We start from the raw sequence: 576,716 nt of genomic DNA, 5'->3' as shown, positions 1-576,716 counted from the left end.
GGAGAATGATCTATTTAGGTCTTTTGCCAATTTTTTCCTTTAGGTTGTTGGTTTTTTTGCTGTTGAGTTGTATAAGTCATTTGTATATTTTAGAGATTAAGCCCTTGTCTGTTGCATCATTTGAACTATTTTCTCCCATTCTGTAAGTTGTCTTTTTGTTTTCTTTTTGGTTTCCTGTGCTGTGCAAAAAACTTGTCAATTTGATTAGGTCCCATTGGTTTATTTTTGCTCTTATTTCTGTTGCTTTGGGAGACTGACCTGAGAAAATATTCATGAGGTTGATGTCAGAGAATGTTTTGCCTATGTTCTCTTCCAGGAATTTGATGGTGTCTTGTCTTCTATTTAAGTCTTTCAGCCATTTTGAGTTTATTTTTGTGCATGGTGTCAGTGTGTGTTCTAGTTTCATTGCTTTGCATGCAGCTGTCCAGGTTTCCCAGCAATACTTGCAGAAAAGACATTTTCTCATTCTGTATTCTTGCCTCCTTTGTCAAAGATTAACTGACCATAGGTGTCTGGTTTTATTTATGCAATCTCTATTTTTTTCCATTGTTCTCTGTGACTGTTTTGGTACCAGTACCACACTGTTTTGATGACTATGGCTATGTAATATTGCCTGAAGTCTGGGAGAGTTATGCCTCCTGCTTGGTTTTTGTTCCTCAGAATTGCTTTGACCATTCTGGGTCTTTTGTGGTTCCATATAAATTTTTGGATTGTTTGTTCTAGTTCTGTGAAAAATATCATGGGTCATTTTATAGGAATTGCATTGAATCTGTAAATTGCTTAGGACAGTGTGGCCATTTTTACAATATTAATTTTTCCAACCCAGGAGCATGTAATATCTTTCCATTTATTTACATTTTCTCTTCTTTGAAAAAGTAAACAAAATAGAGAAACCTCTGGCTATATTGACTAAGAAGAGGAGAGGAAAAAAAACCCAAATTAACAAAGTAAGAAATAAAAAGGTCAGAATGGATACTACAGAAATATAAAAACCATGCGGGAATACTATCAACAATTATATGCCAGCAAATTTGACAACCTAGAAGAAGTGGACATCTTTCTAGAGACTTACAGCCTGCCAAAACTGAATCAAGAAGAAATAGATCTACTGAATAGACTAATCCCTAGAAATGAAATTGAATGTGTCATAAAAACACTCCCTACAAATAAAAGTCCAGGACCAGATGGTTTCACAGGTGAATTCTACCATACAAAGAAGAAGTTATACCTATCCTCCTTAAACTTTTTCAGAAGGATGAATAATAATAAGAACACTCCCAAAGAAATTCTATGATGCCATCACTCTAATTCCAAAACCAGACAGAGATACCACCAAAAAGAAAACTACCGGCCAATATCTTTGATGAATATAGATGCAGAAATTCTCAATAAAATTTTAGCCAACCTAATCTAACAACATATCAAAAAGATCATACTTCATGACCAGGTGGGATTCATCCCAGGTGCACAAGGATATTTCAACATATGTAAATCAATCAACATCATACACCACATTAATAAAAGAAAAGTGAAAAACCACATGATCATCTCAATAGATGCAGTAAAAGCATTTGACTAAGTCCAACATTCTTTCATGATAAAAACTCTTACCAAAGTGGGTATAGAGGGAACATTCCTCAACATTCCTTAAAATCAAAGCCATTTATGACAAACCCACAGCAAATATAATACTCAATGGAGAAAAGCTGAAACCTTTCCACTAAAATCTGGAACAAGACAAGGGTGCCCACTCTCACCACTGCTCTTCAACATAGTTTTGGAAGTCCTAGCCACAGCAATAAGACAAACAAAAGAAATAAAAGGCATACAAATAGGAAGAGAAGAGGTAAAACTGTCACTCCATGCAGATGACATGATACTATATATAGAAAACCCTAAGGACTCAACCCAAAAACTATTTGAACTGATCAACAAATTCAGCAAAGTAGCAGGATATAAGATTAACATTCAGAAATCAGTCACATTTTTGTGTATTAATAATGAAATATTAGAAAAGGAATACAGAAATACAATATCTTTTAAAATTGCACCCCAAAAAATCAAATACCTGGGAATACATCTGACCAAGGAGGTAAAGGACTTATATGCCAAGAACTATAAAACATTAATCAAGGAAATTAGAGCAAATGTAAAGAAATGAAAAGGTATTCAATATTCCTTTTAGAATGGGCTTACTCTTTCTGTACTCTTTTAGCTTCTGTTTGTTGTCGAAATTCTTTTCTTATCCTTCCATTTTAAATGATATTCTTTCTGGGTAGAATATTTTAGGCTGCAAAAATTTTCCCTTTTAGAACTTTCAATATATCCTGCAACTCTCTTCTGGCCTGTAGTTTCTCTCTAGATAAATCAGCTGACAGTGTTATGGGGGTTCCCTTATAATTAACTCTTTGTGTTTCTCTTGTTGCCTTTAGAAGCTTCTCTTTAACTTTTGTAATTTTTATTATAATATGTCATGGTGTGGGCTTATTTGGCTTCAACTTATTTGAGGCTCTCTGTGCTTCCTGTATATTAATATCTATTTTCTTTAGATTTGGAAAGTTTTCAGATATAATTTCTTCAAATATATTCTCAAGCTCCTTTTCTTTTTGTTCTGCCAATGTTGTGTCAGTATTTCTAAGCCCTCTAGGTCAGAAAACAAAGGTAGCAAAGAAATATATTTGCATACTTATGTATAATATATTAATTGTATATTTATATATGATGTATTAATTATACATCAATAAGTATTTCTATATTCCTATATTTTGAATATATGTCAAAACATGGTTTCACTAAAAATGATCAATGTACATCATCAAAATTAATTTTTTTGTCCTTTGAAAGGCACTATAAAGGCATCAATACAGATGGAAATTCCATATAATTGGGTTGTGATGACTGTGGTACAACTATAAATGTAATAAAATTCCTTGAGTAATTTAAAAAAGAAAAAAAGACATCAATACAAATGCAAATGACAAAAATACAAAGTGAGCAAATGATTTGAACAGATACTTCACAAAAGACAACATACAAAGATTTAATAAACACATTAAAAAATTCAACATCATTAGTCATCAGATAAATACATATTAAAACAACATGATACCATCTTGATTAAAATAATGATTAAAATTAAAACTCACCTTCAATGGAAATGTTGACAAACTGGAATTTTCACATATTTATGGTGGAAACATATACTTGAATACTATTTTTCAGTACAAAATAAACTGAAATATCTTTTACAAACTGAAGTATGTAAATATTTCTAGATGATTCCCAAAGACAGTGAAGCCACACAAGGACAAAAAAATGTTTAGTGCTGCCTGAAAAAGTAGCAAAAAAACTAAAAAAAATCCATCTATTAATCAACAGTAAGTGGATTTTTAAAAATTATGATATATCCATATAATAAAATACCATTCGATAAAAATAAATGAACTGCTAATACATATGTTAATATGGATAAATCAAAAACATGATCAGTGAAATATGATAAAGAGTATATTCTATGATTGCATTCATATGAAATTGTATAATAGGCAAAATTAATCTACAGTTATGGAGATCTACAGTGGCATGCCAGAGGACAGAGAAGAGGATAAGAGGGCATAAGTCCACTGAAAAGGGACACCAGGAGAGTTCGCCAAGTGATGGAAATAATGTAAATTTTGATTATATTAATTTATCATAACTCATTGGACTTCACTCTTTGTGGATATATACTCAAATGTGTGTAAATTATTCCTCAATGAAGTTGACTAAAAAACATAATGATTGCTCCAATTTCAAGGGTATTTTTGAGTGCTTTCTAGCCTGTTGCCACTTTATAGTTGTATTTTTTCCAGTTGTAAGTCCTGAAAGTATTTGCTTACTTGCTCAGTCAGTCACTTATTTGCTTGAAGCATCCAATCTCCCATCCAGGATGTATCCCATGCATTCCTCCAACACCACTCCAACCACACACAGGCCACCACTCCACCCTACCCAAGTCAATGGCAATTTCTGATTTCTTATAAGAAAAGAAGGTGGGAAAGATAGAAATATTGGTGTATTTAATAATTTTATCATTTTTATACATTATCTATATTTCCATTGATTTCTTCTTTTGTTTTTGCACTTGCCACTGATTGGGAAACTCCACACATGGACTTTTATGTAGGGCAAAGGAATTGTCAAGCTGGCTATATAAATTTCTCCTGATTGTTTGGTTTAGTCAATGAATTCTATAACCTCTTTTCTAATTGTGAGCTTGAAGGTTAGAACACACCCAAGGGTGAGAGACTGAGGCAAGGAGAGTTATTGGACTCATGTTCTTATCCTTCAGTGCTCAGACTTTCACTTAAATCCTTTATTTTCAGACTCAAGACCTATTGGCTCCTGCCTTGCCTAGGACCCTTAAAATTTAAGGCTTATTACTGAGGAGGGATGATGCAGAAATCAGAAGATACAAATACTATAATAATAGACTTTCATTTTATTCTCATTTCATCCTTTGGGTACCCCCACCCTCCACTAATGCTTAGGTCCTCAAATTTCCAGGCTCTCAGGGGCTCTTAGAGGTAATTTATCTTACTTCTAAATGGTTTCCCCTCCTGCATGCTTGTTGCATGATTACTTCTCCTCTGATAAGTTAGCTATCACTCCTCTACATGTTTTCAGATGATGTGATACTATAACTAGAAAATCATAAATACACTACCAGAAAACAGAACTCATCAATGAATTTGGTAAAGTAGCAGGATACAAAATTTACACACAGAAATCTACTGCATTTCTATATACTAAAAATGAAAGATCAGAAATAAGTTAGGGAAACTGCCATTTACCATCTCATCAAAAATAATAAAATATCTAGGAATAAACCTACCTAAAGAGAAAAATGACCTATATTCTGAAAACTATAAGACACAGATGAAAGAAATCAAAGATGACACAACCAGATGGAAAGATATACCATGCTCTTGGAGTGGAAGAATAAATGTTATCAAGATGACTGTGCTACCAAAGGCAATTACAGATTCAGTGCATCCTTATCAAATTACCAATGGCATTTTTCATAGAACAAATACTTTTCATATATTTTTCAATGCTGTGATTTATCTTGTTTGCTTATGTCTCCTCTGCCATTCTATTTGTTCTTCTGGGTTATAGCTTTTGTTCTATTGCTATTTCAGTGGTATCTGGGAAGGTGGAAAACATAAACATGTATGATAAGTCTTCCTTGCTGTAAGAGAGCACTATTCCTTAAAATTTTTTATTTCTATCAATCAATTTTTACCCTAAGAATTTTCCCTCTCAAAAGTAAAATTTAATTCATCTAGGAGGAAAATTGTCCTAGAGTATTCAGGAAAATCTTGTGACTACTAGTAGTTTGCTAGTTTATTTTTTTTTTCAGAATATATTTGAGAAATGGGGAAATTATTTACATTTACATTATGGTTTAAATCCCCTTTATTAAATTCTATCAGGGGATCATGTTAATATCTCTCCTGCCTGGACTATCTATAAATAACTGAATTCATCCCAGGTTCTTCTTCCATTTATGTTAATCTCAATGCTGAGTCTTTGGTATGATTGATTTGATGGTTAAATATGAAAAACAATGTAAGCTCAAGGTCAAAGAACTCAGAATACATGATCACATAAACCATAAATATCAGTCCTTTTCACTCCTTGCTTCATGGACTCAAATTTCTACAAATGAGTTTAAATTAAATGGTTTTCACCATGTATTGATTGATTGGTTAAATTAACTCTCCAATCTTCTTTGCACATGTATATATAAGCATAGGCATTCATTTTTTGTATGCTTGTTTCCTGGGGATGAGGGGATCACCTGACACATCCATCAGGTGAATTAAAGCCCTTAGGTATCCTGAGTTTGGGGGTGGGGTTGGTGACAATTTTCTTATACTTCTAATGACTGATCTTGTCAGTGTTGTAGCTCCTCCAATTTCCAGCCAACAGGACAGAGGTGAGAGGGCTAAATTTTCACCTATCAGTGACCTATTAAAGACTTCTAAAATACTTTTCTCCCTTCTTGCCTCCCACAGTGACTGCAAATGAACATAGTGAGACTCTAAGTTAGCAGATGTATGCACCCCTAAGCCTGCCCAGGGAAATCACATTTAAATTTTCTCAGTTTTCATGCCCTTACTTCCCAAGAGCTCCTCTCACTTCAGTTAGTTTGCTACAGAATCTCAAGGCTCAGGAGCCTTTTAACAAACTCATTAAAAAGACACAGCTGAAAAGTTTCCTCAGGTATCTTGGCAAAGATGAAAATAAAAAAAAAAACTTTTTAATTGATCTCGGTGGAAAAGAAACTATTTCAGGATCTAAAAAGAAAGCATCAGAGAAAATCTCCTTGTGGAGTTCATTAAAACTTTGCCATAAAAAATTACAGCAATAGCACTCTAAGCATGGAAGTGCTCAAGAGACCATGGAGTTCTTGGCCTTTTGAGAAAAGCCCTGGTTTCTCAGCTGTGGGGCCCCAGAGGTAATGAATATTTAATTGGAGTGTGGGGACACTCTCCTTGGAGACTGGATCTCCAAGGGTATTATCACTGGACTGAGCTGTTTTATCATCCACGCATTTAGATAAAAAAGTAATAAACCAAAGAATTGCAATTTGTTCTAGGAACACTATTAAGACCTTTATATGAGTTACTGTGAATCATAAAAATAATATTTTAAAATATAGATATTTATTATACATTTGTGTTTATAAAAGCGAGTTCCATCAAGTGAAGTAACTCATCAAGATCATAGAAGTGACACACCTCTAATTTGAAATTGACTCTGATAATTTTTCCATTTTTTACTAATATAATTCAGTATGAATTCAAGCACAGTCTCTCTAGACTATCTCATAGTCTCTAGTTTACTTACTCAAAGAGCTGTCCTGTATGTTTTTATTAGAAAAAGCAAGGGAGACAAAAGAAAGCAACATTAATTGAAGAAATGATAATAAAGGATGAAAACTAGACCTTCTTCCAACCTGATTTCAATTGCAAGATTTCCTGCTGATAGAATATGTCTGACCCCATTCCTATTAATCCCAGGCCTAATTCTTCCATCTCCTTGGCATGCATTTCACTTAGACAACTTTGCTGATATGCTAATAAAATAAAATCATTCTCAATAAATAGATAACAAATTGAAGACAAATTATTAAACCCTCTTCGTTCTTCTGGAAGGCTTAACTAAGGCCCAAAGCATGGGAGAATGCTTGAGATGTTTGCCTAGATCTTCCAAGAATTAGATGAAAAGACAAGTTTAGATGTGCACAGGATTTATTGGGAAAATACCATAAGGAAAAATGAGGAGTAATCTAAATGAAGGCTTGGAAAGCCATTGCTGCTGGTTTGGTTCCTGTCATGGAGAGATAGAAGGGTGGGGTCAAGGCATATGTATCACCTAGTGTCACAGTAGGAAACAGTATACTCAAAGTGATAATTTGAGGAATTTTAACAAAGGGACTTTTTACAAAGGTATGTGCCATGTATGAGAATACTACAAGGGAAAGTGCAAGATCTGGGCTACTAATGAAACTTTTTACAATCTCTAGGCCTAAAGGAGAAGATATTGTGTTACTAGAACCTGGAAACAAAGATGGCTGTACAGAAAAATGGCCTGATAGAAACTGGAATATTAAGGCAATTGGAGAAGTCCACACTGATGCTGCAGGAAATGAACAAATGATTAGCCCCACTCTCTTCCCTCTGTTTGATCTTTTGCTTTTATTTCCAGTGAGCCAAATCCAACAGACATAAGAGGGCAGTTAAGACTCCTGAAATAGTACACATATATTAATCCTACCAAGCACATAGCAGGGCAGAGAAAGGTGAAGTGTGGATATAGAGGGCAAGGGGAAGATGCCTTCACAGCATTTTATTGTATGTTCATCAGAACTGGCCAGGATTTTAGACTCTATCACATCAGGAAAATTATGCACATTTTATAAATATTCACTTATAGGAATACCTATTTTTAATAGTAACAAAAAGTACATGGGTTAATATTGATAAGAAGAAAATTTCTTGGGCAAAGAATGTTAACTAATAATTGTTAAGGGATAGAATTAGAAAATCCCTGTTTTTTGGCCAACTTAATTGATTCAGGCAGTCAACAGATTTTAAAATTACTGGCTGAAAATAGTGTTAGGAAAAAGTATCCTCACACAATCTCCAAGATTTAGGATGCAGTACACTAATTCATTTAAAAGAAGGGAAACATTCCTTTACAATGAAGAGGTCTATTAGAAACCACTCTATTAAATTACCAAATTTAACATTATCAACATTGGAACAAACTGACATCATGGGCTCCCTGATATGATGCACTGGAAAGATTGCAACATCATCTAGGTAGAATTCCTTACAAAATTTATAATCTGTATCTAAATATGACAAATCCTAATTTTAGGACATTCTGCAAAGCAATTAGCTTCAGCTCTTAGAAATGTCAGTGATGTGAAAGACAAGGTCTGAGATAAAATTAAACTAAAAAGATAAGAAACTAAATGCAATGCATGATCTTGATTGGATCCTGAATTGAAAAAAATTCCAGACTCAACGATAGATATTTTCAGTGTAATAATGATAGTATATTTAATATTCATTTTTAGAAGAAACATATATTCTATTCAAATTTACTTATAATATCTAATGTTCATATAAATGATTCAAAAAACATATATGTGTGTAAACTATATGTATGTTGAATATATTTTATATTATATGATATATATTATATTAACATATAATACAAAATATATATCTTTATGTATATGTTATTCCCCTTTTAAACCTCAGCATTACTGACATTTTGGAATAGGTAGTTCTCTTTTGTGGAGGTTATTTAACACATTATAGAACACTTAGAAGCACCCATCGTCTCCACCCAATAGATGCTTTAGCACTGCCCTCCAATTTTAACAACCAAAAACATCTCCATGGCAGGGCCAAGATGGTGGAGGAGTAGGACATGGTGCTCATCTTCTCCCACAAACACATTAGAAAGCTGCAGGTAGAATGATTCACACAGAACATCTACTGAACACATACATGTCAGACTTCCAAAAAGGGCTCCTTGAGACTTCCTCAAATTATGTTCTATAACCGAACTGTGTAGAACAAAGGAAAAAAAATAACTCCAGACTTTGTAATATGTCCCTTGGGGAAGGGGTACAAAATGGCCACAGATATGTGTATATGACTATCTATACATCGATATATTTCTGGCTAGCTATCAAGAAAAAGTAAGATAGATAACACATCATCAAAATACTAATAATTAGCAATTAGTTAATATAGAAGGAGATATGTACATTCACTATATTACTTTTTCCAAAATACCATGAGTTTAAAAATATTACAAGAAAATACTGGTTACAAAGAAAAACAATCAAATAAAACATAAACTTGAAGGGCCAAAAGATGTGATAAAAAATAAGACAAAATAAGATTTGGAAACACTTCTGTCTGTCTGACTAAGACCCACTTTCCTTTTATCCTCATTTACTTTTTTGACAGCCAAAGTCACAAAAAATCTACTCATATATATTTTCTATTTCTTTTCTTTTCCTTTCTTTTTTGTTTTATACTGCTGCACCCATGGCATATAGAATTTCCCAGGCTAGGGGTCTAATGGGATCTACAACTGCCAGCCTATGCCTCAGCCATAGCAACTGGGGACCCAAGCTGATTCTGCGACCTAATCTACAGCTCATGGCAATGCCATATCCCTGACACACTGAATGAAGCCAGGGATCAAACACACATCCTCATGGATACTAGCCACATTCATTTCCACTGTGCCACAATGGGAATTCCTCTATTTCTTACACTTCTAAATTATTCAACACAGAACTGTTACCCGGCACAGAGGTAGATGCCAAATCTGAGCTACCTTTGCTCAGTTAAATATTTGCTACAGTAAAATATTTAAGGTTAGCATCATCCCTACCTATGTTTTGCTTTGGGTTTATTTATGAAAAAACAAACTAATATATAAATAAAATAACCTTACCCTGAATAACCAATTCAATTAATGTGTATACCTTTCCCAGTCAGTCTGCTTGGGTCCCCTCACTCTGACCTTCTCCCCTTTTCTCCCCTCATTTTATAGTCTCTCGTCTCATACTGAAGTCCTTAGTATAGTTAAAATATTATTTAATATGTTCTGTCCACATTTAAGGCTCTGGTCAATTTATTTAGGTTCAGCCAGATTTAATTAAGTAAAGATGAATGATTTTGCCAAGCTGCTCTTAAAAGAATCAGATAAATGTGATTAAAAGGCAGAAAAACATTATAATATGTACCATGAATAGCTTTTATTTCCCCCCTCTGCTCACCCTCTGCCAGTTACTGAACCCTGTGACCATCAATAAGTTCTGAAACACTAAATCTATTTACCAGCTTTCCCATTAAAATCAACTTATCCTGGTTCTCTGACTCCCTGAGAACCTCCAGTCTTTTCATTGTCCCACCCTTTCTTCTCTAGTCTTGTCTGTTTTCACCCCCTTTCTCATCCTGCTTACACTCCATGTTCCTCTCTTTGACAATAATTTTGAAAATCTCAATCTCTTATTTTTTCTGAAATTGCCTGGGAAAGACACTATTCTTGGATCAATCCCACTCTTTTACTGGCATTCCTTTCAGACTCAGACTGAGTATTTATTGCTGAAAACTATGACTATTGGTGAAGCAGATTAATATAAATTTATAATATACAACTTTATATGGGCCATCAAAGCATGCACAGCAACCTTTTCTCTAATTATAAACACTGATATTTTAGCCTTAAAAAAACCCCTTTATCTAAATTTCAGGCCACCACACAGCTCACCAATATTCTACATCACACAGAACAGATGGTTTATATTCTTTTCACAAATCAAAAACAGAAGCCCCCATATGGAAATCCTTCACCTTCCCCACACAAAACATACAAATGTCCCTCATTCTCATCTACGCTTTCCTCTTTCTTTTCTAACCAATGGAGAAAGTCTTCCCTTTAAATTAAAGCCCAGTTTTTACACAAGTGCTCTTGATATCATCCTTTCCTTTTTCTGAGTTTTCCCATTTCCCTTTATATTGGCTCTTCATGCCATCATTCTCTAGAACATGAACAAGAAAATCCCTATCACCACCTACTGCTCTGTTCTCCCCTTCTCTGTCAGAATTGCCAGAGGACATTTCCACACTTGATCTCTTCTTTTAATTTGCTCCCAAACCCAACTTTTTCACTAAAATTCCACAAAAAAATCATTTTAATAAGTTACTAGTAAATTTTACATAATTTAAAATCCCATGTCACATTAGATCTTAGATATTTTCATCTAAAAAAACCTCAGAGGTAAAAAATGGGAGTTTCCAAGTCTAGTAATAGGGTTGCATCTATCTCAGTATTTTAGAGGTTTCTGTTACAGAAATACAATAGACTAAGTGGCTTACCAAAAGCAACGTATTTCTCACAGTTCTAGAAGTTGGAAAACCCAAGATTATGGTGCCAGCAGTTGTGGTGTCTGATAGGGCTCTGATTTATTTTTCATACATAAGTGCCTTTTCATGTATGTCCTCACATGGTAGAAAGGACTATTTGGTCTTAGATGGCCACTAATCCCAATTAGGTGGTCTCAGCCCTTGTGACCTAATTACCTTCCAAGCTCCCTTCTACCAACACCATCACTTTGGAGATTAGGATTTCAGCATCTGAATTTGGAGGGGACATAAATACTCAAACCATAGCAACTTTGAGGTTTTATTTTCTTTGCGGTTTAAACTAAAGACACACTTTTTTTTTTACTTACAGATTTATTGAAGTATTATTGTAGAACAATAAACTGTACATATTTAAAAAGTTCAATTTAATGAGTTTTGACATAATACATACCCATAAATGCCACCAAAGTCAAGATAATAAACATGCACCTGACCCTCAAAATTCTCCTTTGAAATCCTTCCTTCATCCCATCTCATTCTCAATCTCAACTCTGTTTTCTGTTACCATAGATTAATTTACATTCTCTATAGCTTTATATGAATAGAATCATGTGGTATATATTCATCTTGATAAAACATCCTTCATACAGCAAAAGTAATTTGAAATTTTTATATGTGGTTGCTTGAATCAATAGTTTGTTTCTTTGTATTTCCATATAGTATTTCAATGTATGGATATAACATAATTTATCTTCATTTATTTATTTATTTTTATTTATCTTCATTTATTGATTGAAACTTCTGTTATTTCTTTTTTATATATATTTTATTTTTGTTTTTCCATTATATTTGATTTATAGCATTCTGTCAATTTCTACTGCACAAAAAATTGACCTATTCATATGTATATAAATATATATTCTTTTTCTCACATTATTCTCCATCTTTTGACTACAAATAGAGATGCTGTAAACAATGGTACCAGTATTTGTGAGGATAAGTGCTTTCACTCTCTTGAGCAATAACTGGGTAGTATGATAGGTGTATGTTTATATTTTAAAGAAATTATCAAACTATTTTCCAAAGTGCTTGTGCTGTTTCACATTTCTAATATCATGTGTTAAGAGAGAGGTTCAGCTTCTCTACAGCCTCATCAACATTTTGCATCGGAGTTCCCGTCGTGGCGCAGTGGTTAACGAATCCGACTAGGAACCATGAGGTTGCGGGTTCGGTCCCTGCCCTTGCTCAGTGGGTTAATGATCCGGCGTTGCCGTGAGCTGTGGTGTAGGTTGCAGACACGGCTCGGATCCCACGTTGCTGTGGCTCTGGCGTAGGCCAGTAGCTACAGCTCCGATTAGACCCCTAGCCTGGGAACCTCCATATGCCGCGGGAGCGGCCCAAGAAATAGCAAAAAAGACAAAAAAAAAAAAAAACAAAAAAAAAAACAAAACATTTTGCATGGTCAATTTTTAAATTTTTTCCATCCTAACAGTTGTACATTAATACCATATTGTGGTTTTATAAGTTACTAGTAAATCCAATGTCACTTTAGATCTTAGATATTTTCATCTAAAGAAACCTCAGAAGTAAATTGTGTTTTTAACATTTTCCTTATAATTAAGATATTGAGTACTTTCCTTGGTGCTTATTTTCTATGTGTATTTATATATTATGAAGTGTATATTCAAATAGTTTGCCTATTTTACTGGTTTGTTTCATTATTGAACTGTAAAAATTTTTTTCTTTACAAAAAATTTTTATTGGAATAGAATTGACATACACAGTTGTGTTTTTTTTCAGGTGTACAGCAAAGTACATCAATTATGTATATACATATATCCATTCCTTTGCAGATTCTTTTCCCATATAGTTAATTATACTTTATTGAGTGAATTTCCCCATGCTATGCAGTAAGTCCACATTGCCCATCTAAATGTATATATTTAGTAGTGTGTATATATCAATTCCAATCCCTAATTTATCCAACCACCTGACATTTCCCCATTTGGTAAGCATAAGTTTAATTTCAAAATCTTTGAGTCTGTTTCTGTTTGGTAAGTTCTATTTTATTGTTTTCATTAAATTTCACATATTAGTGACCTAATATATTTGTCTTTCTCTGTTTGACTTACTTAATATGACAATTTCTAGGTCTATCCCTATTGCTACAAATGATATTATTTCATGCTTTCTTATGGCTGATTAATATTTCATTGTATATGTCTAGCATGTCTTATTTATCTAATACTCTGTTGATGGACATTTATGTTGCTGCCATGTCTTGGCTATTGAAAATAGTGATGCAATGAACATTGGGCTGTATGTGCCATTTTGAATTATGTTTTCTCTGGATGTATGCCCAGAATTGGGATTGGGACTGCTGGATCATATGGTAGTTCTAGATTTATTTTACCTAACACAGATATATATATAATATATATCTATATATTTTGCAAATATTTTCTGCCTCTTTATAGGTTGCTTTTTCATTTTCTTTTTAAATTACTGTATAGTTGATTTACAATGTTTCTTCAATTTCTATTGTACAGCAAAGTGACCCAATCACACACAGTTCCCTGTGATATATATTGCCCATCCATTTCAAATGTTACAGTTTGCATCCACCAATTCCAAACTCCCCATCCATCCCACTCCCTTCCCCTCCCCCCTGGAAATCACAAATCTCTCTCCATGTCTATGATTTTTTCTGTTTTGTATATAGGATCATCTGTGTCATATTTTAGAATTCACATATATATGATATCATATGGTGGTATTTGTCTTTCTCTTTCTAACTTATATCACTATGAGAATCTCTATTTCCATCATGTTGTTGAAAATGACATTATTTTGTCCCTTTTTAGGGTCATTTTCTTCATATTGTATTTTAAAGACCAAAATGTTTCAATTTTTGATAAATTCCAGTTATCAATATTTCCCTTAATAATTTGTCTTTTTGGATATCAGTTTAGATATATCTACTAACCCAATGTCACTAATTTTTCCTATGTTTTATTCTAATCTTTTAATAATTGTATGTATTACATTTAGATCTGTAATACATTTTGTATTTCTTTATGAGTAGTTGGGGGCATTGCTATTTTTTGTTTGCATATTGTTCTAACATAATTTATTGAAAATTCTTTAGCATCATTATCAAAATTAGTTGACATTTAAACAATATTGAATCTTCTTTTTCTTTGTCTTTTGCCTTTTTGGGGCTGCACCCACAGCATATGGATGTTCCCAGACTAGGGCTCTAATTAGAACTGTTGCTGCTGGCCTATGCCAGAGCCGCAGCAACACCACATCCAAGCCACCTATGCAATCTGCACCACAGCTCATGGCAATGCTGGATCTTAATCCACTGAGCAAGGCCAGGAATCAAACCCACAAACTCATAGTTCCTAGTTTGATTCATTTTCACTGCACCATGATGGGAACTCCCAAATCTTCATTTCATGTGCATGATCTATCTCCATTTTATAGGTTCCCCTTTAAATTGCCTCAAAATATTTTGTGGTTTTCAGGGTATAAGTCTTGCCTATTTTTTTTAGCATTTCATAATGTGTTGCTATTATAAATGGTTTTTATTTTTCAAGGTCATTTTTTATTTGTTTTTAGTATTCATTGGATATAATTGTTTTTATATATTTGCCTGATATCTTTCCATCTTGCTGAAATGTGTTAGTTCCAGTAGCTTTTTGCAGTCCCCACTCTGTGTTCACATATCCGCATCCCACACCCCCTCATGTGTTATCTGAGGATAAGGATATTTTCCTTCTTCATTTCCAAATTGTGTACTTTTAATTTCTTTATACTGCCTAACTGCACTTGGGACCTTCAGTACAACACTAGACAAAAATTGTAAGAGATAAGCCATAGAATGGCAGGAATACTTGCAAAAGACATAGCTGATAAAGAGGTAATATCCAAAATAAAGAACTCTTAAAACTCAATAATTAGAAAACAACTGGATTTTAAAAATATCCAAAGTCTTCAACAAATACCTCACCAAAGAAGACATAAAGACATAAAGATGGCAACTAAGACATATGAAAAGATGCTCCATAGCATATGTCATCAGGGAAATGCAAATTAAAAAAGATACTATTACACATTTAATAGAATGACAAAAATCCAAGAACACTGAGAATATTCAAATGTGAATGAGAAATAGGAATTCTCATTCATTTCTGATAAGAATACAAAATGGTATGTCCACTTTGAAAGATAGTTTGGTGATTTCTTACAAAGCACACTCTTGCCATATGGTCAATCAACTGTACTTCTTGGTATTTACCAAAAATAGTTGAAAATACATGTCACACGAAAACTTGTACATGGATGTTTATATCTTTTTTAATCATAATTGCCAAAATCTGGAAGCAACCAATACGTCCTTCTGTAGATGAATGAATAAATAAATATCTACACAGTGAAATATTATTTAGCATTAAAAGAAACAAACTATCAAGCCATGAAAAGATAGGAAAGAAACATATGCATATTTCTATTTGAAAGAAACCAGTCTTAAAATGCTACATATGGTATGGTTCCAACTATATTACATTTTGGAAAAAGTAAAACTGTGGAGATAATAAAATTATTAGAGGTTACCAGAGCTTGATGGGGGAAGGGATGAATAGGTGAAGCAAAGAGGATTTTTAGGGTGGTGAAAATTTCTGTATCATAAGTTGTAACAAATATTTCATTTTTGTGGATGATGTTGATAATGGGGGAGACTATGGGCATATTGGGACTGGAAGTGTATGGGAAATCTCTGTACCTTCTGTTCAGTTTTGCTGTAATCATAAAACCGCTCTAAATATATAAAGCATTAAATTAAAAATAAGGTTCCCCCAAAAATCAAAGCCTGTATTTCCCCTAGTGATATTTCCATATTTTTTCATTCAGTATTCACAACAACTTTACAAGACATAAATATTGTAAATAATTAAAAATCTGCTGAATTATTCTGGTTCATATGGAACCATCCTGTTAGTTTTGACTGTTTCTTTATTTGTCCAGGAAAAAAACTCATCTGCTTCAAAGAGAGTCAAAGGGAAACAGACTAATTCAGCCAATTCTCATTATTTGCAATAACTATGTTCTATTAAAGTCAATCTGAACAATGATATACCAAATACTGATCAAGATCTCCCAGGGAAATATAGCATTTGGTTTCTGGAAACTTCTGCTCATTAATTTTTATAAACCAAAATGCTATCCCCATTATATAGCTTCCTTTACCAACATACTTGTAAAACAAGCCAATTGCATCAGTGCTAAAACCTTGTTCTTCCACATAGCCACCTTCTTTTATAACACTTAGAAAGAATTTTAAAAATTCATGCAAAGCCCACATACCTGCAGAAAATACATTTATTATGCTGCCTAGCCTTTTGAAAACTGTGAGCCAGCCAGCACTAGCTGAGAATGGTTAACATTTTTCTGAATCTTTGTAACATTAATACAGGTTATTTTTGGGCTTCAGCCTCAGAACAATGTTGTCCATTACCATTTTTAAAATCAGCTTTCACGGAGTTCCTGTTGTGGCTCAGCCAGAACAAATCTGACTAGTATACATGAGGTTCAATCCTTAGCCTTTCTCAGTGGGTTGGGGATCTGTCATTGCCATAAGATTTGGTGTAGTTTTCAGACATGGCTTGGATCCTGCATTGCTGGGGTGTGGTGTAGGGTGGGAGCTGTAGTTCCACTTCGACCCTTGGCCTGGGAACTTACATTTGCTGTGGGTGCAGCTCTAAAAAAAATCAGTTTTCATTTCATGAATCTACAATTTAGCCATGTTTCCATCTTCTCAGTAGCTTCATCATGGACTGCAGTTGTTACTGTCACTTTAGGAGTATTCTTATGTACAGATTGGCAAAATTCTTCACATTTTTTCTGGATATCCTGTAGGATTGATTCAGTAATATTGAACTCATGGATGACAGCACTATAAAGCATGCCTAAAGAAGGTTATCTAAAGTTCATCAACTAAATTCATGGTTATTTCTTTCATAAAGTGCATCACAATCTTCGTGTGCTTAGGAACACTAGATAGTGTTTCAGTGTTACATTTGGAGACATTTTAAACAATGAAATTACCCACAAAAGTCACTAAAATGTGAAAAACATGTAACTAATTAGACCACAAAAGGACATGAATTTATAACACAAAAGCTGAAATGAGAAGGCAGAATATCAGTTTTTCAAACTCGGAAACATGTCTATAGAGCACCTAAAATTTTGTGCCACTCTTCTCATGTCTGTGAATGACCATGAAAGCACTCCATTTGCTGATTTGGGTTTATAAATACATTTCAGAAAGTAGGCAAATTCATAGATATAGAATCTTCAAATACTAGGGACTGATGGTATTTATGAAAATACTCTGCAAGAAAAAAGGAAAGAAACTAGAAAATTTAATAGTTGATAAAGAACACTCAGAAGAAATTTTCTCATATACTAGATGAAAATGGCAACCAAATATTTCTCTGTAAATTTTTTTACAAAGCTCTTTTCTCCATAAAAAATATTTTGCCGAGACATGAGACTTTGTACAGAATCAATAATTTAGGAAAAATATATTGATGTAGCGAATGAAGATGAAGTACAAAAATTCAGAACTTAAAATAGAAATGAAAAACTGTGGGAAAAAAATCCAGAAATTAAATTGAAATTGGAATGGGGAAAAGATAATAGAGACACTATTGGAAACACACTAAGGAATATTGAGCATATAAATAATAAAATAAGTATAACCAAATTGAAACAGAGAAGTAAATTAAATTAGCAGGAAAATAAAAGATATGGAAGTTAGGCATAGGAGATACAATGCATTCATTTTCTAAATAATCTAAATGTTAAAATATAAACATTTAAAAATACAATTCAAGAAAATTTTCAGGAAGTAAAAACAAAAATAAATGAATCTAGAGAATGAAAAGACAAACTCTGTCCCTAGTAAATTGACACAGAATTGTTATTATAAGATTATGTCCTAGGAGTTCCTTGGTGGCCTAGTTGGTCAAAGATCTGGCATTGTCATGGTGTGGCTAGGTCACTGCCATGATGCAGGTTCAATCTCAAGCTCAAGAATCTCTGTAAGCCAAGCATGTACCCCCCTGAGAGACAGAGAGAGAGAGAGACAGAGAGAGACAGAGAGAGAGAATATGTCCTAGTAATGTTACTAGGTGAAAAAAAATCATGTGGTTAGCAAGAGAAAAAAAAAACCTATAAAGACAAAAAAATCAGTCTAGACTCACGCATTTCCATAGCAATATTCAGTGCTATGATTTATGAAGCAAGACCTATACAAGTCTCCAGGAAAGAAACAGACAAGTTATACACCCAGCCAAATGGTTGTACAAATGGAAAAGCACAAATAGTACAAAACATGAAAGGAATCCAAGAAGACTAGCTTTAGAAAATCTATAGAAAAAGAATCGACACTGAGTATTGAAATTTTCTGATTGTAGAACTATGACAAGGAAAGAAAGGATTAAGTGATAAGAGAAGGATTCAAATGTAAAAACATGCTTTGACAATATATAAACAAGCACCATAATTTGAGAGGAAAGAAGACAGGAGATTCTGTAATGCTGACTTACTCATCTTTAAAATATTGTAACAAAAAATTTTGTGTAAATTAGAAAATCAGGAAAAAGATTAATAAGTCAATTTAAATGTTGATAGTAATTTCCAATAATAAGATCAACTAAAAACAGATGGAATATAAGAGAGAAAGAAGGCAAAATAAAGAGTATGTACAAACATAAATTTTGTTATTGACAGAGTAGGCAGTTATATAACTGTGGTAGGTAATTAGATTCAATATAAAACCTAAATTCAATAAAAACAGAAAATTAAGGATGTTATACAAAATTATAGATATGATAAAACATAACCTCTAGGATGAAGTCACCGTTCTCCTAATTAACATTAGAGGTGTTCATGGCAAAAATAAAATGCACAATATAGTTTTTCAAGCTATAAATCTACCAAGTTTAACATAAAATTGAATGGTAGAGTCAAGACTAAACATTTTAATTACAACAATAAGTATAAATATACTTAAATTCACTTATATAAAAAACCCTTAGAAACTGGATAAGAAAAACAAAGTTCAAGACTATGCTGGACTATAGGTAGTCTACAGGTAAGGCAGAGGTACAGAATATTTAGAAATTAAAGTGTAGATAATGGAAAACAGGGCAAATATAGACAAAGGAGAAAGCATGAGTTTTAATCTCAGTATCAGTATCTTGTTTTAGACCAAAAATAACAACAAAAAAAAGCATAAATCATATAAGGGCACTTTTAACAGCAAATAATGAAGTTAACACAAAAGATGTAATAGCTATAACCGTGTAACTTCAAATGAAGTTAGGTCAACCTCATAAAGCAAAAACTGTAAGTGATCCAAGGAGAAATAGAAAATCAGAAGCAGTAGGATACCTATGTTCACCTTTCTTAGTCCCTATCAGATCATAGAAGAAACTTAAGACATAGAAGATTAAAATAGTAGATTTATGAGTTTCCTCTTAGGTTCTGGGGCTAAGGACATAATATTTTATTTGTGATGATGCAGGTTCAATTCCTGGCCTCGCTCAGTGGGTTAAGGATCATGGTGTTGCCATGGCTGTGGCATAGGCCCACAGCTGCATCTTCAATTTGACTCCTGGCCCAGGAACTTCCATATGCCACAGGTGTGGCTATATAAAGACAAATAAATAAATTTAAAAAATAAAATAACATAATTAGCAAAGTGTTTTATTCATGCACAGATTTGTAATCCTGAAAACAAGTCTTTTTTTCCAAATGCCAGTAGAACATTCACCTGCACACACACAAAAATGTCATATATGAGGGTTTAAAGAAAACTGGCTTCAAAAATTAGAGCTTATGTAAGCCTTATTTTTGAAACACAATTATTTTCTACATAAGATAAGAGACATTCCCATTGTGGCTCAGTAGGTTAAGAACCTGGCATAACATCTCTGAGAATGCAGTTTTTATCTCTGGATTCGCTGTGGGTTAATTATACAGTATTGCCACAAGTTGCAGCATAGGTGCACAAGATGCAGCTTGGATCCTGTGTTGCCTTGGCTGTGTCATAGACCACAGCTGCAACTGATTACAACCCTGGCATGGAAACTTCTATATTCCATAGGTTCTTCTATAAAAAACAAACAAACATAAAATAAATAATACTAAAAAATTAAAAGTCCATGGTATCTTAACACAATATACAAACTCCATGCAAAAGAAACTAAAGAACTGTTTAGTGATGTAACAAACTTGATTGAACAGAAAAATTTTCATGCTGTTAAATTGGAAGACTAAGCATTATAAATGTCAATTCCTTTAAGCAATTCAATAATTCCATGCAATTCCAAATTCATAACAGGATTTGTTTTGAATAGAAGGAATATGCTAAAATCATATGGAAAACTAAAAAGCATGCACGACCAGGAAAATTCTATAAATGAAGAATCATGAGGAAGACTAAGCTTTTTGTATTTTCAAACTTCTTAAGATTATAGTAATTAAACAGTATGTTAGTGGTGCATGACTAGAGAGATAAGTCAATGGATCAGAATTTAAAAAGATGGCAGAAGAGTAGGGGGATATGCTCGCCCTCTCCCACAAACACACACACACACAAAAACACATCTACGGGATAAACGACACACAGAACAGCAACCAATTGCTGGCAGAAGAACCTAAACTCCAATAATGGCTAGAATCTTGTGACATTACTAGGCAAAACAAGAGAAAAGAGGAGAGTGAGAGAAGGTGAATCCGAGCTGGACAGGCACTCCCGAAAGGGAACTGTGGAGGAGAAAGGGATCCCACACCCTGGAAGGTCACCTATTCAATGGAAAGATCAACTGAACTGTAGGAATCTCCAGATACAGAGAAGAGTGTAGCAGTAAGTCGGTGTTCTGAAAAGCAGAGTGAGAACTGAACAGATCATATGAACTACTGGCACAGTCACCAAAAATTGAGATGCTTGAGTCGGGGCTAGGCACCGAGACCTTGGCTCCAGAGGTTAGTCCCTGGGAAAGGGCTGGGGGGGGGGTGGAGCAGAGACTGCTTGGGAGGTCTAGGAACTGGTCTGTCAAGTTTGATGGGGCAGAGACTGCCTGGGAGACTAGAAAGCAGAGCATTGTGGGGGGAGGGAGCAATACGCTAAGGATGGTGAAGTGGAAAACCACATCAGAGGGAACCTGGGAGAAGAGCTGGGTCTGTGCCAGTGTTAGGGAGGAGAAAGAAGAAGGGGTGGGCCCCCATAGAATACTTCCCATGCCACAGAGAGCTTACTGGCCCACCAGCTATCAGAAAGCTGTGCTTCCCAGTGCATCCTCCCTGCCACTCCTTATGCACACTCCAGACCTGTGGCTGCCTGCAATCTGGGAGGGCTGGCCTCAACAATTGCCAGAAGCCTACCACAAAAGGGGCTGTCCCTGCCCTGGCCTGCTTGCCCTTTTGAGGAGCTACTCCCCCACAGAGCAGCACCAAACACCACCAGCCCCTGGGAAAAAGCCTGCAGCCCAGGAAAGCTAGAACAAGCTTGGCCAGACCATGAAAAGATCTGCCTACATTCTCGGACATTCCTTCTGAGCTGGGCTGCCCTGGGGAAGAGCCTCTTGGTTTCTCAGTGGCCCAGCTAGAGGCTCCAGGCCTTGGGGGGTGCTGCACTCCTATGGAACAGATGCCCAGCACCACCAGCCTCCACCACCCAGAAAAGCTAGAACAAGATTGGCTGGGCAGTGAAAAGATCTGCCTACATTCTCAGACAGTCCTTCTGAGTTGGGCTGCCCTGGGAAGAGCCTCTTGAGTTATCAGTGGCCTAGATAGCTGCTCCAGCACTTGGGGGGGGGTGCTGCACTCCTGTGGAACAGATGCCCAGCACCGCCAGCCCCTGCAAGAGCCCTCAGCCCAAAACGACCAGAGCAAGCTTTGCCCAGCTGAGTGAAATCTGCTCCCATCATGGTGTGGACCTCCCAGTCCTATCTGCCCACAGGAATTCCTCCTTTGCTTCATAGAGACACTCTCAGCCCAGCCCACCCTCCAGAAAAGCCACACTGCCTCAAAGAAGACTGACCAAAAATGCCAGCCCTCAGGAAACATTCCACGGCAGTGACAAGGCAAACACTGCCCGATCATGGAGAGTACAACTCCCTCACGAGAAAGAAAACAACAAGCAAGATGACGAAGCTCAGAAACCATTCCCAGTTAAAACAACAGGATAACTCAGCTGAAGTAGTCAGCAAGGAAACAGATCTCTGCAGTCTGACAGACCTGGAGTTCAAAAGAGAAATAGTGAAACTACTGAAGGAATTAAGAGAAGATATGAACAGTAATGCAGATACCCTCAGAAAGGAACTAGAACATATAAGGAGGAGCCAAGAAAAACTAGAACATTCAGTTGCAGAGATACAAACTGAACTAAGGGCAGTAAAAACCAGAATGAATAATGCAGAAGAACGAATCAGTGATATGGAAGATAGAATAATGGAAATCACCCAATCAGGTCAGCAGACAGAAAACCGAATCAAAAAACTGGAAAGCAATATACGAGACCTATGGGATAATATCTATGCATAATGGAATTCCAGAAGGAGTAGAAAAAGCTAAGGGGATGGAAAATATATTTGAAGAAATTATCACTGGAAACTTTCCAAATCTAAAGGATACTGAGTTCAAGATACAGGAAGCACAGAGGCCCCCAAACAAGTTGAACCCAAATACACCCACACCAAGACACATTATAATAAAAATGGCAAAAGTTAGTGATAAAGAGAGGATCCTAAAGGCAGCAATAGAAAAGCAGAATGTTACCTACAAGGGAACCCCCATAAGGTTATCAGCTGATTTCTCTACAGAAACACTACAGGCCAGGAGGGAATGGCAAGAGATATTTAAAGTGCAAAAAGGAAAAAATATGCAACCTAGAATACTCTATCCAGCAAGAATATCATTTAAAATAGAAGGAGAAGTAAAAATTTTTTCCAACAAACAACAGCAAAAAGAATACAGCAATACAAAACCCAGGCTAAAAGAAATACTGAAAGGGCTTCTCTAAACCAAAAAGAAAGGAAGGAAAGAAAGGGAAGAAAAAGAAAAAAAAAGAGAGGAAGAACTAGGACTGAGGAAACCACAATCCGAGAGCAGTCACTCAAATAAGCCAGCATACAGATTTAATCATGAACATGCTTTGAACAAAATAAAATTAAAAAGAAAAAAAAAAAGAGTCATCAAAATCATAAAATGTTGGCAAGGGATGTTAGGAAATAAATAGACCCTTTTTGTTTGTTTGTTTGTTTCTCTTCTTAATTTTAATATAGTAATGAAGTGTTTGAACTTACAGGACCATCAGGCTAAAATACACAATTATGGGAAGGGGTTAGCATACTTAAAAAACAGGGCAACTACAAGCCAAAACCAAATATCGCATTTGCAAAAAATGAAAAAAAAAGAACACTCAAGCAGATAATAACCGGAGACCATCCAACCAAAAAAAGAAAGGAAGAATGGAGAACCATAGAATCAACTGGAACACGAAGTTCAAAATGGCAATAAATAATCATCTATCAATTATTAACCTTAAATGTCAATGGACTGAATGCCCCAATCAAAAGACGCAGACTGGCTGAGTGGATAAAAAGGCAAAACCCTTCAATATGCTGCCTGCAAAAAACTCACCTTAGGACAAAGTATACATATAGATTGAAAGTGAAGGGGTGGGAAAAATATTTCATTCAATAGACATGATAAGAAAGCAGGAGTTGCAATACTCATATCAGATGAAATAGACTTTAAAACAAAAGACATAAAGAAAGAGAAAGAAGGACGCTATTTAGTGATTAAGGGATCCATCCAAGGAGAGGGTGTTACTATCATCAATATATATGCCCCAAATACAGGAACACCCAGATACACACAACAAATATATATATTTTTTATAATTTTTTTATTTTCCCACTGTACAGCAAGGGGGTCAGGTTATCCTTACATGTATACATTACAATTACATTTTTCCCCCACCCTTTCTTCTGTTGCAACATGAGTATCTAGACATAGTTCTCAATGTTATTCAGCAGAATCTCCTTGTAAATCTATTCTAAGTTGTATCTGATGACCCCAAGCTCCCGATCCCTCCCACTCCCTCCCCCTCCCATCAGGCAGCCACAAGTCTCTTCTCCAAGTCCATGATTTTCTTTTCTGAGGAGATGTTCATTTGTGCTGGATATTAGATTCCAGTTATAAGTGATATCATATGGTATTTTTCTTTCTCTTTCTGGCTCATCTCACTCAGGATGAGAGTCTCTAGTTCCATCCATGTTGCTGCAAATGGCATTATGTCATTCTTTCTTATGGCTGAGTAGTATCCCATTGTGTATATATACCACATCTTCCAAATCCAATCATCTGTCGATGGACATTTGGGTTGTTTCCATGTCCTGGCTATTGTGAATAGCGCTTCAATGAACATGCGGGTGCATGTGTCTCTTTTAAGTAGAGTTTTGTCCAGATAGATGCCCAAGAGTGGGATTGCGGGGTCATATGGAAGTTCTATGTATAGATTTCTAAGGTATCTCCAAACTGTTCTCCATAGTGGCTGTACCAGTTTCCATTCCCACCAGCAGTGCAGGAGGGTTCCCTTTTCTCCACACCCCCTCCAGCACTTGTTATTTGTGGATTTATTAATGATGGCCATTCTGACTGGTGGGAGGTGGGATCTCACGGGAGTTTTGATTTGCGTTTCTCTTATAATCAGCGATGTTGAGCATTTTTTCGTGTGTTTGCTGGCCATCTGTATATCTTCCTTGGAGAACATTCTATTCAGGTCTTTCGCCCATTTTTCCATTGATTGATTGGCATCACACAACAAATATTAATAGACATAAAGGGAGATATTGATGGGAATACAATCATAGTAGGAGACATTAATACCCCCCTCACATCAATGGACAGATCCTCTAGACAGAAAACCAGTAAAGCAACAGAGATCCTAAAGGAAACAATAGAAAAGTTAGACTTCATTGATCTCTTCAGGACACTACAGCCAAAATAATCAGAATACACATTCTTCACAAATGCACATGGAACATTCTCAAGAATCGACCACATATTGGGACACAAAGCTAACCTCAACAAATTTAGGAGCATAGACATTATCTCAAGTAACTACTCTGACCACAATGCCATGAAATTAGAAACCAACCATGGGAAAAGGAAAGAGAAAAAACCTACTACATGGAGACTAAACAACATGCTTCTAAAAAACCAATGGGTCAATGAGGAAATCAAGAAGGAAATTAAAAACTACCTTGAAACAAATGATAAGGAAGACCCAACCTCTCAAAATCGATGGGATGCTGCGAAAGCAGTGCTCAGAGGGAAATTTGTAGCGATACAGGCCTTTCTCAAAAAAGAAGAAAGATCCCAAATTGACAACTTAACATTCCAACTAAATGAATTAGAAAAAGAAGAACAAAAAAGTCCTAAAGTCAGCAGAAGGAAGGAAATTATAAAGATCAAAGAAGAAATCAATAAAATAGAGACTCAAAAAACCATAGAGAAAATTAATAAAACCAAGAGCTGGTTCTTTGAAAAGGTGAACAAAATGGACAAACCCCTGGCCAGACTCACTAAAAAGAGGAGAGAAAGAACCCAAATAACCAAAATTATACATGAAAAAGGAGAAATCACAACAGATACAGCAGCAATACAACAAACCATAAGAGAATACTATGAACAACTACATGCCAACAAGTTTGACAATCTGGAAGAAATGGACAATTTTCTAGAATCTTACAGCCTGCCAAAACTGAATCAAGTAGAAACAGACCAACTGAACAGACCCATCACTAGAAATGAAATTGAAGAGGTCATAAAATCACTCCCTACAAATAAAAGTCCAGGACCAGATGGCTTCACAGGTGAATTTTATCAAACATATAAAGAGGAATTGGTGCCCATCCTCCTTAAACTCTTTCAAAAGGTTGAAGAAGAAGGAATACTCCCAAAGACATTCTATGATGCCACCATCACCCTCATTCCAAAACCAGACAGAGATACCACCAAAAAAGAAAACTACCGGCCAATATCATTGATGAATATAGATGCAAAAATTCTCAACAAAATCTTAGCCAACCGAATCCAACAACATATCAAAAAAAATTATATACCATGACCAGGTGGGGTTCATCCCAGGTTCACAAGGATGGTTCAACATACACAAATCAATCAGCATCATACACCACATTAACAAAAAAAAAAAATTCAAAAATCATATGATCATCTCAACAGATGCAGAAAAGGCATTTGACAAAGTCCAACATCCATTCATGATCAAGACCCTCGCCAAAGTGGGTATAGAGGGAACATACTTCAACATAATCAAAGGCATTTCTGATAAACCCATACCAGCAAATATAATCCTCAATGGGGAAAAACTGAAAGCCTTCTCACTCAAATCTGGAACAAGACAGCGATGCCCACTCCCACCACTGCTCTTCAACATAGTTTTCGAAGTCCTAGCCACAGCAACTAGACAAACAAAAGAAATAAAAGACATCCATATAGGAAGAGAAGAGATCAAACTGTCACTGTATGCAGATGACATGATACTGTACATAGAAAACCCTAAGGACTCAACCCCAAAACTACTTGAACTGATTAATAAATTCAGCAAAGTAGCAGGATATAAGATTAACATTCAGAAGTCAGTCGCATTTCTGTATACCAGCAATGAAATATTAGAAAAGGAATACAAAAATACGATACCTTTTAAAATTGCACCTCACAAAATCAAACACTTAGGAATACACCTGACCAAAGAGGTAAAGGACCTATATGCTGAGAACTATAAAACTTGAATCAAAGAAATCAAAGAAGAGGTAAAGAAATGGAAAGATAGTCCATGTTCCTGGATTGGAAAAATCAATATTGTAAAAATGGCCATACTACCCAAAGCAATCTACAGATTCAATGCAATCCCTATCAAATGACCCAGGACATTTTTCACAGAACTAGAACAAGCAATCCAAAAATATATATGGAACCACAAAAGACCCAGAATCGCCAAAGCAATCCTGAGAAACAAAAACCAAGCAGGAGGCATAACTCTCCCAGACTTCAAGAAATACTGCAAAGCCACAGTCATCAAAACAGTGTGGTACTGGGATCAAAACAGACAGACAGACCAATGGAGCAGAAGAGAGAACCCGGAAATAAACCCTGACACCTATGGTCAATTAATCTTTGACAAGGGAGGCAAGAACATAAAATGGGAAAAAGACAGTCTAGTCAGCAAGCATTGCTGGGAAGCCTGGACAGCTACATGCAAAGCAATGAAACTAGAACACACTCTCACACCATGCACAAAAATAAACTCAAAATGGCTGAAAGACTTAAATAGAAGACAGGACACCATCAAACTCCTAGAAGAAAACATAGGCAAAACACTCTCTGACATCAACCTCATGAATATTTTCTCAGGTCAGTCTCCCAAAGCAATAGAAATTAGAGCAAAAATAAACCCATGGGACCTCATCAAACTGAAAAGCTTTTGCACAGCAAAGGCAACCCAAAAGAAAACAAAAAGACAACTTTCAGAATGGGAGAAAACAGTTTCAAATGATGCAACTGACAAGGGCTTAATCTCTAGAATACATAAGCAACTTATACAACCCAACAGCAAAAAAACCAATCAATCAATGGAAAAATGGGCAAAAGACCTGAATAGAATGTTCTCCAAGGAAGATATACAGATGGCCAGCAAACACACGAAAAAATGCTCAACATCGCTGATTATAAGAGAAATGCAAATCAAAACTCCCGTGAGATCCCACCTCCCACCAGTCAGAATGGCCATCATTAATAAATCCACAAATAACAAGTGCTGGAGGGGGTGTGGAGAAAAGGGAACCCTCCTGCACTGCTGGTGGGAATGGAAACTGGTACAGCCACTATGGAGAACAGTTTGGAGATACCTTAGAAATCTATACATAGAACTTCCATATGACCCCGCAATCCCACTCTTGGGCATCTATCCGGACAAAACTCTACTTAAAAGAGACACATTCATTTACTCTTAATTTTGTTGAGGTTAGTTTTTTGCCACAGTATTTGTTCAATCCTTGAAAATGTTCAATGTGCACATGAAAAGAATGTATATTGAGGGTTTTTTTTTGGATATACTGTCCTGAAAATGTCAATTAAGTCTAACTTTTATACTGTGTCACTTAGGATATCTGTTGCCTTATTGATTTTCTGTCCAGAGGATCTTTGCATTGATATGTGTGTGGTGTTACCGTATCCTACTATTATTCCATTCCCATCAATTTATCCATTTATATCTCTTAGTATTTGTTTTATGTATCTGGATGCTCTTATATTGGGGCCTATATATTGATGATTGTAATATCCTCTTTTTGAATGGATCCTTTTATCATTAAATAGTATCTCTCTCTCTTTTTTTCTTTTTTTTTGCTTTATAGGGCCATATCCATGTCATATGGATATTCCAAGGCCAGGTGTCAAATTGGACTTGTAGCATTTTGCCTACACCAAGGCAATGAAGTATACAAGCTGCTTCTGCAACCTACACCACAGCTCATAGAAACACAGGATCCTCAACACACTGAACATGGCCAGGGATTGAACCAGCATCCTTATGGATCCTAGTTGGGTTTGCTAACTGCTGAGCCATGAAGCGAACTCCTAAACAGTGTCCTTTTTTTCCAATGGCCTTCATTTTAAAGTTGATTTTGTCTGATATGCCTATTGTAAATCCTGTTCTACCGTCTCATGCACTGGCATGAAATATCTTTTCCCATCCCCTCACTTTCAATCTATATGTGTCATTTGCCCTAAGGTTCTAGGATTTTGCCTTCCTTTTTAAAAAATATCTTATTTGTCCTTTTGCTGTTCCTGTGTTTATTGTAACTTTTACAATAGTTTTTTTCTTTTAGATCGATATACTAGCTTATTTAAGTGATTGCTTTCCAAATAAATGTGTTTTCCACCATCCTATTCTTCCTTTTTTTTATTTAGAGGAACACTTTCAATATTTCATTTAGAATGTGTTTACTCTTTCTGTACTCTTTTAGCTTCCGTTTGTTGTAAAAATTCTTTATTTCTCCTTCTATTTTCCCTTTATCCCTTTTAGAACTTTGAATATATCTTGCCACCCTCTTCTGGCCTGTAGTTTCTCTCTAGAGAAATCAGCTGATAATCTAATGGGCATTCCCTTATAATTGATGCTTTGTGTTTCTCTTGCTGCTTTTAGAATTCTGTCTTAACTTTTGCCATTTTTATTATAATATGTCTTGGTATGGGCCTGTTTGGGTTCGACTTGTTTGGGACTCTCTGTGCTTCCTGTATATTAACATCTATTTCTTTAGATTTGGATAGTTTTCAAATGTAATTTCTTCAAATATATTCTCAGGCCCCTTTTCTTTTTCCTCTCCTCCTGGAATTTCTATTATGCATAGATTGTCCTACTTTATAATATCCCATAGACCTCATACTGGTTTCATGTTTTTTTTTTTTAAATTTGGTTTTCTGTCTGCAGCTCTGATTGGCTGATTTCCATTATTCTCTCTTCCAAGTTACTAATTCATTCTTCTGTGTTATTCATTATGCTCTCTAGTTCCTTTAGCTCAGTTTGTATCTCTGCAAATGAATTTTCTAATTTTTCTTGGTTCCTCCTTATAGTTTATATTTCCTTTCTAAAGTAACTTTATTACTTTTTATATCTGTTCTTAATTCCTTCATATTCACCCTTAATTCCTTCAGTATTTTCATGATTTCCCTTTTGAACTCAGTGTCTATTTGACTGCAGAGGTCTGTTTCATTGTTTTCTGCTCCTAGTGAATTCTCTTGTTCTTTTAACTTGGTTAGTGGTTACTGAGCTTATTCATTTTGCTTATATTTTTATTATTCTTTGAGTTTAGGGAAACCAGACAGTAGTCTTGGAGGGCTAATTCTATGGAAGAGTGTCCCTTTGTATTTCTCTGAGTAACTTTGAAGTCCCTCCATCTCAGCTGATCTCCCAGTCAGTTGGATGGCTTCCAAGGATGTGGGCTCCTTTTCCCTTTCACAGCTCCCTCTCAAAATGTTGGTCCCATCTTGATTCCTTTTCTCTTTCTCTCTGTCCTTTCTTTTGTTCTACCCAGTGGGAAAATAAAAAGAAAAAAAAAAGAATGTATTTTCAGGTCAAATAGAACTTACCTTCTGAGAAGAACATGATTGGAGTAGGTTTCAAGCTACAGAAACCAGTTGCACACAACCAGTGCACAGGGAGCATTGGGCAGTGACTTTGCTCATTTGAACTAGGTGTGGGAACCCCTAGGTAGGAAAAAGGCAAGGGTGGCTTGCCCAAACAATCTGACATTGGATCTGGTATGCTTTCTTTCTTTTTATTTATTTATTTATTTATTTATTTATTTATTTATTTATTATTACTCAAAGGAATTTATCACATCTGTAGTTGTATAATGATCATAACAATCCAATTTCACAGGATTTCCATCCCACAGCCCAGGCACATCACCCACCCCACAACTGTCTTCTCCAGAGACCATAAGTTTTTCTATGTCTGTGAGTCAGCATCTGTTCTGCAAAGAAGTTCCGTCTGTCCTTTTTTCAGATTCCACATGTCAGTGAAAGCTTTTGATGTTGGTGTCTCATTGTATGGCTGACTTCTCTTAGCATGATAGTTTCTAGGTCCATCCATGTTGCTAAAAATGCTGGTATTTTGTTCCTTTTAATGGCTGAGAAATAGTCCATTGTCTATATGGACCACATCTTCTGGATCCACTCCTCTGTTGATGGACATTTAGGTTGTTTCCATGTCTTGGCTATTGTAAATAGTGCTGCAATGAACATCAGAGTACATGTGTCTTTGCGAGCCGTGGTTTTCTCTGGGTAGATGCCCAGGAGTGGGAATGCTGGATCCAGTGGGAGTTCTATGTTTAGTTTTCTGAGGAATCTCCATACTGTTTTCCACAGTGGTTGCACCAATGTACAGTCCCCCCAGCAGTGTACTAGGGTTCCTTTTTCTCCACACCCTCTCCAGCACTTATTGTTTGTAGACTTTTGGATGGTGGCCATTCTGGCTGGTGTAAGGTGGTACCTCATCATGGTTTTGATTTGCATCTCTCTAATAACGAGTGATGTTGAACATCTTTTCATGTGTTTCTCGGCCATCTGTATGTCTTCCTTGGAGAACTGTCTGTTTAGATCTTCTGCCCATTTTTGGATGGGGTTGTTTGCTTTTCTGGTATGGAGTTGCAGAAGTTGTTTATAACTTTTGGAGATGAATCCCTTGTCAGTTGATTCACTTGCAAAGATTTTTCTCCCATTCTGTGGGTTGTCTATTAATTTTGCTTAGGGTTTCCTTGGCTGTGCAGAGACTATTCAGTTTGATTATGTCCCATTTGTTTATTTTTTGTTTTATTGTTAATACTCTAAGAGGTGGATCTGAGATGATGTTGCTGTCATTTATGTCAGAGAGTGTTTGGCCTATGTTTTCCTCTAGGAGAGGAATACATAGGGTCTGGTCTTATATCTAGGTCTTTAACCCGTTTGGAGTTTATTTGCATGTATGGTGTTAGGGAGTGTTCTCATTTCCTTCTTTTCCATGTGGCTGTCCAGTTTCCCAGCACCACTTATTGAACAAGCTGTCCTTTCTCCATTGTATAGTCTTGCTTCCTTTGTCATAGATTAGTTGGCTGTAAGTGCATGGGTTGAATTCTGGGCTTTCTACCTGTTCCGGTGATCTATATGTCTGTCTTTGTGCCAGCAGACAGAAGAGTAATCTATGTTGCAAATATTTCAATTTTAGAAAATTGAACATATCTTGCCATTCTCTTTTTGACTGTACTTTTTTTCTGTAGAGAAATCAGCTGATAGCTTTATGGGTTTTAACTCTTTGTTTTTCTCTTTCTGCTTTTAGAATCTTCTCTTTATCATTAATTTTTGTCATTTTTATTATATAGCTCTTGGTGTGGGTCAGTTTGGATTCAGCTTGTTTGGAGCCCTCAGTGTTTCTTATACTTTGATATCTGTTTTCTTTAGATTTGGCATGTTTTCAGCCATAATTTCATCAAATACACACACACACACACACACACACACACACACACACACGCACACACATAAACTTTTAGGGCTGCACCCTTGGCATATGGAGGTTCCTAGGTAAGAGGTTAAATTGGAGCTACAGTTTCTGGCCTACACCACAGCCGCAGCAAAGCCAGAACTTAGCTGTGTCTGCGACCTACACCACAACTCACAGCAATGTTGTATCCTTAACCCACTGAGTGATGCCAGGGATCAAACCTACAACCCTGTGGTTCCTAGTCAGATTCATTTCTGCTGAGCCACGATGGGATATTTTCAATCCCCTTTTCTTTTTCTTCTTTTAGGATACCTACTATGTGTAGATTAGCCTGACATACATTATTTCACAGATCTTTTATATTGCTTCCATGTTATTTCATTTGGTTTTCTGTCTGCTGTCCTGATTGGATGGTTTCCATTATTCTATCTTCTGAGTCACTTATTTGTTCCTCTGCATTATTCATTCTGCTTTTCAATGCCTTTAACTCAACTTGTGACTCTGCAAATGAATTTTCTAATTTTTCTTGGCTTATCAATATATTTTCTTTTTCCTTTCTAAAGTAATCTGCTTTACAGTTCATATCTGCTTTAATTCCTTCATATTCGCTCCTAATTCCTTCAGTATTTTTACTATCTCCTTTTTGAACTGAGTGTCTGTTACACTGCAGAGGTATATTTCATTATTTGCTCCTTCAAGGGAATTATCCTTTTCTCTTACCTGGGAATTGTTATTGAACTTCTTCATTTTGCTTATGTATTTTTTTTTTTTTTATTCTGTGAGTTTAGGGAAAACAACTAATGTAGTCTTGGAGGGCTACTTATATGTGAGAACACCCCTAGGTAATTGGTGAGGGATTACTATTTTATTTTGTGTTGGGGGTGCTACTTTTGGTTTGGATGCTTACTCTCTCTTTCCTCACTGTGTCCAAGTTCTTACCCCTTGATAGAGGGTGTGTCATTGTAACAAAGATGGTGGCAATGGGCAGGGCTAGTAGCCAGTGTTTTCCTAGACCCTTGTCAGTGGTGAGGACATGTGGGGAAGTGGCACAGGGTACTGCTATTTGCAGGGACCTAGGAAGGGGCAGTTACTTTTAGGGAGGTGTATCTGGTGCCCAGAGTCTTTGACAGTGGCAGCAGCAGGGCCTGTATTCCAAGGGGATTCAGAGCAATAATAAGTGGCACTTGGTTGCATTGCCCTCCTCTGTGATGACCCCTGAGGTGACTGGGACCACAAGTGGTGCCTGTTTAGAGCCCCTTGTGGTGGTGGGCCTCACTCACCTCTGAAGTCTGAGATGGCTGTGGCAGTTGGCCCTGCTTCCTGTAGTCTGTGTAAGAGGCACCCTGCTGCCCAAGACTCTGTGTATGTACAGATATATTCCTTTGGTGGTCCTGCCCCTCATTCTTTTGCCCTACCTAGCCATGGTGCCTTGCCTTTCATTTGGGCCAAGCCTTCTCACATGATCCCTCAGCTGTGTGCCTCCACTCCTGAGCCCATGGTGCACTGCTCCCTATCCTTTCAGACTATCCCTATGTAGTTCTCTCCTTAGGTCTCTCTCTGGAACTGACCTCCAAAGCCTGAGTCTCAGGGCCCAGCCTCAGTCAGAGTGTCTTAGGTGGTGGTGTCTGAAGGCAGTGGTACTGATGGTCTGTGTGGCTCACTTTATGCTTTTCCCTCCTCAGTCTGGCTGCTACAATTTTGTCTGAGGCTTTGAGGTTCCCCTTCTAGGACAGAGGTGTCCAAGTTTTTCAGTTTTCCTTTCTTCTTTCACAGCTCCCTCTCAGGTGTGCTGGCCCCAATCTGTTTCCTTTCTTTTTTTTCCGTTCCCTCTTTATCTTCTTTCCTTTTGTTTTACCCGGTTATCTGGAGCATTTCTTGCCCTTTTTTGGAGGTTTAAAGTCTTCTTCCTGCATTCAGAAGATGTTCTGTGCCAGTTGTTCTACATGTAGTTTTTTTTGATATTCCTATGAGATATCAAAAAAAAAAAAAACTTCTTTGTGGGAGAAGATAATTCTCATAACTTCCTCCTTCACCATCAGATACCACCTCACACAAGTTTATTTTCTATATAAGTGAGTCTATTTCTATCATATATATATATATATTTATTTGTATTATTTTTATAATCCACATATAACTAGTATCATAAAATATTTTTCATTCTCTGACATTTCACTAAGAATAATGTTGTCTAAGTCCACCCAAGTTTCTGTAAATGGCAGTATTTTCTGTGGCTCTATAATATATATATCCTTAATCTAACTGATGAGCACTTCAATTGCTACTGTGTCTTGGCTATTGTAAGCAGTGCTGCTCTGAATATTGGGATGAATGTATCTTTTTGAATTAGAATTTTTTACAGCTATGTAGAGGGAGGAAATTCTGAATCATATAGTAGTTATATTTGTGCTCCAAAGTAGCTGCACCAATTTACATTCTCACCAGCAGTGTAAGACAGCTCACTTTTCTCCACACCTTCTTCAACATTTGTTGTATGCAGATTTTTCTAGGCCTTCTAACAGGTGACATCTCCTTGTAGTTTTGATTTGCATGTCTCTAGTAATTGGTCATGTTGAGCATCTTTTCAGGTGCCTGTTGGCCATCTGTATATCTTCTTTGGAAAAATGTCTATTTGAGTCTTCTGCTCATTATTTAATTGGATTGTTTGGGTTTTCTGATATTGTTTTATAAGTTGTTTATATATTTTGGATATTAATCCCTTGTTGGTCACATAATTTGCAAATATTTTCTCTCATTTAGTAGGTGTTCTTTTCATTTTTGTCAATGGTTTCCTTTGTTGTGCAAAAGCTTTTAACTTTAGGCCTCATTTACTAATTTTTAATTTTATTTCTTTTGCCTTAGGAGATCTACCCAATAAAATATTGCTACAATTTAATATTAAGAATGTTCTAATGGAATACTACTCAGCCATAAAAAAGGATGACATAATGCCATTTGCAGCAACATGGATGGAACTAGAGAATCTCATACTGAGTGAAATGAGCCAGAAAGACAAAGACAAATACCATATGATATCACTTATAACTGGAATCTAATATCCAGCACAAATGAACATCTCCTCAGAAAAGAAAATCATGGACTTGGAGATGAGACTTGTGGCTGCCTGATGGGAGGGGGAGGGAGGGGGAGGGATTGGGAGCTTGGGCTTATCAGACACAACGTAGAATAGATTTACAAGGAGATCCTGCTGAATAGCATTGAGAACTATGTCTAGATACTCATGTCGCAACAGAAGAAAGGGTGGGGGAAAAAACTGTAACTGCAATGTATACATCTAAGGATAACCTGACCCCCTTGCTGTACAGTGGGAAAATAAAAAAATAAAAAAAAATAATAATATTAAGAATGTTCTGCCTATGTTCTCTTCTAGGAGTTTTATTGTTTCATGTCTTACATTTAAGGCTTTAATCCATTTTGAGTTTATTTTTGTACATGGTGTGAGAGTGTTCTAATCTAATTTTTTTACATGTGGCTGGCAAGTTTTCTCAGTACAATTTGTTGAAGAGACTGTCTTTTCTCCAAGGTATAATCCTGCTTCTTTTTCTGTGATTAATTGATCATAAGCGTGCAGGTTTATTTCTGGGCTCTCTGTTCTGTTGCATTGATTTATGTGTCTGTTTTTGTTCTAATACCATGTGTTTTGACAGGTATTTTATTAAGTCTGTAGATTGCTTTGTATTTTATGGCCATTTTAATAATATCAATTCTTCCAATCTCAGAGCAAATGAACTGCTATAGTCATTCTCAAATTTTATTGTCTCAGAAACAACTTAAAAATATTTTATTCTGGGAGTTCCCGTCGTGGGCACACTGGTTAATGAATCTGACTAGGAACCATGAAGTTGAGGGTTCAATCCCTGCCCTTGCTCAGTGGATTAACGATCTGGCATTGCTGAGAGCTGTGGTGTAGGCTGCAGACACGGCTCGGATCCTGCGTTGCTGTGGCTCTGGCATAGGCCAGTGGCTATGGCTCCAATTAGACCCCTAGCCTGGGAACCTCCATATGCCGCGGGAGCGGCCCAAGAAATAGCAAAAAGACAAAAAGACAAAAAAATATTTTATTCTATCAGAAACACCCAAGAGGCTTCTTCAACCACAGTTGGCTGGACCCTACTTGCAAAGTTTCTGATTCAGCAACTGATTCTGGGTAGAATGAAGCCTATCATGCTCTGAAAGGCACTGAAATATGCTGTGTTTAGGAACAAAACACTGAAATATTTTACACATGCTGTATTGATAATGAGAATGAAAGAACCATGTGATAGACATTTTGAAGTAAGAGTTGCTGTAATTTGCTGAATGATAGAGATTGGATGAGAAGGAAGGTTTCCCCAAGTTTTGTTAGAAGCTTGGCATTTGGAGATCGTTCTCTGTTGTCTGCAGATGAGAACATAAAAAGAGTAGTTATACAGGCTTCTGGAACCCTGACAATAAGGGAATTTTTCCAACTACTTTCCTCAGAGAAAATATCCAACCAGTCTGTCAATTCTGTGGGAGTTTGGAAGTTCAGATATGAAATGAGAGTCCTGTCTACTTTTCCTTTCTACTGCCTGGGATATCACAGAATTTTGTCAGTGTCACTGGGTGCTGTAATATCTGAAGCTGTGGGAATATGATGGAACATGTTAGTAGATTAGCAGAAGGATTGGTGAGGAGTATGAAAGTTCTGGTAAATAATGGATATTAGGGATATAGATGGGTTATATAATGTGGAGGCCTGGAGGAATGCATAAATGGCAGATGAGTAGATGAACAAAGGAATGAGTATTGAGATAGTTATTGACAGTTGGGTAAATGATATGCATTTTTTTTTTTTTGCATTTTAGGGTTGCAACTGCTGGCTAAGGAAGTTCTCAAGCTAGCAGTAGAATTGGAGCTACAGCTGTCATCCAGAGACACAGCCATAGTCACAGACATGTGGGATCTGAGCCTCTTCGTTGACTTACACTACAGCTCATGGTGACTTTGGATCCTTAATCCACTGAGTGAGGCCAGGGATTGAACTCAGTTCCTCATGGATACTAGTCAGATTCTTTTTGGCTGAGCCATGACAAGAACTCCCTGGATATGCATACTTATTTTGATTTTACTTTACTTTATTTTATTTTATTTTGGTTTTTAGGCCCACACCTGTGGTATATGGAAGTTCCCAGGCTGGGGATCAAATTAGAGCTACAGCTGCCAGTGTATGCCACAGCCAGAGCAACATGGGATCTGAGGCACATCTGCAAACTACACCACAGCTCACTGCAATGCTGGATCTTTAACCCACAAAACAAAGCCTGGGATTGAACCCACAGCCTCATGGATACAATTTGGGCTATTAATCCACTGAGCCCCAATGGGAAATCCAATGAGTGGATATGTAAATGGCAGTGCCGTGAGTTATTAGTATTTGGGAGATAAATGGATAAATGATTCACTTACAGAGTGCATATTAGTATATTAGAGAATGTTAATGTGATTGCATTCTCTTAAAATTACAACAAATCTCTAAATAAAAAGTTGAAGATTCAAGGAGGTATAGAAAGTTAACACTTCTGAGTGAAGGATTTGAGATGACATTTTTCTTCCCCCCTTTTCTCTATGTAAGTTATAAGATTTTCTTCTCTGGGATATTATCTGGAGTCTCAAAGCTTTTTATATGATGTTACTGTTTTAAAAGTTGAATACCAATGTGTAGAATATATGCTTCGATGTCCCTTCATACCTGCATTGCTCACAGCAGTTCATTAGTCTTTGCACACATCTTGGGGGAGTCAAGTACAACCCTCTTATTTTCAGAAGGAGAGATGAAAACATCATGGAGCCAAAATGGATAACTCTTTTTTTGTTGTCTTTTGCCAAGTTTGAACACAAGTCATTTCTCACTAGAAGAGGGGTATCAAGGGCTACTCATCACTTTGGGGTTGTACAGGAATATCCTATCATCAGAAAGGTTGCATCCATTATAACTTTTTTAGGGCTCACTGGTGTCATATTGAAGTTCCCAGGGTAGGGGTAAAATCTGAGCTGCAGCTGCTGGCCTAGGCTGCAGCCACATCAACTCAGGATCCAAGCCATGTCTGTGACCTACACCACAGCTCACAGCAATGCTGACTCCTTAACCCACTGAGCAAGGCCGGGGATTGAATCTGCAGTCTCATAAATACTATTTGGGTTTGTTACAGTGGGAACTCCCCCCAACTTTTTAAAAATGACCTAAGCCCTTCAGTGGATTGTTGTAATTTTAGGCATACCATCTTCCATAGAGAGAAGGGTGGCAAGAAGACACCACCCTTGAGGGTTGGGAGTGTAGGCTGCAATTAACACTAATGCATAAAACTCCTTGGGAGAAAGTATTAGTCCATGTTGCCAATTCAGCCATTGCTACCCCTCATTAGATTTGTGTCTGAACAAATTTGCAGAGCACCTGTGAACTCCATCCCAGAATTTTCTCTCATAATATAAAATAGCCCCAGGTGATGCCTAAGCCCAGGGAGCAAGGAGTCTATGATACTTAATGTCTATGGTCCACAACCTTTTTGTAGGGAAGCACTCTTTAGAAAGAAACATAAGTCTGAACATAAGAAGACATGCCCATTTTGTCTGTCACTAATGAGTGTTTGAAAGCTCATAATAGAGGTCCTGCAAGAGGGTAGGTGTAAGCGGAAGTTTTTCAAAAGGCAGAAACAGAACTGATCTGATTTGTCACCAACTTTGGAACAGAGATAGGAAAACTGAACGTGGAAATCCTCTTATCCTGAATAGTATAGCAAAGGTAGTGTTGCTTTCCAGAAGCTCAAGACTTCTTATATTTTTGTTGCATTGGTTTCTCAGTTCTACACTTTGGTAGTAGCAGAGAGAAAGAGACAGAGTTAAAGAGAAGGGAACGTGGCAAGCAAATGATGTGTAATTAAAGACTGGATTTTCTATGGGTATATTGTGCATCTTTTTTCAGGAAGACACTTAGCAAACATAAATAATGACCCAATATTGATATTCTTAAACAAGTAGAAGGAGTGTATTATACTTCTTGATATGACAAATTGTCCATAGTTTTAATTTGTCTTTTCTCAAAGCATTTGGAATTTCCTTTCAATGATAGGAATTTGAAATGTTAAATGTGTAAATGGATTTCTTGAATTCATAAACACCAAGAATATGAAGTGGTGCTAGAAATGAGGTCTCTTGACACTCATTTCATGGTTTGTACCTATAGAATGAACTGGAGGGGCTGAATTGTGGAGACTTGACAAATGTTGGGAATTATACCACAAAATAATGCCCTAGTCTTACATACAGGGGATAAGAGATATAAAGATAGTGAGCATTTACAAATGAAATCATAATATCATATATCATCAAAGGTGGATTTCAGGTGTGTACATATTGGATAAATTGTCTCAATAATTGGACATAGTCTATATGAAATGGCACGCAAAAAATATCCAGATACGAAATAGATAATAGACATCAAAGAAGAAAAACTAATCACTCTCTCAGGATATAAAACCATATTTGAAACTTCACCCACATCAGTGGCCTTTTGTTTTCAAATAGTAGAATGATGCCAGTATTTCTTCTAATGAAAGGCTCAGTAAGTGTATACAACAAACTAGTATTCTGTTACAGGTATGTGACTCTTTAAATGAAAGTGCCATTTCTATTGACAATTCAACTGTGAAAATGTATTTAGTTTGATCAGCATGAAAGAAAACATATTTTTTAGGTACTTCATTCCTTGCAAAGGGAAATCAAGTATTTTGGACTGTTGATCTATAGAGTAGCAATGGAAACTAAATGTAATTAAAACTTAATTAATAAATGTGGACAGCTGCATCTGAAGACATTTCCAGAGAACCATAAAAATAATCTCATTTTGTGTACCAATGTATGGAAATTTCTGCTGTACCTGTTTATTTGTCTATGGTATGAGTCAAGTTACACATATTTGTTCTTGATGAGCAGTTGCTCATGTTATTCAAGGCCTTATCAATACTATTATAGCAGAAATATGGGAAGGATGTGGTTAAAGGCCATGGTTCAAGGTTATGTCAGGCAAACTGCCAAACTGTAGGGAACTTGCATGGAAGAAGTTCCCATGTAGGCGATCAACCAGTCAGTTTAAATAAATTATAGTTGACTAGTTGGGAAAATCCTGATTTCCAATTTTCTAAAATACCAGATGTTCATAACAAATGTGTTAACACCAAAAATCAGTGTCTGAGAATTTACTGTTAGAAGTATATTTAAATTGATCTAAGTTCTTGACTTTCCTGATTTTTTTAAGATGCCAAGAGAAAAAGGAAACTTTAGAATATGGGTCATTTTTCGGAGTTCCCATTATAGAGCAGTGGTTAATGAATCCAACTAGGAACCATGAATTTGTGGTTTCATCCTTGGCTTTGCTCAGTGGATTGGGGATCTGGCATTACCACCAGCTGTGGTGTGAGTCACAGACATGGCTCAGATCTGGTATTGCTGTGGCTCTGGCATAGGCCGGTGGCTGCAGCTCCAATTGGACCCCTAGCCTGGGGACCTCCATATGCAGCAGGAAGCAGCCCTAGAAAAAGGCAAAAAGACAAAAAAAATGGGTCATTTTTACTGGAATTCAGGCCTTTGTATAGAGTTAAGAGATCTGTCAGGAAAGTTCTGGCTTATAGGTGAAGAATTAGAAGACAGATTCAGTAAAAGGGAGGTGGGAATGTGCTAAAGCCAAAATTTACCTACATCAGCCCAACTCTCCAGATAAAGACTAGGCCTAGTTTTAATAATAGCTAGCATTGTTGTCTGAATTTTCCACTCTTCATCTTATTCAAGTCACATGTATTTTCAGCTGATGAGGTTATCAGGTAGTGAAAGATTCAAACAGTAGGAAAAATAATTAAGGTTGAATTTAAGTAGATACAGAAGGTAGAAAAAGAACACTTGTTATAAAATAGATTAGCTTTTATAACAGAAAATAAAATAGTTTTCATAGAATTAATGTTTATTTATTTATTTGTCTTTTTGCCATTTCTTGGGCTGCTCCCACGGCATATGGAGGTTCCCAGGCTAGGGGTCGAATCGGAGCTATAGCCACCAGCCTACACCAGAGCCACAGCAACGCGGGATCCGAGTCGCGTCTGTGACCTACACCACAGCTCACAGCAACGCTGGATCGTCAACCCACTGAGCAAGGGCAGGGATTGAACCCGCAACCCCATGGTTCCTAGTCGGATTCGTTAACCACTGTGCCACGACAGAAACTCCTAATGATTATTTTTAAAAAGATTATGATGATTGTCTCAAATTTAACTTTTAAATTAGATGTTTTGTGTCACGTAAAATTTTTTTTTGTAAAACCTGAACACCTACTTTTTTATTTCTGTTTATTTTTTCACAGAGATATCATTTCAGTCCTGATATTTGCAGTAAATATTAATTATTAGATATTAGGAGAAGGCATATGGAGGTACTTTTAACTAGAGTCCAATCAAGGTAAAATTTTAAATTAAGAAAGTTGTTTTATGCAGTCTGTAGCTAGTTTTCCCTATAATTTAATTCGAGTCATTCACCTTGAAATTCCCAAATTTCTACTCTTATGTGACCAATTTTTTAAGGATTAATGTAGGATGATCTGCTAGTTCACATCAGGACTATGTACTTCATATGTTAAAGCTTCTATTTAGTATTATTTTATCTTCAACCACTTCACAAAAAAGGACAATGCTAAACATAAAAGTAATAGATTTCAGGCATTAGAGGCAATGCTTTAAGGAGATTTTTTTATGGACTATTTCAATGACACCTGTCAGATAATGTTGCATAGTGTGTTGTATTAGTTATGGCCACAGTAAAACACAAGCATGAGCAAGTCCTTCCTTCATGGTGCTCATGTTTAAAGAGAAGAACTCCAGAGATATGACATTGTTAAATATGGTGTTATAAGCAGGCAGCAGAGATTGTTTACTTTTGAGTAGACAAACAAATGTTATAACAGAGAGAGGTGTGCCTTGAGGCTTGTTGAGTATGAACGTATTATACAAAGTAAGATTTATTGTTTAGCTAAGAAATTAATTTTATTTTTAAAATAAAATTTGCATCATTTAAAGTATATGGCATCATGGGTTTTATGTACCTATATATAGAGAAATGATTACCACAGTCAAAGTAATTGATATATTTTGTTCTTTTTTGTGTGAAGAGCACCTAAAATCAATTTTTTTAGCAAATTCCAGGTATTAAACATAGTATTAATAACTGTAGCCATCATGCTATATATTATTTCTCTAAAATTACTCATCTTAAATGACTACAAGTTTCTATACTTGGCCAAAATTACCTCATTTCCTCCACGTCCCTGATGCTGGTACCCACCTTTCTACTTTATGTTTCTGTGTATCTGACACTGAGATTCCATGTATAAGTGAAATCATTGTTTTTCCCTTTCTGTGTTTGGCTTATTTCACCCAGCATAATGTTTTCCAGGTTCACTATGTTGTTGCAAATGGCAGTATCTTTTTTAATTTTAAGGCTGAAATACATTCCATTGAATGGATATGTACACCATATATTTTTATTCTATTCAAACTTCTACAAACAATAAATTTGTTTCCATTTCTTGGCTACTATGAATAATGCTACAGTGATCTTGGGAGTGCAGATAGCTTTTTGAGATACTAATAGCATTTCCTTTGGGTATATACAGAGGTAGAATTGCTGGATCATATGGTAGTTCTATTTATAATTTTTTGGAAAATATCCATACTGTTTTCCATATTGGCCACATCAATTTATATTATCTCACTAAGAAGGTAAATGCATTCGCCTTTCTCTATATTGTTGCCAGCATTTATTTATCTATCTATCTATCATCTATCTATCTATCTATCTATCTATCTATCTATCTATCTATCTATCATCATCTATCTATCATCTATCTATCTAGGTAATAGTTTGGTAACAGTTGTGAAGTTATATCTGATTGTGGTTTTGATTTTCATTTCCCTCATATTTGGTGATGTTGAAATATATTTTCATATAGCTATTAGTTATTTGTGTATTAGATCTCTAGACTTATTCATCCTCATAAATAATTCTTCTTTGGAAAAATGTCTACTTAGAACTTTTACCATTTTTAATCAATCACTTTGTTGTTTTTACTTTGAGTTGTGTGAGTTCTCTATATATTTTGATTATCAACTCTTTATTAGATATACAGTTTGCAAATTTGATAGGGTTTGTATCTGACCTTCATATCGCATTGGGTAGTATTGACATTTTAACCCTATTAACTCTTCTAAAACATGAACATAAAATATCTTTCAATTTATTTGTGTCTTCTTAAAATTCTTTCTTCAATATTTTATAATTTTCAGTGATTGGATATTGTTATCTTCTTGGTTAAATTTATTACTATGTATTTCATTCTTTTTTGATACTAACATAAGTGGGATTTTTATTATTTGCTTTTTGGATAGAGTAACATTAGTGTAAAACATGCCAATGATTTTTTGTATGTGCATTTTTGTGCTGCAACTTAGTAAATTCATTTGTTTCTAACCATGTTTGGTGGAGTCTAGGGTTTTCAACCTAGGATCATGTCATTTGTAAATAGAGATAAATTTATTCCTTTCTGGTTTGGCTGTCCTTTATCTCTTTTTTGTTTTTCCTTTTATTTATTTATTTATTACTTTTTATTTATTCTTTTACTTTTAATTTGTCTCATCTTACTTTTTTAAAAAAATTTATTTATTTATTTATTTATTTTTCCACTGTAGAGCATGGGTACCAAGTTACAAATACATGTACACATATTTTTCCTCCCATTGTTGTCTTGTGATATAACTATCTAAACATAGTTCTCAATGCTACACAGTGAGATCTCATTGTAAATCCATTCCAAGAGAAATAGATTGCATCCATTAGCTCCAAGCTCCTGAAACCTCCCACTCCCTCCCTGGGCAGCCACAAGTCTACTCTCCAAGTCCATAATTTTCTTTTCTGTGGAACCATTCATTTGTGTTCTATGTTAGATTCCAGTTAGAAGGGATATCATATGGTATCAGAAAGATACAGATTTCTCTTTCTGACTTATTTCACTCAGTAAGAGAGTCTCTAGTTCCATCCACATTGCTGTAAATGGCATTATGTCATTCTTATTTATGACTGAATAGTATTCCATTGTGTATATCTACTACATCTTTCTAATCCAATTATCTGTCAATGGACATTTGGGTTGTTTCCATGTCTTGGCTATTGTGAATAGAGTTGCAATGAACATATGGGTGCATGTGTCCTTTTTAAGGAATTTTGTCCAGGCATATGCCCAAGAGTGGTATTTCTGGGTCATGTGGTAGTTCTAGGTATAGATTTCTAAGGTACCTCCATACCACTCTGCATAGTGGTTGTACCAGCTTACATTCCCACCAACAGTGCAGGAGGGTTCCCTTTTCTCCACAGCCCCTCCAGCACTTGTTATTTGTGGACTTCTTAATGATGGCCATTCTGACTGTGTGAGGTGGTATCTCATGGGAGTTTTGATTTGCATTTCTCTAACCATCAGGGATGTTGAGCATTGTTTCAAGTTTTTGTTGGCCATCTGTATATCTTCCTTGGAGAAATGTTTATTCAGGTCTTTCTCCCATTTTTCCATTGGGTGGTTGGCTTTTTTGCTGTTGAGTTGTATAAGTTGCTCGTATACTTTAGAGATTAGGCCCTTGCCGGTTGCATCATTTGAACCAGTTTTATCCCATTCTGTAAGTTGTCTTTTTGTTTTCTTTGTGGTTTCCTTTGTTGTGCAAAACAACTTGTCAGTTTGATTAGGTCCCATGGGGGTAATTTTGCTCTAATTTCCATTGCTTTGGGAGACTGACCTGAGAAAATATTCATGAGGTTGATGTCAGAGAGTGTTTTGCCCGTGTTTTCTTCTAGGAGTTTGATGGTGTCCTGTCTTCTATTTAAGTCTTTCAGCCATTTTGAGTTTATTTTTGTGCATGGTGTGGTGGTGTGTTCTAGTTTCCTTGCTTTGCATGCAGCTGTCCAGGCTTCCCAGCAATGCTTGCTGAATAGACTTTCTTTTTTCCATTTTATGTTCTTGCCTCCCTAGTCAAAGATGAATTGACCATAGGTGTCAGGGTTTATTTCCGGGTTCTCTCTTCTGTTCCATTGGTCTGTCTGTCTGTTTTGATCCCAGTACCACACTGTTTTGATGACTGTGGCTTTGTAATATTGCTTGAAGTCTGGAAGTGTTATGCCTCCTGCTTGGTTTTTCTTTCTTAGGATTGCATTGGAAATTCTGGGTCTTTTGTTGTTCCATATAAATATTTGGATTGTTTGTTCTAGTTCTGTGAAAAAAGTCATGGGTAAATTGATAGGGATTGCATTGGATCTGTTGTCTTTATGATATTTTCAATTTTGGTTGTAGTAATCAGTCTCTTCATTTGATATATTTGTTCTTGAATCAGTTTTGGCAGGTTGTAAGATTCTAGAAAGTTGTCCATTTCTCCCAGATTGTCAAATTTGTTGACATAGAGTTGCTCATAATATTCTGGGTTGTTTTGTTTTGTTTTTTATTTCTGCAGTATCCCTTGTGATTTCTCCTTTTTCATATTTAATTTTGTTTATTTGGGTTCTTTCCTCTTCTTGGTGAGTATAGACAAAGGTTTGTCATTTTTGTTTACCTTTTCAAAGAACCAGCTCTTGGTTTTATTAATTTTCTCTATTGTTTTTTTGAATCTCTATTTTATTGATTTCTTCTTTGATCATTATGATTTCCTTCCTTCTGTTGGCTTTAGGTTTTTGTTCTTTTTTAAATTCATTTAGGTGGTGGGTTAAGTTGTCAATTTGAGATCTTTCTTCCTTTTTGCGGAAGGCCTATATTGCCATGACCTTCCCTCTGAGCACCGCTTTTGTTGCATCCCATAGATTTTGAGTGGTTATGTCTTCATTATCATTCATCTTGAGGTATTTTTTAATTTTCTTCTTGATTTCCTCATTGAGCCATTGGATTTTTAGAAGCATGTTGTTTAGTCTCCATGTAGTAAGGTTTTTTTCTCATTTCTTTTCCTGTGGTTGATTTCTAGTTTCATACCATTGTGGTCAGAGAAGATACTTGAATTAATTTCTATACTCTCAAATTTGTTGAGTTTAGCATTGTGCCCCAATATGTGATAAATTCTTGAGAATGTTCCATGTGCACTTGAGAAGAATATGTATTCTGATATTTTTGGATGTGATGTCCTTAAGATGTCAATTAAGTCTAACTTTTCTATTGTTTCCTTTAGGATCTCTGTTGCTTTATTGATTTTCTGTCTAGAGGATCTCTCCATTGATGTGAGTGGGGTGTTAAAGTATCCTACTATGATTGTATTCCCATCAATTTCTCCCTTTATGTCCATTAATATTATTTGTGTGTTTCTGGGTGCTCCTATATTTGGGGCATATATGTTGATGATAGTAATATCCTCTTCTTGAATGAATCCTTTAATCATTAAATAGTGTCCTTCATTGTCTTTCTTTATGGTCTTCATTTTACAGTCTATTTCATCTGATATGAATATTGCAACTCCTGCTTTCATGTCATGTCCATTGGCATGAAATATTTTTTCCCACACCTGCCCTTTCAATCTATATGTATCCTTTGTCCTAAGGTGAGTTTCTTTTAGGCAGCAGATTGAAGGTTTTTGCTTTTTTATACAATCACCCACTCTGTATTTTGATAGGAGCATTCAATCCATTGACATTAAAGGTGATAACTGATAGATGATTATTTATTGCCATTTTAAACCTCATTTTCCATTTGATTCTATGATTCTCCATACTTTATTTATTTATTTTTTTGGTTGGATGGTCTCCATTTATTTTATGCTCAAGTACTTTTCTTTTCAATTTTTGTGAATGTAATGTTTGCTTTGATTTCTGGTTGCCCTGTTTTTTAAGTATGTTAACCCCTTCCTATAACTGTGTGCTTTAGCCTGATAGTCTTGTAGGTTCAAACTTTTCATTACCATACTAAAATTTGAAAAAAAGAAAATAATAAAAGAATATATTTATTTCCTTACTTCCCTTGCCCACATTTTATGATTTCAATGTCTCTTTTTTTCTTTTTTAATTTTATTTTGTTTTAAACATGTTCATTATTAGATCTGAATGCTGGCTTATTTGAGTGACTGCTCTCTGATTGTGGTTTCCTCCATCCTAGTTCTTCCTCTCTTTTTTTTTGATTTAGAGAAGGCCTTTCAGTATTTCTTTTAGAATGGGTTTTGTATTGCTGTACTCCTTTAGCTTTTATTTGTTGGAAAAAAATTTATTTCCCCTCTATTTTAAATTATATTCTTGCTGTATAGAGTATTCTATGTTGCATATTTTTTCCTTTCAGTGATTTAAATATCTCTTGCCATTCTCTCCTGGCCTGTAGAATTTCTGCAGAGAAATAAGCTGATACACTTATTGGAGTTCCCATATAAGTGACACTTTGCTTTTCTCTTGCTGCATTTAAGATCCTCTCTTCATCATTAAGTTTTGCCATTTTCATTACAATGTGTCTTGGTGTGGGTCTATTTGGATTCAACTTGTTTGGGCTCTCTTTGCTTCCTGAATCTTGAAATCAGTATCCTTTAGATTTGGGAACTTTCCAGTGATAAGTTCTTCAAATATATTTTCCATCCTCTTATCTTTTTCTACTCCTTCTGGAATTCCTATTATGCATAGTTTGGCCCACATTATATTATCCCATAAGGCTCATATTGCTTTCATGTTTTTTTTTATTTGGTTTTCTGTCTGCTGTCCTGTTTGGGTGATTTCCATTATTCTATCTTCCATATCACTAATTTGTTCTTCTATATTAATCAGTCTGGTTTTTACAGCCCTTAGCTCAGTTTGTATATCTGCAAATGAATTTTCTAGTTTTCCTGGCTCCTCCTATATTTTCTAGTTCCTTTCTGAGGGTGTCTGCATTACCGTTCATATCTTCTCTTAATTCCTTCAGTATTTTCACTATTTCCATTTTGAACTCCACATTTGTCAGACTGCCGAGGTCTGTTTCATTGTTGACTGATTTAGGTGAGTTCTCCTGTTGGTTTAACTGGGAATGATTTCTGAGCTTTGTCCTCTTGCTTGTTATTTTCTTTTTCTTGGTGGATGTGAACTCCCTGTGGCTGGGCAAGGTTTTCCCTGGCACTGCTGTGGAGTGTTTCCTGAGGGCTGGTGGTGTTGGCCAGTCTTCTTTGATGCAGTGAGGCATTCCCTGAGGGTGAGCAGGGATGGCAGGGTCACTCTGAAGAAAAGGAGGACTTCCTCAGGGCAGGTGTGACTGGCAGGTCTGCACCACAATGGAGGCAGACTTCCCATGGCCAGGCAGAGCATGCTTTTGTGTTTCTGGGCCACAGAACTCTTCCAGGGGGCTGATGTGCTGGGTGCTGCTCCATGGGAGTTCAGCAGCTACCCAGGCTGCTGTGAGACAAAGGGCTTTTCCCCAGGGAAGCCAGAACTGGCCAGACTGCCCTGCAATGGAGGCAGACTTCCCATGGCTGGGCAGAGCTTGGTTTGGTGTTTCTGGGCCATGGAGCACTTCCAGGAGGCAGGAAGTGCTGGGCAGATGCTCCAAAGGAGGGTAGCTCCTCCATAGTGTGGGAAGGCCAGGGTGGGGAAAGACTGTGGTGGTCAGCTTCCCATGAGTGATGAGGCCAGCCTTCTTGGATGGCAGGTGGCCTCAGGTCAGGCACATGTGGGGTAGGGGAGGGGGAATGCTCTGGCAAACACTGCCCTGTGCTAGCTGGGTGGCAATCACACTTGCTGGGGAGCAAGGAGTATTCTATGGCAGCCCACCCCTCCTCCTCTTCCCTCCTCAACACTGGCACCTTGTCACTCCTGCAGGTCCAGATCTTCTCCCAGGTTCCTTCTGGTGTGGCTTTCCACTCCCCAGCCCTTAGCATATTGCTCCCTCCACCCACAATGCACCACTTCCTAATCCCTAAGGCTGTCTCCACATTGCCAAATGAACTGACCACTTCCTAGTCCCCTAGGCTCTCTCCACACTGCCAACCCCAACCCACTCCTGGGGACTAACCTCTGGAGATGTGGTCTCAGTGCCCATCCCCACCCGAGCATCTCAGTTTTTGGTGACTGTGCCAGTAGTTCAGATTATCTATTTGGCTCTCACTCTGCTTTTCAGATCTCAGACCTACTGTTGTGCTCTTCTCAGCATCTGGAGATCCCTCTGACTTGGTTGATCTTTTTGTCAATTAGGTGACTTTCTGGAGTACTGGCTCCCTTTCTCCTTCACAGCTCCCTTTCTGGAGTGCCAGTCCAGTCCTGATTCCCCTTCTCTCACTCTCCTGTTTTCTCCTTTTTTATCCAGTTATGTCACAAGATTCTTGCCATTACTGGAGGTTTAAGTTCTACCAGTGTGTAGTTGCTGTTCTTTGTGAATCATTTAACATGTAGATGTTTTGTTGTTGTTGCTGCTGTTGTTGTGTTTGTGGGAGAGGGTGAGCATGTCCCCCTACTCTTCCACCATCTTGCCTCCCCCTATTTTTTTAATTTTTATAGCTACACCCACAGCATATGGAATTTCCCAGGCTAGAGGTCAAATCGTAGCTACAGCTGCCAGCCTATGCCAAAACCACAGCAATGCCAGATCCAAGCTGTGTCTGTGACTTACACCACAGCTCATGGAAATGCCAAATCCCCTAACCCAATGAGCAAGGCCGGGGATCAAACCTGCATCCTCATGGATATTAGTTGGATTCATTTCCACTGTGCCACAATGGGAACTCTCTATTTCTTTTCTTGTCTGGTTTACCTTGTTAATACTTCCAGTATTATATTGAATGGAAGTGGTTAGAATGGACATCATTGTCTTTTTCTGGATCTTAGAGAAAAAACTCTCAGTCTTCCCCCATTGTTTATGACATTAATTGTGGGCTTTTTATAAATGGCCTATATTGTGTTCAGTGAATTTCCTTTTATTCCTATTTTGTTGAGAGTTTTAACTATGCATGGACATTAAAATTTGTCAAGTTCTTTTTCTGCATTTTAAAAATTCTGACAGTGTGGTGTAACACATTGATTTGGATGTGTTGAACCATCCTTGAATCATTTAGATAAATTCCACTGAGTTGTGGTATATAATCCCTTTGATATATTATTGAATTTGGTTTGTTTGTATTTTATTGAGAATTTTGGGATCTATATTCATGAAAGATATGGGTCAGTAGTTTTCTTATTTTGTGGCATTTTGGTTTGGCTTTGATATCAGGGTAATATTAGACTCATAAAATATGTTTGGAAGTGTTATGGGCAGAGAAGGCATAGAAAGTACTCACTCACTTTTTCAATCTCCTGGAGGACTACTAATTACCTGCTGTGTAGGCTTCCAGATGCTGGCTAGTTAGATTTACACTAAGGCAGCAACTAGGGACATATGCAGTTAGTTTCTTACAGGGAGCAACTGACTATTTTTTCTGCTCTCTCTGAACTGAGCTCAGAGCAATAGCCATGGTAAGTGCTTTCATGTACCTTTAAAGTTGCCTCTTTGTTCTTTGTGTAACTGGGATACTCTTGAATATTGATCTCCTGGAGCTCAGAGCTAGGTGATTTTGGAGCAAGCCCCTCTGGTTGCAGTATCTAAAAAAGTTAGTGTACTTGATGTGTGATCCAATCCCTTCAATCTCCAGGGCAGGGGTGCTGTGGATAGTTGCAGGATTCTCCTCATTTCTAAGGTATTGTACTGTAATGGAGTTTATGACATAAATACATGCAAGCTTCTTCTAATTGTTCTGATGTGGGTATTTTATCTTTTGTTCAATGTGTAGGAATTTCTCAACTAGTTTCTAGACTTCTCTCATAGGGAATCAATATCTATGTTTGTATTTATTTGATGCATCTATGGGAGGAAAGAAAGTCAGAAGCCTCTTATTCTGTCATCTTGCTGGCCTATTTTGTCTGATTTTACTGTCTATCAAAGGAGCATTATGAATCCAGAAAAAATGTAAAGTAGCCAGAGTTATAAAAAATACTGAGAAAAGAAAGAGCTAAATGGTGCAGGTTCTTAACTGTAATTATTGTTCAACACTGATTTTCAGGCATGTAGATGTTTTCTCATATTGGTCATGATTGAGAAAACAAAGTGAGGGGTAATAGAGTAACTATCATGCAGGAATGGGACCATTGAAAGAGTAGATCAAGTGTTTAGAAGGATATTAGGAAAGAGGTATATAAAATGTGTGTGAATCATGAATAAGAAGGGCATTTATAAAACTGTTCATTTTCTTTGGTCCTCTAAGAGTTGAAACTCTTAGAGGAAAACATAGGCCAAACACTCTCTGACATAAATGACAGCAACATCATCTCAGATCCACCTCTTAGAGTATTGACAATAAAACAAAAAATAAACAAATGGGACATAATCAAACTGAATAGTCTCTGCACAGCCAAGGAAACCCTAAGCAAAATTAATAGACAACCCACAGAATGGGAGAAAAATCTTTGCAAGTGAATCAACTGACAAGGGATTCATCTCCAAAAGTTATAAACAACTTCTGCAACTCCATACCAGAAAAGCAAACAATCCCATCCAAAAATGGGCAGAAGATCTAAACAGACAGTTCTCCAAGGAAGACATACAGATGGCCGAGAAACACATGAAAAGATGTTCAACATCACTCGTTATTAGAGAGATGCAAATCAAAACCATGATGAGGTACCACCTTACACCAGCCAGAATGGCCACCATCCAAAAGTCTACAAACAATAAGTGCTGGAGAGGGTGTGGAGAAAAAGGAACCCTAGTACACTGTTGGGGGGACTGTACATTGGTGCAACCACTGTGGAAAACAGTATGGAGATTCCTCAGAAAACTAAACATAGAACTCCCACTGGATCCAGCAATCCCACTCCTGGGCATCTACCCAGAGAAAACCACGGCTCGCAAAGACACATGTACTCTGATGTTCATTGCAGCACTATTTACAATAGCCAAGACATGGAAACAACCTAAATGTCCATCAACAGAGGAGTGGATCCAGAAGATGTGGTCCATATAGACAATGGACTATTTCTCAGCCATTAAAAGGAACAAAATACCAGCATTTTTAGCAACATGGATGGACCTAGAAACTATCATGCTAAGTGAAGTCAGCCATACAATGAGACACCAACATCAAAAGCTTTCACTGACATGTGGAATCTGAAAAAAGGACAGACGGAACTTCTTTGCAGAACAGATGCTGACTCACAGACATAGAAAACTTATGGTCTCTGGAGAAGACAGTTTGTGGGGTGGGTGATGTGCCTGGGCTGTGGGATGGAAATCCTGCGAAATTGGATTGTTATGATCATTATACAACTACAGATGTGATAAATTTGAGTAATAAAAAACATCTCATTAGACTAAAAAAAAAAGTTGAATCATAAACAGTATTCACCTCTCTGATGAGAGCCCCTAGCATGACCTCTGTATGTGTTTTAGGATGAGGTATGCTGTTCTCTTTCCACTCTTAATCTCTCTTGCTGCCTTTGTCTCCTATTTTGTCTTGTTTTGTTCAATGAAAAATAAAGGAAGTTATCAAATATGTAGGTCTTTAGGAATAGTATCATTCTCTATTACAAGTGATTTGGTATTTTTCCCTGTGCTTATCCATTCTAAATGTAATAATTTGCATCTACTAAAGCAAATGATATAAGATAACATGAGAAAAAGAACTTGTATGTGTGTGTGTATTTCTGTGTGCATGTGTATGACTGGGTTACTTTGCTGTACAGCTGAAATTTACAGAACATTTAAATCAACAATACTTTTTTTCTCTTTGATTAGGTCTTTATATGTACACCCTGCTTTGATTTCTTACTGGGTCACCATGCTATACAGTAGAAATTTGACAGAATACTTTAAACCAGCTATAACGGAAAAAAATAAAAATCATAAAAAAAGACTAATGGTTAGGTGATTTGTACTTTTTAAAAAGTCTATCCACTCCCTCCTCCTCCCCCAATGGGTAGATTATTAATTGCAGGAAGTTGAAGAAAAAAATAAAAACAGATAAAATTACAATTCTTTTATCCATCTCATCCCTTTAAGGGCTGTAGAGACGAGAGTCTATTAAAAATATCACCCAAAATAAAAGTCCTCAGAGTCTACTAATTAATATATAGGCCCTTAAACTCATTAAATGTTGCTTACAATTTTATTTAATATATTTTATTTGTGTCTGAATTTATAGAGATGCTCTGAGGAAAATCACATTTGCTGGTAACCCCAGAGCAGAGGTCATGTTACTGTTGCCAGTCATACTACTAATAGCATTATGACCAGCAACAAGTCACAAGTACTTCCCCATAAGTTTCTTATATTTGAGCTTCAATGTACTCCTGATTCATATAATATTACATGTTTCATATATAAAAGTTTGCCACTAAACAAAATCACAAATATTCTAAATAAAATTGGTTTTGAAAATTACATTCTCTGATTCCAGATCTTTCTATAAATTCCTCCTTCTTCCCAATATTTCCTTTTATCCATTTCATCATGATGGGTCTAGTTGACATATACAAGGTAGGTTTCATCTTTTTGTTTTACTTTTCCAACCAGGTCTTTCCTCATTATTTACCTGTTAAATCTGAGGTAAATTGGTAAAGATGTAGAGCTCCAAAAATTTCACTATGTTATCTTCAGGCTTTAACTGGATCTCCCAGAGACCATATCAGGTTCTTATAAAGGCATCAGACAGTCTCTGATACAGAGTAGATATAATGTGTATTGGTACAAACCCTGTCATCTCGGCCTATATATTATCTGAAATATCTGACTAAGGCAGGCCAAATGTATATAGTATACATTGGTTAAAGTTATTTTTATGTTTCTGTGATTCAATAGCTTCTATTACTTCTGACTCTATCTACAGATTAATAATCATCTGTTTTTAAAATGGGAACAGATAACCAGATATGGGAGAAAGAGTTTATTCTCCTTGGCCTTTCCAGTGACTGGGACTCTCAGGTCTCTCTTCTTGTCCTGTTCTTGGAACACTGGTTTTATTTATCCTCATTGGTCTTCTGATCAGACTGGACAGCCAACTACACACTCCCATGTATTTCTTTCTCACCAATATCTCCTTTGTTGATGTTTCATGCCACAAGCACTGTTCCTCCATTACTGGTGAATTTTCTTGCAGAACATAAAGGGATCCCAGATGTAAGCTGTGCAGCCCAGTTGTTTTTCTCCTTGTGCCTTGGTGGGATTGAGTTTTCCCTACTGGCAGTGATGGCATATGACCACTAAGTGGCTGTGTGTGACCCCCTAAGTTACTCAGTCATTGTGAAAAGAGGGCTCTTTACCAGGTTGGTCATCACATCCTGGGTCAGTGGCTCTGTCAACTCTCTCATGCAGACTGTCATCACCTTTCAGTTGCCCATGTGAATAAACAAATATATTTATCATATAGCCTGCAAAACCCTAGCAGTAGTCAGGCTGCCTAGTATGGACTCCTTCTCCAACAAGGTTGCAATCATGGTTTCTAGCATTGTCCTGCTGATGACACCTTTCTCCTTGGTTCTCTTGTCCTACATCCAGATCATCTCCACCATCCTGATGATCCAGTCCACAGAGGAGAGGAAGAAAGCCTTCCACACCTGTGCCTCACACCTCACAGGGATTGTCCTGTTCTATGGCATGGCCATTCTCACTTACATCCAAACACATGCCACCATCTGTCCTTCAGAAGTTGATCCCTCTCTTATATGTCATTTTTACTTCTATGCTGAATCCCATGATTTATAGTTTAAAGAATAAGTAGGTTAAGGGGGCCTGGAAGAAACTACTGGGGAAATTACCTGGATTAACATCAAAACTGGCAACTTGATGAATCAAGAGCATCACTTAGAGAAAATAATTTTTACTGTGTGTTTTTGCTTCCAACTCAAATATGACAGGCATCAAATGCATTGCCCTGGCAATGAGGAGGAGATGACACAATGTGTGCATATGATGTTAAGTAGGAGGCTGAGAGGTTGGGTTTGAGGTATAGGCTGTGAGGAATTTTTATGTCACAGCAGCTTGTGCAGTGGATTTCAGAACTGCTGTAATAGAACCTCCCAGCATCACTCTATATCCATTCATATGCTGGAGAGAAATTGAGGAAAATGTCCTTTATTTCTCATTTTCATATTATTTGTAATCATGTACCTATTTATGGATAGTGCCTTGGAACACTGGTTTAATTTATCCACATTTTAAGAGGCTATTGTATTTCCATTGGAAACAGAATGTATTTTCATATTTGAATATTTGCTTAAAATAATATGTGGCATATATGTTGTCACATCCATTAACTCTATGAGTCACTATTCTAAGGAGAGCATTGCTATCAATCTGATTATGTGTGTGTGTGTGTGTGTGTGTGTGTGCAGGATCTACTTCGTGTGGATATACAGACTCTGATTAATGCAAATATTTGAGTGGAGCAACATCCACTAAAATTCTCATTTTATCCTGATAAGGATATAACCAAGGGTTGTTTGTACACAATGACATTATTGTTTAAAGAAAATATGAAATTAAGTTATTGCTAAATAACATATGAATAATTTTAGAAGAAAAGTATTGAATTTATATTGGGTACTGTTTCAAAAGTTAAAATTGTCTAATTTCTGAAAATTCTGCAAATTTTTCTATTCTCCAAATCTTTGGGAACAAAATAAGCCAAAAGGAGATAATCAGATATAATATTAAGACATAGATAACCCAAGCAGAGCTGTTTCCTTAGGTAAGCCAATGAAAGATAATACAGATTTAATATGGATTTGGGTTATCAGGATAGGTCTGTCTATAATGCAGATATTCCTCTCAAGTCTCTACATTAAGAGCCTTCTTGTTCTTTCTTTTTACACACACACACACACACACACACACACACACACATACACACACACACACACAGCCCTACTTAACCTTTGTAAATCTAGAGAACCAGCATATTGCATTAGTGCACCCTGATTCTGAGGGTAAAATTAAACAAGGTAAAAGAAGGGCAATAAATGATGAAACAAGAGATTGATAAAGGAAGGAAATGAGGAACATGACAATAGTTGGTATTCTCCCTCTCTTCAAAGAGTCTAAAATAGGGACACTAATTTTTTGTCTTTTTATAAAGTCAACTGATTAGCTTTTTGTTGATTTGCCTTTGGGAGCTGATGATGGAAGATTGAAGGGTTTCCACTGGCCTCTATTTTCCATGTGAAAGAAGATGGAGTTACCAAGGCTAACAATTCAGAGGAAGAGGTGCAAGAGTGAGCTAAAAGGATGGTGAAGGCTGACAGTCCACATGGGATATAGACAAATGTGCCCCTTTACCTGTGGACACCACTGTCTGCCTGAAGTATCTCTGAATTTCATCTTAGTATCTCAATTACAAGATCACAGTGGTAAAATTTTCCTATAATATGACCAACTTTATCTTTATGCTTAACTTACTCTAAAATAAAATTTCAGATGACTATTTTTGGGCATTGACATCATTAAAGACACTGATGTACTCATGGTTGGATAAGAAAATTGTGTTTCAATAGGGCAACTACCTCATGAAATTTATGGCATTCTAGAGCAGGGGTTAGGATTTTTTTCTGTAAATAGACCAGATAGAAAATATTTTAGGCTTCATGGGCCATACAGGCTACATCGCAGCTACTTAACTCTGTCATCGCAGCACTAAACTAGCCCCAGATAATATATAAAAGAGTGACTATTACTAGTGTCAATAAATCTTAATTTATAGACAATGAAATTTGAATTTTATGTAATTTTCACATCATATCTATTGTGATAGAACATATTGGAAGATAATATGAAAAAGTGTATATATATGTATATATATATATATGCACACGACTGGATCAATTTGCTGTAGAGTAGAAACTGACACAACATTGTAAATCAACTATATTTTATTAAAAATAAAACATTATTTTTCTTTTGCTTTTTCCAATCTTTGCAAAATATTAAAAATCATTCTTTGGACTATTCAAAAACAGGTGGTTGGCCAAATTTGGCCTGTGGACTGTAGGTTGCTACATCATTATTGGGGAAGTATGACAAAAATGCAAAATTATAACACAAGGTATGCCCAGAGAAGCTCTGGAATTCAAAAGTAGAAGGAAATTTTTCCTTCAGGTAGGCTGATGTTATAATAGTGAAAGCTTTTAAGAGAAGATGAAGTGATTCTCCCTTCAGTTTGCATTTCAGAAAGTATCTCATTTCTGAATGTCATCTAGGTTCAGTGGCCTAAGATTTAATGGGTCAGTGGAGGAGGTAAGTCACACATTGAGCATCATCTTAGATATCTGAAGAGTACTAATTGAATAATTCGTTTTACTTATTAGTCCCAGCAGTGTTTAACTATAGTGACAATTAGGTATTTGAGGAACATAGTCCCTTATATACAAGGTGAATTTTCATTTGGTACTGTCCTTTATCCTGACATCTGGGACCATCAGGTGCTCACACATTCATTCCACTAAAATCCAGAATTTTGAGATCTAAGCCTATCTTATAAAATATAGGTGTGCAATACTAAGTGGTTGTGTATTTTGTCAAGTGTTGTAGTTTTTTGGTCCTTTCAGTCCAACTTTGGGTTATGTTCTCTCAGTACAATCTGATCCTCAATATCATGAGGAGTTTTTTTCCCTACCTCATAGAAAATGTCTCATCACTGCCTGCAGACTATTTCCTGACTTCTTGTAGCTTTCTCCATTTTCCTCATTTAAGTATAGCAGGATAAGAAACCTAAGAATCAGCTTTCTTTTTCATATCTTATGAAGAATAATAAGCTCCTTAGTAAAATGGATGATAAGTAAAAATCATTAGATCATTGTTAGCTATTATCTTCTAATAGAGTTACCCTCCCTGGCATATGTTTTACACCAACTAGCTAGTCCACCTAAAACAATCACCCATTCTATGTATTTTTTAAATTAATGACTGTTTTGTGGGGTTCTATAGCACAGTAGTATTGTTTCACACGTTTTTTTTTACTTTTTGGGAGACAACATTTTGTAGAGGGCATTAGAATTCAAATCAGTTGTATACATATAGGATTTAAGTCAGATTCATAAAAATCTGAAAGAGCAGAGCAGTATTAGTTAGATCTTCAGTACAGTTACAAATTTTCAACTAAAAGGCCTCCTAAATCCTATAAGCTTATATTAATGCCTCTCCTCAAAATATAGATATTATTATCCACATTGGAAAGAAGAAAAATTTGAGCTCAGAATCTAAGTATTCCTAAATCTCAAGGACATGCCCTTGGGGGTACTATAGGGTGTTTTGACACTTAGAGTCTGCTGTGTGTGGATCTGTTTTCAGTGGAGAATGTGAAAAACCCGTAGAGCCATAGTGTTTCTTTTGTAGTTAGGACCATTAGAATTCCAATTGATAAAACTGAAAACAAAGTTATGTAAGCAAAATAAACACCTAAATAAATTAAGTATATTAACAGTGGAATATAGTGACGAAGTGTTATCATGAATAACTGAATCTAGAGTCCATAATTTTATTTTGAAGTTTTTTTCTCTTTTTCTTTCTCTTTCTTCCTACCTCTTGCCTTTGCTTCTCTCTTTGGGCCTTGTTCTATTCTATCGTTTGTGGATTTCCTCCAGGAGGTGGAAAAATTGACCCTTGGAGGCCCTGGATAAACACTATGTGAGAAACAAAGTTCTGACTTGTCTGCCAGGTTGAACAGAAGTCTCAGAGATGTCAAACCCTCTGTTAGAGTTATGATGCATTAACATATTTTTGACAAGTTGTTTAGATTCATGAATTTTTTTCTTTTTAAAAATTTTTATTGGTGTAGAGTTGATATATAATGTTGTATTAGTGTCATGTTTAGATGTAGATCAGTTATACATATACATATATCCATTATTCACCCCTCATAGATTATTCAGAACTTTGAGTAAAGCTCCCTGCATTATATAAGAAGTCCTTGTTAGTTACCTATTATATGTGTGTGTGTGTGTGTTAATCCTATCCTCCCAATATATCCCTTCCCACTCAATGGTTTGGTAATTCTAAATTTAATTTCAAAAACTTGGAGTTTGTATCTGTTTTGTAAATAAAGTATTTTGTATCATTTTTATAAGGATCCATTTATCTTTTGTTTACTTATAATCTCTAGGTTCATCCACATTGCTGAATGAAAAAAATGGCATTATTTCTTTCTTTTTTATGGCCAAGTTTTATATATGGAAACTTATTTTATCACCCATAATATATGTTCTGTCTTTGTAAATGTTCACTACATACTTGCAAAAAGAATTGTTTTCTGTTATTATTGATTGAAGTATTCTGTAAACATCAATTAGGTCAAGGTGGATAGAGCTGTCCAAGTTTTCTATTTCCTTACAATTTCCTTAGTATTCCCTGCTTTCTACTTGTTCTATCAATGATTGAGAAGTATCAACATATCTATTTGCTTATTTCTACTTGCATTTCCAGCAGTTTTGCTTCATATGTTTTTAAACACTGATATAAAGCACTTCAATATTTATGATAATAATCTTAATGAATTGAATCATTTACTAATATGAAATGCCTTTTTTTATCCCTGGTAGGGTTCTTTGCTCTGAAATATACTTTGACTGATTTTAATATAGAATCTCAACCTTAATTTTGATTGGTGTTAAGATGGAATTTCTTTCCTATATCTCATGGATCATTGTCCTTTGTTGCCAATATTCAATGACGTGAAAATGGTATTTTAATATATATTATCCTGATCTACATATGTGGGAGGTGGGAGGGTAAATTTAATGCCATTTCTCCATCTTGGATAGAAACAAGACTTTTCATGAGTTTTTAATGTTTAAAAAAATAAATTTTTGTTTGGATTCTGGAGAGATTTTTCTTACTGGTAACAAATATGAGAAAACATGTCCGAGTACTCAAACTAGTTATGACAATCCCTTCAGAAGTGGATCAAGATGGCAGAAGAGTAAGACATCACTCTCACCTTCTCTCACAAACACATAAAAAAAACACACATCTGCATGTAAAATGACTTACACGGAACATCTATTGAACACTTGCAGTGGAACTTAAATCTCCAAAAATGGCAAGAAACTCTGGACATAACTTTGTAGAATAAAAGAAAAGGAGAGAGAGAGAAAAGGAATCAGGATAGGACTAGCATTCCTTAGAGGGAGCTGTGAAGAAGAAAAGGAACCTACACCCTGGGAAGCCACCTAAACAACCAGGAGATCAGCCAAGATGGAGTGACCTCAAAGTCACTGAGAAAAGTGCAGCAGCTGGACTGAGGAGGGAAAAGAAGTGTGAGAGCCACACAGATCATCTGAACCACTGGCCCAGACTCCACAGCCTGAGATGCTTGGGCAGGGGCTGGGCCCTGATTTTTAGGACCCAGAGGTCATTACTGGAGAGAAAACTAAGTTTGGCTGTTTGGGGACAGCCTAAGGGGTTTATGGAGTGGTTTGTGATGGGCAGGGGAGCAGTGTGCTTCAGGCTGGGGAGTGGAATGCAGTGGCAGAGGGAACCTGGGGAAAGTCTGGGCCTGCAGGAGAAGCAAGGAGCCATTGTTCGAGATGGTGAGAGGAGGAGGGGTATACTGCCATAGGAATCACCCTGTGCACCCACTCAGAGGCTCTCAAAGGTTTGGGTGCCTCTGGTGCAGGCTGTGGGTGGCAATAAGTCACTTGCTCAGGCTATGGGAGACCAGGCACTTCTTGTGCAGGCTACAGGTGGACAGGAATCTCTTGTGTGGGCTAAGGGAAGTGGGGGGCTAAGGGCAGTGGGGACCTAATGAGGTGCCTCTTGAGTGATCTACAGGTGGCAGGGACAGAATGTGGTGGTCTTCTTGGAGACCAGAGGGAGACATGGCCTGCCACCACTGGGGGCCTGTTAGTGGGCTCCACCTGTGGCCACAGTCACCTCAGGGATTGGAAAAAAAATAAAAGGGAGGTCACTGCAACAAAACAACACATGTTATTGCTCTCAACCCCCTGTGAACATACTTGTCCTGCAGCTGCCACTGCCAAACACTCTAGGTGGCATGCAGATGCTTGATTACTGTCCCTTCTCAAGACCCTACAACTAGGAGCAGCTGGTGCAGCACCTCCTGCATGGGCTAAGCAGGATGGGGTGCTTCTTGTGTGGTCTGTATGTGGTGGGGACAAACCACTGCAGTTATCTCTGACCTAGAGGTGGATGTGGCCCACAGCCACTGGGGATACCAGAGCAAGAACCACTTTCAGCCCCAACCACCTCAGAAGGCACCACACCACCATTGTGATAGAACATCAGCTGATGTTGCTCTTGCTCCCCTGGGTGCATACCCATCCTGATGCTGCCACTGCCAACTCTCTGGGAAGTTCCCAGACACTTGGTCACTGTCCCTTCCCAGGGACCTACAAATAGGAACAGCTGGTGCAACACCTCGCATGGTCTATACATGGCAGGGGCAAACCATCAGTTATCTCTGACTCCAGAGGGGGTGTGGCCTGCCACCACTAGGGGTCTTGAACAGGCACTGCTGTGGCACCAGTCACCTCAAGGGTACCAGAGAGGAGGGCATTGTAACTGAACACCATCTGTTGTGGCTCATTCACCCCTGGGAGCACACTGGCCTTGTTTTTGCCACAGCTGAATGCTCTGGGCAGTGCCAACTCACTTGATCTCTCTCACTTCTGAGGATCCCTCAACTAGAAGCAGTCTGTGCAGCACCTCCTGTGTGGGCTAAGTGAGATGGGGTGTTTCTTGCATGGTCTGCAAGTGCTTGGGGAAAACCACCAGAGTTATCACTGACTCCAGAGGTGGGTGTGGTCTTCTACCATTACAGGTCCCTAAATAGGAACAAATTGGGCTCCAATCACCTTAGAGGAGGGCAGTGCAATTAAACACTACCTATTGCTGCTCTCACTGCCCTAGGAAATCACACAACCTGATGCTGCCACTGTCAAATGCTCTAAGCACCTTGTAAATCTTCCTAGGCTCATTACCACTTCCCAGGGCCCTACAATTAGGAGTATCCTGTGCCACCTTCCTGCAGGTCCTTGCTGTTGTTAAGATAACAGCAACCAGGAACTGATGATTACCCCTACCCATTGTCACTTCTCCCTGGAAACACACTCAGCACCCTGGGACAACAGTCTGTTCACACCCAAGAAAGAGACAGAAAATATTCAAACTCCCATGCCAAAAATACGTAGTCACCCCCACAAAACACAAAGGGATGCTCCTGCATAGAAGTAGCCCTCCAAGACTATAGTTTGGCTTCCCTAAACACACAGAAAAAGAAAAACATAAGCAAGATGAGGAAGCTTAAGAACCATTCCCGGTTAAAAGAACAGGAGAATTCACCTGAAACAGCAAAAATAAAAAAGAACACTGCAATCTGAAATACACTGAGTTCAAAACAGAGGTAGTGAAAATACTGAAGGGATTAAGGCAGATTATCAAGGAATTAAGAGCAGATATGAACAAAAATGCAGATTCCTTTAGAAAGGAACTAGAAAATATTAGGAAGAATATAAAAAAATTAGAAAATGCATTTGCAAAGATGCAAACTTAGCTAAAGGCACTGAAGAGCAGAATGAATAATGCAGAGGAATGAATTAGTGACATAAGGGAGAATAATGGAAATCATCTAATCAAGACATCAGACTGAAAAACAAATGAAAAAACTCAAAGCAATATAAGACATCTGTGGGATAATATAAAGTGGACTAATCTATGCATAATAGGAATTCCAGACAGAGAAGAAAAAGAAAAGGGGATTGAAACTATCTTTGAAGAAATTATGTCTGAAAACTTCCCAAATATAAAGGAAACTGTTATCAAGCACTGAGGGCCCCAAATAAGTTGAACGCAAATAGGCCCACACTAAGACATATTATAATAAAAATGTCTCAAAAGTTAAAGAGAGGTTTCCAAAGGCATCAGGAGAAACACAAAGCATTAATTATAAGGGAATCCCCATAGGCTATTGGCTGATTTCTCTACAGAAACACTACAGGCTAGAATAGAGTGACAGCATATATTCAAAGCTCTTAAAGGAAATAATTTGCAGCCTAGAATACTCTATCTGGCAAGAATATATTCAACATAGAAGGGGAAATAAAGAATTTCTCAAATGAACAAAAGCTAAAAGAGTACAGCAATACTAAACCCATTCTAAAAGAAAGACTGAAAGGGCTTCTCTAAATAGAAAAAGAAGTAAGAAGAAATAGGATGGAGGAAACTGCAGTTGGAAAGCAATCACTTAAATAAGCCAGCATACACATCTAAAAGTGAAAAAAATGTAAAAATGATGATAAGCACAAGGAACAGTGAAAGGAAAAACATGAATATATTTTTAAAAGGCTTCAAATCATATAATGTGGGGAAGGAAACAAAGAAAATCTAGACTTTTTTAATAATATGTTTGAAACTATGTGATTATCAGACTAAAGCAAGCAGATACAGAAGAGGTTAACATACCTAAAAAACAGGGCAATCAAAAATCAAAAACAAACATTACATTCACAAACAGGAGCATAAAATTAATGGAAATCATCCAACCAAAAAAAAAAAAAATAAAGGAAGAATGGAGAAACATAGAACCAATTGGAAAACAAGGTTTAATATGGCAATAAATACATATTTATCAACAATTACCTTAAGTTTCAATGGAATAAAACTCCAATGAAATGACACAGAGTGGTAGAGTAGATAAAAAAGCAAAAACCTAAAATCTGCTATCTACACGAGACTCACTTTAGGGCAAATGACACATATATATTGAAAGTGAGTAGATGGGTAAAGATATTTCATGCCAATGGACAAGAGAGGAAATCAGAAGTTGCAGTACTCATATCAGACAAAATAGAATTTAAAATGAAGGCCATAAAGAAGGACAAAGAAGGACACTATTTAATGGTTAAAGAACCCATTCAAGAAGAGGTTATTTCAGTCATCAATATAAATGCCCCTAATAGGAACATTCAGATACCTACAACAAATACTAACAGACATAAATGGAGAAACTGATGGGGATCCAAAAATAGTAGGAGATTTTAATACCACACTCACATCAATGGATAGGTCCTCTAGACAGAAAATCAATAAGGCAACAGAGATCCTAAAGGACACAATAGAATACTTAGACTTATTCAACATTTTCCAGACATTACATAAAAAAAAAATCAGAATATACATTGTTCTCAAGTGCACATGGAACATTCTCAAGGATTGATCACATACTGGGGCACAAAGCTAACCTCAACAAATTTAGGAGTATAGAAATTATTTCAAGTATCATCTCTGACTACAGGGGCATGAAACCAAAAATGAACCACAGAAAAAGAAATGAGAAAAAGCTAACTACAAGGAGACTAAAAAACATGCAACTAAAAACCAATGTATCAATGTGGAAATCAAGCAGAAATTAAATAACACCTTGAGACAAATGATAATGAAGACACAACCATTCAAAACCTATTGGATACCCACAAGGTTGAGGGTTCAATCCCTGGCCTCGTTCACTGGGTTAAGGATCTGGCACTGCCATGAGCTTTGGTGTAGGTTGCAGATATGGTGCACATTTGGCATTGCTGTGGCTCTGGCATAGGCTGGTGGCAACAGCTCCAGTTAGATCCCTAGCCTGGGAAGGTCCATATGCCATGAGTGTGGCCCTAAAAGGACAAAAAAGACACACACACACAAAATTACAAACAAAATCTATTAGTTTCCACAAAATCAGTGCTTAGAGGGAAATTCATAGTGATCTAGTCCTGCCTCAAAAAAGAATAAAAATCTCAAATCAACAACTTAACCCACCACTTAAATGATTTAGAAAAAGAAAAACAAATAAAACCTGAAGTCAGCAGAAGGAGGGAAATCATAAAGATCAAAGAGGAAATCAATAAAATAGATATTCAAAAAACAATATAAAAATCAATAAAACCAAGAGCTGGTTCTTTGAAAAGGTAAACAAAATTGACAAACCTCTGGCCAGACTCACCAAGAAGAGGAGACAAATAACTCAAATAAATAAAATAAAAAATGAAAACGGAGAAATCACACAGAAACTGCAGAAATAAAAAATAAGAGAAGACTATGAACAATTGTATGCCAACAAATTTGACAATGTAGAAGAAGTGGACAATTTGCTAGAGACTTACAGCCTGCCAAAACTGAACCAAGAAGAAATAGATCAATAGAACAGACAGATCACTAGAAATGAAATTGAATATGTAATAAAAACACTCCCTATAAATGACAGTGCAGGACCAGATGGCTTCACAGGTGAATTCTACCAAACATACAAAGAGGAACATATTTCCATCATCCTTAAACTTTTCCAAAAAGTTGAAGAAGGAACACTCTCAATGACATTCTATGATGCCAACATCACCCTAATATCAAAACTAGACAAAGTAATTACCAAAAAAAGGAAAATTATAGGCCAATATCTTTAATGAAAATTGACCCCAATAATCTAAACACAATTTTAGCCAATTGAATCTATCAATATATAAAAGATCACACAGCACAACCAAGTGGTATTCATCCCAGGGTCACAAAGATGGTTCAGCATACACAAATCAATCTACAGCATACACCAGATTAACTAAAGAAAACATGATCATCTCTATAGATTCAGAAAAGGCATTTTACAAAGTCCAACATCCATTCATTATAAAAACTTTAACCAAAATGGATATAGAGGAAACATAACATAATAAAAGCCATTTATGACAAACCCACCACAAACATAATATTCAATGGAGAAAAGGTGAAAATATTCCCACTAAAATCTGGAGCAAGACAATGATGCCTAATCTCATCACTTTTATTGAACAAAATATTGGAAGTCCTAGCCAGAGCAATAAGAAAAAAACATATAAATATTACCCAAATTGGAAGAGAAGAGGTAAAATTGTCACTCTATGCACATGACATGTTAGTATATATATAGAAAACCCTAAGGACTTAACCCAAAAACTATTAAAAACTGATCAACAACTTCAGCAAAGTAGCAGGATAAAAGATTAACATTCAGAAATCAGTCACATTACTGAATACTAATAATGAAATATTAGAAAAGGAATAAAAAAATGCTACATCTTTACAATTGTACCAAAAAAATTAAATCCCTGTGAATAAACTTGACCAAGGAAGTGAAAGATTTATATGTTGAGAACTATAAAACATTAATCAAGGAAATTAAAGAAGATATAAAGAAATGGAAAGATCTTTCATGCTCTTGGGTTGGAAAAACTAAATTGCAAAAATGGCCATACTACCCAAAGCAATCTAAGATTCGATGCAATTCCTATCAAATTACCCATAACAGTTTTCGCAGAACTAGAACGAACAATCCAAAAATTTATATGGAGCCATGAAACACCCAGAATTGCCAAAGCAATCCTGATAAACAAAAAGAAGCAGGAGGGATAATTCTCCCAGGCTTCAAGCAATATTACATTGCCACAGTAATCAAGACACTGTGGTACTTGTACCAAAACAGACATAGAGACCAATGGAACAGAACAGAGAATCCAGAAATAAACCCAGAAACCTATGGTCAATTAATCTTTGACAAAATATACAAGAATATAAAATGGGGAAAAGACAGTCTTTTCAACAAGCAGTGCTGGGAAAACTGGACTGCCACATGTAAATCAATGAAACTGGAACACACCCTCACACCATGCAAAAAAAAATCAAAATGGCATAAAGACCTAAACATAACATAAGACATGATCAAACTCCTAGAAGAGAACATAGGCAAACATTCTCTGACATCAACTATACAAATGTTTTCTCAGGTCAGTCTCCAAAGCCAACAGAAACAAAAGCAAAAATAAACCAATGGGACCTAATCAAACTGACAAGCTTTTGCACAGCAAAGGGAACCATAAAAAAATACAACTTACAGAATGGGAGAAAATAGTTTCAAAGAATACAACTTACAAAAGCTTAATCTCTAAAATACGCAAACAACTCATTCAACTCAACAGCAAAAAAAGACAAGCCAATGGAAAAAGCACAAAATACCTGAACAGATATTTCTCCAAAGAAGATATACAGATGGCCAAAAAGCACATGAAACAATACTCAACATCCCTGATTATTAGAGAAATGAAAATCAAAACTACTCTGAGGTACCACCTCATACCAGTCAGAATGGCCATCATTAAGAAGTCCACAGACATAAAATGTTGGAGAGGGTGTGGAGAAAGGGAACTCTCCTGTTGTTTGGGAATGTAAGTTGGTGCAACCACTATGGAAAACAGTATGGTGGTACTTTAGAAAAATATATGTAGAACTACACTATGATCCTGCAATCCCACTCTTGGGAATATATCCGGACATACTTTCCTTTAAAAAGACACATGCATCCACATGTTCATTTCAGCACTATTCACAATAGCCAAGACGTGGAAACAACCTAAATGCACATCAATAGATGAATGGATTAAGATGTGGTATACATACACAATGGAATATACTACTCAACATAAAAAAGAGGGAGTGTAATGGACTGGGTATTTGGGGTTAATAGATGCAAACTGTTGCCTTTGGAATGGATAAACAATGAGATCTCACTGTATAGCATTGGGAACTATATCTAGTCACTTATGATGGAGCAAGATAATGTGAGAAAAAGAATGTATATATGTATGTGTGACTCGGTCACCTTGCTGTACAGTATAAAATTGACAGAACACTGTAACCAGCTTTGATGGAAAAAAATGAAAATCATTTAAAAAAATGGTTATGGGAAAACAGGGAAGTTATATGTAAAAGAATGAAACTAGAGGATTTTCCATCATGGCACAGAGGAAATAAATATGACCAGGAATGATGAGGTTGCTGATTTGATATTTGGCCTCTTTCAGTGGGTTAAGGATCCATTGTTGCCATGAACTGTGGTGAGGTTGCAGACATGGCTCAGATATGGCATTGCTTGGCTGTGGCGTAGGCCGGCAGCTCTAGCTCCAATTAGACCCCTAGCCTTGGCACCTCCACAGATGTGGGCCTAAAAAAAGAAAGAGAATGAATGCAACTAGAACATTCTCTAACACCATACACAAAAATAAACACAAAATCAATTGAAGACCTAAGTATAAGGCCACCTACTTTAAAACTGCTAGAGGAAAACCTAGGCAGAATGCTCAGTGACATAAATCATAGCAAAATCTTGATTGCTCCTAGAATAATGATAATAAAGACAAATGTAAACCAATGAGATCTAATTAAACTCAAAACTTTTGCAGAGCAATGGTAAACAATTAAAAAAAGAAAAGACCATGAACAGAATGGGAGAACATTTTTGCAAACCCATGCAAAAGACAAGGGCCTAATCTCCAATACATACATACTAGTAATACCAATTAATGAAAAAAAATCCACAGAGTTCCCATAATGACTCAGCAGAAAAGAATCTGACTAACATCCATGAGGATGCAGGTTTGATCAGTGAGTCAAGGATCCAGCTTCATCATGAACTGTGGTGTAGATTGCCGACATAGCTCAGATCTCACATTGCTGTGGCTGTGGCATAAGCTATAGCTACAATTCCAACTAAACACCTAGTCTGGAAATCTCCATATGCCATGGGTCTAGCCCTAAAAAGACAAAAATTTTTTTAATTAAGAAAATAATTTGAAAAATAAGCAGAAGACATAAATAGACGTTTTTCCAAAGAAGACTACAGATGGCCAGCAGGCACATGAAAAAGTGCTCAACATCACAAAATACTAGAAAAATGCAAATCAAACTATGTTGAAGTACCATCTCACTCTGATCAGAATGGCCATAATTAACAAGTCAACATACTCTTTTGTTTACTATAGCTTTGAAGTATTGTTTGAAATCAGGGAGCCTGATACCTACAACATTGTTCTTATTTATTATGATTACTTTGGCTGTTTAGATTCTTTTGTGGTTCTATAGAAAATTTAGGATTATTTGCTTTAGTTGTATGAAAAATGCCATGTGTATTTTGATAAGGATTGTATAGAATCTGTATATTTTTTTATTGTGTACACGTTTTAACATTATTCTTCTAATTCAGAGCACAGCATATATTTCATCTTCAGTTTCTTTCATCAATGTCATATAATTTTATGAGTATAAGGTTTTCTCCTTTTTTGGTAAATTTATTCCTAGGTGTTTTATTATTTTGATGCAATTGTAAAGTGATTGTTTTAAGATTTCTCTTTATGGAGTTCCCATTTTTACTCAGTAGTTAATGAATCTGACTAGAAACCATGACGTTGTGGGTTCGATCCCTGGCCTTGCTCAGTGGGTTAAGGATATGGCATTGCTGTGAGCTGTGGTGTAGGTTACAGATGCAGCTTGGATCCCACATTGCTGTGGCTCTGGTATAAGCCAGCAGCTACAGCTCTGATTAGACCCCTATCCTGAGAACTTCCATATGCCACAGGAGTGGCCCTAGAAATGGCAAAAAGACAAAAAAAATCTCTTTATGATAGTTATTTATTAGTATATAGAAATGCAATGGATTTCTGTATATTTTACTTTGCATCCTTCAACTTTACTGAATTTCATTTATTAGTATTAATAGTTGAATGGTGTAATCTTAAGTCTTTGCTATATGTAATATCACGTCATCTGTAAATAGTAACGATTTTACCTCTTTATTCCATTTTGTATGGCTTTTGTCTCTCCTTTTTGTCTCAACTGCTGTGACAAGGACTTCCAATACCGCCTTAAATAAAATAAGCTGTGGCTCAGTGGTAATGAATCTGACTAGTATCCATGAGGATGTGGGTTCAGTTGCCATGAATCATGGTGTAGGTCACAGACATGGCTTGGTTCCCACATTGCTTTAGCTGTGGTTTAGGCTGATTAGAACCCCTCACCTGGGAACATCCATATGCTATAAGTGTGGCCCTGAAAATACAAAAACAAAACAAACAAAAACTGTGGTATTGATATAGAAATAGACACACAACAATAAATCAAAACACAGCTATTAAAAAAAAACTTTTGCTTTATGAATTAAGTGTAACATAATTGTATAATTTTAAATCAGTTTTAGGGAAGCATGTACTACTGATAAGTTATATTGGGACAAATAAAGTACATTAACAGGAAAAAGAAATGTCATGAAACATTAATTCCTAATGTCTAAAGGTAAAGAAGTACATTTTACAAGTGAGTTTATGTTCATTCAATCTTAGATCCAAACTAAATAATGGTCAAAGAATAAGAAATATGACAATAAATCCACAACATAAAATGGACAATAAATAAGCACAACATTTTATTTGAAAATCCAGTAACATTTGGGAAGTCATATAACAGTTCCCTCCCCCCCTCTTTTCCTATATTTTCCAAGTCCAGAGTTAACCTGGACTCTATTACCCTTCTCCTTTTGACTCCAAAGCTCACCTAGGCAGAGCTCCATCAGCAGATTGTCTATTCTGCTAAGAAAGTGCATTCAGACTACTGGCTGGGAGAAGATGCTATTGTCACAAGCTCCCAGAATAGGCCTTTTTCCAGGGCAATACCAAGTAGCTGAGAAGAGGATGAGAGTAACTGGTTACTCTCACATAGACAAGGCACACAGTAGAAATCTCCCCTCCCATGAAAGGGAAATGGAGACTAGAGATACTCCTGTGCAATGTTTAACATCCTCAATAGAGTTTTTCACAGAAGATGGCTGTACTTTTATTAAATGTTCTGAACACTAAAAATCCCTAAGTACAAACTAGGGTGTGGAAGGTCTTCTTCCTTAAAATGAAGAGAAAAGAGAAATTTATAAGGTTACCAGATGTGCTGGTAGAGTTCTAAACCTGGAGAACAACCCAATAATAAGCAACACCTGTCTAGGAATTGTAATTAAAGTCTACCTGCCCATGCTCATATTAGACAGTGTATCACAGAGCATACCTTGGTCCCCTGAGTTGCCTGGCCCAGGAGCTATTTCTCAAAAGATGAATTGAAATCTAGGAAGTTATTAATTAATCTTTATTGTCATAAAGTTGGATAAAAATCCCCACCATACCAAGGTGATATGACTGAAAACTCAGCCATACTTACCTAAAGAAAGCAAAGGTTGCTGTGCTCCTTCTCAAACTGTGAGGATAAGGAAAAAAACTTTCACTTGCACAATTGAAATATAGGCTAGGGCATTATATGTAAAACTGACCAGACAGAGGGGGAGGGAAAATAAAAGAAATCTAATAATCCAAAGATAATTTGCCCCCCTGAGATGTTATCACTAAAGTTATAGAGAGTTACTTGTTCAAACTGCATTTGCTACAAATTCCACAACTTTCCCAGCCCTGCAATCTTTCCAAGGCATAGGATGGCTTCCTCCATTTTCTAGATGTAAGTCAGGCATTTTCAGTCTTTCTTCAAAACTTACTTAGCAATATCAATTATGAAACCAGTTTCCTTCAATCCATGGCCTCTCCTGTATTCTTCAAGACTAAGAGTATGGTGGCTTAATATAGTTGTCTTCTTGCAGAAATTTATCCTAAAAAATCTTGACATTCAAATTGTTTGTTAGTGTACAGCCAAGCAAATTTGAAAAAAAGTTTTTGAACATCTTGTGTAGGAATGTGTTTATACATGAGATTCCAAAGGGGACACTATGGAAAGTGTTTCCATGACAGTGGAGAGAATTATTGGCTCTCTTCTCCGTTTGTGTAATGATTTTGTCTTAACTAGATGGCCACTTAACATATTACATCTGCCTTTGGTGTGATTTGCCAAGTGACCTGGAAACCCATTTTTATGTAAGTGTGAAGGTAACCGTTTACACAAACAGTGGGGGATGTTTTGGCACTATTTATAAGCACTCACCACTACAGAGAATAGACTCCAAGTTCTCCATGAGGGAGAACTCAGAAGGATAAATCTTCCCAACAAGGTAAGACATAGCCTCCATCCAGGGCCCTCCATCAGCCTCACCTCATACTTGTTAGGGTTATTCTTTTTGGCTAGACAAAATTATCCTTAGGTTCAAATCTTCTTTTGAAGGCTTATTTTTAAACATAAGCACTGGATATTTCCATTTCTTCTGTTAGATCAATTTTGTTTTATTTTCTATAATCAGAGCCCTTAATTTTGTCTTGAAAGGGGAATAAAGGACTTCTTGCCATGGATCCACTGTGAGATGTGTTCATTACCATATCAGACACAGAGTAGAAGCATGATCACCTTCTCAAGTTTATAACAGAGGCCAGTTACTCACATACTGCAAGGACAGAACCTTAATGGGAAGGAGGTGTGCTGTTTTTCTCCTCATGTTGCTGATGGGGCTTGAAGGCCAGACTTAAAATTCACAGATGAGTGGGAGGGACTTATTCTGGTCCAACACGACTTTGAAGTAGATGGAATCAAAAGTCAGAAATCAATTAGTATTCTTGATGTGTTTCCTAATTCCCTGTAAGGTGAATCCAAAGCCTTTAAAAAATGATGATTGCTGTGGTACACACAAGGCCATGAGCAGCGTAATGGATGTATCCCAGGTTATCAGATAATCCTGTTTCCCTGCTGACTCCTCCACTGTAGTCACTTCACCTCTTTTCCCACCTGTAAAATGGAGAAAATAAGTGAAAGTTCAGAGTGTTTTTGTGAAGATTTATATTATATTATATTATATTATATTATATTATATTATACTATACTACACTATATTATATTATATTATATTATATTATATTATATTATATTATATTATATTATATTATATTATATATTATTTATTTAAAGTATTTAATATAAGCCCAGTACAGAGTAACTGTTCAGCAAAAAAAGTGTTTATATCAACTCAATGTAAAAACAATTGTAATTATGGTTATTTCCTCTCTTACCATTTTTCCCATCCCAGTGTATTTTTGCATTCTGGCCAGGGAGAAGTGTTTCAGGAGCTTGTTTGTTTTCCTCCTGTCATCTTCCTCCAAAATAATAGATGAGACCAAAAAGATTTTCTAAAACTGAACTGGACTATTCAATTATTCACAGGGCAATTGACTTGGTAAGTTATTTGAACCAATTTTACCAAAAAGCAGGTTCAAGTTTGACTTTGCACATCACTTTTCTAAAATATCAACTATATTTTACTGAAAGCACCAAAATTGCCTGCAAGCAATGTGTCACTTGGAAATAAACCTGACTTAGTTACTGAGCAAAAACAATGTGGCTTTAAGCACAAATACTCTCTATTTTTTTGTATATATATTTTGGAGATAGATAGAAAAACACTTTTTCATTGTTTATTTGATTTTTTAAATGGTCATTTCTTTAAGTCTTGGTTAATGATGTAAATGAATCTATCATTAACCATCACCTTCACATCCACACCACCTATGTACACATACTGTCTGAAAAACCTGAAAAAGTTGCAGCATCACAGTTCCATTTGAGCCCTGGAAGACAGGACTTAGCATACAATGTAGGACAAGTCAATGGTATTCCTTTCAAGAACAGGTCACAATAGAAATACTTCTTGAAAAAAAGTATCCCACTTTTGTATTTTTTGGTATTGTTTGTAATTTATATAGTTGTATTGTTTATTAATTAAATCCTATCAGAAAACATTAAACACAAAAAACTTCATTTCTTTAATATCTGTGTTAGCAATTTTTGAAAAAATAATGTATGCACTCACATATATAGTTGACACTTTAACAATGTGGGTTTGAACTACAAGGATCCACTAATACATGGAACCACAGATATGGAGGACAACCAATTAATTATGAGAATATTTCACCACCCCTAACTACCCTGAACACACATGTAGCCATCAATAGCTATCATGATATTAGAAGGGAAGGAGAAAATAAAAAGTGCAAACACTTATATGTGGAGAAAACAGAGTTCAAATATTTAGATTTGAAAGTAATACTTAGATATATACAGTAGTTATAACAAACTTTCCAGAAAACTCCCTTGCCTATCACAATAGATGTAATGACTGCCTTGATCCAACTGTTCTGAAAACTGAAAGCTTAGGGAGCTGTAGGCTGGGAATGAAGTGCTTGTATGGGGAAGGATGGATGGGTCTTTCATTAGCTGTCTTTTTTAGTGTGGAAAATATATACAAAGCATCAGAACACCAGAAGTCTATTTACATAGGGATAGGAAAGCACTGTACACTACCAGTCCACAATTTTATAAGGGCTTTCATGGCTAGGAAAATTTCCAACCAGTATAATGATAATATTTTTTATTCCAATGTAAAATGTAGCCAAACAAAAATAAATTGATGTATGAATATGTATAATGCAGAATAGCATTGCAAAGAAGTGAATACATGATAAATAAGATCAAGTTGTTTGTGTGTAGTCATGAGGCTGAACAAGCTATTAATTTTGAACATTCTAGAAAAATATCATTCTTTTGTAAACTATTTGTCATCAAGATTTTCAATTCTTTATCTTATCTTGGGGAATAATCTTACTTATTATCTTTAAACATTGTGCCTTTCTTTGCAAATGCTGCAGCTGAGTATCCTGCTCCAATCAATTTTGGTGTAAGTGACCGAACACTTTCAGGGAATTCTGAATGTGGTATCTGTCATTGTTTGAACACTTCCACTAATTTCTGTGTAATAGTCAGTTCCTGAAAGCATTTTTATTAAATTCCTTGAAATTTTGGACATTATACAAAACAATACAAAACCCTGAATATTTTATGGCTAAACATATGATAATAAACTATAATATTAAGTCCTCCAGCCCTCTGTGTTAAAAGTGGTATGATCTGTAGCAATCGCTCTAAATATTTTTAGGTCCAAACTGAGAACTTTCAATAAATGTAATTGTAACTTTCTGTCACTCTATAGTTATATAGTATGAATAGTATAGAAGACATTGGTATAATGATCTTTTGTGTGGATCTTTCTCGTGTTGTTACAGGGTTGTCTCAGAGACCTCAAACACCCATCTGTGTACTTTTAAAGTTATGGACTACTTGTGTCTTTCTTTAAGTGATAAAACATAAAAGAAAATTTTGGTTTTGAATCAAAAAAACTACATCTGCCTCTGTCATCATGTTCCCTAAGACCTGATTTTCTATCCTTTTACTTTCACTGGTGAGGAATGATCACTGTTATACTGAGAAATTGATGAATTGTACCTTCCTTGATAAAACACTTAATAAGTAATAACATGACATCATTAAACACATTAAATTCCCATTGGGGGACATAAAACATAAGTTTTAGTGTCTATGTATACCTTTTCTTCATTCAATACCTGATCCTTGAAGTTGGCCATCTTGGGTTGTTCTTGGCCAAATGGGGCACTAGTGTGAGGAAGGTGGAGAGGAGACCTTCCACCTGACACTCCCAAATTAAAAGGACAAATTACAGAAAATAAATTCAAAATCACTTAGTAATAAGAAGTGTGATAATATTACTTAAGACATTCCAGATTTCATGGGTATGTTCCACTGAGGAGTGGTGTGTAGTGTTGTGTCTGAGATATCCAAAGAGGAAACACAGTACACAAAAATAAATTAAATGATACTGACCATCATTCAGAATTCAGAAAAAGATGTTTTGTGTGGACTAAAAACTTTCTTATCAGAAAGTCAAGAATTACCCCTATAATAACTACTAAGTTGAGGATTTTAATTCTAAATACTTCATTAATTTCCATCCTTCTTTTAAGAGCAGAAGTGTGGGAGAAAAAAATATGTTCTAATACATTGAATTTCAAGAATGTAACTTCTCTTCTCCTTGATTTCTAGCTTCCCAACTTGGTCCAATTCTGTTCTTCATCTATGGATATGTTCAAGCAGAGTTTGGATGAGGATTTGGCTGTTCTAGGAGTTCTAGGAGAAATTTAAGTTCAGGAAGGTGGGTTCTAAGTGTGTTCTAAAATACACTTTCCAATCCTAAGTTTCCACGATTTGCTATTTTTACATCTTTAGTTTGGTCCTCAGAAATTCATGCAGCAGTGAAATAAAACAGTAATGGATGTGTGAGTTCATCCTGCTGGGGTTGTCCAGTGACTGGGGCAATCAGATCTCCCTCTTTGTCTTGATCTTGCCCATGTACTTGGCGACTATGGTGGGAAATTTCCTCATTATTCTTCTGATTGGACTGGACAGCAGGCTTCATTCACCCATGTAGTTCTTTCTTAGTGTTTTATCTCTTGTGGATCTTTGCAATACAGAAGTATTGCTCCACAAATGCTGACCCACCTGCTCTCAGTGTAGAAGTCGTTCCCATTTCACAGCTGTGTGCTCTAGCCCTATGCATTTCTGGCATTGGGTGGGTCTGAGTTCTTCCTGCTTGGAGCCATGTCTTATTACTGCTATGTGGCAGTGGGCCACCCCCTGCACTACAGGGTTATCTTGCATGGATGACTGTGCCTGGAGTTGGCTTCCAGATGCCTAGTAGATGGTTTCATAAATTCACTGATGGAAATAATTATCACCTTTCAGCTCCCTATTAATCACTTTGCCTGTGAGCCCCTAGCAGTGTTATGACTAGCCTGCATGGACACATACTTCAACAAGGTCATGGTGGCCATCTCAGGACTTTTGGTGATTATGCTTCTCTATTCCCTAGTTATGTTCTCCTATGGTCATATAATTGCCACATTCTGTCCATTCATTCTACTCATGAACAAAATAAAGACTTTGGGACATGTGCCTCCCACCTCACTCTGTTTCCATGTGCTTTGAAACTATAATCTTCACCTATCTGGGGCCATGGTCAGCCTCCTTAGTGGAAGAGGAGAAGATGGATACTCTGTTCTATGCTGTGGTGGCACCTGAGTTGAACCCTTTGATTTACAACTTGAGGAATAAAACAGTTTTGGCTGCTCTTTATAAAGGTTTAAAGAAATTCAGAGAAAGTGTAAAGACTGTAAGAACTTCTTATCTATCATCAAAATCATAAAGGAAAACAGATAATTGAATGTAGAACTGCCACATTTTAATTTTATTATTTTTAATTTTATTTTTTAATTTTAATTTCAATACAATTAAAGAAGATTATTTTGGTCAAACCTTTGCTTTCAAATAAAGCATTCTCCAACTTGATTAATGGATTTCCTTACATCAGCCATTATCAGATAATTTATGAGTCAGTGATTCATGAGAGGGCTTCTTCTTAGATCATCTTCTCTTAGGTGTTCAGTGGTATTTAGACTTAACCTGCCCATTTAAAAAATTTTCTGGGTATTAGTTTTTAAAGCAATGACCCATGGCTTTACCAAGCAGATCTATTTTGTGGAATGAATAGATAGATCAATGAATATATAAATGAATTAGATCTACTTATACTTTGTAGAACAGAACAGAGAATGTCTGTTCCTCTTTCTACATGACAGTACTCGAATTATTTGTAGAATAGCTTTGTTTCCTCTAGGATAACCACAAATTTTTTTTGAACTATTTCTTAAATAATACCCAGTTTGGAACTTTCAATACCATCTGTGCTTTAATCTAGATTGTGATATGATGTCCTGAAATAAATAATATATTATAGAATATTTGTTCAGACCAGTCTAATAAATCTCATTTACTTTTAAGATGTGGAATCCATGGCTCTACTAGAGTCTTTTTTTTATTTTGTGGCAAAGCTTACAATATATAACATAAAACTTGCCATTTTAGCCATTTTAAGTGTACAATTCAGTGGCATTTATTACATTCACCACTACATATATCCAAAATTATTCATCACCATCATCTTTAATTAATTTCCTAAGAACTGGTTACTAATTCTCCACACCAACTTTACTCTTTTTTTTAAATTAAATGTATGTGTACTTTAATTTGGTAATTGTTATTGATTTCATATATTATATGAACCTGCCAAGATTATGAGAATTTTGATTCTCCAGCTCATTCTATTTGTCTACTTTGACTTTCAGTTTCAATAGATACAATAAGAAAAATAAAGTTATAAAAAATAAATACCAAATAGTACATGTCAATTAAATATCATTATAAACCTGGATACTGCTTCAAAGTATCAGTAATTATGGATAAAAGTGTTTACAAACATTTGTGTGCAAGTTATGTGGACATATTTTGACTCCTTTGGGTAAATACCCAGTAGCATTATTGCTAGATTTTAAGGTAATAGTAATTTTTTTTTTTTTTTTTTTTTTGTAGGAAACCACCAAATTGCCTTTCAAACTGGATTTGCACACTGGCAATGAATGACCATTTCTATTGCTCCATATTTGGTGTTGTCAGTGTTTGGGATTTTTGCCATTCTAATAGATGGGTAGTGGTATTATATTGTTGGTTTAATTTACGTTTCCCTAATGATACATAATGTGGAATATATTTTCATATGTTTATTTGACATCTGCATGTCTTCTTTGGTGAAATGTCTGGGCCATTTTAAAATCAGGTTGTTTGTTTTTTATTGTTGTTTTTTAATGAGCTACTTAAATATTTTAGATAATATTTCTATATTAGTTTTATCTTTTCCAAAATTTTTCTCCCAGTCGATGGTTATCTTTTCATTCTTTTGACATCATTCATTTTAAAATGGTGATATAAATTCGTATTTACATATGCAAAAGTTCAAAATTTTACCCATTCACCCTTATTTAAGAGTGTAGCCAACACAACAAAAAATGTGAAAACTTCAAACAAAAGAAGGTGCAAATAAAAGATGTAGGGTCATGAAAACTGAAGTGACAGGAAAGGCAATAAGCTAGAAACTTCTCAGTGTAAAACAGTTTTAAACTCTTTAAATTTCTATGCATTGAAAGTAAATAAATACAGGTCAGAGTATTGAGTACAAAATAAAACTTCTGCCCCCACAGGGGATAAGGACTTGGATAAAACCCATTGTCTAAGTACAGATTTTAATTACCTCTGATTAATAATTTTCCCTTAAGAGACTATCCCAGGTAATTCTTTCATGGCTTACAATACTATTTATCCAAGTCTTCACGGAAAGTCCACACTTTACACCTTGTCCTTTATCATCTGGGATTTTTCTCAATTTACTCTAAACATCTGACCAAAATACTAATCTCTGATACCACAGTCATTCCCAGTTGTGCCCTGAAACTGGTGCTTTGTTATTAGCAAAATACTCTCTATTCTGTGTGCCTTTCAAAATATTTTCTTTTCTTTTTTGACTAAAAAATATACACAACCTGAAAGTTTAGAGTTAAGGTATATTTGGGGTGAAATTGGGACTTAAGCCAGGGCGACAGCATCTCGCGTAGCCCTGAGAAACCCCTCAGAGGCAGTGAGGGAGGAGCTATGATATATAGAAGTTTTTGCAACAAAGAGCAGGGAGCAGGAACAAAAGAGGCATGGTCATTCTTAAATCATTCCTTTGATATGCACCTCTGCTATCAGGGCCAGTATCTGAGATTTCACATCCTATAGACCCAATGAATTTAACCCATGGAGACATTCTTTACCCTTAACTACAGACAGGGCTGAAATACCACCCAACAAGTAAAAGGAGGAATATCAGGATATGATAAATGTTGGGGGGGGTACATGCAGAATACACACATTTTACAAAAGTTTGTTGCTAATATCCTGAGGGTTACTACCAGTCAGAAGGAACCGACATCACCAGGAAGGATCTTAGTGTTTTTCTATGTATGGAAACACGATATTGGGCACATAAAATCTTCTCCTAAAAATATCTGTCTGTCTGAAAGCCAGTTCTTCCACTTTTCCCAGAGCACAGAGTGCCTCACTCCTTGTCTCCACCCTGAGCTATTCTCAGGGGGTGCTGCAGGTTTGTAGCAGCAATGGCTCATGTTTTACTCCATGTAGAGGCTGATGGCAAATGTCAAAGTTCAGTTCAAAATTTTATGCCCTAACTTTGACCCAGCCATTCACTGAGAGATCTAAAATACAGCCCTCTCAAATACAGACTTGTTTGCTCTCATATTTTCTCTAATACTGGGTAGGAAAGTGAAGATGATATCTTTCCTGATCCTCTGTCATACCCCAGAACATTGTTCTTTTTATTTTTCCTTAAATGGCCCCAATTCCTTTGAAGCATATGCTACCATAATGTTGGGACATTATCCCCTCCTTTTTCTTCACTTACTCCCTATCTCCTTTGTTTAACACTGGTTTACTATTAATTATATCTTGCATGTGAACATTTCTACATCCATCCAAAAGATCCATTCATTATCCATGCCTCTCATTTACTTGTGAGTCTATATATTTTCATTGCTATTGTGCTTTGACCCACTTCAGTAACCAAATTCTGTGCTCATACCCTAGGCCTCTGCTCACACTCCATTACCAGTATGTATGCTTTCTTGAACATATCCATATCCAGTACCCTACACTCTGATCACTTTTTCCTATTTCCATTTGTACATTTCACACCATATAGTATAACTCCCCAAATATTTGGCTGCACCATGATCCCTATTATGTTAACTCAAATACATTTTCTTCATCTATTACAACCTCCCCCTACACATTTTCTTCTTCTTCTTTCTGAGTGTAGGTTCCATGAACACTTGTATGACCATCCCTTACATACACACTGTGGTCATCTCAAGGACCTTGCATTTGCAGTTAACTCTCCACTATAAAGGAGAAAAAGATTCCTCCTAAAGGTAAAGATTTAAACCTCAGGGTACTTACTTGCATGAGGTTCTCCAAGGTACAAGTTCAAGTGCTTTTTTTAAATAAAATATGCTTTATGAAATTTTCAAAATTAAGAATTTTAGCTGCAATTGGTTGAACTAATGTGAATTTTCATTCCTTTTTTTTTTTTATTTTCTGCACTCCAATCCCACCCCTTCCCCTTAGGCAACCAAAAGTCTATTCTCCAAGTCCATGGTTTTCTTTTCTGTGGAAATATTCATTTGTGCTATATATTAGATTCCAGATATAATTGATATCATATGGTATTAGTCTTTCTCTTTCTGACTTACTTCACTCAGTATAAGAGTCTCTAGTTCCATCCACATTGCTGTAAATGGCATTATTTTTTCTTTTTATGGCCAAGTAGTATTCCATTGTGTATATTATATATACCACATCTTCCTAATCCAATTATCTGTCAATGGACATTTGGGTTGTTTCCATGTCTTGGCTATTGTGAATAGAGTTGCAATGAACATATGGGTGCATGTGTCCTTTTTAAGGAATTTTGTCCAGGCATATGCCCAAGAGTGGGATTTCTGGGTCATGTGGTAGTTCTAGGTATAGATTTCTAAGGTACCTCCATACCACTCTGCATGGTGGTTGTACCAGCTTACATTCCCACCAACAGCGCAGGAGGGTTCCCTTTTCTCCACAGCCCCTCCAGCACTTGTTATTTGTGGACTTATTAACGATGGCCATTCTGACTGTGTGAGGTGGTATCTCATGGGAGTTTTGATTTGCATTTCTCTAACCATCAGGGATGTTGAGCATTGTTTCAAGTTTTTGTTGGCCATCTGTATATCTTCCTTGGAGAAATGTTTATTCAGGTCTTTCTCCCATTTTTCCATTGGGTGGTTGGCTTTTTTGCTGTTGAGTTGTATAAGTTGCTCGTATACTTTAGAGATTAGGCCCTTGTCTGTTGCATCATTTGAACCAATTTTATCCCATTCTGTAAGTTGTCTTTTTGTTTTCTTTGTGGTTTCCTTTGTTGTGCAAAAAAACTTGTAAGTTTGATTAGGTCCCATTGGTTTATGTTTGCTCTTATTTCCATTGCTTTGGGAGACAGACCTGAGAAAATATTTGTAAGGTTGACATCAGAGAATGTTTTGCCTGTGTTCTCTTCCAGGAGTTTGATGGTGTCTTGTCTTCTATTTAAGTCTTTCAGCCATTTTGAGATTATTTTGGTGCATGGTGTGAGAGTGTGTTCTAGTTTCACTGATTTGCAAATCCTAGCCAAATTATAAGGCTAGAAAAAGAAAATAAATGAAAATTGGAAAGAAACACATTGGATCATTTTTATTCTCAAGCAAAATTATTTACATAAAATTCATAAAGAATCTACAATAAAGATCTTATAATTTCTAAGGGAGTTTGCCAAGGTTAAAATATGCAAAGGTAAGATATAAAGTGTGTGTATGTATGTATATATGTGTATATTCAAATATATTAATAAAATTTATTAACTATTAATATAATTTAATTTATATATAAAATAAATATTTAAAGTCATGATATTTCTATAAACATTACTGAAAATTGTTGAATATGGGATTCCAAAACTTTATCCTTCCACCGAAACTGCTAATAAGCTGGCAAAAAATTCTGGAATTGACTTTTGCAGAACTCAGAAATTGACCTGAGGGACAACATAGAAGACAGTGTGTTCCCTTGATCTCCTTATTGCTCCCCATGTGTCTTGGACAGGGATCTGCAGAATTCTCCAACTTGGAACTGCCAACAAGTGTAAACAAACAGCTCCAAGAAAAGCCTGGAGAGCTGGATTCTAGGATAGATAGTGTCAGCATGTTTTAGAATATAGCCAATCTGTATCTTCTGAACATCTCCCACCTATTTGGGATTATTTGTATGAAATTTGTACCCTAAGCACAATAAATGGGTGTTCCCTATCTTTGGAAGGGAAGTATACTCTCCCTTTCAGTCTCCCAGGAACTCTGCCACCAAAGCAGGTGAAAAGAGCCTGATTAGTGCAAATATTATTTGTTGGATGACCTATCATTTCTATTTTCATTAGCAAGCACTGCATCATGACAGGTTTAAAATTCATTCTGGAAAATTGTGGATAATATCAAATGCCATGTATAGAGGATGTCAGATTTCTTTCAGGATTTTGAGATAAATAGAAGTCAAATATTTGAAATAACTGCTTTATTTATTTCTTATAATTTGGTTTTCATACTTCAGCACTGTAAGAGAAACCATATTAAAGCCTGCTTAATTACCATAAATACATGTGAAGACTACCTAAGAGACCAGCATCTTACATCAGTGATTGTTTAATAAACTAGAGTTGTTATAGAACACGAGATACTGGTCAAGTGGTCCCCAAAGCCAGCTGAAAGTAATTATGGGCCCATGATGATAAATTTATTTAGCACACAATTATGGCATTAACATTTAAAACAAAGCCTGTTATGTAAAATTTTACTGAAGCATAGCAATATGCTTTTTAAATTTTATTTAATATTTTGTCCAACATTTTATTTTTAATTTTTTGTGCAGAATAAAATACATATATTTAAACACAATTACATTCATACAGATTATATTATCATGGATCTTAAGAAACAGATTACGTGACTCCCTCTGGAGAAGTGGAATGGAAAATATGCTGAGACAAGTAGGAAATTTATTCTATACTTTATCCCATTTTGTATAGCTTTCATCTTTACTATTTAGGATTATCTATTACATTTCAATTTTTCTTTAAAAATTAGCATTATATTAAAATTGTGTATATTATGCAACTAAAGTTTTTAAAGAAGAAATCCTTATATACCATTAAATATTTTATATAGCATAATAAAAAGAATAACTTAACTGGTAAGAATAACAAAAATAATATACCCTCTGAAAATAAGTAAAATATAAAATGCATAAATTGGTCAAAAAAACAGTGTAATTATATAAATATGTCCTCACAATTTGTTATATCTTATTGATTCTTCAATATAGGCATTACACCATTCTAGGTGATGTGATAAAGAAGACGTTATAGACCTTACGTTGTACCATGGAGTGAAATGGTTATTAAAAATACAATTGTAGAACTGTATTATTTAATTGTACAGTGCATTATTTAATTATAACTATCATAATTTCTTTGACGGAGAGGAAATCAGAATCAGATCTAAGAAGACTTCAGCATTCCAAGAATGATGTCAAATGACTCCCTTCAAGGTGGATTATGTACTTATTTACTATGAGATATATTTCTTCTCCAGAGATTCCTTGATTGTGTATCAATTGTAGATTTTTGGTTTGCAGTTATTCTGAAGTTTTGATATAAGAGTCTATATGTATATGAGATTGCTTTAAGTTGTTGTTCTCTTACTTGCAAGTACATCTCCAGTGTCCTGCATTTGTACCCACCTCTTCTCATGATTTCGGATTTTGGTGGTATAATTGTGCATGGATGAATTTGTATCTTTACTGCATATATACCTTTACTGGTGAGACATGTCATTTTGGAATTTTTGTTTCCTGTTGCTGTCTATTCTTTTCTGCCTATAGAAGTTCCTTTAGTATTTGTTGTAAGGCTGGTTTACTGTTGCTGAATTCTCTCAACTTTGGCTTATTTGTGAAGGTTTTGATTTCTCCTTCAAATCTGAATGAGAGCCTTGTGGGTGGAGTAATCTTGGTTGGAGGTTTTTTCCTTTCATAATGTTAAGTATATCATGCCACTCCCTTCTGGCCTGCAGAGTATCTGTTGAAAAAGCAGCCGATAACCTTATTGGGGTTCCCTTGTATGTTGCTTGTTTCTTTTCCCTAGCTGCTTTCAAGATTTTCTCTTTGTCTTTAATTTTGGTCAGTTTGATTAATATGCATCTCAGTGTATTCCTCCTTGGGTTTCTTTTATATTTTACTCATTGTGCTTCCTGGATTTGAGTGAGTGGTTCCTTTCCCATGTTAGGGACGTTTTTGGCTATTATCTCTTGGAATATTTTTTCTGTCCACCTCTCTCTCTCTTCTCCTTCTGGCACCCTATAGTATGGACGTTGGTGCGTTTAATGTTGTCCCAGAGTTCTCTGAGACCCTCTTCATTTGTTTTCAATCTTTTTTCTCTTTTCTGTTCTGCATCCGTTATTTCCACTAATCTGTCCTCCACCTCACTTATTTGATCTTCTGCCTCCTTATTCTTCCCTTAGCTGCTTCTGGTGAATTTTTTATTTCAGTTATTGTATTTTGCATCTCTTCTGGTTTAAGTTTTATATCTTGTATCTCTTTGCACAGTGTGTCCTGTAAGTTATCCATCTTTGCCTCCAGACTATTTCCAATGACTTGCATCACCTTCAGCATCAGCAATCTAAAGTCTTTTTCCTGAAGGCTGAGAATCTCCTCATTGCTTAGCTGATTTTCTGGGGTTTTTCCTTTCTCCCTCATCTGAGTTATAGTTCTCTGTCTTTTCATTTTTATAGGTTTTGGGTGTGGTGACGTTTTTACAGATAATAGAGTTGTGGCCTCTCTTACTTCTGATGTCTGCCCCCCTGTGGCTGAAGTCAGTATTGGGGCTTTCTGTAGGCTTCCTGATGGGAGGGTCTGATGCCTGCCCCCCTGGTAGGTGGAGCAGATTCTAATCCCTCTGATGGGTGGGACTTAGTCTCTGGATGGGATTAGAGGCAGCTGTGTGCCTGAGGGGTCTTTAGGTAGCCTGTTTACTGAGGGGTGGGGCTGTGATTCCACCTGGATTGTTGTTTTCCCTGGGGCTTCTCAGAGGCTGACTGATGGGTGGGTCCAGATTTTCCCAAAATGGCCACCTCCAGAGAAAGGCACAGCTGCTGAATATTCCTGAGAGCTTTGCTTTCAATGTCCATCCCTCACAACAAGCCAGATTCACCCTGTTTTCCCAGGATGTCCTCCAAGAACTTCAGTCAGGTTTGACCCAGATTCCCATGGAGAATTTGCTTTGCCCTGGGACCCAGTGCATGTGAAAGTCTGTGTGCGCCCTTTAAGAATGCAGTCTCAATTTCCCCCAGTCCCATAGAGCTACTGCACACAAGCCCCACTGGCCTTCAATGCCAGATGCTCCAGGGGCTCTTTCTCCCATTGCCAGATCACCGTATGTGAGGGTTTGATGTGTGGCTCAGAACTCTCACTCCTGTAGGTGAGTCTCTGTGAGCAAGTTAGTTTTCAGTCTGTAAAGCTTCCCACCCAGGAGATATGGGGTTGTTTATATCATGAAATCACCCCTCCTACCTCTTGATGTGGCCTCCTCTTTTTCTTCTGGAGTAAGGTATCTTTTTTAAGGTTTCTGGTCCATTTGGGTGGAGATTGCTCAGCCTTTGGTTGTGAATTTTGTTGTTTTTAGGAGAGAAGTTGAGCTCCAGTCCTTCTATTCCACCATCTTAATCCTCTCCCTTGCAATATGCTTTTTCTTTAAATTTTTTTCTATTTTTTATTTTATTTTATTTTATTTATTTATTTATTTTATAATTTTTTTTTATTTTCCCACTGTACAGCAAGGGGGTCAGGTTATCCTTACATGTATACATTACAATTACATTTTTCCCCCACCCTTTGTTCTGTTGCAACATGAGTATCTAGACAAAGTTCTCAATGCTATTCAGTAGGATCTCCTTGTATATCTCTTCTACGTTGTGTCTGATAAGCAAAAGCTCCCTATCCCTCCCATTCCCTCCCCCTCACATCAGGCAGCCAAAAGTCTTTTCTCCAAGTCCATGATTTTCTTTTCTGAGGAGATGTTCATTTGTGCTGGATATTAGATTCCAGTTATAAGTGATATCATATGGTATTTGTCTTTGTCTTTCTGGCTCATTTCACTCAGTATGAGATTCCCTAGTTCAATCCATGTTGCTGCAAATGGCATTATGTCATTCTTTTTTATGGCTGAGTAGTATTCCATTGTGTATATATAACATATCTTCCTAATCCAATCATCTGTTGATGGACATTTGGGTTGTTTCCATGTCTTGGCTATTGTGAAGTGTGCTGCAAGGAACATGCGGGTACATGTTTTTTTCTTTTTTTTCTTTTTTTCTTTTTTTTTCTTTTCCCACTGTACAGCAAGGGGGTCGGGTTATCCTTACATGTATACATTACAATTACATTTTTCCCTCACCCTTTTTTTCTGTTGCAACATGAGTATCTAGACAAAGTTCTCAATGCTATTCAGCAGGATCTCCTTGTATATCTATTCTAAGTTGTGTCTGATAAGACCAAGCCCCCGATCCCTCCCACTCCCTCCCTCTCCCATCAGGCAGCCACAAGTCTTTTCTCCAAGTCGATGATTTAATTTTCTGAGGAGATGTTCATTTGTGCTGGATATTAGATTCCAGTTATAAGTGATATCATATGGTATTTGTCTTTGTCTTTCTGGCTCATTTCACTCAGGATGAGAGTCTCTAGTTCCATCCATGTTGCTGCAAATGGCATTATGTCATTCTTTTTTATGGCTGAGTAGTATTCCATTGTGTATATATACCGCTTCTTCCGAATCCAATTATCTGTTGATGGACATTTGGGTTGTTTCCATGTCCTGGCTATTGTGAATAGGGCTTCAATGAACATGCGGGTGCATGTGTCTCTTTGAAGTAGAGCTTTGTCCGGATAGATGCCCAAGAGTGGGATTGCGGGGTCATATGGAAGTTCTATGTATAGATTTCTAAGGTATCTCCAAACTGTTCTCCAGAGTGGCTGTACCAGTTTCCATTCCCACCAGCAGTGCAGGAGGGTTCCCTTTTCTCCACAGCCCCTCCAGCACTTGTTATTTGTGGATTTATTAATGATGGCCATTCTGACTGGTGGGAGGTGGGATCTCATGGGAGTTTTGATTTGCATTTCTCTTATAATCAGCGATGTTGAGCATTTTTTCGTGTGTTTGCTGGCCATCTGTATATCTTCCTTGGAGAACATTCTATTCAGGTCTTTTGCCCATTTTTCCATTGATTGATTGGTTTTCTTGCTGTTGGGTTGTATAAGTTGCTTATATATTCTAGAGGTTAGGCCCTTGTCGGTTGCATCATTTGAAACTGTTTTCTCCCATTCTGAAAGTTGTCTTTTTGTTTTCTTTTGGGTTGCCTTTGCTGTGCAAAAGCTTTTCCGTTTGATGAGGTCCCATGGGTTTATTTTTGCTCTAATTTCTATTGCTCTGGGAGACTGACCTGAGAAAATATTCATGAGGTTGATGTCAGAGAGTGTTTTGCCTATGTTTTCTTCTAGGAGTTTGATGGTGTCCTGTCTTCTATTTAAGTCTTTCAGCCATTTTGAGTTTGTTTTTGTGCATGGTGTGAGGGTGTGTTCTAGTTTCCTTGCTTTGCATGCAGCTGTCCAGGCTTCCCAGCAATGCTTGCTGAATAGACTTTCTTTTTCCCATTTTATGTTCTTGCCTCCCTTGTCAAAGATTAATTGACCATAGGTGTCAGGGTTTATTTCCGGGTTGGTCTGTCTGTCTGATCTGTACTGTTTGATCCCAGTACCACACTGTTTTGATGACTGTGGCTTTGTAGTATTTCTGGAAGTCTGGGCGAGTTATGCCTCCTGCTTGATTTTTGTTTCTCAGGATTGCTTTGGCGATTCTGGGTCTTTTGTTGTTCCATATAAATGTTTGGATTGTTTGTTCTAGTTCTGTGAAAAATGTCCTGGGTCATTTGATAGGGATTGCATTGAATCTGTAGATTGCTTGGGGAAGTATGGCCATTTTTACAATATTGATTTTTCCAATCCAGGAACATGGACTATCTTTCCATTCTTTACCTTTTCTTTGATTTCTTTGATTCAAGTTTTATAGTTCTCAGCATATAGGTCCTTTACCTCCTTGGTCAGATGTATTCCAAGGTATTTGATTTTGTGAGGTGCAATTTAAAAAGGTATTGTATTTTTGTATTCCTTTTCTAATATTTCATTGCTGGTATACAGAAATGCGACTGATTTCTGAATGTTAATCTTATATCCTGCTACTTTGCTGACTTTGTTAATCAGTTCAAGGAGTTTTGGGGTTGAGTCCTTAGGGTTTTCTATGCATAGTATCATGTCATCTGCATACAGTGACAGTTTGATGTCTTCTCTTCCTATATGGATGTCTTTTATTTCTTTTGTTTGTCTAATTGCTGTGGCTAGGACTTCCAAAACTATGTTGAAGAGCAGTGGTGAGAGTGGGCATCGCTGTCTTGTTCCAGATTTGAGTGAGAAGGCTTTCAGTTGTTCCCCATTGAGTATTATATTTGCTGTGAGTTTATCATAAATGGCTTTGATTATATTCAGGAATGTTCCCTCTATACCCACTTTGGCGAGGGTCTTGATCATGAATGGATGTTGGACTTTGTCAAATGCCCTTTCTGCATCTGTTGAGATGATCATATGATTTTTGACTTTTTTTTTTTGTTAATGTGGTGTATGATGCTGATTGATTTGCATATGTTGAACCATCCTTGTGAACCTGGGATGAACCCCACCTGGTCATGGTGTATAATTTTTTTGGTATGTTGTTGGATTCGGTTGGCTAAGATTTTGTTGAGAATTTTTGCATCTATATTCATCAATGATATTGGGCGATAGTTTTCTTTTTTGGTGGTATCTCTGTCTGCTTTTGGAATGAGGGTGATGGTGGCATCATAGAATGTCTTTGGGAGTATTCCTTCTTCTTCAACCTTTTGAAAGAGTTTAAGGAGGATGGGCACCAGTTCCTCTTTATATGTTTGGTAAAATTCACCTGCGAAGCCATCTGGTCCCGGGCTTTTATTTGTAGGGAGTGATTTTATGACCTCTTCAATTTCATTTCTAGTGATGGGTCTGTTCAGTTGGTCTGTTTCTTTTTGATTCAGTTTTGGCAGGCTGTAAGATTCTAGAAAATTGTCCATTTCTTCCAGATTGTCAAACTTGTTGCCGTATAGTTCTTCATAGTATTCTCTTATGGTTTTTTTTTTTTTTGTATTTCTGCTGTATCTGTTGTGATTTCTCCTTTTTCATGTATAATTTTGGTTATTTGGGTTCTTTCTCTCCTCTTTTTAGTGAGTCTGGCCAGGGGTTTGTCCATTTTGTTCACCTTTTCAAAGAACCAGCTCTTGGTTTTATTAATTTTCTCTATGGTTTTTTGAGTCTCTATTTTATTGATTTCTTCTTTGATCTTTATAATTTCCTTCCTTCTGCTGACTTTAGGACTTTTTTGTTCTTTTTCTAATTCGTTTAGGTGGAGGGTTAAGTTGTCAATTTGGGATCTTTCTTCTTTTTTGAGAAAGGCCTGTATCGCTACAAATTTCCCTCTGAGCACTGCTTTCGCAGCATCCCATCGATTTTGAGAGGTTGGGTCTTCCTTATCATTTGTTTCAAGGTAGTTTTTAATTTCCTTCTTGATTTCCTCATTGACCCATTGGGTTTTTAGTAGCATGTTGTTTAGTCTCCATGTAGTAGGTTTTTTTCTCTTTCCTTTTCCCGTGGTTGATTTCTAGTTTCATGGCAGTGTGCTCAGAGAAGATACTTGAGATAATGTCTATGCTCCTAAATTTATTGAGGTTAGCTTTGTGTCCCAATATGTGGTCGATTCTTGAGAATGTTCCATGAGCATTTGAGAAGAATGTGTATTCTGCTTTTTTTGACTGTAGTGTCCTGAAGAGATCAATGAAGTCTAACTTTTCTATTGTTTCCTTTAGGATCTCTGTTGCTTTACTGGTTTTCTGTCTAGAGGATCTGTCCATTGATGGGGGTATTTAGGTCTCCTACTATGATTGTATTCTCATCAATATCTCCCTTTATGTCTGTTAATATTTGTTGTATGTATCTGGGTGCTCCTATGTTTGGGGCATATATGTTGATGATAGTAACATCCTCTCCTTGGATGGATCCCTTAATCACTAATTAGCGTCCTTCTTTCTCTTTCTTTATGTCTTTTGTTTTAAAGTCTATTTCATCTGATATGAGTATTGCAACTCCTGCTTTCTTATCATGTCTATTGAATGAAATATTTTTTCCCACCCCTTCACTTTCAATGTATATGTATACTTTGTCCTAAGGTGAGTTTCTTGCAGGCAGCATATTGAAGGTTTTTGCTTTTTATCCACTCAGCCACTCTGTGTCTTTTGATTGGGGCATTCAGTCCATTGACATTTAAGGTGATAATTGATAGATGATTATTTATTGCCATTTGAACCTCGTGTTCCAGTTGATTCTATGGTTCTCCATTCTTCCTTTTTTTTTTTTTTTTTTTTGGTTGGATGGTCTCCTGTTATTATCTGCTTGATTGTTTTTTTTTTTCATTTTTTGCAAATGCAATATTTGGTTTTGGCTTGTGGTTGCCCTGTTTTTTAAGTATGCTAACCCCTTCCCATAATTGTGTATTTTAGCCTGATGGTCCTGTAAGTTCAAACACTTCATTACTATATTAAAATTAAGAAGAGATACAAACAAACAAACAAAAAGGGTTATTTATTTCCTAACATTCCTTGCCCACATTTTATGGTTTTGATGACTCTTTTTTATTTTTTCTTTTTAATTTTATTTTGTTTGAGGCCTGTTCATGATTAAATCTGTATGCTGGCTTATTTGAGTGACTGCTCTCTGATTGCGGTTTCCTCAGTCCTAGTTCTTCCTCTTCTTCTTTTTTTTTTTTTCTTTTCTTTTTTCTTCCCTTTCCTTCCTTTCTTTTTGGTTTAGAGAAGCCCTTTCAGTATTTCTTTTAACCTGGGCTTTGTGTTGCTGTATTCTTTTAGTTTTTGTTTGTTGGAAAAAATTTTTATTTCCCCTTCTATTTTAAATGATATTCTTGCTGGATAGAGTATTCTAGGTTGCATATTTTTCCTTTTAGCACTTTAAATATCTCTTGCCATTCCCTCCTGGCCTGTAGTGTTTCTGTAGAGAAATCAGATGATAATCTTATGGGCTTTCCCTTGTAGGGAACATTCTGTTTTTCTCTTGCTGCCTTTAGGATCCTCTCTTTATCACTAACTTTTGCCGTTTTTATTATGATGTGTCTTGGTGTGGGTCTGTTTGGGTTCAGTTTGTTTGGGGCCCTCTGTGCTTCTTGTATCTTGAACCCAGTATCCTTTAGATTTGGGAAGTTTCCAGCGATAATTTGTTCAAATATATTTTCCATCCCATATCTTTTTCTACTCCTTCTGGAATTCCTATTATGCATAGATTGGCCCGCTTTATATTATCCCATAGGTCTCTTATATTGCTTTCCTGTTTTTTGATTTGGTTTTCTGTCTGCTGACTTGATTGGGTGATTGCCATTATTCTCTCTTCCATATCACTGATTTGTTCTTCTGCATTATTCTTTCTGGTTTTTACTGCCCTTAGTTCAGTTTGCATCTCTGCAAATGAATGTTCTAGTTTTTCTTGGCTCCTCCTTATATGTTCTAGTTCCTTTCTGAGGGTGTCTGCATTACTGTTCACATCGTCTCTTAATTCCTTCAGTATTTTCACTATTTCTCTTTTGAACTCCAGGTCTGTGAGACTGCAGAGATCTGTTTCATTGTTGACTGTTTTAGGTGAGTTCTCCTGTTGGTTTGACTGGGGGTGGTTTCTCAGCTTCTTCATCTTGCTTGTTGTTTTCTTTCTCCTGAGGGAGTTGTACTCTCCATGATCGGGCAGTGTTTGCCTTGTCACTGCCGTGGAATATTTCCTGAGGGCTGGCGTTGTTGGTCAATCTTTTTTGAGGCAGTGTGGTTTTTCTGGAGTGTTGATGGGGCTAACAGTGTTTCTTTGAAGCAAAGGAGGACTTCCTGAGGGCATACAGGACTGGGAGGTCCACACCACGATGGTAGCAGATTTCACTTGGTCAGGCAGTTCTTGCTCTGGTGTTTTTAGGCTGTGGGGTTCTTGCAGGGGGTTGGCGGTGTTGGGCAGCTGTTCCTCAGGAGTGCAGCACCCCCTGGGGGCTGGAGCAGCTATTTGGGTCACTGAGAACCTAAGAGGCTCTTCCCTATGTCAGCCCCACTCAGAAGGACAGCCTGAGAATGTAGGCGGATCTTTTCACAGTCTGTCCAAGCTTGTTCTAGCATTTCTGGGCTGCAGGGGCTCTTCCAGGGGGATGGTGGTGCTGAGCAGCTATTCCGTGGGAGTGGGTCATCCCCTGGGGGCTTGTGCTGGTAGCAAGGCCTCTGGAAACCCTAGAGGCTCCTCCCCAGGGCAGCCCGACTCAGAAAGACCGTCTGCGATCTTTTCCCTGCTCGGCCAAGGTTTTCTGGGCTGCAGGGGGTCCTGCCTGGAGCTGGTAGTCCTATGCAGCTGATCCACTAGGTCTAAGCATCCCCTGGGGGCTTTGGCAGGTAGCAGGGCCTCTGGAAACCCAAGAGGCTCCTCCCCAGGGTAGCCCGACTCAGAAAGATCATCTGAGATCTTTTCCCGACTCGGCCAGGCTTGTTGCAGCTTTTCTGGGCTACAGGGGTCCTGCCTGGAGCTCTCAGTCCTATGCAGCTGATCCTCTAGGGCTTGGCACCCCCTGGGGGCTTGGGCGAGTAGCAGGGCTGTTGGAAATCCAAGAGGCTCCTCCCCGCGGCAGCCCAACTCAGAAAAACCGTCCGAGAATTAGGCAGATCTTTTCACAGCCTGGCTAGGCTTGTTCTAGCTCTTCTGGGCTGCAGGCCTTTTCTTGGGGTCTGGTGGTGTTTGTTGCTGCTTTGCGGAAGTGTAGCCCCTCCAAAGGGCAAGCAGGCCTGTGCAGGGACAGCCCCTGCAGTGGTAGGCTTCAGGCAATTGTTGAGGCCAGCCCTCCTGGATGGCAGGCAGCCCCAGGTTTGGCGAGAGCGTAGGGGGTGGTGGGGGTGGGGGGAGGGGATGCACTGGGAAGCACAGCTTTCAGCTAGCTAGCCGGCCTGTAAGCTTGCTGTCGCGTGGGGGGTATTCTATGTGGACCCACCCCTTCTTCTCTCCCCTCCCCAGCAGGGGCGCAGACCAGGCTCTTCTCCCAGGTTCCCTCTGAGGCGGCTTTCCACTTCCCCGCCCCTAGAGTATTGCTCCCTTCCTCTGCTACAGCTTTGTTTTCTAGTTTCCCAGGCATTTTCTGCCCCGTCAAATGGTTTCTAGACCTCCCAAGCAGTTTCCGCTCCGCCCTGCCCCCCAGCCCGGGGACTATCCTCTGGAGCCGAGGATTCAGTGCCCAGCCCCCACCCAGGCATCTCAATTTTTGGTGACTGTGCCCATAGTTCAGATGGTCTGTTCAGTTCTTGATCGGCTATTTCGTACTCCACCTTACTGCTACACTCTTCTCTGCATCTGGAGATTCCTCCGGTTCATTTGATCTTTCCCCCGTGTAGGTGACTTTCCAGGGTGCGGGATCCCTTTCTCCTCCACAGTTCCCTTTCGAGAGTGCCCGTCCCGCTCTGATTCACCTTCTCTCACTCTCCTCTTTTCTCCCGTTCTGCCCAGTAATGTCACGAACTTCTTGCCGTTATTGGAGTTTAGGTTCCTCTGCCAGTGATTGGTTGCTGTTCTGTGCGAGTCATTTATTCTGTAGATGTGCTTTTTTTGTTGTGTTTGTGGGAGAGGGTGAGCGTGTCCCCCTACTCCTCGGCCATCTTGTCTTCTCTCGCAATATGCTTTTGATATTAATGTTTCCTAGGACAATACTATTGTCCTGTTTCAAGAAACTGAAGATTGAATAATAATGAAAATTCTGTAGATTTAAAAGTCATATTTTTTTCCTCTTCATGTAGAATAAATTCAAATGTTCTTTTCAAATCATGTATCCATAAGTGGATTTTCCCCCCTTGCAACTAATATTGCATAAAATAGTTAAGATGGCCCAGTAGGGAAATGGAAAATTCTCATAGCTACCACAAGAGACCTGAACAGCCATCATCCAAGTGCTTTTCTCCTGGGTGTTTGCAAAAATATAGGGCAAGTCTTGAGCCCATATAAAGCTCTCATAATCCAAAGATCTTCACAGCTTGGAGGGCCTAAGGCCACTGCAGCTTCTTCCAGGAAGGCAATGAATGATCTGGCCCCATGGTGCTGGGAGAGTACTCCTGGCACCACAACAGGCACCAATATGTTTCTAATGCCTATGGCTCACCTGCCATCTAGTCTTAGGTATCAGTTTGGAAGCAGTTGGGTAATGTGTGCCTATTCACTCCTTGTAGATTTAGAGTATTGTTTCCTCACATCTATTCAATAACTGACTCTTTTTTTTCTACTTCATGTTTAGAATCAGTGATGAATTTCTTTTCATACTCCACTCCATCAGAGGCTGCTGAGCCAAGGTAAGTATTCCATCTCAGAGCATCACTTTCTAACTATGCAGGCAGCTCTGTTTTGTGTTTATATGGCACAGCATGTTTAAATCCTGAATGTTTAATTCTGTTGTCATGCTTCTCCCTCCCAGCAAAGTTCAATCTCAAGCAGTTGGTCAGGGTAGTAATCGCCTCTTTTTAATTCTCAGAATGGCCAGATATAGAGTGAGAAGGGGGAACACATCCCCTCTACTATTTTGAGAGGCATCTCTTAGTGTATGGTCAAGAATAAGAACCTCAGTTTCTGATCAGAACCTGCAGATCCCTACCATGCTCTCTGACACCCCTGTGCTGCAGGCTGCTGCATCTTCCACTTGTGATGGTAGTTATAAAAACTGCTGTTGTCATGATAGGGAAGGAGATTATGTTTTGATCAAATATGAACTACTTGGAATCTGTACTTGTGCAGAATCCAGACAGAATTAAGCTTCTTATATAGTAGGTGCAAGAATGGAAAATTTTGACTTTAGATTAATGGTAAAAATCTGCTATGAGGGATAATGAGTTTGAGTATGCTGTATTCACATCAAAACTACAATGAGTAAAAGGTTCTTCAAATTTTATGGTAAAGCAGTACATATTCATATATCATATAGCTGTTAATATGTATATATGACCAATTCCTTCTATTCATATACATTTATTAGTGCCCATACACTCTTCATTTAGTTGATGAGAAATAGGAAAATTTTGTTGTTGTTGAGTTTCCTCTAGGAGTGCAAAGTTACTGGTATAACTTGTGAACAGGTATGTCTAAATATGTTTATCTTTGTTCCGTTAACATGCATTGTGATTTTTCTCTTATTTGTGTTTAAGTGACTGCTGTAAGAGTGTATTCCAACTAGTGTCTTAATCTTGGCTTTGGCAACCCTGACCCATCCAAATACAAACCAGGGTGAAATGTGAGGATGTTATCAGCTATTTGAAAGCAGCCAATGATTACTTATTGTCTATATACAGGGTAATTCTTAAATGCCTTAGTATTTCTTACAAATTTATCCATGATTGTGTCTTTAACACAATTTTATCTCTCCCTCTTTTTTTACATTTCCTCCAAAAAGGGTTTTTAAAAAGAGAGAAAAAAACTCTCTCTCTTGTCCCCTTCCTCCCTCCCTTGCTCTCTTCTATTTATTCATTAACTTGTAATTTGCCCATTCAGAGAACAAATTTTTAAATGAGTTGCTTCCCTGAAAGTGCCAGGCTATTTCATGTCTCTCTGCATTTGTTCACTCAGATTCTGATTCTGCCTAAAATACCTCATCCTGTAACTTATTTATATTGTAAGACTCAGTTGAATGATTATTTCTTTGATGCATTTACCAAGCATTTCTCTATATTAATTTCTGTTTTACATGTGTCATTGAGTGTGTATCTGTGTCATATTGTTATTTCTAAAAGCATGGGCTTATGTCTAGTAGCCTGTGCCTATACTGGAATTTCAGTATGATTATAGAACATTTCCTAAAATCATCAGACATTTTAAATATTAAAATGTTGGGTTGAGTACAAAATCTGATATTCCTCATCTGTACGTGAGACAGCCTAGTGGTTAAGGTCATGTCATTGTAATCATACAGGACTTGGCTTTACTATGGTTCTGATTTCATCAATCTCTAATTTGGAAATGTTAGTTAATTTGTCTAAAGTACAATGTCCTCTGTAAAATTAGTGACAATACCTAAACAATCTTAGTATTGTCTTATATGTTAAATGGGATATTTGAAAATACACTTAGCAAATTTCCCAGCACCAGGTAATATTCAATAAATTGTTACTAGGGAATATTCCAGACTGATTGTTCAGGCTTCAGGTTAAAACTAATCAGAACAAAACCCCACTAAATTCTTGGCCATTTCCATCTCTTCAACTATGAGCAAAATGTTTGTGAACATCTCATGTTTTCTGGAGAGTAGATGTCAGTGTTTCCCTATAATAAGCCATATATCTGATATTCCACCTCAATTTCTCCCTTCCCTTCCCTCCTATATTTAATCTATCAATTACCATTAAAACTCTTCTAAGATGTAATCCACCCACATCTCCAAAACAACTTTTACTTTTTATTTTATTTTTATTTTTTTTGCTTTTTAGGGCCACACCCAACAGCCCTGGGAATATGGAAGTTCCCAGACTAGGGGTTGAATCAGATCTACTGCTGCTGGCCTACACCAGAGCTCACAGCAATACTAGATCCTTAACCCACTGAGTGAGGACATGCATTTAACCCACATCCTCATAGATATCAGTCAGATTTGCTATCTGCTGAGCAACAACAGTAACTCTCTGAAACCACATTTTCAAGGTTACTGTCACCTTCTCTGAATAGCTTGCAACAATCTCACAGCTTTCACTCTTGCTGCCATAGAGTCCTTTGCAATTACAGAGTTACCTTTCCAAGCCTAAATCACATCATTCCCCTATTCAGCTTAATCCTATCACTCACTTCTCATTGTATTTAGTCCATTATTCAGATTCCCTATTATGACCTATGTGGTCTTGCACATTCTGGCACATTTCCACCACATTTCCCACTTATTCCTCTGCTCCCCCCTAAACCATCACAGCACAGGTGTCCTAATCTCAGTGTAGTTCTTTCAGCTCTTCAAAGGGCCAGAGCTCTGACATCCTTCTCTGCCTAAATGTCCCCCATCAGAGGTGAAAGAGACCTTCCCCAATCACATGAGTATCATGTTCTGTTTTTTAACATTCAAAGAAAATGTCTCAATTTTTATTATGTATTTCCTATTGTTTACTTTTTTAAAACATCTCCTCCCAGAGACTCTCATCCCATCCCCAAGGACTTAAATCTGTCCATGTCTGTCTGCTCACCACTCTTCTTTTAATCCCTTCACTCGTGTTAGCCTGTCCCCACATTTCCATGCCCTAATATGGGGTCAGAGCCCTGCCACAGTTACTGTCATTTAGAGTTAATAGAAAGTTTTATTTATATTATTTCATTTAATCCATATTGTCAAAACTAAGTAAATATTCATATTCACATTTGCAAAAGAGGAAATTGGGTTTCAGAAAGGATAAGATTTCAATGTCATTTAGTAATTTATGGGCAAACTTGGTACTTGACTGAGGACCAGTTTTTTTTTAATATGGAAAAGCCTAGCTCTCCTCATCTCACCTTCTCACATTCCTCACAGTTACAGCTTCCCTGTATCTCCACGGTTGGTGGAGGGAAAAATTTAATGGTAGGTGAGAGATAAATGTGTTGTGAATGTAGAATTTCCAGAGACCTTGGTGGATGATAGGTCAGAAAAGTTGGGTGTTAATTTTGGAATTGGCAATGAAAACAGGGAACATTGAGATCTGACACTGTTGAGTTTGGATGTGGTTATGAAGAATAAGTGCAAAGTATTAGATAAAGCATGATGTTTAGACTTAGACTTGAATGTGAATTCTGACCTGCTACCAGTGGAAATGTGATAAGTTACTTAATACCTCTCCAAAACTCAGTTTATTCATAACTAAGATGGGTATTAAAGGCATATGTAAAGAGGTTATATAAGAACTTAATGTACCCCATGTATGGTCTAGCTTATAATATTGTATTAAAAATTGTATCTGTTACTATTATTGCTAGTCAGAGAAGGTAAAAGAAGGAAGGTTCTAAATAGACCATGGAATCTGACCAAGTGCTTTTTTTCTCCAAGAAGAGTTCAGCCTTGTGTTTTCAACATGGAAGTAGAAAACCAAACTCGAGTCACCATGTTCATTCTGGTGGGTTTCCCGGGGCCCTGGGGTATGCGTGTAGCAGTGTTCCTTTTGTTCTTTGGAGCCTATATTCTGACAGTGGCTGAAAACATGATCATCATTCTGTCAGTTCAGTGGAGTCGGCCCTTACACAAGCCTATGTACTTCTTCCTGGCCAACCTGTCCTTTCTGGAGACCTGGTACATCTCTGTGACTGTACCCAAATTGCTGTTCAGTTTCTGGTCCATGAGAAACAGCATCTCCTTCACTCACTGTATGATACAACTTTACTTCTTCATTGCACTCATGTGCACAGAATGTGTGCTTCTTGCTGCCATGGCCTATGACCGTTATGTGGCCATCTGCCTCCCACTCCACTATACCACATCTATGAGCCATGGGATCTGCTTCCGCCTGGTTCTTGGTTCCTGGATCATTGGCTTTGGAATCTCCTTGGCTAAGATCTACTTCATTTCTCAGCTCAGCTTCTGTGGCCCCAATGTGATCAATCATTTCTTCTGTGACATCTCTCCAGTACTTAACCTCTCCTGCAAGGACATGTCCATAGCTGAGTTGGTGGACTTTGTTCTGGCATTGATCATCTTCCTCTTCCCCCTTTCAATCACTGTCCTATCCTATGGATGCATTCTGGCCACCATTCTACGCATGCCCACAGGGAAGAAGAAGGCATTTTCTACTTGTGCCTCCCACCTTGTGGTTGTCACCATCTTTTATTCAGCTACCATATTTATGTATGCCCGGCCCCGAGCCATACATACCTTCAACATGAACAAAGTAATTTCTATCTTCTATGCCATTGTCACACCAGCTCTCAACCCTTTCATTTATTGCCTAAGGAACCGAGAGGTCAAAGAGGCTCTGAAGAAACTGGCCTGTTGCCAGTCCATCCACTCTGACTAGTCTGTTACAATTGATTAGAAAGAAGTGATTTGATTTTGTGCCTGCTATTCTGTCCTCCATCCTTTCTCCTTCAAGGCCTCAGCTGGATATTACTTGTGTTAATGTGACATCACCACGTCCACATCAACCACAGCTCTTTCTTGTGTCCTGAGGTCTGCATCTATGCATGTGTTTGAGTTCTAAGGTCATATCCCTTGAATTGAGAGTTCTCATTGTTTATGATCCAAATGGGGTTTCCAAGACTGTGAGTAAATTCCTGAGTTAAGTGGGAAAAAGGGATGGCAGAATTTTATTAGCTATTTTAGGATCTATCAAGCATTAAAACCCCTGGAGAAACAGATTTGGTGATGGCTTTCTGACCTCTCAGATTTCTGACTGAGGCAGAGTTATCAGCTTTTTTAACAGTCCCATTCTGGATATTTTGTCTGTAGTTAATCTTGCTGGCAAAGGCTAGAGACTATTCCTCTAGGGATTTCAGCAATTTTTTTGTAAGTGCCTATTTCTGTATACTGAATAAATTTCTGCTGGACTGCTTTCTGTTATCTGTGAATGAACTGTGAATTTTACAATTTTATTTTGTCTTCTGCTAGAACTCATATTGTTGTTTTGTACTGAATTTCATATTTCACTTCTAGATGTCACAACATATTTGTGTCCTCCAGTGGGTGAGCATGAAATCAATGATAAATAAATAAATATCATCAAATATGTTATTTGCTAAAGGAAATGTGCCCTAATCAGCCCTCTTTTCTTCTGATATCAGTATCTCTCACTTTTCTTCAGTTTTCTTTTACTTCCCCTGGCCTTCACTCTCTCACCTCATATACAAATAACTAGCCCAATGTCAGGAACTGACAGATTTTCATCCTATGCCCACAGTGACTCAATTCTCCTACTTGTCATTCTGACACCTGCCCATATACACCTTACCTTTTCAATCAAGTGAGCCCACATAGTTGTAGAAGGGTACATAGTTATGCCTACACTTGGTTCATAGTTTTAACAATGGAAAAGGAGCTATACTTTAAACTGTATTCAATATAACATGCCAATATCAGTAGGAATTTAAATCTTCCATTAGATCACTTTAAAATAGAATGACTCTTATAATTTGCATCATCATTCACAAACAATACTTTTAAAAATGATTTCTCTTTCTTTTGAAGAGACATTAGGTGGAATTCTTTACCATGTTTTACAAACTTACAGAACAGAAGGAAGTAAATAATCACAGTTAGTGCAGAGAAGTGGTCAAAAGCTGATTCTGAGCCCAAGTCTTTTCTTCATTCATGGGATCTCCTCGGAGAGAAAATATGTTTCCTCTGCAAGCTGAGTGAGGAAGCCTGTTGTGCAGACCTATGGTTGGAACCATCAATGACTATATCTAGAGAACTACTAATAAGATAAAAAATGGACCCATGAAGTATAGCCCTCAGTAAATAAAAGAAACAAGGTAAAATGCAAACATACCTCACTTTAGACAATAAAGAGACAGATGGAAATTATTCTCATAATGGAAATGATTTAATGTTTGCTCCTAGAATGCATTTTGATCTCTTGATACATAGAGAAATGGTTTTAAGTGTATTTCCATTTAAAACACAAACATATGGAATTCCCATCATGGTTCAACCATAACAAACCTGACTAGTAATTATGACAATGCCTGTTCAATCCCTGGCCTTGTTCACTGGGCTAAGGATTTGTTGTTGCCATGAGCTGTGTTGTAGGTCAGACTCAGCTTGAATCTGGTGTTGCTGTGGCTGTCAGTTGTAGCTCTGATTCAACTCCTAGCCTGAGAACCTCCACATGCCACAGGTATGGCCATAAAAAGACAAATAATAATAATAATAATAATAATAATAATAAAACCCAATTATATAAAGACAAATAATTATTTTCTGAGATAATGTAGGTGAGTAAAAACATAATGGCACAGTCATACAGGGCTAAGAATTGTGTGCACTGAAAAACAGGCAAAGATATCTTTATCAGGAAACAATAAATGAGGGATGAAAACAACAAACTCGTTCTGAAAATCTGAGTTTAATCCCAGATATATTTTTATTTTTTGAGTTTAAAACCATTTAAGCTCTCTGAAACTGATTCTTCATACATAAAATATGAATAATAAAGTTTTATCTGCCTTCACTTGTGTGAAAATCAACTGACATGATACAGAAGATCTTGACTATTAAAGATATGGACCAGAGTGAGATATAAGCAAGCTGAAACTTGTTAGAGTTTACTTAGTTTACTTGAGGAAACTAACTGGGAAAACTATCTGACCTGTCCAGAGTACCTGAAACCATTCCACACTACCTGAGTTTCATGTGCATCAGCTGGGGGATTCCATGATATAAGGGTATTTTTTTCCTTTATAATTTCTCATAGTGTCTGGATAAGGATGAGTGTGGAAGCAGAATTTCTTTACAAATTCTACTGTGTTTTAAAGAGCTGATGGGACTCAAATATCCAAATGTATGGTCTCAGTAAAGTAGAATGTACACATTAGACCAGTGTAGGAATCAACCTCATTAGAGAGAAAACATTTTGTAGTAGTGTAATGAATAAATGTACACAGAAGAGAGCTATTTGTAAGGTGAAATGCATAAAACAAGTTACAAGCTTTGAGCCAGCCTGATTGGGTTTATGTAACAATAATATAAATTCCGGTATTCAGTTTTAGCAGTTTACTCTGAGACTGCTCAGAATTTAGTTATCACCAATCAAACTCATAAGGAAATTCATCAAATCAAATAAAAATATATTAATTACACATGAAGTATATTTTGTTATCATATTACTTTATTTAGCTAATATTTATTGAGGGCCTGCTATCTATTAGGCACTATGTTAAGGGGTAAGGATACAATAAAAATAAAACTCAAAAACTTGTCACCCTTGTAGGTAGGAACAGATAGTAGAAAATGTATTTGTACATATAGAATACATACTAAGTGTGGTGGATTGAATGGTGGTTCCCCAAAAGATATGTCCATATATTCACCTTGGAACTTGTGATTGTAAACTTATTTGGGAAAAGGAGTCTATCAAATGTAATAAAGTTAAGGATCTTGAAATAAGATCATCCTGGATTATCTGAATGGCCGCTATATCCAATGACATGTTCCTTTAAAAGAGAGAAGGGGAGAAGAAAGGCCCTGTGAAGTTAGATGGAAGTAGAGACTGGATTTATGATGCCATAATATAAGGACAGTTTGAAGACACCACAAACTGGAAAAGGCAAGGAAAGATTCTGCTCTAGAGCTTTCAAAGGAGACACAGTCCTTCTGACACCTGCTTTTGGACTTCTGACATTCACAATTTTAAGAAAATAAATCTGTAGTGTTATACATCAAATTTGTTGTAATTTGCTCTGGTAGCCCTGGAAATAAGTATGACTACCAATTCATGTGGAATAGTCCTATGGGGAAAGAAATCATGGAAGACTCCTAGAAAGTGCTGATGGAGATATGAAAGTTTAAATAGGAGATTACAGAAACCCTCACTGAGAAAGTGACATTGGAGTGCATATGTGAAGAAACTGAGGGAGCAAGATATGATTGCTTGGGCAAAAACCATTGCAGACAGAAGAAACTGGGATTTTTCTTACCAAGAGAAGGGAGTAGTATGATCTTGGTTTCTCAAAATCACAAAGACCCAACACACAACTGTGGGTTGAGTTGCTTAGAACCCCCACATACTTTATTCTCTAAGGTAAATTTTCTAAAATGATAATGCTTACCAAAAAAAAAAATCCTCCCCCACCTTCCACTACTGCTAAATGGAAACAATCCAATTCTCCAAGGTATTACCTTGACTCCGGGTACAAGATGACAAGACAATAAGCAATCACCTCTGTATATGAACATATAGTTCTTTTTTCTGTAAATCAATATATATTTTTAAATAAATTAAATCATCACAAGCTATACTTTCAACTTAATGCCATATGTAAATAATTATCAATAAACCAGGAAAAATATTTTTATTTTTTATCTTTTATTTATGTGTATATATTTTTTTGACTATACAGCATGGTGACCCAGTTACACTTACATGTATACATTCTTTTTTCTCACATTACATGTTCCATCATAAGTGACTAGACAGAGTTCCCCATGCTACACAGAAGGATCCCATTTATAATCCATCCCCAAGGCAATATTCTGCATCTATTTACCCCAAACTTCCAGGCCCTCCCACTCCCTCCCCTTCCCTCTTGGTAACCACATGTCTATTCTCCAAGTCCATGATTTTCTTTTCTGTGGAAAGGTTCCTTCATGCCATATATTAGATTCCAGATTTAAGTGATATCATATGGTATTTTTCTATCTCTTTCAGACTTACCTCACTCAGGATGGGGATCTCTAGTTCCATCCATGTTGCTGCAAATGGCATTATTTTGTTCTTTTTTATGGATGAATAGTATTCTTTTTATTTTTAATGTCTCAAACTTGGAAAAAGGCAAAACATCAATTTCTTAACTTTTTAATATTATGCCAAATTTTTTCTCTTGAGTCTATTTGATTCCAATGTGGCATTCTTTGGTCATGTTGCTATATATTTGGCTACAATTTACAACAGATGATGAAATTGCAGAATTTAGAGCCCTATATAATTATCAGTTATCCTGCAGGCATTTAAAATGTGTCACAATTTTACAGCCTAGGTAGAAAATTTGAACTACAGCTAATTTGGTTTATTGAACTGTGAAACATGTATTAGGTTTATATCTAATACTGTAATCTTACTTTGGTATTCTTTTCCTGGCTCAGTACCTAAAGTTCTGTTTCTCAGTGCAGTTGGAACAATTTCTTTTGTCTTTCTTTCTGCTTCTAACTCAGAGGCTAACTTAATTTTAGCAGGTATTTATTAAATATTTATCAGAAACTAGATGTAGGACTTCCCATTGGCATTCAATGGGATCCCTGGTATCCAGGAGAATGTGGGTTCAATCCCTGGCCTCCATTAGTGGGTTAAGAATCTGGCACTTCTGTGAGCTGTGGTATGGGTCAGAGATGTGGCTCATATCCTGCATTGCTGTGGCCATGGTATAGGGCAACCACAGCTCCAATTCAACCCATATCCTGGGAATACCCATATGCCATGGGTGAAGCTCGAAAGAAAGAAAGAAAGAAAGAAAGAAAGAAAGAAAGAAAGAAAGAAAGAAAGAAAGAAAGAAAGAAAATAGATTCAACTAGATTCAGGGCACTGCAGCATGACAAGGAAAGTGGTGAATCTGCAGCATGTGGCAGGGAATACTTTAGGAATGTGGTCTAGGAAGGCCTAAGAAGAGATAACATTTTACACAAACCTGAATTATAAGAAGTAGCCAGTCATGACAAATATAGTATAGTGACTGAAAAGCACAGGCTCTGGGGCCACACTACATACTTTGAAGCTAGACCTAACTGTGTAATTTTGGGCCGGTTTAACTTTTCTGTGCCTCAGCTTCCTCAGTTGTAAAATTAAGCTAAGGACTGTACCTACCCCATTACATTGTTTTGAAAATAATTAAAGGTAAAATTATTTAGTTCCCAGTGCAGAGTAAATATTCTATAAAGGATTATTTTTACTGGGGGCAAATTTTTGTAGCAAAACACATACTGAGTAGAGGAGCTTGTAGTACTGCACTCCTGTACTCAATATGTATACAGTAACTCCATGTTCCATGAAGAAGGCTAATAAAACTGGGAGTAAAGTAAAACTTGTAGTGTAATAATTCCAAATTAGACATTTATATTAAGAAAATTCATATATGTGGAAATAATTAATGGAATGCTCATTGCCGTGTTTTTATAACAGAAAAAAACTGAAAAAAGAACACTCCAACATGTTAAAAATAGAATTGGAATTCCCAATTTGGAGCAGTGGAAACAAATCTGACTAGTATCCATGAAGATGAGGGTTCAATTCCTGGCCTTGCTCAGTGAGTTAAGGATCTGATGTTTCCATGAGCTGTGGTGTAGGTGGCACATTCAGCTTGGATTCAGAATTGTGGCTGTGGCTATAGCCAGAGCTGTGGCAACACCTAGCCTAGGAATTTCCATATGCCACAAGTGCTGCCCTAAAAAGAAAAAAGAAAAAAGAATTGGATAGAGTAAAAAATCCTTATGATGAAAAATGTTGTAGCTAAAAAAATTACCTGGAAAGTGGCTCATTGTATATTATAGGGTACAAAATAGTTTACCAATATGTAATAACAAAAATGAGGTAAAATATGATCCCATAAAACACATGAATACATGGCCTATGTGTACTTCTATGGGAATAGATAAAGAAAGGAAGCATATAGTAATTTTCAGAAGGCAGAGAAGAGAGTTTATGGGTCAAATATTAATCAAATGGAGGTTTAATAGGCCAGTAGACATCAAGAGAACTGAAACAGCTCTTTCTTTAACCTCTTTCACACATCCTGTACTAGTGATCTGAGATCAAGACAGAATAAAAATGAATGATAAAATATGGTTTTCCTTTTTCCCTTTTGTTCACAGTCAGATTCTTCTGAGGTCAAGAAGCCTCTATGGATTGGGATGGTTATGACCCCATAAGTGTATACCTAGTGTAAACATGTTATACTGAAGTATAACATTTAGGTAAATTAATATTTATAATGTATTACATGAAGGCTGGCTTTGGTTTATTTGATATTAAAAAATCTGAAGCAGGAAACAGTGAGGCAAGTCTTCTAGATCAGGAAAACTTCATCAACTTTGCCTTTTGCTGTGAAGGTTGTCATGGTAACAGTAGGACTCCAAATTGAGAGCAAAGAAGATATTATTATTCTACATAAAACATTCTTGACATTTGGAGTGCTTCCCATTTGATTCATCATTAGACCAAGACACTGAAATGTCCCCATGTTGGGCTGAGCTGATGTGGCCAAAAATAATCTAAAAAGAAAAACATCTGGAGTATAAATACAAAATAGAGATTTTTGTCTAGGAATGGATGCAGTGAAAGCTTTTTGTGTCTCTTCCTCCTTCCTCTGATCCTCTTTCTTTTTTACTTACCTCATTATCTTCTACTTTTTTTCCTCTTTAATGAATGTTGTATGCTTGTTTTCAAGATAAAATAATTCCTCCCTAAATTAAAATGTTACTGTTCTCCTGCCACACCCCTCTTTAACATGCTTCAGTGTTTTTCTTCACCATCTGCAAAGATAAGGTTTCTTAGCTTGGTCACAAAACTCTCTGATGTGTTCCTTCCCATGTTTACTGGCTCAGCACCTGCTTTTCCAGCATCAGTGACTGATATTCCTGCAGAGAACTTTATGTTCTCAAACTCCTGTAGTTTATAAAATACAGCATGCCTGTCTTATTCAGACTAATTCTTGAGCTTAATAAATTCTTCCATCTCCAGTTGTGATTGTACCATTTTTTCCTTCTAATTCTATTTAGGCAGCACCTTGTCAGGAAACTTATCAAGTAGTTCCTTTCCTTCCTGTAGGAGGCACAACTAGCTGTAATCTCTTTTCTGATCTCAAAGGATCAGGAACTTGTCTCCATCTTTGCATCCCTAGAGTATAACAGCCCCTGAAAGATTGTTGATGCTTGATTAACATTATTAACCTAAACTGAACTGAATTAAGGGAGGGTTTGTGCTTCTGAGAAAATGGAAAAGAACTCAGAAGTTTCCTGGCATTATGCAGGGTATTTTCCCTGTATTACTCTAAATATCTTGAAAACTTTCTTTAAGAGAAGAATATAAAAAATGTACATAATTTTGTAGCTATTACTAAGAGACTTAAAAAACCCTGGCTATTTTCTTTATATGGTCACAACCATAATGCTTACTCAACATATTTGGGGCTTTTTAACCCCTCAGCAAACATAAAAATGCAAAAACAAAAATGGGGATTGCTGCAGGTGATGAGCAGAAAAAAAAACAACCTGGATTTATGGTGGCAGAAGCTGTTATGTCAGCAGCTTCTAAAACTCAGTATGTTCAAATTAATAATTTTTAATTCCTTCATAACTCTCAAAAACTTTCATCCCACCACCTTTATTTTTGTTATTATTATTAATTATTTTTATTTTGCAATAAGAGCACTTAGCATAGATATATCCTCTTAAAAATTGTTTAGCACACTATTTTTAGCTCATGCACTATGCTGTGTAGTAGATCTTTGGAACCTATTTTTCTTGCATAATTGAAACTTTGCACCATTTGACAATCCCCATTTTCCCCTCCATCAGTCCTGTCAATAACCATTCTACTCTCTGCTTCTAATGCATTTGATGACTTTAGATTTCATATGTAAATGAGATCTTGAAGACTTTTTGTGAACAAATATAACATTTTAACTGAAGGATAGTTGATTTACAATACTCTATTAGTTTAAGATGTACAATATAGTGGTTTAATATTTTTATAGATTATACTCCATTTAAAGTTATTATAAAATAATAGGTATATTCCCTTGTACTGTACAATCTATACTTGTCATTTATTTATTTTATACATAGAAGCTTTATCTCAGTCCCATTTCCCTATTTTGCCTTTTCCCCATTCCTCTCCCTACAAGTAGCCACTAGTTTATTCTCTATATCTGTTTGTCTCTATTTTTTATGTAATTTATTCATTTTATTTTTTAGATTCTACATATAAGTCATAATACAGTATATTTGTCTTTGGTTTATTTCACTAATCATAATACTCTCTGGGTTCATCCACATAGTTGCTAATGGCAGAATCTCACTCTTTTTTAAATTTTATTTTTATTAGAGTATAGTTGATTTTCACTTTTGTGCCAATTTCTTCTGTACAGCATAGTGACTCAGTTCTATGAGTTGTTTGTATATTTTGGAGATTAGGCCCTTATGTGCTACATCATTTGCAGAGATTATCTCCCATTCTGTGGGTCGTCTTTTCATTTTTTGATGGTATTCTTTGCTATGAAAAAGCTTGTGAGTTTAATTTGTTCCCATTGGTTTATTTTTGTTTTTATTGTCATTATTCTAAGAGTTTGATCAAACAAGATGTTGCTGTGATTTCTGTTAAAGAGGGTTATGCCTATGTTTTCACCTAGGAATTTTATACTATCTTGCCTTACATTTAGGTATTTGATCCATTTTGACTTTATTTCTGTGTATGTGGTTATAGAATGTTCTAATTTCATTCTTTTACATATAGTTGTCCAGTTTTCCCAGCATCACTTATTGAAGAGACTGTCTTTCCTCCATTGTATATTATTGCCCTCCTTTGTCAGATTATTTGACCATAGTTTCTTGGGTTTATTTCTGAGTTTTCTATCCTGATATACATTTCTGTTTTTGTGTCAGTATCATACTTTTTTGATGACTGTGACTTTGTAGTATAGTCTGAAGTCAGGGAGCTTTATTCTTCCAACTCCAGTTTTTTTTTTTTTTTAAGGTTGGCTTGGCTTTGGCCATTCTGGGGCTTTTTTGCTTCCAAATTTAAAAAAAAATTTAGTTTTGTGAAGAATGTCCTTGGTAATTTGATTGCTATTGCATTGAATCTGTAGATTCACTTGGGTAGTATAGTCATCTTGACAATATTGATTCTTCCAATCCAGGAGCATGGTATATCTTTCCATTTGTTTGTGTCATCCTTGAATTCTTTCATCAGCATCTGATTATTTTCAGAGTATAGGTCTTTTGCCTCTTTAGGGAGTTTTATTCCTAAATAATTTTTTTGATGCGATAATAAATGGCATGTTTTCCCTAATTTCTCTTTCTTTTCTTTCATTGTTAGTATACAGAAAATAGAGTCAATTTCTATGTATTAATTTTGTATCTTGCAACTTTACCAAATTCATTGGTGAGCTCTAACATTTTCTGGTAAGCCTCTATAAGATTTTCTAGGTATAGTATCATATCATCTGCAGTGATAATTTTATTTTTCTTTCCAATTTGGATTCATTTTATTTCTCTTTCTTCTATGAAATCCATAGCAAGAACTTCCAAAACTATATTGAATAACAGTAGTAAAAGAGGACATCCTTGTTCCCGATCTTCGCAGAAGTGCTTTTAGTTTTTCACCATTGAGAATGATGTAAGCTGTGGGTTTGCCATATATGGCCTTTATTAAATTTTGAGGAAGTTTCCCTCTATGCCTACTTTCTGGAGAGCTTTTATCTGAAATGGATGTTGAATTTTGTCAAAATCTTTTTCTGCATATTTTGAGATGATCACACTTTTTTTGTAACATTGTTTTTAATAGCTCAACAGATGCTTGGATATTCTACAATATAAAGATTAATTTAAGAAAAAGTGTATCAAGTGCTACACAGAAGGATCACATTGCTAATCCATGCCAAAGGCAATAGTTTGCATGTATTAACACCAAGCTCCCAATCCATCCCATTCCTCTCTCCCCCAGCAACCACAAGTCTATTCTCCAAGTCGATGATTTAATTTTCTGTGGAAAGATTCACTTGTGCCTTATATTAGATTACAAACATAAGTGATAGCATATGGTATTTGTCTTGCTCTTTCTGACTCATTTCACGCAGGATGAGAGTCTCTAGTTCCATCCATGTTGCTGCAAATGGCATTATGTCATTCTTTTTTATGGCTGAGTAGTATTCCATTGTGTATATATAACATATCTTCCTAATCCAATCATCTGTTGATGGACATTTGGGTTGTTTCCATGTCTTGACTATTGTGAAGTGTGCTGCAAGGAACATGCGGGTACATGTTTTTTTCTTTTTTTTCTTTTTTTCTTTTTTTTTCTTTTCCCACTGTACAGCAAGGGGATAAACTTATCCTTACATGTATACATTTTTTCCCCACCCTTTTTTTCTGTTGCAACATGAGTATCTAGACAAAGTTCTCAATGCTATTCAGCAGGATCTCCTTGTATATCTATTCTAAGTTGTGTCTGATAAGACCAAGCCCCCGATCCCTCCCACTCCCTCCCTCTCCCATCAGGCAGCCACAAGTCTGTTCTCCAAGTCGATGATTTAATTTTCTGTGGAGATGTTCATTTGTGCTGGGTATTAGATTCCAGTTATAAGTGATATCATATGGTATTTGTCTTTGTCTTTCTGGCTCATTTCACTCAGGATGAGAGTCTCTAGTTCCATCCATGTTGCTGCAAATGGCATTATGTCATTCTTTCTTATGGCTGAGTAGTATCCCATTGTGTATATATACTACATCTTCCAAATCCAATCATCTGTCGATGGACATTTGGGTTGTTTCCATGTCCTGGCTATTGTGAATAGCGCTTCAATGAACATGCGGGTGCACGTGTCTCTTTGAAGTAGAGTTTTGTCCGGATAGATGCCCAAGAGTGGGATTGCGGAGTCATATGGAAGTTCTATGTATAGATTTCTAAGGTATCTCCAAACTGTTCTCCAGAGTGGCTGTACCAGTTTCCATTCCCACCAGCAGTGCAGGAGGGTTCCCTTTTCTCCACAGCCCCTCCAGCACTTGTTATTTGTGGATTTATTAATGATGGCCATTCTGACTGGTGGGAGGTGGGATCTCATGGGAGTTTTGATTTGCATTTCTCTTATAATCAGCGATGTTGAGCATTTTTTCGTGTGTTTGCTGGCCATCTGTATATCTTCCTTGCAGAACATTCTATTCAGGTCTTTTGCCCATTTTTCCATTGATTGATTGGTTTTTTTGCTGTTGGGTTGTATAAGTTGCTTATATATTCTAGAGGTTAGGCCCTTGTCGGTTGCATCATTTGAAACTGTTTTCTCCCATTCTGAAAGTTGTCTTTTTGTTTTCTTTTGGGTTGCCTTTGCTGTGCAAAAGCTTTTCAGTTTGATGAGGTCCCATGGGTTTATTTTTGCTCTAATTTCTATTGCTCTGGGAGACTGACCTGAGAAAATATTCATGAAGTTGATGTCAGAGAGTGTTTTGCCTATGTTTTCTTCTAGGAGTTTGATGGTGTCCTGTCTTCTATTTAAGTCTTTCAGCCATTTTGAGTTTGTTTTTGTGCATGGTGTGAGGGTGTGTTCTAGTTTCCTTGCTTTGCATGCAGCTGTCCAGGTTTGCCAGCAATGCTTGCTGAATAGACTTTCTTTTTCCCATTTTATGTTCTTGCCTCCCTTGTCAAAGATTAATTGACCATAGGTGTCAGGGTTTATTTCCGGGTTCTCTCCTCTGTTCCATTGGTCTGTCTGTCTGTTTTGATCCCAGTACCACACTGTTTTGATGACTGTGGCTTTGTATTATTTCTGGAAGTCTGGGAGAGTTATGCCTCCTGCTTCGTTTTTGTTTCTCAGGATTGCTTTGGCGAATCTGGGTCTTTTGTTGTTCCATATAAATGTTTGGATTGTTTGTTCTAGTTCTGTGAAAAATGTCCTGGGTCATTTGATAGGGATTGCATTGAATCTGTAGATTGCTTTGGGTAGTATGGCCATTTTTACAATATTGATTTTTCCAATCCAGGAACATGGACTATCTTTCCATTTCTTTACCTCTTCTTTGATTTCTTTGATTCAAGTTTTATAGTTCTCAGCATAGAGGTCCTTTACCTCCTTGGCCAGGTGTATTCCAAGGTATTTGATTTTGTGAGGTGCAATTTAAAAAGGTATTGTATTTTTGTATTCCTTTCCTAATATTTCATTGCTGGTATACAGAAATGCGACTGACTTCTGAATGTTAATCTTATATCCTGCTACTTTGCTGACTTTATGAATCAGTTCAAGTAGTTTTGGGGTTGAGTCCTTAGGATTTTCTAGGTATAGTATCATGTCGTCTGCATACAGTGACAGTTTGATGTCTTCTCTTCCTATATGGATGTCTTTTATTTCTTTTGTTTGTCTAATTGCTGTGGCTAGGACTTCCAAAACTATGTTGAAGAGCAGTGGTGAGAGTGGGCATCGCTGTCTTGTTCCAGATTTGAGTGAGAAGGCTTTCAGTTTTTCCCCATTGAGTATTATATTTGCTGTGAGTTTATCATAAATGGCTTTGATTACATTCAGGAATGTTCCCTCTATACCCACTTTGGCGAGGGTCTTGATCATGAATGGATGTTGGACTTTGTCAAATGCCTTTTCTGCATCTGTTGAGATGATCATATGATTTTTGACTTTTTTTTTTGTTAATGTGGTGTATGATGCTGATTGATTTGCGTATGTTGAACCATCCTTGTGAACCTGGGATGAACCCCACCTGGTCATGGTGTATAATTTTTTTGATATGTTGTTGGATTCGGTTGGCTAAGATTTTGCTGAGAATTTTGCATCTATATTCATCAATGATATTGGGCGATAGTTTTCTTTTTTGGTGGTATCTCTGTCTGGTTTTGGAATGAGGGTGATGGTGGCATCATAGAATGTCTTTGGGAGTATTCCTTCTTCTTCAACCTTTTGAAAGAGTTTAAGGAGGATGGGCACCAGTTCCTCTTTATATGTTTGGTAAAATTCACCTGTGAAGCCATCCGGTCCTGGACTTTTATTTGTAGGGAGTGATTTTATGACCTCTTCAATTTCATTTCTAGTGATGGGTCTGTTCAGTTGGTCTGTTTCTACTTGATTCAGTTTTGGCAGGCTGTAAGATTCTAGAAAATTGTCCATTTCTTCCAGATTGTCAAACTTGTTGCCGTATAGTTCTTCATAGTATTCTCTTATGTTTTTTTTTTTTTGTATTGCTGCTGTATCTGTTGGGATTTCTCCTTTTTCATGTATAATTTTGGTTATTTGGGTTCTTTCTCTCCTCTTTTTAGTGAGTCTGGCCAGGGGTTTGTCAATTTTGTTCACCTTTTCAAAGAACCAGCTCTTGGTTTTATTAATTTTCTCTATGGTTTTTTGAGTCTCTATTTTATTGATTTCTTCTTTGATCTTTATAATTTCCTTCCTTCTGCTGACTTTAGGACTTTTTTGTTCTTCTTTTTCTAATTCATTTAGGTGGAGGGTTAAGTTGTCAATTTGGGATCTTTCTTCTTTTTTGAGAAAGGCCTGTATCGCTAAAAATTTCCCTCTGAGCACTGCTTTCGCAGCATCCCATCGATTTTGAGAGGTTGGGTCTTCCTTATCATTTGTTTCAAGGTAGTTTTTAATTTCCTTCTTGATTTCCTCATTGACCCATTGGGTTTTTAGTAGCATGTTGTTTAGTCTCCATGTAGTAGGTTTTTTCTCTTTCCTTTTCCCATGGTTGGTTTCTAGTTTCATGGCAGTGTGCTCAGAGAAGATACTTGAGATAATGTCTATGCTCCTAAATTTATTGAGGTTAGCTTTGTGTCCCAATATGTGGTCGATTCTTGAGAATGTTCCATGAGCATTTGAGAAGAATGTGTATTCTGCTTTTTTTGACTGTAGTGTCCTGAAGAGATCAATGAAGTCTAACTTTTCTATTGTTTCCTTTAGGATCTCTGTTGCTTTACTGGTTTTCTGTCTAGAGGATCTGTCCATTGTTGTGAGGGGGGTATTAAGGTCTCCTACTATGATTGTATTCTCATCAATATCTCCCTTTATGTCTGTTAATGTTTGTTGTATATATCTGGGTGCTCCTATATTTGAGGCATATATGTTGATGATAGTAACATCCTCTCCTTGGATGGATCCCTTAATCACTAAATAGCGTCCTTCTTTGTCTTTCTTTATGTCTTTTGTTTTAAAGACTATTTTGTCTGATATGAGCGTTGTGACTCCTGCTTTTCTGTCATGTCTATTGGCGTGAAATATTTTTCCCCACCCGTTCACTTTCAATGTATATGTATACTTTGTCCTAAGGTGAGTTTCTTGCAGGCAGCATATTGAAGGTTTTTGCCTTTTTATCCACTCAGCCACTCTGTGTCTTTTGATTGGGGCATTCAGCCCATTGACATTTAAGGTGATAATTGATAGATGATTATTTATTGCCATTTGAACCTCATGTTCCAGTTGATTCTATGGTTCTCCATTCTTCCTTTTTTTTTTTGGTTGGATGGTCTCCTGTTATTATCTGCTTGATTGTTTTTTTTTTTTTTCATTTTTTGCAAATGCAATATTTGGTTTTGGCTTGTGGTTGCCCTGTTTTTTAAGTATGCTAACCCCTTCCCATAATTGTGTGTTTTAGCCTGATGGTCCTGTAAGTTCAGACACTTCATTACTATATTAAAATTAAGAAGAGATACAAACAAACAAACAAACAAAAAGGGTTATTTATTTCCTAACATCCCTTGCCCACATTTTATGGTTTTGATGACTCTTTTTTATTTTTTCTTTTTAATTTTATTTTGTTTGAGGCCTGTTCATGATTAAATCTGTATGCTGGCTTATTTGAGTGACTGCTCTCTGATTGCGGTTTCCTCAGTCCGAGTTCTTCCTCTTCCCCTTTTTTTTCTTTTCTTTTTTCTTCCCTTTCCTTCCTTTATTTTTGGTTTAGAGAAGCCCTTTCAATATTTCCTTTAACCTGAGTTTTGTGTTGCTGTATTCTTTTAGTTTTTGTTTTTTGGGAAAAATTTTTATTTCCCCTTCTATTTTAAATGATATTCTTGCTGGATAGAGTATTCTAGGTTGCATATTTTTCCTTTTAGCACTTTAAATATCTCTTGCCATTCCCTCCTGGCCTGTAGTGTTTCTGTAGAGAAATCAGATGATAATCTTATGGGGGTTCCCTTGTAGGGAACATTCTGTTTTTCTCTTGCTGCCTTTAGGATCCTCTCTTTATCACTATCCTTTGCCATTTTTATTATGATGTGTCTTGGCGTGGGTCTATTTGGTTTTAATTTGTTTGGGGGCCTCTGTGCTTCCTGTATCTTGAACTCAGTATCCTTTAGATTTGGAACGTTTCCAGCAATAATTTCTTCAAATATGTTTTCCATCTCCTTATCTTTTTCTACTCCTTCTGGAATTCCTATTATGCGTAGATTGGCCCGCTTTATATTATCCCATAGGTCTCTTATATTGCTTTCCTGTTTTTTGATTTGGTTTTCTGTCTGCTGACCTGATTGGGTGATTTCCATTATTCTGTCTTCCATATCACTGATTTGTTCTTCTGCATTATTCTTTCTGGTTTTTACTTCCCTTAGTTCAGTTTGTATCTCTGCAATTGAATGTTCTAGTTTTTCTTGGCTCCTCCTTATATGTTCTAGTTCCTTTCTGAGGGTGTCTGCATTACTGTTCACATCGTCTCTTAATTCCTTCAGTATTTTCACTATTTCTCTTTTGAACTCCAGGTCTGTGAGACTGCAGAGATCTGTTTCATTGCTGACTGTTTTAGGTGAGTTCTCCTGTTGGTTTGACTGGGGGTGGTTTCTCAGCTTCTTCATCTTGCTTGTTGTTTTCTTTCTCCTGAGGGAGTTGTACTCTCCGTGATCGGGCAGTGTTTGCCTTGTCACTGCCATGGAATGTTTCCTGAGAGCTGGCGTTGTTGGTCAGTCTTTTTTGAGGCAGTGTGGCTTTTCTGGAGTGTTGATGGGGCTAACAGGGTTTCTTTGAAGCAAAGGAGGACTTCCTGAGGGCAGACAGGACTGGGAGGTCCACACCACGATGGTAGCAGATTTCATTCAGTCAGGCAGTTCTTGCTCTGGTGTTTTAGGCTGTGGGGTTCTTGCAGGGGGTTGGCAGTGTTGGGCAGCTGTTCCTCAGGAGTGCAGCACCCCCTGGGGGCTGGGGCAGCTATTTGGGTCACTGAGAACCTAAGAGGCTCTTCCCTATGGCAGCCCAACTCAGATGGGCGACCTGAGAATGTAGGCAGATCTTTTCACAGTCTGTCCAAGCTTGTTCTAGCTTTTCTGGGCTGCAGGGGTCCTGCCTGGAGCTGGCAGTCCTATGCAGGTGATCCTCTGTAGCTCAACACCCCCTGGGGGCTTGGGCGGCTAGCAGGGCCTCTGGAAACCCAAGAGGCTCCTCCCCAGGGCAGCCCAACTCAGAAAGACCATCTGAGAATTAGGCTGATCTCTTCATGGCCTGGCTAGGCGTGTTCTAGCTTTTCTGGGCTGCAGTCCTTTTCTTGGGGGCTGGTGGTGTTTGGTGCTGCTCTGCAGAGGTGCAGCTCCTCCAAAGGGCAAGCAGGCCTATGCAGGGTCAGCCCCTGCAGTGGTAGGCTTCAGGCAATTGTTGAGGCCAGCCTCCCAGATGGCAGGCAGCCCCAGGCCCAGGGAGAGCGTAGGGGGTGGTAGGGGTGGGGGGAGGGGATGCACTGGGAAGCACAGTTTTCTGCTAGCTAGCAGGCTGTGAGCTTGCTGTGGCATGGGGGGTATTCTATGGGGACCCACCCCTTCTTCTCTCCCCTCCCCAGCATGGGCACAGACCAGGCTCTTCTCCCAGGTTCCCTCTGATGCAGCTTTCCCCTTCCCCGCCCCCAGAGTATTTCTCCTTTCCTTTGTGACTGCTTTGTTTTCTAGTCTCCAAGGCAGTCTCTTCCCCGTCAATCTTGACAGACCGTTTTCTAGACCTCCCAAGCAGTCTCTGCTCCAACCCACCCACCAGCCCTTCCCAGAAACTAACCTCCAGAGCCTAGGACTCGGTGTCCAGCCCCCACCCAGGCATCTTAATTTTTGTGCCCGTAGTTCAGATGGTCCATTCAGTTCTTGATCGGCTTTTCAGCACTCCAACTTACTGCTACACTCTTCTCTGCATCTGGAGATTCCTCCGGTTCATTTGATCTTTCCCCCAAGTAGGTGACTTTCCAGGGTGTGGGATCCCTGTCTCCTCCTCAGTTCTCTTTCGGGAGCGCCTGTCCAGCTCTGATTCACCTTCTCTCTCCTCTTTTCTCTTGTTTTGCCTGGTAATGTCACGAACTTCTTGCCGTTATTGGAGTTTAGGTTCTTCTGCCTGCGATTGGTTGCTGTTCTGTGTGTTATTTGTTCTGTAGATGTGCTTTTTTTGTTGTGTTTGTGGGAGAGGGTGAGTGTGTCCCCCTACTCTTCTGCCATCTTGTCCACCCCAAATGGTTTTGAGGGTTTTTTTTTATTTAGGAAAATACTTGAGGCAGCAAACTTAACAGTAGTTTATTAAATGAAGTCTTTGACTCTCCATATCTCACTGAATTTTTATCAGAATAAAATACCTTGGCAACAAAGTTGTATAATAAATTCAGAGACTAGATTCATAAAGGTGTAGGGAGATTATTGTGATGGCAATGAATAGAAAGAAGATAATATTTTTTCATCAAAATTAACTACCTGTTTGATGGAACAGGCTTAAGAAGATTAGTATCAACCTACCTCCAGAATCACAATTCATCTATCACACTAACAATCGCTCAAGGTGGGAAGGTGAGAGTTTCTCACCTGTCACCAATCATGATCCTTTCAGCTCACAGAGTGGAAGTTGCAATGAAAGGCTAGGGGTGTGCATCCAAACATTAACATGACAAACAGTCATTATGGAAATTTGAGAGTAAATGCAACTCTGGCAACTCTGGATCCACCTCTTGGATATAGATGATTGTGCAAATTTAAGGATAGTCATGGCAGTCCAGAGTCAACATCTTACTTCAGAGTTGAATACCAGGAACACATATTACTACTTGTTGGTTAAGAAAATTAGTTATGTGGAGAAAAATTCCTACAGTCCAAATATACTCCATATTAAAAAAAATTGAGGAAAGACAAAGCATGAGAAGACCTTTATATGGGAAGGGGACTTTCCAGCTTATGGGGAATATAAATTATCATTTTCTCTGCTCCCAACATCATCCCAGTTAAGACAAGGAGGGTGCAAAACAGGGGCTCTAACCAATATCTTACAGTGGACAGCATTGAAATATAGAGCAACTTCTCAATAGTCATGGCAATGATGAATCATCGATCTGGGACAGGAATATTGTTGGTTCTTTGAGGTCAGAGTTTCCTTAAACTCTGAGAACTGCTCAGGGCTGAGACCCTGAATGGAAATCATGCTTGAATCAAGATATCACTGCAATCACTCCCTCTCAAATCATGCTGCCCTAATGTTTCCTGAAGAGAACTGGAAGAAATACTTGAGCCAGGAGAGCAGTCCATATCATTTTCAAACATTTTGCTTTTATGTTACAATCACTAATCTACAATAAACCTTTTGTCCAAAAATAGTCCCTCTATAGAACTAGAGAAGGTCAAATTTGGGCCATTCTCCCCAAAGGTCTCCCATGGTCAGTTGGTTTAATTTAACTATCACAATGACCAGTTGACCACATTAAGTGACCAGTGTTTCCATTTGGTTGCCAATTTTGGCTCAGAGATCAAAATATTTTCAAAATAATTCACATGAGGTCTCTAGAAAATATCAGTTTTTAATGCAGCTAGCTACACCTGGATGAGCAGTTAATATGGATTAACTGGGGGGGGGGGGTGGCCATCTTGGCTCGTGTATGAGTGGTTTAGAAAATGAAGTGACTATTCATGTCTCCTGATCCCAGCACATTTTGGAGCAAACTTGAAGAAGTCCTGTCAAAGCAAGACATGTTTCCTTGAAAACTCCATCTTGTCCTTCTTTACTTTATCCCATCTTCTTGTCTTACTTTATCCCATCTTCCTTCTTGGAAAAACAGTCACAGTGCTGGTAAATGACTTAAGCTTAAGAACAAAGACCTGAAGGCATAAGTGACTTAAGTTTAAGAACTGTTATGTGCCTAGAGGTCAGAGTAAGAGCTTAACCCTTTACCACCTAAGTGGCTTTTTAAATAGTAAAAGAACTTATATAATAGTAAACAAACCCTGTATCATCCACCCATAGCCACTCCTCACTTGATCTCATCTATAGAGCACAATATAAGCAGTGTGGTTTCTTGAGGCAGGGTGCTCTTGGTCCCTGAGACCTTGAGTCGGCTCTTGGTCCCTGAGACCTTTACTTAAGATAAATGTCTCTGTGTCTTGTTTTATGTTAACTATTTTTCCTTAAGTTACACAGCACCCATTCTTCAGCCCCATCCTGCTGAGCTGGCCCCAGCAAAGGCCTTCATGATAATGGGCAGGATTTCATAACATATGTAACCAGAACACAATCTGTACTCTGGAAAATACTCATCTTCCTTAGAATTTCCATGGGAACTGTCCACTATCAAATTAGAAGGGCACAATCCCAAACCTCAGCTTGAAAACCCCAAACCATGAATATCTGAGAATCTCCAGATACAACTTTGCCAAAGTTCACCACACTAACCCATTGGCATTTCTCTTTTTGCAACACTTTCAGACAGAACTAAATATCCAGAAATACTGTCCTAATCAACCAATGGAAATCCCACCTGAAAAATCCCAGTTTCATTATTTGTTAAAACATCTCTGCATAGGGACTTCTATTATTTGGTTTCAGATGTTGATATGTACATTCATAAGTGTGGAGCTGTGATTTCCATTTTTTAAAGTCTAGTGCAGGGGTGACATCAATGTCCTGCTTGGAGATAGGTAGAATAGTATATTTTCTGTTCTGAGTTCTGGGAGAATGTTTCTACAACTGGAATTAGAAATGAACCTTTTTTAAAAATTAGGAAAATACTTGAGGCATTCAGCTTAAAATTATTTCTAAGGCTGTAGAAAAATCTGTACCTCTGTAGACATATTGGTGAGTTATCAAATAATAGAAACAAGAAGATAATAATTTTAGACAAAAACCACACATTTGATGGAACAGCCTTTACTTTTTAAATTTTTTAAAAATATTACTATGTCTTATTTAAAATGTTCTGTCAATTTCTGCTGTACAGCAGTGTGACTCAGGCATACATGTATATATATTCTCTTTTTCACATTATCCTCCATCATGTCCCATCACAAGTGATTATTGATTAGATATATAGTTCCTTGTGCTACAAGCAGGATCTCATGGCCCATCCAATCCAAATGCAGCAGTTTCTTCTAATAACCCCAATTCCCAATCCCTTCCACTCCCCACTGGCAATCACATGGCTGTTGTCCAGGTCCATTATATTTCCTATTTTGTAGATATATCATCTGTGCCATATTTTATAGTCCAGATATAAGTGATACAATATGGCATGTGCCTCTCTCTTTCTGAGTTATTTGACAGCTTATAGTGAGAGTTTCTAGTTCCATCCATGTTGCTGCAAATGGCATTATCTTGTCCTTTTTATGGTTGAGCAGTATTCAATTGTATATATATACCACATATTCCTAATCCATTCATCTGTTGATAGACATATTTGTTGTTTCTGTGTCTTGGACATTCTGAATAGTGATACAATGAATATAAGGGTACATATATCTTTTTCAATGAAAATTTTTACCATATATATATCCAGGAATGGGATTGCTAGGTCCTCTTGTAGTTCTACATTTAGTTTTCTAAGGTATTTCCATACCATTTTCCATGTATTTTACAAATTTACATTGCCACCAGCAGTGAAGTGAGGCTCCCTTTTTCTCCACATCCTCTCTAGCATTTCTTGTTTGTTGAATTCTTAATCATGCCAAACTAATTGATGTGCAGTGGTAAGTCATTGCTGCTTTGATTTGCATTTCTCTAATTATTATTTATGTTGAGCATTTTTTCCATGTTGCTGCTGGCTCTCTCTATGTCTACCTTGTAGAAATGTCTATTTAGGTCTTCTGTCCATTTTTCAGTTGGGTTATTTGTTGTTGAGTTGGATGTGTGGTTTGTATATTTTGAAGATTAAACCTTTGTGGGTTGAGTCATTTGCAAAACTTTTCTCCAATTCTTTGTTTTTTTTCATTTTTTAATGATTTCCTTTGCTGAGAAGGAGTTTTTCAGTTTAATTAGGTCCCATTTTTTTATTTGTGTCTTTATTGTTCTAATTTATAGGAGATGGATTAAAAACATGCAGACTATTTCTTTTGGAATGGATTAGCAATGAGATCCTGCTTTGTAGCACTGGGAACTATGTCTAGTCATGTATGATGGAACATGATAATGTGAGAAAAAAAGAATGTATAAATGTATGTGTAACTGGGTCACCATGCTGTACAGTAGAAAATTGAGAGAACACTGTAAACCAGCTATAATGGAAAAAATAAAATTTGTTATTTAAAAAACATATTGCAGTGATTTATGTCCAGTGTGTTATGCCTAGGTTTTCCTCTAGGAGTTGTATAGTACCTGGCCTTACATTTAAGTCTTAAATCCATTATGAATTTACTTTTATGTATGGTGTTAGAAAGTATTCTAATTTCATTTTCTTACATGGGGTTGTCCAGTTTTCCCAGAACAATTTATTGAAGATAGTCATCCACTGTATAGTCTTGCCTCCTTTGTCAGAGATTAATTGACCACAGTGTTTGGGTTTATTTATGGGTTTCTATCTATTCTATTGAACAGTATTTCTGGTTTTATGCCAGTACTATATTAATTTAATAACTGTAGCTTTGTAGTAAAGTCTGAAGTCAGGCAGCTTTATTCCTCCAATTATTTTTTATTTTCAATATTTTTTTTGGATATTTGAGTTCTTTTGTGTTTCCATACAAATTTTAAATGATTTTTTTCTAGATGTGTAAAGAATGTTATTGGTAATTTAACAGGTACTGTATTGAGTCTGTAGATTACCTTAGGTACTATTGTCATTTTGCATATATTGATTCTTCCAGTCCAAGAGAATGGTATATTTTTCTGTCTATTCATGTCTTCTTTGATATTTTTTATGAGTCTTATAATTTTCAGAGTACAATATTTTATTTCTTTAGGTAAGTTTATTCCTAGGTACTATTTTCTTTTTGATGCAATAGTAAAGGGGATAGTTCCCTAATTTCGTTTTTTGGATTTTCATTGTAGTTATATAGAAATGCAACTGATTTCTGTGTACTAATTTTGAATCCTGCACCCCAAAAAATTCATTTATGAGCTCTAATAGTTTTCTTGTAGTGTCTTTAGGTTTTAAAAATTATAGAATCATGTAATTTGCGAACTGTGAGAATTTTACTTCTTTTCCAATTTGGATTATTTTATTTCTTTTTCTTCTCAGATTGCCATGCCTAGGAATTGCAAAACTATATTGAATAACATTGGAAGAGGCTATCCTTGTCTTTTTACTGATCTTAGAGGAAATGTCTTCATTTTTCAACCTTGAGAATGAAGATATATGTGCATGTTTGATAATGACTTTTATTATACTGAGGTAGTTCCCCTCTATGCCCACTTTCTGGAGAGTTTTTATCAGCAATGTGTGCTGAATTTTGCCAAAAGCCTTTTCTGCATCTATTGAGAAGATAATATGGTTTTTATTTTTCGGATTGTTGATGTGCAGTATCTCATTGATAGATTTGTGGAAATTGCAGAATACTTACATCCATGGGATAAGTCCTACTTGATTATGGTATATCATCTTTTTAATATATATTTGTATGTGGTCTGCTAATATTGGGTTGAGGATATTTGCATGTATGTTCATCAGTGATATTGGCCTGTAATTTTATTTTTTGTGGAGTCTATGTCTGGTTTTCCTATCAAAGGTAATGGTGGTTTCAGAGAATGAGCTTGGGAGGATTCTTTACTCTTCAATTTTCTGGAAAACTTTCAGAAGATTAGGCATTAACTCTTCTCTGAATGTTTGGTAGAACTCAGCTCGGAAGTCATCAGATATTAGACTTCTGTATTTTGGACCTTTTTTGATCACTTTTTTAATATCCAGACTTGTGATTGGTCTATTCACATTTTCTATTTCTTCCTTGTCCAGTCTTGGTAGGTTGTACCTTCTTAATAATCTCTCCATTTCTTCTAGGTTGTCCATTTTACTGGTATACAGTTGCTCATAGTATGCTCTTATGATCCTTTGTATTTCTGAAGTGTCAATTTTAACTTCTTTTTCATTTCTAATTTTATTTATTTGAACTCTATCCCACTTTTTTGATGGGTCTAATGTTTTATCAATTTTGTTGATCTTTTCAAAGTACCAACTTTTAGTTTCACTAATCTTCCCAATTGTTAATTTGTCTCTATATTATTAATTTGTGTTCTAATCTTTATGATTTCTTTCGCTCTACTGATTTTGGACATTGTTTTTCCTTCTCTAGATGTTTAAGATGTAAGGTTATGTTGTTTATTTGAATTGTTTCTTCTTTCACCAGATAAGATTTTATTGCTATAAACTTCCCTCTCAGAACAGCTTTGTTCTGTATCCCATAGGTTTTGGATTGTTCTATAATCATTGTCATTTGTCTCTATGTATCTCCCCCCCCCCCTGCTGTACAACAAGGGGATTAAGTTACTCTTTGTTCTGTTGCAATATGAGTATCTAGACATAGTTCTCAAAGCTACTCAGCAAGATCTCCTTGTAAATCTATTCTAAGTTGTATCTCTTTGATTTCTTTAATGACCCATTGGTTGTTTAGTAGAATACTGTTTAGTTTCAAGAAGTTTGTTTCCTTTTTCCCCCTTGTATTTGAATTCTAGTATCATGGGATCATGATCAGAGAAAATGCTATAAATAATTTCAATTTTTAAAAATTACCAGTTCTTGATCTGTCACCCAAGGTATGATCTATTCTGGAGAATGTTCAGTGTGCAATTGAAAAGAATGTATATTCTGCTGATTTGGGTTGAAAGGTTCTGTAGATATTAGTTAAGAGGTTTTGATCTAGTATATCATTTAAGGCCTAGTTTCTTTGTTGATTTTATGTCTGTATGATCCATCCATTGCTGTAAGTGGGGTGTTAAAGTCCTTCCCTTTTATTGTGTTTCTGTCAATTTCCCCTTTTATGGCTGTTATTTTTTTCCTTATATGTTGTGTTTCTTGTAGGCTGGGCACATATATATCTTAATTGTTATTTCTTCTTTTATTGATCATTTGATCATTATGTTATGTCCTTCTTTTTATCTTCTGGCCTTTACTTTAAAATCTATTTTGTCAGATATGACTATTGCTATACCTGCTGTTCTCTAATTTCCATTTGCATGTAATATTTTCTTCTATCCCCTCACTTTAAGACTGTAAGTGTCCTTATATCTGAACTGGGTGTCCTGTAGAGCAAATAGAAGTGTGTCTTTATTTTGAATCCATTCAACTAATATTTTTTTTAGTTGGAGATTTTAATCCATTTAAATTCAATGTATTTATGAATAAGTGTGTACTTACTGCCATTTACTTTTTTTTGTATTGCTATTTTGGTTCTTTTTTCTTCCCATCCTCTTTTTATTGTCTTCTCTTGCCATTTGCTGACCATATTTAGTGTTATGTTTGGCTTGGCTTCTCTTTTTATGTTTGTGACAATTATAGTTATTTGATGTGCACTTCCCCTTGTATTTTGATATATCCATCTGTGTGTGTGCAGAATTTTACTTGTTTTGATCTCAATTTCAAATGCATTTTCAATGTTCTGCATTTGTCCTCTCCTATTCTCATGCCTGCTAGTTTAGATATCATATTTGCCAATGGGTAATTTCCTATGTTTAAATTATCTTTGCTTATGCCAGTGGGCTTTTTTGTTTTTAATGTTCATATTTCTAATTTTGGCTTTTCTGCTTTGAGAATTTGTTTGAGTAGTTGATATAAAGCTGGTTTAGAGGTGCTGAATTTTCCTAGCTTTTGCTTGTCTGTGATGCTTTGGATGTCTCTACCCAATCTAAATGAGAGCTTTGCAGGGTAGAGTATTCTTGGTTCTAGGCCTCTCCTCTTCATCACCTCAAATATATGTTGCCACTCCCTTCTGGCTGGTAGAGCCCCAGTTGAAAAATCAGTTGTTATTCTTATGGGGATTCCCTTATATGTGATTTGCAGCTTTTTGATTATTTTCTTAATAGTTTTTCTTTGAAATTAATTTTTGTCAGTTTGATTTCATATGTATCCTGCTGTATATTTTCTTTTTTTATTTTAGTATGGAATTCTCTGTTCTTCTTCCACTTAAGGGAATGTTTCCACTCCCATATTTAGGAAATTTTCATTTATAATCTCTTCAAATAGTTTTGCTGACCGTTTCTATCTCTATTCTATTTTTGGAACCCCTATGAAGTGAATATTGCTATGTTTAATGTTGTCACAGAAGTCTCTTAGACTCTCCCCAGTTTTTTCTTTTTTCTGTAGAAATGATTTTCAACACTCTCTCTTCCATCTCACTTATTTGTTCTTCTTTATTTATTAATTTGCTATTTTTTCCTTCTAGATTATTTTTAATTTCAGCTATTTTACTATTCATGTTTACCATTAAATCCTCTAACTCTTTGTTAAACTTTTAAAAAAATTTCTCCATCTGTGACCTCATTCTTTTTCCCAAATCATGGATCATGTTTACAGTCATCACTCTGAATTCCTTTTCAGATAAATTGCCTCTCTCCTCATCATTTAGTGCTTTTTCTTTGTTTGTTTTTTCTTGTTCCTTTATCTTAAATCTGCTTTTTGTTGTCTCATAGTGTTTACCTTTCTGTTTATAGTCCCCTTTTGAGATGGTATGTAGGTATTGAATCATGTTCCCAGTCATGGTGTTCTTGGTGTAGGTAGTGTTACAGATGTACCCAGAGATCATGTTCAAAGTTATAGTATCACAATTCTCCTGTAGCTGGATGGCTGCTAGGGGCAGATGTTTCCTGTGAGGCAGGTGGCAGTATTTCACTGTACACAGGATTGCTTTTGTAGCCAGCAGTGGTAGCAGTGTCTCTTAGAGTCCATCCTACTAGCCAGTAGTTTTGAGGGCTATTTTTCATATATTGCAATGTCATCAGTTTCTCCTGATGCCTCTCCCTTTGCCAGATAATCTCTATGGTCTGCTTTGTATAGATAAAAAAAATACTATGCAATACATGATTAAGAACCTGATATAGCCTGAAGTCTGGATTGGAATAACTTCTTATGTGATTTGGAGAAAATAACTTAGTCTTTGTGAGCCTCCATTCATTTATTTTTTGCAGAAAATAAAACTTAGTCTAGAAGCGAATTGTGAAGCAACATTAAAAAAAAGGAGTATGTGCAATTGCCCTGCCTGTGATCTCCTTGCTTGGCTACTCTAGGGATCTCTCTCTAAAACTTCTCTAAACAACTCCCTAATTGTTCACAAACTCTGTAGCTGTAGGTTGTGTGTTTCTGGTGGTCCTTCCCCCTGCCTTGTTGCTTGTAGGAGTGCTCTCTGTAGCCCTGTGGAATGGAATGTGTGTTAATGTGCCTCTCCTTAGCTGGTGGCAGAACCTCCTGGGGGGTGCAGGAGCTATTATTTTTCCATATCACTCCTAGGAGAGTAGGTCCCCTCAGATTTCTTTTTGCTTCTCATTGCTTGTTAAAATATCTCTGCCTGTGGAATACTAATATTTTGTTTCAGATATTGATATGTACATTTAAAAAATCTAGCTGTTTCCCCCTTTTAACATCTATTGCAGTTGGGAAATCATGTCCTTCTGCTTGGGTGTAGGCAGAGTAATTTGTTTTCCATGTCTGTGTCCTCTCACTCAGGATCAACAGAGAGTGCCTCCTTCCATTTTTGCCAAATGTTCACCACACTTACCTGGCAGCAGTGTCCTTTTCAGTACACTCCCATCTAGCTCCCAAACTCTCTGTGTTCTTTCTCAACAAACAATGAAATTCCACATGAAAATGACATTTTAATTCTTTATTAAAATATTTTCACACTTGCACTACTATTGTTAAGCTTCATATATGTGTGTGTGTGTGTGTGTGTGTGTGTGTACATGCAGAAGAGTGGAGCTGTGATATTTGTTTTTCAAGGTCTATTGCAGTGGAAATCAATTTATACTTGGGGGTAGACAGTGTTGGATGTATTTAGCATCTGTGTTCTTGTAGAATATGTGTAAAATTCTCATTAGACATTAATTTTTTTCAAATTTAGGAAAATATTGGAGGTGGTCTGCTTAGCACTAGTATAAAAATAACTTAATAAATCATGAGGATGTGGAATATATTCAAACCTCTCTAGACATAGTAGAGAGGTGGCAATGAATGTAAAGGTGAAGATATTATTTTTGGTCAAATTAACCAGAAGATCATTGGAACATCATTTGGAAAATCAGTATCAACATACCTTCAGAAGAAAAATACAGTTTTTCCATTTTCAAATGCTCAAGGTTACAAGGTGAACACTTCCCACTTGTCACTGAATGTGAATGTCTAAGCTCACAAAGTGGCTGTTGCAATGGTAGGCTAGATGTACATTAGCGCACTTCCATGGAAACCAGTAATCATAGAATTTTAAGAGTCATGGTAAATATAGCCTCTCTAGGTGCACCTCTTGAGTCTAGATGAGTGTGCATTTCTATGGATAGTTATGGTAGTTCAGAGTCAAAATTTCTCTTTGAGAATTTAATCCCAGAACCACATATTGTGACTCCCTGATTAAGAAAATTAGATATGTGAGAGGAAAACATCTATTTTCCAAATATAACTCATGTTGAAAATTGTAGGGTTGGCAAAGACAAAATATGAGAAAGGCTTTATATGGGAATGGTGTTTTCCAGCTCGTGGAAAATGTCTATTTTAATTTCCCCTGATTCTCACCTCATACCAGTTCTGATGATGAGGGTGCAAAACGAGCTGTAAAAAATATTTTCAGTGGAGATCTTTGAAATTTATTTTTTTTCCATTTTTTTAATTGCTCAAATGAATTTATCACATCTGTAGGTGTATAATGATCATAAAAATCCAATTTCACAGGATTTCCATCCCACAGCCCAAGCACATCCCCCCACCCCCGAAACTGTCTCCTCCAGAGACCATAAGTTTTTCAATGTCTGTGAGTCAGCATCTGTTCTGCAAAGAAGTTCTGTCTGTCCTTTTTTCAGATTCCAATGTCAGTGAAAGCATTTGATGTTGGTGTCTCATTGTATGGCTGACTACACCTAGCATGATAGTTTCTAGGTCCATCCATGTTGCTAAAAATGCTGGTATTTTGATGGATGAGTAATATTCCATTGCATATATGGACCACATCTTCTGGATCCACTCCTCTGTTGATGGACATTTAGGTTGTTTCCATGTCTTGGCTATTGTAAATAGTGCTGCAATGAACATCAGAGTACATGTGTCTGCGAGTCATGGTTTTCTCTGGGTAGATGCCCAGGAGTGGGATTGCTGGATCCAATGGGAGTTCTATGTTTAGTTTTCTGAGGAATCTCCATACTGCTTTCCACAGTGGTTGCACCAATGTACAGTCCCCCCAACAGTGTACTAGGGTTCCTTTTTCTCCACACCCTCTCCAGCACTTATTGTTTGTAGACTTTTGGATGGTGGCCATTCTGGCTGGTGTAAGGTGGTACCTCATCGTGGTTTTGATTTGCATCTCTCTAATAATGGGTGATGTTGAACATCTTTTTTATGTGTTTCTTGGCCATCCATATGTCTTCTTTGGAGAATTGTCTGTTTAGCTCTTCTGCCCATTTTTGGATGGGGTTGTTTGCTTTTCTGGTATGAAGTTGCAGAAGTTGTTTATAACTTTTGGAGATGAATCTCTTGTCAGTTGATTCACTTGCAAAGATTTTCTCCCATTCTGTGGGTTGTCTTTTTGTGTTGTTTAGGGTTTCCTTTGCTGTGGAGAAACTTTGAAGTTTGATTATGTCCCATTTGTTTATTTTTCTTTTTATTGTCAATACTCTAAGAGGTGGATCTGAGATGATGTTGCTGTCATTTATGTAAGAGAGTGTTTGGCCTATGTTTTCCTCTAGGAGTTTGATAGTGTTTGGTCTTATATCTAGGTCTTTAATTCATTTGGAGTTTCTTTTTGTGTATGCTGTTAGGGAGTGTTCTAATTTCCTTCTTTTCCATGTGGCTGTCCAGTTTCCCAGCACCACTTTTTGAACAAGCTGTCCTTTCTCCATTGTATAGTCTTGCTTCCTTTGTCATAGATTAGTTGGCTGTACGTGCCTGGGTTGAATTCTGGGCTTTCTATCCTGTTCCGGTGATCTATATGTCTGTCTTTGTGCCAGTACCATGTGGTTTTGATGATTGTTGCTTTGTAGTATCGTCTGAAGTTGGGGAGCCTGATTCCTCCAGTTCCATTTTTCTTTTTCAGGATGTCTTTGGCTATTCTGGGTCTTTTGTGCTTCCAAACAAACGTTAAAATATTTTGGTCGAGTTCTGTGAAAAATGTCCTTGGTAATTTGATAGGGATTTCATTGACTCTGTAGATTGCCTCAGACAGTATAGTCATTTTGATAATATTAACTCTTCCAATCCATGAGCATGGTATATCTTTCCATCGATTTGTGTCATCTTTGATTTCTTTCATCAGAGTCTTACAGTTTTCAGAGTACAGGTCTTTTGTCTCTTTAGGTAGGTTTACTCCTAGGTATTTTATTCTTTTGGATGTGATGGTAAACGGGATTACTTCCCTAATTTCCTTTTCTGCTCTTTCATTGTTAGTGTATAGAAATGCTGTGGATTTCTGTGTATTGATTTTGCATCCTGCGACTTTGCCAAATTCGTGGATGAGCTCTAACAGTTTTCTGGTGGAGTTTTAGGATTCTCTAGGTATAGTATCATGTCATCTGCAAATAGGGATAGTTTGACTTCTTCCTTTCCAAGTTGGATTCCTTTTGTTTCTTTTATTTCTCTGATTGCTGTGACTAGGACTTCCAGAACTATGTTGAAGAGTAGTGGTGAGAGTGGACATGCTTGTCTTGTTCCTGATCTCAGCAGAAATTCTTTCAGCTTTTCACCATTGAGAAGGATGTTTGCTGTGGGTTTGTCATATATGGGTTTTATCATGTTGAGGTAGGTTCCCGTTATGCTCACTTTCTGAAGGTTTTTTTTTTTTTATCAGAAATGTGTGTTGGATTTTGTCAAAGGCTTTTTCCGTGTCTATTGAGAGGATCATATGGTTTTTCTTCCTCAGTTTGTTAAAGTGGTGTATCACACTGATGGATTTGTGGCTATTGAAGAACACTCGGATCCCTGGTAAAAATCCCAATTGATCATGATGTACAATCCTTTTAAAGTATTGTTGGATGTGGTTTGCTAGTATTTTGTTGAGGATTTTTGCATCGAAGTACATCAGTGAAATTGGCCTGTAGTTTTCTTTTTTTTTAATAATTCTATCTTTTTAAATTTTTTTGAAATATGCTGCTTGTCAGTTATTATGAAATTATAATCTTTTTTGTACCTAACTACATAAAGTATAGTTGATTTGCAGTGTTGTGTCAATTTCTCTTGTACAGGAAAATGATCCATTCATACGTTTATGTACATTCTCATAATATCTTCCATTGTCTTCTATTGCAAGAAATTAGATACAATTCCCTGTGCTATACAGTAGGACCTCATTGCTTATCCATTCATTATTATAGTTTCCTCTACTAACCCCAAACTCCCAGTCCTTTCCACTCCCTCCCCCTCCCCCTTGGCAACCATAAGTCTGTTCTCCATGTCTATGAGTCCTTTTTTGTTCTGTATTAGGTAAGTTCATTTGTGGCACATCTTAGATTCCACATATAAGTGATATTCTGTGGTGTTTGACTTTCTCTTCCTGACTTCACTTAGTATAAGAACATGTAGTTGCCTCCATGTTGCTGCAAATAACATTGTTTCATTATTTTATGGCTGAGTAGTAGTTCCTTGTGTATATGTACCACATCTTCTTAATCCATTCATCTGTCGATAGACATTTAAGTTGTTTCCATATGTTGGCTATTTGGAATAGTGCTGCTGTGAACATACGGGTGCATGTATCTTTTTGTTTTTTTCTTTCTAAAAACAAATATATTTATTTACAGCAGCTAATAACACATGATACTTAGTACAATAATTCAAAGACTATGTACAAGTCTTTTATGGATAAAATTATAAAAATTCATCAAAAGTTATGAAAGACCTAAATGAATGAATAGAGAAATATTTCTATGATCAAGAATACAAAGATACACTATATAAATTATCAATTGATTATAACACACTCAAACATACTCATGAAAATTTGGTTCTCTAATATATTGAAGAGATCTAAAGGCTAAATAATAATCAACATAATTTTGAAGAAGAGTATGAAAGTATGTAAAAAACCATGTACATGGGGAAAGTAGCAATATTTTATAACAATTTTTGTCATTATAAATTTATAGAAGAGTAATTAACACTCTTGAGAGGTTACAAAGGTAAGGGGTTGTTCTGAAATTACATACTTTTTTTGTGTGTGCAAAATTTTATTTTTATTTTTTATAACGTAAAATACATTATTTAAATACAATTACATTCACACAGATTATATTATCTTTGGATCTTAAGAAACAGATTAAGTGACTCCCTCTGGGAAGTGGAATGGAAAATATGCTGAGACAAGTAGGAAATTTATTCTATACTTTATCCCATTTTGTATGGCTTTCATCTTTACTATTTAGGATTATCTATTACATTTCAATTTTTCTTTAAAAATTAGCATTATATTAAAATTGTGTATATTATGCAACTAAAGTTTTTAAAGAAGAAATCCTTATATACCATTAAATATTTTATATAGCATAATAAAAAGAATAACTTAACTGGTAAGAATAACAAAAAAATACACCCTCTGAAAATAAGTAAAATATAAAATGCATAAATTGGTTAAAAAACAGTGTAACTATATAAATATGTTCTCACAATTTGTTACATCTTATTGATTCTTCAATATAGGCATTACACCATTCTAGGTGATGTGATAAACAAGACATTAAGACCTTACATTATATCATGGAGAGAAATGGTTATTAATAATATAATTGTAGAAGTGTATTATTTAATTGTACAGTTGTATTATTTAATTATAATTATCATAAATTCTTTGATGGAGAGGAAATCAGAATCAGTTCTAAGAAGACTTCAGCATTCCAAGAATGATGTCAAATGACCCACTTCATGATGGGTTATGTGCTTATTTACTATGAGATATATTTCTTCTTCAGAGATTCCTTGATTGTGTATCAATTGTAGATTTTTGGTTTGCAGTTATTCTGAAGTTTTGATATGTCTGTATGTATATGAGATTGTTTTAAATTGTTCTCTTAATTGCAAGTTCATCTCCAGTGTCCTGCATTTGTACCCACCTCTTCTCATTATTTCTGATTTGGGTGGTATAATTGTGCATGGATGAATTTGTATCTTTACTGCATATATACCTTTACTGGTGAGACATGTCATTTTGGAATTTTTGTTTCCTGTTGCTGTCTATTCTTTTCTGCCTATAGAAGTTCCTTTAGTATTTGTTGTAAGACTGGTTTAGTGTTGCTGAAATCTCTCAACTTTGGCTTATTTGTGAAGGTTTTGATTTCTCCTTCAAATCTGAATGAGAGCCTTGTGGGTAGATTAATCTTGGTTGGAGGTTTTTTCCTTTCATAATGTTAAGTATATCATGCCACTCCCTTCTGGCCTGCAGAGTATCTGTTGAAAAAGCAGCCGATAACCTTATTGGGGTTCCCTTGTATGTTGCTTGTTTCTTTTCCCTAGCTGCTTTCAAGATTTTCTCTTTGTCTTTAATTTTGGTCAGTTTGATTATATATGTGTCTTAGGGTATTCCTCCTTGCGTTTATTTTGTATGGTACTCATTGTGCCTCCTGGATATGAGTGAGTGGTTCCTTTCCCATGTTAGGGACGTTTTTGGCTATTATCTCTTGGAATATTTTTCTGTCCACCCCTCTCTCTCTTCTCCTTCTGGCACCCTATAATATGGATGTTGGTGCGTTTAATGTTGTCCCAGAGTTCTCTGAGACCCTCTTCATTTGTTTTCAATCTTTTTTCTCTTTTCTGTTCCACATCTGTAATTTCTACTAATCTGTCCTCCACCTCACTTATTCGATCTTCTGCCTCCTGTATTCTTCCCTTAACTGCTTCTGGTGAATTTTTTATTTCAGTTATTGTATTTTGCATCTCTTCTGGTTTAAGTTTTATATCTTGTATCTCTTTGCACAGTGTGTCCTGTAAGTTATCCATCTTTGCCTCCAGACTATTTCCAATGACTTGCATCACCTTCAGCATCAGCAATCTAAAGTCTTTTTCCTGAAGGCTGAGAATCTCCTCATTGCTTAGCTGATTTTCTGGGGTTTTTCCTTTCTCCCTCATCTGAGTTATAGTTCTCTGTCTTTTCATTGTTATAGGTTTTTGGTGTGGTGACGTTTTTACAGATAATAGAGTTGTGGCCTCTCTTACTTCTGATGTCTGCCCCCCTGTGGCTGAAGTCAGTATTGGGGCTTTCTGTAGGCTTCCTGATGGGAGGGTCTGATGCCTGCCCCCCTGGTAGGTGGAGCAGATTCTAATCCCTCTGATGGGTGGGGCTTAGTCTCTGGATGGGATTAGAGGCAGCTGTGTGCCTGAGGGGTCTTTAGGTAGCCTGTTTACTGAGAGGCAGCCTATGATCCCACCTGGGTTGTTTTTTGCCCTGGGGCTTCTCAGAGGCTGACTGATGGGTGGGTCCAGATTTTCCCAAAATGGCCACCTCCAGAGAAAGGCATGGTTGGGAATATTCCCAAGAAATTTGGTTTCAATACCCTTTCCTCACAACAAGCCATATTCACCCTGTCTTCCCATGATGTCCTCCAAGAACTTCAGTCAGGTTTGACCCATTTTCCTATGGAGATTTTTCTTTGCCCTGGAACCCAGTGCACATGAATGTCTATGTGTACCTTTTAAGAATTGGGTCTCCATTTCCCCCCGGTCCTGTGGAGCTCCTGCACACAAGCCCCACTGGCCTTCAATGCCAGATGCTCCAGGGTATCTTTCTCATCGTGCCTGATCCCCACACATGAGAGTTTGAGGTGTGGCTCAGAATCCTCACTCCTGTAGGTGAGTCTCTCTGAAACAGTTTCCAGTCTGTGGAGCTTCCCACCTGGAAGGTATGGAATTGTTTATATCAGGAAATCACCTCTCCTACCTCTTGATGTGTCCTCCTGTTTTCTTATGTAATAAAATCTCTTTTTTAAGGTGTGAGATCCATTTGGGTGAAGAATGCATAGTCCTTAGTTGTGAATTTTGTTCTTTTTAGGAGAGAAGTTGAGTTCCAGTCCTTCTATTCCGCCATATTATTCCCATCTCAGGGCTGGTATGCTTTCATGGATTATACTTGTATGTGCATGGAAGAATGTTCCAGATACTTGCATTGTACCACTTGTGACACAGCTCTGAAGCGTTGATTGCCCCAGATTGCTCTGTGCTGCTTTTCATGCCTTGTGAAAAGAAGGCATTTTCATGCCAAATCAGACTTCTACACTACGAAAACACATTTGGAGTGGGTTTCAAGCTAGGGAAACCTATGGCACAGAAACAGTGCACTGGGAATTTTGGGTAGCCCCTTGGCTCAATCCCCTATGACTGGGAGACACCTAATTAGAAAAAAGGCATGGGTGGCTTACCTGAGAAAATCAGAATTGTGGCTGGTCTGCATTCACTGAGTAGACTTTGATTGACTGGAAGAAGCTCCTAGATGCTTGTTTAGTGCAGTTTGAGACACTGCTCTCAAGCCTTGATCCCCCTAGCTTGCTCTGGGCTACTTTGCCTGGCTTGTGAAAAGAACACATTTTCAGGCATAATCAGACTTCTCCTCTCAGGAGAACATGTTTGGAGTGGGTTTCAAGCTAGGGAAACCATCTATACTGAAGCAGTGCACAGGGAGCTTTGGACAGACCCTTGGCTCTCTTGCCCTAGGTCTGGGAGATGCCTAGTTGGGAAAAATGCAAGGGTGGCTTCCATGTGCAAAGAGGAATTGGGGTGGTCTTAGGTCACTGAGTATTCTCCTCTCAGGACAACATCTTTTGTGTCACTTTCAAGCTAGGGAATCCTGCTTCACACGACCAGTGCACAGGGTGCATTGCGGAGCCCTTTGGCTCATTTGCACTAGTTAGGGAGAGTCCTAGGTAGAAAAAAGACCAGAGTGGCTTCCCAGAATAAACTTGCATTTGGTCTTGTCTGTGTTCACTGAGTAGATTTGCCTGGTGTGTAAGAAAACCCAGATGTTTGTTTTGTACAGTTTGTAATACGGCTCTCATGCCTAATTGCCCCAGCTTGCTCTGTGTTGCTTTGCCCGGCTTGTGAAAAGAAGGCTTTTAAAGGCCAAATCAGACTTCTAATCTCAGAAGAACAAGTTCAAGCTAGGAAAAAGTGCTGCACACAGCCAGTGCACAGGGAGCATTGGGGAGTGCCTTGACCATTTCCCCTGGTCAGGTAGAGGCTTAGGTACTAAAAAAGGACAGGGTGTCTTCCCTGAGAAAACCTGCATTGAGTCTTGTCTGCATTCACAGAGTAGATTTGCTTTGTTTGGAAGAACTCCCATATGCTTGTTTTGTGCAGTTTGTTACACTGCTCTCAAGCCTTGATTGCCCCATCTGGCTCTGTGCTGCTTTGCCCACCTTATGAAAAGAAGGTATTTTCAGGCCAAATGAGACTTCTCTCAGCTGAACACATTTGTAGTGGGTTTCAACAAGGGAAACCAGCAACACACAACCCATGCACAGGAAGCAATGGGCAGACCCATGGCACATTTGCCCTATATCTGGGGGAATCCAAGGATGGATAAGAAAAGGGTGGATTCCCTGAGCAAAAACACATTGGGCCTTATCTTTTTATATGGAGTAGAATTTCTATTGCATGAGGATGCTCCCAGATACTTGTTTTGTGCAGTTTCTGACACTGGTCTCAAGCTTTGATCACCTCACTTCAATCAATGATGCTTTGACCAGCTAGTGAAAAGAAGGCATTTTCAGGCTAAATAAGATTTCTCCTCTCAGGAGCAGAGGTATGGAGTGTGTTTCAAGCATGGGAATCAAGGCAGGCACAGGCAGTGCACAAAGAGCATTTGGCAGCTGCCTTGGCTATTTTGCCCTAGGTCTGGGAAAAGCCTATGTGGGAAAAGGGCAGTGGTGTCTTCACAGAGAAAACCTGCATTAGGGCTTGTCTGTGTTCACTGAGTAGACACTGCTTTGCATGGAGGAAATGCCCAGATTCTGGTTGTTTGCAGTTTGTGACACAGCTCTCAAGGCTTGATTGCCCTAGCATGCTTAGTGCTGCTTTGCCCATCTGATGAAAAGAAGACATTTTCAGGCCAAATCCGACTTCTCCTCTCAGGAGAACATGTTTGGAGTGTGTTTCAAGCATGGGAATCAGGGTGCACACCACCAGTGCCCAGGGAGCTTTGGGCAACCCCTTGGCTCATTCGCCATTTTTGTGGGAGGGTCCTAGGTGGGAAAAGGGCAAGGGTGCCATCCTGGGGCAGTGCCACCCTTTGGCTGGTCTGTGTTCACTGAGTAGACTTTGCTTTGTGTGGAGGAAGCTCCCATATGCTTGTTTTGTGCCCTGGGTGACACTGCATTGAAGCCAGGGTCCCCCTACCTTGCTCTGTGTGGCTTTGCCTGGCTTGTGAAGAGAAGGCATTTTCCGGCACAATCAGATGTTTCCTCTCAGGAGGACAGGTTTGCAGTGTGTGTCAAGCAAGGGAAACCAGCTGTGCACACCCAGCACACAGAGAGCATTGGGCATCTGCTTGGCTTATTCGCCCTAGGTCTTGCAGAGGCCTAACTTCCAAAAAGGCAAAGGTGGCTTCCCCGATATAATCAGCATTGGGTCTTGTTTGCTTTTCTGGAGTAGACTTTCTTTGGCATGGAGGAAGGTCCCAGAGGCTTGCTTTGTGCACTCGGTGACCCTGGTTTCTAGTGTAGACCCCTCCCAAGGATGCTCAGTGCTGCTTTGCCCACCATGGGAAAAGAAGACATTTGCAGGCCAAAAGAGACTTCTCCTCTCAGGAGAACACGGTTCATGTGTGTTTCAAGCAAGGAAACACAGCAGTACACAACCCAAGCACAGGGAGCCTTGGGCAGCTCCTTGGCTCTTTCGCCCTAATTCTGGGGCATGCCTAACTAGGAAAAATGCAATGCTGTCTTTCCGGAGGAAACCACCATTGGGTCTTGTCTGCCTTGAATGAGTAGACTTTCATTGGCATGCAGGAAGCTCCCAGAGGCTTGTTTGCCGTGTGTGACGCTGCTCTCAAGCCTAGATCTCCCCAACTCACTCTCTGCAGCTTTTGCCCAGCTTGTGCAGAGACGTCATTCTCGAACCAAATCAGACCTCGCCTCTCAGGAAGAACACATTTGGATTGAGTTTCAAGCTACGGAAAGCCCCTGCACAGGACCTGTGCACAGGGAGCTTTGGAAAGTCCCTTGGCACATTTGCCCTAGGTCTGGGATAGCCCTAGGTGGTAAAAAGGCAAGGGTGGCCTCCCAGAGAATGCAGCATTGGGTACTGTCTGCTCTTATGGATTACCCTATCCTTTGCATGGAGCAAGTTCCAAGATGCTTGTTTTTTGCAGTTTGTGACACTGCACTCAAGACTTGATCCCCCAGCTCTCTGTGTGCTGTTTTGCCCAGCTTGTGAATACAAGGCATTGTCAGCCCAAATCACACTTCTCTTCTCAGGAGAACAGGTTTGGAGTGAGTTTCAAAGAAGGGAAACTAGATGCACAAAACCAGTGCACAAGGAGCATTGGCCAGCCCCTTGGTTTACTCACCCTATATCTGGGAGAAGCCTATGGGGGAAAAATAAATGGGTGGCTTCCCAGAGAAAACCTGATTTGGGATTGGGTGACCTGATTTGGGTGTTTATGGTGTAGACTTTTCTTTGCCTGGATGAAGCACCCAGATGCTTGTGTAGTGCAGTTTGTGACACTGCTCTCAAGCCTTACTTCCCCTAGCTTGCTCTGTGCTGCCTTGCCTGGCTTGTGGAAAGAAGGCATTTTCAGGCCAAATCAGACATCTCCTCTCAGGAGAACATGTTTGGAGTGGGTTTCAAACTAGGGAAACCAGCAGCACACTACCCGTGTACAGGGAGAATTGGGCAGCCACTTGGTTCATTTTCCCTAGGTCAGTGAGAGACCTAGGTAAGAGAAACACAAGGGTGACCTTCCCAAACAACCTGGCATTAGGGCTGGTATGCTTTCATGGAGTAGACTTTCCTCTGCATGGAAGAATGTCCCATATACTTGCTTTGTGCCATTTTTGACACAGCTCTCAAGCCTTGATTGCCCCAGCTTGCTCAGTGCTGCTTTGCCCAGCTTGTGAAAAGAAGGCATTTTCAGGCCAAGTCAGACTTCTCCTCTCAGGAGGAAACATTTGGAGTGGGATTCAAGAAGCAGAATCCAGCTTCACCCAACCAGTGCACAAACAACTTTAGGCAGCCCTTTGGCTCATTCACCCTGAGTCTGGGAAGTGTTTAGGTGGGAAAAAGGGAAGGATGGATTCCCAGAGAAAACCTGCATTGGGGCTGAGCTGTGTTCCCTCAGGTGACTTTACTTTCCCTGGAGGAAGCACCCAGGTGCTTGTGTAGTGCAATTTGTGACACTGCTCTCAAACCATAATAGCCCAGCTCACTCTGTGCTGCTTTGCCCAGCTTGTGAAAAGAAGGCATTTCAGGCCAATTCAGACTTCTCCTCTCAGGATAACCTGTGTGGAGTGAATTTCATTCTAGGGAAAGTAGTGGCACACAGCCACTGCACAGTGACCATTGAGTATACGCTTGGCTAATTCACCCTTCTTATAGGAGAGGCCTATGCAGAAAAAAAGGCAACGGTAGCTTCCTGGAACAAATCCGCATTGTGTCTTGTTCTGTGTATATATTTGCTTTGTGTGGGAAAACTCCCAGATTCCTGTTCTGCACAATTTGTAGCATTGCTCTCAAGCCTTGATTGCCCCAGCCGGTCTTGTGCTACTTTGCCCATCTTGTGAAAAAAGGCATTTTCAGGCCAAATCAGACTTCTCCTCTCAGGAGAACATGTTTGGAGTGGGTTTCAAGCAAGGGAAACCATCTACACACAATCAGTGCCCTGTCAGCTACTGGCAGGCCCATGGATCATTTGCCCAAGGTCTGGGACAGGCCTATGTTGTAAAAGGGCAAATGTGGCTTCCAGGAGCAAACCCACATTGGGGCTGATCTGTGTTCTCTCTGTAGACACTGCTTCATGTGCATGAATCTCCCCAAAGTTTGTTCTGTGCAGATTTTGACACTGCCTCAAGCCTTGATCACCCCAGCTTGTTCTGTGCTGCTTTGCTAGGCTTGAGAAGAAAATGGATTTTTCAGGACAATACCAAATTTTCATCTCAGGAGAACACATTTGGAGTGAATTTCAAGCAAGTAAACCATATTCACACAACCAGTGCACAGATAGAATTGGAAAAACCTTGGCTCCTTCACCTTCAGTTGGGAGAGTCCTACATGGACTAAATGCAAGGGTGGCTTTTCAGAGCAATTCCACATTGGGGCTGATCTAGCCCTCTCTGAGTAGACATTGCTTTACATGATGGTAGCACCAGATGCTTGTTTTGTGCAGTTTGTGACACTGCCTCAAGGCTTGATCACCCCAGCTCACTCTGTGCTGCTTTGCTCAGCTTGCGTAAAGGATTTTCCAGGTCAAAACAGAATTCTCCCCTCATACAAATATACTTGGAGTGGGCTTCAAGCAAGGGAAAGCATCTGCACACAGCCAGTGCACAGGGACCATTGGGCAGACCCTTGGCCCATTTGCCCTATGTCTCAGAGATTTCTAGGTGGGAAAAAGGCAAGGGTGGCTTCACAGAAGAAACCCACATTGGGGTTTGTCTGCTCTTATGGAGTAGACATTGCTTTGCATGGAGGAAGCCCCCAGATGATTGATTGTACAGAGTGTGACACAGCTTGCAAGTCTTGATTGCATGAGTTTACTGTGTGCTGCTTGGCCCGACTTGTGAAAAGAAGGCATTTTCAGGACAAAAGAGACATATCCTCTCAGGAGAACACTTTTTGGAGTGTGTTACAATCTAGGTAAACCATGTGCACACAACCAATGCACAGGGAGAATTTGTGCAGCCCCTTGGCTCATTCACCCTAAGTCTGGGAGAGGACTTGGGGAAAATGCAAGGGTGGTTTCCCAGAGAAAACCTGCACTGGGGCTGAACTGTGTTCTCTCAGTAGGCATTGCTTTGTGTGCGGGAAGCTCACAGATGCTTGTTTTGTGCCATTTGTGACACTGTTTTCAAGCCTTATTTGCCACAGCTTGCTATGTGCTACTTTGCACAGCTTGAAAAAAAGAAGGCTTTTTCTGGCCAAATCAGAGTTCTCCTCTCAGGAGAACATGTTTGGGGTGGGGTTCAAGCAAGGGAAACCAGCTGCACACAACCAGTGCAATGGAACATTGGGCAGCTCCTGGGCTCATTCATTCTATTTCTGGGAGAGGCCTAGCTGGGATAAAGGCAAGGGTGGATTTCTGGAGTAAACCTGCATTGGGACTTGTCTGCTTTTATGGAGTAGACTTTCCTTTGCCTGGAAGAGGCTCCCAGATTGTTGCTTTTTACAGTTTGTTACACAGCTCTCAAGCCAAGATCCCCCAAGTTTGCTCTCTGCTGCTTAGCCTGGCTTGTGAATAAAAGTCATTTTCAGGCAAAACCAGAATTTTCCTCTCAGGAGAACATGTTTGGAGTGGGTTTCATGCATTGGAACCATCTGCACAAAACCAGTGCACAGATAGCATTGGGCAAACCCTTGGCTCATTCACCCTATGTCTGGGAGAGGCCTAGGTGGGAAAAAGGCAAGGGTGTCTTTCTGGAGCAAATCCACATTTGGGCTGGTCTGTGTTTACTGAATACACTTTCCCTTCGTCAGAGAAAGCTCCTGGATGCTTGTTTGGTGCAGTTTGTGACTGCTCTCTAAAGCCTCGTACTCCCCAGCTCACTCTGTGCTGCTTTGCCTAGCTTGTGAAAAGAAGGCATTTTCAGGCCAAATCAGACTTCTCATCTCTAGAGAACACGTTTGGATTGGGGTTCAAGCAAGTGAAACCATCTGCACACAACCAGGGCACAGGGAGATTTGGGCAGATCCTTGGCTCATTTGCCCTAATTCTGGGAGGAGCCTACTTGGGAAAAAGCAAGTGTAGTTTTGTGGAGCAAACATGCATTGGGGCTCATCTGCATTCACTAAGTAGAACTTGATTTTCCCCAAAGAGGCTCCAAGTTGCTAGTTTTGTGCAGTTTTTTACCATGCACTCAAGCAGTGTTCACCCCAGCCTCACAATGAGCTACTTTGCCTGGCTTATGAAAAGAAGGCTTTTTCAGGCCAAACCCAACTTCACTCAGGAGAATGCGTTTGGAGTGGGTTTCAAGCAAGTGAACCATCTGCCCACAACCAGTGCACAGATTGCGTTGAGCTACTGCTTGGCCCCTTTGCCCTAAGTCTGGGAGAGTCCTACTTGGAAAAAATGCAAGGGTGGCTTTGCAGAGCAAACCCGCATTGGGGCTGGCCTGCCTTCTCTCAGTACACATTGTTTTCCCTGAGGAAGCTCCCAGATGCTTGTTTTGTGCAGTTTCTGATACTGCTCTCAAGCCCTGAACACCCAAGCTGCCTCAGTTTTGCCTTGCCCAGCTTGTGAAAAGAAGGCATTTTCAGGCCAAATCATACATATCCTCTCAGGAGAAGATGTTTGTAGTGGGTTTCAAGCTAGGGAACCAGCTGCACACAACCAGTGCACAGGGAGCATTGTGCAGCCTCTTGGCTCATTCTCCATTGGTCTGTGGGAAGCCTAGGTGGCAAAAAGGCATTGGTGGATTCCCCAAGCAAACCTGCATTGGGCATTGTCTGCATTTATGGAATTGACTTTCCTTTGCATGCATCAATATCCAAATACTTTTGTTGTACATTGTGCGACACCATTCTTAAATGTTGAATGCCCAAGCTTGCACAGTGCTGCATTGCCTGGCTTGTGAAAAGAAGGCATTTTCAACCCAAATGATACTTCTGCACTCAGGAGAACACTTTTGGAGTGCATTTCAAGTGAGAGAGACCACCAGCAAACATCCAGTGCACATGGAGCATGAGGTAGCCCAGACCCTCATTTGCCCTAGGCATAGTGGAGGTCTTTTCAGAAAGGCAAGGGTTGCTTTCTGGAAGAAAATCACCTTAGTACTGCTGTTTGTTCCATGAGTAGAGTTTACCATTGGAGAATGCAGCTCCCAGAGGTTAGTTTTCTGCCTTTTCTGAGATTGCATCTAGGTAGTTATCACCCTAGCTGGCTAAGGGGTGATTGCTGGGTCATGTGAAACAAGGAGTTTTCATACCAAATTTGCCTTCTCCAATACATAGTACACTTTTGTAGTGGGTTTCAAGTGAGAGAGACCAACAGGAAACCACCAGTGCCCATGGATGATGAGGCAGGCCAGACCCTCTTTTGCCCTAGGTATAGCAGAGGCTTAGTTGAGGAAAAGGCGGGTGTTGATTTCTAGAACAAACTCACTTTAGGGCTGCTGTTTGTTCCACAACTAGAGTTTTCTATACAAGAATGCAGCTCCCAAAGGCTAGTTTTTTTTTGTTTGTTTGTTTGTTTTTCCCCGTTTCTGAGATAGAAACTAGGTGCTGATCACCCTAGCTGACTAAGGGATGATTCATGGGGTGTGTGAAAACAAGGCATTTTCAGGACAAATCAGACTTCTACACTAAGGAGGACATGATTGGAGTGAGCTTCACGTGAGTGAGACCACCAGCAAAACACCAGTGCACATGGAGTATGGTCAGTCCAAACCCTCGTTTGCCTAGGTATAGCAGAGTGCTAGTGGAGAAAAAGGTAAGGGCTGCATTCTGGAACAAACTAACCTTAGTGCTACTGTTTGTTCCCTGAGTAGAGTTTACCTTTCAAGATTGTAGCTCCCAGAGGCTAGATTTGTGTCATATCTGAGATTGAAACTAGGTGCTGACCACCCTATCTGTCTAAATGGTTTTGAAGGGGCATGTGAAAACAATGCATTGTCATGCCAAATCAGACTTGTCCACTAAGGAGAATATATTTGGAGTGAGCCTCAGGCAATGGAGATCACCAGCAAACCACCAGTGGACATGGAGCAAGAGGCAGCCCAGACCCGCTTTGCCCAATGTACAGCATAAGGCTAGCTGAGAAAAAGGCAAGGGATGCTTTCCTGAGCAAACACGCATTGGGGCTGTTGTTTGATCCCTGAGTAGAGTTTAACTTTCAAGAATGCAGCTCCCAGAAGCTAGTTATGTGCATTTTCTGAGATTGGACCTACGTGGAGATCTCCCTAGCAGGCTAAGAGTGGATTGCTGGGGAATGTGAAAAGAAGGCATTTTCATGTCAAATCACACTTCTTCCACGAAGGAGAACACGTTTGGAGTGGGTTTCAAGGGAAGGAGACCACGAGCAAACCACAAGTGCACACGGAGCAAGAGGCAGCCTTGACCCTACTTTGCCATAGAGATTGCAAAGGGCTCTATGAGAAACAAGCAAGCCTTGCTTTAACGAGCAAACACACATTGGGGCTGTTGTTTGGCCCATGAGGAGTGTTGAGCTTTCCAGAATGCAGCTCACAGAAGCTAGGTTTGTGCCGTTAATGAGATTGGCCATAGGAGCCTATCTCCCAAGCTAGCTATGGGTGAATTGCATGGGAATGTGAAAACAAGGCATTTTCAGGCCAAATCAGTCTTGTCCATGAAGGAGAACACAATTGGAGTGGGTTTCAAGCTAAGGAGACAATGAGAAAGCACTACTGCCCAGGGAGCAAGCAGCAGTCCAGACCCTCCTTTGTTCTAGGGATAGAATAAGGATATTTGAAAAAAGGCAAGCGTTACTTTAATGAACAAGCACACATTGGGGCTGTTGTTTGCTCCCTGAGTAGAGTTTAACTTTCCAGAATGCAGCTCCCAGAAGCTAGTTTTTTTGTGCCAATGGAGCAAGAGGCAGCCCAGAACCTCCTTTTGCCTATGGAGAGGATAGTGCTAGGGGAGAAAAAGGAAAGCATTGCTTTCATATTGGGGGCTATTGCCTGACCCACAAGTAGAGTTTAATATTCCAGAATGCAGCTCCGAGAAGCTCGTTTTGTGCCATTTCTGAGATTGGCCCTAGGTGGAAATCCCCTAGCTAGCCAAAGGTGGATTGCTGGGGCCTGGGTAAACATAGCATTTTCATGCCAAATCAGACTTGTCCATGAGGGAGAACACGTTTGGAGTGGGTTTCAAGCTAAGTAGAATACCAGCAAAGCACCAGTGCACAGGGAGCAAGAGGCAGCCCAGACCCTCCTTTGCCCTATGGAAAACACAAGGCTAGGTGAGAAAAAGGCAAGCGTTGCGTTCCTGAGCAGAGATGCATTGGGGCTGTTGCTTGTTCCACCAGTAGACTTTACCTTTACAGAATGCGAGCTCCTGAATCTAGTTTTGTGCCTTTTTTGAGATTGTCCATAGGTACTGAAATCACAAGATGGCTAAGGTTGGATTGCTGGGGAGTGTGAAAATATGGCATTTTCACGCCTAATCAGACTTGTCCACGAAAGAGAACATGTTTGGAGTTTGTTGCAAGGGAAGGAGACCACAAGCAAAGCACCAGTACACAGGGATCTATAGGCAGCCGAGACCAAGCTTTGCCCAAAGGATATCATAGGGCCAGATGAGAAAAAGGAAAGGGTTGCTTTCCTGGGCAAAGACGAATTGGGGTTGTTATTTCTTCCTCAAGTAGAGTTTAACTTTCCAGAATTAAGCCTCCAGCTGCTAGTTTTGTGCCTTTTCTGTGATTGGCGATAGGTAGACATCTCCCGAGCTGGCTAAGTTTGGATTGTTGGGTAATGTGAAAACAAGGCATTTGCATGCCAAATAGGATTTGTCCACAGAGGAAAACATGTTTGGAGTGGGTTTAAAGCTAAGGAGACCATGACCAAAGCATCAGTGAGCAAGAGGCAGCCCAGAACCAACTTTGCACTTTTGATATCATAGGGATAGGTGAGAAAAAAGGCAAGAGATGCTTTCCTGAGAAAAGATGCATTGAGACTGTTGTTTCTTCCCCAAGTAGAGTTATCTTTCAAGAATGCAGCCTCCAGAATCTAGTTTTTTGCCTGCGCTGAGATTGGGCCTAGGTATTGTTCTCCCTGGATAGCTAAGTTTGGATTGATGGGGCGTGTGAAAACATGGCAGTTTCATGCCCAATCACACTTGTAGACAAGGGAGAACACATTGGAGTGGGTTTTAATCTAAACAGACCACCAGCAAAGCACCAGTGCAAGGGAGCAAGAGGCAGTCTGTACCCTGCTTTGCCCTAAGGATAGCATAAGGATAGGTTAGAAAAGCTAAGCGTTGCTTTCCTGAGCCAAGACGCATTGGGGTTGTTGTGTGATCGCCGAGTTGAGTTTAACTTTCCTGAATGCAGCCTCCAGAATCTAGTTTTGTGCGTTCTCTGAGATTGGCCCTAGGTACTGATCACCCTGGATAGCTAAAGGGGGATTGTTGGGGCCTGTGAAAACATGACATTTTCATGCCAAATCAGACTTGTCCACGAAGGAGAACATGTTTGGAGTTGGTTTCTAGGTAAGGAGACCTCCAGCAAAGCACCCGTGCACAGGGAACAAGAGGCAGCCCAGACCCGCCTTTGCTCTATGGATAGCATATTGCTAGGGGAGAAAAGGCAAGAGTTGCTTTTCTGAGCAAAGATGCATGGAGGCTGTTGTTTGCTCCCTGAGTAGAGTTTACCTTTCCAGAACGCAGGCTCCAGAATCATGTTTTGTGCCTTCTCTGAGATTGGACCTAGGTAGTCATCTCCCTAGCTGGCTAAGGTTGGATTGCTGGTGCCTGAGAAAACATGGCATTTTCAGGCCCAATCAGACTTATCTACAACAGAGAACACGTTTAGAGTGGGTTTTCATCTAGGGAGACTACCAGCAAAGCACCAGGGCACAGGGAGCAAGAGGCAGCCCAGAACCTCCTTTGAGCTATGGATAGCATAAGGTAGGTGAGAAAAAGACAAGCATTGCTTGCCTGAGCAAAGACGCATTGGGGCTGTTGTGTGCTCACCGAGTAGAGTTTAACATTCCAGAATGCAGTCTCCAGCATCTAATTTTGTCCCTGCTCTTAGATTGGCCCTAGGAAGTGATCTCCCAATCTGCCTAGGGTGGATTGATGGGGCAAGTGAAAGCTAGGTGTTTTCATACCCCATCAGACTTGTCCACGAAGGAGAACTCATTTGGAGTGGGTTTCAAGGTAAGGAGACCACCAGCAAAGCAGCAGTGCCCAGGGAGCAACAGGCAGCCCAGACTCTGCTTTGACCTATGGAGAGCATAGGGCTAGGGGAGAAAAGTCAAGTGTTGCGTTCCTGAGCAAAGATGCATTGGGGCTGTTGTTTGTTCCCTAAGTAGAGTTTAACCTTCCAGAATGCAGGCTCCAGAATCAGGTTTTGTGCCTGCTCTGAGATTGGCCCTAGGAAATGATCTCCCTAGCTGGCTAAGTTTGGATTGATGGGGCCTGGGAAAACACAGCATTTCATGACCAGTTTGATTTGGCAATGAGAGAACAAGTATGGAGTGGGTATCAAGCTAAGGAGACCATCATCAGAGCAGCATTGCACAGGGAGCAGGAGGCAGCCCAGACCCTGCTTTGCCCTATGGATAGCATAGGGATAGGTGAGAAAAGGCAAGCATTGATTTTTCTGAGCCAAGACACATTGTAGCTGTTGTTTGTTCCCTGAGTAAGATTAACTTTTCAGAATGCAGGCTCCAGAATCAAGTTTTGTGCCTTTTCTGTGATTGGCCCTAGGTAGTAATCTCTATAGCTGGCTAAGGGTGGGTTCCTAGGGCAGGGGAAACTAGGCATTTTCATGCAAAATCAGCCTTCTCCCCCAAGGAGAAGACATTTGGTGTGGGTTTCAAGCTCAGGAGACCACCAGCAAAGCACCAGTGCACACGGAACAAGAGGCAAACCAGATCCTCCTGGGCCTAATGTGTAGCATAGGGCTAGGTGACAAAAAGGCAAGCATTGCTTGCCTGAGCAAAGATGCATTGGGGCTGTGCTTTGTTCCCTGAGGAGAGGCTAATGTTCCAGCATGCAGCTCCCAGAATCTAGTTTTGGGCCGATTCTGAGATGGGCCCATGGATGGTAACTCCCTAGCTGGCTAAGAGAGGGTTGATGGGGCCTGTTCAAACAAGGGGTGTTCACACCTAATCAGCCTCTTCTGCCACGGAGTAGACTTTTCGATTTGGTTTCAAGCTCAGGAGGCCACCAGCAAAGCATCAATGCACACGGAACAGGAGGCAGCGCAGACCCTCCTTGGCCCAATGTGTAGCATTGGATTAAGTGAGAAAAAGGTAAACGTTGCTTTCCAGAGCAAACACGCATTGGGGCTGTGCGTTGACCCCGAGGAGAGTCTAACTTTCCAGAATGCAGCTCCCAGAAGCTAGTTTTGGGCTGTTTCTTAGAAGCGCCCTAAGTTGTTACCTCCCTAGGTGGCAAAGGATGGGTTGCTGGGGCCTGAGCAAACAAGGCATCTTCATGCCAAATCAGCCTTCTCCCCCAAGGAGAAGACATTTGGAGTGGGTTTCAAGCTCAAGAGACCATCAGCAAAGCACCAGTGCCCAGGGAGCAAGAGGCAGCCCAGACGCTGCTTTGCCCTATGGAGACCAAAGTGATAGGTGAGAAAAAGGCAAGCGCTGCTTTCCTAAGAGAAGAGGCATTGGGGCTGTTATTTGTTACCCAAGTAGTGTTGAAAATTCCAGAAGACAGATCCAGGAAGTTTGGTGCCTTTTCTGAGATAGGATCTAGGTGCTGAGCTCACTAGTTGGCTAAGTGTGGATTGCTGGGGTATGGGAAAACAAGGCATTTTCCAGGGAAATTAGACTTTTCCGCTAAGGAGGGAACGTTTGGAGTGGGTTTCAACCTCAGGAGACCACCAGCAAAGCAGCAGTGCCCAGGGAGCAAGAGGCAGCGCAGACCCTCTTTGCCTTATGGAGAGCAGAGGGCTAGGGGAGAAAAAGGCAAGCGTTGCTTTCCTGAGCAAAGGTGCATTGGGGCTGTTGTTTGCTCCCCAAGGAGAATTTACCTTTCCAGAATGCAGCTCCCAGAAGCTCGTTTGGTGCCGTGGGTGAGATGGGGCCTAGTTGGGTTCTCCCTGGCTTGCTTAGGGGGGATTGGGGGGCCTGGGCACAGAAGGCCTTTTCATGCCAAATCCTGCCTCTCCACAAAGGAGAACACTTTGGGAGTGGGTTTCAAGCTCAGGAGACCACCAGCAAAGCAGCAGTGCCCAGGGAGCAAGAGGCAGCCCAGACCATCTTTGCCCTATGGAGAGCAGAGGGATAGGGGACAAAATGGCAAGCATTGCTTTCCTGAGCAAAGGCACCTTGGGGCTGTTGTTTGCTCCCCGAAGAGAGTTTTGCTTTCCAGAACGCAGCTCACAGTAGCTCCTATGGTGCCGTTGGTGAGATGGCGCCTTGGTGCTGTGCTCCCTAGCTAGCTCAGGGGGGATTGTTGGGGCCTGTGCACAGAAGTCCTTTTAATGCCAAATCCTGCCCCTCCATGAAGGAGAACACATTTGGAGTGGGTTTCAAGCTCAGGAGACCACCAGCAAAGCAGCAGTGCCCAGGGAGCAAGAGGCAGCACAGACCCTCTTTGCCTTATGGAGAGCAGAGGGCTAGGGGAGAAAAAGGCAAGCGTTGATTTCCTGAGCTAAGGTGCATTGGGGCTGTTCTTTGCTCCCCGTTGAGAGTGGACCTTTCCAGAATGCAGGTCCCAGAAGCTAGTTTTGTGCCATTTCTGAGATGGGGCCTAGATGCTTAGCTACCTAGCTTACTCAGGTTGCATGGTAGGGGCAAGGGCACATAAGGCCTTTTCATGCCAAATCAGGCCTCTTCATGATGGAGAAAACTCTTGGAGTGGGTTTAAAGCTCAGGATACCACCAGCAAAGCAGCAGGGCCCATGGAGCAAGAGGCAGCCCAGACACTCTTTGCCTTATGGAGAACAGAGGGTTGGGTGGCAAAACGGCAAACGTTGCGTTCCTGAGAAAATGCGCATTGGGGCAGAGATTGGTTCACAGAGGAGAGTTTACCTATCCAGAATGCAGCTCCCAGAAGCTAGTTTTGTGCCGATTCTGAGATGGGCCCTAGGTGGATCCCTCCCTGGCTGGCTAAGGGTGGGGTGCTAGGCCTGTGCACACAAGGCATTTTTAGGCCCAATCCACCTTCTTCCCAAGGAGAACACGTTTGTTGCTGCTTTCAAGCTCAGGCGACCACCTGCAAAGCCCCAGTACACACGGAGCAGGAGGCAGCCCAGACCCTCCTTAGCCCTAAGGGGAGCTCATGGCTAGGGGAGAAAAAGGCAAGAGCTGCTTTCCTGGTCAAATGCGCATTGGGAATGAGGTTGGTTCCCTGAAGAGAGTTTACCTTTCCCGAATGCAGCTCCCAGAAGCTAGTTTTGTGCCGATTCTGAGATGGGCCCTAGGTGGGTCCCTCCCTAGCTGGCTAAGGGTGGGGTGCTGGGGCCTGTGCACACAAGGCATTTCCAGGCCCAATCCACCTTCTCCCCGAAGGAGAACACGTTTGGAGTTGGTTTCAAGCTCAGGCGACCACCAGCAAAGCCCCAGTGCACATGGAGCAGGAGGCAACCCGGGCCCTCCTTGGCCATATGGAGAGCTCAGGGCTAGGTGGGATAAAGGCAAGCGGGGCTTTCCTAGGCAACGAAGCATTAGGGTTGAAGTTGGTTCCCAAGGCACGTTTACCTTTCCCGAATGCAGCTCCCAGAAACTAGTTTTGTGCCAATTTTGAGATGGGCCCTAGGTGGGTCCCTCCCTAGCTGCCTAAGGGTGGGGTGTTGGGGCCTGTGCACACAAGGCATTTTCAGGCCCAATCCTCCTTCTCCCCAAAGGAGAACACGTTTGGAGTTGGTTTAAAGCTCAGGCGACCACTAGCAAAGCCACAGTGCCCATGGAGCAGGAGGCAGCCCAGACCTTCCTTGGCCATATGGGGAGCTCATGGCTAGTTGGGATAAAGGCAAGCAGGGCTTTCCTAGGCAAACAAGCATTAGGGTCGAGGTTGTTTCCCTAAGAGCGTTTAACTTTCCAGAATGCAGCCCCCAGGGGCTAGTTTAGTGCCATTTCTGAGATGGACCCTAAGTGAGTCCCTCCCTAGCTGGCTAAGGGTGGGGAGCTGGGGCCTGTCCACACAAGGCATTTTCAGGCCCAATCCACGTTCTCCCCAAAGGAGAACACGCTTTTTGTTGCTTACAAGCTCAGGCAACCACCAGTAAATCCCCAGTGTACACGGAGCAGGAGGCAGCCTGGACCCTCCTTGGCCATATGGGGAGCTCAGGGCTAGGTGGGATGAAGGCAAGCGTGGCTTTCATGGGCAAACAAGAATTGGGGCTAAGGCTGGTTCCCCAAGGAGAGTTTACCTTTCCCGAATGCAGCTCCCAGAAGCTAGTTTTGTGCCATTTCTAAGATGGGCCCTAGGTGGGTCCCTCCCTAGCTGGCTAAGGGTGGGGTGCTGGGGCCTGCACACAGAAGGCATTTTCAGGCCCAATCCGCCTTCGCCCTGAAGGAGAACATGTTTGGAGTTGGTTTCAAGCTCATGCGACCACCAGCAAAGCCCCAGTGCACACGGAGCAGGAGGCAGCCCAGACCTTCCTTGGCCATATGGGGAGCTCAGGGCTAGGTGGGATAAAGGCAAGCGCGGCTTTCCTAGGCAAAGGAGCATTGGGGCTGCTGGTTGTTCCCCAAGGAGTATTTACCTTTCCCGAATGCAGCTCCCAGAAGCTAGTTTTGTGCCATTTCTAAGATGGGCCCTAGGTGGATCCCTCCCTAGCTGGCTATGTGTGGGGTGCTGGGGCCTGTGCACACAAGGCATTTTCAGGCCCAATCCACCTTCTTCCTGAAGGAGAGCACGTTTGTTGTTGCTTTCAAGCTCAGGCGACCACCAGCAAAGCCACAGTGCACACGGAGCAGGAGGCATACCAGACCCTCCTTGGCCCTAATGGGAGATCATGGCTAAGGGTGAAAAAGGCAAGCGTGGATTTCGTGGGCAAACTGGCATTGGGGCTGAGGTTGGTTCCCCAAGGAGAGTTTACCTTTCCAGAATGCAGCTCCCAGAAGCTGGTTTTGTGCCAATTTTGAGATGGGCCCTAGGTGGGTCCCTCCCTAGCTGGTTAAGGTTGGGGTGCTGGGGCCTGTGCACACAAGGTATTTTCAGGCCAAATCCACTTTCTTCTTGTTGGAGAGCACGTTTGGAGTTGGTTTCAAGTTTAGGAGACCACCAGCAAAGCCCCAGTGCACATGGAGCAGGAGGCAGCCCAGACCCTCTTTGGCCCTAAGGGGAGCTCAGGGCCAGGTGAGATAAAGGCAAGCGCGGCTTTCCTAGGCAAAGGAGCATTAGTGCTGGGGCTGGACCACCGACGAGCCTTTACCTCTCCTGAATGCAGCTCCCAGGAGCTAGTTTTGTGCCGATTCTGAGATGGGCCCTAGGTGGGTCCCTCCCTACCTGGCTAAGGGTGGGGTGTGGGGCCTGTGTACACAAGGCTGTTTCAGGCCCAATCCACCTTCTCCGCGAAGGAGAACATGTTTGTAGTTGCTTTCAACTCAGGCGACCACCACCAAAGCTGCAGTGCACACGGAGCTGGAGGCAGCCCAGGCCCTCCTTGGCTCTAAGGGAGCTCAGGGCTAGGGGAGAAAATGGCAAGCGCTCCTTTTGTAGGCAAACGCGCATTGGGGCTGAGGTTGGTTCCTGGAGGAGTGTTCACCTTTCTAGAATGCAGTTCCCAGAAGCTAGTTTTGTTCCAATATTGAGATGGGCCCTAGGTGGGCCCATCCCTAGCTGGCTAAGGGTGGGGTGCTTTGGCCAGTGCACACAAGGCAGTTTCAGGCCCAATCCACCTTCTTCCCGAAGGAGAGCACCTTTGTTGTTGGTTTCAAGCTCAGGCGACCACCAGCAAAGCCCCAGTGCACAGGGAGCAGGAGGCAACCCAGACCTTCCTTGGCCCTAAGGGGAGCTCATGGCTAGGGGAGAAAAAGGCAAGCGCTGCTTTGGTGGGTAAAGGCATATTGGGGCTGAGGTTGGTTCCCCAAGGAGCATTTACCTTTCCCGAATGCAACTCCCAGAAGCTAGTTTTGTGCCAATTCTGAGATGGGCCCTAGGTGGGTCCCTCCCTAGCTGGCAAAGGGTGGGGTGCTGGGGCCTCTGTACACAGGGCATTTTCAGGCCCAATCCGCCTTCGCCCTGTACGAGAACATGTTGGGAGTTGGTTCAAGCTCAGGCGACCACCAGCAAAGCCCCAGTGCACACGGAGCAGGAGGCAGCCCAGACCCTCCTTGGCCATATGTGGCGCTCATGGCTATGGGAGAAAACGGCAATAGCTGCTTAGTGCGCAAATGCATATTGATTGGGAATGAATTTGGTTCCAGAGGAGACTCGGACCAGCTCGCCGCTGCCCGCTGCCTGCAGCCCACGACCTCTTTGTTCCTTTTGGCAGGCTCCACCGCCAGCGCTCATGAGGGACCCGCGCTTCCTTCTCTTCCTCCTCCTCCTCTGCCGCTGCTTCCGCCTCACTGGTCGTGGATGCCATAGCTTGCCTCCACCAGCCGCCTCCCGCCTCTTCGTACTCTTTCGCTGCCTCAACCGCCAGCGCACATGCGGGACCCACCCTTCCTCCTCTTCCTCCTCCTCCGCCTCACTGGTCATCGTCGCCCTAGCCCGCCGCTGCCCGCTGCCCAACGCCCGCCGCCTCTTCGATCTCTTTCGCTGCCTCCACCACCAACGCTCATGCCGGACCCGCTGTTGCTCCTCCTCTTCCTACTCTTCATCCTTCGCCTCCGCCTCCGCCTCCGCCTCCTCCTCCGCCTCACTGGTAGTCGTCGCCCTAGCCTGCCGCCGCCCGAAGCCCGCAGCCCGCCACCTTTTCGTTCCTTTCGGCTGCATCCACAGCCAGCGCCAATGCAGGACCAGCGCTTCCTCCTCCTCCTCCTCTTCATCCTCCTCCTCCGACTCAGTGGTCGTTGTCGCCATAGCCTTCCGCCTCCCGCTGCCGGCCCCCTCTTCGTCTCTTTCACTGCCTCCACCGCCAGCGCTCATATGGGACCCGTGCTTCCTCCTTCCCTCCTCCTCCTCCTCCCCCCCCTCATCCTCTTCCTCCGCCTCACTGGCCGTCATCGCCCTAGCCGGCCAACACCCGCTGCCCGCCGCCCGCCACCTCTTAGTTCTCTTTCGCTTCCTCCACCGCCAGAGTTCATTTGAGTCGCTCGCTTCCTCCTCCTCCTCCTCCGCCTCACTGGTCGTCGTCGCCCTAGCCCGCTGCTTCACGGGGCCCGCTGCCCGCCGCCTCTTGATTTTCTTTCGCTAACTCCACTGCCAGCGTTCATGCGGGACCCATGCTTCCTCCTCCTCCTCCTCCTGTTTCGCCTGCACCTCTGACTCACTAGTCGTCGTCGCCCTATCCTGCTGCCGCCCGCTGCACGCCGGCCGCCGCCACTTCATACTCTTTCGCTGCCTCCACCGCCAGCGCACATGGGGGACCAGCGCATCTTGCTCCTCTTCCTCCTCCTCCTCCACCACCTACTCATCCGCCGCCGCCTCACTGGTCGACGTCGCAGTAACCCGCCACCACACGCTGCCCGCCGCCCACCGCCTCTTCTTACACTGCCTCCACCGACATTGCTCATGAGGGAACCGCGCATCCTCCTCCTCCTCCTCCGCATCCGCCTCACTGGTCGTCGAAGCCCTAGCCCGCCGCCGCCTGCTACACGCCGCCCACCACCTCTTCGTTCTCTTTCGCTGCCTCCACCGCCAGAGCTCATGCGGGACCCGCGCTTCATCCTCATCCTCCTCCTCCGCCACACTGGTCGTCATCGCCCAAGCCCGCCGTCGTCCCCTGCCCGCCGCCCGCCACCTCTTTGTTCTCTTTCGCTGCCTCCACCGCCAGCGCTCATGTGGGACCCACGCTTCCACCTGCTCCTCCTCCTCCACCTCCTCCTCTTCCTCACTGGTCGGCTTCGCCCTAGCCTGCCACTGCACGCTGTCTGCCACCCGCCGCTTCTTGGTTCTCTTTTGCTGCCTCCACCACTAGCGCTCATGCGGGACCCACGCTTCCTCCTCCTCCTCCTCCAACTCCTCCTCCGCCTCACTTGTCTTCGTTGCCCTAGCCCGCCACCGCCCGCTGCCCTCCGCCCGCAGCCACTTTGTTCTCTTTCACTGCCTCCACCGCCAGCGCTCATGCGGGACCCACGCTTCCTCCTCCTCCTCCTCCTCCTACACCTTCTCCACATCCTCCTCCTCCTCATACCCCTCCTCCTCTGCCTCCACCTCACTAGTCGTCGTCGCCCTATCCTGCCGCCACCTGCTGCACGCTGGCCACCGCCACATCATTCTCTTTTGCTGCCTCCACTGCCAGTGCTCATGTGGGACCCGCGCCTCCTCCTCTTCCTCCTCCTCTTCCTCCTCCACCAACTCCGCCTCACAGGTCATCGTCGCCCAAACCCACTGCCTCACGCTGCCCGCTGCCCGCCGCCTCTTCGTTTTCTTTTGCTGCATCCACCGCCAGCGCTCATGCGTGACACAAGATTCCTCCTCCTCATCCTCTTCCACCTCCTCCTCAACCTCCTCCTCTGCCTCTGCTTCCGCCTCACTGGTCGTCGTCGCCCTATCCCGCCGCCGCCAGTTAACCGCCGCCCGCCGCCTCTTCGTTCTCTTACTCTGCCTCCACCACCAGCGCTCATGAGGGAACCGCGCATCCTCCTCCTCCTCCATCTCCTCTGCCTCACAGGTCGTCAACGCCCTAGCCCGCCGCCTCCTGCTGCACGCCGCCCACAACCTCTTCCTTCTCTTTCGCTGCCTCCACCGCCAGCGCTCATGCGGGACCCGCGCTTCCTCCTCCTCCTCCTCCTCCTCCACCTCCTCCACCTCCTCCTCCTCCACATCCTCTTCCTCCTCCTCCGCCTAACTGGTCCACATCGCCCTAGACTGCTGCAGCCCGCTGCCCGCCACCCGCCGCCTCTTTGTTCTCTTTCGCTGCTTCCACTGCCAACGCTCATGAGGGACCCGCTCTTCCTCCTCCTCCTCCTCCTCCTCCACTGCTTCCGCCTGTGACTCACTGGTCGTCGACGCCCTAGCACTCTGCCGCCCGCACCTCTTTGTTCAATTTCACTGCCTCCACTGAAAGTGCTCATGTGGGACCCACGCTTCCTCCTCCTCCTCCTCTGCCTCACTGGTCATCGTCGCCCTAGTCCGCCACTGCCTGCTCCCCGCCGCCCACCGTCTCTTCGTTCTCTTTCCCTGCCTCCACCAGTGCTCTTGCCCGACCGGCGCTTCCTCCTCCTCCTCTTCCCCCTCACTGGTCGGCGATGCCCCAGCCCACCTCCGCCCGCTGTCCACCGCCTCTTCGAACTCTTTCCCTTCCTCCACCACCAAGGGTCATGCGGAACTCTCTCCCTCCTCCTCCGCCTCACTGGTCGTCATCGCCCTAGCCCTCCGCTGCCCACTACCCGCCGCCTCTTCATTCTCTTTCGATGCCTCTAAGCCAGCCCTCATGAGGGAACCTCGCTTCCTCCTCCTCCTCCTCCTTCTCCTACTCCTTCTCCACATCCTCCTCCTCCTCATACCCCTCCTCCTCCGCCTCACTGGTCATTGTCGCCCTGGCCAACCGACGCCCACAGCCTGCTGCCCGCTGCCTCTTCCGTCTCTTTCGTTGCCTCCACTGCCAGCGCTCATGCGGGACCTGCACTTCGTCCTCCTCCTTCTCCTCGCCACACTGGTTGTCGTCGCGATAGCCCACCGCAGCCCCCTGCCTGGCGCATGCCGCCTCTTCATTCTCTTTCGCTGCCTCCAACTCCAGTCCTCATACTGGACCCGCGCTTCCTCCTCCTCTGCCTCACTGGTCGCCGCCGCCCTATTCCGCCACTGCCCGCTGCCTGCCACCCGCTGCCTCTTTGTTCTCTATCGCTGCCTCCATCGCCAGCTCTCAGGCGGGAACCGCGCTTCCTCCTCCTCCTCCCCATGCTCCTCCTCCTCTACCTCCTCCTCCTCCACCTCACCGTTCTTCACCGCCCTAGCCTGCCACCGCCCTCTGCCCCACGCCCGCCCCCTCTTCGTTCTCTTACACTGCTTCCAATGCCGGCGCTCTTGCGGGACCTCGCTACCTCCTCCTCCTCCTCCTCCTGCTCCACCTCTTCTTCCGCCCCGTCCTCACTGGTCGTCACCACCATTCCCGCCGCAGCCCGTTGCCCGCCTCATGCTACCTCTTTGTTCTCTATCGCTGCCTCCACCGCCAGCGCTCATGTGGGAACCACGCTTCCTCCTCCTCTTCCTCCTCCTCCTCCGCCTCGGCCTCACTGGTCGTCGACGCCCTAGCCTACCTCCACCCACGGCATCCCAACTCTTCATTCTCTTTCGCTGCCTCAATGGCCAGCGCTCATGCGGGACCCCAGGCTTCTTCCTCCTCCTCTTTCTCCTCCTCCTCCTCTGAATCCGCCTCCGCCTCACTTGTTGTCGACGCCATAACCCTCTGCTTCCCGCTGCCCTCCGCCTGAGGCCTATTCGTTCTCCTTCGCTGCCTCCAATGCCAGCGCTCATGTGGAACCCGCACTTCCTCCTCCTCCTCCTCCTCTGAATCCGCCTCCTCCTCACTTGTCGACGCCCTAGCCCACCGCCGCCTGCTGCCTGCTGCCCGCCGCCTCTTCTTTCGCTTTCTCTCCCTCCACCGCCATCGCTCATGTGGGACCCCCGCTTCTACCTCCTCCTCCTCCTACTCTTCCTGCTCCACCTCCTCCTCCTCCTCTGCCTCACTGTTCCTCGTAACCCTAGACTGCCAGCACCCGCAGCCCGCCCCTGCCAACTCTTCGTTCTCTTTCGCTGCCTCCACCGCCAGCGCTCAAGTGGGATCCACGCTTCCTCTCCTCCTCTTCCTCGTCCGCCTCCTCCTCCACCTCACTGGAAATCGTCGCCCTAGCCGGCTGCCTCCCGATGCCTGCCGCCTGCAGGCTCTTCATTCTCTTTCACTGCCTCCACTGCCAGTGCTCATGTGGACCCGCGCTTCCTCCTCCTCCTCCTCCTCATCCTCCACCTCCTCCGCACTGGTTGTTGACGCCCTAGCCCGCCGCCACCCGCTGCACACCGCACGCCGCCTGTTTGTTCTCTTTCGCTACCTCCACCGCCAGTGCTCATGTGGGACCCGCGCTTCCTCCTCCTCCTAGTCCTCCTCCTCCTCCTCTGTCTCATTTGTCAATATCGCCATAGCCCGCCACCTCCCGCTGCCCTCTGACCACTGCCTCATCGTTCTCTTTCGCTGCCTCCATCGCCAGCGCTCATGTGGGACCCGTGTTTCTTCCTCCTCCTCCTCCTCCACCTCCTCCTCCTCCACCTCCTCCACCTCCTCCTCCTCCTCCTCCCCCACCTCCTCCTCCTCCTCCCGCCCCACCTCCTCCCCCACCTCCCCCACCTCCCCCACCTCCCCCTCCACCTCCCCCACCTCCCCCACCTCCCCCACCTCCCCCACCTCCCCCACCTCCCCCACCTCCTCCCCCTCCTCCTCCCCCTCCTCCTCCCCCACCTCCTCCCCCTCCTCCTCCCCCTCCTCCTCCTCCCCCTCCTCCTCCCCCTCCTCCTCCTCCCCCTCCTCCTCCCCCTCCTCCTCCACCTCCTCCTCCACCTCCTCCTCCACCTCCTCCTCCACCTCCTCCTCCTCCTCCGCCTCCTCCTCCGCCTCCTCCTCCTCCTCCTCCTCCGCCTCCTCCTCCTCCTCCGCCTCCTCCTCCTCCTCCTCCTCCGCCTCCTCCTCCGCCTCCTCCTCCGCCTCCGCCTCCTCCTCCGCCTCCTCCTCCGCCTCCTCCTCCGCCTCCTCCTCCACCGCCGCCAGCGCTCATTCGGAAACCGCGCTTCATCTGCCTCCGCCTCCGCCTCCGCCTCCGCCTCCGCCTCCGCCTCCGCCTCCGCCTCCGCCTCCGCCTCCGCCTCCGCCTCACTGGTCGTCATCGCCCTAATCCACCACCATCCGCTGCACGCCGCCCGCAGTCTCTTCGTTCGTTCTCTTTCGCTGCCTCGACTGCCAGCCCTCATGCGCGACCCGCGCTTCTTCTCCCCCCCCCCACGTTTCCATTGTGGGAGCACTGCCCCCACCCCCAAGTCCCCAGGGTCTGCCTGGACACCCTCTCCTGGATCCCTAGCAAATGACAAGTGTCCTCAGGCATAACCCTTCCAGGGGCCTTCTAACCTCACAGCAGGAAAAAGGTACAGAGCCCACCAATTTCATGAAAAGTCCAGAGGGTTCTGTGGGGTTCTGTGGGGAAGGTTCTAGATCACAGCAGTGGAACTGAGTTTAGAGAAGGGAGGCTCCATCATCAACTCAGGAGCAATCTCCCAGGATAAAGGATGCACACTTAGCAGGGGCCCCAGGAGCTGGTGCAGACACGATGCTAGGGGTATTCCCATACACTTGGAAAACTTATCATTTATGAAAGAGGTTCATAAAAGACATGAGAAGGCTGGTGACGTGGGAACACCAGGATGGATATGTTCTGTGATCCCTGAATGATCCAGTGGTGCTCATGCACTGAAGAGAGCAAGCCCACACCTTTCCTTCAGAGGGGACTTTGTTGCTGAGGGTCAGGGCTTCCCTTAGGTACCTCAGGAACTAATGTCAGAGGCACCGCTGCCCGTGTGGGCTCATTCATAGTGGTGGCATGAAGGGACCACAAACATCTGAGAGCAAATGGACACAGGATTGTGTCGTTCCCCCATGAACTTCTACCAGGTTCCAGGCCCGAGCTGGTGTTCCCGCCTGAGACCCAGGGTGTGCAGGTGAGGACAGATTCCCACAGGAAGACCCAGCCACACTACGGCCAAGGTGCCTGGCAAAGATGTGCCTCATCTTGTGTGACGACACCAGGGAAAGCATATCACAGTGACCTGGGGATACTCAAGGGTCTCAGAGGGTCTGCTGGGACATGGTCCCCCTTCCTTCCCAGGCATACCTGGGGCCACATTCCCATAGGAACCCAACAACCAAGAACCACCCCATTTGGATTTTATCTTTCCCTGTATTTCTGAATGATGTTTGTCTTTATTGTCCTAGAACTCTCTGTTGGCATTCATCCTCTCTAGAAATTGGAAGATTTCACCCCATTGATTTCTGGCTCTTATCAATTTTGCCAAGGTATCATCTGATGGTATTATTCTTTGCAAGTAATGGTGTTTTATTCTCTGGCTACAGGTTCAAGTTTCTAGGTTTGCCCTCTTTTTAAAAAAGTTTTATTGTGGTGGATTTACAGTATCATGATCCTTTCTGCTGTCCAAGAAAGTGGTTCAGTCAAACAAGTACACACATCTGTCCTCTTTCTGACCCTTTTCACACATAGATTATTACAAAGTGTTGGATAGAATTCTCTGTGCTTCATAGCAGGTCCCTATTGGGCAATCATTCCATACATCTCAGTGTGCATATTCAAACCAAAACCCACATTCCATACCTCCCCACCTGTCCCCTTTAATAACCATCAGTTAATTTTCAAAGGCTGTGAGTCTGTTCCTGTTCTGCATATAAGTTAATTTGTATCTTTTTTGTTCCCTTCAGCCTTCACATAAAGTGACATCATAAGATGATTGTCTTTCACTGTCTAACTTCACTTAGCATGATAATTTCTAGGTCCATCCAACATGTTTCAGATGGCATTATTACATTCTTTTTATGGCCAAGTAGAAGACCATTCTCCACATGTACCATATCTTCTATATCCATTCTTTCTTTGATGGGTTTTAGGTTGCTTCCATGTGTTGGATATTGTAAGTAGTGCTGCAATGAACACTGGGGTGCACATATCATCTTGAATTATTGTTTTCTCCAGAGAGTTTTAGTTTAGTTTTTTAAAAATTGATATATGTGTAAGTCACCTGCCCTAAAAAATGCCTCCATTTTGGAACAACGTTTTGTAGTGTATGCAGCCCTGTCTCCAGCCAAAACCTAGACATAGAAAATGTGTCACCTCAAAACTTGTTCTTTCCAATTTGTAATCACTTCCCTGCAATCCTTAGTCCATATGATGAGAAATTAATTGCCATGTGTTCCTTTCACTCGCTCATAAGTCACAAAACATATAATCATTTGTGTTTAATTTCTTTAGTTCACGACTCTGTTTTGTGATTCATTCCACTCGCCTCCCACAACTGCCATCCATTCCTTTTATCAACCAGTGAGTTTCCATTATATGAGCACATCACACCTTGTTCACCCCACCACACATGGATGGATAATTCAAAGATCGGGTTGTTCACAGTTTTGACTTTCATGATAAAAGTGGCCATATACTTGGGCAATGTATTTTGTGGCAGTCATGGTTGTTGTCTTAATGAGCATATATTTTTATTCCTTTTGGGTCAGGAGGAATTTCTCTATCATGTAAACACTAGGTTGTCATGATTCTCAGGTTCTGTATTTGCTAACTCACCAGTGAAACTTGTATGATAGGAAACATGCATTGTTGTAGTTCAGGCGAGGCTCACCCTTCCTGAATCTCAAATCTTCCAGGGTCTTACGTGGACAAGGTCTGGATGCAGAGAAAGTTGTTGGGCTCAGGAGGGTAAGCCTCTCACATTCCTTCATCCCCTCAGTGTCCTGGCCTCAGCTCAGTCTGCAACACCCTTAATGGTGGGGTGAGGCCTTCACAACAATATCTGTCACAGGAGAGCAACGAAAATGTCCTTGTGGCACAGCAGGTGCCCACATCTCACTGCTAATAGTCCCAAATCAGGTTCTCACCCTTCAGGACACTTCCCATGGCTTTGGCTCAGGATGGACAATAAATAGGTGCATTCTGGGTCAGAAAGGATGCCTTTTTCTAAGTTGGGGAAAATGTATTGGAAATATTATTCACAAACTGCTTCTTTGAACTTCCTGCACTTGAGAGGTTGTTCAGTCTCCTTCTGCATCTGTTAAATGCAGACCTTTGTGAAGGCCCGTGCTTAGAAATTTAATTTTTTTTTGATTATTAGATATTTAGTAGTTACAGGTAAGTATGAACTATTATTACAATTATGGGAAATATTTTTTGGCTGCTAATATTTTGAAGTTTAATTCTAACTTTAATTTATTCTTTAATTGAAAGATAGTAGATCTGCAACCAGGCCTATGGGCTCCCCTGTTGCTGACCTGGGGAGCCACATCTCTGAAAGCTTCTATGGTTCCCATCTTCACCAATTTTGCATTTGATTTTCTCTCAAGATGACAGACCATCCCCTGGAAAGGAGAAACTTCTTAGAAAAGAGGCAGAAGGGTCAGGTCCGTTTCTGTGTGCAGAGGGAGCCCTGATGTCCTCTCCCCAAGTGGCCATGTCCTTGTTCACCTTGACCCTGTGGTCACACTCTGGGCTAGAGGGGCTTACAGATAACATGGGGAAAGAGGCTACACATAGGACCAAGGCAGTCCCCATGTCAGGGGGCAAGGACACTTCGGAGGGAAGACGCCTCCTGAGGAGGGACAGGAAAGGAGGGCTGGGGTCTGGGTTTCTCACAGGACCCTGGAGACAGTGGTTGCCCAGGGGAAAGTGCCTTCATGGAGGAAGGCTCAGCTGAGTGGGCTGCGCATGTTCCAGCAGAGGGAGATAGAGGGACAGAAGGAAAGGGGGACAATGAAGGGGATAATTCAGGCCCTGCCAGAGCACCTTCCTTTCTGCTCCTCTACCTGAAACTTCCTTCTGCTTCCTCACTGGATATAGTCATCACACAGGAAGTGATGTCTGCGCTCTCACAGGGAAGGGACCTGTGAAGGGGGTGGAGGCTTCCTTTTTCTCCTGCTTCCCCACTGGACTGATGGCTGGTATTGAATAAAGGTGGCAGTTCCTTCAAGCATTTCGGCTGACTAAAGCCCTGAGGCCTTCAGATGCCTTATCTATGCACACATGCCAGAGATTCCTGCTTGGTCCATAGCGCTGAGCCCACATTCTAAATTCTTCCCTGGCCCTCTCCTGGTAGGTGGGGGAGGGGGAGTGGAAGGGAACATTTCAGTGCTTCACAACTGCTTGCCAGTTTTCCAGCCAGTTTCAAATGGGTTGGTGAATGTCACACCCACTTGGCATTCTTATAGAAGAATTTATCTGATTCTCATTCGTGGATATTTTAAACATATGGAATGGAAGGGAATTACCTAGTGGCAATTTTTTATTTTCCATCCCAATTACAGTTTCGAGGTCCTGCTTTAGTTGCCATACTGACAATGAGAAAACAACAACATTAAAAGAAACCTCAAGAAAACTGCAGAAAGCAAAACAAAGCAAAAAGCAAAGAAAGAAGAAGAGTCTAAATAGATTAAGCTCTTATTTTCACTGACAGCAGGTGGGTTTCTGGGCCTGGGTGTCTATTTCATTTCCTCTGGTCGGTCCAACCTCCCTAGGTCCTTGTCTACTCAAAACGAGGATTTGGAGGTGTAGGATGGGGCACAAGGATGGAGGCAGGCAGTATGCCCAGAGGCTGTTCTGGCCTGGAGATGGGGCCCAAGCAGGGGAGACCTAGTGGTTTTGCCTCTCAGGGATAGAGGCAGGAGTGTCTCCAGGCAACAGCGGTATGTAAATCACAGGAGTGATTCTGGGTTACAGGGAACTTCCCTTGGAACTGAAACTGCAATGTTAAGGCTCTGACCTATGTCCTTTGCATGAGCCCTTAAAGTCCATCACCACCCAGCAAAAAGGAGATCACTATCAAGAATGTGGGACCTGTTCAGAGTAACATCTCTGAACAAGTCATATCACTGTGAGCAAAAAAAAAAAAAAAAAAAAAGGCATCCTGCTTGTTGCCTCAGAGAAAGCAAATAGGCAGGTTGCAGTGCACTGTAACAATGCTGACCTGGGCATTTTTCTGGAGCCTTTCAGTTCTATCGATCCCCAGCCAAAAGCAAATCACAATCAAGGGTCTAGGTCTAGGATCAGTTCAGTGTAACTGATCTGATATGAACAATTCAGAAACATTGTCATGCTCAAAACACAATCCTGACTGTTGCCCCAGAGCTGGCAATAAAGAGTCAGACAGTAGCACAGTGTAACAGCTCTGACCTAGGCTCTTTTCAGGAGCTGTTCAGGTCTACCAGCCAGACCAAGAAAGGTCACACTCAAGAGTCTGGAACAGTGCAGTGTAACAGCACTGACCTGGACTCCTTTATGGAGCCATTCATGTCCACCACCTAGACCAAGAAAGGTCACAATCAAGTGTCTGGAACAGTGCAGTGTAACAGCTCTGACCTGGGCTCCATTCAGGAGCTGTTCAGGTCCACCAGCCAGACCATGAAAGGTCACACGTTAGACTCTGGAACAGTGCAGTGTAACAGCTCTGAACTCGGCTCCTTTAAAGGGCCTTTCAGGACCACACTCTGAAAAAGAAAGACCATGCTAGAGACTCTGGAACAGTAGTATAACAGCTCCGACATGGGCTCCTTCCAAGAGCCATTCAGGTCCAGCACCTGGACCAATACAGGTAATGATCAAGTGTCGGGAACAGCGCAGTGTAACAGCTCTGACCTGGGCCCCTTCCAGGAACCATTCAGGTCCAGCACCTGGACCAATACAGGTAATGATCAAGTGTCTGGAACAGCGCAATGTAATAGCTCTGACCTGGGCTCCTTCCAGGAGCCGTTCAGGTCCACCAGCCGGACCAAGAGAGGTCACACGCAAGTGTAGGGGACAGTAGAGTGTAACAGCTCTGACCCAAGCTCTTCTCAAGAGCCATTCAGATCTGTTGCCAAGAGCAGAAATAAACCCTCTTTCCTGTTGCCTCGGGGGTGGCAGGCAGGAGTCAGGCAGTCGTGCAGTATGACAGTTCTCACCTAAGCTCTTTCCACAACAAATTCACAGGTGTTGCTCCAACCAAAAAGGACGAAGCAACCGAATGTCCAATAGCGGCGCAGTGTAACCGGCCATGACGAGAATTTCTTTCAGGAGCGGTTGAAGTCCACAGACCCATGGGGAGAGCGCTCCCGCCAGTTGACTGGAAGGTGGACACCAAGGGCTCAGGACCAAAAGACAGCAACCTCTTCTTTCATCCTCCTGGAGAAGAGCCCACGTGGAACTACGCACTGACTGTGACCACCATGACATCTTCCCTTATATACCTGTATCGCGGACCTGTTTGGGGACCTCCTGTTCTCTTGCACCACACCCCTAATTGCCTGTCCCACAACCCTTGTGCTGTGCCTGCTTGCATAAGCCTGAGGGGTGGGGCTGGGGCATGTTCTCATACTCTGATTGGTTCCAGGCTGATGCCTCATTTGCATGGGAAAAAAGACATAAGGCAGTGCTCCGAAGAGCATTCCTCGGGTACCTGTATATTTCTCCATTGTTGGGTCAGTGACCCTCACCTCACTGTAAACCTCAGCATGTTCACCCAAAGAATTAATAAACAAGTTTGCTTTCTTTTCAGCGAGTGTGTTTATTCGTCGTGTTTGCCTGGTGGGTCAGGTTGGGTTACCTGAGGAAGCCAGTCTGGGTGGCTGCCATGGGATCTGAGTCCCACAGTTACGAGGCTGGGGCTGGGGTGCTGGGCTTCCCTGTCAAGGTGTCTGCAGGTCTCAGCCCAGTGATCCTTCAGACCCCACTCCCTGGGCTCTCAGGTTTTATCCCAGTATTTGGCCATGCCCATGGGGACCTCTCCGATTAGATTGGAGGAATCTAGATTAGATCAAGTTGAAGAACTTAGATTAGACTTTAAGATATGGATGAACTTACACCTGCTGCCAAAGAGTGTGCAAGACTTGGGTTTGCAAGGTCAAGCCTTCCCTGAGTCAACCTCGTGAGGGACTCATAGGGGCAGTGGGATTTAGTGCTGAGGGAGGGTATCCTCCAAACTGTATGTTGGGGGTGGGGTGTGGAGAGAGGGGGTGGGGGGAGTGGTTCATGAAATCAGTGCATTGGACCAAGAAGAGCATTACAAATTGTATAAACTAAGGGAGTTCCCACTGTGGCTCCACAGGTTAAGAAGCAGCCTGGTATCCACAAGGATATGGGTTTGATCCCTGGCCTTTCTCAGTGGGTTAAGGATGCAGGATTGCCATGAGCTGTGGTGTGGGTTGCAGATGTGACTTGGATCAGGAATCTCTGTGGCTGTGGCGTCGGCTGGCAACTGTAGCTCTGAAGTGGCCCTTAGCCCGGGAACATTCCTATGCCATGGGTGTGTCCCTAAAAAGAAAAGATAATAATAATACTAGGAGTAGTAATAGAAGACAAAATAACACAGAGTAGCACAGTAAGTCTGCATATCTGAGTGTATAGAGAAGCACAGGAAAGGTAGGATGAAGAGGAGACAGACTTTGTTATTATCTTTGGAGATACGATGTACAGACTAATTGAGGGAAGCTGGTGGCCAGATCTCAGGACTGGGCTCCTAGTGGCAAACCCTGTAGCAGATGACCATGTGGCACTGCTCAGAGCTGACTCCCTCCAGCAGGAAGGATTCCTCTCACCCACAAGGGGTCCCACCTGCTGAGGGGCCATAGGCCCAGGCCCTTCGCAACAGGGACAGCTGCAGTGAATGTTGCCCCCAAGGGCACAGCCCTCTGCAGGAGTCTATGTGCAGCCCTGGGGTGGAGGGTCTGGCCCCCATGCTCCAATCAAGCCAACTTGGAAGGATCACCCAGCCTCACAGCTTCCCGTGGCTGGGGCCTTCATCCAGCCTGCAGGGCACCCCACCCTACCTGCTGCCCAAACCTGTGTCCCTCTCCTCCCTTCCCATCCCCTCCCAGAAGATCCCCCAAGGGTCACCCCTGGTGGACTTCCTCCTCACCACCCTCCCTTAAAACCCTGCTTCCCTGGGGACACCATCTTCCACAGCTGGCACCAGGAGTGGTGGCAACGAGCAAATCCTGAGATAGGAGCTGAACCAGAATCACTCACAGCCTTCTGGCACCACAGAACAGAGGCCCTGGTCAGCTTGAGGAGTGAAGGGTGAAACTCCCCATTTGTGGGTGGGCTCCTGGAGGGAGGGGGTACACTTAGGGGCATAAATCAGTTCTTTGAGAATAGGGGAAGCAGTCTTTCACAGTGGGCCGAGGACCGTTTCTAACCAATCAAACACACAGAGTCAGAGAGAAAACCTGACAATGGAAAGGAGGTATGAATTGAAGGTGCTCTCCCTCATGCAGCCCAGGGTGGAGAGCTGAGGGCCAGACTAGGACACAGAGACCAGCCAACTCAGGGACCAGGGGCTGTGGTGGAGCAGAGTGGGACCCTGGCAAGGATGAGGGCTTTGGGCTGATGGCCCCCAGATCTTGTGCTTCCAGGTTCCCTGCACTCCCTGAGCATGCAGGATGTCCCAGCACCCCCTCCCATTGTGGCAGCCCTGCCCCCTTGCTCAGACACAATGCAGAGACTTCCAACGTGTAGGCCTGTCTCCAACCTCAGGTCCCCAGGGCCTGCCTGGGCACCCTCTCCTGGCTGCCAAGGCAATGGCAAGGGTCCTCAGCCATACCCCAGCCAGGGGTCTTCTGACCTGACAGCAGGAAAAAAGACAGAGCCCACTAAGTCCATGAAAAATCCTGAGAGTTCCCTAGGGCTGTGTGGTGAAGCTTCTGGATCACAGGTGTGGAACTGAGTTTAGAGAAGGCAGGGCCTGTCATCACCTCAGGAGCAACGTCCCAGGATAAAGGATGCACCCCTGGCAGGGACCCCAGGAGCCGGAGCAAACAGGATGCCGGGGGGCTCCTCCAAACATGGAAGATTGATGGTTGTTGAACGAAGGTCATAAAAGACATGAGAAAGTTGGTGCCATGGGAGTCCTGGGTGGATATGCTTTGTCCTCCCTCAATCATCCAGCGGTGCCCATGTGCTGATGAGGCTGAGCCCACACCACTCCCCTTGGCAAGGACTGTGCTGCTGAGGGTCACAGCTTTCCTGAGGAACCCCAGGAGCTGACATCAGAGGTGCCACCGCCCATGTGGGCTCACTCATAACACTGGGCAAGAAGGCACCACAAAGGTGTGAAAGCAAGCAGACACAGGATGGTGGAGTTCCACCTTGAAGTTTGTGATCCCTCTTCCAGGTTCCAGGCCGGAGCTGGTGTTCTCCCCTGAGACCCAGGGCCTACAGGCGAGGCCAGCTTCCCACAGGAAGTCCCAGCCACACCACAGCCAGTGTGCCTGGCAATGATGTGCCTCAAATGGTGGGAAAAGCATATCACAGTGACACGGGGCCTCATGTCATGGAGACACAGAACCCCAGGGTCTATGAGGTTCTGCTGGGACATGGTCCCTCTTCCTTCCCAGGCACACCAGAGGCAACATTCCAAGAGAAGCCCAACAGCCAAGATCCACCCTATTTGGATTTCACCTTTCCCTTTTTTTCTGAATGGTTTTGGACTTTACTGGCCTAGAATTCTCTGCTGACATTCACGGTCTCTAGAATGTTGTAGATCACACCCCATGGATTCCTGGCTCTCATCATTGCGGCCAAGATAGTGACAGTTGGTATGATTATCTGCAAGTACTATGCCTTTATTTTCTGGCTACAGGTTTTACTTTATGGGTGTTTTTTTTTTTTCATTTTTAAAGGTTTATTGAAGGATAGTTGGTTTACAACATTGTGCTCATTTCTCTGCACAGGAACGTGGTTCAGTTAAACATGCACACACATCCATTCGAGGTCACATTCCTTTCCCATAGATTGTCACAGAGGGTTGGGTAGTGTTCTCTGTGCTATACAGCAGGTCTCCACTGGCCAATCAGTGCATACACCTCACTGTGCATATGCCAATCCCAAACCCCCAGTCAAGGCCTCCCACACTTGTTCCTCTTGGTAACCATCAGTTTATTTTCAAAGACTGTGAGTCTGTTCCTGTTCTGCATCGAAGTTGACTTGTATCTTTTATTTTTCCTTAGGTTCCCCATAACGTGACACCATACGATGTTTGTCTTCCACTGTCTGACTAATTTCACTTTGTGCTATAATTTCTAGGTCCATCCATGTTGCTGCAGATGGCCTTATTTTGTTCTTTGTATGGCTAAGTAATATATCATTGTACACATGTACCCCACCTTCCTTACCCACGCCTCTCTTGATGGCATTTAGGTTGCTTCCATGTCTGGGGAATTGTAAATAGTGCTGCAGTGGATATTGGTGTGCATATACCTTCTGAAATTCTGGTTTTCTACAGAGAGTTTTAGTTTATTTTAAAAAAAAAATTGATGTATGTATAAGTCACCTACCCTAAAAGGCCTCCATTTGGAAACAATATTTTACAAAGTATGTACCCATGTCCCCACCCAAAACAAAGACATAGATTCTGTGTCATCTCACAACTTGTCACTTCCCATTTATAATCCCTTTCCTGCAATCATTAGTCCATCTGATCAGATATGAATTGCCAGAGGTTCCTTAAACTCACTCAGAAATCACACAATGTATAATCATTTGTGTTAATTCCTTTAGCTCATGACTCTGTTTTGTGATTCCTTCCACTTGCCTCACACAACTGCCACGTGTTCTTGTGATCTTCCAGTGTTTTTCCCTTCTGCGAGCCCATCGGAACTGGTTCACCCCATCACATCGGGATGGATAGTTCAAAGATTGGGTTGTTCACATTTCTGACTTTCCTGAATAAAGTTGCCATAAACATGGGCTACGTTTGATTAATGAACATACACTCTTATGGCTCTTGGGTCAGGGGGAATTGCTCTGTCTTGGGAAACACTAGCTCCTCATGGTTCTCAGATTCCGTGTTTGTCATTTCACCCATGAAACTTTTGTTGTAGAAAACCAGCATGGTTGTGGATCAGTCGAGCCCCCGCCTTCCTGAATCTCAAATCTCCCAAGGTCTTACAGGGACAAGTTCTGGCTGCAGAGAAAGGTGTTGGGCTCACGAGGAGAAGGAGATCACCCCTTGAAGCCTCTCACATCCCGTCACCACCTCAGTGTCCTGGCCTCAGCTCAGCCTGCAACACCCTGAAGTGGTGAGGTGGGGCTTTCACAACAGAAACACAGTCAGAGGCACTTTATCTTTCCATCTCATATATCTGTCCCAAGAGAGAAATGAAAATGTCCTTGAGGCAGAGCAAGTGTGCCCATCTCACTGCTAATCGTCAAGGCTCACATCCTCTCCCTCAGGACACCTCCCCTTGCTTTGCTTTTGCTCAGGATGGACAATGAATAGGTATGTTCTAGGTCAGCAAGGATGCTTTTTCCCAAGTTGGGAAAAAGTTACTGGAAATATTATTCACAAACTGCTTCATTGCACTTCTGCCCTTGAAATGATCTCTGATCTCCTTCTGCATCTGCTACATGTAGTCTTTCGTCAAGGCCTGTTCATAGAAAGGTTTTTTTTCCTTTCTTTTTTTTTTTTTTTTGTATTTTTAGGTAAGTACGAATGTTACTGTAATTATGTGAAATAGTTTTGTGGTTGCTATTTTTAAATTTAATTTTAAATTTAAGTTATTCCTTAATTGAGGTATGGTAAAAATTACTGCTGGACACTCTGGGCTGACCTGCTGCTAACATGGGGATCCACGTGCCAGAAACCTGCTATGGTTCCCATCCCCACCAAATAGGAATTTCATTTTCTCTGAGAGGAGAGAAAGGAGAAACTGTTCAGAATAGAGGAAAGGAGAAACTGGAAAAGAGAAACTGTTCAGAATATAGGGAGTGGGGTCAGGTCAGTTTCTGTGTACAGAGATAGCCCTCATGTCCCTTCCCCATATGGCCATGACCTTTTTCATCTTGACCCTGTGGGATCACACTCCAGGCCACAGGGGCTCAGAGATAAAACATGGGGAAACAGGCTACATAGGATCAGGACAGGGTTAGGGTTAGGGTTAGTGTTAGGGTCAGGGGGACAAAGATACCTCAGCGAGCAGATGCTTCCTGAGCAGGAGCGGGAAAGAAGGGCTGGCATCTGGGTTTCTCAGGGGACCCTGGAAGCAATGGTTTCTCCAAGGGCAAGTGCTCTCATGGTGGCACACTCAGCTGAGCAAGCCCTGCAGGTGCCAGCAGAGGGAGATACAAGGACAGAAGGAAAAGGGGCCCAAGGACGGGATACTTCAGGGCCTGCCAGAGCCCCTTCCTTTCTGCTCCTCTACCTGAAATGGCCTTCCTTTTCCTCACTGGTCATGGTCATCACACAGGAAGTGATGTCTAGGATCTCCCAGGGAGGGGACCTGTGAAGTGGGTGGCAGCTTCCTTTTGCTCCCTCTTCCTGACTGGACTGGTGGCTGGCCTTGTATAGAGGGGGCAGTTCCTTCAAGTATTTAGTCTGACTAAACCCCTGGCACCTTCAGATTCCTTATCTGTGTGAACATGCCAAAGATTCCTGCTCAGTCCATAGAGCTGAGTGCCCACTCTGACTTCTTCTCTGGCCTGCTGGTGGTCAGTGGGGGTGGCTGGTGGGGGTGGAAGGGAACGTTTCACTGCCTGTCTTCCAGCCAGCTTTAAATGGGTTGGTAAAAGTCACACCCATTTGGCATGTTCTAGAGGAATTTAGCTGACTTTCATTCTTACACATATTTTATAGTTATTGAATAAAAGGACTTGTCTAGTGGCAATTTTTTATTTCCCTTCCTATTCCAGGTTCTAGGTTCTGCATCAGTTGTGATATTAACAATGAGAAAACAACAACAACAAAAGAAACCTCCAGAAAACTGAAGAAAGCAAAACAAAGCAAAAAAAAGGAATCCCAGTCCAAAGAGATTAAGATGTTCTTTTCACTGCGTGCCAGTGCATTGCTGGCCCTGGGTGTCAGTTTCCTTTCCTCTGCTCTGAGCAATCTCTCTGTGTCCTTGCCCATCCCAAACAAGGATTTGGAGGTGTAGGACAGGGCACAAGGATGGAGGCAGGCAGTAGGCCAGGATGTAGATCTGGCCTGGAAGTGGTGCCTAAGCAGGAGAGATCCTGTGGTTTTGCTTTGCAGGGACGGAGGTAGGAGGTCTCTGCAGGCAGGAGTGACATGCAAAGGAAAGCTGTGGTTCTGGTTCACAGGGAAGTTCCCCTAGAACTGACACCACAGTGTGACTGCTCTGACGTAAGCTCTTTTCATGAGCCATTAAGGTACATTGCGGGCCCCCACCTCCGTGAAAAGGAGGTCACAATCAAGAATCCAGGACCTATACAATGTAACATCTCTGATCTCAACAATTTGGATCCATTGCCTTGAGCAAAAAGCACTCCTGATGGTTGCCCTGGAGCTGGCAATAAAGACTCTTAATAGTGCAGTGAGACAGCTCTGACCTGAGCTCCTGTCATGAGTCTTTCAGGTCAACCACCCCAAATGAGTAAGATCACCATTAGGAGTCTGGAACAGAAAAGTGTAACAGCTCTGGCCTGGGCTCCTTTCATGAGTCCTTCAGATCCACCACCTGGAAGAAGAGAGATCACAATCAAGAGTCTGGAAGAGTGAAGGGTAACAACTCTGACTTGGACTGTTTCCATGAACCGTTCAGACCCATTGCCCTGAGCTGGGGGGTATGGACACTCTCTTGCCTGTTGCCTCTGAAGTGGCAGTCAATTGTCAGATGGGAATGCAATGTAACAGCTCTGCTCTAGGCTCTTTCCATGAGCAATTTACATCTGTTGCTCCAAGCAAAAAGGAGGAAGCAATCAAGTGTTCAATTGTTGTGCAGTGTAACAGCCTGGACCTGGGCTTTTCTCGAGTGATTCATGTCCATGGACCCATGTGAAAAATGCTCCCACCAGTCGACTTGAAGATGGAAACCAAAAGTCCAGTAACAGAGTACACCAAGCTCTTCTTTCATGATCTAAGACAAAAGGCCAGGCTGAGGTAGACACTGGCTGGGGCTGCAACTTGATCTTCCCATATATACCTTTATCATGGACATGTTTGGGGACCCCCTCATCTCTTGTTCATGCCCACTAATTTTCTGGCCCAACCCCCTGGGTTAGGCTTGCATAATGCCTGAGATTTTGGGGGTGTTCTGTTGTTTTTGTTTGTTTGTTTGTTTGTTTTTGTCTCTATGGGACCACATTCTTCTCCTCTGATTGGTTCAGGGCAGGGATGCCTTGTTTGCATGGGAAAAAGGTTATGCAGCCGTGCCCCAAAGAGCACTCCTCTTCCTGCACGTGTCTTCATTGTTTGATCACAGGCCTCCTGTTTTGGGCACTCATCAACTGTTAGGTGGGGTAGGATGGACACCTTGACCTGGGCGATTCAAAACAGGCTGCTGTGGTGGGGAACACTGGCCCGAGAATGGGATCATAAATTAGAACACTATCCTACAACTAGGCTTCATTTCAATTGGCAGGGGAAACCGAGGGAAATACACTCTGTGCAGGTAATCTTCCATCTGAGGGGTAACAGGAGCTAAGTCATAAGTGTGGATTGGATATTGACCAGAGGTGCGATCCCACTAAAGGCCAGATAATGGGAGGGGTCTCTCCACCTCAGGAGAATTTAAAACCTCATGAGGTGACCCCAAAGGTCCCCCAAAGCCGTCCAGAATTACCTCCTTCCTTGAGACCAAACTTACAGTTAGGAATAATGGGGACATGCTCACAAGTCCAAAAACAGAGAAGAGGAGACCATGTCAAAGGTTAAAATCTGCCCATTAGTAGAGACAGAAAGGGGAATTGGGGCCCCAAAGACTATTACCCAATCCCTCCTCTCCTTGAACTAAAACAAATCAAACAGGACCTGGGGAGCTATATAGACAAGACAAGCCACTCTATAGATGCCTTCCAATGTGCCTTGAACTTTAAAGATATAATGGTGACCCTCAGGGAGACTCTGACAGACCCAGGACAGAGTCCAAAGATCAGGAAAGCTAGGAAATATGACACTGGGCTCCACAAGTCTCATTGTAGGTAGCCAGAGAAGGAATTGCCAGGCCTCCCCTCAGAACCTAAGTGGGAATTAAAATAACCCAGGCCATATTTGGGAAAGAGACCATTAACTCCTATGTATCAAAGTGCCTAAGGTCATCAGCTATGCAAAGGTAGCTGCAGTGGACCAGGGACCCAAGGAAAACCCTATTGCATTCCTGGAAAGGTTATGTCAGGCACCCTAGAAATTCACAACCTTAGACCTGGAGTCCTAGGAAGGGCAGGTCATCTTAACGGATAAAAATTCCTGACCCAATGTACATCACACATGAGAATCACATTTGAGAATGTACCACAGCACACACTAGATGAGAGGATCCAAGTGGTCACCGATGCCTATTACAATAGGGAGCAGGAAAGGGAGGGCAAGGCTCAGGAGGATGAGAAGAAAAAGCAACTGGGGCATGCCCAAATGCTTATGGCCTCCAGGGGAACACTCAGATCTCCACTAAAGCCCCTAGAAGTAAACCAGATGGGAAATGCCGGATTTGCCGACAGCTGGGGCATTGGGCCAAAGAGTGTCTGAGATGGAGCCGACCACCTAAAACAGCTTGCCCCACGTGTCATTGACATGGATATTGGGGAGCCTTCTGCCCCTGGGGCCCCTGGGTCAGAAGCAAACCCAAATGTAATGGTGGTCCAATGGGACTGAAGCCGCCCACTCCATCCCGCCCCACTTTCTGGCATCATCCTCAAGGGGCTGGAGCTAAGGGTACAACAGGACACGGCAGGTAGGCCAAAAGTTTTCTTGTAGGAACCTGGGGCTGCCTACTCCTTTTCAATCTCCTACTCAGGACCCTTCTCCTCTCAGGCCTGCACCATTCTGGGCGTCACAGGGAAAGCCACCACTAGGCGCATCCCGCTGACACTACTTTGGTGGTGGGATATAGTAACATTCACCCATAGCTTCCTGGTGGTCCCCAAATGCCCCATTCCCTTACAAAGAAGGGACCTACTCTCCAAGGTGCGAATCCCTGTACCTCTAGGTTGGACTCCCAGCCCAAGCCCCTTGCAACCCCGTAGTTGCTCCAGGGAACAAAAACCACCTGAGACTCAGGAGGCAGAACCTTGGGAATTGAACAGTGACCCCCAGCTCTGGCACCAGAGAATCTCAATGAGCTCACAGGGCATTCTAGGTGGCAATCTCCCTTAAAGACCCCACCATAGTTCCCAAGCAAAGACAGCCTCTCCTTGAAAGGGAGCCTGAGGAAAGACTACAACCCATGATTAACACATCCCTGGTGTGTGGGTTGCTGGAGCCCACCCTCTCCCCATGTATCATTCCACTATTCCTGGTGAGTTGAAAGGATGGGACCTGGTGAATGCTCCAGGACTGAAGGATCGTAAATGAGGTGGTCCCCTTGCATCCCACCGTACTTAACCCTTATGTGCTGCTCAGAGAGATTCCTCCAGGGTCTCAATAGCTCATGGCTCCTGACGTAAAATGTGTCTTTTTCTACATTCCACTAGCAAAGGAATCCCAATTCCTCTTTGCCTTTGCATGGAATGCCCCTGAAGGAAACCCTCAGCAGTTCCCATGGATAGTCCTGCCTCAGGGATTTAGAGGCAACACCCTTCACTTTGGACAGGGCTTAGCACAGGACCTAAGAGAATTACACTTAGGACAGCTCATTCTAAGGAAGGAGGAAAGCTGTTACACTATGTAGATGATACTCTCATTTGTCGACTGAGAGTCATTTCTCTAAGGCCAAATCTCAGCCTTGCCGAGGTGGGCTACCAGTTCTCTAAGGCCAAATCCCAGCTTGTGAAACAGGAGGTCTCGTAGGTGGGAGTAATCCTCACTCTGGGATCTTGATGGCTGCCATCTGATCAAGTGTAGAGCCTATTCCAGCTCCCCAATCCCATGACCTGAAAACCTCTACCAGCCTTCTTGAGACTTACTTACCAGGTACTGCAGGCTATGGACACCCAGTTATGGGCTCATCTCTATACCTGGTGTGAGCTGTCTGGAGGGATTGGTAAAACCTGCCCTGTCTGCTGGCTGTTGTACATGGGATGTGATAAGGCACTAAACAGGTGGTGATGGCATCTGGAAGTTTGGCTTTACAGAAAGCACAATGAAACTTGATAGCTAATGCTCTCAGTGGTAAACCTTCCTAAGTGGAGCCGAACACCCTTAGGGAGGGTATTCTTGAGGGAGTGGAAAAGTGTTTTGAAGAAGAAAGGCTTAAGTGTGTTGTTTAACACTTGTCACGGTTCTCAAAGCCCAGGAAGGGCCTCGCCAGCTCAAGATCCATGTTTCCATTGTGAATGAGAGGCAGAAATCTTTCATCCAGACAATACTCCTTCTGGAAGGAGCTTCCTACTCAAGGCTCAAGTGTCAGGGCGTTTTTAGAGGTTTTAACTCTTAATGCAAGCATATTCTTGCTCTATGCTGTGCTCAAAATGACAGGATGTAGGAAGGGGATGAGGGGAGGGGAGATGGTGTTGAGGGGTGTGAGTAGGGGATTTGGGGAGGTGACTAGGAATGAGAGACGTGAGCAGGGTGAGTGGGGTGGCAGCATGCTGACAGGAGGAAAGGAGAGGGCCAAGGCAGAGCCCTGAGAGAGCCCTTGGTGTCAGTGGAGGTGAGGGCTGGCCCAAGTTAGGTGGGCCTCCTGCCTTCATTCCCTTTGACTCAGGAGAGGGGTTTGCCATGTGGGACTACCCAGAGAGCTCATGGCTTTCGAAGGAGGAGGTGCTCACAGGTACTGGCCTCATGATTGGGCTGTAGATTTCTGGGTGGTGTGGCAGGGCTTGCCTTCATTCTGTGTGGGGACGAAGGGGAAGAAGTGAGGAGGAAGTGGAGGATGGTGAGGATCAGAACAAGAGAGGTGGAGAGAGCTGGAGGTGAATCCAGGAGGTGCAGGAGAGGGGCCCAGGGGTTGTCTTGCCAGCAAATGGGCTCTGCTCTAGCCGTGGACCATCAGGAGGGCGGAAGCACCAGACCCCAGGCATCAATGCCCGGGCTTGTATCCCCTGGGATGTCTCCTTGAATGACCTAAAGACCTGGCCTTGTATTCTCCACCCACGTCTCTTCTGGGCTGAGGGCATGAGGATGGATGTGGTCCAGAAGCACTGGTGGGGGAAGTCAGCATACAACTCACCATCCCCTTCTGGAATAATCTTAGGGGTGATGACAGGCCAGGTAGCACAGCCCATCAGAAAGTAAGCGATGAACCCAGATCCTTCCTCTGTGGCCACGAAGGGATTCTAGCTCCCTCATTGCCACCTCTCCCATCTGGTCAGCAGGTAAGCTCATGTGCCCTCCCATTCAGCCCAATGAGCTTCTCAGGGGTGGGGGAGCTGCCTGGTTTTCTCATTGCTCTGATCCTAGCCCCTGAAACCCCCAAAGCCTGGCTCTTTCCCACTGCCTACCAATCCATGGAGTCCCTTGGCATCTGGCTAGGAGGAGCTGTGGCAGTGCCAGCTCTGGGAAACCTAGCTCCTCCTCTCATCTCCTGCTGAATTGTGGGCATAAGGAGAAACCTGGATCTACACTGAATCCTTCCTGATGGATAGGATAAGCAAGGGAGACTGGTACTTCAAGGAGAAGTCAGGGAAGGTGGTGACCTCACCAACACTCCTCAGAGACCCCTACCCCCAACTCCACACAGGGAGAAATTCTCCCCATGGGTTGGATGTGTATTTAGGGTTGGCAGGTGCCAACGTTTAAAATAAGAATGGATAATGGGGTCCTACTCTAGAGCACAGGGAACTCTATGCAGTCTCATGGGCTGCAACATGACGGCAGATAATATGAGAAAAGTTTTATATACACACACATACATACCTATATACATGACTGGGCCACTCTGCTCTGCAGCAGTGATTGGCACAACATTGTAAATCAACCATAATTTAATTTCTTGAAACATTATCTCTGGAAACTGACAAAAAAAAATGATTTGGTACATATATGCTATGGAATACTAGTCAGACAAAGACAATGATGAAATAATGCCATTTACTAGTCAGACAAAGACAATTATGAAATAATGCCATTTGCATTTACATGCATAGACCTAGAGATACTCGTGCTCAGTGAAATAAGTAAGTCAGCCAGAGAATGCCAAATACCACATGATATCACTTGGATGTGCAATCTAAAATTGAACACAATGCCTTTTTATGAACCTGAAAGAGACTCACAGACATAGAGAACAGACATTTTGCCAAGGGGAGGGGGAAGTGAGGTGGATGGACTGGGGATTGGGGTGAGTAGATGGAAATTATTACATGCACAATGGGAAAGTGATGAGGTCCTACTGTATAGCACAAGAAACTCTATCCAATCTCCTGTGATATACCCTGATGGAAAAGAATATATATTAAAAAAAAAACCTTAAAGCATATCTATTTATCTCAGAGCTGAAAACCAGGGGCTGCATTTTCAATTCCAGAAAGATGGAGAAGATGCACTTGGCCCTACTCTTTCCAAGAAGTGCAAGGAAAACCCTAGGATGTTGTAGAGAAAATAAACATAAGACCATGAGAAGGAAAGAGAAGAAGGCAGATGGGTTGGGGCCAGGGACCCAAGGAAGACCACGTTGGTCAGTTTTGTTTTGTTTGTTTGTTTGTTTGTTTCCCTTTGGTTTAGCCCTGTACTGACAGCATATGGAAGTTCCCTGTCCAGGGATCACATTGGAGCTGCAATAGACACTGGCCTGTGCCACAGCAACAGTAACAGCAATAGCAACAGCAACATCAGATCCATGCCTCGTCCGTGACCCTACACCAGAGCTCATGGCGAAACCAGATCCTCAACCCACTGAGGGAGACCATGGGTGGAACCCACCTTCTCATGGATGAAACTAGATTTCATTACCACTGAGCCCCAACTGGAACTCTGGTCTAACAGTTCTCACATGTTCTAACTGCTGAACCTTCAACGTGCTTAGTACACTTACATTATCCTACAGTTGGGCCAAACCATCTACAACAGCAGCGACTTATATAATATAGTTTTGAATATCTTATGGAATGTACTGAATACTGGAGTGAAGGTTAAAACCAGAAATGTGTCTGGGCCCATGGATGTTAAGTGTGTTGGTTGTTCACCCTCACAACTGTGTGCCTAATGGGGATCCACATCTCACAGCCCCTGCCCAACATCCCAAGAGGATGGTACCACCTGTCACCCGGGCAAGATCAAAATTCAATGTATGGTTTCTTCAGAATATGTGCTACTTTCACACCTTCAAAAAGTTGAAATGTTGTAAATGGAACCCATGTAAGCTGAGGGCCATAAGTAGAAGAACTAGTTGGGAAAGTTAGAACTGAATAATCAATAACTAAAATAAGCTCAGTGAATGGACTCAGCATGAGAATGGAGGGAATAGAAGAAACAATCCCTGAACTGGAAACTGGGAGCATTGAAACTAACCAAATCAAGCAACAGAGGGAAAATAAATGAGCAACCAACCAACCAAACAAACAAACAAAAACAGAGCCTCTGGGACCTGTGGGACTCTAACCCAATTTCAGCATTTGACTCCCCAGAGTCCCAGAGAGAGAGAAGTGGGGAGGAAAGCTGTGGAAGGTAATACATTTATATGATATAATGCCTAGAATCAACACGTAGAAAACTGTATGAAACTCAATGATTATATGTAAAGAAAAATGGAAATCTAATAAAGCCCTGAACGAACCCATAAACAGGCAGGATAAAGAGAAGAAAAATGGGAAAAAAAAGAAAGCTGTAAAACAAAAATGGTAGAGTGAAGGCCTACCACATCAGTAATTGCATTCAATGTAAACAGTCAACCTACATCGGTAAAAAGAGATAAGCAGGGCTCCCACTGTGGTATTGTGGGTTAAGGACCCAGCCTTGGCGCAGCTGTGGCATGGGTTGGCACATATTGAACCCTGGCCTGGGAACTTCCATATCCCATGCGCACGGCAAAAATAAAATAATCAATAAAATACAGAGAGAGAGTGAGAGAGAAAGAGAGAGAGAGAGAGAGAGAGAGAGAGAGAGAGAGAGAGAGAGAGAGAGAGAGAGAGATTAGCAGACTAGATTAAAAATATTTTAAGGCAGTTCCCATTGTGGCTCCGCGATGATGAGCCTGGTTAGTTTCCATGAGGATGTGAGTTTGATACGTTCCCTGACTCAGGAGGTTGAGGATCCAGCGTTGCTGTGAGCTCTGGTTTAGGTTGCAGACATTGCTTGGACACCCTGCTGCTGTGGCTGTGGTGTATCCCAGCAGCTGAAGCACCAATCCAAATGGACCCCTAGCTAGGGATCTTCCATTTGTCACAGGTGTGGCCCTAAAAATACATACATACATACATACATACATAAAACAAGTAAATAAAAATAAATAGTTCCTTCTCTGAAAGGGACTATCTAAATACACATTGTGGACACAGAGCCAGATCAATGGAAAACCTCCCCTTTCGGGTAATGCTAAAATGTTCCATAAGATAGGGACTGGGAAGTGGGTGATACAAAACAGGCCAGTGCTTACTACCAGAAACAAGAAGCCTGGGATAGAACAAAGAAGAAAGATGCAGGTACTGGCAGAATGCTCTCTGGGGCATTGCCTTATATACTTTTGCCCATGCAAATAAGGCATTGCCTTGGAACCAATCACAGGATGCAACTGCCCCTCCACCCCACCCCCTGCACCAAAGTGGTGCTGACGCAAGCACGCACAGAGCAGGTGGGTTGGGCCAGGAACTTAGGGGGCATGGTGCTGCAGAATGGCGGTCCTCAAACAGGTCCGTGAGGTGGGTATATAAGGCAAGGCCGCGCTGCCTCAGGGCAGCGGCCAGTCCGTTGAAGAGCGTCGTTGGAGGAGCTGTGCACTACCGCCTCACCTGATCCTAGAACGAGTCCTGCAGGAGCTTCTGGGCGCTTTGGTAGAGCGCCCGGAGAGAGCTGTTCTTCTTCACTGGGGGGAGAACCATCTCCAAACTTGAGAGGACTCACTGTTCCAGACTTCGCAGAGCAAGAACGCCGTTCCTATGCTGCAGCTATTTGCCTCTCGGTCGGAGCGACCTGCTGTGGGGCGAAGATCTCCATTTCGTGCATCAAAGCTGACTGGTGGTGTTGGAGCACAGTTACCGCCTTTTGTGGCCTGTGCTTATATTCTAGTGTGTTGGCAAAGACTGAGGAAGAAAGTGAGGAACAGAGAACCCTGACTTTGTTGGATCATCGTCAGCTTCCAAGAAAAAGCCACTTAAGGTAGGCTTTTTTGCTTTTCAGGGAGCTCGAGGATCAGTTTCGTTTTGATTTCTGTCAATGACTCTTGGTTGCTGTGAGGTTTAGTTTTCATTTTTTCTTGGGGCCTGTGAAGGATGGTGTTTGGGATTTCTAGGGCGCTTTTTCTGGCGGGTTTGCTACTGGTGGGGCTGAGCTTTTTGTTCTGCCCACACCTACTGGTTTGTTCAAGCCGCCGGTTTGGACGTAGGAGTCGTGCTGTTGTTGGGCAAAAAGTAGGCGGGCTCTTTCTGCTGCTGTCTTAGCTCTTGGTATGCCAACAGGAACACACAAGGGCGTGGCCTCAGGGTTAGGAGCTAGAAGCCTCTGGGCTCTCGCGTCAAGTAATACCTGGAGAGCTCTGGTGGGGTTTCTGCTCCGCGAGCCTGACGCGGAGTCCACTTGCAGAGGCGCGCGTTTCCTGTCGCGTGTTACCAAAGCGCTGGTTTTATGGGGGGTAGCATGTGATGTCCAGTGAGGAAACAAATCTTAAGTTCTTCTGTCTCTGGAACTGTAGCGGTAGCTAGGAAGCTTTTTTTTCTGGGCAGGAAAGGTTGGCAGTGTCTAGCACTATTAAATTTCCTGAACTCCTTCTGTTCTTCCAGGGGAGTGAAGCTCAGCAGAAGATCTGCCTGTCTCCAGGCAACTTAAAATCAACCTGTTTGCACCTGTAGTTTTACATATTCCCCTCCCCCCCATTTACTCCCTGTGCAGAATCCTCTGTGAAAAAGCAAGTGTCTTTGGAAGTTATTGATAGATTCTAGTAAGTGTTACACCTTGATGTATTCATCAGGCAGCAGGGCTCACTGCTGCTTATCTCCAGCTTTTCTTTTGTATTAGTCTCAGGCACTCCTCCAGTCCTGAAGGACTTTAGAGACTTTAAGTTCTTTGTTGTCTGTTGACATTTTGTGGTAACTGTTCTCTTCGCCTGTAACAAGCCATGCTCTCCCTGCCAAGGTGAAGGGGATAGGCCAGGGCCAAGTCTACCACCATTGAAGCTCCTTCTAGTGAGGTGCTACTCCCTAGACTGAACAACCTAGCCTGACGGTACCTACTCTCCTAAATGTGGCACAGAAAATTCAGATCAGGGTGTAACCTTCCAGTAGGTGAGGTGGGGTCGGGCGCAGAGTGATGGGGATTTGAGTTGCACATTGGGGCGGTGTGGTTGGGTGTGGGTAGCCCAGGCTGGGCAGGAGAGAGGGAGTGGTCCTCCTCCCCTGGCCTGACCTTGGACTGTACTGGAGGAGAGCAGGCCTTGCCAATGCCTCAGTGACCTGTGGGGTGCTAAGACACTGTTAGAAGGTTACTTTTTTTTAACTTATTTTTGTGCTTTTTCTGTTTTGGTTATGGTGTTATCATATGTCCTTTGTCGGTGTAGTTTTTTCAATTGGTGTACAGTATGCTTATACTACTATGTTAATTTCAGGTTTACAGTGTAGTGGCTGCATAGTTTTGTTTGTTTTTTTTTTCTTTTTTGTCTTTTGGTCTGTTGTTGTTGTTGCTATTTCTTGGGCTGCTCCCGCGGCATATGGAGGTTCCCAGGCTAGGGGTTGAATCGGAGCTGTAGCCACCGGCCTACGCCAGAGCCACAGCAACGCGGGATCCGAGCCGCGTCTGCAACCTACACCACAGCTCACGGCAACGCCGGATCGTTAACCCACTGAGCAAGGGCAGGGACCGAACCCGCAACCTCATGGTTCCTAGTCGGATTCGTTAACCACTGTGCCACTACGGGAACTCCTGCATAGTTTTATAGATTGTATTCCACTAAACAGAATACAATAGCTAGAAGTTACTGCAAAATATTGGCCGTGTTACCTGTGGTATGCAGTATTCCTTGTACCTTATTTGTTTTACATGGAGTGGTTTCTACCTCTTAATGCCTTGCCTCTTTTTCGTCTCCTCTCTCTCCATGCTGGTAAGCAAGTTCTTTATATCTGTGAATCTGTGCTGTTGTCTTTGATTTTCTCTTTGTTTCCAGGTATTTAATTGCTTTGGTTTCTTCCCCCCCCCTTGCCTATTGGTTTTTTACTGACAGTAGTTTAGCTATCACATGATTGTGTTGTACCATTTCTGATGCTGTCATTGATTCCTGGTTTCATACTGTGATGGGGGAAAATGCTTGATATAATTTCAGTTAATCTGCTGAGACTTGTTTTGTTGCCCAGCACGTCCAAGTATTGAAGTGTGAGTCATTTCAATGCAAGCATACTCAAAAAATCTGCATTTCATTTCCTCACTCGTGTGAAGACAGCTGATTGTAAAGAACTAGTTGAAAGCAAATAAATGTCCCAAAATGAGTAAAATTACAATGAGAGTTAAAGCTTTAGCAGTGTAAAAAACATGGGCTGAGAATATTATTTTGAAGTAATTGTATTGGGTTTGTTTTTCCTGGCCTATTTTCTTCAGTTGGGAGGTTTGGTTGTTGCAATTTTTTTTTCTTTGTAATTTTAGGGCCACACCTGAGGCATATAGAGGTTCCCAGGCTGGGGGTCTAGTTGGAACTGTAGCTGCGGGTCTCCCACTGCCACTGCAATGCCAGAACCTTAACACACTGAGCAAGGCCAGGGATCAAACCCGAAATCTCAGGGTTCCTAGCCAGATTCATTTCTTCTGTGCCAGGAAGGGAACGCTTCCTTTTCTTTTCTTTTTTTTTTAGACCTGAGTCAAGCATGTGTCATGATGAGCTTTCTGCTTAGACATGCTTTTGATGTGTTGTTGCATAGGTGTTGAATTGCCATGTTTTTCATTTTATGGTTTTCACCATTGGCCAGTGGAAGCTCCCAGGTTAGGGTTAAGTTGGACCTGCAGTTGTAGGCCTCTGCTACAGCCAAGGTAATCCTGGAGCCGAGCTGCATCTGCAAGCTACACTGCAATTCATGGCAACACTGGATCGTTAGCCCACTGAGCAAGGCCAGGGGTTGAATCACCCTCTTTAGGGACATTATGTTGGTCTCTTAGCCCACGGAGCCATAATTGTAACTCCTGAATTGTCATGTTTTAATTTTTACATTTCTCTTTTGATTTCTTTAGTGACCCACTGGTTGTTCCTTAGCTTACTGTTTATTCTCTGGTTATTTGTGTGTGTGCATTTTTTCCTCTTGAAGTCTTTTCTATTCTCCTATCACCAAAGATGCTTGGTGTCATTTCAGTTGTCCTAATTGGACCAGGGATGGGTTGTGGTGTCTGATGTGATCTCTCTTGGGGAATGTTTCAAGTGCACCTAAAAGGAATCCGTATTTTCCTGTTTTCAGCATGCATGTGTGTCTGTGGATATATACAATTATCAATTTCGTCTGTTGGATGTGATGTGTCAGTCACATAAGGCCAGTGTTTTCTTACTGGTGTTTAAGTCTGGGTGAGCTATCCATTAATGTAAATGGGATGTTAGGTCCCCTACTCCTGTTTTTCCTATCAAGTTCTCCCTTTATGTCCATTAATCTTTTCTTGATGTGTGCTCCTTTGTTGGGTGCCTACGTGTTTACATTGTTGTATTTTCTAAATGGGTTGATCGATCCCTTGCCTTAGTTGTCTGTTTCTGGTAACAGTGATTAAAGGCTATTGCCAGGCAATAAACACTAACTCAGTTGGAATTATTCCAGAGATGCAAGGCTAGTTCAGTCTTCAAAAATAAGTCACATGAGAAACAGATGCAGACACAAAAAGCATGCAAGATTTTCATTATGCTCATGAGGAAATCTCTCAGGAAAGGAAGAACAGAAGAGGACTTGATTTCCAGTATTAAAAAGCACTTCAAACTAACATCAATGCTGCTTAAACGTGAACTGATGGAAAACATTTCCCCTCTGATCAAAACCAGAGTGGATGCCTCTCCTAGTATTACTTTCTGCATAGTACTGGAAGTTGCAGTCAGTGTAATGTGGTAGAAAAAGGCAATGCAGTATATGGATTGGACCAATCAGAAAAACCATTCCTCTGCACCAGTGACATGGTGGTGTCAACATTAAAGGTATTTGCAAGTCGACTTTCAATTTTATTGGAAGGAGTTAATGACTTCAGTGAAACGGGAAGAGTGTACCATACATTCTCCTGTGTGTGTATACATGCATCCCGACTTTCCCTGAAACAACACAAAATGTGTTTGTGGCAGTCCACATGTTTGGAATAGCCTTGTGCCAGAGGGATCATTGGTAAATATTTTTCCTCGTCCTGAACATTTCCTGGACCTTTCCATTTTAAGAAACATGAAGATTTTATTAAAATAGATGAACATTCTAGTTGCTTTTTTGTTTTCTTTTATGTTCTCTCCAATTGATGGAGATCTTTCTTACAGTGTTGCTACATACTAGGAGGATGAGGCCTATTTAGAAACAGTAGCTAGTCTCCCTAGAAACATTTCTCATATGATAAACATTTTATGGACAGCAGCCATTTTGCTATGTCCTGGGGAAATAAAATTCTGATACAGAAACTTATTAAGGAGTTCATTGTGTATAAGAGAAACTCTGGTACAAGCCAAACGGTAGTATAGTTTTAGAATTACAAAGTTTCCAATCTGTAGTATAGTTTTAGAATTACAAAGCTTTACATGAAGTGTTAAGGAAAGTTGGAGCGCGAGTAAGAAACCTTAATTGCAAAGAAGATAGAGTTTGGAAAGGAAGCTGCAAAAGGTATGTTTTTATACAGAAGTCGTATGTTGTAGGGGAAGATATGATAATGCTATGTAGCAGTAAGTGCTGATGCTCCATACGCAGTTTTGTTTATCAACAGATGCGTTATCTTCTTTCAACTGTACATGGGAGGAAAACGAGATTTAGAAGCACCAAGCAAGCTGTCCTAGTGTTTTTAACTTGGACATTCTGGGGTGGAGATTCAGCTCAAACCTTACTCTTTTTTTAAGGAATGTCATTTTTTCCGTTGTCGTGGCTTTACAGTGTCCTGTCTATTTTGTACTGTACTGCAAGGTGACCCAGTCACTCATACGTATATACATTCTCTTTCTCACATTATCATGCTTCATCGTAAGTGACTACGTATAGTTGCCAGTGCCATACAGCCAGATCTCATTGCTTATCCATTCCAAAGGTAATACTTTACATCTCTTAACCCCCAAATTCCCACACCCTCTCCTGCCCTCCCTCTGGGAAACCACAGGCCTGTTCTCCATGTCCATGATTTTCTTCCTGTGGAAAGGTTCCTTTGTGCTGTATGTTACATTTTGGACATACCTAAGTCATGTATTTTCTTTGGGGAAGTATCTATTCAGGGTTTTTTTGCCCACTTTTCAGTTGGGTGGTTGGCTCTTTTGCTGTTGAGGGGTGTAAGTTGTATGTTTTAGAGATTAGGCCCTTGTCGATTGCATCCTTTGAAACTGTCTTTTCTCCCATTATTTAAGTTGTCTTTGTGTTTTTAGGGGTTCTCTTTGTTGTGCAAAAGCCTGTCTTATTAGGTCCCACTGGCTTCTTTCTGCTTTTATTTCTGTTGCTTTGGGAGACTGCCCTGAGAAAATATTTGTAAGGTTGATGTCAGAGACTGTTTGGCCTAGCATGTTCTCTTCTAGGAGTTTGAAAGTGTCTTCTCCTAGGTTTGCATCTCTAAGACATTTTCAGTTGATTTGTGTGTGTGGAGTGAAGGTGTGTTCCAGTTCCATTGGTCTTCCATGCAGCTGTCCCATGTTCCCACCACCACTTGCTGAAAAGATGGTCTTTCTCCCCTTTTAGATTCTTGCCTCCTTCATGGAAGATGAAATTAACTGTAGGCGTTTGGGTTTATTTGTGGGGTCTGTCTTCTGTTGGTACCAGGACCACAGTGGCTGGATGACTGTGGCTTTGGAACATTGCCTGAAGTGTGGGAGAGTCATGCCTCCTGCCTGCATTTGGTTCCTCAGGATTGCTTCAGCAAGTCTGGGTCTTCTGGGGTTCCAAATGAGGTTTGGGATTGCTTGTTCTGGTTCTGTGGAAAACATCATGGGTCATTTGATAGGGATCGCCTTGAATTGGTAGATTGCTTGGGGTAGTATGGCCGTTTTTACAGCAGTAATTTCTCCCACCTGGGAGCATGGACTGTCTTTCCATGGCTTTGCATCCTCTTTAATGTCCTTGATTAAGGGTTTCTAGTTCTCAGCAGGTATGTCTTTCCTTGCCTTGGTCAGGTGGAGTCCCAGGTATTCAGAGTCTTTGGATGACATTTTAAAAAGGATTTTGGTGTTCTTTAATATTTCATTGTTTGTAAACAGAAATGTGACTGATTTCTGGAAGTTAAGGTTCTATGTGCTGCTACTTTGTTGAATTTGTTGATCAGTTTGAGTGGTTTGTGGGCTGTTGAGTCCTTAGGGTTTTCCAGATGGCGTATGAGGTCATCTGCATACAGTGGCAAATTTACCACTTCTCTTCCAATGTGGATACCATGGCTTTCTTTTGTTTGTCCAATGACTGAGTCTAGGACTTGCGGTGTTGGGTTGCATAGCAGCGGTGAGAGTGGGCATCCTTGTCTTGTTCCAGATTTGAGTGGGAGGGCTTTCAGCTTTTCTCCATTGAGTGTTTTATTTGCTGTCAGTTTTGTTGTGAGTGTATTTTATTTATTATTACATAAAGTTATACCCGTTTTGCTAAGAAAGTTATCAAGAATGGATGTTTGACTAGGACAAATGCTTTTTCTGCCTCTGTTGAGATGTTCTTAATGCTTTTTGTCTGTTAATGTAGTGTGCAACATTGACTGAGGTGTGTGTGTTGAACCACCCTTGTGAACCTGGGGCGAACACCACTTGGTCGTGGTGTATTTTTTATTTTTAAACACATGGAGGTTTTTGGATTTGGGTGCTGAAAATGTTGAGAATTTTTACATCTATATTAATAAATGATGCAGAACTATAGTTTTTAGGGTGATAGTGACACCAAAGAATATCTTTGGGAGTTTTCCTTCAGCCTTTTGGGAAAGGTCAAAGGTGGGTATCTGTTTCTTTGTGTCTTCGGGTCAGAATTCACCTGGGAAGCCATCTGGTCCTGGACTTTTATTGGTAGGCATTTGCTCCTCCCTGAGAGGTGGAGGACACTCACTTCAATTTATCTCTGAGTTTGTTTCACAAGTACTTGGTGTTCAACAGAGTCTTTTGCAGCTATACTCTGAAATCTCTGTGCTTTCAGAGATACACACCCTGACCTAGTTCTGACTTGATGACAAGGAGGCACATGGGCAGCGAACACATGGCATCATCCACAAGTTTCCTTTCCTTTTTGTACCATTCTGAGATGTCTTCCCAAAGGTGAGCATCACACTCTGCTAGACACGATTGGTGCCATGTTGAGAGGCATGTGGAAAATGCCACATCCTCCAGCTGTCCCCAACTACGCCTGATCATCTCTGTCCCATCCCTAAAGCCTTGAGGATCTCTCTGCCTCCTACACCTTAAAATTCCTGTACTGTACTTGACCTCCCTCTGGGGAGAAGTTACCTTAGAGTCCTTTCTCCACTCTCTGGCCATGGCCTCAAAATCTTACCGACAGCACAAACCTGAGTGGGATGTAACTCTAAGTAAGGGAGGCTTCTGTTTAGGGTCCAAAGATGGGGTGTGGAGGGTGGTCTCATGGCTGGTTCCATAACAAAGGTACACCACTGCATTATTTCTCATGGTTCTTTGGGTTGACGAGGCTCAGCTGGATGGTTCTCCTTGGAATTTTGGCAATGGTAGCATCATCTGGGGGCTTATGTAGCTGGACTCTCACATGGTCTGGGCAGAGATGCCTATTGTCAATTGGGAGTTCCTCTAGGGATGCAAACTGGAGGCACCTGACTTCTTCACATGGCTTTGGGCATCCCACAACATGGAAGCTGGGCTCTAAAAGGATTCATCCTGTTGTAGTAGGTGAGCATTCCAAAAGAAAGTTGCCCAGCCCTCTAATAATCAGGTTTCATCCTCATGTACCTCTTCCCCTGCATGCTGTTGACTACCCCATAGGTAGAGAGTAGAGGAACACTTTCTATCTCTTGATGAGACTATCAGCATGAACATTTAGGGGGGGAAAAATGCAGGCCATGTTTGAATTCACATTCCCATGAATGGTTCCACCTTTGGTAGGTAGAGAAGCTATAGATAATGACCATTTACAAATGCTCTTAACATCTTACTGCTAGGGAACACATGGTCATGTAGTCGAGGTCAAATGTTCCCTGGTGATACAAAGCCAAAACATATCAGAAGCAGGTGAAAGATACAGAGGGCTTTTTGGAGGAAGGGAGTTTTTAAGCCTAATCTGACAGAGAAGGCATATAGCCAGAGTATATACTCAGAGGTAATAATGCCCTGCTTCTGAGTACACAATACATACAACCCAGACAATAGTCCATGGAGTGATGCTTTTCCACGTTGATGTCTTGAGCATAGAAAAAGCAGCAAGCATATCTTTGTGTCTCAGTGTTCCTGTAGTGAATAATAACAAATGCTCTTTTCAGCTTTTGTTCCAGGGTCTATTTTATAAATTCCTATGCATGAATCTTGCTCAAAGCCTCAATGGTAACCCACTCATGGATTTGTGACAGAGGGTGGAGGAGATAACTGAGTGTTCATTACATGGGATCCTTGCTGAATAACGTTTGAATACAGAGCTTGTCTAATGACTGAAACTAAGTCAGGGTATTATAAAATACAGTGTAGTCATAGCAAACGAAAACAAAAAAAGCTCTGTAGATGCTAAGAGTGTGGGTGCCAGAAAACAGGGCCATAGGCTTCAAACTTGAAAGCACAGAGCTAAGAGTATGAAAGAGAATAGAATATAGAGATCATGGAAAAACCATGATCTCCCCTTGGAATGCCAAGGAGGTTAAGCTAGGAAAGAAGTTCAGATAGTGAAGAGTTATGGGCCCTGTGAAGGGACACTCAGGCCTGCTGTAAATGTTAAGGCTTTGCTGAGATCAGATCGGACGATGGTTAGAGCAAACTGTTCATCATACACCCAAGAGGTACACTCCTCCGGTGTTGGTTTAGCAAGCTGTATCCGTACTCTTTGGTGTTTTTACCCCCCCTCCACACACACTTTGATGAACAGCCTTTGTTCACAATCCTAATAAAAGATAGACCCTGAGTTTCCTTGGGGCTCTTGCTGGCTACAGCATTAGTCATTTCTTTGTCGTCTTCAAGTTGATCTTGTCACATATGATCACAAGAGTTTCTTTTATGGGGAAAGTTTTGGACAGTGCACTGTTGCGTATATTCTCATAGAAATTCCATAGCATTATTTAAAATTCATGGCCTGAGGTTGCAGTGAGTACAGATTTAGCATTCACAGGAGATAGGACAGAGCTGGAATATGGAGCGGATGTTATATAAGCAACCATGATTTTGGAAACAGCCAGCTAGGGCAAAGAATAGAAGGGGAGGAAAAACGAGGAAGTGAGTAAAGTTACCCATGGTGGCTGCTTTCATGCAGATTCAATCCCCATTTTGATTTAAGAACCGGATGATCTACCCACAGAAAGGGTAAGAAGTTTCTAATGCTTTATTACATACAGGAAGTTAGCTTTTTCAGAACAGCTGTGGGAGTTCCCATTGTGTCTCTGTGGTAACAAACCTGAGTGTAGTATCCATGAGGACATGGATTCCATCCCTGGTCCCATTCATTGGGTTAAGGATCTGGCTTTACCAGAAGCTGCAGTGCATGTTGCCTGTGTGGCTCAGATCCTGCGTTGCTCTTGTGTAGGAAACAGCTACAGGTCCAATGCAAGCCCTAGACTGGGAGTTTGGATATGCTGTGGTTGTGGCCCGAAAGAGACAAAAAAAACAAAACCACACAACTACATGACCAGTGCTAAGGGCCTTTGAGGTCTAACTGAAAGAGGATTCCACTGAAACACGTTACTCCAAAGGAAAGATACTGGACCGAAATACTCATTTCCTCGTTTGCAAAATGGAAATAATAATGGTTGCTGGCTCAAGAGATTTGTGTGAGCCTCTGAGGAGGTAATATATTTGCAGTGTGCCTGACACAGGAGGAGTACCTAGGCATGGTCAGCTATTTTTATGTCATCCTCACCAATAAAAAAATAATGTAACACCTTTAAAAAACTAAAGATAATATTCGGAGTAGTAACCCAAGAATCTTCAAGATGTTATTTGCTATGTAATTTGAATTAAGGGGGAAAAATACCCCAAAATGCCCCTTTTGTGATTGGCAAGCTTCTGGAACATTGGTTGGAAATCGTTCAGCCCTGAAAATCCAAATGGCCACCACTGTAGTCTCATTAGTCATTCCCTCTTTTATAACATGATACTCATTGGCGTTCCATGGTTAGAATTACCCATCATTTACTGATGTTATGGAGCAATAATAATGCTTTCTTTGATTTCCTTTGTGACATTTCATTCATTGAAATACACGGGGAAGACAAAGGCTAATGATTGGACACACTCTTCCAAGTCTTTTAGGCCAATTACAAAGGACAAAGTACCCAGTGACAAAGAGATTTTTTATTTTTTCTTTTGTAAAATGTTCACGCATTGGTGAGGGGAATACGCAGCATATGTTACACACCTGAGATGAAGATATCTACCCTATTTGACAATTTTTCTGACTATGCCTCTCCTTATTTCCCTTTTGATATCTTTGTTCCAAAGGCTATGTAGACCAAAAGGTTTAACAGGGGACTCACAAAGATATAGAAAACAGCTAGCATTTTGCCTTGTTCTACAGATGCTTCAGAAGGAGGCCCCTGATATATGCAGAAGAGCATCCATAAAAAAGAGTGACAGCCTGCAGATGGGACCCAGAGCTGGAAAAAGCCTTGGGCCTCCCTTCAACAGAGCTGTTAACGCAGAATGGCTGTGAAAATAAAAACGTCAGAGGTGAGGACGATGGTGTGAGAGAACAGCAGAGGTTGAAACCAGCTACCGCAAACATGGCAGTCATGTTAACATACATATCTGAGCAGGGCAGGATGAAGAGAGGTGGATCAGCACAATACAAGCAGTTGATTTCATTGGGTCCCAGGAAGGAGAGACAGGGTATCAGGATGGTCTGGGCTCGACCAGTTACAAAGCCATGACTATAATGGTAGCCGTGAGAGAGAGGCAGAAACTTTGGGACATGTTGCTCTCATAGAGCAAGGGTTGGCAAACAGCCATGGTCAGAAGCCATGACTGTGATCACGTCATCTGTGGTTTGTAGGAGCCATCGTGTGATCTCCAGGATGATGAATGAAAAAGTGGAACTGGATAGAGCAACCAAGAAAGGAAATTTGTTTTCCCTTCCCTTGGATAAGAAATGCACCAGCATCTGAGGGGTGACCTTCGTGGCATGACACAGACCTACAAAGCAGAGGTAGGTGGCTGAGGAAGAAGCACACTGGAGTGTGAAGCGTTGAGTCACTGTGCATTAGCAGACTGGTAGGGACATTGCCAATTACTAAGGTAAGGTAGATGACGAGGCATACCACCAGCAGGACAGGCTGCACCTCAGCTACATCTGTCAGTCCCGGAAGCCTCCACTTGGTCATCACCTCTGAGTAGTTGTCCTTTTCACATTGTTTGCGTCCCTTGCAATGAGGTCTGAAGTAAAGGAAATATGCCTGCATTTGTCTTTAGTCTTTTTGCTGCTACTCCCATCATGGCATTTGCTACTTAGGTCTCTCAAACCTGTAACTACATGGGGCATGAATAAATAGATTGGGAGTCTCTGATGTGGCTCAGGGGGTTAAGAATCTGCCTGGAGCAACTCAGGGTGCTGTGGAGATGTGCATTCGATGCTGATGCTGGGCAGTGGGTTAAAGGATGGGGCATGAGCACAGGTGCCTTTTAGCTTGCATCTGCAGCTTGGATTCAATTCCTAGCCTAAGAACTTCCATGTGCCCCTGGTAGAACCATGTGAAAAAAGAAAAAAAGAAGGAAAGAGCCTTAGTGATAAGCATGTGATAGATGTTTTCAATATCTAACGTAATGTAGAGATCCTTTATATAAAAGCAGTCATTTTTAAATGCTTTTCTGCAAGACTTTTCACATTGGAAAAACCTTTGTCTTTTCTGCAGATATCATTATAAATTGTTGACTTAGGGTCCCTTTAAACATTGCTCTTCTTTGGATATATGATCCTATGTGTTTTAACATGCCTTTTGATGTGGTATCTAAAGTGTCCGTCCTTGAGGTTCAGGGGCTTTCACAGCTGAGTGACGGTAAAGGAAGTGGAACTGAGATATGCACAGATTCTCTTAGAAGCAGAGTGTGTCTATGTGCCCCTCTAAACTCAAGGTCATTTTCAAGGGGGCCTCTCCCCCTGTGGTGCCTAAACAGGTTCCCCACACTTGGCTATCTCAAGTGGCCCTCATATACCAAGCCTTGCTTTAAGTCGTTAGATTCTGCTCCTGATAAGCTTAGTCTTGAGGAACACAGAATTATTGGGGGCAATACTTGGTAGGACACACAAATAAGTCAATGTATTTTGTATGAAAAACATGCAGTATGTAAACAATATGTAATACTTGTGTGTAGGTGTATATATACTTACACATTTTCATGGTATGAAGTATTCCGGGTGGGGGTGGGGGTGGGGGTGGGAAACAAAAGTCTCCCTGGTTGAGTAGCTGCTGAAAATTATTTTTTTTTATGTTTGGTGTATATATCCTCAAATGTTAATAGAGATTTTTGTTCTATTTATTTGTTGCCATGAAGGTTTGTTTTGATTACATCTTCTTTCCCCCCCCCCCACTGTACCACATGGGAACCCAGTTACACATACATGCATACATAATTTTTCCTCCCATTGTCATGTTGTGAGGTAAGTGTGTAGATATTATTCTCAGTGCTCCACAGCAGGTTGTCATTGGTACTTCATTCCAGAAGCAGTAGTTTGCATTCTTCAACCCCAAGCTCCCTATCCCTCCCACTCCCTTCCCCTCCCCCCAGGTCTCCATGTCTATGATTTTCTTTTCTGTGGAACAGTTCATTTGTGCTGTATATGAGTGAAGTCATATCGTATCTGTCTTTCTCTTTCTGACCGATTTCACTCAGGGTGAGAGTCTCTAGTTCCATCCATGTTGCGGCAAATGGCATTATGTCATTTTTGTGGCTGAGTAGTAGTCCATTGTGTGTATGTATATATATATATATACACACACACCACCTCTTCCTAATCCAGTCAACTGTCGGTGGACACTTGGGTGGTTTCCTTGTGGTGGCTATTGTGAAGAGAGCGGCAATGAACATGTGGGGGCATGTGTCTTTTTTTTCAGGAAAGTTTTGTCCGGCTATATGCCCAAGAGTGGGACTGATGGGTCATATGATCGTTCTATGTGTAGATTTCTAAGGTACCTCTGTACTGTTGGCTGTAGTTGCTGTGCCAGCTTACATTCCCAGCAGCACTGCAGAAGGGTTCTCTCTTCGCCACACCCTCTCCAACACTTGCTATTTGTGGACTTCTGAATAATGGCCATTCTGACTGGTGCGAGGTGGTATCTTGTGGTAGGTTGGAGTTGCACTTCATACAGTGTTGCTTGTTCCAAATGCTTCTCCACCGTGCTTTCCAACAGTAAGTTCACTCCCGCCTTTGGGACCCAAGATGGAAACTGATGCCCCCTGAAGAAAACACATGGTCTGCTAGATAGGAGGACCAGGTCCCTTCTGAGAGGGCTGAATCCATATCTCTCCCCTCATGAGAAGTAATTAACCTAAACTCTACTGAATGGAATTGGGAGACCCGCAGGAAGCACTTCTCTGCCCTGTGCATGGCAGAGCCCAACAAGAATAAGACAGCCTTCTTTCCTTGCAAGTTGTTCCACCAATGAAGAGCCATGAGCCATGGGCTCTGTATTGATTGACTGACCTCTCCAAACTGTCTCTTATCCTCTGTGCAAGCAGTCTCCTTTTCTTGCCTTGATGGAGATGGCTTATGGTTGGTCATGGTTTCAGGCCTCCAGTTGAAATTCCTGCTGATCCCCAATACACTCATCATGTTTGTGCCAAAACGATCTACCATTCTTTCTGTTTCAGGTCATCAACCCATGGAGGATGCCACTGTTCTGCCACCCGTGAGTGAGGGTTAGCTTGGATCTCCTCAATGAGGTTGAGTATGTCCATTTGTGCAGAGCAGAATTCCTCTGGTAAATGCTCTCAGATTCCTCAGAGGAAGGTTAGGTGGAAGATGGACACCACTTACTTTGGATGAGACTCCAGATTTCGTATTCAAAAATGATGTGTTACTTATTCCAAAATCCCGGGATATGGAAATGCTCCTCCTCGGATGATTGTAAGGAAGAGGCATGATTGTTCTGAATCAAACCTGATGATGCTTCATTCCTCCTTCTCTTTGCACCACCTCAGTTTCTATGTGCTCATCCCCATCATCCTTGTCAGTGGCACTTTCAGATTCTTGGCTAGGGTTTCCATGACAAAATACTATGGCCTGGGGAACGTAAGCAACAGTCATTTCTTCTCTCACAGTTCTGGAGGCTGGACCTCCAAGATCAAGGTGACAACAACAGGGATGGCTTCGAGGGTGTCCTCTCTTCCCTGACTCTGGATGGCTGCCTTAAGGCTCTGTCCTCACATGGCCTTTCCTCTAAGCCTACATGTAAGCCCTGGTCTCATCTGTTATTGCCCCACCCTTAGAATATTAAGAAGCAACAGCTCTTTCTGTCTCCCCATTCAAGGCTTTACAGTCTATACATCTAGTGTGTGAATAAACAATTTTTGAGGACATCAACCTCACCCAGTTTCTTTTGTTTATGTATGTATCTTTCTAGGGCCGCACCTGTGGCATATGGGCGTTCCCAGTCTATGTAGGGGTCAGTCGGAGCTTCAGTGGATGATCCATGTAGCAGCAACAGCAGTATTGGATCTGAGCCACTTCAGAGAGACCTACATCACAGCAACACCTGAACCTCACCCCACAGAGCGAGGCCAGGGATTGAACCCACCTATGGATTGGACACATTGCTGCTGCTCCACCACGGGACCTCAGACCTTAGAGAATTTCGCACTGCACCTTCCTCAGAGAGGCTGAACCAGCAGTATCTGAATGAACTCAGCCAATTCCAGACCCACTGGGACCATCTGTAATAGTAATAAATGTTGATGTTTGAAGCTGCTACTTTTGGGGTTGCTTTTTTGTGTTAATAAGGTAATGGTGTCTGAAATACTGCAGTGCTTTAGACACTAGTAGTAGGTACACAAATTGAACTAGATGGAAAGCTGAAAGAGGAGAAAAACAGGTCAGAGTTTATGTATGAAAACAGCGGGATGGCTTGGTAGTGGGAAACAGACCATTGTTGTGGCGTAAGATTCAGCTGCTTCCCTCCCAGAACAGTCCATTGTTGCAAATGTGATTAGAAGGGAAAGGTGCGTTAAATCAGAATGGGATATTGGTCATTCTTTTCATTCACTTTAATGGTCACTGTGTACTGTGGCAGAGAAGACAGCTCTCTCTAGACTCAGGCACCAACAGGACCCTCCAGGGGTCCCCACAGGAGTCTGGGTTGCTGGGAACTCTCATCCCTGTGAGAGTTTTGATTGATTTTGATTCATCAAATGGCATGTTGGGTTCCAAACTCAATTGTGACAACACAAGCAATGCTTTTTAGGCCTATGTGAACCTGCTATATACCATTTTCATGCTCGTGGGCTGGCACAGCCCAGGTCTCCTGTACCGTTTCAGTCCTGAAAAGCCGGGTCTGCCCCACGGCCATTCGTGTTGGTTTGAGAGCAGAGCTCCACACACGTCATGTCTGTGGCCATGGGGAGCTGGCATCCTGACTGGAGCCAACAGGCCACTTAAGAAGCAGGGCCCCTGTGAGATGGCTGACCCAGGAGCAGGTACTCCTTGTGTTGTACACAGAGTAAGCTGTGAGCACACTGAAGAGGGCCTGCTGCCTGGGAAGGGGGCAATGGTCTCACTATAAACACCTGTCCCTGGTCAAGTGTGTGGTGAGTGTGGGAGCCTGGATGGGGCAAAGGTCACTAATGTAGGATGGGGTAATAGAATTGAGGGCTCCATTATACTTTAATGAATGATGCCGAATGTCGAAAGTAGAAAAACATCAAAATGAGGTGCCGTTTTGATCCCTCTGACTCTCACTCCATCCTCCTGTGTCCTAGTCCAGCCTGCTTTCTGCTGCCTGGAGCCCCTCCCCTCCCCACAGGGGCCTGTTTATCCCTGAGGGCACAGCCAAGCACCCTCAGGGCCAATCCTGCCCTGTGTTCCCCCACTCCGGAAGGTGCCCTGGACGGGCCCCACTCTTGCCACCTCAGCTCCCACCCTCGCCCTTGTGCCTCCCCTCCCCTTGGAACCCTGGCCACCACCCCCCTGCCCCTCTGCCCTGGGACCAGTGGTTCAGTGGCCTCACTTGATGCTGTAGCACTCCCAGAACATAGTATCATTTGGGAAGGTGTGGCTCACATACACGTCAATAAACATGATGTCCAGAGACTAGAGCCTGGCCTGCTGCTTCGTTCCCTGTGGGTGGAGCCAGGGGTGGAGGATTAGAAGCAAAGAATGCTAACCAACTGGCCACAGTTGGGTGGGTGCTGCTGGCTCAGCATGTGTGTTTTCTGAAGAAACGTACCTTCTGCTTATTTCACAAGCTAGGCAGGGTCACAATGGTTCTGAGGTCACAGTCTGTATCCAGGAGCCCTGGATTGGGGATGTGGACCTGTGAATGGTCAGCCTATGGCTTCTGCAAGGCCTAAACCCCCACCCAATAGGAACACACTGGCTAGGCCACCAGGTTCCCTCCTCAGCCCACACAAGGCAGTCCATGATGACAGTGCCACCGCTTCTGGCCTGGGCTTGTCCCCTGGGATGCTACTCCCAGGTGTGGGTGTCCCAGGGCAGTGGGAGGCTGGGAGGGTGACTGGGCCTCTGTCCCTTGAGCCCTCCGAGTCCCACCACACATAAGCTATGTGAGGCAGAGGGCCAGAAGGGGAGCCCATGCCTGGTTTTCAGGCCCTTTTGAGAGCTTGCAGACCACGTGTGAGGCTGGCACTTTTGGCCCAGTGTCAGTGTGTGTGCATCACGCTCTGGGCCTCTTGGTCCATGCATCCTCATGCCACTTGGACAACCATGGCCACTGTCCCTGCCACTCTCACTCCATCTACACTTACCCTGCTGATGCAGTTCAGCCTGGGCGCATAGAGCACCCTTCCTGGGCAGCGGGACCTGGGCTACCCACCTTGGTGATGGGGCTGAGTGGCGGGAACTAGGCAGGGACAGGGATCTCTCTGGATCAATGGGTTGAGACCAGTTTCTTGTCTCATTTCTGTCAGACCTGTGTTCATCTGGCGTGGTCATCTTCTGTGGTTTCTGTGGGGGTCTCCTTCCTCTGTCCTGTTGGTTTCTGTCCCTTGCTGTGTGACTCAGTCCCCCTCAGGTATCTGGGAGGTCTAATTGTAATGTCAGGTGGCACCTGTGCAACTCTGGACCCAGTGTCTGCACTGGGCCAAGGCTACAGGGAGCAAGGAGGTGGGCATGGCATGGCTTTCTGGGCAGGTGAGCCTGGGAGGAACTAGGAAAGCTGGGAACAGGGGAGGGCTCCCAGAGGCACAGATGGAGAAGCCATACCTGGTATTTCCCTTGATTGTCTGCCTTCACCTTCTCCAACAGCAGAGACCATGTCTCTCCTCTTACATGTGGGGGGATCCCCTCATAGACCCTCCAGTGCATCTGTGGGAAAGAAGGTACCCTAAGACAGGTGCAAGGGACACCCCACGGTGAGATGGAGGAAGTCCCATCCAGAAGATGCTCAGAAGAGGCTGGCTCTGCCTGAACTTGTACCCATCTCCCCCAAGGAAGAGTCTGAGGTGTGGTCATGGCTGGCCCTGCCCTGTGCCATGGCTAGGGTGGCCAGGGAAGTCCCGGGGGATACAGGCAAGCCCTCTTCAGTGTCAGGATCCTATGCTTTCTCCTTTTTGACTGCCCTGGTATTTACTCCAATTTCACAGCATCTTCACCCACTTAGAGGCTCGCCTGATCTCCTGGGCTCTTTGCTGGAGAAGGCGATATGGTGGTGTTAGTCAAGCTCCCCACTTCCCTGAAGTGGCCCTGGCTCAGGGCTGTGATCTTAGAGGAACCAGTGAAGGCACAGACCACTCACAGCCTGAGGACCCCTGGTCTCCTCGGAGGTCAGGCAGCAGGGAACCACAGCCACCCCTCAGCCACCTCTCAACTCCTACCCACATAGTGTGAACGGGCTCTCACCCTCACCTCGTGGGTGCTGGGACCATGGATGCTGAGGCCCTGGGTTCTGAGGCCAGGCTTCTCCTGACTGCAAGTCAAGAGAAGGAGAGCATGGGGACCAGGTGCCCAAAAATCCCTGCTCCTGCCAACCCCCCCTATCTGATTCTGGGATACCCAGAGCAGTGGACTGCCCCAGGAGGGTGCTGGCTGTGGAGAAGACTGCAGAACCCCTGGCAGTGCCCCTCTTCACATGGGTGGGCAGTCTCTGACCCTGATGGACAGATGCCCTGGGATCTCCCTAATGTGGATGTGGAGGCGATGGGACTGAGGCCCAGGCCAGCCCAGCCCCCAGTTCTGCCTGTACCACCTCCCTGAGCTCTCTCATCATGAGCCTAGTGTGGACCCTGGCCCCTAGTGGCCATCAGGGCTGGAGGCCCTGAGCTAGGCTGAAGGGTCCTGCCTCCAGAGATGATTCCACAAATGGCAACCCTCCCCATTGGGAGAGGGAGAAGGGGAGGGGGTGTCCAGATGACTCACAGCAGAAAAACCTATGCTGTGACTTTGTAGAGCGAGAGGTCCACATCATCCCATGGGTCCACTGGAGACGCTGACCAGTGCCCCCGAAACCCAGATGGGGCACCAAGGTGAGGGTGTGAGCAGAGCATCTGAGGGAGGCAAGGAATGTCAGATGACAGGCCCAGCACACGACCCTGCCCCAAGAGGAGCTGCTGGCAATTCACCTGCTCCTACCTGCTCTGATCCTGCCTGGGACACACCTGCTCCAGCTGCCTCTGGTCCCCACGTGGGCCTCACCTGCTCTGCCTTGGCTTGGATCCTACCAGAAACATACCTGGCCCTGAGAGCCGTGATTCCCCACCTGGGCTTCACCTGTCCCCTCAGGCTGTGGTCTGCACTTGGGGTGTTAGGATTCCCACCTGGGGAATGTCCCTGCTCCTGTGGATGCCAATGCCCCCTTGGGCCTCACTTGGTAACCTGGCTCTGGTCCCACCCAGGCCTCCCTGTCTCTCCTTGGCTCTGACCCCTGCCATGGCTGCGCCTGCTTCTAGTGCCTTTGCTCCCTCTGAAGCCTCACCTGCTCAAACGTGGCCACTATTTCTGCTCCTTCCAGGGGCAGTGGGGTCTCGAGGCTCACCGTGTCTGGTGCTGCAAGAAAAAATCCTGATATGCCACTGCACGAAAGTCCTCCAGAGAACCAACAGGTTAAAGTGACCTCCTGTTGGAAGCTCCCTGTCTGTCTGATCAGAGGGGAGAAAACCGTGCTGCCTGGGTGGGTGACATCCCATACATCCATCCTAACACTTCTGCTTAATAGACCCCTCCCAGCAGCCTGGGAGATGCTGTCACAGTGAGATGAGGGAGACCGAGAAGTGGGCCCAGAGACCCAGAGCAATGGCTGTCCTGCAGTGCAAGGGGGTGCACTCCTGGCCCAGGTGTGCTGAGAGGAGGGCAGCTGCCAGCTGGGGAGGCCCTGCAGGCTCATGGGACTCACATTTTGCCTAGGCATCAAAAGCCCACCAACAACAGGTAAACTGTTGTTGAAGGCCAGCTACGGCAGCCATGGAGTGTACACTTTTTCCTCATTGGAGAGGGACACGGCGTCAGCGAATGTACATAAGGAGACATTCTCTTTGTCCTTTCTTTCAGGGCGCTGGACTGCTCAAACTTTATTGGCAACAGTGGTTGATTATATAGACAGTTTTTCACTATGGATTACATCACAGTGTTAAAAGTACCTTGGTTAACTATTACATGGTATAGCAGCTATACAACATGTTTTAAGATCTCTATCTTAACTAAACTTAGTACTTTGAAGAGGCCATAGACACAAGAATTTGGCATTCACAAGCCTTGTTTGTAGACTGGTGCTTATCTTCAAAGCGTTGAAGGCAGGGAGGTAGTGTAAGTAAATATAAACCAACTTCACTAAACTAGCTATCACTTAAAAGCTTTTAAAATCAAAGACAAAACTCACAGCTAGGTTTTTTGGGATAAGATATGGCTAACTTTTATGAACCTCATTAACATCCTAACTCTAAAGATTACTGTATAACTAGTTAATAGATAAACACTCTGTTTTAACTAAGTTGGATTAAAATAGGGAAAAGTCTTTCAGGATGAAATTCTTATTATATTATTGTTATGACTTTGTTAAATCACAAATCACCACAGGAAAATAAGAATAATAAGAAAATAATCAGGAAAGGCTGAGGAAAACTGAATAACAAATAAAAGAGCAGGAAAGACTTAGGTCACCCGAGAAACAATCCATGTTCTCCAGTGCAAACATGGAAATTGTTTTCCCAGGAAAGCCCCAGTTCTTCCCCATCAACATCAAAATGAGAGCTATGTAACCTGAGGCCTGCCCTTGGCTTGTACCATGCAGGCAGGCTTTGATCTTCACCAGCGGTCCACCTTCCACCAGCACCATTCAGGTGAGCTTTTTTCCTGACCAGAAGCCCACCTTCAGCTTGTACCATTCAGTTGAGCCCCCTTCCTTGGTTAGGAACCTGCCTTCAGGGTTTTTTTTTTATTTTTTTGCCATCAGGCAAGGTCCTTATTTTGAGTCCCTGCCTTTTTTCGGCTCCCCACAGTAAACATTGCTACCTTGGACTTGATTAAAATTAAAGCGGCTGCACCTCAAATGACACTGCCAAAAAAAGGCAACTCACACAATTCATAAAACTATGAGAATGAATGACCTGACCGATAAGGGCCTGGTATGTAGAATATGGCCAAATTCCCATCTCCACTATAGAAACGGCCCACGGAAACAATGGGTGGAGGGCCTGTATAGATATTTCTCCAAAGTCGACCCAACTTTAGAGAGCAGGCCCAATGGGCACAGGAGACATGGCTCAATGTTAGCATCAGGGGGATGAAAATCAAAGCCACCAGAGAGCCGAACGTCTCACCCACTGGAGTGAATGTCACTGATAAATGAGGCCATGGAGGAGCTGGAAACTTCTTATATGGCTGACACGATTGTAAAGTGGTGCAACGTCTATAGAAAACTAGCCCTTTCTCCAAAAGTTAAATGAAGAGCTGCCACATGACCCAACAGCGCCACTCCCAGGTATAAACCCAAGAGAGAAGAAGACAGGGATGCAGACATCTAAATGTGTATGTCCATAGCCCAGCTACTTGCAAGAACAAAAAGCTGGGCTCCATCTAAGTTTCCTTGGACAGGCGGCCAGAGGACCAGGATGTGGTGGAACATCATTCAACCAGAGAGGGAGTGAAACACGGCCACGTGCTGCAGCATGGACAGAGATGATGCTCCGGAAAGAAAGCAGGCCCAGAGACTGCCTGTCATGAGTTTCTGAGGAGTTGCCCTGTCCAGAAGAGCCAGGCCTAGGGAGAAAGGAAGAGGTTAGCGGTCCCCAGGACTGTGAGAGGGCCGAGGGAAGGTGTCTGATGGTAAAAGATTTTTTTGAAGAAGGAGTGAAAGGTGGAAAGAGTGGTGATAGTGGCATGGCTCTGCTAATACCCTAAAAACCTCTCCATCATACACTTTAGCAACGACAAAAGCTCTGACCATATTCCCCACCTCCTGGGCCCTGAGGCTCTGAAGTTGGGAGTGGAAGGTGCATGGGTTTAAATAATGTCAGGTGCTCACCCAGCCAAGAAGAGCCCTTTGCTCCTGCCCACTAAGCTCTTCTCTAACCATGCCCCTACACCAGATGTGCCCACTGGCGATGCAGACTGGGATGTGGGGACCAGAGGTCTCTAGGACAGGAGGCTCCCATCTGCTCCATTCTTCTCAACTCTCAGCTGATTCTGGCTGATGAATCAGAGAAGAGTGCCAGCCTATTGGGGGTGGGGGTGTGGGTGGAAAGGATTGTGGAAAGGATGATCAAAGGTGGCCTCTGTGCTATGAGACCATCCTGAGGTTCATATTGGGAACAATTCACAGGGGGAAGACCTCATTTTCCCTGCTCACGTGGTGAGACACGTCTGTCCTGGGACAACACAAAGAAGGTCTCACCAATGGGGAACACAGCCAGGGTCTCTGAGTCAGATGACACATGGAATGATGGCAGACAGGATGCTGAACTGAGGGAGGCTCTATGTCCCCACCCCAGCCCACAGACCACACGTGCTCACCTAGCTGGCATCTCTGATCTTAGGCAGGGTGGATGGGAAACCTAGGATTCAGGCTAAAGAAGAGGTTTTGAGGGATGAGTGCACCCTGGAGAGTTGCCTAAGTGCAGACCTCCTCCTCCCCAGTTGCCCCCATGCTGCTCCTTGTCCCTCCATCCAGGCCTCCCATCCTCCTTTGCCTCCCTAATCTCCACCTCCAGCCATCACTTCTCCACCTTCCTCCTCCCTCCATGCTTATCCACCACCATCCTACTGCTGCATTCTGCCCATTCCCTAGGCCCATGTCTCCTCAGTCCACTTCTGCAATGGTCCTCCTCCATGTGCCTCCTCCTCACCCACTGCTCCTCCAACACACATTCACCCATCCACCTCCCTCCACTGCCTACATCCATCTCTCCACCCAATCCAGCTTCCTTGCATGTCCAACTCCTCCTCCGTCATCCCCTCCCCTCCTCCTCTTCCCCTTCTTGCCTTTCTGAGCGGGGATCTGAGCTCTGACCTCAGGCCTCCTCGCAGGGATTCTGGCACCTCAGGCAGCCAAAGGCACCCAATGGAGTCCTGAGGAAGCTGCACCCTCAGTGGTGGTTGCTGGAGGTCCTTGTCACTTTGGCTACAGACCAGAGTGGTCCAGGCTCCCACTAGTAGCCTCTGTCTCCTAGTGTCTGTATGTGGTGAGGGTGCACATCCCACTTACCTTTGTGACCTCTCACTGCTGGAGCTGTGCCTCTGGTGGAAATGCACCCAGGGATGGGGCAGGAGAGGTGGAGAAGATGGGCGACTGTCAGAGCAGGTCAGAGACCACAGGGCCTCCAACTGCCTGGGGACAAGAAAAAAGTGAGTGCCAGGCAGCAGACTGAACATGTGGGCCACTGCCATTCCACCTGCAATAGGGCCCAGGTCAGAGATCACAGTAAGCAATGAGTGCATAATCAAGGAGTTTAACCTCTCCAGGGGCAGGGCTATCACCTGGCAGTGAAAATGTCAGGAGAAGCTGTAGCCTGGCAGGTGAGGGATCCAGCCACAAGGCCCCTCAGAAACACTTGGGCCCCCAGCTTTGACCTTCCTCCACTCCTGCTGTCCCCTTCCATCTTAGTGGTCCAGCAAGGACAGCCATGTGGACCCTAGGCCCCTGGGGTTTGACATGACTCAGGCCAGCGATTGATCACCCAGGGCTCCCCAGCTTCCATATTTTTCAGGGTCTGCGCATCAACCCAGGGACTCACATGGGCACACATTTAAGCAACAGCTCCTGGGTCCCAATAGCATGGGCTATGAGCTGGCCTGGACCTGCAGCTTCCACTTCAGCCCTTCTCCATCTCACCTTCATTCTCTTTCATCCACATCCCATTCCTCCCTCTCTTTCTTGGTTCTCCTACACTCCCTCCTCTGTATACACCTCCTTCATCCTCCCCCTCCCTCTCCATCAACATTTCCTTTTCTCCTCACACTCCTGTCTTCAGTGCTCCTTGTCCCATCAATCACCTCCTTGTTCCATCCTCCTGCATCCACCTTTCCTCCTCCGTATATCTCTCATCAGGCTTGCCTTCCTTCCTCCCAATATTCCTCTTTCCTCCTCCTCCTCCTCCTGCAACCTCTCCCCTCCCTCTGCCTCCCCCTCTTTGTTTCCTGGGCCAGGGTTCTGAGACCTGACCTCAGGCTCCAGACAGGGCCTCAGGCACCTCTGGCAGCAGCCCACATTTCATGGAGGCCTGAGGGGATGCATGCTCAGTGGTGGGTGCTAGAGGTCCTTCTCACCTCACGCTCATACCAGAGTGGCCCAGGCACCCACCACAGGCCTCTTCTCTTGAAGTGTCAGTAAGGGATGAGGGTGCATCTCATGCTCACATTTGTGACTCTCACTGTTGGATGTGGACCTCTCCTCTCAAGATGGTAACAAAGTGACCAGGCACGTGTGGGGATCAGGTAGGTCAGAGCAGGGTGGGCAGGTGAGCAAGTGTCAGAGCAGATCAGCGACCACAGGGGCCTCCACCTGACTGGGGACATGAGGCTGAGGGGGTACAGGGCAGCAGGTGGAAATCTGGGGCCACTGCCTTTCCAACCCCTGTGGGGCCCATCCCATTGGCCAGGAGCAGCACTGGGACCTTGACCTAAAATTGATTTTCCATTGAGGGAGGCTCCTCTCTCCACACAGGGGAGCATCAGCAGGGGCAGGCGGAGACTGACTGGGCTGAACCATTGCAACTAGCTGGTTCTCCAACTCTTCTTGCACTCCTCGTCTCCCCCTGCTTGATAGCAGTGCCAGGAAGATGGTGATGTGGCCCGAAAGCCCTTGCCATTGGACTTGAATCAGGCCAGCTATTTCCCATCAGGTCTTCCCCCAGTTTCCTGTGCTTGCTGGGTCTGAGCATCAAATCAGGGGCTCACTCAGGTACAACCATTGCAGTGACCACACCAAAGCCCCAGAGAGCAGGCTCTGGGCTGGCCTGGCCCTCCCTCCTGCTCCTCCTCTATTCATCCATCTCCTCCTGACTCATCCTCCACATCCAACCCATCCTCCTCTTCTTTTCTTCCTGCCCCTTTTTTCTTTTCTGCTTCCCCTCAACTTCTTTTCCTCTTTCCTTTTCTTCCTCCCCCTCCTGTGTCTCCTCTTTCTACTCCTGCATCCTTTCCCAGCACTACTCCACTTTCCCATGAATCCCCACCCCCAGCAAGCCAAGTGTCTGAAATCTGACATGGGGCCCCTCACATGGACTCAGGCACCAGGGGAAGCAGCCCACACCCATCAGAGCCATGAGGGGACTGCATGCACCTGGCTCATTCTAGGGCTGGGTTTAGGATCACCTTGGCAGGGACCAGGGAGGATGGAGTCACCCACAAGCTTGCCTCTGTCCGCAGGGGTCAGGATGTGGTGAGAGTGCAGGTCATACTCACATTATACTCACATTTCTGACCCCTTGCTGTCAAAGCTGTGTCCCTTCTGTATCAGTAGATCAGTCGTCAGGTTGCTGAATCAGAGGAAGGAGGGCAGGTGAGTGTCAGAGCAGGTTGGTGACCACGAGGGCCTTGTCCAACTGTCTGGGGACACAAAGCAGAGAAGGTGCTGTGTGGTGGGTGCAGCTCTGGGGTCACTGCCATCCCACCCACAAGGACCAAGGCCAGAGGTCAGGGTTAGCATTGAGTCTATAACCAAGGATGTCATCCTCTCCAGGGGCAGGGCTATACCTTGCAGGAGAAGGTGACAGGGACAGGTGTCATCTGGCAGGTGATGGACAAGGGTACCTGGTCCCTCTCTAACTCTTGTCCCTCAACCCTGACCATCACTCTTTCCTCCTCTCCCATCCCAATTAGGGTTTCTAGGAAAGTACTGATGTAGACCCTAAGCCCTTGCCATTTGACTTGACTCAAGACAGCAATGTTCCGCCCAGGCCTCACCATGCTGCTGGATTTCACTGTGTCCAATCATCAAACCAGGTGCTCACTCAACTACAGCCTTTCAGTGACCCCACCCAGCTCCCAATACCACCTGCTCTGGCCTGGCCTGGACCCCTTACTTCCTCTCCCTGCTCCTGCATTTCTCCTTCATCCTCTTCATCCACCTCTTCCATCCATCCATTTCCTCCTGTTCAGTCCTCTCCTCCCCCTCCTGCATCTATTCCTCTTCCTCCTCCTGCTCTTCCTCCTCCTCCTGATCTGTCTTCCTTGCATCCTCCCCCTCACCTCCATTCATGTTTCCTCCTCTTCCTCTCACTCCTGTCCTAATGTCTCCTCCTCAATCACCTCCTCCCTCCATCCTCCTCCATCCACCTTTACCCTGCATCCACCTTTCCTCTTGCTAGACCTTCCTTCCTTCCCATCCTCCTCCTCCTCTTCCTCCTGCATTCTCTCCCCTCCTGCATCCTCTCCCCTCCTGAAACCTCCTGAAGCCTCTCATGACACTCCTTTTGACTTCTTCATTTTCTGGCCAGGAATATGAGCCCTAACCTTGGGCTCCTCACAGGGAGTCAGACAACGCTGGCAGCAGCCTGCAGCCCATGGAACCCAGACAGAGCTGCATGCTCTGGATTCGGTGCCAGAAGGATTTGTCACCTCGACCACAGACCTGCGTGCTCCAGGCAACTACCATAGTCCTCTGTCCTTGACATATCAGTCGAGGGTGAGGGTGCATCTCAAGCTCACCTTTCTGATGCTCACTGTTGGATGTGAGCCTCTCCTCTCAAAATGGTAACAAGGTAACAAGGTAACCAGGTGGGTGTGGGGATCAGGTGGGTCAGAGCGGGGCAGGCAGGTGAGTGATGGCCAGAGAAGGTCAGTGACCACAAGGGCCTCTATCTGCCTGGGGACATGAAGCAGAGCTGGTCTCAGGAAGCAGATAGAATTTCCAGTTCACTATCATTTAACCCACAATAGTGTGGATGTCAGATGTCAGGGTTGACATTGAGCCCATAACCAAGGCGGTCATCCTCTCCAGGGACAGGAGTGTCACCCTGCAGGGGAAGGGGACCATGGCAGCTGTAGCCTGGCCTGTGATGCACATGGGCACGTGGACCCACAGAAACACTTGGTCTCCCAACCCTGACCCTCCTTCACTCCCCCTATCCCCTTCCCTCTTAGAGGTTTCCAGGAAGATACCAATGTGGACACTAAGTTTTTGTCTTTGGACTTGAATAAGGCCAGAGATGTCCCACCTAGGCCTCACCCAGCTTCCTGAGGTTCCCTGTCCTAGCATGAAACCAGGGGCTCAGTCAAGTACAATTTTTAGGTAACACCATTTGGAATTCTGGCCCCCCAGCTTCTCTTTCACTCCCTTCTCCATCTCACCTTCCTTCTCTTCAATCCACCTCAACCCTCCCCTTCTTCTCTTTTGCTTCCTTCCTATGTCTTCCCCCTCTGCCTCCAACCATCTTTCCTTTACTTCCTCACCCTCCTGCCTTTTTTACTCCTCCTCACTCACCTCTGCCTTCCTCCTTCCTCCGTGCAACTCTGGTCCAACTAGACCTTCCTTCCTCCACATCCTCCTCCTCCACCACCTGCATCTTCTCCCATCCCTCCTGCCCCCTATTCCTTTTCTTGGTCAGGGGCCTGAGCTTTCACCTCAGGCTCCTCACAGGGATTTAGGCACCTCTGGCAGAAACCCATACTCCACAGAGCCCTGAGGGAGCTGCTCACTCAGGGATTGGGGCTGGCAGTCCTTTTCACCTCAGTCTTAGACCTGAGTGTTTCAGGAATCTACCAGTGGCCTCTGTCCTTGGGGTTGTGATAAGGGTCTAGGGCACAGCTCATGGTCACCTTTCTGACCCTGGCTGTTGAATATGCGCCTCTCCTCTCAAAATGGTTACAAGGTAACTGGGTGGGAGTAGGCATCAGGTGAGTCAGAGCAGGGTGGACAGGTGAGCATGTCAGAGCAGGTCAGTGATCACAAGGGTTTCCAGCTGCCTGGGGACATGAAGCAGAGTGGGTGGAGGGCAGGGGGTGGAACTCTGCAGTCTGTGCCTTTCTACCCACATTGGAGCCCATCCCATTAGCCATGAGCAACACTGAATCCTTGACCTAAAAATGACTTTCCTTTTCCATGAGGGTCCTCTCTCCATGCAGGGCAGTGTGACCAGGAACAAATGGAGCATGGCTAAGCTTGACATGGGCACCTGGACTCTCATAACCAGATGCTTCTCCATCCGTGACCTTCCTTAACTCGTTCTCTCCCCTTGCTTACTACCAGTGCCAGGAGGACACCAATGTGGAAACTAAGCCCTTGCAGTTGGACTGGAATCAGTGATGCCCTCCAGGTCACCAGATGCCATGTAATTCTGGATAGAGAGAAGGGATTCTGGTAGCCTCTGCAGGGCACGTGAGTTTTCAGCCACAAACAGGGCTCCATGACCTGTGGGACCATGCAGACTAAGTGCCACATTCCATTCCATCCTGCCCAGTCCCTTCAGAGGCACCAGGCCCTCCATCCCTCTGTGTATTCTGCCCATGTGGACCTCTGCATGTGTGGCAGTGCTGGCCCTGCCCAAAACCAGCACCAGGAGACTGGCTGAAGCTCCACTCTTCTGACTGCTCCTAGCCTGGGCCGGGCCAGAATGTCCTGAGGAGATGATAGCCAGGACACATCCAGGACACTGCATTGTGTGACCATCTACCACTTCTGACTTTCTGATCCCTACAGTGTGGAAAGTGCCAATGAAAACCAAAGGAACTCCCCGGCCCCACACCCAAAACTCTGAGGATAACATAGCTCCTGGCAGGTGCAAGGTGGCACCTGCTGTGCCCCAGCAGGAGTCCAAGAACCTGGTGCTTCAGGAATGCTGAGACACAGCTGGCATGGGCAAGCAGTGGGACCTTGCTCTGTGTCCAGCTGCTTCTGTGCAGCTGGCCAGGATAAGTCCCACCCCAGATCCCCCTGCAAAGGGACAGAGTCACAAAAGAAGACCTCCTCTGCTGTCACAGGTTCTCTCTCTCTCTGTTCATCTGGCTCACTAGCTCCTGCACTGGGTACAGGTCCCTCACTCTGGCCTTAAAGCCTGTGTCATCTGGTCTGGAGGGGTCGTCCATTGTCACCTTCTGTTCCCATTTGTGGAGCCAGCCACACTATGATCACTACAGGCAAGGACTAGCCCTGTGTTGTAAGTGACACTGGCCACCAAGTCTGAGGTCTCTTTGGACAGCATGTGAGGCAGTTCCCAGTTCTGCCCCTGGTCTTTCCCTGAGGTGGGAGTGACACAGCAAGTCTGCTCTTTCCACCCCCTGCAGAGCAACCCTGAGAATCCCAGCTGCTTCCAAAGGCAAGGAAATGCAGACAGACTGGGAGGGAAGAAATCACACTCCCCATTTGCAGGGGCATGGATGACTAGAACATCTCAGGGAAGTAAGAAAAACACAGGCAGGAAGACAGCAGGCTTGGAAAGCTCACATGACAGTCCACGGGCTCCTCCTTGCCACAACAGCCACTTGGAAAGCAATCAAAGACACCAGACCAGATACAGTCACACCTCAGAAAATAAAAGACTTAGGTATGCAATGTGGATAGGACTGCATGCTGAAAAGTACAATCATATCAGACCTGTGTAATCAGAATCCAAATTAAACAGCAATCACAATTAAAACATAAACTAAAATATTAGGACCCCAGAAAAATCCTTTATTCTTCTTCCTACCCTGACCTGTCCCATTACATATACACACACATTCATACACTCATGCAAACACACACACTCACACACACACACACACACAATATTCTGACTTCTATTAACAGAAGTCATTTTCAACTATTTGTGTTACTTTATATAAAGGAAATCCTATATATTAGTTTTGGTTTTATCTGGGTTATTTTACTTAGTATAATATATATTGCAATATGTACTTTTAGATTGTTCATTCTCTAGTATTCTATTCTATTTCTAAAAATAGTCCAGTTCATCTTTTAAAATCCCATATAGTTATTGCTTATGTGTTCTGTGTAAAAAATTGTGCATGTTCCAATATCACAAAGTTTTCCCATGGTGTTGTCCTCTAATATGTCTAAGTTTGCATTTCACATTAGGATCTTTAGTTTGGGGAGAATTGATTCTGTATAGGATATTGTGTAGTTGTCCAATTCTTTTATGCTTTTCTCAAATTCAATATGCAAATTACCTAATACCATTTCCTGAAAAGATATTTTCTTCTCTTTTGGAGAATAGCATGTCAGGAAACAGTAGATGAGTGGATGGATCAGTTTCTGGACTTACTTATTTCATTGACTGGTCTGTCCTCACAAAAAAATGTTTTCTTCATTACTAAATCTTTGTAATAGGCCAGGGTATCTGGCCATGCAACATGTAACTTTTTAAAATTTATTCCCTTCCTTCAAGGGTATCTTTGCTATTTTTTGTGCTTTACTTTCTGAATCAATTTTATAATACACCTTCAAGGTTCTAAAAGGAAGACAAAAGAAGGGAATGAAGGAAAGGAAGGAAGGAAAAGGAAGGAAGGAAAGGAGGGAGGTAAAAAAGAAACAGGAAGAAAGGGCAGAAGGGAGGAAGGGAGGGAGAGAGGATTTATGTGGGATTATATTGAATTTATGGATCAATCTGAAGATTTTAGACTTTGCTACAGTAATAAGTTTGCCACTCCATGGACAAATTTGGTATCGGTTTTCCTTTATTTACTTATTGTACAATTGTTCAATATTTTCAAGAGTTCCCTGTTGGCTTAATGCATTAAGGATTTCATGCCCCGGTTGTGGTGTGGGTCCAACCCCAGGATATATCCACATGCTGGGAGCAATCCGCCCCCCCCAAAAAAAAAGCTGTTAAATTTTTATACCTGTGATTGCTCAGGGCTTAGATTTTTTTTTTGTATTTATTCCTAAATTAGGTTTATTTTTTGTGGTTTTATAATTGTTATAATCTTTCAATGTTATTTTCTAATTGCTGTGAGTAGGATGTAGGAATAAAGTTGATTTTTCTAAATTTTTGTATCCAGTAACTTCACTAAAGTCACTTGTTATTTTTCATACATTATGTATAGATCTTTCACTGTGGAGTTAATCATAATATTCATCAATTTTTTAAAGTGGCAGTTTCTAATTTCTTTTTTTTGTACCTTTATTTCTTTATCATAGTGAAATAAATACTATGTCCAATATAATCTGACTATTAATGAGTATAGAGACTGGGTCTCCTACATGTGAGATCATTTTCAGGGGGTTATATTAAAGTGTTTCAGTGCTGCATTAGATATTTTATGTAGATATTTTTGTAGTTGTTGTTTTGAGGTCAAAGAGTGTAATGTTAACATCCAAGTAAAACAAATAATGACCTCTGCAGCAGCTCACTAACAACTGGTAACACATGAAGGTCATTGCACCAGAGCTTAAAAAAAAATGATCAGTACAATCGGAGACCCCTCCACAAGAGGATGGCAAGCCATATCCATATTACCAACAGTCACCCCCACCAAAATGCAAACAGCCATATACACCCTCCATCAGGGGAAAGATTCACTATACTTGTAACGTAGATAAGCTACATTGTCATTGGAGATGTGGGTCCAGCCATCCTCCCAGACATGGTAGAGGTTGACTGAGCCTCCTGAGTAGGCATCACTTTAGGTGGCTCAGTAGAAGTCTTGATGGGCCAGATGATAAGCCTGTTCCACCTCCAGGTCCTAGATGTCACCCTGATCCATGAACCAGTAAGCATGCATAGAGCCAGAACCTACAGAGAAGGCTGCCCCCAAGATCCAGTTTCCTTCACTGTCGACATAGAAGAGGCCAGGGCTCTCTTCCCCCAACCACAGATCATGGTGCCCATGGATAGCCCAATGCTTTTATTTATACTGATACACCACACTGACAAGCAGCTTGGAGGCAGCTGTTAGTGAGATGCATTTTGAAGCTCATAGAGTTGTCACTGCTGAGCCAGGACCTCCAGCCCTGGTGCCCAGCATGTATGGGTTGATCTCTGTCACCTTTTTTTACTGTCTGGGAAGCAGCAGAGGCACCTGCTGTGACCGGGGAGTCTGCTGCAACAGAAGCATTTTGATTCTTGCCTCCTCTGCGACACCCCAGGTGGGCACCACCAGGCTCAGCCCATTGCCAGGGCTCCCTGGACCCAGGTCCAGCAGATCCACATAACCCCCTAGTCTGAAAAACTGGTGCTGGTTCATGGCTATCAGCTTTCCTAGAAAAATCTAATGACATGTATCCATCTCCATAGTATCAAATAGTGTCTTTTCACTGCCCTAAAAATTCTCAGAGTTCTGCCTATTCACCATCTCCCTATATGTAGAAGTTTATATGTAATTATTTATAAAATCATTTTTTTCTTTTCTAGTCTGCTAGTCAGCTTATTACAAATGGGTATTGAATTTTAGTATTAACCTATTTTGTTTTTAAAATATAATGATATTAATTACATTGATTGAATTCTAAGTGCAAAATCAACCTGTCATTCTTGCTTACAGCTAGTACCCCTTTCAGTGTATCACAGATTCTTTAAAAAAAAAAAAAGTACAACACACAAAGTGGTGGTATCTTAGGAGTACAGCTCATTATCTTTCATATGTGTGTATATTGATGTAACTTATAGAGAGTATGGTATCTTTCCCTTATTGTATCCATTTATTTTTCTCCTCCTTCGTCCCCTTTCCCATTCTTCTCCCACATCCCATTCCCTCCATTACCTTACTACTTATAGAATACATTGTGTGAATGCTGAGTGTGCCATTACATACTGACCCATAATACCTGGGCTCTTTTTCACCTGATATCTATAATGAATACATGTTCCAAGACAAGCTATTACATATCCTCCAGTAGACCTAACCACTCAGGAATGGAATTTCTGCATCACAGAGAATACATAACTAAAAACTAGTATTCACTGCACTGATTTTTCTAAAGTTTGTATAGCATCATATAGTCCGTAAAGAAACTGAGAGTTTTAGTTTCTTTATGTTCATATCAAATTTGAATTGTCCAAAGTAATTTTTGAGTAAAATTTAAAAGCTAAAAGCTATCCTGGTGGGTGTATAGTGATATCATATTATAATCTTAAATTGCACTTATCTAATAATGAGTAATTTTGGAAATATATTTATGTATTTTTTGGATGTTCTGACACACTCTTTTGTGAAGTGTTTGGTCAGGTATTTCGCCTTTTTTTTCCTTAATAGGTTGATTTACTAGGTCACACTGATAGGCAACCTGTTATCTGTTTGTTTTATTCTTTTTACAAATGTCTGATACCAGTACTTTGTAGGGTGCATGTGTTTCAAATATACTCTCTCAGGATTTGCTTTTCACTCTCCTATGGTGTATTTTGATAAAAAAAAGTTATAATTTTGGAAAGAGTGATATTATTTATCTTTTGGTGTTACAATTTTTGCACTTCATTTTGGAAAACTGGGCTTGACCCAAATAATAATATTACTTCCTTTTCTTCAAGGGACTGTGTGATTTTAGCTTGCATATTTCTATTTATGACACATCTTATTTAAGTTTTACTTATACAGCAAGTCAATGACTATGGTCCCTGTTTTACATAGGAAACCTAATTGAACAAGATCAATTTACTGAAAACCCCTTCTTTCTTTGTTATATTTCAGTGGAGGTTTTTTTTGAAATCAAGTGAAATTATATGGGTGAGTCTGTATATTGAATTTACTTTCATTTACTTTATTGGTCTTTCTGTCCATTCATGCATTGATGACACAACTGTTAAAATAATCTAGCCTCATTTAAGGACCTGATGTCTGATACTGGAAGTCCTCTGGAATCCTTCCTCTACTACCATATTGTCCTGATTGTTCTCAATCATTTGCATTTCCATGTAAATGTTAATACTATCTTGAGTGGAATTCTGATTGTTATTGCATTAAACATATGGAGCAATATAGGCACAAATGACTTCATCATGTTTATTTCTTCCAGCCAATGATATTTTGCTGCATGCATGTCTTCTTTCCTATTCAGAAACGTTTCCATATGTCCTAACAATGAAGTTACACAAGTTGTTTCCTAAGAACTTTACAGATTTTTCCTATATAGTTTATTACCTAGTATTGTGGTTTTTGTCTGTTTTATGCTAATATTATAGCAAAATAACTATGTTTTTGTATGCTGACCTTATATCTACCAACATTGCAACCTCACTTTTCTCATGGGGGAAACACTTGGAAATACTTCTGGATTTTTAATTAGGACATTTATGCCACTGGAAAAGAGTTATACCTTTTTTATTCCTTGTCAAGGCCACACCTGCAGCATATTGAAGTGTCCCAGCTCTGTCCCAAATCAGAGCTGTGGTTGAGGGCCTATGCCAAAGCCACAGCAACACTGGATCCAAACTGGATCCGTAACCCACTGAGTGAGGCCAGAGGTCAAACCCACATCCTCCTGGAGACAATGTCAGGTTCTTAACATGCTGAGCCACAATGGAAACACTGAAAAGAGCTATACTTTTATTTGTGTATCCTTATGCTTATAAATGTTCACATATCATAATTTAACAGAAATCTAAGGTGCCACCAACTGAGACAAGACAGTTAAAGCATCCTTAGGCAGTTATGATGATATGTTACTCATTGCTGTATAAATGCCCAGGACAAAGAACACTAGCTGCCATCCTCTGTGTGTCAGTAGATCAGTGTGACAGGCACTAGTATTTAAATGTTGTGTAAGACACAGAAAACATTTATTAAAACACATAGGAAGCCTTTTCTTAGAAAGATTATTTACTATATAAAATATTTAATGGTATATAAGGATTTCTTCTTTATAAATCTTAGTTGCATAATATACAAAATTTTAATACAAAGCTAATTTTTAAGGAAAAATTGAAATGTAATAGATAATACTAAATGGTAAAGATGAAAGCCATACAAAATGGGATAAAGTATAGAATAAATTTCCTATTTGTCTCAGCATATTTTCCATCCCACTTCTCCAGAGGGAGTCACTGTTTCTTAAGATCCATGATATAATAATCTGTGTGAATGTAATTGTTTAAATATGTGTATTTTATTCTGTAAAAAATAAAATTTCAAAAAAAGAGAGATTATTTAATGATAGATGCCATAAAAAAAGGTTTGCCCTCCACTGTAACATGCTCGGCAGTGTGAGAACGGTGATCTGGATGGTAGTCTCTTGCACTGAAATTTGAAGCATATCAAAGCTGATACCAGAGAGATCATCACTACTTGAACATTTTTAAGTTGAAAGCAAGAAAAAAATCTGTATGTTGCCTTCTGTTGACAAAAGATTGCGTTCTAATTGTTTATCACATATAGTAAACAGTATTCTATAACCAAATGCATCATATACACATTCCATATTCAATTTTATGCAGGGTGTTTGTGCAGATTTTTCTGTATCGTCTGCAGAGCACCTTTTGCTTTTTTGTTCCTCCAGCTGTAGATCATAGGATTCAGCATGGGGATTCCCAAAGTTTAAAATACAGAGGCCATTTTATCAGCTTCAAAGGAGTGTCTGGACTTGGGCTGCATGTACATAAAGGATGGAGTTGCATATAATACAGCTGCCACTGTCAGGTGCAATCCACAGTTGGGGAAATCCTTGTGTCTTCCCTGTGAGGTGTTCTTCCTGAGACCGGCCTCAAGGATCCATATGTAGGACACAAGGACTATCCGAAGAGATGAAACCACATTAAACACTGAACAGGTCAGTACGAACAGCTCAATTTCTCATGTGCTTGAGCACAGCCAAGTTAACAAGGGGTGGCTGCCACAGTAGAAATGACTAATGACATTATAGCCACAAAAGGATGAAATAAATATCTTTATGGTGATTATCAGAGAAACAAAGACACTGTAAAATCGGGGACTGTGACCAACACTCAGCATACTCTTTGGGACATAACTACCATGCAGAGCCGAGGGTCACAGATGGCCATGTAGCAGTCAAAGGCCATTGCCGACAGAATGAAGAGTTCACTAAAGATGAACAAAATGAAGAAAGTCAGCTGTGTAGCACACCAATCATAGGAGATTGTATTTCAATCAGCTACAAAGTTTACCAACATTTTGTGTCTCACAGCACTGAATAACCAGGATCAGTGACAGCTAGGTGTCTGAGAAAGAAGTACATGGGTATCTGTAGATGTGGGTCCAACCTGGTGAGGATGATCATGCCCAAGTCACCCACTGATATGGCACAGGTGATGAAGAACAGTCCAGAGGAGGGAGCCTGAAGCTCACAAAGGTCTGCGATTCCCATGAGGATGAATTCACTCAGCACAGTTTGACTCCATTTGGCCATCCAAGCCATTAAGGACAATAACTGTGTGATGAACCATTGGAGAAAACATTGCATTTCAGGAGATGTCATCTGTTGAAAATTTATTATGCAAAGGCATTACATGGAAGATAAACCCAATCATTTTAGAGCAATTTAAATCAAGATTCATGGATTTCCTGTTGGGCTCAGCTGTAACAAACTCCACTAGTATGTATGAGGACATGGTTTTGATCCCTGGCCTTGCCCAGTTTGGTATTGTTCTGGTGTTGCTGTGAGCTGTGGTACAGGCCAGCAGCTGCAGCTCTAATTTAACCCCTAGCCTGGGAACTTCCACATGCTGTGGGTGTGGCCCTATCAAGTCAAGTGAGTAAATAAATACACAAAAAATTAAATAAAAAAGTAAATACATGATCAATAAGATTGACAAAACTTTTTAACAGCATTGACAAAAGAAAAGAAAAAAGACAATTTTTTAATATCAGGAATGAAGAAAACTATCACTACAGACCTTGCAGTTATCAAAAGGAGAAAAATAATACTAAGAACAACTCTGCACATATAAATTTGACAACTCAAATTAAATGGACCAATTTCTTGAAAAACACAAACCTCCATACCTCACCCAATATGAAATAGATAATCTTAATAGTCCCATAACTGCTAAGAAAACATAATTAATAATTTTAAAAAATTAAATGGAGAGGCATGTCATGTACATGGATTGGATGGTCTGTTGTAATAAAGATGTTAATTCTCTCAAAAAAAAAAAAAAAGCAAATACAAGACTCACCTCCATTATAGAACCTGGAGCCAAATTTAGAAACCACTACAACCTAGGATATAGAGTAGCCATGATATTTTTCTTTTCTGTTCTGTCCTGGTTCTCATTTCAAGGTCTTTACAGACCCTCTATAGTTTTGTCAACAATATGTCATTAAAAATATGTGGCCAGAATGGAAATCCTGATATTTTTCAAAAGGTTTTTTATTTAGAAGAGATAATTGGGAGTTCCCTGTGGGCCTAGTAGGTTAAGGAACTAGCATTGTCACTGCCAAGTCTCTGGCCACTGTGTTGGTGCAATTTAAATACCTGGCCCTGGGACATTCCACACACCATGGTTGTGGCCAAAAAATAGGGGGGTTCAATTTAGATTTCCAAGTCCAAAATAAGTAAGTAAATAAATGAAAAAGCAAACATGTAATTAGTTAAACTGTATCAAATTTTAGAATGAATTAAAATAAGGAATAGCTTTCTGCTTCTTACCCTTGCAACTTCAGTCTCTGTCTCCAAGGAAAACCATTTTTAAGGTCATTTAATAGACTTTGATTTACTTGACTTCATAATAATTCCACATATCCAAATATTTTTATTCCACTGTTTGATATTTTATTTATTTATTATTGTTTTTTGCATTTAGGGTCTCACCCATGGCATATGGATGTTCCCAGATTAGGGGTCCAATCAGAGCTGTAGCTGCCAGCCCCTGCCCCAGCCACAGCAATGTCAGATCTGAGCCACATCTGTGACATACACCACAGGTCACAGCCATACCAGATCCTTAACCCACTGAGCAAGCCCAGGGATTGAACCTGCAACCTCATGGTTCCTAATCAGATTCATTTCTACTAGGCCGCAATGGGTATTCCTATTTGATTTATTAAATTGTGCTCTCCTTCAACTATGTTTTTATGAATTTAAATGTTATGTAATGGTTTTTATGATAGAGGATGATTTAGCTACCTTGCCATAGACCTTAACATGCCCACTTTATTGCACATAGATGCATTTCACTTCCTCTAGAAGTGAGTCTCAGCACTGTGTGCTGATTTTTGAATTTTCTGATGTTTTTCCTGTGTTGCATATTGAGTCATCCTTGCCTCTACAGTTTATTCTATCTGAAAAAGAACAATTGGTAGGCATTCGGACACTCGCTGTTACCCTAACACAGTATCACTGAAATGGTGGGTTTAACAGCATAGTTTTATTTTCCTAGCACATTTTATGAAAAGTAAAAACTTATTAAACATGTTAACTATTGTACCACATAAAATCACACACTAAACTATTATAAATATTCTTATCTAACCCAGAGAAACATCACTGTATAGAATGCTGTTTCAAATGCCTCAGGGGCTGGCAAAGGATATCATTGTATGATGTGTAAGATGAAAAAGAAAGACAATAATGAAAAACAAGAGGAACTAGATATGGCATGATTCCTTTGAAGGACTAAAATTTTACTTGATTAAATATACATGGACAGGACAACAGATTGTTTCATCCAGATTCAGTCAGCTGGACTTGACAGTCATAGAAATAAGGAATATTTACTATGTTTTGATTTGAAAGTTATTCTTATGCCTTTGATTCATCTTTCATCAGGGCTACAACCCATGTTTTGAATGAACAGATTTTAAGGTAAGGTTCACATTGTCTCTACCTCTACTTTCCTAACTCCTCCTTCCTTCATTTTTTTAAAAAGTCAGGTGCTTCCAAACTGTTATGAAAATAATTATACGGGGAGTTCCCTTCCTGGGTCAGCAGTTAACACAACTGACTATGATCCATGAGGATGAGGGTTGTATCCCTGGCCTTGCTCAGTGGGTTGGTGCTCTGGCATTGCCATGAGCTGTGATATAGGTTGTAGATGTTGTTTGGATCCTGTGTTGCTGTGGCTGTGGTGTAGGCTCACAACTGTAGCTCCAAATTGACCCCTAGCCTCTGAACCTCCATATGCCATGGGTGTGGCCCTAAAATGCAAGAAAAAAAAAAGATAATGGAAATTCCCTAATGATAGACTATTGTATAAAAACTAAACTGAACACCCACAAAAGGAAAAAAAGTTAAAACAATTATTTAAAAACATGACAGAAGGCCTAAGAAGTTGACAGACGTAATATGTTTGTGGATTGCAGAACTAGATGTTTTAAAGATGTCAATTCTGCTGAAATTAATTTATTTCCTTAATGCCTTTGCAAATACAACCTCATTGGGGGATTTGGCACCAACTTAGAATGTACTTAGAAAATGCAAAATATGAAGAATAAGTTAGACACTTGAAAAGATTGTCACTGTCAGATATTAAAACTTATACAGGCTAGGGTTTTTGAGACAATGTAGCATTGGTACAAGGGTGGGCACATACATCAGTGGAACAGAATAGAGAACTCAGAAACAGCTCATGATTGTATACAACTGTGTTATATGAGAGAGGTGGCATGTTAGGACAATGAAGACAATATTATCTACTCCATAAATAGAGCTGGAAAATATAATTATCCCTATAGAAAATGATGAAATGGAAGGTATAGTCCATTCATCTACTGGTTAAGAACTTAACATGAACTATAATATTTAAACTCATAGTCTTAAAAACTAGAACTTCTGGAGGTCACTAAATTTGAATTTCAAGACCATCAGAATTTAAATTCAAGAGGAATTTGCAATATTAAGTCTGCCCCATGATTTAATCTTTCCAAAATTCTGTTCACCATATTGACTAAGTATTGACCAAAAAGTAAAAACATAGATTCATTAGCACAAACCAAACAAGGGAGATGTCATCAGTAGATACACACACACACACACACACACACACACATATACATATATATACATATACATATGTACACACATATAGTATTTCAAAATGATTAAAAACTACAAACATCCATACTTCTCATATTCAACACAGCTAATAAAGCCAATGACTCTTACATATGTTTCCTTTCCTCATTCTGTAAAATCCACAGCATTTTTTGGCAACTGTATGATATGGGATCTCAGTTTCCAGACCAGAAATCAAACCTGGGTTGCAGCTATGAAAGCACTAAATCCTAAATATTAGACCACCAGAGAACACTTCCTGAAAATTAAACAAAAACTGAACTTCTTCATTATAATTTGTTCCCATGATGTTAGATTCTCAAACATGCAGGCAAAATTGTATGAGCTGAGTAACACATTTTTGTTTTACTTGTGTCATATAACTGGGATCTGTGGAGATGTGTGGAAAGGTCATCTGCCCTCTCTTCACATGCTTCAAGAGAATTAATTTTCCTATTTGCTTGTGATATGTGCTATGTGTAAAATGAAAAAGAAGAGGTTAAGAAGAAAATGCCCCTCAATGCATTTAGGTACATTATGAAATAGGAAAGGAAATGCCCTAGGCTAGATTATGGGGTGTTTCTGGCATGGTAATTTCACCAATACTGAAAACATAATGCATGCACTAGATTAATAATTCTCCCAAGAACTGAGCTTCTTCAACCCTTTAGTGACATTGAATTTAGACTCAGTTTTGGCCCCACTGTAAATATATTAGGAAATACTTACAAACCTTTAACCTTACTATCCATATTTTAAAAATGCAAAGATAGTGGGAACAAAGATATCCTATTGTTGTTGTGTGGTGGACATGTTAACCAAAGTCCAGAAGTCTATTTGGGAGGTCAAGAAAAGGCAATGCAGTCTCCTGTTACATGAGTTTGGAAGGGGCAAGTTAGTGTAGTCCACATACTGCATGTTAGCAGAATATTCTCATACCTATATGAAGAGACAACACATATAAATATGAAAGAATAAGTTCACAGTTTGGTCTCCATATAGGAGGGGATTTGTCCTGAATCTCTCTTGAGACCAAGGGTAGAAGAGGGCCTTTTCAGAATTTCAAGGTCCTTCTGCCTGGTGTTTGTGATAGGAGCAGGGGAAGGAAGTATCCTGAGGCCTTTGAAAATGCTGTGTGGTTCCTCAGCATAATACTGATGAGAAAGTGATCCAGGAAGGAGAGGAGGAAATGTCAGCTTATCAGGTATATACATATTTTTTTTTTCTTTTCAGGGCTTCACTTGCAGCATACAGAAGATCTGGGGCTAGGGGTCCAATTAGAGCTGCAGCTGCCTGCCTATACCACAGCCAGAGCAACACAGGTTCTGAGCTGCATCTGCAACTTATGCTGCAGCTTGCAGGAATGCTGGATCCTTAACCCACTGAGCAAGGCCAGGGATCAAACTCTCATCCTCACAGACACTACTCAGGTTCTTCACCACTGAGCCACAATGGGAACTCTTGTTAATTTTCTTTCAAAAGTCTATTTGGTATTCTTTTGCCTTTGCCATCCACTTAATAATGTGGATGTCGCTATAGCAGACACATCTATTTCCCATCCTTTGTCATTCTCGGTCACCTCTGACTTGACCTACAGCCATGCTGGTGTGCTGGTAACTTCCCATTTCAGGTGTTTGACTTCTCTTCCTGAGGTCAAAGGATCCTGAAATCATCCTCAGATTATCTTCAAGGTGCTTTGGAAGTGCCTGAGATCTGATGGGCTAAGAAAAGTGCTCAACTAAGAAGGCATAGAACTCAATGGATAAATACCTCAGCTCCTTAGCCTTCATTTGAACAATTCTTCATAGATATTTAAAGGAAAACTTCAAAACATCTTAAGGTGATGGCAACATAGTTGCATACAGAAGATGTGGTCCCTGTATACAATGGGTTGTCACTCAGCCTGAAGAAAGAATGAAATAACACCATTACGATCACCATGGATGGACCTAGAGGTACTCATACTATGCCAAGTTGGAAAGTGAAAAACAAACATCACTTTCATGTGGAATCTAAAATAAAGGATACAAATGACCTCATTTGCAGAACAGAAGAAAAAAAAAAAACTCACAGCGTTTGAAAACAAATTTATGTTTACCAAAGGGGACTTCTGTGGGTGTGGATGGACTGGGGTTTTCACACCGTGGTATTTGGAATGACTTGCCAAAGGGGACCTGGTGCATAGCACAGAAAACTCTACCCAATATACAGTGAAAATCTATCTGGGTAAAGGATCTGAAATAGAATGGCTGTGTGTACCTGTATAACTGAGTCAGTTTGTTATGCAGCAGAAATTATCACAACGTTGCCAATTAAGTATACTTCAAGAAAACTTTTTAAATATGAAAAAATACAGCTGTAATTTACTCATTTTGCATACTTTATTAGCTTTCTTCTTTCTTATCCTCACCATCCCCATTCTGTCATTTTTGCTTCCTAGAATCTTTTACCAAATAAATATCCTATATCCATTACATGTAAACATATATGTCTTTGAAACATATACCAAGTAAACATTATATTGTTCATGACTCAGTCTTCTCTTGGGGAATTTACACTCTGACAACCCAGTCTCTTATATGATGCTAATAAAAAGAGGCCATGGATATCTACAGCACAAATAAAACACTGTGGATGCATGATGGTAAGAGAGAATGGTAAGGTCATGTTCCGGAATCACTGAAAGCCCTACCAAATACTAGGACTATCTGAGGCATAGACACAGTATCAACAACTCTGGCCTGATGATCAGCATCTTTACTTAGCCAGGATCCTAGGTGGAGCTTTAAAGAAATGCTTACTCCACCTTCAGAGTGCTTTGGACCTTGAGTCCTGGTATTTGACTTATAGCATGTAGAAACAAGGTTGTTTACTCCTTTTCAAAAACACAATAACAGTGATGAAAACACAGTCTTTCTGCAGAAGGGATAGTTATGAAAAGATAATTCACATTCATGGTATAGTGTGCTGAGTCTGGCATTGGTGACTAAAACTCATGTCTGTGATTTGAAATTGAAAACAGGTTGATAGTTTTCACTGGAAGGATTCTAGTAATTATGATAATCAGTGCCATCTACTCATCCAAAACAAGAAATGCCTTCTTGTTCCCCCATGTGATTACTAGTCTGATTGCATTCAGAGGAATTTATGGGTGACTCTCCCCATGGAGACAGTGCCCTGGGAACTTGAACATGATTTCATGGTTATTCTGAAAGCATTTGAGAATAGGAAATGATGTCATTGACCTTTGTTAACTATTCAGGGTATATTTGATTTCACTATTGAGGAAACATCTCTTCAATATGATGCACCTGCTTTCTTTGGTTATTAGTTTTATTGCCTTCCCTCAAATATCTGGAGTGATATTTTTTATTGGTTGGATAGATTTGTTTTTGGTTTATTATTGGTTGGATAGAATCACCCACAAATCACTTTAGCATTCAGGGTTTTCCACAATGGCTTCTTCTGAAGTTTTAGATCCAAAGATAAAGATAAACCACATTAAATATGCCCTACAGTTTTTTGAAAGCTTCAAAAGTAATATAAACTCTGAATATGTATATAACTTTATTTTTTAACTTAAAAGTGACTAAATTGAGGCGATTATACTTTGATGCCATACCACAAAATCATCCTCAGTCCTCATTTCCAATCTTACTTCATTTTCACTTCCCCACACAGGTACCTACTCTATTAGGTAAATGAACTGATAGATAAATGAATACTTCTGTGATAGATCTCCAGGGAAGACACCTGATATGAGACAAATAAGCAAAATTAATTCATTTAAATAAATATGGATCTATTTCAAGATTTCATTTCTAAGTATACATTCCCTCATCAGTATAGAAGAATTTCACACTCAGCAATCCAACTTATGAATATGTACTTTTTTGCATATGATAAGTGATTTCAATAAATAAATGAATCAGATTTAACTCTATAGAGTTACAATTGTTCCACTTAATCCATTATTTTAAGTCCAAATACTGGTCTTAACTTGGAATAGAACAATGTAATAAGCACAATCCATGTCAACAACAAAAGTTAAAAGATTAAAATGGAGACAGATAAAAAGGAATCCAAATTAGAAAGGCAGAAGTAAAACTATCCCTATTTGCAGATGACATGATTCTATACATAGAGAATCCTAAAGACTCTACCAGAAAATTGTTAGAGCTCGTCCATGAATTTGGCAAAGTCACAGGATACAAAATCAATACACAGAAATCCACATCATTTCTATACACTAACAATGAAAGAGCAGAAAAATAAATTATTGAAGCAATCCCGTTTACTATCGCATCCAAAAGAATAAAATACCTAGGAGTAAACCTACCTAAAGAGACAAAAGACCTGTACTCTGAAAACTACAAGCCACTCATGAAAGAAATCAAAGATGACACAAAGAGATGGAAAGATATACCATGCTCATGGATTGGAAGAGTTAATATTATCAAAATGACTATACTACCTAAGGCAATCTAAACATTCAATGCAATCCCTATCAAATTACCAAGGACATTTTTCACAGAACTCGAACAAAATATTTTAACGTTTGTTTGGAAGCACAAAAGACCCAGAATAGCCAAAGACATCCTGAAAAAGAAAAATGGAGCTGGAGGAATCAGGCTCCCCAACTTCAGAATATACTACAAAGCAACATTCATCAAAACTGCATGGTACTGGCACAAAGACAGAAACAGAGACAGTGGAACAGGATAGAAAGCCCAGAATTCAACCCACACACCTACAGCAAATTCATCTATGACAAAGGAGGCAAGAATATGCAATGGAGAAAGGACAGCTTGTTCCATAAGTGGTGCTGGGAAAACTTGACAGCCACATGGAAAAGAATGAAATGAGAACACTCCCTAACACTATACACAAAAATAAACTCCAAATGGATTAAAGACCTAGATATAAGACCAAACACTATCAAACTCCTAGAGGAAAACATAGGCCAAACACTCTCTTACATAAATGACAGCAACATCTTCTCAGATCCACCTCTCAGAGTATTGACAACAAAACCAAAAATAAACAAAAGGGACCTAATTGAACTTCAAAGTTTCTCCACAGCAAAGGAAACCCTAAACAACACAAAAAGACAACCCACAGAATGGGAGAAAATCTTTGCAAGTGAATCCACTGACAAGGGATTCATCTCCAAAATTTATAAACAACCTCTGCAGCTCCATACCAAAACAAACAAACAAACAAACAAACAAGCCTATCAAAAAATGGGCAGAAGATTTAAACAGACAATTCTCCAAAGAAGACATACAGATAGCCAAGAAACACATGAAAAGATGTTCAATGTCACACATTATTAGAGAGATGCAAATCAAAACCACTCTGAGGTACCACCTTATACCAGCCAGAATGGCCATCATCCAAAAGTCTACAAACAAAAAGTGCTGGAGAGGGTGTGGAGAAAAGGGAACCCTAGTACACTGTTGGTGAGATTGTACACTGGTGCAACCACTGTGGAAAGCTGTATGGAGATTCCTCAGAAAACTAAACATAGAACTACCATTCGATCCAGATATCCCACTCCTGGGCATCTATCCAGAGAACACCATGACTCAATAAACACATGTACTCCAATGTTCATTGCAGCACTATTTGCAAGAGCTGAGTCATGGAAACAACCTAAATATCCATCAAGAGAGGAGTGGATAAAGAAGATGTCATACATATACACAACAGAATATTACTCAGACACCAAAAAAGAAGGAAATAGTGGCATTTTTAGGAACATGGATGGACCTAGACATGATCATGCGAAGTGAAGTCAGACAATGAGACACCAACATCAAATGCTACCACTTACGTGGAGAAGATAAAAGACAGGACACAATGAACTTCTTTTCAGAACAGATAGTGACTCACAGACTTTGAAAATCCTGTGGTTTGTAAATGAGACATGTTGGGGGGTGGGGGATATACTTAGAGTTTGAGACGGACATACTATAAAATTTGGCTGTGATGATTGTTGTATACCTATAAATGTAATAAAATTAATTATGTAATTTTAAAAAAAGATTCACCAGCAGAATGAAACCATCGGAGATCAGGGCAATCAGAACAGTGACTACCTCAATAGAGCCCACAAAGTCGAAGGGGTGAAGCTGGTCTGTGTGAGGGTCAGAGCAAGAAATGGCCAGGAGATGAGGGATATCACAAAAGACACGTCTAATTTCATTGGATGCACAGAAGGATAGGGTAAATGTAGCCATGGTCTGTACAGAAGTATGCAAGAGGACCCCAGACATAGGAAGCAACGATGAGTGTCACATAGACTCTACGTAACATGCTAACCAAATACACTAGTGGGTTGTAGATGGCTTCTTAGCAATCATATGCCATGGCAGCCACAAGAAAGCATTCTGAGGTCCCAAAACTGATACACAGAAACATCTGCGCTGCACACCCATGATATGAAATGGCTGTATTTTCTGACAGGAAATTGGAGTGCCAACAGAGGAATAGCAGGCATCCAAGAATGGCAACACACTCTGAAAATAGCTCATAGGATTGTGGAGCCAAGAATCTTCAATGACCGGTATAACCAATCCCAAATTTCCTACCAATGTAAAATGATAAATTGTTAGAAAAAGGAAACATAGGAAGACATAACTCAAAATCATCTGTGAAGTCCATCGAGATAAACACAGTGACTTCGGTCATATTTTTTCTGATTCCTGTCTAAATTGTAAAGTGATGTCAACCATGAACTTTCAAATTTCCTTTATAGAATCAAAGCAATGCTTTTAAAACTACAACCCATCCTCTTACATCCTTTGTTTCTTCGAAGCGCATATGGATACTTTTGGCAGTGACAGAATAGGCAGTGATGAAGAAGAAACTCATGGCTGGGCTGAAGGACAACACTCATCTGCAGCAATGCCTGGAAAGACTCTGCCAGGAAACAGAGGGATGGAAGCAGAGAATGCGGGTCCTGAGGGGACAGAAAGATGTGCTGGCACGTTTACACACACGGAGCCGGCGGGTCCTGGAGGAGAAAGGGAGCCAGCTGCCATCTCTGGCTGAAAGCACCCTGAAGACCACCCATTGGCCTGAGCCCTGGGAAGCAGAGGGAACCCAAGTGGCAGACGACGACCAGCCCCCGGCACGGCGGCCGCAAGCCCATTGGAAGCGTCTCAGGGACCCTGGGCACGGCAATGGGCCCCTGCAACAGCACGAAGAGGACATCGAGGCCATCTCCAGAAAACGGCCTGAAGACCATCCACTCAATGGAGAGCTGGCGGGACAAGTACAAAGGCTCCAAACCGAGTGCGCATCCTTGCAGGCCGAGGACACGCAGCTGGAAAGGGAGGTTCAGGAGCTTCGGCTCCAACTCAGGATGCTGCCTCAATTACATGAAGAGCACCTCAAGCTGCTCCTCAGAAGATCCATTGAGGAGGAGGCTCATGGCCTTGCCTTCCAGAAGAAATGCCCCCAGGTGTTCAGGCACCTGGGCTCTCTGTGTCAGCAGGGCAGAGTCTACAAGAAGCGAGCGGAAGACGTGGGCAGAGAGGTGGCCAGGACCGCTGTCTCTTACCAGAACGAGATCCTCTTCTATGAGACAAGAGCCCACGAAACTGGGATGGCAGCTCTGTGGGCGGAGAGACAGCTCCTGCAGCTCAGAAGGGAAAACGCGGCCATGAGACAAAGGCTGGCCCACCTCCACTTCGAGCTCCAGCCTTGCCCCAGCAGGGTTGTGGTGCCTGCGGTCCCACACAGGGCCCACAGGTGCCCGTGAGTCCCAGGGCAACCCCTCGCTCCTCAGCTTCCCCAGGAAGCAGGAAGCTCGCACCGGGAGGGCTCGGCCTTCCCAAGTCCCACCCAGGTTGGATGCCTTGGTCAGACAGACAGCTGGGTCGAAACACACACAGCCACGCCAAGACCTACACCTGTGACATCGCCCTAGACAGGGACAGTGGATTTCTCCCTATCCAGTCCAGCTGCTCTCTTGACCTGATGCTCTCCCTCCTCCCAGTTACATCTGCTGGCACCAGCGTGCCTCATCGGAATTGGCTCCAAAAGGCCAATATCATTTCCTAACCTTCTCAGGAATACCTGCATATTGGATTCCTGGGCCCTCACATTGAACGTGGATAAGGATTGTGTTTTGATTTCAATAAAAGGTCCCCTTGTCACTAAACCATTGTGGCCGTCTCACATTCATCCTTTCAACTCACAAAGCTTCATTGAATAGGAGAGGAAGTGTGAGAAACTGGGAAAGGAACTTCATCTTTCCCCTCATGCATCCTCACTGTGGTATGGTTTAGTTGTTGTTGTGTGTTTTTTTTTTTTTTTTGATTGTTTGTTTTGGTTCCACAGATGCCAAAGAAGGCCAAATGAAGCTGCCAAACCCAAAACTGTCCGATGCCTTCCCCTCCCTTTCTCCTGGCACCAGGGAGGCCTTCCCCAATCTGGCTCTGACCATCCGGGGGCTTCTGTGGAGAACTCCAAGCCTGGCTTCTTCCCTCCTCGGGGTCCCTGCACTGGCCGTTCTGGCTGCTGGCCTCTCCCCATGGCTGGGGCCCTATTATCCAGCCTCAGCTCAAAGGCCACCTCCTCCAGGACGCCTTCTCTGGCCACCATGCTGAAAGGGGTGGCCCTCACCCCCCACCCGGGGGCCCTCCCTCTCACACAGGGCCTTCAGTGCACGGCTGCTGGCCAACATCACCCCCGCTGCTCTTTGCTGACGGCTTGAGTGCCTGCTGCGACAGGTCACCTCCAACTGGATGGCAGCCTGCAGCTCGGTGGGGCTGGGACCTTGTCAGGCCTGGGGGACCCCTTAGCCCAGCATGCAGGACAGAGGGTAGGTGGGAAATAGGCAGGGCCCACATGGATGGAGGAAGGCGGTTTGGAGAAGTGCTTGGATCCAGGGACTTCCGTCTCGACCCCAGGGCCTAGATGAGAGCACCAGGGCACACTGTGCCCCAGGGGGATCCAACACAACCACGCCCACCTCAAGAGGCCCTCCCCAAGTGCAGGCCAGAAAGGAGAGCATGGCTCTCCAGGGTGTGGTCCCCTGTGTCTTATCAGGGGGTCCCAATCCTTCCCTCACCCCCACCACAGCCTGAATCCACCTTCCTCTCACAGCTCCAACATCTGAGAAGAAAGCTCAGGAATGGGATTAGAGTGGAATCCTTGGAGGGAAATGGAGAAGGCTCACGAGACTCCTCAATGAGGCGATGTGCCTTTGCCTGGTGAGATGAAGTTAGGCTGTGTCAGACGGGAGCTTGTCCGTGTGTGTGTCTGGGGGGCGGGTGAGTGTGTGAGTGCATGAGTTATGTGTGTGTGGATAGATGTATTACATCACGGAGGTGTATGGATACACGTATGCCTGTACCTACACTGAAAAGGCAATAAATACAATACATCATATGTATGTTAGGATGCCATATATATTCCTTTTCCCCAGGAGAAGTTCAGTGTCCTTTCCAAGCAAACCACTCTGCAGTCGACAAGCAGGAGCCTGACGGGACATGGCACTTTTTTCTTTTTCGGCTGTACCTGTGGCATGCGGACGTTTGGGGGCCAGAGGGAGTGTCCGAGCCATATGTGCAGCCTAGGCCGGAGGTATCAAGAGCAATGCTGGACGCTGGACCCCCTGCTCTGGTCCAGGGATAGAACCAGCAATGCCACAGACACACGCCAGATCGCGAACCCGCTCTGCCACAGCAGGAACACCTCATGACCTGTTTGCAGAGCAAGCATATTTGGCCCCCCAAGGAAGGGCTCCATGACGTTCTGGCTGGGATGGCTCCTCAAAGGAGAGTCAAGAAGGCATGGGAGTCAACACCCCAACTCGTGTCCCAGTCACTACCAGGCATGCACCAGAGGCTCCAGGTCCTGTGGTCAGGTGCGGAACTGCATACAAACCCACCCAACTCTCACAGCAGCTGTCTGTGTGTTACAATGGTTCCCATTGGTTGCATGGGGATACTGTGCCTGGGTAACATGACCCTGTCCAGGGTTCATATATCCGGTTGGCAGAATGGCCAGGATGAGATGACAGAAAGCTTGTCTGTTGACTCCACGCTCCAAACCATTTCTGTAAAATTAGGGTGCCCAAGAAGCAGGATTAACCCCCCGCCCCTGCCTTGTAACTTGAGTTTGTCTTCTTTGCTCCAACCCATGTCACCTAGAAGGACTCAGTATGGACAGGTCTTCCAAACGTGTTCCACAGGAATTCCCATTGTGGCTCCGCAGAATGGAATCTGACTCGTAACCATCAGGGCATTGTTTCAATCCTTGGGATCACTCATAAGGCTGAGGATCCAGCATTGCTGTGTCCTGTGATTTGGGTTTTGGACATGTCACAGATCTGGCGTTGCTGTCCCTACAGTGTCTCTCCACAGTTGCAGCTCTGATTCCCTCCACCGCCTGGCACCTTTTAGGTGCCATGGTTTTGGCCCTAAGAGGGTGATAAAAAGTCCAGAATTCTGCACCACACTAGGAACCAGAGCCATGGCAGTGACAACACCAGATCCTGATTCTGCTGAGCCATCAGAGAACTGCTTTGCATCTGTTCACAGCAATGTTTTTGGTCCTATTCCAGATTCACAAAATCAGATAACCTTTGGCCTGTATCCTGATCCTCAGCACCAAAACCACGTGGACAGCTAATCCTTGGAAATGGCCCCTAGCATTGGTGCTCACCCAACCTCATTATTTGCAACTCACATTAGCACTCTTGCCCTCTGATCATCTACCAGGTTTCATTCAAGGAAAATGTCAGAAGGGCAAGGCTGAAGCACCAATGACCTTCTGTAAGTCGATCACCTTATAGTACCATCAAGCGCTCCACATAACCATCCAACAAATGGATTCAACAAGGTTCACACTACTCTACTGTAAAAGCCAACCAAGGAGCCAATGCACTTGATCAATGATTCTAGCCCAACAGCTTTTACTATCTTCCTTGTTTCACTGAGGTATCTGGGGACTAAACCAGAAACGATCAGTAATTCATTCAGTCAGAATAAGTATGTTACTGATCACACATGCCAAACAGTGACCATAATTGAAAGATGAATAAAAACCAGGATTCCTTCCCTCAGGATGCTGACGACTGAATAAAATTCACACACACACACACATTCATACATACAAACACACACACACACACACACACACGCACACACACATGCACCATGCACTTCAAGATAGGACTAAACAACTGAGATAGCTACAAAGATGCTTCTACCAAAGATCAGGATAAAAAAAAGCAGTTGCTTATAAAGGGCACAACAGATTTTTTCTCCTCTATCGGACCTGCTGATCCCAAAGAGCGTGGATTCATTTTTTTCACACTCTCTCTCCCCCAGAACCTCTCACTGACCATTTTCATTTTATGGACCTCAGGCTTTCTTGAATTACTGCTGAAAGGTGACCGAGTGATGCCTCCCAATCACCTTTATGAACCTCTCTTTCTCTGCACACAGCTAAGATGTTGGCCACCCCACTGTTTCTTAAAATGCCATTCCCTACCCTCTCTCCCTCTTTCAGATGACCTGACACAAGCACTGCCCCATCCCAACCTAGACCAAAATGCACCCCACTGGAAAACCTTAGGAAATATAACCCAAATATCATCAAAAACATATGAAAATGCACTGATTCCATACCTACATAAATATAGACAGACACACAGAAACACATAAATAGATGCAATGTTGGAAAATAGCAAGCAAGTGCCAAAAGCCACAGACTTTTCCAAATGTGCCATCTAGGAATGAACTTCCTAAATGATCAACGTCCAATCACATAGCCAGCGAGGAAGTGAGCCAAACAACCAAGCACCAGGCACTAGGCACCAAGCACCAACCTCAGAGGTCCAGACCTTCCCAAATTCGAGCCCATGCTGGGAATGCTTCTCATTGACTCTCTTTGGGGACACCCGCTTCCCAGAGAAATGACAGCCTGACCGGGATATGGGCTCCTGAGGAAAGTGGAGACAACCTACTTCATGAACTGACGTGCAGAGAGACAAGCAGACTATGAACTGGCAATGATGAGACCAGGACACCAGCATCCAGGGAAGAAGAGGATCTGTGGAGGATTTCTGCTCAGGCACATCTGAAAAGGAGGCTTTGGGCACTCATGGGGCCCAGCCTGCCCATCTGCCAGACAGCCCCGTGATCCCAGAGGACCTGAAGGTTGCCTCTGGCCAGGTTCAGTCCAGCCCAGGCTGCTGGGGTGCCCTGGGCCACCCTGCAGTGGGGTCTACTGCCGAGAAGGCATCACCTCATCCGAGGTCAGCAGCGAGGGTGTCTCCTCTGAGCCCGGGGACTCCAGGAAACCATAATGGCCAAAAATATCTTCCCCCATGGGGAAAAGGGAGCAAACCGATAAGGGCACAAGAAAGGCCAAGAGGCTGACTAACCTCCACAAAGGGACCTCACCTGACCTGGGACCAGGCAGGAGGCACCCAGTGGGGCTCCTGAGGATAGGAGGCCAAAATTCAGGCCCACTGGGGACGTGACAGCACTGCCAGCTGCCCAACTGCCACCCTGGGGGATCCGAGAGAGATCCCTGCCAGCCAGAGGAGGGACCCAGGGCTAGAGGAGGCAACAGGAAGGCAGAGGAGACAGAAGGAGAGGAGGGAGTGGGCCCAAGCCCAACAGGGCAACACCTACAGGAGGAGAGGCTTGCCACACAAAGCAACCTAGGGAGGGGCCTGCATACCTTGGTGACCCGCACAGGTTGACAATGCCTTGCTGCCAACTGGGGCCTGGGGAAGATAGGTGAGGGATGGTCAGCATCCTGAACCCCCAGCCAGGGCCCTGCCCAGGGTCCAACGCCAGATGGGAAAGTGTGGCTCGAACCCTCTCTGGCTCACACCTCTAGCTCTGGCTCCTGGGCGGGCAGACAACAAGTGAGCCCTGTGACCTGCTGCACTTCTGGGTTCACTCAGCAGGAGACATGCGCCTGCAAGCAGCACAGCCAGGAAGCAAAGGGGCTGGTCTAACAGCACAAAAGGAAAGCTCACAGGGGGTGGAACCAGGGCTCAGGACTCCTGCTGCCTTGGGCCTGTCTCCTGAACCTCAGCCCCAAAACCACTTGGATAGCTTATTCCTGGAAATGGTCCCTAGCATTGGTGCTCAACTAACCTCAACATCTGCAACACATATTCGGACTCTTGCCCTCTGATCATCTACCAGGTTTCATTTAAGGAAAGCCTAGGAAGGGGAAGGCTGAATCACCAACGACAGTGCAGTCAGTCACCTTACAGTACCATCAAGTGCTCCACATATCCATCAAACAAATGGAGTCTACATGGGTCACTCTACTCCATGGTCAAAGCCAACCAAGGAGCCAATGCACTTGATCAATGGTTCTAGCCCTACAGCAAAAGTTGTTTTTCTGTTTCGTTTGTGACCTTGGGGCCTAAATTGGCAACCATCAGTCAGTCGGTCATTCACCATAAGTGTTGTTTTATAGATCGCTTGTGCCAAACACAGTCCACAAGTCAAAGATGAATGAAACCATGTTTCTGTCCCTCAGGAAGCTGACCACTGTCTACCACAAATAACAAAACCAAGAAATAAAATCATACATTCATGATACTGCTCAAGATAGGACTAAACCCTTGAGACAGCTACATAGATACTGCTCCCATCATTCAGAAAAAAAAGGAGTTGCTTACAGAAGGCACAACATATTTTTCACATCTAACAGAACTGCTGATCCAAGGAGCATGGGTTCCTTTTTTTTTCATACTTGCTCTCCCCCAGGATGTCCCACTCACCGTTTTCCTTCCATGGACCTCAGACTCTAATGAATTCTTCCTGGAATGTGACTGATGGATCCCTCTGCTTCCCCTTGATAGGCCTCTCTTTCCTCTGTACACAGCTTAGATATTGGATGCCCCATTGTTTCAAGTGCGATCATCTCTCACCTTTCGTCTTTCCAATGACCTGACACAACCACTAACACCATCCCAACCAAGATTGCAATGCACCCCATTGGAAAACCTTAGGAAAGCTAACACAAATTCCACCAAACATGTATGAAAACCCACTGATTTCATACATACATACCTACATACATACATTCAGACATAAATAAACAAATAGAATCAGTGCTTTAAAATATCCAGCAAGGTCCAAAAGCAACAGACTTTTCACAAAGTACCTTCTACACAAAAACTTATTAAACACTCCAATGTGCAAACACTTAGCAGGCAAAGGAGCAAGCCAGACAACCAACCAACCACCAACCATCAAACTCTGATTTCCACACTCTCCCAATTTAGAACACTGGGAAGAATTTTCAATGATGTTGGGGAAAACAGTGTCCCAAAGAACCCATAGCCTGCCCAGGATATCAGCTCATGAGGAAAGTGGAGACCACCTCCTTCGTTCACTGATATGCAGAGATTCCAGCAGAATATTAACTGACAATGATGAGACTAGCAAACCAGGATCCACAGAAGAAGAGGATCTGTCATGGATTAATACTCATGCTTTGTGTGTTAGGGGGGCCCACCCTACCCAGCCTGCAAACAGCCCGAGAACCCAGGGAACCTGAAGCTCGCCCCCAGCCAGGTTCCGACCAGCCCAGGCTGCCTGGATGACCTGTGCATCCACCTGCCTGTCTGGAGACACACCAGGCCTCCTGTCTCCATCTTTGAGCTGAAAACCCATAGCTCATGTGTTAAGCTGATGTTCCTTTCCCTTGTTTTCACATATCTGTTAGAGGATTTTCATTTATGGTTACCTTGGGTTTCATATATGTTGATCTATATCAATGTCTAGTTGTTTTAAACTGATACTCATTGAAGTTCAAATAAGTTCTAAAAGATCTACTGTTTTATGCCCTCCCCCATATTTTCTGTTTTTGATGTCCTCTTTTCCATCTTCTTATCTGTCCCCTAACTATTTGTCATAGGTGGAGTTGATTTTATAATTCTTTTCAAACATTCATAGTCGCTTATTTAAGTGGTTTCATTCACAGCCTTTTGTATGTTTCCTTCTTTCTTTTTTTTTTTTCTTTTTAGGGCTGTGAACACAGCATATGATTTGACACCAGAGCTGGGGGTGGAATCACAGCTGCAGCTTCTGGACCACACTTCAGACACAGAAATGCAACATCTGAGCCACATCTGTGACCCGTGTTGCAGCTTGTCCCTATACCAGATCCTTAACCAGTGAGGCTAGGAATTAACCATGCAGCCTCCTGGATATGAGCTGGGTTCTTAACCTGCTAAGCCACAATGGGAACTTCCATTTTTTGCCTTTAAAGTGGGATTTTCCCCTTGCTATCCATTCTTATCTATCTTTTGTCTTTTTTGGGAGCTACACCTGTGGCCTATGGCAGTTCCCAGGTTGGGGGCCAGTGGAGCTGTAGCTGCCAGCCTGCACCATAGCTCAGGGCAACACAAGGTCCTTAATCCACTGAGTGAGGCCAAGGAACAAGCCCATGTCCTCATGGATATGAGTCGGGTATGTTATCAATGAGCTGCAATGGGAACTCCCATTATTTCTTGTAGTCTTTTCTTTTTCACTGCAAGAAGACCTTTGAATATTTCTTATAATGTCAGTTGAGGACTGATGAGCAGATATAGGGAGGGGTTAACATACTTGAAAAACATGGCAACCACTTATCCAAACCAAACACTACATTCACCAAAACCAAAAAGAAGAGAAAACAATCCTAAAGTAAAAGGAAATCATCCAAGAAAGAAAGAATGAAAAAGATAAGAAAGGAATGAAACAAAGTGAAACACAAACTCAACTGAGACATAATGAGTTTTAAAACACAATAAACACATATTTTTCAATAATCACCTTAAATGTCAATGGACTGAATGCTCCAATCAAAAGACAGTGGCAGACTGGATTAAAAAACAAAAAGCCTACAATATGCTGCCTCCAAGAGACACAACTGAGGGCAAAGACCCATATAAACTGAAACTGAGGGAATGGAAAATGATATTTCATGTGAATGGAAAAGACAAGGAAGCAAGTCTTTGTAACACTCACTTAAGACAAAGTAGGCTTTAAAACAAAGGCCATAAACAAAAGCAAAGTAGGACACTAATGATAAAAGGAAAATGTAAGAGGATATTACAATCATCAATATATATGCCTCTAAAATAAGAGCACTCAAATACATAATTAATACTAACAGACATAAAAAGACAAATTGAGGGGGATACAGTAAGGTTAGAGGAGATTTCAACACCCCACTCACATCAATGCACAGGTCCTTGGGACTGAATATCAGTAAGCCAAACAAGATCTTCAATGACACAATAGAAACATTACGCTTAATGATATTTTCAGGACTTTACACCCAAATGTATACATTACATCCAAAACTATCAGAATATACATTCTTTTCAAGTGCATGTGGAATAGTCTCATGGACTCACCGCATATGGGGGCATATAACTGAAGTCAACAAACTTCAGAGTAAAGAAATTTTTTCAAGCATCGTCTCTGACCACAATGGCATGAAACTAGAAATCAACCACAGGACAATAAAATAAGACTACATGGAGACTAAACAACATGCTACTAAACACACACAATGGGTCAATGAGGAAATCAAAAGGGAATTTTAAACATACCTTGAGACAAATGACAGAGAAAACACAATCAGTCAACATCTATGGGATGCTGCAAAAGCTGTTCTCAGAGGGAAGTTCATAACAATACAGTCCTTCCTCAAAGAAGAAGAAAATCATCTTCTACCTCCTAAAAGCATTAGAAAAAGAAGAACAAACAAAAAAGAAAGTCCTCAAAAGGAAGGAAATCATAAACATCAGAGAGGAAATCAAGACAATAGAGATTCAAAAAACAACAGCAAAAATTAAGAGAACCAACAGCGGTTCTTTGAAAGGGTAAAACAAAAATGACAAAACTCTGGACAGACTCACCAAGAGGAAAGAAACTCATATCAACCCAGTGAGAAATGGAAAAGAAGACATCCCAACAGATACTACAGAAACACAAAAAACCAAAAGCGAATACGATGAACAATTAAAATGCCAACAAATGTGACAACCCAGAAGAAATGGACAACATTTGAGACACATGAATTCTCCCTATCAAGGAGAAATAGATATGTTGAACAGAATTATCATCAAAAATGAAATCAAATATATAAGAATAACATTCACTACAAGAAGCAGTTCAGGACATGATGGCTTCAGGAGCAAATTGTACCAAACATACATGAAGGAATTTAGACACATCCTTCTTAATCTTCTCCCAAAGGTACAAGAACAAGGAACTCTCCCAAGGACATTCGATGAAGCCACCTTCACCCTCATACTAAAATAAGACAATGACATTACCAAAAAAGAAAATTATAGGCCAATATCTTTGATCTGTCTAGATGCAAACATTCTCAACAAAAATTTAGTCTACTGAATCCAACTACATATAAAAAAGATCATACACCATGACCATGTGGGATTCATCCCAAATTCACAAGGATGAGTAAGCATGTACAAAACATTCAATGTCATACACCACATTAAAAAAAAAGGAGAGTTAAAAACCAGAAGAGAAGTTCGACAGCTAAAGGAAAAGCATTTGAAAAAAATCCATCTTCCACTAATGATTAAAAAACTCTAACCAGGAGTTCCCATCGTGGCGCAGTGGTTAACGAATCCGACTAGGAACCATAAGGTTGCGGGTTCGGTCCCTGCCCTTGCTCAGTGGGTTAACGATCTGGCGTTGCCGTGAGCTGTGGTGTAGGTCGCAGACGCGGCTCGGATCCCGCATTGCTGTGGCTCTGGCGTAGGCCGGTGGCTACAGCTCCGATTCAACCCCTAGCCTGGGAATCTCCATATGCCACAGGAGCGGCCCAAGAAATAGCAAAAAGACAAAAACTCTGACCAATTTGAGTAAAGAGGGAATATGTCTTAACATAACAAAGGTATATTATCTTTATATCCAATAAAATCCTCAATGGGGAAAAGCTGAAAGCCTTCCACTAAAATATGGAACCAGACAAGGATGCCCACTCTCACCCCTTTTATTCAACCTAGTATTAGAACTCAGAGCCACGGCAAGCAAACAAACCAAAGTGAAAGGGAATACGAGAGGTAAAACTCTGACTATATGCAGATGACATGATACCACAGAGGAAAAACCCTAATGGCTCCACACAAAAGCTCCTTGAACTGAATGACGGATTCAGCCAAGTTGCAGGACACAAACTATCACTCAGAAATTGGCTGCATTTTGGTATACTAACAATGAAATATTAGAAAAGGAATATAAAAATACAATGTCTCTTCTTTATTTATTTTTGTATTTTTCTTATTCTTGAGCTGCTCCCACAGCATATGGAGGTTCCCAGGATAAGGGTCTAATTAGATTTGTAGCCATTGGACTATGCCAGAGCCACAGCAATGCAGGATCTGAGCCACATCTGTGACACACACCACAGCTCACGGCAATACTGGATCCTTAACACACTGAGCAAGCCCAGGGAATGAACCTGCAACCTCATTGTTCCTAGTCGGATTCATTAACCACTGTGCCACAATGGGAACTCCTACAAAGCCTTTTAAAATCAAGCCCGCCAACAATGAATAACTAGGAATAAACCTGACCAAGGAGGTAAAAGACTTTTATGCTGAGAACTATTAAACATTATTCAAGAAAAATAAAGAGGATACTTACAAATGGAAAGATATTCCATACGCCTTGATTGGAAGAATTCATATTGTTAAAATGGCCACAGTACCCATAGCAATCTGCAGGGTTAATGCAATCCCTTGCCAATTACCCATGACATCTTTCACAGAACTAGAACAAATGATCTGAAAATTCACGTGGAACCATTAAAGACTGAGAATGGTCTACAAACAATTCTAAGGGAAAACAACAACAACAACAACAACACACATCCAGATGCATAACTTTCCCAGACTTTAAACAATACTACAAAGCTACAGTAATCAAGGCAGTGTGGTACTGGTAAAAAAAAAAAAAAAAAAAAAAGACATGGAGATCAATGGAACACAATAGAGTGCCCAAAAATTAACAAAGACACCTAAGGTCAATTCACTTCCAACAAAGGAGGCAAGAATACAAAATTAGAAAAATACACTCTCTTCAGTAAGTGGTGCTGGGAAAACTGGAGAGCTAGGTGTAAATCAAGGAAAACACAACACACTGCACTGTGCACAAAAGTAAACTCGAAATGGCTCAATGACTTAAAACTAAGACAAAACACTCTAAAACACCTAGAAGAGAACATAGGCAAACATTCTCTGACAAATGTCCATACAAATATTTTCTTAGGCCAGTCTCTTAAGAAATTAATAGAAAGAGAAAGAAATCTAAACCAATGGCACCTAAGCAAACTGAGAAGCATTTGCACAGCAAAGGAAACCAGTACAAAATCAAAAAGACAACCTACAGAATGGGAGAAAATAGTTGCAAAGGCTGCAACTGACAAGGGCTTCATCTACAAAATATACCAACAACGCACAAACTCAACAGCAAAACAGCAAACAACCCAAGTGCTTAAACAGGCAGGAGACCTACATAGACACTTCTCCAGAGAAGACATACAGATGGGCAACGGACACAGGAAAAATTGCTCAACATCACTACTATTAGAGAAATGCAAATAAAAAATGACAATGAGATACCACCTCACACCAGTCAGAATGGCTACCATTTATAAAGAAGTCTACAAACCACAAAGGCTGGAGAGGGTATGGATAAAAGAGAACCTGCCTACACTGTTGGTGGGAATGTAAATTGGTACACCCAGTATGGAAAATGGTATGGACGTACTTCAGAAAACTAAATCTGGAACTACGATAGAATCCAGCAATCCCACTCCAGGCCATATCTGGACCAAGCTTTCATTAAAAAAGATAAATGCATCAATGTGTTCACTGCAGCACTATTCACAGTAGCCAAGACATAGAAACAACCTAAAAGCCCATCTACACATGAAAGGATTAAGAAGTGGTACTTACACACAGTGGAATACTACTCAGTCACAAAAAAGAACAAAATAATGCCATTTGCAGCAAGAGGGATGGAACTAGAGACTCTCATACCAAGTGAAGAAGTCAGAAAGAGAAAGACAAATGTCATATGGTATCACTTATGCCAGGAATCTAACATATGGCACAAATGAACCTACCTACAGAAAAGAAACAAGCTCATAGACATACAGAAGAGACTTGTGGGTGCCAAGGAGGAGGGGGTGGGTGTGGGATGGCATGGGTCTTTGAGGTTAGTAGATGTCAACCATTGACTTTGGAGTGGATAAGCAATGAGATCCTGTTGCATATCACAGGGAACTCTATCCAACCACTTGTAATGGAACAGGAGGGTGGATGATGTGAGAGCAGAAACTGACACAACATTTGTAAATCAACTAAAATACCTTTCAAAAAAGTTATATGCACCCATAAGCTCATGGCAACTTAATTGACAATATCCAATATAAGGAGGTCAACAAAATCTCTACTGATTTGTGAATTCATTTGTGAAAGAGGTTGGGGGGTAGAGAGAGTAGGGACATAAAAAGAACAAGAGACAAGGACAAAGCCAGAAAGAATGACAGAGAAAGAGTAGAGAGAAAGAGCACCGAGAGACAGAAAGAAGGAACACAGGGGAAGGGGAGCTAGTAGAACTCCCACAATTTTCCTGAGCTGATCTATATGTCAGAACCCAGTCACCAGAGTCCATCCACTCTGGAAAGCTGAGGGTTACATGTGGATGGTTGACTTGGAAGCAAGAACGCCCCAGGAACCATTGTGGGGGCAGCATGCCACAGAGGCTGAGAAGAGGCACTTGGACCTGAACCTAAATATATCAGATGGACCTGGAAGGTTGTGTGCTAGAGGGGTGATCCCTGAATTTTACTGAATTTCAACCCTCCCATGGGGGGACTAGGAAATAGGAAGAAATGGGACTTTCTCTAGATCCTAGAGCAGACCCAGGCCTGTCTCTCTTGTATTTTGGGCTATGCCAGCCCTTTAGGTCACCTTTCCTTCACCAAGTGTATGCATGAGCTCCATGGCATTACCAGCCCAGTGGGTTTTAAAGGCTCTGTCAGTTGTTCTCATTCTATGTACCTGATGACTTCCATGGGAAGTAGAGTATAGAATGACCTCCACTGTGCAGAGGGAGGATAGGGAGATCCTGAGAGGAATGTAGCTGGTCCAGGCTCACATGACTGGTAAGCAGGAGAAGCTGGGTCTGAAGCCAATTGTATCTTCAGAGTTGGGGCCCTGGTGGCACCCAGGCCTCCTAGAAATTTGGGGGTGGGCTGTGTGTGTGTCAATGGGCTGGGACTTGGCCTGCAGTCCAGGGTGAGCAGTCAGTATCCCAGATATGTTATAGGGAATCTTTCTGTAAGGAGGAAGCCTGGGTAAGGAGACTCAGGCAGTGACCTCATGTCCCTGGCAAGAAAGGCCAAGAGAACTTGAAACCTGGGTAACCAGGGACTCACACTCTAGACAAGACCCCTTCACAGTTGACTTCATTGGAGAACCTCAAGGGAACATGTGCTATTGTGGCCTTGGGGAAGCCATCCGTAACAGCTGGTTTCAATGGTTGTAGGCACTGGGTCAGGCCTCACTTGAGGTGCCTATGGCCCTTTGCCCAGAGGAAACCAAAGGCCCAAATGGAGCCCAAGGATAGGGAAGTCCAGGCCAGGCCACTACTCTGATCTCAGCTAGGTAGCCCTCTCTGCCCTCCCAGTATGTGTGGAGGTGGGGGCAGGGAGGGTTGAGGAGGAGTGGGTCTGCCTCTAGGCTGATGACAGGTCAGAAGCCTGGTGGGCCAGTCATGTCCAAAGCCCAGGTCAAAGCTGGCTGCTTGAGGACATGGAGAGCTAGAGCAGCACCCTTCAGGCCAAGCTTTATCCCAAGACCTCTAGGAATACCTCTTTCTACCTGGGTGGATATCTGAACAGACACACATATGGACCTGATTTGGAGGAAGGTCCTGTGGGCAAAAGCAGCAGTGAGGATGGTCAGGTGGGACTCTGATACCTCTGGGGTGGACTGACTGCTGGTCTTGTGGGTGCAGCTCCCCATACCAGAGCTTGGCGATGGTCTGGTTGATGGGGACACCCAATCTCTCTCTGTGAGTGAGGGGCTGGTGAGCCACACCACCACTGAGGGCCAGTTCACACCTGTGTCTGCATCTGCTCCTGCAGGAAACCAAGAGGCAAGAGAGTATCCACAACTCTCTCTCTTCCTGCAGGGGGAACATGCACCTGCTCCTGCAGGAGATCCACAGCAAGGTCAGGATCCACAGCAACAAGAAGAAACTGCACCTGATGCTGCAAGAGACCCAGAGCCTGGTCAGGATTCCCAGCTCCTGCAGGGAGAACCAGCACCTGTTCCTGCATTAGACCCTCAGCCCAGTGAGGACTGACCACCCCTCAAGAGAGAACATGCCCCTGGGCCTGCACGAGAACAAGATCCAGGTCCAGAACTAATACCCCTGGTGGGTGAACCTGGAACTACTATTCCTCCTATTCCTGCACTGGTAGGAGCCTCATCAGCAGTCACTGAGCCCATGGGCCCAATGGCTCTGCAACCATTCTCACTGTCCGCTCTAGTTCCACACCACTGACCCTCTCACCAACCCGATCTTTACTTCATTCTACATGGCATATTTTCTGTGTTTTTATTTATTTCATTCTCTTTCTTTCTTTTTGCTGTCATGTTATTCAGCTTCTATATATTTAAGTTCAAAACAAAACATTAGAAATAACAGTAATAATAATAAAATTTAAGTTTAAAATAACATTGAAGCATTTTCCATTTTAAATGGTGTCATTCAGATGCATTCCCAATGTGTGTCACCATCACCACTGTCTAGCTTGAGACTATTTCATTCCCCAAAATAAAACCAAAGCGGAGACCCCATTCCCCCATCCCCCAGCCCCTGACAACTTCGAATCTTTCTTTCTCAGCATCTTTCCCTATTCTGGCTGTTTCCTGGAATGAATCCATACAAACTCTGTCTTTCTCTCTCTGCCCACATATTTTAAGAGGGCAGAGAAGGCCTGAACATGCCTGTGCTCCAAAATCCTCTCAAAACAAATGTTCTAACAAGAACCTGAGCAAACACATGCAATTCCAACAAGAGGCCATGCACATGGCTAGTCTCTGTTAGAGATGCCTGACCACTCTGAGGAGGACACACACAAATGTAAACATTATGGAGACAGCATTGGTTATCATCAATCTGGCAGGTTGTTAGTTGGGTGACCACCAGCCCAGGTGACAATGTGAGGATGCAGAACACCCCAGGAGATCTCCGAGGGAATCATGAACAGTCCACTCTGGGAGAAAAGTGTGCAAGACCCAGCAAAGTCCCAGGGGTGTACCCCTTTCCTAGAATTGGGTTTCCTTAGAGTTGATCCCACTAAAATTTGTGCTCAAATCTTTAAACATGTCTTTTCATGTGAATCCATTACAGCATGAGTTCACACAGTAGGGGACTGGAAAGATCACAGACTTTTATGGGAGGGGATGGGATCCATGAATTCTGCTCCAATGGACAAATGAAGACTGTACAGCTCACAAAGGGGGTGCTGAATCTCAACCAGTTAACAGGCAATACACATTTTTAAAAAAAATTTATATGCACCCATATGCTCATGGCAGTAAATTGACAATATCCAATACATGGACATTATATGCCAAAAAAGCAGCCCTAAAGAGACAAAAACAAAACAAAATAAAATAAATAAAATAAAATAAATAAAATAAAATAAAGTGGGAAAAGGATGCTCTCTTCAGCAAGTGGTGCTGGGAAAATTGGAGCGCTGCATGTAAATCAATGAAACCAGAACACAACCTCACACCATATACAAAAATAAACTCAAAATGGCTTAATGACTTAAACCTAAGACAAGACACGATAAAATGCCTTGTAGAGAACACAGTCAAAACATTCTCTGACATCAACCATACAAATGTCTTCTTAGGTCATTCTCCCAAGGCAACAGACATAAAAACATAAATAAACCAATGGGACCTAATCAAACAGAAAAGCTTTTGCACAGCAAAGGAAACCAGAAAAAAAAAAGACAACCAAGAGAATGCGTGGAAGTAGGTGCAAATGGGGCAACTGACAAGGGAGTAATCTGCAAAATATACAAACATTTCATTACAACTCAACAGCAAAACAACCACTCAACTGAAAAACCATTAGAAGACCTCCACAGACATTTCTTCAAAGAAGACATACGTATGGCCAACAGGCACATGAAGAGTTGCTCAACATCACTAATGATTAGAGACATGCAAATCAAAACTACCATGAGGTACCACCTCACACTAGTCAGAATGGATAATACTTACAAGTCTACAAATCACAAATGCTGGAGAGGGTGTGGAGAAAAGGGAACCCTCCTACACTTTTAGTGGGAATATACACTGTTACAATCAATATGGAAAACGGAGTGGATGTACCTCAGAAAAATAAACATGGAACTACCATAGTATCAAGCAATCACACTCCTGGGCCTATCTCAGGACAAAACTTTCATTGAAAAAGATACATGCACCCCTATATTCATTGCAGCATTATTCACAACAGCCAAGACATGGAAATAACCTAAGTGTCCATAGATAAATGAATGGATGAACAAGATGTGGTAAATATACATGATGGACTACCATTCAGCTATAAAAAAGAACAAAACAATGCCATCTGCAGCAAAATGGATGCTCTCATACTAAGTGAAGGTAGTCCAAAAGAGAAAGACAAATTCCATATGATGTCACTTATATCTGGAATCTAATATATGGCACAAATGAGCCCATCTACATAAAAAAACAAACTCATGGACAGGGAGGACAAACATGTGGTTGCCAAAGAGTGGGGAGGGCATTGGATGGACTGGGAGTTTGGGGTTAGTAGATGCACTTGGAGTGGACAAGCAATGAGTCCTGCTGTATAGCACATAGAACTATATCCAATCAATTGTGATGGAATATGATGGAGGATAATGTGAGCAAAAGAATGCATATATGTGTATTACTAGGTCACTGTGCTGTATAGCAGAAATTAACAGAACATGAGAAGTCAACTATAACTTAAATAATTTCTTTAAAAAATAGATAACAAGGACATACTGTATAGCACAGGAAAATCTACTCTATACTGTGCGATAACCTACATGGGAATAGAATCTGAAAAAAATGGATATAAGAACATGTATAACTGATCTAAATTACTGGCCATCTGAAACTAACAACTCTGTAAGTTAACTATATTCAAATAAAAATTTAAAAAAAGACAGACTGGCTGAATAAATGGAAAACAAGACCCTTATCTATGCTGTCTATGAGAAACTCACTTTGGGCAAGAGGATGGAAAGAGCATTCCATGTATATGAAAACGAGAAGAAAGCTGGGATAGCAATACTTGTATCAGATAAAATATACTTTAAAACAATGACTCTAAGAGACAAAGAATGCCAACACATGGTGATAGATCCATCCAAAATGAAGATATAGGAGTTCCCGTCGTGGCGCAGTGGTTAACGAATCTGACTAGGAACCATGAGGTTGCAGGTTCGGTCCCTGCCCTTGCTCAGTGGGTTAACGATCCGGCGTTGCCGTGAGCTGTGGTGTAGGTTGCAGACGTGGCTCGGATCCCACGTTGTTGTGGCTCTGGCGTAGACTGGCAGCTACAGCTCCAATTCGACCCCTAGCCTGGGAACCTCCATATGCTGCACGAACGGCCCAAGAAATAGCAAAAAGACAAAAAAAAAAAAAAAAAAAAAAAAAACAAGATATAGCTGTAAATACATAGGCAACCAACATAGGCCCACCTCAAAACACAAGGCAAAAACAATCAAACACAAATGGAAACCATGATAGTAGCGCAATAAAAGTAGGGGGCTTTAGGACCCTACTTACATCAATGGACAGATTACTCAGACCAAATGAATAAGGAAACCCTGGCCTTTAAGGACACATTAGACCTCCCCCCAAAATTAATACATATAAAATTTTCATTCAAAAGCAGGAGGACACATGATTTGATGTTGCATGCAAGAGAACCAGGAAAGCCAATGGAACAATGTAGTCCAAGTCTGAAGGCTGAGAACCAATTAAGCCAATGCTGTAAATCTGAGCCCAAAGACTTGAGAATCCGAGACTCTGTGGGCCAGTGGTGGAAGTCCCGATCTGGTCTGAAGGCCTAAAAACCAGGAGCACCAATATCCAAGACAAGAGCTGGAGGTCCCAGGTCATGACCATAAGAAAATGTCTTCTTCACCTTTGTCTTCTATTTAGACTCTCATCAGGTTGGATGATGCCCACAAGCATTGCAGAGGGCAATGTTCTTTATTTCACCTACTGATTCAAATGCTAATCTCTACCAGAAATACCCTCACAGACATACCAGAATTCTTTTACCAACTATTAGGGCATACCCTAGCCAGTACAGTTGACATATATAATTAAGCATAATAGAAGTCCCATTTGGTTTTGCTTATTTTGACTCAATAAGTATACCCTCCAAATTCCATAACCTAAGACACAGATTTGGGCAAAACAGCTTGCCACCTTAATCTTTCCAAAACATAGCCTGTAGCTATAACACACAATTCAGCATTTCAAAATGTCCTCTAAGTTCTAGGGCTGTGGCTATTTATCTGTTCTTGCAATAAAAATATGAGAATTTGTTGGGCATTAGAGACTCTTCCCCAGGAAATATGCATGATTCATATACACATACAAAGGAATGAAACTAGACTACTCTCTTACTCCGTATCTAAAACATTAACTCAAAATGGATTAAAGACATGAATGCAGAACCTGAAAACATAAAATTGCTCAAAGATAGCACAGATGAGCTCCTTGACACAGGTCTTGTCAATGATGTTTTGGGTCTGCCTCCAAAAGCAAAGGCAAAAAAAGCTAAGATAAGCAAGGAGAGCTACATCAAACTAAAAAGCTTCTGCAGAGCAAAGGAACTCACCAACAATTAAAAAGCAACCTACTGAATGGGAAAAGAATGGTTGCAAATCCTACGTCTGATAAGGAATTCATCTCCAAAATATATAAATAACTCATCTGGCCCACACCAAAAAACTAAGAAATACAATTACAAATGAGACAGTGTAGTTATCTAACGCCTTCTCTTGAATGTGGGCTAGCATTACTAATTTCCCTTGAACAAACATAATGTGACACTATGAGACTTACCAGGCCAGGTCAGAAAAGTCTATACAAATTCTGCCAGGCTCTCTCCCTTGGGGCATTCATTCTGAGATTCTTTAGCTCTCATGTAAGATGTTCAGTTGCCTGCAAGCCACCATGGTCAACTGAAAATTGCATAGAGACCATCTGGAAAGACAGACAGACAGACACACACACAGATATACAAAAATACAGAGAGATAGAGCAATACCCACCCATGCAGCCCCACTATATCTGGAGTGGATAGACAAGGGAGGGTGTCAGATTCCTGCCAGAAGAAGTCTGAAGTGAGCAAGTGTTTAACATTAATACATTAAGGCTAGTACACAGGGCTGAAGGACAACAGGTTACATTTTTTTAAATTCTAAACTAAAGAGAACATTTACTACCACAAGTTACCTACAAAACAGACATCTTTTACATAAGGATTTTGATAGAAAAATGTTTGAATACACTGTGACATTTGCAAGAATTGCTGTGTCTTCAACTAATACTTCAAAGAAACTATATTTCTCCTAATCAAAATATCTATTATTTATCACAACCCATCTTTGGAAAAAGTGCATGTTTTTGGACCAATTCAAAGTCATTACCCATATCCATACCTGCTGATCAATTGCATGTGTGTGTCAAACACAATTACACACCATCCTAATTACAGACTGGGAGTGATGAAATAGGGCTCAGAGAACATGGATCGACCCCTCATTTTTCATAAGAGGAAACTAAGGCCAGAGAGAGTGAGATATATCTGCACAGCACCACAGCCCCACAGATGTTCTTTCAATAATTCATACATAAAAAGTCAAACCTTTCACTAGTGTAAGATTATGAAAATGAGCTTTGAAAGTCCATAGTGTTTATATATTTCATCTTTCTGAAATGAGTACGGTACATTTTGAGCTAAGATTATTGCTCTATTTCTTTCTCGATAAGTACTCAACTATTTTATCCATTTAAGGAAGAATATATCCTTTCCTTATTGACAAAGAAAAATCTGTTTCTAACTATAATGATCATTCTGCTCTCTTCCACATTGATGCCTCTCCTATATTTTAATTTTCTGGTTATTTACAATCCACTTCATTTTTTAAAAATCCCAGTAATCTACTGGAAAGGGCTAAATATGACCATAAGACTTTGAGGGGACTCAGATACATTTTTGCCCTCAGGCTCAACAAACTACAGAATCACACAATGAATTCATCAACCAACATGATATCTGCAAAGAGTACTTATGATTTAAAAGTCAATTAAATCAGGAGTTCCCATCTTGGCTCAGTGGTTAACAAATCTGACTAGGAACCATGAGGTTGTGAGTTCGATCCCTGGCCTTGCTCAGTGGATTAAGGATCTGGCATTGCCATAAGCTGTGGTGCAGGTCACAGACACAGCTTGGATCCTGCATTGCTGTGGCTCTGGTGTAGGCTCGGGGCTACAGCTCCAATTTGACTCCTAGCCTGGGAACCTCCATATGCTGTGGAAGTGGCCCGAGAAATGGCAAAAAGTTAAAAAAAGTCAATTAAATCAATGAGTCAAACAAAGCTGACTTAGCTGTCAAAATATTAACAGATCAATATTTTATCAACAGAAATACAGTACACATTCCAAAAGCAATGAGATCCTGCTGTGTAGCACTGGGAACTATATCTAGTCACTTAGGATGGAGTATGATAATGTGAGAAAACAGAATGTGTACATGTAGGCATAACTGGGGCACCATGCCATACAGGAGGAAAAAAAACGTATTGGGGAAGTAACTATTTAAAAAATAAAATAACAACAAAAAAAGAAATACAGTACACAGAATAGAGAAGATGGTTGGTCATCCAACTTAAAGCAAATTTAAATTTAAAATCCATAGTGAGGAGATGAGATGAAGATGGTGGAATAGAAGGACTGGAGCTCAACTTCTCTCCTAAAAACAACAAAATGCACAACTAAAGGCTGAACAATCTCCACCGAAATGGACTGGAAACCTTAAAAATGATATCCTACTGTAGAAGAAAAAGAGGAGGCCACATCAAGAGGTAGGAGGAGTGATTTCATGACATAAACAACCTCATACCTCCTGGGTGGGAAGCCCCACAGACTGGAAACTAACTGGAAACCTTAAAAATGATATCCTACTGTAGAAGAAAAAGAGGAGGCCACATCAAGAGGTAGGAGGAGTGATTTCATGACATAAACAACCTCATACCTCCTGGGTGGGAAGCCCCACAGACTGGAAACTAACTGGGTCACAGAGATTCACCTCCAGGAGTTAGAGTTCTGAGCCCCACAACAAACCCTCAGAGGCTGGGATCTGTCACTGGGAGAAAGAGCCCCTGGAGCATCTGGCATTGAAGGCCAGTGGGGCTTGTGTGCAGGAGCTCCACAGGACTGGGGGAAATGGAGACCCCATTCTTAAAAGGCACAGAAAGACTTTCACATGCACTGGGTCCCAGGGCAAAGCAAAGTCTCCATAGGAATCTGGGACAAACCTGACTGCAATTCTTGGAGGATATCCCAGGAAAACAGGGGTGAATGCGGCTGGTTGTGAGGGAAGGACATTGAAGGCAACGTTCTCAGGAATATTCAGCAGCTGCCTTTCTCTGGGGGTGGCCATTTTGGGTAAATCTGGCCCCACCCATCAGTCAGCTCTGAGAAGCCCCAGGGCAAACAACAATCCAGGTGGGATCACAGCCCCACCCCTCAGTAAGTAGGCTACCTAAAGACCCCTCAGGCACACAGATGCCTCTAATCCCATCCAGAGACTAAGTCCCATCCACCAGAGGGATTACAATCAGCTCCACCTACCAGTGGGCAGGCATCAGCCCCTCCCATCAGGAAGCCAATAGCAAGCTCCCATACTGACTTCAGCCACAAGGGGGGCAGACACCAGAAGCAAGAGCAGCTGCAACTCTATTATCTGTAAAAAATCACCACACCAAAAACCTATAAAAATGAAAAGACGGAGAACTGTAACTCAGATGAGGGAGAAAGGGAAAAACCCAGAAAATCAGCTAAGTGATGAGGAGACTCTCAGCCTCCAGGAAAAAGACTTTAGATTGTTGATGCTGAAGATGATGCAAGACATTGGAAATAAACTGGAGGCAAAGATGGATAACTTACAGGACACACTGAGATACAAGACATAAAACTTAAACCAGAAGAGATGCAAAATACAGTAACTGAAATAAAAAATTCACTATGGAAGCAGCTAACAGCAAAATACAGGAAGCAGAGGAATGAATAAGTGAGGTGGAGGACAGATTAGTGGGAATTATGGATGCAGAACAGAAAAGAGAAAAAAAGACTGAAAACAAATGAAGAGAGTCTCAGAGAACTCTGGGACAGTGTTAAACGCACCAACATCCATACTACAGGGGTGCCAGAAGGAGAAGAGGGACAGAAGGGGACAGAAAAAATATTCCAAGAGATAATAGCCAAAAACATTCCTAACATGGGAAAGGAACCACTCACTCATATCCAGGAAGCTCGAGTAACATATAAAATAATCCCAAGGAGGAATACACCAAGACACATATTAATCAAACTGACCAAAATTAATGACAAAGAGAAAATCTTGAAAGCACCTAGGAAAAAGAAACAAATAACATACAAGGGAACCCTGATAAGGTTATCGGCAGATTTTTCAGCAGAGACTCTGCAGGCCAGAAGGGAGTGGTGTGATATACTTAATGTGATGAGTAGAAAAAAACTCCAACCAAGATTACTTTACCCAGCAAGGCTCTCCTTCAGATTTGAAGGAGAAATCAAAACCTTCACGGACAAGCAAAAGCTGAGAAAATTCAGCAACACTAAACTAGCCTTACAACAAATACTAAAGGAACGTCTCTAGGCAGAAAAGACAGCAACAGGAAACAAAAATTCCTCAAATGAAAAGGCTCACCCGTAAACGTATATATAAAGTAAAAATACAAAATCATCCATGCACAATTATACCACCAAAATCAGAAATCATGAGAAAAGGTGGGTGTACAAATGCAGGACACTGGAGATGAACTTGCAATTAAGACACCAACAACTGAAAACAATCTCATATACATATAGACTCATATCAAAACATCAGAAAAACTGCAGAAATCTACAATGGATACACAAAGAAAAATCAACTCAAATACAACACTAAGGATAGTCATCAAACCAGAAGATGAGAGAACAAGAGATGAAGGAAAGAAAAAAGAGCAATGAAAACAAATCCAAAGAAATTAGTAAAATGGCAATAAGAACATACATATCAATAATTACTTTAAATGTTAATGGACTAAATGCCCCAACCAAAAGTCATAGACTGGCTGAATGGACACAAAAATATGACCCATATATATGCTGTCTTCAAGAGACCCACCTCACATCTAGGGACACATACAAATTGAAAGGGAGAGGATGGAAGAAAATATTCCACGCAAACAGGAATCAAAAGAAAGCCGGTGTAGCAATACTCATATCAGACAAAATAGACTTTAAAATGGAGAATATTTTAAGGGACAAAGAAGGTCATTACATAATGATCAAAGGATCAATCCAAGTAGAAGATATAACAATTTTAAATATCTACGTACCCAACACAGATTCAGCACAATATATAAGGCAACTGCTAACAACCGTAAAAGGACAAATGGACAATAACACAATCATAGTAGGGGATGTTAACACCCTACTTATAGCAATGGACAGATCAACCAGACAGAAAATCAATAAGGAAACACAGGCCCTGAATGATGCATGAAGCCATAGGGACTTAATAGGTATTTATAGGACATCCATCCAAAAGCAACAGAATACACATTCCTCTCAAGTGCACATGGAACATTCTCTAAGACTGAGCACATCCTGGGCTACAAATCCAACCTCGGTAACTTTAAGAAAACTGAAATCATATCAAGCATCTTTTCTGACCATGACACTATATGACTGGAAATCAACAACAAGAAAAAATCTGCAAAAAACACAAACACCTGGAGACTAAACAACATGCTACTAAACAACCAATGGATCACTGAAGAAATCAAAGAGGAAATTAAAAAACACCCAGAAGCAAATGACAATGTAGATACAACACTGCCAAACCTATGGGATGCAGCAAAAGCTGTTCTAAGAGGAAAGTTTATAGCAATATAAGCCCACCTCAGGAAACAAGAAAAAGCTCAGGAGAAACAAGCTAACTTTACATCTAAAACAGCTCAAGAGAGAACAGACAAGACCTAAAGTTAGTTAAAGAAATCATAATGATCAGGGCAGAAATCAATGAAATAGAAACAAAGAAAACCATAGAAAAGATCAATGAAATGAAAAGCTGGTTCTTGGAAATGTTCAACAAAATTGATAAACCCTTAGCGAGACTTACCAAGCAAAAAACAGAGAGGGCTCAAACCAATAAAATTAGAAACAAAAAGGGAGAAGTAACAATGGACATCATAGAAATACAAAGGATCATAAGGGACCAGTATATGCAACTATAAGCCAATAAAACAGAAAACCTAGAAGAAATGGGCAAATTCGTAGAAAAGTACAATCTTCAAAGACTAAACCAAGATGAAATAGAAAAGATGAATGCACCAATCACAAGAACTGAAATCGAAACTGTTATTAACAAACTTCCAACAAACAAAGTCCAGGACCAGATGGCTTCAGAGGTGAAATCTATCAAACATTTAGAGAAGAGCTAACACCTCTCCTTCTGAAACTATTTTTAAATTTGCAGAGGAAGGGACACTCCCAAACTCATTCTATGAGGACACCATCACCCTGATACCAAAACCAGACAAAGATACAACAAAAAAAAGAAAACTACAGGCCAACTTCACTGATGAACATCGATGCAAAAATCCTCACTAAAATACTAGCAAATCGAATCCAACAATACACTAAAAGGATTGTACATCATGATCAAGTGGGATTTATCCCAGGCATCCAATGGTTCTTCAATATACACAAATCCATCAGTGTTATATACCACATTAACAAACTGAAGAATAAAAACCATATGATCCTCTCAATAGACATGGAGAAAGCCTTTGAAAAAATCCACCACCCACTTCTGATAAAAACTCTTCAGAAAGTGGGCATAGGGGAACCCACCTTATCATAATAAAGGTCATATATGAAAAAAATCACAGCGAACATCATTCTCAATGGTGAAAAGCTGAACGAATTCCTGCTGAGATCAGGAACAAGACAAGGGTGTCCGCTCTCACCACAACTCTTCAACATACTTCTGGAAGTCCTAGCCATGGCACTCAGAGAAGTAAAAGAAATACAAGGAATCCGAATTGGAAAGGAAGAAGTAAATCTATACCTATTTGCAGATGACATGATACTAAACCTAGAGAATCCTTAAGACTCTACCAGAAAACTCTTAGAGCTCATCCATGAATTTGGCAAAGTCGCAGGATACAAAATTAATACCCAGAAATAAATGGCATTTCTATACACTAAGAATGAAAGAGCAGAAAGAGAAATTAGGGAAGCAATCCCATTTTCCATCAATTCCAACAGAATAAAATACCTAGGAATAAACCTACCTAAAGAAACAAAAGACCTGTTCTCTGAAAATTATGAGACTCAGATGAAAGAAATCAAAGATGACACAAAGAGATGGAAAGATATACCATGCTTGGGGAAGGGAAGAGTTAATATTATCAAAATGACTATACTACCTAAGGCAATCTACACATTCAATGCAATCCCTATCAAATTACCAAGGACACTTTTCACAGAACTCAAACAAAATATTTTTTTTTTTGGTCTTTTTTTTTGTCTTTTGTCTTTTTGTTGTTGTTGTTGTTGTTGTTGCTATTTCTTGGGCCACTCCCGCGGCTTATGGAGGTTCCCAGGCTAGGGGTTGAATCGGAGCTGTAGCCACCGGCCTACGCCAGAGCCACACCAACTCTGGATCCGAGCCGCATCTGCGACCTACACCACAGCTCACAGCAACGCCGGATCATTAACCCACTGAGCAAGGGCAGGGACCGAACCCGCAACCTCATGGTTCCTAGTCGGATTCGTTAACCTCTGCGCCACGATGGGAACTCCCTCAAACAAAATATTTTAAAGTTTGTTTAGAAGCAAAAAAGACCCAGACTAGCCAAAGACATCCTGAAAAAGAAAAATGGAGCTGGACGAATCAGGCTCCTGGACTTCAGATTATACTACAAAGCAACAATCATCAAAACCATATGGTACTGACACAAAGATGGAAATATACATCAGTGGAACAGGATAGAAAGCCTGGAATTCAACCCACGCACCTACAGCCAACTCATCTATGACAAAGGAGGCAAGAATATACAATGGAGAAAGGACAGCTTGTTCCATAAGTGATGCTGGGAAAACTGGACAGCCACATGGAGGAGAATGAAATTAGAACACTCCCTAACACCATACACAAAAATAAACTCCAAATGGGTTAAAGACCTAGATATAGGACCAGACACTATAAATCTCTTAGAGGAAAACATAGGCCAAACACACCTTGACATAAATGACAGCAACATCTTCCCAGATACACCTCTTAGAGTATTGACAAGAAAAACAAAAATAAACAAATGGGACCTAATCAAACTTCAAAGTTTCTGCACAGCAATGGAAAGCCTAAAGAAAATGAAAAGATAACCCACAGAATGGGAGAAAATCTTTTCAAGTGAATCCACTGACAAGGGATTCACCTCCAAAAGTTATAAACACCTTCCAAAGTTCCATTCCAAAAAAACAAACAACCCCATCCAAAAATGGGCAGAAGATCTAAACTGACAGTTCTCCAAAGAAGACATATGGATGGCCAAAAAACACATGAAAAGATGTTCAACATCACTCATGCTTAGACAAATGAAAATCAAAACCACGATGAGGTACCACCTGACACCAGCCATAATGGCCACCATCCAAAAGTCTACACACAATAAGTGCTGGAGAGGCTGTGGAGAAAAAGGAACCCTATGACACTGGTGGTGGGACTGTACACTGGTGCAACAACTGTGGAAAGAAGGATGGAGAGGCCTCAGAAAACTATACATAAAACTACCATTTGATCCAACCATCACACTCCTGGGCATCTATCTAGAGAAAACCTAACTCGCAAAGACACATGTACTCCCATGTTCATTGCAGCACTCTTTACAATAGCCAAACATGGAAACAACCTAAATGTCCATCGACAGAGGAGTGGATCCAGATGATGTGGTCCATATACACAATGGAATATTTCTCAGCCATTAAAAAGAATGAAATACCCGCATTTTTAGCAACATGGATGGACCTAGAAATTTATCATGCTGAGTAAAGTCAGCCATACAATGAGACACCAACATCAAATGCTTTTACTGACATTGGAATCTGAAAAAAGGACAGACAGAATTTCTTTGCAGAACATATGCTGACTCACAGACATTGAAAACCTTATGGTCTCTGGAGGAGACAGTGTGGGGGGTGGGGGGAGGTGCTTGGGCTGTGGGGTGGAAAACCTGTGAAATTAGATTGCTATGAACACTATACCAAAAAAAAAAAAATCCACCTTGGTTTTAGGTCAAGACTGGTGGAAAGGGGAACTTTTTCACTAAGATTTCACATGCAATAATGTTACAATCTCCCCCAATTTCTTTCTAATTACTGTAGTTATCCATATGGAAGAGGGGGGGAAATGTTCAAAATGATTTTTTATATATTAATTTTTTTTAATTAAAAAAATAAGTAACAGCTTCTGGAATATAAAAAAGGTCTAAGATATCTATTGAACTATACACAATATAAACAGAACCAGTAACTTCCAGATATAGACACACCTATGGATAAAAATATAGATATAGGTAAGGGATTTTTAAAATGGAAGTCAACTCACAATTTTGAAGTCTGACAAATCCCATAATCAGCCACCTGGAAACTGAAAAATTAGAAGTGGCTGCAAGCTGTGTGTGAGCCCAGCAGCCACTTGGCCCCTGGCCTAGCCTGGTCACAAACATCCTTCCCGCCACAGGTTTCCGCCACCACCCTCGGCTCCAAGTACCACACCGAGGGACGGGCACCGAGGCTGCCACCACACGGCGCCTGCCCGAGCACCCCAAGCAGTACATGGTCTTCTGCGAGGGGCTCCCTGACACCATGCTTACCTTCTTTGAGCTTCCCATACCGGATTCTCCTGCCCAACATCGCTCAGCTCCCAGGGACACCTTCAACTCTGGGAGAGAGCAGCTGCCTGGCCGTTAATGGTCCACAAGATGGCGGACTCCTAGGAGCCCCTGCAGCACCACGGAGGAGCTGAAGACCCGGATTTGGCTGTCTTGCGAGAGTGCCTGTCCTCCTTGGGCTGCTGTCTTGGGGTCCTCCACATCACATCGTGAGAACTGTTATGGAGACTCTTCCTGCCCTGGGGAAAAATGAAGAAAAAATACCTTTTTCGGGGAATAGAGGACTTCAGGTAAGGTTCATGACCGTGGGTTTTTTTGTTTGTTTGTTTGTTTTTCAATAATTATTCTAATTCAATTCGTTTGTTTTTTTTTTTCTGCTGTGCAGCATGGGGACCATGCTGTTTATATTGTGTATAGTACAGTAGTTATCATAGACTTTTTTTTATATTCCAGAAACTTTTTATTTTATTTATTTTTTTAATTAATATATACATGCATACATTTTTTTCCACCCTTTGTTCTGTTGCAATATAAGTATCTAGACATAGTTCTCAATGCTACTCAGCAGGATCTCATTGTAAGCCCATTCCAAGTTGTATCCAATAACCCCAAGTTCCCGATACCTTCCACCCCCTTCCTCTCCCCCTTGGTGGCCACAGGTCTATTCTCCAAGTCCATGATTATCTTTTCTGTGGAAATGTTCATTTGTGCTGTATATTAGATTCCAGTCATAAGTGATGTGGTATTTCTGTCTTTTTGACTAATTTCACTCAGTATGAGAGTCTCTAGTTCCATCTATGTTATAAATGGCATTATGTTGTTCTTTTTTGTGGCTGAGTAGTATTCCATTGTGTATATATACCACATCTTCCCAATCCAATCATCTGTTGATGGACATTTGGGTTGTTTCCATGTCTTGGCTATTGTGACTAGTGCTGCAATGAACCTGCGGGGGTGCATGTGTCTTTTTCAAGGAAACTTTTGTTTCAAGGAAACTTTTGTCTGGATATATGCCCAAGAGTGGGATTGTGGGGTCATATGGAAGTTCTATGTATAGATTTCTAAGGTATTTCCAAACTGTTCTCCATAGTGGCTGTACCAGTTTACATTCCCACCAGCAGTGCAGGAGGGTTCCCTTTTCTCCACACTCCCTCCAGCATTTGTTCTTTGTGGACTTACTGAGGATGGCCATTCTGACTGGTGGGAGGTGGTATCTCATGGTAGTTTTGGTTTGCATTTCTCTTATAATCTGTGATGTTGAGCATTTTTTCATGTGTTTGTAGGCCATATGTGTATCTTCCTTGGAGAACAGTCTATTCAGGTCTTTTGCCGGTTTTTCTATTGGGTGATTGGCCTTGTCACTGTTGGGTTGTATAAGTTGCTTATATATTCTAGAGATTAAGCCCTTGTCCCTTGCATCTTTAGAAACAATTGTCTCCCATTCTGTCTTTTTGCCTTTTTGTTTTCTTTTTGGATTCCTTTGCTGTGCAAGAGCTTTTCAGTTTGAGTAGGTCCCATGGGTTTATTTTTCCTCTTATTTCTGTTACTTTGGGTGACTGACCTGAGAAAATATTCATGAGGTTGATGTCAGAGAGTGTTTTGCCTATGTTCTCTTCCAGGAGTTTGATGGCATCTTGTCTTCTATTTAAGTCTTTCAGCCATTTTGAGTTTATTTTTGTGCATGGTGTGAGGGTGTGTTCTAATTTCATTGCTTTGCATGCAGCTGTCCAGGTTTCCCAGCAATGCTTGCTGAATAGACTTTCTTTTTCCCATTTTATGTTCTTGCCTCCCTTGTCAAAGATTAATTGACCATAGTTGTCAGGGTTTATATCTGAATTCTCCAATCTGTTCCCTTGGTTTTGATCCCAGTACCACAATGTTTTGATGACTGTGGCTTTGTAATGTTGCTTGAAGTGTGGGAGAGTTATGCCCCCAGCTTGGTTTATCTTTCTCAGGATTGCTTTGCCAATTCTGGGACTTTTGTGGTTTCATATACATTTTTGGATTGCGTAATCTACTTCTGAGAAAAAGGCCTTGAGTTGGTTCTCCCCCAGGAGCCACTGCCAGTAGCCCAGGGACCTGAGGGCACCCTGCCCTCCCTGGCCTCAGACCATCTCCTGCCTCCTCCAGCTTGGAGCACCTCAGCTCTCCAGGGGCCCTCCTTCTCACAAGCAAGGAGAGCTCTCCTGGGTAGGGGGTGCTTCATGGCCACTCCGGGACTCCTGGGGTGGCACGGCCCACGAGGGGGACCGTCCTGGGCAACGCCTGTGGAGAGAGCAGCATCCTGCAGGCTTCAGGCCCAGTCTGGCCCTCCCTCAAGACCCCGGGTGCGTGGCAGGGGACCAGGTCCATTAGGCTCTTGGTATGCATTCTTCCTTGCTGTGCTCGGGGCCCCGTCTCTCCCAGAGCAGACACCCAACGGGCCTGGAGCCAATGCCACCTAACCCCGCCCCACCCCACCCCACCACACCCCCATGGTTCTTGCTTCCAGCCTCTGCCCAATGCCCATGCTGCCGGTCCCCAGCTTTCCTCCCTGGCTCCACCGAGGAGGCCCAGCACAGGGCTTGCCAGGAGTCCCCCGTGGGCTGATCACAAGCAAGGACAAGGAAGGCAGGGCAGCTGTTGGTCACCATCCTCTTGGACAGGAGTGCCCCTCCACAGGGGAGGCCTGGGAGCCTGGGAGTTTCAGGGGCCAGGGGCCAGGCCAGCCAGGCCCCAGGGAAGCGCATGGGAATCCCAGCGTGCGGCCCTAAGCCACTGTGCTCACATTCCTCCCCACTGTCTCCAGCAATCCACAGCGGCTCCCTTTCCCCAGCAGCCCACCAGGTGGTGCTCCTCCCCCCACCATGGCACCCCCAGACGCCCTGGGCTGTCAGCCGCCTGGCTCCATCTGAGGACCTCTGGGCAGCTGAGGCCGTGGACTGCCCATGTGGCTCCCCACAGAACTCCACAGCGGTGCTTCTCCCAGGCTGGTGGACCCCCAGTCTGGGAACTTGTAGATGCCACAGGTGTGGGCCCCTTCTTTTGGGCTCCTGCTCACCTCCCGGCCCAGCCCTCACCCTTTGGCCTTGCCTTTGCGTTGCTCGCCTGCTTTCTTGGCCTGCCTCTTGCAAGCACACCTCCCGCACCCCACACCCCCAACACCCCTCGCCCCACACCCCCACTCACACCCATGCTCCTCCTCAACACCTGTAACACTCCCCCATATCCTTGGACCTCACCAGGCTCTCTCTGGTGACAGAGGCGGCCGGGTCTTGCCTCTCCTGCAGTCGCGTGCTTGGGGCTCAAGCAGTCCTGCCATCCTCTGGCCTGCCCAGGCCCCCTTGCTGGGACCAGGGCAGAGGATTCGGCTGGTGCCGAGGCCGAGTGCCAAAGCCCAGCCACTGTCCCTGCTGTGAAGCCTGGGTCCAAGTGTCATGTCAGCAGTTTCCCAGGCTTAGCTCCACAGGCATCAGTGGACACTGGTCTTCTGACCCCAGATGGCGGCAGGGAGGGCCAGCTGGTGGGTCCTGCTGCTGCCACAGCCCCCATGTCCTGGACCCAGGGCCCTGGCCCCTGACCGCCATAGGCAAGGTCCAACTCCAAGGGATGGGGGATGCTGCTCTCCCTGCTTCAGGGCCTCTGTGGCCTCCCATGGTTCTGAGGAGCAAATGCAGACCCCCTACCTGGGCCTGTGAGGTCTGGTTGGGGTGGAGGTGAGGGATGGCGGTGGGGGTGGGGGTGTGGGTGGGGAGCCGGCCCCAGCTCTAGGTGGGGCTCCATGCTGTGCCCGGGGCCTTGTATCTCCCACACCAGACACCCAACTGGCCCGGCCCTGATGCCTTGCCAAATGTTCCCAAACCATCCCACCCCACCACCGTGCCTCTGGTTGCCAGCCTCGGCCCCATGCCCCTGGAGACCGGCCCCAGGTTTCCACCCTGGCACCCCCAAGGAGGCCCTGATGCAGGGTTTCATGGAGAGAGCCCGCCGTGGCCTGCGCCCAACTGAGGACCAGGCAGGCAGGGCAGCTGTGGGTTGCCATCCCTCTAGGATGGCAGTGCCCCTGCTCAGGGTAGGAAGTGGAGGCCCGGGAGCCAAGGCGCTGTGTGGGCCAGGGACCAGGCCTGGCAGGCCACAGGGCAGGGCGGGCAAATCCCGGTAGGCAGCCCCAAGGCACTGTGCCCACCCTGTGCCCCACTGGCCCCAGCAACACGCAGCACACACATCCACCAGCAGCCCACCAGGTGGTGCTTGCTGCCCACTCTCCGTGGAGGCCCTGTGCTTTCAGCTGCCCTGCTCCATTTGAGGGCCCTTGGGCAGCACAGGCCAAGGCCTGCTCGGGTGGCTCCCAATGTACATCCGCAGATTTGCTTTGGCAGTGGCTGGGCTCAACTCCTCGTCTCTTCACTTCCACAGGCTGCAGGTTGGGGCCCCTTCTTTTGGCTTCCCAATTGTCTCCCGGGCCCGGGCCTACCCTTTTGGCCTCGTGTGGGCCTTGCTCACCTGCTTTCTTGGCCTGCTTCTCCCGAGCACACCTCCCGCACCCCACACCCCCGACACCCCTCGCCCTGCAACCCCACTCACACCCTCACTCCTCCTCCCCACCTGCAACCCTCCTGCCCACTCTTGGACCTCGCAAGGCTCTCGCAGGCCTCCAAGCCACAGAGCAGCCACTGCCTCCACCTTCCCTAAGGGCCGCCATCGCAGGGGAGAGGAGCGGAGGCTGGGGGGCCAATGGAGCAGAGAGGCCTTGTCCAATGCAGGGAGGCCCCAGCACTTCACACACACACACACGCACATGCACACCCACAGGCACACGCGCAGGCACTGACTCACAAAACACCACCACCACCCACCCACCCACCCATCGCTCTCTGGGAGAGGCCTTGAGGCCATGTGCCTTGAGGCCTAAGCCTGACCAGGTCTGTCTTGCCCAAGCCACTCGCCCCAGGAGACCACCCGGCTCAGGTGCTGCCCCCGCCGGGTGCAAGGTGGCCTCAGTGGGGGGACAGAGCCGGCCGTTTCTCGCCTCTCCTGTGGGCGTGTGCTTGGGGCTCAGGCCTGTCATCCTCTGGCCCCTGCCTGTACCCCCCTGCCGGGGCCGAGGCCTGTGCCAGGGCCAAATTCCAAAGCGCAGCCACCACCCCTGCGGGGAAGCCCAGGGCCGAGGGCAATGGCTCCAGCTTCCTGGGCTCCGCTCCTCAGGCTTCCGGGGATGCTGGTCTTTTGGCCAGATGGAGGCAGGGAGGGCAGCTCTTGGGTACTGCCATTCCCACAGCCCCCCACCCTGGATCCAGAGCCCTGGCCCCTGGCCCTCATCGGCAAGGTCCTTCTCCGTGGGGCAGGGGATGCTGCTCTCCCTGTTGCACGGCCTCCGTGGCACCCATGGCTCTGGGGACCCAGGGCAGTGCCCTTGCCTGGGACTTGGAGGCCCAGCACGGGTTGGTGGGAGTGAGGTGGGGGTGTGGGTGGGGTTGTGTGGTGGGAGCCGGGCCCTGCCTCCCTCTGCACCCTGCCTTCAGCTGCCCCTTGGCCTCCGGGGCCAGCCAAGTCCTTGAACTTCCTCCAAGGCCTTGGGAGGGTTTCCCACCAGGAGCCCCTGCCAGCAGCCCAGGGACCTGAGGGCACACTGCCATCCCTTGCCTCAGGCTACCTCCTGCCTCCTCGTACTTGGAGCACCTCGGCTATCCCGGGGCCCTCTTTCTCCCAAGCATAGGGTGCTCCCTCAGTCCGGGAGGGGGGGGGCTCATTGCCCCTGCGGGGTGGCTCGGGTCACATAGCCCGCGAGAGTGACCGTCCTGGGCATTCCCTGTGGACAGGGCAGCATTCTGCATGCTTCCAGCCCTGAGGGACTCTCCCTCAAATCCCTGGGTGGCCAGCAGGGGACCAGGTGTATGGCGCTCTGGGTGAGGCTCCTTGCTGTGCTTGGGGCTCCATCTCTCCCACAGCACACACCGAACGGGCCCAGTCCCAAGGCCCTGCAACCCGTCCACAACCCATCCAACCCCACCCCCGTGCTTCTGGTCGCCAGCATCAGCCCCATGCCCCTGCAGCCCGGCCCCACGCAGGGCTTGCCTGCTGTCTGCAGTGGGCTGAGCATGACCGAGGCCTAGGCAGGCAGGGCAGCTGTGGGTCTCCGTCCATCTAGGATGGGAGTGCCCCTGCCCAGGGCAGGAAGTGGAGGCCCGGGAGCCAGGGAACTAGCCCCGTGGTGGGGGAGAGGTAGGGTGCACCAGGTCGGCCAGGCCCCAGAGCAGAGCCGGCGAATCCCAGCCCACAGCTCTAAGGCCCTGTCCCCACCCTGCTCCACACTGTCCCCAGCACTGCGCAGCTCTCCCATCCCCTTGCAGCCCACCAGGTGGCGCTTGTTCCACCCTTCCCGCAGATGCCCTGTGCTGTCAGGAGCTGTGCTCTATTTGAGGACCTTTGGGTAACCAAGCCTCAGGACTGCCCCTGTGTCTCTCAAACTATCTCCACAGTGTTCCTTCTGCTCCCGCTTTTCTTTGACCCCCAGCCTGGGAAGTTAAATATGCCTCAGATTTGGGCCCCTTCTTTTGGGATCCCACTCACCTCACGCATTGGCCCTCACCATTTGACCTCGCCTTGGCCTTGCTTGCCTGCTTTCTTGGTCTGCCTATCGCAAGCACACCTCCCGCACCCCACACCCTTGACACTCCTTGCCCTCAACCCCCACTCATGCACTCACTGCTCCTCACCACCTGCCACCCTTGTGCCCACACTCGGACCTCGCAAGGCTCTCTCGGGCCTCCAAGCCACAGGCCTCCAGTTTCCGTAGCGCTGCCACCACAGCTAATGGGAGCCAAGACCTGTCCAAAATGGGCAGAGAGGTCTTGTCTGACACAGGGTTTCCACAGAACTTCACATACACACAGGGATACACACAGACACCCACATAAGCACAGGCACACGCACACACGCACACCACTACCACCCACCCAACCACCAACCAACCACTCTCTCTGAGAAGCCTGGATGCCACATGCCATGTGGCCCTGAAGTAAAAAACAAAAACAAAAAAAACTTCATCATGGCCAACATCATTTCAAAAAAATATATCAAATGTGTTATTTAACCACATGTTTTAAGCTACATATTTAAGGAAATGTGTCCCATGTCCTTAGTTTTTCACTGCTTTTGGAAGAATACCTCTCTCTGTGGCCACCTTTATGGCTCTCTTCCCTGTTCCCAGCTCTTTTCTCTGATCATTTTGGAAGAAAGCTGTTTAACCTGAGACTTCACTCCCCACCCTCCATTTCACTTAGATTTGGCCATGGGGCTCTTTGCCCAAAATGAAGATAGGAGGAGAATTGAGCTCAGTGACATCTAAATTATGTTTTGTTTTTTGTTTGAGCTTTGCCTGGGGCATGTGGAAATTCCCCAGCCAGGGATTAAACCCACACCACACAGATGACCCAAGCCACTGTAGTGACAATGCGGGATCCTTAACCTGCTGTGCCACAAGAGAGCATCTCTAGGTTATGTCTCCAAACCATATTTGCAGGGCACTCACTCTTTTTTCTTCTGGGTGCATCTGGCTATGATGGAAGCAGTCTCGCTGGTACCTGTTTAAGGCCAAACTGCTTTGGTGGCCTGGATTCCTGGTGTCACACAGAACTCCCACCCACATGGTTCAGCACCATTAGAGATAAATAAAATTATGTTCTGTGGGAGGCACTTGTTAAGGTCTGTGTGCACAAACACACATTTAGGAATCACCCAGACAAATAAATGCCAGAAATCATTCATCTCCTCAGAGATTTCTACACATTCACTTGTCCTTGAAATCAAAGTGGCACCTCTAGAACAAAGGGAAACCATGGCTTCTCCAAAAGCAGCAATGTGTAAAATCCTCAACAGGGCTTCTAACGAGAGTCCATTTATTACTTCATTATTGTGAGGTTTGATTTTGATTACAGTGTAATATCAGTGAGTTTCCTAATTGATATGGATATTGAAGTAAATATTTAAGACATGTTGAACATTTTTACTTTTTGTGAAAACATTCATAAATTGGAACTTGGATATTATTACTCTTTTTTTTTATTCTTTTGTACTAGGTGGTATTAACATTTTTCTCTTTAGAAAGGATATACTTTAAGCAAATCATGTCTTCATTGAATAAGATAAACTATGAATAAGATATTAAAATATATTTCACATGTTGTATTTCAGTGAAAACAAGTTGGATTTCTAGTACCCAAAACCTTGTGATGTTTTATATCATTTATTTGTCTAAATTACAATATAATTCTTCTAAGGGTATCATTTTTAGTCATACAACCATGCAGAAAGCTACTGGGTGATTTTTTTTTTATTTTGCAGATCAATATTTAAATAATATTGAAATATTCATACTACAAAATATAGTAGTTCTTATCATAGTTGTAGCTCAATATAGCATTTAGCAGTAAAATGATAGTCATATTTTGTTTGCTGTAGCTTTACTAAATAAATTTTTATGATGAGAAAGTATTGCAAGGATTGAATCACATGGAATTTTTCTTCATCCATTATTAGCATTAAAATCAAATAAGTCACAATTGCAGAATATAAAATCAGAACCATGTTACACTTGTTATTAAAATAGAGAATACCAGAGTTCCCGTCGTGGCACAGTGGTTAACGAATCCGACTAGGAACCATGAGGTTGCAGGTTCGGTCCCTGCCCTTGCTCAGTGGGTAAACGATCCAGCATTGCCGTGAGCTGTGGTGTAGGTTGCAGACGTGGCTCGGATCCCGCATTGCTGTGGCTCTGGCGTAGGCTGGTGGCTACAGCTCCGATTCAACCCCTAGCCTGGGAACCTCCATATGCCGCGGGAGCGGCCCAAGAAATAGCAACAACAACAACAACAACAAAAAGACAAAAAAAAATTGAGAATACCCCAAAATCACAGTGAATAAGCTGAATTTACCTTTAAAAAAAATCCTTTGTGTAATTTTAAATGACATTTTAATTACCTTTGATTTATTCCTCTCATCTATGTCAGGATCTTCTGGCCTTAACTGGAATTAAAACATACAATGTGAACAAGTGTTGCCAGAACTCCACCTCTGTCCATCAGTGCTAAGCAGAAACCTGCAAACAAGAGTTTGCAGTGAAGGAGAAACAGACAGACAAACAAAACAGCTTTACTGCTTTGCCAGGCAAAGGAGGCCACAGCAGGCTAATGCCCTAAAGACCCTTCTCTCTTTGGGGAGAGAATGGAGGTGGTTTTATAGTTTGGGGAGTGGAAAATAGGTCCATGTTGAAGGATCAGGGTAGATGCAAGCTTGGCATCTTCTTCAAACCTAGGGTTTAGTGGACCCAGGACTGGTTCTTGTGGTCCTCCTCCTTTCTGGAATGAAGAATGCTTCATAACAATTTTCTTCTGCTGGGGGGTTTAGTTCTGCAGAATAACTCAAAGATAATGGGAGTTCCTATTGTGGCTCAGAGGTAAGGGGCCCAACTAGTATCCATGAAGGCGAGGGTTCAATCCCTGGCCTTGCTCAGTGGATTAAGGATCCAGCATTGCTGTGAGCTGCGATGTAGGTCAAAGATGAGGCTTGATTTCTGCATTGCTGTAGGTGTGGTGAAGGCTGGCAGCTGCAGCTCCCATTCATTTGACTCCTAGCAGGAGAACTTCCACATGCCCTGGTTGCAGCCCTAAAAAGGAAAAAAATTAAAAAAAATTTAAAGCTATTGTTATGTATATTCCTTGAGGAGGAACCAGGACCCTGCCCCAAGGATGCTCTATTGTTTCTGGACTGGTTCCTCCCTGTCTCTGCATCCCCTCCCTTCCCTGATTAGTAATTGTTTCAACCTGCCCTTTGGAGCACAGAGAAAGTCCTGGAGGCTAAATGTAGCCTATTTCCTAAAAAATAAGAAAAGTATACACAAAGGCTTTTGTGCCAGGGGCCCCACAGGGCTGTGCTCAGTTTAACATACAGTTGCAGTCATGTATTATGTGATCAAGGCCTGAGCTGGGCCTGAGCTCCTGCTTCTAGGAGACATGTAATGGTGTGACCCAGGAGTTCCTTGGCTTTGCAAAGTCTGTTTTTTTGTATATTCTCAATTTTAGGAAAGAAAGATGTTGAACCTTCATACCTACAACAGATAACAAAGAGGAAAGCAACTGTGTAGAGACAATGCAACGACCTTAATACAGGATCAAAGAGAATACAGATTGGGAGGATTCAATTTTATGAGACTGATCACACAGCCATAGACAGTATTTGAAATCACAGATCGGAAGCTAGGATTCTAAATAAATCAACTGATAAAAATCTATTACTAACACCATGATTTGAAAAAAATCACAAAGGTATAAGCAGCACACAAAAAGGGTTTCAGAACTGGAAAATGGTGGAACAAAACAATGTAGGACTGAAGTTAATCCATTCAAGGATGCAAACACATTCATTATCACACTGGTTAAAAGGCTTTGACCTTCCTTTATCAAAGAACCCAAGTCCTACATCATACCCATTACATATTCTGTTTTTTATTGAATTTTTATTGTATAATGGAATGTAATTGATTTACAATGTTGTGTTAGCTTCAGGTGTACAGCACAGTGATTCAGTTATACGTATACAGATATCCATTCTTTTTTAGTTTCTTTTCCCATAGGGGTTATTACAATCTAATGAGTTGAGTTCCTTGTGCTGTACAGTAGGTCCTTGTTGCTTATCTATTTCCTACCTAGTAGTGTGTATTGTCAGTCCCAAACTCCTAATTTATCCCTTCCCATTCACCTTTCTTCCCCTTTGGTAACCGTATGTCTGTTTTCAGAGTTGGTGAGTCTGTTTCTGTTTTGTAAAGAAGTTCATTTGTATCACTTCCAAAATTAGATTCCAAATATAAGTGGTATGTGATATTTATCTTTCTCTTTCCAGCTTATTTCACTGAGTATGATCATATCTAGGTCTGTACATGGTTCATTCTCTTCATCCTTCCTATGGCTGAGTAATAGTCCACTGTATACATGTGCCCCATCTTCTTTATCCATTCCTCTGTTGATGGACATTTAGGTTGCTCCCATGTCTTGGCTTTGTAAATAGTGCTGAAGTGAACATCAAGGTGGATGTATCATTTAAAATTTTGATTTTCTTTGGATGTATGCCCAGGAGTGGGATTGCAGTATCATATCTATTTTTAGTCTTTCAAGGAACCTCTGTATTGTTCTCCAGTACTAATTTACATTCCCATTAAGACCATAGGAGGGTTCCCATTTTGCCATATCCTCTACAGCATTTATTATTTGTAGATCTTTTTGTCTCTTTTGTCTTTTTAGGACTGCACCCATGGCATATGGCAGTTCCCAGGCTATGGGTCAGATGGGAACTCTAGCCACCAGCCTACACCACAGCCACAGCAATACCAGATCCTTAAACCACTGAGCAAGACCAGGGATCAAACCTGTGTCCTTATGCATACTAGTCGGGTTTGTTAACCACTGAGCCACAATGGGAACTCCTATTTGTAGACTTTTTGATGATGACCATTCTGACTGGTTGAGGTGATATTTCACTATAGTTTTGATTTGTGTTTCTCTTATAATTAGTGATGTCGAGCATCTTTTCATGTGCCTTTTGGCCATCTGAATATCTTCTTTGGAGAAATGTCTACTTAGATCATCTGCTCATTGTTTGCTTCTTTACAGTGCTCTACCTAAGAATATTTAATCAACTGTATACAATTCATCCAACAAAGGGAAGTTCAATCATTCTTAACAAAGTATTTTGTTTGTGCAGATGTATTCTTAGGTTTATGCCTTCCTGAAGTCTCTCAATTTAAAAATTCCCTCTTAGAGAAACTCATCCTAGAAATAGCTGTACCATACAAATTTCTTGATTTTTATACTGTTTTCCCATGTTTCAATTTAAATTTTATAAAAGATGGCCACCTTTTTTTAATGGTAAACTTAATGCATATGACTGTAGAGATACTTAAATGTAGTAAAAAACAAAAAAACAGTGCAATGGGATAGGTGGTGTCTTGGGAGTTGCGGGCAGTGGGCTTCACCCCTGGCCTGGCACAGTTGGTTAGGGATTCAGTGTTGTCAAAGCTATGGTTTACATCACAACCATGGCTCCAATCCCTGACCCAGGATTTCCATATGCCAAGGGGCAGCCAAAATGTCAAAAAAAAAAAGTAAAAAATCCATATCATAAAGGTGCTTACACCTTTAATATAATTGTTATTATAAAAATAGAAACATTTAACATATAATTGGAATCAATAAAAAATTGCTACTTGTTTTTAGAGAAATTACAAATATCAGGTATATTCAATGAGGAAAAAGAGATGATGGATTTAATAATATGTGATTAAAACCTAGAAGGAAATTGGAGAATTTGATCAACAAAGAGTAAGAAGAGGAGTTCTCATTGTGGTGCAGCAGAAATGAATCCAACTAGTATCCATGAAGATGCACATTTGATTCTTGGCCTTGCTCAGTGGGGTGGGGATCTGGCATTGCCATGAGCTATGGTATATGTCACAGATGCGGCTCAGATCCTGTGTTGATGTGGCTGTTGTCTAAGCCTGCTGCTACAACTCTGATTTGATCCATAGCCCGGGAACTTCCATATGCCTTGGGTGAGACCCTAAACAGCAAAATCAATAAGTAAATAAATAAATAAAGTAGGAGAAAAATTTGCTAGATAATGTATTATATTTTTTCCCCTTTCATATAGTTCTCTACTGTAAGTTTGTACCAAAACTAACTGCAGTTATTCCATGGTATAAGCCCAAATAATTGTATTAATTGGTAGTAAAATAGTAAATGTAGCAACCAAAATCACTCACAATCATGCAAATGATGGGATGCCCTCAGCTATTTGTCACAGATATTTAGCTAGAATGTTTTAAACCTGAAAGAGTTTATTCTCCCATGAAAGAAAATACTCGAGTAGGGATTTCCATGCCTGGCATGGGGCATGTTGCCATCCCTTATGCCTATTTTCACCAAGAATAAAAAGATTTAAACCTAGAAAGCAAAGAACACCTGCAAGGCATGTGGAAGTCTGTGTCCACTGATGTATTGGAATCCAGCACATATGAAGATAAACAGCTTACAGTAAGCCAGTACCAAAGAAAGAAGTTGTGTTCACTATAGGCATACCAGCAAGAACCCAGTGTCCATAAAAGAGATTGAAAATCCTTTCTAAGAGTCACTGGCCTGCCACACTGAAAATGGACAGGCCTAAAAGAGAATCATTCCCACCCACGTTCAGAAATACTAGTGATTTAGAGAGAGAAGTAAAATATGTAACATTCAAAAATTAGCATTAAAGTGATGAAAGCTAAAGTTGGAGGATGGCTTAAGAATGCAGTTAAACACCTTCTGCCTCTCCTGCTGCTTGAGACCATGATATAAATTTTTAGAGGAAATTTTTTTCCCCCACAAAATGGACAAGCCTCCCCATGATTTCAGCACATTACTTGAAAGGTAGAGACTGGAAAAAAATAAATTCAGTCTTTACAGACTTTAAATGAGGTGCATTCCAGTGAAGGAGGTACACAAAGCAATGCAATGTATTTTTGGGTGAACTTTTAGTATAACATTTGTATAGTGAAGTGACAAAGCCACAATGCATAGTTCAATGTATTATCAAGTAAGCACAACCAGGTCAAGAAATAGAAGAAAAACATTCCATAAATTCTCCACACTAGTCTCCTTTTGATCACTGCCTACTCCCCCATTCTGATTTCTATACTTGACAATTTTTGCTTGTTTTTGTACTTTATAGAAATCAAATCACTCAGTATGTACCATTTTGTGTCTGGCTGTTTTTACCCAGCATTTTCTTGATAAGATTCATGCATGTGGGCAGATGTCATAGTAGTTTGTTTATTTCCATTACTGTGTGATGTTCCCATATATATTAATACCACTACATTTTGAAATTAATTCTATGACTGTTTTCAACTAATGCTATTGAAATCACACTGCTATGCACATTTTTAAATGTTCATTTATATATACATGTATGTAGGCATTTATTGGTCTTGATATCTAGGATAAGAATGGACATATCTTTGAGTACACACGTAATCAGCTTTGAACTTGACAATGTTTTAAATTATTGTGCCAATATCTACTCCTAACACACACATGTATGTAGGCCAACCACACCCATGCTTTCAGTATTTCCCTGACATTTTCTCTGTGCTCTTACAAACTTCACATTGCCAGTATCTGCATTTTTATGCCTGAGGGCTTTTAAAATGTGAACATGGGGATGGTTCATTGAAGGAGAGGCAAGTATTATTATCACCCCATCCCCCTTCAACTAGCAGCCCAGGAGAGTTGATTTCTAACTCTGGCTCACAGACCCCTTAGGGAAAGTAATTTTGCGATGTGTGTTGCACTATTTCCCAAAATTTCTCCACTGGATTTAAAGAGAGACAAACCTCTCTGAGGCTGAAAAAAACAACCTCTGGAAGTGACTACTTGCTTATAACCAGTGAATGCACTAACATCACTTGTTCTGCAACTGCAGTCACTACTTAATTCCTGCTTCTCCCAATCTTGCTTCAAAAATAGCAGATGATCCTGAATTGGTCTCTTTCTCTTACATGCTGGTCAGAGTTCTCCTTTGGAACCCAAGCCTTACAAAATATCCTTTACCTCCACTTCTTGAGCAGTTCCTTGGTTCCTCTCAAGTTCCTTCCTGCACTGGATGGAACCAATAAATGTTATTTTGTTAGATTACAGTTAATTCTCAGTGCTCTTATTTCCCCCCCTTTTTTATGGTTGCTCTTATGGTCTATGAAAGCTAGGGGTTGAGCTGTGGCTGCCAGTCTACACCACAGCCACAGCCACACCAAATTCAAGCTACATCTGCAACCTACACTGCAGCTTGCCATAACTGTAGATCCTTAACCCATTGAACAAGGCCAGGGATTGAAACTGATGAGACCTGCTCATTAACTCAGGTCCCAAATTTAGCAGTGTCACAGATTTAAGAAAGAAGAGACAAAGAAATAGAGTGGAGATCAGGGGGCTACCACCATTGAGAGGCAATAGCAACCCTCTGAGCCAAGCCATGATTTTTATTTGCTATTTTCTACTTCCTTGTATGTACAGAATCACATGTGTCATTTACAATGTTACTGATCAAGGCTACAGATATGCAAGGCACAGACCCTTTGTACTCATAGATGCTATAAATGATTAACCCTCCAGAGAAAGATTATTTTGTTTATGCTTAAGGCTACTACACCCTTTCCTCCAACTCCCTTAGGGTTCTGGTCATGAGAACAAGAATGTCAATGGCTTGCAGGAGTATTTGGCAACTTGCTTTCAAGCAGCCACTGTTACCGTGTACATTTCCCATCTCACTCCCTTTCACCCAGGGGTCTAGGAAAGACATATATTTGGCAAGCCAAGATTAGCATCATTCTTCAAGTGCCATCTAGTTTCTTTGATTCACTATGGCCTGTATACCTGAATATCTGGCAAGCCTCTAATACCGATGTATTTTATTCTTTCTGATGCAATTGTAAATGACATTGTTTTCCTAAATTCTCTTTCTGATAATTCATTGTTAGTGTAAGGAAATGTACAAAATGTTGTTGAAGTATGCTATATCGTTATCAACCTGCTGAATATTTGTTCTATCACTGGTGGTTATTGAAACCTCCAACTATAAATACTGACTTGTCTATTTCTCTTCCATTTTCATCATTTTTGCTTTATTATATTTTAAAACTAATTGTTAGGTACATAAATATTTTTAAAAGTCATCCTTGGAGTTCCCGTCGTGGCGCAGTGGTTAACGAATCCCACTAGGAACCATGAGGTTGCGGGTTCGGTCCCTGCCCTTGCTCAGTGGGTTAATGATCCAGTGTTGCCGTGAGCTGTGGTGTAGCTTGCAGACGCGGCTCAGATCCCACGTTGCTGTGGCTCTGGCGTAGGCCAGTAGCTACAGCTCCGATTAGACCCCTAGCCTGGGAACCTCCATATGCCGTGGGAGCGGCCCAAGAAATAGCAAAAAGACAAAAAAAAAAAAAAAAAAAAGTCATCCTAATCATCCTTTTTATAGTTCTAAGTTAATCTTGTATTGGAAATATTCTATGTTCTCATATCTTCGATACTGCATTAAATGTTTTCTTTTAATTAGTTTTACTGTGGTATACATTTTTCTCATCTTTGATTTGTAAAACATTTGTTTTTTTGAATTTATATATGAGGCACATAGTTTGGCTTTGCACATTGTCAAACCTAATAATCCTTACCTTTTAATTAACTACTTATGTTTAATGTGTTTGGTGATATCTTAGGTTTATATGCATCATCTTGTGTTTTGTATTTGCTCCATTTCTTTTTTCCCTCATTATTTTTCTTTGCCTTCTTTTGGACTAACTGAATTTTTTTTTTCTTTCTGTTTTTGTCTTTTGCTTTTGGGGGGGGGGCCCACTTTCAGCATATGGAAGTTCCCAGGCTAGGGGTAGAATTGGAGTTACAGCTGCCAGCCTACACCACAGCCACAGCAATGTGGGATCTGAGCCATTTCTGTGAACTACACCACAGCGCACAGCAAAGCTGGATCCTTAACCTACTGAGTGAGGCCAGGGATTTAATCTGCAACCCTGTGGTTCCTAGTCAGATTTGCTTCCACTACACCATGACAGAAACTCTCTAACTGAATTTTTAAGGAAACCTTCCATTTTATCTCTTTCAGAAGCAAATCAGCCCTCTTTATTTTGTTCAAAATTGCCATACAGTTTTAGTATACTTATGTAACTTAACAGTCTACTTTTGAATGATGGCATAATTAATTTATATTATGGATATGATAAAATAGTACTTTTTTCTCCCACTCAGATTTCTGTGCCACCATTGTCTTTTAAATATATGTTATATATTGTATGCTCCATGGTTATTGTGTTTAAACAAAGAATCAATTTAAATTAAAAAAAAGTCTGTGTGTAGTTATCATCTGATACCATTTGATCCTTTGTATAGATAAACACTTCCATCTGGCATAATCTTTCTTCTCTCTGGAATCCACTCTTTATGACAGAAATCTATGGTTGTGTGGCTAAGGTATGGGGGAGATGAAGTATTCTGTAATTTTCTATACAAGTCTTAGCCATTACAAGTCCTATGGCCCTAGGGTATAACCTTCACAAGTGTGAGTCATGAAGGCAGAAGGGGATTGGAGATGGTAAATGCCCTTTCCACTTTGGGAGACACTGCTCTGGTCAAGTTTTCTCCATGGTCAGTAGACATCTTTGTTTGTGACAACACTCCATTCATATTTCAAGACTATGACTTTTCCCTCCTCCTGCTAGAGACACTTGGGAATTTTTATCTTATCTCTTCACAGTGACAAATTATATCTTAAGTGGAGGTAAAATCCACAGACATGTTGAGGCCAACTAAGACTACATGAGATTCTTCTATGCTTGGTCAATAGGAAATGGTCCAAATGATCAATTAAGTGTTCATATATATTTATTGCTCCAGTGGCTTCTGATCAAGGTAAGATGATTTGGGCTATGTTATCTGTATCTACCTAATTCTCCAGAGTTTTTTGGGCCATTTACTTTGCTACTTCAATTCTGTTAGTTTTGAGGGGAAAAAAAATCAGTGATAATTAGTCCATTCAGCTTTTACTTGTTCTAAGAATATGTATGAGACTTCCAAGGTCTTTACTTGTTGAACCTGAATTCTGAAGAAAAAAATATTTTAAACGACTGGTCTAGTGATTTTCACTGTTAATTACAAACATCTGTGCCAATTCTGACTGCATTTAACTGATTAATTGTCTCTTCATTTTTTTATCTTCTTTTCCTCTGTCCTTGAGGGCCTCAGAATCTTTCACTGGATGATAGACATCAGAAATTGTACTTTATCAGGTCCAGGATTTTTTTTTTTTTGTCTTTTTGCCTTTTTTAGGGCTGCTCTCGTGGCACATTGAGGTTCCCAGTCTAGGGGTCGAATCGGATCTGTAGCCACCGGCCTACACCAGAGCCACAGCAACTGGGGAAACGAGCCATGTCTGCAAACTACACCACAGCTCACGGCAACACCGGATCGTTAACCCACTGAGCAAGGCCAGGGATCAAACCCGCAACCTCATGGGTCCTCGTCAGATTCGTTAACCACTGTGCCACGACGCGAACTCCCAGGATGTTTTATACATCTAAAAGTATTGAGCTTTTTTCTGTGATATAGTTATGTGTAAATAGTTGGATTCCCATATTGGTTTAATGACTAATAAGGCAAACCTAAAAGAATGACAAACCTGAATATAATTATTCTTGTCTAGTGAGCTAAGATTCTTCTATATAACTGTCCCTATTGTCTTGTGGACCAAGAAGTCTTCCTGTCTAGCTAATGGGAAAAGGCACTATTCTTGGTCCTGTCTTAGGACCAAGCACTGTCACCTCTCATTCTTTCAGGTCATTCTTTCACAAGCCTTTTCCTAGCTACATAAAATTTATTTAACTTAGCTGGCTATTAGATTCTTAATCTTTACTATTTGGATAATAATAGTGTTTCAGAACATTTTTAATTACATGAAATAATATATAGCAAGAAACTAGTGTTTAACCTGCCACATGGATGTTTTTATTCTAATGTTAGGCAAAATCATGTGACAGCTGATTTTCACAATGAAGGACAGTGTTATCAGGATCCCAAAAAGAAAAAAAGAAAGAAAAAAACTGTAAGAGGATTGAGAGAGTCATATAAAGTTTGAAGAACTATAAAATAAACTGAAGATAACTGCTAAATCTAAAATAATCTTAAAAGAAAAGTACAAAATGGGATTTGGTGATTTGAAGGAATATATAAGGACACTGATTCGTGAAAACACCATTCTCATTTAAGCAATGACTATTTCTCTCCCTTTACTCTGATGGGGGTAAGGAATGAGTGATAGTCTGCAATTCAAGCTACACAAACACTCACACAAATACATACACACAAAGACTTGCTAATATAATCTCCTGGCTACTAAGGATAAAAATGTCTAACTGAAAGCTGTTCCAGAAGAAGTAAGATGTAACTGCTACTGGCTGTGCAACAGGCATAAATCTAGAGCTAGTACCTATCAGAGGCATTTACCTAAAATTTATTAGCACTGCCTACCATCCTTTTACTTATTAACAAGAAGAACCATTTTCAGGTAATAGGGGAAATTCAGATGCACAATGCAAATAAATCATCTTAGGGATATAAACATTTTGACAAATTATAGTCTCCCTAATGTCAAAGGAATCTTATTGGTACATATCTTGCTAATAAATTACCCTGATACAAGCCTTAAAATTTTAAAACTGGAAACTTGTGTTTTTATTTCTATTGTAAAGTGAGGTTATTGGTAATTGGTAGATTTGGTAGATTTGTGTATAAGGATCCTATTCCAGGTAGCCAATAGAAAATTTTCAGAAATGAGAAAACATTCATTTTTTTAAAGTTTATGATAACTATAGAAGTGTACACAAGACAAACAGAACCAATAAGATCCAGATATAGATGCATGTATAGATATAAACATAGATATAGATAAGAGAGGATTTTTAAAACGGAAATCAACTCACAGTTTTGAAGGCTGAAAAATCCCATGATCTGCGATCTAGAAACTGAAAATTCAGAAGCTGCTGTGAGCTGTGAGAGTTCAATTTGGCCCCTGGCCCCTCCTGGTCATGACCATCCTTCGGCTGCGGGGTTCTGCCACCACCCTTGGCTCCAAGCACCACACCGAGTGAGGGGCACCATGGCCATGGCCACAGGGTGGCTGCCCAGCACCCCAGCTCCCCCACACCCTGCTTATCTTCTTTGGTCTTCCCATATTGGGCTCCACTACTAAACATCCACTAAGCTCACAGGGACACCTTCAAATCCTGGAGAAAACAGCTGGCTGTTAACTCTTTGCAAGATGGCAGACTCCTAGGAGCCTTTGCGGCACCACAGAAGACCTGAAGACTAGGATTCCTGCTGTCTCATGAGAGTGCCTGCCTTCTCTGGGCTGCTGTATTGGGCTTCCTTCACATCCTGCAGAGCTCTTATGGAGACCCTGCCTGCCAGAAGAAGAGGAAGGGAAATATGTTCTTCAGGGAATAGAGGACTTCCATTAAGATCCATGACAGTGTTGAAGCTGTGTATCCTTAAAGCAGGACATGTGCAGTCTGAGGGTGAGGGTTGCCCTGGGCCAAGTTGCTCAGGTGGAAAGGAGTCCAGGCAAGGGATGGTAGGTGCAAAGCCTGGACCCGACAGAGCCAGCCTGCAGTGAAGCCAGCTCTGCAGCCTCCCCTTGGCTTGTGTCCCTGCATCTGTCAACTCTCATGAGTCCCTCCTTGAGCCTGCTCTGAGACTTGCAGGGGAGTGAGATCCATGATTAATCATCTTTACAAGAGTTCCTGGATTGGAACAAGGGGGCAAGACCTGCTCCAAAGAAACCAGGTTCAGTACAGAGCACAGCCCCCCAGACACCTGGGGATATTTGTTAAGGGGGGTGGCTTCTTCAGTTATGCAGGAGGGGACACAGGTTCGAAGTTGTCCCAGACAATGCAGAGACCACTATAGAAAACATAGATTTCATTTCACTATTTAAGTATCTGAGCCAGAGTTCCTGTTGTGGCTCATTGGGTTAATAAACTGACATAGTGGAGTTCCCATCATGGCTCAATGGTTAATGAATCTGAGTAGGAACCATGAGGTTGTGGGTTCCATCCCTGGCCTCACTCAGTGTGTTAAGGGTTCGACATTGCCATGAGCTGTGGTGTAGGTCACAGATGTGGCTTGGATGCCGCATTGTTGTGACTGTGGTGTAGACTGGCAGATACAGTTCCAATTCAACCCCTAGCCTGGGAGCCTCCATATGCCATGATTGCAGCCCTTTCTAGAAAAGGCAGAAAGTCCAAAAAAAAAACTTAAAAACCTGAAATAGTGTCCGTGAGGATGCTGGTTCAAACCCTGGCCTCACTCAATGGATTAAGGTTCTGACTAGCTCTGATTCAACCCATAGCCTTGGAACTTCCTTAAGCAACAGGTGCATCCATAAAAAAAATAAAATAATAAAATAAAATATTTGAGCCATATTGAAGAGAGAAAGAAAGAGATGGAGGTGAGTGTCACAGCCTTGCAGGTACCTCCCCCAGACCTACCCCACAAGAGTCCCTCACTCCTCCTGTATGCAGCCCTTGTAAATGTCTAGGTTGAGGAAATATTTTGTGAAATCAGGAGAATCAAACTGGAAATTCAAACCCAGCCTGTCAGATGAGCTACACACTCATCCTCTGAGGCAAGAAAAGGATGCTGAGGCACCAGAGCCTTGGATTTAATGAGGAGTCAAAACTTGGGGATAAGAGGCCTTGTGGGAATCCATGCCACCTCCAGCTGAGGCCTAGGCTGACCTGTCGTGGAAGATGCCACCCTATGGGAACCCAGGGAGCCTGGGCCCAAGACACACGATATGGCCCACCTGAGGTTTCGTGCCCTCTACAGCCCCCAGCTTTTGGACCCCTGCACACCTGGCTCAGGGAAGTTTAGGACAACTGGGTCTCTTTCCTCCCTTCTTGTCTGGGTACCACACCCTCAAACCCCTGCCCAAGCCAGGCTGCCTCCCTCCTGGTGGTCTCTGGGTCAGTTTGGTCTCCCCTAAGTTCCACTTGGGATCTGATCCCTGAGTCAGGGGAGTGAGGGCTCCAGGGGAGCAGGCAGGACTGAGGGGAAAGGGAGGGGACAAGGGCTGGGCTAGCACAGAGCCTCACACAGCAGGATAAAGGTGGCTCAGGTGCAGCAGCTGGCTCAGAGCTCTACACCTGCCTCACTGGGGGCACCATGTCTGGAACAGACCCCAGACCTTCCCTTCCAAACATGGACCCTCCAGCTCAGGGAGCCTGCAAGGTAATGTTCCTCAAACCACCACAATGTCCCACACAATAAAGGGACAGGCCCAGGTGAAGGGGTGGGCCCAGGGCCTAGGCTGGGACCAGCAGAGCGAGTAGGGCTTGAGAGTGGTGATAACAAATTCAGAACACCACCTGTGGGGCAGAGGACCCTGAAGTGCCAAGCCTGGGCTTGTGGGAAGCAGCTGTGGTGGTTCTGGAACCAGCAGCCTTGAAGGGCTAAGCCCCCCATCACCAAAGGACACAGAGACTGACCTTCTGCTGAGGTGACAAGGCTCTGCAGCCTTCTAGACATTTGGTCCAGGAGTTCCTGCTGTGGTGCAATGGGATTGGTGGCATCTCTGGAGTGCCAGGATGCAGGTTTGACCCCAGCCCAGCACAGTGGATTAAGGATACACATTGCTGCAGCTGTGGCATAGGTTGCAGCTGCAGCTCGGATCTGATCCCTGGCCTTGGAATTCCATATGCTACAGGGAGGCAAAAAAAAAAAAAAAGGAAAAAAAGAAAAAAAGCAACATGCTGGGTCCAGGGATCCTTATGGGCCCAGGGCACAGCTACATCTGCTATCCCCCAACACACACTTTCAGGGAAAAAGTGGCCTCTGAGGATGCTTGCCAGGCCCTGGAGGCCAAGGCTTGCTCCACGAAGGTGCTGCCTGCCTGAGGCCATACTGGCTCACTGGCAAGTGGGGTCCCTGAGCTGCTGAGAGGTGCATTCTTTAGGACATGTGGTTCAGAGGCAACACACATGTGCTTTATAGCCCCTGAGATGGCTTCACCATATGCTGTTTAAAATGTACTAGAGGAGTTCCCGTCGTGGCGCAGTGGTTAACGAATCCGACTAGGAACCATGAGGTTGCGGGTTCGGTCCCTGCCCTTGCTCAGTGGGTTAACGATCCGGCGTTGCCGTGAGCTGTGGTATACATCGCAGACGTGGCTCAGATCCTGTTTTGCTGTGGCTCTGGCGTAGGCCGGTGGCTACAGCTCCGATTGGACCCCTAGCCTGGGAACCTCCATATGCCGCGGGAGCGGCCCAAGAAATAGCAAAAAGACAAAAAAAAAAAAAATGTAAAATGTACTAGAGCTTCAACCCCTCCTGGGTGGGGGCAGGTTGCAGGAGGCAAACCCTGTGCTGGGCTCTGGGCTGGGCCAAGATTGTCTGGGCATGACACATGGGGGAAGGGGCTGAGGGCAGGGGAGGGAGAGCTCTCTGCAGGAGGCAGGCAGCTGGTGAGAGGCCTGAAGGGGAGGTGGGGGAGGGGTGCTATCATGGGTGTTGGGGTGGGGTGAGGTCCCTCTGAAGCCTCTGGTGGTGGTCTGGGCGTCCTTGGGACAGTGGGCTCTGTAGGTTGGCTCCATGGCCCTCTTCTGCCCTCTGCTGACCTGCTCTGTCACTGAGGGCCGGGAAGGTCAGCTCCCTAGTACACACAAGGTCCTGAAGCCCAGGAGAGCAGGCTAGGAAGTGCCAGGGGAAGGCACAATGTTGAGTAGTCAAGATCTGAGGGGGCTGGGAGGCTGTGCCAACCTTTCTGCCAGCTGCATCCTGGCCAGGAGGCCCTGGTGGACTCTGTGGGACAGCCAGGGAGCTGACACCACTGCCCCACAGTGGATCAAGAGAATAAAGCTCAGAACAGAAGGGGCCAACCTGGCATGTGCCCCCAGGAGAGGGACAGGAAACCCCACCCAGAGTACCCCAGCCCGCTGCTGGCAATGAGGCTCCACTTCTGGGTCCTTGGTGGGGGTCTAAGGAGAGGCCAAGTACAGGTGCTCCTCACAACTTCTGTCCCCAACTTCACCATGCATGTGTCCCAGCTCCCTCTGCCCCCTTCCAGTATGGGGCTCACCCTCCAGACTCCCTCTGTGAGGAGGTTCATGTTGAGGGAACACCATAGCACATGGAGGTTCCCAGGATAGTGGTTGAATCAGAGCTGTAGTTGCTGGCCTACACAACAGCCACAGCAAATGTGGGATCTGAGCCACATCTATGACTTACACCATGGCTTAATCCACCAGTTCCTTAACCCACTGAGCAAGGCCAGGGATCAAACCTGCATCCTCATGGATGTTAGTCAGATTTATTTCCACTCAGCAAAGGTACATATCTTTATGGTGGATCTTTCTCTGTGTACCCTAGAGCTCTATACAGAAACAAGGAATTCCATCAATCTTTTTTTTTTTTTTTTTCTTTTTACAGTCACACCTGTGGCATATGGAAGTTCCCAGGCCTGGGGTGGAATTTGAGCTGCAGTTGTCAGTCTATACCACAGCCACCTCAATGCCAGATCTGAGATGCCTCAGCAAACTCGCCATAGTTTGCTGAAACATTGGATCCTTAACTCACTGAGCAAGGCCAGGGATTGAACACACATCCTCAATGACACTGTGTTCTTTACCCACAGAATCATGATGGGAACAGAATGAACAGGATGCATTAGAAAAATGGAAGTCTACTGAAATTTTCAAGACCAAAAAATGTACAAATTCATGGCTAATATTAATTTAATAGGTGAGTAAATTTTGGGAATATGAGACTGGATTATACACAGAAAGTTGAATGAGTAATTCTCAGTATCTTAAGAATTTGCTGTTGAAGGCATATATTTCTTCATCCCACAAGAGAAAACAATATCAATCAGGAATTTTCAGTTTAAAAAGAGATTGTCCAAGAAACACATTCTTCAAAAACCAAACAATGCACAGTGCAACAGGATTTTGACAGATGGTTGGAGTGTAAGAAAGTGGACTCTAGGAGTTCCCATCATGGCACAGCAGAAATGAATCCAACTAGGAACCATGAGGTTGCAGGTTTGATCACTGGCCTCACTCAGTGGAATAAGGATCTGGCATTGCCATGAGGCTTGTGGATGCAGCTTGTATCCCATGTTGCTATGTCTGGGCCTGCATCTGTAGCTCTAATTTGATGCCTAGCCTGGGAATATCCACATGCCACTGGTGTGGCCCTGGAAAAAAAAAAAAACAAAATCAAAAAATAAAGTGGACTCTATTTCAGTGTCCCTCTGAGTTTCATGTAGTTCAAAACTGAGCCAAAGAGAAGGAAATACAGTTATTATACGAAGCTTGGTGATTTATTGACTAAGATTTAAATAACCATAAAAATGTTTTTAAAAAAGAAATCAGGAAAGCCAGTGGTGTAATTCATTCTGGGTCTAAAGGCCTGAAATCAAACCTTGCCGATGGTGCAAATCCTAGTCTAAGACTAAAACTGGAGAACTAGTAGCAACACCTGTGTGAGGGCAGAATAAAAGGGATGTCTCAGCTCCAGCAGGGAGAACAAATTTAGCCTTTTTCCACTTTGTTGTTCTTGTTGAGCACTCAGGGGAGGGTATAATACCCTCCTGCATTGGTGAATACAATCCTCTTTACTCAGTCTCTTTCCAAATGCTAATCTCTTCCAGAAACACCCTCAGAGATACACCTAGATATGTTTTACCAGCTATCTCTCTCTTAGCCAGTCAAGTTTCTTAGGTGTGGAATTGGACCTGACTTGCAGGCACCACCAAAATTCTAATCAGACTTACAATCTAGAAGGCTGATTCCCTCCCCCAACAATGAGCTGCCTTGGAGACCAGTTATACTTACATAGCCAGTTTTCATGGGACTTTTTTTTACAATTTCCCTCTACCCCTTACCCAGATCAATTACCCATGTTCCAAAGGAGATTGCCTCCCCCCAAGCCTTGAATACTGACTTAGCCCAAGAGCAAACCTGTGCTAAAAATAGAAACTTACCCCTTTTCCTCCATAATTAACTGCTCCCTGAGAAGTGGAGGTGGGGAGCCTGAGTTCTCTCTCAGTGATCCTGGCAGTCTGTTGGTCAATAAAACTCACTTGAAGTCTCAGTGCTCTGGCCCCCTGCCTCTTCTTGATTTTCCTAACATTTTGGTGCCAAAACCTGGGAGGGTTACCTGGCCCTCCCTTTCTAATTACCACACTTCCAGGCCCACTGCAAGGCTTGGAGGGACAATTGAAGACACCAGGCAGAGCTACTCTCTGGGGTGTTCTGAAGGTCCTTCTAGGTCCTGGTGGTGAATAATTTTTAGCCCAAAGGGGTAGAAACCTCATCTGTTCTTAAAGTCTTTTCCTACTTTCTACCCCCTTAACTGAAGAGACATTCAGTGAAGGGAGTGAAGCTATTGGAACAATTGAAGACTCAGGCCAGGGCTACTCCCTGGTGAGCTCTGAAGGTTTCTTTAGCTCTTTCTCCCAGTAACTACCACTCAAAAGAGTCAAAGTCTCTCTTCTTTGTGACTGTCAAGTTCTGTAGTCTCAAGTGCCTTCCAGTGATTACCTACCCCAACACACTCCACACTGGCCTTCCTTTCAAGAAGAGTGGAGAGTGAGTGAATATTGGAGCTCACTTCTTTTATTTTTCTCTCCCCTCCAACCCAGACTGATCCTACTCTCACGAAATTGAGATGTCCAGTCAGCCAGGTCCTGATGAGTCCCAGGGTCTGGTTGCTCTCCCCCTCCTCTGGAAAGATGTCTCCAAATTGGTGGAGAGCCTCTGTCTCAGACACTTTTGGGGGGGGGGATGCCCCTCTGATTGTCTGGGTGGACTTGCTAGTTCAGATCCTAGGCTCTCTTAGTGGGATGTTTCTCAGAGCACCAAGGTGGGCTAATAGGCTCCATAGACCAGCCTTTCCACTCCCAAATTAATGCTGTGGGTGCCTCCTTTTCTCTCCCTCTATGGGATATACCTCTTTGTCATCTTCTTCATAACCTTTAAACTCTGGGCGTTCACCCAGATATTAAGCCCGAGCATCTCATTTTCTTCTGCATTATGGTCTGGCCCCAATATAAATTAGATAATGGAAGTGAATAGCCCAAGAATTTGATTACCACATTCAACATGATCTAGAAAATTTTCTTCAACACACTGAGAAATTGTTGAAAGTTCCCTGTATACAGGCTTTTGTCAGCCTGAGGTCTTTTTTTTTTTTTTTTTTTTGTCTTTTTGCCTTTTCTGGGACCATGCCCACATCATATGAAGCTCCCCGGCTAGGGGTCTAGTTGGAGCTGTAGCTGCCAGCCTACACCACAACCACAGCAATGCAGGATCTGAGCCATGTCTGCAACCTACACCACAGCTTTTGGCAATGCTGGATCTTCAACCCTCTGAGCAAGGCCAGGGATTGAACCCATAACCTCATGGTTCCTAGTTGGATCCATTAACCACTGAGCCATGATGGGAACTCATGTCTGCCTAAGGTCTTGAACCTCCCGTTTTTCTGTCTGTAACTCATATTTTTATGGCAGATACCCAGCAGCCCTGCGCTGCAGCGTATCAGCTCTGGCAACAGCCCCGTGGCTGTAGCATACCAGCTCCGGCAGCTTTGCGGCTGCAGTGGATCAGCTCTTTCACCCGGCCGAGAAACCAAGCGAGCACTTGGAGAGTTGGAGAACTCAGGTTTATTGCTCCGGCGGGCTCAGAGGAGATCGCTCTCCGAAGTCTGAGCCCAGAAGAAGGGTTTCACAAGGCTTTTATGGGCTACATCTTCCGGGTCAAAGCTTGACTAGTTGGACTGGAGTGACGTCAGGCAAGGTAGTAGATACGGAAGCAGATGCATGGGGGAGGACTGCTTAGTTATCATGGCTGGGGTCTCTCCTTTCTACATTTTATTGGGATATTTTCTCCTACAATATTAGGTTCTTCTACTAAATGATCATCCTCCTTGCAGTCTCTCCTCACTCTCCCCACAAGCTGAATCCAAACCTCCTCACCCTTTCTCATCCAACACCTGATAAACTCCCTCTCCCAGCCTCCATGGTTTACCCTAAGGTATGGGATTCCTCCACCCCTCCCATAGCTTAACATCATGCTATTTGTTCCATCTGCCAGAAACCCAATTTAAATGTAGTGTCTTTTGTAACTGATGCGTTTTACAAAGTTGCACTTTATTTGTGGCTAAAACTTCGGAATGGGAAATATGAGGTCTCCATTTTGCTTGTTTGTATGTATCTTTGTGTGTGTTGTGCATATATGGCATCACCAAAATTAATTCATAAGAGAGCTCCACTTAATTGGCTTAAAGAAATTTAGGTACTTACGTAAATTATCAAAATACATAAGGTATATTAATTTTAGGTTCATGTGAACTGAAAAATAATCAGTATTAAATTAACTTCCAATATTAAAGATAAAGTTTGTGGATCTAATTAACATAGACATGTCTTTAGAGTCATAAACATTAACCATAACACCTTACTGTACATAGGTTTAAGAGAAGTCAAATGAGACACTGAAACTTCAATTACTAAACCAAAACACCAAAGTCATTTAAAACTATGAATCACCCTGAGATGTTCTCTCCAAGCCAGTCCATGGTTGCTCTGTAAAAGTAGGATGTGTGTTTTCAGTAAAGAAGGAAGGAGAAATAAAATTACATTTTATAAAGGAAAAAGATAGTAAGTCTGACTTATAACTTGTTATTTTGAATGGAAAGATGGGGAACTGAATAATATGAATACAAAAGTGATGAAAGTTTTGTGGGAGGTGGACATTGTGAAAATAATTTTATGTGTGGTCAGGACTAAGTTAAAAATTAAATTTAATAATTAAACTAATTTTAAAAGTAAGCTAATGTAAAACTTGAATTGGATTTGGTCTTTCTGTTAAAAAAAGGCTTTCTTAAAAATGCTACTTTTGATAATAGATTATGTGAATTTCTATGATTTAATTGGTATTTGCTTTTGAAATCCTTTTTAAATGATTTTTATTTTTTCTATTATGGTTGGTTTACAGTGTTCTGTCAAGAATTTTCTACTATATATCAAAGTGACCCACTCTCACACATGTGCATTTATATATATTGTATATATATAATATATAATATATATATTCTTTTTCTCCCATTATTTTCCATCATGCTCCAACCCAAGTGACTAGATACATTTCCCAATGTTATACAGCAGGATCTCATTGCTTATCCACTCCAAATGCAATAGTTTGCATCTATTAACCCCAGATTCCCAGTCCATCCCACTCCTTCCCCCTCCCCCCCTTCCCCACGGCAACCACAAGTCTGTTCTCCAAGTCCATGAGTTTTTTTCTGTGGAAAGATTCATTTGTGCCATATATTAGATTCCAGATATAAGTGATATCATGTAAAGTATTTGTCCTTCTCTTTCTGACATACTTCACTTAGTGTGAGAGTCTCTAGGTCCATTGTTGTTGCTGCAAATGGCATTATTTTGTTCTTTTTTATGGCTGAGTAGTATCCCATTGTGTATATATACCACATATTTTAAATCCATTCATCTGTCCATGGACTTTAGTTGTTTCCACATCTTGGTTATTGCAAACAGTGCTGCAATGAACATACTGGTGCACGTTATAATTTTCAAGGAAAGTTTTGTCCAGATATCTACCCAAGAGTAGGAATGCTGTGTCATGTGGTAATTTTATATTTAGTTTTCAGAGGTACCTCCATACTGTTTTCCATAGTAGTTATACCAATTTACATTCCCACCAACAGTGCAAGAGTGTTCCCTTTTCTCCAGACCCTCTCCAGCATTTGTTATTTGTGAACTTATTATTGATGGCCATTCTGACTGGTGTGAGGTAGTATTTCATAATGGTTTTGGTTTGAATTTTTCTAATAATCAGTGATGTTGAGCATTTTTTTCATGTTCTTGTTGGCCCTCTGTATATCTTCTTTGGAGAAATGTCTATTCAGGTCTTTTACCCATTCTTCCATTGGGTTATTGTTGTTTTTGGTGTTGAGCTGGATAATTTTTTTTTTGTATATTTTAGAGATTAACCCCTTGTCAGTTGTATTATTTGAAACTGTAGGTTGTCTTTTTGATTTTTTTAATGGTTTCCTTTGCTTTGCAAAAGGTTGTCAGTTTGATTAGGTCCCATTGGTTTATCTTTGCTTTTATTTCTTTTCCTTGGGAGAGTGACCTAAGAAAACATTTGTAGGGTCATTTGTCAGGTCATTTGTCAGAGAATGTTTTGCCTATGTTCTCTTCCAGGAGTTTTATGGTGTCTTGTCTTATATTTGAGTCTTTAAGCCATCTTGAGCTCATTTTTGTGCATGCTGTGAAGCTGTGACCCAGTTTCATTGACTCACATGAGGCTGTGCAGTTTTCCCAGCACCACATACTGAAAAGATTGTCTTTTTCCCATTTTATCTTCTTGCCTCCTCCGTCAAAATTAATTGACCATAGGTGTCTGGGCCTAATTTGGGGTTCTCTAATCTGTTCCATTGGTTTGTATGTCTGTTTTGGTACCAGTACCACATAGTCTTGATGACTGTGAGTTTGTAACATTGCCTGAAGTCTGGGAGATTTATGCCTCCTACTTGGTTTTTTTTTCTCAAAATTGCTTTGGAAATTTTTTTTGTTGTTGTTGTTGTTCTATATAAAGTTTTGGATTGTTTGTTCTCTTCAGTGAAAAACTCATGGGTAATTTGATAGGGATTGCATGGAATCTTTAGATCACTTTGAATAGTATGGCCATTTATATAATATTAATTTTTCCAACTCAGAAGCATGGAAAACCTTTTCATTTCTTTGAATCCTCTTTAATTTCCTGCACCAATATTTATAGTTTTCAGTCTAAAATTCTTTCACCTCATGGGTCAGGTTTATTCCTATATATTTGATTTTTGGGTGAGATTTTAAAAGGTATTACATGTTTATATTCCTTTTCTAATATTTCATTGTTAGTATACAGAAATGTAACAGATTTCTGAATGTTAATCTTGTATCCTGCTACTTTGCTGAATTCTTTCATCAGTTTGAGTACTTTTCTCTGGAGTCATTAGGGTTTTCTATGTATAGTATCATATAATCTGCATACAGTGACAATTTATCTCTTCTCTTCCAATTTAGATACATTTTCTTTCTTTTGTTTTTCTGATTGCTGTGGCTAGGTCTTCCAATACTGTGTTGAATAAAAGTGGTGAGAGTGGGCATCCTTGTCTTGTTCCTGATTTTAGTGGGAAGGATTTCAGCTTTTCTCCATTGAGTATTATATTTGCTGTGGGTTTGTCATAAATGGCTTTTATTACATTAAGCTATGTTTCATTTATACCCACTTTGGTAAGAGTTTTGATCATGAATGGATGTTGGTCATTGTCAAATGCTTTTTCTGCATCTACTGAGATGATCAAGTGGTTTTTGACTTTTCTTTTGTTAATGTGGTGTATGCCATTGATTGATTTGTGTCTGGTGAACCATGCTTGTGCACCTGGGATGAATCCTACTTAGTTGTGCTGTATGATCTGTTTTATAGGATGTTAGATTCGGTTGGCTAAAATTTTGTTGAGAATTTTTGCATCTAAATTCATCAAGGATATTGACCTATAGTTTTCTTTTTTGGTAGTATCTTTGGTTTTGGTACTAGGGTGATGGTGGCACCATAAAATGTCTTTGGGGGTGTTCCTTCTTCTTCAACCTTTTGGAAAAGTTTAAAGAGAATAGGTCTAAGTTCCTCTTTGTATGTTTGGAAGAATTTGCCCGTGAAGCCATCTGGTCCTGGACTTTTGTTTGTAGGGAGTGTTTTTATGACATATTCAATTTCATTTCTAGTGATCAGTCTGTTCAGTTGATCCATTTCTTCTTGACTAAGTTTTGGCAGGCTCTAGGAATATAGAAAGTTGTGCATTTCTTCTAGGTTGTCAAATTTGTTGCCATATAATTTTTCATAGTGTTTTATTTATTTATTTATTTATTGTACTTCTGCATTATCCATTGAGATTTCCCCTTTTTCATTTCTTATTTTGTTTATTTGGGATTTTTTTCTCTCCTCTTCTTGGTGAGTCTGGCCAGAGGTTTGTCAAGTTTGTTTACCTTTTCAAAGAACCAGCCCTTGGTGTTCTTGATTTTTTTCTATTGTTTTTTGACTCTCTGCTTTATTGATTTCCTCTCTGATCTTTATGATTCCCTTCCTTCTGCTTACTTTAGGTTTTGTTTCTCCTTCTTTTTAATTCATTTAGTTGGTGGGTTGTCAGTTTGAGAATTTTATTCTTTTTTTTTTTTTTTTTTTGGTCTTTTTGCTGTTTCTTTGGGCCACTCCCGTGGCATATGTAGATTCCCAGGCTAGGGGTCGAATCGGAGCTGCAGCCACCGGCCTATGCCATAGCCACAGCAACGCGGGATCCGAGCCGAGTCTGCAACCTACACCACAGCTCACGGCAACGCCGGATCGTTAACCCACTGAGCAAGGGCAGGGACCGAACCCGCAACCTCATGGTTCCTAGTCTGATTTGTTAACCACTGCGCCATGACGGGAACTCCAGAATTTTATTCTTTTTTGAGGAAAGCCTCTATCTCTATGAACTTCCCACTAAGCATGCCTTTTGTGACATCCCATAGATTTTGAGTGGTCCTGTCTTCATTATCATTTTTCTCATGGAATTTTTAAAATTTCCTTCTTGATTTCCTCATTGACCCATTGTTTTTTAGTAGCATGTTGTTTAGGGTCCATGCAGTAAGTTTTTTTTGTCATTTCTTTTCCTGGGGTTGATTTCTAGTTTCATGCTATCATGGTCAGAGAAGTTACTTGAAATAATTTTTATATTATTTTTGTCTTTTTTTTTGCTTTCTTCTAGGGCCACTCCCACAGCATATGGAGGTTCCCAGGCTCAGGGTCTAATTGAAGCTGTACCCACTGGCCTACACCAGAGCCACAGCTATGCTGGGTCCTTAACCCACTGAGCAAGGCCAGGGATTGAACCTGCAACCTCATCGTTTCTAGTCGGATTCATTAACCACTGAGCCACAATGGGAACTCCATAATTTTTATATTCTTAAATTTGTTGAGGTTAGCTTTGTGCACCAGTATGTGGTCAATCCTTAAGAATGTTCCATATGCACTTAAAAAGAATGTATGGTCTAATTTTTTTGGATGTAATGTCCTGAAAATGTCAACTAACTGAGTTTTCTATTGTGTCACTTATGATCTATGTTGCCTTATTGATTTTATGAATAGAGGATTTGTCCATTTATGTGAATGAGGTATTAAATTCTCCTACTATTATTGTATTCCCATCATTTTCTATTTCATGTCTGTTAGTATTTGTTGTAGGTATCTTGGTGCTTCTATATTAGAGGCATGTATATTTGATGATTGTAATATCCTCTTCTTGAATGTATCTTTTTATCATAGTGTCCTTCTTTGTCTTTTTGGCATTGATTTTCAAGTCTATTTTGTTCTATAGAACATTGAAACTCCTGCTTTCCTGTTGGTCCATTGATAGGAAATATATTTTCCCATCCCCTCATTTTTAATCTATATGTGCCCGTTGCCCTAAGCAGATTGTAGGTTTTTGCTTTTTTTCCAGTCTGCCACTCTGTATTTTGATTGGAGCATTCAGTCCATTAACATTTAAGGTAATATTGATAAATATGTTTTTATTGCCTATTTAAACCTTGAATTCCAGTTGATTCTAGGCTTCTTTGTTATTTTCTTTTCTTTCTTTCTTTCTTTCTTTCTTTCTGGTTGAATGATTTCCATTTATTTTATGCTTGTGTTATTTTTTTTATTTTTTTGTGCATGTTATGTTTGGTTTTGATTTGTAGTTGCTCTGTTTTTAAAGTATACTAACCTCTTTCTATATCTGCTTGCTTTAGCCCAATAGTCATATAGGCTCATTGTTTAACATAAGCAATAATAAGATATTTTGACATCACATAACTCCTGATATGTAGCACAGACAATGGAACAGCATGACTTCTGTGAAATTCTAGCTAAAAATCTATAACATCAATTTAATCATGAGCAAATATCAAATACAGATTGGAAGACATTCTGCAAAATAATTGATCTGCACTTTTCAACAGTGTCTGGGATATAAAACATAAGGAAGACTGAAGAACTATCACAGATTGGAGGAAAGTACGAAAATCTAACAACAAAATGTAATGTGGAATTCTGGGTAGGATCCTGGAACAATAAAAAGGCTTTTGTGTATTAGGCTATTAGGCATCCATGGCAATCATGGGATCAACCAGAAGGAGAAATATGGGCTAAAAATTAGAGAAAATACCCCAAGAACTTAAGGAAAGTGTGTTTAAAATATTTAAAGAGGTTAACAAAAATAAAGAAGAGAAGAACAGGATATTCTGAAAGTTTAAGCAATCTTGACAGAACCAAAAATAATCCTCAATTTTTATTTTATTATTATTTTTTAATTTTAATTTTTCTATTTGTTCTTTTTTTTTTTTCTTTTTAGGACCATACCTGCAGCATATGGAAGTTCCCAGGCTAGGGGTTGAATTTGAGCTACATGTGCTGGCATTTGCCACAGCCACATGGGTTCCAAGCTGCATCTGCAACCTACACCACAGCTCACAGCAACACTGGATCCTTTTACCCACTGAGTAAGGACAGGGATCAAACACACATCCTTATGGATAGTAGTTGGTTTCATTACTGCCAAGCCACAACAGGAATTTCCATTTTTATTTTTATTTTTACTTTTTTGCTTTTTATGGCTGCATCTATGGCATATGGAAGTTCTCAAGCTAGGGGTCAAACTGGAGCTACAACTGATGGTCTATGCCACAGCCACAGCAATACAGGAACTGAGCTGCATCTGTGACCAATACTGAAGCTCACAGCAATGCTGGATCCTTAATCAAATGAGGAAGGCTAGGGATTGAACCCACATCCTCATGGATACTAGTTTGTAACCTACTGAGCCACAATGGGAACTCCCCCCAAAAAACATTTTAAGACACATACAGATTGTCTCCAACTTACTATGGATTCAATTTATGATTTTTCAACTTTATGGTGGTATGAAAACAATAGCATTCAGTGGAAACCGTACTTTGAATTTTGAATTTTTATTTTTTCCCAGGCAAGTAATGTGCGGTAATATATTATTCAAGAGGGTGATACAACCAATACACTTACAATCACTCTGTTCCTATGCAACCATTCTGTTTTTCATTTCATTATAGTGTTCAATAAATTACATGAGATGGCGAGCACTTTATTATAAAATAGGCTTTCTAGTAGATGATTTTGCTCAACTGTAGGCTAATGGAAGTATACTGAGCAGACATAAGGTAGAGTACGCCAAAAATGATGTTTTATATGTTAGGTGTATTAAACATGTTTTTGACTTAATAATACTTCCAACTTCTGATGCTTATGATGAATTTATTGGGACATGACACCCATTGTAAATTAAGGAAGATCTGTATACACACACACACACACACACAATGAATAGTCTAATATATTAAACACAGCTGAAAAAATAATCATACAATTTTAATTAATAGAGCCATATGTTTCAATAAATATAGCTTTATATAATGTACAAATCTCTCCTCATTGCTGTGTGTGTTTTAATTCATCTCAAGGGTGATCTTTTCATCAAGTATGGTAATGATGGACAACTTAAGTTGCATAAGGGAAATTTTTCATTCATTTGATACAAAAAAACTCCATCTTACATAAGACATTAAGTAATTCCTGGTGGATTAAAGATGTAATATAAGAGAATATACTTAAAATCAGAACATGTAGGCATGAAGAGAAAAATTCACAAATTTTATAACATAAAATCAAAGTATTGGGTTTAGCAAAATTAAGTTAAGTGAATGGAGGAAGAAGAAAAATGCAACAAATGATGGACATATAGATAGCTGATACCACTAATATCCCTAATATATATAAAATTTATTCTCAGGTATTGATTCACTTATTCAACAAGTATTTAGTGAGAATTTACTTGTGTCAAAAACTGATAAAGACTCAGGAAATGTTTCTGGGTTTAAGGTATACATCTGCCAAAAGAAAACCTAGATTTTAGTGAAATTAACTACTTTACTCAATAAAATAGTGAATCAACAAATAAACAAAATAATTGCAGACCGAAGAAACATTGTGACATAATCAAAGGAGAACCTGAGATTTCCCTCCAAGAATGCTGCAGTATGACTTTTCTGACCAAGAAGAAATCCAACTGGACAGTTTGGGGGAAGCTCCACATCACTGCCCCTCATCTCTCCCTCACCATCTCCCACTCACTCCTCAGTGGAAATCCAGGGAAGTCTCAAGGCTTTTTGTGTTTTTTCTCACATAATGAAGTCTGGCCCCCACAATTTGTATCTTTATTCACTGATGGCATCCTCTCATTAGGTGATGAGCACAGACTGGTTTTTCTCATAGTGGAAGGGATCAGTACACAAAACTTTTATAACTGGAGGGAATCACACAAGCAAATGATAGAGTACCATCATGATAAGGTAAATGAGAATTTCCTGTGGTGGGTGGCTCAGTGGGTTAAGAACATGACATAGTGTCTGAGAGGATGCAGGTTCAATCCCAGGCCTGGCTCAGTGGGTTAAGGATTCAGCATTTTCACAAACTGTGGTATAGGTCCCAGATGCTGCATGTATCTCAAGTTGCTGTGTCTGTTGTGTAGGCTGGTGACTACAGCTCTGATTTGATCCCTTGTGTGGGAATTTCCTTATGCCATGGTTGTGGCCCTAAAAAGACACACACACACAAAAAGAAAAAAAACAGCAAGAGGGAAAAAGTGCTTTTTCCCCCAGTCTTCTATATGCTGTGGGTGCGCCCTCAAAAAAGAAAAGAAGGAAGGAAGGAAGGAAGGAAGGAGGGAGGGAAGGAAGGGAGGGGGGCAGGGAGAAAGAAAGAAAGAAAGAAAGAAAGAAAGAAAGAAAGAAAGAAAGAAAGAAAGAAAGAAAGAAAGAAAAGAAAGAAATAAAAGAAAGAAAGAAAGAAAAGAAGGAAGGAAGGAAGGAAGGAAGGAAGGAAGGAAGGAAGGAAGGAAGGAAGGAAGGAAAGAGAAAGAAAGAAAAGAACAAAAAAAACAGGGGGAAAAATTTTTTTAAATCCCTGGCCTTGCTCAGTGGGTTAAGGATACAGCATTGCCATAAGCTGCATCACAGGTGACAGATGCAGCTCAGATCTGGTGTTGCTTTGGCTGTGGCATAGGCCAGAGCTGCAGCTCCAATTCAACCCTTAGCCTGGGAACTTCCGTATATTGCAGATGCAGTGATATGAAGAAAAATATAGGGAAAAATGATAAGATAAATGACATTGCCTCACAACTGATAAATAAAATTTTGCTTGGGTTGGGGAAGATTACCTAAAACTAAAAAAAAAGTCCATGTCTTCATGTTGGGAGGAAAACAAGATTGCAGACACTAAAATTAAACAGAAGATAGGGCATGTCAGGTGGTGAGTTTTACTGATTACATAAATAGGGAAAGGAGAAGCAGTGGAATTGAGGGGTTCTTGGTAGGAGTGGTCCAGGAGCCTGTCTGAGGTGGGGATGCAAACATGGGAGACACATGAAAAGAAACCTTGTGGGAAGAGGGGACAAAACAGGTGATATACCACTGATCATGGTGAGTGTGAGCACCATCCAAACCCCAGAGTGGCCATAATGCAGTGTAGAAATGGTGGAAATTTGGGTTTAGGCCATCAGAGGATAGAAGATGGAGAGATGTTACACCACAATAAAGACTTGAAGGTTTTTTCCCACACCCATGGCACATGGAAGATCCAGGGCCAGAGATAATTTCTGAGCTGCAGCTGCAATCGATGCTGCAGCTGTGGCAATGACAGATCCTTAACCTTCTGCACTAGGCTGAGGATCAGTCCTAAACAGAAGACAGGGCATGTAAGATGGTGAGTTTTACTGATTACATAAATAGAGAAAGGAGAAGCAGTGGAATTGAAGGGTTCTTGGTAGGAGTGGTCCAGGAGCCTCTCTGAGGGGGGGATGCAAACATGGGAGACACAGACAACCAGATCCTTAACCATCTATGCCACATCAGGAAATCCATTTTTTTTGGAGGAGCTGGATTTCAATTTAAAATGACAGAGTCGGAGTTCCCGTCGTGGTGCAGTGGTTAACGAATCCGACTAGGAACCATGAGGTTGCGGGTTCGATCCCTGCCCTTGCTCAGTGGGTTAATGATCCGGCATTGCTGTGAGCTGTGGTGTAGGTTGCAGACATGGCTCGGATCCCGCGTTGCTGTGGCTCTGGTGTAGGCCGGTGGCTACAGCTCCGATTCGACCCCTAGCCTGGGAATCTCCATATGCCGCAGAAGCGGCCCAAGACCAAGAAATAGCAAAAAGACCAAAAAAAAGAAAAAAAAGAAAAAAAAAATGACAGAGTCTACCACTTTGGAAAAAGTATAAACCAGGTGGCAGACCTTGACAGAAATTTGAGGCTGAGGACAAGGATTGCTGGATCAGGGGAGCAAAGGAAGTAGAGATGGAGACATGGAATAGGATCCAGGACCTGTCCTACAGGCAGAGGCCATGTGACACAAGGATGTCTGTGTGATTGAGAGAAGAGAGGAGTCAAGATGAAGACAAGAATTCCTACCTGAACATCTGATCACAGGGGCTGTCTTCTAGTGAAATGAGGATGAAGGCAGGAAAATGTATTTGTCCAGTAGATGAGAATGAGACTGGAAGGAGATTTTAAACAAGGCCTTATGACAGCTGAGTAGAAATGCCATGTGCTCAGGGTGATTCAAGGATCTGGGTCTCATGGAGTCATCACAGCCATAGCTAAAACTGTGATATGTGACTGGGGAATCAAGTGATTTTAGCAGAGAAGCAAAGGGCTGAGTCTATTTCACAGGGTAAACTCCGTGGGCCTGTTTGTGCTCACATGTCAACTTAGGTTTCACAGTATCATCAAGAAAATAAATGGCCACAGTGGAGGTCTCTTTGAGTCTGTACCCAGATGCTGGGACTTGAGTTGTGCACAATCCACATCCCAGCCCCTTTTCACAACAAGAGAAGGGGCACCTCAGGGGGTCAGAGAGGCCTGGAGAGAAATGAAGGATGTGGTCTGAAACATCACACAAGGGTCATGGTATATGAAGTGCTGCTCTTATATTTGGCTCTTACAAAATGAGGCCAACCATGCTTGACCTGCAGACTTGACCTGTGAGTGGGTTTTGAACCCTGGGGTCTGCTTCCAGGTACCCTGTTTCCCTCACTGCCAGGTGATTTTGGGATAGTAAGAGGTCCCACTTTTCCTGCATTATCATCCAATTAACCACTGAAACCATGATGTCCCACTTCCCAAGGCTGGGGTTCTGCATTCTTGAGCCAGATGTCAGAGCTCATGCAGGCTTCATGAGTCCTCCAAAGTTGACTTGCAATTACTCAGAAACTGCCTAACCCAGGTGTGAGAAAAATATTAAAAACATATACATGATTTGGACTCATTCAGTCCTCATGAGGACAAAATAAGGTAGGATATGCTGTGACCTCATACAGGGATGTAAACTGAGTCACTCACCCCTAGTCGACCCCCCTTGTGAGAAAAGGCCAATATTCACAGAGTTCTATGATGAAGACACTGCATGTGAACTTTAATCTCATGTAGCCTGTGGGAGCCAACAAACCAGGAAACAGGGAGAATTTCAAAACTGTCTTGGCAAAGCTGACAATGAAAGCATTAGGGGTGATGTGTGGTGGGGGTTCCTGAACATGATACATGTACTGAGAGTACACTGGAGGGGGAGGCCCTTTCTGAGGAGCAGAAAGCCAAGTGGTTCTGTTCAAACTCTCCAAGGAGGGTCAGGGACCCTCTATTCCATGCAGGTTTAGAAAGTTGCAAAGGAGTGTACCAAGCCTGTGGCTGGAGGTTTCTGGGTGCTTGTGATTCCATATGCATATACATATTATATATACACATCCCTAGGCATAGATGTACACACATATACATATAATGTTGTGCTCCACCTAAATAACAGTGCTCATTGGATAAAGTATCTCCTCTATTTACTTGAAATACATTAATAGGCAATTTATTTCATGTTTTCCTATGATCTCTTTTTTCTCTTCCTTTGGTACCTCACTTCAGTGTGATTTTTCCCTCCATCTTTCCTGGGCCATGTCCTCCCATGTCACTGAGTCCTCCCCTGCCCATTCACGTTTGCATGCTGGGTAGGAATCAGCTAATCTGAGTGCTGTGTGCCTGAGGGGTGGCCTGGATCCCTCAGTGCTGCTCCCTGAGTTAGCTGGGGATATTCATATGCATCTGGAAGTCTCTGACAGCTCCAGGTGTACTCTTGAGTGTTCTGTGGTTTCCTGCTTGGCAGTACTGAGCATAGCTGCCATGATTCTGGAAGCTGAGCAAGGAAAGGGGAGGTGGTGGTTCAGTTTAATCTGCATTTTTTTTTCCTTTTTAGGACCACACCTGCAGCATGTGGAAATTCCCTGGGTAGGGGTCGAAATGGCCATGCAGCTGCTGGCCTATACCATAGCCACAGCAATGCCAGATGCTTAACCCACTGACCAAGGCCAGGGATTGTACCTGTCTCTTAATGGATACTAGTAGAGTTCTTAACCCACTGAGCCACAAAGGGAGCTCCCTAACCTGTAATTAAGGCTCTTATTTTCAGCAGGACAGCTTATCTCCTACGTCACCTTTGCTCTCAATGTGATTTTTTTGATATTTAACAATTTTGTTGTATTCAGAAAACTTTGACTCTCTTTAATTCTAAGTGTCCCAATTTAAACTTTTTTAGAGCTATACAATGTTCACCCATTCTCCTACTGTAGGCTATTTAATGTGTCTCCAACTATGGAGGAAATAAAAAAAAACTGCCATAAATATTTAGTTACACATTTTTGGTATACCTATTTTCCCCTTGGGTAAAAACCTGGAGGCAGACTTGCTGGTTCTTGTAGGAGTTTTATGGTTATATTCATTCTTTCCAATGTGTCTGTACACTTACAGTGTCTCATCATCAAGAGACAACATCATCATAAAAGCTCACTATCATCAGAAGAGCTCAAATTGCTCAGTATCCTTCCCAATACTTGGTATTTTTTCTTAGCTATCATAATGGATCTAGTTGGCATTGTTATTTAGCTAAAAGTCAATATGATATTTGGATTTTACTTGTAATTTTGTAAAGAAAAATGTTGCCCACTGAGTCACCAACCAGGGCCAGGTGAGTCTCTATGACAGAGGAATGCACCACCTGCAAGGCTGAAGCCCAGATGAAACATTTCCTGGCTCTACTAGGTGGGGTCAAAGCACTAATAGTACTTGGTAGACACTGTCTACTTAATTCACTCTTCTGCTAATTTGCTGTTTCTGGGTTTTTGCTACATTTACAGCTAAGCTGGTGCCTGTACTGGGAATTCTGGTTTGAAGTTTTGTTTGCTTTTAATTTTTTCTTCTTTTTAGGGCCACCCCAGGGACATATGGACGTTCCCATGTAAGGGTATAATTGAAGCTACAACTGCTTGCCTATACCACAACCACAGCCACATGGGCTCCAAGCCACATCTGCAACCTACACCACAGCTCACGGTAATGCCAGATCCTTAACCCACTGAATGAGGCCAGAGATTGAACCCACAGCCTCATGGGTATTAGTTGGATTAGTTTCCACTGCACCACAATGGAAAGTCCCTTAAATGTATTTTTATTTAGATATAGTTCTCATAACATAAAATTCAGTATGTTAATCATTTTTATGCATACAATTAGAACATCACAATGACAGAATTGGAGGCTCCTGACTCTCCCCCTGCTATGGGTGTATAAAAAGGGCTATGAAAGAATCATTTCTCCATGAAGAAATCTTCTGTGTTCACCAACCCAGAAGCTCTCCAAACCTCTATTATTGAGATTTTTATGGAGTCTTCATCATATAGGCATAATTGATTATTAACTCCATTTCAGCCCCTCTCTCCTCTCTGGAGAATGAGAAGGAGGGCTGCTAAAAGTTCCAAGTTTCTAAATCATTGGCTCAGTTTTTCCATTAACCAGTTGTCTCATTAGGTCCAAAGATATTCTTATCACCCAGGAGAGTCCAATGAATTTAGGAGTTCTGTGTCAGGAACCAGGGTCAAAGACCAAACATCAGAACAAGATGATCCCAGTGCTCTTATCACATAGGACATTGCAAAGGATTTAGGAGCTCTGTGACAGGAGCTTGAGGCAGAGTCCAATAAATTCCTTTCCCTGAATTTCAACAGGCTCTTCTGCTTGCTGTTGCATTAGCATCCCTCAGATGGGAAACTAAAAGTATTGTAGTAAATCTTAATTCTTCATTCTCCTTGAGCACCAATTTCAGTTCATCCACAAATTGTTCATCTAATTCACTGACAGTTTCTGTTAACTTTCACCTAAAACATCTTCTCATTTATCTCTCTCATCTCATCGCATCCTCTCATCCTCTTCTCCCATGGTGAAAATATCAAATTGTTAATACCTAATTATTACTGCCTATTCTCATTCTTGTGTGAGTAGAATTTTCTTTACATTACTACCAACATATTTTTCTAAAAGAGGTTCAGTTATACTCAATCCTTTGCCTCCAATTTTCAATGCATTACCATTATTACAGAATGGGTGTCAACTTCATAACATGGCATTTAAGGCCCTTTTAACATGGACTTGGTCCAACTTCCATCCACATTAATCCTGGGCTGCACCCCAGAAGCATCCTTTGTCACAGTCACACTGAAGGCCATAACCTTCAGCAATTTCATGCCTACATATTTTCATGTTCTCTAGCCCTCTATGGAGAATGCCCTCTCCTAGCAAATGGACCCAGGTTCTTGCTATTCCACAGTTAAGAATCACCTCCCTCTCAGCTTTAGCTGAGCCACCCCATCTTACCACATTCTTTCATTTATGTCCCCAGAGAACTCAGCACATGTCACTCTCACATTTATCACAAGGTAGCACAAGTTCAGCTCTTCAAGCCCATTCACTAGCTTATCCGTGAATGCAATGATTACTGAGCTGTACATAATTTGGCATTTTTGTTCTGTATAAGCTTAGTTATATTGAAAAATATAATTATGATGACCAAGGAGAGACCCTTCAAATTAATTATGTTAGCCCAGTGACCTGAAACAGATTAAAGAATTTCCAAACATGACAACATTTCACTTAAAGGAGGATTATGTGTTTAATATCAGTACTAATAAAGTATTGAATTCATTTAAGAAGAAACAAGTGCTATTTCCTAACAGAAAATAACCCAAATATAATACCAGGAATGAATCTTTCTTACCTTTATTCTTCCCAACCCAAACTGAAAAATATTGAGACTTCTAGATTGGGAAAAAGCTGCAGGAAATAATTTTGGACTTGGTTCCACCTTTAAATAAGCAAATGAATTTAAGAATATTAGTAAAGGAGGGGCTAGAAGGAAAACCTGTTTTCTTCCTAACACCTCAAGAACACTCTACAGAGGAAGACTTCTCCTTTCTTTCATTCCAATATTCTCTCAAGTATTACTCAGAGTAGAGTTCCTGCTGTGGTGTAATAGGATCTGTGGCTTCTTTGCAGTGACAGGATGCATGTTCAATCACCAGCCTAGCTCAGTGGGTTAAAGGATCCAGTATGGCTACAGCTGCACTGTAGGCTGCAACTTCAGCTCTGATCTGATCCCTGGCTCAGGCGCTCCATGTACCACAGGTAGACAAAAAAGAAAAAAAAGGATCACTAAGATTATTTCATTTCATGACTATGTGAACATCTTTGGAGGAATGGACTGCTTATGCTGCATGGCTCAGGGCACTGTTACTATTCAAACAGAAGTAAAAGTACAGAACTAACTCATTTTTGTTTTCATTTTCTTCTAACTTCTTCTTCTTTTTTTTTTTTTTTTTTTTGGTCTTTTTGCTATTTCTTGGTCTTGGGCCGCTCCCGCGGCATATGGAGATTCCCAGGCTAGGGGTCGAATCGGAACTGTAGCCACCGGCCTACACCAGAGCCACAGCAACGCGGGATCCGAGCCGCGTCTGCAACCTACACCACAGCTTACGGCAACGTTAAAATCTGAAGGCAGGAGAGAGAGCTTCTGGCTACCAAAAATGATAGTGTTGGAGTTCACACTGTGGCTCAGGGGTTTAAGAACCCTACACAGTGTCTGTGAGGATGCAGCTTCAATCCCTGGCCTCACAGAGTGGGCTAGGGATGGATCTAGCATTGCTGCAAGCTTCAGCCCAGGTCACAGATGCAGCCTGGATCCAACATTACTGTGGCTGTTAGGGTGGAAGCTGCAGATCCAATTTGACCTCAGCATGGGTATTCCATATGCTGCTACCCTAAAAATAAAAAAAAATGTGGTGCAGGTCTAAAAGAAAAGCAATAATATGAGGGCTTTGTCTATGGGACCCAACCAAGCAGATCAGAGAGGATGCATGAACTCAAAAGGTAGGTGAAAATTGCCAGATCTTCTCTTGTCTTATTCCACGAGGAAGATGGCCTTCTTCCCTTTTTGAAGGTTTGGTTTGTTTTTACAAATGAAAAAGGATGGCACAGAAAGTGTCATTAACTTACCCAATGCCAAACAGCAAGTCAATGCAGTTAAGGAAAGAAACCACTACTCCTCAGTCTGAGTTCCACCTGATCTAAACCACTAGGTCGTTCTTTCTGTCTATACATTTTTCTCCCAACCACACAACCAGTTCTTAAGATACAGAACAGACCCTAGGCTAATGGCCTCACATTCATCCATCTTTAATCCCTAAAACAAAAGTTAACTAAGCAATGATAACCCAAGCCATTAGTTAAGTACAATGTCACCTGAAGAAATAGATGATTATTACCCTAAGAAAATCCACTTCTCTGACTTTACAATGTTTTTCACTTTTAATACCTTAAGATTCCTTCTAGGTTTGTATGAACAACCAAAAGGATGATGACACTAAGGGCTTGATTATATTATTCCTATAAACAGAATAGTATCTCAGGCATGAAATCCAAGAGAAAAAAAATGCCTACATTTATCAGCATTTTTTTATCAGATTTCATTCATGTTTAAAATATTGAGGAAAACCAACCTTTCATGCACCTTTCCCTTTGCATCTCCTAGAGTGACAGTGACTATATGAACTCTGTCCAAGTCAAAGGCTGTGTCATACTGATGGAAACTGGATGTGCTCCAGCCCACCCAGATGTTAGCAGGTTCTTGTCCAGCAAAGACTCTTCCCAAGTAACAGTATTGTCAGTACAGCACCACCAAGTACTGGCAAAGGGAAAAGAAAGAAATCTCTGACTGGCAATGTCTCTAAGCTGCCTAAGAAGACAGTTATTGTTGAATATCATCTGGCTTCATTAAAACATTATAGGCACAAAGGATGCTGAAAAATAGGAAAAGTCATTAAACAGACATTTTGAATTATTTCAGAAATAATGGGAGAAACAGGAAAGACTCCACATGAGCCAAAAATGATCCAAGGCTTTTTATACTTCCAAGTATGTATTATGGGTGTGTACCTATAGAGTATGTTTCTATAGTAAAATCATCAATTCATTAGGCAGGTAAGCTTCAAATTCTTAAGGCTTATACAAGAACATTAATCTACAACAATTTTTTCACCTTGAATATGCTTTGCATTTCCTATCAATAATGTACAAGATGATGACCCCTTAAAATCACTTTGAAATAGTTCAGATCTCACACGTGAAAGTTAAGTTTAAACATGGAGGAACTCTACAAGGGACATAGCTATATATATATTTTTTCCATTTGGAATTTTATGTGAAGTATTTTCAAAATTTAACAGGGAATACAACAAAACTTGACCTCTAACAAAGAATGGTAAATGATCTTGTAGACATATTGCTGAGATGAAGGAAATTATTAAACATACTTGGATAAATTAAGTGGCAAATGAAAATGCTGCCAAGAATGAGGATCACAAAATCAGACCAGAGAGTGCCATTTTCAGGATTATTTCTCCTAAATTAGCACTCATTGGATAATGTATATCAGAATATACATATATATATACATATATTTTTCAACTTTTCAGTCCCTAAAAGATAAGTGAATGATTATTTTTAAAATAAGCTTGCTGTAGAGCAACAGGATCAGCAGTGTCTCTAGAGTGCTGGGACACAGGTTTGATCCCTCCTGGCACAGTGGGTTAAGGATCCAGTGCTGCTGCAGCTGTGGCATAGGTCACAACTGCATCTTGCATCTGATTCTTGGCCTGGAAACTCCATATGCCACAGGGTGGCCAAAAAAAAAAAGCTTGTTAAATATTATGAATCAAATATTTTGAAATGCAAAGCATGATCACTGGCAAATAGAAATAAATGGCAAAAGCTGCATCCGGCAATATTTGGAGATATTTTTGTTGTTATACTGGGCAGGTGCCACTGGCAGGGGCAGGCCAAGCATCCTGCTAATATCTGTCAATCTACAGGGCAGAATCTAACAATAAATATTTATCTGAACCAGCATGTCAACAATGCTGAGGTTGCCTTCTTATCCACACAAAAAAGTATTATTTAGAGAGAATACTCTTTAAATTTCAACCAATAATGCAAATACAAAATATCTTAAAAGCTAACTCTTGGGAAAAAAAGACATAAATAATGTATCTGATAAGAGGTTAATATTTAGAATATATATAAATTCCTACAACTTGGCAATAAAAAAGCAAATTACCACAGCAAAAATGGGCCAAGAGCTTGAATATATTTCTCTAAACATGATATACAAATGACTAATGAGCAACATCACTAATCATTAGGAAAATACAAATCAAAACTACAATGAGATATCACTTGGCACTCACGAGGATGGTTACTATCAAAAAACCAGAAAGTGACAAGGCTTGACAAGGATGTGGAGAAATTGGGACCCTTGTGCAGGGTTGATTGGATTGTCAAATAGTACACCTGCTATGGAAAACAACATGAAGCTTCTCAAAAATTTAGATTTACAACTCCCAGCAATCTCAGTTCTAAGTATATAGTCAAAAGAATTGAAAGTAGGGTTGTCAAAAGATATTTGGACACACATGTTCCTAACAGCACTATTCATGATCGCTAAGAAGTGGAATCACCCTAAATGTTCATCAGTGGATGACTGAATAAACAAAATGTAGTGTACACACACACTGGAATATCATTCAGCCTTAAAAAGGAAGGGAATTCTGACACACACACTGCAACACATATGAACCTTGAGAACATTATACTATATGAGATGTCAGTCATGAAGGGACAAATCTTGCATGATTTCATTTATATGAGTTTTTTAAATTTATTTTTTATTGTTATTTCCCCCAACACACTTTTTTCCCCAATGTACAGCATGGGGACCCAGTTACATATACACTTATACATAATTTTTTCTCCCATTGTCGTGCTGCATTGTAACTATCTAGACATAGTTCTCAGGGCTACACAGCAGGATATCATTGTTAATCCATTCCCAAAGCAAAGGTTTTCATCCATTAACCCCAAGGTCCAAATCCTTCCCACTCCCTCCCCCTCCCCCTGGGAAACCACAAGTCTCTTCTCCAAGTCCATGATTTTCTTTTCTGTGAAAAGTTTCATTTGTGCTGTATATTAGATACCAGCTATGAGCGATATCATATGGTATTTGTCTTTCTCTTTCTGACTTACTTCACTCAGGATGAGAGTCTCTAGTTACATCTATATTGCTGCAAATGGCATTACTTCATTTGTTATGGCTGAGTAGTATTCCATTGTGTATATATGCCACATCTTCCTAATCCAATCATCTGTTAATGGACATTTGGGTTGTTTCCATGTCTTGGCTATTGTGAATAGAGCTGCAATGAACATGCAGGTGCATGTGTCTTCCTCAAGGAAAGTTTTGTCCAGATATATGCCCAAGAGAGGGATTGCTGGATCATATCATAGTTCTATGTATAGATTTATAAGGTATCTCCAAACTGTTCTCCATAGTGGCTGTACCAGCTTACATTCCCACCAACAGTGCTAAAGCAGTCAAACTCAGAGAAACAAAAAGTAATATGGTGATACCCTGGGACTGGGGAGGTTGGAAAGTATAGGTCCTGTATGGGCATAGTTTCAGTTTTGCAAAATAAAAAAATTCTGGAGATCTATTCCACAACCATGTGAGTATATTTAACACTACTCAACTGTACACTAAAAAATGGGTAAGTTGGTAGATTTTATTTTTACCACAATGACAAAACTCATAAAAAAGTAACTCTTGGGTAAGTATGTCACAGGTAACAAATCACATAGCAAACAGGTTGTGTTACTGTTTTCTGTAGAATCCTTTGGGTGTGAAAAAGGATGAAATGGAAGAATGAACTGACCTTGGAAAGCCCTTACTCTCTATAACCCTCTCTTGTGACCCCTGCATAACTCCATATTTAAAATTATTTTGCATAGATCAATGGCCTTTGCTTCAGATGAGAGGGCTTTTCCTGAGCATAATATTTGTGGTTGTTAAACTCTGGCTTTGTAGTTCCTTTGTCCTTGTCCATTCATCTGGCACCAGATAGCCATGCCCTCTCTTCATGAGAACCTCAAAGTCAGAATCTGTGTCACAGTCTTCCAAATTCTTTTTGTGCCCAAAGAAGCTGGCACCAGGGATCTCCCCAGCTTCAGTCTTGGAGAAGACCTTGGTGCACTCAATGGGCATGATCAGATGGTAAAACATGATATCCATGCTGCTGTTCTGAGAGCTGAAGGACTTCTGAGTCATCTTCAAATACAGGTAACTGTCTATGGTGCCATCTATACTGGTAACATAGCAAAGGAGGAAGTGACAGTTCAAATGCTAATCACTGTCAATTTCCTGGTTCCAAAACCTCCAAGGCATCACCTTTAAAACCCCAAAGATGTCCCACTCATGGCATAATCTCATAAATGAGATCACTAAACAAAGGGATACAGACATACTCACAGTTGTGCTTCTAACTCAGAAGATGGTTTGGGAAATTCATGCTATATCTATAAATATTCAGATTGAGCCTGACATTGCCTATATTAAAAGAAGAATTATATATGGTTGATCCTTGAACAATGCAGGTTTGAACTGTTGGATCCACTTACAGGCAGGCATTTTTCAATAGCAAATACTATAGCACTACATAAACCAGGGTTGGCTGAAGTACATGTTCTGCAGGAACTATGGATGCAGAGAGCCAATTTTAATTTATATGCAGATTAACCCCAAGCTGGTTCAAGGCTCAAGTGTAGTTAGTCTAATCTGCTTCTCATAAAAAAACCTAAAGTCAGAGAGTAATGCTACCCTCAAATTCCACTACAATGGGGCACAATGGAACCATCATTTTAAAGGAAATGACAGAAACTGTCCAAGTAGGATCTCCCACATGTATAGACATTCTGCTCCTGGTTTGGGGCAGTGGTCTTATTTTTAAAGGAAAAGCAAACCTCAGTATGTTTGTGGCTTGATGGAACTTGGAGAAACTGCTGAAGCCTCTTGCTCAGTCACATGGTAATATCCCTTTTTGTGTCAACAGCAAAATAGATAATAGCCCTCTTGCAAGCCAGAAATGGTGAAATATTTCAAAGTGATGACATTCTTTCCAAAGTTCATCCTGGCCACCTGATCCACTCCAAGGCTACATACATGTATGAATTTGGGAAGAAAAAATATATATCAGCACCTTCAGGATCATTCATAGAAGATACTTTTAGTATGGAATTACCCAAAGTGTTGCTCCAGAATTCTTACCTTTGTGAGAACTGCTGCCCTGAGGTGAAAACAACAGTGGAGTAAAGAGACCATGGACAGTAATATTAAACAGAAAGGTCAGAAGAATCATGTTTGCTCCTGGCATCATCATTCATGAAAAGTGGGTTATAGGTAAGTCCCTTCTTTCACCTGGGACTTCTTCTGGGGCCTTAGGAGGCACAGCCCCTTCCCAGAGCCTCCTGGCTCCCAAGTGCATATGACTCTCTTGTTGAGGGCAAGGGAGAAAGAAGTTAAGTCCCAAAGCATGTTGCCAGAGAGCCTGAAGTACCAACACCCAACATAGCTGGGTTACAGATTTCTTTACATGGAAATCAAAGATAAAAGATTGGAGGCAACATTTTTAAAGGTTTTCATTCACTTATAGTAGCTTTTGATGTCTGAAGAGAATTTTGCCTCCTTTTTCATGAGGGAACCCTAGATCTAAGAATGGAAAAAAGTAAAAATAAACATATAGATATTTGGAGTAGTTGCTAAAATCCTACTGAAACTTTTCCATCTGCCCCCTTTCCCTTCAATGCCATTGCCCTTGCAGATTAAGCAGGATGATGCACAATTAACAGAAATAATTAAGATATCAAATCAAAGAATAAGTTAAAGTAAACAATTAACTACATCAAAAGTGACAGCAATGAGCAATGAAAAAAAACAAAATACATCAATATGCAGCAGGGTTAGTTAATCTTTCCATTCTTCATTAAAAAAGGGAAACCACATTAATGATATTAAGTGAGGGTTTTGGAATCAACTGCCTGTGAGGGGATGAAATGATGTTTTTCAATGGAGGGGGTGTTTCTATCCTCTTCATTTTCTTCTATAATATTTTGCATGAAAGTTCATGTAGTCAGCACAATAAACAAGGTCAGTACTGGATGCAGACTACAAATGAGAGGATCAAACTTGTGTATCAAAAAAGCAGGGGAGCCTAAGAATAAGCTGGTGAGTTTCTACCCTTATGATATCTATTACTTCCCTTTTTGAAATGAGTGGCAATGAAAGCCATGTATAACCCTCAAAACACACAATGAAAATTACATGGGATCATTCATAATGATGTCATCACAACTGTACAGTCAATATGTAAATAAACAGTGGTATCACAATACTACCAACAAGGAGGCAAGAACACATCTAGCAGGGTTTGAGAAGTGTGAATGATGAGTTTCCAGTTAAAATTAAAAAATCCACAGCTGTGTCTGCAGCTGTGCCAGCTCTTCAAGTGGTACTCAAGGGAAGTTGTACTAAAGAAGTGTCCCCAAAGGAATCAAAGAAAAAGACTGGATAAATACAATAGATATGAGACAGCCTGAACTACATTTGCACAGATTGGCACATCTAACTTCCATTTGATATAAACTAGGAGATACCGAGATAGAAATATTTCCTTAGATGCTAAACATTCCTTTCTTCCTAACCATTGTATATTCAGGAATTCCAACCCTAAAAGTCAAGTTATTGGCTACCTAAAAATATGTGCAGAGTAGATCTTTGGGGATTTGTCATACTAATATCTTAACTTTTCTGTATATTTGATATATTTTCATCTAAAAATCAAGTACTTCGTGACATGTACAAAAATTCATGTCCTCAACTGTTCACTGTGGCTGTTTAAGAATCATGGAATGTGGTTTGGTCAATAAATATATGTTTTTCTTTTCCTTGAGATAATACTATTTTGCTTTTGAAAATCTTGTTTTCAAGGCCCATTAATATATGGAAAAATATTTACATTAAATATTATTTTAAGAAAAAAAATGCAAAGTATGCTTTATTTTTAAAGATGCAAAAACACCAGAAGGTTTTTTTCTGTATATAAAAGAAGTTTCAGAATATTGGGAATTTTAATACATTTTCCTCCTTTTATTTTTTTCCTTTTTAGGGCCACATTGCAGCATATGGATGTTCCCAAGCTAGTGTCTAATTGGAGCTGCAGTTGCTGGCCTATACCACAGCCAGAAAATGCAGGATCTGAGCCACATCTGTGACCTACATCACAGCTCATAGCAGTGCTGGATCCTTAATCCACTGAGTGAGGCCAGGGATTTAACCCAGATACTAGTTGGGTTTGTTATGTTGAGTCACCTTGGGAACTCCATTTTTCTCTCTTTTATGCCTCTTGATTTAATCTTTTTTTCAATGAATATGTATTTTATTATGAAAACAAGGGATTTTTTTGTAAAAATAAAATATTCACTCAATAAAATGGGATACTTACATCTTTCTCCTACAGAAATTCAGAAGAGTGATGTGGATATAAAATGGGTGAAACAACATGGTCTTGAAGTAGTTGAAGTTCAATTTCTTAGGGCCAGTGATCATGCAGTGAGCTGGTGTTGGAAATCTTGCTAATAAAATTAGAGTACAAGGTTGATAAAGAACAATTTAGTAATATGCATGAAGATACTTGCAATGATTTGTTCCTTTATCCAAGAGATATTTACTGAGAAGCTAGTCTATGCCACAAACTGGGAATACTCGATGACTAATGTACAGATCCAGCTAAAAGCTTCTCATGGTCCAAGGAGGTGGGGAGCAAAATGACCTATGGATGCATTTGAGAAGACGGGGCACCAAGAGCTGAGGAGAGATCAGGAGGACTCAGCAGAAGAGTTACCATGTAAGAGGAGGGCAGAAAGGCAGCACTAGGAATGACTAGGAGAATTTGGAATCCAAGACATCTGGATTCCAGCTTCAGCTCCATCACCTCTTAGCTACTTGTCCTTTGGCAAGTTACTAAAATTCTCTCAGCTTTAATCCTTTCTTCTGTAATATCTACCTTGTTGAGTTTGAATTTTTTTTTTTTTGTTATTTCCCCAATACAATTTTTTTTCTAATATATAGCATGGAGACCCAATTACACATACATGTATATATTCTTTTTCAAAAATCCCATTATCATGCTCTGTATTAAGTGATGAGACATAGTTTTCAGTGCTGCACAGCAGGATCTCATTGCTAATCCATTCCAAAAGGAATAGTTTGCATACATTAACCCTAAGCTCCAAATCCATCCCACTCCCTCCCCCTTCCCCTCCCCCTAGGCAACCACAAGTCTATTCTCCAAGTCCATAATTTTCTTTTCTGTGGAAAGATCCTGTATATATAGTACTTAACATGGACGCTCACTAAATTTAAAATGGAAAAAGAAAAAGGTAAAAGAAACTAAATATCCATAATAAGAGAATGATTAATTTAATATGTACACAAGATTAAGTATGTACAGTTATTAAAAATCATGGTTAGGGCTTACCAAAAAAAAAAAAAAAAGGCTCAAAATGGAGGTAAAATTAATCTGGCAAAATTTAAGAAGTGGTGATTCCAGAAAAGGCATATACAGGTGCTCATCACACTATTCTTGCACTTTTCTGAAGGGTTGACATTTCTCAAAATATAAAACTGGTAGAAATATCAAAAGTTACACATAAAATATTTTTATGACTTAAGACAGTATTTATAATATTGAGTTAAAAAGGTGGCAATACAAAATGTTTTTATAGCTCAATATTTTGTTTATAGATATATTTATTATTTTTTTTTTGTCTTTTGTCTTTTTAGGGCCACACCTGTGGCAAATGGAGGTTCCCAGACTAGGGGTCTAATCAGAGCTGTTACTGCCAGCCTACACCAAGCCGTAGCAATGCCAGATCCTAGTCCCACCTGTGACCTACACCACAGCCCACAGCAATGCCAGATCCTTAACCCACTGAGTGAGTCCAGGGATCTAACCCATAACCTCATGGTTCCTAGTCAGATTTGTTTCTGCTGCACCATGACGGGAACTCCTCAATATTTTAAATGGGAGAAAAAAGACATTAAAAGTCAAATTTCTCTCTGGGTGGTGAGAATATATATGATAGTTTTAAACCACTTTCATCATACTCCTTTGTGTTTTTCAAATGCTCAAAAGAATTTACTAATTTTATGAAAAATAAATGGATGTGCTTTTTCATTAGAGTATAGGAGGGGATGATATTATCTTTGCTTTATATTTTTTGTCCCCTTGAAGGCAATCTATTTGCAAAAGTATATCCCTAAGTATAAATTATGCTATTTTTTTCTTTTTACTTTAAATAAGGCAGAACTTCATAAAAGTTAAATTGTATTCTGACTTCTGAAGATGCAGTATTAGTAGCTCCTATGATAATAAAACAACAGTTGTTTCTAAAAACTAAAACTTAGCACATCACACAGCAGGAAGGACTAGACAGCAATGGCCTCAGAGCAGAAAGGAGGTGGGGACAAGGCCTGGCACAGTTCAGCTGCCACCTGTGGAAGAGCCAAGCCTCAGCCACTTCCTTTGGCCAGTGCCCTGCCAATAAAGTGCTAACAGGGGGTGAATGCTCACCACCCAGGGCTCCATGACAGCAGCCAATTCCCTGCTTACCTGAGGCTGCATCTCAGTGAAACATTTATTGAGAAAGGAATCATTTATTATCTTTTCCTAGTGATTTAAGTCCAGTCTCAGCTTCAATTATAGCCAAGTGGCCAGAAAAGAAATAGAAGATCTCAAGGTCCATGCTCTCAGCCAAGGCTGTAAATCACCAGAGTAGAGATTTTAGGTTTTCCTGGACCATATGTTCTCTGCCAAAACTACTCAAGTCTGAATTACAGTGCAAAGGTGGCCACAGATAGTGTGCCAGCAAAGGAGCAATAAATCTTTATTCACAAAAAGCTGGTAGAAGTCTGGACTTGGACCTCAGGCCTCAGTTGGCCACCTTCTACTCAAAGTTTTCAACATTCAAATACTGCATCAGGTCCCTCCATTTGGCAAATATCTAATGACCACCTACCAGGTCCCAAACACTCTTCTAGGCTTTGGAGATACAGTTGTGAACAGAATGAACAGGAGCTGCTGACTTTCTAGAACTTACATTTACATAGAGAAGGCATATAATGAGTAAATAGAGCTATCAATATATACATTTATCATGTCAGGAAATCATAAATGCTATCTATCAATGGACAGAAAGTTTTGCCATAAATCACACAAACTGATAAGTGACCTCACTCTTAATAACTTTCCACAGCAGAATATGATAAGTGAGGTTCAATTCTTTAGTAGTTTGACATAGGCTGAACACAAACATATTCCAACACAATAAAACAAATTGCCACTAATTCATGCACACACCCCAGCAGAGGTAAAACATAGGTTCTCCCTTCCTGTCCTAGGTGGTTTCCATCTTCTATTATGTTACCTTAATGGACACCCTGCACATAACCAAGCCCAATGTATCTAAGGGAGGTTTCTTCATGCAGTGGATCTTAAATTAGTCCTCATGAATCCCATTGGTGACTTGGGCCTGTGCCATATACACCCTAACTACTTGTAAATCTGTTAACAGAGTAGCTACAATTTATGGCTAAGTTGCTTCCTCCAACAAAAGACAGATGGCTTCAGTGAATTTTAACTCTCCCCACTGATGAGCCTCCCTGCTCCTGAGAAGAGGGATGTGTTGGGAGTATGCAAGTCCAGCAATGTAACTGTCAGTCACAAGGATGTGGGGGTGTGATGCAGGCATGACATCTGTGGTGGAAGCCAAAAGGAAAAGAAGATATAGCAAATCGCAAGCATAGCAGATTTCCTAAGAATATCTGAATGCATATTTTGAAATTCCTGAAATACAGAGAGGAATCTGCATTTATAACCCAAACCAAAGGTCCAAAAGCATAAAAAAGGCCTAATATTATACCACCATGTAAATATGAATTATTTGATCAGGTAACACTGCTGGCCTACTGTGTGCCAGATAATACATGTTCCCATTTGTTAATTTTTTCCCCAGACTCAAACCTCTCTTGAGTGCTCCGTTCAATCTTTACTTAAAAACAAAACAAAACAACAACAACAAAACAAAACAAAACAAAACAAAATACCCAACTCCAGAAGAAAAAGAGGAGGCCACATCAAGAGGTAGGAGGGGGAGTTCCCGTCGTGGCGCAGTGGGTAACGAATCTGACTAGGAACCATGAGGTTGCAGTTTCGGTCCCTGCCCTTGCTCATTGGGTTAACGATCCGGCATTGCCGTGAGCTGTGGTGTAGGTTGCAGACGCGGCTCGGATCCCGCATTGCTGTGGCTCTGGTGTAGGCCGGTAGCTACAGCTCCGATTCAACCCCTAGCCTGGGAACCTCCATATGCCGCAGGAGCGGCCCAAGAAATAGAAACAACAACAACAAAAAAGACAAAAGACAAAAAAAAAAAAAAAAAAAAGAGGTAGGAGGGGCAATTTTGCCTATAAACAACCCCATACCTCCTGGGTGGGAAGCTCCACAGACTGGAAAATAACTGGTTCACAGAGACTCACCTACAGGAGTGAGAGTTCTGAGCCCCACATAAAAACCTCATGTGTGGGGATCTGGCACTGGGAGAAAGAGCCCCTGCACCATCTGGCAATGAAGGCCAGTGGGGCTTGGGTGCAGGAGCTCCACAGGACTGGGGGAAATGGAGACCCCATTCTTAAAAGTTGCACATGGATTTTCATGTGCACTGGGTCCCAGGGCAAAGCAAAGTCTCCATAGGAAACTGAGTCAAACCTGATTGCAGTTCTTGGAGGACATCCTGGGAAAACAGGAGTGAACTGGCTTGTTGTGAGGGAAGAACATTGAAGGCAAAGCTCTCAGGAATATTCAGCAGCTGCCTTTCTCTGGAGGTGGCCATTTTGGGAAAATCTGGCCACACCCATCCGTCAGTGCTGAGAAGCCCCAGGCCAAATAACAATCCAGGTGGGATCACAGCCCCACCCCTTAGTAAATAGGCTACCTAAAGAACCCTCAGGCACACAGATGCCTCTAATCCCATCCAGAGCCTAAGTCCCATCCACCAGAGGGATTACAATCGGCTCCACCTACCAGTGGGCAGGCATCAGCCCCTCCCATCAGGAAGCCTACAACAAGCCCCCATGCTGACTTCAGCCACAAGGGAGGCAGACACCAGAAGCAAGAGCAGCTACAACTCTATTATCTGTAAATAGGTCAACACACCCAAAACCTATAAAAATGAAAAGACAGAGAACTATAACTCAGATGAGGGAGAAAGGGAAAACCCCAGAAAATCAGCTAAGCGATGAGGAGACTCTCAGCCTCCAGGAAAAAGACTTTAGATTGTTGATGCTGAAGATGATGCAAGACATTGGAAGTAAACTGGAGGCAAAGATGGATAACTTACAGGACACACTGAGCAAAGAGATACAAGGTATAAAACTTAAACCAGAAGAGATGCAAAATACAATAACTGAAATAAAAAATTCACTAGAAGCAGCCAACAGCAGAATACAGGAGGCAGAGGAATAAATAAGTGAGGTGGAGGACAGATTAGTGGGAATTACGGATGCAGAACAGAAAAGAGAAAAAAGATTGAAAACAAATGAAGAGAGTCTCAAAGAACTCTGGGACAACGTTAAACACACCAACATCCATACTACAGGGGTGCCAGAAAGAGAAGAGAGAGAGAGAGAAGGGGACAGAAAAAATATTCCAAGAGATAATAGCCAAAAACATTTCCAACATGGGAAAGGAACCACTCACTCAAATCCAGGAAGCACAACGAGTAACATATAAAATAAACCTAAGGAGGAATACCCTGAGACACATATTAATCAAACTGACCAAAATTAATGACAAAGAGAAAATCTTGAAAGCATCTAGGGAAAAGAAAAAAATAACATACAAGGGAACCCCCCCCATAAGGTTATTGGCAGATTTTTCAGCAGAAACCCTGCAGGCCAGAAGGGAGTGGCATGATATACTTAATGTGATAAATAGAAAAAAACTCCAAGATTACTCTACCCAGCAAGGCTCTCATTCAGATTTGAAGGAGAAATCAAAAGCTTTGCAGATAAGCAAAGGTGAGAGAATTCAGCAATACTAAACCAGCCTTACAACAAATACTAAAGGAACTTCTCTAGGCAGAAAAGAATAGACAGCAACAGGAAACAAAATTTCCACAAATGACCAAGTCTCACCAGTAAAGGTATATGTATAGTAAAGATACAAAATCATCCAGGCACAATTATAACACCAAAATCAGAAATCATGAGAAGAGATGAGTATAAATGCAGGACACTGGAGATGAACTTGCAATTAAGAGAACAACAACTTAAAACAATCTCGTATACATATAGACTCATATCAAAACTTAAGAATAACTGCAAACCAGAAATCTACAATTGATACACAAACAAGGAATCTCTGGAGAAGAAATATATCTCACAGTAAATAAGTGCATAATCCACCATGAAGGGGGTCATTTAACATCATTCTTGGAATGCTGAAGTCTTCTTAGATCTGATTCTGATTTCCTCTCCATCAAAGAATTTATGATAATTAAAATTAAATAACACAACTGTATGATTAATTAATACAGTTCTACAGTTGTATTATTAATAACCATTTCTCTCCATGGTACAATGTAAGGTCTATAATGTCTTGTTTATTACATCACCTAGAATGGTGTAATGCTTATATTGAAGAATCATTAAGATGTGAAAAATTGTGAGGACATATTTATATAGCTACACTGTTTTTTTAACCAATTCATGCATTTTATATTTTACTTATTTTCAGAGGGTGTTATTATTTTTGTTATTCTTACCAGTTGTTATTCTTTTTATTATGCTACATAAAATATTTAATGGTATCTAAGGCTTTCTTCTTTATAAATTTTAGTTGCATAATATACACAATTTTAATATAATGCTAATTTTTAAAGAAAAATTGAAATGTAATAGATAATACTAAATAGTAAAGATGAAAGCCATACAAAATGGGATAAAGTATAGAATAAATTTCCTATTTGTCTCAGCATATTTTCCATTCCACTTCTCCAGAGGGAGTCACTTAATCTGTTTCTTAAGATCCATGATATAATAATCTGTGTGAATGTAACTGTGTTTAAATATATGTATTTTATTCTGTAAAAAAATAAAAATTAAATTAAAAAGAAGAAGGAAATATTTGCCTTCTCCCAACTCCCATTTATTATTAAATACTAACCCTATTTAAGATGAGGGAACAACTAAGTTATTAAATCATCTCTCTAAGGTCCTATGATTAGTTAAGTGGGGGGTGTTAAAATTTTAATCAAGACTGTAGAGTGGGAAGGTCAAACAAACAAACAAAAACACTTGCCTCAGATTTCTCAGCTCTTTACAGCTGGAAGAGGCATGAAAATCCATTTACAATTAGTATTTTCTATTTTAAGGAAATGAAAACAGGGAATAATTGCCCAAGATCACACAGAAAGAATTATTTTCAGAATTGGGGCTAGGACCCAAGGCTTTGGACATGGTATTTATTGCTTCCATTCCATTTTAGGTTGGAAAATGAATCAAGGGATTATGCTAAATGAGTTCTTAGGAAACTTACTATAATGCAAATGTATCTTCAGTGCATGGAGTTTATAATGTCAATGTTGGCATAATAGGGACATTCCCATACTTTCTTCCTGGCTCATGGTTCATTTCATATAATCAAGATCATTAGGAGTGGGGTTTTTTTTGGAGGGGGGGCACTGTGCCTGTGGCATGTACAAGTTCCCAGGCCAGGGGTTGAACCTGAATCACAGCAGTGACAATGCCAAATCCTGTAACACTAGGTCATCAGGGAACTCCAGGAGTTTCCTTTCTGAGCTTGAAAATAATTTTAAAGCCATCATATCCTCTCCATCAATTCAAATCCAGAGAAAAAGTTTAATATATACAAGATTCTGACATACTTTATTCTAACTCATGCCTTCATCTTTTTAGGTATAACTCAAACCACCCCACACTAGACCTTGCTGTTTGGCTCTCCAATAGTTGCAGATAATGAACCTCTGGTGTTGTACTTTTGTATGGCTCCTTCTAGTACCTCAAACATAGATTCACTATATGCAAAGCCACCAACTTCCAGAAAGACTAGTATGGATACAAATTATTTCAATAAATTACCTACCAAATTTTTTCTCAAAATGGTCTGTAAGATAGAAATCTCCTGTGTTCATCAACATATAAAATTTAAGTGTCAATTAACTTGTCAGTTAATGCTAAAAAGTTTAGTTCCATGGAATTCCCCAATCATTTTACAATGAATCTCCTCAAATAACATAAGATCAAAAGATGTATATTAAATAATAATCTGAAACTTAACTCTAAATATTGCAAATGTCCTCACTTCTTAACTTAAAGTATTCCATGGATGTAGTACATATTTAAGTATTCTATGCCCAGAAATGACAAGGGGCTTTCTTTTTTTGTTTTTTGTCTTTTGTGTTTTTTTCAGGGCCACAACCACAGCATATAGGTTCCCAGGCTAGGGGTCTAATTGGAGCTACAGCTGCCAGCTTATGCCACAGTCGCAGAAACACCACATCCAAGCCATATCTGCAACCTACACCACAGCTCATGGCAATGCTGGATCCTTAACCCACTGAGCAAGGCCAGGGATCAAACCCACAACCTCATGGTTCCTAGTCAGATTTGTTTCAGCTGCACCATAATGGGAATTCCTCAAGGAGATTTCTAGGATAACTTATTTTTCTGATTCTAGGCAAAACTATGAGACAGATCATGCCAGTTTCCAACATCTTCATACACTCTAAAATCCATTTAATTTATAACTAGCTGTCTTTATCTTCACTCAAAACATTTAGTGTTGAGAGGCAGGATAAAGATGGTGGAGGGGTAAGATGTGGCATTCATCTTCTCCCACAAAAACATCAAAAAAAAAAAAAAACTTCATATTGAATGATTTGCAAAGAACATCTACTAAACACTGGCAGATTTTTAAACCTCCAAAAAGGGCAAGAAATCCTCCACAAAACTAGGTAGAACTAAGGGAAATAAAAGAGATAGAAAAGGAATCAGGACAGTACCAGCACCCCTGAAAGGGAGCTGTGAAAAAGGAAAGGAACCCATACCCTGGGAAGCCACCTAACTGATGGGGAGATCAGCCAAGATGGAGGGACCTGAAAGCCTCAGTGAAAATTGCAGCATCTGGACTTAGGAGGACAAAGTAGAATGAGAGCCACACAGACCATCAGTACCACCTCTCACAACACCATAGCCTGAGATACCTGGGCAAGGGCTTAGCACTGAGACTCAGGCTCTGGAGTTCAGTTCCAGGGAGAGGAGTAGGATTGGTGGTGTGGAGACAGCCCAAGGAAGCTAGAGAGTGGTTTGCCAAGGGCTGGGGAGCAGAGAACCAGAGATGAGGGAACCTGGGAGGAGTTCTGGGCCTACAGGAAGGCATGATGCCATTGCTGGGGAGGGCAAGAAGAGGAAGGGAAGACAGCCATAGGAATATTTTACTCTGTGCATGCACAGATTCTTGGAAGGCAGGTCTATGGGCAGTGAGGCCCCCCTTTTGTTGACTATGGGTTCATATATCTGTGCATGGGCTAAGCATGATGAATAGATTCTTGCATGGTCTACAGGTAGTGGGGGCAAACCATCTCAGTTATCTCCAACTCCAGAAGTGGTGTGACCTTACACCACTAGGGGACAGTGAACAGACACCACTCTTGGCCCCAGTCACCTCAGAGGTCAGCACAGAGAAGGGCACTGCAACTGAGCACCACCTGTTGTTGCTCTAATTTCCCTGGAAATACACACACCCTGTTGCTGTCACTGCCAAATGCTCCTGGCATTGCCTAAACCTGCCTGAGGCTCAATGCCACTTCCCAGGTCCCTGCAACTAGGAGCAGCCTGTGCCAACTTCCTCTGGGTCCCTGCTTCTGTCAAGGGTCCAGCAAACAGGTGCTGGCTATTAGCACTTCCCATTGCCTCCATCTCCCTGGAAGCATGCACAACACCCTATTAAGGGGATAACAGCCTGCACACACTGAGGAAAGAGACAGAAAACACCTAAACCCTCATTCCAAATATAAATAGTAAGCCCTCACAAAATCCCCAGGAGCACTCTCACACATAAATAGCCAAACAAGACTACAGTAGTTGGTTTCTCTTAATTCACAGAACATGAAAAATTAAGCAAAATGAAGAAGCTCAGGAAGCATTCCCAGCTAAAAGAACAGGAGAGTCCACCTGAAGGAGTAAAAAAATATGAGAGACCTCTGCAGTCCAACAGACACCAAGTTCAAAAAGGAGATGGTGAAGACACTGAAGGAACAAAGGGTGAATATGAAGGAATTAAGAGCAGATATGAACAGTCATGTAGATGACTTTAGAAAGGAATTAGAAAATATAAGGAGCCAAGAAAAATTAGAACATTCTTCTGCAGAGATGCAAACTGAGTTAAAGCCACTGCAAATCAGAATGAATACTGCAGAAAATGAACTAGTTACTTGGAAAATAGAATAATGGAAATCACCCAATCAGGACAACAGATAGAAAACCAAATGAAAAAATAATTGAAAGCAACATAAGAGATCTATGGGATGATATAAAGCAGGCCAATCTATGCATAATAGGGATTCCAGAAGGAGAAGAAAAAGAAAAGAGACTGAAAAGATATTTGAATAAATTATGGCTGAAAACTTTCCCAACATAAAGGAAACAGATATCAAGATACAGGAACCACAGAGGCCACAAACATGTTGAACCCAAACAGGCCCACACCAAGACATATTATAATAAACCTGCAAAAATTACAGAGAGGATATTAAAGGCAGTGAGAGAAAAACAAAGAGTTAATTATAAGGAAACCCCATAAGGCTATCAGCTGACTTCTCTACAGAAACACAACAGGACAGAAGAGAGTTGCTAGACATATCCACAGTTCTAAAAGTGGAATATTTGCAGCCTGGGTAAAACTCCACCCAGCAGGAATATCATTTAAATCAGAAAATAAATAAAGAATTTCTATAACAAACAAAACTGAAGGAGTACAGCACTACTAAGTCCATTCTTACATACTGAAAGGGCCCCTCTAAATAGAAAAGAAGTAAGAAGAAATAGCATGGAGAAAAATCACAATTGGAAAGTAATCACTTAAATAAGGAGTATGCAGAACAAAAAGAAAAAACAAACTACTGCAAAAGTGATGATAAACACAAGTAATAGCAAAAGGATAAAAATGAAGATTTTTTTAAAAAAAGACATCAAAATAAGAAAATGTACGAAAGGAAAGTAAGAAAATCTAGATTGTTTTTTTCTAGAAGATGTTTGAGCCCATGTGACTATCAGGCTAAAGCAAGCAGATATAGGAAGGGGTTAACATACTTGAAAAACAAGGCAACTACCAAACAAAAGCAAATATTATATCCACAAAAACTAAAAAGAAGAGGACAGAAGCATAAAGTAAATGAAAATCATCCAACCAAACAACAGAAAGGAAAAACATACAATCAACTAGAAAACAAGGTTGAAAATGACAATGAATACAAATTTATCAATAATTACACTAAATTTCAATGGACTCAATGCTCCAATCAAAAGATGTAGAATGGCAGATTCGATTAAAAAAAAGACAGTACCTTAGGGCAAAGGACACATATTAATTGAAAGTGAGGGGATGGAAAAAGGTATTTCACACAAATGGAAAAGGCAGGAAAGCAGGAGTTGCAATACTCATATCAGACAAAATGGACTTTAAATGAAGGTCACAAAAATGACAAAGAAAGACATGATTTAATGGTAAAAGGATTGATTCCTGAAGAGGATATTACACATGTCAATACATATGTCCCTAATGTAGGAACACCCAAATAATACAACAAATACTAACAGATATAAAAGGAGAAATTGATGGGAATACAATTATAGTAGACTATAACATCCCACTCACATCAATGGATAGATTCTCTAGACAAAAAATCAATAAGGCAACAGAGATCCTCAATGATACAACAGAAAATTTAGACCTAATTGATATTTTCCAGATATTATATCCAAAAAAATCAGAATATATATTCTTTTCAAGTGAACATGGAACATTCTCAAGGACTGACCACACACTGAAGTGAAGTAAAACTATCACTGTTTGCAGAAGGCATGATATTATACCTAGGAACTGCTCAAGATGCCACCAGAAAACTGTTAAGACCTCATCAATGAATTCAGTAAAGTTGAAGGATACGAAGTTAATACACAGAGATGGACTGCATTTCTATACACTAACAATGAAAGACCAGAAAGAGAAATTATGGAACCAATCCCATTTACCATTACATCAAAAAGAATAAAATACGTAGGAATAAACCTACTAAAGAAGCAAAATACCTGTACTCTGAAAAGTATAAGATGTTGATGAAAGAAATTAAAGATGACACAAACAGATGGAAAGATACACCATGCTCTTGGATTGGAAGAATCAGTATTGTCAAGCAGACTCTCCTACCCAAGGAAATCCACAGTTTCAATGCAATAACTATCAAATTACCAAGGATATTTTTCATAGACCTAGAACAAAATATTTAGTTTTTTTAGAAACATAAAAGACCCAGAATAGCCAAATCTATCCTGAAACAGAAAAATGGAACTGGAGGAATCAGGCTTCCTAACTTCAGAATATACTACAAAGCTATGGTCATCAAAACAGTATGGTACTGGCACAAAAAATAGAAATATAGATCAGCAGAAAAGGATAGAAAACCCAATTAAACTCACACACCTACGATCAACTAATCTATGACAAAGAAGGTAAGAATATACAGTGGAGACAATACAGTCTCTTTAATAAGTGGTGCTAAGGAAAATTGGACAGCTACATGTAAAATAATGAAATTAGAACACTTCTTAACACCATGCAGAAAAAATAAACTCAAAATGGATTAAAGATCTAAATATAAGACCATATACTATAACACTCTTAGATGAAAACATAGGCTAAACAATCTCTGACATAAACCACATCAATATCTTCTCAGATTTACCTCCCAGAGTAATGACAATAAAAATGAAAATAAGCAATGGAGCCTAATTAAACATAAATGTTTTCACACAGCCAAGAAAACCCTAACCAAAATGAAGACAACCCACAGAATGGGAGAAAATATTTGCAAATGAAGCCAATGACAAAAGATTAATCTCCAAATATATAAATACTTCTTGAAGCTCAATTATCAATGACATAAACAACCCCATCGAAGAAGGGCAGAAGATCTGAACAGACAATTCTCCAAAGATGACATACAGCTGGATGAGAAAAAAAAAAAAACATGAAAAGATGTACATCACTAATTATTAGAGAAATGCAAATCAAAACAACTGAGGTAACACTTTACACTATTCAAAATGGCTATCTATAAGGCTGCAAAACACAATTGCTTGAGAGGGTGTGGAGAAAAGGAAACCCTCTTACACTATTGGTGGGAATGTAAATTGGTACAACAAATATGGTGTGGAGGTAAATCAAAAAAACAAATACAGAACTACCACATGATCCAGCAATCCCAATATATCTGAACAAAACTTTCATTCAAAAAGATACATGCACTGAGGTGTTCATTACAGCACTATTCACAACAGCCAAGACAGGAAACAACTTAAATGTCTATCCACAGATGAAAGGATTTAGAAGATATGGTGAATATACACAGTGGAATACTATTCAGCCATTAAAAATGAACAAAATAATGTCATTTGCAACAACATGGATGGAACTAGAGTCTCTCATAGTAATCAAAGTAAGTCAGAAAGAAAAAGACAAATACCATATGGCACACTTATATCTGGAATCTAATATATGGCACAAATTAACCGATCTACAGAAAAAGTAACAAACTCAGGGACGTAGATGATAGACTTGTGGTTGCCAAGGAGGAGGGGGACGAAATGTGATGGACTGGGTGTTTGGGGTAACCAGATGCCAACTATTGCATTTGGAGTGGATAAACAATGAGATCCTGCTGCACAGCACAGAGAACTATATCCAATCACTTGTGATGGAACATGATGGAGGATAATGTGAGAAAAAGAATGTATGTTCATCTATAACTGGGTCACATTGCTGTACAATAGAAATTGACAGAACATTGTAAATCAACCATAATTTTTAAAAAAAAAATTATATGCACCCCTAAGCTCATGGAAGCTTTATTGACAATATCCAATACATGGAAATCACCAAAATGTCCACTGATTGGTGAATATATCTATGGTGAATGTATATATGGGGTGTGGGGGAAGGGAGAGAGAGAGATCAACAGACAAAAACAAAGAAGGGTAGAAAGAGCAAAAGAGTCAGATAGAAAGAACACTGAGAGACAGAATGAACACAGAAAGGGGAAAGAGTAGAACTCCCACAATTTTCCTAAACTGGTCTATATGTTAGAACACTATCACAATGTCCATCCACTCTGGAAAGGTGAGGGTTACATTGGAGGATGTTTGACCAGGAGGCACGAATGCTTGGAGCCATTCTGGGGCCAAGATGAGATACTTGAACTTGAACCTAAATGTAAGAGGAGGACCTGGAAAGTTGTGTGCCAGAGGGGTGATCTATGGATTTTATTGAATTACAACAACCCCACAGTGGTAGTAGTAAAGGAGGAGGAAAGTGAATGACTTTCCCTAGATCCCAGAGTAGAGCCAGGTCTGTCTCAATTGTAGTTTGTGCTACACCAGCCCTTTATGTCACCTTTCTTTTGCCAAGTCTGTGCATAAGCTTCATGGGATAGCAGCCCATGGGTTTTGCATGCACTGAAATTTGTAGAGAAAAGGAAACCCTCTTACACTATTGGTGGGAATGTAAATTGGTACAACAAATATGGAAAATGGTATGGAGGTAAATCAGAAAATAGGTCTATGCTTCATGGCTTCCCTGGGAAGTAGAAGCCAGAATGACCCCACTGTGCAAATGGAGTATAGGGATATCCTGAGAGGCATGTGACTGATCCAGGATCACATCAGCAGTGAGGAAGAGAAGGTGAGTCTGAACCTGATTGCATCCTCAGGGTCAGGGCCTTGGTGGCACTCAGGCCTCCCAGAAGGTTAGGGGTGGGCTATGTAGGTGTCACTGTGCTTGGACTTGGCCTGGGATAGGGACTGAGCAGGCAGCATCCCAGAGGTGTCTGCTCTTGGGCATCTTTGTGGAAGGAATAACCCTGGGGTAGGAGATCTCAGGCAGTGACCTCATTTCCCTGGCAAGCAAGGCCATGAGAACTTGGAACTTGGGTAGCCAGGCACCCAGATTCTAGACAAGCCCCTACACAGCTCACTTCATTGAAGACCCTCAAGGGATTATATTTTCTTGTGGCCTTGGGGAAGCCAGCCCAGTAATAGCCATGTTCAATGCTGTAGGCACTGGGTTAGTCTCATTTGAGACACCTACAGCCATTTGCCCAGAGGAAACCAAAGGTAACAAGGGAGGCCAAGGGTAGGCAAGTCCAGGCCAGGCCACCACTCTGATCCCAGATAGGAACCCCTCTGTGCCCTCCCAGTATGGGTGGTGGTGGGGGAAAGGAGGGCTTAGGAGGGGTGGGTCTGACCCTAGCAAGAGTAGGCTGATTACAAATCAGAAGCCTGGTCGGCCAGCCATGTCCAAACCCCAGGTCAAATCTGGCTGCTTGGGGATGCTGAGAGCTAAGTAGCACCCTTTTCACCAAGCTTTATCCCAAACCCTCTAGGTAGCTCTCTCTTCCAGTGTGGATATCTAAACTGACACAGGTATGGGCCTGATCTGGGGGAAGGTCATTGGGCAGAATCAGCAATAAGGATGGCAAGGCAGGACTCTGATACCTCTGGGACAGGGTGACTGCTCGTCTTGTTGTGGCAGAGCCCCACACCAGAGCTCACCAAGGGGATGGTGGATGGGGTCACCCAATCTCTCTCTGTGAGTGATGAGCTGCTGAGCCACACCACCACTGAAGGCCCCTCACCTCTGAATCCACAAGAGACAAGGATACACAATACCTGCACAGGGAACCTGGATCTGCTCTAGTGAGTGATCCAAAGCCAGGTAAGGATCCATATCTACAAGGAGAAACTGCACCTCCTCCTACAGTAGACTCAGAGCCAGCCTGAGATTCACAACTCCTGCATGAACTGGCACCTGCTCCTGCAGGCTGTCTAGAGTCAGGGCAGGATCCACAACTCCTGCAGGGAGATCCTATTTCATATCCCACATGAACAAGGAGAGGATCCACAAGTCCTACAGGGGAACCTACACCAGCTCCTGCAGGAGGAGATCCAGAGTCAGGTCAGGATCCAGAACATTACCAGGGAGAAATTCTACTTGATCCTTTAGGAGATTGAGATTCATATCACGAAACACAAATGCAATGCAAACCTGCACCTGCTTTTACAAGAGCTTCTGAGCCAGGTCAGGATCCATAAATCCTGTGGGAAGAACCTGCACCTACTTTTCCAGGAGACCCTGAACCACAGATTGGGATCCACAGTTCCTGCAGGGAGAACATGCACTAGTTCCTAAAGATGACCCAGAACCAGGCCAGGATCCACAGCTCCTGCAGGGAGAAAATACACCTGTTTATGCAGAAGACCCAGAGCCAGGTCAGGATTCCCACCTCCTCCAGGAGAACTGGCACCTGTTCCTGCATTAGACCATCAGCCCAAAGAGGATTGACCACCCCTCAAGAGAGAACATGCTCCTGGGCCTGCACAAGACCAAGATCCAGGTCCAGAACTAAGACCCCTGGTGGTTGAACCCACACATACTACTGCTCCTGTTCCTGCACTGGTAGGAGCCATTTCAGCAGTCACTGAGCCCATGGGCCCAATGGTTCTGCAACCACTCTGTCAGATCTAGTTCCACACCATTGATGCCCCTTCCCCACCCAAACTTTACTTGCTTTTCCATGTCCAATTTTCTGAATATGTTTTTATTTAATGGCTTCTGTCAATCTATTTACAAGGTTCTATATATTTATGTTCAACATAATATAAAAATGTTTGTTTCAAATAATATTTAAATGTTTTCCATTTAAATTGTGTAATTCAGAAGCATTCCCAATGTGTATAACCATCATCACTGTCTAACTTTATAGACAATTTCATTTCCCAAAAAGAGTCCTCAGAAAACTAAGTGGCTGCACCTGCAGCATATGGCAGTTTCTGAGCTAGGAGTTGAGCCACAGCCTCTGTAGAAGCAGTGCCATGTAGTTATGTTGTGAGCCACAAGGGAAATAGCACAGTGGAAATGAATCTGATGAGGAATCATGAGGTTGTGGATTCAATCCCTGGCCTCCCTCAGTGGGTTAAGGATCAAGAATTGCCATGAGCTGTGGTATAGGTCACAGATGTGGCTTGGATCTGACATTGCTTTGGTTGTGGTGGAGTCCTGCAGCTGTAGCTCCAATTAGACCCCTAGCCTGGGAACCTCCATATGCCCAGGGTGAGGGCCTAAAAAGACAAAAAAAAAATACCATTTCATCCAGAACTCTCACTCCTGGACATCTCTCCATAGAAAACCATCAACTCGAAAAGATCCATGTACCTCAGTGTTCATTGCAGCACTATGTAAGTAGGAAGACATGGAAGCAACCTAAATGTCCATCAACAGATCAGTGGATAAAGAAAATGTGGTACATATACATCAGATATTATTCAGCCATACAAAGGAATGAAATAATGGCATTTGCAGCAACATGGATGGACATAACAATTATCATGCTAAGTGAAGTTAGTTGGACAGTAAGCTAAGTGAAGTTAGTTGGAAGTTAGTTGCCATAAGCTGTCACTTATATTTGGAATCTAAAAAATGAACTTTTTTGCAGTAAAGATGCTGACACACAGGCTTTGAAAACCTGACTAGTATCCATGAGAACTAGTTCAATCCCTGGTCTTGTTCAGTGGGTTAAGGATCTGGCTTTGCCATGAGCTGGGGTAGGTCACAGACTAAATTCAGATCTGGTATTCCTGTGGCTGTGCTGTAGGCCAGCAGCTACAGCTCTGATTCAATCTATAGGCTGGGAACCTCCATATGCCACAGACACAGCCCTAAAAAATAGGGGGAAAAAAGGAATTCTTCTATGAATCAAGCCAGCTTCACCTAAAGCAATTTCTAGATGCCTAATACCATCCTTTCACTCTCTGATCACCTCACAGAAAGTAGGGATCAACTGGCATTTGTCTCAACTTCCCAATCTGACCTCCAAATTTCTCTTCATCTCTGTCCATTCTCCTTCTTAACTCTTGCCTCACCTGTTTAGGGTTAACACTTCCATGTGTGCACCTGATCCCATCCTGATTTGTCTTCTCTGGATCCTTGCTCTACCAGTTATATCCTCTATGCTACATAGTGAATATTTTTCACATATCTTTTTACCCTGCATTGATCCCAATCACCATGCTCCTTCCTTCACAGATGTTTCTTTAAAGGGCCACAAACATTCAGACTACCCCACCTCTCTGCAAATCTAGATTTTGTCAGTATTGTGCCCACTTGCCCACCCTCACTAAGGACGCTAATGAACCACTTGCCTCAAAATGGTATGGAAACTTATCAGTGTTCATGTCCCTAAATCTTGATTCCCTTCTACCAGCCCACTGGTTCTCCTGCCTCTCTGCCTGCCCTTCTCAGAATCTATTATTGACTACCTTTCCCAAAGCTCCTCCCTTAATGGTCCTATTCTCCAGGTTATGATCCTAAGGTTCTGTCCCTCCTGTTCCATCTTCTCTCCCTGTGCATTTTCACCCATTCCCAGGGCTTCAAATACAACTAGCATGTTGCTCAGTCCCAAATCTCTACCTCTATTCTTCCCACCAGACTTTTCCTTTTTTTTTTTTTTTTTGGTCTTTTTGCTATTTCTGTGGGCCGCTCCCACGGCATATGGAGGTTCCCAGGCTAGGGGTCTAATCGGAGATGTAGCCATTGGCCTACACCAGGGCCACAGCAACGCAGGATCCGAGCCGCGTCTGCAACCTACACCACAGCTCACAGCAATGCCGGATCATTAACCCACTGAGCAAGGGCAGGGACCGAACCCGCAACCTCATGGTTCCTAGTCGGATTCGTTAACCACTGCGCCACAACGGGAACTCCCCACCAGACTTTTCTATCTCAAACAGAACATGTCCACTACACTTCCACTCCATAAGATCAAAGTAATAATTCTTAAACCTTGGTTTGCCACCAGTGAACTTTGGAGCTTGTCAAAAATGCAGATACATAAGCTGCGGTCCAATCCATCTCAGAGAATATGGTCTTAGAAGATCTTGTACATCTGGGATAGAAAATCCTCATATCAAGTATTCACCCCAGAATATTGTGATGAAGGTGGCCCAGGCTTTGAGAAACAACATAATGATCAGTGCTTTCTTTTCTACTTGGAATGTATGTACAGAAAATGATTTCTCTATAGCATGCTTAGGAAAACTGAGGAAGCTGCTCACAGCTGGATGTGAACTGGGAGAAAGCACCATCTCAGTATATTGGTAACCCACTGGTAGCACCCCAGTGAGGAGCTCTAACAGAACTGAGGACTGAACAGTATGTTATTCAGATAACCAGTACATATACTTTCCAACCAGGTTGAGCTTTAGTTTGAGCAGAGGTGGGTTTGAAATTGTTTTTCTTTCTGGCAGGTATTTTTTTGGTATGGCTCTTGAATGCTGCCAAATTATAGGGGAATCATGTTTTAACAAACAGGCAGAAGGCAGGGTTGATACTCTTTGAATTATAGCTAAGGGAATCCTATGAATAGAAGGCCTTCCCATATTCTATCAGTAGGAGAGAAGGGCCCAGATTTTCCTTAGAAACAATTTAGTAAATGCTCAGAACAGCTTAGTGCCTCCCACTCTTCTTAGCCAATATAATTTTCTCCTTTCACTTTATCCCTCAAATTTCACTGTTTTCCCTAAGGACAAGAGAAAGAGAATAAATAAAAATGTAAGAGGACAATATTTATATACAATGAACAAAAGAAAAATTACTATAGTAAGTTTTCTTTTCAAGAAGCCAGTTGACTACCTGAATTACAAAAAAATCTCACAACTATAAATATTTAAACAAAGTACAAATTTCAAATAGCAATAGTGCAGAAATAAAATATTTTAAAGACCATTTAATACATGAAGATGCAAAGATGAGCAAATAAAATATAAAATAGGATATTGTTTCTGCCCTCAGAATATAGAAATGAAATTAATGATTTAACAATTGTTTTCTACAAAAAAAAGTGCTTGCTTAATTTCTCCATTCTGATAAATGACTTTCAGATTCAATTTTAAGAGAATATAATTTTTCTTGCAAATAATTTCTACAAAAAATTTTTCAAAATTCAGACTACTTTACCAGCTCTACCATATGAAATCTGATAAGACAAATAAAAATTAATTTATGCCTTATAGTTTTCTGAGTTCCAATAAATAATATTACAGAATCAACACAAACTAGAAACACACAAACAAAACACAAGTAAAAATATATCAATCTGCCACTTAAATCTTTCTTATAATAAAAAATACCTTAAAATGAGGGCATAAGAGTTCCTGTGTGGCTCAGCACATTAAGGATCTGGCATTGTCACTGCAGTGGTGTGGGTTTGATCCCTGGCCTGGAACTTCTGCATGCCATGGGTATGAGAAAAACAAAAACAAAAATGGGTGACAGTTCACCCAACTTCTATACAGTACACAGTAATAAAGGGAAGACATTTCCTTTCATTCCTATAGAATGCTTTACTCCAAGATGCTTGGTCATAGCTGTTTACCTTGTCCATTCCAGTATTGTCAACATCAGCCAGACACATAGAGCCTTGATCAAATTCTTCTTTTACTCTCAAAATGGTAGACCACCAATAATGGGCTTTAATTAAGACATTTACATTCACTCTAAAAAGAAGGATTTAGGAGTTCCCTACTTGGTGCAGTAGAAATGAATCCACATAGGAAACCATGAGGTTGGGGTTTTGAGGCCTGGCCTCACTCAGTAGGTTAAGGATCTGGCATTGTTGTGAGCTGTGGTGTATGATGCATATGTGGTTCAGATCTGGTGCTGCTATAGCTCTAGGTGATGCAGGCAGCTACAGCTCCAATTAGATCTCTAGCCTAGGAACCTCCACATGCCATAGGTGCAGCACTAAAAAGACAAAAGACAAAAAACAAATAAATTATAAATAAATTAATAAAAAGAAACTATTTATTTATAAATAAATCCACTTCACAAATAAAATTCATTCATACTATGATTATAAAGTATTTAACTTTCTTAAAATTTTTATTATAGTTGATTTACAATGCTCTGTCAATTTCTGTTGTACAGCAATGTGACCCAGTTATTTATATATATATAATATATATATATAATATACATACACACACATTATTTTTCTCATATTATCTTCTATCATGTTCTATCACAAGTGACTGAATATAGTTCCCTGTGCTATAGAGCAGAACCTCATTGCTTATCTGTTCTAAATGTAATAGTTTGCATCGATTAACCTGAAACTCCCAGTCCATCCTACTCCCTCATCTTCCCCTTGGCAACAGCAAGTCTGCTCTCTCTGTGTGTGAGTCTGTTTCTGTTCTGCAGATAGGTTCATCGGTGCCATATTTTAGATTTCACATATATTGGTATCATATGGTTTTCTCTTTCTGACTTACTACACGTAGTATAAGAATCTAGTTTCATCCATGTTGGTGAAAATGGCATTATTTTGTTCTTTTTTATGGCTGAGTAGTATTCCACTGTGTATTATATACCACATTGTAGTATTTAACTCTTAAAGCAAACTGAACTTGGACAACGTTTAGAAAAAAATATTGTACTTAATCTCAATTTTTTATATTTTGTGGAATGTGTGAAACCACAAATCTAAATGAGAGGAAATATTAATCAGATATTTTGCAAAGCCATTGGAAAGTCAAGCTGAGAAATACATTTACATTGCACCAATTCTCCCTTCTGAGACATTTAGTAGACAACTGCACAAAGTAACAAAAAAATTATTTGGAGGATCAAGATTCAAACTCTATCAGCACTAGATAGTTCATAATTCCTCAGGAAAATAATTAATTTTCCTTTAGTTTGGTCATTAGAAAGATTGCAACATCTCCTGTCACAATGAGTTACTGAGAAGAGCACAAGAGATCAAATGCATCAAATGACTAAAACCAGAAGGGGCACATTACAGGTATTCAGAAAGGGTTCTCTCACTTTCTCCTCTCTAATTATAGAAAGGAAGATGGAAATTCTCACCAAAAAAGAACCAGGAAAACGACTAAAGGTCTGTTTCTACCACTAATCACCGGGGTGTCCTCAAACAACCCACACAACTGCTCTGTGCCTTGATTCCTCATCTACAATGAGGATCTTCCAGCCATACCACAGAGTTAGGGATGTGGTAAATGCAAAAGCCTAGTAGAATTTTTGAATTTACAGTACAAACATCATCTACCCTGGGATTCTATACAAGTTCATTTTTTTTAACATAAATGAAGCTTTCCTTCATGCTACACTGATTTAAATGAGAGAATATGCAGGCAGTTCTCCTTATTCCATGAAGCTCTGGTCTATAAGGTTGCAGCAAACATTGAGTTAGCAAATGCTGAACCACTGCTCTTAGGAAAATACAGGTTTAAAATGGTATAAACCCCATCCACAATATTTTCATCAACAAAACAATACATAATTTTGTTTTTTGTGTTTCTGTTTAAAAATACTTAATATATCATTGATTCATGAACATTGAACTCAATGGCCCATAACATTATAACTCATATTAGAAGGAGGCTTATTTTACAGGTATTTTCTCCATAGGGTATATCACAGCCCTCTTGCACTTAGCAACGTTAGATATCACTTCAACTTTACTTTGGGGGACCATTTTAAACAGCACTATCACACACATATATACACACACACACACAAATTAGAGATGTGGAAAGCATGGCACTAATTACACTATGAAAAAGATCTTTGTTTATAGTATGAGAGCTGAAATAAGGCAAAAAGAAAGAACCACAGTGTTTGACATCAGCTGGGAGTGTGTGTATCCAGTGACCCCAATTTTTTGCCACGCTGAACACAACCATGAGTGATCCCCAAAACACCAAGGATATTGATTTGAGGATGACCAATAAATTTTGGTGAGGGAGAAAACTCACAAATATGGATAATGTAAATAATGAGCATCACCATACTTTTAAAAAATATGGATAAATCTACTTTTTAAAGAAGGCCTGCCACAAAGGGTAATCATAGAAACCAAGGTTTCTTGTTTTCATAAAGTGAGCCAAGAGATTAGCTCAAAATAATATGATGATGAGAAGTGCAGATCTGGAGCCAGTCAGTGTAAGTTTGAATCCCTGCTCCACCATGTACTAACTCTAAAACCAGGGTCAGGTTAGTAAAAGCTACTGAACTCTCTATAATTTGGCTTTTGCACATACAAAATAAATCTAAGAATGGTGTTGTGAAGATTAAATAAAAACACAGTACACCCTGGAGTTCCTGTCGTGGCACAGTGGTTAAAGAATCCGTCTAGGAACCATGAGGTTGCTGGTTTGATCCCTGGCCTTGCTCATTGGGTTAAGGATCCAGCATTGCCATGAGCTGTGGCTCCTGATTAGACCCCTAGCCTGGGAACCTCCATATGCCATGGGAGTGTCCCTAGAAAAGACAAACAAACAAACAAACCCACAGTAGACTCAATCTGTAAAATGGGAGAAAATATTTGTAAAACATTTATCTGAAAAAGGGTTAAGATACAGAATACATAAATAACTGGTACAATTAAACAATACATTTTTTGTCTTTTTTTTTTTGCCTTTTCTATGGCCACTCCCATGGCATATGGAGGTTCCCAGGCTAGGGGTCTAATCAGAGCTGTAGCTGCCAGACTATGCCAGATCCACAGAAATGCTGGATCCAAGCCACATGTGCAACCTACACCACAGCTCATGGCAAAACCGGATCCTTAACCCACTGGGTGGGGCCAGAGATCAAACCCACAACCTCATGGTTCCTAGTTGGGTTCCTTAATAACTGAGCCATGGTGGGAACTCCTAAACAGTAAAATATAAGCAGGCAAAAGACTGGAATAAACATTTATCCAAATAAGATACACACATGGTCAATAAACACATGAAACAACACACAACATCACTAATCATTGGGGAAATGCAAATCCAAATCACAGTAAATACCACCTCACATTCATTAGGATGGCTGCTACCAAAAATAATAATAACATACAGTAATTGGAACTCTCATGCATTATTGGTAGGAATGGAAAATGGTGCAGCCATTATGTAAACAGCATTTCAATTCAAAAAATTAAAGACAGAAAAGCAACCCAAGTGGCCATCATGGATGAATGGATAATCAAAATGTAGCATAAACATACACAGGAATATTACCAATCCTAAAAAAGAAGGAATCTCTAACACAAGCTAGCTACAAAACGAATAAACTTTGATAGCATTGTGCTAAGTGAAATAAACCTCTCACAAAGACAAATGCTGCATGATTCTACTTATGTGAGGCACTATAGTCATCAAAGTCATAGACAGAGAGCAGAATAGTGGTTTCCAGGGCTGCAGTAAGGAGGGAAGTTGGGAATTTCTGTTAACGAGTATAGAGTTTCAGTTTTGCAAGATGAGATTTAAACATTGGTTGCACAAAAATGTGAAGGTACAACATTACTGAACTGTACATTTAAAAATACTTAAGGAATTCCCTGGTGGCTCACTGGGTTAAGGATCTGGTACTGTCAAACTGCTATGGCTCAGGTTTGATCCCTGGCCTGGGAACTTTGCTGTGCCACAGGAATGGCCAAAAAAGTGTTTAAGACTGTAAATTTTAGATATAGTTTACCACAAGTAAAATTACAAAGGAAAACTTTTAATTTAGAGGGGAGTATAGAACTTCTCTAGTGGCTTAGCAGGTTAAGGATCCAGCATCATCACTGCTGAGGCAGAGGTTTTATCCCTGGTCCAGGAACATCCACATACTATGAGAGAAGCCCCCCCAAAATAAATAAAAATAATATCAATAGGAGTTCTTGCTGTGGCACAATGGGATCACCAGCATCTTGGGAGCACCAGGATACAGGTTTTATCCCCAGCCTGGCACAGTGAGTTAAGGATTCAGATTTGCTGCAGGTGAAACCTAGATGGCAGCTGCAGATTGGATCTGATCCCTGGCCCAGGAACTCCATGTGCCATGGAGCAACCAAAAAAGAAAAAATAATAATAACAATAATTTAAAAATGAAAAAGGGAATACAGTAATGTCGGGACAATACTTGGTACATAATAAGCCATTTTCAACATTAAAAATTAAACGGATGGAGAACAGATCAGTGGTTACCAGGGTTAAGGATGGATGTGACTTTAAGGACTTAGCACAAAGGAATTTCTTGAGATGATGAAAATTTCTTTAACATGATATTGGTAGTGTTTTCATGGAATAAATTTTATTTCTTAGAACTATATTCTAAAAAATAAGAGTATATAATGTCAAAGCTGGGAAATCAAAATTAGTTTCAGTATTGTACCTTTGTTAATTTAATGGTATTGATAATTGTACTTTGTCATTAGGAAACCACTATTTTTGCAAGTTTTATGTGATCATAAAATCTTTTCAAAGTGACAAGTTTAAAGAAACAATGGCGGGGACCGGGGGCACTCCATCCTAGGCCCTCTCTTTAGGCTAAAAAATAAAGGAGTCAGATAAAAGCAAGATGTTGGTGGATATGAAGAAAAAATACATGGGGTAGTTAAATAAAATTATTATTAGTTTAACACTGGTGGGAAAATTTCTGAAAAATATTTGCATCATATACTCTCAATAATAGCATCATAGAACCACACAAATCGCCAGATTTTCAAATTTTAATCTCATAGCATGTATTCAAAAATGTAATAAACATGTCTATTACACTTTTATTGTTTTTTTTAACTCAAGAGGGAAGTAAAAGTACTTAATAAATACCATAGTGTCTCATTTTGTACTCCAGATGCATGGGAAAATTGTATTATGCTGTGCCATTGGACTACTATGGTGAAGATACATCATTCTCTTGGTTCAGATATCACAAAGAAAGAGAGGAGTCTGCCAGAAAACAAATAGGGGCATCCAGTGAGATCAAAGGAAAACCAGGAGGGAGCTATCTGGGAGGAAGTGAAAAGGGGGTATCGAGAAACAGAGCGACAAGCTATATGAAATGCCACTGACACATCAAAAAGGATAAAGACTTGGGGATATGAGGATACGAGCCTTGGCTATAGAGACATAGCCCAGAACAAAAATCAATAAACAGGAGAGCCAACAAGAAAGTAATCCTTTCCACCATCTGCATCAGCCAGTTCCAAAAGGAGTCTGAAGGAAAGTAAACAGGAAGGGAAGATCTGCCCAACATCCAAAGAGGTCTCCCTTCATCTTGCAAAAGCAGAAGAGAGAACCTAATAGGCCCTGCCTAGAGAACATATTAAATACCTGAGTAAAGGGAGCAGAAAAAGTACAGTAAATAAAATAAAATAACGTGTTGATGAACAAGTTTTTTCAGCTTGCTAGAATAAAGGAGAAAAAACCTCCAGTATGAAAAACTAACACTCCAACACTTTGTGTAAATGGAATTGTTCTACATCAAGCACTAATTTCTTACAGACTTCTTATCATAAAATTGAATATCTATCCCTATTAACAAAATGACACAGGCAACATTTAGTTTCTCCTGCTCTATCAATTTCTCCTTAGTCAACCACTACATCATGAGCTTCTGCAAGCCCTTCTTTCCTACATAGTTTAACTCCTTACTACCCAATGTGTAAGCCCAGGGAGCAGCAGGTCAGGATCACCCATGAGTTTGTGAGAAATGTGAATCTCAACCCCAACCCAAATAACATCCTCAAGTGATTCATGTGCACTTTAAGGGTTGAAAAGCCCTGGTTGAACTGATACCCAGTAGCCTAAGTGGAGGTTTTCTTATAGCAATGCTCTACTTTTCCTTTTTGCTGTGACCTCTGCTACCAGTTAGTGACCTTTCTAAAGCCTGAAAAATTGAAAATCAAAGAGCCCCAGGGTTCCTGCTGTGGTGCAGCACAAACAAATCTGACTAGCATCCATGAGGATGTGGGCTCAATCCATGGCCTTGCTCAATGGGTTGGGGATTTGGCATTGCTATGAGCTGTGGTGTATGTTGCAGACACAGCTTGAATCCCATGTTGCTGTGGCTGTGGTGTAGGCCGGCAGCTGTAACTCCAATTCAACCCAGAGCCTAGAACTTCCGCATACTGTGAGTGCAGCCCTAAAAAGCAAAAATAATAAAATAAAATAGAATAAAATAGAATAGAATAAAATAAAATAAAATCACCTCAAGAGCTAGAATGTACCCTTTAATAAGCTGGTCTTCTCATTCTGTAGATTATATGACTCACACATAAAATCAGAATACTCTCTACCTGGTCTCTAGAACCTTGTTTTTCCAGGTGGTCCTTGCCTGCAATTTGACTTTTTGGTTCCAAAAAAACCTGAAAAAGCACTGATCAGTAGGGGATTTTTTATTTTTTTGCATTTAATTTTTAAAAGCAAGGGGCAGTGTTAATTTTAATCGTAGGTCCAACAAATGGCTCTTCCTCACAGGACCACAGCTACCTTATTTCAGGCCAACTTACTTACCAGGGTAAAACATAATTAACACAGAGCAGAACTGCATAAATTCTATTATATCAAAATTTGGCGTACTGGTTCCCCCATGACCCAGGTATTATCATGTGCACAATGATTTATCAAATAAGGACTTATATCTTTAAAAATTAATGAATAACAGGAAAACCATCAATACTGGCTGATGCTCAGTAAGTAGTGTATTTCCCAGTGCTTTTCTCCTATTTCAAAGGCAGAAGCAAAGAAAGGTGCACTTTCTATTCCCAAGCGATTAAAACCCTCAAACCCTCATCCATGCCAAATTTGTACACCATTAATTTCCTTTTCTAAAAGTTAGTATATTTTTAAATGACAGCTTAGGCTGCAGGACAAAAGATTTCAAAGGGGAGTTTCTTTCCACTTCAGCTTCAAAGAGGGATTTGAAAGCAAGTCTGAACAACTTAAAGTTTCTGGATATCCCTGTTTATCTGAAAAACAAAACCAAAAACACTTAATCCTTTGTCTCAAATAAAACACACCTACAAAAAATTTCTCTTTGCTCTCAGTAGTCATGTTCCTAATAAGCTTGTATATAGTCACTTGGTTTTGTTTTGCTTTGTTTAGGGCCACACCTGAGGCATATTGAGAGCTAGGGGTCAAATGAGAGCTGCAGCTGCCAGCCTATGCCACAGCCACACCAATCCAAGCCATGCCAGTGACCTACATCACAGCTCATGGCAAGGCCAGATCTTTAACCCACTGAGCAGGGCCGGGGATCAAACCCACATCCTCATGGATAATAGGTTCATTAACTGCTAAGGCACAAAAGGAACTCCCCCAAGTGCTATCACATTAGTAGCTTGGGTCACTGCTGTGATGCAGGGCCGATACCTGGCCAAGGAACTTCTGCATGCTGCACAGACAACAAATAAACTAAAATAAAAAATTAAATACAAGTAAGGAAACAACTGCATGTACAATAGCATCCAAAGAGGAAAAAAAGACTTGGGAATAAATGTAACAAAAGAAGTGTAAAACATATACTCTAAAAACTCCAAAATATATCCAAAGGAAATCAAAGATCTAAATAGGCAAGAATATACGATGGAGAAAAGCCAGTCTCTTCAATAAGTGATACTGAGAACGCTAGACAGCTACATGTAAAAAAATGAATTGAAAACATTCTCTAACATCATACACAGAAATAAACTCAAAATAGATTAAAGACCTAAATGTAAAACCAGATACTATAAACCTCTTAGAGGAAATATCTTCTCAAATCCACCTCCTAGAGTAATGACAATAAAAACAAAACTAAACAAATGGGATATAATTAAACTTAAAAGTTTCTGCACAGCAAAGGAACCCTAAACAAAATGGAAACCCAATCCACAGTATAGGAGAAAATATTGCCAATGTATGGACTGACAAGGGAACAACCGCCAAAATTTATAAACACCTCCTGCAGCTCAATACCAAAAAAAACAAACAACCCCATCAAAAAATAGGCAGAAGATCTAAACAGACAATTCTCCAAAGAAGACATAGGGATGGCCAAAAAACACATGAAAAGATGTTCAGCATCACTCATTGTTAGAGAAATGCAAATCAAAACAAATACCTTACATCTGCCAGAATGGCCATCATCAAAATGTCTGCAAACAATGAGTGCTGGAGAGGGTGTGGAGAAAAGGGAACCCAATTACACTACTGCACATTGGTGCACCACTGTGGAAAACAGTATGGAGAGTCCTCAAAAAATTAAAAATAGAATTACCATTTGATCCAGCAATCCCACTCCTCAGCAAACATCCAGAGAAAACCATGACTCGAAAAGATACATGTGCTTCAACGTTTACTGCAATTCCATCTATCTTTGATCAGGTTACTTAATCACCAAACCTTCATTTGCCTTCATTTCCTCATGTGCAAAGGAGGTTATAATCTCTCCGATGTCTTTAAGTGCTCTGTGAGTTACAAAATAAGTATATAGTATTAACTACCATCTGGCATCATATAGTTAAGGATACTGAGGGCTGGGTGGGGCCAAGCATGGACCTGATCTTACCCTAGGGAAAGATTTTTGAGCATCTGCAATGCACAGGCAACAAAGCGGGTCTCAGGGTGTCTCCAAGGGAGGGGCCAGGACTGTGGAAGCCAGCAACTGCAGCATATGTCTCCACAACTACTACCAACTGAGGTGACATGCAGCTCAAGAGCCACACTGAAAGGAGCAGGCCAGCCTCCAAGGAAGCCAAGTATTTTGCGTTAAAGCTCCCAAAAGTTTAATAAGAAGAGTAGCCCTCTGAGGACCTGTCCTTACATGATTGTCTCAGCAATCAAGAGAAGGTTGGAGACATGCCTGAAAGAGAAATAATTCAAATAACTCAGTGTACACCAAACTCAGAAACAACTTCTAAAGCTAATTGCAGAATGACAGTATCACAGAAAACTGAAAGGGTCTTTTATTCAAGCTTCCACCTGATGTTACATCTCCTTTAAAACCCACCCTCCTCTCAGTGGTTACCTGGTTTCTCTTCAAGCCCAAGCAGCTGGGGGAGCACAGTGCCTCCTGAGTCAGGCCATGCTGACCAGCAAGAATATATGACCTGGTCCTAATTCTTCTTGTTGTTGAGCCAGAACTGGCTTTTCTGTAGCTCCCACCCTTAATCCTGGTTAAAGAAAAAAAAATCCTGTGGACCTTAGAGGACAAATCTGTGCTCTTCTACCTGACAGCTCCTCCCAAATAGTTAGGGGCCAAGCCCTCACCCACTGCTTATTCTCTTTTTCACCACACTAATGATAAAGGATCCAGCTTTCTTCTTCCTTACTAACTGCATTAGATGAAAAGAACAAGGACTTTATCCAGTTCATAGTGAGCCCCTGGAACTGAGAAACACGAAAGGAGCAAAGTGCTCAGCTGCACTTTCCTGAGGCCAGTCCCCAATCCCAGAGTGTGCAAAACAGTGCCCCTGACCACAGGAAGATTGCTTCACAAGGAACAAAAGCCTCAGCTCAGGCTGGGGAAGGGCACACCTGCTGCCTCCACTCACCTGAGGCCAGCATCAGGTTTAGCCTCTCCCCCATGGAGGGGTGGCAGGGAGTCGAGGGCCCCATCACCCAGAGTCTTTTTTTTGTGTGTGTGTGACATATACAAATATTTATTAGTAAGTAGGCACTAAAAATGCCATATTCTTGGAGTTGGGGGGGTGGGTGGGGGACATCCTTTAGGCACTCAAACAGGTATCTTGCAAGCATGGCAGACAAAAATAAAAATCAGCTGGTTTTCTACTTGGAGCAGACAATGGAATTAAGTGGTAGAATGCTAGGCCGAATGGCCTGAGTGCTTTCTCAAAGAGTTTTAGGCTGATGGGCTCCCTGATTCTCATTAACACATAATATTATGATATGATATTGTTATGCAACACTTATAGAGGTATCTGTGTATTATTTCTAGTCAACAAATACATACCACTTACTTCACCAATAAAAAACTGTAACAAAGGCAGCACAGGATAATGTTAGAGTTCTGCACCCAGAGTCTTAATGGACACCCTGCTTGCTAGTGTCTGACAGGACCAACCGCCTACTCCTGGGTCTCCGAATGTCCTGCCTAAAGCACCAATACCTTACTGTGTGATCCCAGGACTCACAAGGATTCCAGGTGCTTGAGATGCTGCAGCTGCTGTGAGTTGGGCTGCAGCCATTTCTGCTCCCTGGCATCACTGCAGCTCCTGCTCCTGGGCCTCCTGAAGCTGCTGTGTGCCCAGAGACTTCAGGTTGTAGCTCCTGGGCCATGACCACCTCTTTGCCAAGGCAGCCTGGAGCAGAAATCCAGCACTTCCTCCAAGTCATGCATGCCTGGCTCTGCAGCGTCCACTCTTGCTGACACCCAGCTGTGGGCCAGTCAGCCAGGTGTCCCCAAAGAGGCTTCCTGCACTCCCCTGCCCCCCACCCCACAGGCCCATGGGGCAGCAAGGTTGTGATCTGAACTCTGCAGGCCCTGGCATCAGATCCCCAGCTGCTGCAGGCTTCTGGAGTGCACCTCGTGGTGGTGGCTGGGAGAGCTGGCAGTGAAGAAGCTGTGGCAAGAAGCTTAAGTAAGAAAAATGTTGAACCAATAATTATGTATTAAAATTTCACATTGTTCAATACAGAAAATGTAGCCAGTATTTTGTAATAACTAATGGAATGTAACCTTTAAAATTGTATAAAAATTTTAAAAAATTATAAAAGGAATAAAGCAAATACTCAACTATTTATGTATGTTAATGCTTTAAAAACATTTCAATTATGCTCAGTTCTGTGAAGACATACGGGGTTACCTCTTCTAATGGTTGGCCAGGAAGTCTTCCCAGGGGAGGAAGCAAATCATCAGAGGCTGAAAGGGTGAATAGGACCTGGTGGAGCAAAGAAAAAAGGAAAGTATTCCAGGAGGCAGGGCAACCCATGGAAAGGCACTCTAAGTGCAAGAGAGACAGAAGGCCAATGTGGAGCTGGAACCTGGGAGGCAAGGAGCAGAACCATGAGATGAAGCTGGAGAGGCAAACCAGATGAGTTTGTTACCCCTGTGAAGGACCTGGATCTCAATGCCAAGTGTGGTAGGAAGTTAATGAAGAAAATATAGAAGGTAAAAGTTATTATCGGACTTGAGTTTTAAACAGATTTCTCTCCATACCATATGGCACCACACTCTGTGATGCCATGCATGTTCTACACCTTTCAATGTGCCATATATTCCTTTATGACTGATATTCATTCATTCCACAAATTTTTATTTGGACTGATGAGTGGTTTTCAAACTGTGGGTCAAGAGTCATTAAAGGATTGTGAAATCAACTTAGGGAATTACCAGCAATATTTTAAACAATGAAACTAAACAGAAAAGAATAGAAAATAGAAATTCCAGAGTGAACCACACATACATATGTTAAGGTGTTTATTCTTTCCAAACTTATTTTGCTCCATGGTTAAGGCAAAAAAAAAAAAAAGTTTTGAGATCTGTATTCTAAGTATTAAATGGTCTAATAAGCTTAGCATAGTGCCTGGCACATATTATAGCTATTGAGTGATTGGATCAATCAATAAATGGCCTTTTTTTACCTCAATGAATTTTATTATGTTTATAGTTGTACAGAGATCATCACAACCAAATTTTATAGCATTTCCATCTCAAACCTTCAGTGCATTCCCCCACCCACCAACCTGTCTCAATGAACATTGGAGTACATGTGTCTTTTTGAGTCATGGTTTTCTCTGGATAGATGTCCAGGAGTGGGATTGCTGGATGAAATGATAATTCTATTTTTAGTCTTCTGAGGAATCTCTATACTGTCTTATACAATGGTTGCACTGATTTACATCCCACCAACAGTGTAATAGGGTTCCCTTTTCTCCACACCCTCTCCAGAATTTACTGTTTGTAGACTTTTTGATGATGGCCATTTCACAGTAGCACTGTATTCAATAGCCAAGACATGGAAACAACCTAAATGTCCATCAACAGAGGGATAGATAAAGAAGATGTTGTACATACACACAATGGAATATTATTGAGCCATAAAAAGAAATGAGATAATGGCATTTGCAGCAACATGGATGGACCTAGAAATTATTATGGTAAGTGAAGTCAGCAAGACACAAATAACATATGCTATCACTTACATGTGGAATCTAAGAAAATGATACAATGAACTAATTTGCAGTACAGATACTGACTTGCAGACTTTGAAAACTTTATCATTACCAAAGGAGACAGGTTTGCAGGGGAGGGATGGACTGGGGGGTTTGGGATGGAAACACTGTAAAAGTGGGTTGTGATGATCATTGCACAACTATAAATATAATAAAATTCACTGAGTTAAAAAAAGAAATATTTATGTAGATTTTTTAAAGTAAAAAAAAAAAAAACAAAAACCCAAGATGGCCAAGTACCCAAAGCAATACACAGATTCAATGCAATCCATAGAAGAACCATAAAGGAGTAGAGAAAATTTTGGAGGTTGATGGATAATTCACTATCTTGATTGTAGAAATGGTTTCAGGATTGTGTACACATGAAAACTTAGCTAATTGCAGACTTAAAATATGTGCAGTTTATGGTATGTTACTTATACCTCACTAAAGGTGCTTACTTTGTGAGATGTACTTCTTAAGTTTGAAAAACAGTACAGGACTAAAAACTCACTGAAGAACCTGAAGCATAAGAAAACTAAAATTACTTCTGGGGATAACTGACAACCATGCTTCTATTCTAGTATGATAGTTTATCTGAACAAAACATTACTATGAGAAATGCAAACTCACAAAAATAAAAAATAGAAATGACATTTTGGTCCCCCTGGTAATCATGCCATTTCCTCATGCTCATACAGTTGCTTTATATCATAACCTTTTTAGTGTTCTACTCAATTTGATATTTTTAAAGAGAGCAATAGCCTTGCTGTATTTTTCCTGAACTGTTAGATTGCTCTTTTATGTACAAGAAGCCCAATCTCTGTATGGGTCTATAGAAAGTTACACTCTATAAATTTTAGCAAATGCTGTAATTTGCTTCAGGAATTTGCAGCAGCACTGAAACTGTCTAGAAAGCACACCCTTTCAGAAGATGAACCCTGGATGGTTTCCCTAAATATGTGAATTCAGTGATCAAAATTTTCTATGATACTGCAACTGCCTGTAACTGATGCAGAGGTTACCCCCATGCCACTGCCAAAGCCACCAGGGCAATGCTGGACCAATGCACTGCAGAGATGCTCCATAGATTCCACCCACAGAAATCTCCCCCAGGGGAGACAGCGCACCACCCACACTCCACCTGCATCCAGGTGGGTACCCCCTCGACTCCATCACCTCCTCCTCTGATCTTATTCTCTCTACCTTTTCCTCCATGTGCCTGCCAGCTCCCTCTCTTCTCCCACTTTTCTTCCTCCCCATCCCCTCTCCTCCCCTCATCTTTTCCCTCCCCACCTTCTTCATCTTGATTTCCTGCCCCCCATCCCCTTGACTCTCCCTACCCTGCCCTCTCTCTCTCCCTCACCCTCTGCACACCCCTGCCAAGATGGAGGCAAGCGCTGGTGTTTTTGCCCCACTGCCTTGTCAGGGGGGGAGTCAGGATCCCAGAAAGTAGCTTGATGAGTGTCCAAAGTAGCAGTGGAAGTTTGGAGGGGCCACCATCTTGGTCCCTGCTCTCCATATCTCCAACCCTGGGCTTGGCTGTGGCAGGGCCAGGTCCCTGCTGAATCACATGCCTCCATTCCAGAGGCCCAGGGAAAATAAGTGCCATTGCGCCCACACACACTCATGGGCCTCCTCTCCTGCTCCTGACCTGCATGCCCTCAGTTCTCCTTTCCCTGACCACAGGGATAGGGAATGGGGGCGAGGAGTAGTGGGACACCAGGCTTAGGGAGATAGTGCTCTGGCTGTGGGTGGTGGTTCAGGGGCAGCAGAGGAAATGGATGCAGGGGGTGTGCACTGGAGGGGACAGATTGAAGCCAGGCGCAGGGACTAGCTTGGGTTCCTTAGGTGCCAGTCCTGCTGGGGTGGGAGGTCTACCCCCTGATGTGAGTCCTTTCTGCTCCATTTGCTGGTACACTCAGTACTCTTCACCTCCTGGCCTCTGGTCTCTGGTGGGTTTTCCCTCTGGGTCAAGAAAATAGTTTAAAGTGATGCAACCAACAGTGGGTTAATCTCCAAAATATACAAAAAACTCATACAACTTATCAGCAAAAAAACCCCAACAACCCAATGAAAAAATGGGCACAAGACGTGGACAGACTTTACTCCATAGAAGATATACAGATGGCCAACAGGCACATGAAAAAATGTTCAACATCACTAATGATTAGAGAAATGAAAAAAACTACACTGAGGTACCACTTCATGCTGGTCAGAATGGCCATCCTTAGTAAGTCTACTTTGGTGGTGGTGAGGATGACATATTGATACAACGCATATATAATGGTAAGGAGAAAATATCTAGTGTCCCAACCCAATACCTTGGTTGTGTGGATTGCCAACCGCACTGCAGCAACTCAGTCCTAACTTCTTCCTTCAACAAGAGCTAATGTTTAGGAAGAGTCCCAGTAATGTTACTTTCCTAGGTCTGATACATAAGTGGGTAGATCCCAGGTCTGCATTAACAGCAGGTTGTACAGACAGGCACTAGTGACCTTAAGGACAGATGTTCTGGTGGAGCCAGCAAGGTGGGGATTTGGTGGTGGTACAGACCCAAACTTCATTCCCCCCTTTTGACAACCACACTTCTGGATGAGCCACACACATCCACTAAATAGTTCATATTTCAACCAAGAGTAAAAGAATCATTTTATTTATTTTATTTATTTATTTATTTATTTTTTTGTCTTTTTGCCATTTCTTGGGCCGCTCTCGCGGCATATGGAGGTTCCCAGGCTAGGGGTTGAATCGGAGCTGTAGCCACCAGCCTACGCCAGAGCCACAGCAACGTGGGATCCGAGCCGCGTCTGCAACCTACACCACAGCTCACGGCAACGCCGGATCCTTAACCCACTGAGTAAGGGCAGGGATCAAACCCGCAACCTCATGGTTCCTAGTCAGATTTGTTAACCACTGCGCCACGACGGGAACTCCTCTCTTTTTTTTCTTTTTTTTTGGTCAATACCTGTGCAGGTATTGAACCTGTGCCAAAGCAGTGAAAATGCCAGATCCTTAACCCACTGCACAAGAAAACTCCTTTTCTTCCTTCTTAAAGTGATAAAAATCAACAGTGGAAAGTCATGTCCCCTTTCTCTTTTTCCTTAGATGTTTTTTTCTACCTAAAGCTCTGCACCTATTTTATTTATGATAATATTCTTCTGTTTCCCCCCAAAGGAAAGGCATACCATGTGTTCTCAGCACCAGGAAATGCACTTTTTGCTCACTGTCCTTTCAAGTGACTGATACAGAATCAACAGCAGCATTTCTGAATTTGATCTAATCTATATAATCTATGTGCTGTGGTGATTTTTACTGACAGAAGAGCTGACCAGCTTGAACAATCTCTAGGGTATTGAGGCATTTGCACAACACATGTACCCACAGCCTACTTTCTAAAAGGAATCTCTGGGTAGCATCACTATTCTTTCACCATCTTGGGAAGATGATAAATGACTCCTTTCCTTGCTTAAAATTGAGAATATGATTAGCTCTTCAAGCTACTGATAATAGGGAGGTCTTAAGCTTAAGAGTAAATTGAGACAAGTACCAGATTAGTAACAGGTATAAGTGCAAAGTGGTTGTTGGGTATTAGTTTCTTAGGGTTGCCACAGCAAAATACCACAGACTAGGTGTCTTAAACAACAGAAATTCATTCTTGCAGTTTTGAAGATAGGAAGTATAAGATCAAGGTGTCTGCAGATTAGATTTCTCCATAGACCTCTCTCCTTGACTTACAGACAGATGGCCAGCAGATAGATGTCAGCCTTCTCACTGCGTCCTCACATGTCTTGAACCCTGAAACAGGAACCCTGATGTCTCTTCCTCTTCTTCATTTCTTTCTTCCTTCTTATTTTTTTAGGGCCACAACCAAGGCATATGGAAGTTCCCGTGCTAGGGGTTGAATCAGGCTGCAGATGGTCAGCCTACATACACCACAACCACATCAATACCACATCCAAGCCACATCTATCACCTACACATGGCTCAGGGAAACACCAGATCCTTAACCCCCTGAGCAAGGCCAGGGATCAAACCAGTGTCCTCATGGATACTAGTAGGCCTTGTTACCACTGAGCTGCCACAGTAACTCTTTTTTTTTTTCTCTTTAAGGCCGCATCCATTGCATATGGAATTTTCCAGGCTAGGGGTTGAATCAGATCTGCAGCTGCTGGCCTACATCACAACCACAGCAATGAGGGATCCAAACCACATCTGTGACCTCCAGCACAGCTCACAGCAACACCATCCTTCATCCACTGAGCAAGGCCAGGGATCAAACCTACATTCTCATGGATACTAGATGGGTTCTTAACCCACTGAACCACAATGGGAACTCCAGAATTTGCTTCTTTTTAAAGGCTGAATAGTATTCTGTTGAATGTATATATCACATTTTCTTTATTCTAAAATTCATTTGTTAATAGACACTTAGGTTGTTTCTGTATCTTGACTGCTGTGAGCAATCCCACAGGGAACATGGGAATACAGAGATCTCACAGAGGTATTTCAGTAATTTAACTTCAAAAGGAGAAAAGCATGATATGCAAGCATTTAAATATAACAAACAATAAAAAACCAAAATCTCAGGTCATATTCATTTTGGTGGACAGTAGAGACAACACAGAAGCAGCCCCTCTCTCACCTGCCCTTTGCTATGCTGACACTCCTGAGAGCAATACCAGAGGAGGGGAGATAGGTGATGGAGGGTTAGGGTACCAGTTTCACCCACTTCCCACAGACACAGGTATTCAAAAGAGAAATTAAGTTATAAAAATGCAAAATTCTGATTATTATCACAAATCTATGTTTGAGAAATGATGGTCATACCTGCTTAATAACTTGAATGAATAATTACAAAATGTAATGCAAATAATGAGCTGGCTAACTTTTTGAGGATCAGTGACAAGTTCATGGAACATCAAAAGTACTGTGGGGGAGTTCCCATTGTGGCTCAGTGTAAAGAACCTGACTAGTATCCATGAGGATGTGGGTTCAATCCTTGGCCTCACTCAGTGGGTTAAGGATCTGGCATTGCTTCAAGTTCTGGTGTAGGTCACAGAATCAGCCTGCATCCCACATTGCTGTGGCTGCGACATATGTTGGCAGCTGTGGCTCCAATTCAGCCCCTAGCCTGGGAAATTCCATATGTTACAGGTGAAGTTCTAAAAAGCAAAAAAAAAAAAAAAAAAAAAAAAGTACTCGTTGGGGTACATCATAAAATCTAAGATGATACATACATATATATTTAAGGAATATGATATAATCAATGTCATTTTGAAAAAATATTAGCTCACTTTTAGATATTCATACAATATTTTGTTAAATATGGTCTTATTTAATGTGTCCAGGTTAACACTATCCAATAGAACTTTCTGTGATGATGTTAATGCAATATATATATATATCTGCTGTCAGATAGGGCTCCAATAGCCATAGGTTAGTACTGAGCACTTGGAATGTGGCAAGTGCCACGAAGAAACTCAATTTTTAACTTTGTTTCATTTAAATGAATATAAATTCAAATAACTCCATGTGGCCAGGGGCTATCCTACTAGAAATTCAGCTCTAAAGAATACCTGCCTTCTCATTTGCTTCAAAAAGGATTTTGTCTTCCTTTTTCAACCCTGCCCAAGGACATCTCAGAGGAAGGCAGACATATTTTCTCCCTACATTGTGCCTCCATAGGACATCCTGCATTTCTTTACCTTAGAACTTGCCCACAGAACAGAATTTATACAAGTGTGGGCTTCCCCTGGTATTTTGTAATCTGTATAAAGACAGGACAGTATTTTATTTAGTCATCTTAGTCTTCTCAGCAACCAGCAGAGGACCTGATAATTTGCAGACTCTCATTAAATTTTTTGAAAAGAATGAACAGAAAGAAGCAATAAGCAGCTGATTAAACAGGGACGTTCAAAAGGAAAATTCAATATTTGTGTACAACTGTCTTTTGTCTGCCATTTATTTTCTTATTCCCACTCATAAAAACCATTTTTTCTTTCTCAAAATACTAGCAATGTTGGACAGGTAGTGTTTCTGCTAAAGTAATTTCAAATAAGCTGTATGGTGCCCTTGTGATTTATAGTTACAACCCTCTGCACACTCACCCTCAGAGATGGTGGGTCAAGAACCATCAGAACACAGTGTTTCACTGTGTTGAAAACCTGAAAACAACCCAAGATGCAGCACACTTACCATCACCAACATTGAAGTCCTTGAAAGCCATTCTGAACTGAATCAAGAAGGATTTCACCCTTCAGTGTGAGCATCATGGTGTGTTTTGTCATGTCAACTGCACACCCCACAATGTCACCTGCTTGCCAAGAATTTCCAAGTGTTCACTGCCCTGATGGCAACACTGGGCCTAGGGACAGAAGAGCCACTGTCACAGGGAAAGATAGGAAAACAGCACCTGCCCACCACCACTGGCATGAGTCGCAGGAGCCCTTCTGTTACCCTGGTAGGAGGTGGGAATATAGTCAGTACATCATCTACCACCCTGCTCTAAGCAGCCAAGAGGACCTTCTCAGGGATTTTGAATGCCTAACATCAGTACGGTGTATCACTGAATCCTGAGAAAATCCAAATGCTGCTTCAGCATTTTAAGGTCTATTTTTTTTACAAAAATCTAACCCTACCCACTTTCGATGAACAGAAAAACCATGTATTTAGAAATTTATCTTTCACTACAATGAATGCTTCTTAGGATATGTGTTGTTTGTTTCTACTCCCCCCAATACAGAGAATTATGGGCAGAGACTCAAGCTGGGAAATTATCATTGAAAATGACATTCTGATTTTCATCTACTTCAGAAGAAAATCCCATGCCTTAAAACCAATGGTACTCACACTTGCGCAAAACAGAACTCTAGGAGCATTTTGGTATATACAAACCAAAAAAGTTCAAATCAAACCTAAAAATATTCTTAAGATATATCCTGAAATAGTAAGCCCTAAATTGAATATGTATATCAATACTGTTTCATACACATAGGTAAAATCTCACAAACACATCTGATATATGTGATGGGCTAGGATGACTCATCTTTTTGATATGACAGATACTCAAATATTTTATATCTTAAATTTTGCTGTATTACTGGACCTCTGAAAGGAACAGAGGGGGAGGTCTGCCCTGGCAGTGTGGGAGCTCACAGCATGTAGTTGCCTGTGTAAAGCAGCCTACAACCTCAGGACCTCACAAACCATAGCGTCCCCAGCAAAAGTCACTCACCACAAAGCCATCAGAAGCAAAGGCATATTTACCTGAGCCAAGTTCCTGATCAGGTTGACAATCTGGCCTGCTCCAGCCAACTCTCATTTCTCCAGCCATGACAGCCTTGGATGCAAAATACCACATTCCTGCCATCAGGGTGTAAATTTTCTCAGCACAGAACATTTGGAACCTTTCCACTATGCTTCTGCACACCTCAGCTCTGGTGGCTGTGAATGTAAAGGGATTCTTGTGATTGTTGGATGAGATAGTAACACATAATTAACATGTAACATCAGTCATTAAGGCTACAGGGGTAATGACGATGATACTTCTATTCTTACATAGGTTCACATTTTACAAAATGTTTTTGAATATGCGATCAGCCTTGGTTGGGTGGAACCAGTGGAAACCATTCAGGCAGCTTCCTTTGGAGGTGATGGTTGTTAAACTTCACTAACACTCTAAGGGCAGATGATGTAAGATTTTTTTTTTCCTGTAGAAAAAAGCCTACTAGCCACGTGTTGGTTTGATAATGGGAGATCCACTTGAAAGCATGAGTGGGAAGAAGCCTATAAAAGAGGTTGAAACTGTTCTGCATAAGAAACAGACACCTGTGGGTGGGAGGGAAAAGGGAGGAAGCAGCCAGGAAGTGAGGGAGAGAGAGAAGGCAGAGAGAGAGAGAGCATGGGAGAGAGAGAGACAGACAGACACACAGACAGAGAGCAAGAGTGGGAGGGAGAGCACTGTACATTAGTAGAGAAAGGTAACCACTGATAAGATTCCCAGACAGGATGTTGACGGGCATGTTTTCCACTACACCACACCTTGACTGTGCTAGACATGCACATGTTGCATCAGAGAGATCTGAGGAAAAAATGAAAGAATCAGTGTGGTGTAAAGGGGAAAATATCTTAGGAAATGAGATGCACATGAGCTGGAGTGTGCCAGGAGTGCAATACCCCTAAGCCCCCTCTTCTTTCCACTCTGCCTTCAGTAGCTGGCACAGCTGGAGGGTGCTAGTTAAATATTCTCATTTGTCCTCAAGAGTTAGGAAAGACCTTATAAATGATAAAACTTCAATAAAAGCTTAACTACTGATATGACCGAATAAATAAAAATAACTGAGACAAGCTCTAAAGATTGCCAGTAAACACACAATTAGATAATCTCTCTCTCTTTTATTTTTTTCTTCACAGCCACACCAGCATATGGAAGTTCCTGGGCTAGGGGTCAAATCAGAGCTGCAGGTGTTGGCCTGTGCCACAGCCATGACAACGCTGGTTCTGAGACACATCTTTGATCTTCAATACACCCTAAAGCAATGCTGCATTCTTAACCCACTGATTATGGCCAGAGATTGAACCAGCATCCTTGTGGATTCTTTCAGGTTCTTAACCCACTGAGCAAAAGCCAAAATGGGAATTGCCCATATCTCTTTTTTAAAATAAGCAAATTCTATTGAGCCAGGAAAAAAAACAAAAACAAAACAGTGAACACCTTTCCATATGTTGACCATGTTTATTTGCACATATAAATACAATATATTTGATTTTACATGATAGACACACTAGGAATGCTCATCAATCATATGGTATCTTTTTACTATACAATATATTTTCATCATTAAAGTGGCTGAACACTCTTGCCTTGTATGTCTCTTTAGCCATTTAATTAACGAACCCCTTACTGGGAGATGTTTACATTATTTTTATTTTCTCACTTGCTTATTTTTGTATATAATGCTATAATCCTAATATGTGTGTACCTGTGCAGAGTTTGAAAATTATTTCCTTAGTTTAGATACCTAGGAGATTAACTATTGGCTCAAAAGGTACATGTTTAATTTTTTTAATGCATATTTGCCAAACTGACCTCCAGAAAAATTGGTCCAATCAACCATCCTACCTATCTTACATGGCCCTGCCACTTCCCCACAAAAAGAATTTTGTCAGTTTTCCTTTGAATGGTCTTTAATTTCTACATTTGCTTGCGTTCAGAACATTAAGAAGGCTAGGTTTAGAGTTAGGCAGACTCTGGTTTGAAATGGCTCTGCCTGTAACTAGCTATGAGTCAGATCATCTTAACAATTTAAGATTAGATTGGAGTAAAAAAAAAGATAAAAAGGGAGTTCCTGTTGTGGTGCAGCAGAAAGGAATCCAACTAGGAACCTGAAGTTGTGGGTTTGATCCCTGGACATATTCAGTGGGCTAAGGATCCAGTGTTGCCATGAACTGTGGTGTAGGTTGTAGATGTGGCTCAGAATAAGTTAATTGATGAATAAATTTTAAAATAAGACATTTATACTACCATATGGAGCAGATAGCACATTTTCTGAAGAGAAAGTTTGCTTTTGTTACATTCAAGTTGGCAGTGGAATGGGGCTTGGATGAGAGAAGCATCTTTTTGGTGAAGGGAAAAATTTTCTAGGCATTGGGGATCTGGCATGGTACCATGACCTCAGGGTTCCTAGTTGGATTCATTAACCACTGAGCCATGACAGGAACTCCCAAAGAATTTTTTTACTTGCCTCATGATATTCTATCACAAAGATAATTGAGAAGTCATCCTATGTCATCCCTGGGTTGCTGTTGCTAAGATTTTTTTTTGAAGACACCTGAAAATAAACTCAATGTAACTGAGTAACCTTACATAATATATCAGAAGCATGTGTCATCCACCACCAAAAGCTTGCATGGGAAATATGTTATCAACAACATTCCCAGTAACTAAAATTGATCTAAGTTTCATGTTTTCCAGACTCTGCCTCCAATTTACAAGTTCCTAGCATGAGCCTGCTCCATTATTATCATTTTTCCTGCCCAAGTGAGACACAGTATAGTGCAGTGAGGAGGACAAAGAGTCTAAAGCCAAACTACCTGGGATTGAATCCCAGGGCTGAATCTTTTCATCTCTATGGCTCATTTGTAGAAGAGGGATGATAGTGAAACCATCACAAAGTGTTCTAAGGATTGAAGAAGTTAATGAATGTGGAGTACCTACCACAGCCCCTGGCACTTTCCACAGCTGTTTCTTAGCATGTCATTTTTATAGAACAGAAATGCTGAATTTCTTTAATCACTTGCTTTAAAGCAAGTAGTAAGTTCTATTTTACCATACTCACTCTTTTATATAAGATAAAAAGAACTTCAGGCAAACTAGTTTAAAAAATAACTGAATAGACAGGAGCACAACTTCTTTCCTAAAAACAATAAAATTTACAACCAAATGCTGAGCCATCTTCAACTAAATGGACCAAAAACTTTCTTTTTTTTTTTTTTTTTTTTTTTGTCTTTTTGCCATTTCTTGGGCTGCTCCAATGGCATATGGAGGTTCCCAGGCTAGGGATCTAATCGGAGCTGTAGCTGCCAGCCTACACCAGAGCCACAGCAATGGGGGATCCAAGCTTTGTCTGCAATCTACACCATAGCTCATGGCAATGCCGGATTGTTAACCCAATGATCAAGGGCAGGGATCGAACCCACAACCTCATGGTTCCCAGTTGGATTTGTTAACCACTGAGCCATGATGGGAACTCCTGGACCAGAAACTTTTGAAACAATATCTTAATCCAGAAGACAAAGAGGAGGCAACATCAAGAGGTAGGAGGGGTGATTATGTGATATAAGCAACCACACACCTCCTGGGTGGGAAGCCCCACAGACTGAAAAGTAACTGTATCACAGAGACTCCCTTATAAGAGTGAGAGATCTGAGCTTCACATCAAACCCCAATGTGTGGGGGTCTGGCATTGGGAGAAAGAGCCCCTGGAGCATCTGGCATCGAAGGCCAGTGGGGCTTATGCACAGGAGCTCCACAGGACTGGGGGAAGTGAACACCCCAATCTTAAGTGGCACACACAGACATTCAGGTGCACTGTGTCCCAGGGCAAAGCAAAGTCTCCATAGGAGTCTGGTCAAACCTGACTTCACTTCTTGGAGGACCTCCTGGGAAATCAGGTGTGAATGTGGCTTATTGTGAAGGAAGGACACTGGAAGCAAAGCTCTTGTGAATATTCAGCAGTGTGCCTTTCTCTGGAGGTGGCCATTTTGGGAAAATCTGGCCCCACCATCAGCACTGAGAAGCCCTGGGCCAAACAACAGTCCAGGTGGGATCACAACCCTGTCCATCAGTAAACAGGCTACCTAAAGACCCCCCAGGCACACAGCCACCTCTAATCCCATCCAGAGTCAAAGCCCACCCACCACAGGGATAGGAAGCAGTTCCACCTACCAGTGGGCAGGCATCAGCCTACAGCAAGCCCCCATACCAACCTCAGCCACGAGGGGGCAGACACTAGAAATAAGAGAGGCTATAACTGTATTATCTGTAAAAAGGTCTCCATACCAAAAACCTATAAAAATGAAAAGACAGAGAATCATAACTCAAGGGAGAAAGAAAAAAAATGCATAAAAAAGCTAAGTGATCAGGAGATTCTCAGCCTCCAGGAAAAAGTCTTTAGACTGTTGAAGCTGAAGATGATGCAAGACATTGGAAATAAACTGGAGGCAAAGATGGATAATTTACCAGAAACACTGAGCAAAGAGATACAGATAAAAAACTTAAGAAGAAGAGAGGCAAAATAAAGTAACTGAAATAAAAAATTCATTAGAAACAGCCAACAGCAGAGTACACAAGGCAGAAGAATAAATAAGTGAGGTGGAGGACAGAGAAGTGGAAATCATGGATGTGCAACAGAAAAGAGAAAAAAGATTGAAAAGAAATGAAGGGAGTATCAGAGGATTCTGGGATAACATTAAACTCACCAACATCCATCTTATAGGGGTGCCAGAAGTAGAAGAGTGAGAGAAAGGGACCAAAAATATTCAAAGAGAGGAGTTCCCATCATGGCACAGTGGTTCATGAATCCGACTGGGAACCATGAGGTTGTGGGTTCGATCCCTGGCCTTGCTCAGTGGGTTAACGATCTGGCATTGATGGGAACTGTGGTGTAGGTTGCAGATGTGGCTTGGATCCTGTGTTGCTGTGGCTCTGGTGTAGACTGGTGGCTACAGTTCTGATTAGACCCCTATCCTGGGAACTCCATATGCCATGGGAGGGGCCCTAGAAAAAGGTAAAAAGACAAAAAAAATTCAAAGAGGTAATAGCTGAAAATTCACCTAACATGGGAAAGGAACCACTCACTCAACTCCTGGAATCACAACAAGTACCATAAAAATAAACCCAAGGAGGAATACTCCAAGACACATAATAATCACACTGACCAAAATTAAAGACAAATTATTGAAAGCAACTAGGGAAAAGAAGCAAATAATATACAGGGGAACTCTAAGGTTATCAGCAGATTTTTCAGCAGAAACTCTGCAGGCCAGAAGGAAGTAGAACGATATACTTAACAAGATGAAAGGGAAAAACACCTCCAACAATGATTACATTACCCAGCAAGGTGCTCATTCAGATTTGAAAGAGAAATCAAGAGCTTTACAGATAAGCAAAAGCTAAGAGAATTCAGCAACATTAAATCATCTTTATGACAAATACTAAAGGAGCTTCTCTAGGCAGAAAAGAAAAGACAGCAACAGGAAATGAAAATACCACAAATGACAAGGCTCACCAGTAAAAGTATACATACAGTAAGATATGAAATCATCCAAGAATAATTATGCCACCCAAATCAGAAATCCTGAGAAGAGGAGGGTGCAAATGCAGAATGATGGAGAAGATCTTGCAGTTGAGAGACCAACAATTTAAAACAATCTCATATATATATATATATAAATATATATATATATATATATATATATATATACACACACACACAGAGACTCATATCAAAATTTCAGAGTAACTGCAAACAAAAACCTACAATGACACATAAACAGATAAGAAAAATCAACTCCAATACAACACTAAAGACAGTCATCAAACCAGAAGAGTAGAGAAAAAGAGAAGGGAAGAAAAAAGAGCAGCAAAAAAAATCCGAAGTTATTAATAAAATGGCAATAAAAACATACATATCAATAATTACCTTAAATGGTAATGGACTAAATGCCCCAACCAAAAGACATAGGCTGGCTGAATGGATACAAAAACAAGAACCATCTATATGCTGTCTTCAAGAGACCCACTTCACTTCTAGGGACACATACAAATTGAAAGGGAGAGGATGGAAGAAAATATTCCATGTGAACAGGAATCAAAAGGAAGCTGGAATAGCAATACTCATGTCAGACAAAATAGACTTTAAAATGGAGAATATTTTAAGGGACAAGGTAGGTCACTACATAATGATCAAAGGATCAATCCAAGAAGAAGATATAAAAATTTTAAATATCTACACATTAAACATAGGTTCTCCACAATACATAAGGCAACTGCTAACAAATTTAAAAGGTCAAATGGACAATAACACAATCATAGTGGGGGATGTTAACACCCTACTTATAGCAATGGACAGATCATCCAGACAGAAAATCAACAAGGAAACACAGGCCCTGAATGAAGTATTAGACCAGATGGACTTAACAGATATTTATAGGACATTCCATCCAAAAGCAACAGAATACACATTCTTCTCAAGTGCACATGGAACATTTCTAAGATTGGCCACATCCTGGGCTATACATCAAACATGCCACTTAGCCTCCCTGAACCTCAGTTTCCTCCTGTTTAAAATGGAGACATGCTTACTTAACCTGAAAGTATTAAGTATGATAATATGAATGTGCTGGGCATGTAACTGGACAATTTTGGTCCTAGGATTCTACAGGGGAGGAGCCCCTGAATCTTGTCATTAGGGGTAAAAAGGATACCTGGCAGAACTGGGCTTGCTTACCTGGCTGGGTCAGTTAGAAGGTGGCTGATTTGCTGTGTAGCCTTGGGCAAGTTCCTGCCCCTCCCTGGGCCTCAATTTTCCTCTCTGCACAGTGTGGATGTGGCTGGACTCCATAGGTTTTCTATTTCCTGCTGTTTCTACCTCTTGGGACCTAGAGGATTTCCAGCTGAGCCTCTGTGGGGGCTGGGACCTGGAGGTGGTGGGGGTTGGTCAGGAAGCACTCTTGCTGGGAGCTAGGGTGCTGGAGGAATCCTGAAGTGCTGGAGAGTTTCTTTGCATTTTAGACTCTTTCCTCCCTCCACAAAGAGTGCTTGTTCCAGAAAGTGCAGCCTGGAAGTGTGGGGGAAGGGCTGCAGTCATCAGGGCCTGGGCTGGGCTCAGAGCTAAGAATACTGTGGCAAAGGCCCTTAGAATTTTTTTGCTGATCTTGGGACATTTAAAGAAGCCATTGCCTTTTTTCCTTCAGGGAGCTGTGGGGAAGCTGTGCTGGGAGTCCAGCAGACTCAGGCAGCCACTTCCCATCACTCCCTCACTGGCCATGCTCACCTCTTCTGGTTACTAGGGATGCTGAGATGAAACCTATGCCCATGCCAAATCTCCAATGACATGCAGTGACAACCCAGGGTGATGACACAGAAAAGGCCTCAGACCCAGTCTGAGCTGTAGGAGCAGTCCCATGAAGTGGCAAAGGGTCTCCAGGCCCAGCCCCCTCCCTGGGCCTCAGCTTCCCTGTGTATAAATGGAGGGTACTGGCCCTTTCTACTCTGACCTTCAAGGATTCTGAGTTTATCTACCAGGTAAGCCTCAGTTTACCCTTCCCCCTCAGGGCAGTCACTGAGTCATGACTCAGCAGCCTCCAAAATTTCTGCTAGGCCTCAGAGAGCTGAGACAGAAGAGTTTGCAAGAAAGGAGATCTCTGTAGGATTTTGACATAAGGACCTGCTGGGAACCAAGGCAGACCTCTCCTTCAATCCCCCAGCCTGACCGACCTTTAGCTGACTGGCTAATTACCACCTGAGGGCCCAGCTAAGGGGTGAGGCATGGGACCTGGCACTTTCCTTGTGTGTCTCAGACTTATCCTTAAAAGCAATACACAGATGAGGCAAGAGAAGTACATGAAAACCAGGAAAGCTAGCCAAAGAGATGCACTGCCTTGAGGTGGAAAGACTTTGTCAATGATCAGCTCTGTCCTAAGTAAGGACACAGGATGCCTCTGAGGGAAGTGAGCTCCCTGTTCTTGGGGGGGTGCTGGGTGTTTGCCTTTCTGGGGTGCTGCAGGTACAACTTCTGCCTGGGTCTACAGACAGGAATCCATGACCTCTGAGATGCCTTATAGCCCAACACTGTTGATCTAAGCTTCTTTGACTCTGAGATTTAACATTCTAAGATTCCTTAGATGAATTCAGAGATCCCATAGGGATATCATATTCAGTGATGATCAACTTAAGATCTAAGTAATCTCTGATTTTTTTTAGGGCTGTACTTGAGGCATATGGAAGTTCCAGGCTAGGGGTCTAATTGGATCTACAGCTCCTGGCCTATGCCACAGCCACAGCAATGCAAGATCCGAGCCAAATCTGGGACCTGCACCACAAGGCTGGACCCTTAACCCACTAAGCAAGGCCAGGGATCAAACCTGCATCCTCATGGATGCTAGTAGAGTTTGTTACCACTGAGCCATGATGGGAACTCTAATCTCTGATGCTTAGACCCTGATTCGAAGAGTCTAAAGTTCTTGAGATCGAAGATTTTCCATAGTTTCTGTAATCAGACTTTGAACATCAGCAGCCTTTGCCACCAGTGGTAGGTAAAGAAAGGTTCAGAAAGAAAGGGCCAGGCCACCTCTCATCTCTGCTGCCAGGGACCCAGATGATTCATCTGCTGGGTTTCATTTGCTCCCTAAGATCCAGAGATGCATCTGGAAGAAAGAAGATCCTCAGAACAGTTTGCTATTTAAATAAATGAGTGAAGTGCCAATAATAATAATAATAATAGAATAGCCAGCAACCCTGCTCTTGGCATATAGCTGGAGAAAACCATAATTCAAAAAGATACATTCACCCCAATATTCACTGTACCACATTTCACAACAGCCAAGGCATGGAATCTACCTAAACACCCACTGTCAGAGGAACAGATAAAGAAGAGTGGTACATAAATACAATGTAGTACTAAACATCCATAAAAAAGAATGAAATAATACCATTTGCAGCAACTTGCATGGATCTAGAGATTATCATACTAAGTGAAGTATGTCACTTCATTCTCTTGAAACGAATATAATACTGTGTAAAGTATTAATTGTATTGCATATGTTTTTTAAATGTACTCATGTCTAGAATAGTATAGGATGCACTTTCTTTGATAAGCAGATTAATCTATGTCCTTTTCCAAGAACCTTCATCATAATTAAACTACTATCCACACATGCAACAGTTGTAGACTACTTTGTCCTTTCTTTCTTGACACCTTGTTGTTTATATCAGTAATATATGTGATGTACTTACTTAGAAAGGGAACTCCTAAATATAGCATTATACACATGCAAAAATGTGGTCTGCTTATGATACACTTTCATGGTAACACAAGAAACAAGGAAAAATGTTGAGGACGGCCTGTATTGAGATAATTTCTGTTTTTATGCCACCTTGTGAACACTTTAGCCCTATTTTTAAATAAATATATATTTAAATACAGAAGGGAGCACTTGTTGGAAATAGTCCCACCTTAATTCTACACCTGAGATCTCCATCCTTCCTCAGTTGTGTTCTAATTCCAGGGGAAAAGAGCATTCCCCCTTCCTCAAAGTCTGAGAAACACCTAAACTGAATAACTCAACTTATCAGCAGGAACAGCCTAAAATAATGTACCCCTGGCCAATCTAGGCTAGCAATCTACTTTTAAAAAAATAGAAAATGTTTATCTCATTTCTCACTCAGCCTTTCTCTCAATCAAAATATCATGTCTGCCTCTCCAATTACTGGGCTTGAACATTTTTATTTAAAATGCAGATGCTACCCTAACCCTAACCCTAACCCCATGCCCAAATCTAATTCAGCTGGTCTGGTTTCAACCCCAGGAATACATGTTTCACAACTACTCCAGGTGACTCTGATCTAGTGACCCTGGGCCATGATGGCAGAAATATCACCCTAAATCCCTGTGATGGAAATCTTTCCTGTGAATATGAAAAGCACTCAGGAGAGCTGGCAGTGGGTGAGCAAGCAAAAATGACTCCTTCAAAAGTCCTGGCCATTAGAACTAGTTGGGAAGAGGAGCCCTAATTTGTTGGATGTGATCTAATAGAATCATGCCTCTCAAAGTGTTAGGGTCACCAGTGCAACCACTGTCTGCATACAGACAATACTTTCAGCAAGTGAAACACTGAGTCAGACCTGGGAGAAATCTATTATGTGCTGTATCATATTCATCAAGAACTTCTTATTGTTTATTGCCATGTTAACTATTTTACCATTATTGAAATACACTGAAAACTGCTAAACCTCAGATTTCTTTTCCCCAAAAAAGGAACAGTAAGAAGAAACTCACTAAACAACAAATGCTTAATGAGAGTACTATGGCCAAGACTGCTTTAGGCCCTTGGAGTCTATCAGTGGATAAAATACAGCATAAAAATCTCTGCCCTTCTAGAGATCTAAGGCATCATGCAATTCAGTGAGCAGCTTATCCACATTTAACAATATGTGCCAAGAAATAAAGAATGGGTGGCTCCAGAGGAGAAGCTCAAAATCTAAAGGAAAACTTTGATATCTGCATAATTTATTCTCATGTAAACAAGAACAGCAAATGTTATCACAACCATGAGAATAATACACTAGTGGGGCATGAGGAATAAAAAGATGAACTGCATTGGAGGAGGTAAGCAGGCAGACAGGCAGGCTGGTGCCTTGTTTATAGGATTGCTGCAGCCCAAGCCAGGCTAGCACATTTTCAGGAAGTGTGCAGGTTCTCTGCAGGAATCTGGAGGCAGGAGAACAGAAGCACATCCAAGGACCCTTGAGCAGGCTGATGTCACTACTGCAAACAGAGGAAAGGAAGGTGGAACTGAAAGTTATGGAGAGGAAAACTGTAGATGACTTTGGCCTCGTTGTAGAATAGATTAAATGCCAACTGAAAGCAAGGAGCCAAATTAGCGGCCATGGGGACTGTGCAAGGGGGAGGGGGAGAGGCCTGTCTCAAGGAGATGGGAGTTGGGACAGGATAGAAGAAACTGATGAGACAGTCCAGGAACATCCACCTGGATTTAGAGACTGCACGTGAGGAGTAAGGGTAGAAAGGAAATACACATTCAACATGGTTCATGTCTGAGCTCCCAGGATGACTGTGATGCAAATGATTAATATAGGAAAAATAGGATGAAAGGCATATTTTGGAGAAAAGGGAATGGATTCCTAGGTGCAAATGGTACAGGAGAGATGCTTGACTGATATTCTTTGTGAGACTGTCTGACAGAGTGCCAGCATGGAAATCAAGGGCTCCAAGGAAGAGCTACAGTCCCGAGAACTGCATCTACTGACACTTGAAGACTGGAGTGCAGCTGATATCTCTGAGAGAGAAGATGTCAAGTGAGAAAGAGTTGACTTGCCTCCTGAGAAGAGATACAGCATGAAAGGAGAGAGAATACTGGACAGAGTCAAAAGATCCAGGCTTATGAATTTTGTGGCCTTGGATGCCACAGAATATATAATTTATATATTATGCATTATTATTAAATAATTTATATATAATGTCACTAACTCAGACTCCATAAATCTCATACAGCTTCAAAGTTTTCTCCACTTCTTGTGTGCATCCTACTTTTAAATATTTCTTCACAAGACACAACCAGCTTTGCCAAGAACCCTAGATCCCCTGAACACACACCTGCCCTCCTATTATCCAGGGAAATGATATTCCAGAATTCTAACACAAACTGATTTTTTTTTTTTTTGTCTTTTTGCTATTTCTTTGGGCCACTCCTGCGGCATATGGAGGTTCCCAGGCTAGGGGTTGAATCGGAGCTGTAGCCACCGGCCTACGCCAGAGCCACAGCAACGTGGGATCCGAGCCGCGTCTGCAACCTACACCACAGCTCACGGCAACGCCAGATCGTTAACCCACTGAGCAAGGGCAGGGACCGAACCCGCAACCTCATGGTTCCTAGTCGGATTCGTTAACCACTGCGCCACGATGGGAACTCCACAAACTGATTTTTTAAAATAATAAATAGGGTAGTGATAAAAAACACTCATCATTATGAAGACGTCTCTCACCAAAATTCTGAGGGGAATACTGAGTACAACTTAGAGAGGCATTTTCTTTTCAACAAATGTGTTGTATTTTACATTCACACTTATTAGCATTCTACGACAAAGATCATATAATGTTTTATTTTTTCTCCACATTTCTCCCTAAATTGTAGTTTCATTAAATATACAAGGAGGATGTGTTAAGTCTTTGTTAAAGATTTTGCATGTTTTTAATTCTAAACTTACATTCATTTATGAAACAATAATGAATGTACATATGTGTGTGTTAGGTAGACATTTAAAAATGTACATATTTAGAACTCAAAATGAGTCACCTGCTCTTTATGGGTCTAAATGATGCAAAAGCTTAAATTTCAAAATAATATTTAGTGATCTGAGCAGGCATGTCATCAAACATGATAATTTTAATCTGGCATCAAAAATATGTGACCTATTTGCAATAGCCAAGACATAGAAGCAGCCTAAATGCATTGACAGAGGAATGGATACATAATATATGGTATTGTGTGTATGTGGTTTATACTATATATATATATAATATATATATATATATATAAATACTACTCAGGCATAGAAAAAATGAAATAATGCCAATTGTGACAACATGGATGGAACCAGAGATTATCATACGAAGTGAAGTAAATCAGAGCGAGAAAGACAAATATCATAAGATATTGCTTATATGGGGAATCTAAAAAACTGATACAAATGAATTTATATACAAAACAAATAGACCCACAAGCATAGAAAATAACCTTATGGTTACCAAAGAGGAAGGGGGAGAAATCACTTAGTGTGATTATGTTAACATATAGTGTGTATATGTTAATCACTTATGGGATTAACATATACACACTAGTATTCATAAAGTAGATCACCAACAAGGACCTACTATATAGCAGAGGAAGCTCTACTCAATATTTTGAGATGACATATAAGGGAAAATAATTTGAAAAATAATAAATATATATGCATATGTATAACTGAATCATTGTGCTGTATACCTGAAAATAAGACAACATTGTAAATTGACCCTATTTCATTTAAAAAAAGTTCATGATCACTATGCCTACTTTAGTCCAGCAGCCAAAATTAGCCCAAAAGCACAAGACTAGCTTGTGTCTTCTGGGCCAGTGTTTGTGTGTTACTCTTACAAATCCAAAATATCTAATATAATGTAGGGGCAGAAAAGTGCTGAATACAGACATGCTTAACTAATCAGAAATTCAAAGCAAACAAATTTCTATACTGTTGGGCCACTTGAACTGGATGGATTTTTGTGCAGTAACATCAGTGAATCTTTTAGGATATATTGTAGATTTCAAAAATAGATTTACACATAAATCAGGTCACAAAAGTCTGTTATGATTCCAGTTTTGTATAAAGTTAATGTTAGGATGTCTACAGAAAAATGTTAGAGGACTATGCATCAAATTGTTGACCACAGTTATCTTTGGGCCATTGAGACATGATGGACTTTGACTTCTGACAGATTATATTTCTTTAATGGATTGAATTTTGTATTATCCATATTACTTGAGAAAGCAGAAAACACCATATTTATATATTTTATGTATCAACATATATATTGAGCAATTGCAGGAAAGACTCCATAGTAAGCACTTTAGGGTAACCAAAGACAAATGAAACATGGCATCATCCTTCAAGCATTTCACACTCTAGTATATGAAATCCTTTATATATGCACAGACACACAAACAAGATAAAATGTGAGCAGTGCTAAAACTGAGAATCTGGTAAAGTGCTAAAAGATGAATTCATAGTGAGAAGTGTTGTTTCAAGCAATTTGTCCTTGAGAAACGGCTAAAATATGGACCCACAAGGATATGGAAGAAAGGGCATTCCAAGCAGCATAAGAACATATGAAAAGTCATGAAAATTGCAGCTGGTAAAGGAACAGCAAGTGCTGAGAGTAAGGTTAAAGAGTACTTTATGCATCAAGACTGTCCTTTCATTTTGTTTATAATTTCCTTTGCTGTGCAAAACCTTTTAAATTAAAGTAGGTCCCATTTTTGTTTGTTTGTTTTCATTTTCATACTTTAGGAAGTGGATCTAAGAAAATACTGCTGCAGTTGTATGTCAGAGTGTATGGCCAATGTTTTCCTTTAAGGGTTTTATGGTATCTGCTGTTATATTAGGATTTAATTCATTTTGAGTTTATTTTTGTGCGTGGTGTTAGAGAGTATTCTAATTGAATTCTTTTACATGTAGCTGTCCAGTTTTCCCAGCACCTTTCCATTGAAGAGACTGTCTTTTCTCCATTTTTTTGGTAGATTATTTGAACATAGGTGCATGGGCTTCCATTTCTGGGCTTCCTGTCCTGTTCCAATGAACTATACCTCTGTTTTTGTGCCAGTACCATACTATTTTGGTGACTTTAACTTTGTGTGAAGTCTGAAGTCAGGGAGCCTGATTCCTCTGGCTCCATTTTTCTTTCTCATGTTTGCTTTGCTATCTGGAATCTTTTGTGTTTCCATACACATTTAAAAATTTTATTTTTCTAGTTCTATGAAGGATACCATTGGGAATTTGATGGGGATTGTGCTGAATCTGTAAATTGCCTTGGGTAATATACTCTTTTGGACAATATTGATTCTTCCAATCCAAGAGCATGGTATATCTTTCCATCCCCATGTGTCACCTTTGATTAGCCAAAATATGGAAACAACCTAAATGTCCATCAACAGAGGAATGGGTACAGAAGATGTGGTAATTTATACAATGGAATTTTATTCAGCCATAAAAAAGAAGGAAACATTTGCAACAACATGGATGGAATTAGAGACTATCATAGTGAGTTGGTAAAAGATAAACATCATATGATATCACTTCCATGTACAAGCTAAAAAAGGGATACAAATGAACTTATTTGGAGAACAGAAATAGACACAGACTTCAAAAACAAACTTATGGCTACCAAAGGGGGTGGGGGGTGGGGAGGGATGGACTGCGGTTTTGTGATTGGCCTATGCACACTTAGGTATAAGGAATGATTGGCCAATAGGGACAAGCTCTATAGCAGAGAGAACACTACCCAATATTCTATGATAATCTGTGAGAAAAGAATCTGAAAGAGAATGGATGTGTGCACATGTAAAACTGAATCACTCTGTTGTACAGCAGAATTTAGCACAGCCTTTTAAATTAACTATGCTTCAAAAAAACCTTTTTTTAAAAAAAGAATCAAAATGGAATTGAATATAAATCCAAACCATGGAATGTGGGGAAGGTTGGCCTAATGCTGATGTAAGGGATTCCACTGTTATTCAATAGGTGACAGGGATACCAGAAGAGGAAATACAGTCAGACTTGGCCTTCAAAAAAAGTAATCTATGAAGTGGATTAGAAGAGGGGGTATAGTCAATGAATCATCTGGGAAGCCAGAGGCTCTAAGAGAAGGTATAATGGTCTGACTGCATATCAAGATATCTGCACCATCAGGGGCTGTTAGAAATGCAGGTTCTTAGGCCTCTCTCCTGAATCAGAGTCTGCCTTTTAACACACTTCCCATGTGATCTGACTGCACATTAAGGTCAGAAAAGCCATGAATTAAGATGCTGATAGTAGGAATGAAGACAAGAGCTTCTGCTATCACTTGGTTGAATTATTACAATTTGGTGTCTGACTAAATGTGGGAAGTTACAGAAGAGAGTAAATCAGATTACTTGGAAATTTTAAATCACAGGATGATCATGCTCTGCATGGAAATAGGAGGCCTTGGGAGGGGAGGGAGAGGAGGAAACAGATGAAGGTTGTGCTGTCTAGCAAGCTCATGGAAACACCCCTTCCAGAAGCCATACCAGGTTTGGAGATGATGAGATGGATGACCCACTCAGGGGAGAAGTGGAAATCATGAAAGGAAATGAAGTCATAAAAGGAAAAGGGAGCAAGAAAGGCATGGGAGTCAACCAAAGAGAAGTCCTGGAGAGCCCCCTGGTGGGGTGGGAAGCTGGGAAGAGGAGGAGCCAGAGGAAAGGAGAGTCAGGGACATAAACTGCTTTCACAATTAAGGAAGGTTAAGAGGAATTCCTGCTGTGGTGCATCGGGATCAATGAGTCTCTCCATCGCCAGGACACAGATTTGATCCCCAGCTCAGCACAGTGAATTAAAGGATCTGGCATTGCTATAGTAGTTCACAACTTTGGCTTGAGTCTGATTCCTGACCCAGGAACTCCACATGCCACAGGGTGGCAACAGAAGAAAAGAGGAGGGGAAGTTTGCTAAGAAGTTACAGGGGATTCCCAAGCAATGGTCACTTATCTGACTCAGAGGGGACAGGTGGATTTTTCTGTGACCTTAGTGAGGATGGAGGCCAAAAGATTAGAGCCAGAGCTTGGCAAAATGAGAGGTTACTGGATGCTGAATACAAATGAAAAGATTTAAGGTGGAAATTCAGTAGAAGGAGCACAAACTTTTGTTAGGTTGACTTATCTTTAAACTGCTGATCATTAAAGATTTTCTTATAGAAGAAAAATCAGTAGTAGTCTCAGCATCATTCTCAGAATGATTAGGAAGCCAACAAGTACAGCAAGGAGGAACTGGATTTCTGGCTCAGTGCAAGGACAATCTGCCTCTCACAGCTTTGAAAATGGAATACAAGAGTTCCTGTCATGGCTCAGTGGTCAACAAATCTAAGAACCATGAGGTTGTGAGTTTGATCCCGAAACTAGCTCAGTGAGGTAAGGATCTGGCATTGGCATGAGCTGTGGTGTAGGTCTCAGACACAGCTCAGATCCCACATTTCTGTGGCTGGTTCTGGCATAGGCTGGTGGCTACAGCTCAGATTAGACCACTAGCCTGGGAACCTCCACATGCCATAGTTGTGGCCAAAGAAAATACAAAAAGACAACATTTTTTTTTTTTTTTAAAAAGGAATGCAGTACATTGAGAATGGTTATTTTTCAAACCAAACCACATAATTTGACCATCAACAAGGGGGATTCACAAAGTGGAATGCTGTTCACTGATGACTTCTGCTTTCTATCAAAAGATCCCCCCCCAAAGATGTGTCCATGTCCTAATCCCCAAAACCTGTGAATATGACCGGATATGGGAAAAGGTGTGAGAAATCTCAGGTTCCCAAGAGAAGGAGTTTAACCTGGGTTTTCTGAGTGAGCCCTGAATGTCCTCACATGTCTTGATCAGATAGACATAAAAGAAAAGACACACAGACTGAAAGAGTGGGGCAAGCTGACACTGGGCAGAGAGTAGAGGCAGTCACAAGTGGGCATGTGCATACAGCCACCAGCAACTTCAAGATCCAAGTAAGGGCTCTCCCCTGGGGCCTTTGGAGAGAGTGTGGGCCTGCCAACACTGGCACTTCAGACTTTGGCTCTAGAATTATGATACAGTACATTTTTTTTGTTTGTTTTCAGCCCTGGGAAATGAATAGAATGTCTAATATCACCTACCATGCCTGAGAATACTTGATGTGCTCTCACCTCATTCTGATCATATGCTCCTGGAAGGCAGAGCCCTGGACTTACCCTTCTGAGTATCCAGAAAAATGACTGTACACTGTGACTGTCATGTGAGTTCACACAGACAGGTAGAGTTACCACAGAGGTACATGCTCCTGGGTGCAAGTAAAAAGCAGAGATAGACAGGTTGATAGTAGAGAGATGACAGACACATGCTACTAGGCAAGTATTTATTAAACACTCTCATGAAGTTAACTTCTTGGAGAGAATAATAAATCCTACTTGGGTTACCCTTGATTGTCATTTTAATATTAAATTCCTTAAGAACAACCAGAATTCAGAGGAGGGACATGTGGCTTGTAGTTGCTTAGATAAGTTTTTGGTTTCTTATAAGTAAATGAATTAAGGGGGTTAAAACAATTTTTTTTTTTTCACAGGGAAAGCAGAGCGATAGATGCACTGAAGGAAAGCTGGAAAAGGTTGGCTGGTTCTTGTGGCATGAGAATGGTTTGGGGTATGGATGGAAGAAAGAACCCCACATAAGGGAACACAATGCCAGTTTTTCTAGCATGGCTCCCTCTGTAGGTGATAATGCACATGGCACATGTTATAATGCATGTGAATAATGATAGGCAAGGAGGACAGGAAGATCTCTGTATTCATGTCATATATGAGAACTTCTTTCCAGTACAATTGATTTGAGAGATCTCCACTTGAGACGCTGAGATTTTAGACTATTTTGAACTTAGAAAAATTGAACATCACCAAGAAAATCACCGTGTTCAATAACACTTTTAAATGAATATACACAGACAGACATATAGGCATGGAAACAGCTGTACATAGAGATAGACACAGGAAGATATACAGTTAATTTATAGAGATAAATAAAGATAGATACAGAGATAGACACACAGACATATGTACCCCAACAATACTTGAAACACATGGATTCTTAGAGTCTACAAAATATCACAGGATTGGGATCCACTGGATGGAACTTCAAATGGCCATGGGCAAGCTGTAGTGCCCAGTGAAGGAGTAACCAGGTTCCTCTCCACCCTGGGCCCCATGGGCAATTCTAATGAGGGAATCTACACCAAAGTGATAAGTCAAACAATACTAATAGAGGCTGTCAGCTTATCCTTTGTCCCAGAGCTTATTGGCAGGATATTTTTTTTAATCTTATGTCATGGCCATAGCTACCTGTGACCCATTAGAAGGCTGCAAGGGAAGAATGACAGAGCACCTCACATAAATGAATGGTCTTTGCAGTAGACACCTGGTAGCTCGCTCCTCTCTGAAAATGACTGGTAATATTTTATTTGGTTTCAACTCATCTGAATTTGATCTGAACAGCAGTCGTTGGAGGACAACCTGCCTGACCCAGGATGTCTAGGGGAGCACTACTTCCTGCAATAGAGGTGACTGAAAGTGGCCTATGTCCTGACTCAGTTTGTGTGCTGGATTTCAAGGGAACACAGGGGACAGAAAATAACCTGGGGCTAGGTTAGAACAAATGACCAAATGAAGGATTAATGCTGTAGTGCAGAAGCAACAACTCAAATCGCAGTGGTTGGAAGGAGTGTGGAGAACAGAAATTTGATCCTGCCAACACTGACAAGCTGCATTTGGCAGCACACATCTCCAGGCAGATGTGACACACACACTGGCAGAAGGATGACTGTGCCCCAGGCCCAGGGCTCTGTCCACTTCAGGGCTGGAGCAGAAACTGGCAAGGGAAGGCATGGACTCTTGCTTCTGCACAGAACTTCTAGGAAAGGGTGAGATGAACTGCCAAGGTCATGCTAAAGTCTTTCCAGGCAAGGAACTCTCCTTGTGGCTCAGTAGGCTACTAACCTGACTAGTATCCATGAGGATGCATGTTCAACTCCCTGGACTCACTCAGTGGGTTAAGGATTCAGCATTGCTGTGAGATGTGGTGTATGTCACAGATGAGGCTCAGATCCCACTGTGATGTGTGGCTGTGGCCTAGGCTGGCAGCTGCAACTCTGATTCAACCCCTAGCCTGCAAACTTCCATATGCCACAGGTGTGGCCCCAATGGGAAAAAAAAAGAGTATTTCAAGGTAAGATTTCAGTCCTACAAATGCAAATTGAAAACAAGAGAGAAGTGCAGACCAATTAAATGGGAACTATGACAAGAGCTGGAGAAACGGGGGCTAGCTTGGCAAGGGGGTTAGTAGAGCTCACTAGGCTTCGGGCAGGTAAACCCATTTGAGGTCTGCCCTTCTGGAAGGTCTCACCACAGCAGGGCAAGGGAAGGCAAGAGCTCAAAGCCACAGCACATCTGCCAGCCACTGTTTGTCTAGTCACAATGAGTTATTTTTTCCAGGATTATTACTCCTCAAAGGGTGGACATTCTAGCTGAATTTAGGCTGAGTTGGCACAACTCATGAGAAGATAGCAGTGGCTCAAATACTCCTGCTGGGTTACTGTCATGGCCAGGGAATCTCAGGACCTTGTCAATGTGGTAAGTCCCAGAGGAAGTTGAAGGAGGCTTATGAGAGCCAGAGATGGAACAGTCAAGGTCACGCTAAAGTCTTTGAGCAGGAAGATCCAACAGGGGAGAACAAGCTGGGGAATATCAAGGTTGGGGTGCATCCAAATCATGCACTGTGTTCTGTAGTGCTAAAGAGACTGATCAGACATGGGAACATGCACCATCATTTCCAACCCTCAAAACCACTCCGCTACTATCCCATCATCTCCCTCTGTACACTGGGAAAGACATGCTCCAGTGATGGAACACAGGTTTCTTACAAGGACCACAGTGGTCCTACATTTTCAATAGTTTCACTGCAACAAAACTGTCTTTGTTTGAAGACAGTTCCAATGCAGATGGATACTGCCCAAGATATGCAACTTTTAGGGAATGGGAAAGCCTAAAAGGGCCCTCCAGATGCTGGGTTTACAAGTGAAGGGGGGCACATTTTCACATGCACAGCCTTTCTGTGGAGTGCCCATGGAGGAAGAAGTAAGGGAATGCTGATTTAGGATTCATAGGTCTACCTTGAATTTGACTGGAACAAGGATCACTTCCTCAATGGAGAAGATGGAACCTGTCAGACTGGAGAAATGGAAGTTAACTTCCTATTTGACAAGCTTTGTCTCCTATCAAATTCATTAGATGATTTCTTCTCATTTTCCCTCTTCAATTAAAACTTTCTATTAAAGTTGAAATTCTATCCCAGGTTTCTGTTAGGACTAATAATAAGCAGGATAGGGATTCCACTGGACTCACTGAGATTGAAGGTGAAAAATATTGTGGAACATTTCACTGCCCTCATACCTGGGAAATCACTGCAGTCAAGGACTAAGCATAACACACTTTATTATTCTGATTAATTTTGAAAATTCACCCTGGTAGAGGATTATTTTTTTTAGAGCCACACATGGCCTGATGTTCTTCTGTAAGAAAACTGTGTTTTAGGAGTTCCCATCGTGGTTCAGTGGTTAAAGAATCCGACTAGGAACCATTAGGTTGTGGATTCGGTCCCTGCCCTTGCTCAGTGGGTTAACGATCATCATTGCCGTGAGCTGTGGTGTAGGTTGCAGACTCGGCTCGGATCCCGTGCTGCTGTGGCTCTGGTGTAGGCTGGCAGCTACAGCTCTGATTAGACCCCTAGCCTGGGAACCTCCATATGCCACAGGAGAGGCCCAAGAAATAGCAAAAAGACGAAAAAAAAAAAAAAAAAAGAAAACTATGTTTTAAACTCAACATCCTATTGTATAAATTAAAACATTTAAAGTCAATTCCTGATACTTCAGAACCAAAATGGGGAGATAAAGCTATTAGTCATAATACATTATGATACAAATTAGGTCCCATAAGTGAAGGACAGATGCATCTCTCTGCATACCCAGAAGAGGCTCTGGCCTCAAATGATTCACGGTTCATTCATCTCATAACTGAAGTACCACTACATCACAGCTGTTCTCAATAGAACTCCCCTGCACTGCAAAGAAGACCCATTTTCTCAATAGTTTCACTGACAATATCCAGGTCATTTAGGGATAAGCAACTGATTTTGCCAATTATAATAAATTTCTTAGACAAGAACACTACATTGGCTCAGGAAATGATATAGGAAATTTTAGATAGAAACAGTTATTTTTTGTAATTTTCAAATACACAAGGCAGCTGTGCTTTGGATCATATGGTTTCATTTTCTATCCAATCAGTTTCCTGGTATGGATTCACAAAATTCTAGTTCTGAAAATTTCATATATTTTCCCAAATTATCCTTTTCTCACAAGTTCCCACTCAAAAGAGACACACAGTCAAATATTCTTTGCAAAATATACTTTTCATCTCAATTTGTTTTTAAAATATCAGCCATATTGGGATAAACATTGGTTGTCATTTAAAAAATAAGTATCTCACTACTGCTATTTTTATATTAAATCCAATCTTATAGCACTATAGAGACAGTCTAAATCAAATCTGAAATGTAATTCATTTTAAATTAGTCACTTAAGCTCATTATATTTCCATATGGAAACCCGTTTCAAAATGAATGTGTTTTCCAGCTCAACAGTAACTAATCATATATTTTTTGGGCTTTTTTTTTTTGGTTTGGATAATAACACAATAAGTTAATTGTGGCAAACTATGTTGACAAAATCTAAAGACAGGTTATTCAGTGATAGGAGTGTCTGATCTAAACCACATGTCTGTAGTATGTTGAATGCCCACTGGAGAAGCAGGCATGTTCCAAGTATACTCCCCAATACCAGCTCCCGTAACAAGAAGGGGCACCCAAGGCCATCTCCATCCCACCACATTTGGAACACAAAGACCTCAGGTGGTTTTTGGCTTTGGATTTTTTAATTAATATGCTACTACCACAAATCTTATACAAATGTGTGGATTTCTTCCAGGTGCAGCTCTCCCCTTTCTGAAGTGTGTATTCTTATGCATGGTCTTTTAAGTAGATAGGGGACCATTGTTTTAAACACAGGAAATTGTGATCAATGCTTCATGCATCATACAATGGTCTCATAACATAAGGTTATCAGAGACTACAAAACCAACCATTAAAATTTTAACAAAGATAATTTTTCATGTCATAACCCCAAAAGACCTCAAATCAAGGATTGGGCTATCTGTTGTGCTGGCATTCAGAGGTCAAGAAACAAATGAAATGCCTGTGCAAAGAACACAGTGCCCTTAACAACATAAAAGCTCAAATACACTGACTTCCTAAAGAGAGTCATCATTTCACACTGCAAGTGCAGGCAGTGGGAGGAAAGCATATCCTTGGATCCATCAGACAAGTTCAAACAGCACTTGCAGACAAATGAATGTTTGCATTTTGAAATCATCCATAAGGATGCAATTCTCAAACCCCTGCTGCCTCTACCACTTCCAACCTGCATCACACCCCAAACAGGATCACAATTTCAACACACACAGGCACAAAGCTGACAAGTGAATTCTGCTGCTTGAGCCAACCTTCTTCCCAGCACCTAGCACTTAAAACCACACAGAAATTAACCAGGCTGTAAGGAAGCTGTGCTGGGGGAAGGCTCTGGAGAGGAGATCCAGTGCAATTCAGCATCAGCCACTCTGCTAGCATACTCTCCTTGGGACAGTAAAGATACACACCCAGGCTATGGACATTTGCCCAAGTGTTACACTAAGGGGCAAATTTGCTACTTCACCCCTGAAAATGCAATCCAAGCTGGCTGCCCAGTGGGTGTCTGCTTTAGCTCTCTTAAAAGCTTTAGGAAATCAAATTTGAGGACCCACACACCCAAGTGCACACACGCCTGGTGGAGAAGCACCTCTGGTCAGGTCACTTGGTACCTTGATTCCTGCATTTGAGGTAGAGTGAAGGCAAGTGGTGAGCTGGGTAAAGCAGCCCAGGTGCTCTCCAGGTCACATCTGTATCATTACAGCTGCTTTCCCTCACAAGATGTCATCCTGGCATTCCCCACCCTTGGTCCCAGAACTCCAACTCCAGAGCAGAACATGCTCTCTCCACATGCAGACTCACCAGACCTACAAACCAATTCTCCTCTCCCTCCTCAGCTCTTTGAACTTCCCAAAGCAAAGACAGTTCCTACCACCACAGAGAAATTAATCCTCTTCTTGCAATACAATAAGGCAAGAGACCAGGTCAGCTGCTGCCTCCACCTGCATTGCTCTGTGCTAGGTTGGAAAGTGCCAGCCTTATCTTGCTGCTGTGTTGTCTATGCCTCTGAGGTATTCTGGGGGTCACCCAGTCCACCTTCTGCTGGTTGGCTCCCACCAGCTTTCAGGAAGCAAGTGTCCTAGGATGAGAACCCATGCCCAGGGCTTCCCTTCTATTAATCACCCCTCTTCCCAGAACTGCTGTCTCCACCCTGGCAAAATGATAAGGAGCATGGGAATTTGAAGTGGCACTGACTTGCCCCAGCGGTGTGTGCTCCTGGTTCCAGTGCTTTCCACCCATGGGCAGGTAAGGCGCACAGCATTGCCTCCTAGCAGCTGCCTCCTCACCAGCCCCAGTGCAGAAGCTCCTGCTCCACCCCAATGCCTCTCACCCCCTGCATGCTCCAGGCTTTCACTGCACATCCTTTTCCCTCTGTAACCTCTTCACTTTCCCCTTCTTCTTTCCCTGTTCTTGCTTACCTCATAGTCTCTTTTTCCAAAAGCCGACACCAGGTGCTTCAAGGAGTGGAGAGTCCTTCCCTCCTCAACAACACCTCCTCCACCTGGGGGTGGCAGTCTTAGCTACCCACACTGCTCCTGGGTTTCTGGGGTGCTTCTGTAATGCTCACACTGCCTCCAGAGACCCTACTGCCAGGCTTCTGAGCATGCTCATTTGCCCTGCTGGTGTGGCCATGACTCACACTTGCCTCCTCAGCCTGCAGGATGCCCCTGGAACAGGATGAGGGAACCCTGTTGTATGAGAGCCCAGCCACACACCCCCACCCCTGTGGGCTCCCCAAAGTTGGGAGACTCACCAAGCCAGTGTGGCCACATGTGTCCCCTGATTGCAGGCCAGGTCCTTCAAGAGCAGATTTTGTTGGCCCGTTAGTTTCATTGTGTTCTCTCCTAAATTGGTTTTCTTAAATTGCTTGTAAATATTGGAAGGAAGTAGAGTTTTGGGAACAATTCACTGATGTTAAAACACTGGCTCAGTTACATTTATTTTGTTACTTTTTCCATCACACTCATGGCATATGATTGAATCTGAGCCACAGCTGTGACCTATGCCACAGCTGTGGCAACACCATTTCCTTAACTGACTGTGCCACAGCAGGATCTCCTCAGTTTCATTCTTTTACAAAGAAAAGCTTTCTCTTTCTCTTCCACTCCTGTTCAATGTCATCAGTATTTTAGCAAAGGGAACATAGGATGAGACATGATACCAGATCTGAGTTCAGAAAGGCACTGAAAAGTCACCTAGTCCACCCGCTTGTTTCTCCATCAGCCCAAATCTCAATGGTAACATTTTACTTTCCTTCTAAGGTTACCTTAACAGCATCCCCACACCCAGTTCCTAGTTATATTCCTGACCTGCACTATCTAGAAAGGCTGTCTTTCTCCTAACATGAATATACTATAAGAATATTTAAATATACTTCCCTGCATTAGGTTCTCAGTGGTTTCCACCCCCACATCTTCCCTAAAACTTCTATCAAAATGTCACCAAAGGCCCCCCAATGGGTTAACCCAAGGGACTGTGTGTAGTTCTCAACCCAGCAGACTTCATGGGACCCTGCTGGTTGCCACCTTCTTTCTATGCTGAGTATAAATGTGCCTTTGCCTAAATTCTTCCATCTTGCTTCTAGTGCTTTGCCTCTAATCTACCTTTCCCAGACCCTATTCTCTTCTTCCAGCAAACTTTTAACTAGCGCTGGCCTGGGTGGCCATGAGCAAACAGAGCAGAGAAACGCTCTGTATGCAAAGGGATACACAACAGGGATGCTATCCTCCTGAAAAAGATGAGGATTCATGGTGACTTATAGCTTCTTCAAATCTGGAATTCACACAACAGCCCACTTGCTATGTGGTGACTGATTCAGAAAGACCAGAGTCAGGATTTTCACAGCAAAGAACAGCTACTTGCTGTTACCAGAGTCCATGCACAGTAAATTAAACTGCAGCCTGGTTGACCCACTAATGTTCTCACTTATCAAACTACAATAGAGCTAACAGGTTTCCTTGTTCTCAAATAGGCATGACATCCTACAAGATACATATGAGGGGATTCATTATAAATCCCATCATCTCAGGTCCCTATATAGAAATCCTCAATGGAGTCTTGCTGGATTTAGAACACAATCTGTACTCCTTATGCTGCTCTAGAAGGCTAAAATATTTGGTCCCTGCCTACTTTTCAAATCTTCCTGGTCTTCTTTGTGGATCCTTCAAATATATCCCCCTGAATCCAACCTCTCAAAAGAGAAAAAAATTAGATTTGAAAAACTTGTGTATGTTCATTCCATGTAATAATATATACCAAATCATTGAATAAGATACATAGTATATGATATTGTTATAAAGTTCAAAAGTGAAAAACTCTAAAAATACATTGTTTGGAATAGATTCATAATGTTTATGGTGAAAATAAAAGAAAGCAAGAGAAGAAACAAAGAAGAGTAAGATGGTAGAGTTTCAAGAAGAGGGAGGGGAGCCCTGGATAGATCAGGAAGAAGAGGGAGGCTGCACTTTACATTTAAGCCACAGGAACTCCATGTATATCACATGTGATCTTTCATCTGTACCCAATGTTTCATAATTCAAAAAAACAACTGAAGACCAAGTCTACAGTGGCACAACATGGCTGCCTGCAACTGAACTACAATTCAATTTACCATGAACCATCTTGAACGACAGCCACTGCTCTTTGTGGGCAAGATCCTAATTCAAGTGCTTCTGGATCAACCACAACTTAACAAGCCATAACAATTCTCTTACAGGAATTACACATTAGGATAGAATTACAAATCGCTTCTTGGCCTTTTGGCTAAGATCATGTGTAGAATAGAACTATATCACCACATATTTGTCTCTTTTTCAAAATATATCATCCAGTGACATCACCCTTTGCCCACAGACCCTACTTTGCATCCATCCAGCATAGATCTGAGACCTGTAATGCCCGTTAGCAGCCATTGTGCAGTGGTTATTTTCCCAGGACACCGAGGCCAGGCTGGTTTGGTTTCTTGTGTTCCACACCATCTCTAGTGAGACATATCAGAGTCAACTTTGCAAACATAAGTTCCCAGCAGCCTTCAGCTCTGCCACATCATCTAAAGCAGGTCACTGACACATCCTTGGCAGTTCAGACATTCCTGGTATGTCTTTTGAGGAATGCCCAGATGCTAAAGGGACATCTAGATCACTCTCCTGAGTTCAAGTCTTGGCTCCCCCTCTCAGCAACAAGCTTGCCTTTGAGTTAAGATTTAACATGGGAATAATGAATTGCTGGACCTTCTCTCTCAGGCTATGGTAAGGATTAAATGAGATAAATCATGAATGCACCAAAAGGAGGGGCTAATCTGCTCAGTGAGGGCCAGAAATAAAAATTACTAAAATTACTGCTGTTGTGTTGCTATTATTGTTATTATCAGTACTAATAGAATGATGATGATGATGATGTGTTATCCTCATCCAGTGGAGATGACCAGATGATGATGATGATGATGATCTGAGCTGACTGGAAAGACAAGTCAGATAAACATGAGTTTGCATTAAAATATCAAATTTCAGAATGGAATTCTTGAAGGACAAAGTTGAATTGGGTATTAGGAAGGAAAAGAAGGTCAGTAGAGAGGCACCAATAGAGAAACCAAGGTCCAGAAGAAAGAAAAATTGTAAATGCAGGCCACACAGGGCGCTCAGGGTCTATCGCTGCAAGTGGAGGGAGAGCAGACAAGGGCTGAGAGCTTGGAGGTGGGCAGCCTGGAACCCTCCACTGTTATCTGTCACCAGTGCTGTTATCACACACCTACTCCCTCTTCTCAGGCCCAGGACAAGGGACAGAAATGCAGCCTCATCCATCAGGCCATCACCTAGGCTCTATCTCCCAATGGGCTTTCTCTGCTACGGATCTTGAATCACCCTTAGCATCTCACTGTGGCCTGCTATGGATGACAAGGATGTGGTTCAGCAAGCTGGATTCCCTGTCAACAGACCACCCAGAATCAAAGTCTTATGGCCCACAGTGCAACAGTCTTGAAATTTTTTCAGAAAACTTGTGCCTCTCTGGCACCTTGCACTATCCCCCAACTCACTAAGGCCCTGATCACCATCTTGAATCTCTTTGGTTCCTCTTGGTCCATCAAGCAGAATTCAGCCCCAAAGACTCCCTGTGGGGATAACAGGAATTGCAAGGCATGGACTGAATGGGAAGGGTTGCCTACATCTCTGAGCCTGTCTCTAAAGCCAGTCCCAGAACCCCATCCACAGCACACAGGAGGTGGGGCAGCTGGTGTGAGTGGGAAGCATGGGGGCCCTGGGCACAGACAGAGGGGTGTGGAGCCCTAATCAGACACCCAGGAACCACATGAACTCCCCTGACTTACTTCCCACTCCAGTCAGTTTTCTCAGTTACAAGATAATACTCTTATCACTGAGATGCTAAGGTAACTCAAATCATGCGGCAAAGAGTTTTATGAAAGCAACTAGAATTCATAGGTTCTGATAAATACTGCCTCTTCCTCTCTGCTTCTTCCTTCTCCCATCTTATGCAGGATGATTTCAAGTGCTTCTAAGGTATTTCTAGACTCCCAATTTTAAAGGAGCTCCTGGGGGATTACAAGCAGAATCTAATACCAGCTTCTAAATTTATTGCTAGGTCTTCACACTTGGTTATAAAAAATATAACGAGAAAGACTGGGTTAAATACAATGTGATTAACCTCATGAGTAGATGGAAGTTTTAATGACTCTTTGTCCAACAAGCTCTACATGGATGTCTCTTCCCTAATACTTGTCTATTCAGTTTTCATTTTGCCTTCTTTCAGAGCACAGATGAAAGAAATATAGAAATCCCAGGATGATTTTTGTTCCTTTGTGATCTGTCATGTGGAAGAGATGACACTTGCTCATCAAGACGCTTCTGAAGAAGAGCAAGGGCTGCTCTAAAAGATATCACCCAGCACAGCACCTACTGTAACTCAGACAGGGTAGTGTTGGCATAGGGGTAGACAAACTTAGAAGGACAGAGAGCTCAGAAACACACAGATGACAAAGGTGGCAATGAGCAAAGATGGTCTTTTCAATAAATAATGCTAGGGTGATAGTGTATGTACATATTGAAAAATAAGTTTAGGAGTTCCCATCGTGGCGCAGTGGTTAACGAATCCGACTAGGAACCATGAGGTTGCGGGTTCGGTCCCTGCCCTTGCTCAGTGGGTTAACGATCCGGCATTGCCGTGAGCTGTGGTGTAGGTTGCAGACGCGGCTCGGATCCCGCGTTGCTGTGGCTCTGGCGTAGGCTGGTGGCTACAGCTCCGATTAGACCCCTAGCCTGGGAACATCCATATGCCGCGGGAGCGGCCCAAGAAATAGCAACAACAGCAGCAACAACAACAAAAGACAAAAAAAAAAAGAAAAATAAGTTTAGATATCTACCTCATGTGAGAGAATACACACTAATAAAAATTGATGGTTAACAGGGACTTAAAAGTTGAAGGTATAAATTTGAAATTATGAGAAATCTTTTTCTAAATGCTATGACCTTGGTGGGAGAAGGATTTCTTAAATCAAATACAAAGAAGCTCAGTGATAAAGAAAATGAACAGATAAATTATCTTAGTATAATAATTAAGGATGTCGAGTCCACATTGTGGCTTAGAGGCTTAAGAACTAGACTAGTAGCCATAAGGATTCACATGCAATCCCTAGCTTCACTCAGGGGGTTAAGGATCCAGCATTGCCACAAGCTGTGGTATAGGTCACAAATGCAGCTCAGATCTGGTGTTGCTATGGCTGGGGTGTATATAAGCAGCTGCAGCTCTGATTCATCCCCTAGCCTCATACTTCCATATGCTGCAGGGCTGGCCCTAAAAAATAAGGGGGAAAAAAAGGAAAAAATAAAAAGAATTAAGAATTCCAGTCCAGGAGTTCCCACCATGAAAGCAATGGGTTAAGAACCTGACTGCAATGGTTCTGGTCACTGCAGAGCTGCAGGTTTGATCCATGGCCTGGTGCAGTCAAAGAATCTAGCATTGCTACAGCTGTGGCTCAGATTCAGTTCTTGGCCTGGGAAATTCCATATGCCACAGGTACAGCCATAAAGTTTAAAAAAAGAAAATACCCATTCAAACTCTGAGACAGAGAACACACCTGTGGTGGCCAAGGAGGAGTAGGGGGTGGAGAAGGGACAGATTGGGAGCTTGGGATTAGAGATGCAAACTATTACATGTAGATTGGATAAAAGATAATGTCCTGCTGTAGAGCCCAGGTGACTATACTCAATATCCTGTAATAAACCATAATGGGAAAGAATAAGAAAAAGAATATAGATATGTATCACTGAGCTATTTTTCTGTACAGCAGAAATTAACACAACAGGGTAACTCAAGTACACTTCAACAAACCTAAAAAAATTTAAAAAAGGAATGCCTGGTCACCACAGATCTCTAAGGAAAGTGTGGATAAGAAAAGACAATAGTAGAACGAAGAAGAATGTTCCCAGCACATCACAGACAAAAAAATGCCCTCTTGAAAATACAAAGAAAAAAGGCAAAATGAAAACTGAATAGACAAGTATTTCCAGCCAAGGCCATAGGAAAAGATAGTTGAGCATATTAGGAATCAGAGAAATGATCATTAAAACCACAGTGATGTATTATTCTACAAATCTGATTGGCAAAAATCAATGCCTGATACTATCATATATAGCAAGAATGATAAAGATGCTGCATTCTTATCACTCTATGATAAGAACACAGGTCAGAAAACTCTGTAAAACAATTTGGCTTTATTATATAATATGATGTCTATTTGTTACCCTGGGAACCATAGTTTTCTCATACATAAACATTGTAAACATATATTTCTTTGAAAATTTTGGAAGATTTGTCTTGAAATTGGGCAAACAAAGCCCTAAAAACCCCACAGGGAAAAGACAGCAAACAGATGAGGGCACAAGAAAGGCCAGGAGGCTGACTAACCTTCACAAAGGTAGCTTGCCCAACCCAGGTCCAGGTGGGAGGAACCCAGTGGGTCCCCTGAGGACAGGAGGACAAAAGCCAGGCCCACCAGGGAGGTGACAGCACTGCCAGCTGTGGGACTGCCACCCTGGGGGATCTAAGAGAGATCCCCACCAACCAGAGGAGGGACCTGAGGCTAGAGGAGGCAACAGAAAGGTGGAGGGGACAGAAGGAAGAAGCAACTGGGCCCAAGCACAACAGGGAAACACCCATTGGAGGAGAGGCCTGCTGAATGCAGAGACCGAGGAACATACGCGATTAACTTGTATGACCCGCATCAGTTGAAGATGCATTGCTGCCAGCTGGGGCCTGGCGAAGATGGGCAAGGGACAGTCAGGATCCTGGACCCTTGGCCAGGGCCCTGCACAGGATGGGAGAGCAAGGCTCAACCCCTCTCTGCCTCACACTTCCAGGGGGTGTTCCTGGGCAGGGGTGAGAAAGCAAGCAAGCCCTGTGACCAATCTCAGTTCTGGGATCACTCAGCAGGAGGCAGTACCTACAAGCAGCACTTCCAGCAAACTGGGGGTTGGGGCCAATAGCACAAAAGAAAAGCCTGCAGAGAGTGGAACCAGGGCACAGGATTCTTGCTGCCTTGGGCCTGTCTACTGAACCTCAGCACCAAACCACTTGCACAGCAAGTCCCTGGAAATGGTTCCTAGGTTTGGTGCTCACCCAACCACAACACTTGCAAAACGTATTAGGACCCTTGCCCTCTGATACTCTTCCAGGTTTTACACAAGGAAAGCCTAGGAAGGGCAAGGCTGAACCACCGGCAACTGCGGAGTCACGTTAGGGTACCATAAAGCACTCCACATACACATCAAATAAATGGAATCGGTAAGGGTGACTGTACCCCACGGTCAAAACCACTCAAGGAGACAATGCACTTAATCAATGCTCTAGCCCAACAGTTTTTAATTTCTTTCTTCCTTCACTGAGATATGTGGAGCCTAAATCTGCAATCCTCATTCAGTCACTCAATGTAAGTATGTTACAGATCATATTTGCAAAACAGTGACCATAATAAAAAGACGAATAAAAACCATGGTTCCTTCCCTCAAGATGATGACCTCTGGATAAAATATGTACATGCATACATGTTGACACACACACAAACACACACATGCACCGAAAAAGGTTACTGTTCAAGATAGGATGAAACACAAGAAACAGCTACAAATATACTGTTATGGAAGGTCAGAAAAGAAAGGAATTGATTAAGAATGGCAAAAAGGATATTCTGATGTAACAGAAATGACAATTCCAATGAGCATTGACACATTGTTTAAACAAACCAATTCCCTAGGACCTCTCACAGATTACTGTCATTCCATGGATGTCAGAACATACCAAAGAAATCATGAAAGATGACTGGATGATTCACACTTTTGTGCACTTACCTAAATGTTGAAATTGGAGAAAATGAAAGTGTGAGTTTCAGAAAAAACGAATGCACCCTCCAGGTGGACAACGTCTGAGGTCGTCGCCTGTCTTGCCACCAGCCTGATCATTTTCCAGGTGGGAAACCTGACAGCCAGCAGAGCCAGGGCACCGCCTGACCTTCGAGGTTGGCTCGTGGCCACATCCAGCTCCAGGCGGCCATCCGCCCTTGGCTCGCCCCAAAGGCACTGCTCAGGTGACATCACTGAGCAGGGGGCGGAGCCATCCGAGAGCAGGGCTTTCTAGAACCTGGCGGGCCTCCCCCTCCCCCAGCCCCAACGGCCATCTGCCCTGGTTGCCAGGCACCCGCGTGTTGGGGCGGCAGAGTTCCGTGGGGTCAGTTGTGGCCCACGGGCAGAGGCAGAGCGGTGGTGCCTGTGGGGCCGCAGAGGGCCTGCTCCCTGCCACCACAATGTTTGGGCTGCCGGCCCTGGAGCTCCTGGGGGACACTCTCCTGGTGGTGTCGGACACCTTGAGAGCAGTTCTGGGTCTCCTGGGGCTTCCCTGGGAGACCCCACTCTGGGCCGCTCTGCTGGTCTGGGTCGTCCAGAGCGGCCGTCCTTTCAGAAGAGGAGGAGAGCCGGCCGAGAGGGGTTCTGGCTGGGCCGAAGTCTACAGAAAGGCCGGGGGGAAGAACGGACGGAGGGCCCGAGGCCTTGAAGTCCTCCAGTCACCCGCTGTGGAGGCCAGCGCTCCCACGTTGCAATGCCTGTGCTTGGCGGCACTTCCTCCCATCCCCAACACGTCACCTCCCAACAGGCAAGGCTTCCTGGGAAAAGGACGCAAGAGCCAGCCCTCTCACCTCTGCTGTCTCGGGCTCACGTGGGCTCGTCTCCAAGGACAGATCCAGTCCCTTGGAGCCACCTCAGAAGCGTACCAAGCCCAAGGGACCCAGGCCCAAAACGCCTTGCAGACAGCCCAGGAGAAGGTCCACCACCTCCGCGAGAAACTCATGGTTGGGCTGCAGGAAAACGCTCATCTTCGGCAATGCCTGGAAAGGCTCTGCCGGGAAACGGAGGGATGGAAGCAGAGAACGCGGGTCCTGAGGGGACAGAAAGATGTGCTGGCACGTTTACACACACGGAGCCGGTGGGTCCTGGAGGAGAAAGGGAGCCAGCTGCCATCTCTGGCTGAAAGCACCCTGAAGACCATCCATTGGCCTGAGCCCTGGGAGGCAGAGGGACCCCGAGTTGCGGACCATGACCACCCCCCGGCCCGGCGGCCGCAAGCCCATCGGAAGCGTCTCATGGACCCTGGGCACGGCGAAGGGTCCCTGCAATGGCACGAAGAGCACGTCGAGGCCATCTCCAGAAAACGGCCTGAAGACCATCCACTCAATGGAGAGCTGGCGGGACAAGTACAAAGGCTCCAAGCCGAGTGCGCGTCCTTGCAGGCGGACAACACGCAGCTGGAAAGGGAGATTCAGGAGCTTCGGCTCCAACTCAGGATGCTGCCTCAATTACATGAAGAGCACCTCAAGCTGCTCCTCAGAAGATCCATTGAGGAGGAGGCGCGTGGCCTCGCCTTCCAGAAGAAATGCCCCCAGGTGTTCAGGCGCCTGGGCTCTCTGTGTCAGCAGGGCAGAGTCTACAAGAAGCGAGCGGAAGACGTGGGCAGAGAGGTGGCCAGGACCGCTGTCTCTTACCAGAACGGGATCCTCTTCCATGAGACAAGAGCCCACGAAACAGGGATGGCAGCTCTGTGGGCGGAGAGACAGCTCCTGCAGCTCAGAAGGGAAAACGCGGCCATGAGACAAAGGCTGGCCCACCTCCACTTCGAGCTCCAGCCTTGCCCCAGCAGGGCTGTGGCGCCTGCTGTTCCACACAGGGCCCACAGGTGCCCGCAAGTCCCCGGGCAACCCCTCGCTCCTCAGCTTCCCCAGGAAGCGGGACGCTCGCACCGGGAGGGCTCGGCCTTCCCCAGTCCCACCCAGGTTGGATGCCTTGGTCAGACAGACAGCTGGGTCGAAACACCCACCGCCACGCCGAGACCTACACCTGTGACATCGCCCTAGACAGGGACAGTGGATCTCGCCCTTTCCAGTCCACCTGCTCTCTTGAGCTGATGCTCTCCCTCCTCCCAGTTACGTCTGCTGGCACCAGCGTGCCTCATCGGTATTGGCTCCGATAGGGCCCATATCATTTCGTAACCTTCTCAGGAATACCTGCATCTCGGGGTCCTGGGCCCTCACATTGAATGTGGATAAGGATTGTGTTTTGATTTCAATAAATGGTCCCCTTTTCACGAAACCATTGTGGCCGTCTCACATTCATCCTTTCAACTCACAAAGCTTCCTTGACTAGGAGAGGAAGTGTGAGAAATTGGGGAAAGGAACTTCATCTTTCCCCTCATGCATCCTCACTGTGGTATGGTTTAGTTGTTGTTGTGTGTTTTTTTTTTTTTTTTTTTTTGATTGTTTGTTTTGGTTCCACAGATGCCAAAGAAGGCCAAATGAAGCCGCCAAACCCAAAACCGACCGATGCCTTCCCCTCCCTTTCTCCTGGCACCACGGAGGCCTTCCCCAATCTGGCTCTGACCATCCGGGGGCTTCTGTGGAGAACTCCAAGCCTGGCTTCTTCCCTCCTCGGGGCACCTGCACTGGCCGTTCTGGCTGCTGGCCTCTCCCCATGGCTGGGGCCCTATCGTCCAGCCTCAGCTCAAAGGCCACCTCCTCCAGGACGCCTTCTCTGGCCACCATGCTGAAAGGGGTGGCCCTCCCTCACCCCCGGAGAACCTCCCTCTCACACAGGGCCTTCGGTGCACGGCTGCTGGCCAACATCACCCCCGCTGCTCTTTGCTGACGGCTTGAGTGCCTGCTGCGACAGGTCACCTCCAACTGGATGGCAGCCTGCAGCTCGGTGGGGCTGGGACCTTGTCAGGGGGCTGGGGGACCCCTTAGCCCAGCATGCAGCACAGAGGGTAGGTGGGAAACAGGCAGGGCCCAAATGGGTGGAGGAAGGCGGTTTGGAGAAGTGCTTGGACCCAGGGACTTCCGTCTCGACCCCAGGGCCTAGATGAGAGCACCAGGGCACACTGTGCTCCAGGTGGACCCAACACAACCAGGCCCACCTCAACAGGCCCTCCCCAAGTGCAGACCAGAAAGGAGAGCAGGGCTCTCCAGGCTGTGGTCCCCTGTGTCTTCTCAGGGGGTCCCAATCCTTCCCTCACCCCCACCACAGCCTGAATCCACCTTCCTCTCACAGCTCCGACCTCTGAGAAGAAAGCTCATGAACGGGATTAGAGTGGAATCCTTGGAGGGAAATGGAGAAGGCTCACGGTGACTCCTCCATGAGACGATGTGCCTTTGTCTGGTGAGATGAAGTTAGGCTGTGTCAGATGGGAGCTTGTCCGTGTGTGTGTATGGGGGGTGTGTGTGTGTGTGTGTGGGTGGGTGTGTGTGTTTGTATGAGTGTGTGTGTGGATAGATGTGTTACATCACGGAGGTGGTGTATGGATACACGTATGCCTGTACCTACACTGAAAAGGCAATAAATACAATACATCATATGTATGTTAGGATGCCATATATATTCCTTTTCCCCAGGAGAAGTTCAGTGTCCTTTCCAAGCAAACCACTCTGCAGTCGACAAGCAGGAGCCTGACGGGACGCGGCACTTTTTTCTTTTCCGGCTGTACCTGCGGCATGCGGACGTTTGGGGGCCAGAGGGAGTGTCCGAGCCGTATGTGCAGCCTAGGCCAGAGGTATCAAGAGCAATGCTGGACGCTGGACCCCCTGCTCTGGTCCAGGGATAGAACCAGCAATGCCACAGACACACGCCAGATCGCGAACCCGCTCTGCCACAGCAGGAACACCTCATGACCTGTTTGCAGAGCAAGCATATTTGGCCCCCCAAGGAAGGGCTCCATGACGTTCTGGCTGGGATGGCTCCTCAAAGGAGAGTCAAGAAGGCACGGGAGCCAACACCCCAGCTTGTGCCCCAGTCACTACCAGGGATGCACCAGAGGCTCCAGGTCCTGTGGTCAGGTGCGGAAATGCACACAGACCCACCTAACTCTCACAGCAGCCGTCTGTGTGTTACAATGGTTCCCGTTGGTCGCATGGGGAAACTGAGCCTGGGGTCGTGACCCTGTCCTGGGATCACGTCACTGGTGGGCAGCAAGGCCAGAAGGAGATGACAGAAAGCCTGTCTCTGGACCCCATGCTCCAAACCAAGTCTCTCAAAGTGGGGTACCTGAGAAGCAGGATCATCCCCCCCCGCCACCGCCTCGCAACTTGGGGTTGTCTGGGTTTGGGCCGACCCATGTCATCCGGAAGATCCCAGGCCAGAGGTCTTCCAAACCTGTGCCACAGGAGTCCCCGCTGTGGCTCAGCAGAAGGGAATCTGACTCGTAACCATGAGGGCATGGGGTCAATCCTTGGCATCGCTCAGTAGGCTGAGGAGCCAGCATTGCCGTGACCTGCGATTTGGGTCACGGACACGGCTCGGGTCTGGCCTTGCTGTCCCTGTGGGGTCTGCTGGCGGACGCAGCTCTGATTCCACCCACAGGCTGGGAACTTCCAGGTGCCGTGGGTGTGGCCCTAAGAGGATTCAAAATAATCCAAAAAATCTGCACCACCCTAGCTAGGAACCAGAGCCACGGCACTGACAACACCAGATCCTGAACCTGCTGAGCCGCCAGCCAACGGCGGGGTATCTGTTCCAAACGCCAAGGTTTTCGGTCCTATACCAGATCCACAAACTCAGAAACCCTGGAGGCGGGTTCCAGCCCTCCGGGGCTGAGAAGGCCCTCTGCGGCATTCTGACTGGTGCTCACCTTTGGCAAGCATCACTGGAGTCCTTCCGAAGAGACACGGGTTTCTGAAGGGAACACACCGTACAGCTTCAGAGCCACGGACATGCTCAGATAGGAACCCAGCTCAACACAGCTCACGCAGGGCCAGCCACCATCTCCCCCGCAGGGCACTCCAGCGTGGCCTGAGGGGTCAGGGTGAGAAGCAAGGGGGACAACGTGGGGACACGAGGAAGCCGCCCCTCCCCCCAAATCACCCTCCACCTCGAGGAAGACTGCAGCTCGTTTCAAGACAGTCGGGTCCAGGACGACGTTGCTGGCCAAAAGCCAACCGCTTTCCTCTCCACATGGATTTCTCTTTCTTTGGCCAGCCACGCCTGTGGCCTGGGCCACAGCCACACCAAGCCACACCAAGCCACACCTGCGACCTCCGTCACACCTTGAGGCAATGCCGGATGCGCCACCTACTGAGCCAGGCCAGGCATTGAGCCTGCGTCCTCAGAGACCATGTCAGCTCCTTAACCCCCTGAGCCACCAGGGCATCTCCACCCCTTTCCGCGTCCTCCCTCGCTCTCGTTCCTGCTAGGGACTGCAGTGAGGGAAGAGTCATTCGGTGGGTGTGTCCCAAGGGCAAGACACGTCTAGGACAGCATGTTCTCATGCACCACCCTGGGAGGTGGAGCGTGTCATTGTCCCCATTGTGCAGACGGGGACACTGAGGCGCAGCAAGGTGAACAGGCCTGGTGTCATACAGCGAGCAAGCAGGTGGTGGAGCTTGGATGGGAACCCAGACCGGACAGGTGGAAAAGTCTGGATCATGCCCTTGCAACACAAGGCCTGTGCAGCTGAGGGGTACCCCCAGCCACAGCCCTTCGTCCCCCGGGAGTCCTCTGACCAAGGCCGCGTGGAGTCCAAGCTCCCTCGGCGTACACACACACACATCAGCATGCCAGCGGTGAGCCAGGGGGCCTAAAACCCAAGGATGCCTCAGGCTCTGGACTTCGTCATTCATTTTGCTATGGAACAGTCCTTGTCTTTACAGCTCATCAAGCCAAAACCAAAAAGCCGGTTGGAAGACTCGGCTACCATTGGTGGGAAAGGAAACCAAAGAATACATTTATACCTCTGCCTATCCTTCCGTAAACTTCCTACATATGGAGTTCCTTAAAGATGCTGAAAAGCTATCTCTACCTAGGAAGATGCCAGGAAAAATGGGGCCAGGGCAACTCAGTTCTGGCAGGCCGGGCTTTTTCTTTCAAACTCCATTTTGGGACCTTTGACCTTTGTGGATCCATTGCCCGTGAAAAGAAAAAGGACAAGAAAGTCTAATCCCTGGCTACTCGCTCATGCGGTGTCTTCTGAAAAAGCAACCCGTTTAAATGGTACAACCAGCCTCTCCACCAGTCTTTTGGACAACAGGCACCAGGGAGTTCCTTTTGTTTTTTTTTTTAATGGGAAACCATTGGCATGCCCACTGTCGCCAATTTCGTAGGAAAACATGTCCACACCTAACGTCTCTCTTCCTTTCCCTCGCCCCTGCGACACCTCGGTGCTAAGGCTTATTATGCACGAGTCCATTCAGCTCTCTGTCCACCTCTTTCGCCATCCACACAGAGGGCACAGAGCACCCGTGCAGATTGACCCTTCGCCTTTCCGGGAGCAACGGTGCTCTCTGGTCCTGGTGGAGGATCTTCCCATTCTTGGGAGCAGCAGTTCGTTGCACGAACCACAACTTTTTCAAGAACCAATGGGGAGTGGGTCTTTCTCTTCTCTCTATCATGCCCAATAAAGGCCACACTGTAGATCCCCGTGTCCACGGTGATAGCATGGCAATGGATATCATTCTTTGGATAAAATTCCCTCACTAACTTATGCCCTGGGCAAAGATGCAGAGATTCCGGACCTTGCTGCCTCAACACCAACAGGAGGCCTGGTGTATCTTTACAAAAAAAGAAAAAGCTGTGATCTTGACTTTTGAGGGCCTCACCCGTGGCATGGGGTGGCCTAGTTCCTAGGCTAGGGGTCAATTCGGAGCTACACCTGCCGGCCTACGCCACGGCCACAGCCACGCAGGGTGCGAGACGCATCTGCAACCTCATCCAGAGCTCAAGGGTCCTTAACCCACTGAGCAAGGCCAGGGATCAGACCCGCTTCCTCATGGGCAGGACTTGGGTGCACTACTGCTGAGCCACAAGGGGAACTCCGTTTGGAGCACCTCCCCTTGGGCACTGTTGGAAGTTGGACTATACGAATGGATGAGTTTCAGGAAAAACGAATGCACCCTCCAGGTGGACAACGTCTGAGGTCGTCGCCTGTCTTGCCACCAGCCTGATCATTTTCCAGGTGGGAAACCTGACAGCCAGCAGAGCCAGGGCACCGCCTGACCTTCGAGGTTGGCTCGTGGCCACATCCAGCTCCAGGCGGCCATCTGCCCTTGGCTCGCCCCAAAGGCACTGCTCAGGTGACATCACTGAGTAGGTGACATCACTGAGCAGGGGGCGGAGCCATCCGAGAGCAGGGCTTTCTAGAACCTGGCGGGCCTCCCCCTCCCCCAGCCCCAACGGCCATCTGCCCTGGTTGCCAGGCACCCGCGTGTTGGGGCGGCAGAGTTCCGTGGGGTCAGTTGTGGCCCACGGGCAGAGGCAGAGCGGTGGTGCCTGTGGGGCCGCAGAGGGCCTGCTCCCTGCCACCACAATGTTTGGGCTGCCGGCCCTGGAGCTCCTGGGGGACACTCTCCTGGTGGTGTCGGACACCTTGAGAGCAGTTCTGGGTCTCCTGGGGCTTCCCTGGGAGACCCCACTCTGGGCCGCTCTGCTGGTCTGGGTCGTCCAGAGCGGCCGTCCTTTCAGAAGAGGAGGAGAGCCGGCCGAGAGGGGTTCTGGCTGGGCCGAAGTCTACAGAAAGGCCGGGGGGAAGAACGGACGGAGGGCCCGAGGCCTTGAAGTCCTCCAGTCACCCGCTGTGGAGGCCAGCGCTCCCACGTTGCAATGCCTGTGCTTGGCGGCACTTCCTCCCATCCCCAACACGTCACCTCCCAACAGGCAAGGCTTCCTGGGAAAAGGACGCAAGAGCCAGCCCTCTCACCTCTGCTGTCTCGGGCTCACGTGGGCTCGTCTCCAAGGACAGATCCAGTCCCTTGGAGCCACCTCAGAAGCGTACCAAGCCCAAGGGACCCAGGCCCAAAACGCCTTGCAGACAGCCCAGGAGAAGGTCCACCACCTCCGCGAGAAACTCATGGTTGGGCTGCAGGAAAACGCTCATCTTCGGCAATGCCTGGAAAGGCTCTGCCGGGAAACGGAGGGATGGAAGCAGAGAACGCGGGTCCTGAGGGGACAGAAAGATGTGCTGGCACGTTTACACACACGGAGCCGGTGGGTCCTGGAGGAGAAAGGGAGCCAGCTGCCATCTCTGGCTGAAAGCACCCTGAAGACCATCCATTGGCCTGAGCCCTGGGAGGCAGAGGGACCCCGAGTTGCGGACCATGACCACCCCCCGGCCCGGCGGCCGCAAGCCCATCGGAAGCGTCTCATGGACCCTGGGCACGGCGAAGGGTCCCTGCAATGGCACGAAGAGCACGTCGAGGCCATCTCCAGAAAACGGCCTGAAGACCATCCACTCAATGGAGAGCTGGCGGGACAAGTACAAAGGCTCCAAGCCGAGTGCGCGTCCTTGCAGGCGGACAACACGCAGCTGGAAAGGGAGATTCAGGAGCTTCGGCTCCAACTCAGGATGCTGCCTCAATTACATGAAGAGCACCTCAAGATGCTCCTCAGAAGATCCATTGAGGAGGAGGCGCGTGGCCTCGCCTTCCAGAAGAAATGCCCCCAGGTGTTCAGGCGCCTGGGCTCTCTGTGTCAGCAGGGCAGAGTCTACAAGAAGCGAGCGGAAGACGTGGGCAGAGAGGTGGCCAGGACCGCTGTCTCTTACCAGAACGGGATCCTCTTCCATGAGACAAGAGCCCACGAAACAGGGATGGCAGCTCTGTGGGCGGAGAGACAGCTCCTGCAGCTCAGAAGGGAAAACGCGGCCATGAGACAAAGGCTGGCCCACCTCCACTTCGAGCTCCAGCCTTGCCCCAGCAGGGCTGTGGCGCCTGCTGTTCCACACAGGGCCCACAGGTGCCCGCAAGTCCCCGGGCAACCCCTCGCTCCTCAGCTTCCCCAGGAAGCGGGACGCTCGCACCGGGAGGGCTCGGCCTTCCCCAGTCCCACCCAGGTTGGATGCCTTGGTCAGACAGACAGCTGGGTCGAAACACCCACCGCCACGCCGAGACCTACACCTGTGACATCGCCCTAGACAGGGACAGTGGATCTCGCCCTTTCCAGTCCACCTGCTCTCTTGAGCTGATGCTCTCCCTCCTCCCAGTTACGTCTGCTGGCACCAGCGTGCCTCATCGGTATTGGCTCCGATAGGGCCCATATCATTTCGTAACCTTCTCAGGAATACCTGCATCTCGGGGTCCTGGGCCCTCACATTGAACGTGGATAAGGATTGTGTTTTGATTTCAATAAATGGTCCCCTTTTCACGAAACCATTGTGGCCGTCTCACATTCATCCTTTCAACTCACAAAGCTTCCTTGACTAGGAGAGGAAGTGTGAGAAATTGGGGAAAGGAACTTCATCTTTCCCCTCATGCATCCTCACTGTGGTATGGTTTAGTTGTTGTTGTGTGTTTTTTTTTTTTTTTTGATTGTTTGTTTTGGTTCCACAGATGCCAAAGAAGGCCAAATGAAGCCGCCAAACCCAAAACCGACCGATGCCTTCCCCTCCCTTTCTCCTGGCACCACGGAGGCCTTCCCCAATCTGGCTCTGACCATCCGGGGGCTTCTGTGGAGAACTCCAAGCCTGGCTTCTTCCCTCCTCGGGGCACCTGCACTGGCCGTTCTGGCTGCTGGCCTCTCCCCATGGCTGGGGCCCTATCGTCCAGCCTCAGCTCAAAGGCCACCTCCTCCAGGACGCCTTCTCTGGCCACCATGCTGAAAGGGGTGGCCCTCCCTCACCCCCGGAGAACCTCCCTCTCACACAGGGCCTTCGGTGCACGGCTGCTGGCCAACATCACCCCCGCTGCTCTTTGCTGACGGCTTGAGTGCCTGCTGCGACAGGTCACCTCCAACTGGATGGCAGCCTGCAGCTCGGTGGGGCTGGGACCTTGTCAGGGGGCTGGGGGACCCCTTAGCCCAGCATGCAGCACAGAGGGTAGGTGGGAAACAGGCAGGGCCCAAATGGGTGGAGGAAGGCGGTTTGGAGAAGTGCTTGGACCCAGGGACTTCCGTCTCGACCCCAGGGCCTAGATGAGAGCACCAGGGCACACTGTGCTCCAGGTGGACCCAACACAACCAGGCCCACCTCAACAGGCCCTCCCCAAGTGCAGACCAGAAAGGAGAGCAGGGCTCTCCAGGCTGTGGTCCCCTGTGTCTTCTCAGGGGGTCCCAATCCTTCCCTCACCCCCACCACAGCCTGAATCCACCTTCCTCTCACAGCTCCGACCTCTGAGAAGAAAGCTCATGAACGGGATTAGAGTGGAATCCTTGGAGGGAAATGGAGAAGGCTCACGGTGACTCCTCCATGAGACGATGTGCCTTTGTCTGGTGAGATGAAGTTAGGCTGTGTCAGATGGGAGCTTGTCCGTGTGTGTGTATGGGGGGTGTGTGTGTGTGTGGGTGGGTGGGTGGATGGGTGGGTGTGTGTGTTTGTATGAGTGTGTGTGTGGATAGATGTGTTACATCACGGAGGTGGTGTATGGATACACGTATGCCTGTACCTACACTGAAAAGGCAATAAATACAATACATCATATGTATGTTAGGATGCCATATATATTCCTTTTCCCCAGGAGAAGTTCAGTGTCCTTTCCAAGCAAACCACTCTGCAGTCGACAAGCAGGAGCCTGACGGGACGCGGCACTTTTTTCTTTTCCGGCTGTACCTGCGGCATGCGGACGTTTGGGGGCCAGAGGGAGTGTCCGAGCCGTATGTGCAGCCTAGGCCAGAGGTATCAAGAGCAATGCTGGACGCTGGACCCCCTGCTCTGGTCCAGGGATAGAACCAGCAATGCCACAGACACACGCCAGATCGCGAACCCGCTCTGCCACAGCAGGAACACCTCATGACCTGTTTGCAGAGCAAGCATATTTGGCCCCCCAAGGAAGGGCTCCATGACGTTCTGGCTGGGATGGCTCCTCAAAGGAGAGTCAAGAAGGCACGGGAGCCAACACCCCAGCTTGTGCCCCAGTCACTACCAGGGATGCACCAGAGGCTCCAGGTCCTGTGGTCAGGTGCGGAAATGCACACAGACCCACCTAACTCTCACAGCAGCCGTCTGTGTGTTACAATGGTTCCCGTTGGTCGCATGGGGAAACTGAGCCTGGGGTCGTGACCCTGTCCTGGGATCACGTCACTGGTGGGCAGCAAGGCCAGAAGGAGATGACAGAAAGCCTGTCTCTGGACCCCATGCTCCAAACCAAGTCTCTCAAAGTGGGGTACCTGAGAAGCAGGATCATCCCCCCCCGCCACCGCCTCGCAACTTGGGGTTGTCTGGGTTTGGGCCGACCCATGTCATCCGGAAGATCCCAGGCCAGAGGTCTTCCAAACCTGTGCCACAGGAGTCCCCGCTGTGGCTCAGCAGAAGGGAATCTGACTCGTAACCATGAGGGCATGGGGTCAATCCTTGGCATCGCTCAGTAGGCTGAGGAGCCAGCATTGCCGTGACCTGCGATTTGGGTCACGGACACGGCTCGGGTCTGGCCTTGCTGTCCCTGTGGGGTCTGCTGGCGGACGCAGCTCTGATTCCACCCACAGGCTGGGAACTTCCAGGTGCCGTGGGTGTGGCCCTAAGAGGATTCAAAATAATCCAAAAAATCTGCACCACCCTAGCTAGGAACCAGAGCCACGGCACTGACAACACCAGATCCTGAACCTGCTGAGCCGCCAGCCAACGGCGGGGTATCTGTTCCAAACGCCAAGGTTTTCGGTCCTATACCAGATCCACAAACTCAGAAACCCTGGAGGCGGGTTCCAGCCCTCCGGGGCTGAGAAGGCCCTCTGCGGCATTCTGACTGGTGCTCACCTTTGGCAAGCATCACTGGAGTCCTTCCGAAGAGACACGGGTTTCTGAAGGGAACACACCGTACAGCTTCAGAGCCACGGACATGCTCAGATAGGAACCCAGCTCAACACAGCTCACGCAGGGCCAGCCACCATCTCCCCCGCAGGGCACTCCAGCGTGGCCTGAGGGGTCAGGGCGAGAAGCAAGGGGGACAACGTGGGGACACGAGGAAGCCGCCCCTCCCCCCAAATCACCCTCCACCTCGAGGAAGACTGCAGCTCGTTTCAAGACAGTCGGGTCCAGGACGACGTTGCTGGCCAAAAGCCAACCGCTTTCCTCTCCACATGGATTTCTCTTTCTTTGGCCAGCCACGCCTGTGGCCTGGGCCACAGCCACACCAAGCCACACCAAGCCACACCTGCGACCTCCGTCACACCTTGAGGCAATGCCGGATGCGCCACCTACTGAGCCAGGCCAGGCATTGAGCCTGCGTCCTCAGAGACCATGTCAGCTCCTTAACCCCCTGAGCCACCAGGGCATCTCCACCCCTTTCCGCGTCCTCCCTCGCTCTCGTTCCTGCTAGGGACTGCAGTGAGGGAAGAGTCATTCGGTGGGTGTGTCCCAAGGGCAAGACACGTCTAGGACAGCATGTTCTCATGCACCACCCTGGGAGGCGGAGCGTGTCATTGTCCCCATTGTGCAGACGGGGACACTGAGGCGCAGCAAGGTGAACAGGCCTGGTGTCATACAGCGAGCAAGCAGGTGGTGGAGCTTGGATGGGAACCCAGACCGGACAGGTGGAAAAGTCTGGATCATGCCCTTGCAACACAAGGCCTGTGCAGCTGAGGGGTACCCCCAGCCACAGCCCTTCGTCCCCCGGGAGTCCTCTGACCAAGGCCGCGTGGAGTCCAAGCTCCCTCGGCGTACACACACACACATCAGCATGCCAGCGGTGAGCCAGGGGGCCTAAAACCCAAGGATGCCTCAGGCTCTGGACTTCGTCATTCATTTTGCTATGGAACAGTCCTTGTCTTTACAGCTCATCAAGCCAAAACCAAAAAGCCGGTTGGAAGACTCGGCTACCATTGGTGGGAAAGGAAACCAAAGAATACATTTATACCTCTGCCTATCCTTCAGTAAACTTCCTACATATGGAGTTCCTTAAAGATGCTGAAAAGCTATCTCTACCTAGGAAGATGCCAGGAAAAATGGGGCCAGGGCAACTCAGTTCTGGCAGGCCGGGCTTTTTCTTTCAAACTCCATTTTGGGACCTTTGACCTTTGTGGATCCATTGCCCGTGAAAAGAAAAAGGACAAGAAAGTCTAATCCCTGGCTACTCGCTCATGCGGTGTCTTCTGAAAAAGCAACCCGTTTAAATGGTACAACCAGCCTCTCCACCAGTCTTTTGGACAACAGGCACCAGGGAGTTCCTTTTGTTTTTTTTTTTAATGGGAAACCATTGGCATGCCCACTGTCGCCAATTTCGTAGGAAAACATGTCCACACCTAACGTCTCTCTTCCTTTCCCTCGCCCCTGCGACACCTCGGTGCTAAGGCTTATTATGCACGAGTCCATTCAGCTCTCTGTCCACCTCTTTCGCCATCCACACAGAGGGCACAGAGCACCCGTGCAGATTGACCCTTCGCCTTTCCGGGAGCAACGGTGCTCTCTGGTCCTGGTGGAGGATCTTCCCATTCTTGGGAGCAGCAGTTCGTTGCACGAACCACAACTTTTTCAAGAACCAATGGGGAGTGGGTCTTTCTCTTCTCTCTATCATGCCCAATAAAGGCCACACTGTAGATCCCCGTGTCCACGGTGATAGCATGGCAATGGATATCATTCTTTGGATAAAATTCCCTCACTAACTTATGCCCTGGGCAAAGATGCAGAGATTCCGGACCTTGCTGCCTCAACACCAACAGGAGGCCTGGTGTATCTTTACAAAAAAAGAAAAAGCTGTGATCTTGACTTTTGAGGGCCTCACCCGTGGCATGGGGTGGCCTAGTTCCTAGGCTAGGGGTCAATTCGGAGCTACACCTGCCGGCCTACGCCACGGCCACAGCCACGCAGGGTGCGAGACGCATCTGCAACCTCATCCGGAGCTCAAGGGTCCTTAACCCACTGAGCAAGGCCAGGGATCAGACCCGCTTCCTCATGGGCAGGACTTGGGTGCACTACTGCTGAGCCACAAGGGGAACTCCGTTTGGAGGACCTACCCTTGGGCACTGTTGGAAGTTGGACTACACGAATGGATGAGTTTCAGGAAAAACGAAGGCACCCTCCAGGTGGACAACGTCTGAGGTCGTCGCCTGTCTTGCCACCAGCCTGATCATTTTCCAGATGGGAAACCTGACAGCCAGCAGAGCCAGGGCACTGCCTGACCTTCGAGGTTGGCTCGTGGCCACATCCAGCTCCAGGCGGCCATCTGCCCTTGGCTCGCCCCAAAGGCACTGCTCAGGTGACATCACTGAGCAGGGGGCGGAGCCATCCGAGAGCAGGGCTTTCTAGAACCTGGCGGGCCTCCCCCTCCCCCAGCCCCAACGGCCATCTGCCCTGGTTGCCAGGCACCCGCGTGTTGGGGCGGCAGAGTTCCGTGGGGTCAGTTGTGGCCCACGGGCAGAGGCAGAGCGGTGGTGCCTGTGGGGCCGCAGAGGGCCTGCTCCCTGCCACCACAATGTTTGGGCTGCCGGCCCTGGAGCTCCTGGGGGACACTCTCCTGGTGGTGTCGGACACCTTGAGAGCAGTTCTGGGTCTCCTGGGGCTTCCCTGGGAGACCCCACTCTGGGCCGCTCTGCTGGTCTGGGTCGTCCAGAGCGGCCGTCCTTTCAGAAGAGGAGGAGAGCCGGCCGAGAGGGGTTCTGGCTGGGCCGAAGTCTACAGAAAGGCCGGGGGGAAGAACGGACGGAGGGCCCGAGGCCTTGAAGTCCTCCAGTCACCCGCTGTGGAGGCCAGCGCTCCCACGTTGCAATGCCTGTGCTTGGCGGCACTTCCTCCCATCCCCAACACGTCACCTCCCAACAGGCAAGGCTTCCTGGGAAAAGGACGCAAGAGCCAGCCCTCTCACCTCTGCTGTCTCGGGCTCACGTGGGCTCGTCTCCAAGGACAGATCCAGTCCCTTGGAGCCACCTCAGAAGCGTACCAAGCCCAAGGGACCCAGGCCCAAAACGCCTTGCAGACAGCCCAGGAGAAGGTCCACCACCTCCGCGAGAAACTCATGGTTGGGCTGCAGGAAAACGCTCATCTTCGGCAATGCCTGGAAAGGCTCTGCCGGGAAACGGAGGGATGGAAGCAGAGAACGCGGGTCCTGAGGGGACAGAAAGATGTGCTGGCACGTTTACACACACGGAGCCGGTGGGTCCTGGAGGAGAAAGGGAGCCAGCTGCCATCTCTGGCTGAAAGCACCCTGAAGACCATCCATTGGCCTGAGCCCTGGGAGGCAGAGGGACCCCGAGTTGCGGACCATGACCACCCCCCGGCCCGGCGGCCGCAAGCCCATCGGAAGCGTCTCATGGACCCTGGGCACGGCGAAGGGTCCCTGCAATGGCACGAAGAGCACGTCGAGGCCATCTCCAGAAAACGGCCTGAAGACCATCCACTCAATGGAGAGCTGGCGGGACAAGTACAAAGGCTCCAAGCCGAGTGCGCGTCCTTGCAGGCGGACAACACGCAGCTGGAAAGGGAGATTCAGGAGCTTCGGCTCCAACTCAGGATGCTGCCTCAATTACATGAAGAGCACCTCAAGATGCTCCTCAGAAGATCCATTGAGGAGGAGGCGCGTGGCCTCGCCTTCCAGAAGAAATGCCCCCAGGTGTTCAGGCGCCTGGGCTCTCTGTGTCAGCAGGGCAGAGTCTACAAGAAGCGAGCGGAAGACGTGGGCAGAGAGGTGGCCAGGACCGCTGTCTCTTACCAGAACGGGATCCTCTTCCATGAGACAAGAGCCCACGAAACAGGGATGGCAGCTCTGTGGGCGGAGAGACAGCTCCTGCAGCTCAGAAGGGAAAACGCGGCCATGAGACAAAGGCTGGCCCACCTCCACTTCGAGCTCCAGCCTTGCCCCAGCAGGGCTGTGGCGCCTGCTGTTCCACACAGGGCCCACAGGTGCCCGCAAGTCCCCGGGCAACCCCTCGCTCCTCAGCTTCCCCAGGAAGCGGGACGCTCGCACCGGGAGGGCTCGGCCTTCCCCAGTCCCACCCAGGTTGGATGCCTTGGTCAGACAGACAGCTGGGTCGAAACACCCACCGCCACGCCGAGACCTACACCTGTGACATCGCCCTAGACAGGGACAGTGGATCTCGCCCTTTCCAGTCCACCTGCTCTCTTGAGCTGATGCTCTCCCTCCTCCCAGTTACGTCTGCTGGCACCAGCGTGCCTCATCGGTATTGGCTCCGATAGGGCCCATATCATTTCGTAACCTTCTCAGGAATACCTGCATCTCGGGGTCCTGGGCCCTCACATTGAACGTGGATAAGGATTGTGTTTTGATTTCAATAAATGGTCCCCTTTTCACGAAACCATTGTGGCCGTCTCACATTCATCCTTTCAACTCACAAAGCTTCCTTGACTAGGAGAGGAAGTGTGAGAAATTGGGGAAAGGAACTTCATCTTTCCCCTCATGCATCCTCACTGTGGTATGGTTTAGTTGTTGTTGTGTGTTTTTTTTTTTTTTTTTGATTGTTTGTTTTGGTTCCACAGATGCCAAAGAAGGCCAAATGAAGCCGCCAAACCCAAAACCGACCGATGCCTTCCCCTCCCTTTCTCCTGGCACCACGGAGGCCTTCCCCAATCTGGCTCTGACCATCCGGGGGCTTCTGTGGAGAACTCCAAGCCTGGCTTCTTCCCTCCTCGGGGCACCTGCACTGGCCGTTCTGGCTGCTGGCCTCTCCCCATGGCTGGGGCCCTATCGTCCAGCCTCAGCTCAAAGGCCACCTCCTCCAGGACGCCTTCTCTGGCCACCATGCTGAAAGGGGTGGCCCTCCCTCACCCCCGGAGAACCTCCCTCTCACACAGGGCCTTCGGTGCACGGCTGCTGGCCAACATCACCCCCGCTGCTCTTTGCTGACGGCTTGAGTGCCTGCTGCGACAGGTCACCTCCAACTGGATGGCAGCCTGCAGCTCGGTGGGGCTGGGACCTTGTCAGGGGGCTGGGGGACCCCTTAGCCCAGCATGCAGCACAGAGGGTAGGTGGGAAACAGGCAGGGCCCAAATGGGTGGAGGAAGGCGGTTTGGAGAAGTGCTTGGACCCAGGGACTTCCGTCTCGACCCCAGGGCCTAGATGAGAGCACCAGGGCACACTGTGCTCCAGGTGGACCCAACACAACCAGGCCCACCTCAACAGGCCCTCCCCAAGTGCAGACCAGAAAGGAGAGCAGGGCTCTCCAGGCTGTGGTCCCCTGTGTCTTCTCAGGGGGTCCCAATCTTTCCCTCACCCCCACCACAGCCTGAATCCACCTTCCTCTCACAGCTCCGACCTCTGAGAAGAAAGCTCATGAACGGGATTAGAGTGGAATCCTTGGAGGGAAATGGAGAAGGCTCACGGTGACTCCTCCATGAGACGATGTGCCTTTGTCTGGTGAGATGAAGTTAGGCTGTGTCAGATGGGAGCTTGTCCGTGTGTGTGTATGGGGGGTGTGTGTGTGTGTGGGTGGGTGGGTGGATGGGTGGGTGTGTGTGTTTGTATGAGTGTGTGTGTGGATAGATGTGTTACATCACGGAGGTGGTGTATGGATACACGTATGCCTGTACCTACACTGAAAAGGCAATAAATACAATACATCATATGTATGTTAGGATGCCATATATATTCCTTTTCCCCAGGAGAAGTTCAGTGTCCTTTCCAAGCAAACCACTCTGCAGTCGACAAGCAGGAGCCTGACGGGACGCGGCACTTTTTTCTTTTCCGGCTGTACCTGCGGCATGCGGACGTTTGGGGGCCAGAGGGAGTGTCCGAGCCGTATGTGCAGCCTAGGCCAGAGGTATCAAGAGCAATGCTGGACGCTGGACCCCCTGCTCTGGTCCAGGGATAGAACCAGCAATGCCACAGACACACGCCAGATCGCGAACCCGCTCTGCCACAGCAGGAACACCTCATGACCTGTTTGCAGAGCAAGCATATTTGGCCCCCCAAGGAAGGGCTCCATGACGTTCTGGCTGGGATGGCTCCTCAAAGGAGAGTCAAGAAGGCACGGGAGCCAACACCCCAGCTTGTGCCCCAGTCACTACCAGGGATGCACCAGAGGCTCCAGGTCCTGTGGTCAGGTGCGGAAATGCACACAGACCCACCTAACTCTCACAGCAGCCGTCTGTGTGTTACAATGGTTCCCGTTGGTCGCATGGGGAAACTGAGCCTGGGGTCGTGACCCTGTCCTGGGATCACGTCACTGGTGGGCAGCAAGGCCAGAAGGAGATGACAGAAAGCCTGTCTCTGGACCCCATGCTCCAAACCAAGTCTCTCAAAGTGGGGTACCTGAGAAGCAGGATCATCCCCCCCCGCCACCGCCTCGCAACTTGGGGTTGTCTGGGTTTGGGCCGACCCATGTCATCCGGAAGATCCCAGGCCAGAGGTCTTCCAAACCTGTGCCACAGGAGTCCCCGCTGTGGCTCAGCAGAAGGGAATCTGACTCGTAACCATGAGGGCATGGGGTCAATCCTTGGCATCGCTCAGTAGGCTGAGGAGCCAGCATTGCCGTGACCTGCGATTTGGGTCACGGACACGGCTCGGGTCTGGCCTTGCTGTCCCTGTGGGGTCTGCTGGCGGACGCAGCTCTGATTCCACCCACAGGCTGGGAACTTCCAGGTGCCGTGGGTGTGGCCCTAAGAGGATTCAAAATAATCCAAAAAATCTGCACCACCCTAGCTAGGAACCAGAGCCACGGCACTGACAACACCAGATCCTGAACCTGCTGAGCCGCCAGCCAACGGCGGGGTATCTGTTCCAAACGCCAAGGTTTTCGGTCCTATACCAGATCCACAAACTCAGAAACCCTGGAGGCGGGTTCCAGCCCTCCGGGGCTGAGAAGGCCCTCTGCGGCATTCTGACTGGTGCTCACCTTTGGCAAGCATCACTGGAGTCCTTCCGAAGAGACACGGGTTTCTGAAGGGAACACACCGTACAGCTTCAGAGCCACGGACATGCTCAGATAGGAACCCAGCTCAACACAGCTCACGCAGGGCCAGCCACCATCTCCCCCGCAGGGCACTCCAGCGTGGCCTGAGGGGTCAGGGCGAGAAGCAAGGGGGACAACGTGGGGACACGAGGAAGCCGCCCCTCCCCCCAAATCACCCTCCACCTCGAGGAAGACTGCAGCTCGTTTCAAGACAGTCGGGTCCAGGACGACGTTGCTGGCCAAAAGCCAACCGCTTTCCTCTCCACATGGATTTCTCTTTCTTTGGCCAGCCACGCCTGTGGCCTGGGCCACAGCCACACCAAGCCACACCAAGCCACACCTGCGACCTCCATCACACCTTGAGGCAATGCCGGATGCGCCACCTACTGAGCCAGGCCAGGCATTGAGCCTGCGTCCTCAGAGACCATGTCAGCTCCTTAACCCCCTGAGCCACCAGGGCATCTCCACCCCTTTCCGCGTCCTCCCTCGCTCTCGTTCCTGCTAGGGACTGCAGTGAGGGAAGAGTCATTCGGTGGGTGTGTCCCAAGGGCAAGACACGTCTAGGACAGCATGTTCTCATGCACCACCCTGGGAGGCGGAGCGTGTCATTGTCCCCATTGTGCAGACGGGGACACTGAGGCGCAGCAAGGTGAACAGGCCTGGTGTCATACAGCGAGCAAGCAGGTGGTGGAGCTTGGATGGGAACCCAGACCGGACAGGTGGAAAAGTCTGGATCATGCCCTTGCAACACAAGGCCTGTGCAGCTGAGGGGTACCCCCAGCCACAGCCCTTCGTCCCCCGGGAGTCCTCTGACCAAGGCCGCGTGGAGTCCAAGCTCCCTCGGCGTACACACACACACATCAGCATGCCAGCGGTGAGCCAGGGGGCCTAAAACCCAAGGATGCCTCAGGCTCTGGACTTCGTCATTCATTTTGCTATGGAACAGTCCTTGTCTTTACAGCTCATCAAGCCAAAACCAAAAAGCCGGTTGGAAGACTCGGCTACCATTGGTGGGAAAGGAAACCAAAGAATACATTTATACCTCTGCCTATCCTTCCGTAAACTTCCTACATATGGAGTTCCTTAAAGATGCTGAAAAGCTATCTCTACCTAGGAAGATGCCAGGAAAAATGGGGCCAGGGCAACTCAGTTCTGGCAGGCCGGGCTTTTTCTTTCAAACTCCATTTTGGGACCTTTGACCTTTGTGGATCCATTGCCCGTGAAAAGAAAAAGGACAAGAAAGTCTAATCCCTGGCTACTCGCTCATGCGGTGTCTTCTGAAAAAGCAACCCGTTTAAATGGTACAACCAGCCTCTCCACCAGTCTTTTGGACAACAGGCACCAGGGAGTTCCTTTTTTTTTTTTTTTTTAATGGGAAACCATTGGCATGCCCACTGTCGCCAATTTCGTAGGAAAACATGTCCACACCTAACGTCTCTCTTCCTTTCCCTCGCCCCTGCGACACCTCGGTGCTAAGGCTTATTATGCACGAGTCCATTCAGCTCTCTGTCCACCTCTTTCGCCATCCACACAGAGGGCACAGAGCACCCGTGCAGATTGACCCTTCGCCTTTCCGGGAGCAACGGTGCTCTCTGGTCCTGGTGGAGGATCTTCCCATTCTTGGGAGCAGCAGTTCGTTGCACGAACCACAACTTTTTCAAGAACCAATGGGGAGTGGGTCTTTCTCTTCTCTCTATCATGCCCAATAAAGGCCACACTGTAGATCCCCGTGTCCACGGTGATAGCATGGCAATGGATATCATTCTTTGGATAAAATTCCCTCACTAACTTATGCCCTGGGCAAAGATGCAGAGATTCCGGACCTTGCTGCCTCAACACCAACAGGAGGCCTGGTGTATCTTTACAAAAAAAGAAAAAGCTGTGATCTTGACTTTTGAGGGCCTCACCCGTGGCATGGGGTGGCCTAGTTCCTAGGCTAGGGGTCAATTCGGAGCTACACCTGCCGGCCTACGCCACGGCCACAGCCACGCAGGGTGCGAGACGCATCTGCAACCTCATCCGGAGCTCAAGGGTCCTTAACCCACTGAGCAAGGCCAGGGATCAGACCCGCTTCCTCATGGGCAGGACTTGGGTGCACTACTGCTGAGCCACAAGGGGAACTCCGTTTGGAGCACCTCCCCTTGGGCACTTTTGGAAGTTGGACTACACGAATGGATGAGTTTCAGGAAAAACGAATGCACCCTCCAGGTGGACAACGTCTGAGGTCGTCGCCTGTCTTGCCACCAGCCTGATCATTTTCCAGGTGGGAAACCTGACAGCCAGCAGAGCCAGGGCACCGCCTGACCTTCGAGGTTGGCTCGTGGCCACATCCAGCTCCAGGCGGCCATCCGCCCTTGGCTCGCCCCAAAGGCACTGCTCAGGTGACATCACTGAGCAGGGGGCGGAGCCATCCGAGAGCAGGGCTTTCTAGAACCTGGCGGGCCTCCCCCTCCCCCAGCCCCAACGGCCATCTGCCCTGGTTGCCAGGCACCCGCGTGTTGGGGCGGCAGAGTTCCGTGGGGTCAGTTGTGGCCCACGGGCAGAGGCAGAGCGGTGGTGCCTGTGGGGCCGCAGAGGGCCTGCTCCCTGCCACCACAATGTTTGGGCTGCCGGCCCTGGAGCTCCTGGGGGACACTCTCCTGGTGGTGTCGGACACCTTGAGAGCAGTTCTGGGTCTCCTGGGGCTTCCCTGGGAGACCCCACTCTGGGCCGCTCTGCTGGTCTGGGTCGTCCAGAGCGGCCGTCCTTTCAGAAGAGGAGGAGAGCCGGCCGAGAGGGGTTCTGGCTGGGCCGAAGTCTACAGAAAGGCCGGGGGGAAGAACGGACGGAGGGCCCGAGGCCTTGAAGTCCTCCAGTCACCCGCTGTGGAGGCCAGCGCTCCCACGTTGCAATGCCTGTGCTTGGCGGCACTTCCTCCCATCCCCAACACGTCACCTCCCAACAGGCAAGGCTTCCTGGGAAAAGGACGCAAGAGCCAGCCCTCTCACCTCTGCTGTCTCGGGCTCACGTGGGCTCGTCTCCAAGGACAGATCCAGTCCCTTGGAGCCACCTCAGAAGCGTACCAAGCCCAAGGGACCCAGGCCCAAAACGCCTTGCAGACAGCCCAGGAGAAGGTCCACCACCTCCGCGAGAAACTCATGGTTGGGCTGCAGGAAAACGCTCATCTTCGGCAATGCCTGGAAAGGCTCTGCCGGGAAACGGAGGGATGGAAGCAGAGAACGCGGGTCCTGAGGGGACAGAAAGATGTGCTGGCACGTTTACACACACGGAGCCGGTGGGTCCTGGAGGAGAAAGGGAGCCAGCTGCCATCTCTGGCTGAAAGCACCCTGAAGACCATCCATTGGCCTGAGCCCTGGGAGGCAGAGGGACCCCGAGTTGCGGACCATGACCACCCCCCGGCCCGGCGGCCGCAAGCCCATCGGAAGCGTCTCATGGACCCTGGGCACGGCGAAGGGTCCCTGCAATGGCACGAAGAGCACGTCGAGGCCATCTCCAGAAAACGGCCTGAAGACCATCCACTCAATGGAGAGCTGGCGGGACAAGTACAAAGGCTCCAAGCCGAGTGCGCGTCCTTGCAGGCGGACAACACGCAGCTGGAAAGGGAGATTCAGGAGCTTCGGCTCCAACTCAGGATGCTGCCTCAATTACATGAAGAGCACCTCAAGATGCTCCTCAGAAGATCCATTGAGGAGGAGGCGCGTGGCCTCGCCTTCCAGAAGAAATGCCCCCAGGTGTTCAGGCGCCTGGGCTCTCTGTGTCAGCAGGGCAGAGTCTACAAGAAGCGAGCGGAAGACGTGGGCAGAGAGGTGGCCAGGACCGCTGTCTCTTACCAGAACGGGATCCTCTTCCATGAGACAAGAGCCCACGAAACAGGGATGGCAGCTCTGTGGGCGGAGAGACAGCTCCTGCAGCTCAGAAGGGAAAACGCGGCCATGAGACAAAGGCTGGCCCACCTCCACTTCGAGCTCCAGCCTTGCCCCAGCAGGGCTGTGGCGCCTGCTGTTCCACACAGGGCCCACAGGTGCCCGCAAGTCCCCGGGCAACCCCTCGCTCCTCAGCTTCCCCAGGAAGCGGGACGCTCGCACCGGGAGGGCTCGGCCTTCCCCAGTCCCACCCAGGTTGGATGCCTTGGTCAGACAGACAGCTGGGTCGAAACACCCACCGCCACGCCGAGACCTACACCTGTGACATCGCCCTAGACAGGGACAGTGGATCTCTCCCTTTCCAGTCCACCTGCTCTCTTGAGCTGATGCTCTCCCTCCTCCCAGTTACGTCTGCTGGCACCAGCGTGCCTCATCGGTATTGGCTCCGATAGGGCCCATATCATTTCGTAACCTTCTCAGGAATACCTGCATCTCGGGGTCCTGGGCCCTCACATTGAACGTGGATAAGGATTGTGTTTTGATTTCAATAAATGGTCCCCTTTTCACGAAACCATTGTGGCCGTCTCACATTCATCCTTTCAACTCACAAAGCTTCCTTGACTAGGAGAGGAAGTGTGAGAAATTGGGGAAAGGAACTTCATCTTTCCCCTCATGCATCCTCACTGTGGTATGGTTTAGTTGTTGTTGTGTGTTTTTTTTTTTTTTTTTGATTGTTTGTTTTGGTTCCACAGATGCCAAAGAAGGCCAAATGAAGCCGCCAAACCCAAAACCGACCGATGCCTTCCCCTCCCTTTCTCCTGGCACCACGGAGGCCTTCCCCAATCTGGCTCTGACCATCCGGGGGCTTCTGTGGAGAACTCCAAGCCTGGCTTCTTCCCTCCTCGGGGCACCTGCACTGGCCGTTCTGGCTGCTGGCCTCTCCCCATGGCTGGGGCCCTATCGTCCAGCCTCAGCTCAAAGGCCACCTCCTCCAGGACGCCTTCTCTGGCCACCATGCTGAAAGGGGTGGCCCTCCCTCACCCCCGGAGAACCTCCCTCTCACACAGGGCCTTCGGTGCACGGCTGCTGGCCAACATCACCCCCGCTGCTCTTTGCTGACGGCTTGAGTGCCTGCTGCGACAGGTCACCTCCAACTGGATGGCAGCCTGCAGCTCGGTGGGGCTGGGACCTTGTCAGGGGGCTGGGGGACCCCTTAGCCCAGCATGCAGCACAGAGGGTAGGTGGGAAACAGGCAGGGCCCAAATGGGTGGAGGAAGGCGGTTTGGAGAAGTGCTTGGACCCAGGGACTTCCGTCTCGACCCCAGGGCCTAGATGAGAGCACCAGGGCACACTGTGCTCCAGGTGGACCCAACACAACCAGGCCCACCTCAACAGGCCCTCCCCAAGTGCAGACCAGAAAGGAGAGCAGGGCTCTCCAGGCTGTGGTCCCCTGTGTCTTCTCAGGGGGTCCCAATCCTTCCCTCACCCCCACCACAGCCTGAATCCACCTTCCTCTCACAGCTCCGACCTCTGAGAAGAAAGCTCATGAACGGGATTAGAGTGGAATCCTTGGAGGGAAATGGAGAAGGCTCACGGTGACTCCTCCATGAGACGATGTGCCTTTGTCTGGTGAGATGAAGTTAGGCTGTGTCAGATGGGAGCTTGTCCGTGTGTGTGTATGGGGGGGGTGTGTGTGTGTGTGGGTGGGTGGGTGGGTGGGTGGGTGTGTGTGTTTGTATGAGTGTGTGTGTGGATAGATGTGTTACATCACGGAGGTGGTGTATGGATACACGTATGCCTGTACCTACACTGAAAAGGCAATAAATACAATACATCATATGTATGTTAGGATGCCATATATATTCCTTTTCCCCAGGAGAAGTTCAGTGTCCTTTCCAAGCAAACCACTCTGCAGTCGACAAGCAGGAGCCTGACGGGACGCGGCACTTTTTTCTTTTCCGGCTGTACCTGCGGCATGCGGACGTTTGGGGGCCAGAGGGAGTGTCCGAGCCGTATGTGCAGCCTAGGCCAGAGGTATCAAGAGCAATGCTGGACGCTGGACCCCCTGCTCTGGTCCAGGGATAGAACCAGCAATGCCACAGACACACGCCAGATCGCGAACCCGCTCTGCCACAGCAGGAACACCTCATGACCTGTTTGCAGAGCAAGCATATTTGGCCCCCCAAGGAAGGGCTCCATGACGTTCTGGCTGGGATGGCTCCTCAAAGGAGAGTCAAGAAGGCACGGGAGCCAACACCCCAGCTTGTGCCCCAGTCACTACCAGGGATGCACCAGAGGCTCCAGGTCCTGTGGTCAGGTGCGGAAATGCACACAGACCCACCTAACTCTCACAGCAGCCGTCTGTGTGTTACAATGGTTCCCGTTGGTCGCATGGGGAAACTGAGCCTGGGGTCGTGACCCTGTCCTGGGATCACGTCACTGGTGGGCAGCAAGGCCAGAAGGAGATGACAGAAAGCCTGTCTCTGGACCCCATGCTCCAAACCAAGTCTCTCAAAGTGGGGTACCTGAGAAGCAGGATCATCCCCCCCCGCCACCGCCTCGCAACTTGGGGTTGTCTGGGTTTGGGCCGACCCATGTCATCCGGAAGATCCCAGGCCAGAGGTCTTCCAAACCTGTGCCACAGGAGTCCCCGCTGTGGCTCAGCAGAAGGGAATCTGACTCGTAACCATGAGGGCATGGGGTCAATCCTTGGCATCGCTCAGTAGGCTGAGGAGCCAGCATTGCCGTGACCTGCGATTTGGGTCACGGACACGGCTCGGGTCTGGCCTTGCTGTCCCTGTGGGGTCTGCTGGCGGACGCAGCTCTGATTCCACCCACAGGCTGGGAACTTCCAGGTGCCGTGGGTGTGGCCCTAAGAGGATTCAAAATAATCCAAAAAATCTGCACCACCCTAGCTAGGAACCAGAGCCACGGCACTGACAACACCAGATCCTGAACCTGCTGAGCCGCCAGCCAACGGCGGGGTATCTGTTCCAAACGCCAAGGTTTTCGGTCCTATACCAGATCCACAAACTCAGAAACCCTGGAGGCGGGTTCCAGCCCTCCGGGGCTGAGAAGGCCCTCTGCGGCATTCTGACTGGTGCTCACCTTTGGCAAGCATCACTGGAGTCCTTCCGAAGAGACACGGGTTTCTGAAGGGAACACACCGTACAGCTTCAGAGCCACGGACATGCTCAGATAGGAACCCAGCTCAACACAGCTCACGCAGGGCCAGCCACCATCTCCCCCGCAGGGCACTCCAGCGTGGCCTGAGGGGTCAGGGTGAGAAGCAAGGGGGACAACGTGGGGACACGAGGAAGCCGCCCCTCCCCCCAAATCACCCTCCACCTCGAGGAAGACTGCAGCTCGTTTCAAGACAGTCGGGTCCAGGACGACGTTGCTGGCCAAAAGCCAACCGCTTTCCTCTCCACATGGATTTCTCTTTCTTTGGCCAGCCACGCCTGTGGCCTGGGCCACAGCCACACCAAGCCACACCAAGCCACACCTGCGACCTCCATCACACCTTGAGGCAATGCCGGATGCGCCACCTACTGAGCCAGGCCAGGCATTGAGCCTGCGTCCTCAGAGACCATGTCAGCTCCTTAACCCCCTGAGCCACCAGGGCATCTCCACCCCTTTCCGCGTCCTCCCTCGCTCTCGTTCCTGCTAGGGACTGCAGTGAGGGAAGAGTCATTCGGTGGGTGTGTCCCAAGGGCAAGACACGTCTAGGACAGCATGTTCTCATGCACCACCCTGGGAGGCGGAGCGTGTCATTGTCCCCATTGTGCAGACGGGGACACTGAGGCGCAGCAAGGTGAACAGGCCTGGTGTCATACAGCGAGCAAGCAGGTGGTGGAGCTTGGATGGGAACCCAGACCGGACAGGTGGAAAAGTCTGGATCATGCCCTTGCAACACAAGGCCTGTGCAGCTGAGGGGTACCCCCAGCCACAGCCCTTCGTCCCCCGGGAGTCCTCTGACCAAGGCCGCGTGGAGTCCAAGCTCCCTCGGCGTACACACACACACATCAGCATGCCAGCGGTGAGCCAGGGGGCCTAAAACCCAAGGATGCCTCAGGCTCTGGACTTCGTCATTCATTTTGCTATGGAACAGTCCTTGTCTTTACAGCTCATCAAGCCAAAACCAAAAAGCCGGTTGGAAGACTCGGCTACCATTGGTGGGAAAGGAAACCAAAGAATACATTTATACCTCTGCCTATCCTTCCGTAAACTTCCTACATATGGAGTTCCTTAAAGATGCTGAAAAGCTATCTCTACCTAGGAAGATGCCAGGAAAAATGGGGCCAGGGCAACTCAGTTCTGGCAGGCCGGGCTTTTTCTTTCAAACTCCATTTTGGGACCTTTGACCTTTGTGGATCCATTGCCCGTGAAAAGAAAAAGGACAAGAAAGTCTAATCCCTGGCTACTCGCTCATGCGGTGTCTTCTGAAAAAGCAACCCGTTTAAATGGTACAACCAGCCTCTCCACCAGTCTTTTGGACAACAGGCACCAGGGAGTTCCTTTTGTTTTTTTTTTTAATGGGAAACCATTGGCATGCCCACTGTCGCCAATTTCGTAGGAAAACATGTCCACACCTAACGTCTCTCTTCCTTTCCCTCGCCCCTGCGACACCTCGGTGCTAAGGCTTATTATGCACGAGTCCATTCAGCTCTCTGTCCACCTCTTTCGCCATCCACACAGAGGGCACAGAGCACCCGTGCAGATTGACCCTTCGCCTTTCCGGGAGCAACGGTGCTCTCTGGTCCTGGTGGAGGATCTTCCCATTCTTGGGAGCAGCAGTTCGTTGCACGAACCACAACTTTTTCAAGAACCAATGGGGAGTGGGTCTTTCTCTTCTCTCTATCATGCCCAATAAAGGCCACACTGTAGATCCCCGTGTCCACGGTGATAGCATGGCAATGGATATCATTCTTTGGATAAAATTCCCTCACTAACTTATGCCCTGGGCAAAGATGCAGAGATTCCGGACCTTGCTGCCTCAACACCAACAGGAGGCCTGGTGTATCTTTACAAAAAAAGAAAAAGCTGTGATCTTGACTTTTGAGGGCCTCACCCGTGGCATGGGGTGGCCTAGTTCCTAGGCTAGGGGTCAATTCGGAGCTACACCTGCCGGCCTACGCCACGGCCACAGCCACGCAGGGTGCGAGACGCATCTGCAACCTCATCCGGAGCTCAAGGGTCCTTAACCCACTGAGCAAGGCCAGGGATCAGACCCGCTTCCTCATGGGCAGGACTTGGGTGCACTACTGCTGAGCCACAAGGGGAACTCCGTTTGGAGCACCTCCCCTTGGGCACTTTTGGAAGTTGGACTACACGAATGGATGAGTTTCAGGAAAAACGAATGCACCCTCCAGGTGGACAACGTCTGAGGTCGTCGCCTGTCTTGCCACCAGCCTGATCATTTTCCAGGTGGGAAACCTGACAGCCAGCAGAGCCAGGGCACCGCCTGACCTTCGAGGTTGGCTCGTGGCCACATCCAGCTCCAGGCGGCCATCCGCCCTTGGCTCGCCCCAAAGGCACTGCTCAGGTGACATCACTGAGCAGGGGGCGGAGCCATCCGAGAGCAGGGCTTTCTAGAACCTGGCGGGCCTCCCCCTCCCCCAGCCCCAACGGCCATCTGCCCTGGTTGCCAGGCACCCGCGTGTTGGGGCGGCAGAGTTCCGTGGGGTCAGTTGTGGCCCACGGGCAGAGGCAGAGCGGTGGTGCCTGTGGGGCCGCAGAGGGCCTGCTCCCTGCCACCACAATGTTTGGGCTGCCGGCCCTGGAGCTCCTGGGGGACACTCTCCTGGTGGTGTCGGACACCTTGAGAGCAGTTCTGGGTCTCCTGGGGCTTCCCTGGGAGACCCCACTCTGGGCCGCTCTGCTGGTCTGGGTCGTCCAGAGCGGCCGTCCTTTCAGAAGAGGAGGAGAGCCGGCCGAGAGGGGTTCTGGCTGGGCCGAAGTCTACAGAAAGGCCGGGGGGAAGAACGGACGGAGGGCCCGAGGCCTTGAAGTCCTCCAGTCACCCGCTGTGGAGGCCAGCGCTCCCACGTTGCAATGCCTGTGCTTGGCGGCACTTCCTCCCATCCCCAACACGTCACCTCCCAACAGGCAAGGCTTCCTGGGAAAAGGACGCAAGAGCCAGCCCTCTCACCTCTGCTGTCTCGGGCTCACGTGGGCTCGTCTCCAAGGACAGATCCAGTCCCTTGGAGCCACCTCAGAAGCGTACCAAGCCCAAGGGACCCAGGCCCAAAACGCCTTGCAGACAGCCCAGGAGAAGGTCCACCACCTCCGCGAGAAACTCATGGTTGGGCTGCAGGAAAACGCTCATCTTCGGCAATGCCTGGAAAGGCTCTGCCGGGAAACGGAGGGATGGAAGCAGAGAACGCGGGTCCTGAGGGGACAGAAAGATGTGCTGGCACGTTTACACACACGGAGCCGGTGGGTCCTGGAGGAGAAAGGGAGCCAGCTGCCATCTCTGGCTGAAAGCACCCTGAAGACCATCCATTGGCCTGAGCCCTGGGAGGCAGAGGGACCCCGAGTTGCGGACCATGACCACCCCCCGGCCCGGCGGCCGCAAGCCCATCGGAAGCGTCTCATGGACCCTGGGCACGGCGAAGGGTCCCTGCAATGGCACGAAGAGCACGTCGAGGCCATCTCCAGAAAACGGCCTGAAGACCATCCACTCAATGGAGAGCTGGCGGGACAAGTACAAAGGCTCCAAGCCGAGTGCGCGTCCTTGCAGGCGGACAACACGCAGCTGGAAAGGGAGATTCAGGAGCTTCGGCTCCAACTCAGGATGCTGCCTCAATTACATGAAGAGCACCTCAAGATGCTCCTCAGAAGATCCATTGAGGAGGAGGCGCGTGGCCTCGCCTTCCAGAAGAAATGCCCCCAGGTGTTCAGGCGCCTGGGCTCTCTGTGTCAGCAGGGCAGAGTCTACAAGAAGCGAGCGGAAGACGTGGGCAGAGAGGTGGCCAGGACCGCTGTCTCTTACCAGAACGGGATCCTCTTCCATGAGACAAGAGCCCACGAAACAGGGATGGCAGCTCTGTGGGCGGAGAGACAGCTCCTGCAGCTCAGAAGGGAAAACGCGGCCATGAGACAAAGGCTGGCCCACCTCTACTTCGAGCTCCAGCCTTGCCCCAGCAGGGCTGTGGCGCCTGCTGTTCCACACAGGGCCCACAGGTGCCCGCAAGTCCCCGGGCAACCCCTCGCTCCTCAGCTTCCCCAGGAAGCGGGACGCTCGCACCGGGAGGGCTCGGCCTTCCCCAGTCCCACCCAGGTTGGATGCCTTGGTCAGACAGACAGCTGGGTCGAAACACCCACCGCCACGCCGAGACCTACACCTGTGACATCGCCCTAGACAGGGACAGTGGATCTCGCCCTTTCCAGTCCACCTGCTCTCTTGAGCTGATGCTCTCCCTCCTCCCAGTGACGTCTGCTGGCACCAGCGTGCCTCATCGGTATTGGCTCCGATAGGGCCCATATCATTTCGGAACCTTCTCAGGAATACCTGCATCTCGGGGTCCTGGGCCCTCACATTGAACGTGGATAAGGATTGTGTTTTGATTTCAATAAATGGTCCCCTTTTCACGAAACCATTGTGGCCGTCTCACATTCATCCTTTCAACTCACAAAGCTTCCTTGACTAGGAGAGGAAGTGTGAGAAATTGGGGAAAGGAACTTCATCTTTCCCCTCATGCATCCTCACTGTGGTATGGTTTAGTTGTTGTTGTGTGTTTTTTTTTTTTTTTTTTGATTGTTTGTTTTGGTTCCACAGATGCCAAAGAAGGCCAAATGAAGCCGCCAAACCCAAAACCGACCGATGCCTTCCCCTCCCTTTCTCCTGGCACCACGGAGGCCTTCCCCAATCTGGCTCTGACCATCCGGGGGCTTCTGTGGAGAACTCCAAGCCTGGCTTCTTCCCTCCTCGGGGCACCTGCACTGGCCGTTCTGGCTGCTGGCCTCTCCCCATGGCTGGGGCCCTATCGTCCAGCCTCAGCTCAAAGGCCACCTCCTCCAGGACGCCTTCTCTGGCCACCATGCTGAAAGGGGTGGCCCTCCCTCACCCCCGGAGAACCTCCCTCTCACACAGGGCCTTCGGTGCACGGCTGCTGGCCAACATCACCCCCGCTGCTCTTTGCTGACGGCTTGAGTGCCTGCTGCGACAGGTCACCTCCAACTGGATGGCAGCCTGCAGCTCGGTGGGGCTGGGACCTTGTCAGGGGGCTGGGGGACCCCTTAGCCCAGCATGCAGCACAGAGGGTAGGTGGGAAACAGGCAGGGCCCAAATGGGTGGAGGAAGGCGGTTTGGAGAAGTGCTTGGACCCAGGGACTTCCGTCTCGACCCCAGGGCCTAGATGAGAGCACCAGGGCACACTGTGCTCCAGGTGGACCCAACACAACCAGGCCCACCTCAACAGGCCCTCCCCAAGTGCAGACCAGAAAGGAGAGCAGGGCTCTCCAGGCTGTGGTCCCCTGTGTCTTCTCAGGGGGTCCCAATCCTTCCCTCACCCCCACCACAGCCTGAATCCACCTTCCTCTCACAGCTCCGACCTCTGAGAAGAAAGCTCATGAACGGGATTAGAGTGGAATCCTTGGAGGGAAATGGAGAAGGCTCACGGTGACTCCTCCATGAGACGATGTGCCTTTGTCTGGTGAGATGAAGTTAGGCTGTGTCAGATGGGAGCTTGTCCGTGTGTGTGTATGGGGTGTGTGTGTGTGTGTGGGTGGGTGGGTGGATGGGTGGGTGTGTGTGTTTGTATGAGTGTGTGTGTGGATAGATGTGTTACATCACGGAGGTGGTGTATGGATACACGTATGCCTGTACCTACACTGAAAAGGCAATAAATACAATACATCATATGTATGTTAGGATGCCATATATATTCCTTTTCCCCAGGAGAAGTTCAGTGTCCTTTCCAAGCAAACCACTCTGCAGTCGACAAGCAGGAGCCTGACGGGACGCGGCACTTTTTTCTTTTCCGGCTGTACCTGCGGCATGCGGACGTTTGGGGGCCAGAGGGAGTGTCCGAGCCGTATGTGCAGCCTAGGCCAGAGGTATCAAGAGCAATGCTGGACGCTGGACCCCCTGCTCTGGTCCAGGGATAGAACCAGCAATGCCACAGACACACGCCAGATCGCGAACCCGCTCTGCCACAGCAGGAACACCTCATGACCTGTTTGCAGAGCAAGCATATTTGGCCCCCCAAGGAAGGGCTCCATGACGTTCTGGCTGGGATGGCTCCTCAAAGGAGAGTCAAGAAGGCACGGGAGCCAACACCCCAGCTTGTGCCCCAGTCACTACCAGGGATGCACCAGAGGCTCCAGGTCCTGTGGTCAGGTGCGGAAATGCACACAGACCCACCTAACTCTCACAGCAGCCGTCTGTGTGTTACAATGGTTCCCGTTGGTCGCATGGGGAAACTGAGCCTGGGGTCGTGACCCTGTCCTGGGATCACGTCACTGGTGGGCAGCAAGGCCAGAAGGAGATGACAGAAAGCCTGTCTCTGGACCCCATGCTCCAAACCAAGTCTCTCAAAGTGGGGTACCTGAGAAGCAGGATCATCCCCCCCCGCCACCGCCTCGCAACTTGGGGTTGTCTGGGTTTGGGCCGACCCATGTCATCCGGAAGATCCCAGGCCAGAGGTCTTCCAAACCTGTGCCACAGGAGTCCCCGCTGTGGCTCAGCAGAAGGGAATCTGACTCGTAACCATGAGGGCATGGGGTCAATCCTTGGCATCGCTCAGTAGGCTGAGGAGCCAGCATTGCCGTGACCTGCGATTTGGGTCACGGACACGGCTCGGGTCTGGCCTTGCTGTCCCTGTGGGGTCTGCTGGCGGACGCAGCTCTGATTCCACCCACAGGCTGGGAACTTCCAGGTGCCGTGGGTGTGGCCCTAAGAGGATTCAAAATAATCCAAAAAATCTGCACCACCCTAGCTAGGAACCAGAGCCACGGCACTGACAACACCAGATCCTGAACCTGCTGAGCCGCCAGCCAACGGCGGGGTATCTGTTCCAAACGCCAAGGTTTTCGGTCCTATACCAGATCCACAAACTCAGAAACCCTGGAGGCGGGTTCCAGCCCTCCGGGGCTGAGAAGGCCCTCTGCGGCATTCTGACTGGTGCTCACCTTTGGCAAGCATCACTGGAGTCCTTCCGAAGAGACACGGGTTTCTGAAGGGAACACACCGTACAGCTTCAGAGCCACGGACATGCTCAGATAGGAACCCAGCTCAACACAGCTCACGCAGGGCCAGCCACCATCTCCCCCGCAGGGCACTCCAGCGTGGCCTGAGGGGTCAGGGCGAGAAGCAAGGGGGACAACGTGGGGACACGAGGAAGCCGCCCCTCCCCCCAAATCACCCTCCACCTCGAGGAAGACTGCAGCTCGTTTCAAGACAGTCGGGTCCAGGACGACGTTGCTGGCCAAAAGCCAACCGCTTTCCTCTCCACATGGATTTCTCTTTCTTTGGCCAGCCACGCCTGTGGCCTGGGCCACAGCCACACCAAGCCACACCAAGCCACACCTGCGACCTCCATCACACCTTGAGGCAATGCCGGATGCGCCACCTACTGAGCCAGGCCAGGCATTGAGCCTGCGTCCTCAGAGACCATGTCAGCTCCTTAACCCCCTGAGCCACCAGGGCATCTCCACCCCTTTCCGCGTCCTCCCTCGCTCTCGTTCCTGCTAGGGACTGCAGTGAGGGAAGAGTCATTCGGTGGGTGTGTCCCAAGGGCAAGACACGTCTAGGACAGCATGTTCTCATGCACCACCCTGGGAGGCGGAGCGTGTCATTGTCCCCATTGTGCAGACGGGGACACTGAGGCGCAGCAAGGTGAACAGGCCTGGTGTCATACAGCGAGCAAGCAGGTGGTGGAGCTTGGATGGGAACCCAGACCGGACAGGTGGAAAAGTCTGGATCATGCCCTTGCAACACAAGGCCTGTGCAGCTGAGGGGTACCCCCAGCCACAGCCCTTCGTCCCCCGGGAGTCCTCTGACCAAGGCCGCGTGGAGTCCAAGCTCCCTCGGCGTACACACACACACATCAGCATGCCAGCGGTGAGCCAGGGGGCCTAAAACCCAAGGATGCCTCAGGCTCTGGACTTCGTCATTCATTTTGCTATGGAACAGTCCTTGTCTTTACAGCTCATCAAGCCAAAACCAAAAAGCCGGTTGGAAGACTCGGCTACCATTGGTGGGAAAGGAAACCAAAGAATACATTTATACCTCTGCCTATCCTTCCGTAAACTTCCTACATATGGAGTTCCTTAAAGATGCTGAAAAGCTATCTCTACCTAGGAAGATGCCAGGAAAAATGGGGCCAGGGCAACTCAGTTCTGGCAGGCCGGGCTTTTTCTTTCAAACTCCATTTTGGGACCTTTGACCTTTGTGGATCCATTGCCCGTGAAAAGAAAAAGGACAAGAAAGTCTAATCCCTGGCTACTCGCTCATGCGGTGTCTTCTGAAAAAGCAACCCGTTTAAATGGTACAACCAGCCTCTCCACCAGTCTTTTGGACAACAGGCACCAGGGAGTTCCTTTTTTTTTTTTTTTTTAATGGGAAACCATTGGCATGCCCACTGTCGCCAATTTCGTAGGAAAACATGTCCACACCTAACGTCTCTCTTCCTTTCCCTCGCCCCTGCGACACCTCGGTGCTAAGGCTTATTATGCACGAGTCCATTCAGCTCTCTGTCCACCTCTTTCGCCATCCACACAGAGGGCACAGAGCACCCGTGCAGATTGACCCTTCGCCTTTCCGGGAGCAACGGTGCTCTCTGGTCCTGGTGGAGGATCTTCCCATTCTTGGGAGCAGCAGTTCGTTGCACGAACCACAACTTTTTCAAGAACCAATGGGGAGTGGGTCTTTCTCTTCTCTCTATCATGCCCAATAAAGGCCACACTGTAGATCCCCGTGTCCACGGTGATAGCATGGCAATGGATATCATTCTTTGGATAAAATTCCCTCACTAACTTATGCCCTGGGCAAAGATGCAGAGATTCCGGACCTTGCTGCCTCAACACCAACAGGAGGCCTGGTGTATCTTTACAAAAAAAGAAAAAGCTGTGATCTTGACTTTTGAGGGCCTCACCCGTGGCATGGGGTGGCCTAGTTCCTAGGCTAGGGGTCAATTCGGAGCTACACCTGCCGGCCTACGCCACGGCCACAGCCACGCAGGGTGCGAGACGCATCTGCAACCTCATCCGGAGCTCAAGGGTCCTTAACCCACTGAGCAAGGCCAGGGATCAGACCCGCTTCCTCATGGGCAGGACTTGGGTGCACTACTGCTGAGCCACAAGGGGAACTCCGTTTGGAGCACCTCCCCTTGGGCACTTTTGGAAGTTGGACTACACGAATGGATGAGTTTCAGGAAAAACGAATGCACCCTCCAGGTGGACAACGTCTGAGGTCGTCGCCTGTCTTGCCACCAGCCTGATCATTTTCCAGGTGGGAAACCTGACAGCCAGCAGAGCCAGGGCACCGCCTGACCTTCGAGGTTGGCTCGTGGCCACATCCAGCTCCAGGCGGCCATCCGCCCTTGGCTCGCCCCAAAGGCACTGCTCAGGTGACATCACTGAGCAGGGGGCGGAGCCATCCGAGAGCAGGGCTTTCTAGAACCTGGCGGGCCTCCCCCTCCCCCAGCCCCAACGGCCATCTGCCCTGGTTGCCAGGCACCCGCGTGTTGGGGCGGCAGAGTTCCGTGGGGTCAGTTGTGGCCCACGGGCAGAGGCAGAGCGGTGGTGCCTGTGGGGCCGCAGAGGGCCTGCTCCCTGCCACCACAATGTTTGGGCTGCCGGCCCTGGAGCTCCTGGGGGACACTCTCCTGGTGCTGTCGGACACCTTGAGAGGAGTTCTGGGTCTCCTGGGGCTTCCCTGGGAGACCCCACTCTGGGCCGCTCTGCTGGTCTGGGTCGTCCAGAGCGGCCGTCCTTTCAGAAGAGGAGGAGAGCCGGCCGAGAGGGGTTCTGGCTGGGCCGAAGTCTACAGAAAGGCCGGGGGGAAGAACGGACGGAGGGCCCGAGGCCTTGAAGTCCTCCAGTCACCCGCTGTGGAGGCCAGCGCTCCCACGTTGCAATGCCTGTGCTTGGCGGCACTTCCTCCCATCCCCAACACGTCACCTCCCAACAGGCAAGGCTTCCTGGGAAAAGGACGCAAGAGCCAGCCCTCTCACCTCTGCTGTCTCGGGCTCACGTGGGCTCGTCTCCAAGGACAGATCCAGTCCCTTGGAGCCACCTCAGAAGCGTACCAAGCCCAAGGGACCCAGGCCCAAAACGCCTTGCAGACAGCCCAGGAGAAGGTCCACCACCTCCGCGAGAAACTCATGGTTGGGCTGCAGGAAAACGCTCATCTTCGGCAATGCCTGGAAAGGCTCTGCCGGGAAACGGAGGGATGGAAGCAGAGAACGCGGGTCCTGAGGGGACAGAAAGATGTGCTGGCACGTTTACACACACGGAGCCGGTGGGTCCTGGAGGAGAAAGGGAGCCAGCTGCCATCTCTGGCTGAAAGCACCCTGAAGACCATCCATTGGCCTGAGCCCTGGGAGGCAGAGGGACCCCGAGTTGCGGACCATGACCACCCCCCGGCCCGGCGGCCGCAAGCCCATCGGAAGCGTCTCATGGACCCTGGGCACGGCGAAGGGTCCCTGCAATGGCACGAAGAGCACGTCGAGGCCATCTCCAGAAAACGGCCTGAAGACCATCCACTCAATGGAGAGCTGGCGGGACAAGTACAAAGGCTCCAAGCCGAGTGCGCGTCCTTGCAGGCGGACAACACGCAGCTGGAAAGGGAGATTCAGGAGCTTCGGCTCCAACTCAGGATGCTGCCTCAATTACATGAAGAGCACCTCAAGATGCTCCTCAGAAGATCCATTGAGGAGGAGGCGCGTGGCCTCGCCTTCCAGAAGAAATGCCCCCAGGTGTTCAGGCGCCTGGGCTCTCTGTGTCAGCAGGGCAGAGTCTACAAGAAGCGAGCGGAAGACGTGGGCAGAGAGGTGGCCAGGACCGCTGTCTCTTACCAGAACGGGATCCTCTTCCATGAGACAAGAGCCCACGAAACAGGGATGGCAGCTCTGTGGGCGGAGAGACAGCTCCTGCAGCTCAGAAGGGAAAACGCGGCCATGAGACAAAGGCTGGCCCACCTCCACTTCGAGCTCCAGCCTTGCCCCAGCAGGGCTGTGGCGCCTGCTGTTCCACACAGGGCCCACAGGTGCCCGCAAGTCCCCGGGCAACCCCTCGCTCCTCAGCTTCCCCAGGAAGCGGGACGCTCGCACCGGGAGGGCTCGGCCTTCCCCAGTCCCACCCAGGTTGGATGCCTTGGTCAGACAGACAGCTGGGTCGAAACACCCACCGCCACGCCGAGACCTACACCTGTGACATCGCCCTAGACAGGGACAGTGGATCTCTCCCTTTCCAGTCCACCTGCTCTCTTGAGCTGATGCTCTCCCTCCTCCCAGTTACGTCTGCTGGCACCAGCGTGCCTCATCGGTATTGGCTCCGATAGGGCCCATATCATTTCGTAACCTTCTCAGGAATACCTGCATCTCGGGGTCCTGGGCCCTCACATTGAACGTGGATAAGGATTGTGTTTTGATTTCAATAAATGGTCCCCTTTTCACGAAACCATTGTGGCCGTCTCACATTCATCCTTTCAACTCACAAAGCTTCCTTGACTAGGAGAGGAAGTGTGAGAAATTGGGGAAAGGAACTTCATCTTTCCCCTCATGCATCCTCACTGTGGTATGGTTTAGTTGTTGTTGTGTGTTTTTTTTTTTTTTTTTGATTGTTTGTTTTGGTTCCACAGATGCCAAAGAAGGCCAAATGAAGCCGCCAAACCCAAAACCGACCGATGCCTTCCCCTCCCTTTCTCCTGGCACCACGGAGGCCTTCCCCAATCTGGCTCTGACCATCCGGGGGCTTCTGTGGAGAACTCCAAGCCTGGCTTCTTCCCTCCTCGGGGCACCTGCACTGGCCGTTCTGGCTGCTGGCCTCTCCCCATGGCTGGGGCCCTATCGTCCAGCCTCAGCTCAAAGGCCACCTCCTCCAGGACGCCTTCTCTGGCCACCATGCTGAAAGGGGTGGCCCTCCCTCACCCCCGGAGAACCTCCCTCTCACACAGGGCCTTCGGTGCACGGCTGCTGGCCAACATCACCCCCGCTGCTCTTTGCTGACGGCTTGAGTGCCTGCTGCGACAGGTCACCTCCAACTGGATGGCAGCCTGCAGCTCGGTGGGGCTGGGACCTTGTCAGGGGGCTGGGGGACCCCTTAGCCCAGCATGCAGCACAGAGGGTAGGTGGGAAACAGGCAGGGCCCAAATGGGTGGAGGAAGGCGGTTTGGAGAAGTGCTTGGACCCAGGGACTTCCGTCTCGACCCCAGGGCCTAGATGAGAGCACCAGGGCACACTGTGCTCCAGGTGGACCCAACACAACCAGGCCCACCTCAACAGGCCCTCCCCAAGTGCAGACCAGAAAGGAGAGCAGGGCTCTCCAGGCTGTGGTCCCCTGTGTCTTCTCAGGGGGTCCCAATCCTTCCCTCACCCCCACCACAGCCTGAATCCACCTTCCTCTCACAGCTCCGACCTCTGAGAAGAAAGCTCATGAACGGGATTAGAGTGGAATCCTTGGAGGGAAATGGAGAAGGCTCACGGTGACTCCTCCATGAGACGATGTGCCTTTGTCTGGTGAGATGAAGTTAGGCTGTGTCAGATGGGAGCTTGTCCGTGTGTGTGTATGGGGGGGGTGTGTGTGTGTGTGGGTGGGTGGGTGGGTGGGTGGGTGTGTGTGTTTGTATGAGTGTGTGTGTGGATAGATGTGTTACATCACGGAGGTGGTGTATGGATACACGTATGCCTGTACCTACACTGAAAAGGCAATAAATACAATACATCATATGTATGTTAGGATGCCATATATATTCCTTTTCCCCAGGAGAAGTTCAGTGTCCTTTCCAAGCAAACCACTCTGCAGTCGACAAGCAGGAGCCTGACGGGACGCGGCACTTTTTTCTTTTCCGGCTGTACCTGCGGCATGCGGACGTTTGGGGGCCAGAGGGAGTGTCCGAGCCGTATGTGCAGCCTAGGCCAGAGGTATCAAGAGCAATGCTGGACGCTGGACCCCCTGCTCTGGTCCAGGGATAGAACCAGCAATGCCACAGACACACGCCAGATCGCGAACCCGCTCTGCCACAGCAGGAACACCTCATGACCTGTTTGCAGAGCAAGCATATTTGGCCCCCCAAGGAAGGGCTCCATGACGTTCTGGCTGGGATGGCTCCTCAAAGGAGAGTCAAGAAGGCACGGGAGCCAACACCCCAGCTTGTGCCCCAGTCACTACCAGGGATGCACCAGAGGCTCCAGGTCCTGTGGTCAGGTGCGGAAATGCACACAGACCCACCTAACTCTCACAGCAGCCGTCTGTGTGTTACAATGGTTCCCGTTGGTCGCATGGGGAAACTGAGCCTGGGGTCGTGACCCTGTCCTGGGATCACGTCACTGGTGGGCAGCAAGGCCAGAAGGAGATGACAGAAAGCCTGTCTCTGGACCCCATGCTCCAAACCAAGTCTCTCAAAGTGGGGTACCTGAGAAGCAGGATCATCCCCCCCCGCCACCGCCTCGCAACTTGGGGTTGTCTGGGTTTGGGCCGACCCATGTCATCCGGAAGATCCCAGGCCAGAGGTCTTCCAAACCTGTGCCACAGGAGTCCCCGCTGTGGCTCAGCAGAAGGGAATCTGACTCGTAACCATGAGGGCATGGGGTCAATCCTTGGCATCGCTCAGTAGGCTGAGGAGCCAGCATTGCCGTGACCTGCGATTTGGGTCACGGACACGGCTCGGGTCTGGCCTTGCTGTCCCTGTGGGGTCTGCTGGCGGACGCAGCTCTGATTCCACCCACAGGCTGGGAACTTCCAGGTGCCGTGGGTGTGGCCCTAAGAGGATTCAAAATAATCCAAAAAATCTGCACCACCCTAGCTAGGAACCAGAGCCACGGCACTGACAACACCAGATCCTGAACCTGCTGAGCCGCCAGCCAACGGCGGGGTATCTGTTCCAAACGCCAAGGTTTTCGGTCCTATACCAGATCCACAAACTCAGAAACCCTGGAGGCGGGTTCCAGCCCTCCGGGGCTGAGAAGGCCCTCTGCGGCATTCTGACTGGTGCTCACCTTTGGCAAGCATCACTGGAGTCCTTCCGAAGAGACACGGGTTTCTGAAGGGAACACACCGTACAGCTTCAGAGCCACGGACATGCTCAGATAGGAACCCAGCTCAACACAGCTCACGCAGGGCCAGCCACCATCTCCCCCGCAGGGCACTCCAGCGTGGCCTGAGGGGTCAGGGTGAGAAGCAAGGGGGACAACGTGGGGACACGAGGAAGCCGCCCCTCCCCCCAAATCACCCTCCACCTCGAGGAAGACTGCAGCTCGTTTCAAGACAGTCGGGTCCAGGACGACGTTGCTGGCCAAAAGCCAACCGCTTTCCTCTCCACATGGATTTCTCTTTCTTTGGCCAGCCACGCCTGTGGCCTGGGCCACAGCCACACCAAGCCACACCAAGCCACACCTGCGACCTCCATCACACCTTGAGGCAATGCCGGATGCGCCACCTACTGAGCCAGGCCAGGCATTGAGCCTGCGTCCTCAGAGACCATGTCAGCTCCTTAACCCCCTGAGCCACCAGGGCATCTCCACCCCTTTCCGCGTCCTCCCTCGCTCTCGTTCCTGCTAGGGACTGCAGTGAGGGAAGAGTCATTCGGTGGGTGTGTCCCAAGGGCAAGACACGTCTAGGACAGCATGTTCTCATGCACCACCCTGGGAGGCGGAGCGTGTCATTGTCCCCATTGTGCAGACGGGGACACTGAGGCGCAGCAAGGTGAACAGGCCTGGTGTCATACAGCGAGCAAGCAGGTGGTGGAGCTTGGATGGGAACCCAGACCGGACAGGTGGAAAAGTCTGGATCATGCCCTTGCAACACAAGGCCTGTGCAGCTGAGGGGTACCCCCAGCCACAGCCCTTCGTCCCCCGGGAGTCCTCTGACCAAGGCCGCGTGGAGTCCAAGCTCCCTCGGCGTACACACACACACATCAGCATGCCAGCGGTGAGCCAGGGGGCCTAAAACCCAAGGATGCCTCAGGCTCTGGACTTCGTCATTCATTTTGCTATGGAACAGTCCTTGTCTTTACAGCTCATCAAGCCAAAACCAAAAAGCCGGTTGGAAGACTCGGCTACCATTGGTGGGAAAGGAAACCAAAGAATACATTTATACCTCTGCCTATCCTTCCGTAAACTTCCTACATATGGAGTTCCTTAAAGATGCTGAAAAGCTATCTCTACCTAGGAAGATGCCAGGAAAAATGGGGCCAGGGCAACTCAGTTCTGGCAGGCCGGGCTTTTTCTTTCAAACTCCATTTTGGGACCTTTGACCTTTGTGGATCCATTGCCCGTGAAAAGAAAAAGGACAAGAAAGTCTAATCCCTGGCTACTCGCTCATGCGGTGTCTTCTGAAAAAGCAACCCGTTTAAATGGTACAACCAGCCTCTCCACCAGTCTTTTGGACAACAGGCACCAGGGAGTTCCTTTTTTTTTTTTTTTTTTAATGGGAAACCATTGGCATGCCCACTGTCGCCAATTTCGTAGGAAAACATGTCCACACCTAACGTCTCTCTTCCTTTCCCTCGCCCCTGCGACACCTCGGTGCTAAGGCTTATTATGCACGAGTCCATCCATCTCTCTGTCCACCTCTTTCGCCATCCACACAGAGGGCACAGAGCACCCCTGCAGACTGACCCTTCGCCTTTCCGGGAGCAACGGTGCTCTCTGGTCCTGGTGGAGGATCTTCCCATTCTTGGGAGCAGCAGTTCGTTGCACGAACCACAACTTTTTCAAGAACCAATGGGGAGTGGGTCTTTCTCTTCTCTCTATCATGCCCAATAAAGGCCACACTGTAGATCCCCGTGTCCACGGTGATAGCATGGCAATGGATATCATTCTTTGGATAAAATTCCCTCACTAACTTATGCCCTGGGCAAAGATGCAGAGATTCCGGACCTTGCTGCCTCAACACCAACAGGAGGCCTGGTGTATCTTTACAAAAAAAGAAAAAGCTGTGATCTTGACTTTTGAGGGCCTCACCCGTGGCATGGGGTGGCCTAGTTCCTAGGCTAGGGGTCAATTCGGAGCTACACCTGCCGGCCTACGCCACGGCCACAGCCACGCAGGGTGCGAGACGCATCTGCAACCTCATCCGGAGCTCAAGGGTCCTTAACCCACTGAGCAAGGCCAGGGATCAGACCCGCTTCCTCATGGGCAGGACTTGGGTGCACTACTGCTGAGCCACAAGGGGAACTCCGTTTGGAGCACCTCCCCTTGGGCACTTTTGGAAGTTGGACTACACGAATGGATGAGTTTCAGGAAAAACGAATGCACCCTCCAGGTGGACAACGTCTGAGGTCGTCGCCTGTCTTGCCACCAGCCTGATCATTTTCCAGGTGGGAAACCTGACAGCCAGCAGAGCCAGGGCACCGCCTGACCTTCGAGGTTGGCTCGTGGCCACATCCAGCTCCAGGCGGCCATCCGCCCTTGGCTCGCCCCAAAGGCACTGCTCAGGTGACATCACTGAGCAGGGGGCGGAGCCATCCGAGAGCAGGGCTTTCTAGAACCTGGCGGGCCTCCCCCTCCCCCAGCCCCAACGGCCATCTGCCCTGGTTGCCAGGCACCCGCGTGTTGGGGCGGCAGAGTTCCATGGGGTCAGTTGTGGCCCACGGGCAGAGGCAGAGCGGTGGTGCCTGTGGGGCCGCAGAGGGCCTGCTCCCTGCCACCACAATGTTTGGGCTGCCGGCCCTGGAGCTCCTGGGGGACACTCTCCTGGTGCTGTCGGACACCTTGAGAGGAGTTCTGGGTCTCCTGGGGCTTCCCTGGGAGACCCCACTCTGGGCCGCTCTGCTGGTCTGGGTCGTCCAGAGCGGCCGTCCTTTCAGAAGAGGAGGAGAGCCGGCCGAGAGGGGTTCTGGCTGGGCCGAAGTCTACAGAAAGGCCGGGGGGAAGAACGGACGGAGGGCCCGAGGCCTTGAAGTCCTCCAGTCACCCGCTGTGGAGGCCAGCGCTCCCACGTTGCAATGCCTGTGCTTGGCGGCACTTCCTCCCATCCCCAACACGTCACCTCCCAACAGGCAAGGCTTCCTGGGAAAAGGACGCAAGAGCCAGCCCTCTCACCTCTGCTGTCTCGGGCTCACGTGGGCTCGTCTCCAAGGACAGATCCAGTCCCTTGGAGCCACCTCAGAAGCGTACCAAGCCCAAGGGACCCAGGCCCAAAACGCCTTGCAGACAGCCCAGGAGAAGGTCCACCACCTCCGCGAGAAACTCATGGTTGGGCTGCAGGAAAACGCTCATCTTCGGCAATGCCTGGAAAGGCTCTGCCGGGAAACGGAGGGATGGAAGCAGAGAACGCGGGTCCTGAGGGGACAGAAAGATGTGCTGGCACGTTTACACACACGGAGCCGGTGGGTCCTGGAGGAGAAAGGGAGCCAGCTGCCATCTCTGGCTGAAAGCACCCTGAAGACCATCCATTGGCCTGAGCCCTGGGAGGCAGAGGGACCCCGAGTTGCGGACCATGACCACCCCCCGGCCCGGCGGCCGCAAGCCCATCGGAAGCGTCTCATGGACCCTGGGCACGGCGAAGGGTCCCTGCAATGGCACGAAGAGCACGTCGAGGCCATCTCCAGAAAACGGCCTGAAGACCATCCACTCAATGGAGAGCTGGCGGGACAAGTACAAAGGCTCCAAGCCGAGTGCGCGTCCTTGCAGGCGGACAACACGCAGCTGGAAAGGGAGATTCAGGAGCTTCGGCTCCAACTCAGGATGCTGCCTCAATTACATGAAGAGCACCTCAAGATGCTCCTCAGAAGATCCATTGAGGAGGAGGCGCGTGGCCTCGCCTTCCAGAAGAAATGCCCCCAGGTGTTCAGGCGCCTGGGCTCTCTGTGTCAGCAGGGCAGAGTCTACAAGAAGCGAGCGGAAGACGTGGGCAGAGAGGTGGCCAGGACCGCTGTCTCTTACCAGAACGGGATCCTCTTCCATGAGACAAGAGCCCACGAAACAGGGATGGCAGCTCTGTGGGCGGAGAGACAGCTCCTGCAGCTCAGAAGGGAAAACGCGGCCATGAGACAAAGGCTGGCCCACCTCTACTTCGAGCTCCAGCCTTGCCCCAGCAGGGCTGTGGCGCCTGCTGTTCCACACAGGGCCCACAGGTGCCCGCAAGTCCCCGGGCAACCCCTCGCTCCTCAGCTTCCCCAGGAAGCGGGACGCTCGCACCGGGAGGGCTCGGCCTTCCCCAGTCCCACCCAGGTTGGATGCCTTGGTCAGACAGACAGCTGGGTCGAAACACCCACCGCCACGCCGAGACCTACACCTGTGACATCGCCCTAGACAGGGACAGTGGATCTCTCCCTTTCCAGTCCACCTGCTCTCTTGAGCTGATGCTCTCCCTCCTCCCAGTGACGTCTGCTGGCACCAGCGTGCCTCATCGGTATTGGCTCCGATAGGGCCCATATCATTTCGTAACCTTCTCAGGAATACCTGCATCTCGGGGTCCTGGGCCCTCACATTGAACGTGGATAAGGATTGTGTTTTGATTTCAATAAATGGTCCCCTTTTCACGAAACCATTGTGGCCGTCTCACATTCATCCTTTCAACTCACAAAGCTTCCTTGACTAGGAGAGGAAGTGTGAGAAATTGGGGAAAGGAACTTCATCTTTCCCCTCATGCATCCTCACTGTGGTATGGTTTAGTTGTTGTTGTGTGTTTTTTTTTTTTTTTTTGATTGTTTGTTTTGGTTCCACAGATGCCAAAGAAGGCCAAATGAAGCCGCCAAACCCAAAACCGACCGATGCCTTCCCCTCCCTTTCTCCTGGCACCACGGAGGCCTTCCCCAATCTGGCTCTGACCATCCGGGGGCTTCTGTGGAGAACTCCAAGCCTGGCTTCTTCCCTCCTCGGGGCACCTGCACTGGCCGTTCTGGCTGCTGGCCTCTCCCCATGGCTGGGGCCCTATCGTCCAGCCTCAGCTCAAAGGCCACCTCCTCCAGGACGCCTTCTCTGGCCACCATGCTGAAAGGGGTGGCCCTCCCTCACCCCCGGAGAACCTCCCTCTCACACAGGGCCTTCGGTGCACGGCTGCTGGCCAACATCACCCCCGCTGCTCTTTGCTGACGGCTTGAGTGCCTGCTGCGACAGGTCACCTCCAACTGGATGGCAGCCTGCAGCTCGGTGGGGCTGGGACCTTGTCAGGGGGCTGGGGGACCCCTTAGCCCAGCATGCAGCACAGAGGGTAGGTGGGAAACAGGCAGGGCCCAAATGGGTGGAGGAAGGCGGTTTGGAGAAGTGCTTGGACCCAGGGACTTCCGTCTCGACCCCAGGGCCTAGATGAGAGCACCAGGGCACACTGTGCTCCAGGTGGACCCAACACAACCAGGCCCACCTCAACAGGCCCTCCCCAAGTGCAGACCAGAAAGGAGAGCAGGGCTCTCCAGGCTGTGGTCCCCTGTGTCTTCTCAGGGGGTCCCAATCCTTCCCTCACCCCCACCACAGCCTGAATCCACCTTCCTCTCACAGCTCCGACCTCTGAGAAGAAAGCTCATGAACGGGATTAGAGTGGAATCCTTGGAGGGAAATGGAGAAGGCTCACGGTGACTCCTCCATGAGACGATGTGCCTTTGTCTGGTGAGATGAAGTTAGGCTGTGTCAGATGGGAGCTTGTCCGTGTGTGTGTATGGGGGGTGTGTGTGTGTGTGTGGGTGGGTGGGTGGGTGGGTGGGTGTGTGTGTTTGTATGAGTGTGTGTGTGGATAGATGTGTTACATCACGGAGGTGGTGTATGGATACACGTATGCCTGTACCTACACTGAAAAGGCAATAAATACAATACATCATATGTATGTTAGGATGCCATATATATTCCTTTTCCCCAGGAGAAGTTCAGTGTCCTTTCCAAGCAAACCACTCTGCAGTCGACAAGCAGGAGCCTGACGGGACGCGGCACTTTTTTCTTTTCCGGCTGTACCTGCGGCATGCGGACGTTTGGGGGCCAGAGGGAGTGTCCGAGCCGTATGTGCAGCCTAGGCCAGAGGTATCAAGAGCAATGCTGGACGCTGGACCCCCTGCTCTGGTCCAGGGATAGAACCAGCAATGCCACAGACACACGCCAGATCGCGAACCCGCTCTGCCACAGCAGGAACACCTCATGACCTGTTTGCAGAGCAAGCATATTTGGCCCCCCAAGGAAGGGCTCCATGACGTTCTGGCTGGGATGGCTCCTCAAAGGAGAGTCAAGAAGGCACGGGAGCCAACACCCCAGCTTGTGCCCCAGTCACTACCAGGGATACACCAGAGGCTCCAGGTCCTGTGGTCAGGTGCGGAAATGCACACAGACCCACCTAACTCTCACAGCAGCCGTCTGTGTGTTACAATGGTTCCCGTTGGTCGCATGGGGAAACTGAGCCTGGGGTCGTGACCCTGTCCTGGGATCACGTCACTGGTGGGCAGCAAGGCCAGAAGGAGATGACAGAAAGCCTGTCTCTGGACCCCATGCTCCAAACCAAGTCTCTCAAAGTGGGGTACCTGAGAAGCAGGATCATCCCCCCCCGCCACCGCCTCGCAACTTGGGGTTGTCTGGGTTTGGGCCGACCCATGTCATCCGGAAGATCCCAGGCCAGAGGTCTTCCAAACCTGTGCCACAGGAGTCCCCGCTGTGGCTCAGCAGAAGGGAATCTGACTCGTAACCATGAGGGCATGGGGTCAATCCTTGGCATCGCTCAGTAGGCTGAGGAGCCAGCATTGCCGTGACCTGCGATTTGGGTCACGGACACGGCTCGGGTCTGGCCTTGCTGTCCCTGTGGGGTCTGCTGGCGGACGCAGCTCTGATTCCACCCACAGGCTGGGAACTTCCAGGTGCCGTGGGTGTGGCCCTAAGAGGATTCAAAATAATCCAAAAAATCTGCACCACCCTAGCTAGGAACCAGAGCCACGGCACTGACAACACCAGATCCTGAACCTGCTGAGCCGCCAGCCAACGGCGGGGTATCTGTTCCAAACGCCAAGGTTTTCGGTCCTATACCAGATCCACAAACTCAGAAACCCTGGAGGCGGGTTCCAGCCCTCCGGGGCTGAGAAGGCCCTCTGCGGCATTCTGACTGGTGCTCACCTTTGGCAAGCATCACTGGAGTCCTTCCGAAGAGACACGGGTTTCTGAAGGGAACACACCGTACAGCTTCAGAGCCACGGACATGCTCAGATAGGAACCCAGCTCAACACAGCTCACGCAGGGCCAGCCACCATCTCCCCCGCAGGGCACTCCAGCGTGGCCTGAGGGGTCAGGGCGAGAAGCAAGGGGGACAACGTGGGGACACGAGGAAGCCGCCCCTCCCCCCAAATCACCCTCCACCTCGAGGAAGACTGCAGCTCGTTTCAAGACAGTCGGGTCCAGGACGACGTTGCTGGCCAAAAGCCAACCGCTTTCCTCTCCACATGGATTTCTCTTTCTTTGGCCAGCCACGCCTGTGGCCTGGGCCACAGCCACACCAAGCCACACCAAGCCACACCTGCGACCTCCGTCACACCTTGAGGCAATGCCGGATGCGCCACCTACTGAGCCAGGCCAGGCATTGAGCCTGCGTCCTCAGAGACCATGTCAGCTCCTTAACCCCCTGAGCCACCAGGGCATCTCCACCCCTTTCCGCGTCCTCCCTCGCTCTCGTTCCTGCTAGGGACTGCAGTGAGGGAAGAGTCATTCGGTGGGTGTGTCCCAAGGGGAAGACACGTCTAGGACAGCATGTTCTCATGCACCACCCTGGGAGGCGGAGCGTGTCATTGTCCCCATTGTGCAGACGGGGACACTGAGGCGCAGCAAGGTGAACAGGCCTGGTGTCATACAGCGAGCAAGCAGGTGGTGGAGCTTGGATGGGAACCCAGACCGGACAGGTGGAAAAGTCTGGATCATGCCCTTGCAACACAAGGCCTGTGCAGCTGAGGGGTACCCCCAGCCACAGCCCTTCGTCCCCCGGGAGTCCTCTGACCAAGGCCGCGTGGAGTCCAAGCTCCCTCGGCGTACACACACACACATCAGCATGCCAGCGGTGAGCCAGGGGGCCTAAAACCCAAGGATGCCTCAGGCTCTGGACTTCGTCATTCATTTTGCTATGGAACAGTCCTTGTCTTTACAGCTCATCAAGCCAAAACCAAAAAGCCGGTTGGAAGACTCGGCTACCATTGGTGGGAAAGGAAACCAAAGAATACATTTATACCTCTGCCTATCCTTCCGTAAACTTCCTACATATGGAGTTCCTTAAAGATGCTGAAAAGCTATCTCTACCTAGGAAGATGCCAGGAAAAATGGGGCCAGGGCAACTCAGTTCTGGCAGGCCGGGCTTTTTCTTTCAAACTCCATTTTGGGACCTTTGACCTTTGTGGATCCATTGCCCGTGAAAAGAAAAAGGACAAGAAAGTCTAATCCCTGGCTACTCGCTCATGCGGTGTCTTCTGAAAAAGCAACCCGTTTAAATGGTACAACCAGCCTCTCCACCAGTCTTTTGGACAACAGGCACCAGGGAGTTCCTTTTTTTTTTTTTTTTAATGGGAAACCATTGGCATGCCCACTGTCGCCAATTTCGTAGGAAAACATGTCCACACCTAACGTCTCTCTTCCTTTCCCTCGCCCCTGCGACACCTCGGTGCTAAGGCTTATTATGCACGAGTCCATTCAGCTCTCTGTCCACCTCTTTCGCCATCCACACAGAGGGCACAGAGCACCCGTGCAGATTGACCCTTCGCCTTTCCGGGAGCAACGGTGCTCTCTGGTCCTGGTGGAGGATCTTCCCATTCTTGGGAGCAGCAGTTCGTTGCACGAACCACAACTTTTTCAAGAACCAATGGGGAGTGGGTCTTTCTCTTCTCTCTATCATGCCCAATAAAGGCCACACTGTAGATCCCCGTGTCCACGGTGATAGCATGGCAATGGATATCATTCTTTGGATAAAATTCCCTCACTAACTTATGCCCTGGGCAAAGATGCAGAGATTCCGGACCTTGCTGCCTCAACACCAACAGGAGGCCTGGTGTATCTTTACAAAAAAAGAAAAAGCTGTGATCTTGACTTTTGAGGGCCTCACCCGTGGCATGGGGCAGTTCCTAGGCTAGGGGTCAATTCGGAGCTACACCTGCCGGCCTACGCCACGGCCACAGCCACGCAGGGTGCGAGACGCATCTGCAACCTCATCCGGAGCTCAAGGGTCCTTAACCCACTGAGCAAGGCCAGGGATCAGACCCGCTTCCTCATGGGCAGGACTTGGGTGCACTACTGCTGAGCCACAAGGGGAACTCCGTTTGGAGCACCTCCCCTTGGGCACTTTTGGAAGTTGGACTACACGAATGGATGAGTTTCAGGAAAAACGAATGCACCCTCCAGGTGGACAACGTCTGAGGTCGTCGCCTGTCTTGCCACCAGCCTGATCATTTTCCAGGTGGGAAACCTGACAGCCAGCAGAGCCAGGGCACCGCCTGACCTTCGAGGTTGGCTCGTGGCCACATCCAGCTCCAGGCGGCCATCCGCCCTTGGCTCGCCCCAAAGGCACTGCTCAGGTGACATCACTGAGCAGGGGGCGGAGCCATCCGAGAGCAGGGCTTTCTAGAACCTGGCGGGCCTCCCCCTCCCCCAGCCCCAACGGCCATCTGCCCTGGTTGCCAGGCACCCGCGTGTTGGGGCGGCAGAGTTCCGTGGGGTCAGTTGTGGCCCACGGGCAGAGGCAGAGCGGTGGTGCCTGTGGGGCCGCAGAGGGCCTGCTCCCTGCCACCACAATGTTTGGGCTGCCGGCCCTGGAGCTCCTGGGGGACACTCTCCTGGTGCTGTCGGACACCTTGAGAGGAGTTCTGGGTCTCCTGGGGCTTCCCTGGGAGACCCCACTCTGGGCCGCTCTGCTGGTCTGGGTCGTCCAGAGCGGCCGTCCTTTCAGAAGAGGAGGAGAGCCGGCCGAGAGGGGTTCTGGCTGGGCCGAAGTCTACAGAAAGGCCGGGGGGAAGAACGGACGGAGGGCCCGAGGCCTTGAAGTCCTCCAGTCACCCGCTGTGGAGGCCAGCGCTCCCACGTTGCAATGCCTGTGCTTGGCGGCACTTCCTCCCATCCCCAACACGTCACCTCCCAACAGGCAAGGCTTCCTGGGAAAAGGACGCAAGAGCCAGCCCTCTCACCTCTGCTGTCTCGGGCTCATGTGGGCTCGTCTCCAAGGACAGATCCAGTCCCTTGGAGCCACCTCAGAAGCGTACCAAGCCCAAGGGACCCAGGCCCAAAACGCCTTGCAGACAGCCCAGGAGAAGGTCCACCACCTCCGCGAGAAACTCATGGTTGGGCTGCAGGAAAACGCTCATCTTCGGCAATGCCTGGAAAGGCTCTGCCGGGAAACGGAGGGATGGAAGCAGAGAACGCGGGTCCTGAGGGGACAGAAAGATGTGCTGGCACGTTTACACACACGGAGCCGGTGGGTCCTGGAGGAGAAAGGGAGCCAGCTGCCATCTCTGGCTGAAAGCACCCTGAAGACCATCCATTGGCCTGAGCCCTGGGAGGCAGAGGGACCCCGAGTTGCGGACCATGACCACCCCCTGGCCCGGCGGCCGCAAGCCCATCGGAAGCGTCTCATGGACCCTGGGCACGGCGAAGGGTCCCTGCAATGGCACGAAGAGCACGTCGAGGCCATCTCCAGAAAACGGCCTGAAGACCATCCACTCAATGGAGAGCTGGCGGGACAAGTACAAAGGCTCCAAGCCGAGTGCGCGTCCTTGCAGGCGGACAACACGCAGCTGGAAAGGGAGATTCAGGAGCTTCGGCTCCAACTCAGGATGCTGCCTCAATTACATGAAGAGCACCTCAAGCTGCTCCTCAGAAGATCCATTGAGGAGGAGGCGCGTGGCCTCGCCTTCCAGAAGAAATGCCCCCAGGTGTTCAGGCGCCTGGGCTCTCTGTGTCAGCAGGGCAGAGTCTACAAGAAGCGAGCGGAAGATGTGGGCAGAGAGGTGGCCAGGACCGCTGTCTCTTACCAGAACGGGATCCTCTTCCATGAGACAAGAGCCCACGAAACAGGGATGGCAGCTCTGTGGGCGGAGAGACAGCTCCTGCAGCTCAGAAGGGAAAACGCGGCCATGAGACAAAGGCTGGCCCACCTCCACTTCGAGCTCCAGCCTTGCCCCAGCAGGGCTGTGGCGCCTGCTGTTCCACACAGGGCCCACAGGTGCCCGCAAGTCCCCGGGCAACCCCTCGCTCCTCAGCTTCCCCAGGAAGCGGGACGCTCGCACCAGGAGGGCTCGGCCTTCCCCAGTCCCACCCAGGTTGGATGCCTTGGTCAGACAGACAGCTGGGTCGAAACACCCACCGCCACGCCGAGACCTACACCTGTGACATCGCCCTAGACAGGGACAGTGGATCTCTCCCTTTCCAGTCCACCTGCTCTCTTGAGCTGATGCTCTCCCTCCTCCCAGTGACGTCTGCTGGCACCAGCGTGCCTCATCGGTATTGGCTCCGATAGGGCCCATATCATTTCGTAACCTTCTCAGGAATACCTGCATCTCGGGGTCCTGGGCCCTCACATTGAACGTGGATAAGGATTGTGTTTTGATTTCAATAAATGGTCCCCTTTTCACGAAACCATTGTGGCCGTCTCACATTCATCCTTTCAACTCACAAAGCTTCCTTGACTAGGAGAGGAAGTGTGAGAAATTGGGGAAAGGAACTTCATCTTTCCCCTCATGCATCCTCACTGTGGTATGGTTTAGTTGTTGTTGTGTGTGTGTTTTTTTTTGATTGTTTGCTTTGGTTCCACAGATGCCAAAGAAGGCCAAATGAAGCCGCCAAACCCAAAACCGACCGATGCCTTCCCCTCCCTTTCTCCTGGCACCACGGAGGCCTTCCCCAATCTGGCTCTGACCATCCGGGGGCTTCTGTGGAGAACTCCAAGCCTGGCTTCTTCCCTCCTCGGGGCACCTGCACTGGCCGTTCTGGCTGCTGGCCTCTCCCCATGGCTGGGGCCCTATCGTCCAGCCTCAGCTCAAAGGCCACCTCCTCCAGGACGCCTTCTCTGGCCACCATGCTGAAAGGGGTGGCCCTCCCTCACCCCCGGAGAACCTCCCTCTCACACAGGGCCTTCGGTGCACGGCTGCTGGCCAACATCACCCCCGCTGCTCTTTGCTGACGGCTTGAGTGCCTGCTGCGACAGGTCACCTCCAACTGGATGGCAGCCTGCAGCTCGGTGGGGCTGGGACCTTGTCAGGGGGCTGGGGGACCCCTTAGCCCAGCATGCAGCACAGAGGGTAGGTGGGAAACAGGCAGGGCCCAAATGGGTGGAGGAAGGCGGTTTGGAGAAGTGCTTGGACCCAGGGACTTCCGTCTCGACCCCAGGGCCTAGATGAGAGCACCAGGGCACACTGTGCTCCAGGTGGACCCAACACAACCAGGCCCACCTCAACAGGCCCTCCCCAAGTGCAGACCAGAAAGGAGAGCAGGGCTCTCCAGGCTGTGGTCCCCTGTGTCTTCTCAGGGGGTCCCAATCCTTCCCTCACCCCCACCACAGCCTGAATCCACCTTCCTCTCACAGCTCCGACCTCTGAGAAGAAAGCTCATGAACGGGATTAGAGTGGAATCCTTGGAGGGAAATGGAGAAGGCTCACGGTGACTCCTCCATGAGACGATGTGCCTTTGTCTGGTGAGATGAAGTTAGGCTGTGTCAGATGGGAGCTTGTCCGTGTGTGTGTATGGGGGGGGTGTGTGTGTGTGTGGGTGGGTGGGTGGGTGGGTGGGTGTGTGTGTTTGTATGAGTGTGTGTGTGGATAGATGTGTTACATCACGGAGGTGGTGTATGGATACACGTATGCCTGTACCTACACTGAAAAGGCAATAAATACAATACATCATATGTATGTTAGGATGCCATATATATTCCTTTTCCCCAGGAGAAGTTCAGTGTCCTTTCCAAGCAAACCACTCTGCAGTCGACAAGCAGGAGCCTGACGGGACGCGGCACTTTTTTCTTTTCCGGCTGTACCTGCGGCATGCGGACGTTTGGGGGCCAGAGGGAGTGTCCGAGCCGTATGTGCAGCCTAGGCCAGAGGTATCAAGAGCAATGCTGGACGCTGGACCCCCTGCTCTGGTCCAGGGATAGAACCAGCAATGCCACAGACACACGCCAGATCGCGAACCCGCTCTGCCACAGCAGGAACACCTCATGACCTGTTTGCAGAGCAAGCATATTTGGCCCCCCAAGGAAGGGCTCCATGACGTTCTGGCTGGGATGGCTCCTCAAAGGAGAGTCAAGAAGGCATGGGAGCCAACACCCCAGCTTGTGCCCCAGTCACTACCAGGGATGCACCAGAGGCTCCAGGTCCTGTGGTCAGGTGCGGAAATGCACACAGACCCACCTAACTCTCACAGCAGCCGTCTGTGTGTTACAATGGTTCCCGTTGGTCGCATGGGGAAACTGAGCCTGGGGTCGTGACCCTGTCCTGGGATCACGTCACTGGTGGGCAGCAAGGCCAGAAGGAGATGACAGAAAGCCTGTCTCTGGACCCCATGCTCCAAACCAAGTCTCTCAAAGTGGGGTACCTGAGAAGCAGCATCATCCCCCCCCCGCCACCTCCTCGCAACTTGGGGTTGTCTGGGTTTGGGCCGACCCATGTCATCCGGAAGATCCCAGGCCAGAGGTCTTCCAAACCTGTGCCACAGGAGTCCCCGCTGTGGCTCAGCAGAAGGGAATCTGACTCGTAACCATGAGGGCATGGGGTCAATCCTTGGCATCGCTCAGTAGGCTGAGGAGCCAGCATTGCCGTGACCTGCGATTTGGGTCACGGACACGGCTCGGGTCTGGCCTTGCTGTCCCTGTGGGGTCTGCTGGCGGACGCAGCTCTGATTCCACCCACAGGCTGGGAACTTCCAGGTGCCGTGGGTGTGGCCCTAAGAGGATTCAAAATAATCCAAAAAATCTGCACCACCCTAGCTAGGAACCAGAGCCACGGCACTGACAACACCAGATCCTGAACCTGCTGAGCCGCCAGCCAACGGCGGGGTATCTGTTCCAAACGCCAAGGTTTTCGGTCCTATACCAGATCCACAAACTCAGAAACCCTGGAGGCGGGTTCCAGCCCTCCGGGGCTGAGAAGGCCCTCTGCGGCATTCTGACTGGTGCTCACCTTTGGCAAGCATCACTGGAGTCCTTCCGAAGAGACACGGGTTTCTGAAGGGAACACACCGTACAGCTTCAGAGCCACGGACATGCTCAGATAGGAACCCAGCTCAACACAGCTCACGCAGGGCCAGCCACCATCTCCCCCGCAGGGCACTCCAGCGTGGCCTGAGGGGTCAGGGCGAGAAGCAAGGGGGACAACGTGGGGACACGAGGAAGCCGCCCCTCCCCCCAAATCACCCTCCACCTCGAGGAAGACTGCAGCTCGTTTCAAGACAGTCGGGTCCAGGACGACGTTGCTGGCCAAAAGCCAACCGCTTTCCTCTCCACATGGATTTCTCTTTCTTTGGCCAGCCACGCCTGTGGCCTGGGCCACAGCCACACCAAGCCACACCAAGCCACACCTGCGACCTCCATCACACCTTGAGGCAATGCCGGATGCGCCACCTACTGAGCCAGGCCAGGCATTGAGCCTGCGTCCTCAGAGACCATGTCAGCTCCTTAACCCCCTGAGCCACCAGGGCATCTCCACCCCTTTCCGCGTCCTCCCTCGCTCTCGTTCCTGCTAGGGACTGCAGTGAGGGAAGAGTCATTCGGTGGGTGTGTCCCAAGGGCAAGACACGTCTAGGACAGCATGTTCTCATGCACCACCCTGGGAGGCGGAGCGTGTCATTGTCCCCATTGTGCAGACGGGGACACTGAGGCGCAGCAAGGTGAACAGGCCTGGTGTCATACAGCGAGCAAGCAGGTGGTGGAGCTTGGATGGGAACCCAGACCGGACAGGTGGAAAAGTCTGGATCATGCCCTTGCAACACAAGGCCTGTGCAGCTGAGGGGTACCCCCAGCCACAGCCCTTCGTCCCCCGGGAGTCCTCTGACCAAGGCCGCGTGGAGTCCAAGCTCCCTCGGCGTACACACACACACATCAGCATGCCAGCGGTGAGCCAGGGGGCCTAAAACCCAAGGATGCCTCAGGCTCTGGACTTCGTCATTCATTTTGCTATGGAACAGTCCTTGTCTTTACAGCTCATCAAGCCAAAACCAAAAAGCCGGTTGGAAGACTCGGCTACCATTGGTGGGAAAGGAAACCAAAGAATACATTTATACCTCTGCCTATCCTTCCGTAAACTTCCTACATATGGAGTTCCTTAAAGATGCTGAAAAGCTATCTCTACCTAGGAAGATGCCAGGAAAAATGGGGCCAGGGCAACTCAGTTCTGGCAGGCCGGGCTTTTTCTTTCAAACTCCATTTTGGGACCTTTGACCTTTGTGGATCCATTGCCCGTGAAAAGAAAAAGGACAAGAAAGTCTAATCCCTGGCTACTCGCTCATGCGGTGTCTTCTGAAAAAGCAACCCGTTTAAATGGTACAACCAGCCTCTCCACCAGTCTTTTGGACAACAGGCACCAGGGAGTTCCTTTTTTTTTTTTTTTTAATGGGAAACCATTGGCATGCCCACTGTCGCCAATTTCGTAGGAAAACATGTCCACACCTAACGTCTCTCTTCCTTTCCCTCGCCCCTGCGACACCTCGGTGCTAAGGCTTATTATGCACGAGTCCATTCAGCTCTCTGTCCACCTCTTTCGCCATCCACACAGAGGGCACAGAGCACCCGTGCAGATTGACCCTTCGCCTTTCCGGGAGCAACGGTGCTCTCTGGTCCTGGTGGAGGATCTTCCCATTCTTGGGAGCAGCAGTTCGTTGCACGAACCACAACTTTTTCAAGAACCAATGGGGAGTGGGTCTTTCTCTTCTCTCTATCATGCCCAATAAAGGCCACACTGTAGATCCCCGTGTCCACGGTGATAGCATGGCAATGGATATCATTCTTTGGATAAAATTCCCTCACTAACTTATGCCCTGGGCAAAGATGCAGAGATTCCGGACCTTGCTGCCTCAACACCAACAGGAGGCCTGGTGTATCTTTACAAAAAAAGAAAAAGCTGTGATCTTGACTTTTGAGGGCCTCACCCGTGGCATGGGGCAGTTCCTAGGCTAGGGGTCAATTCGGAGCTACACCTGCCGGCCTACGCCACGGCCACAGCCACGCAGGGTGCGAGACGCATCTGCAACCTCATCCGGAGCTCAAGGGTCCTTAACCCACTGAGCAAGGCCAGGGATCAGACCCGCTTCCTCATGGGCAGGACTTGGGTGCACTACTGCTGAGCCACAAGGGGAACTCCGTTTGGAGCACCTCCCCTTGGGCACTTTTGGAAGTTGGACTACACGAATGGATGAGTTTCAGGAAAAACGAATGCACCCTCCAGGTGGACAACGTCTGAGGTCGTCGCCTGTCTTGCCACCAGCCTGATCATTTTCCAGGTGGGAAACCTGACAGCCAGCAGAGCCAGGGCACCGCCTGACCTTCGAGGTTGGCTCGTGGCCACATCCAGCTCCAGGCGGCCATCCGCCCTTGGCTCGCCCCAAAGGCACTGCTCAGGTGACATCACTGAGCAGGGGGCGGAGCCATCCGAGAGCAGGGCTTTCTAGAACCTGGCGGGCCTCCCCCTCCCCCAGCCCCAACGGCCATCTGCCCTGGTTGCCAGGCACCCGCGTGTTGGGGTGGCAGAGTTCCGTGGGGTCAGTTGTGGCCCACGGGCAGAGGCAGAGCGGTGGTGCCTGTGGGGCCGCAGAGGGCCTGCTCCCTGCCACCACAATGTTTGGGCTGCCGGCCCTGGAGCTCCTGGGGGACACTCTCCTGGTGCTGTCGGACACCTTGAGAGGAGTTCTGGGTCTCCTGGGGCTTCCCTGGGAGACCCCACTCTGGGCCGCTCTGCTGGTCTGGGTCGTCCAGAGCGGCCGTCCTTTCAGAAGAGGAGGAGAGCCGGCCGAGAGGGGTTCTGGCTGGGCCGAAGTCTACAGAAAGGCCGGGGGGAAGAACGGACGGAGGGCCCGAGGCCTTGAAGTCCTCCAGTCACCCGCTGTGGAGGCCAGCGCTCCCACGTTGCAATGCCTGTGCTTGGCGGCACTTCCTCCCATCCCCAACACGTCACCTCCCAACAGGCAAGGCTTCCTGGGAAAAGGACGCAAGAGCCAGCCCTCTCACCTCTGCTGTCTCGGGCTCATGTGGGCTCGTCTCCAAGGACAGATCCAGTCCCTTGGAGCCACCTCAGAAGCGTACCAAGCCCAAGGGACCCAGGCCCAAAACGCCTTGCAGACAGCCCAGGAGAAGGTCCACCACCTCCGCGAGAAACTCATGGTTGGGCTGCAGGAAAACGCTCATCTTCGGCAATGCCTGGAAAGGCTCTGCCGGGAAACGGAGGGATGGAAGCAGAGAACGCGGGTCCTGAGGGGACAGAAAGATGTGCTGGCACGTTTACACACACGGAGCCGGTGGGTCCTGGAGGAGAAAGGGAGCCAGCTGCCATCTCTGGCTGAAAGCACCCTGAAGACCATCCATTGGCCTGAGCCCTGGGAGGCAGAGGGACCCCGAGTTGCGGACCATGACCACCCCCCGGCCCGGCGGCCGCAAGCCCATCGGAAGCGTCTCATGGACCCTGGGCACGGCGAAGGGTCCCTGCAATGGCACGAAGAGCACGTCGAGGCCATCTCCAGAAAACGGCCTGAAGACCATCCACTCAATGGAGAGCTGGCGGGACAAGTACAAAGGCTCCAAGCCGAGTGCGCGTCCTTGCAGGCGGACAACACGCAGCTGGAAAGGGAGATTCAGGAGCTTCGGCTCCAACTCAGGATGCTGCCTCAATTACATGAAGAGCACCTCAAGCTGCTCCTCAGAAGATCCATTGAGGAGGAGGCGCGTGGCCTCGCCTTCCAGAAGAAATGCCCCCAGGTGTTCAGGCGCCTGGGCTCTCTGTGTCAGCAGGGCAGAGTCTACAAGAAGCGAGCGGAAGATGTGGGCAGAGAGGTGGCCAGGACCGCTGTCTCTTACCAGAACGGGATCCTCTTCCATGAGACAAGAGCCCACGAAACAGGGATGGCAGCTCTGTGGGCGGAGAGACAGCTCCTGCAGCTCAGAAGGGAAAACGCGGCCATGAGACAAAGGCTGGCCCACCTCCACTTCGAGCTCCAGCCTTGCCCCAGCAGGGCTGTGGCGCCTGCTGTTCCACACAGGGCCCACAGGTGCCCGCAAGTCCCCGGGCAACCCCTCGCTCCTCAGCTTCCCCAGGAAGCGGGACGCTTGCACCAGGAGGGCTCGGCCTTCCCCAGTCCCACCCAGGTTGGATGCCTTGGTCAGACAGACAGCTGGGTCGAAACACCCACCGCCACGCCGAGACCTACACCTGTGACATCGCCCTAGACAGGGACAGTGGATCTCTCCCTTTCCAGTCCACCTGCTCTCTTGAGCTGATGCTCTCCCTCCTCCCAGTGACGTCTGCTGGCACCAGCGTGCCTCATCGGTATTGGCTCCGATAGGGCCCATATCATTTCGTAACCTTCTCAGGAATACCTGCATCTCGGGGTCCTGGGCCCTCACATTGAACGTGGATAAGGATTGTGTTTTGATTTCAATAAATGGTCCCCTTTTCACGAAACCATTGTGGCCGTCTCACATTCATCCTTTCAACTCACAAAGCTTCCTTGACTAGGAGAGGAAGTGTGAGAAATTGGGGAAAGGAACTTCATCTTTCCCCTCATGCATCCTCACTGTGGTATGGTTTAGTTGTTGTTGTGTGTTTTTTTTTTTTTTTTTTGATTGTTTGTTTTGGTTCCACAGATGCCAAAGAAGGCCAAATGAAGCCGCCAAACCCAAAACCGACCGATGCCTTCCCCTCCCTTTCTCCTGGCACCACGGAGGCCTTCCCCAATCTGGCTCTGACCATCCGGGGGCTTCTGTGGAGAACTCCAAGCCTGGCTTCTTCCCTCCTCGGGGCACCTGCACTGGCCGTTCTGGCTGCTGGCCTCTCCCCATGGCTGGGGCCCTATCGTCCAGCCTCAGCTCAAAGGCCACCTCCTCCAGGACGCCTTCTCTGGCCACCATGCTGAAAGGGGTGGCCCTCCCTCACCCCCGGAGAACCTCCCTCTCACACAGGGCCTTCGGTGCACGGCTGCTGGCCAACATCACCCCCGCTGCTCTTTGCTGACGGCTTGAGTGCCTGCTGCGACAGGTCACCTCCAACTGGATGGCAGCCTGCAGCTCGGTGGGGCTGGGACCTTGTCAGGGGGCTGGGGGACCCCTTAGCCCAGCATGCAGCACAGAGGGTAGGTGGGAAACAGGCAGGGCCCAAATGGGTGGAGGAAGGCGGTTTGGAGAAGTGCTTGGACCCAGGGACTTCCGTCTCGACCCCAGGGCCTAGATGAGAGCACCAGGGCACACTGTGCTCCAGGTGGACCCAACACAACCAGGCCCACCTCAACAGGCCCTCCCCAAGTGCAGACCAGAAAGGAGAGCAGGGCTCTCCAGGCTGTGGTCCCCTGTGTCTTCTCAGGGGGTCCCAATCCTTCCCTCACCCCCACCACAGCCTGAATCCACCTTCCTCTCACAGCTCCGACCTCTGAGAAGAAAGCTCATGAACGGGATTAGAGTGGAATCCTTGGAGGGAAATGGAGAAGGCTCACGGTGACTCCTCCATGAGACGATGTGCCTTTGTCTGGTGAGATGAAGTTAGGCTGTGTCAGATGGGAGCTTGTCCGTGTGTGTGTATGGGGGGGGTGTGTGTGTGTGTGGGTGGGTGGGTGGGTGGGTGGGTGTGTGTGTTTGTATGAGTGTGTGTGTGGATAGATGTGTTACATCACGGAGGTGGTGTATGGATACACGTATGCCTGTACCTACACTGAAAAGGCAATAAATACAATACATCATATGTATGTTAGGATGCCATATATATTCCTTTTCCCCAGGAGAAGTTCAGTGTCCTTTCCAAGCAAACCACTCTGCAGTCGACAAGCAGGAGCCTGACGGGACGCGGCACTTTTTTCTTTTCCGGCTGTACCTGCGGCATGCGGACGTTTGGGGGCCAGAGGGAGTGTCCGAGCCGTATGTGCAGCCTAGGCCAGAGGTATCAAGAGCAATGCTGGACGCTGGACCCCCTGCTCTGGTCCAGGGATAGAACCAGCAATGCCACAGACACACGCCAGATCGCGAACCCGCTCTGCCACAGCAGGAACACCTCATGACCTGTTTGCAGAGCAAGCATATTTGGCCCCCCAAGGAAGGGCTCCATGACGTTCTGGCTGGGATGGCTCCTCAAAGGAGAGTCAAGAAGGCACGGGAGCCAACACCCCAGCTTGTGCCCCAGTCACTACCAGGGATGCACCAGAGGCTCCAGGTCCTGTGGTCAGGTGCGGAAATGCACACAGACCCACCTAACTCTCACAGCAGCCGTCTGTGTGTTACAATGGTTCCCGTTGGTCGCATGGGGAAACTGAGCCTGGGGTCGTGACCCTGTCCTGGGATCACGTCACTGGTGGGCAGCAAGGCCAGAAGGAGATGACAGAAAGCCTGTCTCTGGACCCCATGCTCCAAACCAAGTCTCTCAAAGTGGGGTACCTGAGAAGCAGCATCATCCCCCCCCCGCCACCGCCTCGCAACTTGGGGTTGTCTGGGTTTGGGCCGACCCATGTCATCCGGAAGATCCCAGGCCAGAGGTCTTCCAAACCTGTGCCACAGGAGTCCCCGCTGTGGCTCAGCAGAAGGGAATCTGACTCGTAACCATGAGGGCATGGGGTCAATCCTTGGCATCGCTCAGTAGGCTGAGGAGCCAGCATTGCCGTGACCTGCGATTTGGGTCACGGACACGGCTCGGGTCTGGCCTTGCTGTCCCTGTGGGGTCTGCTGGCGGACGCAGCTCTGATTCCACCCACAGGCTGGGAACTTCCAGGTGCCGTGGGTGTGGCCCTAAGAGGATTCAAAATAATCCAAAAAATCTGCACCACCCTAGCTAGGAACCAGAGCCACGGCACTGACAACACCAGATCCTGAACCTGCTGAGCCGCCAGCCAACGGCGGGGTATCTGTTCCAAACGCCAAGGTTTTCGGTCCTATACCAGATCCACAAACTCAGAAACCCTGGAGGCGGGTTCCAGCCCTCCGGGGCTGAGAAGGCCCTCTGCGGCATTCTGACTGGTGCTCACCTTTGGCAAGCATCACTGGAGTCCTTCCGAAGAGACACGGGTTTCTGAAGGGAACACACCGTACAGCTTCAGAGCCACGGACATGCTCAGATAGGAACCCAGCTCAACACAGCTCACGCAGGGCCAGCCACCATCTCCCCCGCAGGGCACTCCAGCGTGGCCTGAGGGGTCAGGGCGAGAAGCAAGGGGGACAACGTGGGGACACGAGGAAGCCGCCCCTCCCCCCAAATCACCCTCCACCTCGAGGAAGACTGCAGCTCGTTTCAAGACAGTCGGGTCCAGGACGACGTTGCTGGCCAAAAGCCAACCGCTTTCCTCTCCACATGGATTTCTCTTTCTTTGGCCAGCCACGCCTGTGGCCTGGGCCACAGCCACACCAAGCCACACCAAGCCACACCTGCGACCTCCATCACACCTTGAGGCAATGCCGGATGCGCCACCTACTGAGCCAGGCCAGGCATTGAGCCTGCGTCCTCAGAGACCATGTCAGCTCCTTAACCCCCTGAGCCACCAGGGCATCTCCACCCCTTTCCGCGTCCTCCCTCGCTCTCGTTCCTGCTAGGGACTGCAGTGAGGGAAGAGTCATTCGGTGGGTGTGTCCCAAGGGCAAGACACGTCTAGGACAGCATGTTCTCATGCACCACCCTGGGAGGCGGAGCGTGTCATTGTCCCCATTGTGCAGACGGGGACACTGAGGCGCAGCAAGGTGAACAGGCCTGGTGTCATACAGCGAGCAAGCAGGTGGTGGAGCTTGGATGGGAACCCAGACCGGACAGGTGGAAAAGTCTGGATCATGCCCTTGCAACACAAGGCCTGTGCAGCTGAGGGGTACCCCCAGCCACAGCCCTTCGTCCCCCGGGAGTCCTCTGACCAAGGCCGCGTGGAGTCCAAGCTCCCTCGGCGTACACACACACACATCAGCATGCCAGCGGTGAGCCAGGGGGCCTAAAACCCAAGGATGCCTCAGGCTCTGGACTTCGTCATTCATTTTGCTATGGAACAGTCCTTGTCTTTACAGCTCATCAAGCCAAAACCAAAAAGCCGGTTGGAAGACTCGGCTACCATTGGTGGGAAAGGAAACCAAAGAATACATTTATACCTCTGCCTATCCTTCCGTAAACTTCCTACATATGGAGTTCCTTAAAGATGCTGAAAAGCTATCTCTACCTAGGAAGATGCCAGGAAAAATGGGGCCAGGGCAACTCAGTTCTGGCAGGCCGGGCTTTTTCTTTCAAACTCCATTTTGGGACCTTTGACCTTTGTGGATCCATTGCCCGTGAAAAGAAAAAGGACAAGAAAGTCTAATCCCTGGCTACTCGCTCATGCGGTGTCTTCTGAAAAAGCAACCCGTTTAAATGGTACAACCAGCCTCTCCACCAGTCTTTTGGACAACAGGCACCAGGGAGTTCCTTTTTTTTTTTTTTTTAATGGGAAACCATTGGCATGCCCACTGTCGCCAATTTCGTAGGAAAACATGTCCACACCTAACGTCTCTCTTCCTTTCCCTCGCCCCTGCGACACCTCGGTGCTAAGGCTTATTATGCACGAGTCCATTCAGCTCTCTGTCCACCTCTTTCGCCATCCACACAGAGGGCACAGAGCACCCGTGCAGATTGACCCTTCGCCTTTCCGGGAGCAACGGTGCTCTCTGGTCCTGGTGGAGGATCTTCCCATTCTTGGGAGCAGCAGTTCGTTGCACGAACCACAACTTTTTCAAGAACCAATGGGGAGTGGGTCTTTCTCTTCTCTCTATCATGCCCAATAAAGGCCACACTGTAGATCCCCGTGTCCACGGTGATAGCATGGCAATGGATATCATTCTTTGGATAAAATTCCCTCACTAACTTATGCCCTGGGCAAAGATGCAGAGATTCCGGACCTTGCTGCCTCAACACCAACAGGAGGCCTGGTGTATCTTTACAAAAAAAGAAAAAGCTGTGATCTTGACTTTTGAGGGCCTCACCCGTGGCATGGGGCAGTTCCTAGGCTAGGGGTCAATTCGGAGCTACACCTGCCGGCCTACGCCACGGCCACAGCCACGCAGGGTGCGAGACGCATCTGCAACCTCATCCGGAGCTCAAGGGTCCTTAACCCACTGAGCAAGGCCAGGGATCAGACCCGCTTCCTCATGGGCAGGACTTGGGTGCACTACTGCTGAGCCACAAGGGGAACTCCGTTTGGAGCACCTCCCCTTGGGCACTTTTGGAAGTTGGACTACACGAATGGATGAGTTTCAGGAAAAACGAATGCACCCTCCAGGTGGACAACGTCTGAGGTCGTCGCCTGTCTTGCCACCAGCCTGATCATTTTCCAGGTGGGAAACCTGACAGCCAGCAGAGCCAGGGCACCGCCTGACCTTCGAGGTTGGCTCGTGGCCACATCCAGCTCCAGGCGGCCATCCGCCCTTGGCTCGCCCCAAAGGCACTGCTCAGGTGACATCACTGAGCAGGGGGCGGAGCCATCCGAGAGCAGGGCTTTCTAGAACCTGGCGGGCCTCCCCCTCCCCCAGCCCCAACGGCCATCTGCCCTGGTTGCCAGGCACCCGCGTGTTGGGGCGGCAGAGTTCCGTGGGGTCAGTTGTGGCCCACGGGCAGAGGCAGAGCGGTGGTGCCTGTGGGGCCGCAGAGGGCCTGCTCCCTGCCACCACAATGTTTGGGCTGCCGGCCCTGGAGCTCCTGGGGGACACTCTCCTGGTGCTGTCGGACACCTTGAGAGGAGTTCTGGGTCTCCTGGGGCTTCCCTGGGAGACCCCACTCTGGGCCGCTCTGCTGGTCTGGGTCGTCCAGAGCGGCCGTCCTTTCAGAAGAGGAGGAGAGCCGGCCGAGAGGGGTTCTGGCTGGGCCGAAGTCTACAGAAAGGCCGGGGGGAAGAACGGACGGAGGGCCCGAGGCCTTGAAGTCCTCCAGTCACCCGCTGTGGAGGCCAGCGCTCCCACGTTGCAATGCCTGTGCTTGGCGGCACTTCCTCCCATCCCCAACACGTCACCTCCCAACAGGCAAGGCTTCCTGGGAAAAGGACGCAAGAGCCAGCCCTCTCACCTCTGCTGTCTCGGGCTCATGTGGGCTCGTCTCCAAGGACAGATCCAGTCCCTTGGAGCCACCTCAGAAGCGTACCAAGCCCAAGGGACCCAGGCCCAAAACGCCTTGCAGACAGCCCAGGAGAAGGTCCACCACCTCCGCGAGAAACTCATGGTTGGGCTGCAGGAAAACGCTCATCTTCGGCAATGCCTGGAAAGGCTCTGCCGGGAAACGGAGGGATGGAAGCAGAGAACGCGGGTCCTGAGGGGACAGAAAGATGTGCTGGCACGTTTACACACACGGAGCCGGTGGGTCCTGGAGGAGAAAGGGAGCCAGCTGCCATCTCTGGCTGAAAGCACCCTGAAGACCATCCATTGGCCTGAGCCCTGGGAGGCAGAGGGACCCCGAGTTGCGGACCATGACCACCCCCTGGCCCGGCGGCCGCAAGCCCATCGGAAGCGTCTCATGGACCCTGGGCACGGCGAAGGGTCCCTGCAATGGCACGAAGAGCACGTCGAGGCCATCTCCAGAAAACGGCCTGAAGACCATCCACTCAATGGAGAGCTGGCGGGACAAGTACAAAGGCTCCAAGCCGAGTGCGCGTCCTTGCAGGCGGACAACACGCAGCTGGAAAGGGAGATTCAGGAGCTTCGGCTCCAACTCAGGATGCTGCCTCAATTACATGAAGAGCACCTCAAGCTGCTCCTCAGAAGATCCATTGAGGAGGAGGCGCGTGGCCTCGCCTTCCAGAAGAAATGCCCCCAGGTGTTCAGGCGCCTGGGCTCTCTGTGTCAGCAGGGCAGAGTCTACAAGAAGCGAGCGGAAGATGTGGGCAGAGAGGTGGCCAGGACCGCTGTCTCTTACCAGAACGGGATCCTCTTCCATGAGACAAGAGCCCACGAAACAGGGATGGCAGCTCTGTGGGCGGAGAGACAGCTCCTGCAGCTCAGAAGGGAAAACGCGGCCATGAGACAAAGGCTGGCCCACCTCCACTTCGAGCTCCAGCCTTGCCCCAGCAGGGCTGTGGCGCCTGCTGTTCCACACAGGGCCCACAGGTGCCCGCAAGTCCCCGGGCAACCCCTCGCTCCTCAGCTTCCCCAGGAAGCGGGACGCTCGCACCAGGAGGGCTCGGCCTTCCCCAGTCCCACCCAGGTTGGATGCCTTGGTCAGACAGACAGCTGGGTCGAAACACCCACCGCCACGCCGAGACCTACACCTGTGACATCGCCCTAGACAGGGACAGTGGATCTCTCCCTTTCCAGTCCACCTGCTCTCTTGAGCTGATGCTCTCCCTCCTCCCAGTGACGTCTGCTGGCACCAGCGTGCCTCATCGGTATTGGCTCCGATAGGGCCCATATCATTTCGTAACCTTCTCAGGAATACCTGCATCTCGGGGTCCTGGGCCCTCACATTGAACGTGGATAAGGATTGTGTTTTGATTTCAATAAATGGTCCCCTTTTCACGAAACCATTGTGGCCGTCTCACATTCATCCTTTCAACTCACAAAGCTTCCTTGACTAGGAGAGGAAGTGTGAGAAATTGGGGAAAGGAACTTCATCTTTCCCCTCATGCATCCTCACTGTGGTATGGTTTAGTTGTTGTTGTGTGTGTGTTTTTTTTTGATTGTTTGCTTTGGTTCCACAGATGCCAAAGAAGGCCAAATGAAGCCGCCAAACCCAAAACCGACCGATGCCTTCCCCTCCCTTTCTCCTGGCACCACGGAGGCCTTCCCCAATCTGGCTCTGACCATCCGGGGGCTTCTGTGGAGAACTCCAAGCCTGGCTTCTTCCCTCCTCGGGGCACCTGCACTGGCCGTTCTGGCTGCTGGCCTCTCCCCATGGCTGGGGCCCTATCGTCCAGCCTCAGCTCAAAGGCCACCTCCTCCAGGACGCCTTCTCTGGCCACCATGCTGAAAGGGGTGGCCCTCCCTCACCCCCGGAGAACCTCCCTCTCACACAGGGCCTTCGGTGCACGGCTGCTGGCCAACATCACCCCCGCTGCTCTTTGCTGACGGCTTGAGTGCCTGCTGCGACAGGTCACCTCCAACTGGATGGCAGCCTGCAGCTCGGTGGGGCTGGGACCTTGTCAGGGGGCTGGGGGACCCCTTAGCCCAGCATGCAGCACAGAGGGTAGGTGGGAAACAGGCAGGGCCCAAATGGGTGGAGGAAGGCGGTTTGGAGAAGTGCTTGGACCCAGGGACTTCCGTCTCGACCCCAGGGCCTAGATGAGAGCACCAGGGCACACTGTGCTCCAGGTGGACCCAACACAACCAGGCCCACCTCAACAGGCCCTCCCCAAGTGCAGACCAGAAAGGAGAGCAGGGCTCTCCAGGCTGTGGTCCCCTGTGTCTTCTCAGGGGGTCCCAATCCTTCCCTCACCCCCACCACAGCCTGAATCCACCTTCCTCTCACAGCTCCGACCTCTGAGAAGAAAGCTCATGAACGGGATTAGAGTGGAATCCTTGGAGGGAAATGGAGAAGGCTCACGGTGACTCCTCCATGAGACGATGTGCCTTTGTCTGGTGAGATGAAGTTAGGCTGTGTCAGATGGGAGCTTGTCCGTGTGTGTGTATGGGGGGGGTGTGTGTGTGTGTGGGTGGGTGGGTGGGTGGGTGGGTGTGTGTGTTTGTATGAGTGTGTGTGTGGATAGATGTGTTACATCACGGAGGTGGTGTATGGATACACGTATGCCTGTACCTACACTGAAAAGGCAATAAATACAATACATCATATGTATGTTAGGATGCCATATATATTCCTTTTCCCCAGGAGAAGTTCAGTGTCCTTTCCAAGCAAACCACTCTGCAGTCGACAAGCAGGAGCCTGACGGGACGCGGCACTTTTTTCTTTTCCGGCTGTACCTGCGGCATGCGGACGTTTGGGGGCCAGAGGGAGTGTCCGAGCCGTATGTGCAGCCTAGGCCAGAGGTATCAAGAGCAATGCTGGACGCTGGACCCCCTGCTCTGGTCCAGGGATAGAACCAGCAATGCCACAGACACACGCCAGATCGCGAACCCGCTCTGCCACAGCAGGAACACCTCATGACCTGTTTGCAGAGCAAGCATATTTGGCCCCCCAAGGAAGGGCTCCATGACGTTCTGGCTGGGATGGCTCCTCAAAGGAGAGTCAAGAAGGCATGGGAGCCAACACCCCAGCTTGTGCCCCAGTCACTACCAGGGATGCACCAGAGGCTCCAGGTCCTGTGGTCAGGTGCGGAAATGCACACAGACCCACCTAACTCTCACAGCAGCCGTCTGTGTGTTACAATGGTTCCCGTTGGTCGCATGGGGAAACTGAGCCTGGGGTCGTGACCCTGTCCTGGGATCACGTCACTGGTGGGCAGCAAGGCCAGAAGGAGATGACAGAAAGCCTGTCTCTGGACCCCATGCTCCAAACCAAGTCTCTCAAAGTGGGGTACCTGAGAAGCAGCATCATCCCCCCCCCGCCACCTCCTCGCAACTTGGGGTTGTCTGGGTTTGGGCCGACCCATGTCATCCGGAAGATCCCAGGCCAGAGGTCTTCCAAACCTGTGCCACAGGAGTCCCCGCTGTGGCTCAGCAGAAGGGAATCTGACTCGTAACCATGAGGGCATGGGGTCAATCCTTGGCATCGCTCAGTAGGCTGAGGAGCCAGCATTGCCGTGACCTGCGATTTGGGTCACGGACACGGCTCGGGTCTGGCCTTGCTGTCCCTGTGGGGTCTGCTGGCGGACGCAGCTCTGATTCCACCCACAGGCTGGGAACTTCCAGGTGCCGTGGGTGTGGCCCTAAGAGGATTCAAAATAATCCAAAAAATCTGCACCACCCTAGCTAGGAACCAGAGCCACGGCACTGACAACACCAGATCCTGAACCTGCTGAGCCGCCAGCCAACGGCGGGGTATCTGTTCCAAACGCCAAGGTTTTCGGTCCTATACCAGATCCACAAATTCAGAAACCCTGGAGGCGGGTTCCAGCCCTCCGGGGCTGAGAAGGCCCTCTGTGGCATTCTGACTGGTGCTCACCTTTGGCAAGCATCACTGGAGTCCTTCCGAAGAGACACGGGTTTCTGAAGGGAACACACCGTACAGCTTCAGAGCCACGGACATGCTCAGATAGGAACCCAGCTCAACACAGCTCACGCAGGGCCAGCCACCATCTCCCCTGCAGGGCACTCCAGCGTGGCCTGAGGGGTCAGGGCGAGAAGCAAGGGGGACAACGTGGGGACACGAGGAAGCCGCCCCTCCCCCCAAATCACCCTCCACCTCGAGGAAGACTGCAGCTCGTTTCAAGACAGTCGGGTCCAGGACGACGTTGCTGGCCAAAAGCCAACCGCTTTCCTCTCCACATGGATTTCTCTTTCTTTGGCCAGCCACGCCTGTGGCCTGGGCCACAGCCACACCAAGCCACACCAAGCCACACCTGCGACCTCCGTCACACCTTGAGGCAATGCCGGATGCGCCACCTACTGAGCCAGGCCAGGCATTGAGCCTGCGTCCTCAGAGACCATGTCAGCTCCTTAACCCCCTGAGCCACCAGGGCATCTCCACCCCTTTCCGCGTCCTCCCTCGCTCTCGTTCCTGCTAGGGACTGCAGTGAGGGAAGAGTCATTCGGTGGGTGTGTCCCAAGGGGAAGACACGTCTAGGACAGCATGTTCTCATGCACCACCCTGGGAGGCGGAGCGTGTCATTGTCCCCATTGTGCAGACGGGGACACTGAGGCGCAGCAAGGTGAACAGGCCTGGTGTCATACAGCGAGCAAGCAGGTGGTGGAGCTTGGATGGGAACCCAGACCGGACAGGTGGAAAAGTCTGGATCATGCCCTTGCAACACAAGGCCTGTGCAGCTGAGGGGTACCCCCAGCCACAGCCCTTCGTCCCCCGGGAGTCCTCTGACCAAGGCCGCGTGGAGTCCAAGCTCCCTCGGCGTACACACACACACATCAGCATGCCAGCGGTGAGCCAGGGGGCCTAAAACCCAAGGATGCCTCAGGCTCTGGACTTCGTCATTCATTTTGCTATGGAACAGTCCTTGTCTTTACAGCTCATCAAGCCAAAACCAAAAAGCCGGTTGGAAGACTCGGCTACCATTGGTGGGAAAGGAAACCAAAGAATACATTTATACCTCTGCCTATCCTTCCGTAAACTTCCTACATATGGAGTTCCTTAAAGATGCTGAAAAGCTATCTCTACCTAGGAAGATGCCAGGAAAAATGGGGCCAGGGCAACTCAGTTCTGGCAGGCCGGGCTTTTTCTTTCAAACTCCATTTTGGGACCTTTGACCTTTGTGGATCCATTGCCCGTGAAAAGAAAAAGGACAAGAAAGTCTAATCCCTGGCTACTCGCTCATGCGGTGTCTTCTGAAAAAGCAACCCGTTTAAATGGTACAACCAGCCTCTCCACCAGTCTTTTGGACAACAGGCACCAGGGAGTTCCTTTTTTTTTTTTTTTTTAATGGGAAACCATTGGCATGCCCACTGTCGCCAATTTCGTAGGAAAACATGTCCACACCTAACGTCTCTCTTCCTTTCCCTCGCCCCTGCGACACCTCGGTGCTAAGGCTTATTATGCACGAGTCCATTCAGCTCTCTGTCCACCTCTTTCGCCATCCACACAGAGGGCACAGAGCACCCGTGCAGATTGACCCTTCGCCTTTCCGGGAGCAACGGTGCTCTCTGGTCCTGGTGGAGGATCTTCCCATTCTTGGGAGCAGCAGTTCGTTGCACGAACCACAACTTTTTCAAGAACCAATGGGGAGTGGGTCTTTCTCTTCTCTCTATCATGCCCAATAAAGGCCACACTGTAGATCCCCGTGTCCACGGTGATAGCATGGCAATGGATATCATTCTTTGGATAAAATTCCCTCACTAACTTATGCCCTGGGCAAAGATGCAGAGATTCCGGACCTTGCTGCCTCAACACCAACAGGAGGCCTGGTGTATCTTTACAAAAAAAGAAAAAGCTGTGATCTTGACTTTTGAGGGCCTCACCCGTGGCATGGGGTGGCCTAGTTCCTAGGCTAGGGGTCAATTCGGAGCTACACCTGCCGGCCTACGCCACGGCCACAGCCACGCAGGGTGCGAGACGCATCTGCAACCTCATCCGGAGCTCAAGGGTCCTTAACCCACTGAGCAAGGCCAGGGATCAGACCCGCTTCCTCATGGGCAGGACTTGGGTGCACTACTGCTGAGCCACAAGGGGAACTCCGTTTGGAGCACCTCCCCTTGGGCACTTTTGGAAGTTGGACTACACGAATGGATGAGTTTCAGGAAAAACGAATGCACCCTCCAGGTGGACAACGTCTGAGGTCGTCGCCTGTCTTGCCACCAGCCTGATCATTTTCCAGGTGGGAAACCTGACAGCCAGCAGAGCCAGGGCACCGCCTGACCTTCGAGGTTGGCTCGTGGCCACATCCAGCTCCAGGCGGCCATCCGCCCTTGGCTCGCCCCAAAGGCACTGCTCAGGTGACATCACTGAGCAGGGGGCGGAGCCATCCGAGAGCAGGGCTTTCTAGAACCTGGCGGGCCTCCCCCTCCCCCAGCCCCAACGGCCATCTGCCCTGGTTGCCAGGCACCCGCGTGTTGGGGCGGCAGAGTTCCGTGGGGTCAGTTGTGGCCCACGGGCAGAGGCAGAGCGGTGGTGCCTGTGGGGCCGCAGAGGGCCTGCTCCCTGCCACCACAATGTTTGGGCTGCCGGCCCTGGAGCTCCTGGGGGACACTCTCCTGGTGCTGTCGGACACCTTGAGAGGAGTTCTGGGTCTCCTGGGGCTTCCCTGGGAGACCCCACTCTGGGCCGCTCTGCTGGTCTGGGTCGTCCAGAGCGGCCGTCCTTTCAGAAGAGGAGGAGAGCCGGCCGAGAGGGGTTCTGGCTGGGCCGAAGTCTACAGAAAGGCCGGGGGGAAGAACGGACGGAGGGCCCGAGGCCTTGAAGTCCTCCAGTCACCCGCTGTGGAGGCCAGCGCTCCCACGTTGCAATGCCTGTGCTTGGCGGCACTTCCTCCCATCCCCAACACGTCACCTCCCAACAGGCAAGGCTTCCTGGGAAAAGGACGCAAGAGCCAGCCCTCTCACCTCTGCTGTCTCGGGCTCACGTGGGCTCGTCTCCAAGGACAGATCCAGTCCCTTGGAGCCACCTCAGAAGCGTACCAAGCCCAAGGGACCCAGGCCCAAAACGCCTTGCAGACAGCCCAGGAGAAGGTCCACCACCTCCGCGAGAAACTCATGGTTGGGCTGCAGGAAAACGCTCATCTTCGGCAATGCCTGGAAAGGCTCTGCCGGGAAACGGAGGGATGGAAGCAGAGAACGCGGGTCCTGAGGGGACAGAAAGATGTGCTGGCACGTTTACACACACGGAGCCGGTGGGTCCTGGAGGAGAAAGGGAGCCAGCTGCCATCTCTGGCTGAAAGCACCCTGAAGACCATCCATTGGCCTGAGCCCTGGGAGGCAGAGGGACCCCGAGTTGCGGACCATGACCACCCCCCGGCCCGGCGGCCGCAAGCCCATCGGAAGCGTCTCATGGACCCTGGGCACGGCGAAGGGTCCCTGCAATGGCACGAAGAGCACGTCGAGGCCATCTCCAGAAAACAGCCTGAAGACCATCCACTCAATGGAGAGCTGGCGGGACAAGTACAAAGGCTCCAAGCCGAGTGCGCGTCCTTGCAGGCGGACAACACGCAGCTGGAAAGGGAGATTCAGGAGCTTCGGCTCCAACTCAGGATGCTGCCTCAATTACATGAAGAGCACCTCAAGCTGCTCCTCAGAAGATCCATTGAGGAGGAGGCGCGTGGCCTCGCCTTCCAGAAGAAATGCCCCCAGGTGTTCAGGCGCCTGGGCTCTCTGTGTCAGCAGGGCAGAGTCTACAAGAAGCGAGCGGAAGACGTGGGCAGAGAGTTGGCCAGGACCGCTGTCTCTTACCAGAACGGGATCCTCTTCCATGAGACAAGAGCCCACGAAACAGGGATGGCAGCTCTGTGGGCGGAGAGACAGCTCCTGCAGCTCAGAAGGGAAAACGCGGCCATGAGACAAAGGCTGGCCCACCTCCACTTCGAGCTCCAGCCTTGCCCCAGCAGGGCTGTGGCGCCTGCTGTTCCACACAGGGCCCACAGGTGCCCGCAAGTCCCCGGGCAACCCCTCGCTCCTCAGCTTCCCCAGGAAGCGGGACGCTCGCACCGGGAGGGCTCGGCCTTCCCCAGTCCCACCCAGGTTGGATGCCTTGGTCAGACAGACAGCTGGGTCGAAACACCCACCGCCACGCCGAGACCTACACCTGTGACATCGCCCTAGACAGGGACAGTGGATCTCTCCCTTTCCAGTCCACCTGCTCTCTTGAGCTGATGCTCTCCCTCCTCCCAGTGACGTCTGCTGGCACCAGCGTGCCTCATCGGTATTGGCTCCGATAGGGCCCATATCATTTCGTAACCTTCTCAGGAATACCTGCATCTCGGGGTCCTGGGCCCTCACATTGAACGTGGATAAGGATTGTGTTTTGATTTCAATAAATGGTCCCCTTTTCACGAAACCATTGTGGCCGTCTCACATTCATCCTTTCAACTCACAAAGCTTCCTTGACTAGGAGAGGAAGTGTGAGAAATTGGGGAAAGGAACTTCATCTTTCCCCTCATGCATCCTCACTGTGGTATGGTTTGGTTGTTTTTTGTTTTTTGTTTTTTGTTTTTTTTTCATTGCTTGTTTTGGTTCCACAGATGCCAAAGAAGGCCAAATGACGCCCCCAAACCCAAAACCGACCGATGCCTTCCCCTCCCTTTCTCCTGGCACCACGGAGGCCTTCCCCAATCTGGCTCTGACCATCCGGGGGCTTCTGTGGAGAACTCCAAGCCTGGCTTCTTCCCTCCTCGGGGCACCTGCACTGGCCGTTCTGGCTGCTGGCCTCTCCCCATGGCTGGGGCCCTATCGTCCAGCCTCAGCTCAAAGGCCACCTCCTCCAGGACGCCTTCTCTGGCCACCATGCTGAAAGGGGTGGCCCTCCCTCACCCCCGGAGAACCTCCCTCTCACACAGGGCCTTCGGTGCACGGCTGCTGGCCAACATCACCCCCGCTGCTCTTTGCTGACGGCTTGAGTGCCTGCTGCGACAGGTCACCTCCAACTGGATGGCAGCCTGCAGCTCGGTGGGGCTGGGACCTTGTCAGGGGGCTGGGGGACCCCTTAGCCCAGCATGCAGCACAGAGGGTAGGTGGGAAACAGGCAGGGCCCAAATGGGTGGAGGAAGGCGGTTTGGAGAAGTGCTTGGACCCAGGGACTTCCGTCTCGACCCCAGGGCCTAGATGAGAGCACCAGGGCACACTGTGCTCCAGGTGGACCCAACACAACCAGGCCCACCTCAACAGGCCCTCCCCAAGTGCAGACCAGAAAGGAGAGCAGGGCTCTCCAGGCTGTGGTCCCCTGTGTCTTCTCAGGGGGTCCCAATCCTTCCCTCACCCCCACCACAGCCTGAATCCACCTTCCTCTCACAGCTCCGACCTCTGAGAAGAAAGCTCATGAACGGGATTAGAGTGGAATCCTTGGAGGGAAATGGAGAAGGCTCACGGTGACTCCTCCATGAGACGATGTGCCTTTGTCTGGTGAGATGAAGTTAGGCTGTGTCAGATGGGAGCTTGTCCGTGTGTGTGTATGGGTGTGTGTGTGAGTGTGTGTGTGAGTGTGTGTGTGTGGATAGATTTATTACATCACGGAGGTGGTGTATGGATACACGTATGCCTGTACCTACACTGAAAAGGCAATAAATACAATACATCATATGTATGTTAGGATGCCATATATATTCCTTTTCCCCAGGAGAAGTTCAGTGTCCTTTCCAAGCAAACAACTCTGCAGTCCACAAGCAGGAGACTGACGGGACATGGCACTTTTTTCTTTTCCGGCTGTACCTGCGGCATGCGGACGTTTGGGGGCCAGAGGGAGTGTCCGAGCCGTATGTGCAGCCTAGGCCGCAGGTCTAGAGAGCCATGCTGGAGGCTGGACGCCCTGCTCTGGTCCAGGGATAGAACCAGCAATGCCACAGACACATGCCAGATCGCGAACCCGCTCTGCCACAGCAGGAACACCTCATGACCTGTTTGCAGAGCAAGCATATTTGGCCCCCCAAGGAAGGGCTCCATGACGTTCTGGCTGGGATCGCTCCTCAAAGGAGAGTCAAGAAGGCATGGGAGTCAACACCCCAGCTTGTGTTCCAGTCACTACCAGGGATGCACCAGAGGCTCCAGGTCCTGTGGTCAGGTGCGGATATGCACACAAACCCACCCAACTCTCACAGAATCCCTCTGTGTGTCACAATGGTTCCCATTGGTCGCATGGGTATACTAATTCTGGGTAACATGACCCTGTCCAGGATTCATATAACCGGTGGGCAGCAAGGCCAGAATGAGATGACAGAAAGCCCGTTTGTTGACTCCATGCTCCAAACCATTTCTGTTAAATTGGGGTGCCCAAGAAGCAGGATCAACCCCCCCCGCCTTACAACTTGAGGTTATCTTCTTTGCTCCGACCCGTGTCACCTAGAAGGACTCAGTATAGAGAGGTCTTCCAAATCTGTGCCACATGAGTCCCCACTGTGTCTCAGCAGAAGGGAATCTGACTCGTAACCATGAGGGCATGGGGTCAATCCTTGGCACTGCTCAGCAGGCTGAGGAGCCAGCATTGCTGTGACCTTCGATTTGAGTCTTGAACATGTCACAGATCCGGCGTTGCTGTCCCTGCAGTGTCTGCCCACAGTTGCAGCTCTGATTCCCTCCACAGCCTGGGCCCTTTTAAGTTCCATGGGTGTGGCCCTAAGAGAGTGATAAAAAGTCCAAAATTTTACACCACACTAGGAACAAGAGCCATGGCAGTGACAATACCAGATCCTGATTCTGCTGAGCCATCAGAGAACTGCTTTCCATCTATTCAGAGCAATGTTTTTGGTCCTATTCCAGATTCACAAAATTAGATATCCTTGGGCCTGTATCCTGATCCTCAGCACCAAAACCATGTCGACAGTTAATCCTTGGAAATGGCCCCTAGCATTGGTGCTCACCCAACCTCATTATTTGCCAGTCACATTAGGACTCTTGCCCTCTGATCATCTACCAGGTTTCATTCAAGGAAAGTGTCAGAAGGGCAAGGCTGAAGCACCAATGACAGTGAAGTCTATCACCTTACAGTATCATCAAGTTCTCCACATAACCATCCAACAAATGGATTCAACAAGGTTCACACTACTCTACTGTAAAAGCCAACCAAGGAGCCAACACACTTGATCAATGATTCTAGCCCAACAGCTTTTACTATCTTCCTTGTTTCACTGAGGTATCTGGGGACTAAACCAGAAACCATCACTAATTCATTCAGTCAGAGTAAGTATGTTACTGATCACACTTGCCAAACAGCGACCATAATTGAAAGATGAAAAAAAAAAACAAGGATTCCTTCCCTCAGGATGCTGACCACTGAATAAAATGCACACACACACACACACACACACACACATACACACACGCATGCACCATACACTTCAAGATAGGACTAAACACCTGAGACAGCTACAAAGATGCTTCTACCAGAGATCATGATAAAAAAAGCAGTTGCTTATAAAGGGCACAACAGATTTTTTCTCCTGTATCGGGCCTGCTGATCCCAAAGAGCGTGGATTCATTTTTTTCACACTCTATATCCCCCAGAACCTCTCACTGACCATTTTCCTTCTATGGACCTCAGGCTTTCTGGAATAATTGCTGAAAGGTGACCAAATGATGCCTCCCAGTCACCTATATGGACCTCTCTTTTCTCTGCACACAGCTAAGATGTTGGCCATCCCACTGTTTCTTAAAATACCATTCCCTACCCTCTCTCCCTCTTTCAGATGACCTGACACAAGCACTACCCCATCCCAACCTAGACCAAAATGCACCCCACTGGAAAACCTTAGGAAAGCTAACCCAAATATCACCAAAAACATATGAAAATGCACTGATTCCATACCTACATAAATATAGACAGACACACAGAAACACATAAATAGACGCAATGTTGGAAAATAGCAAGCAAGTGCCAAAAGCCACAGACTTTTCCAAATGTGCCATCTAGGAATGAACTTCCTAAATGACCAACGTCCAAACACATAGCCAGCGAGGAAGTGAGCCAAACAACCAAGCACCAGGCACCAGGCACCAAGCACCAACCTCAGAGGTCCAGACCTTCCCAAATTCGAGCCCATGCTGGGAATGCTTCTCATTGACTCTTTGGGGACACCCGCTTCCCAGAGAAATGACAGCCTGACCTGGATATGGGCTCCTGAGGAAAGTGGAGACAACCTACTTCATGAACTGACATGCAGAGAGACAAGCAGACTATGAACTGACAACGACGAGACCAGGACACCAGCATCCAGGGAAGAAGAGGATCTGTGGAGGATTTCTGCTCAGGCACATCTGAAAAGGAGGCTTTGGGCACTCATGGGGCCCAGCCTGCCCATCCGCCAGACAGCCCTGGGATCCCAGAGGACCTGAAGGTTGCCTCTGGCCAGGTTCAGTCCAGCCCAGGCTGCTGGGGTGCCCTGGGCCACCCTGCAGTGGGGTCAACTGCCGAGCAGGCACCACCCCATCCGAGGTCAGCAGCCAGGGTGTCTCCTCTGAGCCCGGGGACTCCAGGAAACCAAAATGGACAAAAATATCTTGACACTGGTCCAACCAAAACATCTATAGCCCCATGGGGAAAAGGGAGCATAGAGATAAGGGCACAAGAAAGGCCAAGAGGCTGACTAACCTCCACAAAGGGATCTCACCTGACCTGGGACCAGGTAGGAGGCACCCAGTGGGGCTCCTGAGGATAGGAGGCCAAAATTCAGGCCCACTGGGGACGTGACAGCACTGCCAGCTGCCCAACTGCCACCCTGGGGGATCCAAGAGAGATCCCTGCCAGCCAGAGGAGGGACCCAGGGCTAGAGGAGGCAACGGGAAGGCAGAGGAGACAGAAGGAGAGGAGGGAGTGGGCCCAAGACCAACAGGGCAACACCCACAGGACGAGAGGTCTGCCACACAAAGCAACCTAGGGAGGGGACTGCTTACCTTGGTGACCCGCATAGGTTGACAATGCCTTGCTGCCAACTGGGGCCTGGGGAAGATAGGTGAGGGATGGTCAGCATCCTGGACCCCCAGCCAGGGCCCTGCCCAGGGTCCAACGCCAGATGGGAGAGTGTGGCTCGAACCCTCTCTGGCTCACACCTCTAGCTCCAGCTCCTGGGCGGGCAGACAGCAAGTGAGCCTTGTGACATGCCACACTTCTGGGTTCACTCAGCAGGAGACATGCACCTGCAAGCAGCACAGCCAGGAAGCAAAGGGGCTGGTCTAACAGCACAAAAGGAAAGCTCACAGGGGGTGGAACCAGGGCTCAGGACTCCTGCTGCCTTGGGCCTGTCTCCTGAACCTCAGCCCCAAAACCACTTGGATAGCTAATCCCTGGAAATGGTCCCTAGCATTGGTGCTCAACTAACCTCAACATCTGCAACACATATTCGGACTCTTGCCCTCTGATCATCTATCAGGTTTCATTTAAGGAAAGCCTAGGAAGGGGAAGGCTGAATCACCAACGACAGTGCAGTCAGTCACCTTACAGTACCATCAAGTGCTCCACATACCCATCAAACAAATGGAGTCTACATGGGTCACTCTACTCCATGGTCAAAGCCAACCAAGGAGCTAATGCACTTGATCAATGGTTCTAGCCCTACAGCAAAAGTTGTTTTTCTGTTTTGTTTGTGACCTTGGGGCCTAAATCGGCAACCATCAGTCAGTCGGTCATTCACCATAAGTGTTGTTTTATAGATAGCTTGTGCCAAACACAGTCCACAAGTCAAAGATGAATGAAACCATGTTTCTGTCCCTCAGGAAGCTGACCACTGTCTACCACAAATAACAAAACCAAGAAATAAAATCATACATTCATGATACTGCTCAAGATGGGACTAAACCCTTGAGACAGCTACCTACAAAGATACTGCTCCCATCATTCAGAAAAAAAGGAGTTGCTTACAGAAGGCACAACACATTTTTCACATCTAACAGAACTGCTGATCCAAGGAGCATGGGTTCCTTTTTTTCATACTTGCTCTCCCCCAGGATGTCCCACTCACCGTTTTCCTTCCATAGACCTCAGACTCTAATGAATTCTTCCTGGAATGTGACTGATGGATCCCTCTGCATCCCCTTGATGGGCCTCTCTTTCCTCTGTACACAGCTTAGATATTGGATGCCCCATTGTTTCAAGTGCGATCATCTCTCACCTTTCGTCTTTCCAATGACCTGACACAACCACTAGCAACATCCCAACCAAGACCGCAATGCACCCCATTGGAAAACCTTAGGAAAGCTAACACAAATTCCACCAAACATATATGAAAACCCACTGATTTCATACATACATACCTACATACATACATTCAGACATAAATAAATAGAATCAGTGCTTTAAAATATCCAGCAAGTTCCAAAAGCAACAGACTTTTCACAAAGTACCATCTACACAAAAACTTATTAAATGCTCCAATGTGCAAACACTTAGCAGGCAAAGGAGCAAGCCAGACAACTAACCAACCACCAACCATCAAACTCCAGTTTCCACACTCTCCCAATTTAGAACACTGGGAAGAATTTTCAATGATTTTGGGGAAAACAGTGTCCCAAAGAAACCATAGCCTGCTCAGGATATCAGCTCATGAGGAAAGTGGAGACCACCTCCTTCGTTCACTGATATGCAGAGAGTCCAGCAGAATATTAACTGACAATGATGAGACTAGCAATCCAGGATCCACAGCAGAAGAGGATCTGTCATGGATTAATGCTCATGCTTTGTGTGCTAGGGGGGCCCACCCTACCCAGCCTGCAAACAGCCCCGAGAACCCAGGGGGCCTGAAGCTCGCCCCCAGCCAGGTTCGGACCAGCCCAAGCTGCCTGGGTGACCTGTGCATCCACCTGCCTGTCTGGAGACACACCAGGCCTCCGGTCTCCATCTCTGAGCTGAAAACCCATAGCTCATGTGTTAAGCTGATGTTCCTTTCCCTTGTTTTCACATATCTATTAGAGGATTTTGATTTATGGTTACCTTGGGTTTCATATATGTTGATCTATATCAATGTCTAGTTGTTTTAAACTGATACTCATTGAAGTTCAAATAAGTTCTAAAAGATCTACTGTTTTATGCCCTCCCCCATATTTTCTGTTTTTGATGTCCTCTTTTCCATCTTCTAATCTGTCCCCTAACTATTTATCATAGGTGGAGTTGATTTTATAATTCTTTTCAAACATTCATAGTCGCTTATTTAAGTGGTTTCATTCACAGCCTTTTGTATGTTTCCTTCTTTCTTTTTTTTTTCTTTTTAGGGCTGTGAACACAGCATATGATTTGACACCAGAGCTGGGGGTGGAATCACAGCTGCAGCTTCTGGACCACACTTCAGACACAGAAATGCAAGATCTGAGCCACATCTGTGACCCGTGCTGCAGCTTGTCCCTATACCAGATCCTTAACCAGTGAGGCTAGGAATTAACCATGCAGCCTCCTGGATATGAGCTGGGTTCTTAACCTGCTAAGCCACAATGGGAACTTCCATTTTTTGCCTTTAAAGTCGGATTTTCCCCTTGCTATCCATTCTTATCTATCTTTTGTCTTTTTTGGGAGCTACACCTGTGGCCTATGGCAGTTCCCATGTTAGGGGCCAGTGGAGCTGTAGCTGCCAGCCTGCACCATAGCTCAGGGCAACACAAGGTCCTTAATCCACTGAGTGAGGCCAAGGAACAAGCCCAAGTCCTCATGGATATGAGTCGGGTATGTTACCAATGAGCTGCAATGGGAACTCCCATTATTTCTTGTAGTCTTTTCTTTTTCACTGCAAGAAGACCTTTGAATATTTCTTATAATGTCAGTTGAGGACTGATGAGCAGATATAGGGAGCGGTTAACATACTTGAAAAACAATTGCAACCACATATCCAAACCAAACACTAAATTCACCAAAACCAAAAAGAAGAGAAAACAACCCTAAAGTAAAAGGAAATCATCCAAGAAAGAAAGAATGAAAAAGATAAGAAAGGAATGAAACAAAGTGAAACACTAACTCAACTGGGACATGAGTTATAAAACACAATAAATACATATTTTTCAATAATCACCTTAAATGTCAATGGACTGAATGCTCCAATCAAAAGACAGTGGCAGACTGCATTAAAAAACAAAAAGCCTACAATATGCTGCCTCCAAGAGACACAACTGAGGGCAAAGACCCATATAAACTGAAACTGAGGGAATGGAAAATGATATATCATGTGAATGGAAAAGACAAGGAAGCAAGTCTTTGTAACATTCACCTCAGACAAAGTAGGCTTTAAAACAAAGGCCATAAAGAAAAGCAAAGTAGGACACTAATGATAAAAGGAAAATGTAAGAGGATATTACAATCATCAATATATATGCCTCTAAAATAAGAGCATTCAAATACATAAAATTAATACTAACAGACATAAAAAGACAAATTGAGGGGGATACAATAAGGTTAGAGGAGATTTTAACACCCCACTCACATCAATGCACAGGTCCTTGGGACTGAGTATCAGTAAGCCAAACAAGATCTTCAATGACACAAAAGAAACATTACGCTTAATGATATTTTCAGGACTTTATACCCAAATGTATACATTACATCCAAAACTATCAGAATATACATTCTTTTCAAGTGCATGTGGAATAGTCTCATGGACTCACCGCATATGGGGGCATATAACTGAAGTCAACAAATTTCAGAGTAAAGAAATTTCTTCAAGCATCTTCTCTGACCACAATGGCATGAAACTAGAAATCAACCACAGGACAATAAAATAAGACTACATGGAGACTAAACATGCTACTAAACACACACAATGGGTCAATGAGGAAATCGAAAGGGAATTTTAAACATACCTTGAGATAAATGACAGAGAAAACACAATCAGTCAAAATCTATGGGATGCTGCAAAAGCTGTTCTCAGAGGGAAGTTCATAACAATACAGTCCTTCCTCAAAGAAGAAGAAAGTCATCTTCTACCTCCTAAAAGCATTAGAAAAAGAAGAACAAACAAAAAAGAAAGTCCTCAAAAGGAAGGAAATCATAAACATCAGAGAGGAAATCAAGACAATAGAGATTCAAAAAACAACAGCAAAAATTAAGAGAACCAACAGCGGTTCTTTGAAAGGGTAAAACAAAACTGACAAAACTCTGGACAGACTCACCAAGAAGAGGAAAGAACTCATATCAACCCAGTGAGAAATGGAAAAGAAGACATCTCAACAGATACTACAGAAACACAAAAAACCAAAAGAGAACACGATGAACAATTAAAATGCTAACAAATTTGACAACCCAGAAGAAATGGACATTTGAGACACATGAATTCTTCCTATCAAGGAGAAATAGATATGTTGAACAGAATTATCATTAAAAATGAAATCAAATATGTAAGAATAACATTCACTACAAGCAGAAGTTCAGGACATGATGGCTTCAGGAGCAAATTGTACCAAACATACAAGAAGGAATTTAGACTCATCCTTCTTAACCTTCTCCAGAGGGTGCAAGAATAAGGAACACTCCCAAGGACATTCGATGAAGCCACCTTCACCCTCATAGCAAAATAAGACAATGACATTACCAAAAAGAAAATTATAGGCCAGTATCTTTGATCCATCGAAACGTAAAAATTCTCAACAAAATTTTAGCCTACTGAATCCAACTACATATAAAAAAGATCATACACCATGACCATGTGGGATTCATCCCAAATTCACAAGGATGAGTAAGCATGTACAAAACATTCAATGTCATACACCACATTAAAAAAAAAGGAGAGTTAAAAACCAGAAGAGAAGTTCGACAGCTACAGAAAAAGCATTTGAAAAAAATCCATCTTCCACTCATGATAAAAAAAACTCTAACCAATTTGAGTAAAGAGGGAATATGTCTTAACATAACAAAGGTATATTATCTTTATATCCAATAAAATCCTCAGTGGGGAAAAGCTGAAAGCCTTCCACTAAAATATGGAACCAGACAAGGATGCTCACTCTAACCCCTTTTATTCAACCTAGTATTAGAACTCAAAGCCATGGTAAGCAAACAAACCAAAATGAAAGGGAATACGAGAAGTAAAACTCTGACTCTATGCAGATGACATGATAGCTAGAGCAAAAACCCTAAGGGCTCCACACAAAAGCTACTTGAACTGAATGACGGATTCAGCCAAGTTGCAGGACACAAACTATCACTCAGAAATTGGCTGCATTTTGGTATACTAACAATGAAATATTAGAAAAGGAATATAAAAATACAATGCCTTTTCTTTATTTATTTTTGTCTTTTGCCTATTCTTGAGCTGCTCCCACGGCATATGGAGGTTCCCAGGCTAAGGGTCTAATTAGATTTGTAGCCATCGGACTATGCCAGAGCCACAGCAATGCAGGATCTGAGCCACATCTGTGACACACACCACAGCTCATGGCAATGCTGGATCCTTAACCCACTGAGCAAGCCCAGGGAATGAACCTGCAACCTCACTGTTCCTAGTCGGATTTGTTAACCACTGTGCCATGATGGGAACTCCTAAAAAGCCTTTTAAAATCAAGTCCACCAACACTGAATACCTAGGAATAAACCTGACCAAGGAGGTAAAAGACTTTTATGCTGAGAACTATTAAACATTATTCAAGAAAAATAAAAAGGATACTTACAAATGGAAAGATATTCCATACACCTTGATTGGAAGAATTCATATTGTTAAAATGGCCACAGTACCCATAGCAATCTGCAGGGTTAATGCAATCCCTTGCCAATTACCCATGACATCTTTCACAGAACTAGAACAAATGATCTGAAAATTCACGTGGAACCATTAAAGACTGAGAATGGTCTACAAAAAATCTAAGGGAAAACAACAACAACAATAACAACAAACATCCAGATGCATAACTTTTCCAGACTTTAAACAATACTTCAAAGCTACAGTAATCAAGGCGGTGTGGTACTGGTAAAAAAAAAAAAAAAAAAAAAGACATGAAGATGAATGGAACACAATAGAGAGCCCAGAAATTAACAAAGACACCTAAGGTCAATTCACTTCCAACAAAGAAGGCAAGAATACAAAACTGGAAAAAGACACTCTCTTCAGTAAGTGGTGCTGGGAAAACTGGAGAGCTAGGTGTAAATCAAGGAAAACACAACACACCCTTGCACTGTGCACAAAAGTAAACTCAAAATGGCTCAATGTCTTAAAACTAAGACAAAACACTCTAAAACACCTAGAAGACAACACAGGCAAACATTCTCTGACAGTGTGCATACAGATATTTTCTTAGGCCAGTCTCTTAAGGTATTAATAGAAAGAGAAACAAAAATAGACCAATGGGATGTAAGCAACTTGAGAGCATTTGCACAGCAAAGGAAACCAGGACAAAATCAAAAAGACAACCTACAGAATGGGAGAAAATAGTTGCAAAGGCTGCAACTGACAAGGGCTTCATCTACAAAATAAACCAACAACTCACAAACTCAACAGCAAAACAGCAAACAACCCAAGTCATTAATAACAGGCAGGAGACCTACATAGACATTTCTCCAGAGAAGACATGCAGATGGGCAATGGACATAGGAAAAATTGCTCAACATCACTACTATTAGAGAATGGCAAATAAAAAATGACAATGAGATACCACCTCACACCAGTCTGAACAGCTACCATTTATAAAGAAGTCTACAAATCACAAATGCTGGAGAGGGTATGGATAGAAGAGAACCTGCCTAACTGTTGGTGGGAATGTAAATTGGTACACCCAGTATGGAAAATGGTATGGACATACTTCAGAAAACTAAATCTAGAACACCATAGGATCCAGCAATCCCACGCCAGGCCATATCTGGACCAAGCTTTCATTAAAAAAGATCAATGCACCAATGTGTTCACTGCAGCACTATTCACAGTAGCCAAGACATAGAAACAACCTAAAAGCCCATCTACACATGAAAGGATTAAGAAGTGGTACTTATACACAGTTGAATACTACTCAGCCACAAAAAAGAACTAAATAATGCCATTTGCAGCAAGAGGGATGGAACTGGAGACTCTCATACCAAGTGAAGAAGTCAGAAAGAGAAAGACAAATGTCATATGGTATCACTTATGCCTGGAATCTAACATATGGCACAAATGAACCTACCTACAGAAAAGAAACAAGTTCATAGACATACAGAAGAGACTTGTGGGTGCCAAGGAGAAGGGGGTGGGTGTGGGATGGCATGGGTCTTTGAGGTTAGTAGATGTCAACCATTGCCTTTGGAGTGGATAAGCAATGAGATCATGTTGCATATCACAGGGAACTCTATCCAACCACTTGTAATGGAACAGGAGGGTGGATGGTGTGAGAGCAGAAACTGACACAACATTGTAAATCAACTATAATACCTTTCAAAAAAGTTATATGCACCCATAAGCTCATGGCAACTTAATTGACAGTATCCAATATAAGTAGGTCAACAAAATCTCTACTGATTTGTGAATTCATTTGTGAAAGAGGTTGGGGGGGTAGAGAGTATGGACATAAAAAGAATGTGAGACAAGGACAAAGCCAGAAAGAATGACAGAGAAAGAGCAGAGAGAAAGAGCACCGAGAGACAGAAAGAAGGAACACAGGGAAAGGGGAGATAGTAGAACTCCCACAATTATCCTGAGCTGATCTATATGTTAGAACCCAGTCACCAGAGTCCATCCACTCTGGAAAGCTGAGGGTTACACGCGGATGGTTGAACTGGAAGCAAGAACGCCCCAGGAGCCATTGTGGGGGCAGCATGCCACAGAGGCTGAGAAGAGGCACTTGGACTTGAACCTAAATATATCAGGTGGACCTGGAAGGTTGTGTGCCAGAGGGGTGATCCCTGAATTTTATTGAATGTCAACCCTCCCATGGGGGGACTAGGAAATTAGAAGAAATGGGACTTTCTCTAGATCCTAGAGCAGACTCAGGCCTGTCTCTCTTGTATTTTGGGCTATGCCAGCCCTTTAGGTCACCTTTCCTTCACCAAGTGTATATGTGAACTCCATGGCATTACCAGCCCAGTGGGTTTTAAAGGCTCTGTCAGTTGTTCTCATTCTATGCACCTGATGGCTTCCATGGGAAGTAGAGGGTGGAATGACCTCCACTGTGCAGAGGGAGGATGGGGAGATGCTGAGAGGAATGTAGCTGGTCCAGGCTCACATGACTGGTAAGCAGGAGAAGCTGGGTCTGAAGCCAATTGTATCTTCAGAGTTGGGGCCCTGGTGGCACCCAGGCCTCTTAGAAATTTGGGGGTGGGCTGTGTGTGTGTCAATGGGCTGGGACTTGGCCTGCAGTCCAGGATGAGCAGTCAGCATCCCAGATATGTCATTGGGAATCATTCTGTGAGGAAGCCTGGGTAAGGAGACTCAGGCAGTGACCTCATGTCCCTGGCAAGAAAGGCCAAGAGAACTTACAATCTGGGTAACAAGGGACCCACACTCTAGACAAGACTCCTTCACAGTTGACTTCATTGGAGAACCTCAAGGGAACATGTGCTATTGTGGCCTTGGGGAAGCCATCCGTAACAGCTGGTTTCAATGGTTGTAGGCACTGGGTCAGGTCTCACTTGAGGTGCCTATGACCCTTTGCCCAGAGGAAACCAAAGGCCCAAACGGAGCCCAAGGGTAGGGAAGTCCAGGCCAGGCCACTACTCTGATCTCAGCTAGGTAGCCCTCTCTGCCCTCCCAGTATGTATGGAGGTGGGGGCAGGGAGGGTTGAGGAGGAGTGGGTCTGCCTCTAGGCTGATGACAGGTCAGAAGCCTGGTGAGCCAGCCATGTCCAAAGCCCAGGTCAAAGCTGGCTGCTTGAGGACATGGGGAGCTAGAGCAGCATCCTTCAGGCCAAGCTTTATCCCAAGACCTCTAGGAATACCTCTTTCTACCTGGGTGGATATCTGAACAGACACACATATGGACCTGATTTGGAGGAAGGTCGTGTGGGCAAAAGCAGCAGTGAGGATGGTCAGGTGGGACTCTGATACCTCTGGGGTGGACTGACTGCTGGTCTTGTGGGTGCAGATCCCCACACCAGAGCTTGGCGATGGTCTGGTTGATGGGGAAACCCAATCTCTCTCTGTGAGTGAGGGGCTGGTGAGCCACACCACCACTGAGGGCCAGTTCACACTTGTGTCTGCATCTGGTCCTGCAGGAAACCCAGAGGCAAGACAGTATCCACAACTCCTGCAGGGGGAACATGCACCTGCTCCTGCAGGAGATCCACAGCAAGATCAGGATCCACAGCAACAAGAAGAAACTGCACCTGATGCTGCAAGAGACCCAGAGCCTGGTCAGGATTCCCAGCTCCTGCAGGGAGAACCAGCACCTGTTCCTGCATTAGACCCTCAGCCCAGTGAGGACTGACCACCCCTCAAGAGAGAACATGCCCCTGGGCCTGCACGAGAACAAGATCCAGGTACAAAACTAATACTCCTGGTGGGTGAACCTGGAACTACTATTCCTCCTGTTCCTGCACTGGTAGGAGCCACATCAGCAGTCACTGAGCCCATGGGCCCAATGCCTCTGCAACCATTCTCACTGTCCGCTCTAGTTCCACACCATCGACCCTCTCACCAACCCGATCTTTATTTCATTCTACACGACATATTTTCTGTTTTTATTTATTTGATTCTCTTTCTTTCTTTTTGCTGTCATGTTATTCAGCTTCTATATATTTAAGTTCAAAACAAAACATTAGAAATAATAGTAATAATAATAAAATTTAAGTTTAAAATAACATTGAAGCATTTTCCATTTTAAACGGTGTCATTCAGATGCATTCCCAATGTGTGTCACCATCACCACTGTCTAGCTTGAGACTATTTCATTCCCCAAAATAAAACCAAAGCGGAGTCCCCATTCCCCCATCCCCCAGCCCCTGACAACTTCGAATCCTTCTTTCTCAGCATCTTTCCCTATTCTTGCTGTTTCCTGGAATGAATCCATACAAACTCTGTCTTTCTCTCTCTGCCCACATATTTTAAGAGGGCAGAGAAGGCCTGAACATGCCTGTGCTCCAAAATCCTCTCAAAACAAATGTTCTAACAAGAACCTGAGCAAACACATGCAATTCCAACAAGAGGCCATGCACATGGCTAGTCTCTGTTAGAAATGCCTGACCACTCTGAGGAGAACACACACAAATGTAAGCATTATGGAGACAGCATTGGTTATCATCAATCTGGCAGGTTGTTAGTTGGGTGACCACCAGCCCAGGTGACAATGTGAGGATGCAGAGCACCCCAGGAGATCTCCGAGGGAATCATGAACAGTCCACTCTGGGAGAAAAGTGTGCAAGACCCAGCAAAGTCCCAGGGGTGTATCCCTTTCCTAGAATTGGGTTTCCTTAGAGTTGATCCCACTAAAATTTGTGCTCAAATCTTTAAACACGTCTTTTCATGTGAATCCATCACAGCATGAGTTCACACAGTAGGGGACTGGAAAGAACACAGATTTTTATGGGAGGGGATGGGATCCATGAATTCTGCTCCAATGAACAAATGAAGACTGTGCAGCTCACAAATGGGGTGCTGAATCTCAACCAGTTAACAGGGGATACACATTTAAAAAAAATTATATGCACCCATATGCTCATGGTGGTAAATTGACAATATGCAATACATGGGCATTATATGCCAAAAAAGCAGCCCTAAAGAGACAAAAACAAAACAAAATAAAATAAAATAAAATAAAATAAAATAAAATGGGAAAAGATACTCTCTTCAGCAAGTGGTACTGGGAAAATTGGAGCGCTGCATGTAAATCAATGAAACCAGAACACACCTCACACCATACACAAAAATAAACTCAAAATGGCTTAATGACTTAAACCTAAGACAAGACACTATAAAATGCCTTGTAGAGAACACAGTCAAAACATTCTCTGACATCAACCATACAAATGTCTTCTTAGGTCATTCTCCCAAGGCAACAGACATAAAAACATAAATAAACCAATGGGACCTAATCAAATGGACAAGCTTTTGCACAGCAAAGGAAACCAGAAAAAAAAAAGACAACCAAGAGAATGCGTGGAAGTAGTTTCAAATGGGGCAACTGACAAGGGCATAATCTGCAAAATATACAAACATTTCATTACAACTCAACAGCAAAACAACCACTCAACTGAAAAACCATTAGAAGACCTCCACAGACATTTCTTCAAAGAAGACATATGGATGGCCAACAGGCACATGAAGAGTTGCTCAACATCACTAATGATTAGAGACATGCAAATCAAAACTAACATGAGGTACCACCTCACACCAGTCAGAATGGCTAATACTTACAAGTCTACAAATCACAAAGGCTGGAGAGGGTGTGGAGAAAAGGGAACCCTCCTACACTTTTAGTGGGAATATACACTGTTACAATCAATATGGAAAATGGAGTGGATGTACCTCAGAAAACTAAACATGGAACTACCATATTATCAAGCAATCACACTCCTGGGCCTATCTCAGGACAAAACTTTCATTGAAAAAGATACATGCACCCCTATATTCATTGCAGCATTATTCACGACAGCCAAGACATGGAAATAACCTAACTGTCCATAGATAAATAAATGGATAAACAAGATGTAGTAAATATACATGATGGACTACTACTCAGCTATAAAAAAGAACAAAATAATGCCATCTGCAGCAACATGGATGCTCTCATACTAAGTGAAGGTAGTCCAAAAGAGAAAGACAAATTCCATATGATGTCACTTATATCTGGAATCTAATGTATGGCACAAATGAACCCATCTACATAAAGAAATAAAACCCATGGACAGGGAGGACAAACATGTGGTTGCCATAGAGTGGGGAGGGCACTGGATGGACTGGGAGTTTGGGGTTAGTAGATGCACTTGGAGTGGACAAGCAATGAGTCCCGCTGTATAGCAAATAGAACTACATCCAATCACTTGGGATGGAATATGATGGAGGATAATGTCAGAAAAAGAATGCATATGTGTGTATTACTAGGTCACTGTGCTGTACAGCAGAAATTAACAGAACATGAGATGTCAACTATAATTTACATAATTTCTATAAAAAAACAGATAACAAGGACATACTGTACAGCACAGGAAAATCTACTCTATACTGTGTGATGACCTACATGGGAATAGAATCTGAAAAAAATGGATATAAGAACATGTATAACTGATCTAAATTACTGGCCATCTGAAACTAACAACTCTGTAAGTTAAATATACTCAAATAAAAATTTTTAAAAAAAGACACAGAGTGGATGAATGAATGGAGAACAAGACCCTTATCTATGCTGTCTATGAGAAACTCACTTCAGACAAGAGGATGGAAAAAGCATTCCATGTATATGAAAAACGAGAAGAAAGCTAGGATAGCAATATTTGTATCAGATAAAATATACTTTAAAACAATGACTCTAAGAGACAAAGAATGCCAACACATGGTGATAGATCCATCCAAAATGAAGATATAGCTGTAAATACATAGGCAACCAACATAGGCCCACCTCAAAACACAAGGCAAAAACAATCAAACACAAATGGAAACCATGACGGTAACACAATAAAAGTAGGTGGCTTTAGGACCCCACTTACATCAATGGACAGATTACTCATACAAAATCAATAAGGAAACCCTGGCCTTTAATGACACATTAGACCTCCCCAAAATTTATACATATAAAATTTTCATTCAAAAGCAGGAGGACACATGATTTGACGTTTCATGCAAGAGAACCAGGAAAGCCAATGGTACAATGCAGTCCAAGTCTGAAGGCTGAGAACCAATTAAGCCAATGCTGTAAATCTGAGCCCAAAGACTTGAGAATCTGAGACTCTGTGGGCCAGTGGTGGAAGTCCCGATCTGGTCTGAAGGCCTAAAAACCAGGAGCACCTATATCCAAGACAAGAGCTGGAGGTCCCAGGTCATGACCATAAGAAAATGTCTTCTTCACTTTTGTCTTCTATTTAGACTCTCATCAGGTTGGACTATGCCCACAAGCATTGGGGAGGGCAAACTTCTTTATTTCGTCTACTAATTCAAATGCTAATCTCTACCAGAAATACCCTCACAGACATACCAGAATTCTTTTACTAACTATTAGGGCATACCCTAGCCAGTACAGTTGACATACACAATTAAGCATAATAGAAGTCCCATTTGGTTTTGCTTATTTTGACTCAAAGTATACCCTCCAAATTCCATAACCTAAGACACAGATTTGGGCAAAACAGCTTGCCACCTTAATCTTTCCAAAACATAGCCTGTAGCTATAACACACAATTCAGCATTTCAAAATGTCCTCTAAGTTCTAGGGCTGTGACTATTTATCTGTTCTTGCAATAAAACTATGAGAATTTGTTGTGCATTAGAGACTCTTCCCCAGGAAATATGCATGATTCATATACACATACAAAGGAGTGAAACTAGACTACTGTCTTATACCATATATAAAACATTAACACAAAATGGATTAAAGACACGAATGCAGAACCTGAAAGCATAAAATTGCTCAAAGATAGCACAGATGAGCTCCTTGACACAGGTCTTGTCAATGATGTCTCGGGTCTGCCTCCAAAAGCAAAAGCAACAAAAGCTAAGATAAGCAAGGAGAGATACATCAAACTAAAATGCTTCTGCAGAGCAAAGGAAATCACCAACACAATTAAAAAGCAACCTACTGAATGGGAAAAGAATGTTTGCAAATCCTACATCTGATGAGGAGTTAATCTCCAAAATATATAAGAAACTCATCTGGCCCACACCAAAAACCTAAGGAATACAATTACAAATGAGACAGAGTAGTTATCTAACCCCTCCTCTTGAATGTGGGCTAGCATTACTAATTTCCCTTGAACAAACAGAATGTGACACTATGAGACTTACAAGGCCAGGTCAGAAAAGTCTCTACAAATTATGCCAGGCTCTCTCCCTTGGGGCATTCATTCTGAGATTCTTCAGCTCTCATGTAAGTCGTTCAGTTGCCTGCAAGCCACCATGGTCAACTGAAAATTGTATAGAGACCATCTGGAAAGACAGACAGACAGACACACACACACAGATATACAAAAATACAGAGAGATAGAGTGATACCCACCCATGCAGCCCCACTATATCTGGAGTGGATAGACAAGGGAGGGTGTCAGATTCCTTCCTGCCAGAGGAAGTCTGAAGTGAGCAAGTGATTAACATTAATACATTAAGGCTAGTACACAGGGCTGAAGGACAACAGGTTACATTTTTTTTTAATTCTAAACTTTAATTCTAAACATTTACTACCACAAGATCCCTACAAAACAGACATCTTTTACATAAGGATTTTGATAGAAAAATGTTTGAGTACACTGTGACATTTGCAAGAATTGCTGTGTCTTCAACTAATACTTCAAAGAAACTATATTTCTCCTAATCAAAATATCTATTATTTATCACAACCCATCTTTGGAAAAAGTGCATAATGTTTTTGGACCAATTCAAAGTCATTACCCATATCCATACCTGCTGATCAATTGCATGTGTGTGTCAAACACAATTACACACCATCCTAATTACAGACTGGGAGCGATGAAATAGGGCTCAGAGAACATGGGTCTACCCCTCATTTTTCATAAGAGGAAATTAAGGCCAGAGAGAGTGAGATATATCTGCACAGCACCACAGCCCCACAGATGTTCTTTCAATAATTCATACATAAAAAGTCAAACCTTTCGCTAGTGTAAGATTATGAAAATGAGCTTTGAAAGTCCATAGTGTTTATATATTTCATCTTTCTGAAATGAATACGGTACATTTTGAGCTAAGATTATTGCTGTATTTCTTTCTTGATAAGTACTCAACTATTTTATCCATTTAAGGAAGAATATATCCTTTCCTTATTGATAAAGAAAAATCTGTTTCTAACTATAATGATCATTCTGCTCTCTTCCATGTTGATGCCTCTCCTATATTTTAATTTTCTGGTTATTTGCACTCCACTTCATTTTTTAAAAATCGCAGTAATCTACTGGAAAGGGCTAAATATGACCATAAGACTTTGAGGGGACTCAAGATACATTTTTGCCCTTAGGCTCAACAAACTACAGAATCACACAATGAATTCATCAACCAACATGATATGTGCAAAGAGTACTTATGATTTAAAAGTCAATTAAATCAGGAGTTCCCATCTTGGCTCAGTGGTTAACAAATCTGACTAGGAACCATGAGGTTGTGAGTTCCATCCCTGGCCTTTCTCAGTGGATCAAGGATCTGGCATTGCCATAAGCTGTGGTGCAGGTCACAGACACAGCTTGGATCCTGCATTGCTGTGGCTCTGGTGTAGGCTGGGGGCTACATCTCCAATTTGACTCCTAGCCTGGGAACCTCCATATGCTGTGGAAGTGGCCCAAGAAATGGCAAAAAGTTAAAAAAAAGTCAATTAAATCAATGAGGCAAACAAAGCTGACTTAGCTGTCAAAATGTTAACAGATCAATAATTTATCAACAGAAATACAGTACACATTCCAAAAGCAATGAGATCCTGCTGTGTAGCACTGGGAACTATATCTAGTCACTTAGGATGGAGTATGATAATGTGAGAAAACAGAATGTGTACATATAGGCATAACTGGGGCACCACGCTGTACAGGAGAAAAAAAATGTATTGGGAAAGAAACTATTTAAAAAATAAAATAACAAAAAAAGAAATACAGTACACAGAATAGAGAAGATGGTTGGTCTTCCAACTTAAAGCAAAATTAAATTTAAAATCCATAGTGAGGAGATGGGATGAAGATGGTGGAATAGAAGGACTGGAGCTCAACTTCTCTCCTAAAAACAACAAAATGCACAACTAAAAACTGAGCAATCTCCACTGAAATGGACTGGAAACCTTAAAAAAGGTATCCTACTCTAGAAGAAAAAGAGGAGGCCACATCAAGAGGTAGGAGGGGTGATTTCCTGACATAAACAACCTCATACCTCCTGGGTGGGAAGCTCCACAGACTGGAAACTAACTGGCTCACAGAGATGCACCTCCAGGAGTTAGAGTTCCCAGCCCCACATCAAACCCTCAGATGCTGGGATCTGTCACTGGGAGAAAGAGCCCCTGGAGCATCTGGCATTGAAGGCCAGTGGGGCTTGTGTGCAGGAGCTCCACAGGACTAGGGGAAACAGAGACCCCATTCTTAAAAGGCACACACAGACTTTCACATGCACTGGGTCCCAGGGCAAAGCAAAGTCTCCATAGGAATCTGGGACAAACCTGACTACAGTTCTTGGAGGACATCCCAGGAAAACAGGGGTGAATGTGGCTGGTTGTGAGGGAAGAACATTGAAAGCAAAGCTATCTGGAATATTCAGCAGCTGCCTTTCTCTGGAGGTGGCCATTTTGGGAAAATATGGCCCCACCCATCAGTCAGCTCTGAGAAGCCCCAGGGCAAACAACAATCCAGGTGGGATCATAACCCTGACCCTCAGTAAACATGCTACTTAAAGACCCCTCAGGAACACAGCTGCCTCTAATCCCATCCAGAGACTAAGTCCCATCCACCAGAGGGATTACAATCAGCTCCACCGACCAGTGGGCAGGCATCAGCCCCCTCCCATCAGGAAGCCTACAACAAGCCCCCATGCTGACTTCAGCCACAAGGGAGGCAGGCACCAGAAGCAAGAGCAGCTGCAACTCTATTATCTGTAAAAAGTCACCACACCAAAAACCTATAAAAATGAAAAGACGGAGAACTATGACTCAGATGAGGGAGAAAGGGAAAACCCCAGAAAATCAGCTAAGCGATGAGGAGACTCTCAGCCTCCAGGAAAAAGACTTTAGATTGTTGATGCTGAAGATGATGCAAGACATTGGAAATTAACTGGAGGCAAAGATGGATAACTTACAGGACACACTGAGATACAAGACATAAAACTTAAACCAGAAGAGATACAAAATACAATAACTGAAATAAAAAATTCACTAGAAGTAGCTAACAGCAAAATACAGGAAGCAGAGGAATGAGTAAGTGAGGTGGAGGACGGATTAGTGGGAATTACGGATGCAGAACAGAAGAGAGAAAAAAGACTGAAAACAAATGAAGAGAGTCTCAGAGAACTCTGGGACAATGTTAAACGCACCAACATCCATACTACAGGGGTGCCAGAAGGAGAAGAGAGACAGAAGGGGACAGAAAAAATATTCCAAGAGATAGTAGCCAAAAACATTACTAACATGGGAAGGGAACTACTCACTCAAATCCAGGAAGCACGAGTACCATATAAAATAATCCCAAGGAGGAATACACCAAGACACATATTAATCAAACTGACCAAAATTAATGACAAAGAGAAAATCTTGAAAGCACCTAGGAAAAAGAAACAAATAACATACAAGGGAACCCTGATAAGGTTATCGGCAGATTTTTCAGCAGAAACTCTGCAGGCCAGAAGGGAGTGGTGTGATATACTTAATGTGATGAGTAGAAAAAAACTCCAACCAAGATTACTTTACCCAGTAAGGCTCTCCTTCAGATTTGAAGGAGAAATCAAAACCTTCACAGACAAGCAAAAGCTGAGAGAATTCAGCAACACTAAACTAGCCTTACAACAAATACTAAAGGAACGTCTCTAGGCAGAAAAGAAAAGACAGCAACAGGAAACAAAAATTCCTCAAATGAAAAGGCTCACCCGTAAACGTATATATAAAGTAAAAATACAAAATCATCCATGCACAATTATACCACCAAAATCAGAAATCATGAGAAAAGGTGGGTGTACAAATGCAGGACACTGGAGATGAACTTGCAATTAAGACACCAACAACTGAAAACCATCTCATATACATATAGACTCATATCAAAACATCAGAAAAACTGCAGAAATCTACAATGCATACACAAAGAAAAATCAACTCAAATACAACACTAAGGATAGTCATCAAACCAGAAGATGACAGAACAAGAGATGAAGGAAAGAAAAAAGAGCAATGAAAACAAATCCAAAGCAATTAATAAAATGGCAATAAGAACATACATATCAATAATTACCTTAAATGGTAATGGACTAAATGCCCCAACCAAAAGTCATAGACTGGCTGAATGGACACAAAAATAAGACCCATATATATGCTGTCTTCAAGAGACCCACTTCACATCTAGGGACACATACAAATTGAAAGGGAGAGGATGGAAGAAAATATTCCACGCAAACAGGAATCAAAAGAAAGCTGTTGGAGTTCCCGACGTGGCGCAGGTGTTAACGAATCCGACTAGGAACCATGAGGTTGCGGGTTTGGTCCCTGCCCTTGCTCAGTGGGTTAACGATCCGGCGTTGCCGTGAGCTGTGGTGTAGGTTGCAGACGCGGCTCGGATCCCGTGTTGCTGTGGCTCTGGCGTAGGCCGGTGGCTACAGCTCCGATTCGACCCCTAGCATGGGAACCTCCATATGCTGCGGGAGCAGTCCAAGAAATAGCAACAACAACAACAACAACAAAAGACAAAAAGACAAAAAAAAAAAAATGAAAGCTGGCGTAGCAATACTCATATCAGGCAAAACAGACGTTAAAATGAAGAATATTTTAAGGGACAAAGGTCATTACATAATGATCAAAGGATCAATCCAAGTAGAAGATATAACAATTTTAAATATCTACGTACCCAACACAGATTCACCACAATATATAAGGCAACTGCTAACACCCTTAAAAAAGGACAGATGGACAATAACACAATCATAGTGGGGGATGTTAACACCCTACTTATAGCAATGGACAGATCAACCAGACAGAAAATCAATAAGGAAACACAGGCTCTGAATGATGCATGAAACCAGATGGACTTAATAGGTATTTATAGGACATCCATCCTATAACAGAATACACATTCGTCTCAAGTGCACATGGAACATTCTCTAAGACTGAGCACATCCTGTGCTACAAATCCAACCTCGGTAACTTTAAGAAAATTGAAATCATATCAAGCATCTTTTCCGACCATGACACTATATGACTGGAAATCAACAACAAGAAAAAATCTGCAAAAAACACAAACACCTGGAGACTAAACAACATGCTACTAAACAACCAATGGATCACTGAAGAAATCAAAGAGGAAATTAAAAAACACCCAGAAGCAAATAACAATGTAGATACAACACTGCCAAACCTATGGGATGCAGCAAAAGCTGTTCTAAGAGGAAAGTTTATAGCAATACAAGCCCACCTCAGGAAACAAGAAAAAGCTCAAAGAAACAAGCTAACTTTACATCTAAAGCAGCTCAAGAGAGAACAGACAAGACCTAAAGTTAGTTAAAGAAATGATAACGATCAGGGCAGAAATCAATGAAATGGAAACAAAGAAAACCATAGAAAAGATCAATGAAATGAAAAGCTGGTTCTTTGAAGTGTTCAACAAAATTGATACACCCTTACCCAGACTTAGCAAGCAAAAAACAGAGAGGGCTCAAATCAATAAAATTAGAAACAAAAAAGGAGAAGTAACAATGGACATCATAAAAATACAAAGGATCATAAGGGACTAGTATATGCAACTATAGGCCAATAAAACAGAAAACCTAGAAGAAAAAAGTACAATCTTCAAAGACTAAACCAAGATGAAATAGAAAAGATGAATGCACCAATCACAAGAACTGAAATCGAAACTGTTATTAACAAACTTCCAACAAACAAAGTCCAGGATCAGATGGCTTCAGAGGTGAAGTCTATCAAACATTTAGAGAAGAGCTAACACCTCTCCTTCTGAAACTATTTTAAAAAATTGCAGAGGAAGGGACACTCCCAAACTCATTCTATGAGGCCACCATCACCCTGATACCAAAACCAGACAAAGATACAACAAAAAAAGAAAACTACAGGCCAACTTCACTGATGAACATCGATGCAAAAATCCTCACTAAAATACTAGCAAATCGAATTCAATACACTAAAAGGATTGTACATCATGATCAAGTGGGATTTATCCCAGACATCCAATGGTTCTTCAATATCCACAAATCCATCAGTGTGATACACCACATTAACAAACTGAAGAATAAAAACCATATGATCCTCTCAATAGACATGGAGAAAGCCTTTGAAAAAATCCAACACCCATTTCTGATAAAAACTCTTTAGAAAGTGGGCATGGGGGAACCCACCTTATCATAATAAAGGTCATATATGAAAAAACCACAGCAAACATCATTCTCAATAGTGAAAAGCTGAAAGAATTCCTGCTGAGATCAGGAACAAGACAACGATGTCTGCTCTCACCACCACTCTTCGTCATACTTCTGAAGTCCTAGCCATGGCACTCAGAGAAGTAAAAGAAATACAAGGAATCCAAGTTGGAAAGTAAGAAGTAAATCTATCCCTATTTGCAGATGACATGATACTATACCTAGAGAATCCTTAAGACTCTACCAGAAAAATGTTAGAGCTCATCCATGAATTTGGCAAAGTCGCAGGATACAAAATTAATACCCAGAAATAAATGGCATTTCTATACACTAAGAATGAAAGAGCAGAAAGAGAAATTAGGAAAACAATCCCATTTTTCCATCAATTCCAAAAGAATAAAATACCTAGGAGTAAACCTACCTAAAGAGACAAAAGACGTGTACTCTGAAAATTATGAGACTCAGATGAAAGAAATCAAAGATGACACAAAGAGATGGAAAGATATACCATGCTTGGGGAAGGGAAGAGTTAATATTATCAAAATGACTATACTACCTAAGGCAATCTACACATTCAATGCGATCCCTATCAAATTACCAAGGACATTTTTCACAGAACTCAAACAAAATATTTTACAGTTTGTTCGGAAGCAAAGAAGACTCAGAATAGCCAAAGACATCCTGAAAAAGAAAAATGGAGCTGGAGGAATCAAGCTCCCGGACTTCAGACTATACTACAAAGCAACAATCATCAAAACCATATGGTACCGGCACAAAGATGGAAATAGACATCAGTGGAACAGGATAGAAAGCCTGGAATTCAACCCACGCACCTACAGCCAACTCATCTATGACAAAGGAGGCAAGAATATACAATGGAGAAAGGAAAGCTTGTTCCATAAGTGATGCTGGGAAAACTGGACAGCCACATGGAGAAGAACGAAATTAGAACACTCCCTAACACCATACACAAAAGTAAATTCCAAATGGGTTAAAGACCTAGATATAAGACCAGACACTATAAAACACTTAGAGGAAAAACATAGGCCAAACACTCCTTGACATAAACGACAGCAACATCTTCCCAGATCCACCTCTTAGAGTATTGACAAGAAACACAAAAATAAACAAATGGGACCTAATCAAACTGAAAAGTTTCTGCACAGCAATGGAAAGCCTAAAGAAAATGAAAAGACAACCCACACAATGGGAGAACATCTTTGCAAGTGAATCCACTGACAAGGGACTCATCTCCAAAAAGTTATAAACACCTTCCGCAGCTCCACACCAAAAAAACAAACAACCCCATCCAAAAATGGGTAGAAGATCTAAACAGACAGTTCTCCAAAGACATACAGATGGACAAAAAACACATGGAAAAATGTTCAACATCACTCATGCTTAGACAAATGCAAATCAAAACCACGATGAGGTACCACCTGACACCAGCCAGAATGGCCACCACCCAAAAGTCTACACACAATAAGTGCTAGAGAGGCTGTAGAGAAAAAGGAACCCTATGACACTGGTGGTGGGACTGTACACTGGTGCAACAACTGTGGAAAGCAGTGTGGAGATTCCTCAGAAAACTAAACATAAAACTACCATTTGATCCAACCATCACACTCCTGGGCATCTATCCATAGAAAACCTAACTCGCAAAGAAACATGTTCTCCAATGTTCATTGCAGCACTCTTTACAATAGCCAAACATGGAAACAACCTAAATGTCCATCGACAGAGGAGTGGAGCCAGAAGATGTGGTCCATATACACAATGGAATATTTCTCAGCCATTAAAAAGAATGAAATACCGGCATTTTTAGCAACATGGATGGACCTAGAAATTATCATGCTGAGTAAAGTCAGCCATACAATGAGACACCAACATCAAATGCCTTCACTGACACTGGAATCTGAAGAAAGGACAGATGGAACTTCTTTGCAGAACAGATACTGACTCACAGACACTGAAAAACTTATGGTCTCTGGAGGAGACAGTGTGGGGGTGGGAGGATGTGCTTGGGCTGTGGGGTGGAAATCCTATGAAATTAGATTGCTATGATCATTATACAAAAAAAAAAAAAGCCACCTTGGTTTTAGGTCAAGACTGGTGGAAAGGGGAACTTTTTCACTAAGATTCCAGGTGCAATAATGTTACAATCTCCCCCAATTTCTTTCTAATTACTGCAGTTATCCATATGGGAAGATGGGCGGAAATGTTTAAAATTACTTTTTTATATATTAATTTTTTTTGTCTTTTTGCTATTTTTTGGGGCCACTCCCGTGGCATATGGAGGTTCCCAGGCTAGGGGTCTAATCGGAGTTGTAGCCACTGGCCTACACCAGAGCCACAGCAATGCGGGATCCGAGCCGCGTCTGCAACCTACACCACAGCTCACGGCAACGCCGGATCGTTAACCCACTGAGCAAGGCGCAGGGACTGAACCCGCAACCTCATGGTTCCTAGTCGGATTCGTTAACACCTGCGCCACGACGGGAACTCCTATATTAATTTTTTAATTAAAAAATAAATAACAGCTTCTGGAATATAAAAAAAGGTCTAAGATATCTACTGAACTATACACAATATAAACAGAACCAGTAAGTTCCAGATATAGACACACCTATGGATATAAATATAGATATGGGTATGGAGATTTTTAAAATGGAAGTCAACTCACAATTCTGAAGTCTGACAAATCCCATAATCTGCCACCTGGAAACTGAAAAATTAGAAGTGTCTGTGAGTTGTGTGAGTGTTAGCCCAGCAGCCACTTGGCCCCTGGCCTCGCCTGGTCATGACCATCCTTTCTGCCACAGGTTTCTGCCACGATCTCAGATCTAAGCACCAGACTGAGGGACAGGCACCGAGTATGCGGCCACAAGGTGGCTGCCAAACACCCCAAGCAGTATGTGGTCTTCTGCGAGGGGCTCCCCAACACCCTGCTTACCTTCTTTGAGCTTCCCATACTGGATTCTCCTACCCAACATCACTCCACTCAGAGGGATGCCTTCAGATCCAGGAGAGAACAGCTGCCTGGCTGTTCACTGTCCACAAGATGGCAGACTCCCAGGAGCCCCTGTGCGGCACCACGGAGGAGCTGAAGACCCAGATTCCCGGCTGTATTGTGAGCACGCCTGTCCTCCTTGGGCTGCTGTCTTGGGGTCCTCCACATCGTGCAGAGCTGTTACCATAAGCACATTCACATAGAGCACTTACAGAAAACTGTAGGTCATATCAAAGTCAGTATAAACCACTGAAACCATATTTTGTATGCACCCCTCAAGGCATTCAGCGATCAATAATGATCTCTTCACTCTGGCATACCAAAATATGCAGTAGTTCAAATTATAAGAAAATCATATAGAGTAACATTTTAACAGAATGAGGAATTGTGCCATCAAGAATGTTAGTTTTTTCTTTTTGACAGGTTTATTCACTAGCATACCGTATATTGTTTCTGACACATGAGTAAATCCATTGTTTAGATGTTCTCGAGGAAAAAAAAGTAATTCTTTCACTAAGTCATTTTCTTTTGCTGAACACAGTTTAAAGTTCCTACTATGTCAATAGAAGGTTGCATAAGTAATAACACAGAACCCTGATTTGGAGATTTCATTTTCAAGTCAGGGAGATAGGTTGGTAGTAACTTATAAAAAATGTAAGTTAAAAATTGGACGGTAGATATTAACTGCAGGATAAGACAGGACCCAAGTGAAGGTGCATCAACAATTTGGCACTCAGGAAAAGGTGAAATTAGAAGGATAATTAGAAATTATTCTGGGGAAGCGATGAGGGAAAGGGCTGCTGGGAGGGGAGGTGGAAATTCAGAAGAGGGGGCTTCTTGAACAAAGCCATGGGTGCATAAAAGAATAAGGCAGTTCTCCTCAAGACAGGGTTCAATGTCTGGAGTTTAGTGTGAAAAGCAAAGTAACTAAAAGAAAATGGAAGGTTAAAAGTGGCCTAGATCATGAATGACCTTGTAGCCAAGGCCATCAAATTTACAGTTTCCTGTAGAGTCTATGGTGAATTACTTCCAACCCATCTATTATCTGGGGAGGAATTTTGCCTTTTCTCCATACATGTTCTCTCTGTTTTGTGTATATTTAACCCACATCAATGACTCTGTCTTTCACTAGTTTTTATAAGAAATCTGTATATGTAAAACATATTTCTCATCTATTCTAGATTTCACTGAGAATTTGGGAGAAACAGGAAGGTCTCATTTCATACATGCAACAGCATTCTGCCACTCTGTTCTTATCCTTCTCCTGCTGCAGATTTATTTCCTCTTGAACAAACCAGTTTCCCTTGAAACTTGGTATGGTTCCGCCCAGAATCTAGAAACTCATTGTTAACTAGGAGACTAATTACAATCTTTCTTCTCAAATGTGGGTCTCTACTGAAACAAAATAATTTGAGGTGGCCTATGCCATAGTCACAGCAATGTGGGATCTGAGCTGCATCTGCAACCTACACCACAGCTCATGGCAATGCTGGACCCTTAACCCACTGGGGAAGGCCAGGGATGGAACCCACATCCTCATGGACCCCAGTCAAGTTTGTTAACCACTGAGCCAAGAAGGGAACTCCCTCATCCTTGATTTCTATATTTGCAATATATTGTATTACTAACACTGTACAGTTTGTATTATGACTTATTGAAAAGGTATATTTAGTGTTTAAAAGAGAGAGTACTGTATAATAGAATAAAAATGATGCTCTTTCCCCCAAAATTCAAACACATACACACCTAGAAACAATTTTAATGCACACATTTCAGAGTGAATAAAATAAATCAAACAAGGAATTCAACACATGCCCAAAGAACCGTCAATGTCAAAATACACTTCTTCAAATGAGACATATTGACGTTATATTGTTATTGTTTCAAATATGAGTCAATCAGTATAATCCTTACAATGACACCTTGTCTCAGTTATTCTATATAAATACAGTACTTTTCTTTTTACATATATGTCAGCTCTTCAGTGGTATTAACTCTCAACAAATGAACAGATTAAAGCTGTGACTGTCACATAGAGTGAGAACTATTCTGCAGAGAGGCTAATTATTTCAACTCTAGGCTTCAGATTTGCCTAAGGGAACCACTGTGATTGCAGGTTCATTTCCATTCTCAAAGTAGTGGTCATCCTTTCTCTGTTTCACCCCTCTAAACAGAGCTGTTGGAGTGTGTTAGTTCAATTGAGTTTCCACGTCCTGCAGGCACAAGTTCCTGTTGCAGCTGTGTACATGTTTTAAAATGGGCCACCACAGAACCCACGGTACGGTGATACACCACATTAAATAAAAGCCTAGTCTGATGTATATTGGATTAGTACCTAAAAAAGCAAAAGAAGGAACTAAATGACAGGTTTTCAAATTCTAGGCCATCTAAACCTCTGGACATTGATTACAGAGGTGACGTTGGAGCAGTCTGTCATAAAACAGCTAAGATTTGTAAAACTGTCCCCTTTAAAAGATTAACCAGTGCACTGAATTCTTATTAATGAGAGAATAGTCAGTAAAATAATCCATTGCTTTTTGAAGCAAGCATTACCTTTACCAAATGCTTTTTTGCATCAGAATTATTCTGTTGTAAAACTGTTAAGAGCTAGAAAGCTCTCATTACTGTTTTGTCCTTTCACTTTCTAGAATAGCATGAAGTCTTCTGGCATTAAGAAGTGGTTTATTATGATTTGATTTTTTTTTTCATTTCCCTGCCAAAGCCTAAGAATGCCACTGAGATATTGTACTTTCTCCCTGATTGTTTAGTTCTACATTCATAGAGGCTAACATATTCAAGATGGAACCCCTAGGCACCAATGTTACCTGACTTTCATTCAAATCCACCACTGGCAGGTACTGACAAGGGATTGGAGTGTGGGGAGAGAGAGAAGCCAGAGCAATTCTTCCTCTAGTTCTCTATGTAGATGGTGTTTTTGGCAGTAGTCCTGTCTCCATCATGGTTCAGTTCCTTCTCAACAGCACATGCTATTAGATTCTATTGGGTGATCCCTGCTTCAGAGGTCATATGATCCATTGTGGTAATGACCTCCCAACATAATGTTTCCAAATCATAATCTCAGAAGTCTGTGAATATGTTACCTTACATAGCAAATAAACTTTGCAAATATAATTATGGTCAGGATATTGAGATGGAGAGATTATTTTGGATTGTTTGAGGGCAACCAATGTAATCACAAGGGTTCTTCTAAAACAAAGACAAAAGTGTTGGGGAATCAAATAACACATAGTGCTGAATGAGAGTGAAATTACAATGTATCAACATAGAGAGGATATAATTAAATTAAAAACAAAAAACCTCAGGTCTAGGAATTCCCAACCTGGCTCAGAGATTAACAAACCTGACTAGGATCCATGAGGATTCGGGTTCAATTTCTCACCTCTCTCTGTGGGTTAAGGATCCGGTGTTGCCATGAGCTGTGGTGTAGGTCACAGACATGGTTCAGATCTGGTGTTGCTGAGGCTGTGGTGTAGGCTGGAAACTGTAGCCCCCATCTGACTCCTAGCCTGGGAATGTCCATATGCCACAGATGTAGCCCTAAAATAAAAAAAAAATCTACAATCAATATCTTAGTCCCTTCCTCAAAACCTAGAAAAGAAATAGCAAAGTAAAACTAAAGGAACGTAAGTAATAACTATAAAGATAAGAGCAGGAAAAAATTATTGAAAACAGGTAAAATAAATACTTAAGCTAAATCTAACAATAGATTTACAAGTTCTATAGAAGGAAAACTAAAAAACAGTGGTCAATAATTCAAAACAACTAAATAAATGAAGAGATATTATGTTTATTGATAGGAAGTTTCAATGGTGGGAAGATGCCAGTTTTTCCCAACTTCGTCTACAGATCCAGTGCCCTATCAAAATTCCAGCGAGTTAGTTCATGGATATTGACAAAACAGTTCTAAAGTTTACATGGAAACCCTTGATCCAACACAACATTGAAAGAGAAGAATAAAGTTAGGGGACTTACATTACCCAATTTTATGACTTACCATAAAGCCAGAGTGATTAAGATTATATTGGTGAAAGACTAGGGAAATAGATCCATGAAACAGAATGGAGATCCCAGAAATAGACCCACATAAATATAATCAACTGCTTTTTGATAAAGGTGCAAATGCAGTATAATAGAGCAAATATACTCCTTTCAGCAAATGGTGTTGGAACAACTGGATATACACATACCAAAAAAAAATCTACACCGAAATAAATCTTTCACAAAAATTAATTCCAAGTGGATCATGCCTTAAATGTAAAGCAAAAACCCCATAAAAATACTGGAATGTAGCACAGAGAAAAACCTAGGATGATCTTGGGTATAGTAATGACTTTCAGACACAATACGAAAGATACTATTTATGAAGGAAATGATGCATAAGTTGTGCTTTGTTAAAAACTTCTGCTCTACAAAAGACATCAAGAGATTGAGAAGACAAGCCACAGATGGGAAGAAAATATACGCAAAACATACATCAATAAAAGACCATTACAAAAACAAATACAAGCAATACTTAAAACTCAATAATAAGGAAATAGCACGCTTAAAAAATAGGCCAAAGTCCTTAACAGACACCTCACCAAAGGAGATAAACAAATCACAAATATGCAAATGCAAAGATACTCCAGGCCTATGTTATCAGGTAAATGCAAATTCAAGCAACAATGAAATACCACTTATACACTAATTAGAATGGCCACAATGCAAAGCCTTGGTAACACCCAATGCTGACAAGGATTTGAAACCAAAGCAAATTTATTCATTGCTTGTGTGTAATGAGTGCAAATTGACAGCCACTTGTGAAGGCAGTTGGGTCATTTCTTACAAAACTAAATATCCTGTTACTATGTAATCCAGCAGTTGTCCCCAAAAGAGTTGGAGATTTCTGTCCACATAACAACTGTACATGGATATTTATAGACATTTGACTCATACCACTGCTGGTGATGTTAATTGGTGCAGCCACTATGGAGAATAGTATAGAGGTTCCTTTAAAAACAAAATATAGAGCTACCATATGATCCAGCAATCCCACTTCTGGGTATTTATCTGGAGAAAGCCATAATTCATAAAGATACCTGCATTCCAATGTTCCTTGCAGCACTATTTATAATAGCCAAGATGTGAAATCACTTAAATGTCTATCAACAGAGGAATAGATAAAGATGTGATACATATATACAATGGATTATTACTCAGCCATAAAAACATATGAAATAATGCCATTTGCAGGAACATGGAGGGACTTGAGATTATCATCCTAAATGAAGGAAGTCAAACACAGAGAGACAATATATCATATGAGATCACTGATATATGGAAAATGATATAAAAGAACTATTCGCAAAACAGAAACAGACTCTAAGACTTAGAAACCAAACTTATGATCGTTACCAGAGAGGAAATGTTGGGAGGAGGGAAAAATTCAGAGGTTGGGATTAACATATATACACTCGTGTATATAAAATAGATAACATAGGGAGGTCTACTCAATATTCTGTAATAACCTAGATGGGAAAAAAGAATGGATACGGTATGTGTATCGCTGATTCACTTTGCAATACACCTGAAAATAATAACATTGTAAATCAACTCTATACTCCAATAAATCTTGCATATATGCATATTTTTAAAAATTTAAAAATGATACAAATGAACTTATATGCAAATGAATGATACAGAAATAGATCCACAGACATAGAAATCAAATTTATGGTTACCAAAGCAGAAAGACGGGTAAATTAGTAGCTTGGGATTAACCTATACATACCGCTATACACAAAATAGTTAATCAACAAGGACCAACAGTATAACACAGGAAACTATAATCAATATTTTATAATAATCCATGAGAGAAAAGAATCTGAAATATATATAATCTGATATATATATAACTGAATCACTTTTCTGTATACATGAAAATAATGCAACATTGCAAATCAACTATGCTTCAATTTAAAAAAAATGAAAGTGACAAAAGACAGGAAGAAAAATTTTGCTAAGGAGGATATATAAAGAGCAAATGGACACATAAAATCACCATTTAGGAAACATGAATTAAAACTACAATGACGGAGTTCCTGTCATGGCACAGTGGTTAACGAATCTGAATAGGAACCACGAGGTTGTGGGTTCAATCCCTGGCCTCGCTCAGTGGGTTAAGGATCTGGTGTCACTGAGAGTTGTGGTGTGGATTGCAGACGCAGCTTGGAATGGAACTGTGGCTGTAGCATAGGCTGGCAGCTTCAGCTCCGATTAGGCCCCTAGCCTGGGAGCCTCCATATGCCATGGGAGCAGCCCTGGAAAAGGCAAAAAGACAAAAAACAAACAAACAAAAAAAATCTACAATGACAAAAACAATGAGCTGTCTCTATACTTACCAGAATGTCTATAATTTTTAAACACATACACACATAGTATATATACATACACATACACATACATATAGTAACACCAAATGCTAGAGAGAATGCAGAGGAACTAGATCACTCAAAGATATCTAGTGAGATTAAAAGAAAACAAACCTGTTTTTATGTTTCTTCCAAAAAACTAAACATTTAATTACCATATGACCCAGCAGTAGCACACCTAGGCATTTGCCTCAAGAAATGAAAACATTATCACCTAATTCCACATAAAATTTATACATAATTCCTCATAACAGTTTCTCTTTAATAATATCTCCAAATTGGAAATAACTTGGATGTCCTTTCATAGGAGATGGGTAAAACCATCTGTGGTGCATCCATACTACAGAAGAGTACTCGGCAACAAAGGAAAATAAAATATTTATACACATAACAACTCTCATGATCTCCAGAGAGTTACACTGAGTGGGGAAAAAAGTACTTATCCCAAAAGGTTCCATTTTAGTAGCATTCTTGAGATGATGTGACTGTAGTAATGAAGAGGAGTTGAGAAGAAAATGAGTGTAATATGAGTGATTTTGTCATCATGGAAATGTTCCATGTCTTTTATATATCAGTGTCAATGCTGGCCTGTGATAGTGTACTATGGTTTTGCAAGACATTTCCATTGGAGAAAACTGTTAAAAGGTACTTGGAAATCTATGTTATTTCTTACAAGTGCATTTTAATTAAAAAAAAAACTACCTTGGAATTCAATTAAAAATGATTAGGGACAGAAAGTGAATCCCTATCTTGGAGAAAATAATGGTAAATTATAAACCTTTCCAGAATAAAAATATAAGAAACTGTTACTAAAAACCTGCAGCTGTATAGCACTGGCAACTATGTCTGGTCACTTGTGATGAAGCATGATAATGTAAGAAAAAAAGAATGTATACATGTATGTGTGACCAAGTCAGCTTTCTATGCAGTAGAAACGTGACAGAACACTGTAAATCAGCTATAATGGAAAAAATAAAAATTATTATTAAAAAAATAAAATATATATTAAAGGAGATCTTCAGGAGAAGTTACAATAATACCAGGTTCAGAATTTAGGATTCAGTCTAGTAGTGCAAGTTGTCTGATTTGCACCATTTTTCATTTATTCAGTAATTATACTTTTTTCATGTCATGTCTTTTCTCTTATTTTGTTTTGCTCCTTTATTTATATCCAGTTTGATAATTCTAATTTTCCATGAAAATGAGTAGTCCTATGTTTAGTTTTTTGGCATATTTAAAAATAAAGTTACCATAATAGTATTTATACTATTTATTCTATTTTTTTGTCTCCCTCCCACACACTTTTCATGCCTTTTTTAGGATCTATTAAATATTTTAAGGTTACTTTCCCTTCTCTCCTTTATTACATCATCTTTTAATAGTTGCACTAGAGGTTGGAACATGGTTTAAAATATACCATGTAAAGGTGCTTTATGACTACCCAACACAGGAATGAATTTACAATAGCATAAAACCATTGATGGCTTCTCTTGTTTTGTTACTCTTATCTGACTTTCAATATCAGATATAGTTTGAACTCAAAGTACACTCTTTTTTTTTTTTTTTTGGCTATTTCTTTGGGCCGCTCCCTCGGCATATGGAGGTTCCCAGGCTAGGGGTCAAATCGGAGCTGTAGCCACTGGCCTACGCCAGAGCCACAGCAATGCTGGATCTGAGCTGTGTCTGCAACCTACACCACAGCTCACGGCAATGCCAGATCCTTAACCCATTGAGCAAGGGCAGGGACCGAACCCGCAACCTCATGGTTCCTAGTCGAATTCGTTAACCACTACGCCACGACGGGAACTCCTACACTCTTATTTTTAATAGATCATCATTTTATATTTTAGTTTTGCCCATATATTGCCTTATGTTGGGTTTTTCATTCCTTCTTGCAAGCACAGGCTGAATTCTGAATGAGCCACTACATTCAATGAAACAGCTGGGATTTATAGCTTAGCTAAAATGATGCAAGGAAAGGAGACATGTGAAGGTGGGAGAACTCATAGAAATAAAAGTAAAAATCTAATGAAAATCTAATGATATTAAAAACATGGTGTTAAATCAGAGGGTAGATTCGAAAATAATTATGAACACATCTTAAGGAAAAAAAAAAGCTAGACTGATGATGTTTTCTAAATAGTCTAAATACTTTATATATGATAAGTAATATTTTCCTCACAGATACATTTGCATGTTTTAGTTGATAATTTATTATAAATCTAAATAAAGGAACCACAAATTATACTGGAAAACAGAAAACTAAAAGTAGGGCTTTACTGATTTCAATTATGCAACCAGAACCATCAGCTATGACTTTTAAAATGTTTATTTGAAAACCAAAAGTTTCAGAAGCCTGAATTCTCATAATTGTAAGTTGCTTAAAAGTATTGATTAAAGTTCAGATACATTTATTTTTAAAATATATTTTGTGAGGCATCTGCCACTTCTTTAAATAATTAAGTGCCCTTTGAGAATGTTTCAGAAATTCTTGTTAAAATTTGAAGATAGAAATGTTTTTAGGAGTTCCCGTCGTGGCGCAGTGGTTAACGAATCCGACTAGGAACCATGAGGTTGCGGGTTCAGTCCCTGCACCTTGCTCAGTGGGTTAATGATCCGGCGTTGCCGTGAGCTGTGGTGTAGGTTGCAGACGCGGCTCGGATTCCGCGTTGCTGTGGCTCTGGCATAGGCCGGTGGCTACAGCTCCAATTCAACCCCTAGCCGGGAACCTCCATGTGCCGCGGGAGCGGCCCAAGAAATAGCAACAACAACAACAACAAAAAGACAAAAAAAGAAAAAAAAAAAAAAGAAATGTTTTTAAACATCCACTTTTTTCAAAAGCTTTATGAAATATTGTGTTCTACCCAAAGTCTAATATACTGCACACCCCCTTTGGAGTACAATAAAAAAGACTTCTATGTAGTTCATCTGCCTTTTTTTCTGACTAATGGAAAGCAAATGAAATGATGAAAAAGTCACATTAGAGTCAGTCACACATCATAAATTGCCTTTCTTAGTGTGTCATTGTATAAAATGACTTGTGCTCCAGGGGAGACGTCTATGAAAACACATACCCTTTTCATTCAGAACTTTAGCTTCATAAAGCAGGAAAGATAGAAAAGTGTAGTAACTCCCATCTCAACAGCTTGATGTTATAAGAGATGTAGGCAGCTATGATTGGGACTCCATGAGAAGTTATGGTGAATGTCCCTTCTATAATGGTCCCTGTGTAAGAAGATGATTAAGGAATTTATTTCTAAGTTCCTCTTGTCTTTCATTAAACTGCCTGAAATACCCACCCATTCACCTAAACCTCATACAACTTCTGTTGTAAGTGAATGGTAGCAATATTTGTGCATGCTGGTCATTTAATGAAAATATTGAATTTTCTCTTTCCATAAGCTCATCAAGGGACTGGTTTTAAGTGATGGGCTTAATACCAATCAACCCTGCATACAAATTCTGTATTAGGTTGATTCTAAATGATACTCTGTCTTGCACATACACACACACACAATTTTTAAAATCCTCTCAAAGTGACAACAAATGAAAAAGAATAGAAAGCACTTTTGCATATATACCACCTGCTACATTATACTTACAATCCATTTAACAGAACTCCCATTTCAGCTTTGGAAAACAATATACACTAGTTTCATGCCATCCAAATCCAGCAGACACCATTTGTACAGAATCTAACTTGCCTGGCCACATTCCACACCTGGTTATTCTCCTAATAACTTATTTTACATTAGGACAAATAAAACATTTCACATTGATATGGTAGACAAATATAAAAGGCAGAATTTTAAAAATTTTAAAAAGTCCGTACTGCTTATGGTAAACTCTCATCTAAGATGCTAGATGGTTACAGAATCTGTCATTGCTTGATTCTGATATCCTGCAAATACATGTTGTCTTCTTTTATTTAAATCTACTTCTTTTTTTATTCGAGTATAATTGATTTACAGTGTTGTGTCAAGTTCTGTTGTATAGCAATGTGACCCAGTCATACATATATACACATTTTTTTGGTCTTTTTCTAGGGCTGCTTCCATTGGCATATGGAGGTTCCCAGGCTATGGGTCTAGTCAGAGCTGTAGCTGCCAGCCCACACCAGAGCCACAGCAACACAGGATCCAAGCCATGTCTGCAACCTACACCACAGCTCATGGCAATGCTGGATCCTTAACCCACTGAGCAAGGCCAGGGATTGAACCCACAACTTCATGGTTCCTAGTCAGATTCATTAACCATTGCACCATGATGGGAACTCCTGTATATACATTCTTTATCTGAACCTATTTTCCACCATGTTCTATCCCAAGAGATTGGATATAGTTCCCCATGCGGAACAGGAGGTCCTCATTGAGAGGCTACTTCTTATTTAAACTATCCCTTTATTGATAGTTATTGATTAGAAAAACCATCCCTTAGCTCTGAAATACACAAAAACAAGAGCATTACATTAGTAACATGAGTATACACTGTTACCTTCTCAATTTCCACATCCACACCACTTCTGTTCCATTTTTATGGGACCTCAAATCCTTTGAAGAACAGTTTCTCATTTTTTTTTTGCACTTTACTTGCTCACCTTTTAGCCATTGCCCAGTGAAAACCATCATAACTTGAGTATCTGATTTACTATCTCTTTGTCCACCACAGATATGATTTTACTGAACAAATACATTTTCGACACAGTCGTTTTCCTAACATTCCTAATCTCCACAGATCAAAAAAACCTTTTCTTGCCTTGTTTTTTTTTAGCTTCCCACCCTCATGGTCAGAATTTAGCCAAGCATGATCCAATAGAAACATAATACAACCATACAAAACAAAAGTCTAGTATACACACAGTATGAAGAAACATGTAAAATTAATTTTAATTGTATACTGTTCTTAAACCAATGTTTCCAAAATATTTTGGACGTGGCTGAATATTCCTCTGCTATTTCTTACAATATGTTTCATCCACACTAAACCTAACAAGGAAATTTATGGTGTAGAAGTAACTTGAAACTTCAGAAATTTGAGGAAATTAAATTACAAATAGAACAAAATACATTTTCAGCCACCCTGATAAAAAAGTATTTTTAAACAGGAATCAGCTGAGATGCAGAATGTAGAATGACACTTTTCTTTCACAAGAGTAAAGAGACTAATACCTAACACGCTATTAGCAAGGGAAAATATGTTTTCTCTTTTTATCATAATACAATTACATTCTGATATGCCAGTGAAGTGCTCATTTATTTTCTTTGAAATAATTTCAATAAAAATAATTACAGAATATGGCTCCCAAAAAAGCTCCTAATATTAATGACATGACTTGAAACATGCAAATTATAACAAATTATACTTATTATCACTCCACATTTTTCACATATACTGTATTTTAATGGCATTTTTGGAAAGTTGCAGGTATGCCTTTTACCACTTTCTTCTGCTCTTAAGGTAACTGACAGCAGCAGCTTCTTTGTGCCTCTGCTTTGAAAAATTACAAAACTCCATATTGTAGCCATAATTTCCACAGGTCCATTAGCAGTATCCTTTGGCAACAAAAATTTTATGCTTTATCTTTTAAACTAAATTTGTGCTACCTTTTCTGTCAAATATACTTTAATATATCAAGATATAATATTTGACAGAAAAACCCCAACTAAACAGAGACTGTCAAAACCCCACAGTTCTGGTTTCCTAGTAGCTGTTGACCTTCATAATAAAATTGCGGGATTAAAATAAAAGAGAATACAAAAATACCAACAAAATACTATACACAGAAATAGAGGTGTCTCAATTTTAAGGAGGAAACTGCTTTTCAACATGCTATTATTGAGGATTAAAAATACATATGAAAATTCTGGAGTTCCTGCTGTGGTGCCAGGGGTTAAGAATTCAACTGAAGCAGCTTGGGTTTGATCCCTGGCCCAGTGGGTTAAAGGATCTGGCATTGTTGTGGCTGGGGCATAGGTTGCACCTACAGCTCAGATCCAGTCCCTGGCTTGGGAACTTCCATATGTTGTAGGTATGGCCATTAAAACAAACAAATGAACAAACATATAGAGAGACACACATATTATATATAATGTACTTACATGGGAAAATTCTATATAAAATGTATATGGTTATTTTATCTACCTCTAAAACTGAAAGGAAAAGGCAAATTTACAAGTGGGAGGAAGAGGATTGTCAGCTAGACACATCTTCCTTACCTTGATAATGCCTGAGAGGAAAGGAAATTGAAAAAAAATGTTTTGTCAAAATTATTTGCAAATGTGCTGTTCAATCATTATTTTGGTTTCCAAAAGAGGGAGATAAGGAGAGTTTTAATCTATGGGATGCTTCTAGCATGATGCTCTTGGGCCTCTGGCCTTCTTAGGATAAACCTGGAATTGTGATTAGGGGGCATGGCCACTGGAGTTGGCTCAAATTGGTACTCTGAGCACAAACTATGTACATTCCTTTCTTACTCCAAATCCAGTGACACCACACTGGTAGCTTATAATCACCCATAACATATTTACATCACAAAAATTACACATGGTATACATAAGGGCTGTTGTACAATCTCCAGAAACAGAGAGCCATTTTTTTTTGGTCTTTTTGCCTTTTCTAGGGCTGCTCCCACAACATATGGAGATTCCTAGGCTAGGGGTCTAATCAGAGCTGTAGCCACCTGCCTATGCCAAAGCCACAGCAACATGGGATCCAAGCCACATCTGTGACCCAAACCACAGCTCATGGCAACACCGGATCCTTAACCCACTGAGCAAGGCCAGGGATCAACCCCACAGCCTCATGCTTCCTAGTTGGATTCGTTAACCTCTGCACCATGACTGGAACTCTGAGACAATTGTTAAACACATCACAGCATGTCATGTCTGTTTCCCCCTTATATTTGGTTCTAGTGTAAAGAAACATCCCTGTCTTTAAGGAGCTCCTCCCTCATTTTCATCTGAATCAAAACATACATCTTCCCTTAGGTCATTGTTTCTCACATGACATCTGGAGAATTTGCTAATCTTCCTACAGCTGATGCTTCAAATCTCCTCTGGAGCTAGCCTGCTAGAAAATGTCAGATTCATTTTTGTAGTCACTGGAGTAGAAAATGGAGATGTTTCAAGTCCAAAATTGCTCCCTTTCAGTAAAAAATGATTTCTACCTGCCTCACTCAGAGACCTGTTGTTTCAAATATGGAACATGAAACAGCAAGGAAAGACCAAGGAAGTTGTACAGAGGTTTTTCAGACTCCACCCTAGTTTATCTGTAACACGTTTACACGTATCTTTTGGATGATTAGGAAAAAGTTTGAAAATGGGTAACATCAGGGATTCTTGGGACCAAATCTTGACACTCTGACTCAGAGTATTTTCAACAAATAAGAAAGAATGAACACATTTAGTAGAATGTGTTCCACACTGCAATTCCCTAATTCAACCTTTGGAAACTCGAGAAACCCAAAAAAGAGTAAAAAATCTCAGGAATTAATAACAACAACAAAAGTTTTAAAAAATAGATAAATACATCAGTAAAGTCCTCCTGGGAGCAGTAAGTATTATGAATTGGGGTGTGTTTATAAGAGGAATGCCTAAAACATGAGGCAGAGATGGCTGTCAGACACAGCTGAGATTCCCTTAAGACAATCGTTGCCTTAACTCGCACCAACTGCATATGCCACTAGCAGCTGTGGAGTAAGATCAGGACATGGCCAAAGTCCTGCTGAGGTGAGGATTTTATAACTGAAGGTGTGGGTTGACCCCCACCAGCCTTTGGGAATTAACTGACAAAATTCACTATCTTCCTGAACTCTAGAGATTCTGACCAGGGCTGAATTCCTGACCAGATGAGTCACCTGATGAAGATGCAGAAAAGGGACATGGTTGGGGGTGGGGGGCACAAAGAGCTCAATGGATCTTCTTCCAAACGAGCAACAACAAGGAAAAACCAGGGCAAAGTTGTCAAACCAAATCCTGGAAAGATCATGGACAGCAGTGAAACAGCATGTAATAATCTGGAAACATAATTCAAGAATACCTATTGAATCTCACTAAGAGTTTGGTATTTAACCAGAGGCTGCTTTCCTCATGGCTCCCCAGAACCATGGAGTGGGAATTCTGCCCAGCTAGGCAGGGCAGACCATTAGGATTAATGCTCTCTAACTAGAGGAGGTTGATGTTATTTGGAGCAGCCTGTGAAAAAACCCATGCCCAGATCTTAAGACTTGTCTAGGACCAGCCAGTTAGTGGACCAGACTGGTTAAAAGCCCCGAGAATACCTGAACAGTCAGCAAGTCTCAACACTTCAAAAAGAAAACCACCATTCATTTTGAACAGCTTCAAATTTGTTTCTTCAGCCTGTGTCTGTCTCAAACCTCTCCACACCTGCAACTCTTTGCCAATGTTCCTAAATTCAGTTCAGTTCATAAAACTTCTTTCATGGAGCTCCACACTCCAAGTGACATGTGTACTTTCTCTCCAATCTCTATCTCCTAATGCCAACTGTCTAGCCAACATTTTCCCTTGTTCTGCTTTAGTTTAGTTCCATTTTAAAGATCTTTCCCCACCCACATCATAGATAGCATCTTTACTAAGACTTTGTCTCTCCTCCTTGCCTGAATTAAAACATGGATCTTCTTCAGGCTGTAACATCTTCAATTTGTCTTCACCAGCATGATTTCCTAAGCTTATAGACGTTAGTCTGAACCGATTGGGAATTTGCACTCCAGATTACAATTTATTTTCTTGCCATAATCCTAGATGGTTTCTGTATCTATATAGATGACCATGAGAAGACATTAGTTTTATAATACCAAGACCATGTTTGGAGTTCCCACTGTGGCCCAGTGGGTTAAGAATCTGACAGCAGCAGCCCATGTTGTTTCAGAACTGTGGTTCGATCCCCAACCATTGACCAGCACAGTGGGTTAAAGGATACAGTGTCACTTCAGCCTTGCCATAGGGCACAGCTATTGCTCAGATTCAATCCCTGGCCCCAGGGGACTTGGATATGCTGCAGGTGTGGCCATTATAAAAAAAAGACCATTTTAATTTCTATGCCCTGCTCTCCATTCTTTCCTAGCACTTTACCTCTTTAGATAACACTTTTGATCTTATAATAATCTGGAAATATATATTTTTTTAATTTTAACTTAATTTAAAATTTTTTAAAATTTTATTTTATTTTTTTATTTTTTGCAGCCATACCTGCTACATATGGAAGTTCCTAGGCCAGTGGTCATATCAGAGCTGCAGCTGCCAGCCTATACCACAGCTGCAGCTACACTGGATCCAAAGTTCATCTGTGGCCCATGATGCAGCTTGCAGCAACACGAGACCCTTAACCCAATGGGTGAGGCCAGGGATCTATCCCACATCCTCATGGAGACTACACTGGGTTCTTTACCCACTTAGCCACAATGGGAACTCCATAATCTGGAACTCTTCAAATAAATGACATCCTATCCAATATTCAGACCATTTCTACCATTCTAGTTTTTCATCACTTATTTCTATCTCACTTTCTCTTTGTCTTTAAGCTTTGAACACCCTATTTCACATCCCACCTTTATATGCTCAGCCCCAGTCACTTTCCCACCAAGTAGCTTTTCCTTTCAACCATAATTTTACCTGCCCTTTCAACTACCTTATTCCTTTAAACTTTTGTGGTATTCTGTAAATATTACTAAATTGAACTTTTATTCATCACATCATTCTTTCTTTTTCCAGTCTTTTTGGAGACTTCTGGTTATTTTTTTTTAAATTACTGCATAACCACAATAGATACAGTTCAGAGTGATGGTCATCAGTCTCAGGTCTGCTCTTTTTTTTGGAAACCCATTCAAATACCCTTCATCAATTTCATTTCACATTTTCTGTGGTGTTTCATTGAAAAAAAAATTGGTACCAACCCTAACTTTGAGCACACAAATCTTCCTCTTTGACTGTCTCTCACAATCTTTTTCTGCCTCTCTCTGGGAAATTTCAGGCCTCTTACTTCACAGAGAAAAGTCAAATAAAAAGTAAATGCCTTAATTTGTTTTTCCAAACATCAAGGAAATACTTTGTAACCATGATCTTTTTTTTTAAATAAATTTTATTTTATTTTATTTTCATTTTTTTTTAATTTTCCCACTGTACAGCAAGGGCGTCAGGTTATCCTTACATGCATACATTACAATTACATTTTTTCCCCCACCCTTTCTTCTGTTGCAAAATGAGTATATAGACAAAGTTCTCAATGCTCTTCAGCAGGATCTCCTTGTAAATCTATTCTAAACTGTGTCTGATAACCCCAAGCTCCCACTCCCTCCCACTCCCTCCCCCTCCCATCAGGCAACCACAAGTCTCTTCTCCAAGTCCATGATTTTCTTTTCTGAGGAGATGTTCATTTGTGCTGGATATTAGATTCCAGTTATAAGTAATATCATATGATATTTGTCTTTGTCTTTCTGGCTCATTTCACTCAGTATGAGATTCTCTAGTTCCATCCATGTTGCTGCAAATGGCATGATGTCATTCTTTTTTATGGCTGAGTAGTATTCCATTATGTATATATACCACCTCTTCCGAATCCAATCCTCTGTCGATGGACATTTGGGTTGTTTCCATGTCCTGGCTATTGTGACTAGTGCTGCAATGAACATGTGAGTGCATGTGTCTCTTTTAAGTAGAGCTTTGTCTGGATAGATGCCCAAGAGTGGGATTGCAGGGTTATATGGAAATTCTATGTATAGATTTCTAAGGTATCTCCAAACTGTTCTCCATAGTGGCTGCACCAGTTTACATTCCCACCAGCAGTGCAGGAGGGTTCCCTTTTCTCCACAGCCCCTCCAGCATTTGTTCTTTGTGGACTTATTGAGGATGGCCATTCTGACTGGTGGGAGGTGGTATCTCATGGTAGTTTTGATTTGCATTTCTCTTATAATCAGCGATGTTGAGCATTTTTTCATGTGTTTGTTGGCCATCTGTATATCTTCTTTGGAGAAATGTCTATTCAGGTCTTTTGCCCATTTCTCCATTGATTGACTGGCTTTTTTGCTGTTGGGTTGTATAAGTTGTTTATGTATTCTAGAGATTAAGCCCTTGTCGGTTGCATCATTTGAAACTATTTTCTCCCATTCTGAAAGTTGTCTTTTTGTTTTCTTTTGGGTTTCCTTTGCTGTGCAAAAGCTTTTCAGTTTGATGAGGTCCCATGGGTTTATTTTTGCTCTAATTTCTATTGCTTTGGGAGACTGACCTGAGAAAATATTCATGAGGTTGATGTCCGAGAGTGTTTTGCCTATGTTTTCTTCCAGGAGTTGGATGGTGTCCTGTCGTATATTTAAGTCTTTCAGCCATTTGGAGTTTATTTTTGTGCATGGTGTGAGGGTGTGTTCTAGTTTCATTGCTTTGCATGCAGCTGTCCAGGTTTCCCAGCAATGCTTGCTGAATAGACTTTCCTTTTCCCATTTTATGTTCTTGCCTCCCTTGTCAAAAATTAATTGACCAGAGGTGTCAGGATTTATTTCCGGATTCTCTCTTCTGTTCCATTGGTCTGTCTGTCTGTTTTGATCCCAGTACCACACTGTTTTGATGACTGTGGCTTTGTAGTATTTCTTGAAGTCTGGGAGAGTTATGCCTCCTGCTTGGTTTTTGTTTCTCAGGATTGCTTTGGCGATTCTGGGTCTTTTGTGGTTCCATATAAATGTTTGGATTGTTTGTTCTAGTTCTGTGAAAAATGTCCTGGGTCATTTGATAGGGATTGCATTGAATCTGTAGATTGCTTTGGGTAGTATGGCCATTTTCACAATATTGATTTTCCCAAGCCAGGAACATGGAATATCTTTCCATTTCTTTCCATCTTCTTTGATTTCTTTGATTAAAGTTTTCTAGTTCTCGGCATATAGGTCCTTTACCTCCTTGGTCAGGTGTATTCCGAGGTATTTGATTTTGTGTGGTGCAATTTTAAAAGGTATTGTGTTTTTGTATTCCTTTTCTAGTATTTCATTGTTGGTATATAGAAATGCAACTGACTTCTGAATGTTAATCTTATATCCTGCCACTTTGCTGAATTTATGAATCAGTTCAAGGATTTTTGGGGTTGAGTCCTTAGGGTTTTCTAGGTATAGTATCATGTCATCTGCCTACAGTGGCAGTTTTATCTCTTCTCTTCCTATATGGATGCCTTTATTTCTTTTCTTTGTCTAATTGCTGTGGCTAGGTCTTCCAAAACTATGTTGAAGAGCAGTGGTGAGAGTGGGCATCCCTGTCTTGTTCCAGATTTGAGTGAGAAGGCTTTCAGTTTTTCCCCATTGAGTATTATATTTGCTGTGGGTTTCTCATAAATGGCTCTGATTATATTCAGGAATGTTCCCTCTATACCCACTTTGGCGAGGGTCTTGATCATGAATGGATGTTGAACTTTGTCAAATGCTTTTTCTGCGTCTATTGAGATGATCATATGATTTTTGACTTTTTTTTTTGTTAACGTGGTGTATGATGCTGATTGATTTGCGTATGTTGAACCATCCTTGTGAACCTGGGATGAACCCAACCTGGTCATGGTGTATAATTTTTTTGCTATGTTGTTGGATTCGGTTGGCTAAGATTTTGTTGAGAATTTTTGCATCTATATTCATCAATGATATTGGGCGATAGTTTTCTTTTTTGGTGGTATCTCTGTCTGGTTTTGGAATGAGGGTGATGGTGGCATCATAGAATGTCTTTGGGAGTATTCCTTCTTCTTCAACCTTTTGAAAGAGTTTAAGGAGGATGGGCACCAATTCCTCTTTATATGTTTGATAAAATTCGCCTGTGAAGCCATCTGGTCCTGGACTTTTATTTGTAGGGAGTGATTTTATGACCTCTTCAATTTCATTTCTGGTGACCGGTCTGTTCAGTTGGTCTGTTTCTACTTGATTCAGTTTTGGCAGGCTGTCAGATTCTAGAAAATTGTCCATTTCTTCCAGATTGTCAAACTTGTTGCCATACAGTTGTTCATAGTATTCTCTTATGGTTTGTTGTATTTCTGCTGTATCCCTTGTGATTTCTCCTTTTTCATTTATAATTTTGGTTATTTGGGTTCTTTCTCTCCTCTTTTGAGTGAGTCTGGCCAGGGGTTTGTCAATTTTTTTCACCTTTTCAAAGAACCAGCTCTTGGTTTTATTAATTTTCTCTATGGTTTTTTGAGTCTCTATTTTATTGATTTCTTCTTTGATCTTTATAATTTCCTTCCTTCTGCTGACTTTAGGACTTTTTTGTTCTTCTTTTTCTAATTCGTTTAGGTGGAGGGTTAAGTTGTCAATTTGGGATCTTTCTTCTTTTTTGAGAAAGGCCTGGATTGCTATAAATTTCCCTCTGAGCACTGCTTTCGCAGCATCCCATAGATTTTGAGAGGTTGTGTCTTCATTATCACTTGTTTCAAGGTAGTTTTTAATTTCCTTCTTCATTTCCTCATTGACCCATTGTTTTTTTAGTAGCATGTTGTTTCGTCTCCATGTAGTAGGTTTTTTCTCTTTGCTTTTCCCATGGTTGATTTCTAATTTCATGGCATTGTGGTCAGAGAAGATACTTGAGATAATTTCTACGCTCCTAAATTTATTGAGATTCGCTTTGTGTCCCAATATGTGGTCGATTCTTGAGAATGTTCCATGAGCATTTGAGAAGAATGTGTATTCTGCTTTTTTTGGCTGTAGTGTCCTGAAGAGATCAATGAAGTCTAACTTTTCTATTGTTTCCTTTAGGATCTCTGTTGCTTTATTGGTTTTCTGTCTAGAGGATCTGTCCATTGATGTGAGGGGGGTATTTAGGTCTCCTACTATGATTGTATTCTCATCAATATCTCCCTTTATGTCTGTTAATATTTGTTGTATGTATCTGGGTGCTCCTGTATTTGGGGCATATATGTTGATGATAGTAACATCCTCTCCTTGGATGGATCCCTTAATCATTAAGTAGTGTCCTTCTTTGTCTTTATGTCTTTTGTTTTAAAGTCTATTTTGTCTGATATGAGCGTTGTGACTCCTGCTTTTCTGTCATGTCTATTGGCGTGAAATATTTTTCCCCACCCTTTCACTTTCAATCTATATGTATCTTTTGTCCTAAGGTGAGTTTCTTGTAGGCAGCATATTGAAGGTTTTTGCCTTTTTATCCACTCAGCCACTCTGTGTCTTTTGATTGGGGCATTCAGTCCATTGACATTTAAGGTGATAATTGATAGATGATTATTTATTGCCATTTGAACCTCGTGTTCCAGTTGATTCTATGGTTCTCCATTCTTCCCTTTTTTTTTTTTTTTTGGTTGGATGGTCTCCTGTTATTATCTGCTTGAGTGTATTTTTTTTTTCATTTTTTGCAAATGCAATATTTGGTTTTGGCTTGTGGTTGCCCTGTGTTTTAAGTATGCTAACCCCTTCCCATAATTGTGTGTTTTAGCCTGATGGTCCTGTAAGTTCAAACACTTCATTACTATATTAAATTTGAGAAGAGAAACATACAAACTAACAAACAAAAAGGGTTATTTACTTCCTAACATCCCTTGCCCACATTTTATGGTTTTGATGACTCTTTTTTATTTTTTTCTTTTTAATTTTATTTTGTTTGAAGCATGTTTATGATTAAATCTGTATGCTGGCTTATTTGAGTGACTGCTCTCTGATTGCAGTTTCCTCAGTCCTAGTTCTTCCTCTTCTTCTTCTTTTTTTTTTTTTTCTTGTCTTTTTTCTTCCATTTCCTTCCTTTCTTTTTGGTTTAGAGAATCCCTTTCAATATTTCCTTTAACCTGGGTTTTGTGTTGCTGTATTCTTTAAGTTTTTGTTTGTTGGGAAAAATTTTTATTTCCCCTTCTATTTTAAATGATATTCTTGCTGGATAGAGTATTCTAGGTTGCATATTTTTTCCTTTGAGCACTTTAAATATCTCTTGCCATTCCTTCCTGGCCTGTAGTGTTTCTGTAGAGAAATCAGCTGATATTCTTATGGGGGTTCTCTTGTAGGTAACATTCTGTTTTTCTCTTGCTGCCTTTAGGATCCTCTCTTTATCACTACCTTTTGCCATTTTTATTATGATGTGTCTTGGTGTGGGTCTGTTTGGGTTCAGTTTGTTTGGGGCCCTCTGTGCTTCTTGTATCTTGAACCCAGTATCCTTGAGATTTGGGAAGTTTCCAGCGATAATTTCTTCAAATATATTTTCCATCCCCTTATCTTTTTCTACTCTTTCTGGAATTCCTATTATGCATAGATTGGCCCGCTTTATATTATCCTATAGGTGTCTTATATTGCTTTCCAGTTTTTTGATTCGGTTTTCTGTCTGTTGACCAGACTGAGTGATTTCCATTATTCTATCTTCCATATCACTGATTCGTTCTTCTGCATTATTCATTCTGGTTTTTACTGCCCCTAGTTCAGTTTGCATCTCTGCCAATGAATGTTCTAGTTTTTCTTGGCTCCTCCTTATATGTTCTAGTTCCTTTCTGAGGGTATCTGCATTACTGTTCCTATCTTCTCTTAATTCCTTCAGTATTTTCACTATTTCTCTTTTGAATTCCAGGTCTGTCAGACTGCCGAGATCTGTTTCATTGTTGACTGTTTTAGGTGAGTTCTCCTGTTGGTTTGACTGGGGGTGGTTTTTCAGCTTCTTCATCTTGCTTGTTGTTTTCTTTCTCCTGAGGGAGTTGTACTCTCCGTGATCAGGCAGTGTTTGCCTTGTCACTGCCGTCGAATATTTCCTGAGGGCTGACGTTGTTGGTCAATCTTTTTTGAGGCAGTGAGGCATTTCTGGAGTGTTGATGGGGCTAACAGTGTTTCTTTGAAGCAAAGGAGGACTTCCTGAGGGCAGACAGGACTGGGAGGTCCACACCACGATGGTAGCAGATTTCACTTGGTCATGCAGAGCTTGCTCTGGTGTTTTTAGGCTGTGGGGTTCTTGCAGGGGGTTGGCAGTGTTGGGCAGCTGTTCCTCAGGATTGCAGCACCCCCTGGGGGCTGGAGCAGCTATCTGGGTCACTGAGAACCTAAGAGGCTCTTCCCTAGGACAGCCCAACTCAGAAGGACGGCCTGAGAATGTAGGCGGATCTTTTCACAGTCTGGCCAAGCTTGTTGCAGCTTTTCTGGGCTGCAGGGGCTCTTCCAGGGGGCTGGTCGTGCTGAGCAGCTATACCGCAGGAGTGGGGTACCCCCTGGGGGCTTGGGCGGGTAGCAGGGCTGCTGGAAACCCAAGAGGCTCCTCCCCAGGGCAGCCCGACTCAGAAAGGCCGTCTGAGATCTTTTCCCGACTCGGCCAGACTTGTTGCAGCTTTTCTGGGCTGCAGGGGGTCCTGCCTGGAGCTGGCAGTCCTATGCAGCTGATCCACTAGGTCATCCCCTGGGGGCTTGGGCGAGTAGCAGGGCCGTTGGAAATCCCAGAGACTCCTCCCCGGGGCAGCCCGACTCAGAAAAACCATCTGAGAATTAGGGAGATGTATTCATGGCCTGGGTAGGCTTGTTCTAGCTTTTCTGGGCTGCAGGCCTTTTCTCGGGGGCTGGTGGTGTTTGGTGCTGCTCTGCAGAAGTGTAGCCCCTCCAAAGGGCAAGCAGGCCTGTGCAGGGACAGCCCCTGCGGTGGTAGGCTTCAGGCAATTGTTGAGGCAGCCCCAGGTTCAGCGAGAGCGTAGGGGGTGGTGGGTGTGGGGGGAGGGGATGCACTGGGAAGCACAGCTTTCAGCTAGCTAGCGGGCCTGTAAGCTTGCTGTGGCATGGGGGATATTCTATGGGGACCCACCCCTTCTTCTCTCCCCTCCCCAGCATGGGCGTAGACCAGTCTCTTCTCCCAGGTTCCCTCTGATGCGGCTTTCCACTTCCCCGCCCCTAGAGTATTGTTCCCTTCCTCTGCAACAGCTTTGTTTTCTAGTCTCCCAGGCAGTCTCTGCCCCGTCAAATGGTTTCTAGACCTCCCAAGCAGTTTCCGCCCGGCCCCGCCCCCCCATCCTGTTCTCAGGGTCTAACCTCTGGAGCCGAGATCTCGGTGCCCAGCCCCCATCCAGGCGTCCCCCGTCCCTTTCCTGGGGACTAAACTCTGGCGGCGAGATCTCAGTGCCCAGCCCCTACCCAGGCATTCCCCCGGCCCTTTCTCGGGGACTAACCTTTGGACACGAGGTCTCGGTGCCCAGCCCCTACCCAGGTTCCCCCGGGCCCTTTCTCGGGGACTAACCTTCAGAGGCGAGGTCTTGGTGCCCAGCCCCCACCCAGGCGTCTCAATTTTTGGTGACTGTGCCCGTAGTTCAGATGGTCTGTTCGGTTCTTGATCAGCTTTTCCGTACTCCAACTCACTGCTACACTCTTCTCTGCATCTGGAGATTGCTCCGGTTCGTTTGATCTTTGCCCCGTGTAGGTGACTTTCCAGGGTGCGGGATCCCTTTCTCCTCCGCAGTTCCCTTCGGGAGCGCCCGTCCTGCTGGGATTCACCTTCTCTCACTCTCCTCTTTTCTCCCATTCTGCCCAGTAATGTCACAAACTTCTTGCCATTATTGGAGTTTAGGTTCCTCTGCCAGCAATTGGTTGCTGTTTTGAGTGAGTCATTTATTCTGTAGATGTGCTTTTTTTGTTGTGTTTGTGGGAGAGAGCGAGCGTGTCCCCCTACTCCTCCGCCATCTTGTCCTCTCTCTGCGGGGCGGCGGGCTCCGTACTCGGCTTGGCGGTGCTGATGCTGCAGCCGGAGAGGGTGCGGGTGCTGCCTTGGCTGTGATTACTGTGGCGACATCGGGGGCTGTAGCTGCAGTGGCGGAGGCGGCTGCCGGGTGCTTCCCCCTCCCCAGACTTGCATGGAATTTTTACACATCATATTGTGAACTCCAAAAATAGTGTCCTAATGTATACAGTCTTTCTAAAGGAATTATGTTTTCATATTACTGCCAGGCCTCCTACTTTCAAAGAAAGACTACCCATTTTTGAACATATTATCAAAATGATTTTCTGGCATGGCCCGCTTCAGGATAGGGCATCTTATCCTGAGAGAGACAGGCCAAACCCACAATGGCAATTTTATAAGGAGTGACATTATGCTGACAGCAGGCAGTTTCTTTCAATCAGAAAAGGGGTGCCACACTCAGTTCTGTGAAACTGTGAAGAAGGAAACCAGGTGAATAGCTGTATTATGAAATGAGGTTTTTTGTTTTTTTTCTTGTAGTTCAACAGATATACACTTGAAGAGACTATCCTAAAGATGTCAATCAGAAAGCAGAATGCAGAGAATATGAGGGACTGGAGTAAAAATGGCAAAGGTAGGGGAAATTTAGCTCTTCCATACAAATACTTCTCAGTGTGATTTGCCTTTAGATGTCATCATGGGACCATCTGACACACTAATTTTATAGTTATGTGGTTCTCTGTAAATGGTACTTATTATTCACCTCTTTCTGGTTTTTCTTTCCAACTTTATGGATAAAAATTGAGTTCAGTTTATGATTCATTTCACTGCAGCTGTAGTTAGTCTTCATGGAAAGCTGTTCATCCACTTTCAGATTTCATCATTTGACATTAGGCTAAATTTCCCACCTAGTAATTTTAGTGGAATTTGCAGCAGACTTGCAAGCTAGAACATTTTTGAAGATGCTCTTTTAAAGGAAAATTGTTGACTTTCTTTCAGTAGCTATAAGCCCTGCATTTTAAAAATTCTTTCTTCCATTTTGTGGCATCTAGGAAATAAGTGTATAGAATGAATTTCCCAAATATCTTAGTATTCTCTATGCTCTAATGCTGATGAAAAATCTAAAATGTAAGTAACATGTCTGAAATCGAAGTCACTGGAATGCGTTTTCAAATGCATAGTTTAAGGCTAGTGTAAAATGTTCAAATTAATTAACAATCCTGTAGATTATAATACACTGTGATGGCATTAAGCAATCCAAGCTGCCAGCCATGTTTAAGGAGTAAATTCTCATTTCTGCCCCTTGTTTCACTCATTTCATTTCTTTTTGGCACTTTTTCTTCCTGAAGTATAAGATGATAGTAGCACATAACTTCTCAATTTGGAGCAAAGACCTTTTCTTTCATTAATCCGTAATCAAAGTAGATATTCTTTTTCCTTTTAAAAGTGAAAAAATTATGCTAATTTTGACAATTTAATTTTTCACATTAAAAATTGTTCTTGGTGAGCCACATCCTTAATCTTTTCTGCCCTGAAAAGACTTATGACATGCACCTGTACCTTAATGAACATAGAAATATATTTTTATGTTAAAAAATTTAAGATGGCTTTAAAATATGAAACCCCGTGCTTATTTAATAGCTGAGCATTATGTACTTTGGGTACTTTATATGCAAACCCTACATATCCTATTTTGTAGTTTAAACTATTTATGCTGTTTTAATAGATAAGGCTCATGTGCAAAATTCACAAGTACTGAAATATATTTCTCTTGAATTTCATCCCTAAATCCTCAGGTTCCTCCCCAGAGACAGCTCCTAATATCCACTTCTTTCTATCCTTTGAGATTACCCCATACATGACACACACAGTGCCCATTCATAATTATAGTTTTATTGTTGTTTTGGGCAAGTCATATAAAACTATGTTCTACATTTGCTCTTTGTACTTAATACTCTCTTTCAGATTTTTTTCCACAGCAGGACAGATGTAGTTTCCTCATTCTCCTCAATGCATATGGAGATGTTTCATGAATAGATATGATTCATGGAGCTCTAGTCACCATAAAGCTTCCAGTATTTTTCAGAAGGAAATAAACTGCCTATTAACAATATCATGTATACTTTATTTTGTAAAGTTTCAATTATATCTTTAGGAAATTAACTAAATATGGAATTTTGAGACCAAAAGGTATACTTTAGTTTTGATAAGAATTCTTTATTTTTATTTTTACTGAAGTATAATTGATGTATGATATTATATGTTACAGGTGTACAATATAGTGATTTATGATTTATAAAGTTATATTCCATTTATATTTATAAAATATGCCTATGTTCATCATATGGTGCATCCTCATAGCTTATTTTATACACAATATTTTGTACCTCTTAATCTCCAGCCCTTATACTGTCCCTCTTCTCTTCCCTCTCCCTGCTAGTAACGACTACTTGGTTCTTTATATCTATGAGTCTGCTTATTTTTGTTATATTCATGAAATTGTTGTATCTTTTAGATTCCACATATAAGTGCCATCATGCAGTATTTGTCTTTTTCCAACTTATTTCACTAAGGATAAAACCCCTCCAAGTTTATCCATGTTGATGCAAATGGCAAAAACTCATTCTTTTTTATGGATGAGTAGTATTACGTGTGTGTGTGTGTGTGTGTGTGTGTGTGTGTGTGTGTGTACTATCTTTATCTATGCATCTGCTGAGAGACACTGAGGTCACTTCCATATATGGCAATTATAAGTAATGCTGCTGTGAACAGTGGGGTGCATCTGACTTTTCAAATTAGTGTTTTTGTTTTCTCCAGATATATACTTGTGAAGAGAATTTCTGGGTCATTTGGTAGGTTGTTTATTGTTTTTTAGAAATTTATGTACTGTTTCCCACAGTGGCTGTACCAAATTGCGCTCCCACCACCAGTGTATGTGGTGGTCTTTTCTTCACATCTCTGCCAACATTTATTTGTGTTCTTTTTTTGTAATGATTTTTATTTTTTCCATTACAGCTGGTTTACAAAGTTCTGTCAACTTTCTACAGTACAGAAAAGAGACCTAGTCACATATACATATGTACATTCTTTTTCTCACATTATCCTCCATCATGCTCCATTATAATTGACCAGCTATAGTTCCCAGTGCTATATAGAAGGATCTCCCTGCTTATCCATTCCAAAGGCTATAGTTTGCAACTATTAAACCCAGATTTCTAGTCCATCCCACTCCCTCCCCCTCCCCCTTGGAAACCACAAGCAGTATGGAGGTACCTCAGAAAAGTAAATATAGAACTACCATATGACCCAGCAATCCCACTCTTTCTATTCATGTATCAGAATCATGCTGCTTTAAATACTGTAATTTTATAGTATGTTTAAACATTTAGAAAACCAAGCAGGCCTGTATTATACATCCTTTCTGAACTATTCCTATCCTTTTATGCATTCTTACTTTTATATAACTTAATTTTTTAACTTTTTAAATTACTGATTTATAGTGTTGTGTCAATTTCTGCTGCACAGCCTAGTGACCCAGTCATATACATATACACACATACTTTATTTTTCTCATACTATCTTCCATCATGTTCTATAACAAGAGATTGGATACTGTTCCCTCTGCTGTACAGTAAGACCTCATTGCTCTTCCATTCTAAATGTAAGTTTGCATCTGCTAACCCCAAACTCCCAGTTCATCCCACTCCCTCCCCCTCCCCCTTGGCAATCATGAGTTGGTTCTCTATGTCTGTGTATCTGTTTCTGTTCCATAGTAGGGAAATTTGTGCCATAATTCAGAATATTTTAAATTTACATATGCATGTTACCATATGGTATCTTTCTTTCTCTTTCTGACTTACTTCACTTAGTATGTCAATCTCTAGTTGCATCCATCTTGCTGCAAATGGCATCATTTCATTATTTTTTATGTTTGAGTAGTATTCTGTTGGGTATATGTACTACATCTTCTTAAGGAATTCTATATATAGTTTTCTGAGAATGCTCCATACTGTTTTCCATAGTGGTTGTACCAACTACATTCTCACCAACAGTGTAGGGAGGTTCCCTTTTCCCCACACCCTCTCCAGAATTTGTTATTTGTTGACTTGTTAATGATGGCCATTCTGATTGGTATGAGGTGGTACCTCACTGTAGTTTTGATTTACAATGCTCTAGTAAATATTGATGTTGAGCATCTTTTTCTGTGTTTATTGGCCATCTATATGTCTTCTTTCATTCCTTTGATTATGTAGTTGGATTTGGTTTTGCTAATATTTCACTGAGGATTGTTTTCTATAACTTTCAACTGATGTGGGCTAGTTAAAATTTTTGTGTTAGTATGTATACATACAAATGCATTTGTATATACATACACGTATTTTTTCCAAAATTTTAGTTATGTATTACCACAGAGGAAACTTATGTGAATCTTGGCAGTATAAAATAACAAATATTTATCATCCCTCTTGTCATTTTCTGAGAGCCTCAAATTCATAAATGGCTTAACTGGGCCTCACGAGGTTTCAGGTAAACTGAGAACCAGGGTTAAAAACATCTGAAGGCATGGGCTAAAGAATTTGCTTCTGAGCTCACCAAGGGGCTGTTGGTCTGAGTCCTTAGTTCCCTGGAAGCTGGTCCTCCCAATGGTTTGCTCAGAACATAGCAGCTAGTTTCTCCAGAGTGAATGACCTAAGAAAGAGAGAGAGAAGGAGTTCCCATTGTGGTGCAGCAGAAATTAATATGACTAGTGTCCATGAGGATGCAGGATTGATCCCTGGCCTTGCTCAGTAGGTTGGGGATCCAGGGTTGCTATGAGCTGTGGTGTGGTTGTGGACATGGCTCACAAGCCATGTTGCTGTGGCATAGCCTGGCAGCTGTAGCTCTGATTCTACCCCTAGCCTTGGAACTTCCATATGCCACTAATGTGGCCCTAAAAAACAAAACAAAACAAAATACAGAAAAGAGAAAAAATAAGACAGAGGTCACAATTTTTAATAACTTAATTTTGGAAGTAACATAAGACCATTCTGCCATATGTTGTTCATATTAGAGAAACTCTAGTACAACACAGGCAGGACCCACACAAGGGTGTGAAAATGAAGAAGAGAATCACAGGCATCTATATGAAGGTTGGTTAACACTATCCTCCAGCCCACAATGCTTCATGTCATTTCCATATGCACAGTGCACTCAGATCATCTAAGGAACACAGATTAACATTTTCCCTAACAACTTCATCTCCACATCCAGAATTTTGTCTCTAAATCAACTCCAAGTATGAGTGTTTCATTCCCTCAGCTAGTCAGTCAACCAGTTGCAGGACTAAGCTATATCAGAATCTGGGGCATTTCTGTGGACCAGAAGGAACGGTAACTCAGTGCTTTTATTTTATGGCACCACCAAATATTTTTGTGAAGCAGAAAACCTGTGTGTGGACATAAAAACTTGAGGAATGTTGTTTAAGCTGCCTAAGCCATAGATTTCTCTTCTGATGATTCCATTCTTTAGGGCCTATCTACCTATATCATTCTGATAGAGTGAAGATTAGGTTAACATAATGGATCTCAAACTGTTTTGTTCCTATTTTTTTTTAATCTCCATAATCCTCACTGGTAACTCGCTCACATCAGTAACAATTATTTTTACAGTAATTGTTAAGATAGGAAGGCAAATTTAGACAGTGAGTAGATTTGAAAATCTCTTGAGGAGTTCCTGTCATAGCACAGTGGAAGTGAATCCGAATAGGAACCAGGAGGTTGCAGAGTTGATCCCTGGCCTTGCTCAGTGGGTTGGGTATATGGCATTGCCATGAGCTATGGTGTTGGTCACAGATGTGGCTCAGATCTGGCATTGCCGTGGCTGTGGCGTAGGCCAGCAGCTTCAGCTCCATTAGACCCCTAGCCTGGGAACCTCCATATGCCACAGATGCAGCCCTAAAAAGAAAGAAAAAAAACAAAACAAAACCCAAAATCTCTTGATTAGGTAATTAATTTAATTGGATGATACTTTTAGATCTCAAATGATATTAAAATATACAATGTTATATTTTTTCTTATTTGTTACACATGTATCTATCCATTTTATTCACCTTTTCAATACCATATTTCAAGCACTAGTCAATTCACTGTACATATTAAAATACAGTCTATCTTTCCTTTTTCTTTTTCCCAGGGTCATTTCACTGTAATCAATACTGTACTTGGTCACCAGATTAAAATGTTAATTTTCTCAAATTACTGATTTTATTAGACTAAAACCTGCCCCCTTCCTCAAACACACACATGCTCCCAGAGGTCTTCATCCTAATTTGAATGTTAACATTGTGAATGTCACCCAATTTGGCAAAGCTTTGCAGAGATAATGAGGATAAGGATCTCAAGATGGAGAGATTAGCCTGGATTACCCATGTAGGCCGTAAATTTTATCACATTCATACATGTATCCTTATAAGAGAGAGACAGACAGAGGTTTCACATGCACACATACTTGAGAAACTGATGTGAAGATGAAGTACAAAGATATTTGAGGCTGCTGGCCTTGAAGACAGATGTGATGTGGACTAGCTCATGGAAAGTAGACAGCTACCAGAAGCTGAAAGAGTCCAAGAATTATTCCGGAGCCTCTGGAATAATTTTGTCAAAACCTTAATTTGGGACTTTTGGCCTCCAGAACTATGAGAAAATAAACTTCAGTTGTCTTAAGCCACAAAAGTTGTGGTAATTTATTACAGTAGCTATAGGGATCCAATATACTGATCAAAAGTTTTCAGTGATGTACTTAGCCAAAGACTGAAATGAATGGATTGCTTGGCCTGCCCTAAAGCACAAGTTTGGCCTGCTCTATACTGTCTACATTTTATTCCAAGGATTGATAAGACTGTCTGGAATAGACCAGATCAGAAATATTTTAGGCTTTTTGCCCACATGGCCTTGGTCAGAATTACTCAACTCTGCCATTGTAGCAAGGAAGCAGCCATAAACAGTGTGGAAATAAATAGGTGTGGTTGGGTGCCAATAAAACTTTATTTATAAAAACAGGTCGTGGCATGGATTTGGCCTACAGGACATCTTTCTGACCCTTATTCTGTGTCATATACTTGCTTTTTTCCCAATAATTATCCTTCATTTGTTTCATGGTATACAGTGAGTACTTCGTATTCATTCTTCTACCAGTCGCAGAGATTATATAGTGTGTCTTTACAGCATTAACCATAGATATTTATGGAATGAATAGTTGAATACAGTTCTGATCTCTGATCGTACTAGGATACACATTTCCTTCTATACAAGGTGAGTGAGTTTAATTTGTATCTCTTTTCTCTCACTGAAGCAGAATGCTTTCCTTTTTTCTCTGCCTATAGGAATACTGATCAATCATTAAGATTCTTTGCAATATGATCCTCTTGGTGAAATCCACTTCATATTTGAAAACTCTGTTTCAAACCTGATACCATGTATATCATCAGTACCCCTTATCTCAAATAACATATGCTCCCTTCTTTTGCACATACTATAAATACTTTACCTGAGTTGTTCTCATTATTTCCTTCAGAGCCACTGTTTTGGCAAGACAAAACTGTAATAGATTCCTCATAATATGACTTAAGAATATATTCAGTATCTGAGTTTTCCTAAATGCTGCAGGTATGACATTAAAAAAAAAATGGGGGCGACTACACTGAGGTGGTGGTTTTGCATTCTTTGTTCAAAAACAAAGGTGGGGAACATGGAGACATGACTAGGAGATGAGCAGGAAGAAAGACAGCTTATAGGAAGGACACAGAAGTACCAAAATGCAAGTAAACTAATGAGTCAAGATTTCTAGATCTCTAGAACTCTAGCTAATGAATCAACCAAATGCAAAGAAGCCTTGAAGCCTCCCAAAAGTTTGAAGGCCATGTGAGATGCCAGGGAAAATTCAGGCCTGGACAACAGCTTGGGATTTTCAGTAATTTAGGAAATCCACAGGCACCCCACTGGAGTGAATAACAAAGGCACCCTATGAATGTGCTACCTGCAAGTGTTGGCATTTGCTCAAAATGCCTACTGCAAGATACAGCAATGGGAGATAGGACAGATCTTCTAGAAATTAGAACATGAAGCTTCCTTTTGCCTGAGAAGGGTTGGGATTTCTTGATTTTTCTATAAGGCAGGATAGGACAGGTACTAGCAGTGGAGACAACTTTCTGTTTTTTTCCAACTTTGGCTTTTCCAAATGGCAATGCACTTACTTCTAAGTAGGGAGGTGGATATGGAGTTGATTGCAGTTCTCTTGGAAGAAGTTATAAGGGGCTCAGTTAAAATAACAGTGGAAAAAGACAGCAGGACAGGGCTCTGAAAGCAATTGAGGGATACAATCTAAAGAACTTTGGAAATGGATAGGCAGATGGGGAAGAAAAAATTTGACTTGTGGATGTTGGAGTTAGTTGAGTAGCCATGCATTTTGTCACACAGGGATAATTAATGGGAAAAACAGATCATGCTTGGGGAGGTGATGAATTTGTGTTTTGATTTATTGATGACCCTATGACATTTATGTGAGGCTTCCCAATAAGGCAAGGAAAGAAGGCCTTGGAAACAAAGATGCAGTCAACTGTGTTAGGGGCTAAAGAGAAAGTTGGATAAGGTAAGAATGTATCAGTTTATAAAGGTATCACCTCCAGGAGAGACATGAACCTGGCATTCAGCCTGGATTAACACAATAAAACTTGCTTCCAACTCACCTAAAACCCTCTGCAAGGGAGGTAATTCTCCAGCATGCCCATCTCTTGCAGTGACTCAGTGATCATGGTGGCCTTCACAAGGTGGCTCTAGGAGTTCCGTCATGGTGCACTGGAGATGAATCTGACTGAGAACCATGAGGTTGTGATTTCAATCCCTGGGCTCATGCAGTGGGTTAAGGATCAAGTGTTGCCATGAGCTGTGGTTCAGGTCACAGATGCTGCTTGGATCCCACATTGCTGTGGCTGTGGTGTAGGCCAGCAACTGCAGCTCTCATTCAACCCCTAGCCTGGGAACCTACATATGCCATGAGTGTAAACCTGAAAATCAAACAAACAAACAAACAAAAAACAAAAAACAAAAAACACCAATGTGGCTCTGTATTCTAAGTACAAGGCTTCTCCTATGATATTTACAATAGGGAACAAAGACTGGAGAATTGTGGCAGCTTCGTCACTGCCTCAACTCCAAAATGTCTTGCATCTCCTACACTCATTACCTTGGAGACCAGTTACAACCTTCTGGGATGTTTGGCCCAGGAGAGAAATAACTGGTGAGCAGTGGATACTGTTCTAACTCAGAAGGTGAGAGGGGAAACTTATATGTCAGCTACGGAGATATAAGCTGAGGATGAACACTTTATAATTCTTCAAATAAATACAAAAAGTGAATGGATTGAGTTCTGGGAAAGCTATAGCTTCTTTTTGGTAAATATTTTCCTTGCTGTTTCATTTCAAGTTGCCCTGTATTTCATTCTAAACTCAGATTGTGTATAGCTCTTATTGTAAGGCATATAGTAAATATTAATAAAAATAGTTTTTATACATGTTATGTCTAAGAAAAAATGCAGTGAACGGATGGAAAGTGATAGCTAAAGAGAAAGACAGACTGGATGGGGAGGTGGTATTCTCAAATTGTATAGTTTGTATTTATTTGTGAGACAGGAGGAAGTTGAGCCAAGCTGCATACTGAGAAGACAGTTTTAGGAAAGAGAGAAAACAAAAATAAAGAATTCAGAGGAAGGAAACATTTGATTAAACATATTCTCAGGAATATAGAATAGAATGGGATCTGGTTTACTGTGGGTGGAATTTTGCTTTAACAGGAAAGAAAGCTCTGACACCAAAATAAAAATAAAAAGATCATGGATATCCCCCTCACATCAATGGACAGATCCTCTAGACAGAAAACCAATAAAGCAACAGAGATTCTAAAGGAAACAATAGAAAAGTTAGACTTCATTGATCTCTTCAGGACACTACAGCCAAAAAAAGCAGAATACACATTCTTCTCAAATGCTCATGGAACATTCTCAAGAATCGACCACATATTGGGACACAAAGCGAATCTCAATAAATTTAGGAGCGTAGAAATTATCTCAAGTATCTTCTCTGACCACAATGCCATGAAATTAGAAATCAACCATGGGAAAAGCAAAGAGAAAAAACCTACTACATGGAGACTAAACAACATGCTACTAAAAAAACAATGGGTCAATGAGGAAATGAAGAAGGAAATTAAAAACTACCTTGAAACAAGTGATAATGAAGACACAACCTCTCAAAATCTATGGGATGCTGCGAAAGCAGTGCTCAGAGGGAAATTTATAGCAATCCAGGCCTTTCTCAAAAAAGAAGAAAGATCCCAAATTGACAACTTAACCCTCCACCTAAACGAATTAGAAAAAGAAGAACAAAAAAGTCCTAAAGTCAGCAGAAGGAAGGAAATTATAAAGATCAAAGAAGAAATCAATAAAATAGAGACTCAAAAAACCATAGAGAAAATTAATAAAACCAAGAGCTGGTTCTTTGAAAAGGTGAAAAAAATTGACAAACCCCTGGCCAGACTCACTCAAAAGAGGAGAGAAAGAACCCAAATAACCAAAATTATAAATGAAAAAGGAGAAATCACAAGGGATACAGCAGAAATACAACAAACCATAAGAGAATACTATGAACAACTGTATGGCAACAAGTTTGACAATCTGGAAGAAATGGACAATTTTCTAGAATCTGACAGCCTGCCAAAACTGAATCAAGTAGAAACAGACCAACTGAACAGACCGGTCACCAGAAATGAAATTGAAGAGGTCATAAAATCACTCCCTACAAATAAAAGTCCAGGACCAGATGGCTTCACAGGCGAATTTTATCAAACATATAAAGAGGAATTGGTGCCCATCCTCCTTAAACTCTTTCAAAAGGTTGAAGAAGAAGGAATACTCCCAAAGACATTCTATGATGCCACCATCACCCTCATTCCAAAACCAGACAGAGATACCACCAAAAAAGAAAACTATCGCCCAATATCATTGATGAATATAGATGCAAAAATTCTCAACAAAATCTTAGCCAACCGAATCCAATAACATAGCAAAAAAATTATACACCATGACCAGGTTGGGTTCATCCCAGGTTCACAAGGATGGTTCAACATACGCAAATCAATCAGCATCATACACCACGTTAACAAAAAAAAAAAGTCAAAAATCATATGATCATCTCAATAGACGCAGAAAAAGCATTTGACAAAGTTCAACATCCATTCATGATCAAGACCCTCGCCAAAGTGGGTATAGAGGGAACATTCCTGAATATAATCAGAGCCATTTATGAGAAACCCACAGCAAATATAATACTCAATGGGGAAAAACTGAAAGCCTTCTCACTCAAATCTGGAACAAGACAGGGATGCCCACTCTCACCACTGCTCTTCAACATAGTTTTGGAAGACCTAGCCACAGCAATTAGACAAAGAAAAGAAATAAAGGCATCCATATAGGAAGAGAAGAGATAAAACTGCCACTGTAGGCAGATGACATGATACTATACCTAGAAAACCCTAAGGACTCAACCCCAAAAATCCTTGAACTGATTCATAAATTCAGCAAAGTGGCAGGATATAAGATTAACATTCAGAAGTCAGTTGCATTTCTATATACCAACAATGAAATACTAGAAAAGGAATACAAAAACACAATACCTTTTAAAATTGCACCACACAAAATCAAATACCTCGGAATACACCTGACCAAGGAGGTAAAGGACCTATATGCCGAGAACTAGAAAACTTTAATCAAAGAAATCAAAGAAGATGGAAAGAAATGGAAAGATATTCCATGTTCCTGGCTTGGGAAAATCAATATTGTGAAAATGGCCATACTACCCAAAGCAATCTACAGATTCAATGCAATCCCTATCAAATGACCCAGGACATTTTTCACAGAACTAGAACAAACAATCCAAACATTTATATGGAACCACAAAAGACCCAGAATCGCCAAAGCAATCCTGAGAAACAAAAACCAAGCAGGAGGCATAACTCTCCCAGACTTCAAGAAATACTACAAAGCCACAGTCATCAAAACAGTGTGGTACTGGGATCAAAACAGACAGACAGACCAATGGAACAGAAGAGAGAATCCGGAAATAAATCCTGACACCTCTGGTCAATTAATTTTTGACAAGGGAGGCAAGAACATAAAATGGGAAAAGGAAAGTCTATTCAGCAAGCATTGCTGGGAAACCTGGACAGCTGCATGCAAAGCAATGAAACTAGAACACACCCTCACACCATGCACAAAAATAAACTCCAAATGGCTGAAAGACTTAAATATACGACAGGACACCATCCAACTCCTGGAAGAAAACATAGGCAAAACACTCTCGGACATCAACCTCATGAATATTTTCTCAGGTCAGTCTCCCAAAGCAATAGAAATTAGAGCAAAAATAAACCCATGGGACCTCATCAAACTGAAAAGCTTTTGCACAGCAAAGGAAACCCAAAAGAAAACAAAAAGACAACTTTCAGAATGGGAGAAAATAGTTTCAAATGATGCAACCGACAAGGGCTTAATCTCTAGAATACATAAACAACTTATACAACCCAACAGCAAAAAAGCCAGTCAATCAATGGAGAAATGGGCAAAAGACCTGAATAGACATTTCTCCAAAGAAGATATACAGATGGCCAACAAACACATGAAAAAATGCTCAACATCGCTGATTATAAGAGAAATGCAAATCAAAACTACCATGAGATACCACCTCCCACCAGTCAGAATGGCCATCCTCAATAAGTCCACAAAGAACAAATGCTGGAGGGGCTGTGGAGAAAAGGGAACCCTCCTGCACTGCTGGTGGGAATGTAAACTGGTGCAGCCACTATGGAGAACAGTTTGGAGATACCTTAGAAATCTATACATAGAATTTCCATATAACCCTGCAATCCCACTCTTGGGCATCTATCCAGACAAAGCTCTACTTAAAAGAGACACATGCACTCACATGTTCATTGCAGCACTAGTCACAATAGCCAGGACATGGAAACAACCCAAATGTCCATCGACAGAGGATTGGATTCGGAAGAGGTGGTATATATACATAATGGAATACTACTCAGCCATAAAAAAGAATGACATCATGCCATTTGCAGCAACATGGATGGAACTAGAGAATCTCATACTGAGTGAAATGAGCCAGAAAGACAAAGACAAATATCATATGATATTACTTATAACTGGAATCTAATATCCAGCACAAATGAACATCTCCTCAGAAAAGAAAATCATGGACTTGGAGAAGAGACTTGTGGTTGCCTGATGGGAGGGGGAGGGAGTGGGAGGGATTGGGAGCTTGGGGTTATCAGACACAGTTTAGAATAGATTTACAAGGAGATCCTGCTGAGTAGCATTGAGAACTTTGTCTAGATACTCATGTTGCCACAGAAGAAAGGGTGGGGGAAAAAAATGTAATTGTAATGTATGCATGTAAGGATAACCTGACCCCCTTGCTGTACAGTGGGAAAAATTATAAAATTAAAAAAAAATAAATAAAACCCAAAACATTATTAAATAAAACAATCAAGTATATTACCTATTCTAAACATCTAAAACAAGATCTATGCTAAATATGAAGCATTCCATGACAAACGAACAAGAACATCACAAGTTACCATGATAGTTTCATAATTGCATTGCTCATGAGTAAGTTAAAGAAAACTTTAGACTGTGGATTGAAAAATATTTTAACCAAATCCCTACTTCTTTGCCTAATATTTATTTTGCCTAAAACTTTTACTATGCCTAAAGAACTCTACCATATATTACATCATACATACAGGCAAACCTTGGTGATCTTGCAAGTTCATTTCCAGAGCACTGAAAAAGGTGAATGTTGCAATTAAGCAGTCACATCAATATTTTGACTTTCCAGTGCATGTAAAAGTTATCTTTACATTATACTGTATTCCATTATGTATGCCTTAGGATTATGTCCAAATAATGTATGTACCTTAAATTAAAAAATACTTTATTGCTAAAAATGCTAACAATTATCTGAGCCTACAGTGAGGGGTAATCTTTTTGAATGGTAATATCAAAGAGCACTGATCACTGAGCACCATAGCAAATATAGTAATAATAATAATAATAATAATAATAATAATATTTGAAATATTTCAAGAATTATCAAAATGTCACACAGAGACACCATGTGAGCAAAGGTTGTTATAAAAATGGCACCCATAGACTTGCTGGGCTCAGAGCTGCCACAATCCTCAATTTGCCAAAAAAAGCAATATCCATGAAGCACAATAAAGCAAAGTATAATAAAATGAGGTATGCCTGTAAATACTTTCCATTTTTTACAACAACCCACTTAGGTAAGTACCATTATTTACCCTGTTTTGCAGATGAAGAAACTAATGTACCAAGGTTAATAAAACGACTAGTACAGCATGAAGACAAAAATCAAACTGAGTCCATCTGGTTATGGAGTGCATGCTTTTAACCACTAATTTTGACTTTCAACTGTGTCACTTAAGAAGAAAGACTGCTGTTTTAGTGACTATATGTTGCTTTGCCTATCTACCTTCCATTGGGAAAGATGTCCCTCTTTTAGGAAATCGATTCTATGCCCCTGCCATAATTTTGTTTTACTGAGATCTTCTATGTACTCCACATGATCAAGCTTGAACACATACGATCGTTTTAAAGTTGCTTTGGTTGTTTGTTTAATGAAAAACCATGTAGTTGCTGAGTATGCAGCCCTAATAGCTTCTGACAGTCATATCCCTTGCTGTGTGGAAATAACATGTCTACCCCCTTGAAATAATTAAGCTAATGTGGGGCATATATTTTGAAACAACCACCCTGCCAGTAAGTACTTCTTATATCAATCTGGGACTTGCCAGGAACACAGAACAATTCTAAGTATTATGGAAATAAAGAAGCTTAACATACAATGAGTATTCAATTTATTCAAATGTGTAACAAGCTAGGCAAGTGAAGATTAAGGAAGGAAATATTCATTGATGACTTCACTGTGACACACTCAATTAGTGCCCCAAAATTTGTTGGGAAAATCCCACTCCTACCTTAACAGGTGTCAGAAAAAAAGCGCTTCCAAAGAAGACTCAGAAACCCCTGTTTCAGTTCCGTGACCTTTCCAAAAAACAGCTTTTCCTCTTCCTAAATTTCAAATATTCTGTAAATTATTCTCAGTGGCAAACTCTAGTCTGGAACTATAGAATGAAGGAGGACCTGGTACACAATGTTTCTGGGCTCTTCTCTGCAAGGAAATGGAGAGGAAGCCTCCAAAAGGAGTGATGGACAGGCAAAATTGACAAATGACAGCACAGTGTAAGCCATTCTGTCAAATTGCCTGATTTAGTGTTACAGAGTAAGATCTGAGAGCAGGAAGAAATGATGTTGAGCTAAGGAAATGGTGGAGCTGTGTATGGAAATAAATGGTGGCCCCTGATGGCTTAATATCTATGGAAAAACATTTCAACAAAATGAGCTGCATAATTGCTTGGTGATTTTATGAACAATGACATGTTTTAAATTACAGCAGTAGTTGCTACTCTGAAGGACATCACATGAGGTTTCTCATTAACTGAAAGCCATTATACTTCTGGGATACCTCTGGCTGACAAACTGGGATTCCTCTAAAATAATTACACTGAGGTTTCTGAGATCACAAATACTTTCACAAATACATTTCGTCTAGGTCTTTTGATGTCCTTATTTATGTTCTTTCTTATAAACGTTATTAGCTTGGCTCCCGAATTTGTTTACATTTAGAGCCACAATCAATTTTTTTCTTTTTTCTTCTTGTTTTTTAGGGCTGCACCCACAGCATATGGAAGTTCCCAGGCTAGGTGTCAAGTCAGAGCTACAGCTTCTGGCCTACACCACAGACACAGCAACATGGGACCTGAGCCGTGTCTTCAACCTATGCCACAGCTCAGGGCAACACCAGATCCTTAACCCACTGAGTGAGGCCAGGGATCAAACCTGCATCCTCATGGATACTGGTCATGTTAGTTAACCACTGAGCCATGAAGGGATCTCCACCATGATTGATTTTCTTTTCTGTAAGTTTTTTTCTGATAGATGTATGTTCTTTCTATTTAAATATTAATCTGTCTATACTACAGAAACATCCTTTCACAGGGAATACTGATCACTCCTAGAAAACAAATCTATCATCTCTGAAATCATTCCACCAAAATTTAGTCTACAAATTCAAGCTCTTCCTTGTGACTTGGTCATTGTCCACTCACTTGTCCCCTGTAATTTCTGTCTCTTCTTACCCTCTTTGACCCTAGTCTATATTTCCTTCTCATTCCTCACATTCCCTGTTAGGGAAGATAGGATTTCTGCAATTACCATTTGATGAGTTTTCTGAGTGAATCCTGCCCCCAAAGAAATATCAATGAAGATGGTCACAGTTATCTAAAACTATCACTTTAAAGCTCTGGAATTTGGCCAAAAGGCATAAAACAGACGCAAAGCATTTTACTTAACAAAACCTACAGACACTTGGTAAGAACAGTGGGAGGCTGTGGCATTTCCCCAGGGGCAGCATCTATCTCCCCAGGATCCTATTGTAGAGGTCTATTCTGGTTGGCACAAGTAAAACCAAGAACTGGTGGAGTCTACCCCTCCCAGGGCTGTATAGTGACAGGTGGTGAGGATGGACTCAGCTTGGGTGATGGACACCAGCTCCCATCTCCCTTAACCCCATGCTGTGAAGACTCCCTTCTGGGTGGGCAGTAAAAGTGAATTAGTGGTGTTCATTCTCCCCAGTCCCACAATTTCCCTTTTGGGGGACTAACATTCAGAGTCATCTAGCATCTCTGTTTCCATGACATACAGAGAGTCAGAAGTTTAAAAGGGAGATGAAGGAAAAAGTCAAGGAAACCCTGTTAAAATCACACTCATCCTAGTACCTGGAAGACTGTTTGCATGTCTAAGGCTGCACTTTTTCAAGAGTGACTGGAAAGGATACTTCTGAGCCCACAGCCCATGGTGCAGAAAGTGTGACAACTATAAAATTTCCTCAAGGTTGGAATCAGTTCACAGGCCACACAAGACCCAATGGTAAAGGCTGCAGATCTTATGAGCACAGGGGGCTTAAACTCAGCCACTGACCAATAAGTGGCTGATCACTAAGCTGTGCTAACCCAGTAATAACCCAAAGGAATCCAGGTTTAAAAATAAAAACAAAGGTGAAGGAAAAACTGAGCAGAGACATCAAAGGAAGCACAAAGCAGGGGAAATAGACTTTGCAGAATCACTACACAAAAGTCACTAAAGTAGAAAAAAACAGAGCAACATCAAGTCTACAAATTAGGGTGGATTGGATTCCCGACTGCTAATACTCAGTATGTTATTTGAGTGTTTAACCAAAAAAGTTTTGAGATAGGCAAAGAAACAGAAAAGTATGGCCCATACAGATGTAAGAGAAAGAAAGAATAAAGCTTTTGCAGGAACTTGATGTGGAAATTAACAAAAATTTTAAAGCCATGATTACAAATATGTTCAAATACGGTAAATCAGTTAATCATATTTCAATATCTAAAGGAAAGTATGATGGAGATAACTCATCAAAAAGAGAATATCAGTAAGGAAATAAAATTATTGAAAAAATGGAAACTGCAGAGTTGAAAAATCTAATAGCTGAAATGAAAAATTCGTGGAAAGGGCTCACATGTAAATCTGAGCTGGCAGAAGAAAATAAATACATAAATAAATTTGAGATAGATTAATACAGATTATACAACCTGAAGAACACAGAAGTAAAGCAAGAAGAAGAACAAAAAGACCCCCAGAGAAATAAATGCATAATTGATAGATGATGGGAATAACTAGCAGGAAGGAAAAAATAGAAAAGGACAGAAAAAAATGTTTGAGGAAATAATAGCAGAAAACTTCCTAAATTTGATGAAAAACCTTAACCTACACAACCAAGAATCAAATAAGATTACTGATGTTTTTCAAAAATTAAGTGAAAATAAACATTTTTGTACCTATAAAAAATGAGATCATTTGTTGATTGTAGATTTTCTTAAAAGAAATCCTAAAAGGGAATCCTTCAGGCTAAGAATCCCTATCATTTCTCCCCATGCACGCACATCTTTCTAAGCAGTTGAATTCATATGCTTTTATATTATGAATCCATTAGGAAAGAATCAACACAAGTTTTACATTCACTTTCAAAGTCTTCAACAGACTTTGGATTTTTGTGCTTCAGTTTTTGCTGCTGAGGTGAAAGAGATGAAATACCACATATCCTGTCCAATGCTAATTTCTTTCCATATATTTTTGGTATCATATTCATGTTTTCTTCATGGATTTTCCGCTATCATTCCTTCATTTGTTAGTTCATCTCAATCACTATTATTAGTATTATTTTGCCTGTTCTGACTCTCATCCTTTTGGATAAAAAGCATGTTCAATGTCTTGTTTAATAAAAATAACACCCACAATTTTTTCTTTATCTATGCCCTTCCCCATTCATATAACAGTGGATCTCTTTCTGTCATATACTTGAACTTCTAGAAAATTTTTTAAAAATGTATTGATCATCCTCTATTTCTCCATTCTGAATTCATTTGGTACTCACTGCCACATAGATTCCATTTGATAAAAACAATCCTTAATAATGATCCTCTATGTTATCATCCCTTTCCTGCAAAATTTTTCCCTGACACTTACATGCATGTTCAGAGAATACAGAGTATTATATTTAAGATAACTTTCTCTCAGCCTGTTAAAGCACTTTCTTTTTTCTTACTTCTCGCATTTCTGTTAGGAAAACTAAAACTTGATATTATGACTATTTACTATATGTAGTGATCGATCCCCTTGGCCAGCCTGGCCAGTACTGGTCTACCGCCATGGCCACAGGGTCTGTGACAACCCCACACTGAGCAAGTCTACTGGCACCATCTGTTCAAGAGCATTTCTCTATTTATGTCTCTGTGTCACATTTAAGGAATGCTCAAACTATGTCAAAATCCTCCTTATTATATTTACATTAACAGGGATCTTTGATGTGGCTGTTGCAAAAAAATGACAACTCTCTGAAGGGTTACATGATGTTTAGCATTTTCTATCAACAAATTACTTTTCATAAAGGTATGCACATTTTCCAGACATAATACCATTGCATATTTAATAGAATGCAGTGGTATCAACACAATTTTCATATACATTGGGAAATCAAAAATTCCTGTGCCTTGCTTTATTGCAATATTCACCTACTGTAGTGGTCTGGAGCCAAACCCACCTAGTCTCCAAGGTATACCTGTAAATTAATTCCTCTATATCTCTAGCTATCTGCTACTTATACTAATGGACTGATTACCTAAGTTGAAGATCCAATTTTTCTGAAATTTTCCATATTCTAAATAGTTTTATGTTCTGGAAGATGAGGCACAAGATTAATTTCCAAAACTTCTGGTTAAATATTATTTTTATAGTATTTTAATTACAAAGCTATCCTCTCATGTTCTGATTGTTCCTTTTCATAGCATCACCTTCCTCTCACATATTTCTCAGACTTGACCTGAGGTCTGACAAGATTAAAATCCCACTGTTCTACCCCCAGTGCTCATCTCCCTGTTAGTCCTTCCTGCTTCCTTCAAATTTATTTTGATTGTCTGTTGACTTGCTCTTCGTCATTCATGCAAGATTTTTCTTCATATATAATGGCTACTTCTGTTTAAAAATAAAAAGTGAGGCATTACCAATCTCTCAGCCAACGTCACACTGCCACAAGCATATGACTCCTTAAAAACATTGTTGTTTGAAGTTCCTCTGTGGCTCAGCAGGTTGAGAACTCGACACATAGTGCCTGTGAGGCTGAGGGCCCAATACCCTGGCCTCACTCAATGGGTTAAGGATCCAGTATCACCACAAGCTGTGGTGCAAATACAGCAGGAATCCCACGTGGCTGTGGCTGTGTCATAGGCCTGCAGCTGAAGCTCCAAATCGACCCTGGCTTGGGAACTTTCATATGCTGATGCATATGAACATAAAAACAAAGACACCCATATATGTTCTCTATTGTGCGTAGCTCACACGGATGCTGATTCATTGTCTCCCATGAGCACGAAAATGTTTTATATTGCAATATTTGAAAACTGTCTGAAATGTTCTCAAACACAAAGCTAATAGTTATTTAAATTTTTTGGCCACACCTCCAGCATGTGAAAGTCCCCAGGCCAGGGATCGAACCCATGCCACAGTAGCAACCTGAGCCATTACAGTGAAAACACTTCATCCTTAACCTTCTGTGTCACAAGGGAACGCCTTAAATTTTTATCAAAGAGGAAACATGAGTATAATATCATCTACATCATAGTTTTAATTAATTTTAGGGCATTACACAACACTTAATCTACAGTCAACAACCGCCATGTTACTGAAATTTCACTTTCATTGATCATCTGTAATGACACAAAGTTCATACTCAACTTTTTAAAATTTGCATGCTTTTCACTTGACAACACCTCTCCCCTCACCTCACTCTCTAATTCTCATCTATATTTCCAAACAGTGTATATATTCAGTTTTTCTCCCACTTTTATAATTCTCCCTTTACATTCCCTCTGCTGACAGCACTTCTTACATGCATTTCCCTAAATTTAGACATTTCTACAAATATTCTACTCTTATATCCTTGTCAAACTTGGCAATTCACCCTTCATCCTTTCATGATTTCAACTACCACAAAATTCAGAATTCTCTCTCAAATTTGATAATCCAATGCCATCAGTATAATCTTAAAACAGAGACATTCTACATTTTTCTAATAGTGACTTGTGAACATCTTTTCATGGCCATCTGCTGGTCTTTTGTTTAGAAATGTTTATTTAGGTTTTCTGCACATTTTTGATTGGGTTTGCTTTGTTGTTGTTATTGAGCTCTGTGTACTATTTTTATATGTTGGAACTTACACCCTTGTTCATATCCTTGTTTGCAAATATTTTCTCCCAGTTCATAGACTGTCTTTTCCATTTATTGATGGTTCCCTTTCCTGTCCAAAATCTTATGTTTGGTTAGGTCTCATTTGTTTATTTTTGCTTTTATTTGTATTGCCTTGGGAGACTGACTTTAGGGAAACATCAGTACAATTTATGTCAGGGAAGATTTTTGCCTTTGTTCTCTTCAAGTTTTATGGTGTCGTATCTTATAATTAAGTATTTAAGCCATTTTGAGTTTATTTTTGTTTATGTGTGAGGGAGTATTCTATCTTCATGATGTACATGGGTCCATTCAGCTTTCCCAATACCACTTGCTGAAGAGAGTCTATTCTCCATTGTACATTCTTGCCTCTTTTGTCTAAAATCAATTGACCATAAGTGTGTGGGTATACTTCTGAGCTATTTCTTTCCAGTGATCTACATGTCCGCTTTTGTGCCAATACCATGCTGTTTTGATTACTGTAGCTTTATAGCATTGCCAGAAGACTGGGAGGGTTATGCCTCCTGCTTCATTCTTTTACTTCAGCATTGCTTTAGCAATTCTGGGTCTTTTATGGCTCCATATAAATTTCATGATAATTTGTTCTACTTACCTGGAAAATGTCATAGCAATCTTATAGCGATCACATTAAATCTGCAGTTTGCTTTGAGTGGTATGGTCAATTTAACAATATCAATTCTTCAAATGCAAGAACATGGGATTTTTTCATTTCTTTGCATCATATTCAATTTTCTTTATCAATTCTTTATTTTTCTAGCATACAAATCTTTCAGTTCCAAGGTCAGGTTTATTCCTAAATATTTTATTTTTTATATGATTTTAAAAGATATTTTTAAGCTTTCCTTTGATGACATTTCATTGCTTGTGTATACAACACATTTCTGTACATTAGTCTTGCATTCTGATACCTTGTTAAATTTGTTTATCAGTTCTGGTAGTTCTACAATGGGACACCACATCATGCCAGTCAGAATGGCCATAATTAAAATGTTTACTAATAACAAATACTGAAAACAGTGTAGAGAAAACAGAACACTCTTAAACAGTTAGTGGAATGTAAATCAGTGCAGACCTTATGGAAGATAATTTAGAATTGTCTTATAAAACTAAAACATAGAGGTGCCGTATCATCCAGAAACCTTCTCCTGGGCATATATCTGGATAAAACTAACTCAAAAAGAGGCACACACCCCAAAGTTCACAGCAGCAGTGTATACAATAGTCAATACATGTACACAAACTAAATGTTTATCCACAGGTGAATGGATAAAGAAGGTGTGAGATATATATATATATATATATATATATATATATGTATATATATATATATGTATATATATATATAATGGAATACTACTCAGCCATAAAAAAGAAACAATGCTCTTTGCAGCAACATGGATTGACCTAGAGTTTATCATACTAAGTGAAGTAAGTCAGAAAGAGAAATACAAGTATTATATGATATCACTTGCATGTGGAATCAAAAATATAATACAAAAGAACTTATTTACAACACAGAAACTGGCTCACGGGCATAGAAAACAAATGTATGATCACCAAAGTTGAAAGGAGATGGGAGGTAAATTAGGAGTTTGAGATTAGCAGATATAAACTACTACATATAAAAAGATAAACAACATGATCCTACTGTATAGCACAATGGACTCTATTCAATATCCTGTAGTAAACCACAGTAAAAAATAATATGAAAAAGAATATGTATATATGTATAACTGAATCACCTTGCTATATATCAGAAACTAACACAACCTTGTAAATCGACTCTACTCCTATAAACATAAATAATACAGATACTACAAAAACATGCCTAACAGCAGCCCTTTGACAGAAATTGTAGCAACATTTACTTTTGAATCTGCCACCTAAGGTAAAGGACCCAAAGGCAAACATAAACAAATGAGACCTAATTAAACTTGAAAAGCTTTTCCACAGTAAAGGAAACTATAAACACAAGGAAAAGACAATCTACTGAGTAGAAGGAAATATTTATAATGTCATGGTCAATAAGGGGTTAATATCCAAAACACATATATAGCTCATTCAACTCAATATGATAAAAAATGGACAGGGAGTTCCCTCTGTGACATGGTTAAGGATCCAACAGCAGTGGCTCAGTTTGCTGAAGAGGTGTAGGGTCAATCCCCAGCCTAGTACAGTGGATTAAGGATCTGGCATTGCCACAAGTGTGGCTCAGACTTGATTCCTTGCCTGGGAATTTCCATATGCTGTCCACAAAAGAAGAAAAAAAAATGAACAGACACCAGAAGGGTCATTTTTCCAAACAAGACTTATGCATGGTTAAAAGACACATGAAAAGAGGTTCAACATCACTAATCATCAAAGATATGTAAATAAAAAGTGCAAGGAGTTATAACCTCACACCTGTCAGAATGGCTATCATTAAAGACATAAGTAACGAGTGTTGGTGGGGATGTGGAGAAAAGGGAACCCTCATACACTGTTGGGGGGATTGCAAATTGGTACATCACTGTGGAAAACAGGATGAAATTACCTTGAAAGTAAAAATGGAGCTATCACATGACCCCAAAATTCCACTCCTTGGTATATTTCAAAGAAAATACAAACAAATTAAAAAGATGTAGATAGAGAGATACATGGATATAGATAAAGATATAGATATATATATAGCAATGGTTAGAGTAGCATGATTTACAACAGCCAAGATATGGCATCAATCTAAGCATCCATCAACAGGTAAATGGATAAAGAAGAAGTGGTGCACACACACAATGGAATAATAATCAGCCATGAAAAAGAATGAATGTTGCCATCAGAAATGACATGGATGGACCTGAAGGGTATCATACTTTGTGAAGTACTAAGACAGAGAAAGAAATATACTGTAAGTTATCACTTACATGTGGAATATAGTGATGGCAAACAAACAAACAAACAACAATAACAAAACAGAATCACAGTTACAGAGAACAAACTAGTGGTTACCAAAGGGGAGAGAGAAGTGGGGAGTGGCAGAGTTCCCACTGCGAAGCAGCAAAAACAAATCCAACTAGTATCTATGAAGATTCAGGTTGGATCCCTGGCCTTGCTCAGTGGGTCTGGGATCTGGTACTGCCGCAAGCTTTGGTGTAGGCTGCAGACATGGCTCAGATCCTGCATCGTGGTGGCTGTGGCATAGGCCAGTGGCTGTAGCTCTGATTCAACCCCTAACCTGGGTATTTCCATATGCAGTGGGTGCAGCCCTTCAAAAAAAAAAAAAAAAAAAAAAACAAGGGGGGGATAGCAACACAGAGGTAAGACATTAAAAGTTACATACTATTAGGTATATAAAATAAGCTTCAATGATATATTGTATATCACAGGATATATAGCCAATATTTTATAATAAATTTTACTACTGCATAATCTGTAAAGTTACTATATTGCTATGCTGTGCATTTGAAAAAAAATTTTAAATTGTAAATCAACTATACTGCAATAAAAACAATAAAAATATCAATCAATGAATACAGACTCAGCATACAGCTGACATGTATTCACATAACAATTCCGCAATGGTCAGGACCAAAAAAAAAAAAAAAAAGGAACAAAGTTCGAAAAGGTTTACTTACAAACATATACCAAGCAGACATACTTTCTTATGTATGAATGAAGGGACATGATATTTATAGACTTTGAAAGGAAAAAAAAATCCTTAATTGCAATTCCAGATAAATCTTTCATGAATAAATATTACAAAAAGTGTTAGATAAACAAAGAGCAGGGCAAATACCCAGTAAGCCACCTCCAAAATATTGGAATGACTTAAAACGTGGATTTTAGAAAACAGAAATGATAAACACAAACTTCTGAAGAGCTACAATTAACTAAAATAAAGATTGACCCAATTTGTGTTTTTCAACAGGGATGACATTATCCTCAGAGGACATTTGGCAAAGTCTTCAGACATTTTCGACTGTTACAACTAGGCAGAGTTTGCTAAACATCCTACAATGCTCAGGACAGCTTCCCACAATAAAGACTAATTTAGCCACAAATGCCAACCATACTGCAGTGGAAAGGATCTCTTCTAAATAAGTATTGTAAAATCAGTTTTATATGACACATGCAAAAATTTTAAAAATACTATCTGAAGACACTAGTTAAGGTAATACAAATAATCTCAATCTGTCACTGCTGGTTATATTTTCAATGATTCGTCAGTACTTGGGGAAAGAAGAATTGGAAGGTTTGACATAAAATAATTTGCTTACACATCTTAAATTAGCTGAGATCTTAGAGTTGCTAATTCAGTCTGAAGAATGAAAGAATGACAAAATATAGGCTTAATAAATACATCTGAATATTTATAAGTAAGTACTATGTGCAATAAAACACCTGGCATTATTATTATGCCGTAAGGATGGAGAAAACAAAACAGTTTAAAAATGGACCTATAAACAAATGGAACCTAATCAATTAAGCTTTGACATAGCAATGGAAACCATTCAACAATTAAAAAAAGATAGCCCAAAGAATGGGAGAAAATAGTTGCAAATGATACAACCAACAAGGACTTCAACTCCAATTATACAAACAACCTATACAACTCAACAACAACCAAAAAAACTCAATCAAAAAAATGGGCAGAACACCTAAAGAGACATTTGTCCAAAGAAGACATACAGATGGCCAGTAGGCCCATGAAAAATTCTCAGCATCACTAGTTACTAGAGAAATACAAATCCAAACTACAATGAGGTATCATCTCACACTGATCAGAATTGCCATCATTAAGAATTCTACACATACCAAAACCTGGAAAGGTGTGGAGAAAAAGGAACCCTCCTATACTGCTGGTGGTGATGTAAGTTGGTACATCCACCATGGAGAACATTATGGAAGCTCCTCAAAAAACTGAATATAGAACTACCATAAGATCCAGCAATTCCACTCCAGGGCATTTATTTGGATAAAACCACAATTCAAAAAATATGTCTGCACCCCTTATGTTCCTAGCATCACTATTCCCAATAGCCAGGACATGGAAACAACCTAAATGTCCATCAATACATGAATGGATTCAGAAGTAGTGGTACATATATACAATGGAATACTACACAGCTGTAAAAGGAATGAATAAAGCCATTTTCAGCAACATGGATGGACCTGAGATTATCATACTGAGTCAATTAAGTCAGAAAGAGAAGGACAAATACCATATGATATCACTTCCATGCAGAATGTAAAATATGTCCCAAATGAACCTATCTACAAAACTGAAATGGACTCACAGACATAGAGAACAGGCTTGTGGTTGCCAAGAGGGAAGGGAGAGGATGGATTGGGAGTTTGGGATGAGTAGATACAAGCTATTACATTTCAGATGGATAAGCAATGAGGTCCTACTGTACAACCCAGGGAACTATATCTAGTCTCTTCTGATAGACCATGAAGGAGATAATACAAGAAATGTATATATGTGGAGTTCCCATTGTGGCTCAGTGCTTAACAAATCCGACTAGGAACCATGAAGTTGCAGGTTTGATCCCTGGCCTTGCTCAGTGGGTTAACGATCCGGCATTGCCATGAGCTGTGGTGTACAGTGCAGACACGGCTCAGATCCCATGTTGCAATGGCTATGGCACAGGATGCTGGCTACAGCTCCTATTTGACCCCTAGCCTGGGAACCTCCAAACGCTGCAGGAGCACCCCTAGAAATGGAAAAAAAAAAGACAAAAAAAAAGAAATGTATATATGTATATGACTGGGGCACTTTGCTCTACAGCAGAAGTTGGCACACTGTAAGTCAACTATACTTTAAAAGTGGACATACAGAAAATATAACTAAAGTTGAAACAACATTTTAAGATATGATATAAAAGGAAAGCATAGAGACAGAATCGATGTGCTGTAAACATAAGTACAGTTAGAAATAAGTTCAAATCTATCTTACTCATAGTAAGATTATAATTTAAAAATCACAGGAATTTGTTAAACATAGTGTTCAAAATAAAGTAAATGAAAATGAAAAGAAATCAGGGATCACATATATATCAACCATGTATAACTCAAGGAAAAAAGCACCAAGAACAACAATGAACAATGATTTGTGCAAAGTTTTTTAAAATCTGCAATACAGATGAAACCATGATAATCACTAAGATGTAAAAACAAAGAAATGAATTAAACAAAGTAACAGAAATAAATAATAAGTATGAAAAAGAGATTACCACATTACCAATCAAAAACATTTGAAGTCAATCAAGAAATATAAAAAGAATTACAACAGTTAAAGCAAAAAGAGAACACTTATAAATAATTATATGACATGTAAAATGAGTTAGGCATGACCACAAATATAGAGACATTTAAAAATCATAGAACTATTCACACTTAACTTTTGTGCCCGTAAATAATAAAAATAGATTCAGTACTTTCTAGGAAGTTGTACATTTCCAAACCAAACAGAAAAAAAGAGAAAAAAATGAATCCATGTTTAAATAAAGACAATTACATAATTTTGAAATAAGTACTATTGAAAAGCAATTTGCCAACAAAAATTTTCAGGTAAGCGTCATTACATTTTTGAAAAATAGATTATTTTTATATTAGTTAAATGGATTTGTCTTATTTTTTAATTGTAATTTTGAAAGAATATACAAGAGAACAATGGAATGGAACTACAAGTCTAAATATAAACCCATTTAAGGATGGCCAAATGATCTGTAGCAAATGCAATACAAAATGAAGTAATAAATGCCACAAATCAATAAGTGCATGCAATAAAATGACTTTTGGTGAATTCATTAAAATAAAGCAAAGATAATCTTTTCAACAAATTATACTAGAAGAACAGAACAGCTGCATGCAAAAGAATGGATCTACATCTGGACATTACACCCTTCACCAAAATTAACTCAAAAGTGGATAACAGGCCTAAATGTAACATCAAAAATGAAACAACTCAAAGAAGATGACACAGGAGAAAACATGGACAACCTTGGGGATGGCAATGACTTTTTAGATACAACTCAAAAACTCATGATTCATGAAGGAAACCGTTGCTAATTTGGACTTCATTAAAATAAAAATCTTCTCTATCAAAGATGATATTAAGATAATGAGAACACAAGCTATAGGCTGGGCAAAAATCTGCAAAGCATATATCTGATAAGGGACTGTTATTTAAGATATAAAAACAGTAGTTAAAACAACAGCAAGAAGACAAAATTAGAGGTGTATGCCAATCCCATACACTTTCCACTCAATTTTGCTGTAAATCTGAAATGACTGTAAAGTTTATACGTGAAAAACAAAGTTTTAAATATATATATATATATATATATAATTAGTCTCCCAAAATGAATGAGAGGAGGAGGAGGAGATTTTCAAAAGGAATAGGGAATCAAGCAATTGTACAAAGACAGGCAAAATTTTCCCATATAGTCTGAAGTAAATTCAAATTTCAAAAAGAAAAACAAACCTCAAAAAGAAATAAAAGGAAAAAAAAAAAAAAAAAAACATTGGGGGAGTGCCCGTCATGGCTCCATGGTTAATGAATGCGCCTAGGAACCATGAAGTTGCAGGTTAGATCCCTGGCCTTGCTCAGTGGGTTAAGGATCTGGCATTGCCATGAGCTGTGGTGTGGGTTGCAGATGTGGCTCGGATCCCACAATGCTGTGGCTCTGGCATAGGCCAGTGGCTACAGCTCCAATTGGACACCTAGCCTGGGAATCACCATATGCCGTGGGAGTGACCCAAGAAATGGCAAAAAAAGACAAAAAACAAAAACAAAAATTAGGTGCCCATAAATGTCAACCTTCTGAAAAATAAAAACGGGCTTTTTTTTTTAAAAAAAAATAAACAACATCCAGAACAACCCTTTACTTACAAAGGTATGAGACAGACCATTTCTTACTTTGCATCAGAAATTGAACCCATAAGACAAAGAAATGTCATATTTAAAGCACTAAACAAACTTTAAACTATTTTGTTTGAGTTCTGTGAAAAATGTCATTGGTAATTTGATAGGGGTCACAATGAATCGGTATATTGCCTTAGGTAGTATAGTCATTTTGATAATATTAACTCTTCCAATCCAAAGATTGTTTGGAAGCACAAGAGACCCAGACTAGCCAAAGATGTCCTGACAAAGAAAAATGGAGCTGGAGGAATCAAGCTCCCGGACTTCAGACTATACTACAAAGCAACAATCATCAAAACCATATGGTACCATCACAAAGATGGAAATAGACATCAGTGGAACAGGATAGAAAGCCCGGAATTCAACCCACGCACCTACAGCCAACTCATCTATGACAAAGGAGGCAAGAATATACAATGGAGAAAGGAAAGCTTGTTCCATAAGTGATGCTGGGAAAACTGGACAGCCACATGGAGAAGAATGAAATTAGAACACTCCCTAACACCATACACAAAAGTAAATTCCAAATGGGTTAAAGACCTAGATATAAGACCAGACACTATAAAACTCCTAGAGGAAAACACAGGCCAAACACTCCTTGACATAAACGACAGCAACATCTTCCCAGATCCACCTCTTAGAGTATTGACAAGAAACACAAAAATAAACAAATGGGACCTAATCAAACTGAAAAGTTTCTGCACAGCAATGGAAAGCCTAAAGAAAATGAAAAGACAACCCACACAATGGGAGAACATCTTTGCAAGTGAATCCACTGACAAGGGACTCATCTCCAAAAAGTTATAAACACCTTCCACAGCTCCACACCAAAAAAACAAACAACCCCATCCAAAAATGGGTAGAAGATCTAAACAGACAGTTCTCCAAAGACATACAGATGGACAAAAAACACATGGAAAAATGTTCAACATCACTCATGCTTAGACAAATGAAAATCAAAACCACGAAGAGGTACTTCCTTACACCTGCCAGAAAGGCCAGCATCAAAAAGTCTACACACAATAAGTGCTGGAGAGGCTGTGGAGAAAAAGGAACCCTATGACACTGGTGGTGGGACTGTACACTGGTGCAACAACTGTGGAAAGCAGTGTGGAGATTCCTCAGAAAACTAAACATAAAACTACCATTTGATCCAACCATCACACTCCTGGGCATCTATCCATAGAAAACCTAACTCGCAAAGAAACATGTTCTCCAATGTTCATTGCAGCACTCTTTACAATAGCCAAAACATGGAAACAACCTAAATGTCCATCGACAGAGGAGTGGAGCCAAAAGATGTGGTCCATATACACAATGGAATATTTCTCAGCCATTAAAAAGAATGAAATACCCGCATTTTTAGCAACATGGATGGACCTAGAAATTATCATGCTAAGTGAAGTCAGCCATACAATGAGACACCAACATCAAATGCTTTCACAGACATGTGGAATCTGAAAAGACAGATTGAACTTCTTTGCAGAACAGATACTGACTCACACACACTGAAAAACTTATGGTCTCTGGAGGAGACAGTGTGGGGGTGGGAGGATGTGCTTGGGCTGTGGGGTGGAAATCCTGTGAAATTAGATTGCTATGAACACTATACCAAAAAAAAAAGCCACCTTGGTTTTAGGTCAAGACTGGTGGAAAGGGGAACTTTTTCACTAAGATTCCAGGTGCAATAATGTTACAATCTCCCCCAATTTCTTTCTAATTATTGCAATTATCCATATGGGAAGATGGGGGGAAATGTTTAAAATGACTTTTTATATATTAAATTTTATTAATTAAAAAATAAAATAAAAAGTTTCTGGAATATAAAAAAAGTCTATGATAACTATATTATATTATATTTACATTACATATAATATGTACTACATATACATTATATGTATATTATACACAATATAAACTGAACCAGTAAGTTCCAGATATAGATACATATATGGATAAAAATATAGATATAGGTAAGGGATTTTTAAAATGGAAGTCAATTCACAATTTCAAAGGCTGACAAATCCCATAATCAGCCACCTGGAAACTGAAAAATTGGAAGTGGCGGCAAGTTGTGTGTGAGCCCAGCAGCCACTTAGCCCCTGGCCTAGCCTGGTCACAAACATCCTTCCCACCACAGGTTTCTCCCACCACCCTCGGCTCCAAGGACCACACTGAGGGACGGGCACCGAGGCTGCCGCCACAGGGCGGCTGCCGAGCACCCCAAGCAGTAGGTGGTCTTCTGCAAGGGGCTCTCTGACACCATGCTTACCTTCTTTGAGCTTCCCATACCGGATTCTCCTGCCCAACATCCTGCCCAACATCGCTCAGCTCCCAGGGACGCCTTCAGCTCTGGGAGAGAGCAGCTACCTGGCCGTTAACTGTCCTTAACTGTCCACAAGATGGCGGACTCCTAGGAGCCCCTGCAGCACCACGGAGGAGCTGAAGACCCGGATTCGGCTGTCTTGCGAGAGTGCCTGTCCTCCTTGGGCTGCTGTCTTGGGGTCCTCCACATCGTGAGAACTGTTATGGAGACTCTCCCTGCCCAGAGGAAAATGAAGAAAAAATACCTTTTTCGGGGAATAGAGGACTTCAGGTAAGATTCACGACAGTGGGTTTTTTTGTTTGTTTTTCAATAATTCTTCTAATTCAATTCGTTTATTTTTTTCCCGCTGTACACTATGGGGACCGTGCTGTTTATATTGTGTATAATTCAGTAGTTATATTTTTTTTATATTCCAGAAACTTATTATTTTCTTAATTAATGTATGCATGTATACATTTTTCCCACTTTTTGTTCTGTTGCAATATCAGTATCTAGACATAGTTCTCAATGCTACTCAGCAGGATCTCACTGTAAGCCCATTCCAAGTTGTATCCAATAACCCCAAGCTCCGGACACCTTCCACCCCCTCCCTCTCCCCCTTGCTGGCCACATGTCTATTCTCCAAGTCCATGATTTTCTTTTCTGCGGAAATGTTCATTTGTGCTGTGTATTACACCCCAGTCACAAGTGATATGGTATTTGTCTTTCTGACTAATTTCACTCAGTATGAGAGTCTCTCGTTCCATCCATGTTGCTGTAAATGGCATGATGTCGTTCTTTTTTGTGGCTGAGTAGTATTCCATTGTGTATATATACCACCTCTTCCGAATCCAATCATCTGTCGATGGACATTTGGGTTGTTTCCATGTCTTGGCTATTGTGACTAGTGCTGCAATGAACCTGCGGGGGTGCATGTGTGTTTTTCAAGGAAACTTTTGTTTAAAGGAAAGTTTTGTCCGGATATATGCCCAAGAGTGGGATTGTGGGGTCATATGGAAGTTCTATGTATGGATTTTTAAGGTATCTCCAAACTGTTCTCCATAGTGGCTACACCAGTTTACATTCCCACCAGCAGTGCAGGAGGGTTCCCTTTTCTCCACACTCCCTCCAGCATTTGTTCTTTGTGGACTTATTGAGGATGGCCATTCTGACTGGTGGGAGGTGGTATCTCATGGTAGTTTTGATTTGCATTTCTCTTATAATCAGCGATGTTGAGCATTTTTTCATGTGCTTGTAGGCCATATGTGTATATTCCTTGGAGAACAGTCTATTCAGGTCTTTTGCCGATTTTTCTATTGGGTAATTGGCTTTGTCACTGTTGAGTTGTATAAGTTGCTTATACATTCTAGAGATTAAGCCCTTGTCCCTTGCATCATTAGAAACAATTGTCTCCCATTCTGTAAGTTGTCTTTTTGTGTTCTTTTTGGATTCCTTTGCTGTGCAAAAGCTTTTCAGTTTGAGTAGGTCCCATGGGTTTATTTTTGCTCTAATTTCTATTGCTTTGGTAGACCGACTTGAGAAAATATTCATGAGGTTGATGTCCGAGAGTGTTTTGCCTATGTTCTCTTCCAGGAGTTGGATGGTGTCCTGTCGTATATTTAAGTCTTTCAGCCATTTGGAGTTTATTTTTGTGCATGGTGTGAGGGTGTGTTCTAGTTTCATTGCTTTGCATGCAGCTGTCCAGGTTTCCCAGCAATGCTTGCTGAATAGACTTTCTTGTTCCCATTTTATGTTCTTGCCTCCCTTGTCAAAGATTAATTGACCATAGTTGTCAGGGTTTATATCTGAATTCTCTATTCTGTTCCTTGGTTTTGATCCCAGTACCACAATGTTTTGATGATTGTGGCTTTGTAATGTTGCTTGAAGTGTGGGAGAGTTATACCCCCAGCTTTGTTTATCTTTCTCAGGATTGCTTTGCCAATCCTGGGACTTTTGTGGTTCCATATACATTTTTGGATTGTGCAATCTACTTCTGAGAAAAAGGTCTTGAGTTGGTTCTCCCCCAGGAGCCACTGCCAGTACCCCAGGGACCTGAGGGCACACTGCCCTCCCTGGCCTCAGACCATCTCCTGCCTCCTCCAGCTTGGAGCACCTCAGCTCTCCAGGGGCCCTCCTTCTCACAAGCACAGGGCACTCTCCTGGGTAGGGGGTGCTTCATGGCCACTCTGGGACTCCTGGGGTGGCACGGCCCACGAAGGGGACCGTCCTGGGCAATGCCTGTGGACAGAGCAGCATCCTGCAGGCTTCAGGCCTGGTCTGACCCCCCCTCAAGACCCCGGGTGGGCGGCAGGGGACCAGGTCCATTGGGCTCTTGGTATGGATCCTTCCTTGCTGTGCTCGGGGCCCCGTCTCTCCCACAGCAGACACCCAACGGGCCTGGAGCCGATGCCACCTAACCCCACCCCCGTGTTTCTTGCTTCCAGCCTCTGCCCAATGCCCATGCTGCTGGTCCCCAGCTTTCCTCCCTGGCTCCACCGAGGAGGCCCAGCACAGGGCTTGCCAGGAGTCCCCCGTGGGCTGATCACGAGCGAGGACGAGGCAGGCAGGGCAGCTGTTGATCACCATCATCTCAAACAGGAGTGCCCCTACACAGGGGAGGAACGGGAGCCTGGGAGTTTCAGGGGCCAGGCCGGCAGGCCCCAGGGCAGCGTATGGGAATCCCAGCGTGCGGCCCTAAGCCACTGTGCTCACACTCCTCCCCACTGTCTCCAGCAACCCACAGCGGCTCCCTTTCCCCAGCAGTCCACCAGGTGGTGCTCCCCCCCCCCACAGTACCCCCAGAGACCCTGGGCTGTCAGCCACCTGGCTCCACCTGAGGACCTCTGGGCAGCTGAGGCCGCGGACTGCCCATGTGGCTCCCCACAGAACTCCGCAGCAGTGCTTCTCCAGTGGCTGGGACTCGACCCCCCAGTCTGGGAACTTGCAGATGCCACAGGTGTGGGCCCCTTCTTTTGGGCTCCAACTCACCTCCCGTCCCTGGCGCTTGCCCTTTAGCCTTGCCTTTGCATTGCTCGCCTGCTTTCTTGGCCTGCCTCTTGCAAGTATACCTCCTGCACCCCACACCCCCAACACCCCTTGCACCACACCCCCACTCACACCCATGCTCCTCCTCACCACCTGTAACACTCCCCCATAGCCTTGGACCTCACCAGGCTCTCTCTGGCGACAGAGGCGGCCGGGTCTTGCCTCTCCTGCGGTCGCATGCTTGGGGCTCAGGCAGTCCTGTCATCCTCAGGCCTGCCCAGGCCCCCTTGCTGGGACCAGGGCAGAGGATTGGGCTGGTGCCGAGGCCGAGTGCCAAAGCCCAGCCACTGTCCCTGCGGTGAAGCCTGGGTCCAAGGGTCATGTCAGCAGTTTCCCAGGCTTAGCTCCACAGGCATCAGTGGACACTGGTCTTCTGACCCCAGATGGAGGCAGGGAAGGCCAGCTGCTGGGTCCTGCCGCTGCCACAGCCCCCATGCCCTGGACCCGGGGCCCTGGCCCCTGACCGCCATAGGCAAGGTCCAACTCCAAGGGATGGGGGATGCTGCTCTCCCTGCTTCAGGGCCCAAGCTCTAGGTGGGGCTCCTTGCTGTGCCCGGGACCTTGTATCTCCCACTCCAGACACCCAACGGGCCCGGCCCCGATGCCCTGCCAAATATCCCCAAACCATCCTACCCCACACGCGTGCCTCTGGTTGCCAGCCTCGGCTCCATGCCCCTGGAGACCAGCCCCAGGTTTCCACCCTGGCACCCCCAAGGAGGCCCTGCTGCAGGGTTTCATGGAGGGAGCCCGCCGTGGCCTGCGCCCAACTGAGGACCAGGCAGGCAGGTCAGCTGTGGGTTGCCATCCCTCTAGGATGGCAGTGCCCCTGCTCAGGGTAGGAAGCGGAGGCCCGGGAGCCAAGGCGCTGTGTGGGCCCCATTCATACACTCACTCCTCCTCCCCACCTTCAACCCTCCTGCCCACTCTTGGACCTCGCAAGGCTCTCGCCGGACTCCAAGCCCCAGAGCAGCCACTGCCTCCACCTTCCCTAAGGGCCGCCATCGCAGCCGAGAGGAGCGGAGACCGGGGGGCCAATGGTGCAGAGAGGCCTTCTCCGATGCAGGAAGGCCCCAGCACTTCACACACAGGCACAGGCACAAGCACACGCACAGGAACACGTGCAGGCACTGACTCGCAAACCACCACCACCACCCACTCACTCACCCACCCACCACTCTCTGGGAGAGACCTTGAGGCCACGTGCCTTGAGGCCTAAGCCTGACCAGATCTGTCTTGCCCAAGCCACTTGCCGCAGGAGACCACAGGGCTCGTGTGCTGCCCCCGCCCGCCAGGTGCAAGGCGGCGTTCGGTGTGGGGACAGAGCCTGCCGTTTCTCACCTCTCCTGCGGGCGTGTGCTTGGGGCTCAGGCCTGTCATCCTCTGGCCCCTGCCCGTACCCCACTGATGGGGCCGGGGCCGGGGCCAGGGCCAGGGCCAAATTCCAAAGCGCAGCCACCATCCCTATGGGTAAGCCCGGGGCCGAGGGCCATGGCTCCAGCTTCCCGGGCTCCGCTCCGCCCGCTTCCAGGGACGCTGGTCTTTTGATGCCAGACGGAGGCATGGAGGGGCAGCTGGTGGGTACTGCCGCTCCCACAGTCCCCCGCCCTGGACCCGGGGCCCTGGCCCCCATCGGCAAGGTCCTTCTCCATGGGGCAGGGAATGCTGCTCTCCCTGTTGCACGGCCTCCGTGGCACCCATGGCTCTGGGGACCCAGGGCAGTGCCCTTGCCTGGGACTGGGAGGGCCGGCACAGGTAGGTGGGAGTGGGGTGGGGGTGGGGGTGGGGGTGGGGTTGTGTGGTGGGAGCCAGGCCCTGCCTCCCTCTGTGCCCTGCCTTCGGCTGCCCCTTGGCCTCCGGGACCTAGCCAAGCCCTTGGACTTCCTCCCAGGCCTGGGGAGGGTTTTCCACCAGGAGCCCTGCCAGCAGCCCAGGGACGTGAGAGCACCCTGCTCTCCCTGGCCTCAGGCCACCTCCTGCCTCCTCCTGCTTGGAGCGCCTTGGCTACCCTGGGGCCCTCCTTCTCGCAAGCATGGGGCGCTCCCTCAGGCTGGGGGGGGGGGCTCATTTCCCCTGCAGGGCTGCTCAGGCACACGGCCCGCAACGGGGACTGTCCTGGGCATTCCCTGTGGACAGGGCAGCATCCTGCATGCTTCCGGCCCAGAGGGACCCTCCCTGGAGACCCTGGGTGGCCGGCAGGGGACCAGGTGCATGGTGCTCTGGGTGGGGCTCCTTGCTGTCCTCGGGCCCTCATCTCTCCCACACCAGACACCCAACGGGCCCGTCCCCGAGGCCCTGCCACCCGTCCCCAACCCATCCCTCCCCACCCCCGTGGTTCTGGTCGCCAACCTCGGCCCCATGCCCCTGCAGCCCGGCCCCACGCAGGGCTTGCCCGCAGTCTGCAGTGGGCTGAGCACGACCGAGGCCTAGGCAGGCAGAGCAGCTGTGGGTCTCCGTCCCTCTAGGACGGGAGTGCCCCTGCCCAGGGCAGGAAGTGGAGGCCGGGGAGCCAGGGAAATAGCCCCTGGGGGGTGGGGGGGGGTAGGGTGGGCCAGGGGCCAGGTCGGCTAGGCCCCAGAGCAGGGCCAGCGAAACCCAGCCTGCAGCTCTAAGGCCCTGTCCCCACCCTGCTCCACACTGTCCCCAGCACTGCACAGCTCTCCCATTCCCTTGCAGTCCACCAGGTGGCGCTTGTTCCGCCCTTCCCGCAGATGCCCTGTGCTGTCAGGGGCCGTGCTCCATTTTAGGACCTCTGGGTAACCAAGCCTCAGGACTGCCCCTGTGTCTCTCAAACTATCTCCGCAGTGTTCCTTCTGCTCCCGCTTTTCTTTGACCCCCAGCCTGGGAAGTTAAATATGCCTCAGATTTGGGCCCCTTCTTTTGGGATCCCACTCACCTCACGCATTGGCCCTCACCATTTGACCTCGCCTGGGCCTTACTTCCCTGCTTTCTTGGTCTGCCTATCGCAAGCACACCTCCCACTCCCCACACCCCTGACACCCCTCGCCCTCAACCCCCACTCATGCACTCACTGCTCCTCACCACCTGCCACCCTCGTGCCCACACTCAGACCTCGCAAGGCTCTCTCGGGCCTCCAAGCCACAGGCCTCCACTTTCCCTAGCGCTGCCACCACAGCTAATGGGAGCCAAGACCAGGCCAAAATGAGCAGAGAGGTCTTGTCTGACACAGGGTTTCTGCAGAACTTCACATACACACAGGAATACACACACACACACACACACAGACACCCACATAAGCACAGGCACACGCACACAACTACCACCCACCCAACCACCAACCAACCACTCTCTCTGAGAAGCCTGGATGCCACGTGCCATGTGGCCCTGAAGTCAAAAACAAAAACAAAAAAAACTTCATCATCACCAACATCATTTCAAAAAAATATATCAAATGTGTTATTTAACCACATGTTTTAAGCTACATGTTGCACGAAATGTGTCCCATGTCCTTAGTTTTTCACTGCTTTTGGAAGAATACCTCTCTCTGTGGCCACCTTTATGGCTCTCTTCCCTGTTCCCAGCTCTTTTCTCTGATCATTTTGGAAGAAAGCTGTTTAACCTGAGACTTCACTCCCCACCCTCCATTTCACTTAGATTTGGCCATGGGGCTCTTTGCCCAAAATGAAGACAGGAGGAGAATTGAGCTCAGTGACATCTAAATTATGTTTTGTTTTTTGTTTGAGCTTTGCCTGGGGCATGTGGAAATTCCCCAGCCAGGGATTAAACCCACACCACACAGATGACCCGAGCCACTGTAGTGACAATGCAGGATCCTTAACCTGCTGTGCCACAAGAGAGCACCTCTAGGTTACGTCTCCAAACCGTATTTGCAGGGCAATCACTTTTTTCTTCTGGGTGCATCTGGCTATGATGGAAGCAGTCTCGCTGGTACCTGTTTAAGGCCAAACTGCTTTGGTGGCCTGGATTCCTGGTGTCACACAGAACTCCCACCCACGTGGATCAGCACCATTACAGATAAATAAAATTATGTTCTGTGGGAGGCACTTGTTAAGGTCTGTGTGCACAAACACACATTTAGGAATTACCCAGACAAATAAATGCCAAAAATCATTCATCTCCTCAGAGATTTCTACACATTCACTTGTCCTTGAAATCAAAGAGAAGTGGCACCTCTAGAACAAAGGGAAACCATGGCTTCTCCAAAAGCAGCAATGTGTAAAATCCTCAACAGGGCTTCTAACAAGAGTCCATTTATTACTTCATTATTGTGAGGTTTGATTTTGATTACAGCGTAATATCAGTGAGTTTCCTAATTGATATGGATATTGAAGTAAATATTTAAGACATGTTGAACATTTTTACTTTTTGTGAAAACATTCAAAAATTGGAACTTGGATATTTTTACTCTTTTTTTTTATTCTTTTGTACTAGGTGGTATTAACATTTTTCTCTTTAGAAAAGATATACTTTAAACAAATCATGTTTTCATTGAATAAGGGAAACTATGAATAAAATATTAAAATATATTTCACAAGTTGTTTTTCAGTGAAAACACGTTGGATTTCTAGTACCCAAAACCTTATGTGATGTTTTATATCATTTATTTGTCTAAATTACAATATAATTCTTCTAAGACTATCATTTTCAGTCATACAACCATGGAGAAAGCTACTGGGTGATTTTTTTTTTTTATTTTGCAGATCAATATTTAAATAATATTGAAATATTCATACTACAAAATATAGTAGGTCTTATCATAGATGTAGCTCAATATAGCATTTAGCAGTAAAATGATAGTCATATTTTGTTTGCTATAGCTTTACTAAATAAGTTTTTATGATGAGAAAGTATTGCAAGGATTGAATCACATGGAATTTTTCTGCATCCATTATTAGCATTAAAATCAAATAAGTCACAATTGCAGAATATAAAATCAGAGTCATGTTACACCTGCTATCAAAACAGAGAATACACAAAATCACAATGAATAAGCTGAATTTATATTTTTTTAAAAAAATATCCTTTGTGTAATTTTAAATGACATTTTAATTACCTTTGATTTATTCCTCTCATCTATGTCAGGATCTTCTGGCCTTAACTGGAATTAAAACATACAATGTGAAACAAGTGCTGCCAGAACTCCACCTCTGTCCATCAGTGCTAAGCAGAAACCTGCAAACAGAGTTTGCAGTGAAGGAGAAACAAACAGACAGACAAACAAAACAAACAGCTTTATTGCTTTGCCAGGCAAAGGAGGCTACAGCAGGCTAATGCCCTAAATACCCTTCTCTCTTTGGGAAGAGAATGGAGGTGGTTTTATACTTTGGGGAGTAGAAAATAGGTCCATGTTGACGGATCAGGGTAGATGCAAGCTTGGCATCTTCTTCAAACCTGGTGTTTAGTGGACCCAGGACTGGTTTTTGTGGTCCTCCTCCTTTCTGGAATGAAGGATGCTTCATAAGAATTTTCTTCCGCTGGGGGGTTTAGTTCTGCAGAATAACTCAAAGATAATAGGAGTTCCTATTGTGGCTCAGAGGTAAGGGGCCCAACTAGTATCCATGAAGGCGTGGGTTCAATCCCTGGCCTTGCTCAGTGGATTAAGGATCCAGCATTGCTGTGAGCTGCGATGTAGGTCAAAGATGAGGCTTGATTTCTGCATTGCTGCAGGTGTGGTGAAGGCTGGCAGCTGCAGCTCCCATTCATTTGACCCCTAGCAGGAGAACTTCCACATGCCCTGGTTGCAGCCCTAAAAAGGAAAAAAATTTAAAAAAATTTTAAAGCTACTGTTATGTATATTCCTTGAGGAGGAACCAGGACCCTGCCCCAAGGATGCTCTATTGTTTCTTGACTGGTTCCTCCCTGTCTCTGCATCCCCTCCCTTCCCTGATTAGTAATTGTTTCAAGCTGCCCTTTGGAGCACAGAGAAGGTCCTGGAGGCTAAATGAGGCCTATTTCCTAAAAATAGAAATGTATACACAAAGGCTTTTGTGCCAGGGGCCCCACAGGGCTGTGCTCAGTTTAACATACAGTTGCAGACAAGTATTATGTGATCAAGGCCTGAGCTGGGCCTGAGCTCCTGCTTCTAGGAGACATGTAATGGTGTGACCCAGGAGTTCCTTGGCCTTGCAAAGTCTGTTTTTTGGTATATTCTCAATTTTAGGAAAGAAAGATGTTGAACCTTCATTACCTTAAACAGATAACAAAGAGGAAAGCAACTGTGTAGAGACAATGCAACGACCTTAATACAGGATCAAAGAGAATACAGATTGGGAGGATTCAATTTTATGAGACTGATCACACAGCCATAGACAGTATTTGAAATCACAGGTCAGAAGCTAGGATTCTAAATAAATCAACTGATAAAAATCTATTACTAACACCATGATTTGAAAAAAATCACAAAGGTATAAGCAGCACACAAAAAGGGTTTCAGAACTGGAAAATGGTGGAACAAAACAATGTAGGACTGAAGTTAATCCATTCAGGGATGCAAACACATTCATTATCACACTGGTTAAAAGGCTTTGACCTTCCTTTATCAAAGAACCCGAGTCCTACATCATACCCATTACATATTCTATTTTTATTGAATTTTTATTGTATAATGGAATGTAATTGATTTACAATGTTGTGTTAGCTTCAGGTGTACAGCACAGTGATTCAGTTATACGTATACAGATATCCATTCTTTTTTAGTTTTTTTTCCCATAGGGATTATTACAATATAATGAGTGGAGTTCCATGTGCTGTACAGTAGGTCCTTGCTGATTATCTATTTCCTACCTAGTAGTGTGTATTGTCAGTCCCAAACTCCTAATTTATCCCTTCCCATTCACCTTTCTTCCCCTTTGGTAACCATATGTCTGTTTTCAAAATGGTGAGTCTGTTTCTGTTTTGTAAAGAAGTTCATTTGTATCACTTCCAAAATTAGATTCCAAATATAAGTGGTATGTGATATTTGTCTTTCTCTTTCCAGCTTATTTCACTGAGTATGATCATATCTAGGTCTGTACATGGTTCATTCTCTTCATTCTTCTTATGGCTGAGTGATAGTCCACTGTATACATGTGCCCCATCTTCTTTATCCATTCCTCTGTTGATGGACGTTTAGGTTGCTCCCATGTCTTGGCTTTGTAAATAGTGCTGAAGTGAACATCAAGGTGGATGTTTCATTTAAAATTTTGATTTTCTTTGGATGTATGCCCAGGAGTGGGATTGCAGTATCATCTTAGTTCTATTTTTAATCTCTCAAGGAACCTCTGTATTGTTCTCCAGTACTAATTTACATTCCCAGTAAGACCATAGGAGGGTTCCCATTTCTCCACATCCTCTCCAGCATTTATTATTTGTAGATCTTTTTGTCTCTTTTGTCTTTTTAGGACTGCACCCGTGGCATATGGCGGTTCACAGGCTATGGGTCAGATGGGAACTCTAGCCACCAGCCTACTCCACAGCCACAGCAATGCCAGATCCTTAAACCACTGAGCAAGACCAGGGATCAAACCTGTGTCCTTATGCATACTAGTCGGGTTTGTTAACCACTGAGCCACAATGGGAACTCCTATTTGTAGACTTTTTGATGATGGCCGTTCTGACTGGTTGAGGTGATATTTCATTGTAGTTTTGATTTGTGTTTCTCTTATAAATAGTGATGTCGAGCATCTTTTCATGTGCCTTTTGGCCATCTGAATATCTTCTTTGGAGAAATGTCTACTTAGATCATCTGCTCATTGTTTGCTTCTTTACAGTGCTCTACCTAAGAATATTTAATCAACTGTATACAATTCATCCAACAAAGGGAAGTTCAATCATTCCTAACAAAGTATTTTGTTTGTGCAGATGTATTCTTAGGTTTATGCCTTCCTGAAGTCTCTCAATTTAAAAATTCCCTCTTAGAGAAATTCATCCTAGAAATAGCTGTGCCATACAAATTTCTTGATTTTTATACTGTTTCCCCATGTTTCAATTTAAATTTTATAAAAGATGGCCACCTTTTTTTAATGATAAACTTAATGCATATGACTGTAGAGATACTTAAATGTAGTAAAAAACAAAAAAACAGTGCAATGGGATAGGTGGTGTCTTGGGAGTTGCGGGCAGTGGGCTTCACCCCTGGCCTGGCACAGTTGGTTAGGGATTCAGTGTTGTCAAAGCTATGGTTTACATCACAACCATGGCTCCAATCCCTGACCCAGGATTTCCATATGCCAAGGGGCAGACAAAATGTCAAAAAAAAAAGTAAAAAATCCGTATCATAAAGGCGCTTACAATATAATTGTTGTTATAAAAATAGAAACATTTAACATATAATTGGAATCAATAAAAAATTGCTACTTGTTTTTAGAGAAATTACAAATATCAGGTATATTCAATGAGGAAAAAGAGATGATGGATTTAATAATATGTGATCAAAACCTAGAAGGAAATTGGAGAATTTGATCAACAAAGAGTAAGAAGAGGAGTTCTCATTGTGGTGCAGCAGAAATGAATCCAACTAGTATCCATGAAGATGCACATTTGATCCTTGGCCTTGCTCAGTGGGGTGGGGATCTGGCATTGCCATGAGCTATGGTATATGTCACAGATGCAGCTCAGATCCTGTGTTGATGTGGCTGTTGTCTAAGCCTGCTGCTACAACTCTGATTTGATCCATAGCCCGGGAACTTCCATATGCCTTGGGTGAGACCTTAAACAGCAAAATCAATAAGTAAATGAATAAGAGTAGGAGAAAAAATTGCTAGATAATGTATTATATTTTTTCCCCTTTCATGTAGTTCTCTACTCTAAGTTTGTACCAAAACTAACTGCAGTTATTCCATGGTCTAAGCCCAAATAATTGTATTAATTGGTAGTAAAATAGAAAATGTAGGAAGCAAAATCACTCACAATCATGCAAACGATGGGATGCCCTCAGCTATTTGTCACAGATATTTAGCTAGAATGTTTTAAACCTGAAAGAGTTTATTCTCCCATGAAAGAAAATACTGGAGTAGGGATTTCCATGCCTGGCACGGGGCATGTTGCCATCCCTTATGCCTATTTTCACCAAGAATAAAAAGATTTACATCTAGAAAGCAAAGAACACCTGCAAGGCATGTGGAAGTCTGTGTCCACTGATGTATTGGAATCCAGCACATATGAAGATAAACAGCTTACAGTAAGCCAGTACCAAAGAAAGAAGTTGAGGAGTTCCCGTCGTAGCGCAGTGGTTAACGAATCCGACTAGGAACCATGAGGTTGCGGGTTCGGTCCCTGCCCTTGCTCAGTGGGTTAAGGATCCGGCGTTGTCGTGAGCTGTGGTGTAGGTTGCAGACGCGGCTCGGATCCCGCGTTGCTGTGGCTCTGGCGTAGGCCGGTGGCTACAGCTCCGATTCAACCCCTAGCCTGGGAACCTCCATATGCCGCAGGAGCGGCCCAAGAAATAGCAACAACAACAAAAAAGACAAAAAAAAAAAAAAAAGAAAGAAAGAAGTTGTGTTCACTATAGGCATACCAGCAAGAACCCAGTGTCCCTAAAAGAGATTGAAAACCCTTTCTAGGAGTCACTGGCCTGCCACACTGAAAATGGACAGGCCTAAAAGAGAAACATCCCCACCCACGTTCAGAAATACTAGTGATTTAGACAGAGAAGTAAAATATGTAAAATTCAAAAATTAGCATTAAGGTGATGAAAGCTAAAGTTGGAGGATGGCTTAAGAATGCAGTTAAACACCTTCTGCCTCTCCTGCTGCTTGAGACCTTGATACAAATTTTTGGAGGAAATTTTTTTTTCCCCCACAAAGCAGACAAGCCTCCCCATGATTTCAGCACATTACTTGAAAGGTAGAGGCTGGAAAAAAATAAATTCAGTCTTTACAGACTTTAAATGAGGTGCATTCCAGTGAAGGAGGTACACAAAGCAATGCAACGTATTTTTTGGCGAACTTTTAGTATAACACTTGTATAGTGAAGTGACAAAGCCACAATGCATAGCTCAATGTATTATCAAGTAAGCACAACCAGATCAAGAAATAGAAAAAAACATTCCATAAATTCTCCACACTATGTCTCCTTTTGATCACTGCCTACTCCCCATTCTGACTTCTATACTTGACAATTTTTGCTTGTTTTTATACTTTATAGGAATCAAATCACTCAGTATGTACCATTTTGTGTCTGGCTGTTTTTACCCAGCATTTTCATGATAAGATTCATGCATGTGGGCAGATGTCATAGTAGTTTGTTTATTTCCATTACTGTATGATGTTCCCATATATGTTCATACCACTACATTTTGAAATTAATTCTATGGCTGTTTTCAACTAATGCTATTGAAATCACACTGCTATGCACATTTTTAAATGTTCATTTATATATACATGTATGCAGGCATTTATTGGTCTTTATATCTAGGATAAGCATGGACATTATCTTTGAGTACACATGTAATCAGCTTTGAACTTGACAATGTTTCAAATTATTGTGCCAATATCTACTCCTAACACACACATGCATGTAGGCAAACCACACCCATGCTTTCAGTATTTCCATGACCCTTTCAGTGTGCTCTTACAAACTTCACATTGCCAGTATCTGCAGTTTTATGCCTGAGGGCTTTTAAAATGTGAACATGGGGATGGTTCATTGAAGGAGAGGCAAGTATTATTATCACCCCATCCCCCTTCAACTTGCCCAGGGGAGTTGATCTCTAACTCTGGCTCACAGACCCCTTAGGGAAAGTAATTTTGCGATGTGTGTTGCACTATTTCCCAGAATTTCTCCACTGGATTTAAAGAGGGAAAAACCTGAGACTGAAAAAAGTCTGGAAGTGACTACTTGCTTATAACCAGTGAATGCACTAACATCACTTGTTCTGCAACTGCAGTCACTATTTAATTCCTGCTTCTCCCAATCTTGCTTCAAAAATAGCAGATGATCCTGAATTGGTCTCCCTTCTCTTACATGCTGCTCAGAGTTCTCCTTTGGAACCCAAGCCTTACAAAATATCCTTTACCTCCCCTTCTTGAGCAGTTCCTTGGTTCCTCTCAAGTTTCTTCCTGCACTGGATGGAACCAATAAATGTTATTTTGTTAGATTACAGTTTATCCTCAGTGCTCTTATTTCCCCCCCTTTTTTATGGTTGCTCTTATGGCCTATGAAAGCTAGGGGTTGAGCTGTGGCTGCCAGTCTACACCACAGCCACAGCCACACCAAATTCAAGCTACATCTACAACCTACACTGCAGCTTGCCATAACTGTAGATCCTTAACCCATTGAACAAGGCCAGGGATTGAAACTGATGAGACCTGTTCCTTAACTCAGGTCCCAAATTTAGCAGTGTCACAGATTTAAGACAGAAGAGACAAAGAAATAGAGTGGGGATCAGGGGCCTACCACCATTGAGAGGCAATAGCAACCCTCTGAGCCAAGCCATGATTTTTATTTGCTATTTTCTACTTCCTTGTATGTACAGAATCACATGTGCCATTTACAATGTTATTGATCAAGGCTACAGATATGTAAGGCACAGACCCTTTGTATTCATAGATGCTATAAATGATTAACCCTCCAGAGAAAGATTATTTTGTTTATGCTTAAGGCTACTACACCCTTTCCTCCAACTCCCATAGGGTTCTGGTCATGAGAACAAGAATGTCAATGGCTTGCTGGAGTATTTGTCAACTTGCTTTCAAGCAGCCACTGTTACCGTGTATATTTCCCATCTCACTCCCTTTCCCCTAGGGGTCTAGGAAAGCCTCATATATTTTGCAAGCCAACATTAGCATCATTCTTCAAGTGCCATCTAGTTTCTTTGATTCACTATGGCCTGTATACCTGCATATCTGGCAAGCCTCTAACACCTATGTATTTTATTCTTTCTGATGCAATTGTAAATGAGACTGTTTTCCTAATTTCTCTTTCTGATAATTCATTGCTAGTGTAAGGAAATGTACAAAATGCTGTTGAAGTATGCTATATCGTTATCAACCTGCTGAATATTTGTTCTATCACTGGTGGTTACTGAAACCTCCAACTATAAATACTGATTTGTCTATTTCTCTTCCATTTTCATCACTTTTGCTTTATTATATTTTAAAACTAATTGTTAGGTACATAAATATTTTTAAAAGTCATCTTAATCATCCTTTTTAAAGTTCTAAGTTAATCTTGTATTTGGAAATATTCTATGTTCTCATCTTTGATACTGCATTAATTTAAACAAGTTTTCTTTAGTTTTACTGTGGTATATACACTTTTCTCATCTTTGATTTGTAAAACATTTCATTTTTTGAGTTTATATATGAGGCACATAGTTTGGCTTTGTAAATTATCAAACCTAATAATCCTTACCTTTTAATTAACTACTTATGTTTAATGTGTTTGGTGATATCTTAGGTTTATATGCATCATCTTATATTATGTACTGCTCTATTTCTTTCTTCTCTCATTATTTTTCTTTGCCTTCTTTTGGACTAACTGAATTTTTTTTTTTTTTTTGCTTTCTGTTTTTGTCTTCTGCTGTTTTGGACAATGCAGAGACCACTATAGAAAACAGAGATTTCATTTCACTATTTAAGTATCTGAGCCAGAGTTCCTGTTGTGGCTCATTGGGTTAATAAAACTGACATAGTGGAGTTCCCATCACGGCTCAGTGGTTAATGAATCTGACTAGGAACCATGACGTTGTGGGTTCCATCCCTGGCCTCACTCAGTGGGTTAAGGATCTAACATTGCCATGAGCTGTGGTGAAGGTCACAGATGTGGCTTGGATGCTGCATTGTTGTGACTGTGGTGTAGACTGGCAGATATAGTTCCAATTAAACCCCTAGCCTTGGACCCTCCATATGCCATGATTGCAGCCCTTTCTAGAAAAGGCATACAGTCCAAAAATAAAAATAAAAATAAAAAACCTGAAATAGTGTCTGTGAGGATGCTGGTTCAAACCCTGGCCTCACTCAATGGGTTTAGGTTCTGACTAGCTCTGATTCAACCCCTAGCCTTGGAACTTCCTTAAGCAACAGGTGCATCCATCAAGAAAAATTAAAATAATAAAATAAAATATTTGAGCCATATTGAAGAGAAAAAGAAAGAGATGAAGGTGAGTGTCACAGCCCTGCAGGTGCCTCCCCAGACCCACCCCACAAGAGTCCCTCACTCCTCCTGTATGCAGCACTTGTAAATGTCTAGGTTGAGGAAATATCTTGTGAAATCAGGAGAATCAAACTGGAAATTCAAACCCAGCCTGTCAGATGAGCTACACACTCATCCTCTGAGGCAAGAAAAGGATGCGGAGGCACCAGAGCCTTGGACTTAATGAGGAGTCAAAACTTGGGGATAAGAGGGCTTGAGGGAATCCATGCCACCTCCAGCTGAGGCCTAGGCTGACCTGTCTTGGAAGATGCCACCCTACGGGGACCCAGGGAGCCTGGGCCCAAGACACACGATATGGCCCACCTGAGGTTTCGTGCCCTCTGCAGCCCCCAGCTTTTGGACCCCTGCACACCTGGCTCAGGGAAGTTTAGGACAATTGGGTCTCTTTCCTCCCTTCTTGTCTGAGTACCACACCCTCAAACCCCTGCCCAAGCCAGGCTGCCTCCCTCCTGGTGGTCTCTGGGTCAGTTTGGTCTCCCCTAAGTTCCACTTGGGATCTGATCCCTGAGTCAGGGGAGTGAGGGCTCCAGGGGAGCAGGCAGGACTGAGGGGAAAGGGAGGGGACAAGGGCTGGGCTAGCACAGAGCCACACACAGCAGGATAAAGGTGGCTCAGCTGCAGGAGCTGATCAGAGCTCTCCACCTGCCCCACTGGGGGAACCATGTCTGGAACAGACCCCAGACCCTCCCTTCCAAACACGGACCCTCCAGCTCAGGGAGCCTGCAAGATGATGTTCCTCAAACCACCACCATGTCCCACACAATAAAGGAACAGGCCCAGGTGAAGGGGTGGGCCCAGGCCCTAGGCTGGGACCAGCAGAGGGAGTAGGGCTTGAGAGTGGTGATAACAAATTCAGAACACCACCTGTGGGGCAGAGGGCACTGAAGTGCCAAGCCTGGGCTTGTGGGAAGCAGCTGTGGTGGTTCTGGAACCAGCAGCCTTGAAGGGCTAAGCCCCCCATCACCAAAGGACACAGAGACTGACCTTCTGCTGAGGTGACAAGGCTCTGCAGCCTTCAAGACGTTTGGTCCAGGAGGTCCTGCTGTGCTGCAATGGGATTGGTGGCATCTCTGGAGTGCCAGGATGCAGGTTTGACCCCAGCCCAGCACAGTGGATTAAGGATACACATTGCTGCAGCTGTGGCATAGTTTGCAGCTGCAGCTCGGATCTGATCCCTGGCCTGTGAATTCCATATGCTACAGGGAGGCCAAAAAAAAAAAAAGGAAAAAAAGAAAAAAATCAACATGCTGGGTCCAGGGATCCTTATGGGCCCAGGGCACAGCTACATCTGCTATCCCCCAACACACACTTTCAGGGAGAAAGTGGCCTCTGAGGATACTTGCCAGGCCCTGGAGGCCAAGGCTTGCTCCACGAAGGTGCTGCCTGCCTGAGGCCACACTGGTTCCCTGGCAAGTGGGGTCCCTGAGCTGCTGGGAGGTGCATTCCTTAGGACATGTCGTGCAGAGGCAACACATATGTGCTTTATAGCCCCTGAGATGGCTTCACCATGTGCGGTTTAAAATGTGCTAGAGATTCAACCCCTCCTGGGTGGGGGCAGGTTGCAGGAGGCAAACCCTGTGCTGGGCTCTGGGCTGGGCCAAGATTGTCTGGGCATGACACATGGGGGAAGGGGCTGAGGGCAGGGGAGGGAGAGCTCTCTGCAGGAGGCAGGTAGCTGGTGAGAGGCCTGAAGGGGAGGTGGGGGAGGGGTGCTATCATGGGTTTTGGGGTGGGGTGAGGTCCCTCTGAAGCCTCTGGTGGTGGTCTGGGGGTCCTTGGGACAGTGGGCTCTGTAGGTTGGCTCCATGGCCCTCTTCTGCCCTCTGCTGACCTGCTCTGTCACTGTGGGCCGGGAAGGTCAGCTCCCCAGTACACACAAGGTCCTGAAGCCCAGGAGAGCAGGCTAGGAAGTGCCAGGGGAAGGCACAGGGTTGAGTAGTGAAGGTCTGAGGGGGCTGGGAGGCTGTGCCAACCTGCCAGCCACATCCTGGCCAGGAGGCCCTGGTGGACTCTGTGGGACAGCCAGGGAGCTGACACCACTGTCCCACAGTGGATCAAGAGAATAAAGCTCAGAACAGAAGGGGACAACCTGGCATGTGCCCCCCAGGAGAGGGACAGGAATCCCCACCCAGAGCACCCCAGTCCCCTGCTGGCAATGAGGCTCCACTTCTGGATCCTTGGTGGGGGTCTAAGGAGAGGCCAAGTACAGGTGCTCCTCACGACTTCTGTCCCCAACTTCACCACACATGTGTCCCAGCTCCCTCTGCCCCCTTCCAGTATGGGCTCACCCTCCAGACCCCGCTGTGAGGAGGTTCATGTTGATTGAGGGAACACCATAGCACATGGAGGTTCCCAGGCTAGTGGTTGAAACACAGCTGTAGTTTCTGGCCTATACCACAGCCACAGCAAATGTGCGATCTGAGCAACATCTATGACCTACACCATGGCTTAATCCACCAGTTCCTTAACCCACTGAGCAAGGCCAGGGATCGAACCTGCATCCTCATGGATGTTAGTCAGATTCATTTCCACTGAGCAAGGGTACATATCTTTATGGTGGATCTTTCTCTGTGTGCTCTAGAGCTCCATACACAAAAAAGGAATTTCATGAATCTTTTTTTTTTCTTTTCTTTTTACAGTCACACCTGTGGCATATGGAAGTTCCCAGGCCTGAGGTGGAATTTGAGCTGCAGTTGTCAGTCTATACCACAGCCACCTCAATGCCAGATCTGAGATGCCTCAGCAAATTCACCATAGTTTGCTGAAACATTGGATCCTTAACTCACTGAGCAAGGCCAGGGATTGAACACACATCCTCAATGACACTGTGTTCTTCACCCACAGAATCATGATGGGAACAGAATGAACAGAATGCATTAGAAAAATGGAAGTCCACTGAAATTTTCAAGACCAAAAAATGTACAAATTCATGGCCAATATTAATTTAATAGGTGAGTAAATTTTGGGAATATGAGACTGGATTATACACAGAAAGTTGAATGAGTAATTCTCAATATCTTAAGAATTTGCTGTGGAAGGCATATATTTCTTCATCCCACAAGAGAAAACAATATCAATCAGGAATTTTCAGTTTAAAAAGAGATTGTCCAAGAAACACATTCTTCAAAAATCAAAATATGCACAGTGCGGCAGGATTTTGACAAATGGTTAGAGTGTAAGAAAGTGGACTGTAGGAGTTCCCATCATGGCACAGCAGAAATGAATCCAACTAGGAACCATGAGGTGGCAAGTTTGATCACTGGCCTCACTCAGTGGAATGGATCTGGCATTGCCGTGAGGCTTGTGGATGCAGCTTGTATCCCATGTTGCTGTGTCTGGGCCTGCAGCTGTAGCTCTGATTTGATACCTAGCCTGGGAATATCCACATGCCACTGGTGTGGCCCTGAAAAAAAAAAACAAAATCAAAAAACAAAGTGGACTCTATTTCAGTGTCCCTCTGAGTTTCATGTAGTTCAAAACTGAGCCAAAGAGAAGGAAATCCAGTTATTACACAAAGATTGGTGATTTATTGACTAGGATTTAAATAACCATAAAAATGTTTTTAAAAAAGAAATCAGGAAAGCCGGTGGTGTAATTCATTCTGGGTCCAAAGGCCTGAAATCAAACCTTGCTGATGGTGTAAATCCTAGTCTAAGACTAAAACTGGAGAACTAGTAGCAACACCTGTGTGAGGGCAGAATAAAAGGGATGTCTCAGCTCCAGCAGGGAGAACAAATTTAGCCTTTTTTCCACTTTGTTGTTCTTGTTAAGCACTCAGGGGAGGGTATAATACCCTCCTGCATTGGTGAATACAATCCTCTTTACTCAGTCTCTTTTCAAATGCTAATCTCTTCCAGAAACACCCTCAGAGATACACCTAGAAATGTTTTACCAGCCATCTCTCTCTTAGCCAGTCAAGTTTCTTAGGTGGGGAATTGGACCTGACTTGCAGGCACCACCAAAATTCTAATCAGACTTACAATCTAGAAGGCTGATTCCCTTCCCCAACAATGAGCTGCCTTGGAGACCAGTTATACTTACATAGCCAGTTTTCATGGGATTTTTTTTACAATTTCCCTCTACCCCTTACACAAAACAATTACCCATGTTCCAAAGGAGATTGCCTCCCCCCAACCCTTGAATACTGACTTAGCCCAAGAGCAAACCTGTGCTAAAAATAGAAACTACCCCTTTTCCTGCATAATTAGCTGCTCCCTGAGAAGTGGAGGTGGGGAGCCTGAGTTCTCTCTCAGTGATCCTGGCAGTCTGTTGGTCAATAAAACTCACTTAAAGTCTCAGTGCTCTGGACCCCTGCCTCTTCTTGATTTTCCTAACATTTTGGTGCCAAAACCTGGGAGGGTTACCTGGCTCTCCCTTTCTAATTTCCAGGCTTCCAGGCCCACTGCAAGGCTTGGAGGGACAATTGAAGACACCAGGCAGGGCTACTCTCTGGGGTGTTCTGAAGGTCCTTCTAGGTCCTGGTGGTGAATAATTTTTAGCCCAAAGGGGTAGAAACCTCATCTGTTCTTAAAGTCTTTTCCTACTTTCTACCCCCTTAACTGAAGAGACTTTCAGTGAAGGGAGTGAGGCTATGGGAACAATTGAAGACTCAGGCCAGAGCTACTCCCTGGTGAGCTCTGAAGGTTTCTTTAGCTCTTTCTCCCAGTAACTACACTCAAAAGAGTGAAAGTCTCTCTTTGTGACTGTCAAGTTCTGTAGTCTCAAGTGCCTTCCAGTGATTACCTACCCCAACACACTCCACACCGGCCTTCCTTTCAAGAAGAGTGGAGGGTGAGTGAATATTGGAGCTCATTTCTTTTATTTTTCTCTCCCCTCCAACCCAGGCTGATCCTACTCTCACGAAATTGAGATGTCCAGTCAGCCAGGTCCTCATGAGTCCCAGGGTCTGGTTGCTCTCCCCCTCCTCTGGAAAGATGTCTCCAAATTGGTGGAGAGCCTCTGTCTCAGACATTTCGGGGGGGGTGGGGAATGCCCCTCTGATTGTCTGGGTGGACTTGCTAGTTCAGATCCTAGGCCCTCTTAGTGGGATGTTTCTCAGAGCACCAAGGTGGGCTAATAGGCTCCATAGACCAGCCTTTCCACTCCCAAATTAATGCTATGGGTGCCTCCTTTTCTCTCCCTCTATGGGATACACCTCTTTGTCATCTTCATAACCTTTCAACTCTGGGCGTTCGCCCAGATATTAAGCCCGAGCATCTCATTTTCTTCTGCATTATGGCCTGACCCCAATATAAATTAGATAATGGAAGTGAATAGCCCAAGAATTTGATTACCACATTCAACATGATCTAGAAAATTTTCTTCAACACACTGAGAAATGGTGGAAAGTTCCCTGTATACAGGCTTTTGTCGGCCTGATGTTTTTTTTCTTTTTTTGTCTTTTTGCCTTTTCTGGGACCATGCCCACATCATATGGAGGTCTCTGGCTAGGGGTCTAATTGGAGCTGGAGCTGCCAGCCTACACCACAACCACAGCAATGCAGGATCTGAGCCATGTCTCCAACCTACACCACAGCTTTTGGCAATGCTGGATCTTCAACCCTCTGAGCAAGGCCAGGGGTATCCTCATGGATACTACACTCAGGTTTGTTACCACAGAGACACAATGGGAACTCCCACAGCTGTTTTGAAAAAGCTAACTTCCTGTAGGTAATAATACCCTTTCTGTGGGTAGATCATCTGGTTCTTAAATCAAAATGGGGATTAAATGTGCATGAAAGCAGCCACCATGGGTAGTAACTTTACTCACGTCCTCGTTTTTCCTCCCCTTCGTTTCTTTGCCCTAGCTGGCTGTTTCCAAGACCATGGTTGCTTATATAACATCCGCTCCATATTCCAGCTCTGTCCTATCTTCTGGGAATGCTAAATCTGTACTCACTGCAACCTCAGGCCATGAATTTTAAATAATGCTATGGAATTTCTATGGGAATATATGCCGCAGTGCACTGTCTAAAACTTTCCCCTATGAAAGAATCTCTTGTGATCATATTATGTGACAAGAGCAACTTGAAGACGACATAGGGATGACTAATGCTGTAGCCAGCAAGAGCCCCAAGGAAACGCAGGGTCTATCTTTTATTAGGATTGTGAACAAAGGATGTGCATCAAAGTGTGTGTGGAGACGGGGTAGAAACACCAAAGAGTACGGATACAGCTTGCTAAACCAACACCGGAGGAGTGTACCTCATGAGGGGTGTATGATGAACAGTTTGCTCTAACCATCATCCGACCTGATCTCAGCAAAGCCTTAACGTTTAGAGCAGGCCTGTTTGTCCCTTCACAGGGCCCATAACCCTTCACTATCTAAACTCCTTTCCTAGCTTAACCTCCTTGGCATTCCAAGGGAGGTCATGGTTTTTCCAGGATCGCTATATTCTATTCTCTTTCATACTCTTAGCTCTGTGCTTTCAAGCTTGAGGCCTATGGCCCTGTTTTCTGGCACCCACACTCTTGGCATCCACAGAGCTTTTTTCGTTTTCATTTCCTATGACTACACTGTATTTTATAATACCCTGACTTAGTTTCAGTCATTAGACAAGCTCTGTATTCAAACGTTATTCAGCAAGGATCCCACGTAACGAACACTCAGTTATCTCCTCCACTCTCTGTCACAAATCCATGAGTGGGTTACCATTGAGGCTTTGAGCAAGACTCATGCATAGGGATTTATAAAATAGACCCTGGAACAAAAGCTTAAAAATAGCATTTGTATTATTCACTACAGCGTGTCTACAGGAACACTGAGACACAAAGACATGCTTGCTGCTTTTTCTATGCTCAAGACATCAACATTGAAAAATACCACTTCATGGATTATTGTCTGGGTTGCATGTATTGTGTACTCAGAAGCAGGGCATTATCACCTTTGAGTATATACTCTGGGTATATGCCCTCTGCGTCAGATGAGGCTTAAAAACTCCCTTCCTCCAAAAAGCCCTCTATCTTTCACCTGCTTCTGATATGTTTTGGCTTTGTATCACCAGGGAACATTTGACATCGACTAGATGACCATGTGTTCCCTAGCAGTAAGATGTTAAGAGCATTCGTAAATGGTCATTATCTATAGCTTCTCTACCTACCAAAGGTGGAACCGTTCATGGGAATGTGAATTCAAACATGGCCTGCATTTTTCCCGCTCTAAATGTTCATGCTGATAGTCTCATCAAGAGTTAGAAAGTATTCCTCTTCTCTCTACCTATGGGGTAATCAACAGCATGCAGGAGAAGAGGTACATGAGGACGAAACCTGAATATTAGAGGGCTGGGCAACTTTCTTTTGGAATGCTCACCTCCTACAAAAGGATGAGTCCTTTTGGAGCCCAGCTTCCATGTTGTGGGATGCCCAAAGCCATGCGAAGAAGTCACGTGGCTCCAGTTGGCATCCCTAGAGGAACTCCCAATTGACAATAGGCATCTCTGCCCAGACCATTTGACAGCCCAGCTACATAAGCCCCCGGATGACGCTACCATTGCCAAAATCCCAAGGAGCAGAACCATCCAGCTGAGCCTCGTCAACCCAAAGAACCATGAGAAATAATGCAGTGGTGTACCTTTGTTATGGAACCAGCCATGAGACCACCCTCCACACCCCATCTTTGGACCCTAAATAGAAGCCTCCCTTACTCAGAGTTACATCCCACTCAGGTTTGTGCTGTCGGTAATGTTTTGAGGCCATGGCCAGAGTGGAGAAAGGACTCTAAGGTACCTTCTGCCCAGAGGGAGGTCAAGTTAAGTATAGGAATTTTAAGGTGTAGGAGGCAGAGAGATCCTCAAGGCTTTAGAGATGGGACAGAGATGATCAGGCGTAGTTGGGGACAGCTGGAGGATGTGGCATTTTCCACATGCCTCTCAACATGGCACCAATCGTGTCTAGCAGAGTGTGACACTCACCTTTGGGAAGACATCTCAGAATGGTACAAAAAGGAAAGGAAACTTGTGGATGATGCCATGAGTTCGCTGCCCATGTGCCTCCTTGTCATCAAGTCAGAACTAGGTTGGGGTGTGTATCTCTGAAAGCACAGAGATTTCAGAGCATAGCTGCAAAAGACCCCGTTGAACACCAGGTACTTGTGAAACAAACTCAGAGATAAATTGAGGTCAGTGTCCTCCAGCTCTCAGGGAGGAGCAAATGCCTACCTATAAAAGTCCAGGACCAGATGGCTTCCCAGGTGAATTCTACACCGAAGACAAAAAGGAACAGATACCCACCCTTGACCTTTTCCAAAACCAAAAGGCTGAAGGAAAACTCCCGAAGATATTCTTTGGTGTCACTATCACCCTAAAAACTCTAGGCCTGCATCATTTATTATTAATATAGATGTAAAAATTCTCAACATTTTCACCACCCGAATCCAAAAACCTCCATGTGTTTAAAAAAGAAAAATACACCACGATCAAGGGTGGTTCAACACACACACCTCAGTCAACGTTGCACACTACATTAACAGACAAAAAGCATAAGAGCATCTCAATAGAGGCAGAAAAAGCGTTTGTCCTAGTCTAACATCCATTCTTTTTTTTTTTTTTTATTTTCCCACTGTACAGCAAGGGGGTCAGGTTATCCTTAGATGTATACATTCATTCTTGATAACTCTTACCAAAATGGTTGGAACTTTACATAATAATAAAAGCCACTCACAACAAAATGGACAGCAAATAGAACACTCAATGGAGAAAAGCTGAAAGCCCTCCCACTCAAATCTGGAACAAGACAAGGATGCCCACTCTCACCACTGCTATGCCACCCAGCACTGCACGTCCTAGACTCAGCCACTGGACAAACAGAAGAAATCCATGGTATCCACATTGGAAGAGAAGTGGTAAATTTGCCACTGTATGCAGATGACCTCATACGCCATCTGGAAAACCCTAAGGACTCAACGGCCCACAAACCACTCAAACTGATCAACAAATTCAACAAAGTAGCAGCACATAGAACCTTAACTTCCAGAAATCAGTCACATTTCTGTTTACGAACAATGAAATATTAGACAAAGAACACCAAAATCCCTTTAAAATTGAATATCTGGGACTCCACCTGACCAAGGAAGGCAATGAAAGACATACCTGCTGAGAACTAAAAACCCTTAATCAAGGACATTAAAGAGGATGCAAAGCCATGGAAAGACACTCCATGCTCCTGGGTGGGAAAAATTACTGCTGTAAAAACGGCCATACTACCCCAAGCAATCTACCAATTCAAGGTGATCCCTATCAAATGACCCATGATGTTTTCTACATACAGAACTAGAACAAGCAATCCCAAACCTTATTTGGAACCCCAGAAGACCCGGACTTGCCAAAGCCATCCTGAGGAACCAAATCCAGGCAGGAGGCATGACTCTCCCACACTTCAGGCAATGTTCCAAAGCCACAGTCATCCAGCCAGTGTGGTCCTGGTACCAACAGAAGACAGACCCCACAAATAAACCCAAACACCTACAGTTAATTTCATCTTCCATGAAGGAGGCAAGAATCTAAAAGGGGAGAAAGACCGTCTTTTCAGCAAGTGGTGGGAACACGGGACAGCTGCATGGAAGACCAATGAAACTGGAACACACCTTCACTCCACACACACAAATCAACTGAAAATGTCTTAGAGATGCAAACCTAGGAGAAGACACTTTCAAACTCCTAGAAGAGAACATACTAGGCCAGTCTCTGACATCAACCTTACAAATATTTTCTCAGGGAAGTCTTTCAAAGCAACTGAAATAAAAGCAGAAAGAAGCCAGTAGGACCTAATTAGACAGGCTTTTTGCACAACAAAGAGAACCCCTAAAAACACAAAGACAACTTAAATAATGGGACAAAAGACAGTTTCAAAGGATGCAACCAACAAGGGCCTAATCTCTAAAACATAGAATTTACACCCCTCAACAGCAAAAGAGCCAACCAGCCAATTGAAAAGTGGGAAAGAAACCCTGAATAGATATATACTTCCCCAAAGAAAATACATGACTTAGGTTATGTCCAAAATGTAACATACAGCACAAAGGAACCTTTCCACAGGAAGAAAATCATGGACATGGAGAACAGGCCTGTGGTTTCCCAGAGGGAGGAAGGGAGAGGGTGTGGGAATTTGGGGGTAAGAGATGCAAAGTATTACCTTTGGAATGGATAAGCAATGAGATCTGGCTGTACAGCACTGGCAACTATACGTAGTCACTTACGATGAAGCATGATAATGTGAGAAAAAGAATGTATACACGTATGAGTGACCGGGTCACCTTGCAGTACAGTACAAAACAGACAGGACACTGTAAAGCCATGACAACGGAAAAAAACGACATTCCTTAAAAAAAGAATGAGGTTTGAGCTGAATCTCCACCCCAGAATGTCCAAGTTAAATACACTAGGACAGCTTGCTTGGTGCTTCTAAATCTCGGTTTCCTCCCACCTACAGTTGAAAGAAAATAATGCATCTGTTGATAAACAAAACTGCTTATGGAGCATCAGCACTTACTGCTACATAGCATTATCATCATATCTTCCCCTACAACATAAGACTTCTGTATCAAAACATACCTTTTGCAGCTTCCTTTCCAAACTCTATCTTCTTTGCAATTAAGGTTTCTTACTCGCGCTCCAACTTTCCTTAACACTTCATGTAAAGCTTTGTAATTCTAAAACTATACTACAGTTTGGAAGCTTTGTAATTCTAAAACTATATACCGTTTGGCTTGTACCAGAGTTTCTCTTATACACAATGAACTCCTTAGTAAGTTTCTGTATCAGAATTTTATTTCCTCAGGACATATCAAAATGGCTGCTGTCCAGAAAATGTTTATCATATGAAAAATTTTTCTAGGGAGACTAGCTACTGTTTCTAAATAGGCCTCATCCTCCTAGTATGTAGCAACACTGTAGTAAAGATTTCCATTAATTGGAGAGAACATAAAAGAAAACTAAAAAGCAACTGGAATGTTCATCCATTTTAATAAAATCTTCATTTTTCTTAAAAATGGAAAGGTCCAGGAAATATTCAGGACTAGGAAAAATATCTACCAATGATCCCTCTGGCACAAGGCTATTCCAAACATGTGGATTGCCACAAACCTATTTTGTGTTGTTTCAGGGAAAGTCGGGATGCATGTATACACACACAGGAGAATGTACGGTACACTCTTCCCGTTTCACTGAAGTCATTAACTCCTTCCAATAGAATTTACAATCGATTTGCAAATACTTTTAACCTTGACACCACCATGTCACTGGTGCAGAGGAATGTTTTTTCTGATTGTTCCAATCCATATACTGCATTGCCTTTTTCTACCACATTACACTGACTGCAACTTCCAGTACTACGCAGAAAGTAATACTAGGAGAGGCATCCACTCTGGTTTTGATCAGAGGGGAAAAGTTTTCCATCAGTTCACCTTTAAGCAGCATTGATGTTAGCTTGAAGTGCTTTTCTAATACTGGAAATCAAATCCTCTTTTTTGTTCTTCCTTTCCTGAGAGATTTCCTCATGAGCATATTGAAAATCTTGCATGCTTTTTGTCTGCATCCGTTTCTCATGTGACTTACTTTTGAAGACTGAACTAGCCTTGCATCTCTGAAATAATTCCAACCGAGTTAGTGTTTATTGCCTGGCAATAGCCTTTAATCACTGTTACCAGAAACAGACAACTAAGGCAAGGGATCGATCGACCCATGAAGAAAATACAACAATGTAATAAACACGTAGGCACCCAACAAAGGAGCACACATCAAGAAGAGATTAATGGACATAAAAGGAGAACTTGATAGGAAAAACAGGAGTAGGGGACCTAACATCCCATTTACATTTAATGGATAGCTCACCCAGACTTAAACACCAGTCAGAAAACACTGACCTTATGTGACACATCACATCCAACAGACCAAATTGATAATTGTATACATCCACAGACACACATGCATGCTGAAAACAGGAAAATACGGATTCCTTTTAGGTGCACTTGAAACATTCCCCAGGAGAGATCACATCAGACGCCACAACCCATCCCTGGTCCACACAATTAGGACAATTGAAATGACACCAAGCATCTTTAGTGACAATACTGACAGGAGGATAGAAGTGACTTCAAGATGAAAAAATTCACACACAGAAATAACCGGAGGATAAATAGTAAGCTAAGGAACAACCAGTGGGTCACTAAAGAAATCAAAAGGGAAACGTAAAAATTAAAACATGACAATTTCAGGAGTTCCAATTATGGCTCCGTGGGCTAAGAGACTGACAAAATGTCCCTAAGGAGGGTGGATTCAACCCCTGCCTTGCTCAGTGGGCTAACGAGCCAGTGTTGCCATGAATTGCAGTGTAGCTTACAGGTGCAGCTCGGCTCCAGGGTGACCGTGGCTGTAGCAGAGGCCTACAACTACTGCAGGTTCAACTTAACACTAACCTGGGAGCTTCCATTGGCCACTGGTGGAAACCAGAAAATGAAAAACATGGCAATTCAACCCCTATGCAACGACACATCAAATGCATGTCTAAGCAGAAAGTTCATCATGATACAGGCTTGACTCGGGTCTTAAAAAAAAAAAAAAAAAAAAAAAAAAAAACAGAAGTAAAGCATTCCCTTCCTGGCACAGAAGAAATGAATCTGGCTGGAAACCCGGAGATTTCGGGTTTGATCCCTGGCCTTACTCAGTGGGTTAAGGTTCTGGCATTGCAGTGGCTGTAGGAGACCCGCAGCTACAGTTCCAACTAGACCCCCAGCCTGGGAACCTCTATATGCCTCGGGTGTGGCCCTAAAATGACAAAAAAAAATTGCAATCACCAACCCTCCCAACTGAAGAAAATACACCAGGAAAAAACAAACCCAATACAATTACTTCAAAATAATATTCTCAGCCCATGTTTTCTCTACTGCTAAAGCTTTAACTCTCATTGTAATTTTACTCATTTGGGGACATTTATTTGCTTTCAACTAGTTCTTTATAATCAGCTGTCTTCACATGAGAGGAAATGAAATGTATATTTTTTGAGTATGCTTGCATTGAAATGACTCACACTTCAAAAAATACTTGGACGTGCTGGGCAACAAAACAAGTCTCAGCAGATTAACTGAAATTATATCTAGCATTTTCCCCCATCACAGTGTGAAACCAGGAATCAACGACAGCATCAGAAATGGTACAACACAAACAGGTGATAGCTGAACTACTGTCACGTAAAAAAACCCATAGGCAAGGGGGGGAAGAAACCAAAGCAATTAAATACCTGGAAACAAAGAGAACATCAAAGACAACCAGCACAGATTCAAAGACATAAAGAACTTGCTTACCAGCATGGAGAGAGAGGAGGAGATGAAAAAGATAGAGGCAAGGCAATAAGAGCTAGAAACCACTCCATGTAAAACAAGTAAGGTACAAGGATATACTGCATACCACAGATAACACGGCCAATATTCTGCAGTAACTTCTAGCTATTGTAGTCTGTTTAGTGGAATACAATCTATAAAACTATGCAGCTACTACACTGTAGCTTTGAAAGTAACAGTAGTATAAACAAACTCTACACCAATTGAAAAAACTACACCGACAAAGGACATACAGTAACACCATAACCAAAACAGAAAAAGCACAAAAATAAGTTAAAAAAAGTAACCTTCTAACAGTGTCTTAGCGCCCCACAGGTCACTGAGGCATTGGCAGGGCCTGCTGTCCTCCAGTACAGCCCCAGGCAAGGCCGGGGGCGGGGGGGGGGGGGGGGGGGGGGGGGGAAGAACCACTCCCTCCCTCCTGCCCAGCCTGGGCTACCCACACCCAACCACACCCCCCCAATATGCAACTCAAATCCCCATCACTCTGCGCCCGCCCCCACCTCACCTACTGGAAGGTTACACCCTGGTCTGAGTTTTCTGGGCCACATTTAGGGTAGGTACCGTCAGGCTAGGTTGTTCAGCCTAGGGGGCAGCACCTCACTAGGAGGAGCTTCAATGGTGGTAGACTTGGCCCTGGCCTATCCCCTTCACCTTGGCAGGGAGAGCATGGCTTGTTACAGGGGAAGAGAACAACTACCACAAAACGTCAACAGGCAACAAAGAACTTATAGTCTCTAAAGTCCTTCAGGACTGGAGGAGTGCCTGAGCCTAATAACAAAAGAAAAGCTGGAGATAAGCAGCAGTGAGCCCTGCTGCCTGTTGAATATATCAGGGTGTAACCCTTACTGTAACCCATCAGTTACTTCTAAAGACACTCGCTTATTCAGAGGATTCCGCACAGGAAGTAAATGCGGGGGGGAGAAGGGAATATGTGAAACTACAGGTGCAAACAGATTGACTTTAAGTTGCCTGGAAACAGGCAGATCTCCTGCTGAGTTTCACTGCCCTGGAAGAACAGAAGGAGTTCAGGAAATTTAATAGTGCTAGACACTGCCAACCTTTCCTGTCCAGAAAAAAAAGCCTCCTAGCTACCGCTGCACTTCCAGAGACACAAGAACTTGGATTTGTTTTCTCAATGGACATCACATGCTACCCCCAATAAACCAGCGCTTTGGTAACACGCGACAGGAAACGCGCGCCTCTGCAAGTGGACTCTGCGCCATGCTCGATGAGCAGAAACCCCACCACAGCCCTCCAGGCATTACTTGACGCGAGAGCCCAGAGGCTTCCAGCTGCGCCCCTGTGTGTTCCTGTTGGCATACCAAGAGCTAAGACAACAGCAGAAGGAGCCCGCCTACTTCTTGCCCAACAACAGCACGACTCCTATGTCCAAACCGGCGGCTTGAACAAACCAGTAGGTGTGGGCAGAACAAAAAGCTCAGCCCCACCAGTAGTCCACCCGCCAGAAATAAGCGCCCTAGAAATCCCAGACACCATCCTTCACAGGCCCCAGGAAGAAACGAAAACTAAACCTCACAGCAACCAAGCGTCACTGACTCAAATTAAAACGAAACCGATCCTCGAGCTCCCTAAAATGCAAAAATGCCTACCTTCAGTGGCTTTTCCTTGAAAGCCGACGATGATCCAACAAAGTCAGGGTTTCCTGCTCCACACTTTCTCCCTCAGTCTTTGCCAACACACGAGAAGGGAAGCACAGGCCACAAACGGCGGTAACTGTGCTCCAACACCACCAGGCAACTTTGATGCACGAAATGGAGATCTTTGCCCCACAGCAGGTCGCTCTGACCCAGAAGCAAAGAGCTGCAGCATAAGAACAGGAACGTCATTCTTGCTGTGGAAAGTCTGGAACAGTGAGTCTCTTCAAGCTGGGGGATGGTTCTCCCCCCCAGTGGAGAACAGCTCTCTACGGGCGCTCTACCAAAGCGCCCAGACGCTCCTGCCAGCCGCTGGAGAGTCTCCTGCACTACCCGTCCTAAGATCAGGGGAGGCGGTAGTGTACACCTCCCCCAACAACGTTCTCAAAGGACTGCTCTCTGTCCCGCGGCAGCACGGCCTTGCCTTATACACCCACCTCGCGGACCTGTTTGAGGACCGCTGTTCTGTGGCACCACGCCCCCTAAGTTCCTGGCCCAACCCACCTGCGCTGTGCCTGCTTGCATCAGCACCACTTTGGTGCAGGGGGCGGGGTGGAGGGGCAGTTGCATCCTGTGATTGGTTCCAAGGCAATGCCTTATTTGCATGGGCAAAAGTATATAAGGCAATGCCCCAGAGAGCAGTCCGCCGGTACCTGCATCTTTCTTCTTTGTTCTATCCCAGGCCTCTTGTTTCTGGTAGTAAGCACTGGCCTGTTTTGAATCACCCACTTCCCAGTCCCTATCCTATGGAACATTTTAGCATTACCCGAAAGGGGAGGTTTTCCATTGATCTGGCTCTGTGTCCACAATGTGCATTTAGATAGTCCCTTTCAGAGAAGGGAGTATTAATTTTTTTTTTTTTTGTCTTTTTTTTTTGTCTTTTGTTGTTGTTGTTGCTATTTCTTGGGCCGCTCCCGCGGCATATGGAGGTTCCCAGGCTAGGGGTCGAATCGGAGCTGTAGCCACCGGCCTACGCGAGAGCCACACCAATGCGGGATCCGAGCCGCGTCTGCAACCTACACCACAGCTCACGGCAACGCCGGATCGTTAACCCACTGAGCAAGGGCAGGGACCGAACCCGCAACCTCATGGTTCCTAGTCGGATTCGTTAACCACTGCGCCACGACGGGAACTCCGGGAGTATTAATTTTTATTTACTTGTTTTATGTATGTTTGTATGTATGTATTTTTAGGGCCACACCTGTGACAAATGGAAGATCCCTGGCTAGGCGTCCAGTTGGATTGGTGCTTCAGCTGCTGGGATACACCGCAGCCACAGCAGCAGGGTGTCCAAGCAATGTCTGCAACCTAAACCAGAGCTCACAGCAACGCTGGATCCTCAACCCCCTGAGTCAGGGAACGTATCAAACTCACGTCCTCATGGATACTAGTCAGGCTCATCATTGCGGAGCCACAATGGGAACTGCCTTAGAATATTTTTAATCTAGTCTGCTAATCTCTTTCTCTCTCTCCCTCTCTCTCTCTCTCCCTCACTCTCTCTCTGTATTTTATTGATTATTTTATGTTTGCCATGCGCATGGGATATGGAAGGTCCCAGGCCAGGGTTCAATATGTGCCAACCCATGCCACAGCTGCGCCAAGGCTGGGTCCTTAACCCACAATACCACAGTGGGAGCCCTGCTTATCTCTTTTTACCGATGCAGGTTGACTGTTCACATTGAATGCAATTACTGATGTGGTAGGCCTTCACTCTACCATTTTTGTTTTACGGCTTTCTTTTTTGTTCCATTTTTCTTCTCTTTATCCTGCCTGCTTATGGGTTCGTTCAGGGCTTTATTAGATTTCCATTTTTCTTTACATATAATCATTGAGTTTCATACAGTTTTCTACATGTTGATTCTAGGCATTATATCATATAAATGTATTACCTTCCACAGCTCTCCTCCCCACTTCTCTCTCTCTGGGACTCTGGGGAGTCAAATGCTGAAATTGGGTTAGAGTCCCACAGGTCCCAGAGGCTCTGTTTTTGTTTGTTTGCTTGTTTGTTCATTCGTTTATTATCCCTCTGTTGCTTGATGTGGTTAGTTTCAATACTCCCAGTTTCCAGTTCAGGGATTGTTTCTTCTATTCCCTCCATTCTCATGCTGAGTCCATTCACTGAGCTTATTTTGGTTATTGAGTTATTCAGTTCTAACTTTCCCAACTAGTTCTTCTACTTATGGCCCTCAGCTTACATGGGTTCCATTTACAACATTTCAACTTTTTGAAGGTGTGAAAGTAGCACATATTCTGAAGAAACCATACATTGAATTTTGATCTTGCCCGGGTGACAGGTGGTACCATCCTCTTGGGATGTTGGGCAGGGGCTGTGAGATGTGGATCCCCATTAGGCACACAGTTGTGAGGGTGAACAACCAACACACTTAACATCCATGGGCCCAGACACATTTCTGGTTTTAACCTTCACTCCAGTATTCAGTACATTCCATAAGATATTCAAAACTATATTATATAAGTCGCTGCTGTTGTAGATGGTTTGGCCCAACTGTAGGATAATGTAAGTGTACTAAGCACGTTGAAGGTTCAGCAGTTAGAACTTGTGAAAACTGTTAGACCAGAGTTCCAGGTGGGGCTCAGTGGTAATGAAATCTAGTTTCATCCATGAGAAGGTGGGTTCCACCCATGATCTCCCTCAGTGGGTTGAGGATCTGGTTTTGCCATGAGCTCTGGTGTAGGGTCACGGACAAGGCATGGATCTGCTGTTGCTGTTGCTGTTGCTGTTACTGTTGCTGTGGCACAGGCCAGTGTTTATTGCAGCTCCAATGTGATCCCTGGACAGGGAACTTCCATATGCTGTCAGTACAGGGCTAAACCAAAGGGAAACAAACAAACAAACAAACAAAACAAAACTGACCAACGTCCTCTTCCTTGGGTCCCTGGCCCCAACCCATTTGCCTTCTTCTCTTTCCTTCTCATGGTCTTATGTTTATTTTCTATACAACATCCTGGGGTTTTACTTGCACTTCTTGGAAGGAGTAGGGCCATGTGCATCTTCTCCATCTTTCTGGAATTGAAAATACAGCCCTTGTTTTCAGCTCTGAGATAAATAGATATGCTTTAAGGTTTTGGGTTTTTTTAATATATATTCTTTTCCATCAGGGTATAGCACAGGAGATTGGATAGAGTTCCTTGTGCTATACAGTAGGACCTCATCACTTTCCCATTGTACATGTAACAATTTCCATCTACTCACCCCAATCCCCAGTCCAGCCACCTCACTTCCCCCTCCCCTTGGCAAAATGTCTGTTCTCTATGTCTGTGAGTCTCTTTCAGGTTCATAAAAAGGCATTGTGTTCAATTTTAGATTGCACATCCAAGTGATATCATATGGTATTTGGCATTCTCTGGCTGACTTATTTCACTGAGCACGAGTATCTCTAGGTCTATGCATGTAAATGCAAGTGGCATTATTTCATCATTGTCTTTGTCTGACTAGTATTCCATAGCATATATGTACCAAATCATCTTTTTTGTCAGTTTCTAGAGATAATGTTTAAAGAAATTAAATTATGGTTGATTTACAGTGTTTTGCCAATCACTGCTACGGAGCAAAGTGACCCAGTCATGTATGTGTGTGTGTGTGTGTGTGTGTGTGTGTGTGTGCGTGTGTGCATAAAATTTTTCTCATATTATCTGCCATCATGTTGCAGCCCATGCGACTGGATAGAGTTCCCTGTGCTCTAGAGTAGGACCCCATTATCCATTCTTATTTTAAACGTTGGCACCTGCCAACCCTAAATACACATCCAACCCATGGGGAGAATTTCTCCCTGTGTGGAGTTGGGGGTAGGGGTCTCTGAGGAGTGTTGGTGAGGTCACCACCTTCCCTGACTTCTCCTTGAAGTACCAGTCCCCCTTGCTTATCCCATCCATCAGGAAGGATTCAGTGTAGATCCAGGTTTCTCCTTATGCCCATAATTCAACAGGAGATGAGAGGAGCAGCTAGGTTTCCCAGAGCTGGCACTGCCACAGCTCCTCCTAGCCAGATGCCAAGGGACTCCAGGGATTGGTAGGCAGTGGGAAAGACCTAGGCTTTGGGGGTTTCAGGGGCTAGGATCAGAGCAATGAGAAAACCAGGCAGCTCCCCCACCCCTGAGAAGCTCATTGGGCTGAAGGGGAGGGCACATGAGCTTACCTGCTGACCAGATGGGAGAGGTGGCAATGAGGGAGCTAGAATCCCTTCGTGGCCACAGTGGAAGGATCTGGGCTCCTCCCCGACTTTCTGATGGGCTGTGCTACCTGGCCTGTCATCACCCCTAAGATTATTCCAGAAGGGGATGGTGAGTTGTATGCTGACTTCCCCCACCAGTGCTTCTGGACCACATCCATCCTCATGCCCTCAGCCCAGAAGAGACGTGGGTGGAGAATACAAGACCAGGTCTCTAGGTCATTCAAGGAGACATCCCAGGGGATACAAGCCCGGGCATTGATGCCTGGGGTCTGGTGCTTCCGCCCTCCTGATGGTCCACGGCTAGAGCAGAGCCCATTTGCTGGCAAGACAACCCCTGGGCCCCTCTCCTGCACCTCCTGGATTCACCTCCAGCTCTCTCCACCTCTCTTGTTCTGATCCTCACCATCCTCCACTTCCTCCTCACTTCTTCCCCTTCATCCCCACACAGAATGAAGGCAAGCCCTGCCACACCACCCAGAAATCTATAGCCCAATCATGAGGCCAGTACCTGTGAGCACCTCCTCCTTCGAAAGCCATGAGCTCTCTGGGTAGTCCCACATGGCAAACCCCTCTCCTGAGTCAAAGGGAATGAAGGCAGGAGGCCCACCTAACTTGGGCCATGCCTAACCTCCACTGACACCAAGGGCTCTCTCAGGGCTCTGCCTTGGCCCTCTCCTTTCCTCCTGTCAGCATGCTGCCACCCCACTCACCCTGCTCACGTCTCTCATTCCTAGTCACCTCCCCAAATCCCCTACTCACACCCCTCAACACCATCGCCCCTCCCCTCATCCCCTTCCTACATCCTGTCATTTTGAGCACAGCATAGAGCAGGAATATGCTTGCATTAAGAGATAAAACCTCTAAAAACGCCCTGCCACTTGAGCCTTGAGTAGGAAGCTCCTTCCAGAAGGAGTATTGTCTGGATGAAAGATTTCTGCCTCTCATTCACAACGGAAACATGGATCTTAAGCTGGCGAGGCCCTTCCTGGGCTTTGAGAGCCGTGAGAAGTGTGAATACAACACACTTCAGCCTTTCTTCTTCAAAACACTTTTCCACTCCCTCAAGAATACCCTCCCTAAGGGTGTTCGGCTCTACTTAGGAAGGTTTGCCACTGAGAGCATTAGCTATCAAGTTTGATCGTGCTTTCTATAAAGCCAAACTTCCAGATGCCATCACCACCTGTTTAGTGCCTTATCACATCCCATGTACAACAGCCAGCAGACAGGGCAGGTTTTACCAATCCCTCCAGACAGCTCACACCAGGTATAGAGATGAGCCCCTAACTGGGTGTCCATAGCCTGCAGTACCTGGTAAGTAAGTCTCAAGAAGGCTGGTAGAGGTTTTTAGGTCATGGGATTGGGGAGCTGGAATGGGCTCTACACTTGATCAGATGGCAGCCATCAAGATCCCAGAGTGAGGATTACTCCCACCTACGAGACCTCCTGTTTCACAAGCTGGGATTTGGCCTTAGAGAACTGGTAGCCCACCTCGGCAAGAGAGTTGAGAACCAGTTGTGTGTGTTGTTGAGATTCTTTTTGGCTCAGTCGACAAATGAGAGTATCATCTACATAGTGTAACAGCTTTCCTCCTTCCTTAGAATGAGCTGTGCTAAGTGTAATTCTCTTAGGTCCCTGTCCAAAGTGAAGGGTGTTGCCTCTAAATCCCTGAGGCAGGACTATCCATGGGAACTGCTGAGGGTTTCCTTCAGGGGCATTCCACACAAAGGCAAAGAGGAATTGGGATTCCTTTGCCAGTGGAATGTAGAAAAAGACCCATTTTAGGTCAGGAGCCATGAGCTATTGAGACCCTGGAGGAATCTCTCTGAGCAGCACATAAGGGTTAAGTACGGTGGGATGCAAGGGGACCACCTCATTTACGATCCTTCAGTCCTGGAGCATTCACCAGGTCCCATCCTTTCAACTCACCAGGAATAGTGGAATGATACATGCGGAGAGGGTGGGCTCCAGCAACCCACACACCAGGGATGTGTTAATCATGGGTTGTAGTCTTTCCTCAGGCTCCCTTTCAAGGAGAGGCTGTCTTTGCTTGGGAACTATGGTGGGGTCTTTAAGGGAGATTGCCACCTAGAATGCCCTGTGAGCTCATTGAGATATTCTCTGGTGCCAGAGCTGGGGGTCACTATTCAATTCCCAAGGTTCTGCCTCCTGAGGCTCAGGTGGTTTTTGTTCCCTGGAGCAACTACGGGGTTGCAAGGGGCTTGGGCTGGGAGTCCAACCTAGAGGTACAGGGATTCGCACCTTGGAGAGTAGGTCCCTTCTTTGTAAGGGAATGGGCATTTGGGGATCACCAGGAAGCTATGGGTGAATGTTACTATATCCCACCACCAAAGTAGTGTCAGCGGGATGCGCCTAGTGGTGGCTTTCCATGTGACTCCCAGAATGGTGCAGGCCTGAGAGGAGAAGGGTCCTGAGTAGGAGATTGAAAAGGAGTAGGCAGCCCCAGGTTCCTACAAGAAAACTTTTGGCCTACCTGCCGTGTCCTGTTGTACCCTTAGCTCCAGCCCCTTGAGGATGATGCCAGAAAGTGGGGCGGGATGGAGGGGGCGGCTTCAGTCCCATTGGACCACCATTACCTTTGGGTTTGCTTCTGACCCAAGGGCCCCGGGGGCAGAAGGCTCCCCAGTATCCATGTCAAGCTGTTTTAGGTGGTCGGCTGTTTTAGGTGGTCGGCAAGCTGTTTTAGGTGGTCGGCTTCATCTCAGACACTCTTTGGCCCAATGCCCCAGCTGTCGGCAAATCCGGCATTTCCCATCTGGTTTACTTCTAGGGGCTTTAGTGGAGATCTGAGTGTTTCCCTGGAGGCCACAAGCATTTGGGCATGCCCTAGTTGCTTTTTCTTCTCATCCTCCTGAGCCTTGGCCTCCCTCTCCTGCTCCCTGTTGTAATAGGCATCAGTGACCACTTGGACCCTCTCATCTAGTGTGGCCCCAGGGTCCTGCTGTGGTACATTCTCAAATGTGATTCTTATGTGTGATGACATTGGGTCAGGAATTTTTATCCGTTAAGATGACCTGCCCTTCCTAGGACTCCAGGTCTAAGGTTGTGAATTTCTAGGGTGCCTGACATAACCTTTCCAGGAATGCAGTAGGGTTTTCCTTGGGTCCCTGGTCCTCTGCAGCTACCTTTGCATGCTGATGACTTTAGGCACTTTGATACATAGGAGTTAATGGTCTCTTTCCCAAATATGGCCTGGGTTATTTTAATTCCCACTTAGGTTCTGAGGGGAGGCCTGGCAATTCCTTCTCTGGCTACCTGCAATGAGACTTGTGGAGCCCAGTGTCATATTTCCTAGCTTTCCTGATCTTTGGACTCTGTCCTGGGTCTGTCAGAGTCTCCCTGGGGGTCACCATTATATCTTTCCAGTTCAAGGCACATTGGAAGGCATCTATAGAGTGGCTTGTCTTGTCTATATAGCTCCCCAGGACCTGTTTGATTTGTTTTAGTTCAAGGAGAGGAGGGATTGGGTAATAGTCTTTGGGGCCCCAATTCCCCTTTCTGTCTCTACTAATGGGCACATTTTAACCTTTGACATGGTCTCCTCTTCTCCATTTTTGGACTTGTGAGCATGTCCCCATTATTCCTAACTGTAAGTTTGGTCTCAAGGAAGGAGGTAATTCTGGATGGCTTTGGGGGACCTTTGGGGTCACCTCATGAGGTTTTAAATTCTCCTGAGGTGGAGAGACCCCTCCCATTATCTGGTCTCTAGTGGGATCGCACCTCTGGTCAATATCCAATCCACACTTATGACTTAGCTCCTGTTACCCCTCAGATGGAAGATTACCTGCACAGAGTGTATTTCCCTCGGTTTCCCCTGCCAATTGAAATGAAGCCTAGTTGTAGGATAGTGTTCTAATTTATGATCCCATTCTCGGGCCAGTGTTCCCCACCCTAGCAGCCTGTTTTGAATCGCCCAGGTCAAGGTGTCCATCCTACCCCACCTAACAGTTGATGAGTGCCCAAAACAGGAGGCCTGTGATCAAACAATGAAGACACGTGCAGGAAGAGGAGTGCTCTTTGGGGCACTGCTGCATAACCTTTTTCCCATGCAAACAAGGCATCCCTGCCCTGAACCAATCAGAGGAGAAGAATGTGGTCCCATAGAGACAAAAACAAACAAACAAAAACAACAGAACACCCCCAAAATCTCAGGCATTATGCAAGCCCAACCCAGGAGGGTTGGGCCAGAAAATTAGTGGGCATGGACAAGAGACGAGGGGGTCCCCAAACATGTCCATGATAAAGGTATATATGGGAAGATCAAGTTGCAGCTGCAGCCAGTGTCTACCTCAGCCTGGCCTTTTGTCTTAGATCATGAAAGAAGAGCTTGGTGTACTCTGCTACTGGACTTTTGGTTTCCATCTTCACGTCGACTGGCGGGAGCATTTTTCACATGGGTCCGTGGACATGAATCACTCTTGAGAAAAGCCCAGGTCCACGCTGTTACGCTGCACAACAATTGAACACTTGATTGCTTCCTCCTTTTTGCTTGGAGCAACAGATGTAAATTGCTCATGGAAAGAGCCTAGAGCAGAGCTGTTACATTGCATTCCCATCTGACAATTGACTGCCACTTCAGAGGCAACAGGCAAGAGTGTGTCCACACTCCCCAGCTCAGGGCAATGGGTCTGAACGGTTCATGCAAACAGTCCAAGTCAGAGTTGTTACCCTTCACTCTTCCAGACTCTTGATTGTGATCTCTCTTTTTCCGGGTGGTGGATCTGAAGGACTCATGAAAGCAGCCCAGGCCAGAGCTGTTACACTTTACTGTTCCAGACTCCTAATGGTGATCTTACTCATTCGGGGTGGTTGACCTGAAAGACGCATGACAGGAGCTCAGGTCAGAGCTGTCTCACTGCACTATTAAGAGTCTTTATTGCCAGCTCCAGGGCAACCATCAGGAGTGCTTTTTGCTCAAGGCAATGGATCCAAATTGCTGAGATCAGAGATGTTACACTGTATAGGTCCTGGATTCTTGATTGTGACCTCCTTTTCACTGAGGTGGGGGCCCGCAATGTACCTTAATGGCTCATGAAAAGAGCTTAAGTCAGAGCAGTCACACTGTGGTGTCAGTTCTAGGGGAACTTCCCTGTGAGCCAGAACCACACCTTTCCTTTGCATGTCACTCCTGCCTGCAGAGACCTCCTGCCTCCGTCCCCGCAAAGCAAAACCACAGGATCTCTCCTGCTTAGGCACCATTTCCAGGCCAGATCTACATCCTGGCCTACTGCCTGCCTCCATCCTTGTGCCCTGTCCTACACCTCCAAATCCTTGTTTGGGATGGGCAAGGACCTAGAGAGATTGCTCAGAGCAGAGGAAAGGAAACTGACACCCAGGGCCAGCAACACACTGGCACGCAGTGAAAAGAACATCTTAATCTCTTTGGACTGGGATTCCTTCTTGTTTTGCTTTGTTTTGTTTTGTTTTGCTTTCTGCAGTTTTCTGGAGGTTTCTTTTGTTGTTGTTTTCTCATTGTTAATATCACAACTGATGCAGAACCTAGAACCTGGAATTAGGCAGGGAAATAAAAAATTGCCACTAGACAAGTCCTTTTATTCAATAACTATAAAATATGTGTAAGAATGAAAGTCAGCTAAATTCCTCTAGAACATGCCAAATGGGTGTGACCTTTACCAACCCATTTAAAGCTGGCTGGAGGACGGGCAGTGAAATGTTCCCTTCCACCACCCCCACCACCCACCCCCACTGACTACCAGCAGGCCAGGGAAGAAGTCAGAGTGGGCACTCAGCTCTATGGACTGAGCAGGAATCTTTGGCATGTTCACACAGATAAGGAATCTGAAGGTGCCAGGGCTTTAGTCAGACTAAATACTTGAAGGAACTGCCC

General features: G+C 43.7%; 1 protein-coding gene, 3 long non-coding RNA genes and 3 pseudogenes across 12 annotated transcripts; 4 read left to right on the top strand and 3 right to left on the bottom strand.

Moving 5' to 3' along the window:
- Positions 1-54,508: 54,508 nt before the first annotated feature.
- Positions 54,509-55,442, top strand: LOC110258603 (olfactory receptor-like protein OLF3; annotated as a pseudogene).
- A 21,096-nt stretch (positions 55,443-76,538) lies between these two features.
- On the top strand, positions 76,539-77,468 carry LOC146404486 (olfactory receptor-like protein OLF3; annotated as a pseudogene).
- A 21,595-nt stretch (positions 77,469-99,063) lies between these two features.
- Positions 99,064-99,999, top strand: LOC110258605 (olfactory receptor 6B1). The gene has a single exon (XM_021081896.2). The coding sequence runs from the start codon at positions 99,064-99,066 to the stop codon at positions 99,997-99,999; it is 936 nt and encodes a 311-aa protein (XP_020937555.1).
- A 69,717-nt stretch (positions 100,000-169,716) lies between these two features.
- On the bottom strand, positions 169,717-535,607 carry LOC110258473 (uncharacterized). Of its 6 annotated transcripts, XR_014840497.1 has the most exons (8): positions 535,483-535,607; positions 221,742-221,874; positions 205,567-205,699; positions 203,358-203,480; positions 199,635-199,705; positions 197,927-198,028; positions 195,288-195,423; positions 193,005-194,773 (listed from the first exon to the last, which is right to left on the bottom strand). It is a non-coding gene; the product is annotated as an uncharacterized LOC110258473 (long non-coding RNA). The 6 variants fall into 6 exon arrangements; XR_014840496.1 differs by lacking the exons at positions 193,005-194,773; positions 195,288-195,423; positions 221,742-221,874; positions 535,483-535,607 and adding exons at positions 169,717-171,747; positions 247,168-247,308; positions 256,272-256,381 and having other exon boundaries at positions 205,556-205,699; XR_014840499.1 differs by lacking the exons at positions 193,005-194,773; positions 195,288-195,423; positions 221,742-221,874 and adding an exon at positions 169,717-171,747.
- LOC146404485 (uncharacterized) lies at positions 179,993-195,460 on the top strand. 3 transcript variants are annotated; one of them, XR_014840488.1, is made up of 4 exons: positions 179,993-180,416; positions 191,075-191,226; positions 191,549-191,701; positions 194,362-195,460. It is a non-coding gene; the product is annotated as an uncharacterized LOC146404485 (long non-coding RNA). The 3 variants fall into 3 exon arrangements; XR_014840486.1 differs by lacking the exon at positions 191,075-191,226; XR_014840487.1 differs by lacking the exons at positions 191,075-191,226; positions 191,549-191,701.
- LOC100621060 (proteasome subunit beta type-5-like) lies at positions 211,595-214,734 on the bottom strand (annotated as a pseudogene).
- On the bottom strand, positions 297,545-375,453 carry LOC146404484 (uncharacterized). Of its 2 annotated transcripts, XR_014840502.1 has the most exons (13): positions 372,409-372,521; positions 372,074-372,322; positions 347,981-348,157; positions 346,910-347,078; positions 339,364-339,438; positions 338,692-339,120; positions 337,566-337,710; positions 337,107-337,400; positions 336,816-337,005; positions 307,824-307,953; positions 300,936-301,120; positions 299,159-299,245; positions 297,545-298,992 (listed from the first exon to the last, which is right to left on the bottom strand). It is a non-coding gene; the product is annotated as an uncharacterized LOC146404484 (long non-coding RNA). The 2 variants fall into 2 exon arrangements; XR_014840503.1 differs by lacking the exons at positions 297,545-298,992; positions 299,159-299,245; positions 300,936-301,120 and adding an exon at positions 305,287-305,477 and having other exon boundaries at positions 372,409-375,453.
- Positions 535,608-576,716: the final 41,109 nt, after the last annotated feature.

Source organism: Sus scrofa, chromosome 3, assembly GCF_054392235.1.
Source record: "Sus scrofa isolate SSC_HxYL_T2T_F1_AM1 chromosome 3, Sscrofa_HxYL_maternal_Yorkshire_Landrace_v2.0, whole genome shotgun sequence".
NCBI lineage: Eukaryota > Metazoa > Chordata > Mammalia > Artiodactyla > Suidae > Sus > Sus scrofa.
The sequence above is the reverse complement of the archived record's forward strand: the minus strand, read 5'-3'. Positions and strand labels throughout refer to the sequence as shown.

What these genes read in the sequence shown, in the direction of transcription:
- LOC110258605 (XM_021081896.2), top strand. Translation starts at nt 99,064, where the DNA reads ATGGAAGTAGAAAACCAAACTCGAGTCACCATGTTCATTCTGGTGGGT.